Here is a 489,580-nt window from a genome sequence, read left to right as displayed (position 1 = left end):
CTGGTAAGGTATTTACTACCCCCTGTAGAGGGCAGTCTTTTATGTATAGAATGGGCTAACATTTTACTAGATTTTTTTTCAAATCCATGCATTTGATGTAACGTAAGTTTATGATGGCGCATATAAAGCATGTCTATAAGTGACTAAAGTCTTGTACATGCGCTTAGAATTTCGGACGACCGAATGTCCGTTTTTTGTGGCATGCTAGTCTCATGTCAAAAGTGAAGAGGTTACTCAATATACAAAAATTTCCGTACGACAAAATACAACGTCAGAAGTGATGTAATGTGTTGAATAGTTTTGTATGTATTCTTTTGTTTCTGAGTATGCGTAGTCTTACTCTTACGATTTTTTTCGTACGAAAACCGTACTTATGAAACGAAAATCGGACGTTGAGTTCACATATGACAAAAATTTTATAGTCTGCACATCCAGCTTTTGTCTAGCGGAAAAGCAAAATTGGCTGTTGAAAGCACCGTACGAACGATCCGAAAATCAGGAGACAGACAGCTTGTCATACAAATTTTTCCATCCGATTTTCATATCGAGTGTACGGGCCTTTAAGCTCAAATTAGCTTTCTTCACTAATTCCTGATAATATAGTAATTTGAGAGTTAGCCTTATGATGCTGCTCCAGGTCAACGATGTTAGAAAGTTAAGCAGATAGTTAAGAGTATCTTTTTTCTAGTTCCCAGTTGAAAGAGTTTACCGACACCACACACTTTAGGACATCCCACTTTATTGTGGGCAAGAGCGGGTTTGGTAATTTGATCCATGTCAAAGTCTCTAATAGTCAAAGTGATTCATTTAATCTCTAAGACTAATTTGATTTCAAAGTATTCAGTATTTGTAACGTTAAAAACGGAGGATTATGATCTGGTCCAAACAGATGTGCAGAATAAAAAGTAAAATCCCTTTCAGTGGGATGCAGGACCTGCCAAATATTGACTAATTGTAATGCATGAAAGCATTTCCACACTAGATTAATTGAAGGTAACAAAACATATGTCTTGCCTGAGGAGGAGTCTAATTTTGGATCCATGACAGTTATTTAGGATAGCCTTGAGTTAACTTTTCCATTTTTGTCAGTTCTTTGAAACTCCAGTTACTGGCCGCGGTTAGGTAAATAAAAATGAGTAAAGGTAAAAACTGTATTATGATATATGTATTATGAATGTTACAGAACATATACTGACCATCAGGGTTGCTAAGTTCCTGAATAATTAAAATGAGAGGATGTATGGAAACCAATCGCTACTCCTTTGGACTTGTTCTGAAGGTCATCATTTGAATAACATTCATTATAATATCTAGTTTTGGAGCTTTCGTGGCTTGAAAATGTGTCTCCTGTAAAATTATCTGATCGTTCTGCTTATGCATATTGTGGAGCAATTGGTTTCTTTTTTTTTTTTCCTTTTCTTTTAGAGCTATTAAAACCTTTAAACATTCAAGGAACCAAAAGCTACAGATGCCATGGTAACAAAATCCAAAGAAAAATAATGTACTACAGTGGAGTAGATGTCCCCTAAGAAGGAGGAAAATAGGAGGGGGGAGACAATCTTGTGCAGCAAAATAGGAATAACGACAACTATAATCCTTAAAGAGACAATTGGGGACTAAGCTCATTTGGCAGTCCCCTTGTTCCCCAGCTGGCATTATGGGAAGCGAGGGCAGTAATGACTCAGTATGGACCAAGATAGTTTAGCTATATACAGTTGTGCTCATAAGTTTACATACCCTGGCAGAATTTATGATTTCTTGGCCATTTTTCAGAAAGTATAAATAACACAAAAACTTGATATCTCACGTGTCTAATATATAATATTCTATTTTGAATTTAAAGTTATATCCTCAATTTTAACTTTTTCTAATAGAATATGAATACATTTTCAAATACACTTTGTCAAGGAGTTTCTGCCTTCCAAAGTCCCATAGAGGAAATTGTTTTATTGTATACTGCATATATCTTGCCATCAATTTTTACCAAATTTCCTGTGCCTTTTGTAGATCACACATCCCCAAAACATCAGCGATCCACCTCCGTGTTTCTCAGCAAAAGCTAAATTTTTTTGTCTTGTCACTCCAAATGACTTTGTGCCAGAAGGTTTAAGGCTTGTATCTGTGCTGTTTGGCGTATTGTAAGCAGGATACTTAGTGGCATTTGCGTAGTAATGGCTTTCTTCTGGTGACTCGACCATGCAGCCCATCTTTCTTCTAGTGTCTCCTTATTGTGTATCTTGAAACAACCACACCATATGTTTTCAGAGAGTCCTGTATTTCACCTGAAGTTATTTGTGTGTTTTTCTTTGCAACAATTTTACTGGCAGTTGTGGCTGAAATCTCATTTGGTCTACCTGACCGTGGTTTGGTTTCAACAGAACCCCTCATTTTCCACTTCTTGATTAGAGTTTGAACACTCCTGATTGGCATTCTCAATTCCTTGGATATCTTTTTATATCCCTTCCCTGTTTTATACTGTTTAACCACTTGCCGACGACTGAACGTCCATGGACTTTGTGGTGGTATATCTGAATGATGCCTGAAGCTGCAGGCATCATTCAGATATCTGCGTTTTCAGCCGGCGATTTCCTACATCATAAGAACATTCATAGCGGCTGGTCAGCCACTGGATCGTTCTTACGGGCAGCCAGAGGGGACGTCCCTCCCGCCGCCCTCCGGTGCTTCTACCGACTCACCTCTGCAATCGGTGTGTCGGAGAACGGATCTGCCGGCCCTGAATGTCCACCATAGAGATTTCCAGCAGACCAGTTGGTCTGCCGGAAATCTGTCAAATTAGAAAATTTTACTTAAATTAAACATTTTTTAAAGTGCCCCTGTCCCCGTGTGCTTGCACGCAGAAGCAAACGCATACGTAAGTCCCACCCACATATGAAAACGGTGTTGAAACCACACATGTGAGGTGTCACCGCGAACGTTAGAGCAAGAGCAATAATTCTAGCCCTGGACCTCCTCTGTAACTCAAAACATGTAACCAGTAAAATATTTTAAATCGTCGCCTAATGGGGTTTAAGTACTGAAGTTTGGCGCCATTCCACGAGTGTGTGCAATTTTGAAACGTGACATGTTCGGTATCTATTTACTCGGCGCAACTTCATCTTTCGCATTATGTAAAACAATTGGGTTAACTTTACTGTTTTTTTTTTTTATGCATGAAACAGGTTTTCTTCCAAAAAAAAGCGTTTGAAAAATTGCTGCGCAAATACCGTGCAAGATAAAAAGTTGCAATGACCGCCATTGTATACTCTAGGGTCTCTGCTAAAAAAAAAAATCTATAATGTTTGGGGGTTCTATAATTTTCTAGCAAAAAAATGATTTTTACATGTAGGAGAGAAATGTCAACCACTTGCCCACCAGGCCAATTCTAACTACCTTTTCCCGCAGATCCTTTGACAATTATTATTATTATTATTATACAGGATTTATATAGCGCCAACAGTTTACGCAGCACTTTATAACATGAGGGCAGACAGTACAATACAAATCAATATAGGAGGGATCAGAGGGCCCTGCTCGTTAGAGCTTACAATCTAGAAGACAATTCTTTTGCTTTCCCCATGAGTTAGAATCCAGAAATCTCTCTCTCTATATATATATATATATATATATATATATATATATATATATATATATATATATATATATATATATATATATTATAATATACATACACACACACACACACACTAATTACAAGCAAACAGATCACAGGTGAGGATGGTTACCTTTAATAGCCATTCAAACCCCTTTGTGTCAACTTGTGTGCATGTTATCAGGGCAAACTCACCAGGCTGTGTAAAGTTTTGATCGGGGTCATTTGGGTATTTTCTGTTTTGCATTATTAATTTAAAGAGTAAGCACAGTTGATAGATAATAAATGACTTCAGCCTTCACTAACCATGAGTGAAAAATATTTTTTGTGTCATCATTCATACTCTCTGAAAAATGGCCATGAAATCATAAATTCTGCCAGGGTATAAGGACACCAACATTAAAGGGGTTGTAAAGCTTAAGGTGTTTGTTATAAAACAAAACAAAAAAAAAGTCATACTTGCCACCTCTGTGCAGTTAGTTTTGCACAGAGTGGCCCCGATCCTCCTCTTCTGGGGTCCCTCAGCGGCGCTAGTAGCTCCTCCTCTTCTCGAGTGCCCCGTTGGAGAAGCGCTCTCCTTCGGGACACCTGTACAGGCGTGCTCCCGAGTCCTGCTTTTGCATCTATTGACAACGGAATGCAGGACTCGGCTCCGGCGCCCGCATCATTAGATTTCATTGACAGCAGCAGGAGCCAATGGCTGCGATGCTATCAATCCATCCAATCATCGGCTTTTGCTAGTTTGCTGGTGTGCTCGTCCCCAGGGCAAGATTAAAAGGGTACTGGTAATTAAAACGGGGGCTCGAGGGGCTGCAGCATTACCGGAGGTTTTTCACCTCAAGAGTTTACAATCACTTTAACCACTTGCTTACTGGGCACTTAAACCCCCCTCCTAGCCAGACCAATTTTCAGCTTTCAGCGCTGACGTACTTTGAATGACAATTGCGCGCTCATACAACACTGTACCCAAATGAAATTTTTATCATTTTTTTCCCCACAAATAGAGCTTTCTTTTTGTGGTATTTGATCACCTCTGCGGTTTTTATTTTTTGTTAAAATTTAAAAAACTGAATTAAAAAAAAAAAAATATTTTTTTTTTTTATATTTTGTTATAAAAAATTTAAAACAGGTAATTTTTCTCCTTCATTGATGTACGCTGATGAGGCGGCACCGATAGGCAGCAGTGATGGGCACTGATGGGTGGCAGTGATGGGCACTGATGGGTGGCAATATTGGGCACTGATCAGTTACACTGCTAGGTGGCACTGATTGGCACTACTGGTGGACATTGATAGCTGGCACTTGTGCGCATTGATAGGTGGCACTGTTATGTGGGCACAGATGAGGCAGATGTGCCTCTTCCACTTCGGGACCGATGTCCCTCGCATCTGAGCCGGTGATCGGCTTTTTTTTCTACTCACGCTATCAGCGTGAGTAGACAAAAAAGCCGATTACCAATCTTTTGTTTACATCGTCTGTTCGCCGAATTGCGAACGATATGGGCCGTTCGCGCCAAATTCGTGTGGCGCGTCACGGCCCATGATTTACTGCGGCATCGCAGTGCATTGCTGGCTGATGATTGGCCAAGCATGCACTATGACCCGCATGCTTGGCCAATCACAGCGCCGTCTGAACAGAGAGCTGTAATTGGCCAAAGCCAAGGAGGCTTTGGCCAATTATGGCTCAGGGGATTTAGCACACGCCCCACACTATATAAGGCCGCCTGCACGGCGGCCCTGTGTAGTGTGTGTTCCGGCGTTCATAGATAGAGAGAGAGACAGACAGTGTCATTTGATTTGAGTTAGATAGATTAGGCAGAACAGTCAGTCAGTTAGCTGCACTTAGTGTATTGTGTATATATATGCATCCCAGGTGTTGCGCATATATATATATATATACACACTGTATTCAGTTTAGCTAGATCCGTTCCTGTTATCATCTTACTGACAGGCAGGCTTGTCTTGTTACAGTATTTACAGCTACCTGAAGAAAATTGCTGGTGTTCTTTTGATCCTATTAGTACCACAGTCAGGCAGCTAGACTATTTACAGTTAGTGCAGTGCGTCCTGCTCACAGTGTTCAGCTAAAACTACAAGTTAGTGGGGTGCGTCCTGCTCACAGTGTTCAGCTAAAACTACAAGTTAGTGCGGTGCGTCCACCTCAGTGTTCAGCTAAACCTAGAAGTTAGTGCGGTGCGTCCTGCTCACAGTGTTCAGCTAAAACTACAAGTTAGTGCGGTGCGTCCACCTCAGTGTTCAGCTAAACCTAGAAGTTAGTGCGGTGCGTCCTGCTCACAGTGTTCAGCTAAACCTACAAGTTAGCGTAGTGAGACCTCTGCACAGTGTTCATCTAAAGCTACAAGTTAGTGCAGTGCGTCCTGCTCAGTGTTCAGCTAGATCCGTTCCTGATATCTTCTTACTGACAGGCAGGCTTGTCTTGTTATTTACAGTTAGTGCAGTGCGTCCTGCTCACATTGTTCAGCTAAAACTACAAGTTAGTGGGGTACGTCCACCTCACAGTGTTCAGCTAAACCTACAAGTTAGTGGGGTGCGTCCTGCTCACAGTGTTCAGCTAAACCTACAAGTTAGTGCGGTGCGTCCTGCTCAGTGTTCAGCTAGATCCGTTCCTGTTATCTTCTTGCTGACAGGCAGGCTTGTCTTGTTACAGTATTTACAGCTACCTGAAGAAAATTGCTGGTGTTCTTTTGATCCTATTAGTACCACAGTCAGGCAGCTAGACTATTTACAGTTAGTGCAGTGCTTCCTGTTCAGTGTTCAGCTAAAACTACAAGTTAGTGCTGTGCGTCCTGCTCAGTGTTCAGCTAAACCTACAAGTTAGTGTAGTGAGACCTCTGCACAGTGTTCATCTAAAGCTACAAGTTAGTGCTGTGCGTCCTGCTCACAGTGTTCAGCTAAAACTACAAGTTAGGGTGGTGCGTCGTCCTCACAGTGTCCAGCTAAACCTACAAGTTATTTTTTTGCGAGCTCTGCACAGTGTTCAGCTAAAGCTACCTGTAGAAGGTTGGTGGTGTTCTCATACTACAGGCAGGCAGTTGATTTTGCTAGCTGCAGTATCAGTACATTATATATATATAGATATAGATATAGATATAGATATATATCTATAGAGATAGTGATATAGATATATATCTATATAGATAGAGATATATATATATATATATATATATATATATATATATATATATATATATATATATATCCCAGCTTAGTGCAGCTACAGGCCATTAGTATGTCTGGAAGGCCAAGAAGGAGAGGCAGACAGTCACAAGCCAATAAGAGAGGGCAAGCAGGCTCTGTGTCTAGTGCTGGTCGTGGTGCATCCTCATCAGCACGTGGCCGTGGGACACGCTTGGCCTTTTTTTCGGCAGCTGGCCGTGTTGAGCCGCAACATGCAGAAGACTTGGTCGAGTGGATGACCAAGCCGTCCTCATCCTCCTCATACTCTCTCACCCATGCCCAGGGTACTTTGTCTGGCAAAGCAGCTCAATGTCATCAGTGACTCCTTCCCTAGCCCCACCATGTCCTCCTAAGGAGTCCCTCGAACTGTTTGACCACAGTGTTGGGTACATGCTCCAGGAGGATGCCCAGCGTTTGGAAGGCTCTGATGATCATACTGAGCTCGATGAAGGCAGTAACGTGAGCACGGACAGAGGGGGTGCCCAAGAAGGACAGCAATCTGGCAGTCATGCTCCCCCTGCTGCAGCATACTGCCAGGTTTGCTCCAGTGATGAGGAGGGAGGGGATGATGAGGTCACTGACTCAACGTGGGTGCCTGATAGGAGAGAGGAGGAGGAGGAGGCGGCACATCACCAACGAGGCAGGATGCCCTCCAGGGGCCAGCCTAAGGGCAGCACCTTGACTGCATCACACCTCAAAGCTCCACATGTGCAGGGCGCTGCAGTCTCTGCGCGTTATTCGAAAAGTTCTTTGTGGGCCTTTTTTGAGACGAGTGCATCAGATCGCACCGCTGCTATTTGCAACATATGTCTCAAGCGTATCTCGCGTGGCCAAAACATCTCCCGCTTGGGTACCACATGCTTGACCAGACATATGTTGACCTGCCATGCAATTCGTTGGCAAGCGTATCTAAAAGACCCACACCAAAGAACAAAGAGGACCTCTCCTTGCTCCTCATCAGCTGAGATCTCCAACCCCACTATACCTTCAGTCCTCTCTGAGACCTGCACTGAGAGGAATGAAGGTGTAGAATTAGGTGTGTCACAGCCAAGTACTTGTGGGCAATCTGCTTTTGGTACACCGACGTCAGATTGTACCAGGCAAATTTACCTGCCCCAGCTGCTGCACCGCCGAAAGAAGTTTGCTCCCAGCCATCCACATGCCCAGCGGTTGAATGCTAGCTTGGCAAAATTGCTAGCACTTCAACTGCTGCCTTTTCAGTTGGTAGACTCTGCCCCCTTCCGTGAGTTTGTGGAATGTGCAGTTCCTCAGTGGCAGGTACCCAAACGCCACTTTTTCTCACGGAAGGCGATTCTGGCTCTCTACCGGCATGTGGAAGGCAATGTCCATGCCTCGCTGGACAGGGCGGTCAGCGGTAAGGTGCATATTACTGCTGACTCATGGTCCAGCAGGCATGGACAGGGACGTTACCTAAGTTTCACGGCACATTGGGTGACTCTGGCAGCTGGGAAGGATGCAGGACAAGGTGCAGTAGTGTTTGGAGGTTGTTCCGCCACCACGCCTCCAAAATGCTAATGATTGTGACACACCTCTCTCCTTCACCCCCTCCTCTTCTTCTTCCTCCATGGCCTCTTCCTGTGCTTTGTCCTCGGAACCAGCGGTGCTCCGTAGCCGTTCAAGGGGCTACACAAGTACGCAGGCCAAAAGATGCCATGCGGTGCTTGAGCTGGTGTGCTTGGGGGACAGGAGCCACACTGGGGCAGAGGTTCTGTCAGCTCTGCAGGGGAAGGTTCAGAGGTGGTTGACGCCACGCCAACTTAAGGCAGGAATGGTGGTTTGTAACAATGGCACCAACCTCCTCTCTGCCCTCCGACAGGGACAAATGACCCATGTGCCCTGTTTGGCTCACGTCCTTAACTTGGTGGTGCAGCGGTTCTTGGGCAGGTACCCGGGCTTACAGGATGTCCTGAGGCAGGCCAGGAAAGTCTGTGTGCATTTCCGCTGGTCATATAATGCCAGTGCTCGGCTGACGGACCTCCAAAAGGAGTTTAACCTGCCCAAGAACCGCCTAATCTGTGACATGCCCACCAGGTGGAACTCAACGTTGGCCATGCTGCAGCGGCTGCACACGCAGCAGAGAGCCATCAATGAGTACCTGTGCGACTATGGCACCAGGACAGGGTCAGGGGAGCTTGTTTTTTTTTTTCCCACGCCAGTGGGCCATGATCAGGGATGCATGCACTGTCCTGTCACCATTTGAGGAGGCCACGAGGATGGTGAGCAGTGACAGTGCATGCATCAGTGACACTGTCCCCCATATCCACCTGTTGGAGCACACGCTGCGTGGAATAATGGACAGGGCACTTGAGGCAGAACAGAGGCAGGAAGAGGAGGACTTCCTTAGCTCTCAAGGCCCCCACTTTATTCAGACAGTGTTCCTGCGTGCCCGCCGATCACACAGGAGGAGGAGGAGGAAGATTGTGTCAGTATGGAGGTGGAGCCTGGCACTCAGCATCAGCAGCAGTCTTTAAGGGATCAGTCCCAAGAAACACATGGACTTGTACATGGCTGGGTGGAGGTGGCTGCGGACCATGTCGTCCTTAGTGACCCAGAGGACTCCGGACCGAATGCCTCAGCAAACCTACACTGCATGGCCTCCCTGATCCTGCAAAGCCTGCGTAAGGATCCTCGTATTCGTGGTATCAAGGAGAAGGACCAATACTGGCTGGCAACCCTCCTTGATCCACGTTACAAGGGTAAGGTTGCGGACCTTATCTTGCCATCGCAGAGGGAGCAGAGGATGAAACATCTTCGGGAGGCCTTGCAGAAAGGTCTGTGCAACGCGTTCCCAGAGACTGGGAGGTTACAAACTCCTGTTTCTGGACAACGTGTTGCTGAGGCTTCGGTCAGTCAAAGAAGGAGCGGTGGAGAAGGTGGCCGTCTGACCGATGCGTTCAGACAATTTTTTGGTCCGCAGCCCCAAGGTATGATCGGTTCCTTCAACCATCGCCAGCGTCTGTTTTACATGGTGCAGGAATACCTAGGGGCAAGATCTGACTTGGACACCTTTCCCACCAAAAATCCTCTGGGTTACTGGGTCTTGAGGATGGATCACTGGCCAGAGCTTGCACAGTATGCAATTGAGCTACTGGCCTGTCCTGCATCCAGCGTTCTTTCGGAACGCACATTCAGTGCTGCTGGAGGCTTTGTAACCGATCACAGGGTGCGTCTGTCCACCGACTCGGTCGATCGACTGACCTTCATAAAAATGAATCAGTCCTGGATCACCACCAGCTACCAAGCACCTGATGCTGATGTAACCTAATAATTTTTTTTGAAATCTCAGATCCCTTCAAAGACTGCCTATGCTGATGCTGAGTGACTATCCCTGAGTAATTATCCTCTTCCTCCTCAATCATCACGCTGATAGCTTGTAAGAACATTTTTGGTTCTGGGCACCACCACCAGTGCCTAAGGCCCAATTTTTCAGCCCCTGTTTAACAGGGGCATGTAATTACAATTTTTGATGCAATACTTTGCAGCAGGGCTCATTTCTGCGTTTCAACTAGAGTATCTGTGAGAGGTTGCAGTGTTGTGGCACCAGCACCAGTGCCTAAGGCCCAATTTTTCAGCCCCTGTTTAACAGGGGCATGTAATTACAATTTTTGATGCAATACTTTGCAGCAGGGCTCATTTCTGCGTTCCAACTAGAGTATCTGTGAGGGGTTGCAGTGTTGTGGCACCAGTGCCTAAGGCCTAATTTTTCAGCCCCTGTTCAACAGGGGCATGTAATTACAATTCTTGATCTAATATTTCACAGCAGGGCCCATTTCTGCACCCACCAAGAGCGAGTGAGGACTTAGTGTTGTGGCACCACCACCCCTAAAGGCCCAATTTTTCTGCCCTTGTTCAACAGGGGCATTTAATTACAATTCTTGATCTAATATTTCACAGCAGGGCCCTGTGAGGGCTTACAGTCTTGTGGCCACAACAACACCTAAGGCCCAAATTTCTGCTGAGTATATAGGGCAGGCCCCTACTTTCAAACATCTAACTTACAAACGACTCCTACTTGCAAACGGAAGGAGACAACAGGAAGTGAGATGAAATCTACCCCTAGGAAGGGAAATTCTCTCCTGTAAGAGTTAATATGGGAAAAACATTTCTCCTTTCCACTGATGCTTTCCAATCCTTGTTCCACAAAAAACCCCAAATTTTCAAAAAACATTTGTCATTGGAACAAAAAGTGAGGTGAAATCTTCTGAAGAGGAGGAAAGACAGCAAAACAAATGTCACAGGGGTGATAACCCTTCCCTATGTTTTCCAAAAAGCTTAAAAAAGATTTTTTGGCTGGAGCTAAACACGTTAAAAATGTACCCGTTAAAAATTACAAACAGATTCTACTTAACAACAAACCTACAGTCCCTGTCTTGTTTGCACCGCCTGTATACTGCTGTTCAGAGTATATAGGGCCTGGTGGCCCCACACCTTTCCTTATTTTAATTTGGGTGCGGGGTTCCTCTTAATATCCATACAAGACCCAAAGGGCCTGGTAATGGTCTGGGGGATACCCATGCCGTTTGTCTCACTGATTTTCATCCATATTGCCAGGACCCAACATTACATTAAACCCGCAAGCAGTTTTAAATGAGATTTTTTCCTTTAAAAATTACATTTTGTGCAGGGACTGTTCTAAACACGGGAAACACGCGCCACTTTACAGGCATACTATAGACACACCCCAGGTACGATATTTAAAGGAATATTTCACTTTTTTTTTTTTTACTTTAAGCATCATTAAAATCACTGCTCTCGAAAAAACGGCCGTTTTTAAAAGTTTTTTTTGCATCGATACAAGTCCCCTGGGGTAGGACCCGGGTCCCCAAACCCTTTTTAGGACAATACCATGCAAATTGGCCTTTAAAATGAGCACTTTTGATTTCGAACGTTCGAGTCCCATAGACGTCAATGGGGTTCTAACGTTCGTGCAAATTTTCGGTCCGTTCGCAGGTTCTGGTGCGAACCGAACCGGGGGGTGTTCGGCTCATCCCTACTTAGGACCATGTGATATTTCAGTTTTTCTTTTTTTAATAAATCTGCAAAAATGTCAACAATTCTGTGTTTTTCTGTCAATATGGGGTGCTGTATGTACATTGAGGAAAAAAAATGAACTTAAATGATTTTAGCAAATGGCTGCAATATCAGACAGTGAAAAATTTATCGGGGTCTGAATACTTTCCGTCCCCACTGTATTACCAAAAATAAGGTAAAAAAAAAAACACTATAGCCTTAATTGTTCTTTTTGTATTTCATAATGCTCTCTTGTGCTTCACTGTTGGGTGGTGGTGTTGCGGTGGTGTTGCTGCAAGACAAGTGCAATAATTAAATTGATAAGAAATTCTTCTAGAAACTTAACTGATTCAAGTAAACCTTGATACTGAAAACAAAATTAATACTAAAATAAAATGAAAAATCGCATGTCTTCTGTGCTTCTGTTTTCTAATGCTCCTCTCCACCTGTCTATCAAATTATATTTCCTACAAAAATATTAAATTATTTACCTTTTCATTTAATTTAAGAGCAGACACTGAAAGATGCCTTCTATTACCTTTATGGGCAACTATCTTCTGTGTGTCTTGGTTATACTTGGCTTACTTTACTAATGGCTCAGATTAGGACTATGCCCAAATCCTAAAGTTAAGAACTGCCCACCTGCAATTCCCCTACTCAGGGACAACCTTTTCATTAAGGGTGCTCTCAAAGTGTAGAAAAATGGAGGGTAGGTAGGGTTTACCCCCAAAGTCACAGAGGATGAACCTCTAGTAGCAAAGTGATATTTTAATGACCTAGGTCAGTGGACTGGAGAGGGCAATTTGGAAAGCAATTTTGGATGAGATCAATAATATAGTTAGGGCATTAATTACAAAGTGTTGATAGAAAAGTATAGCAACCCCCACTGTATATCAGTGAAGAGGGTGGCAGAGAAGGAAAGTACATGAGAGTAAGTTGTACATAAGGTTTGCAGCACCATTCATTTAGAGGTGAGATGAAAGAGAGAAGGTGCAATAGTCAAAGCAAGAATTAATAAAAGCATGGACTATAACAAATCTAGACAAAACACTGGATTTGGGAAAATATGAATTTTGGAGACCTTGTGCAACTGGAAACAGCAGTGTTTAGAAATGTACTGTTAATGTGAAAGGAGAGCGCAGAAATTGTAAAAATCTAATAACTGGGTGGGGATGAGTTGATGGAGAAAGTAACGTTCAGTTGTTAGGTAGAGGTGGGATGGACTTACCTGAAAATATGGGTTTAACAAAAGGCTGACAGAGTGGGAGACAGCTGGACAGATTGCGGTAGGGAGTTCCAGAGAATAGGAGAGGCTCTGAAGAAGCCCTGGAGGCAAATATGTTAGGAAGTGACAAGTGGACTAGAGAGCAGGAACACTTGGGAGGACTGAGAAGTCCGTTTGGGTGAAATCTTCTCCCATGGTTGGTGATGTAATTTGGGGCTGAATTGTGGCTTGCTTTGTATTTTAAATTATATTGTGGGCAGAAAGGGATGATAGACACTGTGTGCTTGGTAAAAGTGGGTGAGTCTAGCAGTAGCATTTATGATGGACTGAAAAGAAGACAGCCTGTGTAGAGGTAAGCCAGTGGATAGGGACCTGCAGTAGTTGAGGTGACAAGAGAAGGGGTGAATTGGAGCTTGGTGGTTTATTAACCATCTTAGTGGCAGCATGTTTTACCTCCTTCATTAAGTGGCCCTTTTTCAGGGCTGTGATAGTTTGGTCATGCAAAATGGTACCCAAATATTTTATTGCATTTTTTTCTTTGTGACACAGCTTTATTTTGGTGGTATTTATTAACCACCTTTATATTTATTTATATATATATTTTGTAAAAAGAGCAATAATTCTGAAAAAAGTTTCCCTTATGTGCTAGGATAAAACATCTATCCTTTTACTTATGACATATAAGTAAAATTGGCAGGACCGTACGAACATCTCCAAAATAACCTTTTTTTGGAAAGTAGACCTCCCGGTAAACTTATTTTTTGAGCTCTGTTTTAGACAGATTTAGTTTTAAGAAGTGGTGTGAAATCCATAATGATATGTCAGTTTGTAAATTAGTTATGAGGAGACTAAAAATGTAGGGTGAGGTGAGAAGTAGAGAGAGACCGCTAGATTTGGGTGTCATCAGCATAAAGATGGTATTTAAGCCTCATGCAAGGGAAGAGATGTGGCTATAAAATAGGCATCTGAAGACATTGAAGAACCCCTAAGGAAAAAGGAAAGGGGGAGAAGGAAATAGAGTTGTAGGTAACACGAAGAGACATGTCAAATAACAGTGAATCGGTATAACTAATTAGCCCAGAAGCATTTAGATTTAGTTGTTAGACCAGATCATACCTGGAAATGAATATTCAGGCGTCATCTGCATGCAAATAGTACTAAAGGCCATTGAACGGTTAATGTAAAGGGGAAAAGCCAGAGTCTGTAGGGTCGGTCAAGAAGTGAGTTAGGCCTCATTCACACAGTGGTAAAAATAAGGCATATACAAGTATTTTTTCAATGAAAGTTCTGAATGCAGCTGCAGTGTTTTCAATGGAACCATTCACATTGGTGCACAAGCATGAGCTGCTTTCAGATCCATAATACAGAATCAAAAAATCTGTCTCTAAGAACATGCACTTTACATGCATAAATGCGTGTATATGCGTTTGTAAGCTTGTAAATTAAGTCTAAACAAAGGGGAAAAAAGTATCATATTAAAACAAATTTATATTTAAAAGCATCTATTTGCAAATATTTTTCTTATTCTTATGGAACTTTTCTCCTAGGAAACACAGGTGTAATAACATCAGTAACATTTTTACAGCTCTGTGATTGAAGCCTTACACATAAGGAGTAGTGATTTCACCTGAACCAAGACAGCTGGTGGGATATAATAAACAAGTATAGTTCTTATTAGGACAATATGATGTCATCAGCAATGGGAATTAATCTGCACTTTCTGTTGGCAGTGGGATACCACCTTTTTTCACAATAAGGATCTTTTAAGGGTTCAGTAATTGGCAGATGAGTCAAAATTCACCTATTCGTGAGGAATAGCCTTTGTTATAGGCAATATTTTGAATAGCTTGAATGCATGTGAAAATACCTAAATGGGGCAGCAAAGAGAAGATTTTAGTGGAGTTTAAAGTGGAACTACACTGCATATATGTGCCACAAACACTATTTAATTCAGTTTTAATATTTAAAGCAAACTCCCCCATCCATCCATGTTTTATTTTGCTGAGAAATCACTTTGAAAAAATGCCACCACCAAGCACACCCCCACCCCCCCTTGGAATTTCTGGTTGTGGCCATCTTGAGTAAGGGCAGATGATTCATGTAGCATTTAATTCCTGTAATCCATATATCCTTAGCTCAGGCGCACAGGCAGGGGGGTGTGCTTGGCAAACAAACAAACTGAAGGCTCCTGGGATGTATGTCGTCATTTGCCTAGGCAAGACCCGAAGTAACTGAAGAAATGTAGAAAAAAAATGTTATACCTTTCTATCTATTTACTAATGTTAGCAGCATAAGCATTACAAATAGTCAATATTGCAGTATAAATGCAAGTAATGTCCATGTAATGAAAACCGCTTGCTGACAGGATCAGAAAGCAAAGTAATGACCTTATCAGTGTACTTGCTGTTCATTGCTTATTTAGTAACACACTCTGACAATTTCTTAAACAAGAGGTACTACTTTTACCACAGTGGAGAAAAGTGAGGTCTAGGCTATTCCAGGCAAAGGTACGTGAATTGCAACAGTGGCTGAGAAACAGTTCATGCATATATATATATTTATTTTCAACTTGTGCTGTGTTGAAATAAATAATTGGGACGTGTGTTTTTTCGTGTGTGGACATATTTTGAAGGCTAATAGGCAATGGATGGGCACATGTAGAAGTGAATGTGCAACACATGGCAGCAAAATTAGGTGCAATATACCCCTAAAATAACCCGCAGATAGATAAATGCAGGGATTTGTTTCCATTAATCTGTGTTAGTTGACATTAGGGCCCTGTCCGTGCCAGTGCATTGCGTTAACGCACACTTGGGGCTTGTTTACACCAGACTGCACCTGCTATAATTCATATAATGCACATATGCTGGTGTGCATTGGGTGGAGCAATGCATTGTTAAAACACATCCCACCGTTTCTCTTTTTTTTTTTTTTTTTTTAACAAAATGACACTTCATTCAGCTCGATGCATAATAGCATGTTGCAACACATTGTATTGCGTTGTAATGCATTGTTATATTCCGTTTTCTCTGTGTTCCTTGTGCTGAGTCTGCATTGATCAATGCTGACCAACGTAACGCAATGCACCTGGTGTGAATGAGCTCTAAGTTGTGCACCAGATTGGATTTTTTTTTTTTTTTTTTTTTTTAACAGGGCAGTACATCACAATGCATGGAAGTGATGTTACTGTACATTGTGGTATGCTGATATAATTTATGCCTATCGATCCCACCAGTCAGTATCCCTGATCACTGTCACGCCAGTCATATGATGACGCTGTACTGCACAGGTGGACAGTGTGCAAAGAAAAAAAAAACCTGAAAAAAAATATTTATTTTGTTAATTTTACAAAAAACTGTGACACAAATGACAACTTAAAAAATAAAAAAACTCACCATTCCTCTTAATAGACAACTGGGACTGTCTACTTTCTAAAAAAAAAAAAAAAAAAAAAATGTCGTTTGGGGGAATTGTCTTGGTGTTTTTAGGCCTCAAAAAATGAGATGTTGTGTCAGTACATCAGGATTGATCAATTTTCAAATCTACTTTATAAATTATACTTCATAGTGTGTGGACTCTATAGCCTTCCTACTGACTTTGAAACCGTTTTATGAAACACAGATGATCGGGGGAGCACATGTTCTCCGCTGATCATCTCTGGACACAGAGAATCTGTCATTGACTCACACAGAAATGGCCAGTTTATGAAGGTGCGATCTCAGCACCTCACTGGCGATCTCTGTCAGAATTCTCCCTCCCAGATGCTCCAGCTCAGAGGTAGAGAATCGGGTGACAGAATCCCGGCAGACCTGGAGGAGGAAGATTATTGACTTCTTTCTTGATCAGAACCCCAAACACCGTAAACATGTCCCCCTGCTATGTGTGTGTGTGTGTGTGTGTGTGTGTGTGTGTGTGTGTGTATATATATATATATATATATATATATATATATATATATATATATATATATATATATATATACACATACACACAAAGCCTTGAAAAGTATTCATAAACCTTTAAATTTTCTACCTTTTGTCATTTTGCAGCCAAAAACTTAAATGTATTTTATTGTGATTGCATGTAGTAGACCAACACAAAGTGGCACATAATTGTAAAGTGGAAGGAAAATGATATCTGAAAAGTGTGGTGTGCATTTGTATTCAGCCCCCTTTACTCTGATACCCCTAACTAAAATCCAGCGCAACCAGTTGCCTTCAGAAGTCACCTAATTAGTAAATATAGTCCACCTGTGTGTAATTTAATCTCAGTATAAATACAGCTGTTTTGTGAAGCCCTCAGAGGTTTGTTAGAGAACCTTAGTGCACAAACAGCATCAGGAAGGCAAAGGAACACCCCAGACAGGTCAGGGATAAAGTTGTGGAGAAGTTTAAAGCAGGGTTATGTTATAAATAATATTTCAAGCTTTGAACATCTCGCGGAGCATTGTTCAATCCATCAACCTAAAATGCAATGAGTATGGCACAACTGCAAACCTACCAAGCCATGGCCATCCGCCTAAACCAGGGGTAGGGAACCTTAAAGAGGTGGAGATTGACCTGAACAACATAAGAGAAGTCAAACATCACCGAGCACAGTGTCTCATCCTCACATCTGAATTAAACCTGTAATTGCCATACTACCACGTTGCAATCGCATGCATTGCACGGCAATCATTGGTTTAAATCAGGTGGTGAGGAGGCAATATATCACCTCCCCACCACCTGTCAAATACACTCTGATCACATTTCAGGGGAGCAGCGGTACATGCTGCACTTTTGAATGAGCCCCTAGTTGCATTCGGCAGCGGCACCCTTAGGGCTTGTTCACACTAAGTTGAGGGTGGTAAAACCCTGTGGTTGATTGAAGGTTGGAAACGGCAAATCTCTACCCCCTTTTAGCTGCTGAAGCAAAGGTGCACACATGCCGTAGCAGGAATTAATTCACCCATTGCTTCTGGTGGGTGCTGCTGCCTGCCAATCATGACCCATGCAAGTAAATGGGGTCACTTTACAAGTGCCCCGCAACTGCATGCTTATGCAGGGTCCAAGGGGTTAAAAAGCAAAACAATGCTGCCTGCTTTTAACCTTTTGTTTGCTGTACTGCACAAGGTTGCAGGGCATTTGCAGAGAGACCTCATTCACTTGAATGGGTCATGCTTGGCAGGTGTGGGTAAACTACAGCACATCAGTGTGAAAGCAGCCTTATACTATTATGCACAATGTATTGCTTCACACTGACCTGAAGATCTCCTCTTTCCTGCTGCTGGCACCACTCTGCAGACCGCTAGCCAGATAAGAGGTGGAATGCAGTTGGAATCACTCCACACGGGACAAGAGCCAGCGCTACAGAGCAGGCATCAACTTATGCAGCTCTTGCTCCCTACTACAGCTCCAACTTTAGTAGTCCCTCTGCATTGGACTCTGTGATGCTCTGAGATGGCAGGTCTACAAGCCCCAACTGCAATCTACCAATTGCTTGGCCGCGATCTACTGGTAGGCTGGACCAGGACAGTATTAATCGGAGAAGCAGCCAAGAGGTCCATGGTAACTCTGGAGGAGCTGCAGAGATCCACAGCTCAGGTGGGAGAATCTGTCTACAGGGCAACTATTAGAGTTGTTCACTCCACAAATCTGGCCTTTATGGAAGCGTGGTAAGAAGAAAGCCATTGTTGAAAGAGCCATGGGGGACACAGTAAACATGTGGAAGAAGGTCTCTGGTCAGCCGAGACCAAAATTGAACTTTTTGGCATAAAAGCTAAACGCTATGTGTGGCAGAAAATTAACACTGCACATCAACCTGAACACCCCATCCTCTCCATGAAACATGGTGGTGGCAGCATCATGTTGTGGGGATGTTTTTCTTAAGCAGGGACAGGGAAGATGGTCAGAGTTGATGGGAAGATGGATGGAGCTAAATATAGGGCAGTCTTAGAAGAAAACCTGTTCCATGGTTACATAGTAGGTGAGGTTGAAAAAAAGACAAACGTCCATTAAGTCCAACCCATGTGTGTGATTATGTCAGTATTACATTGTATATCCCTGTATGTTGCAGTCGTTCAGGTGCTTATCTAATAGTTTCTTGAAACTATCGATGCTCCCTGCTGAGACCACCGCCTGTGGAAGGGAATTCCACATCCTTGCCGCTCTTACAGTAAAGAACCCTCTACGTAATTTAAGGTTAAACCTCTTTTCTTTTAATTTTAATGAGTGGCCACGAGTCTTGTTAAACTTCCTGCTGCGAAAAAGTTTGGGGTCACCAGTATGGTATTTGTATATTGAAATCATATCCCCTCTCAAGTGGAAGTGTCCTTCGTGCTATTGATGAGTAATTACAGGGAATGTGTGCAAAATAAATAAATAAAAATAAAAAAATATATTGAAAATAAATGTGTGACGATATCTAAAAAGATGGCAGCAAAATCTAAAAGTGTTCACACTACACTTAATGGAAATATTGAGTAAAAGTGATCTCGCGCAATCAAATCTATTCACACATGATTAAATATTACAAAGAATATATGTAAAGTGCATATTAATAATCAAGTGAATTGAATACAATAAGGTGAATATCCAAATAGGTAAAAAATGTAATATCAAAATATAAAAGTGCTCTCTATCCATGCAATGAGAGTAAAAGTTCATAGAATAAAAAAGTGAGGGGTCCAATTCTGGCCGTGAAACTGCATAAAGTGACTCGGTGATGAAATAAATAAGCTGGCCAAAGTTCATAAAAGTCCTCCTGGAAGATCTCTAGGTAATATTGGGCTCTCAGAACTCTCACCTTAATAAGTTATAAAGCAGGCATCGCTATTAGGTATCTGTTTCTAGATCTGTATACAGCGTCAGAGTTTTGCCCAGAACGTTCTCATCCATTCACCACGGCTTTGGTCATTTCTTCTCTGCTCCCAATGCAGCATACATGCCTGTAGTTGTGTAGATATAGTATTTCCAGTTTAACCACATAAAAAGAATACCTCCCTGGCCAATTCGGTTCCCCAGATGAAGTCACGAGCGGTGACGTAACGTGTAGGGAATGGCGGAGAGCAGACGTAAACCGGAAGTCACGTAAGGAGGCGCTCAAGACGCCGTTCCATCTGTATTTGCTCGATTTTAATTGTTTTAATGTAAGAGACCACCTTGAAGCCCTTGAATAAATACATTTAATTTCATTTACCCAACATACTACACTATTGGAGGTTTTCTTTTCTTCCTCTTTACCACCGGGCCTTCTGTGCCTCGGTGGAACATACTGTGACAGGCATGTATGCTGCATTGGGAGCAGAGAGGAAATGACCAAAGCCGTGGTGAATGGATGAGAACGTTCTGGGCAAAACTCTGATGCTGTATACAGATCTAGAAACACATACCTAATAGCGATGCCTGCTTTATAACTTAAGGTGAGAGTTCTGAGAGCCTGATGTTACCTAGAGATCTTCCAGGAGGACTTTTATGAACTTTGGCCAGCTTATTCATTTCATCACTGAGTCGCTTTATGCAGTTTCACGGCCAGAATTGGGCACCTCACTTTTTTATTCTATGAACTTTTACTCTCATTGCATGGATAGAGAGCACTTTTATATTTTTATATTTTGATACTACATTTTTTACCTATTTGGATATTCACTTTATTGTATTCAATTCACTTGATTATTAATATGCACTTTACATACTTTGTAATTAATCATGTGTGAATAGATTTGATTGCGCAAGATCACTTTTACTCAATATATACCCTCTCAAGCATCTCTTCTCCAGAGAGAATAAGTTCAGTGCTCCTTTCCTCATAACATTTCCAGTACATCCTTCCTGAGGACTGGTGCCCAGAACTGGACAGCATACTCTAGGTTCGGCCGGACCAGAGTCTTGTAGAGCGGGAGAATTATTGTTTTATCTCTGGAGTTGATCCTCTTTTTAATGCATGCCAATATTCTGTTTGCTTTGTTAGCAGTGGCTTGGCATTGCATGCCATTGCTGAGTCTATCATCTACTAGGACCCCCAGGTCCTTTTCCATTCTAGATTCCCCCAGAGGTTCTCCCCCCAGTGTATAGATTGCATTCATATTTTTGCCACCCAAATGCATTATTTTAAATTTTTCTACATTGAACCTCATTTGCCATGCCCACCCCATTAATTTGTTCAGATCTTTTTGCAAGGTTTCCACATTCTGCGGAGAAGTTATTGCCCTGCTTAGCTTAGTATCGTCCGCAAATACAGAGACTGAACTGTTTACCCCATCCTCCAGGTCGTTTATGAACAAATTAAATAGGATTGGTCCCAGCACAGAACCCTGGGGGACCCCACTACCCACCCCTGACCATTCCGAGTACTCCCCATTTATCACCACCCTCTGAACTCGCCCTTGTAGCCAGTTTTCAATCCATGTACTCGCTCTATGGTCCATGCCAACGGATCTTATTTTGTACAGTAAACGTTTATGGGGAACTGTGTCAAATGCTTTTGCAAAATCCAGATACACCACATATACGGGCCTTCCTTTATCTAGATGGCAACTCACCTCCTCATAGAAGGTTAATAGGTTGATTTGCAAGAACAATTCTTCATGAATCCATGCTGATTACTGCTAATGATACCGTTTTCATTACTAAAATCTTGTATATAGTCCCTTATCATCCCCTCCAAGAGTTTACATACTATTGATGTTAGGCTAACTGGTCTGTAATTCCCAGGGATGTATTTTGGGCCCTTTTTAAATATTGGTGCTACATTGGCTTTTCTCCAATCAGCTGGTATCATTCCAGTCAGTAGACTGCCAGTAAAAATTAGGAACAATGGTCTGGCAGTTACTTGACTGAGTTCCCTAAGTACCCTCGGATGCAAGCCATCTGGTCCCGGTGATTTATTAATGTTAAGTTTCCCAAGTCTAATTTTAATTCTGTCCTCTGTTAACCATGGAGGTGCTTCCTGTGATGTGTCATGAGGATAAACACTGCAATTTTGGTTACTGAAGCCCCCCGATTCCCTCATGAAGACTGAGGAGAAGAATAAATTCAATACCTTCGCCATCTCCCCATCCTTTGTAATCAGATGTCCTTCCTTATTCTTTATGGGGCCAATATGGTCTGTCCTCCCTTTTTTACGGTTTACATACTTAAAGAATTTCTTGGGATTTTGTTTGCTCTCCTCCGCTATGTGTATTTCATGTTCAATCTTAGCCATCCTTATTGCACCCTTACATTTGTTGTTGCATTCTTTATAAAGTCTGAATGCTGATGATGATCCCTCAACCTTGTATTTTTTTGAAGGCCCTTCTCATTTGCTTTTATATGCATTTTTACATTGGAGTTAAGCCATCCAGGACTTTTGATCGCTCTTTTAAATTTATTACCTAATGGGATGCATTGGCTAACGCGCTTATTTAATATGCTCTTAAAGCAAACCCAAGTCTCCTCCGTGTTCTTTGTTCCTATAATTTTATCCCAATTTATGCCTTCTAGCAAGGCTCGTAGTTTAGGGAAGTTGGCTCTTTTGAAATTCAGTGTCTTTGTATTCCCCTTATGTTTCCTATTTGTGTGATTTATACTGAAGCCAATTGACCTGTGATCACTGTTACCTAAATTGCTCCGTATTTCCACATCTGTGATCAGGTCTGTATTGTTGGTAATCCATAGATCCAGCAATGCTTTATTTCTAGTTGGTGCGTCTACCATCTGACCCATAAAATTGTCCTGCAAGACATTTAGGAACTGGCGAGCCTTAGATGAATGCGCAGTTCCCTCCGCCCAGTCTATGTCTGGATAGTTAAAATCCCCCATTATGATAACACTTCCCATCCTTGCTGCTAATCCAAATTGTGATAGGAGATCTGTCTCCCCTTCTTCCCTCAGGTTAGGGGGCCTATAGCATACTCTTAGTATTATTTTCCCCTTAGCTTCATTCCTTTGGAGCTCTAGCCATAAGGATTCCACCTCCTCCCTAGCTCCTTTAGTGATGTCATCTCTCACATTCACTTGTACATTATTCTTGATATATAGGCATACCCCTCCCCCTTTTTTATGCTCTCTATCCTTGCGATAAAGGGTATACCCTTGAATGTTTGCCAACCAATCATGAGAGCTGTTGAACCAGGTCTCTGAAATTCCCACAAAATTCAAATCCTCCTTATACAACAGTATCTCTAGTTCACCTATCTTGTCCGCCAGGCTCCTGGCATTGGTGAACATGCCATGTAGTTTAGACCAGTCGCGTATTATCCTCTTATTGGGTGTTCCGAGATTGCAACCAGGACTTGCTACTATACTTACCTTGGGTTTATGTGCTTTGGTCAACCTACCACTAATGCCCCCAATACTACCCTCTGGAATATGTTCCGCGCTGACTATCTCTACCTCTGGACCCTCCCCCCCATCGCCTAGTTTAAATTCCCAGCTGATCTGCACCCTCCTCATTTAGGTGCAGTCCGTCCCTTCTATAGTACTGGTTATCAACTGAGAAGTCAGCCCAGTCCTCCAGGAACCCAAACCCCTCCTTACTACACCAGCTCTTCAGCCACTTGTTTACTTCCCTAATCTCCCTCTGCCTTTTTGGTGTGGCTCAATGTACCGGTAGTTTTCCTGAGAATACTACCTTGGAGGTCCTTTTCCTCAATTTAGCTCCTAAGTCCCTAAAATCGTTCTTTAGGACATGCCATCTGCCTCTGACTTTGTCATTGGTGCCAACGTGCACCATGACAGCTGGGTCTTCCCCTGCCCCTCCCAGTAATCTGTCCACCAGATCTGTGATGTGCCCGAACGCGAGCGCCCGGTAGACAACATACTGTTCGGCGCTTCAGGTCTTTGTTACAGATTGGCCTCTGTCCTTCTAGGAATTGAGTCTCCTAGCACCAGAATCTGTCTTTCCTTTCCCTTCACTTCCCCCCCACTCTCACTGGAGAAGTTCTTCCCCCTGCAGCTAGGAGATTCCCTCAGCTCCAGCAGTACTGGTCCCTGACTGGTTTCACCAATGTCACTCAGTCGAGCATACTTATTGGGATGCTCCAGCCCTGGATCGGCCTCCCTGGCACTTCCCTCTCTACCCTTCTTGTCACCCTTCTGCTCTTTGCTAGTGCCTGCACCTCTTTGTCTCCACCCGCCTATGTGCTGGCACCAGCCGGCACCTGCCATGTATCTTCCTGGCTCTCATTTAGTATGGAGGGACTTCTCAGTGCTGACAGTTGCTTCCCCAGATTCAGAACCTGGGCTTCCAGGGAAACAATGCGCTTACATTTTGCACAGCAGTATTTACCCAGGATCGGATGATCAAGGAACGCATACATGCTGCAAGATGTACAACGAGTCGCCTCTCCACACCCGCCGGGCATCGTACCTATTAAATTTAATGAGGATTGGGGATTATACCCTGTCCAAATTACCTAACAACTAGCGTCCTGACACTAATACTCAACAAGACAATACACAGGTACTCAACAAGAAAATACACAGGTACTCGCAGACCTACGTGCGCTCGCAGACCTACGTGCACTCGCAGTACACAATACACAAATACTAACGATCCACACACACACTACTCAGACAACACTCAGGTACTCACACTACACAAGTACTATGACCCCTGTTATAACCTCCTATTTTCAACTCTGGTTTTTAACTCACCACTTAGACCAGTTCCACTAACTCTGTTTTTTAACTCACCACTTATAAATAAGAAAGAGACTCCCATCATCTCCTATAGAGTATGGTGGTCCCATCCCTTTGAATAGACATAGAAATAAAGGCCCCCTATTTGGGACGTTAAATGGACCACCAACTCAAAAATTATAAAAATAAATCTTTAATATAATTAAAATACAAATACAAAAGACCACATATATGAAAGGATGCACAACATGTGCTACATAAGACAAACCAATGTGTTGTAAACGCATGCAATATAAATGCCCAAATGCCCAACGTGTTTCCGGTATCAGATGTTCCTATACCTTCTTCAGGGGCCAAGGGTTCAGAAAATTTAGTGTTCAAAATACATTCTGGTGTAAAGATTCGATATTAGAAATACGTATGAGGAGCCAGTGAGTTCATATTGGCACTGCACACCTTGTCATTGGTGGGAATTGTGAGTGATTAGTCTGGTTGAGTGGCACCCGCATAGTCTCCTAAGGAGTGTTAAAATTATAGGCTTCAGTAAGATAATAACTAGACCGTTCATAAAGTCACTGTAGTAGGGCTAAATAGCCCCAGGAACAATGTCCCAGTAATCCACCTTGGGTGAAACCTGTCCCTCCTGTGTGCAGTGTCAGATCTCTGGATGCATGCCTCCAGAAGAAGGTATAGGAACATCTGATACCGGAAACGCGTCGGGCATTTGGGCATTTATATTGCATGCGTTGTTTACAACACATTAGTTTGTGTTATGTAGCACATGTTGTGCATCCTTTCATATATGTGGTCTTTTGTATTTGTATTTTAATTCATTATAATAAAGATTTATTTTTATAATTTTTGAGTTGGTGGTCCATTTAAAGTCCCAAATAGGGGGCCCTTATTTCTATGTTTAACTCACCACTTAGACCAGTACCACTAACTCTGGTTTTTAACTCATCACTTAGACCAGTTCCACTTGGACAGAGTTCCAGCAGACTCAAAGATGAGCAGGCTCACAATGAGTTCTGCACAAGGTTATATAGGCCTCAAGCACCTGTGACCAATTAACCACTCCCCTTAATTAGTAGGCTGAAGGAAGCAAAGCAAAAAAAAAGAAAAAAGCTGTTTAAAAAGTGTCAGAAAAAGGTGTTAAAAAGCTACAAGGAAAAGCCCCAAAAAGAACCTAAAAATGCAACCCAGCAGTCAAAAAGCAAGACTTGTTCACGCTTCACTCAAGGTCCCCACTGTTTAGCTTCCATCCAGCAGTCTGGCCTGTTAGTGTGTGCAAAAGACTTGAGACTGGGGCGAAGGTTCACTTTCCAGCAGGACAATGATCCTAAGACCCTTTCCGCACTGGGGTGCTTTTCAGGCGTTTTGAGCACTAAAAATAGCACCTGAAAAGCGCCTTGCAAGCCATCCCAGTGTGAAAGCCCGAGTGCTTTCACACTGAGGCGGTGTGCTTGCAGGATGGGAAAAAAAGTCCTGCAGGCCGCATCTTTGGGGCGGTGCGGGAGCGGTGTATATGCCCCTCCCAAAACACCCTGCCCATTGAAATGAATGGGCAGCGCTTCCGAAGTGCCTGCAAAGCGCTTTGGCAGCACCACAACACGGGCACTTTTAACCCTTTCTTTGGCCACTTGCAGGGGTTAAAAGCGCCCTGCTAGCGGCCAAAAAGCTCCGCTAAAACTAGCGGCTCTTTACCACTAACACACCCTCGTCCCAGTGTGAAAGGGATCTAAACATACAACCAGAGCTACAATGGAATGGTTTAGATCAAAGCATATTCATGTGTTAGAATTGCCCAGTCAAAGTCCTCACCTAAATCTAATTGAGAATCTGTGGCAAGACTTGAAGATGCTCTCCATCCAATCTGACAGAGCTTGAGCTATTTTGCAAAGCAGAATGGGCAAAAATTTCACTCTCTAGATGTGCAAAGCTGGTAGAGACATACCCAAAAAGACTTGCAGCTGTAATTGCAGCAAAAGGTGGTTCTACAAAGTATTGACTCAGGGGGGGGGCTGAATAATAATGCACGCCACACTTTTCATATTAATTTGTAAAAAATTTGGAAAACCATTTATCATGTTCCTTCCCCTTCACAATGATGTGCCACTTTGTGTTGGTCTATCACATAAAATCCCAATAAAATATATTTACGTTTTTGTTTGTAACATGACAAAATGTGGAAAATTTCAAGGGGTATGAATACTTTTTAAAGGCACTGTGTGTGTGTGTGTGTGTGTGTGTGTGTGTGTGTATATATATATATACATACACACACACACACACAGAGTCCCTGAGTTACGAACACGATAGGAACTATAGGTTTGTTCGTAAGTCGCAACACTGCATTCGTAAGTGTAACATCCGGGCGGAACACTGCATTCATAAGTGTAACTGCCACCTGTGCATGGATGTGGGATGTTCCGGGCGCTTGTTATGTTATCTGGGGCATATATTATAAAAGTGGATTGCGCTAACTTTTGTGTGTGATACCACTGCTGAAATATACAAAAATAGGATTTCTATCCTATGTAGCGTGCTTTTCTGTATCAATAAATATTGTGTCAAAAATATACTGTTCACATAGTGTTTACTAGTGACAAAATAATATTCCAAAAAACTGTTTAAAGTGCTAGTGCTAAAAAAAAATATAAAATGACAGATATTAAAAAATGTGCAATGTGCCAATATTACTTAGTGACCATCAAATATCACATATCACAATGCATATATAATACATGCTCAAAAAAAATGTCCTCAACATGTGCATAAACACTACAGCCCACTAGATGTCCTCAGTGGGTGATTACTTCTGTGCAATGACGTTAGGTGCTACCAAAAGCTATTTAAAGTGCTAGTGCTACAAAAATATCAAAAAAATGTTAATACTAAACAATGTGCCAATATTACCAACAAAATATCACATATCAACATGCATATGTACTACATAGTGCAAAAAAATAATAAATGAATGTCCTTGACATATGCAGAAACACCACAGTACACTGGATGTCTTCAGTGAGTGATCACTCCTGTGCAATGACATTCCTTTTCAGTATATCATGCTCCTAATTTACCACTTATTGTGACTTCACCACCACCTCATGCAATGGCCACTCACCAGATGTAATAAGAATAAACGCCTTTGATTCATTAAGGATAACCAATCCGTTTGTGATGGGTCCAATGGCAGCCTTTCCAAGCAATGTATTAGTATCTCTTGCTCTGTTCAGTGCTCATAAAGACATATGGATAGCCATCATGGTATAGTATGTAATTTCATTTTATTAAAAAAGTTTAACCATGGTTTTAACTCGCATGTTAACCGCTTAAGCCCCCCTTCCTGACCAGAGCATTTTTTGCGATTCGGCACTGCATCGCTTTAACTGACAATTGCGCGGTCATGCAACGTGGCTCCCAAACAAAATTGACGTCCTTTTTTCCCACAAATAGAGCTTTCTTTTGGTGGTATTTGATCGCCTCTGCGATTTTATTTTTTGCGCTATAAACAAAATAAGAGCGACAATTTTGAAAAAAACGCATTTTTTTTTTACATTTTGCTATAATAAATATCCCCCAAAAATATATATAAAAAATTTTTTTTTCCCTCAGTTTAGGCCGATCGTATTCTTCTACATATTTTTGGTAAAAGAAAATTGTAATAAGCGTTTATTAATTGGTTTGCGCAAACATTATAGCGTTTACTAAATAGGGGATAGTTTTATGGCATTTTTATTAATAATTTTTTTTTATTAGTAATGGCGGCAATCAGCGATTTTTATTGTGACTGCGACGACATGGCGGACATGTCGGACATTTTTGACACATTTTTGGGACCATTGTCATTTATACAGCGATCAGTGCGATTAAAAATGCACTGATTACTGTGTAAATGACACTGGCAGTGAAGAGGTTAACCACTAGGGGGCAGGGAGGGGTTAAGTGTGTCCTAGGGAGTGATTACTAACTGTAGCGGGATGGGCTCTGTGTGTGACGTCAATGATCTCTGCTCCAATGACAGGTAGCAGAGATCGAGTGACACTTGTCACTAGGCAGAACGGGGAGATGCTGTTTACAACGGCATCTCCCCGTTCGTCCTCTCCATGAGGCGATCGCGGGTATCCCTGCGGCGATCGAGTCCGCGGGACCAGCAATCCGGCTCACGGAGCTGCCGGCGCGCGTGCGTGCCGCCGGCGGCACACACACAATGGCACGGCGGGGAATTCAAATGCACGTACAGGTACGCCCATTTGCCCAGCCGTGCCATTCTGCCGACGTACATCGGCGCGCGCCGGTCGGGAACCGGTTAATGGTGCCCTTAAGCCGGCACCAAGCAAATCCAGCAGTGTATATGGAGAGCGGTGTTGCAGTTTGTTTCCCCTCTGTCACTGTGTCTCCTCACAGCGGCATGCATTCTAGGCCTCACTCTCGTTCAACCGGAAGTGATGAGAAAGTTCCCAGCAGCCTCTACACGTTTCGCAATGTAATTTGCGTCATCAGGAAGCTGTCATTGCACAGGAGTGATCACTCACTGAAGACATCCAGTGTACTGTGGTGTTTCTGCATATGTCAAGGACATTCATTTATTATTTTTTTGCACTATGTAGTACATATGCATGTTGATACGTGATATTTTGTTAGTAATATTGGCACATTGTTTAGTATTAATATTTTTTTGATATTTTTGTAGCACTTTAAATAGCTTTTGGTAGCACCTAATGTCATTGCATAAAAGTAATCACCCACTGAGGACATCTAGTGGGCTGTAGTGTTTATGCACATGTTGAGGACATTTTTTTCAGCATGTATTATATATGCATGGTGATATGTGATATTTGATGGTCACTAAGTAATATTGGCACATTGCACATTTTTTAATATCTGTCATATTTTATATTTTTTTAGCACTAGCACGTTAAACAGTTTTTTTTGGCATATTATTTTGTCACTAGTAAACACTATGTGAACAGTATATTTTTGACACAATATTTATTGATACAGAAAAGCACGCTACATAGGATAGATATCCTATTTTTGTATCTTTCAGCAGTGGTATCACACACAGAAGTTAGCGCAATCCACTTTTATAATATATTGATACACCAGTGGCGTAGCATGGGGGGAGTGGAAGGGACCGTGGCCCCGGGCGCAACATTTAGGGGGGCGAAATCCCGCGCCAGGCAGTGTGTGTCACTGCCGAATCCGTTCCCCTAATGTTTACTTCCTGTGTCCCTGAGCTCATTTGCGGCTGGCGCCCTGTGATTAGGTGAATTAGGTCATGTGATGGCGGCGGGGCCGGCCAATCCGTGATGGCGGCCAGGCTGGCCTATCCGCGATCACGGTTGCTCCTGACTGGGGTCCACCCCATTGTGAACACCGCTGCTGCCTTCACCTCCTCCAGGCTCCCTCCTCTCCTCCGGACTGATGGAAGCCACAAGCTGCAGGTGAGGGGGTGGATAGGGTCTGGGGAGAGAGGGAGCAGCCAGTCAGAGAGATTAGAGAGATAAGACAAGCAGTTAGATTCAGTATAAATTTAAAAAATGTCTGGTGTCAGTATTAGTGTAGTGTAGAGTGTAGTGTAGTGGAAAGTGTAGTATAATGGTCAGTGTAGTGGAAAGTGTAGTATAATGGTTAATATAGTGGACAGTGCAGTGAAGTGTACAGTGTAATGGTCAGTGTAGTGTAGTGGTCTGTGCAGTATAGTGATCAGTGCAGTGGTCAGTGTAGTGTAGTGGTCTGTGCAGTATAGTGATCAGTGCAGTGGTCAGTATAGTGCAGTGGACAGTGTAGTGGTCAGTGCAGTGGTCTGTGCAGTGTAGTGGACAGTGTAATGTAGTGGACAGCGTAGTGGTCAGGTAGGTCAGTTTAGTGTAGTGGGCAGTGTAGGAATCGGGTAGTGTAGTGGTCAGGATAGTGGACAGGTAGGTCAGTGTAGTGGCCAGTATAGGAAGCAGGTAGGTAAGTGTAGTGGTCAGGTAGGTCAGTGCAGGAATCAGGTAGGTCAGTGCAGTGGTCAGGTAGGTCAGTGTAGAAATCAGGTAGGTAGGTCAGTGCAGTGGACAGTGTAGTGGCCTGTGCAGTGTAGTGGTCAGTGCAGTTTAGTGGCCTGTGCAGTGTAGTGGTCAGTGTAGTGTAGTGGACAGTGTAGAAATCGGGTAGTGTAGTGGACAGGTAGGTCAGTGTAGTGGCCAGTATAGGAAGCAGGTAGGTTAGTGTAGTGGTCAGGTAGGTCAGTGTAGGAATCAGGTAGGTAGGTTAGTGTAGTGGTCAGTGTAGGAATCAGGCTGGTCAGTACTATTGTAGGAAGGGAAGGGACTCGGGGAGTGCTAAAAGTCAGCAGGTTAGGGGGCGCAAATTACTTGCCTTGCCCCGGGGCGCTGACAATCCACGCTACGCCATTGTGATACTCTACCATTTTTGTGTAGGCTTACATGATTGCAGCAAACTAGTATATATATATTTTTAGTTTTGCGCCGGTAGCACATCTGGTCGGATTACATATACAGTGGGGGCGAAAAGTATTCAGACCCCCTTACATTTTTCACTCTTTGTTATATTGCAGCCATTTGCTAAAATCATTTAAGTTATTTTTTTTCCTCATTAATGTACACACAGCACCCCATATTGACAGAAAAACACAGAATTGTTGACATTTTTGCAGATTTATTAAAAAAGAAAAACTGAAATATCAGATGGTCCTAAGTATTCAGACCCTTTGCTGTGATACTCATATATTTAACTCAGGTGCTGTCCATTTCTTGTGATCATCTTTGAGATGGTTCTACACCTTCATTTGAGTCCAGCTGTGTTTGATTATACTGATTGGACTTGATTAGGAAAGCCACATACTGAATACTTTCCGTCCCCACTGTATATCTGGGGCATAGTACAGCAGCGTGGGATGTGTTCAGGAGTGCTCGAAAGGTATCCAGGACCCGCGTGGAGCGCAAGTGGCCGGCATTTGAGGCCGTTCGTAACTCGGGGATTGCCTATATATATAATATTTTGTGTAGGGTAATTATAAGGTAGGCTGTCTCCTCTGAGACTGCTAGTATACACAATAGCTGTAATTTACCACTGCTTATTAAATTCAAAGCGTTTGTAGATCGCTTCACTCCTCAAAAGGAGAAGCAATCCACACCACTTCATAAACGGGCACACAGAGGAGAGATCTCCTCTGAGAATGCCTGAGAACTCAGCAGCGGATATGTTCACCAAAAAAATGCAGCATTGATCTGCGTATTCTGACAGTGAGGAAGTCTTCCCACAGTCAGAAAACAATTGCGCAGCAAAGGAGGATTCCCCCATCCACCTTGATTGTGTGGATGGGGCAGTTGGTTTAGTTTTTTTTCGTTCAGCCCGATATATATCCAGCTTAACACTTTCACACTGGCAGCAGTGTTTACTGCCCCATAAAAAAGTTGTATGGGGTTGATAGCTTTTCTGAGGACACTGAAAAAAGGTTTGCAGGCATTCAGAAGATGATACTGCCACTTTCTGATGCATGTTTTTTTTTCTTGGCTTTTTAAACTGCTAAATGATGTTTTCGCATTGTGGAACCATGCCGCAACTATGAGCAAGGAGTTTGGTCCTATTCACTTATATAGGAGAGTTTGACGGGCAATGCAGCCTGTCAAACTTGGCATGTAGTGTTAAAATTGGCCACAGCAATGTGTACCCACCTAAGTGGAACCATGTCTGTAGGTGGGCTGTAAAAACATTGATCCACCACCTGTTTCTACCACCCTCCTGGTCTCCCATGTGAAGGGAGCCAAACTGATGCCATTGGTACATATCTGTAATCCAATAATCCAAATTATGCAATACAGCAATTTATCCACAACCTTTTAAGTGCCCATTCGCACCTGAGCATTTTGTAGCTCAAAGCTCCAAAAATGCTCTACATACAAAATCCCATGGCATTCAGTTGTGCCTGTTCGCTCCTGAGAATAGCATTGCTTGAAGCAAAAAGTTACATGAGCTTCTTTTGAGCTACAAGCAGTTTTTGACCCCTATAGACTTTAACAGGAGTGCCAAGAAAATGGATGAACGTGTGGAAAAATACACAAGAATGCATGTTTTTTTTTCCCCAAGTTAATGGCTTTCCATTGGCTAAAAATAATAAGAATGCCGCATTCACATCTGGGCGTTCTTAAAAAAATTAAAGGGACAGTGTAAAAAAAAAAGTAAAATGAAAAAAAAAAAAAGTAAGCGCCCCATCCATCTGTGCTTGCGTACAGAGGCGAATGCATATGCAAGTCACGCGTGCATATGTAAACTGTGTTCGTACCATATGAGGTATTGCCGCGAACGCAGCACCGATTAAGATGGTGCAATTGCCACTGATTTAGCATGCGATTTGACATGTCAATTCGCACTAATGTGAACCAGGGCTAAACTTGATTTTAAAAAAATCAATACACAAAAACAGAGAATATCAATACAGTATATGAATACTTGTAGACTTCTGGATGGATTCAAGGTTTGAAAAGTCCTAACATGACATGTAATCCCTCTACATGTTTTGCGATCAAAGGACCGCTTTATCAGGAGGATACAGCTACAAGATAATTAACAGTAGTCATTATGCTGAACATATAGCTGTCAGGGCTGGGCTCAGCCCTTCCTTCTCTGAGCTGGCCGCTGAACTGTCGGCTAATTGCCAGCTCCCATCTCTCTCCACAGTTACCCAGCTGAAGTTGATCCTGCTTGTCAGTCCTGCCTACATCCAGTCCAGAGGAGCTCTGCCTTTGCCTTGGTCACATCGAAAGAAACTATCTCCTGCATTCCTGTTTAAAGACTGGCTTTGCTGACATCCCTTCTGGCTACAGATCCTGCTTGCTGTTCCACTACTTGGATCCCTGACTCCTGGATGGGCTGACGATTCGTTCCGGTTACTGAACTTTGGCTAAGTTTTGACTACGTTTTCTTCTATTTACTTTTATTAAACAAGTGTGATTTAACTGTACTTCTGTCTCGGTCTGATTTCATTGTTTCTGACAGTAGGCAAAGGCCATGAATTCAGAAGATGCAGTCAATCCACTTGTTGGTAATATTTTTTCCAGATTGGATGAGCAAGATCACCACATGGATCAATTTGCCATAGCGTTACAAACGCTCCTGAGTCAACGGCTCACCTGGAATCTCCCACTGTGGCTGCTCTGGTACAACCTGAGTTGCAGGCTGTCCCTGCTGCTGCATCAGTCGCTGTGCAGGCACCTGCCTCGAGTATTACCTCTAAGAGGTATGCCTGGTTCTGCTCCGCTTCCCCAGTGATTTGGGGGCGATCCAGTTAAATGCAGAGGGTTTTTCAACCAGGTTGAGATATACTTTGAGATGCTGCCCCAGGCTTTTGCCACGGACAGAAGCAAAGTATGTTTTGTGATATCTTTGCCTTCTGAGAGAGCCTTGGCCTGGGCAAACCCTCTATGGGAGATGCAAAAAACGGTTGTCTTGAGTTACCCTGAGTTTGTGGCCTCCTTTAAAAGGGTATTTGATGTTCCGGCATGCTCCGCTTCTGCTGCCAAGTGCCTCATGTCCATCAGAGTACGAGAACTGTTGCCGACTACGCCATTTAATTCCGTACTCTGGCAGCAGAGGTCACTTGGAACAATGAGTTCCTCGTGGCTGCTTTTTCTCATGGTCTCTCGAATTCCATCAAGGATGAGATAGCAGCCCGAGGTATACCCACTGAGCTGGAGAAGTTGATCACGTTTGCCATCCTCATTGACTCCAGACTCAGAGAAAGACCCTCTTTTAAGGAGCGCTTGCGGAAGCCTCCTGTATGTTTGTTTGCCTCCAAGCTTTGCAGTCCCAGCCGTGCCTCCCTCACCTCCCATGCCTCCTGGTACTGGAGTCGGTCGGTGAAGATGAACCCATGCATTTGGCCTTTACACGTCTCTCTGCGGATGAGAGTACCTTTAGAAGGAGGGAGAGATTGTGCCTTTATTGTGGCCAGGCAGGTCACTTTTTGAAGTCTTGTCCTACCTGTCCAGGAAACGCCTGAACCTTGCGGTCCTGTCACGGACAGACCTTAGGTGGTGTTGTTTCGTCCCCAGTTATCCAGAAGGATAAGCCCCTGGTTTCGGTCACTCTTTCTTGGGCTGAGTCGTCTATCGAGATACAGGCTCTAATCAACTCTGGGGCTGCAGGCCTGTTCATTGATGCTGCCTTTGTATTGAAGCACTCGATTTCGCTGCAGCTGCGTGACACTCCAGTAAGGCTTTTGACAGGAGACCTCTACAGCCTGCCCATGTGACTCATGAGACGGTTCCATTGTCCATGGCCGTAGGGGCTCTCCACCATGAGATAATCCAATTCCAAGTTATTTCATCACATAAGTTTCACGATTAAGAATGCCTATCCGATTCCGTTGATTACAGAGTTATTTAACCGCCTCAAGGGAGCAACGGTTTTCACTAAGCTTTATTTGAGAGGGGCATACAATCTCATTAGGATTAAGGAGGGCGATGAGTGGAAAACTGCGTTTAATACCAGAATAGGTCATTATGAGTACCTCATAATGCCTTTTGGCCTTTGTAACGCCCCGACAGTTTTCCAGGAATTTATTAATGATGTCCTCCGAGATTTGTTGCAGTTGTGTGGTGGTTTATCTTGATGATATCCTCATATTTTCCAAGTCCCTGGAGAGCCACCACACAGATGTCTGTCGTGTATTTCAGAAACTAAGAGAGAACAATCTCTATTGTAAACTGGAGAAGTGCGAGTTCCATCGTGAACAGGTTAAATTTCTGGGATATGTCATTTCCACTGCTGGTTTTTCAATGGACCCAAACAAACTTTCGTCAGTCTTATAGTGGCCCCGACCCGTGGGTTTACGTCCTCTGCAGCGTTTCCTGGGCTTTGCCAACTATTATTGGATGTTTATTCGTAACTTCTCGTCTCTGGTCAAGCCCCTGACTGATATGACCAGGTTGGGGGTGATAGGGGGATAGAATGAAAGGGAAGGGAAGACAAAGCCAAGATAGATGGAGGGTCCAAAGTTAATCAATGTATAGGTACATAAGCCTACCTGATACAACACACCGGAAAGTGTGCAAGAGAAAAACTCTTGGGGGGGAGTTTAGCTACAAAGAATTGTAGAACAGATTCACGGGCTGTCAGAACCCTTCTTCAGTGATTCAAAAGTGAGAAGGGGTTGATGGAGAATATTTGCAGACACAACCGAATGGGTCTGTACAGAGACTTAGCAGTCGGGTCAAATCTCGAGGACCAAAAATGTGACTGCTGTTAAATCGAATCTATGATATAGTCCAAAATGTTGGCTGACTGTTGTCAATTTGCCTTTGGAAGAATAATACAGATGATCTCCGATCTTTGTCGGAATTTCCGAATGGTCTTACCCATATAAAAAGCATTGCATCTACAAATCGTTAGATTACCCCCATTGTGCCACAATTGGCGGGGTTGCATGGAGAAAAGATTTCCCTATATGTGGTAATTGATACATGGTACACTCGAGTACCCAAGGGCAGCGTGGGCATTGTTTACATTGGGAAGTTCCACAGGATCCCGATGGGGATCGTTCTGAAAGATTATAGTGGCTATTGGTCAAATGGTCTCATAGAGAGGAGGCCCTTTGAAATACAAGTTTGGTATGCCTAACATGTTTGCCCAAGATATGATCAGTCAGCAAATGCCAATGATCAGAAAGAATTTTCCTAAGTTGATGGTGGTGCGGAAAATATTTGGTAATGACCCTAACTGTGTTAGAGTGTTGTGGCTTTGGGGGATCATAAAGTAGCGAAGTCCTGGTACGTGATAGGGCCTGATTAAAGGCCTTTCTCAAATTGGTGCGAGAGTAGCCCCTGAGTAGGAGACGATCTCACAGTAAGATCGCTTGGGTCTAAAAGTCTTCCTCCATGGTGCAGTTTCTACGTAGACGCAAATATTGAGCGTATGGGATAATGCAGGGGCTGAGGATGGGCACTGGAGGCATGTAACATTGTGTTGCCAGCTGTAGGTTTGTGATATAGATCGGTGCCAATCAGATTGTTTGATGATAGTCAGATCCAGAAAGGGGATCTGTGTATCATCAAAAGTAAAGGTAAATTTGAGGTTCAAATCATTAATTTTGAGAGTGTTGATAAATTCCAAAAGTATATATTGTGTACCAGTCCACACTATGAATAGATCATCAATGTATCTGTACCACAGGCATACATGGTCAAAAAAATTGTATATAACGATCTTCAGAAATGATCTGCCTTTCCCACCCACCTAAATACAAATTGGCGTATGAGGGGACACAGGAGGTTCCCATTGCAACCACTTGGGTCTGCAAATAAAGTTGTTCATTAAAGGTGAAATAATTTCTTGTCAGTATAAAGTGAAGTACTTTCACATTAAAATCAGTGAAAGGCCAAGTGGTCTGGTCCTGTTCCATCAAGAAGGATTCAGTCATCCGGACACTCTGCTCGTGGGGGATACTCGAATACAAAGCTTCGATATCTATAGCCTCAAGCAGGGCGTCTGGAGGGATCTGAAACCCCTCGATGTGTTTAAGGAGATCCATGGTGTCATATATATATATATATATATATATATATATATATATATATATATATATAAAAAAGGTAGACCGCAGACATGTGGCATGAGAAAGGCATTTACAAATTTACTGGCGTCCGTAAGAGACCCAATCCCGGAGACAATTGTTTTTCCAGGGGGTAAATGAATATTTTTATGAGTTTTGGGTAGCGTGTAAAAAGTGGGGACCCGTGGAAATTTTGGGATAAGGTAATCCAAGGTGTCTCGCTCTATCAGGCCTTGCCAGAATGCCTTGGTACATAGATTTCACCAACACAGGTCTGAACGTTAGTAGGAGGAATAGGTTTATACCAGTTTTGATTACTCAGAACGGCAGAACACATTGTTTGATATTGAGCATGAGACATTAGGATGATGTAGCCGCCCTTATCGGACGGTTTAATAACTATGTCTGTTCGTTTCTGTAATAATTTAAGGGCTTGTATTTCTTTGGGATTAAGGTTCGATGGAATATCCTGCCAGCTCTGGTTTTTGAGTTCCCTAATGGTTTGGTGTAGAAACGCCCAAAGGGCGGGGCAGGTCAGCAGATAAGGAAACGTACAAGATTTTAGTTTGAATTTTTTTGAGGGACCAGAATGGGCCTGGGAAGAACTGTTGGTGGGCATATGAGACGACGTAGCTCCCCAAGAGTCGCCTATCAGGGAGGCCATGTCTTCATCAATGGCACCTTCCTCGTAGAGCATCATGAGGTTGCAGAGGGCACAAAACTCCTCCATGGTAAAATGCTTGGTGCGCTCAACAAGCTCACGCTCAAGGTTGTTTTTCTGTCGGTCCTTGTCAAATATAAATGTAAGGTTTTGTGCAAAAAGATAAAAATCTTTGATGGTTTCTGTTACATTAAGGGAGTCTAACAAGCAGAATCCCAGGCCCAGTTGAAGAGGTCTCATCAGAGGTAAGTTCAATGGAAATAAGGTTAATGATGTTTAGCGGGATGTCATAGTTGGGGTGTTTGCAGTGTTAATTTCGTCCACTAAAACGACTAACTGAATACTATTTTAGTCGACTAAAATACGACTAAAACTAGAACAATTGAGATGACTAAAATACGACTAAAACTAAAATGGCATTTTAATTAAGACTAAAAATAAAATGTCATTGTAGTCAAAAGACTAATGCAGCGTCCACACGGCAGACTTTCCGACGGACTTTTGACAGACTTCCGACTGACTTTTTTTTTTACGAACGGGCTTGCTACACAGGACCGGACTACGGACGGACTTGCCTACACACGACCGAACTTTCCGGAAAACCTAGTTCCCGACGGACTTTCCAAATGAACGGACTTGCCTACACACGAACAAGTCCGTTCATTTTGAACGTGACTCGGGTATGACGGGACTAGAAAAGGAAGTCAATCTCACCGCTTTTATTGCCGAGATTGACGCCTTGTGAGCCCCATCGCGGGGCATACCAGGCCCTTAGGCTTGGTATGGATTTTAAGGGGAACCCCCTAAGCCAAAAACACGGTGTGGGGTCCCCCCAAAATCCATACCAGACCCTTATCCGAGCACGCAGCCCGGTAGGTCAGGAAAGGGGATGGGGACGAGCGAGCACCCCCCCGAACCGTACCAGGCCCCAAAGCACCTTGTCCCCATGTTGATAAGGACAAGGGCCTCTTCCCGACAACCCTCGCCGTTGGTTGTCGGGGACTGCAGGCGGAGGACTTATCGAAATCCGGGAGCCCCCTTTAATAAGGGGCCCCCCAGATCCCGGCCCCCCACCCTATGTGAATGAGTATGGGGTACATGGCTCTGGGGGTCTTCTTCCGACTTCGGGGGTCTTCTTCCGACTTTGCCGATGTCTCCGACCTCTTCTCCTGGTGTCTGCCTCTTCTCCCGGTGTCCGGTTCTTCTGCTGGCTCCTCCGCTATCTATTGCCACTCTTTTGCTAGCGGTGGCCCGGACTTCTGCGTCGTCTTCTTCCCTCTTCTCTTCTTCTGATGTTGACACGACGCTCTCTCCCGCTGTAATGGTGTGTGAGCTCTCAGCAATAACTTATATATACGTTGACCCTCCCTTATGATGTCACAGTCCCTAGGCATGCTGGCACTGTGATGTCATAAGGGGGCGCGGTCACCTAGTGATGTCGACCACACCCCCTTATGACATCACAGTCCCAGCATGCCCAGGGACTGTGACGTCATAAGGGGGCGGGGTCACCGCCTGTATAAGTCATTGCAGAGCGCTTACACACCATTGATAAAAAAACAATGCAGCGCTAAGGATAACCAATGTGTGAAAAGACGTGTGGACAAAATAACAAAAGGATTAATGAAGCCAAAAAAATTGTAAATGCAACACAATATATCATGAAAACATACCGTATAAAGAATATTTTGTGATCACTAGAAGAGTGTGTGGTATTCAAAGTAATCAAGTAATAGTATCATATAAACGAAAAAAAAAAAGTTCATACAAAAAGTCCCATCGCACTTAGTGCATTTCAAAAGATGAAAAGTTCATAAACATAGCAAAAAAACTGATCCAGAATCCGTGATAAGAAGAGAATCCAATCTCCCAAGAGGTGAGTGCACCCAAGTGAATATGAGGCTCCTTACCGACTCAGAAGACCACAACGGTCTGACCAAGCATATGGGAGGTTTAGATGTTTCCCAACAACCTATACCGACATCTGGGTCTGCGGCTAAAGCTGTATGGCTGCAGTCTACTCAATAGCTCTCCAGGCCACCTTACAGTCTTGGGTGCCTATAGCCATGGTTCCGTCCTTCTTCAGTACCTCAATGACCTACTGTTGTGTAGTCCCTCCCAGGAAGCCTCCTCTGCTGCTTCTTCCTGCAATGTCTCCCCTCTACTTCGAAACCCACACCATTACAGCGGGAGAGAGCGTCATGTCAACATTGGAAGAAGAGAAGTGGGAAGGAGACGACGCAGAAGTCCGGGCCACCGCTAGCAAAAGAGCGGCTGAAGATAGCGGAGGAGACGGCAGAAGAACCGGACACCGGGAGAAGAGATCGGAGACAACGGCAAAGTCGGAAGAAGACCCCGGAGCTGTCTAATAAATTACTTTAAAAACCTGTGTAGTGTGTTTTTTTTATTGCCACTTTTTCCCTAGATGAATGGGTAGGGGTACGATGTACCCCATACTCATTCACATAGGGTGGGGGGCTGGGATCTGGGGGAACCGGATTCCGATAAGCCCCCCACAGACCCCGACAACCAACGGCCAGGGTTGTCAGGAAGAGGCCCTTGTCCTGAGGGCATGTGGCCTGGTACGGTTCAGGAGGGGGCGCTCGCTCGTCCCCACACCCTGTCCTGACCGGCCGGGCTGCGTGCTTGGATAGGGGTCTGGTATGGATTTGGAGGGGACACCACAACGTTTTTTCGGCGTAGGGGGTTCTCCTTAAAATCCACACCAGACTTAAGGGACATTGTCGCCTTCCCCTCGCCACAATAGGAAAATTTGTTTTTCCTATTGCAGCGAGCGCGAGATATAGTACCCTGCCCTTGCCTCGTATCTGGTCCGTCGGACCAGCATACAGACGGACGGGCTTTCCGTTAGGAACTGAGTCCGGCAGAGTTACGACGTAAAGATTTGAAGCAGGTTTCAAATCTAAAGTCCATCAGATTTTCAACCGAAACGGTCCGTCGGAAGTCCGATGCAGCCCACACACGATCGGATTGTCCGCCGGATTCGGTCCATCGGACCAGTCCGGTCGGGAAGTCCACCCGTGTGTACGCTGCATAAGACTAAAACTAAATTGAAATTTGACTTCAAAATTAACACTTGTCTGTAGTGTATGTTTATACCTCAATACCATAAATAATAACATTTGATTTTTCACTCCAGAAATATATAATGAGTTTGGAAATTTTAGAGAAATGTTAACTAATGCATTACAATTTAACTACACTCATTTGATTTTAGACAACTAAAATTAGTTTTAGTTGACTAAAATGTACTGGAGATTTTAGTCGACTAAAACATAGGACATTTTAGTCGACTAAAATGAACTGGAGATTTAGTCGACTAAATACGACTAAAACTAAAGCAATTGCAGAAGACTAAAATGGGACTAAAACGCCATTTTAGTCTGAAGACTAAGACTAAAACTAAATCGAAATTTGCTGCCAAAATTAACACTGGATGTTTGAGGGAGGATGGGGGGGGGGGGCTTGAGAATGAAAGTGTCGAGGTCTATGTGCCAGTGCAAATGTGATTTACATTTTAATAAGTTAAACATCCTATTGAAAAATATTTTAAGGTCTTCATCTATCTTTTGACCTGCCAGACAGGTGCCCTGAATGTTAGTCATGAAACCCGACCAATCTGCACCAAGAACGTCCATTGCCAAGAGGTCAAATAGTCTCAAAAATAGTTAAAATAAAAAAAAACAAATCAACTTATACAAATTCTTTAGGGGAGGCACTCAAAATAAAGACAGCTATCCAATAAAGATACAGAAGCCACCACAAAATGCCAATGTGGGGCCACCAACTGTATCTTTGGATATATGTCTAGGGTTGGGGTTTGTTGTCCACCCAATCAGCAGCAAACATCAAGGAGTTTGCCTCAAGGTTGAGATCCCATGGTGGGGAAAAAAGCAATAAGGGGAGGGGAGAAGAGGGTAGAAGAAATAAGGGGGGAGGGAAGAAGGGGGGGGGGGGAGAGGGTGGGAGAAGGGTGAAAACAAAAAGTGCAGACCTCAGACACCCATGAAAATATGCCTGTACTAACGGTAAGAAATAAACCTGCAAAATGACAAAAGACGCTCAGTGAAGCATAACCACTTGCCAACCGCAGTACGAATATATACACTGCGGTTTGCAAGTGGTTTACCGGGATTATGGCTGAAGATTTGATTTTCTTGCGTCTGTGCTCACCAGTGTTTCTTATTGATTCTGCCGGTACGCCCAAGAAACGATCCAACAATGCCGCTGGCTGGCCACACAGGTGATCAAAGAGTAGATCCGCTTTGATCGCCTCTATGGCCTTGGAGGACGGGAGCGATGTCATGACGTCACTTCCAGTCCAGGCTGGAAGTAAACCAAGGTGTTTTTTTTTTTGTTTTTTTTTTAAAGCAAAAGATCAAAAAAAAAATTCTGACCTTTTGAAGGTAAAGGAGAGATTTGGGGTCTTTTTGTCCCTAGATCTCTCCATAAAGAGGTCCTGTCATCCTTATTTCTATTAAAAGGGATGTTTACATTCCCTGTATTAGGAATAAAAATGATCAAAATAAAAATTAAAGAAACGGTGTAAAAAAAAAAAAAAGTAAGCACCCCCATCCCTCTGTGCTTGCGTACAGCGGCGAATGCTTTTGTAAGTCACGCATGCATATGCAAACGGTGTTCGCACCACACATGTGAGGTATGGCTGCAAATGTTAGAGGTTGAGCAATAATTCTAGTACTAGACCTCTGTAATTTCAAACCGGTAACCTGTAAAGGTGTTTAAAGCATCACCTATGGAGATTTTAAGTGCTGTATTTTGTCGCCATTACAGAAGAATGCGCAGTTTTAAAGTGTGACATGTTAGGTATCTGCTTACTCAGTGTAATATCATCTTTCACATTTTACAAAAAATTGGGGAAATATTTGTTTTTTTTATTTTTTGTATTCATCAAATTTTGCAAAAAACTGTGCAAAACTGCTGCATAAATACTGTGTAACATAAAACATTGCAACAGTCGCCATTTTATTCCCTAGGGCAGGGGTGCCCAACCCTCTGATGTGGTCCGCCCCTTTCTGCACTGGGCTCGCGGGTTGGCAAGCTCAGACCCTGGTTCCTGACCTGCCATCCCCGAGCATCAGATGTAAATGGACTTGTTCTCTTACACCTGCCTATCTGAAATCCGATCCACTTCAAACAAACAGAAGGGGATCTGTCCCCTTCTGTCTGGGTGGATTGGATCGCCCATAGAGCTGTGTCTGCTCTGCATACGCAGAGTGAAAACAGACCTGTCATGGGCCCACTCTGCTAATTGTGGCCCGCTACCAATCGCTAAAGTGGTCCCTCGCTCCTCAAAAGGTTGGGCACCCCTGCCCTAGAGTCTCTGCAAAAAAAAACAATTGGGTGTTCTAAGTTATTTTTCAACAAAAAATATTGATTCAACCCGTTGTGGGTCCTCCACCGTAGATTTACTGCGGCAGGTTGGCCGCTCTGCGCCAGATCACGTACCTAGTACGTGATCTGGCACTTCCAGGTCTGGGGCGCCTATGCGCACCGCCAGCGACCTGCTCCCACTGTGATTGGACACAGCAGGAACCAATCAACGGGTTTGGCGGATGTCCGGGAGATTGTCCAGGAGGAAGGCAGAACACGGATCTTCACATCCCCCACAGTTAGCAAGCACTCCTAGGGAACACAGTTAACCCTTTGATCGCCCCTTCCCTGCCAGTGTCATTAGTACAGTGACAGTGTATATTTTGTGTCACTGGTCCCCAAAAAATGTCAGGTGTCCGATTTGTCCGCCGCAATATCGCAGTCCCGCTATAAGTCACTGATCGCCGCCATTACTAGTAAAAAATAAATAAAAATATACCATAGTTTGTAGCCACTATAACTTTTGCACAAACCAATCAATATACACGTATTGGGATATATATATTTTTTTTTAACAAAAATATGTAGCAGAATACATATTGGCCTAAATTTATGAACACATTTGATTCTTTACATCTTTTTTATTAGGAATGTTTTATAGCAGAAGGTAATATATATATATATATATATATATATATATATTTTTTTTTTTTTCAAAATTGTCGGTCTTTTTTTTGTATATAGCGCAAAAAACAAACAAATAAACAAACAAATAAAAACACAGAGGCGATCAAATACCACCAAAAGAAAGCTCTATATGTGGGAAAAACAGGACAATTTTATTTGGGTACAGCGTTGCACGACCACGTAATTGTCATTTAAAGTAATGCAGTGTCGTATCGCAAAAAATGGCCTGGTCGTGAAGGGGGGGGGTAAACCTTCTGGAGTTGAAGTGGCTAACAAAAAAATGCCAGAAAAAGCCTGGTCTTCAAGTGGTTAAATGGTAAAGCTAAGAACCTTTTTGGTCTTTGTACATCTTCAAGATAATGTTATAAATGTATACTTTCGCACATTTCAGATAAAATGATGCTCTAACATTATAGGGAAAATGGTCGTCGGATAAAGCGAGCGCTATGCAATTGAGGGCTTGAACGCATAGTTTGGCGGAAGTCTGCCACAACAAAGATGGTGTCGGAGCGCCGACGGCGACGTGATGTCCTTTGGTCACGTGACAGCGTCAGGTTCCCGACAGGTCGGGCATTGGCGCTGTGCGGCGGGGAAGATGGCTGCGTCCAAGGTGAAGCAGGACATGCCCCCACCAGGGGGATACGGCTCCGTGGATTACAAAAGGAACCTGCCTCATCGGGGCTTTAGCGGTGGGTGTCTGGGAGCAAGGGTGGCGGGAGGAGAGTGTCCTGGCTTTCTCATCTATTAGACTCAGGCTGGTTACTAAGGATAGGGGAAATGTTTCTGTTATTAGCTGTGGTTTTCTGTGCTGTATTTTGGTAATGGTGACTGGAATCTGCCATGGTCAGCACAGACACTTGTATGTCTTTCATTAGGCTGCTTCCACACCCGAATGTAACCGAAATACTTGTTTCTGTTTGCAAATGTCTGGGAAAAACATTCCAGTTCCATTATTTCTTAATGGCACCCCAGACACGGCTAGCAGAATGTGCTACATTGAAGTCATTCGCCTGGCTGGCGAAAAATGCATCACGCAAAATGGGGTGCTTTGCTGTAATTGGATGCGCACGTAGCCTTAAAGGGGTTGTAAACCCTCGTGTGTGTCCACCCCACCCCCCCCCAGTTACCTACCTGAGCCCTGGAACTTCACCTGGTGGAGACGCGCTTTCTCTCTGCCCAGGGTTCTCGGTTCTTGATTGGATAGATTGATAGCAGTGCAGCCATTGGCTCCCACTGCTGTCAATCAAATCCAATGACGCAGGGGCAGGGCTGAGACCTTCATTCGTGTCTATGGACGCAAATGCTGGACTTGGGGGCGCGCTTCTCCTAGGGGGTTATCTGATGTGGGGAGGTAGCTTGGGGTGTCTACTTTCCAAAATAGGGTCATTTGGGGGGGGTTTGTGCCACCTGGGCATTCCATGGCCTCCGAAACTGTGATAGGCAGTGAAGAGTGAAATCAAAAATTTACGCCCTTAGAAATCCTGAAGGCGGTGCTTGGTTTTCGCGGTCCCGTACGCGGCTAGGCTCCCAAAAAGTCTCACACATGTGGTATCCCCGTACTCAGGAGAAGCAACAGAATGTATTTTGGGGTGTAATTTCACATATTCCCATGGCATGTTTGAGCAATATATCATTTAGTGACAACTTTGTGCAAAAAAAAAAATGTGTCTTTTTCCCGCAACTTGTGTCACAATATAAAATATTCCATGGACACAACATGCCCCTCAGCAAATAGCTTGGGGTGTCTACTTTCCAAAATGGGGTCATTTGGGGGGGTTTGAACTGTCCTGGCATTTTATGCACAACATTTTGAAGCTTATGTCACACATCACCCACTCTTCTAACCACTTGAAGACAAAGCCCTTTCTGACACTTTTTGTTTACATGAAAAAATTTTTTTTTTTTTGCAAAAAAATTACTGTGATCCCCCAAACATAATATATATTTTTTTAAAGCAAATGCCCTACAGATTAAAATGGTGGGGGGTTTCATTATTTTTTTTTCACACTGTATTTGCGCAGCGATTTTTCAAACGCATTTTTTGGGGAAAAAACACACTTTTTAAAATTTTAATGCACTAAAACACACTATATTGCCCAAATGTTTGATGAAATAAAAAAGATGATCTTAGGCCGAGTACATGGATACCAAACATGACATGCTTTAAAATTGCGCACAAACGTGCAGTGGCGACAAACTGAATACATTTTTAAAAGCCTTTACAGGTTACCACTTTAGATTTACAGAGGAGGTCTACTGCTAAAATTACTGCCCTTGATCTGACCTTCGCGGTGATACCTCACATGCATGGTGCAATTGCTGTTTACATTTGACGCCAGACCGACGCTTGCGTTCGCCTTAGCGCGAGAGCAGGGGGCGACAGGGGTGCTTTTTCTCAAGTCATCTTCCAGGACGGCACACCTGAGAGATGAGAGGCTCCTCCCCACAGGAAACACAATCAATCAACAGCTGTTTTAAGTCCACACCCTTCCCCCTGATCCTCAGTTTTTGATTGTGTTTCTCCCTACACGGCGAAACTGTTTGTTTTTTTCCCAAATGACCGAAGCCTGGGGCTGGTGGTCTCCCCCTGGGAGCCAGACCATATGCCTGGGAAGCCTCTGGGTCTGGCGGGATATATTTATCCTTCCCGGGGGGGTTCCCCTATACTTTCCTCAGGGGGGGCAGCAGAAACTGGAAAAGCCCCCCTGAGAGCTGAAGGCCCCTGGGTACAGTGGTGTCCCCAGAACTTCAGGGGCCTTTATCCTGTCTCCCCCCCCCTTACCTGTCCGGACGTCCGTTCAGACGGGGGTGCTGGCCGTCGGTTGTTTCCAGGGGGATCATATCCCCTGACTCCTGGGCCCCTTGTAGCTCGCGTGGGCTGCTGGGGAGGGCACCGCCTGAACGACCCGCGTTCTTACCCAGAAGGGAAGGCTGAGAGTCAGCAGGAGCAGACGCCCACATCCTCCTTTCGAGGAGGCACCAGTTTACTATGGTGAATGTCTGCCTAAACCACCTCCGATGGGAATGAGGAACGTACGGCATTGCCCCCCCCATGTGTATATACTGACTGGACAGTGCAGGACACAGCCTAACCTTGCAGCTCCCTAAAGGGACAGCAGTTGTGGGGGGGGGGGGGCGCTTTGGCGGCTATCCTCCTTGCGTGTGGACCATAAGGATGGAAAAGCAAGCCCGGTGGCTGTGGCAAAAGGGGAAGACGACAACGGTGAGTCAAAAATCCCCAATCCCATCCAGTTGGTTTCTGGGCATTTGAGATAATCTCCCCTGGGGTCTGGATTCAAATAGCCCAGAAGCTTTTGCTAAAAACACCAGCCACAGCTCCCTCTTACATCAGAAATGCTGTATGGTGGACAAGTGGTGCAGAGGAGCGAGTGTGCCTAAACCACCTCAGATGGGAAAGAGGTAGGTAAGGCATTTTTTCCCCTTCCACCTGTATTTACTGAGTGGTGCAGTGCAGGACCTGGGGTTTCCATAACAAAATAGCCCAGAAGCTACTGCCAAAAACCACCAGCCACAGCTTCCTCTTATAGCAGAGACACTGTGGTTATCACAACAGTAGGTTGCCAGCCTCTCCCTACATACCCGGTTGTGGTACATTAGTAGGGGTGAATACAGCAAAGAGGGTGACCTGGTAGAACAAAGAGTTCCTTACTGGCCAGGTATACCACTGAACAAGATTATTAAGGGTGCAATGGTTGAAGGATTCAGGAGTAAGCTCCCTTGCTCAGCAGGTGCACTAGGTTATCTGGCCCTATTAGCCCAGCTGCTAGGAATCTGCTTAAAGTTGCTCCAAGATGCTTAAAAGCTGACCTAACTTTCAACAATGTGGCAGGGACCAAGCTTCTGTGTGGCACAGTAGGGGTTCCCTTGTGACAGATCCTCCTTTTGGGGGTTGCTTGCTATGGGTAACTTTTCATAAGCTCCAACCTCCCACTCCACTCTTACATTGTGGTTATATTTTAATGCAGGGGGTAAGAAAAACCTTTTTGTTGGTTTGGGCTACAGTCCACTCAGTGACAGATCTAAAAGCGATTTACCATAAATTGTTTTCCTATATCCTTTGATTAAGGATTTTCTGTGCAAACATATGCAAGAGCTAGATGGCTATATGATTGCTTCTTTAAGGGCTGCAGGTGGCTATTTACCTCCAGGCTAAATTAGTAACCACCCTTTTTAGAGGTCTTATATTGGTCTCTAGGGCTGGGCTCATTGAGACTTTAGTTACTGATCAGCCCCACCCGTGTATGAGCTGGCTAGCATTTGCTCAATCTACGGAGGTAAGGTAGGACAACAGCTAGTATAGTAAGGTGTCCAACCATTTTAGGATTGGTTCCTTCACGGGTGGTGAAGGATTAGTATCTACAGCCCAGGCTATGCCTATGAAATAATTTGCCCGTTTGGTTATTTCATAAAGGGATACACCATGACTCCTTCTTGGCTGCTCACCAGTAGACCTCAGTAGTGAAGGTTTGTCCTTGCTGGGGTGTTTGGTGGCACAACTAAAGTACACATTGAGATTTGTGACATCTCTGCTGAAGCTTGTTGGGTGTCCTTTATATCCTAAAGGTACTGCTTTGTTTGGCTACAGATCAGAAAATACAACAGGGAAGGTGGTCTGTACTTTCTGGTTTTGTGCCGCACACCAGAAACGCATCATTGAGTCTGGTGATGACATTTCTGCTCATAATTGTTATATTGCTGCACATCAGACCTACACAAGATTGAGGTCTGTCTGTTAGGTTTTTGTGTCCTGTATTACTGCCTTATTGGTTGCTTATCAGAAAGGCAGCAGGAAAGATTGATGGCAGGGGTAGTACATATACTGCCTTTGGTAATCGGTACAGCACCACAAGGTGGCGTCATGCTGATTCAGACAGTGCTATTAACGGCAATAGCTGCCGATTTTAGGCATGCGATTTGACATGTGAGTCGCATGCCAAATCGCTTCAATATGGATGTGCTATCTCTATTCAGAATTGTTAGATTGTTGCACATTAGAGATATACACGATTGAGGTTTGTCTGTGGGTCCTGTATTACTGCCTTATTGGTTGCTTATCAGAAAGGTAGCAGTGACGATGGATGGTCCTGATTTTGTTGGAAAATACAAATTGAACCTGTGCCATGGGTAGTACACATACTGCCATTGGTAATCGGTGCAGCACCACAAGGTGACGTCGTGCTGATTCAGACAGCGCTATTAACGGCAATGGCTGCCGATTTTAGGCATGCGATTTTGACATGTTGAGTCGCATGCCAAATCACTTCAATATGGATGTGCTATCTTTATTATTATTTAAAATATTGCACATCAGAGATATACAAGATTGAGGTCTGTCTGTGGGTCCTGTATTACTGCCTTATTGGTTGCTTATCGGAAAGGCAGCAGTGATGATGGATGGTCCTGATTTTGTTGGAAAATACAAAATTGAACCTGTTTTACGTTTTTACACCTTCAAGTAATTATGGACGGTGTTTTTTTCTTTAGCCGCTAGATGGCGGTGCACGGCATATAGCTTTGCTCTTTATTCATTCCCAGGTGAAACACTGAAAGATATACGTATGGGCGGCTCTTATTGGGCTGGTGTGATTAGTAATATATTATTGCTATCCGCCCTCGTTCCCCCTCAGCCAATGAATCAGCCAGGGCGCTTTGGCGCTTTTGTATTTAAAGCGCATGCGCGAACGTGGCCACGTACCCCTGATGACGTCAGTTGTGACGAAACGGCCGTAGGGTCACAACGTGAGCACGTACTGCGCATGCGCGATTGAATTTTAAACGGCGGTGGAGTTTGTTTTTTTCTTTCTCCCCGTCAGAAGCTTCTGTTTTTAAAAAATCAGCTGTTTGCATGAATTTTCAATAAAGTGGCCAAACTGTTCTGCACCATTGGAGTATCTTTTCTCTTTTTGGGGGCACTTGTGGCCAATTCTTTGCTGCATCCTGTGGTCAAGACCTAGCTGTACCCCATTTGGGAGCCCCTTTTGGTTTGTCATAAAGATACCTGGAGAATATTTGGAGACCATCGCCCGGGCTGCACCCCACTTGGAAGCCCCTCTTGGCTTGCCATAAAGACACCTGGAGAGCACCTGGAGACTACTGGCGAGGATATCCTCTGGATCCACACATCTCTACTGAGCCTGTTTTGACCCCCCTGATTAAGGGTGGTCGCAGGCTGTCTGGTAAGCCTCCAACTTTTATCCCTTGGTGGTGGGCAACAACCGCGGTGGAACCAAATTCTGTCACTACATTTTGGGACTTGTTTTCATAATCAGTTTTTTTTGGGACTGTTTATTGATTTATTTCAGTTCCTTTTTCATTGGAATCACTAAACACTAGGATTAATCAGTATCATTAGTGATTATAAGTTTGCTGTTGATGTTGTTAACCTTCACTTAATTTTTGCTGTCACATTGGTTCACTCTTACTTATTTGTAGTTCACTAATTTTTATATTTATTTTTATATCCACATTTCGTTTTTAGTATATGTTGGTGCACTTGACTGATCTCTAGTGTTATTATACATGCACATAGACACTGGACCACTCTAGATCAAATGTTATATGGTCTTTATTTATTATTTGTTTATTTCACACATAAAGGTCCTGTTCACCCGCATATAGTGATATATGCGTTTTCTCAGTTCACTCGCATATAGTAATACATGCGTTTTATCAGTCCAGCGCTACACTTTTTTATTTCTTGTTCATTTCGTTTGCCCTTGTATTGGGGTTGTTGTGTTTAGCTGCAGGACTTACTTCACGTTTTTTTAGTTTTTAAATTTAACACCGAGCGCAATTTCTTTTCTTTCCCTTTTCAAAATTGAACCTGTGCCAGGGGTAGTACACATACTGCCATTGGTAATCAGTGCAGCACCACAAAGTGGCCAGTGCTGATTCAGACAGTGCTATTAACGGCAATGGCTGCCAATTTTAGGCATGCGATTTGACATGCTGAGTCACATGCCAAATCACTTGAATATGGATGTGCTATCTCTATTCAAGATTGTTGTTGCACATCAGACACATACAAGATTGAAGGTTGTCTGTCCTTTGTCTTTCATTTACTGCCTTATTGGCTGCATATCAGAAAGGACACAACAGTGAAGGTTGTTTGTCTTTTTCTGATTTGTTTTTGCTGCTCAGCAGGGAGACACATTGAGGGTGATGACATCTCTGCTCAGTATTGGTATATGCTACACATCAGACATACACAAAGATTGAACATTGTGTCCTGTATGTCCTATATTTACTGCCTTATCGTCCGTATATCAGAAAGGCACAGCAGTAAGTGGTGTTTCTCATTGATCTTCCTTGCTGTTTCTTAGGTATACACAGTAGGGGGTTGTTGGCTGCACTCCTCCAGGGAGCCACAGCATGGGGACCCCTTGTTCGACCCGAAAACTGCTTTTCCTGCGACCTGTGTAATCTTGAGGTCTGTGGTTCCGTAAGCAGAGACTGCTGGAGTCGCACAGTCACGAATGGTACCCTTTGGAAGCCATAGTATATGACTTCTCATGCGTCTTGCAGTCCCAAGTGGCAGGTTGGGTCGCACGGGTGCGGGAACCCTAAGCTTATCTGTCCCTTCTGGTTCAGGTTTTGCAACGCAGCAGGAATACTCATTGTGGAGTTATTGCCTTATTTTGCAGTAGACCAGAAAGATCGCAGCTGTAAAGGCTGTCTGTTGTTTCTTTGTTTTTATGTTGCTGCACAGCAGAAATACTCAACATTGAAGCTTGTTGGTGCTTTCTGTTTCATATTGCCTTACCTTACGGCACTTCAGAAAAACACAATGCTGTAGGTTGCTTGTGTTCTTTCTCTGTTGGTTCTATGTAACTGCACTACAGAACTGCATACCAGGAAAGATTGTCTTATAACTGTACTTGGTGGTTCGTCATAAATACGCAACATAGAAGTTTGGGTCTTTCTGTCTTCTCTTTATCGCCTTGTTTTGCTGTACATCAGTAAAACACCACTGTAAAAGGGGGTTCCTGTCCTTTCTGTATTTACCAGTTATGACCTAGCTAGCTGCACTTCAGAAATGCGCAGCATTTAAGGTGTGTTTGTGTCTTAATGCTTACATATTGGCCGCACATCAGAAAACCAGACTGTGAGGTTCAGATTTGGGTCTCTTCCCATATTTGATATTTTGGTTTAGCTAGTCACACTCAGATACACAACATTGTTGTCTATGCTTGTGTCCTTTCTGTCTACATCTATTGTGCTATGTCCACAATCTATGATTTTTTTTTTTTTTTTTTTATTTGTGATATTAATACATGTATCACCTATTTGTATTTCAGCCTTCTCTTCCGTGGAAGGGCCAGGAGTTCTGGCAAGCAGATGTCACATGTCAGAAATCCTCGACCCCTTACATTCAGGGATGCCAGAGCCATTTCCTAGGGTTGAAGCCCAGTAGAGTTATGGGTCACTGGAGGAAGGCGATAATGAATCGCCCTGTTTAATAAGAACTTAGGAAGTTTGGTTCAGAGGAGTTTTATGGCCTGAAGATGAAGTATAAACATGTATACCCGACTAAATAGGTTACAGCTCGGTGCATGGCCTTCATTTTGCCCTTCTAGCAAAACTAGATGTAGCAATATGAGTGTTCTTCTCCTGCTATAGATGTTAGTCTCCTGAGTAGGCTCTCAGGCGTAAGTAAAACTATAGATTGGGCATGCCTTAAACCCAGGGATTAAGTTTTTGTTAATCTATTTCCCTTAAGTAGGTTTCCCTTCAGTCTTTGCTGACGTAAAGATAAAAATGAACAAAAAGGGGTTGTCTGTCAGGGGCCCCCCTTTTTTGGCAGTTTTATTTCCCTGGACAGGGTTGTGTTAAGACAGGCCTCCTTATGGATCAATGTAGTGTCCTTGTCTTACAACACAGGTCTCCGATTAATCTTTTTAGTGGTTCTAAACAGCACCTATAGGCAGAATAGGCCATTGTTGGTAGATGTGTGACAGGCAACATTGATAACCTACAAGTTTAACATGTTTTCTGATTCCATCTTTAAGAGCCCACTCCACCTAGATCCTGCATCCGAAACAGAGAAGGCAGGGACACCGGTGGAGTAGACTGGCAGATCAGCCGCATGATCCAGCTAAGATACCTTCATCAAGCATATGGAGTAAAGGTAAAGCTTACTGCAGAACCGAGGTTCGCCAAGAGGGTCTTGCAGTGGTCCCACCCTAAGGTAGGCCTGAGGTACTTGATTATCCTCTCAGGTGTGCCGTCCTGGAAGATGACTTGAGAAAAGTACTAGTTACTTACCGGTAACTGTCTTTCTGGGAAATCTTCCAGGACGGCAGGCCTACTTCCCACCCGTTGGAGGAGGGAAAATTTTAGAACACTAGAAGGTGAGTGCCTATGAGGAATGATTTCCCTTGTGAACCAGGTTCAGGAGTTACTTCTCTACAAACTGAGGATCAGGGGGAAGGGTGTGGACTTAAAACAGCTGTTGATTGATTGTGTTTCCTGTGGGGAGGAGCCTCTCATCTCTCAGGTGTGCCGTCCTGGAAGATTTCCCAGAAAGACAGTTACCGGTAAGTAACTAGTACTGTTTTTTTTTTTTTTTGTTTGTTTTTTTTTCTTTATTATTTTTAAACTGTTCCTTTCATTTTTTTTTTTTTAAATCATTTTTATTGTTATCTCAGGGAATGTAAATATCCCCTATGATAGCAATAGGTAGTGACAGGTACTCTTTTTTTGAAAAAATTGGGGTCTATTAGACCCTAGATCTCTCCTCTGCCCTCAAAGCATCTGACCACACCAAGATCGGTGTGATAAAATGCTTTCCCAATTTCCCAATGGCGCTGTTTACATCCGGCGAAATCTAAGTCATGAAATGCCCGTAGCTTCCGGTTTCTTAGGCCATAGAGATGTTTGGAGCCACTCTAGTCTCTGATCAGCTCTATGGTCAGCTGGCTGAATCACCGGCTGCATTCTCAGGTTCCCTGTTGGGACAGGAGAGCCAGAGAAAAACATGGAAGAGGACGGGTGTGGGGGGGGGGGGCATTCCCTCCCACTGCTTGTAAAAGTAGTCTAGAGGCTAATTAGCCGCTAGGATTGCTTTTACACGAAAGCTGACCGCTGGCTGAAAAGAATGATACCAAGATGATACCTAAACCTGCAGGCATTATTCTGGTATAACCACTCAAAGCCCAGCAACATACCAGTACGTTGCTGGTCCTTGTTGGGCATATATTGTAATCTTCTTTTTTTTTTTTTTTTTTCATGCAGCCTGTGGGCTGAACGAAAAAAAGAGATTCATCGGTGGGTATGCCCACCATTAGAATACCGGCCTTCATCCACCCACTTCTAATGATGGGATACATGCACCGTTTATATATGCCGAAGCATGGGGGCATCCTCCCGCAAAAGGCAGGAGCAAATCGCTCCTCCGCCCTCTGCTGCCCCCACGCTTCGGCATATATCACCTCCGCTGGAGTCACGGCTTTATATATCGTGGGAGCAAACGCTGTTGCTGTCAAGATAAATAAATCCGCGCTGCAGCTGAATGGCGTACCTGAAGACAAAAAAATGGTTAACAATAAAACACAGTAAAGTATAAAAAAAATTGCATACCTATGAAGCAAACATCATAAAACATAATAACAATAAAACATTGCAGAATAGAATACAGTAAAAAAGAGCAGAACAATAGAGAGAGAGAACAATAAAATGACAACTATTTTTGTTTTTATTTTATATTTCTTTTGTGTTTTGTTTTTTTTTTTTTTTTTTGTAACTAACTTTTGTAACTGTAACCGGTTCCAGGTTCGGGTCTCTCAAAATGCGATGGCATCTTGGGAGACCCAGTGAAAGTGTGCCTAGTCTGTGCAATGCTGTACCCTATGCTAATACTCAACTAGTGTATGGTAGTGTTCAAAACATTCACCAATGCAAAGACCAGGATTGTCAGGACAGGAGGGACAATAATAGCGGGTGTCACGCCTATATCCGCGCTTGCTGCAGACACAACATCTTTTTGGGGGGGGGGTTCGTTGGGTAGGGGTACTCGGGAGGACATAAAGAAAATGCCTCTCATGCAGCCGACTGCATTTGGTTGGGGATGTGAATGGGGGAAGTACGGGTGCTGCAGAAGCGGTGGGTTCCCAATTAGGATTGGCGAATGCAGCAGGAAGGGCATTATGGGCACGATGGGCCTGTTTGTCTTCTTGGTGGCAGCGGGACACTACTTGTGCTTGCCACCTCACCAGCTTGAACTGTACTTATGGGACTCGCCACGTCACCAAGTATTACTGCAGTGCTGGTTTGACTACGACCGGGGTGTACTAGGCCGCTGGAGCTTGCCAGTTCACCAAAACGCTACCAAAAAAACGATCGCAGGGATCAGGCCTGACTCTGCGAATGCTGCAGTTATGCGTTTAGTGTTTTGTAAGTGACAGTGATCGATCGATACTGCACTTGGGTGGGCTGGGCTGGGCCGGGCGGAGGGGCAAAACGCAGGTGCTAGCAGGTATCTGGGCTGATCCCGCTAACGCTGCGTTTTTGGGAACCCTAAACTGCTGGGGGCCCTAGTATAGATCTGATCAGATATTGATCCATTCAGATACTATACCACTAAGGGAGGCGTATGCTGCGTGCGTGGGTGTTAGCGGTACTGGCGCTAACCTGACGCTGCCTGGGGAGACGCAGACCTTATCTGACCCTAAAACCTAAGTTATATCACCGTCGGGCGATCAGGGGGCTAAACCTTTATTTGGTAATAAACGGCGGGTGCCCTGACACTATAAAAAATAAACAAACTAACCAGCGTCACCCGTAACAGTTGTACGGTGATCACTGGTGAAAGGGTTAACTAGAGGGCAATCAAGGGGTTAAAACCTTTTATTAGGTAGTATATGGGGGTCCCTGACACTATAAAACACTGATGGCGAACCTAAATATTTATCTCCCTAACTAGCGTCACCAGTGACACTAATACAGCGATCAGAAAAATGATCGCTTAGTGACACTGGCGACAAGGGGTGATCAAGGGGTTAAAGGGGGGTGTAATGTGTGCCTGGCATGTTCTACTGTGTGTGTAGTGTTTGTGCACACATAGCGATGTCTTCTCTCCTCGGCGCCGGAACGGAAAATACCGAGCCGAGGAGAGATGACATCACTTCCTCCGCTTCTGTTTACTATGCAGAAGCCGAGGAAGCCTGTCATTCGCCAGGAGCGATCGTGAGGGGGGAGCCATGAATGAGTGGCCTCCCCCTCACCTCTCATCGCTCCTGACGAGAATCCGACCGCCGCAGGCACCGGGGGAGGTCCGATCGGACCACACGCCTGCGGGAAGGCAAGGACGTACCTGTAAGTCCTTTTGCCTGCCCGTGCCATTCTGCCGACGTACATCGTCGTGCGGCGGTCGGCAAGTGGTTAAGGTTAAAGAGGAACTGCAGTCTGCTCACATAATTTGTAATAAACATCTTTGCCATTCTGAAGCTTCCCTCCAACCACTTTGCATATTTTATATATACTTACTAAGTCTGGCTGTAGACATTTTAACTGTGGGCAGCTGAAGCTGCTGCCTGTTCACTTCCTGGATTTACACAGAGGCACACCTCCAGCTCTACATCTCTCATTGGCCCTCTTATGACTCATCGCCCCTCCCTTCCTGGCAAGCTCTCATAGGAGAGAGAGGGAGCTGTGCATGATGTCATAAGCCTAGGCTTTTTACCAGACAAACAAGGAAGTGGGCTGTATAAAGTATTTACTGGCAGAAAATAAATGTTTTACTATCCAAAGTTAAAACAACAAGGGCAGAAGCTTTAATAGATGGAAAGATGAAAAAATGACTAGGGCTACGTTTCCACTATAGCGACCACAAAGTTGTGCGATTTGGGGTGCGATTTTGATGCAACTTTACAGTCTCAAAGTTGCATCAAAAGTCGCATCAAAGTAGTGCATGAACCTTCTCAAAGTCGCAGCAACTTTAAGTCGCATAGATGGAAACGGTGCTATTGAAATCAATAGGCTGTGACTTCTCATGTGACTGTGTCCAAAGTTGCATGACAAGTCGCACTAGTGGAAATGGAAACTTAAGGTCCGCTTTAAGGGCTAGAGTTAGTGTTCCAAATCCTCTTTAGTTTATAAAATTAAAATAACAAACATGTTCTACTTACCTGCTCTGTGCAATGGTTATGCACAGAGCAGCCCCGATCCTTTTCTTCTGGGGTCCCCCACCAGCACTCAAGGCCCCTCCTCTAAAGCAGGTGTGCTACACTTTCAAAAGTCCAGCATGCTGTATCTGTGCTAGTTTTTCAAAAGCGCACCAAAAAAGGCACCTTCTATTGTAAGTCAATGGGAATGCATCAAAATCGCATCAGTGTTGAAAGTCCCTGAAGGCAAAACTTTTTTGGATAGAGTGGAAAGGGATTAAAACATGTCAGGTTTTTATTGCTGTCTTTGCCCCCCGTTTCACCTTCTCTACTTGTCCTGCTTACTGTTATCACCGAAAGCAAAAGAAAATCCCATATTTTGTGCTGTCCTCCAGAACAGGAATAGTGGCGATATCTTCCAATGGGGACACTAGTTCTGGTGACCTTGGGGACAATCAGGTATTCCTACACTTTAGAGGGATTTTCTCTCACTTTCTGTCTTGGCTATGGGACAGGAAGTGAAGGGGAATCTCCCCAATGGGACACAGATGGCTACAAAACAGCTGACGGGTTTTAACCCTCTTACTCCATACAAAATGGGGTTCGGGGGGAGTTATGCCTTTTGTCCAACTTTCAGGCTGGTGCTTTTTTTCATTGAAATCATGGAAAATGCATCAAAACAGCCGTTGGCAGCCAAGACACATATTGTGGCACATAAATATTCATTATGACACGCACTGTGAGATTCAAAACATGTGACAACGCTTTAAAATGTTTAATGCATTATGACACCTTAAAAGCCTCAGTTCAGATTCCTAAAGCAGAACTTGACCTAATTTTACATGGTCCTCTCTCCTGCATCCTATGCCCAATATTACAAATAATATTTTGTAATATTTCTTGACTTTGGCCTAGGCCAAAATGACACCTCAGCCCCTCTCTGCAGGCGACATCTCACAAACTGTCTCCTGGAATGTGTGACAAAGCCATACCAGGAGCCATTTTGTGAGATGTGGCGCGCGCGCGCACACACACACTCTGCAGGGTGTCTGGTAGAGAGCTGCGGTGTGTCTGCGCATGTATAGGGGCTCTTGTAAACAGACCAAGGGCATCTCTACCAAGTCCCATAGACCTGGCAGAGCCTCGCAGTGTGTCTGTGCATGCATCAGTTATCAATTAAAGATTGCGGCACTGGAGAAGAGGGGTGATGGGAGAGCTTTTGTTTCAATCAACGCAACACTGGACACTCTAGTGCCCTCGTGACCATATGGTTGGGATCTTTCCTGAGCCTGGACCAGCTGAGTGATGTCAAACAACTGCAGGCTTTAGCCTGCTGTTGACTTTAAACGGGTCACAGGAATGTAGAACTAGTGTAGCTTTGGCTATATTTCTCCATTAACCTCCTGTCGACACTGAGCAGGTGGCGGGTGCAGGCTTGGCAACGTTCATGTATTTGGACACAGCATGCGTTTGGCAGCAGATTTCAGCCAATGAAGGGGGTAAAACCTTCCGGAGGTCAAGTGGTTGAAGCGGGAAGAAAACTTGCCACCACAAATAAAAATTTTGGATCCCCTGGAGCAGTTTGTCTAAATATGCTAGTATGTACAGCATGTTAGTATATTAAGGCAGACTTACATTGCAAGTAAACCCTTCCAGTGGTATGATATCAGCTCTCCTCTCCAATCTTCTTCCAGCCTTCTACAGGGTTTCGGAGTCTTTTGCCTCATGTGCATGGGAGTGCATGTCTCGGCACACCACCTTGCTGAGATTATACATCAAACTGCAGAAGTGGTGGCATTAAAACGTTGACATTTCTATTTAAATTGTGAAGGGTTGGTGGGTGGGATTATACATCACACTGAAGAAGTGGCGGCATTAAAACGTTGACATTCCTATTTAAATTGTGAAGGGTTGGTGGGAGGAGCAGCAAAGGGCAGCTGGCCAGACAAGACTGATACATTGTTGGATATTTCTTATGTTTACTCTGCTTCTAAGGCCCCTTTCACACTTGTGCGACTTGGGACTTCAAAGTCACGTGAAAAGTTGTACCCTATCATTTCCAGTGAGTACCGTTCATATCTGTGCAATTTCAAAGTAGTCCCTGCACTACTTTGGTCTGACTTTGATGCAACTTGAGGTCCATAGACCTCAAGATTACATAGGCATTGGTTCGAGTTGTGGCAAAGTCGTGCGGCTTTTAGGTCGCACAAGTGTGAAAGGGGCCTAACGCTGCAATACACAAAAACAATTGTGTTGCTTATTTAAAAAATATCAGCCAGCAGCCCTCTGTAGTAGAAGATGCTGAATATTTAATGCTAGGCAGGAATTCTACTTGAAAGAAACACTGTTAAATGTCGGCACCAAAAAGTTATGTGTTCTTCAGATGAGTCCCTGCAGAGCCCCTTCTGGGTTCAGGCTGTTTAGAGAGCTTTAACCACTTAAGCCCGGGACCATTTGGCTGCCTAAAGACTAGAGGACTTTTTACAATTTGGCACTGCGCTGTTTTAACTGGTAATTGCGCAGTCATGCAATGCTGTACCCAAACAAAATGTGCGTCCTTTTGTTCACACAAATAGAGCTTTCTTTTGATGGTATTTGATTGCCTCTGCGATATATTTTTATTTTTTTTTTTTTGCCATATAAACGGAAAAAAAACAAATTTTGAAAAAAAATGATATTTTCTACTTTTTGTTATAAGAAAAATCCAATAAACTCAATTTTAGTCATAGATTAGGCCAAAATGTATTCAGCCACATGTCTTTGGTAAAAAAATGTCAAGTGTATATGTATTGGTTTGCGCAAAAGTTATAGCATCTACAAACTAAGGTAAATTTTTTGGAATTTACACAGCTTTTAGTTTGACTGCCTATCTGATTTCTTGACCCCATTTTGGAAAGTAGACACCCCAAGGAAATTGCTGAGAGGCATGTTGAGCCCATTGAATATTTAATTTTTTTTATCCCAAGTGATTGAATAATGAAAAAAAAAAAAAAAAGTTGTCACTTAATGATATATTGCTCACACATGCCATGGTTATACTGTCCTTATACACCCCCAATATGGGTTGCTGTGTGTACATTAACCACTTGCCGACCGGGCCATAGCCGAAAGACGGCTACAGCGTGGTCGGCTTATTCGGGGTGGGACGTCATTCCAGAATGTTGCTCCCGCACCCCCTGGGGCGCGCACCCGGGAACATCCGTGACCGGACCTGGCGCATCACGGTAAATAGCCGCTGATTGCGGCCGTTTACCACGTGATCATTCCGTCAAATGACAGAGCGATCGCTTGTAAACAAACCGGCGTCACGTCATGACGCCGGTTCCTCCTTCCCCTCTGTGTACCGATCGGTACAGTGTGAGGGGAGAGGGGGAGAGATGGCAGCAGCGCTGTGGGCTGGATGTTTAGTGCCCACAGCGCTGCTAAATGTCAATAATCTGCAATAGGCTGCCAATACTCTGCAACACTGCAAAACTCTGCCAATACTCGCCAATACTCTGCAATAAATTTTAACAGAAACAAAGAATTTTTTTATTTTTTTTTTTTAACGAATTTTCAGTCTTTTTTGATTTATAGCGCAAAAAATAAAAAACCCAGCGGTGATTAACCCTTTCATGACTAAGCCTATTTTTGAAATTTGGTGTTTACAAGTTAAAATCCATATTTTTTGCTAGAAAATTACTTAGAACCCCCAAACATTATATATATTTTTTTAGCAGAGAATCTAGAGAATAAAATGGCGATTGTTGCAATATTTTATATCACACAGTGTTTGTGCAGCGGTGTTTTAAACGCAAATTTTTAGGAAAAGGGACACTTTCATGAAATTTAAAAAAATCCAAACAGTAAAGTTACCCCAATTTTTTTTGTATAATGTGAAAGATGATGTTACGCCAAGCATTTATAATTGCACGCACTCGTGGAATGGCGACAAACTACAGTACCTAAGATTCCATAGGCGACACTTTAATTTTTTTTTACGGTTACCAGGTTGGAGTTACAGAGGAGGTCTAGTGCTAGAATTATTGCTCTCGCTCTGACGATCGCGGCGATACCTCACGTGTGATTTGAACACCGTTTTCATATGCGGGCGCGACTTCCGTATACGTTTTCTTTGCTGCGCGAGCTTGCGGGGACGGGGGCGCTTTAAAAAACTTTTTTTCTTATTTATTTTAATGTTTATAAATTGTGTTTAAAAAAAAATTTTTTTTTTGATCACTTTTGCTGTCACAAAGAATGTAAACATCCCTTTTGACAGTAATAGGTGGTGACAGGTACTCTTTATGGAGGGATCGGGGGTCTAAAAGACCCCTGATCCCTGCTTTGCACTTCACAGTATTCAGATCGCCGAAAACGGCGATTCTGAACGCTGTGTATCTTTTTAAAACCGGTGCCATTGGCAGCCGAGTAAACGGGAAGTGACGTCATTAAGTCGCTTCTGCGTTTACAATTAGAAGGCTGGAACGAAGCTGTGGGCCGCCGGAGGCAGCTGATTGGTCACCGGGCCTCCCGATGGCACGGGAGGCCCGGTGGGAGCGGCGGGAGGGGGGGACGTCCCCTCCCGCTCCTCTGGTATAACAGCTGAGCGGCTTTTTGCCACATCGGTTGTTATATCTGGATAGCCGGTCGCCCACTGTAAACAACGGTACCAGGATGATGCCTGCAGCTGCGGGCATCATCCCGGTATAACCCCGGAAAGCCGAGTACGCACATCTGCATAAGCTCGGCGGGAAGGGGTTAAATACCACCAAAAGAAAGCTCTATTTGTGTGGAAAAAAAAGGACAACAATTTCATATGGGTACAGTGTTGCATGACTGAGTAATTGTCATTCAAAGTGTGAGAGCACCGAAAGCTGAAAATTGGTCTGGTTAGGAAGGGGGTTTAAGTGCCCAGTGGTCAAGTGGTAATGAGGAAAAAAAATTAACTTAAATGATTTTAAAAGAACACAAAGAGTGAAAAATTTAAGGGGGTCTGAATACTTTCCGTCCCCACTGTATGTGGAATTGCACCCCAAAATACATTTTGCTGCTTCTCCTGAGTACGGGGATACCACATGTGTGGGACTTTTTGGGAGCCTAGCTGCTTACGGGGCCCCGAAAACCAAGCACCGCCTTCAGGATTTCTAAGGGCGTAAATTTTTTCTTTCACTCCTCACTACCTGACACCGTTTTGAAGACAATAGAATGCCAAGATGGCACAACCCCCCCCAATGACCCCATTTTGGAAAGTAGACACCCCAAGCTATTTGCTGAGATGTATGGTGAGTATTTTGCAGCATCTCATTTGTTTTTGAAAATGAAGAAAGAAAAGAAAAATGTTTTTTTTTTTTTTCCTTTTTTTGAATTTTCAAAACTTTGTGACAAAAAGCGAGGTCTGCAAAATACTCACCATACCTCTCAGCAAATAGCTTGGGGTGTCTACTTTCCAAAATGGGATCATTTGGGGGAGGGGTTTGTGCCATCTGGGCATTCCAAGGCCTCTGAAACTGTGATAGGTAGTGAGGAGTGAAATCAAAAATGTATACCCTTAGAAAGCTTGAAGGCGGTGCTTGGTTTTCTGGGGCCCCATACGTGGCTAGGCTCCCAAAAAGTCTCACATGTGAGAAGATCTCTCCTCTGCCCTCAAAGCATCTGACCACACCAAGATCGGTGTGATAAAATGCTTTCCCAATTTCCCAATGGCGCTGTTTACATCCGGCAAAATCTAAGTCATGAAATGCTTGTAGCTTCCAGTTTCTTAGGCCATAGAGATGATTGTAGCCGTTCTGGTCTCTGATCGGCTCTATGGTCAGCTGGCGGAACCACCGGCTGCATTCTCAGGTTCCCTGTTGGGACAGGAGAGCCAGAGAAAACCATGGAATACCGTGGGGAGGGGGGGGGGGGGGGCCTCTAGGATTGCTTTTACATGAAAGCCAACCGCTGGCTGAAAAGAATGATACCTAAACCCGCAGGCATCATTCTGGTATAAAGTCCAGCAACATACCAGTTGCTGGTCCTTGTTGGACATATATTGTTTTTTTTTTTTTTTTATGCAGCCTGTGGGCTGAACGAAGAAAAGAGATTGATTGGTGGGTATGCCCACCATTAGAATACCTCCCTTCATCCACCCACTTCTAATGATGGGCATACATGCACCATTTTGTTTTTAACTGTGGTGGTAAAATCACCTCCTACAGCGCTGGAGTCACGGCTTTATGTATCGTGGGAGCAAACGCTGTTGCTGTCAAGATAAAAAAAATCCGCGCTGTAGCTGAATGGCGTACCTGAAAACAAAGATGGTTAACAATAAAACACAGTAAACAGTAAAGTATAAAAAAAATGACATACCTGAAAAGCAAACATAATAACAATAAAACATTGCAGAATAGAATATAGTAAAAAAGAGCAGAACAATAGAGAGAGAGAGAGAACAATAAAACAACTATTTTTGTTTTTTTCATTTTATATAATTTTTTTTTTTTTTTTACACCTTTATTTGTAACTGTAACGGTTCGGTTCCAGGTTCGGGTCTCTCAAAATGCGCTGGCATCTTGGGAGACCCTGTGAAAGTGTGCCTAGTCTGTGCAGTCCTGTCCCCTACGCTAATAATCCACTAGTGTATGGTAGCGTTCAAAACATTCACCAATGCAAAGATCAGGACAGGAGGGACAATAAGGGCCCTTTCACACTGGGGCAGTTTGCAGGCGCTAATGCGCTAATAATAGCGCCTGCAAACCGACCCGCAACAGCCACTGCTGTCTCTCCAGTGTGAGCCCCGAGGGCTTTCACACTGGAGCGATGCACTAGCAGGACGGGAAAAAAAGTCCTGCTAGCAGCATCTTCGGAGCGGTGAAGGAGCGGAGTATACACCGCTCCTTCACTGCTCCTGCCCATTGAACTCAATGGGACAGCGCAGCTGCAGAGGCGCTTTGCGGTGGTTTTTAACCCTTTCTCGGCCGCTAGCGGGGGGTAAAATCGCCCCTGCTAGCGGCCCAATACCGACGGCAAAGCGCTGCTTACAATAACGGTGCTTTACCGCTCACCCCGCCCCAGTGTGAAAGGTGCCTAATAGCAGATGTCACGCCTATATCCGCTCTTGCTACAGACACGACATCTTTGGGGGGCTCGTTGGGTAGGGGTACTCGGGAGGACATACGGAAAATGCCGCTCATGAAGCCGGCTTACTGCATTTGGATTGGGAAGGTGAGGTGGAGCACCGTCTGGAAACAGAAGGGCTCTGACGATCTCTTCCTGGAATTTAAGGAAGGATCCAGTCCATCCTGAAGCTCTGTATAGCACATGAGCAGTCAGCAAAGCCAATTGAAATAAGTATACAGACACTTTTTTGTACCAGCGTCTGGCCTTACGGGCAACTAGGCACCGCCGCCAACAACTGGTCGTTGAGGTCCACCCCTCCCATATTTTGGTTATATTCGTGGACACAGAGGATTTTCTCCACAACAACAGTCGCCGTAGGAATTTGGACCATCGTGTCTGCATGAAGGGAGGACAGAATGAAAACATTCTTCTTATCCCTCCACTTCACAGCAAGCAAGTTATTACATTTCAAGCAGGCTCTCTCCCCCAGCCTAAGACGGGAATCTACAAGCCACTGGGTAAAGCCCCGGCGATTAGATCGCACGGTGCCACATGCGCCAATCTGATGATCAAACGGGTGACTAAAAAGTGGCACGCTTGTGTAATAATTGTCCACATACAAATGGTACCCCTGTCCGAGTAAGGGTGACACCAAGTCCCACACAATCTTGCCAGCGCTCCCTATGTAATCTGGGCAGTTCTGCGGCTCTACGTGACTATCTCTTCCCTCATAAACCATAAAACTATATGTATAGCCTGTGGCCCTGTCACAGAGCTTATACATCTTGACCCTGTATCTGGCACGCTTGCTGGGAAGATACTGTTTGAAAAACAAGCGGCCAGAAAACTTAATCATGGACTCATCAATGCAGACAACTTGATGGGGAGTAAACAAGGCTGCAAAACGTTGGGTGAAGTGGTTTACGAGGGTCCGAATTTTGTAGAGCCGATTGTTTCCAGGGTCTTCACGAGGACGACCGAGTTCATTGTTGTAGAAATGCATGAACCGCAAGATCTGCTCATATCGTGCCATGGTCATGGAGGCAGAGAACATGGGCATATGGTGAATTGGGTCAGTGGACCAATTTGACCACAACGTACTTATTTTAACTATGCCCATGTCGAGGGATAGGCCCAGAAAGGTCTTAAATTCGGAAACCGTAATTGGTTTCCAATCTCTGGCAAGGGACGACTGGGGATTAGCGGTGATGAATTGACCAGCATACAAATTACTCTGGTCCACAATAGATCTATAGAGATCTCCGGTGAAAAACAGTGAATAAAAATCAAGTGACGTAAAATCAACTGTTTCCACCTGAATTCCGGGTTGGCCAGTGAATGGGGGGGGGGAAGTACGGATGCTGCAGAAGTGGTGGGCTCCCAACTAGGATTGGCAAATTCTGCAGGAAGGACACTATGGGCACGACATGCCTGTCTTCTTGGTGGCAGGAGGACACTACTTGTGCTTGCCAGCTTGAACTGCCCTTATGGGACTCGCCACGTCACCACGTGATACTGCAGTGCTGGATGTACAACCAGGGTGTACTAGGCCGCTGGTGCTTGCCAGTTCACCAGAAGGATGAGCGGCACTAGTACTTCTCTGCTCCTTACGAGAGCCCTGCGGTTCTTGCACCTCAACAGCAGAAGAAGATTGGGGTCTGGTACACCTGACCTTGGCAGGGACCACAACTCCGTCATCAGAGCTATCTGTCATGGAGCCGCTGTCGTCTACAGGATCGTATTCTGAGCCTGAATCTGACAGATGAGTGACTTCCTCTTCACTATCTGTCATGCTTAGAAACGTGTAGGCCTCTTCGCTACTGTACCTTCGATTTGCCATTTTGGGCTCTAAATTTACAGGTACAGTAGTGAGACTCACAGGTAAAAAAGCTCCTAGGCTGTCAGCAACTGTATCAAATGCTAACAAAAAAACTGTTAGCGATCGCAGGAATCAGGCCTGACTCTGCGAACGCTGCAGTTATGTGTTTAGTGTTTTGTAAGTGACAGTGATCGAATGATACTGCACTTGAGTGGGCTGGGCGGAGGGGCAAAACGCAGGTGCTAGCAGGTATCTGAGCTGATCCCTCTAACATTGCTTTTTTGGGAACCTTAAACTGCTGGGACGCTAGTATAGATCTGATCAGATATTGATCTGTTCAGACACTATATCACTAAGGGAGGTGTATGCTTCATGCGTGGGTGTTAGCGGTACTGACACTAATTTGATGCTGCCTGGGGTGACGCTGACCCTAAAACCTAACTGATATCACCCGCCAGGCGATCAGGGGGTTAATTCTTTATTGGGTAATAAACGGCGGGTATAAAAAACAAACTAACCAGCGTCACCCTAACACTTTTACGGTGATCGCTGGTGAAAAGGTTAACTAGGGGGCAATCAGGGGGTTAAAACCTTTATTAGGTAGTATATGGGGGTACCTGACGCTATAAAAAGCTGATGGTGAGCCTAAATAACTAACAGGCTAACTAGCGTCACCCGTGACACTTATACGGCGATCAGAAAAATGATTGATTATTGACACTGGCGACGGGGTGAAAGGGTTAACTGGGGGGGCGATCAAGGGGTTAAACCTTTATTAGGGGGTACCCTAGACCTAAAGGGGCCTACCACTAATTGCCCTAACACTTAAAACAGTCACAAAATGACACCAATACAGTGATCAGTAAAAAAATAAAAACTGCTATTTTCTGTGACGGGGGGTGATTGGGGGGTAATTTATGTGCCTGTGTGTACTAGTGTTAGTGTGCTGTTGTTGCAAACTCACAGTGATGTCTTCTCTCCTCGTGCTCCGGACGAAAAGACCGACACGAGGAGAGATGACATTACTTCTTCTGTTTCTGTTTTCATTTCAGAAGCAGAAGAAGCTTCCCATTCTTCAGGAGCGATCGTGAGGGGGTGGCCATGAATCAGTGGCCTCCCCCTCAGGATGGACCGCTCCTGCAACGATGCCGACCGCCTCGGGCACCAGGGGAGTGGGAGGGGAGTAACGTACGGGTACGTTACTCTGCCTGCCCTGCCGTTCTGCCGACGTATATCATCGTGAGGCGGTCGGCAAGTGGTTAAAGTTGTTGTAAATCCTCACATATATCCAGTAAAATGAATAGCCTCAGATGATACACAGAGATGAAACAAATCCTCCTACATAGGTTTTACTTGTTTATCTGTAGTCTTCTCTACACCCCTTCAAAAGGGACAGATCATGTTAAAAATCTTTCTTTATCTGTCAGGAACACAGAGGAGGTGGAGAGGCTGCAGTTACACAGTGTGTGAGAGCTAATTGGGGAAAGGAACCCACACACACAAACTGTGTTGTGAATAGACAAGCTGTGTGCTAAGCTCCCTCCCCTAAACAAATTTATCTTGTATGTTGGGAAAATTCTCAGAAGTGACTCGTGCTGATAACCGAGTAATACAGCACCAGAGAGAAACGACACTTGAAGCTTTGGAGAGAGATAAGTAAACACTACAGATTTACAGTATGTGCTTCGGTCAGATTCCATGACTAAGGCCCCATTCACACTGGGGCGGTTTGCAGGCGTTATTGCGCTAAAAATACCGCCTGCAAACCGCCCCAAAACAGCCTCCGCTGTTTGTTCAGTGTGAAAGCCCGAGGCAGGAGAAGAAAAAACCTCCTGTCAACCGCATCTTTGGAGCGGTGAAGGAGCGGTGTATTCACCGCTCCTGAACCGCTCCTGCCCATTGAAATCAATGGGACAGCGCGGCTATACCGCGGCTATAGCCGCGTTATACGAGTGGATTTAACCCTTTTTCGGCCGCCAGCTGGGGGTTAAAACCGCATGGCTAGCGGCCGAATACCGCGGTAAAACAGCGCTAAAAATAACGCTGTTTTACCACCGACGCCCCCTACTTCCCCAGTGTGAAAGGGGCCTAAGGTTTACAACCACTTTAACTTATTCACAAGTCAAAACTATGTGCCATCCTCTGTCAGGTCTAATTTCTTGGTACCATTTACTGATTCTAGCAACTTGAAAAGGCGTTTAGATCCTGTGTTCAAACTGGGCATAGGATTGAAGAAACTCCATGGGGGTTAATTTTAAGATCAACATACTGTACATACTTTTTATTTAGCTATCTTGCTTGCACTTAAAGTGGAAGTTCAGCCATAACCTAACTAACTCTAATGCCGCGTACACACGAACGGACTTTACGGCAGACTTTGCCCGGCGGACGGGATTTCGTCGGACAATTCGATCGTGTGTGGGCTCCAGCGGACTTTGTTTTCTCAAAAGTTGGACGGACTTAGATTTGACTCTATCCGACGGACTCGAGTCTGGTCGAAAAGTTAGCTCGTCTGTATGCTAGTTAGACGGACAAAAAGCCACGCTAGAGCAGCTATTGGCTACTGGCTATGAACTTCCTTGTTTTAGTCCGGTCGTACGTCATCACGTACGAATTCGGCGGACTTTGGTTGATTGTGTGTAGGCAAGTCCGTTCATTCAGAAAGTCCGTCGAAAAATCCGCCGGGCAAAGTCTGCCTTTAAAGTTCGCTCGTGTGTACGCGGCATAAACCTACTTGCAGCCACATCATAATCTAATCCATCTAACCCCGTGAAGAAGAAATCTCTCTACATACCTTTTCTGAAGCTGATCCAGTCCAGTCTCCAACAGCGGATACTGTGTGTAGGAGGGAACCGACAATGTCTGGAAAATGACGTCACAGGGTTACTATGAGGCTTCTGTTGTCACCTGCCTCTCCTGCACATGCCTACACACTGAAGCTGCCACTTTAGCGTGGGACCAAACCATAGCGGCTGCAGAACAGGTACTGTAGGTATAGAGATTTCTTCTTTACAGGGTCAGATAGATTAGGTTTAGAATGTGACTGAGAGTAGCTTTAGAGTAAGACCCCTTTCACACTGGAGGCGTTTTTCAGGTGCTTTAGCGCTAAAAATAGCACCTGTAAAGCTCCTGAAAAAAGCCTCATCTGCATTCCCAGTGTGAAAGCCCGAGTGCTTTCACACTGGGGTGCTGCGCTGGCAGGACGTCAAAAAAAAGTCCTGCAAGCAACTTCTTTGAGGCGCTTTAGGAGTGGTGTACACACCACTCCGAAAGCACCCCTGCCCATGGAAATCAATGGGCAGCGCCTCGTCAGCGGCGCTTTGCATTGCCCTTTAACCCTTTATTCAGCCGCTAGCGGTGGTCAAAAGCGTCCCGCTAGCGCCCGAAAAGAGCTGCAAAAAGGGCCGTAAAGCGCCGCTAAAACTAGCGGCGCTTTACCACTGATGCCCGGGCGCTGGCAGTGTGAAAGGGCTCTTAGTTTTTGGCTGACTTCTACTGTAACCACTTGCCGTCCGTGCTATAGCCGAAAGACGGCTGCAGCGCGGACTTAATTTGCGGGGAGGGCGTCCATGGATGTCCTCCCGTGTTTGAGCCTGCTCGCCCTGTGATCAGCAAGTCTGAGATTTGGCTGATCACAGATCGGAGTAAGGGGTTGATCCTGACCCCCTACCATGTGATCAGCTGTCAGCCAATGACAGCTGATCATGTGATGTAAACAGAGTCGGTAATCGGCTATTTTTTCTCCTCTCGCTGGTAGCGTGAGGAGGAAAAAAAAGCCGATCACCGGCAGCTGCGAGAGGGACATCGGTCCCGATCGTGGAGAGCCTCTGCATAGGCTTCTGTGCCCACCAGCACCACCTACTAGTGCCCACAGTGTCACCCATCAGTGCCGCCTATAAATCACCAATCAGTGCGTCATCACCAGTGCTGCCTATCAATACCAGTGCCCGTCAGTTGTGCCCATCAGTGCAGCCTCCTCAGCGAATATCAATTAAGGAGAAAAACTGCCCGTTTGCAAAATTTTATAACTAACTATGAAACACGTTTTTTTTTATTTCTGTCTTATTTTGTTTGTTTGGCAAAAAATAAAAATATGTGATTAAATACCACCTAAAGAAATCTCTATTTGCGTGAAAAAAATGATAAAAATTTCATTTGAGTACAGTGTAGCATGACCGCGCAATTGTCATTTAAAGTGTGACAGCTCTAAAAGCTGAAAATTGGTCTTGGCAGGAGGGGGATTTAAGTGCCCAGTAAGCAAGAGGTTAAGCCTAAATGGCCATCTTGAAAAAAAAAAAATGCAAAAGAGTTCTGTCACTTGTACCAGGCGTATCTTTTACAGAAGCAATATGGTTAGAGGTTTTTCCACTTAATGCCCAATATGGACACCTTATTGAGATGCTTGCTTATAGAATGCAAGCATATACTTTCATCGGAAAACGTTCTTGCCCATTTGGGTGTAATATTTTGTCTAAAGGGTTATATAATATTGTAAATAATGTCTCCTTTTTTGCAGGTTATACTATGTTTGCTATGGGTATAGGAGTCATGATGTTTGGCCTTTGGAGCATTGGCAAGTGGAATAGAGAAAGGAGGTATCTGAAATTCTGTGGACTGCTGAATCTTTAAACTAAAATGTATGCTTTATTATATGCATGCTCGGAGTCCCATTTACAGTCAGAGGAATTAAAACAATGCAACCAACAGAAATAGCACATACAGGGGTAAACACAATACGTATATTTAATACATGGAATACTCAGGAGATATTTAGGAAGAAAACACAGAAACCAAGAGGGTGTCCGTAGAGCTAAAACGTGGATATGGGATAGCTGAATGAATTTGGGAGAGTCTAAGCACCATATAGTAATGTCGTGCTTTTATACGGCTGACTCAGTCACTGGATGTCATCTTATTTTCCGTTTCCCTAAGGCTTCATGTGCACGGGACGTATTTACAACCTCTCCTGAACGATATAACTTGACAGATAGTAACTCACGTTTAAAACGTCCGTTTTGCCACATTTACATGCCGCGTTTGCCATGTTTTGCCGCGTTAGCGATTAGAAGCATTTTGAAATTTTTTTTTTTTTTTTTAAATCTCCAAAAATGAAAAACGCCTGTAAACGAAACGTGGCTAAACACGAGTTACTGCATTTAGTCGCTTTTAGAAGCCTCTAAACTCAGCTTCTGAACCCATTTTTTTTGCTTTCTTAAAAAGCCTCTAAACTCTACTGCCTAGAAATGACCCTGAGTACATTTACTGATAAGAGAACATAGAGGAGGGTTCAGGAGCAGTTGAAAAAAATGCCCAATTGCTCCTAAATGTCAGTTTTACCAGCAGCAGTGTACATGAGGCCTAATTCTCTTTCAGGACAGCAAACGTAGAGATGATTGGTTCCTCCCTCTACAGGAAACAAGCAGAAAAAAAAAGACTAATGGACAAGAATACTGCTGTGGCATATTACCTCTCTCAGGGAGTCAAACGTGAAATGAGTTTTTTAGTCCTGTTTGCAGTTGTGATGCAAATGGGTGCATATGCCCCATTCTGTCTGCATCTGTGTACAGTAGGTCTGCATGTAATCTGCAAGGTCATTCATTGTTGTTTTTTTTTCCATCTGGGAGACTTTTGGCCCTCTGTAGACATAAGGATGTCTACTTGCATGTCCCCTTCTTTTCATCGGATCTACACTAGTAACACTACTAGGTGCTTCCCTTTTGATATGTTCACTGCACCTCAGATATTCACCTAGATATTAGCTCCTGTGCCCACAGGGCATCCACTTAATAGCATACCTGGATGATCTTCTAGGGCAGTGGTTCTCACCTCTATCCTCAGGACCCACTAACAGGCCAGATTTTAAGTATTACCTTGGAGAGATGCAGACTAGAATACTGCAATCGCTGAGCAGCAAATGATATTGCCTGTGATGTATTTAAGTTATCTTGCAAACCTGGCCTGTTGGTCTTGAGGACAGGAGTTGAAAAACACTGTTCTAGGGGAACAATCAGAAAAGATTTTGTCACTTTAAATCCAACTGACTGTTCAGACTCAACAGAGCATTGTTGAATTCTGACCCTTCAGAGGTTGCGTTGGAACCTACTCGCTGCTTTGAGTTTCTGGGTCTCCATTTACATACTAGTCAGTCTGCATAACAAGATAAGCTCCTGACACTTCTTCCATATTCGGACTGTGCAGTCCAAGAGCTGTCCAATCTTGCCACTGCATGAGGGTTCGGGGAATAATGGTTGACTTATTTGAGGCAGTTCTGCATCCCTAATTCCACTTCAGACTATCACAATTCAACATTCTTGCTGCATGGGACAAGAAACCACAATCTCAGGACCTACAGATACACCTGACACCCAGGCCCAGGTTGTCTTTGGCCCGATGTCCGAGGAATCCAGCTCTGGAGTTGGAGGGGAATCTTCCTAATTTAGGTCTAAAAGATTCTCACAAAAGATGTCAGTCTGACTGGCTGGGGAAAAGTCATTGGATACCCCTTTGGTGCCTGGGTCTTGATCTCAAGAAGAAACTTGTCTCCAGATCAACATACTGGAGCTAGGGGTCATCTGGTTATCTCTTCAACACTTAGGCCCCTTTCACACTGGAGCGGTTTTCAGGCGGTATTGCGCTAAAAATACCGCCTGAAAACCGCCCCTAAACAGCCTCCGCTGTTTGTTCAGTGTGAAAGCCCGAGGGCTTTCACACTGAAGCGGTGCGCTCGCAGGACGGTAAAAAAAGTCCTGCAAGCTGCTTCTTTGGAGCGGGGAAGGAGCGGTGTATTCACCGCTCCTAAACCGCTCCTGCCCATTGAAATCAATGAGACAGCGCGGCTATACCGCGGTAATACCACGGCTATAGCCGCGCTGTACGAGTGGATTTAACCCTTTTTCGCCCGCCAGCGGGGGTTAAAACCGAACCGCTAGCGGCTGAATACCGCTGCAAGAACGACGGTACAGCAGCGCTAAAAATAGAGCTGTTGTACCGCCGACGCCCCCACCGCCCCAGTGTGAAAGGGGCCTTAACCTCTCGACTGCAAAGTCATCCAATCCCGATTTAGTGCCACAGCTCCTCCCTCATCTGCTCTGTTTTTAACCTGGTGATCTGGCCAGCAACTCATTATTAGCGTGTCCCCACTCTGGATGAATAAGCACAAATGAACAAAAGACAGCATTTCCAGTCTTGGGGGATGGTAGTGTTTAAATATACTAGCAGATTAAAATACACTAACCAATTGAAGCCAAACTCCAGTTTACACTTTATAATCAGTTACAGAAAAACGTTTTTTGTTTTCCTTTTTAGGATAATCCTTTTATATAAATAAAGCTAATCATGTTAGGGCTCTTTCTTACAGGCAGTCCGCCCGATGGACTCCGATTTGCTCAGCGGGGGATTGATCCGCTGACCCTCGCTGAGTAGGTGGATTACAGGCCCGTCTCTGCCCACTGTTCAGAAACTGACCTGTCAGAGCCCCACTCTCCTCTATAGGAAGATCGGATGTCCGATATTATCCAGTCCACCAGACAGATGGGAAAATGGGGTCTTCATCCGTCTGGATTTCACGGACAGGATCGGATATCGGTGGATGTCAGCGGAGATGTCACCGCTGACATCTGCCACTCCATAGAGGTGAAAGGAGTGTCCAATCAGGTCCTCCTGAAAAACTGACAGGCGGACCTGATCAGAAAGCCTGTGTGAAAGGGGCATAAAGCACTCCTGCTAGTGTTAGATTTTGTCTCATCCAAACTGATACATTTTAAAGAGAGCTTGTTCTTTTGAAAAACAGACTTACTGGCTGAATCACCAGATGAAAATGAAGGGGAAAAAAATCCTAAAAAATAAAATGAATGCAGCCATAACATCTAAGAATTGGTAAGCTGCTATAAAATGTTTGGGTTTATTACTGCTTAAACAGCATGGCTGTTGAAACCTGAGTTCTGTGAGTTAGCAGCCTGTCCAGTTCTGTCATTTTTTATGCTCCTCTAATTTAAGAAATCCACCACTTGCATGGTCTATCCCGGTGTAGCACTCTTGGTGTGGGGCAATGAAATTCTACCCAAGAAACCTAGGATCTCAGCCTGGTTCTTTTTGGCTCTTCTAAAACTGACCTTTTGAGAGAGATTCCTCTGTCAACACTCATCCACAGGGTTTCTTCAGCATTGCCATAACTTCTGCAGGGCGAGTTCTGAGTTTGCGTCCCCTTTCTTGTTCTACATGGAAACAAGTTTGTATTGAGCCCTAGGTCGCCTTTTTGGTTACGGTGGTTTCCTCCTTTCACATTAATTAGGATTTTGTACCTTCTTCCCTCTGTCCTGCTCCTTTTTCTCCATTGTACTGGATGTTGTATGAGCTGTTCAAGTCTTCCTCACTTTCTTTTCATCATATCTGAAGGTCCCCGTGAGTGACTGCCTGACTCTTGTTACATCATTTCTAGATAGCTTAGGCAGTTCTTCATTCAAACCTATAAGGTTTTGTCATTTGCTATCAAGGCACACTTCATTAGATCAGTTTGTTCCTCTTTGGTTTTTTAGCATTGGGCATCTATTTCCTAGAGTGATACTGAAGCCAGACCCTATGTATATACAAAAGGTGACTACTTTAGTTCTTAGGACCTAGGTAGTCATTCTGCCTGCCTTATGCAATAGTCCTGTAGACCCAAAGAAAGAGTTTCCATTCTTCAGATCACATGTATCCGGCCCTTGGGCAATTTCATGTGGTCCTCGCATCCAGGGCTTTTTTTTTATTTATTTTTTTTCTGGAAAGTGGCTTTCGTTTCCTGCTCACCACTGCCACTTGTGAACACAGAAGCCTTCTGTATTTGCAAGGACAGCTTTCCTCTTGGCTCTCACAGATCCCTGCCTGAATGGCACTCCTGGCGAGGACAAGGGAGGTGCAGGGTGGGATGGGGCATTGTGTATCACATAGTAAACTGCACTGATCCCTATCTGTGCCCAAACGCAAAGATGCTGACCAATAATCTCCCTGCAAGTGAGAGAGAGATGGTGCCGCCTACACTGCCGGGAGGTGCTAGAGTCGGGCTGGGTAGGTTAAGATGCGAGGAAGCTTCTTTTTGGGGGCGGGGGGAGATGTGTACAGAGGTAGAGGATGAAGGAGAGTGGTGCAGAGGCCACAGCCTAGGAGAAGTGTAAGTGAGAAGTTGATAACCTGTGAGGGAGCTAAACCCTTTACACTGTGCATAGCACACCCCCAAACCCTGCACTCTGAATGTAGAGCACTCCACAACCTTGCAATCTATACACAGCCCACACCTGAAATCTGTGCATAGCGCACCCCAGAAACTGCACTTTGTACACAGTGCATTCCTGAACGCAAAACCTAATGCACGCCTAGTATTTAGAGCCCCCTACTGTGCAATTTTGCCACACCCATTGTTCAGTGCTGTTTGGGGGGGGGATGTGGTTACATTACTGCGGCTATTCTCTAGGAAAAAAGCCCTGGATAAATTTATATTGTCTTACTGATACAACCGGGCCTTTGAGGGCAACCATAATGCTGATGCGGCCAGCAATAAAATTTAGTTTGACACCCCTGCTTTAGATATTTAGATAGTCCTCTATCTAGAAGCTACTAGATGCTTCAGAAGATTGAATTATCTTCTTTTTGGTTTCAGTGGTACAAGTAGGAGCTTACAAACCTCGCAAGGCCATTGCTGCCAGACGGATTAAACAAGCTATAGCCTTTGTTTTCCAAGAAGTATTTCAAGTGCCTCCTTAAAGCAGAGGTCCTCCCACCTCTGCAAAAATTAAAAGCCAGCAGCGCACATACTGCAGCTGCTGACTTTTAATAATCAGACACTTACCTATCCTGGAGTCCAGCGATGTCGGCACCGCAACTGATGCTTTCATCAGCTGTTGGGTACATGCCGCCTCCATTACAAGTAAGGTAACACGGCAGTGTAGCCTTACGACTTCGCCGGGAACCCTACTGTGCATGCGCGAGGCTCCGCTCCTCTCTCCTACTGGCCCGGCAGTCGAGGGAGCCCGAACGGTGACAAATATCTGCGGCTGAGGATCCCAGAAGTGGGGACAGGATACCTGTGAAAGACAGGTATCCTGTCCCCCCTTCCACCCCACCCCAATTAATGGGGTGGGCAACTACCTGTTAAATGAGGTTTAGTGTAGAAAAATTTAAAATAATGCATTTGGGTGGCAAAAATATGAATGCAATCTATACACTGGGGGGAGAACCTCTGGGGGAATCTAGGATGAAAAAGGACCTGGGAGTCCTATTAGATGATAGGCTCAGCAATGGCATGCAATGCCAAGCTGCTGCTAACAAAGCAAAACAAATATTGGCATGCATTAAAAAGGGGATTAACAAGAGAGAGCAATAATTCTCCTGCTTCACAAGACTGGTCCGGCCGCACCTAGAGTATGCTGTCCAGTTTCGGGCACCAGTCCTCAGGAAGGATGTACTGGAAATGGGGCGAGTACAAAGAAGGGCAACTAAGCTAATAAAGGGTCTGGAGGATATTAGTTATGAGGAAAGGTTGCGAGCACTGAACTTATTCTCTCTGAAGAAGAGACGCTTGAGAGGGGATATAATTTAAATTTATAAATACCGTACTGGTGACCCCACAATAGCGATAAAACTTTTTTGCGGAAGGGAGTTGAACAAGACACATGGCCACTCATTAAAATTAGAAGAAAAGCGGTTTAAACTTAAACTGCGTAGAGGGTTCTTTACTGTAAGAGCGGCAAGGATGTGGAATTCCCTTCCACAGGCGGTGGTCTCAGCCGGGGGCATTGATGGTTTCAAAAAACTATTAGATAAGCACCTGAATGACCGCAATATACAGGGATATACAATGTAATACTGACATATAATCACACACATAGGTTGGACTTGTGTGTTTTTTTTTCAACCTCACCTACTATGAAAGGTGCCAAATGTACTGGAGAGGGGGAAGGAGTACAATGAGTGGAAGTTCCACTTTTTGGTGGAACTTCACTTTAAAGTGAATTCTACCACATCTTTCCCATCTTTCAAACTTCATGGGTAGGAAAGGTGGGAGCAAGTCTGCAGGGGGGCTGTTTGGTCTAGCTAAGATACCTTCATCAAACTCTTTAGAGGTTCTCTTGCAACAGGACGGGTAAAATTCTACAGGCAGATTTGGCAGAAGGTAGGATTTATTACTTCTCCTCTCAGGTTGCTGTCCTGGAGGATGATTGGGGAAATTCCCAGTTAGCCTTACCAGTAATGGAATTTCTAGTGTTTTTTTCAGGACAACAAGCCTGTTTCCTACTTTTTTCCCTTTTTGTGGCTGTTTTATACTTTTTTCCCCTTTTACACTGATGGAGGCAGTCTACTTTTATCTCATCTGAGGAATGAGGGGGTGGGAGGATTTCATGGTTTCTGCTTGCCTTTCCTGTAGAGGGAGGATCCAATCATCTCTCAGGTTGTTTTGGAAGATTTCTAGAAATACTAGGCATTTGTCCATCTTGGCCCACTCAAACTCAAAATGCAACAAATTACATGCTGTGGAGTTACATGAACTACACTATAGTCCCCCTACTGAGTGATGGCATCTGTTAGCTGAAAGTCCTGGTTTCTCAAACTATATTCATCTATTTCCCACAGAAAACTATTTCATTGATATTTGATTAAATGTGCATCAGATACTATATACTGCTAGAACCCCTTGCTAAACTATACCCCAAAACTCTTTTTTGTAAACCAGTAGTGTTCCCTTTAATTTTTAATATTCATAGTAAGGCCGTTAGTTGTTATTTCCCTTTTCTATAATGACCTTCATCTTACCTCCTGTTATTTTTTGTTTTTGTTTTTTTAATCCAGACGACTATACATTGAAGAGCTAGAGTCTCGAATTGCACTAATGCCTTTAATCCAGGCAGAAGATGATCGGAGGTAATTCCTTTATCTGTACTCTTTCCCAGTAAAGACATTCTATCCTTATTGGTGTACTACGTTAAATAAAATGTTATATCATTTGCATCTATGTCAGCAACCATTTCAGCCTCTAAACTTATCAGTGGATCTAAGGGTAGGTGTGCATAGGTTTTTGTACTGCATCTGAGCCCTTCCTGCCTCCTGCTGCGCTTGTTGGGGCTCAAATGAAAGTTGGAATCACCTTTCCACTCTTCTTGAGGATTCTTAGAACTTTTATAAGCTTGTGATATACTAGCCAGTATAGGCAAATTATAAAACAATATCAGAAGTAAAAACAAATGCTATAGGGAGGGACCTTGTGTCCTATGTGTGGATGCACTGTACTGTCCTTGTTTGCAGGTTACTTTTTTTTTTTTTATTTTTATCTAGATTGCTAGGTTTAGTTTATGGATAGTATTTTTGAAAATGATTATGGTGAATACGATTGTTTTGCCTGCACACAGTTTCGACCTTCGTAACTGCTTTTCTTTTATAAGGGTCATACGGACTTTACGAAAAAATTTGGAAGAGGAGGCCATTATTATGAAAGATGTCCCAGGCTGGAAGGTAGGAAAACCAGTTTCTGAGTTTCTTGATTTTATTGCAGGGGTTGTAAAAGCAGAAGGTTTTTTTATCGTTTTATCTATCTGTGCAGCAGGCCCCACAATACTTGCCTGAATCCCATCTCTCTCCAGCGTTGTCCACGAATGCCTCGGCCATCCGGGACTCTCTCTCCTGATTGGATGAGACATAGCAGTGGCACCATTGGCTCCCGCTGTCAATCAAGCTCAGTTAACCAATCGGGGGAGAGAGAGGGGGTGGGGCCGAACCACAGCTTGGTGTCTGAATTGACACACGGAGCTGCAGCTCAGCTTGGGTGCCCCCACAGCAAGCTGCTTGCTGTGGGGGCACTCGACAGGAGGGTGGGGGCCAGGAGCTCCAGCCAGGGACACAAGAAGAGGAGGATCCAGTCTGCCCTGTGCAAAACCACTGCACGGAGGAGGTAAGTTTAACATATTTGTTATTTTATTTAAAAAAGAAAAAAGACTTTGCAATAACTTTAAGGACTTTAATCACGGGCCAGGCCAAAGGGGAAGCAGAAGTGGAGGCTGCCTTGGGCCCTTCAGTAGAAGGGCACGAAATGGCAGATCATGCAACTTATGCTGCTAATGTAGCTCACAGCTCATGATGTGGGGGGAAGGGGGGGCTTTTGGGGGGAACGCACGTTGGCTTTTTTGCTAAAGGATCCAGTCCCAGCATTGAGATTATTGGTTTGACTGTAAAGTGAAATGTGAATAGTGTTCTCTTTAGTGGCGATTTGTTGCTCACACGTAAGTTCCTACAAGGCACAGTGATGATGACATGGGGGACAAAAGGCTTCTATTTGGAGTACAGGGTCACTATAGGCAGTGTAATACTTTGTATTTTATAGTGTTGCTATTAATGATTTAAAAACTTTGTACAATACATTTCAGTTGACTTAAACCATTCTATTCAGTACAGTGCCAAATAAACAAAATTGAGTCTTTATGTGCTTAAGTATTGTTTGTGTAAAATGACCTGGGAAGTCGTTTTCTCTCCTTTCCTTCTTCTTTTTTTTTTTTTTTTTCTTGTTAGAACAAGGTCCGTTTTTTACATGTGATGTTTCTCTGACAGGTTGGAGAATCTGTTTTTCATACAGCCCGCTGGGTGCCTCCTATTTTAGATGAGTTGTACAACCTGCGCTCCGAGGAAGATTTTGATAATGAAAAACATGGTTTCAGGTGGTATGTTTGAACCTCCTCCCATCTTGACTGCAGTTGTAACATAAAAAATAAATCTGCATTTCAGATACTTGACTCTCAGATCTCTCATTGCATAGTGACACATACATTTTGGTGATTTCTGGGGGTTTATAATGTTTTTGTTTCTTCAGAGTACAGCGATATTATATGCCAATTTACTTACTGGATTTGCCACTCTAACAGAAGAAATTAGTGAAACGTCATTAAGCACCCCCCTTCCGTGTGTGTGTTACTCTTTTTCTACATGAAATTAAACCATTGAAAATTCACTTTATGTATCGTAGTATTCCCACATTATGCTCCATCAACCATTTAATTTCAATTGCCTTCTTTCCTCAAAACATGGAAGCTAATCGGTAAATTTTCTGATGACCAAACTTGTTGCTAAAAGCCAGCAACTAAGCTTTCATTTTATTCTCTAACCATCCCCCTCCATACTCTGACATCTGCAAGGAACTGTGACATGACTTTCATAGGTAAGGCTGTGTGGAGGTTTTTTTTTTTTTTTTTATTGTGGTCTGTGATTAAAGACCTAATGATACAAGGGTTTTCATTTTTGATTTTTCACTGCAAAATATTAGGTTGACTTTTAAACTACCTCAGCTCTTTTCATTCATCCATGGATTCCAAGAACCTAATAGGTGTAAACCAGGGGTCTCCAAACTTTCTAAGCAAAGGGCCAGTTTACTGTCCTTTAGGCTTTGGGATGGGCTGGACTGTGGTTAGTGGAAGGCAAGCAATGCCTCATCATAGGTTTTAACTGGAGTAATAGTGCCCCTTTTTGGTATCAGTGGGAGGAGTAGTGCTCCATTAATCCTGTCAGTAAGGGGAGTGGCATCATTGGGGTCAGAGGATGTAGTGCACCAAGGGCAAGATAAAGGCAAACAAAGGCCTACACTCAGCCCCCAGGGCTGCAGTTTGGAGACCAATGGTGTAAACATTGGTTGTCTACAGCTACAGTGCAGAGCCATAATAAGTTTGTAAAAAAACACAAATATTAAAAAATGAAAAACTAAGTAAAAGGTAAAAAACAAGGAAGGCATATCTTCAACATAACTTTTAATTCAATGTCTTTAGTTGCAGAAATCATGCAAAATCTCACAAATAATCATTAACCACTTGCTTACTGGGCACCTAACCCCCCTCCTGCCCAGACCAATTTTCAGCTTCTAGAGCTGTCACTCTTTGAATGACAATTGTGCGGTCATACAACACTGTATCCAAATTAAATTTTTATCATTTTTTTCCCAGAAAAAAAGCTTTCTTTTGGTGGTATTTGATTACCTCCTGGGTTTTTTATTTTTTATTAAAGACCGAATTTTTCTAAAAAAAAAACAAAAATACAAAACCGTTTTATATTTTGTTAATTTTGCAAACGGGTAATTTTTCTCCTTCATTGATGTACACTGATGAGGCTGCACTGATGGGCACCGATAGGCTGCATTTATGGGAACTGGTAGGGCGGCACTGGTGGGTGGCATTGATGGGCACTGATGGGTGGCAGTGATGGGCACTGGTAGGTGACACTGATAGTCAGCACTGTTTGATGGCACTGATTGGCACCACTGGTGGGCATTGATAGGTGGCACTCGTGGGCATTGATAGGTGGCACTTATGTACTGGTGGGCACTGTTTTGTGGCACTGGCAGGCGGTACTGGTGGGCACATGAGGCGGCTTCGCCTCTTCCTCTTCGGGGCCGATGTCCCTTCAACAGAAGCCGGTAATCGGCTTTGTTTTCAGCGTGAGAAGAAAAAAAAAACGATTACCGATCTTCTCTTTACATCACGTGATCAGCTGACAGCTGATCATGTGGTACGGGGTCGGGATTGACGCCTTCGATCCGTGATCACCTAAGTCTCATTAACTCGTGTGATCACAGCCCGTGCCGCACGCGCCCTTCAAGGGGAGGATGTCTACTGACGCCCTCCCGGCAAAGCAGCAGATCTGCACTGTAGCCGTCATTCGGCTATAGCGCGGATCTGAAGGGGTTAAAGTGGTTGTTAAGCTACTATATGTACTTTACATCATCCTCTCTAGTAAATTATGTAAGGTGCTCCTGTGTCTGTGCTTTGTAAAAAAAAAAAAAAAAACGCTATATACCTGTTTTGCGAGCGCTGATCGGCAATCACATGACCCTGCCAACTCTCTCCTCACTCGCTGAGCTGGCGTCAGGAGGAGAGGGATGGAGCCCGCCTGCTGCAGCTGTCATGCAAGAGAGGAGAGAGAGCGGGTCCCGTGATCACCGAGCAGCGCTTGCAAATCAGGTATATAACAGCTTATTTTAACAAAGCACAGACACGGGTGCACCTTACATAATTACACGAAGAGGATGGTGAAAAAAAGGAACCGTTATTTGAGCGGAGGGGAAACACAGAGCTTTTTAACAAACGCTTTAATACTTATGTAAACTGCTTATGAAAATCAAGATCAGTCTCATTCTCCCATAGATAAGTAGAATCTTTAAATAAATTATATCTGTGTCCAACAAAGCTCACACAAGCTAAAACACATGGATTCTAAGTTGCAGCAAAATGTTGTCTGCTTATTTTTGTCACGCTGAGGAGGAAGACCCACATGGTTACAAATTAGATATTCTTATGAAAATTACTCCGACCAATTGACTATATGAACAAAAATGTTGTTTAACATGTTTTGCAATTACAGATCCTTTTTATATTCTCAAAAGTTACCACTAGATGGTGCACCTCCTTTTTAATTGCAGTGACATGGTGATGTTATTGAACTTGGCAATAAACAGTCTTAATTTTTGGACAACTTAAGCTCCATACGTACATACGTGTCAAATATTGGGTGGTATCGGCCGGTTCAATAGAAACCGGCCTACATTTGGCCTGTGTGTATGGCAGCCAGTCTTACAGTTGATCCTTCTATCAAAGGGGCATGACCGAAAAAGGTATGCCGATTTGGTATCCGATTAGCTCTTTCAGCCAAAGGCTGAGAGCACGGACCTGTGTTTTTTGGCGGGGGAGATGTCCCCCTGTCAGATCACATTAGTACAGCAATCTCCCTTCTGAGCTATTATCAGCTATCTTCAGTTTTGGTTTTTTTTCGTTCAGCCTGCTGATAATGTGTACTGGGCTTTAAATTACCATCTCTTCCCTTTTTCGGGCTTTATGTTTTTGAATTGTAGAAAAGTCCTTCAAACAGTTCATGTTTTTCAAGTAAATATATAAAAAAAAAAAAACACTAACCATGCTTTCTAACAGGAGGTAAAGTAACGTGCCCGACAGTACTTTTCCATTGAATAAAATAGCACAATGATCAACACCAAGGCTTTCAGTTTCCAGTCCCGCTATGATTGGCTCTGGTTTTTAAAATACTAATGATGGGGCAGAATAATGTTTTTTGCCTTTTATTGGCATTACATCATCTGGTCTTTGGAATGCCAGAGCAACTTGTGCACTGGTGCGCAGTCATATTGGAATAGGAGGGAGCCATCCCTAAACTGTTCCCACAAAGTTGGGAGCATGAAATTGTCCAAAATGTCTTGATAGGCTGACTCCTTAAGAGTTCCCTTCACTGGAACTAAGAGGCCAAGCCCAACCCCTGAAAAACAACCCCACACCATATTCCCCCTCTCCACCTAATGATGTAGGCCAGTGCACAAAGCAAGGTCCATAAAGACATCGGGTGGAGGAACTTGACTGGTCTGCACAGAGTCCTGACCTCAACCCGATAGAGCATACTTGGGATGAATTAGAGGGGAGACTGTGAGCAGGGCTGGTGCAAGGATTTTCGACCCCCTAGGCGAAACCTAATTTCCTGACTAGCCCCCATCAAATACAGCCTCACCAGCCCCCATCAATGAATGTTTGCTTGCTTCCATTCATTTGGGAGTCGGGACACAGACACAGTCCTCTGTCGCCGCTGCGCCTCTGACACTATGTATGAATGGAGCGGCAGCTGCCTGCTGATGCTGAGACTTAGTTGCTTGCTGCAGAGAGTAGGAACACCAGTGGCCGGGTGCCCTAGGCAGCAGTATGCCCTAGGCGGCTGCCTAGTAGTAGCACCAGCCCTGACTGTGAGTCAGACCTTCTTGTCCAACCTAACCTCTCAAATGCGCTTCTGGAAGAATGGTCAAACATTCCCATGGACAGACTTTCCAGAAGAGTTGAAGCTGTTATAGCTGCAAAGGGTGGGCCAACTCAATATTGATCCCTGCGGACGAAGACTGGGATGCCATTAAAGTTTACGTGTGTAAAGGCAGGTGTCCCAATACTTTTGACAATATAGTGTATAGGGGAGACAGATGCCTTTAGACCATTGGTGAGCAGTAAGTTTCAGGCACAAGAAAAAGTTATCCAGCTGAACCTGTGTGGGCGGATGAGGTGTGACGGAAGCTGTGGAACCCTGGATGTGCTTGAGGTTGGAAGCCTCTAAATAACAAGCGCTATTTGACCATTCGATACATAGAGGGTCAGTATATTTTGTCAAGAGGCTTTGTTTGCCCACTAGTTGTGGATGGTGGGAGGATAACACTCAGGTCTGTTTCCCTGGGCACATCAGAAATGGTTATGATATCTGGACTGTTCAAGGGACTTTTTAAATATTTAACCTGTTCCCTACCATGCTATAGCCAAAATACAGCTACATCGCGGCTCTCCAGTTCTGGGAGGACATCCCTGCATTTTATTATTCTATATATAATTAAAAGAGCAGAGGCCCTTTTGAGGTTGATCTGCTAAAACTGAAGAGTGCAAAACCTGGTGCAGCTGTGGATGGTAGCCAATCAGCTTCTAACTTCAGCTTGATCAGTTAAGCTTTAACAAAGAAACCTGGAAGCTGATTGGTTTCTATGCAGAGCTGCACCAGGTTTTGCACTCCGGTTTTAGCAGATCAACCCCAAAGGGCCCCTGCTCATTTTATTTATTAAAAAAATTATATATAGATATATCTATCTCTCACAAACGTGAGTACACCCCTCACATATTTGTAAATATTTTATTATATATTTTCATGTGACAACACTGAAGAAATGCCACTTTGATACAATGTAAAGTAGTGAGTGTACAGCTTGTATAACAGTGTAAATTTGCTGTCCCTTCAAAATAACTCAACATACAGCCATTAATGTCTAAAGCGCTGGCAACACAATTGAGTACACCCCTAAGTGAAAATGTCCAAATTGGGCCCAAGTAGGCATTTTCCCTCCCTGGTATCATGCGACTTGTTAGTGTTGCAAGGTCTCAGGTGTGAGTAGGTGTGTTAAATTAGGTATTATCGCTCTAACTCTCTCATACTGGTCACTGGAAGTTTAACATGGCACCTCATGGCAAAGAACTCTCTGAGGATCTGAAAAAAGAATTGTTGCTCTACAACATGGCCTCGACCAGGGGTAGGCAACCTCGGCCCTCCAGCTGTGATGAAACTAAAAATCCCGTCATGCCTGTGACTGTTGGGGTCTTGCAATGTCTCATGGGACTTGTAGTTTCAAAACAGCTGGAGGGCTGGGGTTGCCTTCCCCTGGCCTAGGCTAGAAGAATGCCAAGACCCTGAAACTGAGCTGCAGCCCGGTGGCCATACAGAGGTTTAACAGGACAGGTTCCATTAAGAACAGGCCTTGCCATGGTCGACCAAAGAAGTTGAATGCACGTGCTCGACATCATATCCGAAGGTTGACTTTTGGAAATAGAGGTATGAGTGCTGCTAGCATTGCCGCAGAGGTTAAAGGAGTGGGGTGGGGGTCAGCCTGTCAGTGCTCAGACTGTACACTGCATCAAATTGGTCTTCATGGCTGTTGTCCCAGAAGGAAACCTCTTCTAAAGATGATACACAAGAAAGCCTACAAACAGTTTGGTAAGCACATGGATTACTGGAACCATATCCTGTGGTCTGATGAGACCAAGATAAACTTACTTGGTTCAGATGGTGTCAAGCGTGTGTGGCGGCAACCAGGTGAGGAGTACGCAGACAAATGGGTCTTGCCTACAGTCAAGCGTGGTGCTGGGAGTGTCATGGTCTGGGGCTGCATGAGTGCTGCCGTCACTTTGGAGCTACAGTTCATTGAGGGAACCATCCATGCCAATATGTACTGTGACATACTGAAGCAGCAGAGCATGATCCCCTCCCTTCGGAGATTGGACTGCTGAGCAGTATTCCAACATAACAAACACAAATGCACCTCCAAGACGACTGGACGCACTGCCAAGGTAAAGGAGATGGACCGGTCAAACATGTCTTCAGACCTAATGTCAGGGCTGGGCTCAGCCCTTCCTTCTCTGAGCTGGCCACTCAGCTGTCGGCTGATTGCCAGCTTCTATCTCTCCACAGTTACTCAGCTGTTGATGATATCCTGCTCGTCAGTCCTGCCTACTTAAGCCGTCCAGTCCTATATCCTGCGATCCTGTTCAAGACTTGCTTTGCTGACATCCCTTCTATCTCCAGATCCTGCTTGCTGTGTCACTACATTGATCCCTGGCTGCTGGCTTGGCTGACTATCCGTTCCGGTCACTGAACATTATGACATCAGAAATTCCATGTAGTGTGTTTATTTTTTTTCCTTTTTACTGAAATCCATACAATTTTTGTTTGAGAACAATTCAGCCTTACAATTCTTGGCCGTATAAAAAACCTCAAAAAAAGAAAGAATAAGAAGAAAACAAAACCCAATAAGAAAACATGTACAAATTGTGCAACTATAGTTGTCTCCAGACAATACAACAACCAAATTGCAGTGTTGGCATGCAAAGAAATCACGTTAGGCACTTATAAGTAAGAGTATGCATCGTGAAGTAGTTTTTGAAAAGTTATAGTGGGGCAAAAGGAATGACCCACAACTTAGGATACACAGAAGATAAGATAATAAAGATCAGTTAAAAAAAAAACGGAGCATTAAACGTGTGTGTTGTCATTTATTTTATAATGTGTATGTATATATGGGTAAAGGAAAAAAAAAAATCTCACTCCTTAGATACTGCCCAGTAGCCTTTCTTTTATTAGTTTGGCGGGGGGGGGTAGTCCCGGAGTGCTCAGCCAGTTATTGCATTATTTTGTGAATTTACCAAGACATCCCCTATGTTGATAATGTTAAATGTTCTCAAATTAGGACATCATTCATAGTTCCCACCCATAAAGCTTGGGTTGAGGAAGCTGACAAGATCCAATTTTGAACTATTAAGTTTTCATGCCAAAAATGAACAAAACTGTTGTATATGTGGGTGGAGTGAAAAGCTCCTCATCTTGCCAGCCCAATCATAGGTGTGCGCAGCCTATTGCATTAGGGTGTGCACCCCAAAGCTCAAACAAGCATGCCTTTCTTTGCAGCCTCAGCTGCAAGGGACAGTGAATGAATGGAAAGTGCTCTGTGCTGAGTGGTTTCCTGTTCATTCACAAATTGAAGCATGGTAAACATGGTTTACCATGCTTCGGTTATGAATGAACACAGTGAGTGTGTTCATTTAGAAAAGGAAGGTGCCAATAAATGACATATTTACTAGCCCCTTCCAACACTCTCCATCTGGAAACCTTCCCTGCAGCACTGCGGGGTGGGGGGGGGGGACCAACACGGGTGAAGCCTGGGCAGTAATGGGAATTGGCACTGCACGTATGGATTAGGGTGTGCTCATGTACACACCTATGAGCCCAATATACATGTCTTGGGGTTCATCAATATGGTAAGCATAAGTACCATGTTAATAGTCTCTATCACGAGAGACCAGTATCTAGCAAGCTTGGGATACTTCCACATAATACAGTGGGGACGGAAAGTATTCAGACCCCCTTAAATTTTTCACTCTTTGTTATAATGCAGCCATTTGCTACAATCATTTAAGTTAATTTTTTCCCTCAATGTACACACAGCACCCGATATTGACAGAAAAACACAGAATTGTTGACATTTTTGCAGATTTATTAAAAAAGAAAAACTGAAATATCACATGGTCCTAAGTATTTAGACCCTTTGACACTCATATATTTAACTCAAGTGCTGTCCATTTATTCTGATCATCCTTGAGATGGTTCTACACCTTCATTTGGGTCCAGCTGTGTTTGATTATACTGATTGGACTTGATTAGGAAAGCCACACACCTGTCTATATAAGACCTTACAGCTCACAGTGCATGTCAGAGCAAATGAGAATCTTGAGGACAAAGGAACTGCCTGAAGAGCTCAGAGACAGAATTGTGGCAAGGCACAGATCTGGCCAAGGTTACAAAAAAATTTTCTGCTGCACTTAAGGTTCCTAAGAGCACAGTGGCCTCCATAATCCTTAAATAGAAGACATTTGGGATAACCAGAACCCTTCCTAGAGCAGGCCGTCCAGCCAAACTGAGCTATCAGGGGAGAAGAGCCTTGGTGAGAGAGGTAAAGAAGAACCCAAAGAACTGTGACTGAGCTCCAGGGATGCAGTCGGGAGATGGGAGAAGGTTGTAGAAAGTCAACCATCACTGCAGCCCTCCACCAGTCGGGGCTTTATGACAGAGTGGCCCGAAGGAAGCCTCTCCTCAGTGCAAGACACATGAAAACCCGCATGGAGTTTGCTAAAAAAAACACCTGAAGGACTCCAAGATGGTGAGAAATAAGATTCCCTGGTCTGATGAGACCAAGATAGAACTTTTTGGCCTTAATTCTAAGCGGTATGTGTGAAGAAAACCAGGCCCTGTTCATCACCCGTCCAATACAGTCCCAACAGTGAAGCACGCTGGTGGCAGCATAATGCTGTGGGGGTGTTTTTCAGCTGCAGGGACAGGACGTTGCAATCGAGGGAAAGATGAATGCGGCCAAGTACAGGGATATCCTGGACGAAAACCTTCTCCAGAGTGCTCAGGACCTCAGACGGGGCCGAAGGTTTACCTTCCAACAAGACAATGACCCCGTGGTGGTCACTGTCAGAGCATCGTGAGAGGAAAGCTGAGATCGGGGTGTATACATCTGTTTCTCTTGCCTGCTTTGATTGAAAAGTCCCCTTTACAATCCAATGCCTATTTGACCTTTGTTATGAGGGTCCACTAAAGAGGGTAAGCGGCAGTGTGATTGGGAGCCGGTCATGGTTTCCTCTTTCTCTATTATCTGGTAACCACCTCTGATGTGAATTGCGTTGAACACCCTCTCTGGATTAGCTTTCTATGGGCTCATTCATTACTATTAAGTGCTGCACCAATTTTATATATTTTTTGTGTTGTTCATCAATATTGTGCTAGCTGCTTTTTACTCAATTCTGTTGTGGATACAAGCGCAGTAGTTACCTATTTTTACATTCATATAATGGCACACCTGCGGGCTCAATCCTGAGCCGTGCTGTCTGCATTTTTAGACACAGACGGTGTGGCTTGACCCTGCCCCCCTACTCCCTCATCACAGGATTTGGCTGACAGCAGCAGAAGCCAATGGCTTCCCCTGTTCTCAGCCAAGCCTGTGAGAGCAGGGAGAAGGGAGAGAGCCATTACAGATGTGCACAGTCCTGGATTGATTAAGGTCTCAAGTAAGTATATAAGGTGGGGAGGTGGCATACTGCTACCTAAACATTTTTTTTACCTTAATGCAATGTTTAGGCTTTAGAACCAGAACTTTAAACAAGAGAAATAAGTGCAAGAATGAAGCCTCATCTTTTCTTTACTTTGCTGAGAAAATATAGCTCCCATGGCAGAGTCCAAAGCATCTATTTCCTCCTAAAAAGGTAGTTCGGGATCAAGATGTACCAATATTGGTGCAGAAGCAAAAAGAGTCTTTAGCTCTCTAAAAGCAGTCTGTACCACAGGCGACCAAACAGCGCTGTAATTTCTTTCCAGAAGAGGGGCGCCGAGCTATAATCGCCGGCCGGCGTCTAGCTGTGGAGCAGAGTGACGTCAATCAGGGACGCTGCGGCCGCCCCAGCATTCCTTGCACGCCGCCTCCGCGGCTAGTAAACAAGCTGAAGCTCCGCCCACCTCTGCCATCTTCAGACAGAGTGGCTAAGAGGGAGCGGAGCCGGAGCGGACTAGTGCCTGGCTGGTCTGAAGACAGAGAAGACAGAAGGAACTTGAAGAAATCCTCCCGGCTCCCAGAGAGAGCAGATCTGTTCAGCTGCATCAGTCACTGTTCAGTCACTGTGCCATCAAACGCAGCCACTGTGCCCATCAAACACAGCCACTGTGTCCATCAGACACAGCCACTGTTGTGCCCATCAAAAGCTGCCACTCTGCCCATTAAAAGCTTCCACTGTGCCCATCAAAAGCTGACACTGTGCCCATCAAACCCAGCCAATGTGCCATTAAACGCAGCCACTGTGCCATAAAACGCAGCCAATGTGCCATAAAACGTAGCCACTGTGCCCATCAAATGCCCACTGCGCCCATCAAAAGCTGGCACTGCCCATCAAACGCAGCCACTGTGCTCATCAAACGCAGCCACTGTGCCCATCGAACACAGCCATTGTGCCATCAAATGCAGCCACTGTGCCCATCAAAAGCTGACACTGTGCCCATCAAACACAGCCACTGTGCCCATCAGACACAGCCACTGTTGTGCCCATCAAAAGCTTCCACTGTGCCCATCAAAAGCTTCCACTGTGCCCAAACACAGCCACTGTGCCCATCAAAAGCTGACACTGTGCCCATCAAACGCAGCCAATGTGCCATTAAACGCAGCCACTGTGCCATAAAACGTAGCCAATGTGCCATAGAACATAGCCACTGTGCCCATCAAAAGCTGACACTGCCCATCAAACGCAGCCACTGTGCCCATCGAACACAGCCATTGTGCCATCAAATGCAGCCACTGTGCCCATCAAAAGCTGACACTGTGCCCATCAAAAGCTGACACTGTGCCCATCAAACACAGCCACTGTGCCCATCAAAAGCTGACACTGTGTCCATCAAACGCAGCCAATGTGCCATTAAACGCAGCCACTGTGCCATAAAACGTAGCCACTGTGCCCATCAAATGCCCACTGTGCCCATCAAAAGCTGACACTGCCCATCACACACAGCCACTGTACCCATCAAACGCAGTCACTGTGCTCATCAGACACAGCCACTGTTGTGCCCATCAAAAGCTGCCACTCTGCCCATCAAAAGCTTCCACTGTGCCCAAACACAGCCACTGTGCCCATCAAAAGCTGACACTGTGCCCATCAAACGCAGCCATTGTGCCATTAAACGCAGCCACTGTGCCATAAAACGCAGCCAATGTGCCATAGAACATAGCCACTGTGCCCATCAAACGCAGCCACTGTGCCCATCAAACGCAGCCACTGTGCCCATCAAATGCAGCCACTGTGCCCATCGAACACAGCCATTGTGCCATCAAACGCAGCCACTGTGCCCATCAAAAGCTGACACTGTGCCCATCAAAAGCTGACACTGTGCCCATCAAACACAGCCACTGTGCCCATCAAAAGCTGACACTGTGTCCATCAAACGCAGCCAATGTGCCATTAAACGCAGCCACTGTGCCATAAAATGCAGCCAATGTGCCATAAAATGTAGCCACTGTGCCCATCAAATGCCCACTGTGCCTATCAAAAGCTGACACTGCCCATCAAACACAGCCACTGTGCCCATCAAACGCAGTCACTGTGCCCATCAAACGCAGCCACTGTGCCCATCAAACGCAGCCACTGTGCCCATCAAAAGCTGACACTGTGCCCATCAAACACAGCCACTGTGCCCATCAGACACAGTCACTGTTGTGCCCATCAAAAGCTGCCACTCTGCCCATCATAAGCTGACACTGTGCCATAAAACGCAGCCAATGTATCATTAAACGCAGTCACTGTGCCATAAAACGCAGCCAATGTGCCCATCAAATGCCCACTGTGCCCATCAAAAGCTGACACTGCCCATCAAACACAGCCACTGTACCCATCAGACACAGCCATTGTGCCATCAAACGCAGCCACTGTGCCCATCAAACACCCACTGTGCCCATCAAAAGCTGCCACTGTACCCATCAAAAGCTGCCACTGTGCCCATCAAACACAGCCACTGTGCCCATCAAAAGCTGCCACTGTGCCCATCAAAACACAGCCACTGTGCCCAAACACAGCCACTGTGCCTATCAAAAGCTGCCACTGTGCCCATCATCTAATTGTGCCACTATGACAGCCCACTCGCCGTCTGCCCGGCACTTACCCTGTCACGGTGGTGGGGGGTGACAGCGGTGAGCGGTGGGACCTTGCAGCATGTCAGACAGTGGCTCCTGTGTCCTCCATGCGTCTCCTCCCCTGATAGGCGTCCACTCGTAGCGCTTGTCGTTTCAGCCAAGTGACAGGTAACAGACCCACGCATCTGGTTTCCTGAGAGGTGGTTTAGTGTTAGGAAAGCGAATATTCATTTGCTTTTCTAACACACCGGGGTGAACTGCTTAGCGCTCGCAGTTCACCTTTTTTGAAGCCTATTAGAGCCTATGGCTCTAATCGGGTGCTTCAAAAACACCCCCTCCGCTGTAATTCAGGCGCTTGGCATCCGAAAAGGGGCCAGGTGCCTCAATAGGAGGTGGCTACAGCGGCCATGGATAGATTCATGCAATGCACGAATCTATCCATTATACATAAAGGGGTGGCTAGAGAGAGGGAGCGGCACCCGTGCGCTCTTAATGGATGCACCGCCACTGAGGAGCGGTGTATACACTGGTCCTAAAGCGCCCCTGCCATTGAAATCATCAGCGGTGCTTTGTGGGCACTTTTAACCCTTTTTTCGGCTGCTAGTGGGGGTTAAAAGCGCCCCACTAGCGGCTGAAAAGTGACTAGTGCCTCAGTGTGAAAGTGTCATAAGTGTTCACAACACAAAAAGGGAGAAACAGCAACCCGGCCCAAAAGGTGAATCAACAAAAAGGCTTCAAATGAAGACTCCACCCAGGCCAGATCTCCATAATTAAGCCCGATGGTGAAATGCATCAGGGGCCATGGCTTGGGTGGAGCCAGGCTGAAGTCGTCATGTTTACTCACCTCTCGGGCTGAGTTCCTGTGTGGCAGTGCTTTTCCCTTTCTAGTGTATGCTAAAAAGCCAATGGGTGTGCTCTGTAGCCACCTGCACCCTTGAGTAGGAGTCATCGGAGTTGAAAGTGTTACTAAACCCAGGACCCTATAGAAATAGCAATTTTATGGTCCTGGGGATTGCTGTTATTCACAAAATGCAATTACTTTTTTTTTAAAACTTCATCTTTATTTAGAATGCATTAACCAATCCCTCCTTGCTTTTGCTTGGTAGTCTGCCCAGTTGAAAAATACCTTTGCATACAAAGTAGACCCCCGTGCTGGAGGACGACGTACAGGAGGGGCACGCAGCATGCTTCTAAACCGCAGCAGCTTCAATCATGTATATATACTTACATGACTGAGCCTGCATGTGCTGCCCCTCTGCAGTATATCTTTTTGGGGACCAGTGACACTAATACAGTGATCGATGCTAATAATATGCACTGTCACTGTACTAATGACACTGGCTGGGAAAGGGTTAAAAAAAGGGGCGATTAAAGGGTTAACTGTGTGCCTAGCTGTTTCTTGTGCACTGTGTGGGAAGTGCTTCTACTAGGGGAAGGAATGGATCCTGTGTTCTTGCAAACAGACGTAATGGCGGTCTGCCTTGTTTACATATGCAGAACGCCATTCTGGCTCTCTGCCTAATGATCGACGGTTTCCGGTGGACATCAAGTCTGCGGTACCCGCAGATCAGCTCCCACTGCGTGTAATCACAGGGGGAGAGGGTCGCTGGCGGCGCGTATGCACTCCCCAGACCCGGGAGTGTCAGATCATATAATACATAGATCTCTCTCTCTCCCCCCCCTCTCGTTCCCTTACTCCGTGTTGTATGTTGCATAGTCCTAACCAAAGTGTTCATTCTCTCAACAGTTACTGATTTTAACGAAGTTCTTCTGTAAGGTAGGCTCAGACAAAGTGATATCATTCTTTGTGCAAATGTTATTGAAAATTAAAATGTTTTAAAAAATGATTGTCTAGCCCTAGGTGTATGTGTGGCTGTGAGGCTGTCAGTTGTGGCACAGTAATTAGGAGAATTTTGTGGGTAAATAGACTGTGGCATAGGAGTGCAGTGCATAAAGTGACTAGGCCCAACTTCTGACCATAATAACGCTTTTTCACAGTGTGCTATATGAATCTTTGCATGTGTTTTCCTTCCCCACCCAGAATTTTTCCGAGGTTTTTCATCATTTTAGTCACACTTCACTTTTTATCAAGCTGACTTTTCAATTGTAACAGCAGGCAGATTATTTATTACTGTATAGGTATTGTTAATGTTTACTGTAAACAGTTTACATATAGTTTAAATGTCAATAGTTTTGAATAGTTTCTGTCAAATTTCACGTTGTAAGTAACAATTGCATCTTCTCAGTGCATTTTCTAGGTTTTAAAAAAATCGTAGGGGTTGGCAACACTGAGTACCGTGTATATATAATTTTATATGGACAGTGTGGCCGTCAGTAATACTGAAATGGGGCACGGCTGTGAGACCATTCATTTACCTGTTCTCACAGCTGCAGTATGCAGGACACAAATATACTATGATCTAGCCGGGGGCTTAATACAAAAAAGGATTTGGAAACCGCTGCTTGGCATTGCATCAGGGTGGATATAAATCAATGATTTAAAAAAAAAAGTTTTTTTTTTTATTTAAATCGATTTTTTGGGGGGGATTTTTATCAAGTTTATTTTTATTAAAGATAGTTTTCTATTTAAGATACATTGATAATTTAGTTTATTCAGCATGAAATGGAGTTTAGTTATGTAGCACGATGAGGCTGTATATTCTGCAATATTTACATTTTTGGTAAACTCATTTAGCCCAGGTTCACACTAAAGCAATGCAGGAACCAGTGCAATTGCAGTGCCAGTTCCCTCATTGCATCCCTCCCCCAGAGGGCAGTTCACACTGCCCTCTGCAAACCGCTGCAGTGTCAATACAATGTTAATGACACCCCCAGATCTGTTCACAGATCGCAGTGCGAACTTTTAATTCGATCCATTTGATCCAATTTCAGTGTGGGAAAAATAAAGTCCCTGCACCTTTTTGTGCAAATCCAATGCAAGTTCAGCCATATAACTGTATGGCTGAATTCGCATTGCACAGAAATCACATGTAATCCGCACCGTCAACGCAGCCATTGTGCCATCAAACGAGATAAAACAAAGTTCAGAAATATTCCTTTATAATATTGTTTTGCAAATCTATGTACACTACAAACTGTATAATTAAATCGGTTCTGATATTGATGTTTTACTAACCTGACAGATTATTATTCTAAAGAGGAAACCTTCATTTTGTTTGCAAATATTAAAGATTTACTACCAGGAAGAATGAGTCCTTACATTAAAAGAACACCTGTCATTTCAGATCCATCATGACAGCGCTTGTTAGTCCACTCACCTGTTGCCACCACGTCCCTCACCTTGTTGTGTCACCGCCGCATCACCAGCCATCCCATTAAAGTGAATAGGACTGTCGGTGAGTCAACAGCGAGTCAGAGGAGAAGCTGGTGGGGGACAGAGATGACAGTTGCTCTTTAAAAATTATGATTTATATCGAGTGGATTTAAATCAAGCCTTTTTACTAGTGATTTAAATCAAATCCACCCTGCATTGCATGCTATTATTAAGCTTATGATATACCAGATCCTTTACCACCATTGATCCCCCAGCTGATCTCCTAGTATTTATGATGCATGCATATTCTTAGACCCAAGTGCATAACTGTACATTTATCAACATGAAACCTCATTTTGCCACATAGTTGCCCAATAAAACAATGCATTGAGGTCGGCTTGTAAGTTGGAGACATCCTGCAAGGACGTAATTCTACTGCAAGAACTGCTCAAGTTCAGTTACATTTGATGCTGACCGTTTGTGGACTGCAGTCTTCATGTCATTCCACAGATTTTCAATGGCGTTTAAGTCTGAGCTCTGACTGGGCCATGCAAGGGCACTCACCTTTTTCTCCTTCAATCACTATGTGCTCATTGTTCTGTGTGCTTTGGGTCATTGTCATGTTGGAAGTTAAACCTTCTTCCCATTGACAACCTTCTGGCAGCGGGTAGCAGATTTTCCTCTGGAAAGAAATACCCCCATACCAGGATATTACCACCCCCATACCAGGATCTTCCCACCTCAATAACAGGATATTATCACCTCCGTGGTTTACTACAGGAATGGTGTTATTTGGATGGTGAGCTGTATTTGGATTTCTGCCGGACATATTGTTTGGTATTGAGGCCAAATAATTCATTTTTAGTCTCATTGGACCATAACACCTTTTTCCAGATGGCCTCAGAATCTTCATGGTGTGTTTTGACAAAGCTCAAGTAAATGCAGGTGGTTTTTCCTGAGGAGTGTTATTTTTTATTGCAACCCTCCCATACAAGCCACATTTGTGTGGAATGTGTGACATTGTTGTCACATGCACACAATGACCACGCTTTGTTTTTTTACATCAGGGATATGCAATTAGCGGACCTCCAGCTGTTGCAGAACTACAAGTCCCATGAGGCATAACAAGACTTTGACAGCCACAAGCATGACACCCAGAGGCAGAGGCATGATGGGACTTGTTTTACGTGGATGTTGAAAGTGGCAGGTAGGGGACGGGGGGAAGCAGAGAAGAGGGGGAGGGGGCCAAGTTGCTCCACCATGGGCCTCTGGGTATTACTTGCCCCCTGGGCCAAAAGTTGCCAGTCACACACTGCCGAAAGCTAGTAGTGGAGCTGGGAGGGAAAGGAGGTCCCAGACAGACAGGAGGACCAGCAGCCAGCCCCAGCACCTATTATTTAAGGAAAGTGAAGTCTTCTAAGGCTGGGCCTGGGCATCAAAGTACTATAAATTTATATAATATTGTTTATTTTTACTATTGTTCAGTGACACACTTATGTAGTCTTTCATGGGGCCTGGAGGAGACTTTTTCTATCAGAGACTCTCCAATGGTCACAGAGAGGGCCTATGTTAGAGAGCCCCCTCCAGGATCCATTGGACCCCATTGTAGTTTGTAATGGGGCCTGGTGGGGGCTCTAAAGGACTCTCTAATGGACACCAAGAGGGCCTATGGTAGAGAGACCCCCCCACTCCAGATCCAATTAGACCCCATTGTAGTTGCCTAATATATCCGACCCCTTGACAGGTGCCATTGTAATGATATAATCAATGCTATTCACTTCACCTGTCAGTGGTTTTAATGTTGTGGCTGATCAGTGTAGCGTACATTTGCTTTTCCCCTTAGATGGCTAGCAAAAAACCAAAGTTGTCAGGATATCAAAATGTGCAACGCCTGAAAAGAAAGGAAGAAGCTTTGAGAAAAATTACTTCTTTCATCACAAGCTTCTTACAGCCACAGTCTTCATTAAGCAGTGGTCAAGATTCCCTTTGCACAGATGCATCAACATCAAGCAAAGAGTTAAGGTCCAGTGTCACAGACATTTCACATGGTGGAGAAGGTGAAAAAAATACAGATTTAGAAGAGTCATCAGAATGTGATGATGATCTGGTCCCCGTGGATTCTGAGTGTGTCACTGAGCCAATAACAACTGGGGATGTAACTTACATTGTTTCAGCAGCAGAGCATTTTGACATTGAAGAGGAAGATATATCTGAGGTTTCCTCTAACTCAGACACTGAGTCTATTGTACTTATGGATGAGGAAACGGAAATGGAACTTGAACAGCCATCAATATCATCAAGTGGAATCTCAAGTGATCCTGCTTTCTGGCCTGAAAATATAGATGACCAACACAGACTGACTTTGATAAAAATTGGTCCTGTTCAAGAAAAGGCTTCTACGTTCCCAAAAGATGATACCAGCAGGAGCTTTTCTGTCTCTTACTACCAAAGAGTACTGGATAATGGAGAGAAGATACCAAGAAATTGGTTGATTTATTTCACATCTAATAATTCAGTCCAGTGCTTTGCTTGCCGGCTATTCAACAGTGACAATATGGCTTTGGCCTCAAAACAAGGCTTTAATGATTGGCAGCATCTGTCAAGACATTTAAGCCAACATGAAAAAAACACAATCCATGTCACAAATTATAAGAAATGGATGGATCTTTCAAGAGCTCTGGAAAAGGGAACAACCATTGATCATGTCAATCAAAAGATCATTAAACAAGAAGAAAAACGCTGGTATTCTGTCATACAGCGAATAATCTACATTATCCAATATTTAGCAGGACAAAATCTGGTGCTTCGTGGCTGTGATACCCGTTTGTTTCAAAACAATAATGGTAACTTCCTGAAATTGGTTGAAATGATAGGGAAATTTGATCCCATCATATCTGAACACATTCAGAGAATTCAGTGCTCCATTTCACAGCATTCACAAATGCCACATTATCTTGGTTAAGAGATTCAGAATGAGATAATTGCCATAGTTGGAACCAAAATACGAGAAAAAATTATACGAAGCCTGAATGAGTCCAAATATTTCTCCATTATCCTGGATTGTACTCCTGATGTGAGCCACATAGAGCAGATTAGCATTGTTGTCCGATTTGTTGTTCTAGATCAAAGTGAAATAAAAATTGAAATTCGAGAACACTTCCTGGATTTTTTCCCGGTATACAATACAACATCTGAAGGACTGACATCCTTTTTACTGGCCTACTTAAAGAACAATCAGATTGCAATTGAGAATATGCGTGGCCAAGGCTATGACAATGGCGCAAATATGAAAGGAAAACATAATGGTTTGCAGCAAAAAATACTCAATATCAACCCAAGAGCCTTTTTTGTTCCATGCAGTGCACATACTCTCAACTTGGTTGTGAATGACGCTGCAAAGATTTCATACCAGACAGTAGATTTTTTTTGGCATCATTCAAGAACTTTATGTGTTCTTTGTCTCATCCACCCAACGATGGCAAGTACTCAAGGAGCATGTTACAAATCTAACTTTAAAACCACTCTCCAATACCAGATGGGAAAGCAGAGTTGCAGCAATTAAACCCTTGCGTTATTTGCTACCTGAGGTATTTGATGCACTGTATGACATCTCAGATGATGAAAACAGGGATATTAACACCAAACATAAGGCTCAATCCTTGGCAATGAAAATTAAATCATTCAAATTCATTTGTTCCATTGTCATTTGGTATGAATTATTATCAAAGGTGAACGTAATCATCAAAATACTGCAGCAAACAACATTAAACCTATCGGGCTGTGTACAGGAACTGGAAATAGCTGAAAAGCTTGATTGTGAAGCGCGATTTCCTGATGCCGTTAAAATTAGACCTCGACGGAGAAAGAAGATGTTTGACTATGAACATGTAGATGAGTCTCTTGCAGACCCAGCACAATATTTTAAAGTGAATTTTTTTCTTTGCCGTTTCAGACACATCCATCCAGTCCATAAATGAGAGATTCACGCTACTTCAGAGCCACTGTGACACATTTGCGTTTTTATATGAAATCCCAAAACTTGTAATGGACAGAAATTATATATTGAAGTGTTCCATGGATCTGCAAAAGAAGTTAACTGACAGCCAGTTATCCCACTCTGACATTAGTGGAATAGATCTTTGTGATGAACTGGACACCATTAGACCTTTTCTAACTCAGGAGATGACAGTCACCAACATCTTGCAGTATCTAATGGAGAATGACTTGACCAACACATTCCCTAACCTTTCTATTTCACTGAGAATATTGATGACACTTCCTGTAAGTGTAGCTGCTGGGGAACATTCATTTTCAAAACTAAAGCTGATAAAAAATGATCTCCGTTCCACAATGTCCCAGGCATTACTTTCCAACTTATCCATAATATCCATTGAAAAATCCTTCTGTGAAGACTTGGATATACATGATGTGATTAGGGTGTCCGTTTATGAAGCAGTGAAATCTATTCACTGCTTCATTCTCCAGCATTCACAGTGAAGATTTTTCTCCTCTGTGTGCCTGTTTATGAAGCTTTGTAGATCGCTTCACCTTTGGAGGAGTGAAGAGATCTACAAATGCTTTCAACAGTGGAGAACGGCTCCTGATACTGGAATCTCGTGAGACTTTACGAGATTACAGCACCAGAAATACAGAGATGTCAGTTTATTAAGCGGTGATAAATTATCACCGCTCAATACACGGACAGACGGCGTGAATTACTGTTAATATATTATATATATACATATGTATACACACACACACATTATATATACATGTATATACAGATACATTATATGTATATACATATACACATTATATGTATATATATGTATACACATAAATATGACAGGGGGACATGCTTACAGTGTTGGGGGGTCTGAACGAGGCATAAGGAAGTTAAAAATCTTCCTCCTTCCCCCTCAGATCCCCCCAGATTTCCTCTTCACTCCCCGATTCACCATCTCTGAGCTGGTGAACCTGGGAGTGTGAATTCTGACTCAGATCGCCAGTGAAGCAGTGAGATCACCGCTTCATAAACTGGCCCTTTCTGTGTCATTCAATGAGGATTCTCCGTGTGTAGAGATAATCGGCGGGAGAACAAGTTCAAACACGTTCTCCCCCGATTATCACTGTTTCATAAACTGTTTATGGACTGTGATCAGCGGCGATCCTCGGGATCACCACTGATCACTGCTTCATAAACGGACACCTAGAAATTTTGCTGTTGCCAAGGCTCGAAGAGTTAGTTTTGTTTGATTAAATAATCAAACAATGTGTACACACTGCATCCTTCCCTAGTGTCTCACAACTGGAAGGTAATGTACCAAAAAATTTTGGGAGACTGCAGATTTTTTTTTTGCAATATTTTGCTGGGTTTGGATGTTTTTATTAAGAAAAAGCTTGCCACTCTACCCCAATACCCAGACATATGAAAAATACGGGAGATTATTGTCACATGTAGCACACAGCCAGAGTTTCCTGCAGCTCCTTTAATGTTCCTGTAGGCCTCTTGACAGCCTCCCTGACCAGTTTTCTTCTCGTCTTTTCATCAATTTTGGAGTGATGTCCAGTTCTTGGTAATGTCACTGTTGTGCCGTATTTTCTACACTTAATGATGACTGTGTTCACTGTGTTCCATGGTATATCTATTGCCTTGGAAATTCTTTTGTACCCTTCTTCTGACTGATACCTTTTAACAACGAGATCCCTCTGATGCTTTGGAAGCTCTCTGCGGACCATGGCTTTTGCTGTAGGAAGCGACTAAGAAAATGTCAGGAAAGAACAGCTGAATTTTATTTGGGGTTAATCAGAGCACTCTGAGGCTAGGTTCACATCTATGCTGCTGCGCTTGATGCATTTTTCAGGCACATTTTGCACTTTTAAACACTTGTTTTTGCATGCAGTTTTCATGCATTTTGCGTTTTTTTTTTTCTCTTTAAACACACTGTATATGGCTGGTTGCTAAGGAGGATGGGAAGCCAGCCGCTTTAATTTTAAGTAATTGATATTTGCACTGTTTTGTGATTGTATGCATTTTGCAAATCTGTTATTTGCACTTTAGTGATTGTATTTATTGAAAATGTAAAAAGTACAGAATCAATCTATCTTGCATATTTTACATCTTTAGTTATATATTTTCTGCTACCTCATTTTCTGTTCAAAAGTTTAATATTGTTCAGTTCATATTTATATTCCAAGTTTTTTTTTCTGATACACTTTTTGATTTACATGCACTTGACACAGAATTGTCAGTAAATAAAACATTTATTTTGACTTGTCAAAGCCGTTAACCAAGTTATTGTCAAAGCAAAGTGGTGGGGCTTACAGATGGAGAGGTGGAGTTGTTGCCATAGAAACATTAGTAAAGGGGAGGAGTTAGTAAGAAGACCACGCCCATGTGGGGGCGCCAGAAATATTTCTGCACACAGGCGCCTGTGACCCTAGGATCGGCCCTGGTCCTAGGCAACAAACTGAACCCTCCAATGCAAGAACAGTATGCATTTCTTCCTTTAGGAGGTGCTGTGCTGCTATTGTAACAAGAACCGGTCCGGTCAAACCTTATGTTTTTAGAAGTTCCTAATTGTGATGACGGACAAAAAAGAGTAGCTGCAGAAGCAGAGACAGATACTGACAATGTCAGCTCAGAAAATGATTCTGATTTAATGTCCATTGAAACTTAGTCCCACTCTCTTCTTAACACTTCCCCCATCTTCAATTCTTTTTATGAGAATGGGGGTTTTTATTTTTATTTAATACTGTGGAGAGGAAATATGAAAAATTGTTACTTTTGGTTTTGAAAATTGTTTTGTGGAGGCTTTTTGGCTGTTCCACATAAACTAGTAAGCAGTTCAGGAGATTGTTGCTCCCTTTGTTACAAATAAATATTGTAAAAAAGTCAATTCTGTTTGTGATAATTGTTTGGCTACACTATATTTTTAATATGCTAGTTGTGATAATTTTATGGCAAGTCAAATTGTCCATAGTCATATTTTATGTTCCTAAAGTAACAGAATGACTTTAAATCTTAAAAAGACAAAAAGTGCTAATGTGGCAATTTTTTAAATTTTTCCGAAAATATAATTTTTTTCCCCAAAATTTTACATCTCTATTCCTGACCACCACACGCAGATACACTGCGGCAGAAGGGCACGTACAGGCAGATTAACGTACCTGTACGTTGCCCTTTAAGAGGCGGCTTGCAGGCGCGGGTGCTCCATGACCGTGATCGCGAGTCCCGCGGACTCGAAGTCCGCGGGGATACCCGCGATCGTCTCACAGTGAGGGAGAACGGGGAGATGCTAGTGCAAATAAGCATCTCCCTGTTCTGCCTAATGACACTCTCACTGATCACAGCTCCCTGTAATCGGAAGCGGTGATCAGTGTAGTGTCACACACAGCCCCTCCCCCCACAGTTAGAATCACTCCCTAGGACACACTTAACCCCTACAGCGCCACCTAGTGGTTAACCCCTCACTGCCAGTCACATTTACTCAGTAATCAATGCATTTTTAATTGCACTGATCGCTGTATAAATGTGAACGGTCCCAAAATTGCGCCAAAATAGTTCGACGTGTCCGCCATAATGTCGCCGTCACAATAAAAATTGATGATCGCTGCCATTACTAGTAAAAAAAAATTATCAATAAAAATGCCATAAAACTATCCCCTATTTTGTAGACGCTATAACTTTTGGGCAAACCAATCAATAAACGCTAATTGCGATTTATTTATTTGTAAAAAATTTGAAAACCATTTATCATTTATCAATTTCAAGGGGTATGAATACTTTTTCAAGGCACTGTACTTACTTGCTTATAGCATACTTCAGTGGATATAGTGCCAATATATGAACCAGCCCGGCATGAGTCTAGGGGTCTGGCTTGGGATGAGTCCAGGGGCTCAAAAACTCTGGATCAACCCTCTGCACAATTCCATAAACCCATTTTTAACAAACTGCATAAAAACAGGGATTTCTGGTTCACGTATATTATTATACAGGATTTATATGGCGTCAACAGTTTGCACAGCACTTTACAATGTAGAGGGGTGACAGTGCAATTACAATACAGAAGGGACAGGAGGGCCCTGCTCGTGGAGCTTACAATCTAAAGGGAGGGGGGAGGTGGTACAAAATGTAATAGCTGCGTGGCATGGTCTGATGGATGTGGCTCAGGTACAGTTCTTAGGTAGGTGTGGGATAGGCTTCCCCCAATAAATGAGTTTTCAGGGATCGCCTAAAGGCTGACAGGATAGGGGATGACCGGACATACCGGAGCAGGGAGTTCCAGAGTATGGGAGGAGGTAACAAGGGAGCTAGAGAGCAGGGGGTCTTACGGGGGAGCAGAGAGGACGATTTCCAGATGAGGTTGGTGATGTAGCTGGGGGGCGATGTTGTGTATGGTCTTGTATGTTGTGGTTAGTATTTAGAATTTTATATGGTGGGGTAATAGACTAAAGGGGGATAGCCTGTGTAAGAGTAGGCAGGTGAGGAGAGAGTTGCAGTAGTAGAGGCTGGAAATAACTAAGGAGTGAATAAGTTGTTTTGTGGATGTCGTTAGTCAGGAAGGAGCGAATTCTGGAAATGTTGCGGAGCTTAAGGCGCCAACATGTAGCCAGCAATTGAATGTGGGGACTGAAGGAAAGGTCAGAGTCCAGAATTACACCCAGCACTCTGGCATGTGTGGAGGTTGTGTGGTTGTGCTGTTGATCTTAATGGTAAAGTCATGGGAAGGGGATCGGGGAGGAGAAAATATTACAAGCTCAGTTTTACATGTTTAAACATGTTTTTACTGTACATGTTTAAACCTGCCAACTCTGTCAAAGTAATCCCTCTCTGGCCAGTCCCTACTCTACTCTATTTATTTATTTTTTTACTTTTCCAGAATAAAGTCGAATTGTAAGTGTAGCACCCTTCTAGTATAGATGCTAAGATGTACATAGGTTAGTGTAATTTGCTCTTCCGCCTAACAGTGGGGCTAGAGGCAAATCTATCTTTAGCAGGTCTGCCTAACAGAATTCTGCAATTTATTAGTTAGGGCTGCTCATGTATTCTAGGGTATAAATGTATACTGTCGTTTTGTATTAATAAAATTTGTATATTTTTTTATTAATGTTTTGTAGTACTTATACATATCCTTCTTATATGTACTGCGATAGTCCACTTGCCTTCTCCTTATGGTGAGTTTGGAGTGGGGCCCACACTCCCAAATTTGCTTCCTCATTAAACTTGGATGATGGTACATTTTATATCAAACATTCTCGTATATATCTTATACCTTTTTGTGAGGCCACTCATTTTCTAATACTGGAGTAGCAATGGAAGAGTTTAACCCAGGTTGTGAGACCTGTTGGGAGGCTGAGAACCCTGATGTCGGAGTTTGTGCCACTGTAACATGTCGGACTGTTGCTGCACGTAGGTTGAGCGGCACAGAGAGGGTTAAGCTGGAGCGTGGGAAAAAGAGCGCTTGGAGGGCCGCCCCAACAGGAGAAGAGCCTGTGTATGAGTCAGCTTACTGGGAGGAGTGGGCGGAGCATGTGCCAGAGATCAGCCAATCCGGAGAGAGAGGCAGAGTTATGGCACCATATCAGGGTGCAGCTGAGGAGGAACCACGAGGAGAGAGCAGCAAGATGGCGGGTGCTATGGCAAGTACCGGAGCTGCGGGCGGTGGTGACTTCCAATTAAAGCTGACTGAACTGCCGGGCAGGACACTGACAGACACCGGAGTGCGGCAGCAACCCTGAGGGAGTCTGGCGCTATGCAGTGATGACAAGACAGAACACCTGGGACTCGTATGTGGCAGATGCCAGCAGGTTACTATTAAGCTGCGGGCCTGGGGTCATTGTTGTCACTGTGGGGAGATGCTATTAAAGAGAGTCCCCAGTGACACTTGTTCAGTTACCTTGCTAGCAAACTGGGAGACAGGATATACTGCTGAAGTCAGGAATACTCTTATTGTGGCTCAGAGGGGAGATAGCAGTGTGATAAAGTCAGTGTTGGGGCCAGGACCAGTGCTATATACCCAAACCATGCTGCATCAGACCCTAGAGATGTGCGCCTTTGAAATCGGGAGCATTCAGCCCATGAAGAGTAGTCAGCAGCCTGTAACCAGTAAGGCAGACCATACAAACAGCCATTTGGCTGCAACATCTGCTGCAGAGATTCAGAAAGTCTAGAGTCTGAAGTCTGTGAGCTTTTCAGGAGAGGGGTAGCTAGGAATTGTGGATGTGGGGTCCCCAAGGTTTGAGAATACTGTCAGGTCTCTGGAGGAGGGGATGGGAGACTGGAGGTCGGTGACGGAGTCTGGATGGGACTGGGAAGCCGAGAGTGATTTCCAGTGTTCAGGGCTGAATGGTGAAGAAAGAGTGATGCCCAGTTGATTCAGTGTGCCAAGAATCTGGGGTGTGGAAAGGAGGCCTGATTTGTCCCCTCCTTGCACCTTTTGCAGGGTACAAGCACAAAATGAAGTGTACAAGAACTACATACAAAAGGAGGTGAGTCTTTATGTACCGCAAGGTAGAGGAGAGACCATGATGCGTTGCCCAGATTCTCTCGTTTCCAGAGGATAGTCCAAAGGCGAGTAGCCCTGGAGTACATGTATGATTTTCCATACGTTCCCAGGGAAATCATTGAAGAATTCGAGACAAAGAGGGTCTCATGGTGTGAAGAAGTGGTGTGGGAATTCATGCATATTCTGAAACCCTTCAGCAATCAATCCAATCCTGGGTTACGGCAGCAGTTCCTGTCCATCAAACAGAACTGGAGTCTGGGGCATTTAATATACATGGATAAAGTGTTGGTAGTGAAAACAAGCCGCAAGGACAGGGAATGGTCTGTCACCGTCCAAGACACAAAAGGAGAGATCAGAATTCCTCATCCAGACTTCTACTGCTGGAAGAAAAAAATGCGAGAGACTGTTATCATTCTGCTGCTGTTATTGAGCATGAACCAGGCCCCTTTTCTTTTGCTTTGGCTGAGTTTGAGTTACCATTTAAGTGCTGACATTTAGGAAGCCATCTCTCCCTACATTTCTGCAATGAAAGAGGATGAGAGCTACACTTTCTCTTACAGGATTGGCTGAAACTTGCAGTTCACCTAAACAACCACTGTTGCCTGAGAATGGCTGTTTAACCTCAAGTTCACCAAGTGCAACAAAGTCTCAGCTATGTTCCATGGAAGTCTGGCCTCGAGGGGCAAAAGTCATGCCACCTGTACTTTTCCTTTTGCACAAGGGAGCAATACTTGCTGTTGTGGGACCATAATTTATGTACACTTTACAAAGATTCCTGTTTCACCAGCAGGGGGGAGGGTTCCTGCTATGTTCATGGACACTTTGCGAAGATTCTTACCTCTTCAGCAGGGGAAGGAGTCCCTGGCAAGAGTGTTCTGCTCAGGCCTAGGACTTTGGTTAGCAGAGCCGGGGCACTGAAAAGTATTGAGAGACCTTGGTCTTAGTCATGGCTGTTCAGGCATCTAGCTAGTTAGGATGTTTGTTTTTTTCTTTTCCAGGGCTCTGGCGGACCTTCGTGAACAAAATGCAGCCAAAACATATCAGTTTGAATGGACAGTACTATCAGTGCCCAGAAGGGGCTTGGTCAGCAAATTGCATTACTTCTTTGTTGTTGAAGGGGTATATACCCTGAGGGGACGGTCCTTCAGCGAATGTTCCTGTACACATATTTTGGTTGGTAGGATGTACCTAACCTATGTTCTATCTCCAGGTTGATCTTCGGCCAAAGACTTAACTCTTCATTGTACATGTTGTAGAAATGTGTAGATAGTTAGGATTATTGTGTTTAACCCTGCTAACCACCTTTATTTTGGTGGGGGTGCAATACACTCCAGTTATTTTTCATATGGTGTAAATACATGTACAGCAGAGTATATATTTTTCCACTGTTGTATTTATTGGCCACATATGGGCTATGCCCCATGGCCCTATTGAATTGTTATTTTTCCCTTCTCCCCCTCCAAGTTTGTGGGATACTCCAATAGGCCATTTTGTGTATAGTTTTTCGTAGGGGCAGCTGCCGAAGGCCAGTGAGGACATGGCCTGTTTTGGTGGGGGGTGAGTGTAGCACCCTCCTAGTATAGGTGCTAGGATGTACATAGTTAGTGTAATTTGCTCTTCCACCTAACGGTGGAGCTAGAGGCAAATCTATCTTCAGCAGGTCTGCTTAACAGAATGCTGCAACTTATTAGTTAGGGCTGCTCATGTGTTCTGGTGCTCCTGGGTTTGCTTGGACTCCTCCAGCCTTCTAATAACTAGTAGAGCTTTCTGGAGCATGGGTGAGAGTTAGGCAAATGGCCAGCATGAGTATGTAGCAGTCTCAGCCAATTACAGGAGAGGTGCCCCTGAGCATACTGGGATTGGCCTATATATTCAGGGAACATGTGATCTCTGAGTCCCTCCCAGATGGTGGAGTGCACCAGGCAGGCTTGCCACCCCTGGCACTTGCTACCATGCAGCCTCAGGTGGGCGACCTGATGGCCTGAAGCATAAGTAGAGGAGTGACCCTGGAGCTGACTGAAGGGGAGCCGTGCCTGAGAGGGTCTGTTTGCGACTCTTGTGAGTACAGACCAAAGATCTAGGGGCCTGTTCTATTTGGCTACCTCCTTGTGCTAATACAGTCAGCTAAGGGTCCAACTGAAGGGATCACTGGCTAGTGATCCAAAGAGCTTTGTCTACCTGTCCTTCATTACAAGAAACTTTGCTCCTGCTCTTTATTTCTGCACTGCTACACAGGAGACGTCTGCCATCTGCTCCCAGCAAGGGACTTCACCTTCTGCTTAATTCTAGATCAGCTAGAGTCTTCAATCTGTGTATAGTTTTGTTCTGGAGTATCCTACTACAAACCCCCTACCCTATCCAAGTTTCTCCAAAATAAAACTACAAAACAACACCCCTAGACTGGTCTTTGACTACTTCAAGCCTAATGCCGCGTACACATGAGCGGACTTTTCGTCCGGACTGGTCCGACGGACAATTCGACCGTGTGTGGGCTTCATCGGACCTGCAGCGGACTTTTTCGGTCGAAAATCTGACTGACTTTAGATTTGGAACATGTTTCAAATCTTTCTGACGGACTCGAGTCCGCTCGTCTGTATGCTAGTCCGACGGACGAAAACCAACGCTAGGGCAGCTGTTGGCTACTGGCTATCAACTTCCTTATTTCAGTCCGGTCGAACGTCATCACGTACAAATCTGTCAGACTTTGGTGTGATCGTGTGTAGGCAAGTCCGTTTGTTCGGAAAGTCAGTCGGAAGTCTGACGAAAGTCCATGGGATAGACCGTCAGACCAGTCCGGTCGAAAAGTCCGCTCGTGTGTACGCGGCATTACTGTGTGTGTACCTGGCTGCAGAAAATACCTTGTACCTGGTTGCCAGTGAAGATGTAAGGACTATCTGGACAATACTCAAGTGGCTCCTACGGGTGTAACGCTACATAATTTTATTTTAATTTCCTATACATACAGAGGAAAGCTCAATTCCAAAAAAAAAAAAAAAAATGAACACACCCTGTAAAACAAGAAATTCCAACCAAGTTTTAACCAGTCAATTTAAAGCCATAAATTTTGAATTATTTTTGTTTGTGAGATTTTGAAAGCAAAATCAACTTGACCAAAATCACTCCTAATGCTCATTTCTAATGCTTATACTGATATTTTACAGGTAGGAAAGGACATTCTGTGTCTGGAGTTGCTCTTTAGATTTGACTCATTATTGAGGTAGTACAGTAAGGACAAGTGTTGATGGACTTTTGTGCCTTTCCAAAACTGCTTCCCCCATACAAGTCAATGAGATGCAAATGCAGCTTGAAACGGGCAACTGCATGTCAGAAGGAGGACAACTGCTGGTCAGATGCGCCTGTCAATGAATTCTGATTGATCTTACAAGTGTCTTGGGCTCGGTTCACACTGGAACCCACTGCGGATCGCACAGGAGCGCTGTGCGTCCCTGTTCCCCGTTTCAGGGGCGAATCAGGGCCGATTCTATGCTGCCTGTATTCGGCCCTGAAACGGAGCCAAAGACGTACAGCGTTTCTGTGCAGTGCGCTCCGCAGCCGATACGGAGATATGTGAACCGGCTCCATAGGGAGCCAGTCACATTCTCCTGCTATGCGAATTAGATGCAAGGAAACTCACATCTAATTTGCATAGGTGTGAACCCAGCCTTAAACTTATAAAAGCATGTATGTCATCACTGGTCTATACTGACCAATAGACTCCATTCACAGAGTTAACACATCAGGATAAGGGTCATTATATTAAAAAAATAAATGCCAGTTATTTTCAGATGACCCCAATGCAATAAAAAAATTACACAGCTGAAGATAAAGATCCCTATCCATCAGTGGTGGCTGGTGCTCAAACTGGCACCACCCCACACCCCAGCAGGAGACGGTCAGGAAGGCAGAGATCCACCCCCTTGCGGCAGAAGGATGGGAAGGTGGCAATTCCCCACCCGTGGGAGACGGACGTGAAGGCGGTGATTCCCCCCCACCCATGGGAGACGGGCAGGAAGGCGGCGAAGGTGGCAGTGACAGCACAGGCAATCTGCAGAAATGAGTACTCACTGACTACATATGACACCGCCGCAGCCCATCTAGCCAGTCCCGCATATGCCGGCATCTCACCCGGATGTTGAGTTCTGTGCTTTCACCATTGCATGCATCCCGTTACTTCTCCTCCCGGCTGAACAGGAAGTGGGACCTAAGACTCCCTGGTCAATCGGGTCTCGGGACCCATTCCTGATTGGCTGGGAGGAGAATCAGGAAGACAATAGCAAATATTAATTCGCTGTTGTCACACAACTGGGTGGGCTCAGGGCGCTGTGCTCTGAGCCCACCCTTTTTTTAAGCCAATTAGAGCCTCAGGCTCTAATCATGTGCTTAAAAAAAAACAAAAAAAACCCCATTGTAATTCATGCGTCCGGCGCCCTGCATGTAGATTAGGGGCCGGGCACATGTGTTAGGGGGGCGGCGTCCCTAATGAACGGGTCGTCACTGCTATCCATGTGTAAACTGTCAGCTGTGTACCTAAATTTGAGTTTGTATTGGCCTATTTCAGTCCCTGTACAGCAGAGCTAAAAGAGGTGGAGAAGCATTACAAGGAGCCCATTAGGTGTGTTGCAATGCAAGGAGCACACTGGTAGGAGGAGAGGGCTGAGAGCCAAAGAAAGGAGCTCATCAGCATGCTTCTTCTCCTTTCACTCTCCAGTAAGGATGAGCCGAACACCCCCCCGGTTTGGTTCGCATCAGAACATTTGAACGGACCGAAAGTTTGCGCAAACTTTCGAACCGCAATAAAGTCTATGGGACTCGAACGTGAGAAATCAAAAGTGCTAATTTTAAAGGCTAATATGCAAGTTATTGTCCTTAATAGGGTTTGGGGACCTGGGTCCTGCCCCAGGGGACATGTATCAATGCAAAAAAAAGTTAAAAACGGCCGTTTTTTCGGGAGAAGTGATTTTAATGATGCTTAAAGTGAAAAAATAAAAGTGAAATATTCCTTTAAATATCGTGCCTGGGGGGTGTCTATAGTATGCCTGTAAAGTGGTGCGTGTCTCCTGTGTTTAGAAGAGTCCCTGCTCAAAATGACATTTCTAAAGGAAAAAAAGTCATTTAAAACTGCTTGTGGCTTTAATGCCATGTCTGGTCCTGGCAATATGGATGAAAATCATTGAGAAACCCCCCCAGCCCATTACCAGCCCCTTTGGGTCTTGTATGAATATTAAGGGGAACCCCGCATCCAAATAAAAAAAAGGAAAGGCGTGGGGCCCCCAGGCCCTATATACTCTGAACAGCAGTTTACAGGCGGTGCAAACAAGACAGGGACTGTAGGTTTGTTCTTAAGTAGAATCTCTTTGCAATTTTGAACTGGTACATTTTTTACGTGTAGCTCTAGCCAAAAAAATCTTTTTTTAAGCTTTTTGGAAAACATAGGGAAGGATTATCACCCCTGTAACATTTGTTTTGCTGTCTGTGCACCTCTTCAGAAGATTTCACCTCACTTTCTGTCCCAATGACAATTGGATTTTGAAAATTTGGGGTTTTTAGTGAAACAAGGAACTCTTACAGGAGAGAATTTCCCTTCCTAGGGGTAGATTTCCTCTCACTTCCTGTTGTCTCCTTCTGTTTGCAAGTAGGAGTCGTTTGTAAGCTGGATGTTTGAAAGTAGGGGCCTGCCCTATATACTCTGCAGAAATTTGGGCCTTAGGTGTTGGTGTTGCCACAACACTGTAAGCCCTCACAGTTACTCTTGGTGGGCGCAGGAACGGGCCCTGCTGTGAAATATTAGATCAAGAATAGTAATTACATGCCCCTGTTGAACAGGGTCAGAAAAATTGGGCCTTTGGTGGTGGACGGTGTGGTGGTGTTGCCAGAACACTGTAAGGCCTCACAGTTACTCTTGGAGAGCGCAGGAACGGGCCCTGCTGTGAAATATTAGATCAAGAATACTCTACAGATACTCTAATTGGAGCGCAGGATTGAGCCCTGCTGCAAAGTATTGCATCAGAAATTGTAATTACATGCCCCTGTTAAACAGAGGCAGAAAAATTGGGCCTTAGCCACTGGTGGCGGTGCCCAGAACCAAAAATGTTCTTACAAGCTATCAGCATGAACATTGAGGAGGAAGAGGATAGTCACTCAGCATAACAGGATAGTCACTCAGCATCAGCATAGGCAGTTTTGAAGGGATCTCACATTGAAAATAAAAAATTATTCGGTTACATAAGCATCAGGTGCTTGGTAGCTGGTGATCCAAGACTGATACATTTTCATGAAGGTCAGCCGATCGACCGATTCGGTGGACAGGCGCACCCTGTGATTGGTTACAAAGCTTCCAGCAGCACTGAATGTGCGTTCTGAAAGAACGCTGTATGCAGGACAGGCCAGAAGCTCAATTGCATACTGTGCAAGCTCTGGCCAGTGATCCATCCTCAAGACCCAGTAACCCAGAGGATTTTCGGTGGGAAAGGTGTCCAAGTCTGATCTTGCCCCTAGGTATTCCTGCACCATGTGAATCAGGCGCTGGCGATGGTTGCTGGAACCAATCATACCTTGGGGCTGCGGACTAAAAAATTGTCTGAATGCATCGTTCAGACGGCCACCTTCTCCACCGCTCCTTCTGTGACTGACCGAAGCCTCAGAAACACGTTGTCCAGGAGGACCAGGAAATTGTAACCTCCCAGGCTCTGGAAACGCGTTGCACAAACCTTTCTGTGAGGCCTCTCGAAGATTAATCCTCTGCTCCCTCTGCGACGGCAAGATAAGGTCCACAACCTTACCCTTGTAACGTGGATCAAGGAGGGTTGCCAGCCAGTAATGATCCCTCTTCTTGATACCACGAATACGAGGATCCTTCCGCAGGCTTTGCAAGATCGGTCCAGAGTCCTCTGAGTCACTAAGGACGACATGATCCGCAGCCACCTCCTCCCAGCCACGTACAAGTCCATGGGTTTCTTCGGTCTGTAAATGATCCCTTGAAGACTGCTGCTGATGCTGAGTGCTAGGCTCCACCTCCATGCTGACACAATCCTCCTCCTCCTCTTCCTGTGTGATCGGTGGGCACGCAGGAACACTGTCTGGATAAAGGGGGCCTTGAGAGCTAAGGAAGTCCTCCTCTTCCTGCCTCTGTTCTGCCTCAAGTGTCCTGTCCATTATTCCAGCCAGCGTGTGCTCCAACAGGTGGACAAGAGGGACAGTGTCACTGATGCATGCACTGTCACTGCTCACCATCCTCATGGCCTCCTCAAATGGTGACAGGACAGTGCATGGCATCCCTGACCATGGCCCACTGGGGTAAGGAAAAAAATCCAAGCTCCCCTGACCCTGTCCTGGTGCCATAGTCGCACAGGTACTCATTGATGGCCCTCTGCTGCGTGTGCTGCCGCTGCAGCATAGCCAACATTGAGTTCCACTTGGTGATCATGTCACAGATTAGGCAGTTCTTGGGCAGGTTAAATTCCTTTTGGAGGTCATGCATACAGACTCTCCTGGCCTGCCTCAGGACATCCTGTAAGCCCGGGTACCTGCCCAAGAACCGCTGCACCACCAAGTTAAGGACGTGAGCCAAACAGGGCACATGGGTCAGTTGTCCCTGTCGGAGGGTGGAGAGGAGGTTGGTGCCATTGTCGCAAACCACCATTCCTGGCTTAAGCTGGTGTGGCGTCAACCACCTTTGAGCCTGCCCCTGCAGAGCTGACAGAATCTCTGCCCCAGTGTGGCTCCTGTCCCCCAAACACACCAACTCAAGCACCGCATGGCATCTTTTTGCCTGCGTGCTTGCGTAGCCCTTTGAACGCCTATGGAGCACCGCTGGTTCTGAGAACAAATCAGCACAGGAAGAGGCCATGGAGGAAGAAGAGGAGGGAGTGGAGGAGAGAGGTGTGGCAGAATCACCAGTAGTAGGACCGCCCTGTCCAGCGAGGCATGGGCATTGCCTTCCACAGCCGGTAGAGAGCCGGAATCGCCTTCCGTGAAAAAAAGTGGTGTTTGGGAACCTGCCACTGAGGTACCGCACATTCCACAAACTCAAGGAAGGGGGCAGAGTCTACCAACTGAAAAGGCAGCAGTTGAAGTGCTAGCAATATAGCCAAGCTAGCATTCAACCGCTGGGCATGTGGATGGCTGGGAGTGAACTTCTTTCGCCGGTGGAGCAACTGGGGTAGGGAAATCTGCCTGCTAGAATCGGACATTGGTGTACCGATAGCAGGTTGCCCGCAAGTACTTGGCAGTGGCACACCTAATTCTACACCTTCATTCCTCTCAGTGCAGGTTTCTGAGAGGACTGAAGGTATAGTGGGGTTGGAGATCCCAGCTGATGAGGAGGAGCAAGGAGAGGCCTACCTTGTTCTTTGGTGTGGGTCTTTTAGGTAGTGTTGCCAACGGGCTGCATGGGAGCTCGACATATGTCTGCTTAAGCATGTGGTGCCCAAGCGCTTGCTGTCTAGTCCACGCTTGATATGCTTCAGACATATGTTGCAAATAGCAAGGGTGCGATCTGCTGCACACGTCTCAAAAAAGGACCACACCAAAGAACTTGCGGAGCTCTGCGGTGTGATGCAGTTGGTTGGCTGCCCTTAAGCTGGCCCCTGGAGGGCATCCTGCCTCGTTGGAGATGTGCCTCCTCCTCCTCCGCCTCCTCCTCCTCTCTCCTATCAGGCACCCACGTAGAGTCAGTGAGCTCATCATCCCCTCCCTCCTCATCACTGGAGCAAACCTGGCAGTATGCTGCAGCTGGGGGAACAGGACTGCCAGTTTGTTGTCCTTCTTGGGCACCCCCTATCTCTGGGCTCACGTTATTGCCTTCCTCAAGCTGAGTACCATCATCGGAGTCTTCAAAACGCTGTGCATCCTCCTGCAGCATGTACCCGACACTGTGGTCGAACAGTTCGGGGGACTCCTCTGGTGGGGCTAGGTAAGGAGTAACTGATGATGACCTCGAGTCCAAGGAATAGGCCGCTTTCGCACCTGCATTGGCAGCCAAGGTAGCCTGGGTGACAGAGGATGAGGATGGTTTGGTCATCCACTCTACCAACTCTTCGGCATGTTGTGGCTCAACACAGCCAGCTGCCGAGAAAAAGGACAAGCGTGCCTCACGGCCACGTGCTGATGAAGATGCAACGTGTCCATGACCAGCACTGTTGCCTCTAGACACAGAGCCTGCTTGCCTTCTTTTATTGGCCTGTGACTGTCTGCCTCTCCTTGTTGGCCTTCCAGACATACTGTCTTTGATGTATTGAAATAGGTACACAAGGAATGGCCTGCAGTGAGATGTAGCTGCACAAAGCTGGGATGTATATATATACTGATTATACTGCAGCTAGCTGAATCGCCTGCCTGTAGTATTATTAGGAAGAAAACAACAGGAATTGTCTGCAGTGAGCTTTAGCTGCACACTGTGCCCAGTATACAGTACACTAATATACTGCAGCTAACTGAATCGCCTGCCTGTGGTATTATTAGGAAGAGAACACCAGCAATTGTCTGCAGTTAGCTTTAGTTGCACACTGTGCACAGAATACAGTACACTGACTGAAAATACTGCAGCTGCCTGCCTGTGGTATTATTAGAAAGAGAACACCAGCAATTGTCTGCAGTTAGCTTTAGTTGCACACTGTGCACAGGATACAGTACACTGACTGAAAATACTGCAGCTGCCTACCTGTGGTATTATTAAGAAGAGCACACCAGCAATTGTCTGCAGTTAGCTTTAGTTGCATACTGTGCACAGGATACAGTACACTGAAAATACTGCAGCTGCCTGCCTGCCTGTGGTATTATTAGGAAGAGAACACAAGCAATTGTCTGCAATTAGCTTTAGTTGCACAGGATACAGTACACTGACTGAAAATACTGCAGCTGCCTGCCTATAAGTGTACAACCCCTGGCAAAAATTATGGAATCACCAGTCCCTGAGGATATTCCTTCAGTTGTTTATTGTTGTAGAAAAAAAGCAGATCACAGACATGGCCAAAAACTAAAGGCATTTCAAATGGCAACTTTCTGGCTTTAAGAAACACTAAAAGAAATCAAGAAAAATAATTGTGGTGGCCAGTAACAGTTAGATTTATAGAACAAGCACAGGGAATAAATTATGGAATCACTCAATGCTGAGGAAAAAATTATGGAATCACCCTGTAAATTTTAATTACAAACACTAACACCTGCATCAGTTTAAATCTGCTTGTTAGTATGTAGGTAAAAAGGAGTGATCACACCTGGGAGAGCTGTTGCAACAAGTGGACTGACATGAAGCATGGCTCCAACACCAGAGATGTCAATTGAAAAAAAGGAGCGGATTATCAAACTCCTTAAAGAGGGTAAATCATCACGCAGTGTTGCACAAGATGTTTGTTGTTCACAGTCGGCTGTGTCTAAAACATGGACCAAATACAAACAACATGGGAAGGTGGTTAAAGGCAAGCATACTGGTAGACCAAGGAAGATATCACTTCACCAGAAGTATCGGAACTCGTTCTCGCCGATAAAAATCTTGTTTTGGTGCAACCCTAGTGTAAACATCCAAAAGCTTTGAGACCGCTGCTGGGCACCACCATCTTGGATGTGATGTCAGCAGCCCTATCAGAATCAGAGCTGCCACTCAACTGGCGCTTCCCCCCCTTGGCACATAAAAGCTCAAGTTGTGTGGGGCAGCAGAAGAGCTAGATCACGCTAGACAGGAATTAGACACTCATAGATGAGGAGGGGCCTCCGCTAGGGGATTGACTCTTCGGGCTCTTTCACACAATCAGCCAGAAAGACACATCTTTACTGCCCCCTGACCCCCCAGCTAAATTCTACTGTTGCAGCCTGATGGGGCTGTACACATGCCACAACTGCTCTACTGCCCTCTGAAAAGCCATCCACAGCAGATTGCTTTTTAGAAGGTGATTAATGGAAAATGATTAATGGAAACGAAAAACACTGCAAGTATGTATTTGAAATACTTTATTTTTCTGTCTTTTTACTTGCAATGTGTTAAGGTTAGTGACAGGGTCTTTTAACCAGCCAGCCAGAGTTGGTTCTGGCCAGCTCAGTAGATTGCTTTAAGAAAGGCCTGGATACTTTCCTAAACGTACATAATATAACTGGGTACTAACATTTATAGGTAAAGTTGATCCAGGGAAAATCTGATTGTCTCTTGGGGGATCAGGAAGGAATTTTTTCCCCTGCTGTAGCAAATTGGAGCATGCTCTGCTGGGGTTTTTTGCCTCCCTCTGGATCAACTGTGGGTATAAAATTGGGTATATTGGATTGTACGATATTTTTTATTTTATTTATTGTTTTTAAGGTTGAACTGGATGGACTTGTGTCTTTTTTCAACCTGACTAAATAAGTAACTATGTAACCAGCAAAAGAGGTGTCACTCTCCTGGCTGTGCTGTCTGGCAGAGGTGTATAAATTAGCAGCTGGACAGTTCACGTGTGGATTTCTCCTGTGAGTTTAGTGTTCTGCTAAGCATCCCAGATAGCAAGCAATTGTGCTGCAAGTTTGAAAATGACTTTCTAAGCTATTGCTAGACTTGCCGGGCTTCACAAGTTTGTTGCAATGCAGATTCACTGCAATTGTGCATGTCTCCAGATCAACTTTCTTTGCAAACATTCTGCAAGTCTGCTGCAAGTTCGGGTTCAGTTATGTTGTGCAATAGTCATCCCACCAGCAGAGCTCTTGCTGTAGTCTCACCACTGCAACTTTGCTCTTGCTAGAGATTTGCTACAAAAGTGTCAACTAGAACTTGTGCTTCAAATGCTCTGCAAGCAGTGGTGGCCGCTCCATTAGGGGCACAGGGCCGCAGCCCCCTAATCCATACGCCCAGCTCTACATGCAGCACGCCAGACACATGGATATCAATTAAGTTTTTTTTTTTTTTTTTTGAAGCACCTGATTAGAGCCTGAGGCTTTACTGCGCCCTGAGCCCACCCACTTGTGTGACAATTAATATTCGCTATTGCCACCCTGCTTCTCCTCCCTTTTTAACTACTTCCCACCTGGCCACTGTACATAAACGGCTGGGTGGGCGCTCTCTCCTTCTGAGTGGACGTTCAGGAATGTTCCTCAGAAGGAGTGGGATCGCACGTGCGCAGTGGCGCGATCACGATGCGCTCGTGTCACCCGGACACGGTGCATCTCCGATCGGCAGGTGGGCTCTCTAATTGGCCCTCCTGATCACATGACGGCCATGTCCACAGCCATCGTGATGTAAATACAGAGCTGGTTGCTAGGCAATCGGCTCTCCTCTCCTCACACAGAAGTTGTCAGTAAGGAGAGGATAGCGGATCGCTGCAGCCTGCTGTTGATCAGTGAGTATCAGCTGTTTTTTACAGCTTTTTACTCCCTGATCACCAGTCTAGTGTCTTCACAGTGTATACACACAAAGTTAACACACATGTCCCCAAAACACATGTCCCCACATAGTAAAAACACCTGTCCCCCACATATGTTACAGTAAAATCACATGTCCCAATGATTATCTGCACACATATGTCCGTGATCACCTCTGTACATCTGTACATGATCATTTGCGTACATCTGTCCGTGATCACACGAACCAATTATTATATACTTAACAGGATTTTTTTTACCACATACATGTAGCAGAATACATTTTGGCTAAAATTTATGACAAAATTCGATTTTATTGGATTTCTTTTAAAATAGAAAGAAGAAAATATTGTTTTTTTTTCCAAATTTCCGCTCTTTTTTCGCTTATATCGCAAAAAATAAAAAACTGAGTTGTGAATAAATACCACCAAAAGAAAGCTCTATTTGTGTGAACAAAATGATAAAAAATTCATTTGGGTACAGCACTGCATGACCGCGCAATTGTCATTGAAAGTGGGAGAGCGCTGAAAGCTGAAAATTGGTCTGGGAAGGAAGGGGGTGAAAGTGCCCAGTACTGATGTGGTTAAGAAACGATTTGCCGGGAGGAGACGCAAGGGGAAACTGCTGAAGCTGCCGGCGACCTGGATGGGGTAAGTGCAGAGCTGGTTGGCAAACAGGCGAGAGACGGGGGGTTTGTCCGCAGATCGACGAGGGGGGGGGGTTTGATCAATCAACCGACCGAAGGGGGGGTTGAGTGGTTTGTTTGCTGCCCCCCCAAATAATGAAGCATCAGTCTGCAAGTGTACCACTTGCCAGTAAAAATGTGCAGTACGTTAACAGAATTACAGTTCAACACTGCCACAAATGTGGAAAGCTATCCTTGCTATCTGGGATAAATTTAGAAAGCAGGAAACTGATTACCCCTTCCATCTATGTATAATTGACAAAGAAAGCAAACATTCTTCAAGCTGTATGTAGTCTTCAGCAGGATTCCCATTTACATTATCTGAAGTCTGCATGTCCACTACATTTATGAATATTAAAGAGAACCCAGTATGTTGCCATTACTCTGTATAGTGCCAAACAATGTACTCCAGCTCCAAAAGTTAATGATCCATCTGTCAGCTTTTGTGGCATTCGTTATTCCATTTTGTCTATGACCGGTTGTAGCATATCACATATTCGTATTAAACTGCTAAAGGCTTACTGCAGAAGGCATAGAAGAGTCGTAGATTTTTTTCTGAAGGGTTAAAAAATGATGAAGACTGGGTACCTGCAAAGACGATCCAATCCAATGGAATTCATACACTGCCGCTAGCTGCTGACTGGCTGGTTTGTCTCCCCACTCACAGGCACACAGAGACACTCAGCTGTGTACAGCTAGAGCCAGAGAGACACCGAGGGTAGCCACAAAGCAGGAAAATGAGCAACTCAGGGTTTGAAACCAAGGATGGACAAGAACCTTTACGATATATCAGGTAAGGCAATTGTCAGTTGCCATCTTAATATTTTATTATGCTGAAAGCTAGGAAAGGTTGGCTGCTGCTGGAAGCTAAGAAATAGGGTGTGGGTATGGAATACATTCTAGAACAGTATTGTTGACTTTTCATTATGTAATATATTTACCAATCAACGTACAATTCTTTTGCATCTGATACACACATAGATCTCATAGCTTTTATTCTGGCCAATAGGTTTCCTCTGCATTGTATAGAATAATGTTTTGCTACTGTTTAATACCAAAACCATTAAATATCATCGTCATGCTGAGCTGCGGTGGTGAAGGAACAATACCACAATTACTATACAAGTGTCATGGAAATAAATAATTGTGCCGTGCACTCGAGGAGCTCATACTGAGATGACCTGGGAAATGATTGCAGAGCTTTTGTGTCAACTCAGCTGTGACTCTTTCGGGCTTTAGCATAATGATCAACTTTTCTTTAGCTGAAATGAATCCATTTTACGCCTACCACTTGTCAGCTCTACAAACACACAGAATAAGAGATAACGTTAACCAACTTGTGCCAGGTACGCTTGTGGGGGAATGTGGGAATCTTGTAGATGAAGTTCTTAAAATATATAAGAAACTAAATGAAGATACATCCCATGAGGATCTGTTGATAACTCAAAAATATTTTCTTGGAAGGACTTATCCTTTTCTACTCGAAAGGAAGTTATTTGCAAAGTATCTTATATGGTTGGTTTTGATGTGCTGAGATGATAATTGGACAACAAAACATAGCATAAACCCTAATTGGCACCAATGAATGAAAGAAAAACCTAGTTAATTTTACAAGGTAGCCTCCCAGATTTTCTGTCACCTGTCACAACCGAGGCTCCCATCTAGAAGAAGAGAATGCCATTGATAGAAATCTGGGAGAGGTGCTAGTTTTGATGAAATGTGCCTGTTGTGCGTAATGCTGTAGGGATCTGCTTCGCCACAAGACTAGAATCTCTTCTGGCTGTGACAGGTTAAAGCTATTCTGACGGGTTTCCAATAATTGGGATTGGAAATTTATGTCAGCTCCTTGGTGAAAAGATCTTTTGTAGGACTTCTGGTGAATGATCACTTTTCAGAATGTAATTTGTAGGATAATGTCATTATAAGAGCTTTTTTTACCCTTCTGTTTTAAACATGGTTTCTATCAGCTATAAGTTAAAGTAAACATACAAATGGCTCAAAAAGTATGATGAAAGCAGATCTCCAGGCAAACAGCTAAAAACAGCTGGGATACAGTTGTGTGAAAAAGTATTTTTCCAGATTTTTTTATTTTTTTGCATATTTCTCACACTTAAATGATTCAGATCATCAAACTAATTTTAATATCACACAAAGCTAACCCAAGTAAATCCAAGATGCAGTTTATAAATTATTATTTCATTTAATAAGGGAAAAAAAGCTGTTCAAACCTGTCTGGCCCTATGTGAAAAAGTAATTGCCCCTCCCATGCTGAATTATGAATGAACTGTGATTAACCACAATGTTTTGGAAAGCTGAGTTAAATTTCGCTTGCCACACCCTGGTCTGATTACTGCTAGATCTGTTGAATCAAGAAATCACATAAATAGAAGCTGTCTGACAAAGTGAATCACGCTAACAGATCACAAAAAGCCACACATCATGCCACAATCTAAAAAAAATCAAGAACAGATTACAAACAAAGTAATGTACATGTATCGGTCTAGGAAGGGTTTCAAAGCCATTTCTAAGGCTTTGGAACTCCAGTAAACAACAGGGAGAGCCATTATCCACAAAGGTAGACTTGGAACAGTGGTGAACCTTCCCAGGAGTGGCCTACAAAAATTTCAAGAGCATGATAACAACTCATCCAGGAGGTCTTAAAAGAACCCAGAACAATATCTAAAGAATTGCAGGCCTCACTTGCCTCAGGTAAGATCAGTGTTCATGATTCAACAATAAGAAAGAGACTGGGCAAAAATGGCATCCATGGGAGTGTTCCAAGGCCAAAGCCACTGCTGACCAGAAAGAAGATAAAGGCTCATCTCACATTTACCAAAAACCATCTTAATTATCCCCAAGACTTTTAGGCAAATATTCTGTGGACTGATGAGACAAAAATTTTACTTTTTGGAACGTGTGCGTCCCGTTACATCTGGCATGAAACGAATACAGCATTTCATAACAAGAACATCATACCAACAGTCAGACATGGTGGTGGTAGCGTGATGGACTGGGGCTGCTTTGCAGCTTCAGGACCTGGATGACTTACCATAATGGATGCAACCATGAATTCTGAGCTCTACCAGAAAATCCTCAAGGAGAATGTCCGACCATCAGTTTGTGACCTCAAGCTCAAGTACACTTGGGTTATGCAGCAGGACAATGATATGAAACACAACAGCAAGTCCACTTCCAAATGGTTCAAACAAAGCTAAATTTAGGTTTTGGAGTGGCCTAGTCAAAACCCGGACTTAAATCCAATTGAGATGCTGTATCATGACCTTACACAGACCGTTCATGCTGGAAAACCCTCCAATGTGGCTGAAAACAATTCTGCAAAGAAGAGTGGGCCAAAATTGCTCCACAGCAATGTGAAAGACTCATTGCCAGTTATCGCAAACGCTTGATTGCAGTTGTTGCTGCCAAGGGTGGCACAACCAGTTATTAGGTTTAGGGGGCAATTACTTTTTCACATAAAACCAGGCAGGTTTGGACAGCTTCTTTGCCTTAATAAATGACACCATCATTTAAAAACTGCATTTTTGTATTTACCCAAGTTATCTTTGTGTAATATAACATTTGTTTGATGATCTGAGTCATTTAAGTGTGACAAATATGCAAAAAAATTAAAAAATCAGAAATACTTTTTCACACAACTGTACATATTTAGCAGTAATCTCTTATATACATACATTGTACTATATTTCCGATCAATAATCTTGTCTGGCTAGTCCCAAGATTTACACAACCCTGCCAGATAAGGTAGTCAGGTTGGTGACCTCACATTTCTTTACTTCAGCTAAGTAGTACAGCTTGATCATCTTTCTACACCAGCATGTCATTTGCCAATATGGGAGAAGCACATATTGATAAAGTTATCTCTCTTGTGTCTGCTTCCCTCAGCATGTGCCCATGCAGCAGAGTCTGATTAGCTCATAGGATTACCACCTTCCTTTTCCAATCTTGGCGTTGCTGTTCAAAAAGTTAGGCTACATTTACACTTGCAATTAGGGCCAGTATGAATTGTAGCAGCAGGAATCGGAGATCCCTGCTGCAGCTTTCAGGACTAGGTGCTGCCATCAGCACCGTTCACTATACTGATGGGTCGCCAGAGGCTGCGTGTATTTGCGGCTGTCCGCACATCCAGCAATCACCGCAGGTAATCACCGGTTGAGCAGAGAGCCACGAATAGCTGTGGCTGCCGCCGACCCATCATTATGGTGAACAGGGTCAGCAGCCACACCTAACCGCTAAGGCCGAGTTAACATATGTGCGGCCGTGGTTTACAGCATGGGATCCGGTTAGGGTTGCCACCTCATCCCTTTAAAACCGAACACATATTAATTACACAGGTTCTGGGGCTAATTTAATGCAGATAAGGCACTGAATGAGTTTAATTACCACCTTAATCAGTCACAGAACCTGTGTAATTAATATGTGTTCGGTTTTAAAAGGATGAGGCGGCAACCCTAGGTCCGGTGCTTCCCTGTTCAACGGTTCAGGTGTGATTCAGGTCTGAGTTTTTGCTTGTATTCACACCTGGACCAAACCCAAAGACGCGCAAGACCCTTCTGCAATCTGGACCGTGGCTGCCCTGGACCTGTGTGAACCAGCTCCATTGAGAGCCACTCGCACTCGTCTGCCATGCGAATTGGATGTGGGAAACTCGCATCCAATTCGCATATATGTGAACCCAGCCTTAGAGTCGCAGCAGGAATCAGAAGATTTCTGCTGCTACAATTCGCACCAGCCCCAATCATTCCTCATAAATGTGCAGTGTCTTCTAACCCCAGCATCATCAGCAAAAAACAATGTTGAATCAGGCAAAATTTTCCAGTCCATCTATTTGATGGAACACTATTTAGGGGTAACTATTTTGTGATTATTTTTACTTATTGGTTGTCACAGGAATTGTTTCCATCATGTAACAGTATTACACAATGTTTGGTGATTACCTGTAATGCTCATGTAATACAATGTCATGGATGTTATTCCTTTGTCATATAGCTGGACCCTGAAAATCTGTTAGTTCATACTTAATTCTGTTTTAAATTCAAAGAAGTAGAACCAAACAGCAAATTATTCATTGTATATTGCTTAATGGAATAGGACACCCTACTACCATACATACACAGCAGACAACCAAATTCGCCTCTGGCTTCTCATTACAGTTACTCTTGCTTGCTCTAAATAAATATGCACAAATGTTATGTTAAAGGAAAACATTTGCATTCAACTGCAGTTCATGTTAAACAGTTTATGATTGCAATCATTGTTAGTTATGAATACAGTGAACCCCCTTTACCCATGTGCATTAAACATTAAAAAAAGACAAATCATATAAAAGTACTTAGGTGTGTTGTTTAAAAACTTAAATGTAGAGAATGGCTAGCACACTGTGAAGTCTAAAAAAGGCCAACTCGTCTACTTATAGATTCATGTCATACAGGCAAACATAATCACTTGACACTTCAGGGGCACACAGGTCCGCTTTATCAAGGTGACATCAAAGTGCATATATGGAACCTTTACAAAGGGGACTGCATTTCTCTGAAACATGACAATGGTTCTTTTTGCTTGCATGACAAACATCTCCAAGTTAAAGAGATGGCTTTATTGGACTTTATGGTGTACTGGCTATTGGCCTAATTTCGTTTTTACTTCATCACCATGGCCCATGCTCCAGAATACATCTTGGTTTATAGGTTAAAGTGATTCTAAAGGCTAACTATTTCTAATGCATTCCCTGCAATAAGGTGAAAAAACACCCCACTATTTCCCCCCTCCAAACTCTTATCTCTTATCAATCCAATGCTGTCCTGGCTGCAGCTCCTCTCTTTTCACAGGCTACACTGGGAGCAGTGGGAGCCATTGCCTTCTGCTGTTGCCAGTTAAATCCTGGGAGGAGGGAGCAGGGGCGTGGCTGAGACACACTGTGTGTGTCCATGAACGCACACACCCTGGCCCAGGAGCACGCCTGCACAGGTCACCCATATTACATTGCTATGGGGGCACTTGTAAGAAGAAGGGGACAGCGCGGGTGGGGGACCGGCTCTGTGCAATATTGTTGCACAAAACAGGTAAGTATAAATTCTTTATAATTTAAATTAAATCAAATTGCCTTTAGAACCACTTTAAGGCCCCTTTCGCACGAGCGCCTCAGTCTTGCGGATTCTGTTTGCTCAGCGATGGATCGCTTCGCTGATCCCTGCTGAGCAGGCGGATGACAGGTCCTGTCCACTCCACTGTGCAGAGCAGACATGGACACAATCCCTCTCTCCTCTTTGGCAAAATCGGGTGGAATCCATTTTCATCCGATCATCCGCCAGACGGATGGAAAATAGGACCACCTTTTGTCTGGATTTTGCGGGCAGGATTGGTTCGGATGACGGCAGGTGTCAGCGGACATAGACCTAAGCAATGTATTTTCCAATTAAGCCAGTACAAATAATTTATTTTGGGTTGGTGATCACAGGAGGAGGTACTGCCCCATTCAAATCTTAACAGTAATAGCTGACAGGCATTATACAGTATATCTACAAAGGTAGTCAGTGCTGAATGAATGCGAAACTGTGATATGTGTTGTTTTCATCTGTTAAAGAGCTCTAAATGATAAGAATTATTTGTGCTGACTACATGTTATTATTTCCAATGTTTTATTTAGGTGAGTTCCTATCATTTTCTCAGTCATCTTGTTCAATGCATAGAGTACTTATTCATTACATCCATTGCATGGTGCTACAATAGCGCATATTCTTTAGGACAATACCTACCTTTCACCAAGGCCACCAATCACTTCTGTACTCTGACACTCTATGTGTGGTGCACTTTCTTTAGCCTACAGGAAACTGTTATTACCATAAATGGACAGTTGGTTGTTTGTCTCCAAAGTGAAAACTTTTCAGTTATCTGCCTAAATGTAACCCTTTACTTGAACCTAAGCCCTAAAAAACAGACAGTTCTAATCCTCCCCCATTCTGTATAAATTGCAATAAATATTGTGGACATTGAAAAGTTAAATAAGCTGCATATTGATATCTGTACTACAAGGTGCACTATATTACCAAAGGTATTGGGACGCCTGCCTTTACACGCACATGAACTTTAATGGCATCCCAGTCTTAGTAGGGTTCAATATTGAGTTGGCCCCCCCTTTGCAGCTATAACAGCTTCGACTCTTTTGGGTAGGCTGTCCACAAGGTTTAGGAGCGTGTCTATGGGAATGTTTCATCATTCTTCCAGAAGTGCATTTGCGAGGTCAGGCATTGTTGTTGGTCGAGAAGGCCTGGCTGGCAGTCTCCACTCTAATTCATCCTAAAGGTGTTCTATTGGGTTGAGGTCAGGACTCTGTGCAGGCCAGTCAAGTTCCTCCAACCCAAGCTCATCCATGTCTTTATGGACCTTGCTTTGTGTACTGGTGTGCAGTCTTGGAACAGGAAGGGGCCATCTCTAAACTGTTCCCACAAAGTTGGGAGCATGAAATTGTCCAGAATGTCTTGGTATGCTGACACCTTAAGAGTTCCCTTCACTGGATCTAATGGGCCAAGCCCAACCCCTGAAAAACAACCCCACACTATAATCCCGCCTCCACCAAATGATTGGGACCAGTGCACAAAGCAAGGTCCATAAAGACATGGATGAGCACGTTTGGGGTGGAGGAACTTGACTGTCTTGACCTCAACCCGATAGAACACCTTTGGGATGAATTAGAGCGGAGACTGCGCTATAAACAAAGAAGACCGATAATTTTGAAAAAAAAAAGTATAATTTTCTTTTTGCTGTAAAACATATCCAATAATAAATGTATAAAAATCGAATTTCTTGATAAATATAGTCCAATATGTATTCTACTACATGTTAGTGGTAAAATAAAATCCCAATAAGTGTATATTGATTGGGTTGCGCAAAAGTTATAGTGTCTACAAACTATAGGATATATATATACTGGAATTTTTATTTATTTTAAGTGATTGTAAAGTCTCATTTTTTTAATTTTTTTAAAATAACAAACATGTTATACTTACCTGCTCTGTGCATTGATTTTGCACAGAGCAGCCGGATCCTCCTCTTCTTGGGTCCCTCTTCGGCTCTCCTAGCCCCTCCCTGTCACAGCTCCCTGTGTCGATTCAGACACAGACATCCGCAACTTCTCTCCTGATTGGCTGACTGATTTTTATTGACACCAGCAGGAGCCAATCACGCCGTGCTGCTGTTTCAGCCAATAAGGAGGGGAGTCCGGGGCAGTTGAGAAACACCTGCAACATCGCTGGATAAAGATGAGCTCAGGTAAGTGTTAGGGAGGCTGAGAGGGGCTGCTGCACACAGAAGTTTTTTTTATCTCAATGAATAAAAAAAAAAACATCTGCCTTTACAATCACTTTAATTACATTTTTACTAGTAATGGCGTTGAACAGCGACTTATAGCTGGACTGCGATATGGTGCCCTAGAGGTAGGCCCCCTATAGTCCTGTTGCCAGGGGTAACAGCAGACCTAAACACATGGTCAGACTCGTTGCAGACTGCTAGACACTGTACCCTCCTCTCTGGGCTGACCACTTTACACACACAGGCATAAGATGAAACCACTGGTTTCTTGTGCTTTCTGCCATCCCCTGCAGGCTGAACAAAATTTCCTCCACGATTGCCAAGGGCGACGACAGATACTTTTGCACAAACATCTTCACTCAAAATCTGAGCCACATCTCGGCTGTAGCTCTCCCTTTCTGCCAACAGACTTTCACTGGTTGCTGTGGGAGACCACATTCTCCCTGCAAAACGTTTCCAGCGCTCTCTAGATTGGATTGTTTCTAGGTACCTGTGGTAGTCCCACTTGGTTATGACCCATCAAGCAGTACACCCCTTGGTACTCCTCTGTCAGAAAAGGCTGCACCAATTCAGCCCAGCGACCTCTGGGCCACCCTCTTTAGGAAGCATTCATCGCAAACGCATCCAAAAAAGTCCTTAACATGTTCAGAAAGCAACATATGCCATATGAAGTCAGCAGCACAGATTTCTCCCTCGCTGCCACGGGCAACCACTCCCATCAGCTCACTCCTTGCACTGAGTGATTGTTTGCTTTTCTTTTTCCCTTGCTCCTGTGCGGCTACAGGCATCTTGCACCAATCTGGGGCTTGTTCTGTTGGTAACAACTACTCCAGCCACAGAATTCTGTCTCTCATCTCAGCAAATCTTGCTTCCTTTTTGCGCTTTGACCGCCCCATCTCTACAGTCAGGCATGCAACACTTTTTAACACAGTTCCTTTTAACTCAGGAAAATTTGGCATAATGTCTCTTTAGGACTTTGCAAGACAAGGCACTTTCACATGCAGATTTCACTGCGTTCAGATTAGCTGCTGCACACTGTTTATTGCTACTCACTGTTTCTGGTCGGCAAGGATCTGGAACTCTGCCATTTATGCCTGCATCCTCCACCATATGTAAGATTGGGGTGATTACACTCAAGTGGTAGGTGCATTTACAATGAGTTGCGCCAGTCCAAAACTGTATTTTAAGGGCACAGCATCACTTCGAAAATTTAACACTTAGCCTCCTGGCTTTCTCGTGGCAGCTTTACTGCTCCAAGCACCTTTGCAGGGTCTTCTTGTCCATCAAACACCTTTGGTCTTCCTGACCATCAAACACATCCCAGTGTTATGCACAAACATTGAACTTTGGCTCTGTGGCTTTCCTTGCAGCTCCCTAGCTGCGCTTGTCTCTCCTGGACTTCCACTCAGGCTTGGGCCTTCCTCAGTCCCAACCTGACCTTGATGCATGGCAGCATCCCACATGGCTCCCCTCAGACACACTGACCTACCTCAGGAGGGTGGGGCCCTGAGCTCTAACTCTGGCTCCATTATGAAACCAGCACACACCTGAGCAAACAATGTGCTTGCTTCTCCCAAAATCTGGCACCCTTTTACAGAGTAGCACAGGGTCCCCCTTCTCCAGTATACAGTGTCTCACAAAAGTAAATATTTTATTATATCTTTTCATGTGAAAACACTGAAGAAATTACACTTTGCTACAATGTAAAGTAGTGAGTGTACAGCTTGTATAACAGTGTGAATTTGCTGTACCCTCAAAATAACTCACACACAGTCATTAATGTCTAAACTGCTGGCAACAAAAGTGAGTACACCCCTAATTGAAAATGTCCAAATTGGGCCCAAAGTGTCAATATTTTGTGTGGCCACCTTTATTTTCAAGCACTGCCTTAACCCTCTTGGGCATGGAGTTCACCAAAGCTTCACAGGTTGCCACTGGAGTCCTCTTCCACTCCTCCATGACGACATCACGGAGCTGGTGGATGTTAGAGACCTTGCGCTCCTGCACTTTCCGTTTGAGGATGCCCCACAGATGCTCAATAGGGTTTAGGTCTGGAGACATGCTTGGCCAGTCCATCACCTTTACCCTCAGCTTCTTTAGCAAGGCAGTGGTTGTATTGGAGATGTGTTTGAGGCCGTTATCATGTTGGAATACTGCCCTGCGGCCCAGTCTCCAAAGAGAGGGGATCATGCTCTGCTTCAGTATGTCATAGTACATGTTGGCATTCATGGTTCCCTCAATGAACTGTAGCTCCCCAGTGCCGGCAGCACTCATGCAGCCCCAGGCCATGACACTCCCACCACCATGCATGACTGTAGGCAAGACACACTGTCTTTATACTCCTCACCTGGTTGCCACCACACATGCTTGACACCATCTGAACCAAATACGTTTATCTTTGTCTCATCAGACCACAGGACATGGTTCCAGTAATCCATGTCCTTAGTCTGCTTGTCTTCAGCAAACTGTTTGCAGGCTTTCTTGTGCATCATCTTTAGAAGAGGCTTCCTTCTGGGATGACAGCCATGCAGACCAATTTGATGCATTGTGCGGCATATGGTCTGAGCACTTACAGGCGGACCCCCCCCCCCCACCCCTTCAACCTCTGCAGCAATGCTGGCAGCACTTGTACGTCTATTTCCCAGAGACAACCTCTGGATATGACACTGAGCATGTGCACTCAACTTCTTTGGTTGACCATTGTGAGGCCTGTTCTGAGTGGAACATGTCCTGTTAAACCGCTGTATGGTCTTGGCCACTGTGCTGCAGCTCAGTTTCAGGGTCTTGACAATCTTCTTATAGCCTAGGCCTTCTTTATGTAGAGCAACAATTATTTTTTTCAGATCCTCAGAGAGTTCTTTTCCATGAGGTGCCATGAACTTCCAGTGACCAGTATGAGAGAATGAGAGCAATAACACCAAATTTAACACACCTGCTCCCCATTCACACCTGAGACCTTGTAACACTAATGAGTCACATGCCACTGGGGAAGGAAAATGGCTAATTGGGCCCAATTTGGACATTTTCACTTAGGGGTGTAATCACTTCTGTTGGCAGCGGTTTAGACATTAATGGCTGTGTGTTGAGTTATTTTGAGGGGACAGCAAATTTATAACAGTTATACAAGCTGTACACTCACTACTTTACATTGTAGCAAAGTGTAATGTCTTCAGTGTTGTCACATGAAAAGATATAATAAAATATTTACAATAATGTAAAGGGGTGTACTCACTTTTGTGAGATACTGTATATCTGTAGTGTTTTCTTATCTCTCTCCAAAGCACAAAGTCCTGTGTGTTTTTGCTGTTTCGTTACTCTGTTATCAGCATGATAATATCTGACAAGTTCTCCGAGAGGGGAGATAAATGCAGCCTGTCGTTTGTGTCATGGGAGGTTGCTATAAATAGATTAGCAGAGAGCTTGACTTGTCACAAGACAACTCTGAAAGCATTTTCGTTCTTCTACCAATGTGGAGGGGGGGGTGTACATTTCCTCCAATCAGCTGTCTCCCAGTGTAATCCAAGCCTTTTCTCACAGTGCAGAATGAGGAAGTGAAAATTCTAACACGATGTAAGAATTCAAAATAATATAACAAGATGAAGACAGCAGATATACAAGTAAAACTTATGTAGGGAGATTTGTTTCATCCATGTGTATCATCTGTGGCGGTTCACTTCACTGGGTATATGTAAGGGTTTACATCCACTTTAAGGTAGAATATATTTGCAAAACTAGCTTCTGGCATCTAGTTTGCACAATTCATTATTTAAAAAGGCAAAAGGAGTTGTGTGCATTACCACCCCCCCATAAAATCTTGTCCCCATTCTATGTCACTTTTATTTATATGGAGATCTCTCCATAGATACTTCTGTGTGTGAGCCTTAATCTGCAATTACTGTCAGCCCTAGTCCTTCAGCTGGTCCAGAGAAAAATCTTTTAATTCTAAAAAATCTATAAAAAGCTTGAATATAAAGTGAAAGTTAATCTAATTTGTAGCATATATATCTGAACAAATATTCCAAGCATGCAAGGCTATATAAAGTATCCACAAATGTGTACAGTACAGTAACAAATAGCAACTAACCTTACATTGGTCTAACTGACAGAAATTGCTGCAGGTTTATTTTGTTTGGCTGCTTTGTGTTTACTGCTTATATCTGCTTTTCTAACCATGTTGTTAAATACGTACCCATGAGGAAAGAGAAAAAAAAACAAGAATTCCCATTTCCTATGGCCCTTGTGCTCTCTAAACCAGGTTGTCATCTTCAATAACTTAATTTAGCAATCAAGTTGGCCTATGGGTGATCATAGACAATCTTTCAGCCGTCAAATGGCAGACAGGTTTATTAAGACTGATGTTCAGTAATGAAGTATTCATCCCTCTTTAACATTGATCAGTGTTGCTCTGCTGGCATATTGCTACTCTTTTTAGTATACCCCTTTGCCCCATGCTCACTAAGGACTTGCATGGCACCTGCAAGCTATTCATAGGTGCTCCCAAGTTGTTTCTAGTGGTACATTATATTACAATGTTATAAGCCATGGACAGTAGGTTTTGGTGATGGTGCTTTCCGTGCTGAAAATAAATCCTATGTCCCTCACACTCCATCACTTATAACAGATTTCAGTTTTTTTCTTAAATCAGGAAAAAGTTTATTGAAAACAACATAATGTCATCCAGAGCATGCATTTACATTGGAAACATGACTAGAGACAGCTTGTATACATCTCAGTGAGCAAAAACAGTACAAAGATGTCAGGGTATGCCATAAAATCAATCGGGCATATCCATAACAATACAGTGTTGTACCACACCAATTAATTCCAACTCAACAAATCTCTTAGAAATTCAAATCCAGAAAGTTAGACGACTAAAGGAGTTTGCCCATTACAAGATCAATTGGGGATAAGCCCGGCGTGGCTAGACAGTTGTCCCATACTTTATTAAACTTTGAGGCACACCCTCGACATTGAAAGATAAGCTTTTCTAAATGTGTGACCCATGAGGTCAATCCACTCCTGATGACTTGGAGAAGGCTCCAACTTCTAGTGCTGCAATATAGGATTTCTGGCTTGGAATAATGCCCAGCCTGTGGTTTCCTTAGTTAATTGTTAATTGGGGACTATTAGGTATGCCTAGTAAGCATATTTTGTGGTCTAAGGGTAGGTCTACTTGGAAGACCATATTTACAACCAGAAGAGTGGTCCAATACCTAAAGTTTTAGACAGCGCTAGAGCATATATAAGGCTACCCCGGTCCCAAATAAGAGAATCTAGCAGTCCGTAAAATAATATATAGAGTAATTGTGAAAGCTTCTGGGGCACATTTAGGGAGACAGGTGCCAGTCCCAGGTGGGGCCCTGCACAGCCACTTTTTTTTTAATCAGATAATTTTTATTGAAAATAAAGATAACATTTTCATTTTACCACAAACATATCACAAAACTGAGAGGACACAAATGTATCCATTCTATCCACATATCCCTAAACGGGGTGTGGTTTACAGTATTTATACATTAACCGTTGGGTAAAACAAAACAATACAGTCAACCACTGCAGAACAAGATACCACCACATAAATTATATCACTTCAGTTTAAGTTGTACATGGAGCCCTATAGCACTATTCCCACCGGCCACACACACAGCCCGCCAGGCTAATCAATTCTACGGTTAGGCAGATGATAGGGTCCTGCCACTGTGAATTTTATTTTGAACCAGACATAAGGGGGCTAAGCCAGGAACTTCTAGCCAAGCATCCCAGATATTTTCAAACTTTCTTGGGCTACATTGATGTTTGTACATCAATTGTTCCCTTATAAGAGAGTAATTTATGGCCGTAACCCAATCCGTATGTGTAGGAGATGATACCGAGAGCCATTTTCTAGCTATACGTTTTCTAGCTATAAATAGAGCCCTAAGAATGGCTATATAGGTGTGGGGTGTATACAGTTCCTTATCTAACCAGCCGAGTAGGCAGAGTTTAGGGTCTACTTCAAGCTTAAGGTTCCAAATTTTTTTAATAGAACTTATCACTGTGGACTAATGTCTTTGCAATTTTGGACATTTCCAGAGCATGTGTATACATGTGTACCATTGTCCACCAAATAACGAGGACAAAGCGATCGGGCCCTTCTATTCCATTTGTGCAGTTTATCGGGGGTACGATAAGTGCGATGGATAATAAACAATTGAGTATGTTTTTGAGATGAGGAGAGTGACGGTCTAAGTACATTAGCTAGTATTGTGGCCCATTCCTCATCCGAAAGGTGCCCTGTATATTCCTCCCAGCCAGCTCTGCAGTTCAGTGACATAGCTTTAGACACTTGACATATGAGAGAGCCATATAGGGAGGATATTTGTTCCTTCCGGGACGTTGATGTAACTAGTTGTGAAAGTATTGTGGGCCTAGTTAGTTCCCAGGTAGATATTGTAGATTGTGCTGATATAGCGTGTCTAAGTTGCAAGGTTTGGAAAAATAAGGTATTTGGCAGATTGAATTCCATGCGCAGTAATTGAAAGTCTTGCAAGAGGCCTCCATGGTACAACTGTGGAATATACACAACACCACTCATAAGCTAGGTTAACGTACTCCTATAGGCCTATATCTCTGCTTAATGCAGACGTCACATTACTGGCACGAGTATTGGCCAATAGACTTTAAGGAGTGACTGGCCGCATAAATCTCATAAAAATGATCTGGGAACTGCAGCTGTTCCGATTTGGATACCACAGTACTGGTTCCAGCGCATGGACTCGCAATTCAGAGCTCTTATATGGAGAGGTGGAGTGGTGAGAATTAAACTGGCCACTCTACAGCTCCCTAAGGACCAAGGGGGCATGACGGTCCCACACCCTCTAATGTACTACCTGGCTGCACAGCTGCAACATTTCACAGTTTGGGATCTTGGGACGGTGTCATATCCCTCCAGGGGTCTCCTCCTGGGCCCTGAAACAGACTATACTGCCCTATCTAATATAGAGATGGGCTTCCCTAAAGTCCCCTCCACCTGTCCCATGGTTCGGTCACTGATGAAAATCTGGAAGAGGGCTAAGACCACATTGGGATTAACGGGCTACCTCCGTCAGACCCCTATATGGCGAAACTGTTTTTACACAGAGCTAAACAGGGTACCCAACCGGTCGATTTGGGAAAGAGTCGGGATTAGATTCCTCACCCAAATACTTGATGGACCTGTCTTAAAACCATTTACCCAACTACTGAGCAGATTCCCCACACTCAAAGGTCACCGCTTTCAATATATACAACTACAATTTATATCCACCTATTATCACACGCACTAGCCCCAGATTTGCTGCCATGTAGAGAGAGGTGGGAGCAAGATGTTGTCCCCATTGATGGTGCGCAGTGGAATCAAATCCTGGGAGTAGGCCCCTTTGGTATCAATATCAGTGGCACAGAGACTGTCCCACTTGTTCATACTGCACAGGGTATACCATACTCCTGTGCAGTTGCATAGATGGGGCAGGCGTGATTCCCCCATATGTCCAAAATGCCAGGCCCACCTGGGCGACCTCATACACATGCTCTGGCGTTTCCCCAAACTAGTGAGGTACTAGAGTTGCATTGTCACCAGGATAAATAGTGTTTTTTCCAGGTTCAACTTGAGCTGGAACCACTGGTGTGCCTACTAGGTAACAACCTGGAAGAAGATTTGTACCTCCCCTCGGTATACATTGCCCTCATGAGACTCCTATACTTAGCCAGGAAGCTGATTGCCGTTTGTACCCCAAGGGAGGCGCAGTGGATCCAAATGATCAATGCTCCCCTATACGGGGAAAAAACACATATCAACATAGAAAATCGCCAAAAAATTTTTCCAATATATGGCAGAGTTGGTTGAACTCCCCAGACATGGCACCTCCACAACTGGCCTTGGATAGGCTGCTGATGGGATAACTGTACATACAGCCTTGCTCTTGAAAGTTGTATACAGTATGATAAGATATGAGACATGCTGGGAGTGCTTTGCATGCCTGGTGGATCTGGACCCCTGGTGATATGTCAGTGGTTGGTTTACTTCTCTTATTTTTTATTTAATTTATCTTAAATTTGTTTCTTTGTTGTAGGAGCACTAGGCTGATACAATGCTGCTACTTTTTGGTTGTATGATAACAGTATTGGCTCTATAGTTAACGCCACTTTTATGTTGTTGTGAGAATTAAGACTCCTCTCTTTATATATTCATATATGTCATACATATGCAAAATGTACCATGTAATGCCTTGTGTTCTCATCAATAAAAACCTTTTTGTTGATTAAAAAAAAAAAAACTGGTGGAGAAACAGTGTAATTTACCTAGTTCTGGGTAGTTCCTATTGTTTCAGATACGTGACCAGTTAGTGTATCCCGCATATTGGAAGTGCTGCTTGGCTTTACTCCATATTCTGTCTATGAGTACCAAGATGGGGTAAGATGGTAGCACCCCTAACTCTCCCGCTTCTATGCATTCCACTAGGCCATCACCGGACAGTTGTGTGCATATAATATTCCTTATAGGATCAGAGGACTCGGGGCACAGCCAGCCCATTAAGTGCTGCAATTGAGCTGCTATTAAATAATAAAATGGATTTGGAACTGCCAGGCCACCCAAGTCCTTCATTTCCTGTAGAGTTTTCAGCTTGATACGTGGAACCTGTTTCCTCCATATCAATGTGTGGAAAATGGTATTGCATTTCTTAAAAACATGGATAGAGATCCAGATGGGTGCATTGTGAAGAGCATACAAGAGTTGTGGACTCCAAATCATTTTTATCAAGTTACAGGGACCTACTACCAAGAGAGGTAATTTAATCCAGCTAGCTGTTTTTTCCTGACATTTTTTAATCAATGGGTTTATATTGAGTTTGATATAAAGATCTAAGTTAGGGTGGATAACTATGCCCAGGTACCTAAAGATATCTACCACCTTAATCTGTTCTGCTATCAGGGGTAGGGACGCCACAAGAGGATCCAATGGTAGTAGTGTGGATTTGTCCCAGTTTATTTTGAACCCAGAGAAGGTCCCAAACCTATGTATTAATTTCATAAGGCTTGTCAGTGAGGCAGACGTGTCACCCAGGAAGAGAAGCGCATTGTCTGCATATCGTGCCAGTTTGTCTTCCAGATCACCCCGTTTAAACCCACATATAGCCGTGTTCTCTCTAATGGCTGCGGCCAGGGGCTCTATGGCGAGAGCAAATAGTAAAGGGGACAGGGGGCATCCCTGGCTTGTACCCCTGTGCAGATCAAAGGGAGGGGAAGTGTTATTAAAAAAGTGTTATTAAAGTGTTATTGATTCTGATACACGCTTTCTGTGCCTTATACAGTAGTTTGATCAATGAAATGAAGATCTCCCCCAGGTTGAATTTTTCTAACACCTGCCATAAGTAATGCCACTCAACACTATCGAATGCCTTAGCGGCGTTGAGTGAGAGAATAGCTCTCTGACCCTGGTTGTCTGTGGGGATCTGCATATTTAAATGTAGACGATTGTTTGCCGTAGATCTATTAGGTATGAATCCGGATTGGTCTGGGTGAATACGTTTAGTCACCGCCTTTGATAGTCTCATGGCGATGACTTTAGTGAACAATTTTAAATCCGTATTCAGAATGGGTCTATAGGATTCAGGTTGATCAGGATCCTTCTTTGGCTTCAAAAGGACCACTACCACCGCTTCCTACATAGAGCTCAGCAAAGAATCCAGGGAATGTGCATCAGTAATCGTACGGAGCAACTCTGGTAAGAGCACTCCTCAAAATTTTTTGTACGATTCAATTGGTAAGCCATCGTTTCCTGGGGCCTTAGAGTTGGGGAACATGGCCAGTGCAAGTTGTAACTCCCCAAGGGTAAGAGGTGCATTTGGTTGTTTTTTATCTTCCCCCTGAAGCTTCAGGAGTTGAATGCCATCCAGGAAGTTAGACAACTGAACTGCAGGTTAAGAAAACTTTGAGGAATAAATATCGTGAAAGAAGGCATGGAACCCCTTCAAAATTGGGGGAGTATCTGTAACCACTTGACTGAATCTGTGTATGACCTGTGAAGGTTGTTGGGACCTAGCTATCATGGACAGCATATGACCAGTTTTCTCACCCTCTTCAAAATATGTTCGAGAGGTGAAGAAATGCTTGTTATCCGCTTGCTGTTGATGTATAGTGCGGTAACGTTTTTTGCATCTGTCCACTGCCTCTCATGATCAGGTGTAGGATCGCGCAGGAATTTTTCTTCAGCCCTATCTACAGATGTACTGGCATCTTTGGCCCATTGTCTACTTTTGGTCTTAATTGTAGCAATCACTTTAATGCACATACTGTACCGCTAATGAAAGCCTTCAGGGTAACCCACACTACACCAGAAGTGGCTGAATGCCTATTATCTACTAGAAAGTTTCGGATTTAACCTGCATATGTTTAGTGTCAGTAAACAGATGAAGCCAAAATGGATTCAGCTTCCAATGGATAGGTAATCTAACCTTAGGGAAATTTAAACTGAGTTCCACTGGAGAGTGTTTAGACAGGCCCCTGGCCAGATATATTACCACATATGTTACCAAAGGGTCATAACAGTGGGTCATGATATTTCCCAGCGCAAAATCTATACGGGAGAGAGTAGAGTGGGTCAGTGAATGGCAGGAGAACTGGGCCTTGAGAGGAAACTTACATCTCCATTGATCTAGTAATCCAAGTTCTGCTATATATTTGGCTAAAGCGGTACGTGTTCTGGGGCCCTGCGGGCAGTATTTCTTATGTACTTCAATTGAGGTATCCAGTGCACTGTTAAAGTCACCCAAAACATACACTGGGAGCTGGGGATGCCTAGCCAGAAACCTAGACAAACATTGTAGTACTACCAAAGTAAAAAGTGGGGCCACATAAACACTAGTAATTACACAAGCATGAGATTCCCACATACCCATCAGAAAAATGAATCTGCCCTCAGAGTCTATTTGGGTGTCAAGGTTAGTGAATGAGGAAGTCCTGGAAAAAAATACATTAACCCCCCTAGAATATCGAGTATGCACAGAATGATTTGTTTAGGATATTTTGATTGTTGTAATAGATTGGTAGTGTCACCAGTGAGATGAGTCTCCTGTAAGCAAATAACAGTGGGAGCCTGGTGTGAGAGAAAAGTATATACTGCAGTCTCTTTTTAGGATCATGCAAGCCTCTCACATTCCAGGAGAGGACCGATTCTGTATGGTTACTCTTTAAAAACATATTTGAAGAAATCCAGGGCCAATGGGGGGGCAAGTCTGTAGCCGGGGGACACAGAAGTCCGGTCAAGTAGTGTACCACGGACTCCAGCGTGCAGGAGGCATTCCACGTAGTTGGCATTAGTCATCTTACTCTGGAGAACAGTATCTTGTGGTAGAATAGAACAGTAATGCAGAGGTAGTGCCCACCCAACCAGGGTTTGAAAACAACAAAAAGAAAAATAAACAACTTCTTCCAACCAAGAAAGCGGAAGTTCCCATTGGAAAGCCTTCCAAATGTGCCCCACAGAGCAATGTGAGGGGGGACAAGCGAGGGCTAGGACTCTTTGTTCTTAAAGGCAAGCACAAGGGTTGCTGGTAAGAAAAATAGTAAAACAGCAAATTCAAATGTGTTCCTCCTTTGGCTCCATTGTTAGCAAGGTGAGCAAACAGAAATGTAGGTAAGCAGGTTAAAGCACTTTTCTAGCTCGGGTCAGCACCACGAGCAGCCGCATGCAGGTGATCAAGCCAGTTGGTAGCCATAGCCGGGTTTTCAAAGAAGTGTACAGAATCATCTGCTACTACATGTAGTTTGGCTGGGTAAAGCATTGAATAAATCACTGATATTGCTCGCAGACGTTTTTTCACCTCCGTGAATCTTGCCCTCTGCTTTTGGACTGCAGCTGAAAAATCTGGAAATATGGATACTTTGGTGCCTTGTACTTCCATATTAGCTTTTTGTCTAGCCAGGCGAAGGATAATATCGCTGTCTTTATAATGTAAGAGCTTCAGCAAGAATGGTCTATCATTGACCCCTGGTGGCAGTGGCTGAGAAGGCACCCTGTGGGCTCTTTTCACAGAAAAAAAATGGGGTAAGGTTATTTTTGCCAAATGTGTCAGCTAGGAAAGTTTCAATGAAGTCAACAGGGTTCTTTCCTTCAGATCAGGCATGCCAACAATGCGGATATTACTACGGCACAGACTGTTTTCCATATCTTCCACTATAGCCGCTGTTTCTGTCGTTTTAGCTGTTGTCATTTGAACATCTTGCAAAAGTGGAGGCAGTTCATCCTCTATTGAGCTCACCCTACCCTCCAAAGCAGTAGCCCTTTCTCTGATTTTTTGCATGTTATGTCTAATATGCAGTATATCTTTCTTCATACTTTTAACTTCTGCTGACAATTCAGTGGGTGAGAAGCCATAGGTATGTACTGCAGTAAGGACGTCTTGCAGAGAGGTTTCTCTATGCTTGGAGTCAGAGGGGTCTGTTATTCCAAAGGGAGGGGGGAGGAGAGGGTACTCACTGTGATCCCATGAGCTGCTGGCACCATTTTTTCTGCTCCATGCTGCTCCATGCGCTGCGGTTTCATAGAGGGGCTGTTCTTTGCTGCTTTTGCTGTGTATGATGTGTGTGGCTGCTGCACAGATTCCTAGCCACCTGGATCGTGGGCATACTTTTCCAGCATGGATGCCCCGAGTTGGGTCGGTCCTTCACTGCGCGCTGCTATAGCGGGGATCCACCATGTTGGATCTGCCGCTTGTCAAGAAAGCTCTCCTCCTGTCTTTTAGTCATCCCTGCCTTAGGGGGATTTCGACCGGAGGTCGTTGTAGGGGTAGCTCCACACCGGTAGCGAAGTGTCTGGTCAATTTCTGTAGGTATTTTTTCACATGTATGTCCAAGCCACGCCCCCCGCCACTGTATGTTTAAGTTGTAAGTAAGAAATTTATAGAGTTTGGTAACTGAAACCTAGCCTGCAGCTCTTGGAAGGGTGGTAGAGTGCCCGCCTTTTAAAATGTGGTGTAAATGAGTAGGGTCGCTTACTTGCCATCTAGTGGCATGTTGGAGCTTAGCCACTTCAAGGATGGCTTCATTGTGCCAGATAGGGGCATATCTAGTAAAACCCTGCTTATAACCTATTTCTAACTGGCCCTAACACTTATCCCTATCTTCCACACTAATTTTAACCCTTAAAAGGCATGCACACTCTAATAATGAACTTCTCTTATTTGGTCCCATTGGTCTGTTAAATATACCATTAAAAGCCATTTGTTAAAGCTGTTCAAGTTAAAAAAAATTGTTGATTTTGCCAGAAATCTTGTTAGCTGTGCTCTCTGCATTGCATTGTTACCAGCTGTCTCTGAGGACTACAGAGGTTTTCCATAACCTGTCCTGGGGTGACAATGTTGTTTCTCCATAGAGATAATGAGTATGGCCAGCCTAAGAAAGGAAATATGTTGCTGGCAGGATCAGCAGGTGAAAATAAAGGAACAAAATACTGGAAAAAATGAATGCAGCCACCACAGCTGCAATATTTTACATTTTTGTTTTTGGGGTGGAAAGTTAGACTCTCTGGGAAATCTCTATGGTGGCAATACAAGCAACAAAATGAATTTTTTGCAAATTGCGAAAAGATTAAAACATATATCTTGTGGTCAAGGGGATGGGGCGTGAGATGAAATCTCCCCAGCTGGGTCACAGAGAACAATAAAAACCTGACTATGGGGCATGGCTTGGCAGCGGATGTGCTCGTAAGCTTGGTCTGCCTGCTCCACTGATTCTACATGCTGCTGTGTGCTGTGTCCTGAGGGCACAATTTCTGGGCGCTAGCTTGCAAATCCCTTCACGCAGGGCAACTGCTTGAATTCTGGGCTACACTTCAGTATACTTTTTATAAAGGCTTGTCTAAACACAGCTCAACCACCCGCCCAGCCACAGACCATGTGGGCCAAGATGGTGGCTTCCCTCCCTGGCAAGCCAAGTACAGAGAGGCGGCCCAGAAGTTCTTTGCTAAGCCTAAGCTTCCCTCACTGCCTGAGGAGGATCATAGTGGCAACAAATCTGAAGCCAATGACACCGCCCTGCTGGAGGATCCTGCCACCTCTCTGCTGGAATGGGACACAGTTAGTACCCCCCGTGGACATCTATGCTGTGCAGTCTGCTCAGATACCAGACCCTGACAGGCCAGATCCTACTTTGAGGGATTTTCTGTCAGCAGTTACTCATCCTGTAAAAGCTCATCGGAAAAAATTGAAATCTCCTTCTTCTGTCAGGATATGCAGAAGCTGCGGGACTGCACAGCAGAATTAGTGGGGCGCCTCAGCACACTGGAAAATGAATGGGCACCATTACAACATGATGTGTACTATAATCACTCCCTTTCTGCTAAACATGCTACTTGCCTTGATGACATGGAGGCTAGACTGCGCAGAAATAATGCTTGGGCCATAGGCCACCCGGAAAAAAAGAGGGGAAAAACCCAGTGGCCTTCATCGAGCAATGGCTACTCACTGTCTTTGGAAAGGACCTCTTTTCCTGCTGTCTTCGGTGGCAAGAGCACACAGGGTCCCTCCAAGACCACTGCCACAGGGTAACTTCCCTTGCACAATCTAATTATCTTTAAAATGCTCAATTACAGGGATAGAAATACCATCCTTTCCAAAGCTAGTAATTTTGGTGACGCACTGCTTCTGCCGAGGTCCAAAAGCAAAGAGCCCAGATCACAGAGGTGAAGAAGCGCCTCCGAGCTGTGGATTTACAATATACAATGCTCTACCCTGCTCACCTCCCTGTAGTGGCTAAAGGGGAGGCCCACATTTTTGAAAATCCTGCTTTGGAGTCGCAATGGCTGGACAGAGAGGAACGCTCTCTCTGGGAAGAAGCAGCAAAATGCCGACAAGCCATCTGACTATTTGCAGACATGCTGATGTTACCTTGATCACTTACCTACGCTATGCTTCTGTCCATGGTTCTCCTAGCAAGGTGGACTCACCCAAGTGCCTGGTAAAATAACTCAACTTTTGTTACTTACTTCTACACAGTGCAACAGTAAGGTTGACTCTACTGTGCAGGCCAGTTGTTTCGGTCCATCCGTTGATGGCCCCAAGTGGACAACTCATTGTTCAACTGTTGTGTTGGCAGAACCTATTGGTCCATATGTTTTTTCAATATTCTGTACAGGAGCAAGCTGGAGTCTGGCCACAGATCTTTTGCTGTCCTAGGGGAAGACACGGATTATGCCGCGTACACACGAGCGGACTTTACGGCAGACTTTGCCCGGCGGAAGGGATTCCGACGGACAATTCGATCGTGTGTGGGCTCCAGCGGACTTTGTTTTCTCAAAAGTTGGACGGACTTAGATTTGAAACATGTTTCAAATCTCTCCGACGGACTCGAGTCCGGTCGAAAAGCCCGCTCGTCTGTATGCTAGTTCGACGGACAAAAAGCCACGCTAGGGCAGCTATTGGCTACTGACTATGAACTTCCTTGTTTTAGTCCGGTCGTACGTCATCACGTACGAATTTGACGGACTTTGGTTGATTGTGTGTAGGCAAGTCCGTTCATTCAGAAAGTCCGTCGGGCAAAGTCTGCCGTAAAGTCCTACCATGTGTACGCGGCATTAGAGAGAGCTTGGAAGAGTAACTGATAGGAGTGCAGCACAGGCTGAGTGAAAAGGAGTTTATTGGCTCACAAATAAAAACAGAAAAGTGGTCATGGGACTTTAAATGAGGTGGGTCACAGTGAAAATATATAATTTTATTATGACTTGCAAAAATAGGCAGAAATGCATTGCAAAAAATAATTGTACATCCATCCACAATAAAAACATAAAAAATACATATACAGTATAGAAAATGCATGTACAGTATAGCAAGGTATTACACTCATGATATTAATGGGGTGTCATAATAAAATATATGATGTATAAAACAACAAATTCTGTAGCATCTGTGGAACTCAACGCGTTTTGTGGATCGTGTTAATGTCCACTCATCAGGAGTTTGATGCAAAAATGTTAGCAGTAACAGCGGCATGCTGCTGTTTTAGCATTGCTTTACTGGGTTGTGGGCTTCTATCTGATGCCGCATGATGGATTGGTATTATCCGCTTCTGATGCTGCGTCTACACGGCGTTGGCAGGGCTCCACTCACCAGTCGTGGAGGCGTATAGCTGGGACCAGCCAGGACCTCATTGTGCACGCTGCCTTGCCAATGATAGCTACTAGGATTCACCCCCTACACCTGATTTTTCACAGAGGTAACACCCTGCTGGGTGGTTTCCCACCTTCATCACATATTTCCCCATTCCTTACATATTTTGTTTTGCCTCTCCGTTTTTTTTGTTTTTGATTTTTTTTTGGTCTGGTTTTTTCCCCTTTTTTTGTGCCTGGTTTTATTGTCAACGATCACATTATCGCCCATGCTACACCTTCTCCCTACCTCACTACTTTGGTGTCCCTTCTGGACCTGTCGAACACGCTGTTTAACATTTGCTACATCACATATTTGAACATATCTCACAATTTTTTATACATTCATTACAGTACCCATTGGCTCACAGATGTGTACACATTTCACGAACCACATTGTAGTCCGGGTTGTGCTTCCCCTCCGGCTTGCTGTGGGCGTTTTCCCGCCTCAACCCCGGGACAGACGTTTGTCTCGTCGCCTCCAATTCTTCTTCCACATGCTGAGCCGTCTCTCTGAGTTGACATGTGAGTAGCTAAGTCATTTATTGTTGACATTCTCCCTTTGACTGGTTGAAGAATTATTTTTAATATATTTTTAATATATTTTTTCCTTCTATACAGATTTATACGAGATTACTATCTCCATTTAGTCGCTAACATTTTTACATCAAACTCCTGATCCACGAAACACGTTGAGTTCCACAGATGCTACAGAATTTGTTGTTTCATACATCATCATATATTTTATTATGACATCCCATGAATATCATCTGTGTAATATCTTGAAATTACACACATATAAAGTACATGCATTTTCTATACTGTATATGTATTTTTTATGTTTTTATTGTGGATGTACAATTATTTTTTGCAATGCATTCTGCCTATTTTTGCAAGTCATAAAAAAAAATATGTATTTACCCTTTGACCCACCTCATTTAAAGTTCCATGGCCACTTTTCTGTTTTTATTTGCATAATTAGGGATGGAGGTGGGTTACGGTGCATGCCTGAGATAATTTTCTCTTTCTGTTTCAATCATTTTTTATTATTATTTTTGAAAAGAACATAAAGTAAGTGATTACTTTCCAAAGCAGCAAACAATCCTTGCGTGCTCTGTACAAAAAACAAGAATGATACATAAGTGGAGGTAAGAGGGACAAAAATGCCAAAGATCATTTTCTCTTTCTTGTTTATCAGCTCACAAGTTTTCTGGTGGGATCAACACATGTACTTAATGAACCGATATAATAAAACACTTTCAAGCGGTATTTCAAAATGCAATAAAGCAGTGTGTAGTGTCGGCTTCCTGGCAGGATCGGGCAGGTGAGTTGGGACTAGAATCTCAAACACGCCCAAGCTTATCTGTAGTGTTGCAGCAAAAATTATCTCCCCTGTTGGCAGTACTGCCTGCCAAACACAACTTATTTGGGTGAATGGAGCCATGCCATATGCAAACAGTTGCTGTGTGGTGGTGTCAGTGTTGCCAACCGCCACTATTTTTATTGACAGCCAGTAAAAAAATGGCCACTTTTCTCCTGCCAATAAATGCCAGTGACAGGAAAAGGTTGCCAGTCAAAAACATGGCTTGGACGCTCGGCTCGGAACTGCGCATGCGCAGCTACGGTCTGGGACCATCTGAGTGCCTGCTACAGTGTGTTCAAACAGTGGGGGGCGGGTCAGGCGGAGGCGGTGCCCGAGTGTGTCATGTGATGGTGCAAGCGAGCCGAGCGCAGCAACCAGAGTCTTGTGTGTGGGTCTGTGGAACAGGAGCAAGGCAAGCCGGGAGAGGTACTGTTAGTGCTGTTTGGACTGGAGTGGACTGAAGGGACCACCTGTCACTGACTCAGGAGGGGACATGTCGTGTCGGCGCGGTGTCATCAACATCTGTGCTGCTACACACTGCTGCTAGTGTCACTGTGAGAGTCAATTTCATGTGTGTGTGCCGCCCATTCTAATTTCTTGCCCTCCTGAGTTCTGTCCCTGAGCTTCTTACTTACTATATTGAAAATAAAATAAGAAATACTGTATAGTTTTTGCCTTAATATCTACCTTAAATGACATTGTTAATTGCATATTGTACTTGTTTGTAGCCTAAATACTGAAATTTGCACTTAAAACTGTAATTTTGTAACTTTTGAAAATAGCAGTAAAAACGTGGCTGTGCCAGTAAATTTTGGGTGCTGCGTCAGTAAATTTCAGTCTGGTAGGTTGGCAACACTGGGTGGTTGCCAACAATGCTTTCACACTGCTTGTCAAATGCCCTTTGAAATGCGATCCACAGCGGATTGCCATTCAGATGGCTAATGCAAGTGTAAATGAGCTCTAAAAGAGAGCAAATAAATGAAGTTCATTGTTAGGGTTTGTTTTACCCTTTAAAATAAAGGATATTGCCTTTATTTTTCTATTCTGCAAAGAGATTTATGAGAACTAATATCTGCCATCTGTGAACCATACCTCAATTACCTTTCAAATTAGAATGAATAAGATACGGTAAGTGGTAAGGAAGAATAGGAGAGCAGTTTCTATACTCCAGGTTGAAGTATCTGGGTGGGAATGTATTTTATACCTTCATGAGATCAGTCCACAAATATAACTGATGTAAGCAGTAATGTAATTCACTACCATTATGGGGATATCAGTTTCTGAAAAGATCCTGAAGCTCTTAGCAAACAACATTTATTTCATGGTAAAATTGTATAGATGGACTTCATTCACCAAGCTCCTCCGCAGATATGAAGCATCTCTATTCCTTATTGCAAATAGACGATCACACTTTCTTTGTTGCTACTAACGCTGCAATACTCTCATGACGATAAACAAGTATTTGAAAGGGTTGTACAGGCAAAATACAAAATCGCTATCAGGTGATTGCAAAGGGTTAACATTGTGGCAGGAGATGTGCGTTTCGCTCATTAATGGTTGTTCTTATAATGTTGCTCTTTATACTTGTCATTAACTTGGTTTGCATCCGGCCATTCTTGCTGCAGGCAGTGATTCACTTGAACAGTCATGAAGAGACTCCATTCTGTGGAGAATACTGAGTCACCCAGGCTGCATCAGTTAACCAATCAGAAACCAGATTTTTTAGAAATCTCTTCACTGTATGTAGTACGGTCCACTAAAGGTAGAAGTGCTTGTTTGAAAGCATCTTGACTTAAAATCCTGGCATTATGCTCAAACTTGTTGCAAGATAAAATCATTTGTCAGAATTAGGTATTTATTTAAATAAATAATAAATAGATACAATCATTTGTCAGAATTAGGTAGGTAGCCTGCAAAAGCCTCCTTAATTTAGAAAAAAAAGTAGAAAAAAAAAAATGTTATGATTAAAATAGTTCTTTTAAAGGCTGCTTAAGCCTGGAAATAGTTCCTTTGCTTGAATATTGCTTCCACTCTCTCAAGCTATACTACAGGAAATAAAACATGGTAATTTTGTTTTCTTCTAGCATTTCCTGCATTAGTTACAGTAGCAAGAAAAAATATGTGAACCCCTTGGAATTTACTGGTTTTCTGCAGTAATTTGCCATAAAATGAAATCTGATCCTCATCTAGGTCACAACATTAGACAAACACAATGTGCTTAAGCTGATAACACACAAACAATCCTAATTTCTGGTGTCTTTATTAACCGCTTGCTGACCAGCACACACCGATGTACGTCAGCAGAATGGGCGAAAGGGCGTACAGGTACGTCCCCTTTAAGAAGCGGTGTTGCGAGCGCATGCGCGCCGCCGCAGTCTTCGTCCCGCTGACTTGATGTTCGCCGGGTGCCCGCAATCGTGTCACGGAGAGGAAGAACGGGGAGATGCTTATGTAAACAAAGCATTCCCCGTTCTGCCTAGTGACAGGACAGTGATCTATTGCTTTCTGTGATCGAGAGCAGCGATCACTGTCCTGTGTGTTGAAGCCACTCCCCCCACAGTTAGAATCACTCCCTAGGACACACTTAACCCCTTCACTGCCCCCTAGTGGTTAACTCCTTCACTGCCAGTGTCATTTACTCAGTAATCAATGCATTTTTTATCGCACTGATCGCTGTATAAATGACAATGGTCCCAAAAATGTGTCAAAAATGTCCGATGTGTCTGCCATAATGTCGCAGTCCCAATAAAAACCATTACTAAAAAAAAGTTGAAACGGCCTATATTACAATAAGAATTTTAATAGGTACAAGTATCATCATCCCAGAATATCATAATCAAGGAAAATAAGAGGGTAGAGCGGTAGCTGCAGTTGCTGCTACTGTCAGCTAGCGTCTCGACCCCCACAAAGGGGAAGAAATGGGACTATTACGGTACTCAATATCAGTATACAATAATAGGTATGGGACAAAGAAATAGGATTTATTTATAGAAAATCACTTTTAATAGAAAAAAATATTGATAAAAAAGCAATTACACTTACAATTGCAATTATAAACAACAACACTACATATAAACATAAAAGAGGAGATACCACATAGTCTAAGTCAGTGGATTCCGCACAATTCTAGATGAAAGCTTTAATTCTCGACCGGTTTCGCGGTTAGCATCGCTTCTTCAGGAGAACCATATCTACAATATGACATAAAGTAGCTTTAACAAATTATTATTATTATTATTATTATTATTCAGGATTTATATAGCGCCAACAGTTTACGCAGCGCTTTACAATATAAAAGGGAGACAATACAGTTATAATACAATACAATACAATAGGATTAAGAGGGCCCTGCTCAGAAGAGCTTACAATCTAATAGGGTGGGGCAGGTGGTACAAAAGGTTGTAACTGTGGGGAATGAGCTGGTGGAAGTGGTAGGAGATTAGTTGGAGACGTGATAGGCTTTCCTGAAGAGATGAGTTTTCAGGGATTGCCTGAAGGTAGCAAGAGTAGGGGATAGCCAGATAGATGGAGGTAGCGAGTTCCAGAGGATGGGAGAGGCTCTGGAGAAATCCTGGAGACGAGCATGGGAGGAGGAGATGAGAGAGCTTGAAAGCAGGAGGTCTTGAGAAGAGCGGAGAGGTCGATTTGGGTGATATTTGGAGACAAGATTAGTGATGTAGCTTGGGGCAGAGTTGTGAATGGCTTTGTATGTTGTGGTTAGAATTTTGAATTTAATTCGCTGGGTGATTGGGAGCCAGTGTAGGGATTGAAGTAGAGGGTTGGCAGACACTGAGCGGTTGGTAAGGTGGATAAGTCTGGCAGCAGCATTCATGATAGACTGAAGAGGGGATAGCCTATGGAGAGGTAAGCCAATGAGAAGGGAGTTGCAATAGTCAAGGCGAGAGATAACAAGGGAGTGAATGAGGAGCTTGGTGGTTTCATTTGTTTAAAAAGGGCGAATTTTAGAGATGCTACGGAGGTGAATTCTACAAACTTTTGACAGCGATTGGATTTGAGGCTGAAATGACAAGTCAGAGTCTAGGATTACACCGAGTACCCTGTCGTGAGGGGAGGGACTGATGGTTGCATTGTTGATTTTGATGGAAAAGTCATGGAGGGGGGCACGGGCGGGGGGGAATATTAATAGCTCAGTTTTAGAGAGATTTAGTTTAAGGAAGTGGTGCGACATCCATGCTGATATGTCAGTTAGTAAGTTAGTAATGCGAGAGGAGACTGAAGGAGTGAGATGAGGAGTAGACAGATAGATTTGGGTGTCATCAGCGTATAAGTGGTATTGGAAGCCGTGGGCAGTTATTAAGTGACCAAGGGAGGAGGTGTAGATAGAGAAGAGAAGGGGTCCAAGAACCGAGCCTTGGGGGACCCCCACAGAAAGGGGCAATGGAGAGGAGGAGACAGAGTTGTAGGTGACACTGAAGGAGCGCTGTGATAAATAGGCAGAGAACCAGGATAGAGCAGAATCTCAGAGGCCAAGGGAATGTAGTTTATTGAGAAGGAGCTGGTGGTCAACAGTATCAAAGGCCGCAGAGAGGTCAAGTAGTAGGAGTATGGAGTACTGGCTGTTGGTTTTAGCAGTTAGTAAATTGTTAGTGAGTTTTAGTAAGGTAGTTTCCATGGAGTGCTGCGAGCGAAAGCCAGACTGTAAGGGGTCAAGAAGGTAATTTTCATTGAGGTAAAAGCTAAGACGGTTGTAGACTAAGCGTTCTAGAAGTTTAGAGGTGAATGGGAGCAATGAGGTTCAAATACAAGATATAGAGTTATTGCAGCAAAATTATTTACAAAATATCAAAACACTCCATACAAGTAAGGTAAAAATAAGGACAAGCTCACCCATTCAGGCGATTACTGTGGGCATGCAGGACCCCATATAAATCCCCCACAGGGGATGACAGACAGTCTCTGATGGATAAATATTTAATAACTGATTAAGAACATCACCATACTGTGATATCATAAGAAGGTGTGCCATTGCCATGCAATTACAGTAACCCGAGGTGGTGGTATAGGAAAGAACATTATGAGGGAGAGCCAGTGGGGGAGGGGAAAAGGGGAGAGAGAATTGGGGAGGGAAATAGGGATGGGGGGGGGCTCAGGAAAACAGAGGACGGGGGGGAAAGGAGGGGGGAATGGAGGGAATGGGGGGGGGGAGAGGAGGGGGAAGGGAGGGGGGAAGAGGAAAAGAGGGGGGGGGAAGGAAAGAAGAAATGGGAAAAGGGATGAGAGGACAGAAATATAGAATAAGGAAGCGGGAAGAGGAAGGGGAGGAAGAAAGTGGGGGACACAGGGGGGAGGGGGGGAAAGGGGGGGTCGAGGAAATAAGGGGGGGAGGGGAACAAAAACAGGCAAGGAAACAAACCAACAGGGAAGGAGAATGGAAGGGGGAAGGGAAAAACAGGGAGGGGGGAGGGGGAAGGAGGGAAAGGGGGAGGAAGGAAGGGGGAGAGGGGAGAAGGAAGAGGCCAGGGAGTGGAAGGGGGGGGAACAATACGGGGGAGGGGGAAGGGGAAAGGAAAGGGGAGGAAAGAGGGAGGGGATAAGGGCTAAGGGGGGGAGGAAGATAAAACCCAAGGAATCACCATCCATGCAGATAATAAGGGCTATAAAGATTATTAAAATTGAAAAAACTGCACACTGACAGTAGCAAGGCTGGCACTCACCGACTAAAAATTGGAGTACTATATGACGCATGAGCTGAAGTTGGATGTAGGGATTCACATTATAGAGAACGTAGGTAAACGGGATCATATGAAGCCGTGTGAGGCATTGTAACTTCAGGCACCCAAGTAAATAGGGCAGTGGGTACGTCACAAAAGGGTTACTATAGCTAAGGAGAAGATTAACATATAAAGATTACCAATCACATTACAATAGGGGGAAGTGTTGTATGAAGAACAGTAGTGGGACAAATAGATACTGCAGGAATCAGTCTCATATCAAATAAAGATACTGAGATTGGGGAGCAGAAGAATGATAGGGAAATGAGCAATGAAAAAAAAAATGAGAGTGGTAGTTCCCTCTCAAGACTGCATTCATAAGGTATTACAAGAGTACATAGCCATACCTATAGAGGTAGGCTGAGCACAAGGAGCAGTAAAGCGGGCGCCAGACAGCGCCACAAATATCCAAAAACGGAGGGGCGCAAGGTAAAAAGGCAGCAAGTTAACAAGAGGGGAAGGGAAACTGACCTTAAGTGAAACCATCCAGGACTTGGCTCAGCGTCGGGAGGCTATCAGGCTCACACAGCAGCCAATGCTGGCCGCTATAAGAGCTCCCCAACCCGGAAGTCAGGGCACGCCGACGTGGGCGGTCCCTGACGTCACTTGGTCTGTTTGCCCGCACTGCGCACGTGCACAGAAATGTGCTACTGCGCAAGCGTGCGCTCCTGTCGGAGGGAAGCGAGTTCCTAGACATAGAGACACAAGCAGCCAACGGGCTGCCAGGGCAAACATGTGTCCGCCGCGAGAAGGAGAACCAAGAACTGACAGGCACCAACATAGCCTGATTGAGAAGGGAGAGATTGTCCTTTTACAGCAAACTTTGAACAGTAATGATGGCAAACATTTAACACAAAACCAAAATATATAAATGCAGTAAATAATGATTACAAATGTCACTTAGGACAAATATTTGTCCCAACAGCATCAAGAGTAGTCACAGGTAGGTAAACATGTTACGTATTAGAACATCCTACAGTCAAATTAGTAACAACCCCATAAGGAGGGGGACAGGGAGGAAACAAAAGGGGAACAGAGGGCGGGAGAAAAGGGAAGGAAAGAGGGGAAGGGGAGTGCAGAGGGGGAGGGGAATGGAGGGCGGGGGGGAGGGAAGGGAGGGGGAGAAAGAGAAGGGGGGGGGAGAACCACAAGGGAAGGGGAAGGAGAAAGAGGAAGGGAAATTGGGAAGAAAACCAAAGGAGAAAACCCAGAACATCACAGGAATGCCTTGTATGATACTGACTCATTAAGGCCAGGGGGAATGGTGGCGTTGAGTCGCTCGATCCAGAGAGATTCCCTTTGAAGTATCGAGCGATCCCAATCACCACCCCTGGGATTGGGTTGAACTACCTCCAACACCAGAAACTTGACAACCGAGTTGTCAAATCTGTGGTGCAAGCCAATGTGTCGGTCAATGGTGGTTAGTTTCCCATTTTCCGAATCATACAGATGGTCACCAATTCTTTGTCTAAATTCCCAGATCGTTTTGCCTACATAAAATGCTTTACATATGCAGTTCATTAGGTAAATCACCCCTTTTGTGCCGCAATTGGCAAAGGTACGTGGGACCAGGGTCTGTCCGTTGGGTAGAACGAAGTATCTACCTTCATGGACCCAAGGGCACCGTGGACAGTCTCAGCATTTGAATGTGCCATTGGGTCCAGTCCTAGGGGGTTTGGTAGAAGTGTAATGACTAGAAGTCAATTGATCCCGTAACGACCGAGCCCTACGAAAGACAACTTCCGGAGTTGATCGTATATATTTGGCCAGCGTATGATGCTCAGCCAAAAGATGCCAGTTTTTGGTTAAGATATTGCGGAGCAAGTTGTGATGTGCAGAGTACATCGTGATAAATCTCACGGTATCCTTGAGAGGGGAAGATTCCCAACGTTTAAAGAGTAGGAAAGTCCGGGAGCGTGACATGGCCTTATTGTATGCTTTACGTAGATTCGTGGGGGAATAACCACGCAGCAGCAGGCGTTCACGTAGTGCCTTGGCTTGAAGTTTAAAATCTCTATCCCGTGTGCAATTTCTGCGTAAACGTAGATACTGGGCATATGGTATGCTCCGCACCAAAGAGCTCGGATGCGCACTAGTGGCAAACAAAAGCGTATTGCCGGCAGTCGGCTTTCTGTAGAGGTCAGTACCCAAAGTTCCATCCGGTTGTTTAATAATATTCAAATCTAAAAAGGAGATCTGCTCTGAATTGATCTTAAACGTAAATTTTAAATTTAAATCATTAATGTCTAGTTCACGGAGGAATTGTAACAATTTATCCCTGGGACCCGTCCAAACCAGTAATAGGTCGTCAATAAAATGATACCATAAAAGGATATCGTTTAAGAATTCCGAATATTTATCATGAGCATGAATGTGCCTCTCCCAGCCGCCTAGATATAGGTTTACATAAGCTGGACGTCCCCATTGCAACTTCCTGTATTTGCAAAAACATTTGATTATTAAAAGTAAAATAATTTTTCGTTAGTATGAAGTGCAATAATGCAAGTCAGGGGCCGATCCGGGGGGGGGGGGGCAACAGGGCAATTGCCCCCTCCGAGATTGTGGGTGGGCAGGGCAGGCATCGCTGTGGGTGAGAGTCGAGAGCCGGCGGGCGGCTCCACAGCTGAGAGCACGGGCGGCTCCGACTACGTTGGTGAACAGCTGTGTGCAGCTCAGTGACAGTTTGTGCAACGTGTGGCATGGGACGTGGCAAGTGACAATCCGCAACATGTGGCATGGGACGTGGCAAGTAACAATCCGCAATGTGTGGCATGGGACGTGGCAAGTGACAATCCGCAACGTGTGGCATGGGACGTGGCAAGTGACAATCCGCATCTAGTGACAGGTGACATGGCAAGTGACAATCCGCAACGTGTGGCAGGTGACAGTGGCAAGTGACATGCTCGGGGCTCCCACTGATTCTATGGTGAGTTGAACCATTTCATTTTTTATAACCATGTAATAATGCGCTTCAATCATCCTGACACCATAACAACCATGGTGCTGTGATGATTGAAGCGCTAACACCAGCCATTTCGCCGTTAAATTTACCCCCAAAAAAAGTATTTTCTGGCAGTGCCCCTCCCGAGACTAGGCTCTGGATCCGCCCCTGATGCAAGTATGAAATGATTTAAGGGCCATGTGGTTGTGTCCTGTTCGAACAGGAAGGAACCAGCCGTCCGTACGCCCTGCTCGTGTGGGATACTCGAGTACAGAGCCTCAATATCAACAGCCACGAGCAGGGCGTGCGGAGGGATCTGGATTCCCTCAAGGCATTGCAATAGATCCGTGGTGTCTCTAATATAGGACGGAAGGCTACGGAGATGAGGCATCAAAAATGCGTCAACAAATTTACTGGCATTATCAGTTAACGAGCCTATCCCTGAGACTATGGGTCTTCCTGGAGGGGTTTGCACATTCTTGTGGGTCTTAGGTAAAGAATAAAAGGTGGGGATATGGGGAAATTTGGGGACCAGGAACTCTAAGGTGTCTTTGTCAATGAGGCCTATAATGTAGGCCTCAGTGCAAAGAGCCTGGAGTTCGTGTGCAAAGGACGATACATGAGCTTGAGTAATAGGTTTATACCAATTCCTATTGTTAAGGATGGCAAGGCACATTGATTGATATTGGTAGTGTGTCATAAGGACAATATTCCCACCCTTGTCGGATTGTTTTATAACGACATCTGGGCGTCTCTGTAGAGATTGGAGAGCTCGAGTTTGACTCGGGTTAAGGTTAGAAGGAAAGTCCGGCCATTTTTGTTTTTTGAGGTCACTGATGGTTGCTTGAAGAAAGGCCCAAATCTCCGGGCAGGTATTCAGGTCAGGAAACCTACGTGAACGTAGTCGGAAAGACTTGGGAAGTGCTGTTTGTTTAGGAGCAACAGTTTGGCAAGAAGCACTGGGTAAAGGGGGGGCAGCGGGGAACATCCCCGTTGGGGGCCCCAATGAAGGGATATCACCAGGTGGTCCACTGTCTTGTGACAGAACAGGGTCCCCGGTATCACCCTCATCGAACAAGAGCATGAGGTCACGGAGCGCCCTAAACTCCTCCATAGAGAAGCCTCTGGTCCGTTCCGCGAGCTCACGCTCCAGGCCGAGGTTAACACAATCCTTATCATAAATATATCTGAAAGTTAAATTGCGTGCAAACAAGTATAAGTCCTTAATTGTCTCAGTAACCTTAAGCGCATCGAGAGGGCAAAAACCAAGTCCTAATTGCAATAACGAGATTTCCTCGTTATTGAGTGTATACGGGGTGAGATTTATGACATTGAGGTTGGTGTGACGTGAGGAGGGGGATTATGTTGTGATAGTGAAGGTTTCAGGACATAAGTGTCTAGATTGCTCTGTTGCTTCTTCAGATCTAAAAAAAATAGCATCCTCATTAATTTTAGTATATTTGTTTGTCATTAAGGCTGAGTTTAGGATTTTGGGATCGTGCCGTGTAGTGTAGAGTGACCAACTGCCCCTTCTAGGGGGCATTAGTGTCATGTGGGGTTTATGTTGGGGGTGCACGTGTAGATCTAGGGCCTTTAGGGCCTTTCTTATCTTTTTTGGAGTTCGTTGGTGGAGTGTTACCTCCAAAACGAAGTCTCTTGCGTGAAGATTTCAGGGCAGATGAAGCATTGGGTTGAATAGTGCTTTAGGAGGACAAGGTAGAAGAAAGGGAAGAATCCGATTCGATGTCCGTAGTAGAGTTTCTGTTATTATTAGTCCGAAGAGGGCCTCGTCTACCTTGGCTCCTACCGGGCCATCGGTAGGCCAGGCCCTCTGCAAAGGCTGATTTATCTTTCCCAAATTTGATTTGTTTCTTAACCATAATGTCTTATTCATACTTTCCAAACGTTCTCTGAGCTCTTTCCACTTGTTTTTAAACGTCGTATTGTCAATCAAATGAGAATACTCTGTATTGAGTCGCTCAATGTCGCTATCAAGGAGGGTCATATCGTGAGCATACTGAGTGATGAGGAGTCCTATTAGTTCAAGACTGTTCCTCGTCAGTATGTCTTCCCATGCTTTCTTGAAATCCGCTGAAGGATCTTTTAGAGTGGGAAATATCTGGCCCCTTAGGCCAAGGGGGCAGATTTTCTAACTGACGTACAATTTAAAATATTCAATATGCCAATGTAAGTGTGACTTACGTTTAAGAAGTTTCGACATTCGAACAAAAAACGTTTGGATATCATCTTCAATTTTGTGTTCATTCAAGCATGCAGTTTTGAGGTTGGACATAAAGCCCACCCAGTCTGTGCCTAAAACGTCCATGTTGTATCCAACTGCGACAGACAACCCTTAAATTATGTTATAGTGACAAGGGATACAAGGACAACAAACCAGTAACCATAGCATAGAAAAATCATATAAAGGCACAAAAAACAGGGAAGTATCGGTAGGTGTTGCTGTCCACCTAGAGATACCCAACAAAAATGGGTGTATTGTCCACCCTATGTATACTACAAAGTTTAAACGGCCTATATTACAATAAGAATTTTAATAGGTACAAGTACCATCATCCCAGAATATCATAATCAAGGAAAATAAGAGGGTAGAGCGGTAGCTGCAGTTGCTGCTACTGTCAGCTAGCGTCTCGACCCCCACAAAGGGGAAGAAATTGAACTATTACAGTACTCAATATCAGTATACAATAATAGGTATGGGACAAAGAAATAGGATTTATTTATAAAAAATCACTTTTAATAGAAAAAAATATTGATGAAAAAGCAATTACACTTACAATTGCAATTATAAACAACAACACTACATATAAACATAAAAGAGGAGATACCACATAGTCTAAGCCAGTGGATTTCGCACAATTCTAGATGAAAGGTGTATGTAAAGCTTTAATTCTCGTCCGGTTTCGCGGTTAGCACCGCATCTTCAGGAGAACCATATCTACAATATGACATAAAGTAGCTTTAACAAATACAAGGCATATATATATATAGAGAGAGAGAGAGAGAGAGAGAGAGAGAGTTATTGCAGCAAAATTATTTACAAAATATCAAAACACTCCATACAAGTAAGATAAAAATAAGGACAAGCTCACCCATTCAGGCGATTTCTGTGGGCATGCAGGACCCATATAAATTCCCCCGCTGCGGACACAGGGGATGACAGACAGCCTCTGATGGATAAATATTTAATTAACTGATTAAGAACATCACCATACTGTGATATCATAAGAAGGTGTGCCATAGCCATGCAATTACAGTAACCCGAGGTGGTGGTATAGGAAAGAACATTATGAGGGAGAGCCAGTGGGGGAGGGGAAAAGGGGAGAGAGAATTGGGGAGGGAAATAGGGATGGGGGGGCTCAGGAAAACAAAGAGGACAGGGGGAAAGGAGGGGGGAATGGAGGGAATGGGGGGGGCCCCCAACGGGGATGTTCCCTGCTGCCCCCCCCTTTACCTAGTGCTTCTTGCCAAACTGTTGCTCCTAAACAAACAGCACTTCCCAAGTCTTTTCGACTACATTCACGTAGGTTTCCTGACCTGAATACCTGCCCGGAGATTTGGGCCTTTCTTCGAGCAACCATCAGTGACCTCAAAAAACAAAAATGGCCGGACTTTCCTTCTAACCTTAACCCGAGTCAAACTCGAGCTCTCCAATCTCTACAGAGACGCTCAGATGTCGTTATAAAACAATCCGACAAGGGTGGGAATATTGTCCTTATGACACACTACCAATATCAATCAATGTGCCTTGCCATCCTTAACAATAGGAATTGGTATAAACCTATTACTCAAGCTCATGTATCGTCCTTTGCACACGAACTCCAGGCTCTTTGCACTGAGGCCTACATTATAGGCCTCATTGACAAAGACACCTTAGAGTTCCTGGTCCCCAAATTTCCCCGTATCCCCACCTTTTATTCTTTACCCAAGACCCACAAGAATGTGCAAACCCCTCCAGGAAGACCCATAGTCTCGGGGATAGGCTCGTTAACTGATAATGCCAGTAAATTTGTTGACACATTTTTGATGCCTCATGTCCGCAGCCTTCCGTCCTATATTAGAGACACCACGGATCTATTGCAATGCCTTGAGGGAATCCAGATCCCTCCGCACGCCCTGCTCGTGGCTGTTGATATTGAGGCTCTGTACTCGAGTATCCCCCACGAGCAGGGCGTACGGACGGCTGGTTCCTTCCTGTTCGAACAGGACACAACCAAATGGCCCTTAAATCATTTCATACTTGCATTATTGCACTTCATACTAACGAAAAATTATTTTACTTTTAATAATCAATTGTTTTTGCAAATACAGGGAGTTGCAATGGGGACGTCGTGTGCCCCAGCTTATGCAAACCTATATCTAGGCGGCTGAGAGAGGCACATTCATGCTCATGATAAATATTCGGAATTCTTAAACGATATCCTTTTATGGTATCGTTTTATTGACGACCTATTACTGGTTTGGACGGGTCCCAGGGATAAATTGTTACAATTCCTCCGTGAACTAGACATTAATGATTTAAATTTAAAATTTACATTTAAGATCGATTCAGAGCAGATCTCCTTTTAGATTTGAATATTATTAAACAACCAGATGGAACTTTGGGTACTGACCTCTACAGAAAGCCGACTGCCGGCAATACGCTTTTGTTTGCCACTAGTGCGCATCCGAGCTCTTTGGTGCGGAGCATACCATATGCTCAGTATCTACGTTTACGCAGAAATTGCACACGGGATAGCGATTTTAAACTTCAAGCCAAGGCACTACGTGAACGCCTGCTGCTGCGTGGTTATTCCCCCACGAATCTACGTAAAGCATACAATAAGGCCATATTAAATAGTGACAAAACTGCGCTTTAGGACTGGCTATAAGGTCAGAAAACAAAGGTTGCTGCCTCCCTTTCCACAAAGTCCCTATAAGGTCCTTTGCATAATATATATAGGTAAAAAATTAGGGTATATTGGCGCTACCTGTAAGTATAATCTGCTGGGATAGCCTGGTAGTATATCCCCCCTTACTTGTAGTGATGAATCTATAACATGTGTAGGTTATCTAAATTTCCCTTATGGTATAAATAATACTCCAGCAACCAATTATATGCCTCCTAATCAAAAATTAAAAATTATGGTAGATATGTAACACACGTCAAGTGTCGCACACCATAGAAGGTCTTACAGCATCTAGAAAAGAAACCAGAGGCTATATTCCATTGTGTGCATTTACTAAAAACCATATATCAATGCGGTGATGTGCATAAAGGTTGCATATACTATATTCATATCATATGCGTTTTGAACATATCTTAAAATCGCATGAAAACAAAACAGCTAGTACACCCACAGAGCATCCAGCAATCAGATCTACAATCTATATTATGACAGTCCATATACTGATGTTACTACACAATATTCAGAATCCCAGTGGTGACTTTGGTGGTGAATCAATTTGTCAGGTGACTCTCGTGCTCCCCCTGTTGGTTGCCTACTCACCAGCTGCCGGAACCCCACCAGGGGTATAACGCCTGTGGTGTAGTATGCCGGGTCACTCCACTTGCTGCTATATCTGGTAGATATTCCTGTAATCAGCTTCCCAGACCCCACACCGGGGGAATGCTCCTATGTTGGAAAATGGGCCGTCTAGCTGTTGTATGTTGTGCTGGGTGACTCCTATATTTTTCAATCCTTAGAGGCGTTGCTCCCCTCATACATCTTTTGGCTAAGCATCATACGCTGGACAAATATATACGATCCACTCCGGAAGTTGTCTTTCGTAGGGCTCGGTCGTTACGGGATCAATTGACTTCTAGTCATTACACTTCTACCAAACCCCCTAGGACTGGACCCAATGGCACATTCAAATGCGGTGACTGTCCCCGGTGCCCTTGGGTCCATGAAGGTAGATACTTCGTTCTACCCAACAGAGAGACCCTGGTCCCACGTACCTTTGCCAATTGCGGCACAAAAGGGGTGATTTACCTAATGAACTGCATATGTAAAGCATTTTATGTAGGCAAAGCGATCCAGGAATTTAGACAAAGAATTGGTGACCATCTGTATGATTCGGAAAATGGGAAACTAACCACCATTGGCCGACATATTGGCTTGCACCACAGATTTGACAACTCGGTTGTCAGGTTTCTGGTGTTGGAGGTAGTTCAACCCAATCCCAGGGGTGGCGATTGGGATCGCTCAATACTTCAAAGGGAATCTCTCTGGATCGAGCGACTCAACGCCACCATCCCCCCTGGCCTTAATGAGCCAGTATCATACAAGGCATTCCTGTGATGTTCTGGGTTTTCTCCTTTGGTTTTCTTCCCAATTTCCCTTCCTCTTTCTCCTTCCCCTCTTTCTCCTTCCCCTCTTTTCCCCTTCCCTTGTGGTTCTCCCTTCCCCCTTCTCTTTCTCCCCCTCCCTCCCCCCCCGCCCTCCATTCCCCTCCCCCTCTGCACTCCCCTTCCCCTCTTTCCTTCCCTTTTCTCCCTCCCTCTGTTCCCCTTTTGTTTCCTCCCTGTCCCCCTCCTTATGGGGTTGTTACGAATTTGACTGTAGGATGTTCTAATACGTAACATGTTTACCTACCTGTGACTACCCTTGATGCTGTTGGGACAAATATTTGTCCTAAGTGACATTTGTAATCATTATATACTGCATTTATATATTTTGGTTTTGTGTTAAATGTTTGCCATCATTACTGTTCAAAGTTTGCTGTAAAAGGGAAATCTCTCCCTTCTCAATCAGGCTATGTTGGTGCCTGTCAGTTCCTGGTTCTCCTTCTCGCGGCGGACACATGTTTGCCCTGGCAGCCCGTTGGCTGCTTGTGTCTCTATGTCTGGGAACTCGCTTCCCTCCGACAGGAGCGCACGCTTGCGCAGTAGCACATTTCTGTGCACCTGCGCGGTGCGGGCAAACAGACCCAGTGACGTCAGGGACCGCCCACGTCGGCGTTCCCTGACTTCTGGGTTGGGGAGCTCTTATAGCGGCCAGCATTGACTGCTGTGTGAGCCTGATAGCCTCCCGACGCTGAGCCAAGTCCTGGATGGTTTCACTTAAGGTCAGTTTCCCTTCCCCTCTTGTTAACTTGCTGCCCTATCATTCTTCTGCTCCCCAACCTCAGTATCTTTATTTGATATGAGACTGATTCCTGCAGTATCTATTTGTCCCACTACTGTTCTTCATACAACACTTCCCCCTATTGTAATGTGATTGGTAATCTTTATATGTTAATCTTCTCCTTAGCTATAGTAACCCTTTTGTGACGTACCCACTGCCCTATTTACTTGGGTGCCTGAAGTTACAATGCCTCACACGGCTTCATATGATCCCGTTTACCTACGTTCTCTATAATGTGAATCCCTACATCCAACTTCAGCTCATGCGTCATATAGTACTCCAATTTTTAGTCGGTGAGTGCCAGCCTTGCTACTGTCAGTGTGCAGTTTTTTCAATTTTAATAATCTTTATAGCCCTTATTATCTGCATGGATGGTGATTCCTTGGGTTTTCTCTTCCTCCCCCCCTCAGCCCTTATCTCCTCCCTCTTTCCTCCCCTTTCCTTTCCCCTTCCCCCTCCCCCGTATTGTTCCCCCCCTTCCACTCCCTGGCCCCTTCCTTCTCCCCTCTCCCCCTTCCTCCCTCCCTCCCCCTTCCCTCCTCCCCCTTTCCCTCCTTCCCCCCCTCCCTGTTTTTCCCTTCCCCCTTCCATTCTCCTTCCCTGTTGGTTTGTTTCCTTCCCTGTTTTTGTTCCCCTCCCCCCCTTATTTCCTCTACCCCCCTTCCCCCCCTCCCTCCCCTCTGTGTCCCCCCCTTTCTTCCTCCCCTTCCTCTTCCCGCTTCCTTATTCTATATTTCTGTCCTCTCATCCCTTTTCCCATTTCTTCTCCCCCCCCCCCCTCTTTTCCTCTTCCCTCCTCTCTCCCTCCCCCCCCCCCTATTCCCTCCATTCCCCCCTCCTTTCCCCCCCTGTCCTCTTTGTTTTCCTGAGCCCCCCCCATCCCTATTTCCCTCCCCAATTCTCTCTCCCCTTTTTCCCTCCCCCACTGGCTCTCCCTCATAATGTTCTTTCCTATACCACCACCTCGGGTTACTGTAATTGCATGGCAAATGGAACGCCTTCTTATGATATCACAGTATGGTGATGTTCTTAATCAGTTAATTAAATATTTATCCATCAGAGGCTGTCTGTCATCCCCTGTGTCCGCCACGGGGGGATTTATATGGGGTCCTGCATGCCCACAGAAATCGCCTGAATGGGTGAGCTTGTCCTTATTTTTACCTTACTTGTATGGAGTGTTTTGATATTTTGTAAATAATTTTGCTGCAATAACTCATATGTATATATATATACTTGTATTTGTTAAAGCTACTTTATGTCATATTGTAGATATGGTTCTCCTGAAGAAGCGGTGCTAACCGCGAAACCGGTCGAGAATTAAAGCTTTACATACACCTTTCATCTAGAATTGTGCGGAATCCACTGGCTTAGATTATGTGGTATCTCCTCTTTTATGTTTATATGTAGTAGTGTTGTTTATAATTGCAATTGTAAGTGTAATTGCTTTTTTATCAATATTTTTTTCTATTAAAAGTGATTTTTTATAAATAAATCCTATTTCTTTGTCCCATACCTATTATTGTATACTGATATTGAGTACCGTAGTAGTCCCATTTCTTCCCCTTTGTGGGGGTCGAGACGCTAGCTGACAGTAGCAGCAACTGCAGCTACCGCTCTACCCTCTTATTTTCCTTGATCATTACTAAAAAAAGAAAAATGCCATAAAACTATCCCCTATTTTGTAGACGCTATAAATTTTGCACAGACCAATCAATATACGCTTATTGCGATTTTTTTTTTTTTCAAAAATATGTAAAAGAATACATATCGGCCAAACTGAGGAAAAAAATTGTTTTTTTATATATTTTGGGGGGATATTTGTTATAGCAAAAAGTAAAAAATACTGCATTTCTTTCAAAATTGTCACTCTTTTTTTGTTTATAGCACAAAAAATAAAAAACGCAGAGGTGATCAAATACCACCAAAAGAAAGCTCTATTTGTGGGAAAAAAAGGATGTCAATTTTGTTTGGGTACAGCGTTGCACGACCGCGCTATTGTCAGTTAAATCGATGCAGTGCCGAATCGCAAAAAAAACGCTCTGGTCTTTATGCAGCCAAATGGTCCGGGGCTGAAGTGGTTAAAAAGTCACAGTGCTGGAGGAAAAGTAAGTGAACCCAGAGACTAATTACTTCAGCAAAAGTAAATTGGAGTTAGTAGTTGACACACCTGGAGTCCAAATAGTGAAATGAGTTTGGAGGTGTGGTTTAGAGCTACTTTGATTGATAAAAAGACACTCAAACCTTTTAAGATTGCTGTTCATAAGAAGCAACAGCTGATGTGAACCATACAGTACCTTGAAAATGTATTCATACTCCTTGAAACTTTCCACATTTTGTCATGTTACAACAAAAAACGTAAATGTATTTTCTTAGGATTTTATTTGATAGGTCAACACAGAGTGGCACATAATTGTGAAGTGGAAGGAAAATGATAAATGGTTTTCCAAATTTTTTACAAATAAATATGTGAAAAGTGTGGCGTGCATTTGTATTCAGCCCCCCTGAGTCAATACTTTGTAGAACCACATTTCGCTGCACTTACAGCTGCAAGTCTTTTTGGGTATGTCTCTACCAGCTTTGCACATCGAAAGAGTGAAATTTTTGCCCATTCTTCTTTGCATAATATCTCAAGCTCTGTCAGATTGGATAGAAAGCGTCTGTGAACAGCAATTTTCAAGTCTTGCCACAGATTCTTAATTGGATTTAGGTCTGGACCTTGAGTAGGCCATTCTAACACATGAATATGCTTTGATCTAAACCATTCTATTGTAGCTCTGGCTGTATGTTTAGGGTCGCTGTCCTGCTGGAAGGTGAACCTCCACCCCAGTCTCAAGTCTTTTGCAGGCTCTAACAGGTTTTCTTCTAAGATTGCCCTGTATTTGGCTCCATCCATCTTCCTATCAACTCTGACCAGCTTCTCTGTCCCTGCTGAAGAAAAGCATCCCCACAACATGATGCTGTCAACCCCATGTTTCACGGTGGGGATGGTGTGTTCAGGGTGATGTGTAGTGCTAATTATTCACCACACATAGCGTTTTGCTTTTAGGCCAGAAAGTTCAATTTTGGTCTCATCTGACCAGAGCACCTTCTTCCACATGTTTGGTGTTTCCCCTACATGGCTTTTCGCAAACAGCAAACGGGACTTCTTATGGCTTTCTTTGAACAATGGCTTTCTTTTTGCCACTCTTCCATAAGGGCCAGATTTGTGGAGTGCACGACTAAAAGTTGTCTTGTGGACAGATTCTTCCACCTGAGCTCTAGATCTCTGAAGCTTCTCCAGAGTTACCATGGGCCTCTTGGCTGCTTCTCTGATTAATGCTCTCCTTGCCCGGCCTGTCAGTTTAGGTGGATGGCCATGTCTTGGTAGGTTTGCAGTTGTGCCATACTCTTTCCATTTTCGGAAGATGGATTGAAAAGTGCTCCATTAGATGTTCAAAGCTTGGGATATTTTTTTATAACCTAACCCTGTTTTAAACTTCTCCACAACTTTATCCCTGATCTGTCTGGTGTGTTCCTTGACCTTCATGATGCTGTTTGTTCACTAAGGTTCTCTAATAAACCTCTGAGGACTTCCCAGAACAGCTGTATTTATACTGAGATTAACCACTTCAATACCAGCATTTTCACCCCTTTCCTGCCCAGGCCAATTTTCAGCTTTCAGTGCTGTAACATTTTGAATGACAATTGCGCGGTCATGCAACACTGTACCCAAATCATCGTTTCCCCTACAAACAGAGATTTCTTTTGGTGGTATTTGATCACCTCTGCGGTTTTTATTTTTTGCGCTATAAACAAAAAAAGAGCGACAAGTTTGAAAAAAACAAACTTTTTTTACTTTTTTGCTATAATAAATATACCAATTTTTCCTCAGTTTAGGCCAATATGTATTCTTTTACATATTTTTGCTTAAAAAAATCGTAATAAGCGAATATTGATTGATTTGCGCAAAAGTTATAGCGCCTACAAAATAGGTTATTGATTTATGGCATTTCTATTATCATTTTCTTTTTTACTAATAATGGCGGTGATCTGCGATTTCTATCGTGACTGTGATGCTGCGGCGGACAGATCGGACACTTTTGACAACATTTTGGGACCATTGACATTTATACAGCGATCAGTGCTATAAATATGCACTGATGCACTGATTACTATATAAATGTCACTGTCAGGGATGAAGTTAACACTAGGGGGCGATCAAGGGGTTAAATGTGTTATGGGAGGTCCCATCTGCGGACGTCATATGACAATGGGCGGGTATTGAAGTGGTTAAATTACACACAAGTGGACCCTATTTACTAATTAGGGGACTTCTGAAGGCAACTGGTTCCACTAGATTTTAGTTGGGTGTATCAGAGTAAAGGGGGCTGAATACAAATGCACGCCACACTTTTCAGATATTTATTTTTTATTTGTAAAAAATTGTGAAAACCATTTATCTTTTCCTTCCACTTCACAATGATGCGCCACTTTGTATTGGTCTATCACATAAAATTCCAATAAAATACATTTACATTTTTGGTTATCACATTACTAAATGTGGAAAATTTCAAGGGTTATGAATACTTTTTCAAGGCACTTTAAATATACAGGCAGTCCCCAGTTTACAAACAAGATACACTATATTGTCAAAAGTATTGGGACACCTGCCTTTACACGCACGTGAACTTTAATGCAGTGTTTCTCAGCCTTTTTTCAGTCACGTTAAAATTCTGCTCGAGGCACCCCATTCTAAAGTGTAAAAAAGAAAACGAATGCCCCGTGCACACGAACGGAAATTCCGCCAGCAAAAACCGTGTATGCTCCATCGGACTTTTGCTGGCGGAATTCCAGTCGGAAAAAGTTCCGATCTGAAATTCTGATCGTCTGTACCAATTCCGACGTGCAAAATTCCTACGCATGCTCGGAAACAATTCGACGCATGCTCGGAAGCATTGAACTTTTTTTTTAATTTTCTCGGCTCGTCGTAGTGTTGTACGTCACCGCGTTCTTGACAGTCAAAAGTTCAGCAGACTTTTGTGTGACCGTGTGTATGCAAGCCAAGCTTGAGCGAAATTCTGTCGGAAAAACCATCCAAGATTTTTCCGACGGAAATTCCGCTCGTGTGTACGCGGCATTATAGTTTTAATGCCGTAACATCCACACACATAGGATGCCCAACATTAGAGATGATTTATTCTTTCTACGTAAATACACCTTTTGCATACTAGTACTCCAATGTTTCTCTTCTCCCTCAGTTTTTCTCCCTCACTCAGCTAATGTGACCACAGTGCTGACGGAGAGAGGCAAATAAGAATGCTGTGCAGGCGTCCAATATCTAATGGTGTGCGATGAAAACTGTGGCTTTGTGTAACTAAAAACCTGGATTGATCCACTGACTGGTTTGTATGCAATTTTTTTTAAGGTATTTTGCCAAGGCACCCCTGAAGATACCTGAAGGCCCCCCAGGGTGCCATGGCACCCTGTTTGAAAAAGGCTGCTTTAATGGCATCCCAGTCTTAGTCCGTAGGGTTCAGTATTGAGTTGGCCCACCCTTTGCAGCTATAACAGCTTCAGCTCTTTGGGAAGGCTGTCCACAAGGTTTAGGAGTGTGTCCAGTGCTGGGACAAGGTCACCCAGTGCCCCATGTGTACAGTTCACAGAGTGGTACCCACTGGGAATGAAGGCAGCTGCTACGTCTTTCCCTCTCCGGTCATGCGATATGTCACATGACAAGGGGAGACAGGAGGATGGGCAGTCCGCCATCACTCCCCAGCGGCACCGCCCTGAGATTGAGGTGTGTTCTCAATGGGCGCCTTCTCTCTCCTCTCTACAGTAGACTGCTATTGGAAGGAGGAGAGAGCAAACTCCTACTTCCAGCAGCCTTTAAGGTGCCTGTTCCTTCTGATGGAAGTTATTCTGCAGTCACTCCTCTCAGAAAGGGCATTGCTAGGTGTGTGAAAGACCTAGGGCACCCATGGGCACATTGAGTGATGTAATGTGGTGTGGTAGGTGTGGCCAAATTGCTGTAACAGTGGGAAGGACTTAAAGGTGTATGATTAAATAAAACCTGCACCTACTCTAGGTCATGAGTGCCTAACACATGGTGCAAAGGCCAGGAGTAATGTGAAGAGTTCAATCTAGCACAGTGAAAAAAGAATAAACAGTATCCATCTACAATGCAGGGATCCTTAAAACTGAACCATACACACCTGCTCTCCAGTGCTGCAGTGTCTCAGAGTGCCCAACTTGCTCCTGACATTTTCTGGCTGGTTGGCTTCCAGGTACTGATCTTTGAGATCATCGAGATGATGCCCATCCTGTGCATGTGCAGGAGTTTATTCATCATGACATTGCCAAAAGGCCTTATTTTTACAGGGTATACTACAGTATACACTCATACGAGAGCTATGTTTGCATGGGGATGTACAGGTGTTCCATGCATGACCAGTGTAGTCAAAATGACCCCCATGAATTAACTGTTATGCACCTAAACTCCAACCCACTTTAATATCCATTTATAATAATTGAGTCCACACCTTGTTTTGGAGTATAAATGGCCATAACAGCTTTTATTAGACAAACCAACCAGATAACTCCACTATCAAATCAACATAAAACCCATACCATAACATTTTACCCCAGTCCGTTGGTCTCTGACGGCGACTCACCTTGTTTACCAAATATGTATACCAAAAATATATATACCACCACGCACTGCGGGTACCATTTTGAAAACCGTTAGGCCTCCCGCTGTAGCCGCTCGGAGACACCCCCTTTCCCGCAGTGCCACCATCTCCTTATTCCATCCACCATGATGGAATACACCGGAGGGGCTGATCTTGCCGATGAGCCCCCCACCCCTTTTGGATTACCAACTTCTTACTGCCACCGTCAGAGACCAACAAGCAACTCCGCCACAGCCTGAAAGAGTGACCAACTTACTCTTGAAGGCACCTCCACACCCACAGGGCCCTTTGAATCCCTTCCTGCAAGCCCAGACTAGAGGTCAATCCCCCATCTGAAAGATGAACTCCATCCTTTATCCAATAGAGCCCAACATTGGTCTCTAATTCTAGATGCCCAATGACTAAACCTCCATTATTAACCACAACCTCCCCACCATTTTGTTTATGCATATGCGTGTTTTCTGAATGCTAGTCACTAATCTAGCCCGTCTCCAAACTGTCCGGGCAAATATGTCCGACCATAGCCGCAGAGTACCCGGAAAATCAGCCTTTAACTGCAGAAAATCAGCCTTGATGTCTGTGATCAGCTCCCTGACCGGACGTACCCCCCAAACCACTAACCCCTGCATGGATTACCAAAACATCGGGAGGTCTGTCCAACTTTCATATCATACCACTTCCCGAACTACTCTCTCCCACCTCATACCAGGCGTACCCAACCACCGCAAATGAGCTTCTTTCCGCGAAATGCCCAATCCCAGCACACATAGAAATGACCGAGGATCCAAATGAGGCGTGTGGAACCTCCATCTGAAAATGAGGCGTGTGGAACCTCCATCTGAAATGAGACGACAAAACATCCAAGGTAGCAATACTCCAGCATATCCCCACATACTGACAACCTCATTTAAAACACCCCGTAAATCCGGTTTACCTCCCCCTGTTCTCTTTCTTTAAAATTGTATTTCATTTATTTATTTATTTATTTATTTATTTTTTTTTTTTTTTTTTCTTTAAATGCGGAATCTCCTTGATTCCCACCTCCCGTTCCTCCACACCGCCGCCTCATCCTACCCACACCTGGCAGCTTCAGTAGCCGCCCCTATGCGGAAGGAGTGTGAAGCGTATTGTTCCCCCTCCAAGCCTGCCCTGAAAAGGCATTTGCTGAACACCGACATAAATTGGAATTTTTGATAAATAGGACCCATCTTTATGCCTTAGTCATAAAATGCCAGCGAAGATACCGCAGTAAAACAGTAAGACCTCATAGCTTGAGATACATACTGAACACAACATCCCACATATGGCCCTCAGACTGGCAAACGTGACAGGCCGTCTCATAACCAATTTCATGTGACCCCTCCGGAAAACCCCCCCCTTTTTTTTTTTTTTTTTTTTTTTTAAGCCTGTTTCACCCAAACTCTTTTGTTGCGTCCTCCTCCCCCATCAGTTGTAAAATCATGACAGGCCTGCCATCTTCTGCTCAATGGCAGAGACCAATCCCCCACGTTCCATGTTCCTAGACACAAAATACAAAACCCACAACCTTACCTCCGCCCTGTCCTTACCAATCCTGGCCTCCTGTACCATTAACAACCACTCCTTCCATACCTTAGTATAATGCGCCCGCGTGGCTACACTCACTGACTGCCGAATCCATCCCGCGGCGACTCCAATGCCAGCTCCCACATCCAATCTGTGTAAGGGACTCCCTCCTGCTCTGCGCCCGGGGTCAACTCTCTGAATCTGTCCCACTGAAAGCGAGACCGTGCATCAGCCAGTGTATTATACACTCCAGGTATGTGACCAGCATACAAGAAAATGTGCAGTCCCAAGCACCTCAACACCAACCTACGCAATAGCCTTAGTACAGGTGGTGATGACGCCGACATGCGGTTGATCACCTGGACCACTCCCCTGTTGGCACAATTCAGTCCCGATTTCATATTCCTACAAGCCTCACCCCCAAAGTTCCAACGCCGGTACTACTGGAAAGAGTTCCAGTAACACCAGGTTACGCGAACCCTGCCTCCACCCATACTTGCGGCCAAGGACCCGCACTCCACTGCCCTTGAAAAAAAAAAAAAAACGCCCCATAACCCTTAGCCCCTACCGCGTCTGTAGTTAAATCCATGTCACCGGGCCCGACATCCACAACGATCTGCCGTTGTACGACTCCAGAAACTCATACCATACCTTCAAGTCCTCCCGGTGTTCCCTATTAAGCCCGACCAAATATGTAGGTGCCTTGACCCCTACCGTTGCTGCCGACAGCCGTCGACAGAACACCCTCCCCATTGGGATTATCCTACAAGCGAAAGTCAACTTACCTAGTAACCACTGCAAAGCCCTCAACTGGACTTACCACAGTCTGTGGATCCCTCAAATTACTTTGTATAAGTTCTCCAACTTACCTCTGGGCAGGCGACATTCCACTGTTTCCACATCTACCACTATCCCCCCAACAAACTGAGTTCCGTCGTCGGGGCTTCTGTTTATCCTCTGCTAAAGGCACTCCAAAAAAACCTGCCCGCGAAGTGCTGCAACGTGGATAGCAGAATCGCACACACGTCGGAGGCAGTAATGTATGACCGAATCTAGGCCCGACACATCCCTAACCACCCACTCCCGAAATGAGCTAAATGCTTCAAACATGGCACCATAAATGAAGCAACCCATAGGTAAGCATTTGTCTACATAAAACTGTTCTTGCCAATAACAACCCAACGGCCGGAAACTATCCGGATGCCCCGGAAGCAAGCGGAAGGCGGATTCTATGTCCGACTTGCCATCAATGGCTCTTTTGCTATACTTCCTCACCCATCATACTGCCACGTTGAATGACGTGTAAGACCCAGTGCATGCTTCCGGATCGATAAATCATTCACCAAACTCCCTTAGGAAATGACCAATGATGAATAAGTCGGAACTTGTTCGGTTCCTTCTTAGGCCCCACCCCCCAAGGTGAAACAACTAAATCCTGTATAGGTATTATCCACAAACGGCCCCCCATCCGACCCAAAGCCACTTCCTTTGCCAATTTTTTCCCCCCCACTAACCTTCTAATTTCTTGTCAGTGGTGGAACCACTGCCCATGAACATGGTATACGAAAACCTTCCCAAACCCCGTGACCAATAGCCTCATCGCTACCTAGTCCGGATACCTACTTAGAAAAGGCTGCTTCCTTTTCACCTTTCCGGCGTCGTCCCTTTCATGTGCAGGCTCGCTGTGACGCCTCCCTTTTTTTTTTTTTTTTTTTTTGAAGCACTCGTGCTTAAACTTACAGGACCCCCCAAATTTACAATTTGTAAATGTCCGCGGAATCAGCCTGTACCTCCTTTTTCTTCATCCCCCCTTCTTGGAATTATCCGGTTTTACCCTATCACAGGCTAAATTTTTCCAGCGGCAATAGGGAAAAATATCTCCACATATTCACCCTTGACAATATTATCCCGAACCTCCTGCTTTAAGTGTGTTCCCAGTGGACCCTCAAAGCACCCATATACCTCGCCCTTCGCCGCATCCGCAATACTCACCACCTCCACTCTGGCCGTTGTTGCCGCCCCCTCTGTAGCCCCCCTTTTTTCCTTGACCCGCTCCTTCTGCTGCCGCCCCCGAGGGGTCCGGCACCCTCTGCACCCTTACCCTAGTCGCCATAGCACCTCTTTCCCCCCCGGTTACCGTTCCCTTCCAAGGGCCACCTGCGGCAGCTGTTCCTGTACCAGTTCAAATCTACCCACCAAATTCTGCAATCCTTTCGATAAATCCTTCAATTGCGCCCCTGATCCAGAACTGGCCGGCCTTGGAGCCGCCAATTGCTGATCAGGCGCCCCCCCCCCCCTTTATCCCCACTGTACCCGCTGTTACGACCCCTAATAAGTCATGTAATGCCTTAATCACAGATAAATCATTGCTGGACTCACCGGGCTGTCGGGGAGCACGCCCCCACCGCCTCCGATTGGTCTCTCCTGCTGGCACTTGTTGTTCTTCGCTGTCGGACACCTCACCTTCCGAGCGATCGTCCTGCTCCCTGACAGTTGGCGTTGTCAGCCCCCCGGGTGAAGAGGCCCCGGAAGCCGTGAAGATCTGATCATATAAGGGCCGACTCTCTCCTGCCGCTATACTTCTTCCTGAACCGCCACTAGGAGTCGCCCTGGCTGCACCGATCGGCCTGCTTGTGACCACCACCGCCATCCTTCTGTCCATGTGCCAGTCTGTTGGCTAAGCCCCGCCCACCCACAGCCTTGCTGACCGCTCTAATCCCCCTCCGGTGGCCACTGTGTCCTCACTACTCCCCCCCTTAGCCCCCCTGCCTGTTCTGCCACCCCCATGTGTTAAACCCTCACTCTGAGGCCTGTGAAACTCTGGCGGTGAAGCGGCGCCATAACGGCCCGTGGCCCCGCCCCCCGGAGTAGGCCTGCGGCGTGCAGACCGCCCGGGCCCTGAGTTATCCTGTCGCTGTGTCCGCTTCGCTGGGGGCGCTGATCGGTCCCCCCGAGGGCTCCCTGTCTGCCGAGCAGGCCGCGATGGCGGCCCTGGTGAAAAACACGCCGGAGGCCGCGACCTCCGCACGTGATGGGTCTCTTCCACTGTCCACGATCCCTCCTCATCCAATATCAGTGCCCCGACTTGCCTCTTCAGCCAGTCCACTCCTCTCGTCGCCGTCGCAGCCCTCAGCCTCGCCAGGATGGTGTCCTGTCCTCCATGCTGATGCTGGAGGAGCAGTGAATAAAACTGCCTCCTCCTGTGTCTTCTTTCTCTCCACTGCCCCTTCCTGGCTCCACCTCTCCCCTTAAGTAATGCCACTCCCCCTTTTACAAGTTCCTATCTTCCACCACCCTTCCTAGACACTCCCATTCCCTATTTCTAATTAACCCCTCTTGTGTCTCCTTCTCCACACTGTCATGCCCGGCCCTCCTTTATCATTCCTTCCTCATTTTCACTCCGGGCCTCCCTTTCCCATGCAAACAGTCCCATTGGTGTCTGTTGGGACACAGTGGCTGCACGGATGCACATGACATGGGTGCAGTTGACATGGGTATAGGTGCACTGCCAGAATGCAGACAGTAGTAGACCTGTATGAATGAGGCCTAACAGTGATAACAGTGTGCTTTAATATACAGTTGTGTGAAAAAGTATTTGCCCCTTTCTGATTTTTTTTTTTTTTTTTGGGGATATTTGTCACACTTAAATGACTCAGATCAGCAAACAAATTTTATATTACACAAAGATAACTTGGGTAAATACAAAATGCAGTTTTTAAATGATGGTTTCATTTATTAAGGCAAAGAAGCTGTCCAAACCTGCCTGGCTTTATGTGAAAAAGTAATTGCCCCCTAAACCTAATAACTGGTTGTGCCACCCTTAGCGGCAACAATGCAATCAAGCATTTGCGATAACTGGCAATAAGTCTTTAACACTGCTGTGGAGCAATTTTGACCCACTCTTCTTTGCAGAATTGTTTTAATGCAGCCACATTGGAGGGTTTTCCAGCATGAACAGTCTGTGTAAGGTCATGATACAACATCTCAATTGGATTTAAGTCCGGGCTTTGACTAGGCCACTCCAAAACCTAAATTTAGCTTTGTTTGAACCATTTGGAAGTGGACTCGCTGTTGTGTTTCGGTCATTGTCCTGCTGCATAACCCAAGTTTACTTGAGGTTGAGGTCACGAACTGATGGCCGGACATTCTCCTTGAGGATTTTCTGGTAGAGTTCAGAATTCATGGTTCCATCCATTATGGTAAGTCATCCAGGTCCTGAAGCTGCAAAGCAGCCCCAGTCCATCACGCTACCAAAACCATGTCTGACTGTTGGTATGATGTTCTTGTTATGAAATGCTGTAACGGGACGCACACCTTCCAAAAAGATACATTTTTGTCTCATCAGTCCACAGAATATTTGCCTAAAAGTCTTGGGGATAATTAAGTTGTTTTTTGGTAAATGTGAGATGAGCCTTTGTGTTCTTTTTGGTCAGCAGTGGCTTTGGCCTTGGAACTCTCCCATGGATGCCATTTTTTCCCAGTCTCTTTCTTATTGTTGAATCATGAACACTGATCTTACCTGAGGCAAGTGAGGTCTGCAGTTCTTTAGATATTGTTCTGGGTTCTTTTAAGACCTCCTGGATGAGTTGTCATCATGCTCTTGGAATTTTTGTAGGCCACTCCTGGGAAGGTTCACCACTGTTCCAAGTTATCTCCCTTTGTGGATAATGGCTCTCTCCGTGGTTTACTGGAGTTCCAAAGCCTTAGAAATAGCTTTGAAACCCTTCCTAGACCAATACATGTACATTACTTTTTTTCTGATCTGTTCTTTAATTTTTTTAGATTGTGGCATGATGTGTGGCTTTTGGTGATCTGTTAGCTTGCTTCACTTTGTCAGACAGCTTCTATTTATGTGATTTCTTGATTCAACAGATCTAGTAGTAATCAGACCAGGGTTTGGCAAGCAAAATTTAACTCAGCTTTCCAAAACATTGTGGTTAATCACAGTTCATTCATGATTCAGCATGGGAGGGGCAATTACTTTTTCACATAGGGCCAGGCAGGTTATAAATTGCATCTTGGATTTACTCGGGTTCTCTTTGTGTGATATTAAAATTAGTTTGATGATCTGAATCATTTAAGTGTGACAAATATGCAAAAAAATAAAAAATCAGGAAAGGGGCAAATACTTTTTCACACAACTGTACATATAAAAATCACTTTGCAATATAATGAAGACTTGCTTGCCTAGCACTAGCAACAATTCACCTCTTGGATGCAAAACCTCACACTGCAGCCTCCATTACACATATATGTATGTAACACCCTGGAGTTTAGGCAGGGATGCTCTTCACAAATTTACCTGCCAGGAGTAATTATCCTGGTTGATTCAGAGATCTATTGATTCCTCCCTAAGTTTGGCCTGGTTGCAATTGTCTCTACTACCACTAGGTGCCGGGTACTTGTCGGTGCTAGATATGAGAAGGGCAACTCAAGGTCAAGTTATGGGTATGTGGGTATCTCAGCCAATGGGCAAGGGTTTCTTTGAATCCCATGGCCTGCTGGGAGCACCTATATATTTGGGTGGAGTCAGTTGATCTATGTTCTGTTCCACCTGTATGGCTGTCCTGGGTGGACGTGTGTCGTGTTGCCCCGGGCTGCTGGGCCGGAGATTGGGCCTATCCTGGGGGCATCTGGCTTCTAGGCTGCCTGAGGGCCTAGAAGCAAGAGAGCAGCGCAGGGTTGGGATTGCGTCTTGCAGTCCAACCAAGTTACGGTTCTGTCGGCCGGAGAACCTGTCAGTGGTCGGAGGTAGAGGGGAAGGGACCATCCACCTTATTACCAGGGACCACAGTGAGTAACTGAAGCAAGTACCGAAGCAGTATTCTCGCTGAACGGGCACGGTGGAGAATCGGGAAACCAGGCGGTGATTAAGTCAGGCACCCAGCCAGTGGAGGTGACGCTGGCAGAGCAACCTTGTGTGCCAAGCCAGGGACCGAGCAGGCCAGTGGGATGAAGCTGGAGAAATTGAAATTGCAACTACCTAAGGGTGTCCTGGCCCTAACCCTCTTTCCCCCCAAATTTTTAAGAAAAATAAACATCTCTTTTGCATTCAAGAAGTGTCTGGCGCCCAATAACTTTATCCATCTTGCACCCACTATGCCTCACAAACCACCATATACAGAAGGATGTTAGCCATCTCTGGTCCTGGAGGTTCTCATTAGACTGAAAGAGACCGGAGACCTTGTTACATATAGGACACTAATTTATTTAATTTTATTGCATAGTGATTTTACTGTGTATACTGTATGTTAAAGGGCTGTCGTTCCTCTGAAAAGTGAACTGCATTTGGATTGCTTTTCAGAAGTGTGTTTGATAGGTGGCGAGGAAGACATATATTGCCTCTTCACAACCTGGTTTAAGCACTCCATACTGAACTACTGAACTGCAACTTTGTGCATTGCACGCAAGTTGCAGTGTAGCACTATTCACTTGAATGGGTTGCATTTGGCAGATGGTAGTGCATGCTGAAAGTGGCAGGGGGTGTAACTTCTGCCGCAGCTGCAAATCAAATTATTGTGGCTGTGGCACCTGTACACCCCCAGCTGCTGCCTCTGCTGCTTAAAAGAGAAGTATGGGTTAAAAAAACAAAACATTTATACTCACTTAAGTGAATGCAGCATTGTTCCGATGCTGCATCTATCCCCCACTGCTTTAAAGACCGAGAACTGAGTGATCAAAGACTGTTGACAGCTCAGTTCTCAGCATTCAGGAGAAAGCACACACTGGAGCTCCGGCCTGTTGTGTGGCAGGTGCAGCTGGCTCAGGCTCTCAGCGGCTCGCTGAAAGGCTGAGCCAGCTGCCAGACCAGGCATGAGGGTAGATGGGGTGGGATCTTTCCTGAGCTTGGACCAGCTGAGAGACAACAGCTGAAAGGGGGCTTTAACCCGATGTTGGCTGAAAATAGGTCACAGGAATGCAGAACTAACTCAGCTGCATGTTTTTACTGCCCCCAACCACAAGTATAAGTGAGCCCTGCAATAGTCTGCATTGCATAAGAAAATGCAATTATAATATGGGAAAATCTCCCCCTTTGGTGTTTTTTTCGCAGGAAAAATAGAGTTGGTTAGAACAATAGTTAAAAATAATTTTTTTATTGAAAATTGGTAGCGTAGCATGGACACATAGGCGTTTAAAATATGAGCTCTGGTCGGGGGATATGACACCATTCAAAATTCTACAAGAATATGCAAACATAAATTAGTACAAAGCATTATATCAAAAATGTCTGGTGTGCAAATTACCAACGCGTTTCGACCTGCGTGGTCAAATCTTCCTCAGGGGATTGATTTGCTGTCAAAAAATATATATATTGTTTACACTTATTGACATAGTTTCATAAAGTATACAAAAACAGTTTTTTGTATTATCAAAAAAGAGTAGAATTTTCACGGAATATAGTTACCAATGAAGGGTGTAGATAAACAATCTCCTGACCAGAGTTCCTCTAAAATCGATCAGATGATCCCGTGTGTTCGTACCATACGTATTCCAAGGAAGAACACCTCCGCCCCTGATGTGACTTACAAGGAGTCACACTAAAGAATAGCCAACAAGGAATTAATGGGTAGAGGGGTCCCACACCTGCAGCAAAACCCCAATAGGTGTCATCCAATATATATCATGAATTTCAGTTCAAATTTGTTCTAAAAAAAGGAATTACCTATTGGGGGAGATTTTCCCATATTGTAATTCATTTGGGGCGGCAGCACCATTATCACTCCCGTCATGTGTTCTTCCCATGCTATATAATTTTGGGTGGCTAAACACCCCTTCTCTCTTTTTTCCCCCATCAACACATGAGAGTTAAGATATGAGCTTTGCATTGTTGGTTTGCTATATATTCTGTACATTGTTAAAAAATTCATATACAATTAGTATTTTTCAAGGTAATGAATGGGCCAATCTTATGTCCGAATATGAGACAGACTTTGAACAGGGGGACCAGATTGAAACTCAAATCTCATCCCTCTTCCACAAACTCAGCAGAACTTTAGAAAAAAGTCTGCATTATTTTGGCACACTAAGTCTTTTGACAGATACACTAGCGCAAAGATGAACCCTTTCGGGTTACGCATGCAGATCTTTCCAAACTCAGATCAGATAAGTGAGAAGTGCAAGAAGGAATGGGAAGAAAATTTAAAATTATGCTCACATGAAATGATGGCCATTTTGAGTAAGGAATACAATATACAGATTACATTATTGTATTCAGAGATCAGTAACCTAGAACTAGCACTGGCTTCTTTTGCCAAACATGCCCAACACTTGGAGGCACAAACGAAACTAAAAGACAATTTGTCAGCCTTCAATAAAAATACACTACAGAAAAAAAAGGTTATATTTTGGAGAGATAAGATGGCGTTCTCTGAGGGACGAGAATATAAATGGAACACCAGTAATACACAAACTAAAAAACAGTATCAACCTAGAGAACAACATAACGGTACAGTAAAAGATTTCCCCTCTTACAGGCCCAAGTAAAAATTATTCCCAGTATGGACGTGGTAAACAAACAAGGAGCCGCAACACCAGAGGCTCATTCGAACAGGACAATAAAAAACGCACCATAGATGCAGATCCTGGAGTATGGACATGCTACACCTTCCGATAAACGCATTCCACTCACTGTGAGGAAAGACGACACACCAAACACGGGGATGAGTGAATTTGATTCCTCTTTGTCCGATGCTTCAAGTAGTGTCAGTCATATCTCTCACCTGACAGGGAAACTCAAATAACCACACAAAAACCTTTAAACTCCACATGGGGGCCCTGTTCCCCCCAAACAAACAGAAATGGGAAAGGGTTGGACCCGTACATGATACGGACCCAACCGAGCAACTAAGTGTGATTAACCTCTCATCGCATTCCTTGACTCCTTGGCAGAAACGCAAATACTACCCGGAAGTTTGACATTCTGTCCTCAAGAGAACTTCGATCTTTTCGAGGTTGTCATGGATCTGCAACTATTTGTGCGCAAACTGTTGTTAAAATGCATGTACACAAAAAATAAAGCCGTAATTGATAACACTGACTGGTCGTCATACAGTATGAGGGAGTTTAAAGCTCTCCGAGACATAACAATTCTTTTTGAGGAGAACAACACAGTAGATTTGACTGATCAAATAGACTTAGATGCACTATTGGAGGAACAAATCCACGCAAAAGTCTATTACCATGTTTAGAAAGCCATCAACAAAATTCCCACCTCTCAACACTAATCCCAGTGTAGCAATTTTTCGAAAACAAACAATACGAGACATTTGTAAATTACCCCATAAAAAGAACTACCCTCAAAATTTAACAACTGAAGAAAATGAAGCCCTTGAGTCATTGTGCAACAATACAACTATTGTGGTGAAACCCTCCGACAAGGGGGTAATGTTGTCCTATTGGACAACAAGGGCTATGTACTAATGTGTGAAAAAAATTTGAATAATAAAGGCTGGTATAATAAAATTCCAGCCAAATCTGTAGACCTATACAACAAAAAGTTTTACATCATGATAGATCAAGCATACAAAAATGGAGCCATCTCAGAGGACCTACATGAATTTGTTAGAACTAAACACCCAAAAGTAGTGTAGTGGTGTAGTTGCCACTAGTAACAAACATCCACCATATCACCCCGCTGCCAGACTCCCATATATCACTTGCAGAGACAATGAACAGTCCTTTGCTGGTTTTGTTTTTGTTTATTGCGGGGTACAACTTGGTTGGGGAAAGGGGTACATGGGATGCCCATAGAATAGTTAACTTTGCCATCATATTTAGAGATCTTTTACAGATTAGCAGATAGTTTGAGTCTGAAAGAATGATGTACATGTTTTAACAACTACAGTCTTTTCCCTGCATCACCATGCAGACTATTGCTCCTCCTCTGCGTAACTCCTACAGACTATTGCTTCCAGAACTTCCTCACCCATGACTGGGTAAGGATGAGGACATCACTCTTAACCGGGTAAGGGTGATGTTCCCAGAAATCCTCTCCTCCTGCACAAACTTATACTGTAGTTATTAGTGTAGTCACATCTTCTTCTTTAAGCAAAAAAGACCCACTCTAAATAGTTCCTCATGCAGACTCTAGTTGCTCTGTGCTACTAGGCCAGAGGCCTGCAGTATCTCTCTCCGCAGGCCTAGTAGTTTAAAAGCACATACTGAGCGGTAAACTACTGTTCCCAGGTAGCCCTGATTGCAAATCCTGTGCCCTCAGGCTACATCGATTTGGCACAACTCCCCAGTCTCTGATCCAGGACTCCTCATCATTGACCGTGTAATGATGAGGACTTCACTAATGGCCGTGTAGAAGTGAAGTTCCCTCACAGACTTCCTGGCACATCCAGCCCTCCACTGGCACACTCTCTGACCTTTCTCTGCCTCGAGTCCTTGATGGAGAACTTAACCGGACCATACGTTCCAACAGCTTCACCTGTCCCTCTGCTCCAGGAGTTCCTCATCAATGACCGTGTAATGATGAGGACATTGCCAATGACCGTGTAAAGGCAAAGTTCCTTCACAGTTCTCCCTGTGCCTCCTCCTGCGATCTGCGCACCCCCCCAGATGGGGGTGCCCTCCTGCTGCTGTCTAGTATTCCATTTTCCACTTCACCCGGCTGACAACTCCCCCCAGTGGCATGTTACCTCAGCTTATATAGGAGGCCCGCCCCCTGCCAATACCAGCTGGGGATTGGTCAGGGCTCCCACATGAGCTGCCTGCCACTTCAGTTCCAGGCCTTGCCTCTCTTACAGAACATTCTCCCTGGAAGCAGGGGAGGCGCCTCAGAACTAGAGCACAGGTGGCCACACCCACTGCTACTCTAACCACTCCCTGCCCCCAGATCAAAACAGACAGGCCTAGCTCAAAGCATAGGCCTGCCTAAATTTACCTGTGCTGACAGACTAACTAGTAAAAATCCTATACTAGCACCAACCTATTGGTAGAGGGTACTACAGTAGCTACCTTTTTATAGCTTACCAAAAATTCATAAGAACCTCAAAAAACACTCTGGGTGACCTATATTCTCCGGAAATGGGAGCTTTTCCGAAAACCTAAGTAGGGTGATTGACTCTTATTTGCAACCATATGTCCTTTCCATGCCGTCCTTTGTAAAGGACACAATCCACTTTTTGTAAATTACTGAAGAACTGACCATCTCAGACGAGGCCATCCTTGTTGCCATTGACGTTGAGGCCCTGTATAGTTCCATCTCCTACGACAGGGGGATGGTTACTATACAGAAGATCCTCCAACAGGGCTCTCACCATGACAAGGCTCTGAATGAGTTCATACTGAATGGTCTGTCCTACATCCTGAACCACAACTTCTTCATTTTTTTTTTTTTTCAAATAACATTTTTATTATAGTATTTGCGGTACAAAAGTACATAATATATGAGAAGTAATAAGAGGCAAGAACATATGGCAAGAAAAAAGAAAAAAAAAAAAAGAAAAAACACACATATGCTAGGCATTATTCTTTCCTCTTTCTTTTCTTTCTCCAACTCCTATTTTGTTTTCATCTTCTAATTTGCTTATAACTAAGCAAGTCACTGAAACACTCCGAGTAGAGTAGAAGGATAGTGAAAGAGGGGGGAAAAGGAAAAAGGGAGAAATAAGGGGAGGGAGAATGTTGTTGTAATTCGTTTACTTGTTCATGGTGGGTCCTCTCGAAGATGCCACAACTCCCATACTCTATTATGTGCCTCCAGCCTGTCCTGTATCCGGGCTGTCATCTTCTCCATCAACTCCACATCTTTGATTCTAGCGTATAAGGCTTCAGGCGTGAGGGGGAGTGTTTTTTTCCAGTGTAAAGCAATAAGACAACGTGCTGCTGTGAGAATGTGGCACGTGAGTTTTTTTTGGGCTTTGGGGATCTTTAATTGTGAGATTCCTAAGAGGAAGAATTTGGGGACCATGGGGATCTGTGTTTCTAATAAGCGAGCCAGTAGTTGTTGGACCTTGTCCCAAAATGGGGTAATCAGTGAGCAGTCCCAATATATGTGGAGGAGGGTCCCTCTGTCTTTTTGACATCGCCAGCAGCGATCTGAGCTAGATGGGTATATGGCATGAAGAATATCCGGAGTCATATACCAGTAAAGGAGAATTTTGTAGGTATTTTCCTTGTATAGTGTACAGAGGGAGCTTTTTGCTGCCTGTGTCCATATCGTCCGCCATTGCTCCATGGGAAGTTTTCCCATTTAATCATATAGACATGTTTACCTTTGGTTTCTAGTGGGTAAGCATTTAGTATTTTGTAGATATCAGAGATTAACCCTTTTTGGGCCGTGCCCGCCAGGATTAAATTTTCAAAGGGTGATGGGGGGGAGAACTGTAGGTCAGGCGATATGGACATGGCATAGTGACGTATTTGCATGTAACTGTAGAAAGTTTGATGTGGTAGATCGAATTTGGTCTGGAGGTCAGAATAAGACAATAGTTTGCGGGATCTGGAGTCCACCAGAGCTCCGTAGTGGAAGAGGTTCCGTGACACCCATGGGTAGGACATCTGGTGAGTGAGACTATCTGGGATTTTGGGATTACAGACAAATGATGTTAGGACTGATTTTTCTGAGGCCAATGAGTGGGAGCGGGATAGTTTGTTCCATAAGCGTCGGAGCTGAATCATAGGTCCTAGTAGTCGCTCAGGGGGTACCTCTGCACTCGCATTCCATAGTAAGCTGTTTGGGTGGGTCGGGGCTAACCATATTTTTTCGACCTCTGTCCATCTATTATAGGACCTTTGGGTGAACCATGATGCTATTGCACGGAGATGGGCCGCTTGATAATATTTGGTAAGATTGGGAAAGGCAAGACCTCCATCTGAGCGCGCCGCCATCATTACTGATTGAGGGATTCTGTGTCTCTTATAGTTCCAGGTAAATTTAAGGAGGTCAGATTGGAGTTTAATTAAATGTTTGTGAGGGACAGGGATAGGCAAAGTTTGAAAGAGGTACAGTAATTTCGGGAGGATCGTCATCTTAACAGATTCAATCCGGCCCAACAGGGAAATATGGTGTTTTTTCCAATTAGTGAGCAGGGTTCTGATGGAGCGGAAGAGGGGAGGGAAGTTTTCCTGGTATAGGGTGTTAAACTTTGTGGTGATATGTACTCCTAGGTATTTCAGGGAGGTATCTTTCCAGTGGTAGTTGAAGTTGGTCTTTAGGTGTGCCGTTTCCTCGTCCGAGATATTGATTGGAAGGGTCTCTGACTTAGATGTATTAATTTTATAGCCCGAGAGCGCTCCGTATCGATTAAGTTCTGCGTGTAGGTTTGGGAGAGAGATTCTGGGCTGGGTCAAAGTGAGGATCACGTCGTCAGCAAACAGCGAGATCTTAAACTCTCGACCCCTGACTGAGGTTCCTCGTATATTTTGGTTGCCTCGGATGGAAGCCGCCAATGGTTCGACGCACAGTGCGAATAGTAACGGTGATAGTGGGCATCCCTGTCGAGTGCCGTTGGTTATTGAGAAAGTAGACGAGATGGCAAAGGGCGTTCTGACCTGGGCGGAGGGGTTGGAATATAGGTGCTGTATGGCTCTCATGAAGGGTCCTCGGAACCCCGCATATTGTAGTGTTGCGAACAGGAAGGGCCACCCAAGGCGGTCAAAGGCCTTTTCGGCGTCTAGGCTAAGCAACAAGGATTCTGATTTCTCCCTATTCGTCACATCTATCAGGTCAATCACCTTTCTGGTGTTATCTCCCGCTTGTCTGAGGGGGACAAAGCCCACTTGGTCCTTATGGATAAGGGATGGGAGGATCATGTTCAAGCAGTTTGATAACAGTTTTGTAAAAATTTTAAGGTCTGAGTTCAGTAAGGCGATGGGTCTGTAGTTGGCGCATAGGGTGGGGTCCTTGTCTGGTTTAGGGATCACAGTGATAAATGATCGCTGCATATCAGGTGGGATGGGAGAGTCTCGATAGAAGGCATTAAAAAGTTTGCACATATGTGGTAGTAGGATGGGGAGAAAGGCCTTATAATATTCATAAGGTAATCCATCCGGGCCTGGGGCTTTGTGTGATGGGAAGGTTTTAACGGTCTGTTCTATTTCTTCTTCGGTGATTGGCATGTTTAAGGTTGCTAGATCAGGGGTTTGGATTTGTGGGACTCCGCTCTGTGCGAGGTACTGCTGCATATGTTGGTGTAGTTTGGGAGGTAGGGGTTTACTAGGTATGTTAGGATTGTTATAAAGATCCTGGTAATAATCTGCAAAAGTATTGACAATGTCTTTGGGGTGGGATACCAGGGAGCCTAGCTTGTTTTTAATCTGGTGTGGTCATGTGTGAGTTATCTCGTAATTTTCTCGCTAGTAGGGAATGAGCTTTATTGCCCTTGTCATAGTATCTTTGTCTAAGTCTAATGATGGCCTTTTCTACCTGCCCCATTGCCAAGTCGCTCAGAATGGTTCGCAAGTGTATGATTTTCTTAAGAAGGGGTAGGGTGGGGGCTTTTTGCAGTTGGCGTTCTAATGTTCTAAGTTCTTTTTCAGTTTGAATTTTTGTGAGTAGGGCATCTTTTTTCATGGCAGACGATAGTGCTATACACCTGCCTCGGAGTACTGCCTTGTGAGCTTCCCAGAGTGTGGGGGTGGATATATCAGGAGTGTTGTTTTCTGCGAAATAGTGTTTTAAGGTGGATACTAGTTCCATTTGCGATGGGGGATGCTGAAGAAGAAATGTATTTAATTTCCAGTTGTAGGGTCTACAGTTGGGGGATCCTATTTCCAGCTTGAGTAAAATAGGCGCATGGTCAGACCATGAAATTGGGAGTACCTGTGCCTCTCATGTATTTCTAAGCGTGTGATTATTTACAAAGAAATAATCGATACGTGAGTGTGTCTGGTGGGGGGGCTGAATAAAACGTGTATTGCCTATCGCCAGGGTGGAGAGCTCTCCAGGCATCAAAGAGAGCATATCGTCTGGTAAGTTTACGAAAAAGCTTCGAGTCTCGGAGGGCTCGAGCTGGTGTCGTCCTGGGTCTCACCACCTGGCGATCCATTATTGTGGAGTGGGTTAGGTTAAAGTCGCCTCCCACCACTAGCATCCTATGGTCGGATTTAAAGAGGCGAGTGAGTACTTTAGACAAAAAGTTGTGTTGTTTAATGTTGGGGGCGTAGAGGGCACAAAGGGTAATTGCTTGTTGTTGCCAATGTCCCTGAAGGATAACAAAGTGACCGTATGGGTCGCTGTAATGGGTTGTGCAGGTGAAGGGGGTTCCGTTTTTAATGAGGATTGCTACCCCTGCTCTTTTGTGTGGACCTGAGGAGTGGTATATTTGGGAATATTGTTTAGAGGCGAATGCAAATGAACCCCCCTTATCAAAATGTGTCTCTTGGACCAAAATAATGTCTGCTCCTGAGTGTTTGAACTCCCTCAATGCCAAGTGTCTCTTTTTATTGGAGTTTAGGCCGTGTACGTTTAAGGATAGGATCTTAGCCATGGTGTCGAGTGAGTGGGTGGGATTGCCTTACCTGATGTGGAGGAGAAATTTTGGAAGTTGTAGGTCGACGATGTACATTCCTCGAGAGGAGGACCATTCAGATTCCGCCGATTGTAGGATGAGTCATACGGTGGTGGAGAGGTGGATGGGAGAAGGAAAGGTAAGAGAGTGAGTGAAAAGAAGAAGAAAAGGTAGTTAATACATGGTAAACATTTATAATTTCGTACAACTGATATCTCTTGACCTTGAGAGGCTAGAGGGCCTAGGTCGATGCGGGATTCCAGGGATCCTCCCGACAAAGGTCCCGAGGGGCCCGTCGGTCGGATGCAATGGAGCCCAAAATTGGTCATACAAAACATGAACTGCAGAAAAACTATCACTGCTAACATTTAACCAAAAGGGGGGTGACTAGGAATGGGATTTCCTATTCTCTCGAGTCTCTACGGAGACATGCCCATTTTGTAGACTAAAATGTAAGATTAGGGCGCAAAGAAGGGGGGACTAAATATGCTATATTGTCCAGGGCCGGATCACCAGCAGTAACTGACGGAAGAACTGTCCATCAATGAGTGATTTAAAGCATGAATACTACCACTAGAGTCAGCCGTTCTTATGCTTGGTGCTCTTGCGAGGTGTTTCTCTGTTCCGGGATCTGTTCGAGGAGGGCACCTTCTGCCATGTTGTGGGCGGTGTTGGTGGGGTGGTAACAAGATCCCAATCTGGGAGTCGAGGGATGGAGATTCCGATGGTGTCACAGAAGGTTTCTATGTCCTCCGGGTATCTTAAAACGGCAGATTTGCCTTGGGTTTTGGCTGTGAGGCTGAAGGGGAATCCCCAACGGTAGGTGATGTTTTCGTCTTGGAGGACTCGCAGCAATGGTTGAAGAAGGCTCCGTTTTTGCAATGTGATCCATGAGAGATCCGGGTATAGTTGTACCCGGGCATCCTCATAGGTCACTTTGCGAGCTAGTCAGGCTTGCCTCATGATGTCTTCCTTCAGGGGATAGGAGTTAATCCTGCAAATGATGTCCCTCGGTTGCGAGGTGGAGCTCTTGGGGCGCAGGGCTCTATGGGCTCTATCCATTTCTATAAAGTTGGTAATGGGTTCACCCAGAAGATTGTTAAACACGTCTTGTAGGGTATGTTGAATGTCCTCTGGACCTTCGACTTCCGGTATCCCCCTCACTCGTATGTTGTTTCTTCGTCCCCTATTATCTAGGTCCTCCACATGTCGCTGCATATCTCTCAACATAGTATGGTGATCTGCTCCTTGGAGTTGGGTTCTGTGGACTGCCATCTTAGTTTCCTGTATTTCTTCCTCAGCCATTTCCACTCTGTCTGCTAAGTGTTTGAGGCCTGATTGAAGTACTTGTATTTCTGAGCGACATGTGGACTTTACATCTTCTATCAGTTGTCTAAAGTCCTCTTTGGTGGGGATCGCCTGTAGATATGTTTGCCATTGTGGGGGTGCCGGTTGGGTGTGGACTGGTACCGGGTTTCCCTGCTCTGAGGTTGTGCGAGGTGGTAGGGGATCTGTGGCCTGATGCGCAGATCTAGGTGGGGAGTCCCATGGTTCACTCCAAGATGGAGTTTGAGCGTGCGGAAGGGCCCTTGTTTTATCCATCCTCTGGGGGTGAGGGTCAGTTGTACCCACTTTTTTAGCATATGTGGTCTGTGGTACTCTCCGTTCCATGGGTGAGCTGCTGGCCCGTGAAAAGGCTAGCCTTTGTGTTTTTGAGGGCGGTGAATCAGATTCCCTGTGGATGGAGGGCGTTGGGCTCAGCGTGGGCTCCGGTGGGATCCGGGTAGCTGGGTACATGGGGTCTGGTAGGGACGGAAAGTCCGCAGAAGAGTCTGAGGGGGTCGGTGAGCATGGCCCTGTGCCCTGAATGCATGGATCCGACGCCGTTCTCAGCAGGCGAGGAAACGCCTCTGAGCATTGAGTGTATTGCTGTGAGGGGAGGCCCATCATGGCGCCCTGTAAGGCCTGTGGTGCTGCCTCATGGGAGGTGGATTCGGGGTAAGGACTCACCGATCCCGTCAGAGGAGGCTCAGCTGCGATGTTCGACGGGGCTGGATCGCAGTCCGGGTGCGGCCTGTGAGGCGAGTGAGGCGATGGAGGGATCCGAGCGGAGCTGCGGGAGTAGGCCGCAGGAGTGTCCGGCGCCATCTTGGCTGTTCCGGTGAGAGGCATGTCCGTCGGCGGAAAATAGGACCGGAGGTCCGTGGAGGTTCCTGGCGGGGGTAAGGATGATCCCCTGACTGCTGTGGATCTAGTGGTCCTGGATCTGCCCATGTGAGATCGGCGGAGCGTCCCCTATGCGCTGTATTATCACGGGCTGGGAGAGAGCAGGTGAATTAGGCTGCCATCCAGAGCGGCTTCCGGTCACGCCCCCCAACTTCTTCATTTTTAATGGCTTCCACTACCTCTAGGTGCAGGGCATGGCGATGGGGACATGTTGTGCCCCATTGTACGCCAACCTGTACCTGGGGGAGTGGGAGCGGTCCCTCCATAGGTGGCGAGAGGACCTTGTCGAATACACGAGCCATGTATCCACGTGGCTCTGGTATATCGATGATGTCTTTGTCATCTGGGAGGGGACCACTAATGCCCTTATGGAGTTCTTTGACGAAATTAACACAAATGAATACAACCTGAAATTTACGATTTAGAAGGGAAATTATGCAGCACACTGTTTCGCAAAAGTAACGCAGGAAATACAGTATTGCATGCTGATAGCTTTCACCCAGTACCATTAAAAAACTCAATTCCATATGGGCAATACCTGCGTCTTCGCAGGAAATTGCTCAGCTGATGTCTGTTCAAAGAAGAGGCTGCTAAACTCCAAAATAGAATAAAAGCAAGGGGTTACAGCCGGTCGTGCTTATGCAAAGCCTACAACCAGATAAGCGCAAAAATGCGATCTGAACTACTGTTTAAACAAAAACTTAAAAATGATTCTGACCTTGACCCAACTAGGGTAATCTTGCGTTACTCAAAACAACACAAAGATATTAAGGAGATATTCGAAAAACATTGGACTATTCTCACTGACGACTCGAGAGTAGACCCCTTTGTGTCAACCTCTCTCTCAATAACATACAAACGAGCCACATCTTTAAAAGATAAACTTGTCCAGAGTGAGTTCAGAAACAAACAACAAAGGAAATATATTGCCCAATGTTTGGCTCCTTCCCATGCGGACATTGCTCTTCCTGCCCCCTCATAAAGAAGGAGAAAACTTCTCGTCTTCCTAATGGTAAAATTTTGAAACCGTCACATTTTACTAACTGTCAAATCCGTGGTGTGGTGTATCTGGTGGTTTGTGAATGCGGCGCCTTCTATATTGGTAAGACAAAACAGGAGTTTTGGCGCCGCATGTCCAAGCGCATATACAGCATGGAAATTGGCAATCGCTATCTTCCAGTAGGAAGACATGCTGTATTGAAACACGATTACAAAGTACCCAAAGTCTCATTTATGGCATTAGATCGAATCCACATCCCTGATCGAGGGGGAGACTAGAATAAGGTTTTGCTCCAGCATGAGCAAAGGTGGATCTTCAGACTTCAGGCTACCACTCCTCCAGGTCTGAATGATTCCATTTCCTTTGCCCCCTTTCTAAAGGGTTTTTCAGCTGGTAAGACCCAGTAATAACCCTATACTACAAAATACCTATATGATACTGTAGCTTTTTACATCATTAAGGTTTTGTTTATAGTATAATCACTCTCTAGCCAAACAAAATACAATGCATCACCTTAAAAACTACTACCATCCTCGTACAGTTATGAATATAATAAATAGATTCTTAATTGTGAAAGTATATTGCTCTGTTGTGGCACACTGCTATTACATTTGTTGTAATTGAACTATGATTGGCGGTACAATCAAAATTTTTCCTTTTTTCTCTCTTTATCCTTCAGACTCCTGTGTTTCCCTAAGCCATCGTGTCCTTCCTTGTGGAGATCCCTGCCCATGTGCCTTCCCGGCAAGGGGGAGAGCCGTCCATTGCTCCCCCTATGCTCCAGCTGGCGGGCGAATTCTTTTCTGCCCGCCAGGGGGAGATGTATACCTGCCGGCGGCGTCCAGGATCACGCGATCTGTGCATAAGCATGACGTCATCACGTCTCATTGTTGCAGCGGAAGTGATGTCAGTGTTCAGGGTCTTTGACCTTCCGGAACGCCGAGGGAGCCACATGTGTCGCCATTGCGACAGAAGTGTCCAGCAGGAGTGTAGGAGGGGGCGATCACCCAACACCTGCAGCTTTTACACCCAATTCATCACTCATCCACACTAATATAAAAATCCCAAACGTTTGAGTATCTTTCATTGATCCCCAGCATTTGGATGAGGAGGGTCGCATACAAACTTTATGCATCAAATATCTTGACACAGGTTAGTCTAAGCGCCTTATATGATTTGGCTGGTAGAGCTTGTGTACTTAAATATACTTCTTTTTCCTGCCTGTTTGAAATCGGGCAGTGACATTTATTCAGTTAATTTTGACTGATATATGCATTCAATGTTTCTAACAGATATTCTCAATACCAGTCTGGTAATCACAGGGCCATGAACGGTCTGTGTTAACCTTAATTCGGCACTAACTAATACGCCTTCAACATTGGTCGATACCATCTTCACCATTAAGGTATAATTAAGTTTATTAATTCTTGGAATGATAGCTTTAAGTCTTGCAGCACAATAAGTACACAGTACAGGGTCCATCACAACAAAAACACTCTTTCACATTTTTTTTTTTTTTTACCTTTTATCATTCACGCATTCATTCACACCATTATCCAGTATAATTCATGTTATTGATATATTGCCTCATCATGTTGTTCCCCTTTTTTCCACGGTTGTGTTTGTGCTTTGGTTTGTGTTTCCCTTTTTTTAAACTTATTTATTATATTTTATTTTTTAACACAATATTGCCTTCACCCAACTACATTTTCACACACACACAAGCTATTTTATTCTTTTGATTATTTCTTGGGCGACTAATTTAGTTCCAATTTTTCTTTCATTATTTTTTTTTTCAATTCCCTAACCAAGCATTTTCCTTGTATATTTTTTTTCCCACTTAGCTCTCAGCACTTGCATTCTCACTATATTACACTACTTCAAGCATCAAATTCCCCCCACTTGTTACTTGTTAGCAACACATTCTTCATCACTTTCCTACACAGCCATGGGTATCAGCTATTCACCATTTTGGTAATTTTTACCATCACTTATTTTTTCCCCTATTCACACCATTCACTGTCACATTTCACCATACACATAACTCGCTGTGACATATGAAGCTCTTGATCCAATATGCGGTAATCATTAGCATCATATACAAAAAATAGGTAATTCCTTTTTTAGAACAAATTTAAACTGAAATTTATGATATATATTGGATGACACCTATAAATAAATGTGAATGTGAAACGGGGCCTATTTTCACACAAAACAAGTGCTTTAGGGGTAATGAAACACACCGAGACAAATTGAATCTGATGACCAAAATTAATGGCAACAGCTGCTGCCTGAAGAAAATCCTTTTCTAAAAAAAAGAATCACAGTAATAAAAACAATAAAAAGTCCAATGGACCTGGGCAGCGCTTATAAATGTGATTAATCATAAAACATGAGCAATCAATACATGTCCATTCAATGAAGCCTGTACATCAATATGAATCCATAAAAAATGATAAAAACACAAAATTGTATCATTAATTGTTGTGGAGAAACATCAAGTCCCTTAGGATCAATTGTATAAAGAACGCTGTCACCAGAGGAAAGTCCACATCACACGTGCACACATAAAGAGGGGGGTGTGCAGGAAAACCCCCTCTTGAAAAAACTTACCAGATAAGAGCTTATTCTTAGCATGTATATCGCTCAAATCAGTGGAACATCTCTGCCGGTATCCTCCTTCCTTTATCCAAAGCGAGACAGCACTCAGATCGTTCAGTTAGTCTAACTTCACGGCAGTTGGCACTGACTCACTGGCACACCGGGACGAGTTTACCGACACTTGACTATCTAGTTTACCGACACTTGACTGTCTGTCTTCCCACGCCTTCTCCACACCGCGCTGCGTGCTTAAGCAAAGACCACAACGGGTCTAGTGGCACTTTTAGGAGAGAAGAGGAGAGTGGAGTGGAATGTGATTTTCCATAAAGAATCCATATATCAAAGCCTTGTCAGACCAGCTGTGGATTTCGATGCAGGCGAGGAGAGGAGAGTGGAACGTGAACTGCCATTAAGGATTTGTATACCAAAGTCCACAACAATTAATGATACAATTTTGTGTTTTTATCATTTTTTATGGATTCATATTGATGTACGGACTTCATTGAATAGACATTATTATTGATTGCTCATGTTTTATGATCATATTTATAAGCGCTGTCCAGGTCCATTGGACTTTTTTTATTGTTTTTATTGGATGACACCTATTGGGGTTTTGCTGCAGGTGCGGGACCCCTCTACCCATTACATTCCATGTTGGCTGTTCTTTAGTGTGACTCCTTGTAAGTCACATCAGGGGCAGAGGTGTTCTTCCTTGGAATGCATATGGTACGAACACATGGGATCATCTGATCGATTTTAGAGGAACTCTGGTCAGGAGATTGTTTATCTTCACCCTTCATTGGTAACTATATTCCATGAAAATTCTACTCTTTTTTTGATAATACAAAGAAAACTGTTTTTGTATACTTTATGAAACTGTCAAAAAGTGTAAACAATATATATATAAAAAATATATTCAATAAAAAATTATTTTTAACTATTCTTCTAACTAAATGTATTTTTGCTGCGAAAAAAACCCCATTGGGGGGAGATTTTTCCATATTGTATTTCATTTGTGGCGGCAGCACCATTATAACGCTCATCATGTGTTCTTCCCATGCTAAGAAAATGCAGTTGCCTCCAACCTCATTCATCTAGTAGCACAGCATCACTTTAAGAGCAATTAAGAAACGTCCTCTGAGTACATGGGAGCATTCAAACCCACAGTGATCATATCTTTACAGGAAAAGCAGCAATGTTTACACAAGACAATCAGTCAGTCAGCTCCTGTCCCAGCCGGCCGGCCTGCCCACCACCTGTAAGGACTCGATATCTTTCATTTGCCCAAGTCTAGCCCCGGCATTTTGTGCATTTTCTGTCGGCTTCTGTCTTTCCCACCTCCTGTAAGGCTTTAGTATTACTGAATCTGCCCGAGTCTAGCGCCGGCATTTTCTGCATCTTCCATCTGCTTCCTCCCCCTCCCCCCCTTGTACCAGCCCTGAGTGTGTCTATGGAAATGTTTGACCATTCTTCTACAAGCGCATTTGTAAGGTCAGGCACTGATGTTGGACGAGAAGGCCTGGCACGCAGTCTCCACTGTAATTCATCCTAAAGGTGTTCTATCGGGTTGAGGTCAAGACTCTGTGCAGGCCAGTCAAGTTCCTCCACCCCAATCTCGCTCATCCATGTCTTTATGAACCTTGCTTTGTGCACTGGTCCAAATAATTTGGTAGAGGGGGGATTATAATGTGGGGTTGTTTTTCAGGGGTTGGGCTTGGCCCCTTAGCTCCAGTGAAGGGAGCTCTTAAGGTTTCAGTATACCAAGACATTTTGGACAATTTCATGCTTCCAACTTTGTGGGAACAGTTTGGGGATTGCCCCTTCCTGTTCCAACATGATTGCGCACCAGTGCACAAAGCAAGGTCCATAAAGACATGGATGAGCACGTTTGGGTTAGAGGAATTTGAGTGGCCTGCACAGAGTCCTGACCTCAACCCGATAGAACACCTTTGGGATGGATTAGACCGGAGACTGCGAGCCAGGCTTCTTGTCCAACATCAGTGCCTGACCTCACAAATGTGCTTCTGGAAGAGTGGTCAAACATTCCCATAGACACACTCCCAGGGCCGGTGCTACCACTAGGCAAACTAGGCAGCCACCTAGGGCGCCCGGCCACTAGTGTTCCTACTCTTTTCTCTCTACAGCAAGCAACTAAGTCTCAGCATCAGCAGGCAGCCACCTCTCTGTTCGCACATAGTGTCAGAGGCACAGTGGCGGCAGAGGACTGTGTCTGTGTCCCAACTCCTGAATGAATGGAACCAAGCAAACATTCATTGATGGGCGCTGGTGAGGCTGCATTTGATGGGCGCTGGTGAGGCTGCATCTGATGGGCGCTGGTGAGGCTGCATTTGATGGGCACTTCATTACAAAGGTGGGGTGTACATGTGCAGGGCAAATGGGGTGGAGCCGGGGGGGGGGGATGGGGGGCGGCAAAATAAGGTTTCGCCTAAGGTGCCAAAAATCCTTGCACCAGCCCTGCACACTCCTAAACCTTGTGGACAGCCTTCCCAGAAGAGTTGAAGCTGTTATAGCTGCAAAGGGTGGGCCAACTCAATATTGAACCCTGTGTACTAAGACTGGGATGACATTAAAGTTCATGTGTGTGTAAAGGCAGGCATCCAAGACTTTTGACAATATATTGTAGGTTCTCTAGGTTTATTCTTAAGTTGAATTTGTAAGTTGGAAGAGGTACCTTTGTTAAGTGTAACTCCAGCCAAAAAAATTGTATTTACATTTTTTGGATAGCATAGGGAAGAGTTAACACCCTGGTAACGTTTGTTTTGCTGTCTGTGCACCTGTTCAGAAGATTTCACCTCACTTTCTGTCCCTGCGACAATTGGATTTTGAAAATTTTGGGTTGTTGTTTAAACAAGGATTAGTGATAAAGCTTCATTGGAGACACCTTTTTCCCATAACTCTTACAGTAGTAAATTTCCCTTCCTATGGGTAGATTCCCTCTCACTTCCTGTTTTCTCTCACCATTTGTAAGTATGGGTCATATGTAAGTCGGATGGATGTAGCTCGTGGACTGCCTCTAGTTCCCCTTTAAAATGGATACTGCATGGGTAAATGTACATGTATTTCAGAGATTTACTGAATGTTTTTTTGGCCTATGTTTTTTTGGCCTATACATACATACAAGAAACATGGGGCCCCCATTGCAGTAATAATTTATAATGCTGTATCTTGCTTTAGGACTTTCTGAATTACAAACTCAAACAGACATAAAATACTAGAAAGTATTGAAGTCAATGCATCAGCATGACAACCAAGAAACCAGCTTTCAACATCAATCAACAATGGCAGTTTCTCTGTTTCTCATGACAGGTTTCCTCTACAGCTTCATACCCACAATTCCGTATATATATATATATATATATATATATATATATACGGAATTGTGGGTATGAAGCTGTAGAGGAAACCTGTCATGAGAAATATATAAAACCCAAATTGCACATCATAATGGGTGTGTCTATCAAAGCTATTACATTTTTTTAATAACATACATAATAATTCAGATTTGCTTTTATACTTGATATTGTTAAAATAACTGTTCCATTGTCAATTGTCATTAATTGTGACAAGCGTGACAGTGATGCACAGGTATGTTCAAGTAATTTATTTTCATAAAGAATTGAGCAGGCATATACTTTGCCTCTTAGATGTGATTGATGATACACTACATACCGTAGTTGTCATGCATGTTTATTGCAAGGATACCGAATGGAGTATGTCACACAAAAGGGTGCCAACAGAAGATGGCAAAATTCAAAGTCCCTACAAAGAAATAGCATAGCCCTTTAATAGCACCCAAAGGTGCTACTAGGGCACTTAGATTTTGTATTGAAAATCTATAGTCATTCATGAAGCAGATTTGTAGTGAATACACCATGCAGGCATATTTGCTAAGAAGCAACTGAAAGATACATTTGTCCCAGCCATGCTGGTAAGATAAGTGGATTTTGCAAAATAGTAGCAGTCTTAAAAAAGACCCATTTACAAAAAATCTAAAAATTGCAGGTAAAAGCAGGGAAAAATCAAGTATTTTACATGCATACTTGCATTGATTTTCCTTTCCAAGAACCATTTTTATATACTTGCAATGTGCCTTTGAACTTGCCAAAAAATTCCCTAGCACCGCCCCCACAGAGCGGCCTGAAAATAGGCAAGTACACATATCTTTTTTACACAGATTAGTCAGAATAGGTGATAGGAGAGGAAAGAGAGTATTTTGTAAGACTGGTAAGATTTATGCTAGAATTCCACTTTGGTTTAACCTCAGAACATCACCCCTCTGCCTCAATATTTACATATGCAAGGAATCTATGAGATGGTTATTATCTCTGGAGTACCACATCCAGTTTTTCAAAATATTAGTACAAAATTTGATTACCATAGTGTTCCCCATGATTAACCTCCATGGGGTGGAGTGAAATGTGTTGGGGGTGTGGCCTGGCTGGAGTCTGGGCTGAGGCTTCCATTTATCTCACTTCATGTACCTGGGTCTGCTTTATGATGTGCAGCTTATGGATCTTTTCCTTGGACTTATTATACCATATGCTACATCGTGTTATCAAATGCACAAATGTGTCCTTGTTCCCGTAGAGAGGAGGCTAGATCCTCCTCTCTACGGGAACAAGGACACATTTGTAAATTTTATCTTTGGTAATGCGCAAGGTCGGTGCGCTCTCCCTGTGTATTTTTTCTATATGTTTCAGCTCCAAGGACACCCATTGTTCTGAGGAGGGCAGCAGCAAGACCATTGACTTTCCATATTCTATCCAAAGGATTCGCTATACCACTTAAATATGGACTTAGCTCCTGAGCGCAGGAGATTGTTTTGTGTTGTATATTTTGTACCAACAGACATGCACGCTTGTGTAGTGGTAGCTGTATCTTCATAAACTACCTGGATTCTGTTTTAGGCTTACGGTTCTCCATACTACTTTTACAATGTTTTATGAAGTGTCCAAATTAATATACTGGGTCTGTTATGTATATTTACTCTTTTAATAGGAAGATTCATTACAGTGGGGCAAAAAAGTATTTAATCAGCCACCAATTGTGCAAGTTCTCCCACTTAAAAAGATGAGAGAGGCCTGTAATTGTCATCATAGGTATACCTCAACTATGAGAGACAAAATGTGGAAACAAATTCAGACAATCACATTGTCTGATTTTTGAAAGAATTTATTTGCAAATTATGGTGGAAAATAAGTATTTGGTCAATATCAAAAGTTCATTTCAATACTTTGTTATATATCCTTTGTTGGCAATGACAGAGGTCAAACGTTTTCTGTAAGTCTTCACAAGGTTGTCACACACTGTTGCTGGTATGTTGGCCCATTCCTCCATGCAGATCTCCTCTAGAGCAGTGATGTTTTGGGGTTGTCGCTGGGCAACACGGACTTTCAACTCCCTCCAAAGGTTTTCTATGGGGTTGAGATCTGGAGACTGGCTAGGCCACTCCAGGACCTTGAAATGCTTCTTACGAAGCCACTCCTTCGTTGCCCGGGCAGTGTGTTTGGGATCATTGTCATGCTGAAAGACCAAGCCACATTTCATCTTCAATGCCCTTGCTGATGTTGCCACCCCCATGCTTCACAGTAGGTATGGTGCTCTTTGGTTGCAACTCAGGATTCTCTCTCCTCCAAACACGACGAGTTGTGTTTCTACCAAACAGTTCTACTTTGGTTTCATCTGACCATATGACATTCTCCCAGTCCTCTTTTGGATCATTTAAATGCTCTCTAGCAAACCTCAGATGGGCCCGGACATGTACTGGCTTAAGCAGGGGGACACGTCTGGCACTGCAGGATCTGAGTCCCTGGCCGGTGTAGTGTGTTACTGATGGTAGCCTTTGTTACATTGGTCCCAGCTCTCTGCAAGTCATTCACTAGGTCCCCCCCTGTGTGGTTCTGGTATTTTTGCTTACCATTCTTGTGATCATTTTGACCCCACGGGGTGAGATCTTGCGTGGAGCCCCAGATCGAGGGAGATTATCAGTGGTCTTGTATGTCTTCCATTTTCTAATAATTGCTCCCACAGTTGATTTCTTCACACCATGCTGCTTGCCTATTGCAGATTCAGTCTTCCCAGCCTGGTGCAGGTCTACAATTTTGTTTCTGGTGTCCTTCTACAGCTCTTTGGTCTTCACCATAGTGGAGTTTGGAGTGTGACTGTTTGAGGTTGTGGACAGGTGTCTTTTATACTGATAACAAGTTCAAACAGGTGCCATTAATACAGGTAATGAGTGGAGGACAGAGGAGCCTCTTAAAGAAGAAGATACAGGTCTGTGAGAGCCAGAAATCTTGCTTGTTTGTAGGTGACCAAATACTTTTTTTTTCCACCATAATTTTCAAATAAATTCTTTCAAAAATCAGACAATGTGATTGTCTGGATTTGTTTCCACATTTTGTCTCTCATAGTTGAGGTATACCTATGATGACAATTACAGGCCTTTCTCATCTTTTTAAGTGGGAGAACTTGCACAATTGGTGGCTGACTAAATATTTTTTTGCCCCACTGTATATAGAAAACCAGATGGGTGCATGCAGTCCTTAGTACAGCGTCAACATGGGCAGTAGTGATGAAATGGTATGGCACATGTTCCTCATTTTAAAAAGGCACCAGAATCACTATTATTAGTTAAAGAATACAGGTGCTCTTTTAGCTAGGGTGGTTGATGAAGGAGAAGAATTTCGGGAAATATCATAAGCCTTTGTAACACCTGCTAGATAAAGACTGATGGAACTGTGAAAGCTGCACTTAGCAGTTCCTCTCCCAAGTCTCCCGTGATTGAATTCTAATTTTTTAATTAGCGTTAAATGAATATGTCGTAATTATCATTTCCAGATGCTAATGGAGAGATTTTATGCCTGTCAAATGGAAACATCCGTGACGCATCTGGAAACCGAGAGAGATACAGTATGGCAGGAATTAGAAGCTAACATGGAGGGCAGGGTAAATTCTCTTATTACAAAATCAGTGTCGCAGCCGCCTTTCTATTTATCTCTTTCTGTTATATATATATATATATATATATATATATATATATATATATATATATATATATACTGTAAATATACAGTATAGCATTTATTGTAATTCTAACACAATATATTGGGCTTCATTTTAAAAGGCGATAAAAAAGAATGCTTGCATGGCTGTAAAAGGGGGCATGCATGGATGCACCTAACGAGATCCACAATCTTTGACCCTATACAGCAAATCGTACATTGCATACAGTGTGGTCCCAGATTGAGGCCTGTGCTCAACATCCAAACAATGCTGCTTTGTGCCTTCTGTTCTGGTAAGGTCCACTGGCTGGAAAAAAAAAAATTGCTCTCTAAGGAACGAATTACACATGTGCTAAGAAAACCAGGGGGTCAAAAAGACACAAAAAAGGCAGATAATGATGAGGTACAGTAATTATAATTGGAAACTCCATTGCAAGGGCCAGTGTTTTAAACTGTGCACTCATGCTTGCCATTGCCGCAGCATGCATATCTTTGTGATTCCCCCAGCACAGGGATTTCTATACATTTCTGCAACCCCAGCATCTCCTTTAAAAAAGCTGTTGGTGATGCAAGCCATATACTTTCCACATGCACAGCCCCATTTATTGGCCGAAGAACCAGTCCACTTATGTTGCAGGGTGGCAAGGAATGCCAGGTTTCCTATATTTCAATACAGGGCTTTTTTTCCTCAGGTAATATGTGCAGGTATTCCTCCCTTCCCCGAATCACCCTTGTCTCTGCCCCTACCCACCTCCAAACACTGTCCTTGTCTCTGCCACCTACTAGTACCGCAACTGTAAGAGAATACAATAGACCCACCAACAACAATAGAACCTTCCAGAAACCATAGGCCCCCCAGCAACAATAGACCCCCCCCAGCAATAATTGACCATAACATTACCAAGAGATCACCAACCAGTAACAATAGATCCACCCCAGCATTATTAGACGCCAGCCAGCAGCAGTTGACCCATTAACTGCCAGCATCAATAGACCCTCTAGCACAGGCGTGTCAAACTAAATTTCATCGTGAGCCGCATCAGCATTATGATTGCCCTCAAAAGGGTTGGTTGTATCTGTAAGATTAGATGTCCAGCGCATCCCCTCCCCTTACGTTAGATGTCAAGAGCCACCCCACCATCAGAAGTTGAGTCCCCTACTCTGCCTAACATCACAGTGCATCCCCTTTCCTTATGCTGCTGCTGGGAAGAAGCTGGATGCATTGCTTGAAAGCAGAAAGTAAGGGTCTGGAGGGGGGGCTGGAGCTCTCCTGCAGCTGCCGAAAGGTGCGAGGGCCACATGAAATGGCCTGGAGGGCTGGATTCGGCCTGTGGGCCTTGTGTTTGACACCTGTGCTCTAGCAGCTCTAGCAGCTAACAACAATAGACGCCTGCCAGCAACAATACAACCCTCAGCAGCCAACATCAATAGAACCTCCAGCAGCCAGCAACAATAGAACTATCCATACACAATTATAGATCTTCCACAGCAACAATAGACCACCCCCCCCAGCAACAAGATATCCCCCACCAGCAACAATAGATCCACTCCAGCATTAATAGCCGCCAGCCAACAACAATAGATCCTTCAGCAGCCACCATCAATAGAGCATCTAGCAGCCAGCAACAAGAAAAACCCCTACACAACGGCAGATCCTCCCCAGAAAAAATAGACCCCCCTCAGCAGCAATAGACACTCCAGCACACCCAAGCACCCCTTGTCAATACAAACATTGGCAAACATATATTTCTATACAGGGCTTTTTTTTCCTCTGAGAATATTTGCAGGATTTTCCTCCCTTTCCCGAATTACCCTTGTCTCTGCCCCCTACCCCCCCCTCGAGCACTGTCCTAGTCTCTGCCCACCTACCCACCTCCTAGTACCGCAGCTGTTAGAGAATACAATAGAACCTTCCAGAAGCCATTGTCCCCCCAGCAACAATAGACCCCCCCCCCCCAGCAATGATTGACCACAACAGCATTAATAGACGCCAGCCAGCAACAATTGATCCATCAAATGCCAGCATCAATAGACTCTCTATCAGCCAACAACAATAGACCCCTGCCAGCAACAATAGATCCCTCAGCAGCCAGCATCAATAGAACCTCCAGCAGCCAGCGACAATAGAACTATCCATACACATTGAAAGATCTTCTATGCAACAACAGACCCCTCTCAGCAACAATAGACCACCCCCCAATAACAAGAGTCCCCCCACCAGTAACAATAGATCCACTCCAGCATTTATAGCTGCCAGCCAACAACAATAGATCCCTAAGCAGCCACCATCAATAGAGCCTCTAGCAGCCATCAGCAAGAGAAACCCATACACAACGGTAGATGCTCCCCAGAAACAATGGACCACCCTCAGCAACAATAGATGCTACAGCACACCCAAGCACCCCTTTTCAATACAAACATTCTGTACTGGAGGTGCTGGAAGTGCATAGCACCATGTTCCAGCTGAAAAAAGCCCTGTTTCTATAAATTGTATGGTATAATTTTAGTACAATCCCCTTTAGCTTTACCAAAACTATACAATACGAGGACAAACATAAACAACCAATTTAAATTGTATTTACTTAGGCAGGCTCTGGTACTTTGAAGATTGTTGATCAGATAGTATGGTGTATAGTCACCTTTACAGTTACCAGAATTGAGGAGTGACACAGGAGCTTTCATTTTTGCTTATTATGCCCTATCACGGTAACTTGTATACCCACAGTATGTGGAATTTAGAAACACGTAATGTTGGCCATACAGTTTGCAATTTTGGAAATTTTCTATTTGCGTTTGACTGAAAAAACAGAAGTAAACTCCTTGCCTTATGGACCTTTTTTGAGGAACCAAATTGCGACATAAATTGATTAAAAATACCTTTTGATTGCCATTGCAGTAGTTCTGATTGATTTCTATCACAATTACAATCACTTGGTTGCTCAAAACTGACAAAATCGCTGTGGACAGTTCAATGCCACATTGTCTTTATATCCATGTGATAACTGATGGAAAGCTTTAAATTAGCCAAGCAAATGGCTAGTATATCTTATGTCGCGTACACACGGCCGGACTTGCCAACGAGCTAAACTCCGTCGGCATTTCCGAAGGAAAGATTTATAACACATGGGAAGTCCAGCCGTGTGTACACGGCATAAGTGTTTTCACACAGAGCGGGTTGTTGTTTCTCATACATTGCAATGGGATTTTGTTAAGGGGCAGTTTAAAATTGAATTCCAGGAATTCAGCTTCTTTGTAAAAAGTGTAGGTACACTGAGTTAAAGCGGAGTTCCACCCAGAAATGGAACTTTCGCTGATCCGGTTCCCCCCCTCTGGTGTTACATTTGGCACCTTTCAGGGGGGAGGAGGGAACAGATACCTGTCTACTACAGGTATCTGCTCCCACTCCCGGCAAAAGAGCACCACAGAATCTGCGGCAAACTACGCAATGTCCGGCCCCTCCTCCGCCCCCCCCCCCCACTGTCTTCTGGGAGATGCACAGGTCCCAGAAGACAGCAGGGACCATTCAGAACGTGCAGTAGGGAACCAGGCTGTGAAGCCGTAAAGCTTCACTTCCTGATTCCCTTACTGAAGATGCCGGTGTCTTGCCGAGAAAGTTCCCTCGGCGGATAAGTTCCCCCCTGTACTGCGCAGGCGCAGCGCCTGCGCAGTACGAACTACTGTCAGCCGCTGGAGATAGCCGAAGCTCAAACTCTTCAATCAGCTGTACACGGCGCCTGCGCCCTAGGTCCAGGTTCCTTCCCCACCATCCAAGTGGTCCTAGTGGGGGATTCTAAAAGAGCCGAGCGAAGCGAGGCCGTGCCCGAAGCGTAGCGAGGGGCCCTCTTACAGGCGCCGTGTACAGCTGATTTTCAGCTATTCCGCTTCAGCTATTTCCGCCAGATCCTACTGCGCAGGCGCAGCGCCTGCGCAGTAGAGGGGGGAACTTATCCGCCGAGCAGAACTTTCTCGGCAGAACACCGGCGCCTCCACCTAGAGCCAAGGGACGGGTCGGCTTTGGGTGAGGACAGCGCAGGCGCCCTGGACAGGTAAGTGTCCTTATTTCAAAAGTCAGCAGCTGCAGTTATTGTAGCTGCTGACTTTTATTTTTATTTTTTTCGGTGGAACTCCGCTTTAGGTTAAAGGACTTATCTCTGTTATTTATATCTGACAGATTTATAGTACTCCTGGAGGAAGGCAAATGCTGTGAGAGCCTTACGCTGATCCTTTTGATCTCTGCCTCTTCAACAGTAGAGTCGCTGCAGCTGCTATGCCCTCCCCTCCTCCACATTCACAAAATACCAAGGCTTCTGTGAATGGGCAGCAGAGGATAGGGGCAGGCATAGCTGTTCTGTGTGCTTCTCTCCTCTCATCCTGGAATACCTCTCCAGCAGAGCATTAGACTTGTCAAATGTAAATAACAGAGATAAGTCCAGGAGATGTCAGTGGCAGAATTCCTGATATTCAGCTTTAAATATATATAGTGCTTCCTGAAGTTTTACTTTAAAATTCAAATATTTATTGAAGGGAGATTGAATTACATCTGAACAGAGAAGCATGAGGAAAAAGATGTTTTGTTTTCACGGGTACAAATTGCAGCTTCTGACGTTATTAGAATATTGGCAGGAAATTTCACACATCTATTTTAAGTTAGCATTTAACGTGTCTTTTTTAAACCATTCAATTTAGAATAAAAGCATAATAATCCTGATTGCTTATTTAAATTTTACAGAAAATGCAACTCCAGCTTATTATATTACCTCCCCCTTTCTCTCTTAAAGTGTTACTAAACCCAGGACCCTGCATTCATTACATTTGATCTCCCACAGTACACTGAACATGGAAATGCAATTATTTTCCTAAATATAAACTGCTAAACACCTAATTTTTCTTATCAGCAGTATATAGCAGTCTTGTGACTTCTATCAGTGTCTGGTTAAAGCTTGTAGAAGGAGTTTTTATTCTCCCCTGACTGTCCTATGAGGCTGCAGAATGCCTGATCCTCTGGACAGTGCTGCCTGGCCCTGTGCTGATCACGTGCACCCTCCCAAGAGAAAAAAACTCTCTAGCAATACACACCAAACTGAGCATGTGCAGAGTGCCCCCCAGGCTCTGTTTTATCAGGAGATGGACTGGGAACTGTGGAAAAAGGGGAGGATCAGAAAAGACAGGATCAAACAGCCTTTTTACACAATGCAGAGGATTAACCCCTTAGGTTCCACAGTGAGTATAATAAGCATGCTTTACTGCATATACAGTTGTGGGTTTAGTAACACTTTAAACGAGCTTGGCATTTTTGTTAACCCAGGAGTTATATATAGGCCTTTTTCCTTGCAGTCTTCTGGCCAGTTTCCTGACATCATGGGTCATTTCCCTTTTCTTCTACAGTGGGCAGTCCTGACTTTTGCACAGCATGTAAAAGGTGTACATGGAGAGTGGAGGTGTAAGGTGCACTTGGAAGGGTTTTCCACAACAGCCGCTGACTTAGGGTACCAGGATGGGGGAGGGGGCGGTAAAATCGGAATCCCCAACCACTGGCAGGGGATTTGGATTTTTAAAATAGCTGTCTTCTGTTTCCTAGATTGGGGGAGTGGCACCCCTAATTACCAGAGACCCAGAAGGTCGATTCACAAGCGGATGTGACAGGACATAGTAGTCATTGGTTGCTAGGACCACTAGCATCTGATGTTGTGCTTTGCAGCTGCACACAGCAGGAGGAAACCTCCTCTGTGCAGAACTGTTCCATCCGCCTTCCAGCTCTGTCCCTGACTCTGGTTCCTGCTTCTTTCCTCCAGACAGCTCTTACTGGGTAAGGTAAGAGGGTCTTCCTGACCCCGAGACTGCTTCCGCTTGGTAGCATACAAATAACCACAGCATATTCCTGGCTCTTGCAGAATACTCCGTGCCTGAGCAGCTTTAGTGTGTGTCCAGATGTCTTTCTGTCACACTCCCCCCCACCTGTCACACTGCCCCCACCTGTCACAGTGGCCCTCACCTGTCACAGTGCCCCCCACCTGTCACTGTGTCCCCTCTTGTCACACTGCCCCCCACCTGTCACACTGCCTCGAACCTGTCACACTGCCCTCCACCTGTCACACTGCCCCTCTCCTGTCACATTTCCGCCCTCCTGTCACACTGCTCCCTACCTGTCACACTGCCCTCCACCTGTCACACTGCCCCTCTCCTGTCACACTTCCTCCCTCCTGTCACACTGCCCCCCACCTGTCACACTGCCCCCTCCCATCACACTGCCCCAAACCTGTCACACTCCCCTCCACCTGTCACACTGCCCCTCTCCTGTCACACTGCCCCCCACCTGTCAAAGTGCCCCCCTCTTGTAACACTGCACCCCACCTGTCACACTGACCCCCCCTATCAAACTACCCCTTACCTATCACACTGCCCCCTCCTGTCACAGTGCCTCCCTCCTGTCACAGTGTCCCCCATCTGTCACACTGCCCCCCTCCTGTCACATTGCCCACTCCTGTCACAGTACCCCCCACCTGTCACACTGCTCCCCACCTGTCACACTGCCCTCCACCTGTCGCACTGCCCCTCTCCTGTCACATTTCCGCCTTCCTGTCACACTGCTCCCTACCTGTCACACTGCACCCCACCCGTCACACTGCCCCTCTCTTGTCACATTTCCGCCCTCCTGTCACACTGCACCCCACCCGTCACACTGCCCCTCTCTTGTCACATTTCCGCCCTCCTGTCACACTGCTCCCTACCTGTCACACTGCCCTCCACCTGTCACACTGCCCCTCTCCTGTCACACTTCCGCCCTCCTGTCACACTGCCCCCCACCTGTCACACTGCCCCCTCCCATCACACTGCCCCAAACCTGTCACACTCCCCTCCACCTGTCACACTGCTCCTCTCCTGTCACACTGCCCCCCACCTGTCACAGTGCCCCCCTCTTGTAACACTGCACCCCACCTGTCACACTGACCCCCCCTATCAAACTACCCCCTACCTATCACACTGCCCCCTCCTGTCACAGTGCCTCCCTCCTGTCACAGTGTCCCCCATCTGTCACACTGCCCCCCTCCTGTCACACTGCCCCCCTCCTGTCACATTGCCCACTCCTGTCACACTGCTCCCCACCTGTCACACTGCCCCCTCCTGTCACAGTGCCCCCCACCTGTCACGCTGACCCCCATCTTTTCCACGGCCACCCATTTCTCACATTGCCCTCCTCCTGTCACACTGGCCCTTTCTTGTCACAGTACCCCCCCACCTGTCACACTGCTCCCCTCCTGTCACACTACACCCCACCTGTCACACTGCCCCCTCCTGTCACACTGTCCCACACCTGTCACACTGCCCCCCTCCTGTCACAGTACCCCCCACCTGTCACAGTGTCCCCTGCTGTCACAGTACATCCATCTGTCACACTGCCCCCTCCTGTCATAGTGCCCCCTGCCTGTCACACTGCACCCCTCCTGTCACAGTGCCTGCACATCTTTTACACTGCCCCCCATCTTTCACATTGCCCCCCCTCCTGTCACACTGACTCTTTCCAGTCATACTGCCCCCTCCTCTCACACTACCCCCCACCTGTCACACTGCCCCCCTCCTGTCATACTGTCCCTTACCTGTCACACTACCCCCTGCTGTCACAGTACCCCCACCTGTCACACTGCCCTACACCTGTCACACCTACCCCCTCCTATCACAGTGCCCCCCTCCTCTCACACTGCCCCCCACTTGTCACACAGCTCCCCTCCTGTCACAGTGCCCCCTCCTTTCACACTGCTCCTCTCCTGTCACACTGCCCCCCACCTGTCACAATGCCCTCCTGACACAATGGCGGGTGTGGCAGAGGATGAGGAGGGTTGATGGAAAGACTGGGTGGCAAAATGCACCTTCGAATGTGTAGACAAAAATCCTGCACCTGCCCTGTGCATATGAAAGGGCTTTGTACAGCACAGACAAATCAAATTAAAATAAAAGAGATCCGCTCATAGCACAATATGTATGCATGCAATATGTAGCCTATCCTGAGGAAGTCATGTGACCAGTGATGCAATGCGTCAGACAGAGCCAGTGACGTCACTTCCAGGTGTCTCTGACACCTGGAAGCTACAGTGGAAAGGGTCACTGACGATTTTTAAAACACTATGGGGCTGATTTACGAACCGTTTGTGCCATGAGTTGAGGTGCACGGCGAGGCGCAACGTACGTTTTGGTATTTACGAAACGTTTGCGCCGGTAACACAGCGCTATTCCCCATTTACTATAGTAATCTCGGCGCACGGGAGGAGGCGATTAGTGCGCCACTATGGACATGGCACAGGGCGTCTTCAACTCAAAAATAAAAGAAGCTGGAAGTGCCAATATTATGGGGGTGATGTGAGGAAGTATAGTAATAACTGCCCAAGTAACAAATATGCCCAAAATAGAATGAGAAATTAACTTTTTCTGAACAAACCTGCAAGTACGTTTAGAACTGCGTGAGATCAATTTAAGCACTGCGTATGCGCAAGCGGCATTTGCGCTCGTTTAAATGCGTTGGCTCACTGCGCCGGCAAAATCTTAGTAAATTTCAAGCAACGTAAATTCATTTGCATGGGTTGAACGGGCGCACCTCTAAACTTGACATTTTTTTTTTTTTACGCTGGTTCACTTTTATGTGTTTTTTTTAAGGACATTTGCACACAGGTTATGTTAGTATGTTACGTTGCCAACATGTGACATGTACCTTGTTAAAATTATGTAAAAAGACTCTCGCTCCTCTAGCTCCTCCTAAAAGGGCATTTGACCTCCCTCTCTAATGCATATGATTTCCTTGAGCTAGCTTTTGCTTTTAAAGGGGAACTCTACACTCCATTCTCCAATGCTCTTGTCTTCCCCTTCCAATGCATATGTTTTCTTTGGGCTAGTTTTTGCTTTTAAAGGGGAACTCTACACTCCAATGCTCTTGTCTCCCCTTCTAATGCATACATTTTCTTTGGGCTAGTTTTTGCTTATAAAGGGGAACTCTACACTCCAATGCTCTTGTCTCCCCCTTCTAATGCATATAATTCTTTGGGGCTAGCTTTTGCTTTTAAAGGGGAACACTCCATTCTCCAATCTCCAAAGGCTGTGAGCTGCCTTCACCAATCCAAACCACATCCTTTTTCAGAGCAAACAACAGGGCCAGCTAGGAAAGGGGCGAGAAGAGCGATCGCCCAACTCCCTCACAAACCATTCAAGGCCACATGCACTCAACATAGCTGGCTGCCTTTGGGGCATGTTGTGCTCAGCCCAATACCAACCACAAAGTACCTTGTACCCACTAGTTTAAAGGGGCTTTCTACATTCTGTAAAGCCCCCCTGTCTGCAGCCCCCCACAACCCCAACCTCTGGTTGTGTGGAAGAGGCCCTTGTCCCCCTGAATATGGGAAAGGTGGTTGACTTTTGGGGTGCCTGAGCCCCTTCTGCTCCCAAGCATACACCCCCCTTTCATGAGCTGGCTTGCTGTGTGTTTGGCTAGGGGTTTGTTAGTGCGTGGAAGGGGCACAATATTTTTAGATTTTGGGCTGGTATTTTTCACGTGGAGGTTCTCATTTTAAGCCTTTACAGCCCCAAATGGCCTTGTATGTATTGGGGGGGCAGGCTATTTTTGGTTTTGTGTTAAAATCTTGCAGCTGCAATGATGATTTGTATGTTTTCTCTAAAGCCGTACATCTTTGAAGCATCATTTTAGAAATATGCTACAGATGCACCAATTTACAGGCAGAGTACCCCCCCCCCCCCCAAGTTACTAGCTCTAGGGCTAGTTCACTCCATAGAAACGCAGTCCAGATGCACGTGCGTTTTTGATGTGATCCAGTGCGTTTACGATAAGTTTTTGGTGCGTTTTTGATGCAGTTCAGTAATTTTTTCCACCTTCTTTTTTCTTAACCATAATTAAGGACATGCTGGATGATGTGTTTAATTTTGGACAGGGGGGGGTAGCTTATTTTGTGCTAGCTGCATTTGGGTTTGTCTGGGCATGCTCAGGGACTTTGCTTTTTTTCCTGTGCCTTTTGGTGTGTGAAATGCATTTGGGTTGGTCTGGGCATGCTCAGAGACTTTAGTTTTTTTTTTGTATGTGAACAGCACTTGGATGTTTCTGGGCATGCTCAGAGAGTGTGTTTTTTGGGTTAGTAATTTAAGGACATCCTTAACAGGTGTACCCACTTTGAAGTTCTGTCTCTACATTGGGTGAACTTGCATTTTGTGTGTTTCATGGACTGTGCATGTGTTTTCAATTGCCTCATTAGCACACAAACCTATGTTATATAAAGCTTGCAGATAGCATTCTTTACCTTGCCCTGAAAAGAGGCAAGATTGTGTGATGGTCTGAATTTTTCTTTGCTGAGCTCAATGGAGCGAAAGGGGATTCAGAACGCCCTGCGGTTTCAGGTTATGCCTGGTCATTTGCATTAAGTGAGTTTGGAGCTCCTTGTTCAGGATTTGCTGGAGAAATCAGTTGGAGTGGAACCACGTCACATCTATTGTATCCAGGACCATGCAGCACCAAGGTACTATGATGTTTCTTTTGTGCATAGCAATTTTTGCATGGGAGTTATTGAGAAGTGTAAGGAATTGGAGAAAGCTAACCATGAGTTTATAAGGCCTTTCATAGTGGAACCCTTGTATGCTATGGAGGAGAAACCATTGGTTGTTCACCTGTTTAACCCCTTCACTGACATAGCTTTAGTAGTGGCCTTTTTGAAGAGATACTGCTCTGCAGTGAAGGGAGGCTTCAGGCTGACTAATCGTCTGGGGATCTTTAATGGCAAATTAAAGTTTTTTGTCAAGCTGAAGGTGGATTCTGAAGGGATTGGTGGAGTGCGGCATCCACCAGCTAATTTTTCAATAGCAGGAAATAGAGGGTTTCTCTACTACCCTGGTCAACCGACATACTGCAGAAGATGTCATAAGTTTGGGCATACCAGAGATGAATGTAATGTGGAGATGCACTGCCGGAACTGTGGGGAGGAGGGACATGAGGCTGGGGCTTGCTTGATTAAGCGGGCCTGTGATATATGTGGACAGCGTGATCATACAGTGAAGAATTGTTCAAAAGTAAGAAGGGCCTTTGTCTCTTATGCTGAAGCCGTCAGGCGCAACGCTGAGAGTGGACGACCAGTGTCCACACAGGTGCTGTCTGACTCTCCTGAAAGACAGGAGGAGGTGGTGGTGGAAGAGGAAGAAAGTGGGCACCAGGGTGTGGAGGAGAGAGTGAAGGAAAGAGTAGAAGTGCCACCCACCAGTGTGGAGCCATTAACAGCGGAGAGTGGAGCAGAGGTGGAGAGGGCGGTGGAGGAGGCTATGGTGGAGTTGGCAGCAGCCTTACAGTGGGAGCCGGAGGTGCAGGAAGCCAAAGAAGAGGAGGTGGAAAAGATGGAGACACTGGGTGCCAAGACCAAGGTGGACGCTTTGGAGAGCCCTAAGAAGAGAAGGGCTAAGAAATTGAAAGTAGAGACAGGTCTAATTGAAACAAGTAACCCCTTTGAGGTCCTGGGGGATGTTGGAGTGGAGGTAGAATCACCAGCACTAAGTCCGGGGACTCCAGAAATTTTTCAGCCGGCCACATTGTCGCCTAGTCAGGAGTTTTTGGATGATGAAAGCGTTATGGCCCTGAGGAATGTATGTCAGTTTTCTGGCTTAAGTGATAGTTCTGGGGGTGAATGATGCACATCTTCATGTGAATGAGTATCAAGCTGGTGTCCCTCAATGTGAGGGGTTTTGGGTCTCCTGCTAGACAGTGTGCCGTTTTTGAGAACTTGAAGGTCAATGGAGGAGACATCACCTGTCTACAGGAGTGTTTTTAATCGACCGCCCAAGCCTCCGGAGTGGTGGTTGATTACATATGGTCGGCAGTTGGGGAAAATAGGAATGCTGGGGTAGGCATTATCATTACAAATAGAAATATTTGCATTATGTCTCATGTTGTGTTAGTGCCATGAAGATTACAGTAATTATGGCAGATTTAGTTTTGTTTAACCAGAAGTTTAGGCTTTTTAATTTATATGCTCCTGTGAATAGCCAGAAACGTCTTGAGTTTTTTGAAGTTTTGAAGTTACATGCAGTGGGAAGGAGACCTAGTGTGATCACGGGTGATTTTAATATGATCCGATTTGTGAAAGATCGGATAGGAGTAGCGGAGACTAAGTTAGATGTAGGTGGCACTATGCTGAATGGGGCAATTCAGGACTTGCATCTCAATGATGCTGGGTTTGGTGGATTCATATTTCACTTTTTTTTCGGAGTGTGGGCGCACCAAATCCAGAATTGATTTATGTTTGTTTTCTGATGCGTTCAAATGTGCTAATGTTAAACACAGGCCGGTAATTTTTTCAGACCATGTGGCAGTGTATCTTGATTTGAGTATAGGAGATAGTATTAAGTTTGGTTTAGGGGTATGGAGGTTAAATAGTTTATTGTTGCAGGACGAGCATGTCAAAGCCCATTTTAGTAATGTATATAGTAGATGGGTTAATAGGAAAAAAGATTTTAGTAATATTTTGGGGTGGTGGGATTAGGTCAAAAGGAAAATTAAATTCTTTTTTCAAAAAAAGAGTAGGGATAAAAGTAGCAGTGAGAAAAGGAGATATTCTCAGTTACAAGTCAGGTTGGCTACATTATATTCATTTAGAAATATGAGCTATGACATGGCCGCTGAAATAGGCCATGTTAGGAAGAGGATTAAAGAGGTATTAACTGAAAGAGGAAAACAAATTATTTTTCAAGCGAGAGTTAAACACCTGGAGCAGGATGAAAAATGTTCTAGATTTTTTTTCAAGAAGGTTTGTAAGGAAAAAGGAGTGTTTGAGGGTGTGTATGATGAAGAAGGTAGGGAATGTAAGGGAGAGAATGTGCTGGAATGTGTGACTACATTTTATGAACGATTGTATGAGGGAGTGTGTGTTGATGAGTCAGATACTAGAATGATTGATATGGTAGAGGATAATTTAGATGAGAAGGATAAGGTTTTTTTTGCAGAAAGCGGTGAATGAGGAGGAGGTGTGGGAAGCTGTGACAAGCATGGGGGCTAATAAAACCCCGGGAGGGGATGGCTTACCAAGTGAGTTTTTTAAAGTGTTTTGGGACATTATTTAGCGGGCTGTGGTTGAGGTATTTAGTTACATGATGAGGGAAGGCATTATATCCAAATCTATGAGAGAGGGGGTAGTGGTATTCATTTATAAAAAGGGGGATAAGATGGATATTCAAAATTGGAGGCCTATCTCCTTACTAAATTCAGACTACAAGGTCTTTGCAAAAATGGTGGTGAGGAGATTATCTAAGGTCATTAGTAGGATGGTTAGCAAGACGCAGGCCTGTGCAGTGCCAGGTCGAATAATCTCGGAGAATTTAATTTTAGTTAGGGATATAATTAATTTTTGTAAAGATAGGAATAGTTCGATTATCCTGACATCATTTGACCTTGAGAAAGCATACGATAAAGCGAATCATGGGTTTTTGTGGGAGGTTTTGAAGCGGATGGGTATACCACAGCTGCTCATTCATGTAATAAAAGGGTTGTATTGGGGGATCAGTAGTTGGGTTCTGGTTAATGGGAGTTAGCTTTTTTGGTTAAATCTGGGGTGAGACAGGGGTTTCCCCTGTCCCCTATTCTCTTTATTTGTTTTATTGATCCACTGTTAAGTATGATACAGAGGGATAAGGTGGTGAGGGGCTTTTTGGTGCCTGGGAGTGGGGGAAAAAATTGTGAAATGTTTAGGTTATATGAATGATGTGGTGGCAGTATGTCAGTCGGTGGTAGGAGTAAGAAGGGTGAAGTTACTTTTGTCTATTTTTTGTGTATGTGCGGGAATGAGTGTGAATTGGAATAAGTGTAGTTTGGGTGTGTACGGAAGACAAGTGGAATGTGTGGATGATCAGATTGGGAAGGATGAGGATGGAGTGAGGATTTTGGGTATTGTGTTTGACTATGGAATGAAAGGGGAAGTGTGCTGGAATGAAGTGGGAGAAAAGATAGCCAAGAAGTTGAGGTTTTGGTGTCTAAGAAAATTGTCGATTTATGGGAAAGTTTTAGTAGTCAAGGCAGTAATTTTACCTTTAATTTTGTATGCAAGTAATATCTTCCCTCCTGGGGAGATAAGATTGAGGAAAATTAATAAGTTATTGTTTACCTTTTTATGGGGGTCGAAAATAGAAAGAGTCAAGAGAGAATATGTGTGTAGACGTGAATGTAATGGTGGGTTGAGTTTTCCGAATGTGAGAGTGTTTTTGTTAATGCATTATTGGTTCTGTGTGGTGAAAGTTTTGAGGAATGGTGGAGTGTGTGCTAGGATGATAGCTTTTTCAGGTGGGTGGTTGTTTAGGAGATGGGGGTGATTAGGAAGGGATTAAAGGATACCGGTGGCTTACGTGGTGGCACTCGACTACTGGGTATTGGAAAAGTTTAGGGTAGAGTTTAAGTTGGCAGATTTTGGAGAAGGGGAGAGGGATAAAGTAAAGGTGAGAAAGTGGTTGATAGAGAAGGAGTATGTGTGTAACCTTAGGGGAGTTAATGCGTCAGTGGCTGGGGAAGTATGGAAGAAAATGAGTATATATGAGGTGACAAATGTGCAGAGACAGATAGTATGGATGAGTTTGCATGAATGTCTAGCTACGAGGCTATTTATGAAAAGGAGGGATTCGCATGTGTCTGATATTTGTCCGAGAATGAATTGTGGGGGTGTAGAAGACAGTGAGCATGTGTTCTGGGGGCGAAAGATGTGATCAATAAGAGTCAAGATCTGGTGAAAGAAATAACAGGAGTGAAGGTGAGTGAGTGGAAAATGATGATGTATGGCTTGGGGAAACTGGAAAAAGATAAACAGAGAGCATTGTGGTTAGTGTTATGTGCATTAAAGGAAGTCTTGTGGGATGCACGCAACTTGTATGTATCTAAAAATGTTTCGTTAGACAGTAAACAATGTATAGGATTATGGCTAAGCAAGCTATACTTTTTTTTCGTGTTGGATAAAAAGAAGGGTGTGGATGCCGAAGGCAACTGGAAGTTTAAAAAATGGAGAATGTTGATTAAAAATTAAGTCTCTACCACGATGATGCAAGACCTTGTTGGAGACAGTGAATGAGCATCAAGCTGAATAGTCTCTCGAGAGTTTTCTGAAGTGGAGAAAAAAATAGAGAGAGTACATTTGGGTGTTCTTATCGAGTCTGTTGTCAATGTGTGTCGTTCGTAGGTTGTTCACTTTGATTGAATTGTCTGTGCTGCATTATTTTGCAAAAATGTTCTCAAGATGTTGTGACTAATGTTTAAATCCTTAATAGATATCCATTTGTGGGCGCACTCCTTTTGAAGGTGGTGTTCTACCCCAAAAAAAAAAAACTACATGAAAAATCCTAAAAAAAAAATTTGTATATATATTTTTTTTTTTTTTTTTTTTTTTTTACTCACCTCTAAATGCCTGTTGCTAGGGGGTCCCTCGTAGTCTGCCTCTTTCAGTGCCTGGGCTGGTGACATCACTTCTGTCTCGGCACAGGAAGGGCTCAGCTCTGCTCCCTCCCTCCTGTCAATCATCTGGGACCCATTACAGGTCCCAGGTGACTGAGCGGCCAATCACGGTGCTCGGTGCTGCTCGCGCATGTGCAGTGGGTGCCAGGCTGTGAAGCCACAGCCCGGCACCCACAGTTGCAATGCCGGCGCCGCCGAACGGAGGGGGAGACGAGCGGGGCTTCGATCCCCTGCATCGCTGGACCCAGGGACAGGTAAGTGTCCAATTAAAAGTCAGCAGCTGCAGTATTTGTAGCTGCTGATTTTTAATTTTTTTTTTTTTTTTTAGTGGCCCTCCTCTTTAACTCATGTTAACCATATTCTGTTAGTGTCTCAAATTAACATACATTTGTTTTTTTGCTTTCCTTGCTCTTTTCCAAGTCCTGTTTTGTTGACCAATAAAATTTGTAGCCAATTTTTATGTTTTGTGTTTTTTGTTACTTTTCATGCAACAAATTTCCCAGCTGCAGCTTAACTAGGCTGATTGGCATGTCAAATCCCAAAAATGTGTGATTTGTCTAAGTTACTTTCCTGGTGCCTTCATGGTAGCATATGCATGGATTGTGCGTATGCTGCCATGGATAGGCACCAGGAATGAAATTACAGAGAGGGAAGTATTCAATTTTCCATTTTAGCGCAGTGGTTCTCAGCCACAGTTCTCAAGTACCCTCGACAGGACATGTTTTGGGAATTTTATCTTGGCTAAAATAGCTGTCCAAAATACCAAGCCATTGACTGATTTAAAGCACCTGTGCAAGATGAAGGAAAACCTGCAAACATGGCCTGTACGTGAGGACAGGGTTGAGAGGCACTGATTTAGAGCACTGAGCTAAAATCTAGCTCAAGACAATCCTATTATAATTTTGGGCATTTGAGGGAAACCAAGTGAGTGTTAGAACCCCTGCTTGTCTTTTTTAGGTTGGGCTTTGTGTCCCTTTCCTTAAAATTGGCCTGACTTCCTGTCACATAGCCAAACAGGAAGTGAGGGTAAAACCCTACCAATGCCTTTCCTTGGGAACACACAGGTCAATCTAACTAGTGTCCCCATTAGGCAAATTGCACTATAGCACTTTGTTGTGTACACCCCAAATTCTTAGGTATTTTTGTGTTTATTAAAGGCCACTCTGCAATACAAGTGTAGTCGCTGAAAATCTGAGGGGAAGCAATGGTGATTTTAACATCCAATCATGTAGAAGCAATGATGGTGTTTTTTTTTTTTTTTCCTTGCCTGTCCCCCTCGGATCTCCACCAACTGCACTTGTAGTGCAAAGTGGATTTGCCTTTAGTACATAAACCCCAAAGTCCAAGATACCTAATAATTTGGGGTGTACAGAGCAAAATGCTAGAGTGCAATTTACCTAATAGGGAAACTATTTATATTGATTGTGTGTCCCCAAGGAAAGACATTGGTAGGGTTTTACCCTCACTTCCTGTTTGGCTATATGACAGGAAGTGAATAAATTTGGAGGAGAAAGTGGCAACATTTGGAAGGTGTCTTCATCCTATCAGGGGTGCAAACATCCCCAAAAACTGACAAGACTTCTAATGCCTCTGCACTCTGTCCCAAGGCAAAAATAAGAGGATTTCATTTAGTTTAAGTTTGCAAAAACTCATTCCTAAGTACAACTGTGATGCATGTCAATGGCCCATTTAGACCTTGTTTAATAGAAAACACCAGTTGCCTTTCACTAGAAACATTTGTTAGTCCATTCCTGGAAATCTGCATTTTCTTTACTATTAATTTCCATAAAAATTGGGTTTCTGCAGCTAGATGCGCGACTGCTGTGTATGTGAGATGCGCAACTGCTGTGTGCGCATATGTGGTTCTCGGAAAGCGGTGGCCAGAATGACATCACGCCCCTACAGGAAGTTGCTTGTACTGCTGCTAAGCTCTCTGAGGAAGAGATGATCCTTATTTGCACATTAAGAAAAAAATGTATATTTTTTAACATGGGGTGGTGTTTGTGTGCGTGCCTAACACACATTCATACATATTAGCGCCAATTAGACAAGATCCGATTCACAGCATGGTTTTAGATTGTGGGAGGAAACCGGAGTACCTGGAGGAAACCCATGCAGGCACAGGGAGAATATCCATACTCCAGACAGATGGTATCACAGGCAGGATTCAAACCAGCGGCCCTTTTTGCTGCTAGGTGAAAGTGCTAACCACTGCACCACTATGCTGCACAAATATGTAACTATAGATGTAGGTTCTTGTGTCCACTTTTGAAAATACAAGTGGGTCATGGCACATCTACATTCCAAATTTGCCACTTAAGATGGTCATGCACTATGCAATCTGATTGTCCAATCTCTGTACAACTTGATATTTCTGCAAAATAGGTAATAGGAATACGCACTTGAACAATTGATTCAGATTTTTGGAAATCAAACAGGCTCTTGCCTAATCTAATTTTTCTATTTTTTTTTTAAAGATTGCACTGTATGGTCACCTTTAAAGATCAAGATCTGAAAATATTCATTTTTTGGGTTTAGAAACACTTTTCTGTTCTTTGTAATGCATTGAAATATTTGTGTAAAAATAGAAAAAAAAATTTCAAAGATATATTAGAAGTAATAGGAATGAGATTAGCATCAAAAGGGTTAATTAAGTGAGAACACCTACTAATTGCCTAACAAGACACACCAATGAGATGGGCGTGCGCTATTATCAATGAGGAAACAGCAGTTACCCTGCCACCAGTTTCCGTTTACATATTTATTATCGCGCTATGCGTCTGAGTGCTCCGGTTCACACGCCCAATCAATGATTCATCCGGCGCACCAAATAATGTATGAACCGGCGCAACGCACTGTTCTTAGTAAATCAGCCCCCATATGCTTTATCCAAGTTGTATTGCATGTGAGTGCATTTAAGTATCTTAATAAATTGTTCTATGCATACACATACATATTGCGCTATGAGCGCATCTTTTATATATTTGAGCCTTTTCCGTGGAGTGAAGCAAGCGTCTTAAAGGGGAAAAACACGCATGAAGGTGATGCAAAGAGCCGCATGGAGGATCAATAAAGCTGTTAATACAATCTGCGTTAACTGACCTTTCAGGTCAGTGTTTAAAGGTGAGCGAGCATTGCACCCATAGGTGATTGGTGGTTGAAGCATTGTCTGGATATTCACCCTATTCTTATCTATTTGAGGTGTGGACTTTTTGGAGCACTGATATTATATTATGGACACTTGTTATATTTGAGAGCACTTTGTTTACTGGATGATTTTTGAATCATAAGTTTTTTATCAAATGTTTGTTTATTATTAATTTATGTTGCTATAAGACTTATAAGGGTTAAATTATTTATTACGTCGATTTTTATCCCAGTGCACATTATTTTGTACAGTACTATATATGTTTAAAGGAGCAGCGCACCATTTTTTAGATTTTAATTCGTTTTAGAGTGTCTGAGTACACTTGGTTGGTGGTTGCGGCAGTTCCAGACACGTACACAAATATTTATTTCTTTATTTAGATATTTAGCAGTGCATGAGTTTACTAATATATGTAGTACCCTCCTAGGTATGTGCTAGAAGAGAGTATAGTTTCTGGGTCTTTCTGCTTACCAGGAAGGCTGCCAGGTAAATTTAGATGCTCTCTGCCTACCAGGGAGCAGGGATCCATTGATAGGGTCTGCTCATGGTGCTCAAATGCTGCTCATGTTGTCTGAATGTTTCACACTGGTTCAATAGGGCAGGGCATATTGGACAGTGGGAGGAAATCTGACAAGTGAGAGCATAGGCATAGTTACAGCCCTGGCCATTGGCAGAGGAAAGTGCCTCAATGCATGCTGGGTGACTATATATATGCCAAGGGCACATGTGCTTGGGTATTCAGCTGGAGAGCGGGGTCCCGGAGGGAGGAGGCGGCTGCCCCTCCTCTGCACAGCCTGCCATGCAGCCTCAGGTGGTCGACCTAAGGGCCTGAATCTGAGTAAAGCTGCAACCCAGATGTCCTGCAAAGCTGACTGGAAGGGAGACCCATCAGGAATGATCTCTTTCAAGAAGCGCTGAAGCCTGCTAACAACTTATTTAAAGTGGCACTCTCTTTAGGATCTGTGTTCAACATTTACAAACTGGAGCTGAATGGTACTTTAAAAGCTTTGTGAAAGTTCTGCAAATGCTTTGTCAAAACTTGCTGTTTACACTGCTCTTATACAAGATGAAGCCCATGTGAAACAGGCCTTTCCAGCTAGCCTGCAAAAAGCAAAAAAAAAAAAAATGACATTGTCCAAAAATTTGCATTAAAAACAGAGATTTTAGTTTGTTATTGTAGTGCTTACCTCCAAATGAGCCGCTAGTTATGGTGGGTTCTTTGCCACAACCCTATAAACTGCTCCATCCCTTCTAACTCACCTGGATATATGATACTGTAGAGTGTTGCAAACACCTTTTTGACCTTAAAGTGGTTCTAAAGTCAGAAGGTTTTTTTTATCTTAATGCATTTTATGCATTAAGATAAAAAACCTTCAGTATGCAACAGTCCCCCTAATAATACTTACCTGAGCCCATCTCGATCCAGCGATGTTGCATGAGAGTCTAGGCTGCCTGGGACTCTCTCTGCTCATTGGCTGAGACAGCAGCGGGGCGCCATTGTTTTCCGCTGCTGTCAATCAAAGTCAGTTAGCCAAGCAGCGGCTCGGCTCAGGTGCCCCCATAGCAAGTGGCTTGCTGTGGGGGCACTTGGCGGGAGGGAGGGGGGCTAGAGGCGCCAGCAAGGGACCCGAGAAGAGGAAGTTCGGGGCTGCTAAATTAAGAAAAAATGTGTCTTTAGTATCGCTTTAGTATCACTTTAAGTATTAGTATGCTACCACAACTATATTAGCATATAGAATTAGACACCAGGCTACTTTATTGCAAATTGCAAAGTATATTATTACAAGGCAAAAATAAAAGTGCAATTCACAAAAACAATAAAGGTATACAGAAAACAATAAAAAATGCCAGTGGCGCACAACCACAGCCCAGTGATATCATTTGTTAGAAGGTAAGGGTTAAATAAGACAATGGAGTGAGCTTAGAGAAAAAGTGACCCTTCCACAACATGGATGGATAGATCAGCTTGATGGGCTGAGCTTCCCTGCAGGGAGAGCCACTGAAGCCGCCAGGCGGCTGGGGGCTGCTGTAACAGATACCACTGGAACCACTGCGATTGCTGGTGGTGAAGGAAACCCTGCACAACAACACCACCATGGAGTTTGTGTGGTCACAAGGAATGCTGGGAACGCGTTTTGGGAGACAGCATACTCCCTTCATCAGCCTTAACTAACAGCTCAACTCTGGGAAAATTACAATGAAGAGCCGCTAATAGAAATGAATAATGGACAAAGCATCTAATCTTTAAGAGTCTCCATGTATAGCAGTGGATAAATTAGGGGCAGGTATGCCCATGTGGGTGTCAGTGTTTTGCTTATGCATTTTTACTCTGCACATTCTATCTGCTAATGTTATTTATTTATAGGCTTGTATAGCTCCTTTAAACAAATAATTGAAAGATTGGCGTCCTGTTGTGATCTTATTAGCACAGCAGTGAATACATTGTTCAGATTTAAAAGACAGTGTTGGTTCTGCAGCTGTCTGTGGTATATATTGATGTGTTTAACTATGGATACAGTATATGTGATCGTGTTATCAGCTTGATAAACCAATTACATGTATAGTTGGATATTGTCACTTTGAAAAGATATTTTACAGAGGTGGATTGTCCCATTAAGATTGCGGTGGGAAGTAGCACCCCAGGATTTTTGAATGACTCAGATTCAGATGGAAATTAGCTAATTTTTTAACCACTGTGGCAGAGAACTCCTTGCACTGTTAATTACTAGAAAAAGAAGAAAATTTGATAAAGTTGCAGAAGGGATTAAAGAATTTTGAAGCAAATTGAATCCTTTTAAATTTTAATTAAAAATCTCTACAGACTAAACTAGAGAAAATGGATCAGGAGATTAAATTTAAGAAACAAAAATAAATCTATATGTGATAGTATGGATTTTCAGTGAAAGCCGCTCTCTAAATGGTAAAGTACGAAAGGAGTAGTGACATCAGTCACATGACGGATGAATGTGCAGATTGCTGAGGCTCCGGATACCCAATAACAGTAACAATTGACCTCTTCCTTCCCCTCCCAAATTGACCAGATGACACAGTAATTTTTGGAGTTGAATGGCCATAGCAGCCTTTGTTTTATTCTTTCAAACAATTGAAATACAAAAATTCCATAAACAGGTAATGTATAACTACATACAATACATAACCCATTAACAAAAAATCTCAGCCTAATCCTACCCGGTCTAAAGATCTTTGAAGGCCTATTTTCTTTTTACCAACCAGTTGTATCTGTCACCCATGATAGGCCCCCAGCTGCAACTTACACCGGCTCGGGGACAAGTACCACTTACTACCAGATACAACCAACTTAAAGCGGACGTCCACCGATTAATTCAATTTTTTTTTTTTTTAAACTTTTAGACCCTTACATATGGTCAATGTTTGGTAACATATATCCCCCAATGTCTGGTTTCGTACGAAAAACGTACTTTTAAAATCTGTTGATGGCAGGTTTCATCTTGCTTGTGGGCATGTGAAGCCCGCAAGTATAAACTTCCTGGATGCAGTGAATGCTGAGCTACCAGCACCCACTGCTCCTTCCCGCGCATGCTCAGTTTGTACGGCGCGATGCGCCATAAACTTCCACGTTGCCTTCACAACGAGCATCGTCGTCGGAAGTTCCCGCCCCATTGTGATAGCAACAAAGATAACAAGGTTTCGGGATCTCACGAGAATTAGCGGCAGCCATCCGCACTGACTCCTGGGAATAATGACACTTGGCTCCCAGGAGATCGTGCACCGCCGGAGATGACGACGATACCTGCCCATACCCGCGGGGGTCAGAAACAGGAAACGACATCTAAAATACAGCTAGACAGGTACCCACTGCGAAAATTTTTTTTTTTGTCATTTGACAATGTATGATATGCGAGGATGGGATTAAGGTTAATTTAAAAAATTGTGTGGACCTCCGCTTTAAAAACCCCAGATGTTACCATTGTATTATTAAGGGAAGGGACACCCATACCTCCAGATGGGCACAACCCCCCTAATTCTCCAGTATTTTTTCCAGCACCGTCTTCAAAGACCCAATAGACCACCCGCTGCTGCTATGACTAGTAACAAAAAAACCCACAAATTGAACAGTCAGGCAAAAGTTAAACCCCCTAAAAATCCTACCATAGAACCAACCACACCCATTTTAAATCCTCGACACACATCCCCAAACCTAACCAACTAGGGAGGGTGGGTGGGAAACACCTTCCTTACCCTGTGAGAAGCTCCGACTACTCTCCGACTGAACACCTTCTCCCTCCACACCCTGCTGGACACCCCCCATCACTTCAGGACCCAATCAAGTAAGCGAATACCCCCCTTATTCTAATATCCCCGTTTCACTCCGCCTCACTGCCCACCCCCATCATGCTGGCCCTCCTCCCAGTTTCACTTCTGCTCCCGGCCATATACTTCCTGTTCAGAGAGAGAACTAAAAGTAGCAGAGGCAATACAGCATCCCGCTATTTGGGCTGCTAAAGGAGTGGAGACAAGTAAAGAAATTAGTGAGGTTTTGCCACCCTCCGAACACCCATCAACAAGCATTTAGTGATTTGGATAGGAATTGTTTTTAAATTCCTAATAGTAATATTGTAGGTATCGCCCCAAAACATGAGTCCTCTAAATGGGGGCAAACATGAAACTATAGATAGTTCACATTTTTAGGGAAAGAATACAACAAGGCCTCCACTAATTTTCCAACATCAGCATTGAAGGGAATTGGGGAGATTCCCACTAGGCATGAAAGAATCCAAAAGAGAAAAAAATAATATTGGAAATGGAGTGGGTATAGGGTGGGTAGGCTACAGAAAAAAGACGATTTTTTTAGCAGAAGGCATTTTGAATTTAAAGTATAACTAAAGGAAAAACTTTTATTGTAGTTTTGGATAGAGTGGAGAGGGATTAGAACGCTTCTCAGTTTTTATTGCTGTCGCACCCGTTAAGGAGAAAGTGAAAGTAAAAGAAAATCCCAAATTTTGGGTTGTCCCTGGAAAAGTAATATGCATTTTCCAATGGATACACTAGTTCTGGTGTCCTGGGGTCCCCAAGGAATTCCCTTAATTTGCAGGGATTTCCTCTCACTTCCTATGGGACAGGAAGTGAAGGGAAATCTCCACAATGGGACACAGATGGCAAAAAAAAAAAAAATCTGACAGGGGTTATAATCTTGCTTTGTGCACTGGTGCGCAGTCATGTTGGGGCAGGATGGGGCCTTCCCCAAACTGTTCCCACAAAGTTGAGAATTTAAGAATTCCCTTCATTGGAACTAAGGGGCCAAGTCCAACCCCTGAAAAACAACCCCAAACCATAATCCCCCCCTGCATCAAATGATGTGGACCAGTGCACAAAGCAAGGTCCATAAAGACATGGATGAACTAGTTTTGGGTGGTGGAACATAACTGGCCTGTACAGAGTCCTGACCTCAACCTTTTAAATGAGTTAGAGCGGAGACTGAGAACCAGGCCTTTTCGTCCAACATCAGTGCCTGACCTCACAAATGCACTTCTGGAATAATGGTCAAACATTCCCATAGACACACTTCTAAACCTTGTGGACAGACTTCCCAAAAAAGTTGAAGTATCGGACAGATTGGGGTAGGGAGTTCCAAAGGATGGGAGAAGCTCTGGAGACATCCTGGGGGAGAGCATGGGAGGAGGTGACAAGGGAGCTAGAGAGCAGGAGGACCGAAGAGAGCGACTTGGTTGGTATTTTGGGACTAGGTTAGTGATGTAGCTGGGGGCAGAATTATGGATGGCTTTGTAAATTATTGTTAGTACTTTGAATTTTATTCGTTGGGTGAGTGGAAGCCAGTGGAGGGATTGGCAGAGAGGGGCGGAGGACACTGACTGGTTGGTAAGGTGGATGAGTCTTGCAGCAGCATTCATTATGGACTGAAGGGGAGAAAGTCTACATAAAGGTAATCCAATAAGGAGGGAGTTGCAGTAGTCGAGGCGAGAGATAACCAGCGAGTGAATTAGAAGCTTGGTGGTGTCATTAAAAAAAAAATGGGTGTATTCTTGAAATGTTGCAGAGGCTAAGGAGGCATGAGTTGGACAGGGATTGGATGTGAGCCTGAAGGGACAGTTCAGAGTCTAAGGTTACCCCTAGCACCTTGGCATGTGGGGACGGACTGATAGATGTGCCACTGATCTTGATAGAGAAGTCAGGGGAAGGGGCACGTGGGGGAGGAAATATTAAGAGCTCAGTTTTAAATGATAGTGAAAGCCATGGGAGGCCATCAGCTGACCCAGGGAGGACTTCTAGTTTGAAAATAGTAGAGGCCCAAGGACAGAACCTTGGGGACCCCAACGGTAAGAGGAGTTGGAGAGGAGGAAGTGGAGTTGTAAGTGACACTGAAGGTACGATGAGATAGGTAAGATTCGAACCAATGTAGAGTGCAGCCATGGAGACCAAGCAAATTTAGTTTTTTGAGGAGGAGGGGGTGGTCAACTGTATCCAAAGCAGCGGAAAGGTCCAAGAGTAAGAGTACGGAATAATGACCGTTGGTTTTGGCTGTTAGTAAGTCGTTTGTGAGTTTTAGGAGGGCAGTTTCTGGGGAGTGCTGGTCGGTTGTAGACTAAACGTTCAAGGAGTTTGGAGGCAAAAGGGAGTGAAGAGATTGGTCTTAGGTTGTTAAGATTGATGGGGTCTAGTGAGGCCTTTTTTGGTATGGGAGTGACTAGCGCCTGTTTTAGAGGGTTGGGGAAGATGCCAGTAGAAAGTGAGAAGTTGAAGATATGAGGTAAAGAGTGTAGGATAGAGTCAGATGGTGACCGTAGTATTTCAGAAGGAACAGGGTCCAGGGGGCATGAGGTTAGGTGGGCGTTAGAAAAAAGTTTAGTGACTTCCTCTATAATAGCTGGGTTAAAAGAGGAAAGTATTGATTGTGCAGGAGGACAAGGAGTTTAAGTGAGGGAGATATCTTTAGAGCGGAGATCTTAAGACAAATTGTCTCAATCTTTTATTTTTGAAGTGATTAGCAATCTCCTGGGCAGTGAGTAAGTTAGTGGGTGGAGGTAATGGAGGACGAAGTAGAATGGTAAAGGTAGAAAAGAGTTGACAGGGACTGCGTGAGAGGGTATTAATGAGAGTGATAAAGTAGGTCTGTTTGGCACTGTGGAGGCAGGAATGGTATTTTTGGAGGGCAGATTTATATTGGCTGAAATCTTGCTGTGACTTATGCCGCGTACACACGGTCGGACTTTTCGTCTACAAAAGTCCAACGGACGCTGACGGACTAAAGCTGGCTGGTAATCCGATCGTGTGTGGGCTTCTCCGGACTTTCAACGGACTTTTTCAGCCTCAAATCCGACGGACTTTAGATTTGAAACATGCTTCAAATCTTTCCGACGGACTCGAGTCCGGTCGAAAAATCCGCTCGTCTGTATGCTAGTCTGACGGACAAAAACCCACGCTAGGGCAGCTATTGGCTACTGGCTATCAACTTCCTTATTTTAGTCCGGTGTACGTCATCACGTAAGAATTCGACGGACTTTTGTGTGATCGTGTGTAGGCAAGTCTGTTCGTTAGAAAGTCCGCCGCAAGTCCGTCGAAAGTCCGTCGAAAGTCTGTCGGACAGGCTGTCGGACTTTTGTAGCTGAAAAGTCCGACCGTGTGTACGCCCCATTAGTCCTACGCCACAGATGCTCAAGAGCACGGCTACATTTTTTGAGGCTTCTGGTATTGTTTGTCAGGGTTGTAGCGGTCATGGCCTGATTCTGTGTGTAGTGAGGGGGCGAAGGTATCCAGGGTGGATGACAGTGAACTGTTGTAGACAGAAGTGGCCAAGCTGGGGCAGGACAAGGATGAGATTTTGTCGTAGAAACAATCTGTAGCAGAAAAAAGAAAAGGGTAAAGATGGCGAAGGTTTCTACAGGTAATAGTTTGATAGTTGAAAGGCAAGGAGGAGGCAGACAAGGAGAGTGTGAAACTAATAAGGTGGTGATCAGAGAGAGGAAAAGGAATATTGGAAAGGTTGTGTGGAGTGCATAGGTAGGATAATATGAGGTCAAGGCAGTTGCCACCAGAGTGAGTCGAAGTGTGTGTCCATTGTTTTAGGTCAAAAGAGGAGGTTAGGCTCAGCAACTTAGAAGTAGCGGGAGTGTTAAGATTAACAGGGATGTTGAAGTCACCAAGAATGATTGTTGGAATTTCAGAAGAGAGAAAGTAGGGTAGCCAGGCAGAGAAGCTTGATACCAGTCCAGGGGGCCGATAGATCACAGCAATTCTCAATGAAACTGGAGAAAATAGACGAATACAGTAAGCTTCAAATAGGGAGAGGGACAGAGAGGGCGGTGGATGAAGACCCTGAAAAGTGATTTGAGGGGATAGAAGGATTCCAACACCACCTCCTTTCCGTCCACTAGGCCTGGGAGAGTGAGTCCACTGGAGACCAACATAGGAGAGAGCAGCAGGAGAAGGAAGGTCAGATTTTTGAATCCAGGTCTCAGTAATTGCAAGTAGGTTCAGGGACTTTGTGATAAAAAGGTCATGGACAGTGCTGAGTTTGTTACAAACAGAGCGGGCATTCCAAAGGGCACAGGAGAAGAGGAGGCTGGTTCTAGGCTGAAGAGGAATAGAAATTAGATTGTGTGGATTGCGGCTGCTATCAGAGGATGGGGGGTGCTGGGTATGTTGGCCGAAGGTAAATGTTGGTGGTCCAAGATTTGGAAAAATATCTCCAGAAGTTAGGAGAAGCAGAAGGGTAAGAGAGGTGATATGGGAGTGTGACTTATGTGGGAGAACATGTCCCAATGTCCTGCAGGTTTTATTGGTATATGGGTTCAGAATTAACAGGAGCTGATACATGCATTAATGAGGTGAAGAAAGGAGTGAGGGTGATATATATAAGCTGTGGGGTAGAGAAGATGAGTAAAGGAGAGAGGATGCAACTGTGAGAAGGAAAAGTAGGGAGTGCATGATACAGAGTGGTGTGATTGAGAGGAAGCCTGGATGAGAGATGAAAAAGTTTGATGGAGAATCAGGTCACTTGTAGTCTGTTTAGTGTTCTGCCGAAGTCTGTTGTGTATTTTCGCTTTGTGCATTCGCTGAAGTGCTGAGCCGAAGTGTAATACTTAATCCAATATGAATACTTTATCCAAGATGATAGTTGCCAATGCAATCCCTGGCTGTGCTTCCCCTAGAGAAGGCCTAAATTTATACTGAGTTTGGGTGGGGGTATTGCCAAATAATTAATCAGGATTGCATAGGAGGAACACATGGCTATCAGAATGAACTTCTCACACCAAAGGCTGACTACAAGATACAGCAAGAGAGCAAAAGGGACATGGTCATAAAGATAAGAACAGCTCATAATTTAGGTATAGACAATAAGAAAGCAGAATAAACATCACAGTGATATGGACAGAGGTAAAGAATTTGAAGGCAGCATAGATCACCAAAAGCACATGCACATACCTCCCAACATTTTGAGATAGGAATGAGGGACACCTACTAACAAACATATGTAGGCATAGGACACGCCCCCTGCAACACCCCCCTTAAAGGAGAATTAACCAAAAAAAATGTTAATTAAACCCACAAGGGCTTTTTTTTACCACTGCTATTCCTTTATATTGGCTTTTAAAATGTACAAATGCAGCAATTTAGAAATTAGATGAAAGGTTTAGCACTGGGAAACACTTTTTGAAAAATAAAAAGTGAATTTTATATAAAACTATATAGATCCGACCAAAATAAGGGACAAATGAGGAGGAATGAGGGACATTGCTCCAAATCAGGGACAGTCCCTCGAAATCAGGGACAGTTGGGAGCTATGCATACACAGAAATAGCAAGCAGATCCCAGTTTCAATTAAAGGTGGAAGATGTGGTTGAGCTGACACATACACAGAAATAGCAAGCAGATCCCAGTTTCAATTAAAGGTGGAAGATGAGGTTGAGCTGATGCATACCTGTGGAGGGGTAGAGAAGAGTTGTGTTAGATAGTTCTGAGCCGAAGTGTAATACTTAATCTAATATGAATACTTTATCCAAGATGATAGTTGCCGATGCAATCCCTGCCTGTGCAAACCCCTGGCTGTGCATCCCCTAGAGAAGGCCTAAATATATACTGAGTTTGGGTGGGGGTATTGCCAATTAATCAGAATTGCATAGGAGGAACACATGGCTATCAGATGAACTTCTCACACCAAAGGCTGACTACAAAATACAGCAAGAGAGCAGAAGGATCATGGTCATAAAGATAAGAACAGCTCATAAGTTAGGTATAGACAATAAGAAAGCAAAATAAACATCACAGTGATATGGACAGAGGTAAAGAATTTGAAGTCAGCATAGATCACCAAAAGCACAGAAATAGCAAGCAGATCCCAGTTTCAATTAAAGGTAGAAGAGGTGGTTGAGCTGACACATACACAGAAATAGCAAGCAGATCCCAGTTTCAATTAAAGGTAGAAGATCTGGTTGAGCTGACACATACACAGAAATAGCAAGCAGATCCCAGTTTCAATGTAAGGTGGAAGATGAGTTTGAGCTGACACATACGTGTGGAGGGGTAGAGAAGAGTTATGTTAGATAGTGCTGAGCCGAAGAGTAATACTTAATCCAAGACGATAGTTGCCAATGCAATCCCTGCCTGTGCAAACCCCTGGCTGTGCATCCCCTAGAGAAGGCCCAAATTTATACTGAGTTTGGGTGGGGGTATTGCCAATTAATTAGTCAGGATTGCATAGGAGGAACACATGGCATCATAGAAGGCAGCATAGATCACCAAAAGCACATACACAGAAATAGCAAGCAGATCCCAGTTTCAATTAAAGGTAGAAGATGTGGTTGAGGTGACACATACACAGAAATAGCAAGCAGATCCCAGTTTAAATTAAAGGTGGAAGATGAGTTTGAGCTGACACATACCTGTGGAGGGATAGAGAAGAGTTGTATTAGATAGTGCTGAGCCGAAGTGTAATACTTAATCCAATATGAATACTTTATCCAAGTTGATAGTTGCCAATGCAACCCCTGCCTGTGCAAACCCCTGTGTAATAAAAATAAATGAGTTAACCTGTGTGACTGTGAGACCGATGTAATCGGCCCAGATTGCAAACACATCCCCCACATTTCATCATTTATCTCCCCTAGGTCCTGTGTCCATCCCCTCCTACACGGCAAAGTCGCTGGTTCTTGTATGGATGATAGTAGGATTAAGTAGATATGAGATATCAGGCCCTTTTTCTCTTGTCCGTAAAAGATATCCCTCTACAAGGGATGACTCGATAGTGAAAGTGTAGATATAAGACCCTGGGCCTGGAGAGCATGTCTCAATTGTAGGTACTTATAAAATTGTTTTCTAGGTAGGTTCAATTCTGCCTGAAGGTCCATAAAGGATTTAGTATGTAATTGGGAGTTTACAGCCACTTTAATGAGCATTGAGAACTTCTTTCAATGCCCCACTGCAGCAGCTTCTCCCAAACTCTGCAGGACATTTTTCAGCACAGAAGACTACTCTAAAGATGCTCCACACAAGCAGCCATCTCCCTGCCCTGCTTCTCCTAGATGCACTCTCCAGCAAACAGATACAATTCCCTAGTCCCCTGTCTGGAGTAAGACCCAAAAAAGGAAAGACCCTTCCCACAGTGACATCCTCATCAGGAAAAAGCCAGGAGTGAATAAGAGACTGTTCTGAAAGTTTACATCAAATATTTATCATCTCCCTCACTGGACCAAAACCCATACGCTGGCTTGTTTTTGTTTCTGTCTGAATGAAAAGAATGGAGGAATCCCCCCTGCCAGTACATTGTATTCTGACAGCGGGATTTTCTAACGATTGACTTTTGTTGAACAGAGACAGCCACACACAGACTGAAATGTGTCTAGTCCCTGTTGAACTGGCCAGATTTAGATTCATCCATGGCCAGCTTTAGTAATTGGCTGAAGTAGATAAATATTCATAATTCATACAACTCAACAGTGGTGGGCAGTTTCCGGAGCTCAGGAGAAATTTACCTAGCACAGAAAAGCTCAGTCTTTCTACAGTCTAGTTGCAAAAACTCTTCATTTAGTTAGGGACACTCTAGCTTAAGGCAAAGTTCTTACGCATAAAACCCTAATCAAAGAAGTCCATGCTACATGCCTTCTCTAGACTGGTACTTTTTCCTTGCAATCTTCATCAATGAAGTGTAATAATAAAATCTATACATTAGACCTCTATATTGTTTGACTAAAACTTTAAAGTGATAATGTATTCACATATTACAGAAAGCTTAGTGGTTGATGTGGTGACTTTTTAGCCAAATGAAATTATGATTTGTGTGGCTCCTCTGAAGTTTTTTTCGTGCATAAAACTTGCAAAAAGAACAATTATGAATCAGCTCTTCAGTCCAAGAAAAATCTGTTGAATTAACTGCTGATATCTTTCAGCAGACTTAACAGCATTTGTCATTGAAGAAATTGAGGTTAATCAGCTGTCACTGAAATAATATTTCTCAAACAATCCTTTAACATTTAAATAGCACTTCAAAACATATAATCTGGAAAACTATATAATGAAAAATCATATAGGTCGGCTGCAATACACTGGCTTTCTTAAAGGAAAAGTACAGCCAAAGCTTGTTTGGCTGTACTTCTCCTGTGGTTCACATGTGTGTAGTTCATTCTGCACTCCTGTGACCCATTTTCAGCAGACAGCAGGCTGAAGCTCATTGTCGGCTGATGTCACAGGCTCAGAAAAGATCGCGACCATATGATTGGAGTCCCCCCACATGCCTGGACTGGCACCTGGCTCAGCCTCTTAGTGAGCAACTGAGAGCCTGAGCTGGCCGCTCCCACCCCCTCCACAGCCTTGCGCTCCAGTAAGGGGGGGCAAAGCAGAGAGTGGTGACTGACATTCACCAGCTCTCTGCTCAGGGAGCTCTGAGAAATGAGCGATCAGTGGTGTTAGATCGCTCGGTTCTCAGTCTTAGAGTCGGCGAGGCACAGATGCAGCATCGGACCTATGCTGCATCCATCTAGGCAAGTATGATGCAAAAAAAAAAAAAAAAAACCCAAACCCCATACTCCTCTTACAAGGCCTCAAGCACACTGGACCATATAAAAACGCCAGTAGTGTTAGCTATAGAAAGCTGTAGCTGTAGAGTGAGTTTTGCAATGTTTTTGCAGTTGCAATATTCAGTGTTTTTTAGCTGTAGGGTTTGTTAGTGTTTTTTTTTTTTTTTTTAGCAAAAGCTTATGGCTCAAAAACACTGATAAACGCAGAATAGCCATGTTTTTCAGCGTTTTTTAGCTTTTATCTGAGTTAGATCATTTTTACAGCTGAAAAACTCCTCTTAAAATCCACTAGTTCTGGGGGTTTTTTCCAGCCCGAAAACATCCCTGCCAAAAACTGCTGATAACAGCCTGTGTGTGCATGGACACATAAGATAACATGCTGGGGAGTTTACTGGCTGTAGAAAAAAATGTTTGAAGCCAAAAACAGCAGCTGTAAAAATGTCCAGTGTGCATGAGGCCTAAGTAATGCAGTCCACTAATTCAATGATGATATACAAACTACATTGACACAACAGGGACACACTAGTATTGCAATGGCCACCAGGTGGAACCGCGGTCTGGGGTGGGGAATGTGGGCACCTGACACATCCAAAAATGTCAGATGCTGAAGTTTCTACTGGTTATACTTCTGCAAGAGGATAAAGATTTAAGGCACTGGTAAATCCAGTGCCTCCTGCTCCATTGTTTGCAAGTTGTTTTATTTATTTATATTTAGTGACAGAGTCACTCTAAAGCAGGGGTCTCAAAGTGGCAGCCCTCCAGCTGTTGCGAAACTACAAGTCCCATCATGCCTCTGCCTGTGGGAGTCATACTTGTAACTGTCAGCCTTGCAATGCCTCATGGGACTTGTAGTTTCGGAACAGCTGGAGGGCCGCCAGTTTGAGACCCCTGCTCTAAAGGGCACTAGTCACTAGAGAAAAATGGATTCTATTGCTGACCTCCTTCTAAAAATGCCAGTTGCCTGGCTACCATGCTGGCTTTCTGGCTTCAGTTTTTTAAACCTCTGATCTGAAACAATATTAATAACTTCTGACTTTTCTGAGAGTTTCCTGATCTTTTTTTTCATTTTTGGTTGCTGATACAAAAAGTACAGATGGGGGGTCTGCATAACAGTTAAGCAACAAGCATTTTCAGAAGGAGATTGGCTGTGTATCAGCCAATGAGGAAAGAGAGACTCGGGATGGCTGAGGCTTCCGTGCACATTGGTGGATCGAGAGGGGTGAGTATTAGGGGGGGCAGGGGGGGGGGCAGCACACAGAAGGTTTGAATGCATGAAGGTAAATAACCTTCTGGCTTCAGTATTTTGAACCTCTGATCTGAAACAATAATAATAACTGACTGTTCTGAGAGTTTTAAACTTTTTTTTTTTTTTTTGGGATGCTAATAAGATAAATAATGGATGCTCACATAGTTCTGTCATAGGGGGTTTACTATCATGACAAATTCCCTTAAAAAAGAAAAAGATAGCAGCTGTCTGAATTACAGTCCACTAAGCACTGTATGCTCATGAAGATGGCAGCTGCTACATTAGGCTTGTGACAAGTTCAGTTCATGGCTTTAACAGTCAAATATGTGGAAGAATAAAAAAACTCTAGGAGATTATGCCTTCTGCAAATATCATAGCTGTGAGCGGTGGGGGGTGTGCATAGACACAGCATGGTTTTCAGTGACTCCTAATGACAAGTTTGCTTTAATCACTTCAGCTTCTGGACCAGAGCAATTTCTACATTAATACTATGGTCCTGTTTGTTTGGCCTTAAGTTGGTCATTACTTATGATAACAAAGTAATAAATACATTGACCTATTTGAGAAAAATGTTTTCCAAATATGATTTTATTTTCAATGGACAGATTTATAAACAAAGACATAAACACACATAAAGAATAAAAACATGTTTTGTTTTTTTTTTCATTTTTCCCAGAGTTCATTGTAGTGTGGTTTGGTGACATAGTTTACAGGCACCACATCCCTGGATAGATATTTATGTAAAAGGATATTTTGGGGAATTTTCGCGGTGCCAAAAAATTTGAATAAGAAAATATATTTATTTTTTACATTTTATTGGTACATCATTAAAAGTTTAGATACATTAAAATCCAGCAACTTGTCTTTTACGTTGTCATAAATGGTCTATTCACAGATTTGGTGATGTGGTATCTGTTCCCGACATGTTTCGCCACTTGGGGCTTCTTCAAGGGGTTTGAAAACCACTGTTAATGTAGTTGCTATATCCAAAAACAAAACAATCCGGAATAGATTACAAATACTACATACATAGAAAAAAAATCATATTTAATATTATTCACTCTGTACAGCCATTTTAATGCTTAAACAGTTAACCTCCTAATATTGCCAACAGTGCCGTCTGCAAGATGCAGAAAGAAAAAACATGCGCCACGTGGCAACAGGAGACACACCAAGACAATGCTTTGGCACACAATTAATTGTAAATTTAATATTAATCCATGACCAGTGAACATAAAACACCTGTTAGTGACACATAAATAGCTTAAAGTGGAACTTCAGTCATTTTTTTATCTTTCCATCTATTAAATCCTCTGCCCTTGTTGTTTTAAGTTTGGATAGTAAAACATTTTTTTTCTGCCAGTGAATACCTTATACAGCCCACTTCCTGTATCTTGTCTGGTCGTTAGCCTAGGCTTATGACATCATGTACAGCTCTCTCTCTCACTCTCGTGAGAGTTTTCCAGGAAGGGAGGGGGATGAGCCATAAGAAGGCCAATGAGAGCTGCAGATCTGGAGGTGTGCCTCTGTGTGTCTGTGTAAATCCAGGAAGTTAACAGGCAGCAGCTTCAGCTGCCCACAATTAAAATGGTTGCAGCTAGACTCAGTGGAGGGAGATTTCTGCAACATATTTGGCAAGTACAGAATCACGGCAGAGTGCCCATTTACTCAAAGAGTCTACAAATAATGAGGCATAGTTAGCTGGAAAAGTGATCTGCAGCCAGGTGAGAGGTCCTTCACTATCAGAACCAGCGTGTGGGCAGCCAGGCAGGAGCCAAATAGCACACAGCTTTGCAAGAATACCCAGCTACTGTGGGCAGCCCCTCCCCAATTGTTATCAGTGTACTACATTTCCAGTGGGATAATCCTTTGTTCTTGGATCCCTCTAGCAGTCCACGTATGTTATCAGAGCTACCATGGACTTCACTGAGAGAGATACTGTATATGAGGACAATCACATTTATGTTGAATCAAGTTTATTAAAGTTTTAATAGGAGACAACTGAGTACATATCAAAAATCAACAATTGCAAGGGCAATCACACTTAGCTGTGTTCAACTCTTTTACCGAAGTAGTGATTCTATACTTGTCTCTCTGTTGTTATAGTCTTAAGCTGGATACACACTATAGAATTTTCTTTAGACTTTTTCCATTAGATTTACCAAAACCATATAATATGAGGTCAAACCTCAACAGTTTCAATTTGTATGCAATCAGGCAGGCCAGTGTACTACTTGGTTTTGGTAAATCTAAAGGAAATTAGACATTGCTGTGAAGAGTCCATGTTTGTGCAGCTTTCATAATCAGATTCTTCAGTGTATGCACATTTTTTCCATCTTGAACCTGTTTTGCGTTGTTGTTTCTACAGTTTCTCTCTGTCTGATCATTTGGCTGATTACCTATTATGCTAAGTACCGGGTAATTTGTTCTCGGCAGGTCAAAGAAGCATTAGGGGAGCGAAGGTAAGATGATTATATGCTGCTTGGGAGCTAGAATCTAAGTAACCTTTTACCATGTATGGGAAAATCACAGATTTGCTTTAAAAATAAGGATAGACATAGAGAACAAATTATTCTGAGTATTTAAATGAGAAGATCTGCTAGTTTTCTTGCCAGTAGCCCCCTCAACTTTAAAATCTGTAACAAATGTATATTTACAAATCCAATGAGCTCAATAGACGCCAATAGCATGATTAATAACTAAAGATAATTATCTTGTTTAGACTGGAGATGGCTGGTTGCTATGGGGCTGGGCATTATCCGTTGCACATCATCACTCTTTTGGACTGTCTGTTAGAGCCCATGTTTAGAGGCTTTTGTCTATAGGTATGCAAAACACTCTTGAAGCAGATCAACTGCAAGTCAAATGCACCTCTCAAAAAATTCCGAATGACCCCAGAAGCGTCTCAAACCGATGCCATCGACACTAGCCTATCTTAAGTTTTTTTTTTTTTTTAATCTTTAAGACATCCTTCACACTTCAGCCCCTTTCACATGTCTGTCCTCTGTTCTTTGTCAGCAGGGGATCTGTAAACAGATCTCTTGCTGAGTTGAACCAGAATGGAACGAATGCAACTCTTGTGACACCAGTGTCCATTCTGATTTTTCCTCTCTCTCATGATGGAAAAAACTCAGACCCATGCAATCTCAAGCCGCCGGTCACGGCACGGGCCCTTAAGAAATGGCACGGGCGGCCGTTTCTTCAGATGCGCCGATGACGTAATAGCCAGAGTTTACAGTAAATATCTCCTAAATGGTGCAAGTTTAGGAAATATTTACAGTACCTATAAGTAAGCCTTATTATAGGCTTACCTATAGGTAAAAACAAAATAGGGGAGTTTACTTCCTCTTTAATATGTAAAACATTTACTGATAGAACTATAAATCACTAGTTCAATATTTTTAGGTGCGCTAAGAAGCTGCTTTTGCGTATTTCTGTGATGGAGAGAATTGGATCTCTCATGGCTGTTCACACTCACTTTGGACATTACTGTCATATTCAGATCACCAACATAAAAAGAAACAAGAGAAATATCTTTTCTTGTCTGATTCATCTTGGGTTGTTATACAGATGTATTAGCCTTCCTTTCGGAAGTCTAAATAAAGCCCAAAAACATTTTTCTAGCTTCTAAAAGCTTTTGATCAGGCAGCAGGTGCCAAGAAGTCAGTATCCTTCTAATAAGATATATGCATTGAGAGAGAGAGAGAGAGAGGGGAAGATGTGTGTTAATTATATATTCAATTTCCAGGCATCACATAGTGATAAATGGAGAAAGGAAGCAGTTTCCATTCAGCTATCTCTGGCTGAGAGACAGGGCTCTGCATGTGAGCAGTGAAGGAGGGGGGTCCAGCTACCCATGTATATTTAGAGGGAGAAAAACCTATTTAATATGCATACGATGTGACATCTGGTGCATCACAGTAGGGTTATTAGAAAACTTTGTGAAATACAGTATTGTCTTCTTAAGCAGCAGGTATTTACATATCATCACTTCCTCACTAATCTGAAAAAGGGATAAGGGCTTAATTTCTCAGTGAAAGCAAAAGCACACATTATACTAAATAGCCATCCTAAATAGGAATGATTGAATCATGATTTGTGGTTAATCCAGTCTTAAATTATTTTTCAAAATCAATCTGAATTGCTCTGTTGTTGCATGCTTGTCAAGGTGACTGCCATGCCTATTCACATTGTCAAGATCTCTGTCTAACCAACAAAGTGTCTTTCCTGTCCACAGCTGCAGGCAGTCAGCATAGGTGATGTGACATTTATGAGCACCCCACTGTATAAAGGTTTGGGCACAAAAATTGGTTAGCAATGTAGGAGGATGTATAAAGATACCAAGGGCAGAAGCCTTGTAGTGGCAAACCAACAGCTGAGGCAGAGGTGGACAGCTCTGACACTGTATCTATGGTCCCATTCACACCTTTGAAGCTCAAAAACATTCAACATCCTAAATCCCATAGTTTTCATTTGTGTCTGTTCGCACATGAGCATAGCTTGAGGCTTTTGAGTTACAAGCTTAAAGTGTTACTAAACCCACAACAGTAAAATCAGCCTGTATATGCAGTAAAGCATGCTTGTTATACTCACTTAGGGGTCACCTAAGGGGTTAATCCTTCGCAGTGTGTAAAAAGGTTGTTTGATCCTGTCTTCTCTGATCATCCCCTTCTTCCACATTCCCCAATCCATCTCCTGATAGAACAGATCCTTGAGGGCATTCTGCACATGTTCAGTTTGGTGTGTATTGCTAGAGAGTTTTATTTTAATTTTTTGGGAGGATGTATTTGGCCCTGTGCCGATCAATCAGCACTGTCCAGACAGAGGATCAAGGGTCATGCAGCCTCATAGGACAGTCAGAGGAGAATGAAAACTCCTCCTACAAGCTTTAACCAGTGCTCAGCCGGACACTAATAGAAGCCACAAGACTGCTATATACTGTATTGCCAATGGGAAAAGGTATTTAGCAGTTTATATTTACTAAAATAATTGCATTTCCATGTTCTGTGTGTACTGTGGGAGATGAGATATCATAAATGCAGGGTCCTGAGTTTAGTAACACTTTAAAGGATAAGTTCACCTTTAGTAGCATCTTATATGTTACACCCTTTATTAGGATGTAGCATGATATTTCCTGCCAAACATTTTTTATATTTTTATTAAAAGGAGTTGTAAACCCTTACGGTTTTTCATTCTATGCATTAAGGTGAAAAATCTTCTGTACTGCAGCTGCCCCACAGAGGCACCATATTTCTTACCTGAACCTGATCGTTCCAGCGATGAGGACAAGCACAGCAACTCTAGCTGCTGTCTAGGGTCCTCATTCGATAGATTGATAGCAGCAGGAGCCATTGGCTCCTGCTGCTGTCAATCAAATTCAGTGACATGAGAGCCGGGTACCAGGGCCGAGTCCTGCTGTCTGTGTCAATGGACGCAGTAGCAGGACTCAGGAGCGTGCCCGCACGAGTGCCCCCCTGTGGGGGTGCTCGATGAGGAGGAGGAGCCAGGAGCGCCACCAGGGGATCTCAGAAAAGGAAGATCAAGGTCGCTCTGTGCAAAACCCTTGCACAGAGCAGGTAAATATAACATGTTTGTTATTTAAAAAACAAAAACAAAAATAAAAACCTTTACAATCACTTTAAGGGCAGAGAAAGTTGAATTATTTACTCACCACCAACACCTTGCAAACATCTATTTAAAAATAATGGGGGGAATTTATTAAGACTGGAGCAGACGGAATCTGGAGGAGCTGTGCATGGCAACCAATCAGCTTCTAGATTTAATTTTCAAAGCTTAACTGTACAAGCTAAAGTTGGCAGTTGATTGGTTACTATGCACAGCTGCTCCAGATTCTGTCAGCTCCCATTTTTGTAAATCCTCCCCCATGAATTAAAAATGTCTGTCCAATCAAAAAAGTTTTTTCTTAGCACTGGATAGAGTGGTGATGGGCTAGAATTACCCTATGAAAGAATAAACCCACTCCACAGAATATGTGGGAAAAACATGGAGGAAAACTGGATAACCTGCAGTTTTGTGATTTGGAAAATGTGAGATTGAGACCTTGAAAAGGTGATTTAAAAAACAGACTGCTAAAAAAAGAAGCGAAGTGCATTTTCCATCTAGCGACGATGAGTCGTAATGGATTGAATTAAGGCCTCTTTCACACGGGGCAGATCAGTCATGATCCGCCCCGTGAACATCCGCTTGCTCAGCGGGGATAGCTCCGCCGATCCCCGCTGAGCAGGAAGATGACAGGTGCATCGCTGCACACTGTGCAGCGACGGACCTGTCAGAGCGCCGCTCTCCCCTATGGGGGGATCGGATGATGACGGTCCGTAGTGTCCGTCGTCATCCGATCCGATCCGAAAACGGAGGAAAAAGTAGGTTTTTCCTCCGTTACACTTTTCGGATCGGAGCGGGTCGGATGTCAGCGGACATGTCACCGCTGACATCCGACGCTCCATAGGGATGACTGTATGTCCGTTTTTCATCCGAAAACGGATGGATGAAAAACGGACATACGGATCATCCGTGTGAAAGAGGCCTAAGGCTTTATATTTTCTCCTTTTGTTTAAGAAGGAAGAAGATAGAGAGGTAGTGATTTGGTTTGTAAGCTCCCCCATAGAGTCATAAATAAGTGTAAAAATGTGTATAAAAATCTGTATAGTGGAGGAGAGGTAAAGTGGTTGTAGTTGTGGTAATATTCTCTAGAGGGCGCTAGAGCAGTACTGTATATGGGTTTCCTAGGGGACTATCATGCAAAAAAATGTGAAGCCGTCGCACTGTAGAGTGTGATGATGTCACCTAGGTGACGTAATGACTTCAGATGCAAATATACGTCCTGACGCAAACATATGTTCTGGCCAATGAATGTGAATGGGGAACCTATTAATGATTGTTTGGTACATGGTGAAGGCACCATTTTAATTTTTCCTCACTTTAGAGCATATACATTGAGTTCTTTTATTTTGATGTACCCTTGATGACGTTGCAAAATAGGTGGTGAAACATATAGGGTTTGGGGAAATATCTTTGGCACCAAACACTTTTTTTATTTTTTATTGGGGAATTGCCAGGACCTATGAATGGAAACTGATACAGGATATTGTGGATGGTGGAGGAGGAAAAGTTTGGAGCCAGATTAGAGATATGAACAGGGCCAGTGCTACCACTAGGCAAACTAGGCACCTGCCTAGGGTGCACTGCTGCCTAGGGCGCCCAGCCACTGGTGTTCCTACTCTCTTCTCTCTGCAGCAAGCAACTAAGTCTCAGCATCTGCAGGTAGCCGCCGATCCGTGCGCGCATAGTGTCAGAGGCGCATCGGCGCCGGGGGACTGTGTCTGTGTCCCGACTCCCGAATGTATGAAAGCAAGCAAACATTCATTGATGGACCCTGGTGAAGCTGCATTGATGGGCGCTGGTAGGTTGCATTTCATGGGCGCTGGTAGAATGCATTTCATGGGCGCTTGTGAAGCTGCATTTCATGGGCGCTAGTGGGCTGCACTCATGGGCGCCGGTAGACTGCATTGATGACCGCTGGCAGGGCAGCCATTAGAAATTTTGGTGGCCCCTTACACAGCTTTAGGTCTGGGCCCCCCTGGGCCTTACCACAAACATTCCTCAAGGGCCGCTCACTGGCTGTCCCACCGAATCCACCCACTGGCCATCCCACCAAGTCCTTCAGTGCACCCACTTTTATTTTAATACTCTTACAACCCAATATATCCTCCATCCCATGTCCTCTTCCATTCCATGTGCTCCTCTTCCAGTCCCTTCTCCCCCATCCCATGTCCTCTTCCTTCTCCAGTCTCATCCCCTCCATCACATGTCCTCTTCCTTCTCCAGTTCCATCTCCTGCATCCCATGTCCTCTTCCTTCTCCAGTTCCATCTCCTGCATCCCATGTCCTCTTCCTTCTCCAGTTCCATCTCCTGCATCCCATGTCCCCTTCCTTCTCCAGTTCCATCTCCTGCATCCCATGTCCTCTTTCTTCTCCAGTTCCATCTCCTGCATCTCATGTCCTCTTCCTCCTCTACTCCCATATCCTCCATGCCATGTCTTCCTCCATCTCCACCCCATGTGCTCCTCTTCCAGTTCCTTGTCCCCATCTCATGTCCTCTTCTTCCTCCAGTCCCATTGCCTCATCCCACATCTTCCTCCTTTTGCAGTCCCATCTTTGCCATCCCATGTCCTCCTCTTTCTCCATTCTAGGTCCTCCTTCTCCATCCCATGTCATCCTTTTTCCAGTCTCATCTCCTCTCATGTCGGTCCTCTCTTGTAGCATTCTTCCTCTGTAGTCTTTCTATCCCTTCTGTGCCCCCAGTACAGCCTAGATCCACTCAAGTATGTAGAGGAGAGGAGTGTGGAGGGTATGACAGTGGCAGAATTCGGAAGGATTTATTGTAATGGCAGTCTGTGGGGTGACCAGGGAGTGATGTTGGGTAGATAAGGGTCTGAGTGATGTCTGTCACCTGAATATTGTGACAGTGGTCTGGGGGTGATGCAAGCTGGGGGCAGTAGGGGGCTGAGATGTGGTCAGATAGTGATGTTTATAATATATAAAAAAAAAACTATTGTGCTCATCTACTAATATATACAATACATAATACAACATTGGTACTCAAAGAAAACATCCTCCTGTTAAAAGATGTAAAAATATATCTATATAATCCAGCCCCTAGCACTCTGTGTATGTCCAGATAATGTGAAATTAAATTATGACAATTCATATAACCCTGTGTTATCCAAACTCTGAGTCTGCACCATCAGAAGTGCATACTCATCACATAAATACAGGGTCACATGAATGGTCATAAACTACATTCACATTATCTGGACAGAGTAATTGGGGGATGTTTATACAAAACAAATTCTACAGAAACGTTGGCAGCTTTTCTTCCAAGGAGACTTTAGTCCAAAAAAAAACGAATCTCATCTCCTCCCTGTAGTGTCAGCAGCCGTTCTGGCCAGCAGTAGCTACAGTGTGCTCCGCCTCTTCAGCACACCACAGTGGCAAGTATACCCCCCCCCCCCACTTACCCTGGGCCCTCAGTCCGTCCCTGGTCAGAATGGAGGAGGAGCCTAGACTTCATCGGCTAGGTGTGCTGTTGTGATAAACAGCCGACACCTGTCGCAGAGAGCTTCATTGCGGCGCCGATCCTCAGAGGATATGCGGGGAAAGTGCCCAAAGAAGCGGCCCCCGCTTGGGCCCCTAGGTACACCTGGGCCCCTTACAGGTGTATGGGCTGTACCCCCCTGATGGCGACCCTGGGCGCTGGTGAGACTGCATTTGATGGGCGCTGGTAGGCTGCATTTGATGGGCGCTGGTAGGCAGCATATGATTGGCGCTGGTGGGCTGCATGTGATGTCCGCTTCATTAAAAAGGTGGGGTATACATGGGCAAGACAAAGGGGGTGGAGCCAAGGGGTCGGAAAAATTAGGTTTCGCCTAGGGTGTCAAAAATCCTTGCACCAGCCCTGGATATGAATAGGCTGAAATTCGGACCAGTGGAGTGTCAGGCTTCAGGGAGGTCAGCTAAGCCCCTCAGTATCTACTGACTTTGCTTAGAAATAGTCCATGCCTGTAGACAGTTAAAGTATGTTGCAAACAGCAGTCATCCCTTCTACTCCTACTGTAAGAGGTGAGGTTGCTCACCTTCTATAGGAGTATTTCCTTTTCCTACATCCAACTAATGACCTGTTTATGATAACTATATGGATTAATCCTATGATGAGATATTTCTATTTGTACATAATGACAATAACTAATTCCGTGGGATCCTGGCATTTCCTTATAGGAAAAAATAATGTATGTGAGACACTACACCACCACTCTGCAGAATGCTGATTGAAAATATGTGCATGCTCTGAAAGGTGCAGACATGCATAAAAGGATGCAAGCTAGACCTGAAACGCATTGGTATTGAGCCCTGGGTACAGAGTATATTAATTATTATGAGGTAAAAATCTTCACAAATTGCAATGTGTATTACGCACTGAGGTCACTAATGTGGACCTTTTTAGTGCTATTTCAAATAACCCTAGTTTTGAAGATTCTAGGAATTTGAGTTTAAAATCGTTTTCTAACAATCAGTAACTCAATTGATCAATTCAGTCCCTTAAAAGCATATGAAAAGTAATTTTTCTCCTGACCTTACTCCTCCTCCCTTTGACCCCTCCATGTCTCCCCCCCTTCCATCCTCTTCCCTTCCTTTCTAATCTCCAGCAAGGTATCTCTTTACAGTGTTCAACTTCTGTATGGCCTTATTTAGCAGCCTTACAGCCTATGAATCTGCTTCCATCTATGATTTGAAGAGTATTCTTACGCTCGTACTCTGTTAGTCCTAAAATAATTTCAATAAAAACCTATTGAACATAAAAAGTAATTTCTGTGACATATGCGATGGCCAGCAATTGGAATTTTGCAGTGGATTAGTGAGAATTATGGACCAGTTTATTCATTACTAGTTGTACACAAGGCAGACATCTGTGTGACATATTAAAATAATAGAATAGAGTTTGTTTTGCTTCTCTTCTCTTAGTGGTCAATTGTGTAATATAGAGAACCTTAAAGTGGTACTCACCCCCCCCCCCTTACCTGTTGTGCTGCATTCTCTTTAAAACAAATACTTTCAGTAAGTTCAGTGTTTTCCCACTGCAATCTGCTATTTGGGTCCTGCTATCCTGGTCCTCTTCATCTGGCCACCTCCTCCATGTAAAGACCGTCAGTTACCGATGGTACGCCAGGCCCGCCCTCCAGCCCACTCCCCCAACTGCTCTAAGCCCCCAATTGTGCAGCCTCCTTGGAGTTACTCTCAGGGCCATTTTTAATATTGATTGGACCCTGGGCAAACATTTTCTTGGGCCCCCCCTCCATGCAATTTCACTTTCCACCTGCCTGCACACCATGGACTGGGGAGGTGAGGGGACCCATCAATAGACAGAAACCGATTACCGACTACCAATATAAAGAGGAGTTTCAACACTGGCCAACAATGTAATAGGAGTTCACACTGACCACTGATGTAATAGGGGTTTACACTGACCACTAATGTAATAAAAGCATTCACAGTAACCACCAATGTAAGGAGGGGGACCTTCACACTGGCCTCTAGTGTGAATATAGGAATTGTACACCAAGCCCCAATGTAATGAGAAGATTTACACTGACCACCAATGTAACTGAGACATTTAGCTTGCGTTCACATTTGTGTTGAACGCATGCTAAAACGCTTTCCTGACACCACAGAAACGTGCTGCCCTTTAGCAGATACTCAGCAGTGCCATTAATTGTTAATGACACCCTCACACATCTGCTGACCTGTGCTGTGCAACCATGTGATTTTGAAAAAGCGTTAGGGACTTTCTTCTGCATTTCTAGAGCATAGAGGAGCCCATTGAAATGAATGTGCTGCCCTATACGCGACCTACAGCTTTAGCCATCCTGTCAGTACACCTTTGCATCCTAAAACCTGCTAACCTCTGCACCCCAATCCTCCCCCATCCTCTCCAATCCAACCCTCCACCCCTTTAACTTTACCTGCCTCCTCTGCTCATCTTTGCACCCACCTTCCTTACCTATATCCCCTCCTTGCTCAAATGTGCACCCCAAACTGTAATTCCTTCTCTGCCTACTTCTGCACACCCCACACTATCCTTCCCCCTCCCATTTTCTTACCTTTATAGAACAGGCTGATGTTAGGCTGAATGACCACAGTTGCAGGCAGGACTTTCAAGCATGTCCCTTTATCTCCACATTGGGCAGCATTCAGTATAGGTGATACTCCAGATACAAAGGGAAAAACTGCACTGCCCCAAGCCTCTGCTGTATTCCTCTGGTCAGCCTCAACCCTGGGTGTTGACTTTTACAGCTCATCTTTCTCAGCATAAATGTCAAAACAAAGAACAAAGCCACACTTTCATAAAGTCTCAGTATGAAGCTTAATCAAAGCAGTTTTCTTCTAAAATAGTCCCTGTTCTCAGCCACAGTCCTCTGGCATTATTCATCCCAAATGTGCTTTTCTCTGGAGGAACCTGTATGAATGAGCCCAATTGGGGTGAAACACTTCAGAGGGTGTGGCTTAGGTCAGAGACTATTTTGAAAGCCAACTGCATTGATTAAACTTCATGGTGAGACTTTATGGAAGTGCCACTATTTTCTTTGTTTTTGCCACTCCTGGGAGATGTGATGTAATTCTAGGCTAGAATGGCGGAATAGAGTGGGGGCAAAAAAAAATGTAAAAGATAGTTAAATTAGTCATAGACTGGAGACACATCACATAAGACTGCTAGAGATCACTGGTATTACAACTCCTATACAAATCAGTGCTAACTCTTTTGTGCTTCCTATCGACCTAGTTTTTTTAATATTTTTTTACGCAAGATACATTTTCAAGGATCAGAGGGCAAAACATAAACAGAGGACAGGAAACTGACAGCATGGAAAAAAAGAAAAACGAATATTACGTGAAAGGAATAAGCTATTTAATTACTAGAACTCAGTCTAGAGCCCCTTTCACTGGGACTTTTTCATCAAGTCTGCGTGTGAGTTTTTCAGGTGGACCTGACAGAAGCTCCATGCAGCCCTATGGACAGTCGGATGTAAACAACTTGTGTCATCAGTCTGGTGTCAGATTCCGGTTTCACTTGTAATATACTGTCACGTTTGAAGATTCAGTTTGGTTTCAAACTACTTTAGATTCTCAAAATTAGCATTAACCCTATGGCTGCTGTTATGACAGATCTGCTCTGCTGTACTGTAAGCACATTACTTTGTATGTTTTTTTGTAGCTGTTCACTGAAAATGTAGATCATCTTGTTTATCTATTCTGGTAACACTCAATTGTGTTCATTTGGACCTAGCCTCAGATACCCCTACAGCTCACATAGTATGTCAGTAAATCTAAGACACAACAGATACACATTGTTCCTCTTCATCTAACCTTTACAGAGATGCTCCAAATAACTCTGGGTATCGGTGAGGCAGTTTCCCTGGTAACTCTGTAATTACCACATACAATCACGCAGATGACAATTGCAGTGGCAAGGGAGAGCTCCCTGAGGTGTATTGCTACATCTGTATCTTTATCTGTCTACCTACATGTTATATTGTACAGACATGCATATGGTGCACATGGCCATATAGATAGGTAGCAGATGTGACAAGCAGCCTAATTTGAGAGGATGCTGTGTGTCCCTGAAGTTTCAGTTGACTTTACAATGTTACAGTGAAAAGACCTCAGCAGGAGAGAAATATAGAGAAAATTAGGTCAGGCCACATACTGACTTCACAGTTTTTTGTTTTTTTTTTTTTAGAAGAAGAAGAAATCTATGATGGATGGTAATAAGTGTAGCCGTAATCACTTGAGTTTAAAGTTAGAAATAATTAGGAACCAAAAAAAGTGGTTGGTCATTATGGTCATTATGTATGTTTACTGGGGTTTTACTCCTGAGCAACATACTAAATAATGGTCACCTTGGATACATTTGTCCTCTTTTTGCAGGACAGTTCCTTTATTTTGCAAATTGTCTGTCATATACCTGTACGAGGAGCCTGAGATGATGAGGGTGGCCTCTTAGACTATTCCCGTTGGAAGCTTGGGCAGGGGCTGTAAGAGCAATGGGAGGGTACTAATGCCAGAAAGCTGGAACTGAAGATCTGAACTTGGAAGTGCTAATATCAAAAAAGCCAAAAGACAGAGGAGAGGGCACCCAGAATATGCAAAGTTCAGTAGTGAGCAGAGCCGGATCACAATCCGAGTTCCATAACAGTCGAGCAAGAAGGCACCAAATTATGAACAGGGACGAACAGAGGTTGGCAACGTGCTGGCAGTGAGGTACAGAATTGGTAGGCAAAGTCCAGGTCAGGATCAGATAGGCAGCAAACATAGAAAGCTGGTTCAAAAACAGGATTAAGCAGGTTCAGGATAAAAAAAAAAAAAAACACAGTAACTCAAGCTGAAAGATTCTGCAATGATCTCATGCAGGGCCCGGGTTTAACAAGCCCACTCACTATGCACCAGTATCTGTGGTGGACAGGCTCATAAATTAATGTGCACGGTGTGGGTGCTTGTACATTTATGCACGCATCATTGCATGTTTAGTTAGGCCCCTATGCTTAAAAACATGTTAATGTACACAAGTAGACATGTGCACTGCCAAAAAAAATGTGTTTGTTTTTGTTTTAGTTTCATTTGTTCTAGGGTTTTCTTTGTAAATTCGAAAATTCGGAATTCAGAAATTCGAAAATTACAAAATTTGGGAATCCAGAAATTTGAAAATTCGGAAATTTGAAAATTCGAAAATTTGAAAATCCGAAAATAAGAAAGAAAATCTGAAAATTCTAAATAATAACTAACTAACTAATAATAACTAACTATTAAATTATAGGTATTGGAATTTCCTTTCAAATTTGGTTGTTAGTGAATGTAATGAATACGAATTTATCTGAAGTTACGAATTATCAGAAATAACGAATGCTGCATCGAAACAAATGGAACAGAACAAATTAATCATAAATAGTAATAATAAAAGGTAAAGGTGGGGAGGTGCTGCGCTAACCAGAAGAAAGCTGTAAATCTCTGTCTGTGGTCAATTAATTAAATGACATAAAATCGCATAATAAATCGCATAAATAAGTGTTGACACTAAAAAACATTCAAGTCTTAATAATCAGCATCATGTGTATGTGAAAAAAAGTGCACAAAAAATCCTTTTCAATTGGTATATTCTAAATAACAAAAAAATCGCATGTTAAATTGCATAAATAAGTGTTGACACTAAAAACATATAAATCTAGATAATCATGTGTTGGTGCACAAAGGGACATAAACACTACTTCATGTGAATAATTCTAAATAAAAATACATAGAATAAATCAGAAATAACCATCAAAAACATATCCTTATAAATGGTGCAAAACGTACAAAGTGCCAGTGCTTAAAGGTGATGTAGATATCGCAAATAAAACACATCAATCCAACGCAATATGGATAATAAATAATATAAATAAATGTCCCAATAATAGTGATATAAAATATATTGTGCTGGCCTGCGAAACAAATGACCAATGACATGCCAGTAAGTGCAGCAAACTTAAAGTGCCAGTGTAAAAGTCATTGAAGGTGCAAAAGCAAGTTCTGGTGTATTCAATAAAACAGTGGGGTGTCTGGGATGCAATTCACTCAGTGTCCTCTTCGTGCATAAAACACTAATGTAAGCAGTGGCCCCTTACCTAGCGGTGCTAGGTCAACCGCATGAATTGTAGCTAAAACGCCAGGTCCTGAGCCTCAATCGTGTCCCTATATCCACGCTTGCCGGTGTTGGGTTATCCTAATGGCAGCTGATTACAAGTGGCTATGGTCCTATCAACGGTCCTGGAGCAGCGCGGATCCTAGCTCAGCCTCCACATCTCAGGTATGTATGTACAGGAATATGCAGGACAAAGGTACTTGATAGTGAAGTATGTATTAACCAGGTAATGCTGTATTAAAAATCTTTAAGTAGATGTACTCACATAAAAACAATGCAGAGCAAACCTCTCTCCTACGAGCAGCGAACTCGTTCTGTGTCTAGCTGTTGTTTTCTTTTCTTTTTCCAATTGGGTAGCGCAGGAATATTCTTATTACAATAATAAAAGGTAATTTGTTACGTTCCATTAGTTTAGATACAGCATTCGTTATTTTGGATAATTCGTAACTTTGGATAAATTAGTATTCGTTGCGTTCACTAACAGCCAAATTTGAAAGGAAATTCCCCTACCTATAATTTAATAGTTTAGTTAAAGTTATTATTAGTTATTATTTCAGATTTTCAAATTCTAGTTTTCTGATTTTCGTTCCTATTTTCGGATTTTTGTTCTTATTTTTGAATTTTCTGATTTTTATTCTTATTTTCGTATTTTAAAATTTCCGAATATTCGAATTTCTGAAATCTAGAATTTCCGACTCTGAAATTTTGAATTTCTGAATTTTCAAATATCCTAATTTCCGAATAGTCTGAAAAATTAGTTAAACAGGTTTTTGTTAATTTGGATATTTCTGAATGAACGTTCGGAACAAAACAAACTGCACACGTCTATACATAAGCCTTATCGCTTATCCTGACATAGTCCCATGTCCCATGGGATGTCATACTGGGGAGGGGGCAGCATACAAATTACCATGGCTGATGGCACAAAAGAATGCATCACCATTTCTTTCTATTAATAGAATATACGTCCTTTCAATTTTGTCAGAATATTGGCAGCTATGACCAAGTGCATCACTATTATAAGGAACAATAATATAATGACCCCCTATGACAAAGTTGGAAGAGATGAAACATATGTCCTGGTGTGACTGTATGGCAACCAGAATCATCACATTAACATTGTGAGAGGGCTTGACGTTTCCCTGGAAGGTGGTGAGACTGAAGGGGATCGCTTGATTATGTTATAAGCTATGCAATGTTTTCATACAAGATGTTTTACATGTGAGTGGACTGGGTACTGGTTTTTAGATTAAAGATTGTGCTTTGACAATATTGCACTAGTGGAGCCTTTCTTTTTTATGTACCCTTGGATGTGTACCATCACTACAAGAACTGAGAAGTGTATTGGCTTACTAAGGAATGTTTCTACAATTGATTCATATGGCATATTAGCCTAACCATGAGAGTGGTAGGCAATTATATTTAGTGAGTCTCCATCTGATGTGACACACTGTCAGAAACCATGAATCAGACTGAGACAGAAATACAGTTAAATCACACTTGTTTAATAATAATAAAAAAAGGTAAACAGAGTAAACGTAGTGAAAACATAGCCAGAGTTCAGGAACCGGAACGGATAGTCAGACAAGCCAAAACATCAGGGAGCCAGGGAGGAGCGTATTAGAACAGCAAGCAGGATCTGGAGCCAGAAGGAATGTCAGCCAAGCAAGTCTTTGGATAAAGAGGACTGTTCCTCTCGTCCCCTCCCCCTGTGTGTCCCCACGGCCCCACCCACATTCCAATCCCTGGCAGCTCTGTGCCTCGCAAAATCCAACAGCCTGCAGCTAGATAGTGGAGGAAAGGCCAGCTTGTACCATGGATGCTGCAACCCCCCACAGGGGATCCACAGCTCTCCAGGACAGCCTTCCTTCTCTCAGTGATTGAAAACAAAGCAGCACACAGTCATTGAAGGGATTGAATAGAGAGTGTGGTCACCTCCAGAGTCCCTGGGGTTTCCCTGGTGTGGTGCACTACAAGCCCCAGCAGGCTCTGCCAGCCTATGTGTATGTATAGCACAGGCTAGTAGGCCTTGCTTGCTGACCACAGTGGTGGAACTCCAGGGCCCAAGCCTCCATCTATGGTGAGTGAAGCTTCCCTCCCTTCATCTGTTATCTCACCAGCCTCTGAGCACACTAATGTAGGGGAGAGCTCTGTGGGCTGTAATGTAACGGGGGACTCTGATGTAAGTGGGGGCTTTGATGAGCAGAGACCCCCTTACATCAGGATTCCCAGAGCACCCCTTACATCAAAGCTCCCCCTTTGAAATGGGTGGATTCTGCAAAGCAGATGAGCCTGCTCAGCAGGGGATCTCCCGCTGAGTAGGCAGATGACAAGTCCATATCCGCTCCACTTGTGCAGAGCAGACACAGACACAGCCTGCTTTTCTCTATGGGCCAGTCTGACTGTCATCCAATCCACTAGACATCCAATGCAGGCAGATGTAAATGGACACATGTCTGTTTACATCCGTCTCCCCATACAGAACAATGGGTGGTCCAATTGGTTCGCACGTGTAATAGAGCCCTTACAGTGCAAGTGGAAATTCTGCAGACTCTAAAGTATCAGGGGCTCTGAGAAGCCTGCTTAAAGAGGAATGCTGGGAACGATGATGTAAGTGGGGGCTCCAGTTATCAGGGACCCCCTTATATCAGAGTCTGCAGTGTCCCCCCCCCCCCTTACATCAGAGTTCTCACTGTTTTTCCTTAAATCAAAGTCCCCAGAGTTCTCCTTTATATCAGTGTCTGCACAGTCCCCCCTTACAGTGTAAGGGAACTACAAGTTCATATGTAAAGGGGAACTCTAAAGATTCAGAAGTAAAAGGGAAACTGCATATTCAGATGTAAAGCGGAACTATGTGAACTCTGATGTGAGGGGGGACTCTTATAATTAAATACAGTATATACAATTAGAATTGTTATTCAATCACAAAATATATGTATAGTGTATACTACAAAAAAAAAAAAAAGAATTTGCTGTGTGCTGCTAAAGTTTTGGGTTTGGCTTGAAGAAAAGGTGGCAACCCTACCCAAGATGTCAGGAAGGGGTCCTGCTGCAAGACCATAATCAAGGGCCCACAATGGGAGAAAAGGACCCCAGGATCATTGGAATTGGCCCCAGGACCAGAGGTCAAGGTGGCCCTTCATGGTTCCTTGCACCGGGGCCCTGAAGGTTCTAGTTACGCCTCTAGAATATGGTTTACATTTTCTATATCATTGTATTTTAATATTCAGCAAGTGTTACTGTTGTGCTACTGTGAATATTTCTGTGTATGCACCTTGGTATATAGAATTTATTCTCACTTGTTTTAAAAATATAACTGTATTTTCTAGAGCACTAAACTGTAACAGTAGTGTTCAGAACAAAAATATAGAATATAGTGCTTAATTAAATAGTACAAAAAAATTCTTAAAAACAATAATGTTTATTTATTCAGACATAATTACGATAAAAACATTAGTACAACCATTTGCTGTCATTACTCGAGTGTGTATAGCATTTATCCAACACCACACTTCTACTTCCAACATGTTTCGTCGGTATAGGCTTCTTCAAAAGAAAGCGTGAAAAATTCTCTATTTTTGTTCTGAATTTTCCAATTTGGGGATGTTGGTGCTATCAGTACTGCTAACCTGGTCATGTACAGTAGTGTGTTTTTCATTTGGCTTTAGGTTGTTTTATATTCATTAGTTTCTATTTATTGCACAAATCAGTGCTTGTGTTTGTTTGTCATAAATGAGATAAATCTAATAAAAATGCCCAGCAATAAAACAAAAGCTGTAAAAGGATTATACAGATAAGTACTTATTTACAGAAGCAGTACAAATATGTGTAAGGTGATTTCTCACGCAATACCAAGCACTGAAAAAAAAAAAAAAAACACGCTCTGATGTTATACATGGAATCAGAGGCGGCTCTAGGCTTTGTGAGGCCTTAGGCAAAACCTAGACATGAAGCCCCACTCATGTCCATAATGGGAAAAATAATTCAAGTGATATATGCAATTTACACAGTAATTTTTTTTATTAAGAGCTTTAGGGCTCGTTTACACTTGCTTCGGCTTCAATGCACATTAACGGCAAGGCTTCAGACAGGCTTTGTTAAAGCTCTCTGAACGCCAGTCAAAGCCCCGTCACTAAATAAAATGCTTAGCTTACAGTCCTGTTTACACCTGCTTTTGCTTTGCTTCGGCTTTGCTTCATAAATTATACCCTAGTTTTAGTTGTGTTTCAAAGCGTCTTCAAAGCCTCCATAGAAGTCTATGACAAAGCTCGCTTGAAGCCACACCAAAGCCCCATCAAAAGCTCATCGAAGCCCCACCAAAGCCTCATCGAAGCCTTATCGAAGCACCAAGCAAAAGCAGGTGTAAACAGGACTGTAAGCTAACTATTTTATTTAGTGACAGGAGCTTTGCTGGTGTCAGTGCTCTCTCTCGGTGCTGGCGTCAGTGCCCTCTATCTCGGTGATGGTGTCAGTACTCTCTATCTCGGTGCTGGTATCAGTGCTCTCTATCTCGGTGCTGGTGTCAGTGCTTTCTATCTCAGTGCTGGGGTCCGTGTCCTCTATCTCTGTGCTGGTGTCAGTGCTCTCTATCTCTGTGCTGGTGTCCGCGTCCTCTATCTCAGTGCTGGTATCAGTGCTCTCTATCTCGGTACTGGTATCAGTGCTCTCTATCTCGGTGCTGATGTCAGTGCTCTCTATCTCGGTGCTGGTGTCAGTGCTTTCTATCTCGGTGCTGGTGTCAGTGCTCTCTATCTCGGTGCTGGTGTCAGTGCTCTCTATCTCGGTGCTGGTGTCAGTGCTCTCTATCTCGGTGCTGGTGGCAGTGCTCTCTATCTCGGTGCTGGTGTCAGTGCTCTCTATCTCGGTGCTGGTGTCAGTGTTCTCTATCTCGGTGCTGGTGTCCGCGTCCTCTATCTCAGTGCTGGTATCAGTGCTCTCTCTCTCGGTGCTGGTATCAGTGCTCTCTATCTCAGTGCTGGTATCAGTGCTCTCTATCTCGGTGCTGGTGTCAGTGAGGGAGGTAGCAGCGGAGAAGCCATTCAGCAGGCAGTGCCAGTGCAGAATGCGGAGAGCCTGGCCCACCATGGCTGAGGATCAGCACTGGGCTGGGACCTTTCTGTTAGTGACACTGATAACCAGGAGGAAGGGAGTGGAGTGGAGGGGATGGGGCAGGGGTGGATATAAAGGCCAGTCTGTGGCTGTGGCTGAGGGATGCTGGAGGAACTGTGATGGGGGGCCTGGCTCTCTCTAATGCTGGTGGTAGCTGGCTGCAGAAGGGGGTTGTGGCATGGTAGCTGTGCCTCTCCCTGCAGCTGGAGCCCCAGATCCCCCCGCACTGATTGACAGCCCCAGAGAGGGGAGGCCCTGACGCCTCTTTTCTTACCTCCCCTTTCATTGGCTCCATACAGCGCTGGTGATGCTTCCTCTGCGGGACCTTCCTCTTCCCCTCCTCGCCACTGCATACCAGATGCCAGATGCCTCCTCCGGGTGTGCGAGGATTGCTCAGTGCAGCACTCCAGTGTGGGGTGACGGCGGGGGGGTAATCCAGGGGGGTAATCAGTAATCCGGCTGCTAGAATGAGTCTCCTCCCCTTCTCCTCCCCCTGACAACACAGCACTGGCCCCGCCTCCTCGCCAAGACACAGCCATGGCTCCGTTCTCTCTCTCTCCACTGCCTGGCCATGGAGCTCATAGGCAGCATTAACCTGCTGCTGGCTAGAGTGCAGCACCGCGCCTCAGCAGCATTGTTGTCAGCAGAGGCGGCTCTTCAAGTAGGCGGTCACGAGGCCCCTGTGAGTGCGAGGCCTTAGGCGACCGCCTAATTTGCCTAATTAGAGAGCCACCTTTGCATGGAATATTAACTCATGACAACTAACGCTGCGAGTCCCAGATTCGTAGGTCAGGTCCTCATTGTAATTCCACAACCTAAAATGAATTTGCATAGTATTAATGCATACAGTATTTATATTACCTGCAAATAATACTGCTACTCTGGAATACTGATGTATCGAATAAATCGGTCATGTTCATCTGAGAGGCATAAAAGCTATTTTTTTTCTAAATCTGATTTGTTGAATTATGTTATTTGGTTTCAGATGAATAACCTGGGGAAACAATCAGATTATGAGATGCATGTTCAGTGCAAACCCTGGTGTGTTATTTGACATGTTGAGACCCACTGACCTGTTTGTTCACCTAAGGGCTTCGATTTCCATATTGCTATTCTGGGTCACAGGGAACTGAGATAACTTTGAAACCAAAAGGCAAAGCCTTATAAAAGGTATATAGAACAAAATATTTTGCCTAGTAACTGATGTCAAATATATTTTCTGCTTTGCTGCTTCTGTTTCCCAGAGCCATTCTGTATCCAAGTGCTTATGTTCAAGTTATGGTAGCTTCTGATTTAAATTTTATTTTACACTGCATGCAGTCTGTGAAGCCACACTTTGCTGCTACTGGCTTTCTTTTTCCAAGGGGTGGACATACTGATTGTGCACACTGTGCTATTGCTAAAAAAAAGGCTAATTAAAGAAGTAGTGGTGTATCTCTGTGAAGGGTCTAGCAGCCAAATGCTAGGCCCCATTGTAGATAGAGCAGTCCCTGTTTAATGTAGGCAAAAGGTGGCTAAAAGAGGCTGGAGGACAGCAGCAGCATTAGGATGAAGAAAGGTGAAATTAGTGTTTTATGAAAAAATAATTAAATTAATTGAGCAATAACTATGCACATGATTCTAAAAACCCAAATAAATTACTGTACCCAATGATAGTCATTTCTGCTCTGGATGAAAGTCCCCTGAATATTCTATTTTGCTAAGCTTTGAACTGTCATTGTAATGATAAAAAACATGTTGTAATTTAAAAAATGTAATTAAAAGCTTCATACCCTCGAATAACGGAATCCAGAATTTGATTATTCAGCCATGGTCCCTGCTGTGCGTGTGCGTGTTTAGAATGAAACATGAATGTTTGCCCATAGCTGTGCTGAACTTGTAACCCGATTTTTATTTATTTATACTTACTGTATTTAATATGAATTAAGTGGTACAATGGAATATCAATATACTTTTTAATTACTGACTTGTACAATGTAGGATTCGGTGTGAAGCTTCTATTTACTACCTACCAATGCTTTTGTCACATAATTATAAAAATGAGTGTAGCACCCTCTAGTGTATGCTACCAGAGTTGAGAGTAGGTAAAAGCGTTTCTGGCCAGGAATAAACCTAGTCACTGAATTGGTTCAGGGTTACTAGAGGCCAGGATTGGATGACTCATCCTGGAAGCCCTCTGGTGCCTCCCCCTGGTATCTGGAAGGATGGAGAACCTTCTATATCTAGAGGGCAGGGGTTAGGAGGGGCTGCCTTGAATATTTATGGGCTCTCAGCCAATCCCCAGCAGTGGGCTTGCAGGGAACTGGGATAAATAGACATGGGCCGTGCCAGCAGGGGAGTCAGGTGGAAGATGGAGTGCTGAGGTGAAGTTGTCGGTGGCCCTTGAGGTGAACCCCCTAGTCTGTAGGCGGGTGCTCTGCCTCTGGCTGGGGTTTAGGAAAGCTGTCCTGGAAGGATCCCACCATAGGAGGCAACTGGAAGGATTCATGCCGGAAGAGGTAGCAGAAAAGTGCAAGCAAGACAGTGAGTAAGCTCAGCCTGGTGCAGGGACAATACAAGGGGAGAGACTCTTAGCTGCAGCTGTGCTCTCTGAAGACAGCATTGTGCTTAAGTCTTCATCCTTGCCCTGGGGCATCTCCATGGAAGTGTGACAGTCAGGAAGGACTGTGGGAAGCGCATCAGCCTGGAAGGACTGGGGAAGCGCATCAGCCTAGAAGGACTGGGGAAGTATGCCAGTCAGAAGGACTAGGGAAGTGTGTGCCAGTCAGGAGAACTGGAGAAGCAAGCAGCCAGGTGGGCTGGTATCTTCTGCAGCAGTAGAACTGGGCTCAGGATCTACAGAAAGGCAGAATGAGATGCTGTTCACTCCACATTGTGCTATTTAATCCACAAAGGGACATATGCTCCCAGACTGTAATGGGCAGTCACTGAATTAACACTAAAAGACTGTTAGTTCCCCTCCAGTGATCAGCAGGAGCTGCATATGTGAACCAAGTTTCTGCTGGAGGAAGGAAGAAGAGGATTTTCAGTGTACATAGTGAGGAAGTTGTTCCCTCTGTTAATAGTTCTGGACATTTTTCAAGTTAGGCATCCCATAATTCCCTACCCCATCCAAGTCATCAACCCCTAATAAAACTTCTAACTTCAGCTTGTTTAATTAAAACTTGGACAATAAAACTTGGAAGCCGATTGGTTTTTATGCAGAGTTGCACCAGATTTAGCGCTCTCCAGCTTTAGTAAATAAATGTGGTTTAAGCATAAATGAACACACAGAATGTAAGTTCAGACACAGTCCGCTGTACAGTATAATAATTATGCCAAGCATGGGCGTCCGCAGGTAGGGGCAAGGGGGGCCGGAATCGTCAAGAAGGTGTTGCTGTTGCCAGCTGCAGTGTCCACCATGGCCGCCGCCGCTGACTTTTTCTGAGTCAGCCGGCTCCTTTCTGTTCTGAAACATGTGAAGTCCCTCCCTCACCCCCGGCCCGATCATCGGATGAGATGGCTGGGCAGCTCGGCTGTTCCACTGCTCCTCTTCAGTGATTGGCTGCCTGCCTGTGTGCCAGTTGTGTAGATCTGGCCGGCGCCACCCACTCAGTGCAGTCAGTGGCTGAGCCGCTGAGTGATACGCTGCCAGTGCCTACTCATCATCACATCACAGGAAATCCTAACCTGAAGTGAGTAGCATATACAGTTGCAAGCAACAGAAGAAGAACCACAGGTAACAGCAGTTAGGAGGAGCATTTTGATTTATATATTGCTGGAAAGTTGGACAGCTATTACTGGAAACATATGTCTGTGTATGTTAAGAGATAATTCATCTTCTTCATTTTGTATAGGCTGTTTTCATCAAGATCAAAATATGGCCACAACAGTTACACATTTAAAACATTTTCATGAGGAAAGTATGACATATGGCAGAGGTCATCAACCCCCGGGCCGCGGCCCAACACAGGGCCGTAGCGCCTCTATTTCCGGGCTGCGACACAAAGGAGACTGTCAGCGGTGCAGCAGCCCGAACAGAGAGATAACATCATCTCTCATTGCCAACACCATTGTTCCGCCCTTGCATACAGGGCCGCAAAGGCTGCTGTACACAGAGGAGAGAGAGAGAGAGAGAAAACGAGAGAGAGAGAATGATGTCATCTCTCACTGCTCACCCTCGCTATATGTGGGACAGTACTTTCCAACCCATGTGCTCAGCTAGCTTTACCCACGATCCGCACAGAGAGACTGTAAGTACAATGTACTCTGCACTACTGGGGAGGGGGGGGGGACTTGATATTACAATAAAATGAATAACAGTGAGAAGCTGCTATTTTTTGGTGGCAAGTGACAGTAACAAACCACATCTGGTGGCAGGCCGCAGTAGTGGGAGGCCACAGCGGTGACAATCTACATCTGGGGGGCAGGCAGCATGGCAAGTGACATACCTCATCTGGTGGCAGGAAGCATTGCAAGAGACATTCCTCATCTGGTGTCAGGCAGCGTGGCAAGTGACATTTCTCATCTGGTGGCAGGGGATGTGGCAAGTGACATTCCTCATCTGGTGGCAGGGGACGTGGCAAGTGACATTCCTCATCTGGTGGCAGGCAGCATGGCAACTGACATTCCTCATCTGGTAGCAGGCGACGTGGCAAGTGACACACTCAGGGCTCCCACTGATTCTGCATTATGGTGATTTGAACTATTTAATTCTATATTACAATGTAATATAAGAAATAATGCGCTTCAGTCATCCTGACACCATACCAACCATGGTGCCGTGATGATTGAAGGGCCAACACCAACTATTGCCCCGATAAATTGCCCGCAAAAATTGCCCAGACTGATGTTTACAGGCACAACTGAATGAAGCAAAGGTATGACTCATTCTTTATGGGACAGCTCCATCCGAGGTTTCAGTTAGACAAAGTAAGTTTAAAGGCAGACAGTATCTGCCCTGCTGTCTTTTTAGCTAACTTAGACCCCTTTCACACGGGCGAACCGATTGGGTCCTTCTGTCAGTTTTTAGGCGGACCTGAGAGGATCATCCATGGCCCTCTATGGAGCAATGGATGCAAAGAGTCATGTGTCCGTTTGCATCCGCTGACATGCGATCTGATCCTATCCGCCAAACACAGAAAGATGGGGAATCCGTTCCCCATCCCTCTGGCAGATCAGATTGGATGACAGTCAGATGAAAACAGACAGGCGGCCATAGAGGATAGTAGGCTGGATAGAGAACGGAACTGTGGCTGTGTCTTGGCGAGGAGGCGGGGCCAGCGCCGTGTTGTCCGGGGAGGAGAAGGGGAGGAGACTCATTCCAGCAGCCGGATTACCGCTGCTCTGGAGACGCAGATGCCCCTCCCCCCACCGTCACCCGCCCCTGGAGTGCTGTGCTGAGCAATCAGCACACACCCAGAGGAGGCATCTGGCGTCTGGTATGCAGTGGCGAGGAGGGGAAGAGGAAGGTCCCGCAGAGGAGGCATCACCAGCGCTGTATGGAGCCGATGGAAGAGGAGGTAAGAAAAAAGAGGTGTCAGGGCCCCCAGTCCAGTCTAGTGCTGATCCTCAGCTATGGTGGGCCAGGCTTTCCACATTCTGCGCTGGCACGGCCTACTGATTGGCTTCTCCACTGCTATCTCCCTCACTGACACCAGCACCGAGATAGAGAGCACTGCTACAGGCACTGAGATAGAGAGCACTGACACCAGCACCAAGATAGAGAGCACTGATACCAGCACTGAGATAGAGGACACGGACATCAGCACTGAGAGAGAGAACACTGACACCATCACCAAGATAGAGAGCACTGATACCAGCACTGAGATAGAGGACACGGACACCAGCACTGAGATAGAGAGCACTGACACCAGCACCGAGATAGAACGCTGACACCAGCACCGAGATAGAGAGCACTGGCACCATCACCAAGATAGAGAGCACTGATACCAGCACTGAGATATAGGACACGGAAATCAGCACTGAGATAGAGAGCACTGACACCAGCACCGAGATAGAGAGCACCATCAGCAAGATAGAGAGCACTGATACCAGCACTGAGATAGAGGACACAGACATCAGCACTGAGATAGAGAACACTGACCCCAGCACAGAGATAGAGCGCTGACGCCAGCACCGAGATAGAGAGCGCTGACGCCAGCACCGAGATAGAGAGCACTGGCACCATCACCAAGATAGAGAGCACTGATAACAGCACTGAGATAGAGGACACGGACACCAGAACTGAAATAGAGAACACTGACACCAGCACCCAGGTAGAGAGCACTGACACCAGCATCAAGATAGAGAGCACTGACACCAGCACTGAGATAGGGAGCACTGACACCAACACTGAGATAGAGAGCACTGACACCAACACTGAGATAGAGAGCACTGACACCAACACTGAGATAGAGAGCACTGACACCAACACTGAGATAGAGAACACGGACACCAGCACTGAGATAGAGAACACGGACACCAGCACTGAGATAGAGAACACGGACACCAGCACTGAGATAGAGGGTGTCCTCTATCTCAGTGCTGGTGTCCATGTCCTCTCTCAGTGCTGGTGTCCATACACCAGCACTTTAAGGGCTTGTTCGCACTTGCTTCAAAACAAGACTTCGGACACGCTTTGTTAAAGCTCTCTGAAACGCCAGTCAAAGCTCCTGTCACTAAATAAAATGGTTAGCTTACAGTCCTGTTTACACCTGCTTTTGCTTGGTGCTTTGATAAGGCTTCAATGAGGCTTCAGTGGGGCTTCGATGAGGCTTTGGTGGAGCTTTGATGGGGCTTCAATGAGGCTTTGGTGGGGCTTCGGTGGGGCTTCAGTGGGGCTTCAAGCAAGCTTTGCCATAGACTTCTATGGAGGCTTTGAAGAGGCTTTGAAGCACAACTAAAGCTACATGGGTTTTGAAGCAAAGATGAAGCAAAGCAAAAGCAGGTGTAAACAGGACTGTAAGCTAAGCATTTTATTTAGTGACAGGAGCTTTGACTGGCATTCAGAGAGCTTTAACAAAGCCTGTCTGAAGCCTTGTTTTGAAGCAAGTGTAAACTAGCCGTTAATGTGTGTTGAAGCCGAAGCAAGTGTAAATAAGCCCTAAAGCTCTTAATATATGCAATTTATACAGTCATTTTTTTTATCACTTGAATTATTTTTCCCATTATGGACATGAGTGGGGCCTCATGTCTAGGTTTTGCCTAAGGCCTCACAAAGCCTAGAGCCGCCTCTGCATGTGAAAGAGGCCTTATAGTGCTGGGAAGCCTTTGTCTTGTTAAATGTATTCTTAAAAGGAAAATTGTACACCTATAGTAAAAACAAATATAAAAGATCTGTGTAAAAATCTATAAAATAAAACAAATTGTTTCCAGACCACAATACTTTTTTTTAATAGGATACTTTTCAGTCTTTCATAGACTTATCACAATAACTCCCGATACAAAATCTTTCCTAGTTCAAGACCCTTACACTGTAAAAGTGCTTGGGGACATGAACACAGACATAAAGACAAATAAAATTGTTTTTCACTCAGGAGGGAGTTATGTGTGTAATCTGCTAAAATCTTGTTAAGGCGTGTGGGCAGTAATGTCATTAAAAGCTCATTTTGCAGACACTGACACTTTCCTAGATACATGGCTAACCACTGTCTTGTTTTAACCCTTAGGAACCCTCATTAATTCTGTTTGTCTCTTGTTCTTATGTAAATGATCTTTCTATTGAATCTTCAAAGGAGAAAGAGTAAACATAAAAGTTTTAAAGATAACATAGGCAATATAATCTTATATATAGTGCATTCGGAAAATCGCTTCACTTTTTCCACATTTTGTTATGTTACAGCCTTATTCCAAAATGGATTAAATTCATTATTTTCCTCAAAATTCTACAAACAATACCCCATAATGACAACATGAAAGAAGTTTATTTGAAATCTTTGCAAATTTATTAAAAATAAAAAAACCTTTGGTCTAAAGTCTTTTTGAGTATGATGTTACAAGCTTGGCACACCTATTTTTGGGCAGTTTCTCCCATTCTTCTTTGTAGGACTCTCAAGCTCCTTCAGGTTGGATGGGGAGTGTTGGTACACAGCCATTTTCAGATCTTTCCAGAGATGTTCAATCGGGTTCAAGTCTTGGCTCTGGCTGGGCCACTCAAGGACATTCACAGAGTTGTCTGGTAGCCACTCCTTTGTTATCTTGGCTGTATGCTTACAGTTGTTGTCCTGTTAGAAGATGAACCTTCGCCCCAGTCCGAGGTCCAAAGCGCTCTGGAGCAGGTTTTCATCAAGGATGTTTCTTTACATTGATGCATTCATCTTTCCCTGAATCCTGACTAGTCTCCCAGTTCCTGGCGCTGAAACAAATCTCCACAGCCTGATGCTACCACCACCATGCTTCACTGTAGGGATGGAATGGGCCAGGTGATGAGCGGTGCCTGGTTTCCTCCAGACATGACGCTTGCCATTCAGGCCATCAATTTAATCAAAATTTGTTTAATCAGACCAGAGAGAGTCCTTCAGGTGCCTTTTGGCAAAATCCAGGTGGGCTATCATGTGCCTTTTACTGAGGAGTGGCTTCTGTCTGGCCACTCTACCAAACAGGTCTGATTGGTGGAGTGCTGCAGAGATGGTTGTTCTTCTGGAAGGTTCTCCTCTCTCCACAGAGAAATGCTGGAGCTCTGTCAGAGTGACCATTGGGTTCTTGGTCACCTCCCCGACTAAGGCCCCCCCGATCGCTCAGTTTGGCCAGGCAGCCCACTCTAGGAAAAGTCCTGGGGGTTCCAAACTTCTTCCATTTACGAATGAATGAGGGCACTGTGCTCATTGGGACCTTCAATGCTGCAGACATTTTTCTGTACCCTTCCCCAGATCTGTGCCGCAATACAATCCTGTCTCGGAGGTCTACAGACAATCCCTTGGACTTCACGGCTTGGTTTGTGCTCTGACATGCACTGTTAATTGTGGGACCTAATATAGAAAGGTGTATGCCTTTCCAAACATGTCCAATCAGCTGAATTTACCACAGGTGGACTCCAATCAAGTTATAGAAACATCTCCAAGGATGGTCAGTGGAAACAGGATGCACCTGAACTCAATTTTGAGTGTAATGGCTGTTAATACTTATGTACATGAGATTTTTTCCTTTTTTTATTTTTTAATAAATTTGCAAAGATTTCAAACAAACTTGTTTCACAGTGTCATTATGGGGTATTGTTTGTGGAATTTTGAGGAAAATAATTAATTTAATCCATTTTGGAATAAGGCTGTAACATAACAGAATGTGGAAAAAGTGAAGCACTGTGAATACTTTCCAGATGCACTGCATTTTTTCATAAAAAGGCAACAAAAAACAACCAAATGCCCATGCTGTTGCGACAACTTAGTAACAGAAATATGTTAAGACATAATTATGTATTTCAGCATGCATTTCAGATGTAAAATTAAAAAGATGGGGGGGGGGGGATTTATCAAAACTGGAACAGACAGAATCTGGAGCAGCTGTGCACGGCAATCATTTATATTGTTCAGGTAAAGTGGTTGTAAACCCTTACATATATCCAGTGAATTAACTAGCCTCAGATGAAACAACTAGATAAAGCAAATCCTCCAACATAAGTTGTAGCTGTGTATCTGCAGACATTTCTTTTGAAGATCATTCTAGGAGCAGGGGGCAGGGATCTGAAGTCTTCAGAGAGTCTCCAGCTCCGAGCCCTATTTTGAAGGAAGGGACACACTCCCCTTCACACATTAGAGAAGACAAGCACAGCTGTGGATAACAGTTACAGGCTGAGTGCTGCAGCTCCCTCCCCTGTCACCATTTTAAAGCCGGGTACACACTATTCGTTTTTTTTTTTTTCATTCAAACCCGCGTGTTGAATGAAAAAAACTGTCAGCTCCGGTCAGAGCAACTGTACTAATCATGCAAGGTTAGTTCAGTGATCTCCCCCACTGAGCTGTTGTGTTCTGACTGGAACAGAACCCCCGCCAGAACACTCTGATCAGCACTCTCTGCCATTACCTAATGCCGTGTACACATGACCGTTTTTTCCGTCAGAATAAACTCTGACGTTTTTTTCGACAGAATTCCGACGGAGTTCCGATGAAACGGACTTGCCTACACACGATCACACCAAAGTCTGATAGTTTAGAACGTGATGACGTACGACGGGACTAGAAAAAGGAAGTTCAATAGCCAGTAGCCAATAGCTGCCCTTGTGTCGTTTTTGGTCTGTCGGAACAGCATTCAGATGAGCGGTTTTCCGCTCATCTGATTTGAAACATGTTCTATTTCTAGGTCCATCAGAATTTTCGAAAGAAAAAGTCAGATGAAGCCCACACACGATCGTAATGTCTGACAGAATGATTCCGTCTGACCTTTAATGCCGGAAAGTCTGGTCGTGTGTACGCGGCATTAGAGCTCGGATCGGGAGTCGGTTGGATGCTGGTTTTCCAGCATGCTCGTACGACAGAAGCCGGCCAAACGGGATTGATAATCCGTAATGCAAATGTATATTTTATACCTTTAACCTCCTCCCTCCTAGCCTATAGTGAAAAAACGGCTGAGTGGGAGCACTGTTTTTCCGGGAGGACGTCATAAGTCCTTCCTTCCATTTGTGTGCCCTGTGAGCGCCTTAGGGGGTGCACAGCCACATGATCTGTGTCTCATATATCCACCGAACACAACGGAAAACAGATCATTGTACCAGGCCTCTGTGCATGGGGCTGGTACCATGTGATAGCTGTGATCATCACTGTGGTACACAATTATGCCCTGTACACACGATAGGATTTTCTGACAGAAAATGTTCAATGGGAGCTTGTTGTCGGAAACTCTGACCGTGTGTAGGCTCCATCGGACATTTTCCATCGGAATTTCCGTCACACAAAATTTGAGATCTGGATCTCAAATTTTCCAACAACAAAATCCGTTGTTGTAAATTGCGATCGTGTGTACACAATTCCGACGCACAAAGTTCCACGCATGCTCGGAATCAAGCAGAAGAGCCGCACAGGCTATTGAACTTCATTTTTCTCAGCTCGCCCTACGTGTTGTATGTCACCTCGTACTTGACGTTCAGAATTTTCTACAAGATTTGTGTGACCGTGTTTATGCAAGACAAGTTTGAGCCAACATCCGTCTGAAAAAATCCATGGATTTTGTTGTCAGAAAATCCTATTGTGTGTACAGGGCATTAGAGTGTAAAAAAAAAAATCCTGATCACGTCCCCAGAGCAGTAAACTGTCACTATGGTGACATTGTAGTACTCTGGTGACAGTATAAAAGAAAAAAAATTGTACAAAAAAAAATATGTAAAAAGGTAAAAAAATATATTATAATTTTTTTTTATCAATACCTTGGGGTGTCTGCTTTCCAAGAAGGGGTCAGGAACGAGCCTGCTTGGGTGCCCCATTGCAAGCTGCTTGTTGTGGGGGGCACTTGGCAGGAGGGAGGGGCCTAGAGTGCCAGTGGGGGACCCAAGAAGAGGAGGATCGGGGCTGCTCTGTGCAAAATCATTGCACAGAGCAGGTAAGTATGTGTCAGGGCTGATCAGCCCTTCCTTCTCTGAGCTGGCCGCTCAGGTGTCGGCTAATTGCCAGCTCTCATCTCTCTCCACAGTTAACCAGCTGTTGTGGATCTGCTTGTCAGTCTCGCCTACTTAAAGAACTCCAGCTCACTTCATTCCTGCCTTCGCCTTGGTCACATCACAAGAAACCATCTCCTGCGTTCCTGTTTAAAGACTGGCTTTGCTGACATCCCTTCTGGCTCCTTATTTTGCTTGCTGTTCCTCTACTTGGATCCCTGACTTCTGGCCTGGCTGATTACCCGATCTGGTTACTGGACTCTGGCTATGCTTTGACTACACTTACTCTATTTACCTTTTTATTTTCATTAATAAACAAGTGAGATTTTACTGTACTTCTGTCTCGGTCTGGTTCATGGTTTCTGACAGTAGGCAAAGGCCATGAATTCAGAAGATACAGTCAATCCACTTGTTGGTAATATTTTTTCCAGATTGGATGAGCAAGATCACCACATTGATCATTTTGCCATGGCGTTACAAACGCTCCTGAGTCGCATGGCTCACCTGGAATCCCCCACTGTGGCTGCTCCGGTACAACCTGAGTTGCACGCCGTGCCTGCTGCTGCGCCAGTCTCTGTGCAGGCACCCGTCTTGAGTATTACCTCTATAAGAGGTATGTCTGGTTCCGCCCCGCTTCCCCAGCGATTTGGGGGTGATCTAGTTCAATGCAGAGGGTTTCTCAACCAAGTTGAGATATACTTTGAGATGCTGCCCCAGGCGTTTCCCACGGACAGAAGCAAAGTAGGATTTGTGATATCTTTGCTTTCTGAGAGAGCCTTGGTCTGGGCTAACCCTCTATGGGAGACGCAAAAACCTGTTGTCTTGAGTTACCCTGAGTTTGTGGCCTCCTTTAAAAGGTTATTTGCCGTTCCCGCACACTCCGCTTCTGCTGCCAAGTGCCTCATGTCCATCAAACAGAGTACGAGAACTGTTGCTGACTATGCCATTGAATTCCGTACTCTGGCAGCAGAGGTTGCTTGGAACAATGAGGCCCTTGTGGCTGCTTTTTTTCATGGTCTCTCGGATTCCATCAAGGATGAGATAGCAGCCCGAGATATACCCACTGAGCTGGAGAGCTTGATCTCGTTTGCCATCCTCATTGACTCCAGACTCAGAGAAAGACTTTCTTTTAAAGAGCGCTTGCGGAAGCCTCCTGTACGTTTGCCCCTGAGCTTTGCAGTCCCACATGTGCCTCCCTCACCTCCCATGCCTCCTGGTACCGAGTCGGTCAGTGAAGATGAACCCATGCACTTGGGCTTCACGCGTCTCTCTGCGGATGAGAGAGCCTTTAGGAGGAGGGAGAGATTGTGCCTTTACTGTGGCAAGGCAGGTCACGTTTTGAAGTCTTGTCCTCCCCGTCCTGGGAATACCCGAACCTTGAAGTCCTGTCATGGACAGACCTTAGGTGGTGTTGTATCGTCCCCAGTTATCCAGAAGGATAAGCCCCTGGTTTCGGTCACCCTTTCTTGGGCTTAATCGTCTATCGAGATACAGGCTCTAATCAACTCTGGGGCTGCAGGCCTGTTCATTGATGCTGCCTTTGTATCAAAGCACTCGATTCCACTGCAGCTGCGTGACACTCCACTTGCCATTGAGGCTCTTGACGGAGACCCCTACAGCCTGCCCATGTGCCTCATGAGACAGTTCCGTTGTCCATGGCCATAGGGGCTCTTCACCATGAGATAGTCCGATTCCAAGTGATTTCCTCTCCTAGGTTTCCTCTGGTTATTGGTTATCCTTGGTTACAGAGGTACAACCCCTCTTTTGATTGGCTCCGTGCTGAGGTTCTCTCCTGGTCACCACAATGCACTGAAACATGCTTCCGGAAGGTAGCCAAGGTCCTGTGTACATCTTCACTCTCCTCCCTGCCAGAGGAGTACTGTGATTTTAGTGATGTCTTTGACAAAGGTCAAGCCGGTAGTTTGCCTCCACACCAGCCGTATGATTGCGCAATTGACCTTCAACCTGTTGCCACTCCCCCTTGTGGCCGGGTTTACCCTTTGTCGGTCTTGGAGGATAAAGCCATGGAGGAGTGTTGCAGACACACTTTATCGGGGTTTCATCCGCAAATCCTCATCTCCTGCTGGTGCTGGTTTCTTCTTTGTGAAGAGGAGCGGTAAACTGAGACCTTGTATTGATTATAGGTGTCTCAATCATTTCACGATTAAGAATGCCTACCCGATCCTGTTTGATTACAGAGTTATTTGACCGCCTCAAGGGAGCAACGGTTTTCACTAAGCTTGATCTGAAAGGGCTTACAATCTCGTGAGGATTAAGGAGAGCGACGAGTGGAAAACTGTGTTTAATACCAGAACAGGCCATTATGAGTATCTCGTAATGCCTTTTGGCCTAACGCCCCGGCAGTTTTCCAGGAATTTATTAACAATGTCCTCCAAGATTTGTTGCAGTTATGTGTGTTGGTTTATCTCGATGATATCCTCATATTTTCCAAGTCCCTGGAGAGCCACCACACAGATGTCTGTCGTGTGCTTCAGAAATTAGGAGAGAACAATCTCTATTGTAAACTGGAGAAGTGTGAGTTCCATCGGGAACAGGTTAAATTCCTGGGCTATGTCATTTCCACTGCTGGTTTTTCGATGGACCCAGAGAAACTTTCGGCAGTCCTACAGTGGCCTCGACCCATGGGGTTACGTCCTCTGCAGCATTTCCTAGGTTTTGCCAACTATTATCGGAAGTTTATTTGTAACTTCTCGTCTCTGGTCAAGCCCCTGACCGATATGACCAGAAAGAACAGTAACCCACAGAGTTGGTCTCCAGAGTCCATTAAAGCCTTTGAAAGTCTCAAGGCTGCCTTTGTTTCTGTTCCTGTGTTGGCAAAATCCTGATTCTATGGTACCTTTTATCCTTGAGGTTGATGCTTCTGAGACTGGTGTTGGTGCCCTTCTGTCTCAACGTCCTAGCTCTGAGAGTGCTATTCGTCCTTGTGGCTACTTTTCCAAGAAATTGTCACCTGCCAAGTGCAATTACGAGATTGGTGACAGAGAGCTGTTGGCAATCATTTTAGCCCTGAAAGAATGGAGACATCTCCTCAAAGGTACTACTGTGCCGGTTCTCATTCTTACTGACCATAAGAATCTGACATTCTTGTCTGAGGCTAAACGCCTCTCTTCCAGAAGGGCGCGATGGGCTCTTTTCTTGTCAAGTTTCAATTACATTGTCTCATTCTTACCCGGTACTAAGAATGTAATGGCTGATGCCTTGTCACAACAATTTTCCTCCACTTCCAAGTTGGAGTCGGTTCCGGTTCCTATGATTCCTCCTGATCGTATTCTGGCTACGGTTTGCACCAGTCTTACTTCTCCTTTGAGTGACAAAATTCTTGCTGCTCAGGTCGATGCTCCTCCTGAGAAACCTTGTCACCGCTGCTTTGTCCCAGTGTGTCCCTGTACTGCCGTGCTCCAGACTTACCTTTCTCCCAGGGCAGCTGGCCACCCTGTTAAGAATCAACTCGTTCAGGCCATTTCCCAACAATTCTGGTGGCCTAGTCTATGTGCTGATGTAACTGCCTTCATAGCTGCCTGTTCCGTGTGTGCTCAGAGTAATGCCGAGTACACACGGGCGGACTTTTCGACGGACTAGGTCCAGCGGACTTTCCGACGGACTTTCGAATGAATGGACTTGCCTACACACGATCAACCAAAGTCCAACGGATTCGTACGAGATGACGTACGACCGGACGAAAATAAGGAAGTGCATAGCCAGTAGCCAATATCTGCCCTAGCGTCGGTTTTTGTCCGTCGTACTAGCATACAGACGAGCGGACTTTTCGACCGGACTCGAGTCCATCGGAAAGATTTGAAACATGTTTTATTTCTAAGACCGTCGGACTTTTGGGGAAAAAAAAGTCCGCTGGAGCCCACACATGGTCGAATTGTCTGACGGAGTCCGGTCCGCCGGAACTAGTCCATCAAAAAGTCTGCTCATGTGTACGCGGCATAAGACTCCACAACAACTTCCAGTGGACCTCCTACAACCCATACCCAATGGAGAGAGGCCCTGGACCCACCTGTCTATGGATTTCATTGTAGAGTTGCCCAACTCTCAAGGCAACACAGTTATCCTTATGGTGATTGACCGGTTCTCAAAGATGTGTCATTGTATTCCACTTAAGAAGTTTCCCACTTCTAAGGAACTGGCTTCCATTTTTGCTTGGGAAATCTTTCACTTACATGGGCTACGTAAGGTGATTGTCTCAGACAGGGGTAGTCAGTTTGTGTCCCAGTTCTGGCGAGCCTTTTGTGCACAGATGGGAATTCAGCTTGCTTTCTCCTCTGCGTATCACCCGCAGTCTAATGGGGCCACAGAACGAACCAATCAGTCCTTGGAGCAATTCCTACATTGCTATATTTCTGATTATCACAACAACTGGTCAGACCTATTACCATGGGCAGAGTTTGCTCACAACAGTGCCTTGAATTCTGCTTCCCGATTGTCTCTGTTTATGGCGAATTATGGTTCCATGTTGCCTGACTCGTTTGTTACGCAGAGTATTCCTGCACTAGAGGAGCATCTCTGTGGTCTTCGTTCCACTTTGGCACAAGTCCAGGAGGCTTTGCGTCATGCTAATGATAGGTACAGACTCCATGCTGACCGCAGACGCCTGCCTGCGCCTTCCTACCGGCTTCGTGTTCCCTCACTGAAGTTCGCACCTCGGTTTATTGGGCCTTTCCGTATCTTCGCAGGATTAACCCAGTGGCTTACGCGCTGGACCTTCCTCCTAGTATGCGCATCTCCAATGTGTTTCATCTCTCCTTATTGAAACCGTTGGTCTGCAACCGCTTTACCACCTCGGTGCCACATCCTCATCCTATACAGTTTGAGAACCATGAGGAGTATGAGGTACAATCCATTGTTGCCTCCCGTATGTTCCGTGGGCGCATACAGTACCTGGTGCATTGAAAGGGGTACAGTCCGGAGGAACGCTCCTGGGTCTCATCCTCGGGCGTACTTGCTCCTGCCCTCCTCCGTGATTTCCATAGACGTTTTCCCCTCAAGCCCGGTGGTCCTTCGAGGGGGAGGGGTCGTTGAGGAGGGGGGTACTGTCAGGGCTGGCTCAGCGCTTCCTTCTCTGAGCTGGCCACACAGGTGACGGCTAATTGCCAGCTCTCATCTCTCTCCACAGTTAACCAGCTGTTGTGGATCTGCTTGTCAGTCTCGCCTACTTAAAGATCTCCAGCTCATTTCATTCCTGCCTTCGCCTTGGTCACATCACAAGAAACCATCTCCTGCGTTCCTATTTAAAGGCTGGCTTTGTTGACATCCCTTCTGGCTCCTTATTCTGCTTGCTGTTCCTCTACTTGGATCCCTGACTTCTGGACTGCCTGATTACCCGATCTGGTTACTGAACTCTGGCTATGCTTTGACTATGCTTACTCTATTTACCTTTTTATTTTATTAATAAACAAGTGTGATTTTACTGTACTTCTGTCTCGGTCAGGTTCATGGTTTCCGACAGTATGACATGTTTGTTATTAAAAAAAAAAACAAAACTTTAATAACACTTTAACTGGCAGAAAAGTACAGGGTAAGTCCGCCAATGCATCTAGGAGCAGGCTACATCCTTAAGGAGCAAGTTGAGGGCGCTACTTTGGGTTTATTGCTCCTCCTTACTACTGTTAATTCCACTTTGATCTCAGTAGTGCCTCCAAATGTAGCTCTCTTTGAGGGGTTTTGAGAAATGGCCCTCCCCAAACTGGATATTGCACTAAACCTGTAGTTAAATAGGAGAACCAGAACCTTCACTAAGTTGAAGAGTGGGACTGACAAAAGTTGTCAGTGCTTCCACCCAGGACAGGACCTCTGTGAACGGAGGGGATTCCCACCATGGGAAAATAACCAGTAATCTAATCAAAGTAATTGGAAGCAGAATAACTACTGCGACCAGCATATACAATTAACCATAATTATATAGATGCACACCAGTATAAAAATAATGCAAGCTTTATAGAAAAGATTAAGTACAGATTAAGAACAGTACATACACTCAGTGTACAAATACTGTAGATATTATCAGTAAAGGGCCCAATCATAGTCCAGATAGAATTATGCACATATACCCAGGTATATATAGTGATTTATAGAGATACCTCCAGATAAATGTTGCAGCAAAGTCCCATTGCAGGGGCCCCTGAGAATGATGCAGCATCTGTTTATGTGTAGGAGACTTGAAGACAAGGTCTGTGGTGATGAGGAAAGCCGTTACCCAACCAGTCTGAAACACATTCCTAGTTATCTGGCACTGTGCATGTGAGATAATAATAGGATAGAGATACTCTGTTTGTTACGAGGATTCAGCAATACACTTAAGAAGCCATGGGCAGCTGCAGTTAAACTATTAGAACATAAAAATACATAATTGTGTCTTCTGATCTGGCATAAATACGAGGGGAGGCCAATAATTTCTTGCCTTCACCATGATCTAGATGTGCTTGGGATCTGAAATTTTGCAGGTTTATAGGTGGATATATTAGTAATATACAGTACGTGCCAATTTTTGTTTTTGTAGGTCGTGGTGAATTATAGTTAGAGCCAAGAGAAATCGAGTAGGTGTCATGCCAGACAAAGTTGAATACCGAGCCGTGATTAATGGATGAATGTTGCACCCTAGCCTTTCTTGGGGGTGGGGGATGAAGCATGTTTCCATATTTTACTATTTTCTTTAGTCTCAGTTTCATATAGATATACCCAGCTTTCATCCATGGTCACTAATCTGTTTAAAAAGTCCTCCTCGCCTTTGTGGTACAGGTCCAAACTGCTTTGTGCACATTCCACTCGTTGTTTTTGGAATGACGGCTCGGTATTTAACTTTGTCTAGCATGACACCTACTCCATTTCTCTTGGCTCTAACTATAATTCACCAGGACCTACAAAAACAAAAATTGTCATGCATATTACTAAGATATCCACCGCTAAACCTGCAAAATTTCAGATCCCAAGCACATCTAGATCATGGTAAGGGTAAGAACTTCTTGGCCTCCCCTCGTAGCATAGACATGATATATGGCTGAGAACTTCTCTCTCTCCACTTGCCCATCCAGGATCTTTTCCCAACAACCCCCAAGACAGGATGTGACATACATAATTATACATTACAGTGTAATACTAGCAGCTGACTGTAGAGGCCAGTGGAATTCTATACTGCCTTCAAACCTTTCAGTATATTTTTTACATTTTATTAAATGATGGCAGGAGTGTGTTCTATTTTTGTCTCACCTCAGAAAGTTGAAATGATTAATGTTCAGCTATTCTACCACTGACACGATTACTGTAGCCATGATTCTTTTGATAACAGGAGTCTTGTGTTTATTTTGTGTGGTTATTTTAACTGAAAATAATTCTATTTGTTTGCTTAAAGGCCAACCACATACAGAAGTACTTTTTCAGTTGTGGTTGTTGGGAATTTGGATGACATGCTGGCTTCTTATAATTCTCATGATCTCCAGGGGTGATGCATCCACTCCAAAATTCCCTGGTCTGTCCAGTTACTACAGTCATTACGAAGCTATATCATGGTGTCACACGCCCTTGATTGATTCCATTTTGCAGATTAAACAAGCTGGGGACTCCAGCTGCATGACACCCCTGTCACTGCCTTTTCAGAAGGGCCAGAGATGTGAACTAATGCGGGCACATGTCATCCCTGAAGCCTGAGATAGTTAAGGCAGCAGGCAAGGTAGATTTTTTTTATAACATATGCTTCTTGTATTTAATTTCCATGATAATATGTTATACATTCAGCACTGGTGAATAAATGTAAGAATGTAGAGTATTAACTACTTTAACCCAAGGTCAATTCTGACATTATTAACATACATGTAAAAATCAGCATTTTTTGCTAGAAATTTACTTTAGAACCCCCAAACATCATACATATATATATATATATATATATATATATATATATATATATATATATATATATATATATATATTTTTAAGAAGAGGCCCTGGAGAGTAAAATGGCTGTTGTTGCAATTTCTCTGTAGCGCAATATTTTTTGTCAAAGATACACTTTAATGAATTTTAATGCACACAAACACAATATAATACCCAATTATTGGTACAATATAAAAGATGATATTATGCTGAGTAAATAGATATCTAACATGTCATGCTTTGAAATTGTAGAATGGCAACAAACTACAGAACCTAAAAATCTCAATTGGCAACACTTTAAAAGCATTTACAGGTTAGCAGCTTAAAGTTACACAAGGTGTCGGGAGGTCGGGCACTAGAATTGTCAGGTATGTGGTGCAATCACCATTTAGATCAGCGGCGGCTGGTGTGTTTTTTTTTTCTGGTTGGCGGCAAACAACCCCCCCGGCGGGCGGGCAGCGGTGCGGCACTAACACCCCCCCGGCCGATGTCCGGCAGTGTGGCACTAGTGAACCCCCCCACTGTCTGCCGGTCGGTCCTTACCCCATCTAGGTGGCGGGGTGCAGGCAGCTGCTCCAGTGTCCCCTCCAGCACGGCGGGCAAGCACCATCTAGGTGGCGAGGTACGGGCAGCGGCTCTGGTGTCCCTTCCAGCACTGCGGGTGGCAAGGTGCAAGCAGTGGCTCTGGTGTCCCCTCCAGCACGGCAGGTGGCGAGGTGTGAGCAGTGGTTCCGGTGTCTGCTCATCCAGCGGCTTCCGCCACTAGACGTCCAATAGGATCACCTGACATTTTGGCCAATCAGGAAATAGGTCTCATGACCTGCTTCCTGATTGGCGGGGAGCTGATTTAGTGTCAAGCAAAATCTCACACAACTGGGTGGACTTTGGGCACAGTACACTGCACCCAGAGCCCACCTTTTTTGAAGCCTATTAGAGCCTCTAGCTCTAATCACGGGCTTAAAAAAAAAACACCCCCCCATTGGAATCCATGGTCCCGTGCCCTGTATGTAGATCAGGGGGCCGGACGCATGGATAGGGGGGCCATTTATATACCTAGGATGGTATTGAGGTGGTTAAACCAAATAGACAGTAAATTATTTAGAGTGGGTCAAATGCTCCTCCATACCTGTAAATATTTGTGACTGAAGAAGGTGGCCAAAAAGTGAAAGCTGAAATCTAGGCAAAAACAAAAGACACAAATGTATTCAGCTCTATAATAATTCATACATCATTAAATGTATTTTGTAAATCTAAGCAGAGTGAGTACCTGAGTTTAACTTGGTATCAGCCTCTTACAGTACCTGTACAGCAGGGCTGGAGTATGAATAGAAAAAGCAGTACAATGAGCCTATTATTATTGTATTATTATACAGGATTTATATAGTGCCAACAGCTTGCTTTACAAAATGAAGGCAGGCAGCACAGTTCAATACAAGAGGAACCAGAGGGCCCTGCTTGTCAAGTAGGGTTGCCACCTGGATTCACCCGGACAGTCAGGGTTTTGAATCATGTGTCTGGGGTTCAGTCCGCCTGAAACCCGGACACAATAGTCAGACTGGAATGTGCCTCGGAACAGGGTCTGACAGGAGGGTGAGGGGGCACTATGCATGCCGCATAACTATTCTCTTTGGAGTGCCCAAATGGTGACCCAGGTCTAATACAATCCTATGGTGTATGCTAAAAAAAAAATTGCTGCCGCTAAAGTGTTCAGGTTTGACTTGAAGAAAAAGTGATAACCCTAGGGTCAAGGGGAGGTTCAGGTGATGCAAAAGGTAATAACTGTGGGGGAGATGAGTAAACACAAAGAGAAAAAAAAAACCACAGTAGTGTATAAGAATTTTGTGTCTCCACTTTGCAAAAACTTGTAATGCCGCCTACACGAGTGGACTTTCCGTCAGAAAAGGTCAGACGGAACGAATCCGTTGGACATTCCGATCGTGTGTGGGCTTCATCGGACCTTTTCTGTCCTAAAATCTGACGGACCTTAGAAATAGAACATGTTTCAAATCTTTCTGACGGACTTGATTCCTATAAAAAAAAACGGTCGTCTGTATGCTAGTCCGACGGACCGAAAATGACGCTAGGACAGCTATTGGCTACTAGCTATTGAACTTCCTTTTCTAGTCCGGTCGTACGTCATCACGTTCGAAACGATCAGACTTTGGTGGGATCGTGTGTAGGCAAGTCTGTTTCGTCGGAACTCCGCTGAAAAGTCCTTTGAAGTTCAGTCCGATGAGAAGTCCGCTCATGTGTACGCGACATTAGTGGTCTGTTGACTTTTGAATAGTCATTTAAAGCGGAACTTTCCAATGGTCCCTTGCCAGAAACAACATCTTTTTCTGTGTGTCCCGGTCTTTGAGCCTTTTCATTTGGTGACCCGGGTTGACTGTCATTCCGGCACACAGAGCTAAGCTTTGCACGCACAGTGCAGAAGAAGACAGCGAGCAGGCAGGTAGGGGCATTTTATTGCACAAGAGACATTGCATGCTATTCTGCAAAAACAGACTACCTGCCTGCCTGCTTGTTACAGGCTTTAAGCCAAGTCTCAATTTTGCTATGTTTTCCTTCTTAGTGGCCCCTGTATTTGGACTTGATAGTATAGGGTGATTACTTAGAACTGTAATCTATTCTAATGATATGTGTATTAGGCAATCATTTATGGTGTAAATTATGGGGGAAATTAGAAAAAAATACATTGCTTACTCCTCATTTGTTAACATATTTGATACAGTTAAGCAAGTAAAACAATTCATGATAAGCTGAAAGAAATTAGAATCTTTTATACTAGAACATGTAATTTATTCTTATCAGTTTTTGGTTAATTTGACAGTCTGCAATGAATTTAACATTGCAGCTAAATTCATTTATCTTTTTGATGTTATGTTTTCATGTAATATTTCCTCTCTCCCTAAATCAGAGATTTTTACCACTGTAATGTGGCATACGTAGTATGGAAAACCTTAAACAATTGCACATATTCAGTGAAGTGTTTGTTTTTTTTTTCTTTTTAAACGCTAATATTTATACAATTTTTTCATTTGAGCAGTAGTATTTTGGTGCTGCTCCTGTCCTGACCACTGGAGGGGGATATTGCATTTAAAACATGACTAGTGATAGCCTTTAAACTAAAAAAAAAAATGGAGCACTAGCAATAGTATACAGAGCAAACTCCATTACTGTCATTGTTCAATCACAACTGTACCAAATTTTATTAATTTAAAGTTGTTTTAAAATAATTTTTTTGCGTTTACTTATTTGATACTGTCAAATATATTTATTCTTGTATGTATAATGCTGAGAATTCACTGTGTAGTTTAGGATCAGTTTCATGTATACTATTTAAAATGAAATGTTTGAAAAAATGATGGTTGCACCGATACCACTTTAAGACAAGAACTTTTTTTTCAAGAACTCGCTGATACCCATTACCGATATATGCTTTCTTTTGTTTGGTGGACGGTAAGGGCAGTGGAAGGTGTCAGTGTGTTTTTTATTTTATTTTGTATTATTTTTACAATTTAACCTTTTTAAATATTTATTTATTACAATTTTTTATTTTATTTTTTATCAGTCCTGTTGGGGGGCTTTGGTGCGATATCAGGGGTCTTAACAGACCCCTGACAGTCCCTTTCCCTGTTTCAAAAGGAAGATGAGGATAGAGATTCCCCAGTCCCTTTCTCTGCAGCCTCATCTGCACTGGAGATAAATGGAGAGGAGACAGAGGCTACTCTCCATTCATAAACTGATGCATCGTAAACACAGTTTACAATGCTCAGTTATAAATGGACAGAGTCACTGATCATTGGCTCTGTTCATTCGGAAAAGGAAGGAGCTGGTAAATGACAGATTTACCTTCCTCCACTCTCCCTCCTGACAGATCGAGGACAAAGGGGGTGGAGGAGCACGGAGGGGGGACCGGAGCAGAGCACACGGAGGGGGACCGGAGCAGAGCACACGGAGGGGGACTGGAGCAGAGCACACGGAGGGGGACCGGAGCAGAGCACACGGATGGGGGCAGTAACGGAGCACGGAGAGGGACAGGAGCACAGGGGGGCCTGGAGGAGGACACAGAGGGGGACAGGAGGAGGATACGGGGACAGTCAGGGGTGATCGATTTGGCGGTGAGGGGAGTTACAAACACTGATCCTTCTATAGATTATATAGATATAGTATAAATTTCAATAAAGCAGCTGAAAGCCGCAGGAGGTAGAGGAGGAGAAGCGGCTGTCAGCTGCTTTATTGAAATCTATACAGGGAGATTAGTGCTTGTAACTTCCCCCCAATCACTCCTGACTACCCAGGTATCAGATCAAGCATTGGAGCATTTGCCCAAGTACAAGTACTGGATACTCGATACTAGATACTAGTATCAGTATTGGTGCAACCCAAAAAAAAAAGGGATTGACAAAAAATGTAATAAAAATTGTCCCAAGAGACATTGTCAAGTTAATATTAATATAAATTGAAAAATGAAGCCCTATCACTTTAACCACTTGCTTCCCCGTCCATAGTCAAATGACATCCGTAGGAAGGCTCTCCCATCCTGGGTGGGCGTCATATGACATCCTCGGTTTCCCGGCCGTATAGGGGGCGCGTCACTCGGGAGCCAATGCGTGTGCCTGCTGGCACGTGCCCTGCACCTGCAACGTGTATTCATTTGGGTACAGTGTTGCAGGACCACGGAATTGTCATTCAAAGTGCGACAGCGCTGAAAGCTGAAAATTGACCTGGGCAGGAAGGGGGTGAAAATGCCCTGTATTGAAGTGGTTAAATAGAAAATGTCTCTCAGATCATAAGGTGTTTAAAAAACAAAAAAGGTACCATTGATCCTTTGAAAACATCTCATAGGTGTGTGAAATACACAAGATTACATTTTAAAACATATAATTGGCATGTAAAACACATACATAATCAATCATTGTAGGCTTTTGTCATTAATAAGAACCAGCGCGGATGTTGATAGTCCATAAGTTTAAAGATAGAGTGATCATTGTATGAAGATAAACGTGTGGACAAAAAGTATCCTCCACCTGCACGAACACACCAATCTTGTGGATTCTTACCAGATATATTTGGCTAACAGCCAAACAGCACAGCATATCAATTCCAGGTATATGCAAACATCCAACCAGGCCTTTCCACACTCCTATGTTGCGCAGCCTTAGTATACCCGTCCAGAGACTCTTATATGCTTTAAAAAAAAACAGACAGTCTCCTCATAGTGTAGTATTTTGTAAAATCAGAGTCTGACTGAGACAGAAGTACAGTTAAATCACACTTGTTTAATAATAATAATAATAAAAAGGTAAACAGAGTAAACGTAGTCAAAACATAGCCAGAGTTCAGGAACCGGAACAAATAGTCAGACAAGCCAAAACGTCAGGGAGCCAGAGATGAGCGTAGTAGAACAGCAAGCAGGATCTGGAGCCAGAAGGAATGTCAGCCAAGCAAGTCTTTAACAGGAACACAGGAGAGCGTCTCTAGAGATGTGACCAAGGCGAAGGCAGAGATCATCTGGGCTGGACGGCTTAAGTAGGCAGGACTGACGAGCAGGATATCATCAACAGGTGAGTCACTGTGGAGCTGGCAATTAGCCGACAGCTAAGCAGCCAGCTTTGAGTAGGAAGGGCTGAGCCCAGCCCTGACAGAATTTAATAAAGTATTGCCTTACATTTGACACGCTGAAAAAACATGTAATATCACTAGAGGAAGCAACCAACTAGATGGCTGGTGTCCGTGCCAGGGCGTGATGACATCAAATGCTGTAGCTCCACGCCCCTGACTATGTCCTTCTAGTGAACGTGTAGCGCAGATCTATGATGTGTCACATCATCGTGCATCGGTATGGGATTGGTTAATTCACCATCTTCTAGATACTATTCATAGTTCTTAGAATGACATATAAATATTGAAGTAGATGTGCTTTCTGCATACATCCAAGGTTAAAATATCAATAATATGGCAACCTCCAGTGCTGTTTGTCAGGCACTGTGATCCTTGACAATTTGCAAAATTATAACTGCAGCTTTCTTATGAAGGTTAGTGCTATTCAGTTTAGTTAGTTTTTATCTCCTGAAATATTAGCTTGTTTGTTTTTGTTACTTTCTTTTCAATGCTGGACAGAAATTTCTGCTACTGCCAGCTTTGTGACTTGTATATAAAATTAATTGGTCACAGTGTTCTACTGACTATTAACCCCAACATCACCCTAATCTAACAATAAATCTAACCAATAACTGTAACCATTAACCTGAACCTAGGCCTTAAAAATAACCTCTGAATACTGATAATCAAACCAGGCACACTTGCTGCTCTCTCTTTCCTGACCACCCAGGCTTCATGCCCAAATAAGGGGTCTTTTATGAATTTTTAGGAGGACCCCAGGACCTTTTTTTTTTCTTTTTTTTGTGACAGTAAACATGCTAATTTTTTTCTATTAAAGGGCCCACTCAAAATTTAGTGAGGGTCTCTCTAGAGATTTATAAAAGACTCCTTTCCTGGCAGCTAGCCAGGAAAAGGGGGCAGTGGTTGTGTGGACCTCCTCCTCCTGACGCTTTTGCTTTTAAAGGGGAACTCCACACTCCATTCTCCAATGCTCTTGTCTCCCCCCTCTAACCCCTTGGATTTCCTTGGGCTAACTTTTGCTTTTAAAGGGGAACTCCGCACTCCATTCTCCAATGCTCTTGTCTCCCCCTTTAACCCATTGGATTTCCATAGGCTAACTTTTGCTTTTAAAGGGGAAATCTACACGCCATTCTCCAATGCTCTTGTCTCCCCCCTCTAACCCCTTGGATTTCCATGGGATAGCTTTTGCTTTTAAAGGGGAACTCCACTCCATTCTCAAAAGGCTTTGAGCTGCCTTCACCAATCCAAACCACATTCTTTTTCAGAGCATACAACAGGGCCAACTAGGAAATGGGTTAGAAGAGCGATCGCCCAACCTCCTCCTGAACCATACAAAGCCACATACACTCAACATAGCTGGCTGCCTTTGGGGCATGTTGGGCTCAGCCCAATACCAACCACAAAGCACCTTGTACCCACTAGTTTAACCTCTTCAGATCCGCGCTATCGCCAAATGACGGCAACAGCGCGGACCTACATTGTCGGGACTACATCTATTGACGTCGTCCCGTGCACGAGCGGTCAGCGAGTCTATGAGACTCGCCTGATCACAGATCAGAGTAAGGGGTCGGTCCCGACCCCTTACCACATGATCAGCTGTCAGCCAATGACAGCTGATCATGTGATGTAAACAGAGCCGGTAATCGGCTATTTTTCCTCCTCACGCTGCGCGAGGAGGAAAAAAAAACCCGATCACTGGCGGCCGTGAGAGGGACATCAATCCCGATCACGGCGATCATCTGCCCCCTGCCAGTGACACAGCAATAGGCAGCAGTGCCGCCTACCAGTGCCCACCAGCGTCACCCATCAGTGCCCACAGTGCCATCGATCAGTGCCACCCATCAGTGCCCACAGTGCCACCCATCAGTGCCACCCATCAGCGACCACAGTGCCACCCATCAGCGCCCACATCAGTGCAACAACAGTGCTGCACATCAGTGCCACCTATCAGTGCCCATTAGTGCCACCCCTCACTGCCCCCATCAGTGCCGCCCATCAGTACCCCCATCAGTGCCACCTATCAGTGCCACCCATCAGCGCCCATCAGTGGCCATCACTGCCGCCTTATCTGTGCCCATCAGTGCCGCCTTATCTGTCCCCATCAGTGCCGCCTTAACTGTGTCTATCCGTGCCCATCAGTGCAGCCTATCAGTGCCCACCAGTGCCGCCTCATCAGCGCATATCAATGAAGGAGAAAAATTACCTGTTTGCAAAATTTATAACAAACTATGAAACATGATTTTGTTTTTTTCAAAATTTTCCATCTTTTTTTGTTTGTTTAGCAAAAAATAAAAATCCCAGCTGTGATTAAATACCACCGAAAGAAAGCTCTATTTGTGGGAAAAAAATGATAAACATTTCATTTGGGTACAGTGTTGTATGACCGCGCAATTGTCATTCAAAGTGCGACAGCGCTGAAAGCTGAAAATTGGTCTGGGCAGGAGGGGGGTTTAAGTGCCCAGTAAGCAAGTGGTTAAAGGGGCTTTCCACATTCCGTAAAGCCCCCTGTCTGCAGCCCCCCACAACCCTAGCCTAGGGTTGTGTGGAAGAGGCCCTTGTCCCACTGAATATGGGAACAAGGCGGTTGACTTTTGGGGTGCCCGAGCCCCTCCTGCCCCCAAGCATCCATCCCCCTTTCATGGTCTGGCTTGCTGTGTGTTTGGCTAGGGGTTTGTTAGTGTGTGGGAGGGGCACAATATATTTTGAGTTGTATTAACTGAAAGATAATCCTTCTATTCCGTCCATATGAGCTCCCAGTGAATATTCTACCTGTTTTCTCCACTCTGGGGCACCATTGTGTGTGACCCTGGATAAAAGTTACATCTCCCCCTACGGGAGATCTGGCCACTCTGGGACCCAGGTGTGGATATGCGTTTTCTGTGAGCAACATCTCCTGAGTACCACCTTCACGTCCTTCAAGAGCTGGAATATTGTATGTTTTTATGGTTATTGAATAAAACGTTATATCCCTTTCCTGATGAAGCCACATCGGTGAAACATGTTGAAAAATGTGGACATGATACCTATTTATACATATGTGATTACAGTCTATTTCGCTGTCATTTAATAGGCAAATGTGTATGTACCTATGACTGTGTTATACACTGTATGTTTCACTTTTTATACGTTTTTGAAATAAATAATATATTTTTAGATTTTAGTATGCTTTTCCTCTGTGTACTCTAAAAGTCCCCTATCTCCACTTTTTGCTTTTTCTGAATTTTAGGGATGTTGCTACTATATTATGTTAAGAGCTGTGGAACTAAATTCTGCCCATTTACTTGTCTATTGGATGGATCTTTTTGTAAGTGCAATCTGTTTTATATAATAAACCCCTCATTTGAACGATTACACTATGGGAGCATTTCTTGCTTTTGTTTTCCGAGTACCACAGACCTAGCTATTACTGCAGATGCCGTTATAGGTTTTTGGGAGACCTCAATATTCCCTGTGCCTGGTGAGAGACCCTGGGTGGTCATCTGCAGTCGGTAAGGAGCCTCTATACTCGCTTGGGTGTGCTAGCATTTGGGACATTGGACCAGTCTATACCACACTCTCTGGATTAACATCTTCACAATGTTCATGGACTGTTTTTTTCTTTCTTTTTTTTTTTTAATTTTTGAACTGTTTGCATTGTGATGGGACTTTATATATGTTTGTAATATATATTTTACCATTTATGGTGATAAAAGGTGCATGAATTATACCTTATTGATTTATTTCAGTTGATATTCACTCACCGTTTTATGGTTTATCACACATTTTGTTTTGTTCTCTGTTGTGGCAATTATTTCTTTGCGGCACTTATCTTATGATATGAGAAATTTTTCATTATCACTTTTTTAGCATGAATAATCTATGTAAAAGATATAATCATTTTATGTTTTTTTCGGTTCGGTAACCGCCTTAGTTTTCTCTTGTGAGAGTCTTTTTCACCACTGCCAATTTCATCTTTTATAATCATAGCGCTCCTTTATTTATCACATGCACTGGAGTTTTTGTATTTGACTCTTTGATGCTGGCTGCTTTGTTGATTTTGAACTTTTAAATATTTCAAATATTTTTATATATCAAAATGATTTATTTATTTATTTATTTTCCTAGCGCAGCGTTAACCCTTTGGGGGTTTTTTTTAATATATTATCTCTTGTGTTTTTTTAGGTTGGGCTTTGCGTCCCTTTTCTGAAAATTGGCTCCACTTCCTGTCACAGCCAAACAGGAAGTGAGGGTAAAACCCAACCAATGTCTTTCCTTGGGGACACACAGGTCAATCGAACTAGTGTCCCCATAAGGCAAATTGCACTCTAGCACTTTGTTGTGTACACCCTAAATTATTAGGTATTTTTTGGTTTATTATAGGAAAATCCACTCTGCAATATAAGTGTACTTGCTGTAAATCTGAGGGAAAGCACTGGTGATTTTATCATCCAATCATGTAGAAGCAAAGATGCTGTTTTATTTTCCTTTCATGTCCCCCTCAGATCTCCAGCAATGCACTTCCAAGTGCACTTGTAGTGCAAAGTGGAATTGCCTTTAGTAAATAAACCCCAAAGTCCAAGATCTCTAATAATTTGGGGTGTACAGAGCAAAATGCTAGAGTGCAATTTACCTAATGGGGAAGCTATTTGGATTGACCTGTGTGTCCCCAAGGAAAGACATCGGTAGGGTTTTACCCTCACTTCCTGTTTGGCTATGTGACAGGAAGTGAATAAATTTGAAGGAGAAAATGGCAAAATTTGGGAGGTGTTTTCACCCTATCAGGGGTAGAGACATCCCCAAACACTGACAAGACTTCTAATCCTTCTGCACTCTATCCCCAAGCAAAAATAAGAAAGGATTTAATTTAGTTTAACGCTGCAAAGACACATTCCTAAGTTCAAATGTGATGCATGTCAATGGCCCATTTAGACCTTGTTTAATAGAAAACACCAGTTGCCTTTAACTAGAAACATTTGTTAGTCCAGTTCTGTAAATCTGCATCTGTATTTATTGTATTTAATTTTCCTAAAAATTGGGTTCCTGCAGCTAGATGCGCAACCGCTGTGTGTGCGGAGGTATGTACCCGTGGTGCATATCTGGTTCCCGGAAGCGGTGGCCAGCACACAGTAATGACATCTCGCCCCTCCAGGAAGTTGCTGTACTGCTGCTAATTTCTTCCCACCACCATGCCCCACTCACTGTTCTGTGAGGAAGAGATGATCCTTATTTGCAAATTAAGAACATTTTTTATTTTAATATGGGGTGGTGTTTGTGTGGGCCCCTAACACACATTCATACATATTAGGGCCAATTTAGACAGGATCCAATTTACCGTCCAGCATGTTTTTAGAGTGTGGGAGGAAACCAGAGTACCTGGAAGAAACCCATGCAGGCACAGGGGGAACATGCAAACTCCAGGCAGATGGTGTCGCAGGCGGGATTCAAACCAGCAACCCTTTTTGCTGCTAGGTGACAGTGCTAACCACTTGTATAATGCCAAAGAAATATCGGTAGGGAAATTCAAGTGGGTCATGGCACATCTACATTCCAAATTTGGCACTTAAGATGGTCGTGCACTATGCAATCTGATTGGCCAATCTCTGTACAACTCGATATTTCGGCAAAATAGGTAATAGGAAGACGCACTTGAACAATTAATTCAAATAATAGGAAATCAAACAGGCTCTCGCACTAAATCCAATGTATGTAAGATCTAACTGATTGCACTGTATGGTCACCTTTAAAGATCAAGATCTGAAAATATTAATTTATTGGGTTTAAAAACATATCTGTGTTCTTTGTAATGTAATGAAAGATTTGGGTAAAAATAGAAAAAAAATCACATTTCAAAGATATATTAGAAGTAATAGGAATGAGATTAGCATTAAAATGGTTAATTAACACCTACTAATTGCCTAACAAGACACATCCAATGAGATGAAATTAACCAATTGTATTGGGTGTGCGCTATTATCAATGAGAAAACCGCAGTTACCCTAACACCAGTTGCAGTTTACATATTTATTATCGTTTTGCGCTTCAAAGTGCGCCGGTTTGCACGTTCGGTTAATGACTTTTCCAGCGCACCAATTAAGGTATGAAATGGCACAACGCATTCTTCTTAGTAAATCAGCCCCTTTGTGTATTTTTGAAGTTGACCTTTAAGTCACAATAAAATAAAATGTATTATTTTTTTACACTGCAGCCTTTAAAGCATTGCACCCGCAATAAGCAAGTAAAATTCCAAGATTCTGCAGACTCTCAGTTATCTGTCTGCCCGTACCTCCTGTATGGGCAAACAAATACTGGAGAGTAGGAAGAATCACTGAATTATTGAGGTGCTCACCAATGCCCTAACAATTCATTGAGAACTACAAGCCATCTGCCGCAATGGCAGACGGTAGTTGTAGTTCATTCATTCATAGGAAACTGAATGAATGACGCAGCTGTGTGCACGGATCCCCGCACAACCATTTCAAAAAGTAACAGCAAGTCTGGGAATACCTCCTGAGGATCCTAAGAGTCTAGATGTTTGCACTTGTTCTCCTTTTTTTTTTTTTCATGTTTCCTTCCTTTTCTCTATCCACCCCCATTGTATACAGTGAAATTATATTAATATTGCATTGTGTATTTTTTTAAATTTGTGTTATAGTTCCCCTTTTGGGACAATTGTATGATTTTGAACGGTGTTGTGATGTTTTGTTTATTACAGGGGTTGGACAAAAATATGGAAACACTACATCATTTGCAGGTGTGACATGACATGTTTCATGTTGAAAGTGGAAGTGATGTAACATTTTTTTGCTTCCGCTGTGTGTTGAGACACCTAGCTAACAGGTGGGAAGCCTCACTTTTGTCATTCACTGTGTGCGCTGCTAGTAATTTGGAGTCATGTCAGAGCTTACTGAGTTTCAAAGAGGGCAAGTCGGTGCCCGCTTAGCCAGTGCCTATGTGACTGAATTAGCCAATTTATTTGCGGTGTCACAAGGTACAGTGTCAACGGTTGTGGCGGCAAATACAGTTTCCGGGAAAACGCCGTGTGATAAGCATAAGTTCGACATGGTCAACTGACTGGATTTTTGAATTGAAAGTGGTATCAGATTCCATTATCCACCATCCAAGACTTATATTTGTCAATTCCCATGAGAATTCGGGCCGTCTTGGATGCCAAAGGAGGTCCAACACCATATTTGGTAATGATAGGGAAATCCCAGATCTTAGGGGTTTCCAATATCATGTTGACTGCTGAACCACATTCAAAAAGATGTATTTAATATTCAAGCATGTAGCTAACCACAAGCATGGAGAACAAATTTGTACATGGTATACATTCAATATAATTGTTCTAAAGAGGCTGGGGGCTTCAGTACATTTTATACTTTCTACGGGGGAAGGCACCTTGAATAAGCCTCTTTTGAAGTTCTAATCAATTTGTTGGTTACTTACATTGATAAACAGATGGTCATTTAGCACCTATATATCACTTCCAGAGTTCTCCTGGAAAATGCCTTTTCAGAGCTGGAGGTGTGAATGGCATTTGACCACAAACACAAACAGCTTCTACATACATCCTGTGCCTGACATTTGTAACAAGTATCTCTGCTTAATCAAAATACATGTTTTGATAATCAGAACTAAATGTTTGATAAATAAGTGGCTATTCCATTTACTCGATGATTCCCATCTCTTGGTCAAATTAAAAATTGACCACATAACTAACAAAACATAACATAACCGCACTATAACAAACAATTCATACACTTGTTGTGGACAGTTGGGTTCTTGACTATTCAGTGTAGAGATTCTTTTGGTGACAGTTAAAGCTGTGTGGGGCCTAACTAGATGTGAATATTAATTGTCATGACAATGGGGAAGATGGGAAAAACTAAGTCTCATAATACATACAAAACCTAACATAAATGGCATTTTAAAGAAAAGCAAATACAGTTACAATTCCTATCAAGCGCTTCTAAATTCCAACATCTCCCTCTAACTGCCTAATCTTAATTCAAATATATTTTTTTCTAGTTCATATTTCTCCTAATTTATGTACCCAATTTACTTCTGCAGAAAAATCTCATTTTGCTTTGTCAAGGCTAAACAAAAATATAAAAATACAAGAATGTCTAAAAATAAAAAATTACATGTTGGTCTAACAATGTATGAACGCCAAGTCTATAGTTGATTCCTCCACTGTAACTTTGACAGCTAGTCCATAAGACTCCACTGCAACACCTTAAGAATGCATACACTGTTCATACATAATCTTCTTTTTGATTTTTTTCAGACAGCTGACATGATAAGTATAAAAGTTCTTCAGACATCTAAAAAAAACTCTTTTCTAGGGATGAGCTTCGTGTTCGAGTCGAACCCATGTTCGACTCGAACATCGGCTGTTCGATCGTTCGCCGAATTGCGAACGTTATGGGCCGTTCGCGCTAAATTCGTGTGGCGCGTCACGGCCCATAATTCACTGCGGCATCGCAGTGCATTGCTGGCTGATGATTGGCCAAGCATGCACTATGACCCGCATGCTTGGCCAATCACAGCGCCGTCAGTAGAGAGAGCTGTAATTGGCCAAAGCCAGGGTGGCTTTGGCCAATTATGGCTCAGGGGATTTAGTACACACCCCACACTATATAAGGCCGCCTGCACGGCGGCCCTGTGTAGTGTGTGTTCCGGTGTGCTGAGAGATAGAGAGAGAGAGAGACAGTGTCATTTGATTTGAGTTAGATAGATTAGGCAGAACAGTCAGTCAGTTAGCTGCACTTACAGTGTATTGTGTATATATATGCATCCCAGGTGTTGCATATATATATATACACTGTATTCAGTTTAGCTAGATCCGTTCCTGTTATCTTCTATCTAGACTATTTACATTTAATGCAGTGCGTCCTGCTCACAGTGTTCAGCTAGATCCGTTCCTGCTATTTACATTTAGTGCAGTGCGTCCTGCTCACAGTGTTCAGCTAGATCCGTTCCTGTTATCTTCTAGACTATTTACATTTAGTGCAGTGCGTCCTGCTCACAGTGTTCAGCTAGATCCGTTCCTGCAATTTACATTTAGTGCAGTGCGTCCTGCTCACAGTGTTCAGCTAGATCCGTTCCTGCTATTTACATTTAGTGCAGTGCGTCCTGCTCACAGTGTTCAGCTAGATCCGTTCCTGCTATTTACATTTAGTGCAGTGCGTCCTGCTCACAGTGTTCAGCTAGATCCGTTCCTGCTATTTACATTTAGTGCAGTGCGTCCTGCTCACAGTGTTCAGCTAGATCCGTTCCTGTTATCTTCTAGACTATTTACATTTAGTGCAGTGCGTCCTGCTCACAGTGTTCAGCTAGATCCGTTCCTGTTATCTTCTAGACTATTTACATTTAGTGCAGTGCGTCCTGCTCACAGTGTTCAGCTAGATCCGTTCCTGTTATCTTCTAGACTATTTACATTTAGTGCAGTGCGTCCTGCTCACAGTGTTCAGCTAGATCCGTTCCTGTTATCTTCTAGACTATTTACATTTAGTGCAGTGCGTCCTGCTCACAGTGTTCAGCTAGATCCGTTCCTGTTAAATTCCTACTGACAGGCAGGCTTGTCTGGTTACAGTATATAAAGCTACCTGAAGAAAATTACAGGTGTTCTATTTGATCCTATTAGTACCACGGTCAGGCAGCTAGACTATTTACATTTAGTACAGTGCGTCCTGCTCACAGTGTTCAGCTAGATCCGTTCCTGTTATCTTCCTACTGACAGGCAGGCTTGTCTGGTTACAGTATATAAAGCTACCTGAAGAAAATTACAGGTGTTCTATTTGATCCTATTAGTACCACGGTCAGGCAGCTAGACTATTTACATTTAGTACAGTGCGTCCTGCTCACAGTGTACAGCTAGATCCGTTCCTGTTATCTTCCTACTGACAGGCAGGCTTGTCTGGTTACAGTATATAAAGCTACCTGAAGAAAATTACAGGTGTTCTATTTGATCCTATTAGTACCACGGTCAGGCAGCTAGACTATTTACATTTAGTACAGTGCGTCCTGCTCACAGTGTTCAGCTAGATCCGTTCCTGTTATCTTCCTACTGACAGGCAGGCTTGTCTGGTTACAGTATATAAAGCTACCTGAAGAAAATTACAGGTGTTCTATTTGATCCTATTAGTACCACGGTCAGGCAGCTAGACTATTTACATTTAGTACAGTGCGTCCTGCTCACAGTGTTCAGCTAGATCCGTTCCTGTTATCTTCCTACTGACAGGCAGGCTTGTCTGGTTACAGTATATAAAGCTACCTGAAGAAAATTACAGGTGTTCTATTTGATCCTATTAGTACCACGGTCAGGCAGCTAGACTATTTACATTTAGTACAGTGCGTCCTGCTCACAGTGTACAGCTAGATCCGTTCCTGTTATCTTCCTACTGACAGGCAGGCTTGTCTGGTTACAGTATATAAAGCTACCTGAAGAAAATTACAGGTGTTCTATTTGATCCTATTAGTACCACGGTCAGGCAGCTAGACTATTTACATTTAGTACAGTGCGTCCTGCTCACAGTGTTCAGCTAGATCCGTTCCTGTTATCTTCCTACTGATAGGCAGGCTTGTCTGGTTACAGTATATAAAGCTACTTGAAGAAAATTACAGGTGTTCTATCCCAGCTTAGTGCAGCTACAGGCCATTAGTATGTCTGGAAGGCCAAGAAGGAGAGGCAGACAGTCACAAGCCAATAAGAGAGGGCAAGCAGGCTCTGTGTCTAGTGCTGGTCGTGGAGACGGTGCATCCTCATCAGCACGTGGCCATGGGACACGCTTGGCCTTTTTTTCGGCAGCTGGCCGTGTTGAGCCGCAACATGCGGAAGACTTGGTCGAGTGGATGACCAAGCCGTCCTCATCCTCCTCATCCTCTCTCACCCATGCCCAGGGTGCTTTGTCTGGCAAAGCAGCGGCCTCTTCCCTCAGCTCAATGTCATCAGTGACTCCTTCCCTAGCTCCACCATGTCCTCATGAGGATTCCCTCGAACTGTTTGACCACAGTGTTGGGTACATGCTCCAGGAGGATGCCCAGCGTTTGGAAGGCTCTGATGACGATACTGAGCTCGATGAAGGCAGTAACATGAGCGCGGACAGAGGGGGTGCCCAAGAAGGACAGCAATCTGGCAGTCATGCTCCCCCTGCTGCAGCATACTGCCAGGTTTGCTCCAGTGATGAGGAGGGAGGGGATGATGAGGTCACTGACTCAACGTGGGTGCCTGATAGGAGAGAGGAGGAGGAGGAGGAGGAGGAGGAGGAGGCGGCAGCACATCACCAACGAGGCAGGATGCCCTCCAGGGGCCAGCCTAAGGGCAGCACATTGACTGCATCACACCCCAAAGCTCCACATGTGCAGGGCGCTGCAGTCTCTGCGCGTTATTCAAAAAGTTCTTTGGTGTGGGCCTTTTTTGAGACGAGTGCATCAGATCGCACCGCTGCTATTTGCAACATATGTCTCAAGCGTATCTCGCGTGGCCAAAACATCTCCCGCTTGGGTACCACATGCTTGACCAGACATATGTTGACCTGCCATGCAGTTCGTTGGCAAGCGTATCTAAAAGACCCACACCAAAGAACAAAGAGGATCTCTCCTTGCTCCTCATCAGCTGAGATTTCCAACCCCACTAGACCTTCAGTCCTCTCTGAGACCTGCAGTGAGAGGAATGAAGGTGTAGAATTAGGTGTGTCACAGCCAAGTACTTGTGGGCAATCTGCTTTTGGTACACCGACGTCAGATTGTACCAGGCAAATTTCCCTGCCCCAGCTGCTGCACCGCCGAAAGAAGTTTGCTCCCAGCCATCCACATGCCCAGCGGTTGAATGCTAGCTTGGCAAAATTGCTAGCACTTCAACTGCTGCCTTTTCAGTTGGTAGACTCTGCCCCCTTCCGTGAGTTTGTGGAATGTGCGGTTCCTCAGTGGCAGGTACCCAAACGCCACTTTTTCTCACGGAAGGCGATTCCGGCTCTCTACCGGCATGTGGAAGGCAATGTCCATGCCTCGCTGGACAGGGCGGTCAGCGGTAAGGTGCATATTACCGCTGACTCATGGTCCAGCAGGCATGGACAGGGACGTTACCTAAGTTTCACGGCGCATTGGGTGACTCTGCTGGCAGCTGGGAAGGATGCAGGACAAGGTGCAGTAGTGTTGGAGGTTGTTCCGCCACCACGCCTCCAAAATGCTGATTGTGACACACCTCTCTCCTCCACCCCCTCCTCTTCTTCTTCCTCCATGGCCTCTTCCTCGGAACCAGCGGTGCTCCGTAGGCGTTCAAGGGGCTACGCAAGTACGCAGGCCAAAAGATGCCATGCGGTGCTTGAGCTGGTGTGCTTGGGGGACAGGAGCCACACTGGGGCAGAGGTTCTGTCAGCTCTGCAGGGGCAGGTTCAGAGGTGGTTGACGCCACGCCAACTTAAGGCAGGAATGGTGGTTTGCGACAATGGCACCAACCTCCTCTCTGCCCTCCGACAGGGACAAATGACCCATGTGCCCTGTTTGGCTCACGTCCTTAACTTGGTGGTGCAGCGGTTCTTGGGCAGGTACCCGGGCTTACAGGATGTCCTGAGGCAGGCCAGGAAAGTCTGTGTGCATTTCCGCCGGTCATATAATGCCAGTGCTCGGCTGACGGACCTCCAAAAGGAGTTTAACCTGCCCAAGAACCGCCTAATCTGTGACATGCCCACCAGGTGGAACTCAACGTTGGCCATGCTGCAGCGGCTGCACACGCAGCAGAGGGCCATCAATGAGTACCTGTGCGACTATGGCACCAGGACAGGGTCAGGGGAGCTTGGTTTTTTTTCCCCACGCCAGTGGGCCATGATCAGGGATGCATGCACTGTCCTGTCACCATTCGAGGAGGCCACGAGGATGGTGAGCAGTGACAGTGCATGCATCAGTGACACTGTCCCCCTTGTCCACCTGTTGGAGCACACGCTGCGTGGAATAATGGACAGGGCACTTGAGGCAGAACAGAGGCAGGAAGAGGAGGACTTCCTTAGCTCTCAAGGCCCCCTTTATCCAGACAGTGTTCCTGCGTGCCCGCCGATCACACAGGAAGAGGACGAGGAGGAAGAGGAGGAGGAGGAAGATTGTGTCAGTATGGAGGTGGAGCCTGGCACTCAGCATCAGCAGCAGTCTTTAAGGGATCAGTCCCAAGAAACACATGGACTTGTACGTGGCTGGGAGGAGGTGGCTGCGGACCATGTCGTTCTTAGTGACCCAGAGGACTCCGGACCAAATGCCTCAGCAAACCTACGCTGCATGGCCTCCCTGATCCTGCAAAGCCTGCGTAAGGATCCTCGTATTCGTGGTATCAAGGAGAAGGACCAATACTGGCTGGCAACCCTCCTTGATCCACGTTACAAGGGTAAGGTTGCGGACCTTATCTTGCCATCGCAGAGGGAGCAGAGGATGAAACATCTTCGGGAGGCCTTGCAGAAAGGTCTGTGCAACGCGTTCCCAGAGACTGGGAGGTTACAAACTCCTGTTTCTGGACAACGTGTTGCTGAGGCTTCGGTCAGTCAAAGAAGGAGCGGTGGAGAAGGTGGCCGTCTGACCGATGCGTTCAGACAATTTTTTGGTCCGCAGCCCCAAGGTATGATCGGTTCCAGCAACCATCGCCAGCGTCTGTTTTACATGGTGCAGGAATACCTAGGGGCAAGATCAGACTTGGACACCTTTCCCACCGAAAATCCTCTGGGTTACTGGGTCTTGAGGATGGATCACTGGCCAGAGCTTGCACAGTATGCAATTGAGCTACTGGCCTGTCCTGCATCCAGCGTTCTTTCGGAACGCACATTCAGTGCTGCTGGAGGCGTGGTAACCGATCACAGGGTGCGTCTGTCCACCGACTCGGTCGATCGGCTGACCTTCATAAAAATGAATGAGTCTTGGATCACCACCAGCTACCAAGCACCTGATGCTGATGTAACCGAATAATTTTTTTTGAAATCTCAGATCCCTTCAAAGACTGCCTATGCTGATGCTGAGTGACTATCCCTGAGTAATTATCCTCTTCCTCCTCAATCATCACGCTGATAGCTTGTAAGAACATTTTTGGTTCTGGGCGCCACCACCAGTGCCTAAGGCACAATTTTTCAGCCCCTGTTTAACAGGGGCGTGTAATTACAATTTTTGATGTAATACTTTGCAGCAGGGCTCGTTCCTGCATTCCAACTAGAGTGTCTGTGAGGGGTTGCAGTGTTGTGGCACCAGCACCAGTGCCTAGGGCCCAATTTTTCTGCCCCTGTCTAACAGGGGCGTGTAATTACAATTTTTGATGCAATACTTTGCAGCAGGGCTCGTTCCTGCGTTCCAACTAGAGTGTCTGTGAGGGGTTGCAGTGTTGTGGCACCAGCACCAGTGCCTAAGGCCCAATTTTTCTGCCCCTGTCTAACAGGGGCGTGTAATTACAATTTTTGAAGCAATAATTTGCAGCAGGGCTCGTTCCTGCGTTCCAACTAGAGTGTCTGTGAGGGGTTGCAGTGTTGTGGCACCAGCACCAGTGCCTAAGGCCTAATTTTTCAGCTCCTGTTCAACAGGGGCATGTAATTACAATTCTTGATCTAATATTTCACAGCAGGGCCCTGTGAGGGCTTACAGTGTTGTGGCCACAGCAACACCTAAGGCCCAAATTTCTGCTGAGTATATAGGGCAGGACCCTACTTTCAAACATCTAACTTACAAACGACTCCTACTTGCAAACGGAAGGAGACAACAGGAAGTGAGATGAAATCTACCCCTAGGAAGGGAAATTCTCTCCTGTAAGAGTTAATATGGGAAAACAATTTCTCCTTTCCACTGATGCTTTCCAATCCTTGTTCCACAAAAAAACCCAAATTTTCAAAAAACATTTTTCATTGGGACAAAAAAGTGAGGTGAAATCTTCTGAAGAGGAGGAAAGACAGCAAAACAAATGTCACAGGGGTGATAACCCTTCCCTATGTTTTCCAAAAAGCTTAGAAAAGATTTTTTGGCTGGAGCTAAACACGTTAAAAATGTTCAAAATTACAAACAGATTCTACTTAACAACAAACCTACAGTCCCTGTCTTGTTTGCACCGCCTGTATACTGCTGTTCAGAGTATATAGGGCCTGGTGGCCCCACACCTTTCCTTATTTTAATTTGGGTGCGGGGTTCCCCTTAATATCCATACAAGACCCAAAGGGCCTGGTAATGGACTGGGGGGTACCCATGCCGTTTGTCTCACTGATTTTCATCCATATTGCCATGACCCGACATGACATTAAACCCGCAAGCAGTTTTAAATGAGATTTTTTCCTTTAAAAATGACATTTGGTGCAGGGACTGTTCTAAACATGGGAAACACGCGTCACTTTACAGGCATACTATAGACACCCCCCAGGTACGATATTTAAAGGAATATTTCACTTTTTTTTTTTTACTTTAAGCATCATTAAAATCACTGCTCCCGAAAAAACGGCCGTTTTTAAAAGTTTTTTTTGCATTGATACATGTCCCCTGGGGTAGGACCCGGGTCCCCAAACCCTTTTTAGGACAATACCATGCAAATTAGCCTTTAAAATGAGCACTTTTGATTTCGAACGTTCGAGTCCCATAGACGTCAATGGGGTTCTAACGTTCGTGCGAACTTTCGGTCCGTTCGCGGGTTCTGGTGCGAACCGAACCGGGGGGTGTTCGGCTCATCCCTACTCTTTTCCATCAATGCTGTTTGTGGCTCATGTCATAAAGCCAAGGAATGATGGAGGATGTTTTTGAAGATGGCTTCACTCAGATTGTTAGTCCAACATTAGATCATTAACAAAAATGCCCATAAAGCCGTTGAGTTTTTTACTGCTGAAGTAAATCTATGTTCTAGAGGTAATAAGACCTAGAAGAAAAGAAAAACATCTTAATACAAAGAGAAACCATTCTCATTTTGTATAAAATGTTATTCAACTGTTATTTAAACTAAACTGTCTAGACCAGGGGTGTCAAACTCAGTTTCATTGTGGGCCGCATCAGCATTATGATTGTCCTCAAAAGGGGCAGTTGTATCTGTAAGATGTCCAGCACATCCCCTCCACCTTACATTAGATGTCCAGAGCCACCCCACCATCAGAAGTTGAGTCCCCTACTCTCCCTAACATCACAGTGCACCCCCTTTCCTTATGCTGCTGCTGGGAAGAAGCTGGATGCATTGCTTGAAAGCAGAAAGTAGTGGTCTGGAGGAGGACCAGAGGAGGGCTGGAGCTCTCCTGCAGCTGCAGGAGAGGTGCGAGGGCCACATGAAATGTCCTGGAGGGCCGAATTTGGTCCACGGGCCTTGTGTTTGACACCTGTGGTCTAGACTATCCTGAATTCAATGAAACATTTATCATGAACAATTGGTTTCTCAGAGGGGGGAGGGCCTATCACGTATGGCTTGGATCAGTGATCCTACAGGAACAAGAGAGCACAGAATACAGGATTTACAAGAATGACAGGAGTATAGTGCAGTACCGGGGTTCAGGGTTCACAGGAAGTCAGATACACAAGATATAGTTAATGTGTACAAGGATTCTAAGGCAGGAAGGATACCTAATTGTACTATCTGGGGAGAATGCAGCATGTCCACACATGCAACAATGGTGAGGGCCCTTGAAAGGGCCGAGGCGCAGAGTCTAAGGAACTGCCTTGTCTTCTCCAGAGCTCTTGATGGTAGAGATGGTTTGAGCTGCAGACAGACCCCTTCTCTACATTGACACCATCAGCCTCGTGTGTCCCGCAGTGAATACAGGCTGCCTCCTCTTTCCAACAGGCATGAGAACGCTTTACAGCTGCTAGACGGCTCTACACTGCTCTCTACCACCATGCTGAGGATGGACACATGCCACAGATGAGGACTCCTGATTTCATCATGTCTTTTAACACTCAACAATCTTGTAAGTGCTTTTAACCCTTCGTGCACTTTAATAAATTTTGCATCCTGCACTTAGAGGCGCCTTTCTTTTCCTTTTTTAGTTCCCCGGTTGCGGCCCATCTTACTCACACTCACTCACCAAGCAAGCAGATACTTAGAACTAAGGGCCAATGGACAAATGAGAATCCCTTGCAGCGCTGAGGTGCTGGGATCACTAAACAGTAAGGAGTAAAATTCAAGCTGACAGGTGTGTGCCTGGACACACACAGACATTGGGGATAGATACACAAAGACACATAAGACAGCTAGAAATGAGTAGCCATGCAAACAGTCACACAGGAATCTATAATGCCCTGTACACACGGTCGGATTTTCCGATGGAAAATGTGTGATAGGACCTTGTTGTCAGAAATTCTGACCGTGTGTAGGCTCCATCACACATTTTCTATTGGAATTTCCGACACAAAGTTTGAGAGCAGGATATAACATTTTCCGACAACAAAATCCGTTGTCGGAAATCCCGATCGTGTGTACACAAATCCGATGCACAAAGCGCCACGCATGCTCAGAATAAATTAAGAGACGAAAGCTATTGGCTACTACCCCGTTTATAGTCCCGACGTATGTGTTTTACGTCACCGCGTTCAGAATGATCAGATTTTCCGACAACTTTGTGTGACTGTGTGTATGCAAGACAAGTTTGAGCCAACATCCGTCGGAAAAAATCCATGGATTTTGTTGTCGGAATGTCCAATCAATGTCCGACCGTGTGTACGGGGCATTAGAGTAGTGAAGTTGCATGGTGTCACCGAACAGGAAACAAGCTTAAAATACACTTGGAGACACAAAGGCAGACTTGCTTGGAACATTATTATTCAAAGCCTAAGACAATCTGCTTCAGCTTGAAAAGGCAGTACTGGCTGGGCATGTAGCTAATTCAATTAACAAGAGGTTTAATCTAGTCTTAAAAACAAGTTTTGTGGGACAAGATACAACCGCAGACCTTATTAGTTAAAGCATTGGAACTAAATGCCAATACCAATACAATAATCACACACATGGACTTGATGGGCTTGTGTCTTTTTTCTTTATTTGTTATCATAGGTGTTTAAACTAGAGCAGCAATTATTCATTTCAATCCTAATAACTTTTTCATCTTCACTTCTCTAACATCACAGTGCACCCCCTTTCCTTATGCTGCTGCTGTAAAGAAGCTGGATGCATTGCTTGAGAGCAGAAAGTCTGGTCTGGAGGAGGACCAGAGGAGGGCTGGAGCACTCCTGCAGCTGCAGTAGAGGTGCGAGGGCCACATGAAATGGCCTGGAGGGCCGGACTCGGTCCACGGGCCTTGTGTTTGACACCTGTGATCTAGGGCATTGAAACGCGTTAAATTTCAAAGCTCATACATGTCAGATCATAACACAACAAAAAAAGTTTAGCACCTTATACTGTAAATAGGAACAGGAAACTGCTAAGGGCAGTACAGACTCAGATGACTACATCAAGATTTAGCTAGTGGGGGGTGAAACCCATAAATGTTTACATATGAAAATAGAAACACTTTAGAACAATACTTCCATTGGTGAATTGTCTTTGAAGACTGTGGTCTCCTTCTGTTCTGAAGACCTTAAATCAATCAACTCAGGGCATAGAACTAATCTGAGGAATAAGCATCAACATTTTAGTAACAAAACACATTATATTTTCCTCCTAAAAATAAACCAAAGGTTAGAGATATTTAGCATACAGTAAGCACTGTGAACATTTTCTTTCTTAGATGTTTTACCAGTGTACTTTTTCTAATACCAAAAATTGTTTTACGTCAAACTAAATGTTACCACATGGATTTTAAGTATGGTATACCATTACTATATAAAAAAAAAACGTATTCACTATGGTTAAAAATGAGCAGCTCAGAAAAAAATGATTTTTTTTTTATAAATTCCCCTTTGTCTTGCAAGACAGTTATACTTCACCATACTGAGCACATTGGAAAACTTCTTCAAAAACTGTTTCTTCTATGGAAACAAAGATTACCGTTAATATACACATATACATATACACATTATTAGGAAGTATTTACTTTCTTTCTTTCTTTTTTTTTTTTTTTTTTTTTTACAGTTCACTCAATTTGCATGGCAATACATCTGTTCACACACACAAGCCATGCAATTTAACCTGTGTCAAAGAAAAAACACCATTCCTTATTTTTAACGTTAATCATTAGTGAAAAATTTTTTTTTCCGTCAGTAATCTTTTAACATTTCACTTTAATTATTTTTATCAATTTTATTAAATGTATTGGGTGTGGCTCCAATGACCACATGATTAGCCACCCCAGTAAGTATTTAAATTAACGATTTTCAGCTCACAGTTTTTAGATTAACTTTTCTTTTAGAATAAGCAAATATAATATTTTTACGTTTTCTTTTTCATATTAAATTGACCACAGTGCAAAATGACTACACATTGCACACAATTTTACAATCTGAAGTATTTTTTTTTTTTTATACCCAAATTGTATAGATCAAATTGTTCACGATTTTAAGGCAGAAATAAATTTTTTAGTCTTTTTTAAGGTCACACTTCTAAAAGTTGCAATGACCAACATACCACTGTCTTGTTACCTGTAATTGTCCTTGTGGCAATGTCCTATCACTTTAAAACATACATAACAAACACAAAACAAATCATCATCCCACCCATATTCATACTGGGTTACTATCATTTCACATTCATCAGTCCCTACCCTCAAGAAGCTTATAATCCTAAGGTCCCTAACTCACATTCATACATACACTAGGGACAATTTAGACAGAATACAATTAAACTACCAGCATTTCCCCGGAGTGTAGGAAGAAACCGGAGTACCCGGAGGAAACCCATGCAGGCACAGGGAGAACACGCAAACTCCATGTAGGTAAAGTCGTGGTTTGGATCAACTGTTTTGCTGATACAGCACTTTGGGCATATTAATACAACTAACAAGACATAACAATCCATGGATCTCACACACATATATACAACAAACATAACGCTCACACTTAGCCAACTACACCCTGTAGACAAAAATATTAGCACATTTCTCTAATAAGACTGCACTTTCCCTTTTTTTTTCCTGGCGTACACATCTACAATGGGCTCCAATCCATTTGTCTACTTAGGTCATTATAAGTACGCTGGGTGGCAGTGTATAATGTGCTTGCAGTTATTTAGCAATGTTATTATTAGGTTAATATTCATATACAGGACAATACGTTTCTATAATTTCCTTTTATCAATCATTTTGTCATTTGTCTTAGCCTTCTAGTGGTACAAAACCCCTGTGTGCCTTTGTTCCATTCCTTGAGAAACTCGGCCACTCCTTTTACCAAAGTGAAAATCTTTGGCAATCCAGGAGGAGCTTCTGGTGGGATCGATCACACAGATCCCAATCTGGGGTGTACTCGGTGGTACAATTACCCATCTCACACGGTGGTGAGACTTCCTCAAGAATTCATCTATTCCTAGGTCCCCACATCACACAGACACAATGAACCTAAGTAATAGCAGGAACTGTATATCTGGCCCCCAATTCTGGCCAAAGATCTATACTAGATTACACACTGCACAAATCAGCCACACAGACTGAAAGGCACACAACTGAAAAGGGGGGGGGGGGGTAGTCACAGAAGATGCTAAAAAGGAAACTCTGGATTTAATATGTAAAAACACACTTTCTAAATAGAATGTAAAAAATCACTCCCTTAGACAAGCCACTCATGTAGGATACACACACAGCATCACATTAGGAGGAAGTTCTAGAGTATAGAATCTGACAGTTCTGCTTCCCTAAAGTCTTTCACATCAGTTTATAGACACTGTTTGCAGAACAGGAGGGACAGTACTTCTGCTTATTGTGTGATTTTATAGAGAATCATGCAGAAGAGAAACAGAAGACAGTTTTTTGTTTTTTTTTCATTCAAAACTGGTACTAAGGATTAAAGCAGCGCTGTTTTTTAAGCAGCCTGTCACCCTCGGCAATAAACCAGGGCCTTACCACACAAATTTTGTTCTTTTACCATACTTGTTTCCATAATTTTCTCCAACCCCTGTATATCATTTGTCACCTACCATATCCCATAATATTGTAAGTGGATCCTGACGAAGCAATTCACAAGCAAAACGTGTTGCTCCACCATGTATCTGTAGAATCGGTGTGTGCAGGCTATTGCATTAGAATGTGCAAAGCTCAAACACACATGTGTTTGTGTGTGTGTGTGTGTGTGTGTGTGTGTGTGTGTGTGTGTGTGTGTGTGTGTGTGTATACCGGTGTGTGTGTGTATATATATATATATATATATATATATATATATATATATATATATATATATATATATATATATATATATATACACACACACACAGTATCTCACAAAAGTGAGTACACCCCTCACATTTTTATAAATATGTTATTATATCTTTTCATGTGACAACACTGAAGAAATGACACTTTGCTACAATGTAAAGTAGTGAGTGTACAGCTTGTATAACAGTGTAAATTTGCTTTCCCCTCAAAATAACTCAACACACAGCCATTTATGTCTAAACCGCTGGCAACAAAAGTGAGTACACCCCTAAGTGAAAATGCCAAAAATTGGGCCCAATTAGCTATTTTCCCTCCCCGGTGTCATGTGATTCGTTGGTGTTACAAGGTCTCAGGTGTGAATGGGGAGCAGGTGTGTTAAATTTGGTGTTATCACTCTCACTCTTTCATATTGGTCACTGGAAGTTCAACATGGCACCTCATGGCAAAGAACTCTCTGAGGATCTGAAAAAAAGTATTGTTGCTCTCCATAAAGATGGTCTAGGCTATAAGATTGCCAAGACCCTGAAACTGAGCTGCAGTACAGTGGTCAAGACCATGCAGCAGTTTAACAGGACAGGTTCCACTCAGAACAGGCCTTTCCATGGTCAACCAAAGAAGTTAAGTTCTTGTGCTCAGCGTCATATCCAGAGGTTGTCTTTGGGAAATAGACGTATGAGTGCTGTCAACATTGCTGCAGAAGTTGAAGGGTCAGCCTGTCAGTGCTCAGAGCATACGCCGCACACTACATCAAATTGGTCTTCATGGCTGTTGTCCATGAAGGAAGCCTCTTCTAAAGATGATGCACAAGAAAGCCTGCAAACAGTTTGCTGAAGACAAGCAGACTAAGGACATGGATTACTGGAACCATGTGCTGTGGTCTGATGAGACGAAGATAAACTTATTTGGTTCAGATGGTGTCAAGCATGTGTGGCGACAACCAGGTGAGGAGTACAGACAAGTGTGTCTTGCCTGCAGTCAAGCATGGTGGTGGGAGTGTTATGGTCTGGCGCTGCATGAGTGCTGCTGACACTGGGGAGCTACAGTTTTGGGAAGGAACCATGAATGCCATCATGTACTGTGACATACTGAAGCAGAGAATGATCCTCTCCCTTCAGAGACTGGGCCGCAGGGCAGTATTCCAACATGATAATGACCCCAAACACACCTCCAAGATGACCACTGCATTGCTAAAGAAGCTGAGGGTAAAAGTGATGGACCGGCCAAGCATGTCTCCTGACCTAAACCCTATTGAGCATCTGTGGGGCATCCTCAAACAAAAGGTGGAGGAGCGCAAGATCTTTAACATCCACCAGCTCCGTGATGTCGTCATGCAGGAGTGGAAGAGGACTCCAGTGGCAACCTGTGAAGCTCTGGTGAACTCCATGCCCAAGAGGGTTAAGGCAGTGCTGGAAAATAATGGTGGCCACACAAAATATTGACACTTTGGGCCCAATATGGACATTTTCACTTAGGGGTGTACTCACTTTTGTTGCCAGCGGTTTAGACATTAATGGATGCGTGTTGAGTTATTTTGAGGGGAAAGCAAATTTACACTGTTATACAAGCTGTACACTCACTACTTTACATTGTAGCAAAGTGTCATTTCTTCAGTGTTGTCACATGAAAAGATATAATAAAATATTTACAAAAATGTGAGGGGTGTATTTACTTTTGTGAGATACTGTATATAAAAAATACGTAGCACACTAGCCCGACATGTTTCGCAATTACTAATTGCTAATTGCGAAACACGTCGGGCTAGTGTGCTGCGTATTTCTTATCGATCCTGAATTCTTTGTACAACATGACCACCCAGTTTTTGCTACTTGAATTGATTATATATTCTGTACAATTTTAACTATGTATAAATAAACAATTTTCTATTTTTTAATCAGTTGAAATTATTCTGTTTTTCCTTGGTACCGCCAAAATCCCCCTCAATCCCCCAATCTTTTTTCATATTTATTGGGATGAGGTGCCTAATATAAGGGTGTTGTACCATTAACCAGACTAACCGTTTTGATATATATATATATATATATACAGATATACACAAACACATATAAATGTAAACAAATATTTTAAAATGTATTTAAATGTTGCTGGTGTCAGTTATGAATGAACACAGAGAGTGATCTGTACCAATCACTCACTGTGCTCATTCAGAAAAAGAAGCAGCTGGCAAATGACATAGACCCGGGCAGCAGGGGGAATTTACTCCGCATGGGTGTGATTAGCGCACACCTGGCACACTCCCTGCGCACGCCTAAGATCTGTAGTGTGTTTATCATACAACTGACTGATGGGTTTTGTGTGATATGGTTTTTAATTATTTTATTGTGTAAATAAAAATTGTATTTTATCCATATGTATATTGAATTTATTGGCACATATAAAATTCTCATTTTCCCATCCTTCCCATTGGATCGACTGGAAATGATTTATTTTATTATTGTTCAATTGGGGATGGTACTGGGATTGTCCCATCAAGTTTCTCCACCTCTTATATCAGACCTGGGAAGACGATCCCTCATCCGCTGTCACAGAGCGGGGAGCGCTGGCAACGGGAGGTGGCAGTATAGGAGCATGTTACACCCTAAATATGGGAATATCATGTAACATACTCCTAAAGGTTAACTTATCCTTCAAAAAGCTTGAAAATTTACCTTTGAATACCAGAAATTGGCAAAATTAGGCTCCCATAAATTTCAGTGAGATTCAGCTCTAAATATTTGAGTTTAGCAAATGTTTTCCTGGGTTCCCTTGATGAATCAAGCTTTGCCTTTTTCACGCTTTCTTTTTTAAACGTCCAGTATTCTCCTGCCCTTACACCAGGGGTGTCCAAACTTTTTTCAAAGATGGCCAGATTTGATGAAGTGTACATGCGTGAGGGCCAACCATTTTGCCAGACGTTCTTTGAACCATTAAAATTCGGTCTAATGCCGCGTACACACGGTCGGATTTTCTGACGGGAAATGTTCGATGGCAGCTTGTTGTTGGAAATTCCGACCGCGTGTAGGCTCTATCGGACATTTTCCGTCAGAATTTCCGACAAACAAAATTTGAGACCTGGATCTCAAATTTTCCGACAACAAAGTCCGTTGTCGTAAATTCTGATCGTGTGTACACAATTCCAACGCACAAAGTTCCATGCATGCTCGGAATCAAGCAGAAGAGCCGCACTGGCTATTGAACTTAATTTTTCTCGGCTTGTCGAACGTGTTGTACGTAACCGCATTCTTAACGTTCTGAATTTCCAACAAGATTTGTGTGACCGTGTGTATGCAAGACAAGTTTGAGCCAACATCCGTTGGAGAAAAAACATGGATTTTGTTGTCGCAATGTGCGATTGTGTGTACACGGCATAAAGTGTGTTCCTTTCGAGCACTAATACACTGCCCAACAAGAATTCTCTTGCCTTTGTGGCTGTGTGTGGTGAGTAGATGAGCTTGGGCGAGTTATTTGGATATATACAGTTTCTCACAAAAGTGAGTACACCCCTCACATTTTTGTAAATATTTTATTCTTTTCATGTGACAACATTGAAGAACACTTTGCTACAATGTAAAGTAGTGAGTGTACAGCTTGTATAACAGTGTAAATTTGCTGTCCCCTCAAAATAACTCAACACACAGCCATTGATGTCTAAACCACTGGCAACAAAAGTGAGTACACCCCTAAGTGAAAATGTCCAAATTCGGCCCAAAGTGTCAATATTTTGTGTGGCCACCATTATTTTACAGCACTTCCTTAAACCTCTTGGGCATGGAGTTCACCAGAGCTTCACAGATTGCCACTGGAGTCCTCTTCCACTACTTTATGATGACATGATTGTGATTATGATTTAAAAAGAGTAAACACAGTTGATTGATAATAAATGGCTTCAGCCAAACACGAACCATGGGTGAAAGGAAAGTGTTTGTGTTATCTTTCATATTCTCTGAAAAATGGCCAAGAAATCATAAATTCTGCCAGGGTATGTAAACTTATGTGCACAACTGTATATCCAAATTACCAGTAGGGGCCACATTAAACCATAACGCAGGCTGCAATTGGCCTGAGGGCCAGACTTTGGACATGCCTGCCTTACACACTTACCTAGTTGGGAAACTTGTTATTATAAATCTAGTCAGTGTAGGCTGAATTTTTTTTTTTTAATTTGGTTGCATACCCTGGATTGTCTACTACTTATACACACACTGTTCTTATGTTTATACAGTATGTATCTAACAATCCAATGTGTAGCTTTACTGCATTATTGATGTGTTTACCTATGATGTGATCTCATTGAAACTGTAAAGAAAAATCCTTTGATACCATATTACTGTAATACACAATATGCTATATGTTAGAGATGTTAGCTCTCCGTACATGAAAATTGTCCTTGATTTTGTACTTCAACATTATGTCATATGCTGCATTGTAATGACCTAAAACTTAAAAAAAAACGATATGCTCAATACATATGGATGTTAAGTGAAGTGTTTTGTGTACTACTTAATAAAAACGATATGCTCAATACACATGGGTGTTAAGTGAAGTATTTGCTTTGTTTCGTGTAGTATTGCAATGGAAAGAATGTGAATATCAGTATGCATCACTATTCACAGGCAGCACTGGTTCTTACTAATGTCTCCCTTAAGAACACCCCCTTTCAATTCAGCTGGCATAGAAAATATAAACAGGAGCATCATGCACCTGGTGCTCGTGTGTACAAGCTCTACATTGAGCATCCCTGTATATATAAATGCATTCCCATATCTCCCTCTTCCACTACAGGCATAAGAGGTTAACAGCTGGTGTTGTATTTGCTTTTCAGCCCAAGGCATTTCTTCAGTCCAGTAAGAAACACAACAGTTGTATTAGATGAATAAAGCGTGGGTGTGTTTATCACATATGCAAATGATCTGCTTACATAAAATTATATTTAATTAAACAGTTACCATAACTCTGATGTCTTGGTGAATGTGATATTATACCTCCAGTAGTGATTGTAGTGTATTACTCATAATCATTTACTTAGCAATTAAACATTATTTATGTGCAAATGTGTTGGAGACATTGAACATGAAAATTTTATTTTTGTCAAGTTTTTTGCCTTTTGATTGTCTGGTTTTACAATTTGTGTTCTGTTTAGGTTCTAAAGAAAAGCTTCACTTTTTTTTTTTAGCAATAAAGACCAAAGGGTCTATATGGCAAATATAACTATTTCCAAAAAAAATGATATGTTTTCTTTTCCAAGTACCCACTGGTGGATCAAGACAGTTCCCCCCCAAGGAATGTCGGACTTTATTAGTACCATAACATGTGGCAGGTTCTTGGTGCTGTGTTTTGATGCAATTTGGACCCCTAACTGTGCACATAGACCTAGCTGTGGCTTAAATCTTTTACCTGATTCACCAGGAATTTATGGACAATTAAAGTAAGAATACTTAGGTACATACCCTAATTATATAGTAATATATGTGCAATACCTTATTGGAGAAAGGAGCAGCTTTTATAGAGATCCATTGTATGATGGAGTCTTTCTGGGAGACCAACCCTTCCTATTTGTTGCCCCGACCCTTGCTGTTGTTGGGGTTTCTTTTCTCCATCTATGGCACTTCTGGATAATGATTTTTGCTATATCATATCCTTGTGGCCTCCTGATGAAGCAGACCTTACATTACCTGACAAAGGCGTACCTGTTATGAAAAGACCATTATTAATTTGTGTAAAAAAGTTAAACAGATGTATTGCATAGGATAACACAAAGATAGATGTGGTACCCTGGCCCATAAATTTGACTAGTGAACAATAAGTCGATACTTGCTACTAGAATATACGGTATAGTAACGGTACCCATACAACCCCTATTCTTCAGGACGGTGGTAACACCTACAACAGCTTTAATACCAAACACATTTAGCATTGTGCTGTTCTTTATCAGTTTTAAAGATGGCATAAGCTGGTTAAAACACACACAAGTAGTCCTACATTTCCTTTTTACGTTCATTGAATGGGGTATTTTGGATGAGTTGATTTCCTTTCTCAATCTAAAAAATGCTAGCAGTTAAAAGTGAAAAAAGGGAACTTGACGAGTGACAGTAAGCACTGGCACAAAGATCTAAACATCCCAGCCTGGTGATCACTGATGATACTGGATTCTGAAGGCTTCAGGAAAACTGCTTGAAGGTTGCTGGAAGCTTTGAAAAGGCTCTGTTAATGCTTTCTGTTTATGCTGCACTTATACTTGCACAAATTTGTCATAAGGTAAAATAAGTCTCAGATGGAAGGTGACAGTTTTTGACTTATAGTATGTATACTACTTCTAGGCCAGTATGTGTCTTCACTGCAAATGGCATCAATGCCCTTGAGCAAGTATGCAGTCTAGAGGTCAGGGAATTACAGCTTCTACCAAAGTTGTCTCATGAAGGAATTTTGCTTTGGGACAGATAAAACTAATAATATTGTAACTGCCTAATTTAGATCATGTGAAAAGGAAGTACAAACAATAAATTGTTATTTTTTTTTTTTTAGTAAACAGGAAGCAGAAGCCTTAGAAACCGAATTACTGGAAGACTACCGTTTTGGGAAACAGCAGTTTATCGAAATACTGGGGCACAGCTGTGCAATGGCTGTAACTAAGGTATGTTGTGTCGACGTAACAAAGCAAATGTGTTTCCGTACTTTTTTTAAATAAAGTTTTATAAAGTTTTCATCTGTATAAAAATAAGGCATAGTTAATATATTAGAACATTGTAGAAAATTAGTCTTTCAAACCGTGAACAAAAATCACATGAACAAGGGGACACAAGTAGAGAAAGGAAAAGGGTTGCTCTGTAAAAAGAGAGGTAACTAATTGAAGTATGGCCTGTTTTCAACCAGTCTTCCTTTGTCTACATTAAGGCCTCATGCACGCTGGAGAAAAGCAGCTTCAAAAAACGCACCACACATTGTGGTAAGTTTTTGGCCTGCAAGGGCTTGCTCAGCAACCAATCATTGTTTTTGAGATCTCTTTAATGTCCATTCCAAAGTTTTATTAATAAGGCCTCTTATGCCCTGTACACACGGTCGGATTTTCCGATGGAAAATGTCCGATCGGAGCGTGCTGTTGGACATTCCAACCGTGTGTGGGCTCCATCGGACTTTTTCCATCGGATTTTCCGACACACAAAGTTTGAGAGCAGGCTATAAAATTTTCCGACAACAAAATCCGATCGCGTCAATTCTGACCGTGTGTGGCCAGTTCCGACGCACAAAGTGCCACGCATGCTCAGAAGAAATTCCAAGACGGAACAGCTCAGTCTGGTAAAATTAGCATTCAGAATGGATACAGCACTTTCGTCAGGCTGCAATGTTTGAAATAGTTTAATACAGCGCACTCTCTTCTTCTTTATAATGTGAGAAGAATGAAGTAGTTTTGCTGCTCATACTCACACAGACTTCTCACAAACTTCTTTCTTTATTATTTATTGTGATTCCCTCAATATATTTAGATTTGTCACATCTGACCAAATTTTTTTTGTTGGTTTTTAACTATTTCTTTTTTTTTTTTTGGTCAAGGCATTTTTTTTTTTTGTGTTTTTTTATTTTTTCCAAGGCTGATGTTTTTTTTTTTTTTTGTGTTTTACTCCATAATATTTTTGTGTGTGTTTCGCATTGTATTTTTGAAATGTACCTGCCTCCTCACAAACAAACTGTCGTTTTTGAAAGAAAACACACATAGGCGTATATAATTGAAACAAAAATTTCTTTATTAAGGGCTCAGAACCAAACAAAGAGGGAGGCAACACTGGAGAAACAGCTGAACAGGGCACACATCAACTATTTTCAAGCAAAATTGGTGGCCCGAGGAGTCCTTAATCTAAGGTAGTGCAGTCTGGTCCAGAAGTCCCAGAGATCCTGAAAGCAGCAGATGACATACATGTCCCCAGGCTGTGGTCATACAAGAGACTGCATCTTTTGTCAGACCAGACTGAACCCAGGGCCATCACTCTCTGGTCTTCCTTCCACGCTTCCTTCCACGCTGTGGCTGTGGTGGTGGAGTTGTGGCAGGAGGAGGATGGTCCAACTCAATCACGTCGGTATTGGGTGTGATTTCGCCACTCACCCCCTTAGTTAGGACTTTATAAAGAAGTTTCTCACACATGAGGAGTTGACCCTCCTGCATGCCCTTCAGTTTGGTGGCAGCCATGCAGGCAAAGGCCTCTTCAGGAGTGGGTAAGGCTCTGAGGGACGCAGAAGCCTCCTGAATGAGCCTGAGTGCTGAATCCTGCATGTGAGTCCCCTTCCTCGGTCTTTTGTATGGAAGGCGGAGGGGAGGAACCTGCGATTCTGTCAGGCTGCGACTGGTCCCAGGCTTCTCCTGGCTGCCACTTAGCCCCTCCTCCTCCTGGCTGCCACTAAGCCCCGCCTCCTCCTGGCTGCCACATTCCACAGCCTCCTCCTGTGTGCCACATTCCACAGCCTCCTCCTGTGTGCCACATTCCACAGCCTCGTCCTGGCTGAGGTCTTCCTGTGTATGAAAAAGGGACATAGTTTTAGTTTTTTCTTCATCAATCAAACACAATTTTCACCTCATGATTGTTGCAAATTGAATGTTAACAAATATAACAGACTATCCTTCTGAGCCCAGCATTTTTCATTCTTGTCCCAATTATTTTTGGCCACTACTGTCTATTGATATGTAAAACACTTTCTTAAATCAGCAATTAGTGATCAATAATAACATCTAGTAAACATCATTTATTTATTGTCCAGAAATCTGTAGAACAATGCTATACCTGACTCCATCTGGGCTCCTACACTTCTTCCTGGCTGGAAGTCCCAGGTTGGACATCGGAAGCCTCAGCTGGGGTGGGTGGAAGGAAGAGTGGAAGGAAGGGTTGAGAGGTATTCCCTGACTCACGTCTGGTCTGACATCGCAGTCTCTCATAGTACCACAGTCTGGGGACATAAATGTCATCTGCTGCTGCTCCGGATCTCTGGGAATCCGTGACCTTCTTGCGCTCCCTTAGATAAGTGCTCCTCAGGCCACCAATTTTGGTTTTTAAATAGGGGATGGCTGCCATGGGGACCACCGGCTTCACCAACTCCAGCAGTTTCTCCAGCGCTGCCTGCCTCTTTTGTTTAGGATTATAATGTGGATGTTTCACCTGTCACAGACAGGGCAGCTCCCTGTATTTATCTATGAACAGGGGGAGGAAGTTTTGGTCATTGAAGCAATCCATTTTATCTGCAAGACACAACACGAGACAAACCCTAATGTCAGGCAAAACTCTCCTAATCTTGTTACAATATAGGCCTCAATCTAGAAGCAGTATAGGCCCAAGTTTAGATCTTACCTTTGTTCTCACAATCGGCGCCTCCGATACTCCTTCCTCCGCTCACAGATCATACGTACTACGCACGCGTGTTACGCTTTATACACACTGCGCATGCGTGTAACTCCGCCCGCCCCTGACATTCTTTCTAGTCTATTCCCCGCCCCTTTTTGTTCGGCACAGTGGGGGAAGAGCACATGGTGGAGACACAGCAGGTGCGTGCTAATTATAGCAACGAGGAGGAGGGGGAGGAAAGCCCGGAGCCTGAAACGTCTGGATCCAGAAGGAGAAGATTTAAGGTATCAAATATGTCCTTTTTGGGAGATGTTGGAGATGGTCGACATCCTGAAGAAGGCCGACTATGACGGGAAGTATGGGCCTTACCCCAACCCCAATGTCAGAAAGGCCAAGATCATGGCGAAAGTGGTCAAGAGCCTGCACCGGAATTTCGGGGTACGACGATCGAAAGATCAGCTCAGGAAGCGGTGGTCGGACCTCAAATTAAGAGAGCATGAGCAGTACAGACAGATCCGGAGAGTGCTGCAAAAAAGTAAATAGTTGTGCTGTGTTCCTATTCTTTATGTTTATTACGTTCGTGCTGCTCCATGTGCTTTTATTAACTGTTATCCAGTTTCAAAAGGCAACTTTCATGTTCATGGGCACATTATTCGTTCGTATCAAACATAGTTCGTTTGGCCATATGCATTTGCCAGCATTTTTTAGGGCCTACTTGTGTGAAAAGAATTGGGTTGTGTAGATGGGTTTGTTACTAGAATGAAATGCCAACTACATTCTGTGTAAGGAGAGGACACTCAGCAGCAGTTTACACATCTGGACGCTGGAGCACTAGTGTGGGACACAAGAACACCCTTTTTATTAGGGGGGCCACACAGGTGCTCCAGTGTATACTATAGGGGCGTCTCTATCTGTGAAGCTTGTACAAGACAGGTAAGTATGCAAGCTTGACAAAGGACAAGAAAAATGCCACATCTTGGAACTCTGCCAAAACAAGCAATTGTACCCCACTTCCAAACAATGTTTCATATTCCTATTTCTGCCATCAAATATCTGTGTGCTAAGTATACCTTTTTTTTTACATAGGGGAGAAAAGACTCGGAGGACACCCCTCATCCGAGGAGATCACAGACCCCCCACCTCTGGAAGAAGGGGAAATCCACCGAAGACCAGCAGAGCAGGAGGAGGAAGACGTGGTGGAACTAGTCACCACAACAGGTGAGTGTCTGCGACCACAGGCTCAGGTAAGAGATGGATGCCGCCATATTTCTAATACATGGTGTTTTTTTGTTTCTATCTTTTTAGGGGATCGTGATGTTGTGGATCCAGATCCTTTCACCAGTGAAAGTGCCCAGATCCTGATCGGGGAGATCATGGGGTGTAATAGGGACTTGGAAAACATTGTGAAAAGCATCAATGATGTTCAGCAAAAAATGAAGAACATCATTGATTTTTTAGGGAGAGTTTAAAACCCCTCAAAATGCCTTGGGTTTTTGTTGTGCCAAATTTTTTTGTATTTTTTATGTCAATTTGTAGCAAAGCCAAATTTGGAAGAGGCACACAGTGTGCCAACATGTGCTATCTGCCATCACGGGAGATCAATGGACGCGTTTTGGGGGTGCAACCCCTTCCTTAATAATAGAGTAGCTGTGAGGAAGGGGTTGCACCCCCAAAACACGTCCCTTGATCCCCCGTGATGGCAGCTAGCACATGTTGAAATTTGGAAATTTGTGTGCATCTTCCAAATTTGGCTTTTCCTAGGGTGACTTCACCCCATCTGAACACAATATCAAACACAGTTTGTAAATACTCATGTCTGATATTGCCTTCAAGTTCTACCAAATGTGAACTTTGTAAGTTCTAAAATTGTGTATTTCTTGTTGGTTTTACACATGCCTGTTTTATCTTAAATGGACATTTCTACTTTTTCTAATGTGACCCCAAAAATTGTTAAACAACAAACATGTTGGTTTGTTTTAAAAACCTTGTGGAAATGCACATGTGATTGTGCTGTTATTAAAAAGAGTCTTAATCAAGATTGTGTGGATTATTGTCTCAACGCTCCAACACTTTTGTGGTGCTCTAATTGTTGTTTTCTGTGACAACGGGGATTATTTCCTAAGGGAAAATACACTTTGCACTACAAGTGCAGTTTCAGTGCAGTTTCAAGTGCACTTGTAGTGCAAAGTGCCTTTGCCTTTAGTAAATAACACCCAACAGTGCTTTGTAATGTTACACAATCACGCCATTTTCAGGACTCACCACATTTCTGTCAGGGTCAGCTAAAAAAAACACAAGCAGTAAATGTCACCAAAGATTTGAGTTCTTTTTTTTTATTTTAAAAAGGTTTTACATATTGTCTGGCGTATTGATAGCCCCCTACCCACAAAGAATTAAAGGTATCTTAGCCGGACATCAGGGCACTCAGGGGGGGCAAGCCAGGACGGCCACTTTCAAGCGCCGTCAGGGTTGATTCATGTTGAATTCCGGCTTCAGGCCCAACTGAGCCAGCATAGTTGGCAGAATGTTGCCGTAAAAAATTGTGTAGAACACAGCACGCCAGGATGATGTGATTCAGTTTGTACTCCGCCATATGTATGGGTGCAAGAAATAGGCGGAACCGGCTGGCCTTGATTCCAAACGTGTTCTCCACCACTCTTCTGGCTCTGGCCAGCGGTAATTAAAAACCCTCTGGTCCGGGGTGAGGGTCCTCATAGGGAATGGCCGCATAAGATGGTCCCCCAGCGCAAAAGCTTCATCCGCAACGAAGACGAATGGGAGTCCTTACACGTTGTCTTCTGGAGGTGGCAAGTCCAAGCTGCCATTCTGGAGACGCCTGTAGAACTCCGTCTGGGCGATGACTCCACCATCGGACATCCGGCCATTCTTCCCCACGTCCACATACATAAATTCATAAGTAGCCGACACCACCGCCAACATCACAATACTATTGAACCCCTTATAATTATAATAGTATGACCCCGAGTTGGGTGGTGGGATGATGTGGACGTGTTTCCCATCAATTGCCCCTCCGCAGTTAGGAAAGTCCCACCACTGGGCAAAGTGGGAGGCCACAGTCTGCCATTCCTGTGGCGTGGAAGGAAACTGTGGAGTCAAAACCAAAAAAAAATTAGTCTTTGTGCACATAAACAGGGAAAGCAGATTAGACACAAACATTGTTGGCCAACATCAAGATAACATTTATTAGACGAAATTTTTAAAAACCAATGTATAAGGTCCAACTATCAGATTCCCCCTCCTGGGCCATTTCTAACATTATAGGGGGGGACTCTGGGACAGGTAACCCTCTCCACTTCATTGAGAGATGAATGCCTAAATAATGGGTATTACTTTGGCCAGCCCCTCCTTAGTTACACTATTGACAGCCCACTGGACAGGTAAGAAGTGTCATAATACAAAGATATAAATACACACTGTACACATTTTAGCACATTTGGACATTCTTCTATTAGCTAGCAAGATAATAATAGTATACACAAACTTGAAACAGTACCATTTGAAAGTATTCAGGCAGGCCCTTGCACTACATGCTTTGGGGAATTCATCCATAAATCTGACCACTAAAGAGGTGGGTATAGTGTGTATGGGTTTGGCAAAGTCAGCAGATAGATGATTGAGGATAGATAGAGAATTGGTATCAGCTGACTTAGCAGTTGGGGGGGAGGGTTCCAAATGATTTCGGGACCCCAAAAAAAGCCTCTGGAACTCCCCATGAATTTTAAGCGCCAATCACATTTCCTTAAATTTTAGGGTGTGTTTGGGGTAAAGCACTACTATGGAGCTGACAAAATACATTGTTAAGTGACTACATGAGGTGAATATAGGGGCAGTAGACCATGCTGGGGAGGTAAGTGAAGGCAAATATGTATGAAGGAGCAAAATAATAATTACATAAAAATCCAGCATGCATGAGGACAAAGGGGACATTCACAGCATATTACAATCATGGTAATTAGGGAATGAGGAAAGAAATAAAATATATTATCAAACATTATATACAATAAAATGTGATATTAAAGGATAAAAATCTTACCTTAATATACTCCTTCTGCAGGACCTGAATGATGGCAGAACAGGTCTCTGGGATAATGATCCCCAGAGCCTGGGGGGAGATGCCTGTCCAGAACTTCAAGTCCTGCAGGCTTCTCCCTGTCGCCAAGTACCGCAGGGTGGCGACGAGCCTCTGCTCCAAAGTGGTGGCTTGCCTCATGCAGGTATCCTGCCTGCTAATATAAGGGGTCAGCAAAGCCAACAAACGGGGAAACACGGGGTCCGTCATCCGGAGAAAGTTCCTGAAATCATCAGGATTATTCTCACGGATCTCACGGAGCAAAGGCATATGAGAGAACTGGTCACGCTGAAGCAACCAATTCTTGGTTCATGAACTCCTCCCCACCCTGTTCATGGACTGGACTTGTGTCGAGGTCAGGACCCCAACACCAAGCCCCCTCACAGCACGAACTCTACGAGGAGTACGTATACGCAACATGGCTAGAAAACGGTCGGCTGCTCAGAACGAAGTAACAGAACGCACTAAAGAACAGCAAGGCCTGTGAAGAGCGACCTGAAAAACAGTAACGAACAAACAAGAACACAATGACAAGTCAATGTTACTCGCTGCACGCACTGAAGAGCAGATACAAATCCACAAGCACAAAATGAACAGAAGAAAACGATCTGAAAACCACGAGTCTGAAAAAGCGCGAATCGTCTCTCACCAAGCTTTTACTAACACGAGATTAGCAAAAGGAGCCCAAAGGGCGCCGCGCTTGGTTCTGAACTGGCCTTTTCTAGTCACGTCGTACGTGGTGTACGTCATCGCGTTATTGGCGATCGGAAATTCCGACAACTTTATGTGACCGTGTGTACGCAAAACAAGTTTGAGCCAACATCCGTCGGAAAAAATCCATGGATTTTGTTGTCGGAATGTCCGATCAACGTTCGATCGTGTGTACGGGGCATTAGTATTTTCAAATGACTCAGAAGCTCATGCATCTATTGCTTTTAGTTCTGGTTAGGACTTGGAGTTGGATTTGGGGCTTTTTTATGTGACAAGATAAAATCAATGAACTTGGAATTTTAGGGATCTGATCAAGCTTGTGCAATGTGAAATTGGTATCAACTGAATAAACAAAATACAATGTAATAAATTCATTTTGATGAGTCCAGTGCAACCAGAACAAAAGAATTTAGGGTTATTTCATCTGCGCAGGTCGCTTACAATCTGGTTGTAAGGGTTGTTGGAAGTTATGTCTAAAAAGATCTTTGTATTGGGCTGTCAATGCCTAAGTATTTAAATGTTTGTTCTCGCCAGGCAAATGAGAACTGTGATTGTGGGGGAGAGCCTGATGTTAAATTGTCAGAATTAACTTGATTTTGAAATTTGAGAGGCCGAGTTTATTGAATCAGTGCTTTAGTATGGGAGAGTTAATTTTGGGTTAAAACACGGGTGAACAGTTTTTGGACAGTTTGTTCTATCCACATGCTTACTATTTTTTTTTTTGAGTATTGTGGCTGGGATGGGCTCAAGGGACATAATAAATAGCAGAGGGGCAAATCTTAACTGCTGCTGAGGTTATGTAAGCCCATTCATTCTATGTAGCTGTAGGGTGTTCGTAAAAGGCCATAATCCTTGGGTGTATGTTTATGTCAAGGCCAATGTATTGCAAAATCAAGAGCTTTAAAGCGGATGTAAACCCGATTCATGAAATTTGAGCTGGGCACATATACCTGCAGAGTTTTCTTATCTCTCTTCAAAGCACTATGTCCCCTAGCTGTCTCCTGCTCCGTTCTTCTGTTTTCAGCCTGATAACTCCTGACAAGGGCTCTGAGACTGGAGCCTGAAGTTTGTGTCAGGGAGGGGGCTATAAATAGATTAGCACAAAGCTGAACTAGTCACAGGCAAGCTCTGCATGTGTGGGGAGGGGGGGTGTGCCTTTCCTCCAATCAGCTGTCTCACATTGTATGGCAAGGATTCACACCCACAGGTGAATCAGGAAGAGAAAATTCTAACAGGACGTGCATTTTTAAACAGTATATAAAGATGAAGAGAGCAGATATACATTCAAGCAAATTCGAGCACCGCGGAGTGCCCCATAATGCACTGTGAGATTGCAGTGCATTGACGGCTGCTGATTGGCCAAAGCATGCACCTAACCTGCATTCTTTGGCCAATCACAGCGTGATCTGCTGTCAAAGATATGATTGGCCAAAGGCAGGGTGCCTTTGGCCAATCATCGCTCAGAGGCTAACACCCCACACTATATAAGGCTGTTGCTTACACGGCATCCGTATATACTGAATGGAGATTAGGCAGGTAGTGTAGTGTAGTGTGCAGTCAGTGTAGTATATATATATAAAACAGTTCAGAGTATATAGTGCAGTTAGTGTAATATATATATAATACAGTTCAGAGTATATAGTGCAGTCTGTATAGTATATATAATACAGTTCAGAGTATATTGTACAGTCCGTATAGTATATATATTGCAGTTCAGAGTATATAGCGCAGTCTGTATAATTAATTTATATATATATATATATATATATATATATATATATATATATATATATATAGATATAGATAGATAGAGATATATATATATATATCTATAGATATATAGATATATATACACAGTTGTGCTCATAAGTTTACATACCTTGGCAGAATTTATGATTTCTTGTCCATTTTTCAGAGAATATGAATGATAACACAAAAACTTTTCTTTCACTCATGGTTAGTGTTTGGTTGAAGCCATTTATTATAAATCAACTGTGTTTACTCGTTTTAAATCATAATGGCAACAGAAACCACCCAAATGACCCTGATCAAAAGTTTACATATCCTGGTGATTTTGGCCTGATAACATGCACACAAGTTGACACAAAGGTGTTTGAATGGCTATTAAAGGTAACCATCCTCACCTGTGGTAACCACCATCCCCTTTGTGGTACCCCATGCTCCCAACGGTCTCTTCCAGTTCCTGTTCCAGGACACCTCTCTATCACTGTGTAAAGAGAGTCTCCCTCCCAGCTCCCGAGCTTCCTGCCTGAGGTACCCTTTGCTGTGACACTCATATATTTAACTCAGGTGCTGTCCATTTCTTCTGATCATCCTTGACATGGTTCTACACCTTCATTTGAGTGCAGCTGTGTTTGATTATACTGATTGGACTTGATTAGGAAAACTACACACCTGTCTATATAAGACCTTACAGCTCACAGTGCATGTCAGAGCAAATGAGAATCATGAGGTCAAAAGGAACTGCCTGAAGAGCTCAGAGACAGAATTGTAGCAAGGCACAGATCTGGTCAAGGTTACAAAAAAATTTCTGCTGCACTTAAGGTTCCTAAGAGCACAGTGGCCTCCATAATCCTTAAATGGAAGACATTTGGGACGACCAGAACCCTGCCTACAGCTGGCCATCTGGCCAAACTGAGCTATCAGGGGAGAAAAGCCTTGGGGAGAGAGGTAAAGAAGAACCCAAAGATCACTGTGGCTGAGCTCCAGAGATGCAGTCGGGAGATGGGAGAATGTTGTAGAAAGTCAACCATCACTGAAAGCCCTCCACCAGTCGGGGCTTTATGGCAGAGTGGCCCGACATAAGCTTCTCCTCAGTGCAAGACACATGAAAGCCTGCATGGAGTTTGCTAAAAAACACCTGAATGACTCCAAGATGGTGAGAAATAAGATTCTTTGGTCTGATGAGACCTAGATAAAACTTTTTGGCCCTTAATTCTAAGCGGTATGTGTGGAGAAAACCAGGCACTGCTCATCCCCTGTCCAATACAGTCCCAACAGTGAAGCATGGTGGTGGCAGCATAATGCTGTGGGCGTGTTTTTCAGCTGCAGGGACAGGATGACTGGTTGCAATCGAGGGAAAGATGAATGCGGCCAAGTACAGGGATATCCTGGACGAAAACCTTCTCCAGAGTGCTCAGGACCTCGGACTGGGCCGAAGGTTTACCTTCCAACAAGACAATGACCCTAAGCACACAGCTAAAATAACAAAGGAGTGGCTTCACAACAACTCCGTGACTGTTCTTGAATGGCCCAGCCAGAGCCCTGACTTAAACCCAATTGAGCATCTCTGGAGAGACCTAAAAATGGCTGTCCACCAATGTTTGCCATCCAACCTGACAGAACTGAAGAGGATCTGCAAGGAGGAATGGCAGAGGATCCCCAAATCCAGGTATGAAAAACTTGTTGCATCTTTCCCAAAAAGACTCATGGCTGTATTAGATCAAAAGGGTGCTTCAACTAAATACTGAGCAAAGGGTCTGAATACTTAGGACCATGTGATATTTCAGTTTTTCTTTTTTCATAAATCTGCAAAAATGTCAACAATTCTGTGTTTTTCTGTCAATATGGGGTGCTGTGTGTACATTAATGAGGAAAAAAAATGAACTTAAATGATTTTAGCAAATGACTGCAATATAACAAAGAGTGAAAAACTTAAGGGGGTCTGAATACTTTCCGTCCCCACTGTATATTTGCTATAGTTATTTTCATTCCTCTTATTTTTCCTTTAAAGCAGACTGCCATTCCCCTCATAAGAACCTGCCATCATCACTGTGCTTACTATACCAAAATAAACAAATTAATTATAATTAAATTAATTATAAATCTAATTATAGATTCTTTCCTTCGTAGATTCTTTGATGCCATATGCTAATGCTCCTCTTGTCCTTCTCCTCTGCCATCTTGAATAGTAGACATCATTGGTGACCGGTTTCTTCATTTTTGTCAGACCTTGCACATGCACCTTATGAAATGTGATGCAATTTTTAATTGTTATATGTTGCCATGCCTACGGAGACATAAGTGGCATTACTCATGATGCTGAAGCCATAGTTTTATGAACTTTAATGACAAAAAAGCCCTTTACCCTAAGATCTTGCAAAAAGGCACTGGTGATGTGGCCTTCCTAGGGGACATCTGTGAGACACCAGTGCCTCACTAAACCAGGAAGTAGAAATCAGCTGCATTTAATTAACCTAATAACTGTTTGATTTAGAATATAATTTGCACCAGGAAGTTTGTGGTTAGGGGGAAACTGTCCACTTTGCTGTCAAAGGAAATCAAATCATCCCTCAGCATCTGACAATTCTCTGTCTAATACAAACGGAAGAGAGTAATGAGGTCTTACTGCTATACCACAAGTTTTTTCCATCAAGCAGTGTTAGCAAAAATAAAACAGGTAGGGCATCTGGGAGAAAAGAGTCCAGGTGGAACAGACATCTTAAAGTGTGTCCCTTGAATGCAAAGTATTTCCCACCTCTTGCCATGTCTGGATAGGTGGTGAGAGAATTAATTCCTTCATTTCATAAACATGTAGACAATAGAAAGCATCTTATGGCTTTTTTCTGGTAGGCAAGGTGGATGCAGTGTGCTATGGACTCTTTCAAGGCAGAATTCAGCAGTGGCAGGTCTTTCTAAAACTGTGTTTAAAATCCCTTTAAAATGCCTGCTAAGTCAGGATCTCTAATGGGATCTGAGGATGGAGCTGTGTTTACTTTAATTTTAATTTATTATTTATTGCAACCATTAAGAACATGGTGTAGACGTAGGAAGAGATAGCCCAGCCGCTGTGCACCTCACTCGGCCCATGAGGTGTGCAGCAAGTGAAAGCAGCCTCAGCTCAATTTATCCAAGCCATTGCATGGGGGCATGGCTTGGATGAATCAAGCTGAGGCTGTTTTTACCTCATCAGACCTTGTTAGCCTGAGCAGGGGCCACTAAGCATTTATCATGAGAACATGGATTAAGTCATTAATTAATTAAGTCATCCAGACCAACGCAATTGAGTCTACGTTAACAATTGAAATACACAACAAGAAGTGGTAGTATCATAAAAGGTTACTCTAAACAAGTTATAAGTGCCAACGGCAGAACTAGAGAATTTGCTCAGAATAGGACCACAATCAGCTAAGCTGCCAGCATATTATAGGAGACCTGGAGAACAATGAGGTCATGTGGTTGGTCTATGTCAACTTCCCTCTGGTCCACACTTCCTCTGCTTATGCAGAACTAGATTCGAGGAGTTCTGTGTATTTCTTGGAGAGGGAAAACTAAGTCCAGTAAAACCACGTCTTGTGAATTCGAGCCTTTTGTTTGTTCAAAGATGCAGTGAGGTTTTCCAAGTTCATAATATTTTTCACTGACCCATTGACTCACTAGGGGAGGAGATGAAGTTTTCTACTTTACCTGGATATAGGCCCTGGCTGTGTTGAGAATCTGTCATACCAGAGAGTGGCGGTATTTCTGAGCTTTGTTTATTTGATAGCAGTCAGTCCTTTAAAGTATTGAGCCGAATGCAGTAGTATCGCCATCATAGCCTGGCCACCTTCTACACCCCCCGGTCTGTTTTTTAACACATTTTATGTGTCCATGTATTGCAAAACTCAATAAAATGAAGGATAATCTACCCATGGGGTAAATATATAGAGTAGTAAGCACAACACATAACAAAAATGCTTTAGCAATAAATTTGCATTAGGCATACACATACAATAGGTACAAATATCCAAGTATGTCATATTACATCAAGCAGTATACAGCATAGGTATTCGCTCCACTGTTACATACAACCAAAAATGCTCTTGTTTCTTTAAAGTATGATCTATAGCACAGTGCTTTTGCAGCGTCATTTGACCCAATATATGTTCTACAATACCTGGTTGATCCTGCCTGTTCCTGTGTTCCACTAAGTGTACTGACCACGCTAATCATGGCTGCTGATCCATGATAGCTTGGTTAATTTTTCGTGCCTCTATCATCCTGCATCGTCTCTGCATCTCCCCCTCCCTCCCTGTCATTTCTGTAGTCTGTGCTCTGAGCCGATCTCCTCTCCTTTCTGCCCCTCACCTCCTGCATTTATTCCCTTGTGGTCATATAAATATACAGTGGGGAAAATAATGATTTGATCCCCTGCAGATTTTGTAAGTTTGCCCACTTAACCACTTAAAGACCAGGCCCTTTTTTCAGACTCGGTGTTTACAAGTTAAAAACAAGTTTTTTTGCAAGAAAATTACTTAGAACCCCCAAACATTATACATTTTTTTTCTAACACCCTAGAGAATAAAATGGCGGTCATTGCAATACTTTTTGTCACACCGTATTTCCGCAGCGGTCTTACAAGCGCACTGTTTTTGGAAAAAATTCATTTTTTTGAATAAAAAAATAAGACAACAGTAAAGGCAGCCCATTTTTTTTTTTATATTGTGAAGGATAATGTTACGCCGAGTAAATTGATACCCAACATGTCGCACTTCAAAATTGCTCCTGCTCATGGAATGGCGTCAAACTTTTACCCTTAAAAATCTCCATAGGCGACGTTTAAAAAATTCTACAGGTTGCATGTTTTGAGTTACAGAGGAGGTCTAGGGCTAGAATTATTGCTCTCGCTCTAACAATCTGTGTGTCTAAACACATAAATCCCGGTTCTCTCAGGGGAGAGGAGAGAGATTGTGTGTTCATACTAAGTATGAACACCGACCTCTCTCCTCCCCTAGTCAGTCCCATCCCCCCACAGTTAGAACACTTCCCAAGGAACACAGTTAACCCCTTGATCGCCCCCTAGTGTTAACCCCTTCCCTGCCAGTGACATTTATACAGTATTCAGTATACAGTATACAGCATTATTATAGCACTGATTGCTATATAATTGTCAGTAGTCCCACAAATGTGTCAAAAGTGTCCAAATTTTCCACCGCAATATCGCAGTCCCGATAAAAAATCGCAGATCACCGCCATTACACAAGTAAAAAAAAAAATAATAAAAATGCCATAAATCTAGCCCCTATTTTGTAGACGCTATAACTTTTGCGCGAACCAATCAATATTATTGCGATTTTTTTTACCAAAAATATGTAGAAGAATACACATCGGCCTAAACTGAGGAAAAAATTAGTTTAAAAAAAAAAAAAAAATTGGGATATTTATTATAGCAAAAGTAAAGTTATTGTGCTTTTTTCAAAATTGTCGCCCTTGGTATCCATGCAATTGCAGACATTTAGCTATTAAACGGTTGTCTAAGGCACTTGTTGGTTTGCCCGTTTGAGGGCGTCCTTGTGTACCCTGATTTGCCGCTCCCACTGGGAAAACATCATCCTCAACCACCCACTATTTGTGCTCTGGGAATCTTCCAAAATCCTTTAAAAGTATACAATGCCTTTATGCTTTCATCTGCTGAATATTGCCATGCGATTTTAGCCTTCCGTCTGAGGCGTGAGGGACCATCTATCCGAATAATGCTGTGCAACACTGTCTAGGAATATATGTCTTAATGTTACCAGCATGCTTCCATCTAACCCCTGAAGAAGGAAATGAATACAGAGTCTGTTTAGCCTTTTGGCTTTTCTCTGTTTCAGAAAGATGTTGGGACTTGTTGTGACCACCATATTCAATCGACTTCCAGTCTAGTAATGTTGTGTGCTCTCAACATCCAATTAGCTGCTGATTTCTATTGTAAATGTATTTCAATTTCATGATTTTAGATGTTTATTGTATATTCTATTCTATTTTGTATATATTTATCCAATAAAATGTATATTTTTATATTTATCTTCTATGATTCTGTTGCCAATATCCTGTCTACCCTTTTACCCACACCATCCCCTTGGGGCATCCCCTTCCTTTTTTCTAATCATATACAGTTGGGGAAAGTTTGCTTTGCAACTGGAGCAAAAGTGGCATCATAGACCTCTTTATACTTCCTCCTTTTCCCAGAATACACATAAATCACTGACACTAATTTCAGATTCAGTGATTTTCTGTTCCTTTTATTAGAGCCTTGTTAGAAGAAAGGGTTAACAAAAAGTAAAGCTTATCTATGTCTGTATTCTAGCATTGATGATTTGATTATTGCTCACAAAGTGGATTAGGAAGTTGCAATGCTAGAATACAGACATAGATCTACCTAAGTATTCAAATACAGCGTGAGCTAAATGGAAGCTTCCTGCTAAATCAAAGTTCTAAAATGTGTGCGATACTTAAAGTGGTTCTAAAACCAAGGCATTTCTTACTTTAATGCATTCCCTGCATTAAAGTAAAAAATTCTCCAGCGGAAGTATTGCCTCCCTTACCTCCCTATATACTTTTCTGAGTTATATCTTGATCCAGTGCTGTGCCTGTTTCCAGTGGCACTGGTCTCTGTTCTTTAACTTACAGGACACAGAGGCAGCAGCAGGAGCCATTGGTTTCTGCTGCTGTCAATTAAATCTTGTGACGAGGGAGAAGGGAGGCAGACGTGAGCTGTGCTGTGTGTATCTATAGAGGCACACTGCCCGGCACGGGCACGATCTCGCAGATGTACTTCCAAAGTAAGCGACTTGCTATGCTATGGGGGCACACAGAGAAGAGGAAGAACTGAGAGCACTAGTAGGGGACCACAGAAGACAGTGAAACTAGGAGCTTTCACCTCTGAAACCCGCGCAATCTCTTGTGGAGTCCCTCAAGGTTCACCCTTGTCACCAGTGCTCTTCAACATCTACATCCGCCCACTCCTCAAAATCATCAGAAAATCGGACCTCTGCTTCCACTCATACGCTGATGATACCCAACTCTACCTTCGCATCACCAGAGAAAAAGACCATCATCAGCAACTAGAAAAATGCCTCACTTTGATAGACGACTGGATGACCACTAGCTCTCTTAAACTCAACGGATCAAAAACAGAGCTTCTTCTCCTACACGCAAACCAAAATTCCAAAACTAGGACCCCATGGACACCGCCCACCATCTTTGGACAGACCATCTCTCCAAGCACCAAAGCCAAGAGTCTCGGAGTAATTTTTGACTTAGAAATGTCAATGGATGCACAAATAGGATCAGTAGTCAGCGGATCTCACCATCTCCTCCGCCTGCTACATAGACTCATCCCCTTCGTCCCAGAAGAGGACAAAGCAGCAGTAGTAGGAACAATCATCAATTCCAGACTCGACTACGCAAACTCCCTCTACATAGGACAACCCCAATATCAGCTTACGTGCTTGCAACTCATCCAAAATACGGCGGCAAGACTGTTAACAGGAAAACAACCCTGGGAATCCATCTCCCCTTCCCTGTGGAGCCTACATTGGCTGACCGTAAAGAATCGAATCACCTTCAAGGCCCTCTGCCTCACCCACAAATGTATACAAGGAAACGCTCCTCAATACCTATGCGAGAAAATAGAGCACTACACACCCAATCGCAGTCTTTGATCTTCTAACCAAAACCTCCTCCTTATTCCAAAAACCCGCTACAAAACAAAGGGAGAACGAAGATTCGCAGTCCAAGGACCACGGCTATGAAACGCTCTACCTACTCACATTCGCATGGAAGAAAACCATCAGGCCTTCAGGAAGAAACTCAAGACCTACCTCTTCTAAGAAGCTGGACAACACAGGACAGATCTAGCGCCTTGAGGCGATTCAGTTCGCATTTGCAGCGCTATACAAATCATTCATTCATTCATTCATTCATTCATTCATTCATTCATTCACAGAAGAGGAAAATTGGGGCTGCTCTGTGCAATACCATTGCACACAGCAGGTAAGTATAACATGTTTATTATTTTAATCCTTTACAACAAGCAAAAGTGTAAGCATGCTAGAAATAGCTTAGCTAACGTTTGAAGGTGAAGAACATCATCTACCTAAAAACAACAGTACAGACAAGCAGTGGGGGCACTTTTATATATTTTATACATTGCAGAAAATACACATCCAGGTATAGAAGCTACCAGGTCACTGTTACCAGGGCCATCTTTAAGGTGGGTCAAAAGGCACAGCTGTGCTGGGCTCAGTCATTTTTGTGGGGCTCAAAGCAGCTGCCCCTTGAGCCCACCATAGACTTAATATCTTGGGCTGCTCCTAACTACAGTGGCATGCGCGTGGCCTCCCTGTCATCAGTGTAGCTGTGCGATCTCCCCTCCCAGCGCTGCACAGGCCACTACAGGTCTCAGGTTGGTTGTGCTATGACAGAGGAGAGGTGCAGCTGCGGGTTGTCTGTGTACTCACAACCCGCTCACCCCCCTCCCCCGTCAGCAGCCATTTCTGTCTAATCACTGCTTTTTCTTCCCTCTCCCTCTGGCTAAGCAGAACAAGCAGCCAATCAAAGGAGACTCAAGGGGCATTATGGGACATGTAGTTCCAAGGCATGGACTGTTCACTGAAGTCCATGGTGCCTGAACTATACCCTACTTCTAAAGGAGTAGGGAGCAACATTTGCCCGGGGCAAAAATTCACCAGGACAGTGCAGTGTTCTAGGGGAGTTAGTGAGAGGAACATGTGGTACAGTTCCCTCCAGAGAGAGACTGAGCTGCTGAAAAACCACCAAGCAAGTACCATGTGAGGAAGACTGCAAGAGCGAGAGGGCCATGTTGCTGAGCCACTGACAGGATATAGACCTTGCTGCACTGCTTACTGTAGTAGTCACGGGCAACCCGGGACACCTGATTGAAGGGGCCACTGCTGCTGTGTCTCTAGATCTGGCAGGAGGATTTTGCAGCCACTACTTGCTACCACCACTAGGGAATGAGCCATTAGGAACTACCTAACCAGCTACCTTATAGCTGCGGTACCAGTGGTGGAACTCCCAGATTCACAAAGGTCATATTTGTGATCTGGCCCTGGTATTCTGCCACTGTGGGTGCCCCAGATGGCAGGAAAGGGGCCCGCTGCAGAACATGCCAGGGACAGATCCCTCCCACCTCCTCCCCCAGCAGTGATCAAGTGGCTCCCACTGGAGTACTGATCCCTGAGGCAGAGCCTGCTGCAAGGCTCACAGTGATTGGGCAAGATTCGACAAGGGGGTGCGGCCGGCCTTTGAGGTGATTGCAGTTTGTGGGGCAAGCAGGTGTACTGTTGTGGGAGCCTTAGGTCAGTCATAGACAGAGTGATTTTCTTTCCTACAACCATGGGCAGAAATTCGCTTGATTTCCCCATCAACATAGTCAGTGTTGTGACCTACAGTTTGTTTCGTGTCCCATTTAGGCTTGATCACTATGGGGAATAGTGTGGGTGATGCTACAACCACTGCAGGAGTGCCAGCTAAAGATGGAGCTCGTCCCAGCTCCTGTAGTCACTGGAAGGAAGAGAGGAAAGATCCCGGGTGCCGCACATCCACGGAGTCCTATGGTGTATGAGAAAGACAACCTCAGCCTGGTATCCCGACAGGCCACACCCCCAATGTGTTTCAATGTGTTTTAGTCATGGGGTGACTAAGCTCCGGGGGCAGAGTGAAACACGTTTGGGGCGTGGCCTGGCAGAAGCCCAGGCTAAGGTTTTCTCTCTCATACTACCATAGGTCTCAATGAATGTGTGGCACCCGGGATCTTTCCTCTCTTCCTTCAAGTGAACACAGTCAATGTTGATGGTGGAATCTCTCCTGTGGAGCCATTGTCTTCTTCCAGCAGGGGGGTGGGGAAGCTGTCAGTCAATCAGTGAGTGGTAATGATGTGCAGTAACCTTTAGCAACCAATCAGTGAGCAATAAGGTTGTGCAGTAAAGTCTAGCAACCAATCAGTGAGCAGTAAAAATGCGGTAATGATATACTGCATCCTCTGACAACCAATCTCAATTGCTGACTGATATGCTATAGTAAACCGATTTTGATTCTAGCTGCTTTCAGAGCAGATGGAGAGCAAAATTGCATTGCATGGCAGGGGCCAGTGGTGTGTGTGTGTGGGTGGGGGGGGGGGGGGAGAAAATGTTTGCCCAGAATCCAATGAATATTAAAGTAAGCATTTTGGTCAGTGAGGCTGTTGAATGGCTCTTTTTAATGATCCAATTTCTAACATTTTGCCAACAGTGACAGGATCACCAATGTGACATGGTCTTTAGTGAGCCTTTTCACATGCTGATCACTGAATGGTATCAAAAAAGGTCACAAGTTCCCTGAAAAACACATCTTTGTTGTATTTAACACAGATAACAATTTTTTCCTTTCTTTTTTGCCAGGTGTACCCACTGAAAACTCTTCCTAAGAAGCAACCAACGGTTTTGATTATCTGTGGTTCAGAGGAGAATGGTGCTATTGGCCTTGTCTGTGCTCGAAACCTTCGTACTTATGTAAGTGATTTGAGTGGATTGGTAAAATCTGTATAATATAGTGAAAATATGAAGGTTCTCTATTTTATTTTTCATTTTGACATTCTAAGTTTAACTTATTGGAACTCATGCATACACATGGATATAGAGTTTTAAAAAATGGTTTGCTGCCTCAACAGCTTTTCATCTTTCTGCTTTGGTTTACTCAGGCAATCTCTCCATGTTCTTTTGTTGTTGCTAAAGGGGTTGCTGTTAAACCATGTTTGCTTAGGCATAATGGACCTTGTTAGGTGCATTTAACACAGGCAATGGAGTGTAGCATACACGGAAAGGCAGGAGCGCCTTCAAAATCTGTTGGATACACTAAATCAAACTTTAAACAAAGGCGTTTAATTTGATACACATTCTGTCAGGAAGAGAATGATCTCTCTAATCCATGTATATTTTCTTTACCCTCTGCTCTTCTTTTCACATCCATCTTACCTAAACTACAATGCATTCATTTTTTTTGTCTTGTCATTTAAATAATTCAAATTTTTTAAAATTGTTAATGTCTGACACATGCTGCTTATCTGGACACATGGGGCAACCATGCTTGGCACAACATAACCAACAAACACTCCTGGGGTTTTAGGGAGCAGGTGCAGTCGCAATCTTGTCCCAGCTGAGAGATGATGTATTGTGCATGGAAGGCACTACACCAATTAATCAGATTATCTTTACTAAATTATTTACCACTTTGTTACTGCAGTATAGTCAGAACTGTCACTGTTCAATCTGGTGTTGTGGCTGTTTGGGAGCTAATAACTCCTGCATTTCTAAATGGCTGATGCTTTGCTATGCCTAATGATACTTTCAAAAACATTTTTTTATTTTTCACATATGTTTATTAGCAGCAGCTGACAGAATTGGGTACCTGTGATAGAAATTGCTGCTGCGTACAAGTAGAAACCTTTATTTTGCTGAAGTGTGCAATACTGTACAGTGATGGAATGTATTATTCAAGCAGTCAACATCTTGATGGGTCACAGATAATAAAACACTGTCATCAAAACTGGAAAACAAAGTGTCCCTGTATATATCCCTGTGTTATGCACAGTTCTAAAAAACTATTCACAGTAAATATTTTTTTAAAACAAAAGAGCAACCAAAACATTATAGTAACAAATTGTTTAAAAGGGTTGTCGTCATATCCCCATTGGAGCAATTGTTCCCCTGGTGTTAAATTTTGGTAGCACTTTTAGGAAGCAGTGATGTCACCCCCTATGACATATGACAGCCAGGACTAGTGACTGGTCATATGCACCCCCATACCCAGATGCATCAGGTATTTTGTGCTGGCTGATCTGGGGGGTTGGAACTTTTCACAGTCACTGTTACTTGGCCTATTTAGGATAAACTGACAGTGCCTCTTTATGTTAGCTGTGTATATTTCTACAGAACATTTGTCATTCTTATATATTGAGAGGGCATTGCATTTTGAAGGTTTTTATTTTATTATTCTATTTAATTTATTGTAAATAATGCATGCCAACTGTGGTTGAAGCAGATTTATATACAGGGACACTTTGTTTTCAGTTTTGAGTGTATCATAATTTCTATGCAACACGACTAAGGACCTATGTCAGTGGGCTGCTTGCTTTAATCAGCCATCACATTGCCATTCTAGTCTATAGGTGTGCAAAAGCAGCTTGAAGCAACCAAAATGCAAGTCCAAAGGAAGTAAACTATTGGTCAAAAGTACCTTTCACTGCTTTCTGAATGATGTCACAAGCCTCACGAATGAATGCCATCAGCAAAAGTCCAGGCCCTAAGGCCAGGTTCACATATGTGCAAATTGGATGCACATTTCTCCGCATCCAATTCCCATGACATGCGACTGTGCTCGGCTCACAATGGAGCCAGTTCACACAGGTTCGGTTTGGCCGCGGTCCACATTCCAAAAGGGTCCTGTGTGTCTTTGGGTCCGGTTCAGGTGCGAATTCAGGCAAAAATGCGGACCTGAATCCCACCTGAATGGCACCTGAACCGGTGAACAGGGAAGCACTGGACCCCATGCTAAGTATGTGGGCACCGCAGCCACACATATGTGAACCTATTGTAATGTGTACCAGAACAAACCACACATGGGTTTGTTAAGTCACCTCAGGTAATTAAGTCACCTTAGTCCAATCACCATGAATTGTGTCAAGACAGATGTTGATTGCCCAAGAACATGTTAGGTGTAAAAGTTTGTAAAACCACCCTGTTCTATTTGCATAATCGAATCACCATAATGCCATAAAGTCTGGGATATGAATTGTAATGGAAATGTGTAAATTCTGTATATTATTATTGTACAGGATTTATATAGCGCCAACAGTTTACGCAGCACTTTACAACATGGGGCAGACAGTAACACTTACAATACAAATCAATGCAGGAGGGTCTAGAGGGCCCTGCTTGTTAGAGCTTGCATATAACTGTATTCTATTTTTGTATGGTTTGCCTATGTATTGCACACTGCACTCATTGTGCACACGGCACTAATAATGTTTTGATTACATGTTGCATTCTTTCGAGTCCTGATTAGAATATAGCCTGCGTATGTTACGCCCCTTGTTACCATAAAAGTACATTTGAAATATTAATGTGATACCTACGTAATCATGTGTATAAAACACTATAATTACGCCAAATAAATAGAACAGTTATTTGGAAAGATGCTGAGTGTATGTTTTTATGTCTGTTCCCTACTGCAGTAGTTGTTATTAATTTGAAACCACTAATCAATATGAGGATAGGAGTTGCCTATCTAAAACATTTCCAGAACATGTATTAATGGTTCAAATTACATGACTGTTACATGAGGTTGTGGATTGCTGTTCATTTGTTAGACATTCCATTGTAACATGGTAACGAAGGTTCTGTTCTCTGATTGGTGGAAAGTTCTCCCGAGCAGAAAGGGCAGCTGTTGCTGATATGTGAGGCCTACCATGTGATTGCTCAGTGGATTCCAAAGTCCAGAGAGAATTCCAGTGCTCTGGGAAGCTTTATTAAAAATATCATATGGAGGAAAACTGCTACATTAGTCAGAGTTGAGAAACACTTTTCCCCTAAAGTAAATGACTGGTTTGATGAGCAAGATATTAAGTTCTGCGTTTGAGAAGATTTTAGTAAAAGTTCCTAAACATAAAGTACAAAATTAAGTGAGCATTGGCTGTCAGGATAGGAAGTTGGATTGAGAAGAAAAGTGTAAAATGAGTCGTACAAGTGGGGCCACACCAAGAAGACAGTGGGGTACATTTACTAAAACGGATGCACTCAGAATATGGTACAGCTGTGCATAGTAACCAATCAGCTTCGAACTTCAGCTTGTTCAATCAAGCTTTGGCAATAAAACCTGGAATCTGATTTCTATGTAGAAATGAGCCTGATATTGCACTCCCCAGCTTTAGTAAATAAACTCCAGTATGTTTCTCAGGTCTGGTGCCTCATGAAGGAGTCAGAGAGAATTAAACTCCTGGAGGCGTGTTTCAGCCTTTCTGGACTGGGGTGTAAGAGCTAGAGTTGAAAGGCCATGTCTGCAGAATAGGTTTTGAGTCTCAGCTGTCCCTACTCAGATAACCCACTGAGGGCTCCAGGATACAGCTTGGAAGCGTTAGCTGAATTTGGACACTAAAGTTTTGTGAAAAAGGCTAAGCGTTAAATGGGTTTTCTTTTTCAGAAAGGGGCTTATTGCTGTCTTTGCTTTAGGAGTACTGCACAAACATGGACTCTTCACAGCAATGTCTCCATGACTCAATCAGGGCAACATGTACCTGTATAGCAAAGTCTCTATAAGTCCTAGTTCACACTAGTGCGATGACATACATTCAGTGGAGGCTGGTGAAGTTTTAGGATAGGGGGTGCCAGACAACGCCCTTCCTTAGTATACAACTCAGCATCACAGGACAAGAGTATACAGCCCCAGAGTCACAAGACAGAGTATACAGCTCAGCATCACAGGACAGAGTATATAGCTCAGCATCACAGGACAGAGTATACAGCCCCAGAATCCCAGGACAGCGTATACAGCTCAGAATGACAAGACAGAGTATATAGCTCAGCCTCACAGATTAGGGTATATAGGTCATCATTACAGATAGAGTATATAGCCCAGCATTACAGATAGGGTATATAGCTCAGAATTACAGATAGTGTATATAGCTCAGCATTACAGATAGGGTATATAGCCCAGCATTACAGATAGGGTATATAGCTCAGTATGACAGATAGGGTAGATAGCTCAGCATTACAGACAGGGCTCTGTACATCATATACCAGGCTCTACATTATACACAGGGCTCTGTACATCATATATCAAGCACTACATTATACACAGGGCTCTGTACATCATATACCAGGCTCTACATTGTACACAGGGCTTTGTACATCATATACCAGGCTCTACATTATACACAGGGTTCTATACATCAGATTTTCTCTTTCTCTTTTGTCTGACAGAGCCTACCAATTCGGGATTCTGAAAAAGGGCACCACTTGGGCCATGCATTCCATCCACAGAGCCACGGCATCACTTCCGGTTTCTCACTGGCACAGAGAAACTGGAAGTGACTCCGCAGCTCTGAGGGAAAGCACCGCCCATGTCCTACGACGGTGCCAATCAAAAACATGACAACAAGAATAAAACAGATGGGAGTGTTCAGGTGCATTGCGCCACAGTGCAGGACAAAATCAAGCAAATGAATTGCAGAGACGTCACGCTTCCCATAGTGCACTGTGTCTGGCGTACAAACACAGTACAATTAAAGGACCCTTTTTTTAAAGGGCCTTTTTTTTGCGGCACTAGGTTTGGAGGGGCGGCGCCTGTGCGCCCCCTATGGACGGGCCACCACTGCATACATTGTATGTGATTCGCACCGCATTGCTTTGCAGATCACATGCAATGTCTGTGCGAATGCGATTTTAGCCAAACATACTGGCTGAAATTGCATCGCATTCGCACCAAAATGGTGCAGGTCCGCACTGGAATCAGATTGCATGGGTGTTCACACCTATGTGATCCGATTTCTGCTATTTTACAGTTCGCACAATGATCTGCAAACTGATCTGGGTGTGTCATTAACTTTACATTGACACCCCCAGCGGTTCGCACATCTTAGTGTGAACCACTGTGCGATTCAGGTGCCATGCGGGAACCCGCACTATATTCGCAGGGTTTTCCCATCGCACCAGTGTGAACCCAGCTTTAGATTCTATAACAACAGAGCCTCTAGCTGAAAATCACTTCTTCAGCAAAGCAGTTAAAAACACAAACAGCTACTTGTGATTATCCTCATAAACAGCATCCTTCTCAATGAAGTTTAGTGTTGATCCATGTAACACAGGCAAACAGCTGGAGGGATCCAAGGTTCAAGTACAAAAGGTCATCTCACTGGAACTGGAGTAACCTAATAGCAATTGAGAAGAGGGCTCCCCACTGCAGCTGGGTCATTTGCCCAGCTACCTCTGCCTCATCGGGGGTGGCTTTCTGAGTGGCTAAGGAAGGGAAGCTGAGGAACATATCTACCCTTGGTATGTCTAGGAAAACAGGTAATTCTGGGAAAAGGAGTTAAAGGGATCTGTGCCTGCATCTAAGCATGTTGAATAAATGGGTATTCTGCTGCATACCTACACTTTAAACAGAAAGTATCTTATTAAAAAACACAACCATTTAGGATGCTTGGCATAACCTGAACAGAGCTGTTTATAAATGGAATATCGGAACGGTAGATGTATTGAAGCAGTTTTAAATGAAGGGAAGGTCTAAACTTCCTCTGAACCATGATGCAAGTCAGCTCAGCAGCTACAGGAAATGTTTGATGGACATTATTGCTGCTGCTGCAAAATGTTCTTTCAGTTTCCAAAAATAAGAGTTTACATTCTAAAATTGATACTAAGGATCAGACTACATTTTAAGAAACATTCATATTGTACATTTATTTAATAAGGTAACACTGTCTACAGCAGCTTTGCCAAATAAAGCATTATCCATTATATCGTTAATGCTCTACTTCACCCTTTTTGCTGTGGGAGCTATTTTTTTTTTCATTTTTTACATGCTTATTAAAATTCAGACCTGAAGATTATTTAAACCCCCCAAAACATTTTGGGGAGGGGGGAATTCACTAAAGCATTTTCAACACTGTTCTGGTGGTACGGTCCCTTTTAAATGTCCTGCACCAAATTCATGAAAGTTTTGTGAGAGTTTCATTACCAGTTTCAACAAGTACAACAGATTCAGGTAGTTCCTATATGTGTCACTTTTACAATGTGCAAAAAGCTGCAACAAATTCAAAAAGAATCACCTCCAGTAGATACCGATACTGATCGGCCCTCAAAATTTCCATTCGGAACTTTAGGAGGGGCAGCATCAGGGGCGCACTGCCTGAGGATCTGAGGCTCCCTCCCTCTAGCGTGCAATGTCATCCTTGTATTGTATCGCCGTTGTCACTCATTGTCCTGGTGGACTCCTGGCTGGCCGAGACCCGCTTCAAGTTGTTCACCAGTGGCCCCTGGCTCCCTGCCCAAACTGGTTGCTAGCCGTGGCTCGCCTGGCGTCTAGCAACCAGTGACATCATGAGGAGAAGGAGAGAGAGGCCCCAGCAGTCAGAGAGGAGGAGGATTTAACTTCGTCCTCCGTTAGCTCCACCCACTTCCTCCCCCCAACTAGTAAACTACAGGTCCCAGCATGAACCCCTCAGAGCTGAAGATGTGACAGCCCCTGGCCCCTGCATGGGAGGAGTCACATCGGCAGCCAGTAGCAGGAGGGGCTTTCACCTTCTCAAGGCTCCGGTGTGTCGGACGTGTGGCAGGCTGCGGTTGGCAAGTGACACTGCATCTGGTGACAGGCTATGGGTGGCAAATGACACGACTGCAGATGGCAAGTGGCACAGCTGCAGGTGGCAAGTGACACGGCTGTGGGTGGCAATTGGACTACATCTGGTGGCAGGCTATGAGTGGCAAGTGGCACACTGCATCTAGTGGCAGGCTATGGGTGGCAAGTGGCACTGCATATAGTAGCAGGTTATGAGTGGCAAGTGACACAGCTGCGGATGGCAAGTGGCACACTGCATCTGGTGGCAGGCTATTGGTGGCAAGTGGCACAGCTACAGGTGGCAAGTGGCACACTACATCTGGTTGCAGGCTATGGGTGGCAAGTGGCACTGCATATGGTGGCAAGCTATGGGTGGCAAGTGACACTGCATCTGGTGGCAGGCTATGGGTGGCAAGTGGCACACTGCATCTGGTGTCAGGCTATGGGGGCCAAGTGGCACTGCATCTGTGTGTTGCGTTTAATATAAAATATGATTTTTCTATAAGACTGTCATAGAATAGCAATCAGACTAGTTTTTACAAAGATCAGGTTTGTCTGAGGATGTTTCTCAAATGAATGCCTTAATAACAATGGGAACTGTTGACAGTTAGCAGTATGGTTGTTAAGGTAAACGTGTTTGTAACCATTGTCCATAAACTGGTAAACAAAAGCCCAAATAAAAGGAGCAGTAGAGACTGATATAGAGGAACTTCATCATGCATTAGAACCAAGGACAGTCTGTAAGACAAGAAGCCACTCATCATGCTTTAAGACCAGAAGAGGACCAGCCAACAAGAAGGTGCCTGATCTCCAGAAGCCTTGTTGTCAAAGGAGATCACGAACACCCAGTAACCGGAGTTTAGTAATTTTCAAGAATACTTTTACTGTGTATAGACCATAGTTTCTGCTTATGCTGCTAGTCATCTTGCTATAGATATCTGTCAGTCTTGATTTGTATTCCTAATATTGTAATAGTTTTGTATGTACAGCATTTTTGTTTAGTAAAAGCACATTTACACAATGCAGAGGTCTGAGTTTCCTTGATTATGCTGCAAAGTAACCTTGCTAGATAGGACACAAGCAAAAACAATTGGGGGCTCGTCCGGGATCTGTGCTATAATTCAACTGAAGCAGACCTGTTTTTCTGTGGTGTGATGTGTAGCTTGTGCTAGGTAAAATGCTGCATAAGCTGTTTAGGAAAAGCAAGGCCACAGAGGGTTCTGGTGGCCAGATGGAAGTGTGCAGCTTACCTATCTGGGCCAGAGACAATGAGTGGGAGTCTCTCGCTAAATGATTTGTAAAGTATGCTTCTCCCTTGAATAACACTTGGGGTGATAAAGTCTCAGATCATTTTGTTGATTTTAGCCTTAAGGGGTTGGATTTAAGTAAAGCAGAGAAGAGGACAGTGTCCACAGTGGGTTGGTACTTCCTGCATGCTCTCTATACTGAATCACAAAGAAGGGAGAAGGCAGAGTCAGAAGTTAAGGTATTAAAAGACCAGCAAGCAGTTGCTTCAGAGTGTGTTCATTCCACTGTTAGTCGGGCTGATTATTTGCAAGAGCGGTGTGCAGCCCTCATGACCAGATCAATTAATGCCTTAAGGAAAAGGAGGGGGCGTAAACCTGTTAGTAAAGCTAGAGTACGTGCCATTGTCACACCCCGAAACTGGTATTGTGAGGATGTGCTCTCCTCAAATGATAGCGAGGATGTGGACATAGAGTTTGATGTTTTTGATGATGATTATCTAGTGGGAAAGAAAAAGTGTGCCAGACCTCTCATTACTAAGCATAGAAAAAGGCAACACGATAGAGAGGATATGGCAGATGGGGAGGTGCATTATCACAGCCCCAGAGATGTGGAACTTGAAGAAGTACGGGAGTTTACACAAACTGAACTCCATGAGCTAGCAAAACAATACAATCAAAGGTCCGGGAGCCCCTATTGAGCTGGCTCCTACACTTGTGGGATGAAGGGGCGAACAGTGTTGTTTTGTCAGGTAAGGAAGTAGTGGCTATGGGAGTGTTAACCCATGATCCACAATTGCGTCAGGCAATGCGAAAAGCCTGAGAGTTTAGTGCGAATTTTTAACTGTTAGACCTCGTGAGAAATGGAATAGTCTGAGTATAGGCTAGTCCTACTGACCTGGAAAATACCTATTCCTGGAGATCAATAGGAGAGGGTATTTCCAGGTTTACGTGAGATGGGTTGTATAACCGTATTAAATACACTTCCAGAATGGATGGGTCCAGATATGGAACCCTTTACGTCTGCTCTGCGCTCTAAGCTAATGAAGTCTGAGCCATTTAATCTCAGGGCTCCTTTATTGTCCTTGCTTGGAGGCCTGGGATTAAACAGCAAGATTCATGAAGCCACTACCCTTTTAAGCCAGTCTGGGAAGCTAGAGGAGACTAAAACATAACCTGTCAGGGCAGTAGATAAGGTCAAGGCCAGACAGGAAGAATACAAACAGAAAAAGAAAAGGGAAGAAAGAAAAGAATAAGAGAAGAAAAGGAATGGGGTAGAGAAGACAGGAGGTGAAGAGAAAACCAGGCTAGTTATTTCTAGGAAAGAAATGTGGGTGCACCTATTAAAGGCAGGAGTACCTAAAGACGAGATAGATGGAATTTGTACTGCAGAATTACTGGTGGACCTACTAAAAGGCAGGAGTACCTAAAGATGAGATAGATGGAATTTGTACTGCAGAATTACTGAAGAGGTGGAAACGTTTGGTGACGAAAACTGTCAGGGTTAGAAACACTACTCCTAGTGAAGATAACATCAACCTAGACTTAGAGAAAACAGAACAGATCCCTCCTGTTAGCCCCAAACCAATTCCCAAAAATGAACAGGAACCCAAATCCCTTTATCCTGGGGAGGAATTATAGAGAATCAAAAAAGGGGATTGGGAGGTTCCTTACCCTTTATGAATACCTCAGCTCCCGGGACAGATACTCTTTTTGGTCCTGGCTCTGTACCGGCTACACCTCATTTTACTGACTCTATGTAAGTACTCAGGGTGGGCTTACCCACCCTTCCCTGCTATGTTCAGTTACCAGTAGATTAATCATATTTTATCATATTTTCTAGACATCCCTGAGTATCTGCCCCTGATGAGTGTTTTTTACATAAGACGCGTCGGACAATTAGGATGCAGACATATGTTTATAGTACACCATCAACTCAGAACATCTTTCACCTTTCTATCATGGTTTTACTGTTTTTTTTATATTTTTATTCCCTCCACAAGTGCTGCTGTATTGTTACATGTACATATATGCAACTTTTGAATGTATAATCCATCAATTGAGACCACTACGTGGCTCCAAGTTGATATATTTTTGATGTACTCTTGATGCCCATATTGCATATGCACATACATATACTTATGAAATTATATTTATTACAATGTTTTTTCTATATGTGTTTTCTGTTATTGATATGTTTTATGCATTTCTTTGATCAATAAATGTGTACCTTTATCCTAGTCACCTCCACTATGTTCATGGCCTCTTTTAAAGTCCCCACCTTCCCAGTTTATTTTTTGAATCAGGGATGGAGGCACATTAAACACGTGCCTCATTTAAAGTCCCCAAATCCCCCCTTTTCTTCTATCCTTTATGAAGGGAAGGTGAGTCTCCTGTAATAGCAGTGAGGGCAATGATAGCAGGAGACCGACGCCCATATGCACCTGTCACTGTATGGTGGGGGAAGTCATCTTCTCCTACACATGTAATGGCTTTAGTTGATACCGGAGCTGAAGTTACACTTTTGCAAGGAAATCTTTCCCATCACAAAGGAGAATTGATTTATGTAGAAGGTTTGGGAGGGCAAACCACACCAGCAGTTAGGATACAGGTGAAATTGGCTATTAGCAAGGGATCAGGATTTATGACAAATGTTTTGGTATCAGAGTTACTGAAAATATTTTTGGGATGGATGTACTTCAAGGTCAGTCAATTCAGACTGAAAGGGGTGCATTCATATTCGGGTATCCTGATAAAGCGTATCTGGTTAGGGCGGTGAAGGCTGTGGTCAGAGGTCATGCAAAATGGACCCCTGTCTACATTTTTCCACCGGAGAAGCCAGTCTGTCTCAAGCAGTACAGACTCATTGGAGGCCACAAAGAAATTGGGGAGACTAAGAACTGTTGAGAGTAGAAATCTTTAGACCTGCTGTAAGTCCTTTCTCCTCTCTGGTGTTCCCAGTAAAGAAACCTGATGGGACATACTGTATAGACATGACTGTGGATCACTGAGGTCTAAACAAAGTGGCACCTCCATTGAAGTCAGCTGTACTGGATATGATCTCAATTGTTGAGAAAATTGCTAAAAAGGCAGGAGAATATCATGCTGTGATAGTCCGGGCTAATGCTTTGTTTTCAATTTTGATAGACCCAGAGTGTCAGAGTGACCAGTTTGCTATGGTGTGGGACGGCCGCCGGTACAGTTTCACTGTCTTTCCGCAAGTCTATCTTCATTCTTCAACGATTTGTCATGGACTGATTGCCCAAGATTTAAGTACACTGAATTTGAAAGTTGCTGTCTTTCACTACATTGATGACATCATGATCTTTGGGACAAAAGAAGATGTAGCTGAAGCACTGTACCTGCTAATGCAGCACATTGAGAGCAGAGGGTGGGCTATCAACAGAGACAAAGTCCAAGGACTTGCCAATGAGGTGAAATTGCTAGGAATGATGTGGACTGAGAAACAGAGGAAAATTCCAGAGACAGTTGTGCAAACTATCCAGGTGCTTTTGCCCCCTACTACCAAAAAGGAGGCATAGAAGTTCATTGGAGTTGTGGGATTCTGAAGATTGTTCATCCCACATCTTGGACTGATTCTGAGGCCTATATACAATGTTACCAGGAAAAAGACTGAGTTCTCATGGGGTTCAGAGCAGCAGACCGCATTCCTTGCTGCTAAAGAAGTCATTTTGCAGCATCAAGGATTGGGACCCGTGAGACAAGGAGTACCATTTCAGCTGGATGTAGTGGAGCAGGATGGTACCATATCTTGGAGTCCATAGCAGCTAAATGAAAAGAAAGGACTCAGAGCAATTCCCATTCGATTTTGGTCCAAATCACTGACAGGGGCACAGAAGAGATACACGCCCCTAGAGAAGTACCTGTTTGGGGCCTACACAGCACTTCAACATGTAGAGACCATCACAGGAAAGGACACAATCACCATACATACTGCATTGCCAATAGCAGGATGGGTGAGAGATAATGGACTGACCACTAGGGCAGCTGTAGCCAAGAACCAGACACTGATAAAATGGAAGTGGTACCTTTAAGAAAGAGAGGGGGTATTGCAGCTGGGGATGTCAGAGACAATTCAAAACAGTTGGCAGGGCTTGTTACTTTCACCAGCACCCAGCCAGAAGAAGAAATTCCTGTGCTGCAGTCATCCTCCATTCAAGAGGCTTCACCCTTTGAGTCTCTGTTGGAAGACATGAAGGAGTCAGCATGGTTCACTGATGGTAGTCACCTCATCTGGGCGTAAATGGACAGCAGCAGCCTACAACCCTAGTACAGACTAGGGATGAGCCAAACACCCCCCGGTTCGGTTCGCACCAGAACCTGCGAACAGGCCGAAAGTTTGTACGAACTTTAGAATCCCATTAAAGTCTATGGGACTCAAACTTTCGAAATCAAAAGTGCTAATTTTAAAGGCTAATATGCAAGTTATTGTCCTAAAAAGGGTTTGGGGACCCGGGTCCTGCTCCAGGGGACATGTATCAATGCAAAAAAAAGTTTTAATAACGTCCGTTTTTTCGGGAGCAGTGATTTTAATGATGCTTAAAGTGAGAAAAAAAAGTGAAATATTCCTTTAAATATCGTACCTGGGGGGTGTCTATAGTATGCCTGTAAAGTGGCGCGTGTTTCCCATGCTTAGAACAGTCCCTGCACAAAATGACACTTTTAAAGGATTAAAAATCATTTAAAACTGCTTGTGGCTTTAATGTAATGTCGGGTCCCGGCAATATGGATGAAAATCAGTGAGACAAACGGCATGGGTACCCCCCCCAGTCCATTACCAGGCCCTTTGGGTCGTGTATGGATATTAACCACTTCAGCCCCGGAAGGATTTACCCCCTTCCTGACCAGAGCACTTTTTACAATTTGGCACTGCGTCGCTTTAACTGCTAATTGCGCGGTCATGCAATGCTGTAACCAAACGAAATTTGCGTCCTTTTCTTCCCACAAATAGAGCTTTCTTTTGATGGTATTTGATCACCTCTGCCGTTTTTATTTTTTGCGCTATACACGGAAAAAGACCGAAAATTTTGAAAAAAAAATGATATTTTCTACTTTTTGTTCTAAAAAAAATCCAATAAACTCAATTTTAGTCATACATTTAGGCCAAAATGTATTTGGCCACATGTCTTTGGTAAAAAAAATGTCAATAAGTGTATATTTATTGGTTTGCGCAAAAGTTATAGCGCCTACAATCTAGGGTACATTTTCTGGAATTTACACAGCCTTTAATTTATGACTGCCTATGTCATTTCTTGAGGTGCTAAAATGGCAGGGCAGTACAAAACCCCCACAAATGACCCCATTTTGGAAAGTAGACACCCCAAGGAAATTGCTGAGAGGCATGTTGAGCCCATTGAATATTCATTTTTTTTGTCCCAAGTGATTGAATAATGACAAAAAAAAAAAAAAAATTACAAAAAGTTGTCACTAAATGATATATTGCTCACACAGGCCATGGGCATATGTGGAATTGCACCCCAAAATACATTTAGCTGCTTCTCCTGAGTATGGGGATACCACATGTGTGGGACTTTTTGGGAGCCTAGCCGCATACGGGGCCCCGAAAACCAATCACTGCCTTCAGGATTTCTAAGGGCGTACATTTTTGATTTTACTCCTCACTACCTATCACAGTTTTGAAGGCCATAAAATGCCCAGATGGCACAAACCCCCCCCCAAATGACCCCATTTTGGAAAGTAGACACCCCAAGCTATTTGCTGAGAGGCATGTTGAGTCCATGGAATATTTTATATTTTGACACAAGTTGCGGGAAAGTGACAATTTATTTATTTATTTATTTATTTTTTGCACAAAGTTGTCACTAAATGATATATTGCTCACACAGGTCATGGGCATATGTGGAATTGCACCCCAAAATACATTCTGCTGCTTCTCTTGAGTACGGGGATACCACATGTGTGGGACTTTTTAGGAGCCTAGCCGCGTACGGGACCCCGAAAACCAATCACCGCCTTCAGGATTTCTAAGGGTGTACATTTTTGATTTCACTCTTCACTGCCTATCACAGTTTCGGAGGTCATGGAATGCCCAGGTGGCACAAACCCCCCCCAAATGACCCCATTTTGGAAAGTAGACACCCCAAGCTATTTGCTGAGAGGCATGGCGAGTATTTTGCAGCTCTCATTTGTTTTTGAAAATGAAGAAAGACAAAAAAAAAAATTTTTTTTTTCTTTTTTTAATTTTCAAAACTTTGTGACAAAAAGTGAGGTCTGCAAAATACTCACTATACCGCTCAGCAAATAGCTTTGGGTGTCTACTTTCCAAAATGGGGTCATTTGGGGGGGGTTTGTGCCACCTGGGCATTCCATGGCCTCCGAGACTGTGATAGGCAGTGAAGAGTGAAATCAAAAATTTACGCCCTTAGAAAGCCTGAAGGCGGTGCTTGGTTTTCGGGGTCCCATACGCGGCTAGGCTCCCAAAAAGTCTCACACATGTGGTATCCCCGTACTCAGGAGAAGCAACAGAATGTATTTTGGGGTGTAATTTCACATATTCCCATGGCATGTTTGAGCAATATATAATTTAGTGACAACTTTGTGCAAAAAAAAAAAAAAAAAAAAATTTGTCTCTTTCCCGCAACTTGTGTCACAATATAAAATATTCCATGGACTCGACATGCCTCTCAGCAAATAGCTTGGGGTGTCTACTTTCCAAAATGGGGTCATTTGGGGGGGGTTTGAACTGTCCTGGCATTTTATGCACAACATTTAGAAGCTTATGTCACACATCACCCACTCTTCTAACCACTTGAAGACAAAGCCCTTTCTGACACTTTTTGATTACATGAAAAAATTATTTTTTTTGCAAGAAAATTACTTTGAACCCCCACACATTATATATTTTTTTAAAGCAAATGCCCTACAGATTAAAATGGTGGGTGTTTAATTTTTTTTTTTCACACAGTATTTGCGCAGCGATTTTTCAAACGCATTTTTTGGGGAAAAAACACACTTTTTTACATTTTAATGCACTAAAACACACTATATTGCCAAATGTTTGATGAAATAAAAAAGATGATCTTAGGCCGAGTACATGGATACCAAACATGACATGCTTTACAATTGCGCACAAACGTGCAGTGGCAACAAAATAAATACATTTTTAAAAGCCTTTAAAAGCCTTTAAAAGCCCGCTAGATTTCTCCTCTGCCCTCAAAGCATCTGACCACACCAAGATCGGTGTGATAAAATGCTTCCCCAATTTCCCAATGGCGCTATTTACATCCGGCGAAATCTAAGTCATAAAATGCTCGTAGCTTCCGGTTTCTTAGGCCATAGAGATGTTTGGAGCCACTCTGGTCTCTGATCAGCTCTATGGTCAGCTGGCTGAATCACCGGCTGCATTCTCAGGTTCCCTGTTGAGACAGGAGAGCCAGAGAAAAACACGGAAGACGATGGGGGGGGGGGCATTCTCTCCCACTGCTTGTAAAAGCAGTCTAGAGGCTAATTAGCCGCTAGGATTGCTTTTACATGAAAGCCGACCGCTGGCTGAAAAGAATGATACCAAGATGATACCTAAACCTGCAAGCATCATTCTGGTATAACCACTCAAAGTCGTGAATGCTGTACCTGAAGACAAAAAAATGGTTAACAATAAAGCACAGTAAACGGTAAAGTATAAAAAATTGCATACCTGAAAAGCAAACATGATAAAACATAATAACAATAAAACATTGCAGAATAGAATACAGTAAAAAAGAGCAGAACAATAGAGAGAATAGAGAGAGAGAGAATAGAGAGAGAACAATAAAACGACAACTATTATTTTTTATTTTATATTTTTGTTTGTGTTTTTTTTTTTTTTTTTACACTTTTTTTGTAACTGTAACTTTTATAACTGTAACCGGTTCCAGGTTCGGGTCTCTCAAAATGCGATGGCATCTTGGGAGACCCTGTGAAAGTGTGCCTAGTCTGTGCAATGCTGTACCCTACGCTAATACTCAGCTAGTGAATGGTAGCGTTCAAAACATTCACCAATGCAAAGACCAGGATTGTCAGGACAGGAGGGACAATAATAGCGGGTGTCACGCCTATATCCGCGCTTGCTGCAGACACAACATCTTTTTTGGGGGGGTTCGCTGGGTAGGGGTACTCGGGAGGACATAAAGAAAATGCCTCTCATGCAGCCGACTGCATTTGGTTGGGGATGTGAATGGGGGAAGTATGGGCGCTGCAGAAGTGGTGGGTTCCCAATTAGGATTGGTGAATGCAGCAGGAAGGGCATTATGGGCACGACGGGCCTGTGTTTGTCTTCTTGGTGGCAGCGGGACACTATTTGTGCTTGCCACCTCACCAGCTTGAACTGCACTTATGGGACTCGCCAGGTCACCAAGTGTTACTGCAGTGCTGGTTTGACTACGACCGGGGTGTACTAAGCCGCTGGCGCTTGCCAGTTCACCAAAACGCTACCAAAAAAACTGTTAACGATCGCAGGGATCAGGCCTGACTCTGCGAACGCTGCAGTTATGCGTTTAGTGTTTTGTAAGTGACAGTGATCGATCGATACTGCACTTGGGTGGGCTGGGCCGGGCGGAGGGGCAAAACGCAGGTGCTAGCAGGTATCTGGGCTGATCCCACTAACACTGCGTTTTTGGGAACCCTAAACTGCTGGGGATGCCAGTATAGATCTGATCGGATCAGATCAGATATTGATCAGTTCAGATACTATACCACTAAGGGAGGTGTACGGTGCGTGCGTGGGTGTTAGCGCTACTGGCACTAACCTGACGCTGCCTGGGGCTGGTGCTTGCCAGTTCACCAAAACGCTACCAAAAAAACTGTTAGCGATCGCAGGGATCAGGCCTGACTCTGCGAACGCTGCAGTTATGCGTTTAGTGTTTTGTAAGTGACAGTGATCAATCGATACTGCACTTGGGTGGGCTGGGCTGGGCCGGGCGGAGGGGCAAAACGCAGGTGCTAGCAGGTATCTGGGCTGATCCCGCTAACACTGCGTTTTTGGGAATCCTAAACTGCTGGGGACGCTAGTATAGATCTGATCGGATCAGATATTGATGCGTTCAGATACTACACCACTAAGGGAGGTGTACGGTGCGTGGGTGTTAGCGCTACTGGCACTAACCTGACGCTGCCTGGGGCTGGTGCTTGCCATTTCACCAAAACGCTACCAAAAAAACTGTTAGCGATCGCAGGGATCAGGCCTGACTCTGCGAACGCTGCAGTTATGCGTTTAGTGTTTTGTAAGTGACCGTGATCGATCGATACTGCACTTGGGTGGGCTGGGCCGAGCCGGGCGGAGGGGCAAAACGCAGGTGCTAGCAGGTATCTGGGCTGATCCCGCTAACACTGTGTTTTTGGGAACCCTAAACTGCTGGGGACGCTAGTATAGATCTGATCGGATCAGATATTGATCCGTACAGATACTATACCACTAAGGGAGGCGTATGCTGCGTGCGTGGGTGTTAGCAGTACTGGCGCTAATCTGACGCTGCCTGGGGCGACGCATATCACCGCCGGGCGATCAGGGGGCTAAATCTTTATTCGGTAATAAACGGCGGGTGCCCTGACACTATACAAAATAAACAAACTAACCAGCGTCACCCGTAACGGTTATACAGTGATCAGTGGTGAAAGGGTTAACTAGGGGGCAATCAAGGGGTTAAAACATTTATTAGGTAGTATATGGGGGTCCCTGTCGCTATAAAACGCTGACGGCGAACCTAAATATTTACCTCACTAACTAGCGTCACCAGCGACACTAATACAGCGATCAGAAAAATGATCGCTTAGCGACACTGGTGACGGGGGGTGATCAAGGGGTTAAAACTTTATTAGGGGGGGTTAGGGGGGTATCCTAGACCTAAAGGGGGCCTAACACTCACTGCCCTAACACTGTAACTGTCACAAACTGACACCAATACAGTAATCAGAAAAAAAAAAAAAAAAAAAAAAAACCTGCTTGGTGTCAGTTTGTGACGGGGGGGGGGTGATTGGGGGGGGGATCGGGAGCGATCGGGGGGGGGATCGGGGTGTTTTGTGTGCCTGGCATGTTCTACTGTGTGTGTGTGTGTGTGTGTTGGTGCACTCACATTGCAGTCTTCTCTCCTCGGCCCGGAACGGAAAATACCGAGCCGAGGAGAGATGACATCATTTCCTCTGCCTCTGTGTACAATACAGAGGCAGGGAAATGATCCCATTGGCTGGGAGCGATCGCGAGGGGGGGGCCACGAATGGATGGCCTCCCCCTCACCACCGATCGCCGGGGGAGATTTGCCGACCGCCGCAGGCACCGGGGGGGGTCCGATTGGACCCCCCACCCGCGGGCAGGCAAGGACGTACCTGTAAGTCCTTTTGCCTGCCTGTGCCGCTCTGTCGACGTATATAGTCGTGCGGCGGTCGGCAAGTGGTTAAGGGGAACCCCGCACCCAAATTAAAAAAAGGAAAGGCGTGGGGCGCAGGAACGGGCCCTGCTGTGAAATATTATATCAAGAATTGTATAGGGGCAGAAAAATTGGGCCTTTGGTGGTGGTGGTGCCACAACACTGTACGCCCTCACAGTTACTCTTGTTGGGTGCACGAATGGGCCCTGATGTGAAATATTAGATCAAAAATTGTAATTACATGCCCCTGTTAAACAGGGGAAGATAAATTGGGCCTTTGGTGATGGTGCCACAACACTGTAAGCCCTCAAAGTTACTCTTGGTGGGCGCAGGAACGGGCCCTGCTGCGAAATATTATATCAAGAATTGTAATTACATGCCTCTGTTAAACAGGGGCAGAGAAATTGGGCCTTGGGTGGTGGTGGTGGTGCCCTAAACCAAAAATATTGTTGGAAGCTAGCATCATCAAGGTGGAGGAGGAATAGGATAGTCAGCATAGGCAGTCTTCAAGGGATCCCACATCCATAGCAAATTCAATCAGTTACATCAGCATAGGTGCTTGATAGCTGCTGATCCAAGACTGATTCATTTTTATGAATATGAGCCTCTCAAAGGAGTCTGTGGACAGGCGCACTCTTTGATCCGTTACAAATCCTCCAGCAGCACCAAATGTGCGTTCAGAAAGCACGCTGCAGGACAGGCCAGTAGCTCAATTGCATATTGCGTGAGTTCTGGCCAGTGGTGCATTCTCAAGGCCCAGTAACCCAGTGGATGCTCTGTTGGAAAGGTCTCCAAGTCTGCTCTTGCCCCTAGATATTCCTGCACCATGTAATGCAGACGCTGGCGATGGTTGTTTGAACTGATTAGACCTTGGTGCTGAGGACTGAAAAATTGTTTAAAGGCATCGGTCAGCCGACCACCTTCTCCACTGCTCTTTCTCTGACTGAACGAAGCCTCAGCAACATGTCCAGCACCAGGAAATTGTAACCTCTCAGGGTCTAGAAATGTAGAAGGAATGTAAGTGTAGCACCCTGAGGTTTAGTCGTGGAGCTCCTCACAAATTTACTTGCCAAGAGTAGTTATCTTGGTTGATTGATAGAGATCTATTGATTTGGCCTTGTTGCACTTTTCTTTTTTACCACTAGGTGGCTGGGCACTTGGTGGTATTAGATATGAGAAGGGCAACCCAAGGTCAGGTTATGAGTATATGGGGTATCTCAGCCAATGAGCAGAGGTTTTCTTGAATCCCTTGGCCTGCTGGGAGAACCTATATATTTGGGTGAGGTCAGGTGATCTATGTGCTGTGCCACCTGGACGTCTGTCTGGGTGGACATGTGTCGTATGCCCCGCGCTGCTAGGTCAGAGATTGGGCCTATCCTTCGGGCATCTGGCTGCTGAGCTGTGTGAGGGCCTATCCAGAAGTAATGGGGCAGCGCAGGGTTGGGGCTGCGGCTTGCAGTCCAACCAAAAGTGACAGTTCTGTCGGCCAGAGAACCTGTCAGTGGTCGGAGGTAGAAGGGAAGCTGTCGCCACAAAGGGACCAACCACCTTTACCAGGGACCACAGTGGGTAAGGACCATATTCTCACCGAACGGGCATGGTGGAGAATCGGGAAACTTCAGGCGGTGATCGAGTCAGGGACCCAACCCGCGGAGGAGATGCTTGCAGGGCAGCCTTGTGAGTCAAGCCAGGGACCTCGCCAGTTAGCAGGGGTAAAGCTTGAGAAGTATCTGGAGTGCCAAGCTAGGAGCCCAGCAGAGAAGCAGGGGTGACGCTTGAGGGAGATACCACCGCCAACTTTGGAGGAGCTCAAGGGATTCAGAGTCATTGAATCAGAGGGTCTAGTGAGAGCCCGGGAGCTCAGTGTTGAACTATAAGAGGCAGTTGTAGTGAAGCTGAAAGGACTGTTACGTTTGAGTTAGGAACTGTTAAAGACTGTTACCATAGGAGACAGAATTCCTGCATGTGTAGATGTGGTGCCTTTGTGGGGCCTTTTCCCTGCTCGGCTGTCTTCCTATTGAAGTCTTGGAGTCTGCCAATTGAATCTATAACTACTTAAGGGTGTCCTGGCCCTAACCTCTTTCCCCCAAAAATACAATACAAAAAGGACTTTCAAAAGAAATAAAACCTCTTTTACATCCAAGAAGTGTCTAGCACCCAATGACTTTCACCATCTTTGCACCCACTATGCCTCACAACCCACTACACATTGAAGAATGTCAGCTATCTTTGGTCTTGGAGGTCCTCATTAGACTGGAAAAGGCCAGATATCTTGCTACATGAGCATTTTTTAGAAAAAGGGAAAAAGGGTATTTATAATGTTTTTTTTTTTTATATATCTATGTATCACCCTCTAGTGTGCTAGAAAGTGTATATACACTATATTCTATATTTTCAAAAGTATTGGGATGCTTGCCTTTACACGCTCATGAACTTTAATGGTATCCCAGTCTTAGTCCGTAGGGTTCAATATTGAGTTTCCCACCCTTTGCAGCTATAACAGCATCAACTCTTCTGGCAAGGCTGTCCACAAGGTTTAGGAGTGTGTCTATGGGAATGTTTGACCATTCTTTTAGAAGCACATTTGTGAGGTCAGGCACTGATGTACTACAAAAACGCTAATAAAATGCCACTGCTCCTAAAAGCTTCTAAAAGCTACTAAAATGCTACTAGAAGCTGGCACAAAAATGCTATTATCAGCATTTTTCATCCAGTGTTTTTTTTTCAAGTTTTTTTGAGCTTATGAAAAAAGCTAGTGTGCATGGCGCCTTCACTGCAAGAGTTCCCTTCACTGGAATTAAGGGGCCAAGTCCAAGCCCTGAAAAACAACCCCACACCATAATCCCCTCTCCACCAAATGACTTGGACAAGTGCACAAAGCAAGGTCCATAAAGACATGGATGAGTGAGTTTGGGGTGGAGGAACTTGAGAGGTCTGCACAGTCCTGATTTCAACCCGATAGAACACCTTTGGGATGAATTAGAGCGGAGACTGCAAGCCAGGTCTTCTCGTCCAACATCAGTGCCTGACCTCACAAATGCGCTTCTGAATGGTCAAACATTTCTATAGACACACTCCTAAACCTTATGGACAGCCTTCCTAGAAGAGTTGAAGCTGTTATAGCTGCAAAGGATGGGCCAGCTCAATATTGAACCCTACGGACTAAGACTGGGATGCCATTACAGTTCAGGTGTGTGTGTGTGTGTGTGTAAAGGCAGGTGTCCCAATACTTTTGACAATAAAGTGTAGTTGTTAGAGTAGGTACATTGTTTGGCTTGACTGGCAGCCAAGCCTGGGCTAAATCTGGGTCAGGGTGAGTGACTCAGGGGGCTGGATGCCTTATCAGGCAGCACCTCTGGTACCTCCCCCTACTTGCTAGAACCTTTCCCTACTTGCTAGAAGCGTCCAGAAGAATGGGAGATAGGTTAGGAGGAGCTGCCTGGAGTATGGAGGAGGGCCCCAGCCAATCCCCAGCAAGTAGGCTGGCAGGGGGTGGCACCTCTTAAATACTCTGGGGCATGCCAGCAAGGGACAGTGGAAGATGGAAAAGGAATGCTGAGAAGGCTATTCGTGGCCCTTGACATTGCTCCCTAGTCTGGGGGGTGACCTCGGGCCTGGGAGCACAGGGGGCTAGAGGGATACTTTACAACACCCAGCGGAATCCTCTCCTGGATGCAGGGGAGCAGGTGTGAGAACAACGGGAGAGAGTCAGCACTTCAGGAGTTCTCGAGGAGAAGACAGCTGGGTGGGCTGGTGAGTGTGCAGTCTGGGAGGATTGTGGAGAAGTAGCCAGGTGGACTAGTGAAGGGGGCAGCTGCAATCAGGTGGGCTGGCAGTCAGGGCCGTTTTTTTGACTGGGCACGCTGGGCAGCTGCCCGGGGCCAAACTTGCCTGGAGGGCCCTACCCAGTGACCCAGGTCAGGGCCGATCCTCAGCGCTGCTGCTGCAAATGACTGACTGCACTGCACTGGTTGCTCACTTGCTAGAATCGCCGGCCGCCCGGCGTCTAGCGAGCAACCAGTGAGTCAGTCTCAGTCTGAGGCTGCGGCTGCCCCAGCATTCATAGCGCGCACCTCCGCGGCTAGTGAACAAGCTCCGCCCACCTCTGCAGGGTTCTTCAGGCAACGTAGCTCAGAGGGAGCGGAGAGGAGCGGAGCAAAACTTTCGGCCCTGACTGATGCTGCCTTCACCTTGCTGTGACTCACTGCACTGCACCAGGCCGGCGGCCCCCTCAATTAGGTCTAACTGTGCTGTCTAGTAAGTTGTAAGTTGTGCCCAATCAAAAGCAGCCACTGTGCCCAATCAAAAGCTGCCACTGTGCCCATCAAACACAGCCATTGTGCCCAAACAAAAGCTGCCATTGTGCCCAAACAAAAGCTGCCACTGTGCCCATCAAAAGCTGCCATTGTGCCCATCAAAGCTGCCACTGTGCCCATCAAAGCTGCCCTTTTGCCCATCAAAGCTGCCACTGTGCCCAATCAAAAGCTGCCACTGTGCCCATCAAACACAGCCACTGTGCCCATCAAACGCAACCACTGTGCCCATCAAACGCAGCCACTGTGCCCATCAAACACAGCCACTGTGCCATCAAACGCAACCACTGTGCCATTAAACGCAGCAACTATGCCCATCAAATGCTGCCACTATGCCCATCAAACACAGCCACTGTGCCCAAATGCTGCCACTGTGCCCATCAAAAGCTGCCACTGTGCCCAATCAAAAGCTGCCACTGTGCCCATCAAAGCTGCCACTGTGCCCATTAAAAGCTGCCACTGTGCCCATCAAAAGCTGCCACTGTGCCCATCAAAAGCTGCCACTGTGCCATTAAACGCAGCCACTGTGCCCTTCAAATGCTGCCACTGTGCCCAAACGCAGCCACTGTGCCCATCAAATGCTGCCACTGTGCCCATCAAAAGCTGCCACTGTGCCCATCAAAAGCTGCCACTGTGCCATTAAACACAGCCACTGTGCCCATCAATCATTTCACTCTGTAATTTCGTGTTTTTCAATTTCTTGCTTTTCAAGCTCGTGTTATATTGTCCAAACGTTGTGTTAATGTTTAAACACTGATTTTGTTGGAAGTACCAATAAATATAGCCTTACTGATAATTTGCATTTTTATTCTCTTGCGTGATTGTGTAGACAGGGCCCCAGTGCACTGTATTTCCCGGGGGCCTATAATGCTCTTTAGATGGCCCTGCTGGCAGTACCTGAAGAGGTAGTGCTGGGATCAGTAGCCACAGGGATGTATGGTAAGCTGGACACTGTATTTTGCTGCACAACCCGAGGGGCCAGGGTGACTGCCTGTAAAGAGCTTTTGCTTCAAAAATCTGACTGTTGCATTTTGCCAGATTAACCATCAGTTTGCTAGCTGGAATTCTGCAAGCAACTTTAGTGCTGGAGGAAGAGATGAGTGTATATAGCTGTACGTAGGAAAGTTGTCCCTGAAGAATTGTTCTGAAGTCAAATGGGCATCCCATAATCTCACTAATCCCTATCCAAGTTTTATCCCCTCAATAAAATATAAATGTGCTGGACTGATTTCTGAATCTGGGAGCCTTTGAGAATTCAGTGTGCCTGGCTGGACAGTATGGGGGATCCCTATTCACCAGCAGCTCCTACGTAGGGTGCACTACATCTATACAAAATGTTTTGCCTTTCATTTCTATTTTAAACTGAATGGGTCATTTTACATGGTGATTGTTTACAATCACTTTAAGTGCAAGTTCTCTTTCCGTTTTTATTCGTAATTTTAATTATTTATTTTCAAGTTCATATCTAAGGATTGCACATAAAAAAAAAAAAGATACTCTAGCTGGCGGCAGACTTTTCCAAATACATAGCTGTTATATGCTTGCGTCAGGAATTGCCTGAACAATTAATATATTGAGTAATTTTCTCCAATTTAATGTCTTTAAAAACATAGCTCGAACGATATGAAGACTAAATATTGAATTAAATTAATATTTATTCAGTAGACATGTATTCACAATAAATAGTAAATTTGTGGATGGACATAGACAGCAATCTTACATAAAATAACAACATTTTATGCAATACTTGCTAATTGGCCAGAATTTATGATTTCTTGGCCATTTTTCAGAGAATATGAATGATACCATAAAAACGTTTCTTTCACACATGGTTAGTGTTTGGCTTAAGCCATTTATTATCAATCAACTGTGTTTACTCTTTTTAAATCATAATGACAACAGAAACTACCCAAATGACCCTGGTCAAAAGTTTACATACCCCGGTACGTAGCCTCCCTGACGGTTTTCCCGAGTGTGGCTCGGGGTTAAATTTCAGCACCATTAGCGATAACCCCGAGCCACACTCGGGATTACATTGCAGGATCCTGGTGCGGTGTTACTTACCTTGTCCCCAGGATCCTGCGATGTCCCCCGCTGTGTCTGCGGGCTGTGTCCTACTCTGAAGTCTCTCTGTGCCAGGCTCTGTTCCCTGCGAGCGTCGCGACGCACGGGGGCGGAGCCTGGCGGCAAATTAAAAAAAAAAGTAAAAATCATAACACACAGATTACAGTACTGTATGAAATCATTTCACATCCTTTTTGTCCCCAGTGCTTTGTCCAATGCCCTGCATGCAGTTTTATATTATATATACTGTTCTTTCTGCCTGGAAACTTGAGATTGTCCATAGCAACCAAAAAGTGTCCCTTTACGTCAAAAGTGGCTTTAGACCAGCTAGAAAACAGCGATAGTAAATTAGAATACTTGCAGAATTGAGCGATAGTGAATTTTATTATTATTATATTATTTTTTTTTTAATTATTTATATTTATTTATTATATTATAATTTATGTTTTTGTGTTTCAAACTTCATCATACCCGGGATATCTACTAGACTCTTGGTGGACAGATTTAAGTGTGTTATTGTTAAGAATTACAGGCCTATAATATAAAACGCCAAATTTCCATGCAAAATAATTGTACCGCTTTCAGCACCTAAAATCCAAAATAATCATACCGCCAGGGAGGTTAATACCGTGCATTGCCCCCTTTAACACCAATGACAGCTTGAAGTCTTTTGTGGTATTTGTGGATGAGGCTGTTTATTTTCTCAGATGGTAAAGCTGCCCATTCCTCTTGGCAAAAAGCCTCCAGTTCCTGTAATTTCTCGGGCTGTCTTGCATGAACTGCACGTTTGAGATCTCCCCACTGTGGCTCAATGATATTGAGGTCAGGAGACTGAGATGGCCACTCCAGAAGCTTCACTTTATTCTGCTGTAGCCAATGACAGGTCAACTTGGCCTTGTGTTTTGGATCATTGTCATGTTGGAATGTTGTCTAAGTACGTCCCATGCGCAGCTTCCTGGCTGATGAATGCAAATGTTCCTCCAGTATTTTTTGAAAACATACTGCATTTATCTTGCCAACAATTTTGACCAAATCTCCTGTACCTTTGTAGCTCACACATCCCCAAAACATCAGCGATTCACCTCTGTACCTTTCATCATAGGCCTTGTTGACTCCTCTCCAAATGTAGCGTTTATGATTGTGACCAAAAAGCTAAATTTTGGTCTTATCACTCCAAATGACTTTGTGCCAGAAGGTTTGAGGCTTGTCTCTGTGCTGTGTGGCGTAAGCGGGATACTTTGTGGCATTTGCATAGTAATGGCTTTCTTCTGGCAACTCGACCATGCAGCCCATCTTTCTTCAAGTGCCTCCTTATTGTGCATCTGTATTTCCCCTGAAGTTATTTGTGAGTTTTTCTTTGCATCTCGAGCAATTTTCCTGGCAGTTGTGGCTGAAATTTTAGTTGGTCTACCTGACCGTGGTTTGGTTTCAACAGAATCCCTCATTTTCTACTTCTTGATTAGAGTTTGAACACTGCTGATTGGCATGCTCAATTCCTTGGATATCATTTTCTATCCCTTTCTTTGACAATTCTTTTGCATTCCCCAAGACTCAGAATCCAGAAACGTCAGTGCAGCACTGGATGAAAGATGCAAGGGTCTGTCAGGAGTCCAGAAACTCATTGGGCTTTCATACACACACACTAATTACAAGCAAACAGATCACAGGTGTGGATGGTTACCTTTAATAGCCATTCAAACCCTTTTGTGTCAACTTGTGTGCATGTTATCAGGCCAAAATCACCAGGGTATGTAAATTTTTGATCAGGGTCATTTGGGTAGTTTCTGTTGTCATTATAATTTAAAAAGAGTAAACACAGTTGATTGATAATAAATGACTTCAGCCAAACACTAACCATGAGTGAAAGAAATGTTTTTGTGTTATCTAAATCTAAAATGTTTATTTTATCGGGGGAAGAACAATCTAAGTATTGCAAGAAATCAATAATAGGTATATTCAAATAATCAATAAATCAGGAAAAGATTTAGGCACCAGTCCTGAGGAAGGATGTACTGGAAATGGAGCGAGTACAAAAAAGGGCAACAAAGCTAATAAAGGGTCTGGAGGATATTAGTTATGAGGAAAGGTTGCGAGCACTGAACTTTGAGAGGGGATATGATTTCAATATACAAATACCATACTGGTGACCCCACAATAGGGATAAAACTTTTTCACAGAAGGGAGTTTAACAAGACTCGTGGCCGCTCATTAACATTAGAAGAAAAGAGGTTTAACCTTAAACTACATAGAGGGTTCTTTACTGTAAGAGCGGCAAGGATGTGGAATTCCCTTCCACAGGCGGTGGTAAGATAAGCACCATGCTTGACTGTAGGCAAGACACCCTGGTCTTTGTACTCCTCACCTGGTTGTGGCCACACACGCTTGACACCATCTGAACCAAATACGTTTATCTTGGTCTCATAGGATCACAGGACATGGTTCCAGTAATCCATGTCCATAGTCTGCTTGTCTTTAGCAAACTGTTTGCAGGCTTTCTTGTGCATCATCTTTAGAAGAGGCTTCCTTCTGGGACGACAGCCATGCAGACCAATTTGATGCAGTGTGCAGCGTATGGTTTGAGCACTGACGAGCTGACCCCCCACCCCTTCAACCTCTGCAGCAATGCTGGCAGCACTCATACATCTATTTCCCAAAGACAACCTCGTTGTACATTGTACATTGTAGCAAAGTGTCATTTCTTCAGTGTTGTCACATGAAAAGATATAATAAAATATTTACAAAAATGTGAGGGGTGTAATCACTTTTGTGAGATATATGATGTATATGGTTATATCTAAACACAATAATTTGTACATTTAAACTATTTCTACTTATAGGATATTTCTAATCAGATTAAATACATACAACATAATGGGATTATTACTATTATACCAACTGACAATAAAAATATGACTTGAACCCATTTCAGGTGATATGATAAACAAGGTTATAGTCCTTTTAATTATACACTCTAATATATATGTGGAGATGGTGTGGTTCTTATTAGAATATTATCATATATTCGATACATGAATAAAAACTCCATAGTTCCGTCTTAGCATATTATGAGCCATGGAGGTTGTACATTAATATTTATGCTAATATTCCAAATTGGATCTCCGTTGTATAGTGTCCACATATTTTAAATTATGTCTGAGATGTATACATATGCCTTTTTCAGTGGTTGGCATATTTTAGAGGGAAATTCAGGTTTTAAACTAGCCTGAGTAGATGTACAGAGGTATATTAGAGGTTGTCCAATTTGGTAAACATCACCCAAGGCTTCTTCTTTATACATTGTTTGAATATGGTGTATTCTTGCCTTGAAAAGCCAGTTGATGTTTGCTGTTTTCAATGTTTTATTACTGGTCCAAGGATCCTCAAATAAATTCTATTTGGCGACCATAAAAATAAATTTCTCCTTGGCTGTAAGTGAGCAAGAAGGTACATACTCATTGTTCTATTCCCAGTTCTGCAAACAGCTTGTTTACAGACCTCTATCAGAATGAGAAAAACATAGGATGTCTCAGGTTGAAAACTGGTGACTCGTGTCCTGAAGTTGACCTTTGTCCCTGGGACCCATACAGTCTTAAAGTGGTTGTAAACCCTGTTACATCACTTGTACCTACAGGTAAGCCTATAATAAGGCTTACTTGTAGGTACTGTAAATATCTCCTAAACCTGCACGTTTTAGAAGATATTTACCACATACGCTTGCGCCGACATCATCGGCACATGCTTACTGAAGAAACGGCTCGATCGCGCCATTTCTAAAGGGCCTGTGCCATGACCGGTGGCTCCTGCGAACATGTGTGGGATTTACGGAGCCCGCGAACCCAGAAATAACTCTGGGAGACATGTTGCCAGTTATATCGGTATACGGGGACCGCTGCAACAGCTTCAATCTAAGGTAAGTATTTCATAATGAGCTAGTACGGGATGCATACTAGCTCATTATGCCTTTGTCTTGCAGGTTTTTTTTTTAATATATATATATATATATATATATATATATATGGGTTTACAACCACTTTAAACATCCATATTGAGATTGTGAAAATATATTAATTTCTTCACCATAGTTCCATAGTTCTGGCATAGTACAGTCCTTTCCACTACAGATTCCAAAATATTTATGGAGTGATCTTATGTAATGATAAAAAAGAAAAATGCAAAAAGTGAGAAAAACTCAATGAAGATTTATTTAATATTCCACCTAGTTAGGCAGTGGGGCACGTGAAAAATCTTCATGAGAAGATTGTAGCTTCTCACACACTGCTGCTGAAATGTAATATTGTACTATGTTACTATGTTAATATGTTACTAAACCCACAACAGTAAAACAATCTGTGCTGTAAATGCAGTAAAGCATGCTTGTTATACTCACTGTGGATCCTAAGGGGTTAATACTCTGCATTGTGTAAAAAGCTGTTTGATCCTGCCTTCTCTGATCTACCCCTTCTTTTACTGTCCCCAATCCTTCTGCTGATAGTACAGAGTCATAGGAGGCACTCTGCACATGCTCAGTTAGGTGTGTATTGCTAGAGAGTTTTTTTTTTTCTTGGAAGGGTGCATGTGATCAGCACAGGGCCAATCAGCATTGTCCAGGCAGAAGGTCAGGGGTCATGTGGCCTCAAAGGCTAGTCAGAGTAGAATGAAAACTCATCCTACAAGCTTTAACCAGATACTGATAGAAGTCACAAGAGTGCTATATACTGCTGATGAGAAAGGGTATTTAGCAGTTTATATTTACTAAAATAATTGTATTTCCATATTATGTGCACTGTTTAGTAACACTTTGGGGGTTATTTACTAAAGGCAAATCCACTTTGCACTACAAGTGCAAACTACAAGTGCAAAGTGCACTTGAAATTGCACTGAAAGTGCAGTCGCTGTAGATCCGAGGGGGACATGCAAAGAAAATAAAAAACAGCATTTTAGCTTGCACATGATTGGATAATAAAATCAGCAGAGCTTCCACTCATTTCAGATCTACCCCTCAGATTTACAGCGACTGCACTTCCAAGTGCACTTTCAGTGCAATTTCAAGTGTACTTTGCACTTGTAGTTTGCACTTGTAGTGCAAAATGGATTTGCCTTTCGTAAATAACCCCCTTTAGGCTGGGTTCATACTATTACGAATTGGATGCGGGTTTCTCCGCATCCAATTTGCGTGTCAGAAGAATGTGACCGGCTCTCAATGGAGCTAGTTCACACATCTCCGGAGCGACTATGGAGCCTGTGCGTCTTCTGGTCCCGAATTCAGCCAAAAATTCAGATCGAAATTGGTCCCGAAACGGTGAACAGGGACACATCGGATCCCTGCTGTGAGCCGCTCCGCACTGCAGTGTGAACCCAGCCTTAAAGTTACATGTCAGCACCACACTGTTCTTGCGCTGACTGAGCTAGCCATCTATTGAACTGTGTGAAACTCTCAACTGTTGATTCTAAAGTATTTGTGTTATAAGCAAAATATCATGCTGTGCACATATACAGATTATTTTTTTTTAATTATTAAACCCAAATTGTTTTTTCTAGGACTATGAACCTACAATCTTCTACCCCAAGAAATCACTTGATAATCTGTATAAAGACTTTACAATTCAGTGTGAGAAGATGGATATCCCCTTTTTATCCTACCTTCCGACAGAAGTAAGTGCTTAGAATTCTTTTTCAGATGTGTAATCAAATACTTTGTGTTCTTTCATATAATTACTTTAGGAAACAACTGTAACAGTGAAGAAATAGATTAGAACTGGTTGCTAGGCCTGACTAAAGGATGGTTGTACATTAAGACTTTTTTTTTGAATAAGGGCTTTGGGCTTGTGTCAATACCATCAGTTTAAGACAATTTTTTACCTCTTTTTGACTTCCATTTGACCAAACATAACTATGCTCATTATACTTCAGTACTAGAATCATTGTATAGGCCAAGCAGCTTCTAACCAGTACTATGATACAGCACACTCTACCAATGCTGTGAAGTAAGCCTAGGTTGACACTATTGCAGGTGTGGAAATGAATGTAAATCTCATGTGTTCCCATGCCTGCAGCCAAAATGCAGGGGTGCCATTAATTCACACCTCGTTTTCCTATGTGGCTGCAGTCTCAGAAATGGTTGGGGACCTTTTACCTGCCTTTCCTGCAGATACAGCAGTCTCTTCAAATAAATGGGCTGCTGTGCCTGCGCAAACGCCTCCCAAAGCAAACGCATAGAAGTGAACGTAGAGGTGTTTATATTATTCAGCTTTCTGTGTCTCAGCACTGTGCTTACCAGCTCCAGTGCTACCTGCTTCCATTGAAATCCAGAGCATTGGAATATGGTGAGCTACAGACAGGGGTATAGCCACAAAGTTTAATGACCAGTCTTTCCACCCCCCAACTTGCAGCGGTGTATGCAGCTGATTCTAATAGGTGTTTCATGGTCATGTCTGCTTTCTCAGCTCAGCATATGCACCAGAAGCAGTAAACAACATGCTGACCTCTGACAAGCTGGCCATGAAAACACTAATTTCTCTACAATAGGAGCTACTGAGTGCATTTACGTTTTTACTGTTAAACCTGGGGGCACATGGCTCATGTTTTTTAAACACACAAACTTTTAAACAGGCCTGTCATGCATTAGAGGGGGAATAGTGCTTGTCATTGCAGATCTTCCCTTCTGAAAATGTTAGTTGCCTGGGTGCAATGCATATCCAATATTTTTAATATATTCTAAGACAAAGACCTGAAGCAAGTAAACTGATGAGGAGTTCTGACTTCATTCTGACTTTCTAATCTGCATGTGTCAGGTCAGTGATTTAGAGAGTATTGAGTGAAGTACCATCTAGGCAACTAGTATCTTTAGAAGGATGTCAGTACAAGGTTTCTGAAGTGAACCTGTCCTTTTACCATGTAGGTAGAAGCAACAGGTTCACTTAAAATGTAACTAAACCCATTAATGTAACAGTTTACCAAAATAGAAACATTTAAGGCACGCCATCATTGATAATTGTCAGAGTTACTTGTGCTCTCAGCTGAACTGTCATGCCATTAAATGGCTGGTGTCATTACTGATCATATGTGCAGCACCCAGTGGCGTACCAAGTGGGGGGTGGGGTGGGGGTCTGCACTGAAGGGGGGTCTGCACTGAATGGGGGGGGTCTGCACTGAATGGGGGGGGTCTGTACTGTAGGCGGGTCCATGTAACATGCAGGAGGTCCAGAGCTGTGGGGGCTGTATAATGTAAAGGGGCCCAGAGGTGCAGGGTGCTGTGTAATGTAAAGGGGTCCAGAGGTGCAGGGTGCTGTGCAATGTAAAGGGGTCCGGTGATGCAGGATGCTGTGTAATGTAAAGGGGTGCAGGTTGCTGTGTAATGTAAAGGGGTCCAGAGGCGCAGGGTGCTGTGTAATGTAAAGGGGTCCAGAGGTGCATGGGGCTGTGTAATGTAAAAGGGTCCAGAGGTGCAGGGTGCTATGTAATGTAAAGGGGTCCAGAAATGCAGGTTGATTTGTAATGTAAAGGGGTCCAGTGATGCAGGGTGCTGTGTAATGTAAAGGGGTCCAGAGGTGCAGTTGTGGAGAGGGGGTAGTGACAAAGAGATATTGGGGATGCAGAGGTTTGCAGGGGGCACAGTGGGGTGTTTCTACATTTTAACATGGGGGGGTACCAAATAGGATTCGCTCTGGGTGCCAAGTATGCCCCTGGCAGCACCATAGCAATTGAAGATCAACAGAGGCTAAAGCCCCATACACACTATTAGATTGTCTGCAGATTTTTGTCTTTAGATTTACCAAAACCATGTAGTGCAAGGGCCTGCCTGATTGCATACAAATTGAAACTCTTAAGGTTTGACCTCATATTATATGGTTTTGGTAAATCTGAAGACAAAAATCTGCAGAAAATCTAATAGTGTGTATGAGGCTTAAGATGGCAGCTTCCTTGACCCTAAAGGGCAGGTTTAGTTCTGCTTTAAAGTGATTGAAAGGGTATTTTTTTTTTTTTAATAACAAACATATCATACTTACCTCCACTGTGCAGCTCGTTTTGCACAGAGTGGCCCCGAACCTGCTCTTCTGGGGTCCTCCGGCAGCTCTCGCGGCTCCTCCGCACATCTGATAACCCCCTTGGAGAAGCGTTTCCCCAAGGGGGTTACCATGCAGCCGCGCTTCCGAGTCCAGCATTTGCGTCTATAGACAAAGAATGCCGGACTCGGCCCCTGCGCCTGTGTCATTGGATTTATTTTACAGCAGCAAGAGCCAATGGCTGCACTGCTATCAATCTATCCAATCAAGAGCCGGGAACCCCGGGCAGAGAGACAGCGCGTCCCCACCGGGTCAAGTTCCAGGGCTCAGGTAAGTAAAACGGGGGGGCTGGGGGCCAGTCACTGCCAGGTGTTTTTTCACCTTAATGCATAGGATGCACTAAGGTGAAAAGACAAAAACCTTTACAACCCCTTTAACTATCGCCATCCCCAGCTAAATATAATCATGTTTCCTTCACTACCTTGCTCTTGCATTCTTCTGTCAAGAGCTGGTACTTTCAGAAATTGGGAGCATCTGACTTACTTTCCTTCCTCTCATCTGACATCATTGGTGCTTGCAGATAGGCTGCCCAGGTGCTGGGAGGTCTCAGCTCATGGAAGCTTGAAGGGATTACTCTTTTCTTTCTGTCTTTTCTCCCCCAGTGTCTTAATAGAGTGGTAGGGGACCAAAGGATAGAGATGTGCAGCTGAGAAGGGCAGCTCTTAGTTGAGCCTGTGGTTGTACCCTTCATGAGCCCAAAGTAAAATGTGAAAAGCAATGTGTAATTTCAGTTGCACATTAACTTCTTCTCTGTGTGATAAATGCGAGAAGCAGTATTTAACGAAAAATAGCTGCTGATAGAGAACAAAGCACAAGATATGCTGCATAAAACTATCCAGCAACAATTGAAGGACTTCAGTGCATGGTGCTGTGTAGCTGCAGAAGGCTTCTCAAATTTTCAGTGTGCAAATTCAGAAGGTGAGCTGTTAACTTGTTTGGTCATACATACTATACTGTATGTCACAAAAAAAAGAAAATCACTGCATCATGCAAAGAGATTAAAGGTGATCATAGAAGTATAGTGTTTTACTATTTGAAGGGGACATGCAAGCCATCAATAATGCATCCATAAAAAAGTTCTATTCCTAACTGAAAAATATTGTTCCTTCTGTTATTTATGTTAGCAATTTGAATATGAAACTGGTTTTCTGTCCTATAGGTGCAGTTAATTAATGATGCCTATAATCTAGTGGTGGACGCAGTGCTGGGCATTGAGGCAAATAGCGAAGAAGGTAATAGAGAGCCATGGGTGACTATTTTGGGAATAATGAAGCAGATAAAGATACCCATTATCAGTCTGGATATTCCATCAGGTGGGTAACTAACACCTATTTTTTCCAACATCAGAGTGTAAGTTTTTATAACATGGTTTCAGCTAGGTACTGTGGTTGCGTCATAGCATACATGAGTACTTTTTTTTATGCAAAGAAAAAGTTTATTAAAGTAAACATATACATACATAAAGACAGATGCTTCACAAGTAGTTAATTACAGAGCATAGTAAACAGAATCACCCTGCAAATTGAACATAGCCGGATCTCTAGTATGGCTCAATAAAAGACTATCTCTCTCATCCGAGTTTTTCCCTCCTGGAGCCCTATTATGCATCATAACCCATGCTTCCCATTCCAATGTTATTGAGATCAGTTTCAACCGGAATTCATACCTAGTAACCTACCCATAACCAGATCCACAAGCCCATGTACATCAAGCCACGGGCCCCAGAGTTTTTCAAACTTTTGCGCGCATCCCCTATGTTGGTATATAACTTTCTCTATCCGGAGCATATTTCCCACTGCAGTGATCCATTCCTTACTCGTAGGAGGGTCCTCTGACTTCCAATTTATCATTATTAACTTACGTGCCAAAAATAGGGTTCTGATAACTGTTTCTCTAGTACACTCTTCCCATTCAAACTCCTCCAGCAAATTGAGCAAACAGGGGTTTGGGTCTAGAGGCATAGAGATCTGAAATATCCTGTTTATGGTGTCCACCACTCCCTTCCAATAGGAATGTAATTTTGGGCACCTCCACAGTCGTTTACATCTAGTGCACAGCGGGGTGGGCCTGAGACTCATAATATACATTCTATGTGGGATATAGTACATCCTCAGTATGATGTACAGTTGCGTTAGCATCTGCGAGACATTCAGTGAACAGATTGGCACCGCCTGGAGAGCTTCCTCCCATTGGTCCCCATCCGACCTACATCTCCATCCCATTTATCCAGCATTCGCAGAGTGTGTTTTTTCAGAGAATTCTGCAATAACATACTATAACATTGTGATATAAATCCCTTGGTGGTAGAGGCTCTTTTGATCAAGTTAAATAATGGTGTCGGAGAAGTAGACCATTCAGAAGATCTACTTTGAACTGTTACGGCATGCCTTAATTGCATGTAATAAAAGCGCATAGAAGACAGCAAACTTTGAGCTGTTATGGCATGCCTTAATTGCATGTAATAAAAGAACATGGAAGACGGCAAACCAAACAGCTCCCGGAGAGCTTCAAATGACAACAGTACTCCGTTATGGAAAATATGTCTAATGTATAGCACCCCATACCACTTACATAAGGCCACATGGCTATTTCGAGGTAGCCTCCATTAGACCAGATCGGGCTAAATTCTGTGTATCCAGTCACTCCCTGCAGATATCTGATTTTATTCCATACTTTTTGAATAAGGTTATAAGTCGGGTATATCTTATGTGGTTTACCGAAGGCCAGAGCTTCAAGGGCCACTAGAACTGCCTCGCCCTTTACTGTATGCAGCATCACGGTCTCAGAGGAACTGCCATTGGCGCCCTTCTGCTCCGTCCCCCAACTCATCACTCCTATCAGGTACTGTAACTGTGCAGCTAGATAGTACAGCCAGGGGTTTGGCAAGGCTAGACCCCCCTCATCCTTAGAGCGCTGCAGATGTTCAAGTTTTAGGGAGCGGTTCTTTCATATTAATGTGCGGAATAGGGAGTTCACTTTTCAAAATGTCTTGAGTGGGACCACTACCGGTGAGTTGTGCAGCACATAGAGTAGCTGGGGCACTAGAATCATCTTTGATCAGGTTCACCCTACCAGCTACCGACATGCAGAATGAATTCCAAGTTTTGACCTGATCCCGGAATTTTTGTAGCAGTGGGGAGATATTCAGCCTCCCGTAAACTCGGAAACTGGGCGTCACCCAGACCCCCAAGTACCTAAAGGAGGTAGACAGTGGCTTGGAGCTAGCATTGGAAGGTTTACCTCCCGCGTCAATGAGCATTAGGGAGGACTTTGTCCAGTTGATCTTGAGCCCTGAATATGTACCAAATTCAGTTATGGTGGATATCTCCAAGCAGAATCATTGTATAATCCGTGTAGAGCATCACTTTTTTCTGTCTGTCTCCATAGCGGAAGCCGGCAATACCCGGGTTGTCTTTGATTTTAATTGCCAGGGGTTCAATGGCTGGTGCAAAGAGCAAGGGTGACAACGGGCACCCTTGTCTTGTGCCCCTACCCAAAGCAAAAGTATGAGACATACTACCCAATGCCCGGATAGCTGCCTGTGGGCAACAATAAAATAAGAGGACCCATGAAATGTATGTTTCCCCGAATCCGAATCTCCGGAGAACCCCCCACAAATACTTCCACTTAACGCTATTGAAGGCCTTCATGGCGTCCAGTGAAAACAGGGCCCTCTGTCCTATGCTATCTGCTGGAGATTGCATATTCAGAAAGAATCTCCTTAGGTTCACCGCCGTGGACTTGTTGGGCATGAATCCAGCCTTGTCCGGGTGCACAACAGACGTAATGACCCCATTCAATGTAAGTGCCAGGATTTTGGCTAGGAGTTTAACGTCGCTCTGTAACAAGGATATGAGTCTATATGAACCCGTATCTACAGGGTCCTTCCCAGGTTTTAATATCAAGACAATGTTGGCTGTGGACATAGAAGGGGTAAGACCGTCTCTCCCTAGCTGCATTAAACCCTGCCAGTAATTTAGGTAAAAGGATTCTTGCATACTGCTTGTAAATTTCCATGGGCAGACCATCCGCACCAGGGGCCTTACAGTTAGGGAATTCATTGATTGCCGTCTGCAGCTCCTCCAAAGTGAGTGGAGCGTCTAGGGTCCTCCTTTGGTCACCTGTGAACTGCGGGAAACTAATGCCATGCAAATACCCTGTTAAATCTTCTAGGGTGTACTCACCGTTAGGAAGATACAGGTTTTCATAGAAACCTGCTAATTCCTGCAAGATTTGATCCGGGGAGTGCATCAGTTTGCCCTCTGTTGTTCTAATAGCTCCAATAGCAGGGGAATGCTGATGGGAATTAGCAATCCTGGCCAGAAGGCGTCCCCTTCTTTCCCCCTCCTTAAAGAATGCCAGTTTGGAGAAGAACCGCATTTTCTCCGCCGTGGAGGACAGCAGCCGTTAATAGGCAGATTGAGCTGACTGCCAAGCCTCCCTGGCAGAGTTAGTAGAGTCCTGTACATACCGCTCCTCCAATACATGTCCCTGCTTTTCCAGCTCCTCCCTCAGCCCAGATGAATTATGCTTAACTTTGACAATTTCTGTGATAAGGAGTACCCTCAGATAAGCCTTGAAGGCTTTCCATTGCACTAAAGGGGAGTCAGCAGAATCCTGGCTAGCAAAAAATTCACACGTGATCTGTTCCATCCCCTCGTGAGATGAAAATAGCTTCAGCCAGAAGGCGTTAAATTTCCAGGGTGCCCTAGGCAGCCTGGACAGTGGGGACACAATAAAACTAATCACCATATGTGAGTGGTCCGACACACTGCGGGGTTTGTATGCAACCTCCAAGACAGACGGGAGCATGGCCAAGTTACTGATTGCTAGGGCAATTCTGGACAACATTCCATGCGTTTTGGAGAAACAGGAAAACTGTTTGTCCAAGGAGTTCCTATGTCTCCAAATATATACCAAGCCCACCTCATTAAGCAATCTTAGCCATGGAGATCCCCTCAATGCAACAGGAGCCCCCAAACCTGGGTGCCTGTCCATGGAGGGACTCAGCCAGCAGTTAATGTCTCCCACTATCATCAATGACAACTCCGGTCTCCCCTCCAAATATGATAGCAGAGTCTGGAGCACTGCCACCATAAACGGAGGAGGGATATATATATATATCTATATATCTCTCACTCTATCTATCTATCTATCTATCTATCTATCTATATACACACACATACACACACACACATGCAAGAATACATTGCAACAAACCAATACGACAGTGCAAAAAGATATAGCTCCCTTCTGAAGCTATACATGCATCAAACTCCTGTAAGTCTATAGAGCTGTACACCACCACACTCACCCCCTAGAGAAGGAAGTATGTGTGGAGTGGTATGCCTTCCCCACCCAAGAATATTTAAGACAGATCAGGGTTTCTGCAGTTAAGTGGGACTCCTGGAAACATAAGATGGCCAGATGGAACTTTTTCAAACAAGTAGAAATCATCATGCGTTTAAATGGGAAGCTTAGGCCCCTAACGGACATAGATACACAGGTCTGATTAGGTCTAGAGAGCCTCTAGAGGGAAGACTGGATGAGAACACTGTCCACCGGCTTTTCCCCTGGCAAAGGGCTGCTAGCACAAACTATAAGCACCATGGCACTAGTGTGCAAGTCTTGTGTAGTGACAGGTCCAGGGTCGAGTATCCGCCATAAAAAGCCTGCATTGAGGGAAGGGGAAAAGAAAAAAAACAAAAAACCAGGCAGTCAACAGGACAGGCCACTGTAATCCAAATTTGAACAAAAACACATATAGCGATTTTTCTCTATTTCTCACGTAGATAAGGCACATTTTTTCTTGTCGACTTCACAAGATAGCTCAAAGTTCACATAATAATATTATGTCTCCCAGCAGAACAAAACGTGAGCTTTTTCTTTTAAGAAATGATTATGTAAAAGAAAAAAAACAATAAAGTGAAAAAAACAACTTTCCTTACAAAGCTTGTAGAGAGCTCTGTGCAGACAGGAACCAGGTGCCTGATCTTACAGGAGCAGTGTACATCAATCTCCTTCTTCATCCTTCTTCATCCTCTCTGCAGTGGCATAGGGCCTGCACATTGCGATCAAGCCATGAGGCCAACTCTGGGGCCGATTCAAAGAAGTGCGCCTGTCAGTTAGCAGTGACTCTCAGCTTAGCAGGGTACAGCATGGCATAGGGTAATTGCAGAGACCTCAGACACCTCTTTACATAGAACTTGGCTCGACGGGCTAGGATGGGCCTGAGGGGGGGGGTGCCTGTTTGCGGCGGGCAACCTGGTGTACAATGAGCCCTCTCGACAGTAAAGAACGGGAAAAGGCATCCTTTCTAAACATTTCAATAAGCCACCCTTCAACAAAGGAGGTTGGATCTCTCCCCTCGGTTTTCCCTGGCAGCCCCACTATGCGTATGTTATTGCATCTCAGACGGTTTTCCACGTCGTCAGCTCTATTGTTGGTGTCTTTGGCCAGCTGATGGGCGAAATGGGCTTCCCAAGCCACTGGCGGCAATTTATCTTCAATGTCGCTTTCTCTGCTCTCCACTGCAGTCATGCGTTCCCGGATGTTTTGAAGACCCTGCCTCAGCAAGGATACGTCCCCCAAACTGTTCCTTAAGTGTATTCACTGAAGTTGTACACACATGAACTGCTCTGAGTATTTCAGCCAGAGTCTGTTGCTCGGATTCTTCAGTATCAGGATCTGTGGGCAGAGAGGGGAGCAGCTCTGCAGGGAACTCAGGCTCTCCATGCCACGCTGTGTCTCCTGCAGACTGCCCCAGTGTATTATGTGCTGACAGGTGTGATGACTGTGCGGCCCCCCCACGATCTGGTCCTGATGTCCCTCCAGCTTTTGGGTATAATACAGCATATCCATTGGGTACTCCTTACCCTGGTTCTTTTGTGTCTTTTTGCTACCCCCCCTTTAGCTTTCTCGGCACCCCTCAGCGTGCACTATGACAGGGCCGCGGCGGCGCCATCTTGGATTTCTGGACTTGAGAAATCCTCATTTTTTTTCACCGTTGAAAGGCCGGTGGGTGGGCCGGGAGGTTGACCAGGTCGGTAGCCAGCTGGAAAGCCGTCTGTCACTGCTGGATCGCTGCTTGGAGAGGATCAATTGCCTGTGCTGGAGAGGAGCTGTGAGACATGCTTCCTCTCACATGCTGGTCCTGTCCACGCCCCCATGCATGAGTACTTAAACGTCATGTATTAAAGGGATGGACAGTATGATTATTGGCCAAACATAGGGCAGTTGTACTTACATCTGATCCTCATACGTCAGTATAGCCATCATAAAGGATTTTTTTAGCACCTGCCTTTTGAGGTGTGTGGTAAGCTGAATAGCTTGATACACCTGAGTTCTTTTCTATGCAGGCACTGTTAGACCTCATTCACATGGGACGGATCCATATTAATTACACAGGTTTTGAGGCTAACTGAATGCAGATAAGGCACCAAGTGAGTTTAATTATCACCTTAACCACTCCCTGGCACAGCTGTGCGAGCTGTCGTAGCTGTACGTCGGCTCTTTAAGACGCTGTAGCAGGTTTGCGCGCGCAGCAGCATGTCCTGGAACTGGTGCGTGTGCCCGATGGGCGCGATGACCACCGGGCACACGCGATTGCTCGTGACAGAGCGAGAACCGGGATCTGTGTGTGTAAACACACAAATCCTGGTTCTGTCAGGGGAGAGGAGACAGATTGTGTGTTCCTACTAAGTAGGAACAATGATTTCTCTCCTCCTCTAGTCAGCCACATTCCCCCCACAGTTAGAACACACGTAGGGAACACAGTTAACCCCTTGATCGCCCCCTAGTGTTAACTCCTTCCCTACCAGTGACATTTATACAGTAATCAGTGGCTATTGTCACTGGTCCCAATTTCAGTGGTCCCAAAAAAGTGTCAAAGGTGTCTGAAGTGTCTGTCGCAATGTTGCAGTCCCCATAAAAATCGCAGATCACTGCCATTACTAGTAAAAAAAAAAAATAATAACAAAAATTACATAAATCTATCCCCTATTTTGTAGACGCTATAACTTTTGCGCAAACCAATCAATATAAGCTTATTGTGATTTTTTTTTTCTACCAAAAATATTTAGAAGAATGTATATAGGCCTAAACTGATGAAGAAATTTGTTTGTTTTTTTGGGATATTTATTATAGCAAAAAGTAAAACACGTGGTTTTTTTTTTCAAAATTGTCGCTCTTTTTTTTGTTTATAGCACAAAAAAAACGCAGAGGTGATCAAATACCACCAAAAGAAAGCTCTATTTCGGGAAAAAAGGACATACATTTTGTTTGGGTACAACGTCGCACGGCTGCGCAATTGTCAGTTAAAACGACGCAGTGCCGTAACGCAAAAAATGGCCTGGTCAGGAAGGGGGCAAATCCTTCCGGGGCTGAAGTGGTTAATCAGACACAGGACCTGTGTAATTAATATGTGTTTGGGTTTAAAGGAATGAGGCGGCAACCCTAACTGCAAGAGAGACCTAAAACCTGAAATTAGAACCTTAGACATCACATGTAAAACAGTGAAAGCATACAAGCAAAATAACATGCAACAATAAACAAAGATTTAATTAAGCAGAAGACTTTCACTGAAATAGAACCCCTCACTTCCACAATTACACTGCTCTCTACGAACCGTTGTGGGTGTCAACATAAAGTTAATGATACCCCCAAATTGGTTCGCAGAACGCAATGCGGACTGTGGAATTGGATGGAATCGAATGGGTCTAAATTCCTAAAAAAAGGTCCTGCACCATTTTGGTCCGAGTGCGATTTCAGCCATACAAACTGTATGGCTGAACACGCACTGCACAGACATCGCATGTGATGTGCGCAGGCATGTGGTGCGAATCACATGCATGCAATGTTCACCAGTGTGAACCCAGTCTCAAGGCTTCAGTGTTATGTTGTATGTTAATGCGCTAAAAAAATGCCCCTTACTGTGTCCCTCTAATTGCACATTGGCACAGTTTTAAAAAAAAGAAGCTGCCTATAGAGTCATATGTATAAATTGCTCCAAATGCACAAATGGAATGGTAGGTAATACATTTTATATCATTTTTTTGAGATAGATATAGTTTTCTTTTAAAAATATTTATTAACCACTGGGTTCCTATTTTTCCTACATAAAAACAATTTGAAAAAAAAATGTTCCCTTATTTTTTGGTATAACACAAAATAAAATACCACAACATTACACACATTACACAAATTACCCCTTTTTGGAAAGTAGACAGAAAATAGTAGAAAGATTAAGCTTTCTTTCTTCTATTTTTTTATCTGGTGATCCAGCCTGCAAGTCTGTTGTTTTTCACAAGCTTTCCAGCAGAATGTGTCAGTTTTGGACGAGACAAACCATTTAACAGTGGCAGGGGTGATTAAAATGTTCAGCTTTCATTTATTCATGCAAAATCTTTATCCCAAAAGGAAAAAAAAACAGTTTACTGTAACTGAATATATAGTGTGAGCTGGAGTTTGGCTTCAATTTGTTAGTCTAAATCTGCTCATACATTTAACACTTGGATTTGAGTTTATTACCACTTTAAAAGACAGTTGCATTTTGCAACGAAAAAGACTATTTTATATACATGGGCTTCAAAAGACACATTTCAAATTTAGTTCAACCAAAAGACCTGTAAATAAATTAAAAACAACCCATAAAAAAACCCCCATAAAAAGTATAGTCCAATTTGCCCCAATAGGGAAAATAAATCATTCCTGATCCCTTAAGGTAACTGGATGCTCTGGGGAGTAACAGTCTTCCATGTCATTTCTTATATAAATAGGCAGCCATTTGATGAATGTCTGTATTGCATAGCCCACCTTGTTAACTTAGACTATATCAAATTGTCTCATCTATTTCATCCATAAACAGCCGCTGTGACATCTGAAACCATTTGATAAATCAGATGCAAAATATATATATATGATGCCTCTACACATGGTGCATGCTAATTCACAAGAATTAACTTTTGAATGTCCACAAAAAAAAAAACTTTATTGAAATTTTTTTAGTGAATTAAGGTTTAATAAAAATAAAAGTTTATGTATAACATGCCAAAACAAGAAGTTCAAATGTATTTCACCCTTCAGTAAATCCTTTAGTGAATCAGGCTGAAGATGAGTTAAAGTGTTACTAAACCCACAACAGAAAAATCTGTCTGTATATGCTGCATAGCACGCTCGTTATTCTCACTGTGGAACTTAAGGGGCTAATCCTTTGCATTGTGTAAAAATGCTGTTTTATCCTGTATGCACAGATCCTCCCCCTCCTGCACTGTCTATCTGGGGAAGGACAGCTAACACAGGCAGAGTAGCCGACCTGCACATGCTCAGTTGTGTCTTTTATGCTGGAGAGAACATTTACTTGTTCTCAGAGCTAGCCAGGTCACATGATATTGACATCACACATGTGGGAGTGTATACAGGCTGTAGTGGAAATCTCCTCCCACCTGAACTCTCAGCACTGGAGAAACTGCAGTTTATCATGTAACTGTGGTATACAGATCATCCAAAAAGATATATAGTGGCAATATTTTAATGTAAAAAAGAAGATTCATAAGCTGTGGGCACTATCGGGGGGGGGGTTCAGATTCAGATGAACTATTTCATATTACTGGGTTTAGTAACAACATTTCCTTTGTACTGAACTCGCTGGTGGTGATTTGCTAAAAGGGAACATTTTTCATTTGGCCAAGTCAACTTGAAAAGCATCAATCTTGTGCAAAGGATCTTTTATTTCCTTTTCATATGATAGGATGATTTAAAGTACATACTGCTAAACTGTGCTAAGCAAAATATTATTCTTTAAAAAATGATCCCCAAGGAGTACTAAAAGTATTAAGTAGACATGATATTTATGTGTGCTCATCATATTCTATATAATTGTATATTTATTTCTGTAGCCTTAGTGAACAAAATTAAAATTAGATTTTTCAGCTCCCCTTCAAATTATTCATCAAACCATTTTGGTTACAGTTTGTAGATATGAATGGATGGAAGATCAAGATTAAGATCACTTGGTCCACAGGATCCACACAGACACCTTGACAACTAATGTTTAAAGTGTTTTTTTTTTTCATATATAACCTTTTTGTTTGACATTAACCACATACAGCAGTGGTCTCCAACCTTTTTGGCACCGAGGACCGGCATTGTGGAATAAAAGCGTGCCAAGGCCCGGGGGGGGGTCTATGCGGCTTTTCGCGGGCAATTTGTCGGGGAAATGGCTGGTGTTAGCCATTCCTGATATGGCTGATATGGTGTCAGGATGATTGAAGCTCATTATTTCTGTCATTACATTGTAATATAAAATGAAATAGTTCAACTCACCATAATCCAGAATCTGCCATCAGATGCAGAGTGTTACTTGCCACCTTGCCTGCCACCAGATTTGGTTTTACACTTTCCACGTCGCCTGCCTCCAAATGCTGTTTGTCACTTGCCACGTCAACTTCCACCAGATGTGGTTTGTCACTTGCCACGTCACCTGCCACTAGATGTGGATTGCCACCTGCCACCAGATGTGGTTTGTCACTTGGCACGTCACCTGCCACCAGCTGTGGATTGCCACCTGCCACCAGATGTGGTTTGTCACTTGCCACCTGCCACCAGATGTGGATTGATGCTTGCCACATCGCCTGCCATCAGATGTGAATTGCCACCTGCCACCAGATGTGGTTTGCCACCTGCCATCAGATGTCGTTTGTCACTTGCCACGTCACCTTCCACCAGATGTGGATTGTTACTTGCCACATCGCCTGCCACCAGATTTGGTTTGCCTCCTGCCACCAGATTTGGTTAGCCACCTGGCACCAGATTTGGTTTTCCATCTGCCACCAAATGTGGTTTGCTGTGGTGGCAGCACATGCCAGTGAGAGAGAACAGCGGTGATGCGGGGCCGGCGGTGAGAGATGAGCTCATCTGTCTGCTGCCCTGCCTCACCTCCAGCAGTGTAGCGGCTCTGCTGTGTGGGCGGAAGAGCGGTGATCGGGCGACCGGTGAGAGATGATGCTCCCCCGCCCCACCACAGTGAAGCGCCCCCCCCCCCTTGCAAGTGCGGAAGAGCGGTGATCCGAGTGGGCAGTGAGAGATGATCTCATCTCTATGGTCCCCCACCTTACTGCAGTGTAGCGGCCCCACTGTGTGGGCGGAAGAGCGATGTTCCATGCAGGCGGTGAGAGATGTCATCTCTCTGCTTGCCCGCCGTTGCACGTCAGACAGTGCAGCCTTCGCAGGCCGGCTGCAAACAAGCCACGGCCCGGCAGTGGGCCGCGGCCCAAGGGTTGGGGAACACTGACATACACTACAGACAGAGGCGTAACTAGAACCTTCGGGGCCAGGTGCAAGAAAGCATGATGGGCCCCCTGCCCCCCCTTCCATCCAAGCCCCGGGTTTACAATTTTCCATGGACATACTCCCAGAACCCTGCCTCCTGTGTGCCCTCTGGTACATGCATCCAGCGCAATCACAGCGGCCCTTTACCATGTGATCAGCTAATCACTTGAAAACAGACTTAGGGGTTAACTGCAGCCCTTTCCTCCCACGCTGTGTCTGTGTGAGGAAAGGACTGCCGTTAACCCTCAAGAATGTCAGTAAATTGTTTACACTGATAATCAGTGCCCCAATCATCTGTGCCACCTATCAGTGCTCATCAATGACACCTATTAGTGCCCATCAATGCTGCCTATCAGTGCTCATCAATGCCTCCTATCAGTGCCCATCAATTCCGTCTACAATTGTTACCTATCAGTGCTCATTAATGCTGCCTAGTAGTGCCCATCAATTCTGCCTATCAGCACCACCTATCAGTGCTCATCAATGCCGCCTAACAGCATCCATCAGTGCCACCTATCAGTGCTCTTCAATGCTGCCCATCAGTACCATCTAACAGTGCTCATCAATGCTGCCTATCAGCATCTATCAGTGCTAATCAATGCTGCCTTTCAGTGTTCATCAATGCTGCCTATCAGCGCCCGTCAGTGCCACCTATCAGTGCTCATCAATGCCACCTATCAGTATCTATCAGTGCCACGTGCTATGAGTGCTTAATGCCTATCAGGACTGCCTATCGGTGCTCATCAATGCAGCCTATCAGTGCTCATCAATGCTGCCTATCAGTGCAACCAATCAGTGCTTACCAATGCTGCCTATGAGTTCTGCCTATCAGTGTTCACCAGTGCAGCCTATGAGTTCTGCTTATCAGTGCTTATCAATGCCCCCTATCAGTGCCCATCAATGCCACCTATCAGTGCTCATAAGTGCAGCCTATTAGTGCACATTAGTGCCTCCTATCAGTGCTCATCAATGCAGCCTATCAGTGCCCATTGTCTTCTATCAGTGCCCATCGTCTTCTATCAGTGCCCATCATTGTCTCCTATCAGTGCCCATCATTGCCTCCTATCAGTGCCTATTAGTGCCTCCTATCAGAGCCCATTAGTGCCTCCTATCAGTGTCTCCCATTAGTGCTTCCTATCAGTGCCCATCAATGCCTCCTATCAGTGCTGCCTATCGGTGCCCATTAGTGCCTCCTATCAGTGCCCATTAGTGCCTCCTATCAGTGCCCATCAATGCCTCCTATCAGTTGCAGCCTCATCAGTGCAGCCTGTCAGTACTTATCAGTGCCATCTGCCTTCTCAGCACAGCTCTGAGCTGAGAGCGTCTCTCTCATGGAACAGCACAGAGCCAGAATTGATAGTTCTATCTCCCCCTTAAACAAGATATTTGGGGGGCACACCTTCACATTAAAGCTGGTGCAGCCATAAGACCATACAATAGAAGAATAATATTACAGCGCACACATGCAAAAAAACATTCACCTCCAGCAAGGCTAGTTTAAAAACACCTAAACATTCTCAAAAAGACATTTTCAAAAATATGGGGATTTGGTCACACCATATTGCTATATGGTGCTAAGCCCACTTGCTGCGACAAATTACCCCATGATTAGTGGGTCCTACACTATCCATAGATTTGTGAGATCCTGCTTCTCTGAACCATGAGAGCTACACTCTTCTAAATGGAAGAATTTTAAGGTCTCCACCTATGACACAAGTGGACACTAATGAGAGGTACTTAATGAGGGAATAGGGTGCTCCTATCCCAAAAGGATTTGGTCAGAATCCATACAATACACAAACAAGATATTTGGGGGGCACACCTTCACATTAAAGCTGGCGCAGCCATAAGACCATACAATAGAAGAAGGATCTCACAAATCTATGGATAGTGTAGGACCCACTAATCATGGGGTACTTTGTCGCAGTAAGTGGGCGTAGCACCATATAGCAATATGGTGTGACCAAATCCCCATATTTTTGAAAATGTCTTTTTGAGAATGTTTAGGTGTTTTTAAACTAGCTGTGCTGGAGGTGAATGTTTTTTTGCATGTGTGCACTGTAATATTTTTCTTCTATCTCCCCTTTAGTCCGTCCTCTCGCACCGGATGAGAGAGGACACAGCCGATCTGCTCCATCTTCTCCCCCCTCCCCTCTCCACCTAACAAGCTCACACTTCCCAAGGAGAACACACAAGAGAGGGGAGGGGGAAAAAGACGGAGCTGATCGGCTGTGTCCTCTCTCATCCCGTACAAGAGAGGACGGACTGAGGACGAGATAGAACTGTCAATGCTGGCTCTGTGCTGTGAAGAACCTGGAAACTTGAGTGGGTATCAAGCCAGGCACCCAGCCAGCAAAGGTGACGCTTGCAGAGCAGCCTTGTGTGTCAAGCCAGGGACCGAGCAGGCCAGCTGGGGGGGTGGGGGGAGCTTGAGAGGTATCTAGAGTGCCAAGCTAGGGACCCAGCAGAGAAGCAGGGGTGACGCTTGAGAAAGATACCACCGTGAAGATTGGAGGAGCTCAAGGGATTCAGTGGCAGTGGGTCAGTGTACTGAAGAACTACAAGGAGTGATTGTAGTGAAAGTGAAAATGAACTGTTGAGTCTTGTGTTTGGAACTGTTAAAGACTGTTTGCCATAGGAGACAGCATTCCTACACATGCAGATGTGGCGTCTTGATGGATGCCTTTCCCTGCATGGCTGTCCTCCTATTAAAGTCTCGGAGTCTACTAATTAATCTTGCAACTACCTAAGGGTGTACTGGCCCTAATCCTCTCTCCCCCCCAAAAAAGGTTTGTTAAGAGAAATAAACTTTCTTTTGCATCCAAGAAGTGTCTGACGCCCAATAACTTTAACATCTATACACCCACCATGCCTCACAACCCACTACATACAGAAGGATGTCAGCTATCCCAGGCCCTGGAGGTCCTCATTAGATCAAAGGAGGCCTGGGACCTTGCTACAGACAAATTAGCTGATTCAGGCAAACACATTTTAAAGCAGTTACAGCAACAATGTTGGGGGGTGAAAGTTTTACATAAAAGGTGATCATTGCAAACACCTGTCAGTGTTTCAACAAACAATAAAGTGCTTATGTTAATATAACCAATACGATAAAATTAAATAACAATATAATATATATATATGCAGATCCTGGTGACACTCCGTGCTCCCTTCCTGGGTCCCCACTCACCAACAGTAATCTTTAAAATTGTCTGGTATATGGGTTGAAGTGTCGCCTTCCACCAATGACTAGGACTGCTGGTTGTACTCTGTGTATAGGTGAGGATGTCACCTTTCTTCCATGGTAAGTTATGGGACGTCAGGTATATCCTATATCCGGGTATAGGTATCACCTCTCCAACTCTCCCGGTGATTGGATATCCATATAATAGACGTATGGCAATGAAGAGGAAAAGGTGTATAGTGTAATACTGCTAACATTTATTTGTTAAAGGTTAAAATTATTACACTTACATCAAAGATTTAAAAACATGCAAAAAACGCCGCTTTGGCGTGCAAACAACCGTCACTAGGTCTCCTCCGCTTGACGCATTTCGCCCCTCCCACTGGGCGTCTTCAGAAGCTTCAGGCGACACTTGAACTCATATACCAGGTGATTTTAAAGATTACTGTTGCCTCTACTCTACCTAAGCCAACAGCCTTTGAGCTTCTTTGTTCCCAAGGCCCCCACCAAGCACGGCTAATATCATATATCAAATACTGCAGGAGTCTTCTCCACTCTCTGAAGACTTACACACCTTTATGCAGAAATGGGCCCATGTCACTCAAAAACCAATCTCCCTCCCTCAGTGGGATAAGATCTGGACTTCTACGTCCAAGGTATCCAGGTGCGTGACGCAGAGAGAGACAGCATTTAAAATACCACTCTTCTGGTATAGGACTCCAGAAATACTGCATCGTTATGACCCCTCCCTTTCTCCTCTTTGTTGGAGATGTGGTAAATCCAGAGGCACCCAATACCACATCTTCTGGCAATGTGAATTAATTGTGCCCTTTTGGTCCATGGTGATGTCTCTGCTCCAGCATATATTTGAGCATCCTCTTCCGTTGGATCCGTTACATCTCCTTGTGGGTCTCCCCTTCCCTGGACCGGGGAAAGCTTCGAACAAATTAGCCTCTTATATTATTATTATACAGGATTTATATAGCGCCAACAGTTTGCGCAGTGCTTTACAACATCGGGGAAGACGGTACAATTACAATACAAACAGGAGGAATCAGAGAGCCCTGCTCGTTAGAGCTTACAATCTAGATAGGAGGGTCAGGTGGAACAAAGGGTAGTAGCTGTGGGGGATGATCAGATGGACAAAATGAAAATACAGTTGTTAGGTATGGGTAGGATAGGCTTCTCTGAAGAGAAGGGTTTTCAGGGATCGTCTAAAAGCTAATAGAGTAGGAGATAAGCGGACAGATTGGGGTAAGGCGTTCCATAGGATTGGAGAGGCTCTTGAAAAGTCCTGGGAGGAGGTGATGAGAGAGCTAGAGAGCAGGAGGTCTTGCGAAGAACGAAGAGAACGATTAGGTTGCTATTTTGAGACTAGGTCAGTGATGTAGCTGGGGGCAGAGTTGTGGATGGCTTTGTAGGTAGTCGATAATATTTTGAATTTAATTCGTTGGGTGAGCGGAAGCCAGTGGAGGGATTGACAGAGAGGAGTAGCAGACACAGAGCGATTAGTAAGGTGGATGAGTCTGGCAGCAGCATTCATGATGGATTGAAGGGGGGATAGAGTATGTAGGGTAAGCCAATGAGGAGGGAGTTGCATTAATCAAGGCGATAGATGACTAGGGAGTGAATTAAGAGCTTTTTGGTGTCATTGGTTAGAAAGGGGCGCATTTTGGAGATGTTACAGAGGTTGAGGCGGCAAGATTTGGACAGTGATTGGATGTGGGGCTTAAAGGAGAGTTCAGAGTCCGGGACTAAACCTAGAACCTTGGCATGCAAGGATGGGCTGATAGTTGTGCCATCGATTTTGACAGAGATATCAGGGGAGGGGGCACGTGGTGGAGGAAAAATTATAAGTTCGGTTTTGGATAAATTAAGTTTGAGGAAGTGGTGTGACATCCAGACTGATATATCTGATACATGAGGAGAATGATGGAGTGAGTTGAGGGGTAGAGAAATAGATTTGAGTGTCGTCAGTGTAGAGATGGTATTGTAAGCCGTGGGAGGCTATCAGCTGACCCAGGGTGGAAGTGTAGATTGAAAAAAGGAAGGGTCCAAGAACAGAACCTTGGGGGACTCCAACAGAGAAAGGAAGAGGAGAGGAAGAAGTAGAATTGTAAGTAACGCTAAAGGTGTGGTTGGATAAGTAGGTAGAGAACCAGCGAAGAGTGCAGTCATGGAGGCCAAAGGCATGGAGTTTTTTGAGGAGGACGGGGTGGTCAACCGTATCAAAGGCAGCAGGGAGGTCTAGGAGTAGTAGTACAGAATAGTGTCCCTTAGTTTTGGCCTTTAGTAGATCGTTTGTTAGTTTTAGGAGAGCAGGGATCAAGAAGGCTATTATCGGCAAGGTGGACGCTCAGTCGTTGTAGACTAGACGCTCAAGGAGTTTGGATAAAAAGGGGAGCAAGGAGATGGGGCGTAGGTTGTTAAGACCTATATCTTACTGGCCACCAAGTGAGTCATCCCTATCTGTTGGTTATCCTCTACTCCCCCATCTCAGGATCAATTTGTACAAATTATTGCCGAAATACGTAGAATGAAACACATGACAGCTCAGGTAGAAGATGCAGTGGACAGATTTGACAGCTTGGGATTTGTGGGACAATTCTGAGCACGGCACCGCACCTCTAAATCCCACCTAGTCCCCATTTAACTACCCAGCATCTCAGTCCCTTACCTTCAGTATTCAACTACCTCTTGGTTATAGCCCTTTGATTGTACTCCCTTGTATAAACCTTTATTTTGTTATACATCATGTACTAGATCTGCTTGTTGTTACTAGATCTACATTTGAATCTTTTTCATTTTAATGTACCAGATGTGCTTTTTTTTGTACTCCTACTATATTCAATAAAAAACACAATTAAAAAAAAAAAAAGATTACTTTTGGTGAGTGGAGACCCAGGAGGAGAGCACGGAGTGTCACCAGGATCTGTGCATTACAAGCTGCACAAGTTCAGCACACCATATATATGGATGGACTTTATATGATTGCAGTTAATAAGTTTGCACTAAATTTGCACTAAGCACTTTATATAGTTAATTCATTTTATCATATTGATTATATTAACATAAGCACTTTATTGTTTGTTGGAGCAGCGCTGAGTATAATATTCACACTTTATTCACTTGGGGTTTTTACCTTGCACTACAGCAGCAGCCTGTAAACTTATTCACAATTTAATTTGTTTCTATTTTTAATTTATTTTAGTAATTTTCTTCATAGCGCGGGTATTTCTATTATTATTATTCACCTGTCAGTGTTAAATGGTTTGTCTTAACCCTCTACTCACTACTTTGCCTGGACAGCTTGGTATGTAAAAGGAAGTTGAAAAAAACAGGCTTACTGCGAAGACCACCAGATGAGCGTAAAGGAAAAATAAACTTAAAAAAGAAAAATAATGCAGCCACTACATCTAACAATTAGTAAGCTGCAATATATTAGACTTTTGTTTTTTTGGGTTTAATACCACTTTAAAGTTTGAAAGTAGGTAGCAGTAATCAAAATGAGCAAATTGTTTTGCTCATAAGTTTTTGGGCAATAGAGTTATGGAAGTGTTTAGTAAATGAGCATAACTCATAGGCAGACATTAGACATTTTACACATTTAGACATTTCAAGGTTAACTGTACAGGTCACTGTTGGTAGATTGTTTTTCTGTACCTCATTTTTATGGCTTTGATGGGACTCTCTAGAGTAAGGAGCTATGAGATGAGAGGCAGTAGACGTGATGTCATGTGAAAACACTTCACTGCCCATCTGCATCTGGAAATCCATTCAACAACAGGAAGAAAGAATGAACTGAGGGGATGAATGAAAAAATGTCAGCAAGAAACAGTTGATTGTCAATTCCATCTTTTTCTGTCTACCTTGTGCTAACCACAATCATCGTAATACTCTGCTACTGTGCCATAAACAGAAGCTTATGTGTCTAGCGTTTATAATGATGGCTAATCCCTAATCACGTAGTTATTACTCCTACTGGACAGTTACCATTTATATGCGCTGTGCATGTAAATCCAAAAAATTGGTCAACAAATTTCTTTGTTCATGCTGCTGAAATTGAGTAACTACCAAACTTTTTCGCTCTGATATTACATTGTTAGTTATCAGTCAATAGAAACCCCCAACTTCTTTGTGATGTTTATTTGAGAATTATTTTTCATCCTGGTACACACAAGTTATTTAAAGATTGGTCGTAGAAAGTGCTACCAGCAATCATCTTGTAAAACCACTTGGCTATTTCTTACCTCTATCCACAGGTGTACAGCCTGAGCTTCTTAGGAGCAACTGTCTGATCTGACATTCTAATGAGGATTGACACATAAGAATAAGGACATACAGTATCTCACGAAAGTGAGTACACCCCTCACATTTTTGTAAATATTTTATTATATCTTTTCATGTGCCAAAACTGAAGAAATTACACTTTGTTACAATGTAAAGTAGTGAGTGTACAGCTTGTAGAACAGTGTAAATTTGCGGTCCCCTCAAAATAACTTAACAACAGCCATTAATGTCTAAACCGCTGGCAACAAAAGTGAGTACACCCCTAATGCCGTGTACACACGGGCGGACTTTTCGACCGGACTGGTCCGACGGGACGAATCCGTCGGACAATCCGACCGTGTGTGGGCTTCACCGGACCCGCAGCGGACATTTTCGGTCGAAAATCAGATGGACTTTAGTTATGGAACATGTTTCAAATCTCTCAGATGCACTCGAGTCCGGTCGAAAAATCCGCTCATCTGTATTCTAGTCCGACGGATGAAAACCGATGTTAGGGCAACTATTGGCTACTGGCTATCAACTTCCTTATTTTAATCCGGTCGTACGTCATCACGTATGAATCCGTCGGACTTTGGTGTGATCGTGTGTGCGCAAGTCCGTTTGTTCAAAAGTCCGTCGGAAGTCCGTCAAAGGTCAGTTGAAAGTCCATCGGAAAGACCGTCAGACCTTGATGTCAAAAAGTCTGACCATGTGTAGACGGCATAAGTGAAAATGTCCAAATTGGGCCCAATTAGCCATTTTCCCTCCCGGGTGTCATGTGACGCGTTAGTGTTACAAGGTCTCAGGTGTGAATGGGGCGCAGGTGTGTTAAATTTGGTGTTATCGCTCTCACTCCCTCATACTGGTCACTGGAAGTGAGTGTACAAGCTGTACACTCACTACATTACATTGTAGCAAAGTGTAATTTCTTCAGTGTTGTCACATAAAAATATATAATAAAATATTGACTAAAAATGTGATGGTTGTACTCACTTTTATGAGATACTGTATTTCTCATTGAGAAAAGCAAGGATGGTAGCAGTTGTGTGTGCTTCTTCCCATTAGAAAAGTAACATAGTAATCAGCGCTGGTGTAATGGAGGTCAGGCAGGGTAGACATCTCTCTTTCTCAGCCTAGCTCAATTCACTTCCCACTGTCTGTAAGAGAGATCCTATACATTTTAGCCTGGCCCTCAAGAACCGGATCTATGCCTTATCGTAAATATGTATGATGAGGATTCAACCTCAGGTGTAAAGCTTTGAGAACAGTTTCACTCTCCAGATTTAGGAGCTTTCCCTGCCCACTTTTATTTAAAGAAATTCCTTTTACAGAAAAAGTTTGTACATGCAGGGATTTTTAGCACCATAATGATACAACAGAAATTGTTAACCACCCTGGCTATCTGGTAGGGATGAGCTTCGAGTTCGAGTCGAACTCATATTCGACTCGAACATGGGCTATTCGCAAGTTCACCGAACATTCAAATTTGCCGCGAACACCCTTTAAAAGTCTATGGGAGAAATCAAAAGTGCTAATTTTAAAGGCTTATATGCATGGTATTGTCATAAAAAGTGTTTGGGGACCTGGGTCCTGCCCCAGGGGACATGTATCAATGCAAAAAAAAGTTTTAAAATCGTCCGTTTTTTCGGGAGCAGTGATTTTAATAATGCTTAAAGTGAAACAATAAAAGTGTAATATTCCTTTAAATTTTGTACCTGGGGGGGTGTCTATAGTATGCCTGTAAAAGGGCGCATGTTTCCCGTGTTTAGAACAGTCTGACAGCAAAATGACATTTCAAAGGAAAAAAAGTCATTTAAAACTACTCACGGCTATTAATGCATTGCCGGTCCGACAATACACATAGAAGTTCATTGATAAAAACGGCATGGGAATTCCGCACAGGGGAACCCCGAACCAAAATTTAAAAAAAAAATGACGTGGGGGTCCCCCTAAATTCCATACCAGGCTCTTCAGGTCTGGTATGGATATTAAGGAGAACCCCACGCCAAAAGAGAGCGGCCCCCCCTCTCCTGAACCGTACAGGCCACATGCCCTCAACATTGGGAGGGTGCTTTGGGGTAGCATGTTGATGAGGACAAGGGCCTCATCCCCACAACCCTGGCTGGTGGTTGTGGGGATCTGCGGGCGGGGGGCTTATCCCCTGTGGGGAATTCCCATACCGTTTTTATCAATGAACTTCTATGTGTATTGTCGGACTAGCAATGCATTAATGGCAGCGAGTAGTTTTAAATTACTTTTTTTCCTTTGAAATGTCATTTTGCTGTCAGACTGTTCTAAACACGGGAAACATGCGCCCCTTTACAGGCATACTATAGACACCCCCCAGGTACGAAATTTAAAGGGATATTACACTTTTAATGTTTCACTTTAAGCATTATTAAAATCACTGCTCCCGAAAAAACGGCCGTTTTTAAAACTTTTTTTGCATTGAACCATGTCCCCTGGGGCAGGACCCAGGTCCCCAAACACTTTTTATGACAATAACTTGCATATAAGCCTTTAAAATTAGCACTTTTGATTATTTATGTTCGTGTCCCATAGACTTTAACGGTGTTTGTGTGTTCGTACAAATTTTTTGCCTGTTCGCATGTTCTGGTGCGAACCGAACAGGGGGGTGTTCGGCTCATCCCTACTATCTGGATGGCATAGCCCTTGAGCCCATCTCTACACAGACTTACTACCTAATCTCACTTAATCTCATGGCTAGCAAACTGCCCAGCTTGGGCTGTACAGGCTCCTACTCTACAAAGCCTCTGGACTCCATAACTCATTGCAGGATTTACCAATCCTGGAGAAAACCGCAAAGCCAGTTTTCTCCACTTTTTTGGGGGTAGCACAGTTGCTTCGTGCTTAGCAATTCAGAATTGCAGCATTAGGGTTATCAGTTTGAATCCCAACCACGATACTATCTGCATGGTAGTGATTGCATGTTCCCCCTGTGCATGCATAAATTTCCCCAGGGTACTTTGGTTTCCTCCCACACTACAAAGACAAGCTTAGATTAATTGGCTCCTGTCTAAATTGGCCCTAGTTTGTGTATGTATGAATGTGGGTTACGGATCTTAGACTGTAAGCTACTTGAGGGCAAGGACTGATGTGAATACAATATGTAAAGCGCTATATACAGCAAATGCCTATACCTACTGTATATAAAATGTTTGCACTACATAAATAGCAGTAATAAATAAATAAATAAATCATTCTCCTCTCAAAACACACATCCCGGAGTCCCTCAACCTGAATTGGTGACAACCCTTGGTAACATCTAACCCTTCTGACACTGTGACATAACCCTGTCTTGTCAGATGAACACACATGGCACTTCTTTTTACTGTGTCCTGCCTAAGTCTGGGTCATTTTATTATTTTTAGATTCATCAGTGTGCCCTGGGACATCACAGAGAATAATGGGTGTTAAAGGCTTCTCTCATTCTATACTCAGCTTACAAAAGGCACTTGAGTAGATTAATATCTCTGGGAATTGGACATGCAGTGACAATGCCATAACCCTGTGAAGGGAACACAAATATAAATAGTTGCAGGGGCTAGCATTTGTCACTGCTTCCTGTTTAGGTTCAGATAGAGTGCAATTTCAGGGGACAAGTGACGTTAATTTTTAAGCTGCTAATGCTGTGTAGGAAGCAGTGACAAATGTACATGAAAGTGTAACCAGAGTAAAAGTATTTTTTTCATTTTGTATACAATGGGGGACGAATTAGAAGCCCTGTCAGGTTTTTACTGCTGTACAGGACTTTGTTAGAGGGATTTACTCTTTGTTACGCTCAAAGATAGCCTTTTACCAAACAGCAAGTGAATGAAACTCTCCAATGGCAATTTAGACAGAAGTAAAAATGTTTTTTTTGTTAAAGTGATACTAAAGTCTCATTTTATTTTAGATAAAAATAATAAACATGTTATACTTACTGTATCTGCTCTGTGAAGTGGGTCCCTCTTCCGTGCTCCTAGCCCTCCCTCCTGTTGAGCAAGCAGCTTGCTATGGGGACACCCGAGCCGAGCCACAGATCCCTGTGTCCATTCAGATATGGAGCCGCAGCCCGGCCCCGTCCCTTTTCTCTCCCTATTGGCTGGCTGACTTTAATTGACAGCAACGAGAGCCAATGCCGTTGTGCTGCTGTCTCAGCCAATGAGGAGGGGAGTCTTGGGCAGCTGAGACACTCCTGCAACATTGCTGGATAGAGATGGGCTCAAGTAAGTATGAGGGGGGCTGCTGTACACAGAAGGTTTTTTTATCTTAATGTATAGAATGCATTAGGATAAAAAAACCTTCTACCTTTAAAACCACTTTAAGTAATAGAATGCTAGATCCCAGTGGTGGCTGGTGCTCAAAATTTTTTGGCTGGGCGCAAACAAACTGAAAAATACTGAAAATAAAAACCATCAATTGCAGCCTCACTGTGCCCATCAAATGCAGCCATTGTGCTCATCAAATGCAGCCACTGTGCCATCAGTTGCAGCCATTGTGCCCATCAAATGCAGCCACTTGTGCCCATCATATGCAGCCACTTGTTCCCCATCAAATGCAGCCACTTGTGCCCGTCTAATGCAGCCACTTGTGCCCATATGCCGCCACTTGTGCCCATCGTATGCCACCACTTGTGCCCATCATATGTTGCCACTTGTGCCCATCATATGCAGCCACTCGTGCCCATCAAATGCCGCCACTTGTGCCTGTCAAATGCAGCCACTTGTGCCCGTCAAATGCAGCCACTTGTGCCCATCATATGCAGCCACTTGTGCCCATCTTATACAGCCACTTATGCCCATCAAATGCAGCCACTTGTGCCCATCATATGCAGCCACTTGTGCCCATCAAATATGCCACAACTTGTGCCAATCATATGCCACCACTTGTGCCCATCAAATGCCACCACTTGTGCCCATCATATGCAGCCACTCGTGCCTATCAAATGCCGCCACCTGTTCCCATCTTATGCAGCAACTTTGCCCATCATATGCAGCCACTTGTGCCCATCAAATGCTGCCAATGTGACCCTGCCCTCTGCCTGGCACTTACACCATCTTAGTGGCGGGTCAGGCAGTGGGTGACGGCGGTGAGCTGTGGGACAGTTCCTGTGTCCTCCATGCTTCCCCCTCCTCTCTTCTTAGGTCTGCTAGGCGTCCAATCGGGGCACCTGTGCCTTCAGCCAATCAGGTGATGGGTATTAGACCCGCTCTACCTGATTGGCGGAGAGGTGGTTCAGTTTTAGAAAAGCAAATATTTATGCTATGCATGAATCTATCCATTAGTCATGGGGGGGGGGCTGGAGAGAGGGGGTGGTGCCCGTGCGCCCTTAATGGATGGACCACCCCTGCTAGATCCACTGTCAGCATTTTTATTGTCTGTTTCCCTGATGCAGATTTTCTCTCATTTACTCTCTTGAAAAAGTTTGTACTCAAAACAGAAAGGTGTCCTTTTATGAAGCAGTGAAATATATTCACTGCTTCGTTCTCTGGCATTCACAGTGGAGATCTTTCTCATCTTTGTGCCAGTTTATGAAGCGGAGTAGATCGATTCACCTTTGGAGGAGTGAAGCGATCTACAAACACTTCAAACACTGGAGAACGGCCCCTGATACTGGAATCTCGTGAGACTTTACGAGATTACAGCACCAGAAATTCACAGAAATACAGAGATGTCAGTTTATTAAGCCGTGATAAATTATCACTGCTCAATACACTGACAGACGGTGTGGTTAATGTTAAAAAGATAAGGAGCCCCCCTACATTATATACATATATATATATATATATATATATATATATATATATATATATATATATATATATATATATATATATATATATATATATATATATATATATATATATATATATATATATATATGTATGTATACACACACACATTATATATACATACACAATATATATATATATATATATATATATATATATATATATATATATATATGTATGTATGTATATATATTTATATATTTATATATTAGGGATGCACTGAATGGGTTTTTTGTGGCCGAAACCGATACCGAAAATAAATCTTCCTTGATCCCGAAAACCGAAACCGATACCGAAACAGCACCGAAACCGAAATAGGCTTTTTTTTTATCTATTACCCCAAAAAATTATTGGATATACAAAATTGTGTTACATTCGTATTCATTATATTATTTATATTCAACTTAATCATTAATTTTATGAAGAAAAGAATACTACAATCCAGTAATGTCCAAAAGTACTTTAATAAAAAGTAACCCACATAAAATTGGACAGTGGACACAGAAGATAAAAATAAAATAAAATAAGACTGCAGTCAGTGCACATTGCACCACCATACCAAATAAAACAGGCATAAAAAAAAAATAATAATAATATATAATATTAATAATAATAATTATTTAATATTAATATAATAATAATATAAAAATGCCAAAGACTGACTTTTTTATATTTTATTAATTTCCAACTTACATCAGAACTAGTAATTCAGTTCTCTCTCCCTAAGGTTTCAGCGGCTGGATGTGCGATAAGTGTATTTATGTAGCTGCGGGTTACATACATAGTCATACAGTAGACCGCACTGTGTTCCGGCCCCGGGTATGGGCGGAGACATCCTGGAACACAGACTAGTCTACAGCAGCGGTGCTCAGCCAATAACAGCAAGCAATGTAGACTAGTCTGTGTTTATTGAAGTCACCGCCCATACCCGGAACACAGTGCGGTACTGTAGTATGTAGACAGCCACAGATACAGAATATACAGTTTTGCACATGCAGCGGGCTGACAGCTTAGGGAGAGACAATAACAGAACAAACTATACATGTAAGTAGTACTTTAAAGAGCAACTCTCTCAACTAACCATAACAGAAATATGGCAGAAGGCCGTTATTCTGATTCACAGTTTCTGTAAATATAACATAGTACAGTGCTATCTGCTATGCTATAATAAAATTTTTATTTTATTATTTTCATTTAACTTAAATGAGAACTAGTAGTTTTTTCCCCAAGTTCTCTCCCTAGGGTGTCAGCGGCTGGATGTGCGATATAAAAGTGTATGTATGTAGCTGCGGGTTAGATACATACTAGTCATACAGTAGACCGCACTGTGTTCCGGCCCCGGGTATGGGCGGAGACATCCTGGAAGTGGAACACAGACTAGTCTACAGCAGCGGTGCTCAGCCAATCACAGCAAGCAATGTAGACTAGTCTGTGTTTATGGAAGTCACCGCCCATACCCGGAACACAGTGCGGTATAGTACTGTAGTATGTAGACAGCCACAGATACAGAACATACAGTTTTGCATTTGCACATGCAGCGGGCTGACAGCTTAGGGAGAGACATAGTTTAACTTCAGCCCAACAGCAACAAACTATGGTACAGTAGTTCAAAAGATGGAGTTCTCTCTTAAATTGAAGTGCAAAAAACTGTAGAAGAACTACAATGAACAACCAACAAATGGCACAACTAGACTAATGGAACATACTAGGTAGTCAGTTGTACTATGTTGTATGTTCCAATTGTCCAATAGCACAGTCCAATACCAATTTAGTTACTATGTTCAACATGGTAAATGAATTGGTCTATGCTACGGATTTTTAAATCTATTTCAGTAAAAGTGGCAGATTTCGCTTTAAGAACAAAAGCTGTTCAGCTTTCTCACAGGAGAGACGGTTTCTCTTCTCATCAAGAATATGGGATGCCAGACTGAATAGTCTCTCACTCTCTGTACTGGTGCTTGGGGCAGATAAATATCTGCGTGCAATCTGTGCAAGCAAGGGAAAACGTTCTGTGTTGATGCGCCAGTACTCAAGTGGATTGTCGCTTCTGGCAATAGGCTGTTCAGCTAAATAAATGTCCAGCTATTGGGTAGCTGCACTTGTTGTGGCACCGCTATGGATTGGGGTGCATTTGTGTAAAATTTCTTCAAACATATCAGATATGGAGGGAGTGTGTTCCTCTTCACTTGTATGCAACCATTTCTCACTTTCCTCTGTGCGACACCTCGAAACTCATTCATTAGATGCTTCCACCACCTCCATTTGTGCCAGTATCATTTCCCGTGCACACTTTTTCTGCATATTAAAGTAATGCTCTTTAAATCGAGGATCTAGAACTGTTGCAATGCAGTACAGAGGGTTGGACTCGGTGTCTTGAAACCGGTTGGTTATGGCCTCCAGTAGAGTGGTTTTAGCCGTTTTTACGCCATGGTCTGTTTCTATCTCTTTTCCTAGCAGACGCTTCAGTGCAGCAATCAAGGGGATAACTTCAGCAATGGAAGCATTAGCTGAGCTTATTTCTTTTGTTAACTGTTCAAATGGAGATAGAAGAGACAAACTATTTTCAACTAATGTCCACTGATGTCACTCAGTGTTGCTGGCAGCTCGTAATCTGCAATGTATGCAGCTAAAACACACTTTTGTTCAAAAAGACTTTGTAGCATATAGTAGGTGCTGTTCCAACGAGTGGCTACATCTTGCTGCAGTCATTTTGGTGCCGTTTCAAACTGCATCTGCAATCCTTCATTCACAGCCAATTGTAGCGTATGTGCCATGCACGGTATGCTTTGAAGTTCACTGTCCTCCATTGCCTTTGCCATGTTCCGCACATTATCTCGGACAATCAAATGCACTTTACACTTCTCAATGTGCCAAGTGTCAATCATGGTTTTTAAAGCATCAGATATTGCTGCTGCAGTATGTGATCCAACAAACTCACATGCGTTAAGTAGGATGTTTTGCAATTGAAACTTGTCATCTATCCACTGCGCTGTCAGGCTGAGCATGCTCGTTGGACTGACATCTGAACTCCAAATGTCGGTAGTAAAACTGATTGCTATGATGTCGGTAGTCATGAGCTCCTGAACGTGTTTTCTAACACTGCTAAACAATTCATGTAGACTGGTATCTGCAAAGTAGCATCTGCTTGGTAGTGAGTAACGCGGCTCAATATGTTGCATGAGCCTACGGAATCCAATGTCCTCCACAACAGAGAATGGCTGGTCTTCTAATGCAATAAATTTCATAATTTTAGCTGTAATGGCATGAGCTTTGGGATTGTCACTTGCATATTTAGATGTGGTGTTAAGCCTGAGGCACTTTTTGAAAGTGGCGCTGGTTTCTTGTAATCAGAATGCTGAACTGGATGACGTGTTTTCAGGTGGTGTATCAAACCTGTTGTTGAAAAATTCTTTGGCACTGTACCCCCTCTTGAAATTTCTGTTGAGCAAAGAGTACAGATTGCAAATTTGGGGTCTCTATCAGAAACTTTAAAATATTTCCACACTGCAGACATGGTCCACCTTTGCTGGTAACGTAGAATAATATCATAGAATGATTTATAGAGGGAGTGAAATCTGAGGGGGGGGGGGGGGGGGAGGACGAAATCAATTTAAAAGCTAAACCCCAGGAGGCAGCTTTAAAAAATAAAATGAAAACTAACCAATCCTTTTTTTTTTTTTATGATGCTGCTCTTGGCATGCAAGGTAGTTATGTCTGCACTGCAGTACATCGACTTGTACCAAAAAAATATAATTTAACTGAATAAATTTGATTTGAAATGGAATGGATTGCAAATTGCAATTGCGTGCTATTTTATTTTTTTGAGCTATTCTATAGTATACTTCATGTGCCTTGTTGTCATTGAATAAAATTTGTCACTTTGTCTTACCGTAGTATTATAAGTTATACGACACTGACATGACAGCAAGCGCATGAATTTTTTAAACATGACAGTACGCAATAAATATAATTATTAATAATATATTATGTATGCAATATAATATATATTTATTGCATACTGTCATGTTTAAAAAATGAATGCGCTTGCTGTCATGTCAGTACTGTATAACTTTTACTACGCTGTCAAAGTGACACATTCAATAACAGCAAGCGCATGAATTTTATACTGTATACTACAGAATAGCTAAAAAAAAAATAGCTTGCAATTTGCAATCCATTACATTCCATTTCAAATCATATTTAATCAGTCAGTTCAATTATATAATTTTTTTTGCTACAAGTCAGATCAGATGTACTGCAGTGCAGACACACAGTCATTTTAAATAGTCAGACTCAGTACTAGTACTATACTAAAATAATCAAGAAATAAAATGACTAGTTTGTTTCTGTCAGTTTAAGAAGGCAAAAGCAGCAATGCTCACTGGCGAATAGTAATGGTAGCCATCCAGGAGTGACAGTGCCCACTCTTGTACTTGAGTATGCTATGTGCAGCCCTCTATGAAGCCATCTCTCGCTTCCCAGCAGCGTCTCTCAGGTTCCAGCAGCGTCTCACAAGGACGAGGAGCATCCGAGGGGAAGGTGCCAGCGTCTCAGCAGGGAACGTGCTTACAAGTGCGGCGTAACCTGACAAGGTTACTAACCGCTCCCCACTTTATCCAAATAAAAATGGTGATAGACATACTTTAAAGGAGGCCAGTACTAGGAATAATTGCCATTGCTGACCTCCTCCCGAAAATGCTAATTGCCTGGCTATCCCTGACAGTAATAATTTGAGAGATTGACCTGGAACAGGCATGCAGACTGAGGTCAAATCCCATAATATGCATACGTATTACAGGTTAGTGACTCAGAAAGTGCTGAAGACACTGCATGAGCATGACAGTCAAGCAACTAGCATATTTATCAGCAGAGGTTAGCAAGAGATCTTCACACATTTTGTCATTAAAGATAAGCAGTCAGTGCCTTGTGTTTCAAGCGATACCTACTTAAAGCGGAGTTCCACCCAAAAGTGGAACTTCCATTCATCTGTCTCCTCCGCCCCTCCGGTGCCACATTTGACACCTTTCGAGGGGGAGGGGGGAACGGGTACTCCGCTTTAAAAAAAAAACAGAAACCCAGAGTTGGTAGTCTGAGCCCTCTGTATGCAAGTCAAGGATTCACATGAGTCTTGAATACAAATGTACAGTATGTTATATGGACATATTTATTGATGAGTGTCTCTGTTTTTCAGGCTGGGATGTGGATGCTGGAAATACTGAAGGCATCATTCCTGAGGTACTCATTTCCCTTGCTGCGCCCAAGAGATGTGCCATCCAATTTTCTGGGAAACATCACTTTGTTGCAGGGAGGTTCCTGCCGTATGATATACAGAAGAAATTTGAATTGAACCTACCAAAGTATTCTGGGACAGAGTGTGTGGTGGAGATTTAGAATGAAAAATCAGTTTTTAAATCTGTCAATAAATGTGTACATTTTCTGTATTGTACTGAGTACAGTGTTTTTAGTGATGTGGGAAACTGACATGTCTTTGAAAAGCTTGCATCTCTCTGTCAAAGGAAAACTTTAATGGTTATAGGCCATCAGGGGTAGGCAACCTTAAAGAGGTGGAGATCTACCTGAACAACATGGGAGACATCAAAGATCAGCGGCGGCAGCCGCACCCTTAGGGCTTGTTCACACAAAGTTGGGTGGTGGTAAAACCCTGCAGTTGATTCGCAGATTTATTGCCCCCAATACCTACACCCTTTAGCTGCTGAGGCAGCAGCCAAAGGTGTACACATGCCGCAGCAGGGATTAAACCCCCCAATTGCTTTTGGTGGGTGCTACTGCCTGTCAAATGCAACCCATTAAAGTAAATGGGGCCACTCTGTAAGTGCAACTGCATGCTTCTGCAGGCTTCAAGAGGTTAAAGCAGGTGGTGAGAAAGCAACACAACACTACCCGCTGTAACCTCTTGTTTATTGTACTGCACAAGGTTGCAGGGCATTTGCAGAACGGCCTCATTCACTTGAATGGGTCATGCTTCGCAGGCAGGGCCGGGACAAGGGGTGGGCAGGAGGCGCGGCTGCCCTGGGCCCAATGGTTTATTACAGGAATGGGGGCACCCTAACCCTAAGGAAAGGGGGGCGCAGTTTGGCATCTTTGCCCTGGGCGCTGGATGACCTTGTCCCGGTACTGTTGGCAGGTGCTACGCCCATCAACCATGACAGGGCATATAACTCTTGCTGCGGCTGCAACATGTGTACAACCCTGGTCACTGCAGCTGAAGAGGGTGCAGTTGGGGCAGGGGTGGTAAAAACACATCTTAGCTATGGGGCTTTACCACCCCCAACTACAAATGTAAATGAACCCTTACTGTTCTGAGCCCCCTATAAGGCTGCTTTCACACTATGCTGCTTTCAAACTGTGCTGCAGTTTACCTGTACCACGGGTGTAGCACAGTACATCGGTGACCATCCTGGGTTAGCTGCGCTTTGCCATAGACTTCTATTATATCCTGCACATGTGGTGCACTTTCTGAAAGCGCACCAAAACTCCTGCGTTCAGAAAGCGCAGCAAATCCGCAGGATATAATTGAAGTAAAGTGCTAAGCACAGCTAACCTGCAGGAAAGCTGCAGGTACACTGCACTCCACCCACGGTGTGGGTAAAGCCCAGCATATCAGTGTGAAAGCAGCCCTATACTATTATGCCCATTGTATTTCTTCACACTGACCTGAAGATCTCTTCTTTCCTGCTACTGACACCACTCTGGAGACCACTACCAGGGATAGGAGGCGGAGTGCAGTTGGTATCACTCCGCATGGGACAGGAGCCAGCACTACAGTGGAGGGATCGGCTTATGCGGCTCTTGCTCCCTACTACAGGTCCAACTTTACAAGTAGTCCCTCTGCATTGCACTCTGTTTGATGCTCTGTGATGGCGGGTCAGCAAACCCAGACCGTGATCTACCAGTCACCTGGCCACAATCTACTGGCTGCAGACCCCCGGTTTACATAAAATTGTTAGTTTAAAAAAAATGTAACACCTAAAACACTGATCATTATGGATTTTGTACAAAGATAACATTGAAGAAGCTGTTTGCCGTCAGATTGTCTATCTGAATATACATATGGCCCATTGGGGGGATAAGTCACTCCTATTCAGTTTTGTGTGTATATTTGACCTTGAGCTATAGAGCTTGATAAACAATGGGTTACAACAGCAACAGGGCCATGGTTAAAAATTTGAAATTGGGCCCAGAGTTCCACCTGTTAGCTGGAAAAGTAAAGATGCGCTATTTATATGCAATAGTGTATATATACTTAAAATCTAAGAAAAGCCTAACTATTTTTGAAAAATGGTCCCTCCCCCCTCCTCCTACTTATCCTGTCCAACCTATATAAAAATATGTGTGTACTTCCCTTTTTTAGTTTGCTCTGATGTTGTCATGTAATCCTGCAGCTCTGGCTCCCCTGTGTCAGTGAGAGGCTAAACTTTAAGTTCAGGTAGGTCTTTTCCCTGAGTTAGGCCTTTTGCACACGACTATAAAGTACAGTGTATGAGCGTACACTGTAAAACATGTCTGTTGTTGTGGTGCCTGGGAGCCACCACAGCTGCATCATATATTTGCCCCTATGAATGCATAACAGAAAACGCTGTGCACCCAAAACCTCAAGCAAAATCATAAGTATATGGGTGTATTTTTCAAAACATAAAAGTTTGTTTTCTGTAATGCATTCCTTGCAAAATATTCTGCAACTGTGGCTTTCAGGCACCACAACAAGATATATTTTACACTGTACACCCATACACTCAAAATACAACCTTATCCTAACATTCACATATTTTTCCAATTTAATACAATTATAAAAATGTGTGAATCTTGGGTGAAAACATTCATAAATAGTCTCCTTGATATCTAAAATGCCCAGCTATGAAAACTTGCTGTAATGTTAGAAAATCTGTAAGTCTGTGAATAAAAAAAGCTTCTTATATATATATATATATATATGATAGGAATTCTTTTGCAAATACTGTTTTTATTGGCGTATAACACTCACTTTTTCACCATGAAAATCGGGTGCAAATAGCGTGTGCGTGTTATATGCCAATACTTCAATTTCAGCTGCCTCGGAGGCAACGGGGGGGGGGGGGGGGGGGCGCGACGAGTGCTGTCAGATTACATACAGTGAGAATCTCCTGTTTACTTAGCGGCCTCTGTAATAGGAAGTCAATAGATGGCAATGGCGAGGCTGCTGCATTTATGGCAATGGCGAGGCTGCTGCATTTATGGCAATGGCGAGGCTGCTGCATTTATGGCAATGGCGAGGCTGTTGCATTGATGGCAATGGCGAGGCTGCTGCATTGATGGCAATGGCGAGGCTGCTGCATTGATGGCAATGGTGAGGCTGCATTGATGTGGACTAATAAGGCTGCATTGATGGCACTTGTGAGGCTGCAGGTGGGCATTAATCAGGCTGTGTTGATGGCAATGGTGAGGCTGCTGATGGGCACTGACCCTTATTTTGCTTCAAAGTTCCTTATTTAAAATTTAAGTTTTTTCCTGAAACTTCCCTCTTAAAATGAATGTGCGTGTTATACGCCTGTGCGTGTTATATGCTGATAAATACGGTATATATACTCTTTGGAGTGACTCCACATATTAAACCATATAAATATTTAATATGTCTGTGTCATATACGTAGGTCTGACATGAACAAAATATTGGATAAAAGGAATGGATGGCTGCACACCGAGGTAGTGATGAATCTCTTTATTGTAAAATCCGTAACATGAATAACACCACAGGACAGGCAAACAGGTACAGGTAGATGCGTTTCACACAGAAACAGAGCTACCATGAAACATGATGTGCACATAGAAGCATGCATAAGGGTAGGAATATGGACCAATATATACACAAAATGCGTGAAAACGCATAAGGAGCGCATAAAGCTGCATAGGAAATGCATGAAAAAAATGCATAAAAATTGCATAATAAAAAAAAAAATTGCATGAAAAAAATTGCATGAGAACACATTTTGTTTGTGGTTTTCAACAATATAATTTAATTCTATGCATTTAGCATTTTATTCAATAATTGTTTGCCTTTGTCATATGTGTCCTTCTTATTTCTGTAATTCATATAGAGTGTTTATAGGGCCAGACAGGGACGTTACATGGGATGTTTATTTAGACATAGATTGTTTTCTTTTGGTCCCTCCCACGTTCCTTTTTTCTTCTTTTGACTGGCTATGATGTCTGTGGATGTCTATGTCATTCTTGCTCTCAGCATGTAGTAGCCAAAGTTCTGATTGACTTCATGTGATTCCATTGTTCTAACAAGGTGCACAGCTGAGAGTGATATTAGATGTTCTGCTGACGTCATCCTCACCTGTGTTTTACACGAGGGGGGAGCCCTATTTAAGGGATGTCAGGAGAACATTTCAGGGTAATGAATAAGCGTAGCGTCGCTGTGTGAAAAGCGTCTACCTGTACCTGTTTGCCTGTCCTGTGGTGTTATTCATGGTACAGATTTTACAATAAAGAGATTCATCACTACCTCGGTGTGCAGCCATCCATTCCTTTTTATCCAAATTGCACGGCCGGCAAGCCGAGGCTAGCACCCCTGGGAGGAGTCCATTCCACAGCCTACCCGGTTCCATCACTCACCTGGAGTGGCATTTTCTTTTCCTATTGCATGAACAAAATATTAATATGGCTACTAACAAGCAAAATAATACAGATGCTAAAAAAAGGCAGGGTCGAGTGCTTTGTTTCAAGTTGAGATTGCATCTGCAACTGTCAGTTGAAACAAGAAATTACAAAAAATAATTTTCAGACGAATGAAGCCTAAATGTATGCCAGGACGAAAAAAAAAATCTTTGTAATACATGCAAGTTTTGTCATTTAATAAGCTCAAAACTCAAGCCCTGTTGTGGGCTGACAACATAGCAATTTTGTGAATGGAGTAGTGTCATCTCTGCCAAGTTGTCTGGTGCTAAACTACTCAAACCCACCCCTATCCCATTATCCACCACATAGAGACTTATCATTCTGTAGTCCCAAGAAAAAAAATAGGGGCGGGGGAGGGGCTTGAGATACCTCGGGAAGTGTGCACAAGACACAGGACAGCTCTGAATTTCTTGCACTTATTGAACAGATAGAACAAAACAATGTTCAGTGGTATATTTAACAGACAAAAGGGAGCAAATTGTAGAAGTTCATTGTTAGGGTTTATAGACACTTTAAAAAGAATCCACTGATTATAAGAAAAAAAATCCTCTCCATTTCAATTATTAATTACTTGCACTTTGAAAGTCTAACAGAAGCAACAAAGCAAACCAGCACTCTAGATTTGTATTAAACAAATTGTAAAAGTTAAGTACACTTACATTCAAAAGCAGGGCTATAATAGAAATGTCTCCATGCACATTTTTTGGAGCTGTGAGAATTGTACACCTTTCTTCCGCTGCACAGGTGGTTGGATTATGTACTCAGAGGACTGAGTGTTTCATATTTGTGGTGACCCATCAGTGGTAGGGTGAGTGCCTTCTATAGTTGTCACTTTCATCGTAACCACTTTCCCCAAAGCCCCAGTGTTCCTTTAATTGGCTATTTATGCCCAAGGGGCACGATCACTGTTATTATCTGTCACAGTGGTTGTCCTGCCAACTCCCAATCATTACTAGAGACCAGGAACTGTGTGAAGCATGCAACTTCCTTTTCTGTGACAGAGCTTAGGAATAGTAGCCAATCACTAACCCCTGAGTACTATCAGATGATAGAGGGGATGATGTCAATCAACTCTTGAGGGTCTGACACCAACCAACACAAGCTGGTGTATTTTGGTGTCAGCTGCAACAGAAGTAGCAGGCATTATCACTATGCCCTCAATCAACACCTAAGTAGATAACCACATAAGTGGGTAATGACTCTTTGGGGAAAGTTCTTTACTGAAATGAAGCCACATTTACATTTTTGTAAGTTTTTGAGAAATATGGGTAGCTGCAGACTTAGATGGAAAGGTATTTTTTTTCTAAAAAGTAAATTTAAATGGCTTGTATGTAGCAATTATAGTGTATACAAGGAGCACTCCAAACAGGTTTGTCCTGCAATTTTATTCAGCAAGTTAACAAACACAGTTCAGTGCAGAAGGGCTTTGTAAAGCAAGTCCATAGCATTAACAGAACAAAACATTTTCTCATCCAAGCTCCAAACTAAACTTAGGTCAGTTCCTAACTAAAAGGGTGCCCCCTAACGGGTTCACTAAAACACGCAAGCAGAACTTGTAGCTTTTTAGTGTTCTGTCAACAGTAATCCTTTAACTCATTAGCAGGTTCTAACAGCAAAGAGAGCAAGAGAGCTCATACGTATAAAAGCCTGTGGACAGCTGAGACAACTAATAATGAGTTCTGGTTACCAGGTTAGATATGGACCAAGGAATGGAGGCTTTATCCCACCTAAAACTCTACAAAATCTCTGGGCTCTAGGACCCATTTAGGACTTTTTAAGATTATACAAAAATAAATATATCTTCACAAATAGGTGAGATGCATGTCCTATGTACCAGGTGCTGGGGACAGGCAGCCTTCAATCTGCCAGTTAGACAAGGTTCCAAAGAATTACCAGACTCTAAAAGTTTCTTGCTCATATCACAGATTTCTTTATTGTCATTCCATCAATCATGATTGCACCTGATGAACAGCCAGGAGGTTTGAAATTACTATGCATTTCACAAGGATGTATGTCATGACAATAAAGATATCTGTGTTATAAGCAGGAAACTTTTGGAGTGGGGCGACTGTTTGGAAATGTATATAATATTGAGCCCGGGTTCACACCACAACGGGCTGCGGATCGCACAGGAGCGCTGTGCGTCCCTGTTCACCGTTTCAGGGACGAATCAGGGACGATTCTATGCCTGAATTCGGCCCTGAAACGCAGCCAAAGACGCACAGCGTTTTTGTGCAGTGCGCACCGCAGCCGCCCCGGAGATATGTGAACTGGCTCCATAGGGAGCCAGTCACATTCTCCTGCTATGCGAATTAGAGGTGCGGAAACGCACCTCTAATTCGCATAGGTGTGAACCCGGGCTAAATGTTAAATAGTCCAAAAGCAAGATTAGGACCCTCTAATAATGGCTTAAGCACGAGAGATCTCACTAAGAGACTCCCTGAGACATCCAACATTGGCAGAAGGCTAACTCTCCAGCAACTAGAAAATACTGAATTATCAGTTTTGGGGAGAATGACCTTTAAAAGTGAAAAGGCCAATGGTGATTATAAAAGCAAATAAATATATAAAGTCCAAAGTGATAATCCCAACACCATAGCTAAATGAAATCTTCTGCTTTGATGTTTCTTCAAATAAAAGCTTCACCACAAGTGTTCATGAGGTAGATGGCAACTCACCAAAAGTGTCTGACCACTTTTTACAGTAGGTCAAAATGACCAGAGGAATCCTAGGTAGGCATCTCTCTATGTGACCCCCTTCAGATGGTGGCTGAGGTTAAGGGAACAGACTCCACCAAGGACATACAAAAAAACTCTTATGGTGTAGTAAGTTTTTAATAAAAAATCTATAAAAGGTAACAAAAGATTTTGCACTCACATGTGACTGTGCTATGCCCAGCACTGAGGTGTCTATAGCATGTGCGGGTGGATATATCAAAATCGATATATCGAAATCGAAAAAAGACAGTTTTTTTTTTTTAAGAGTATAGTTGGAAGGATGTAGAGAAGATTTTAGGTATGAATGAATGAATGAACGAATGAATAAATTATCTGCATACTTCAAGAAATATTTGTTTAAAAACGAAGTTAAATCAGCATGAAAACCTCTCATGTAAGATTATCATTACTGTCATTTCTTGTTAACCTTTAAGTCTCTCAGACTTAGGCTTCATAATTTCAAAAGTGAAATTTAATTTACGAATTGAAAGCTTCAATGACTGCCATTAATTACTGGTAAGGAAACATGACTTGAATCACATAAAATTACTCTTGCAGAGATGTAAATAAAAAATAAAACCCCAAAGTCTTGTAAATGTGAATCTATTACCTGGCCTGTTGAAGTCAATAGACCTAATAAATTGTGTGAACTTCTGGTGGTGTGACTTATACGTGAAACTGCATAAACACTATATTGGTCTCATGTCTAGCGATGTAAAATCTTGGTAGCAAAATACATTCTTTTAAAAGACAATGACAGTTTAATCGTGATTTTGCATTTATGGTATGATAAATCATCCAACTTAGCCCACAGGTGAGGAGGTTGCTTTCATGCTGGCTTTAATCCTTCTTTTTAAAAGCTGCCTGATGGACTATATTCAGTTCTTAAAGCGGAACATCAGGTGGATAAAAAAAGGCATAAATTAGTGCAGCTCTGTATTAATTAATACACCCAATTTTATGCAAGCAGTACAAGTACATGAATTTGTCCTAAATTAGCCACTTGCAGTCTTGTTTATGCCAGAGCTCAGCTTGCAGTGCAAGGAGCATGCTGAAAAAGAGGAGAAAGCAGAGTGACAGAGAGAGAGGTAAGCTTTCCTTTGCTCTCATAGGGTGGGAAGCAGACCTGTAGGCAAAAGTGAAACTTCAGCAGAGAAAGATCAAGTTTTCTCTCATGCTAGGTCCAATTGAGCTGTATGATGGCAGAGCTGTGTAAATCTCAGAAAAGGAATGGCAGAAATCCAAAATGTTTGGCAAATGAAACAACTCTCATATATGTATCTTATTTGTATACAGTGCCTTGAAAAAGTATTCACACCCCTTGACATTTTCCAAATTTTGTCATGTTAGGGGTATAAATACATTTTCAAGGCGCTGTATTTAGCTGTTTGCCCGGAATGTAGCTCTAACATCATAATACTGCTTCTGGTTATAGACTTGGCGATCACAAAAAAACTGTTTATGTCCAGTTTGTGTACCCTAAAATCAATTGAAGATAACCAATAGTCTGTGTTCTCTGAAATTTAAAGGATATCCAAACCCACTAACAAAAATTGAATATATTGCAGTTTACTTATTTACAGAGAGCAAAACAATTTATCTTTCTTGTAGCTGGCTAATCCCTTCAACCTTAATTTAATGGAGATGAACAAAGACAGATATGTTTGTGTCCACCTTGTGTAGCAACCAGGGGCATTGCTAGGGGGTGGCTTTTGGGGCTATAGCCCCGAATCTGAGGCCAATAGCCCCGAGTCTCTGCAGGGGTCCCCAAGGGGAGGGGAGGCTCTCTGGGGACCCTTATGTAAGTGGGGGGGGCTCTCTGGGGACCCTGATGTAAGGGAGAGGCTCTCTGGGGACCCTGATTTTAAGGCCTAGGCTCTCTAGGGACCCAGATTTAAGGGGGAGGCTCTCTGGGGACCCTAATGTAAGGTGGCCTCTCTGGGAACCCTGATGTAAGTGGGGGGGGGCCCTCTGGGTACCCTGATGGAAGGGGGAGGCTCTCTGAGGACTCTGATGTAAGGAGGAGGCTCTCTGGGGACCCTGATGTAAGGTGATGTAAGGGGGGGCTCTCTGGGGACCCTGATGTAAGCGGGGGGCTCTCTGGGGATATATATATACACCCACACGTATATTACTGTATATACATGTGTATGCTCGCCCAAGCGTATTACTTTCTTTACTACGCTGCTATGGGCTCTAGCCCCAGATCTTTTGTAGACCTAGCAACGCCCCTGGTGGCAACCATGTGTCTTTCAACTGTGGAGTAACTATAGTGCCAGGAAGTGTTATTATTAAGTTATTTGCAGGATTGCCAGGTGAAGATAAAGTGAAAAAAACGAAATGCCTGATGCAGCTACCTGATAAACTGAAATGCATTCAATTTTTGATTTTGGGCTTAGATATACTTTAACCCCTTAAGTTTGGCTGTACACATATATGTGGCAGCATGAACTAGGACTCATGCTGTGCTGCCATGTGTATGCTTATCAGTGTTTTTGCTGGGAATGGGCTCTATCATGCATCCCCAACACTGTAACTGTCATCTTCTGGTCTTGGACTAACAATTGAGATGTAGTGAATGGGGGAGGGTTGGTTAGATGTCAATCGCGTAATCACTGTGATAGTCAATCACATTGATTACTTGTATTAAAAGCCCCCCTGTATCTCTTTCTCCTCAGAATGTCTGTGAGGAGAAAAAAATGAAGCCTATGGTTTGCTATGCTCGGCTAACGATACAGAGCCTCCGAGCCTCCGTGTGACTTCAGACAGCTCACCTGACTCTAAGAGCCCTAGTACTAGGCGACAGTAAGGGGAAGCACAGGGCAGCATTACAGCAGCTAATGCAAGCCAAATCACTGCTCAACCTGTTGATATCTGTTCTGCTTCTGCAATCTAAGCAATGAAAATGTGATCTCTATAACTGATCAAGTTGGGGTGAGGTAGCTTAAGGCCTCTTTCACACGGACTGTCCATTCAGGTCCGCCTGTCAGTTTTTTAGGCAGACCTGAACGGACACTCCATGGAGGTCTATGGAGCGTTAGATATCAGCGGTGACATGTCCGCTGAAATCTGACCCGCTCCGATCCGAAAAAGTGTAACGGAGGAAAAACCTACTTTTCCATCCGTCAGCAGATCGGATCGGGTGACGACGGACTCTACGGTCCGTCATTACCCGATCCCCCATAGGGGAGAGCGGCGCTCTGACAGGTCACTGTGCAGCGACGGACCTGTCATTTTCCTGCTCAGCGGAGATCGGCGGAGCGATCCCCGCTGAGCAAGCGGATGTTCACGGGGCGGATCATCACTGATCCACCCCATGTGAAAGAGGCCTAAAGGAGAAGTCCAGCCTGAGCTCATTCGGCTGGGCTTCTCTTATGGGTCACAGGAGTGCAGTTCGTTTTGTCTCCTGTGACCCATTTTCAGCTGAGAGCGGGCTGAAGTCCACTCTCTGCCGACGTCACCAAGATCAGTCCAGGCACCGCGTCATCCCGAGTCTGGGAGTCTGGATCCGTCAGGTGACTGGATTGATAGGTGTCTCAGCCTCTCAGCGAGCCGCTGAGATGGGCGTTTCCGCCCCTCCACAGCTCGGTGCTATAGTAAGCGTGGAGGAGCAGAGCAGGAGAGCTGCTGATTGACAGGCAGCAGCTCTCTGCTTGGGGTGGTGAGAGAACCGAGCCATTGGTGGTGTTCGGTGGCTCGGTTCTCAGTGAAGAGGCGACGGGGAACAGATGCAGCATCAAACTGATGCTGCATCCACCTAGGTAAGTATGAATATGGGATAAAAAAAAATCCCATACTTCTCCTTTAAGTTACAGTTTCAGTAGCTTGGCAGAAAGTGACTTGATCCAAATGACATCTTACAGATTGTAGAAAGCTTTAATTCAAAGCTTTTGCAAAATAGGTTCAAATAGGTCAAAAAATCATAGTGAGTCTAGCTCCAGCAGAATACAATGCATGTGGAGAATGGAGGTTAAAGCGTGAAGAAGAAGGGTGGGACTAACTAGAGTATCCCCTAGCTACAGAGTGAGGTAGGGACAAAATTAATGTAGCAAAGTATCAGGCCTTGTCCAGTCTAACGAGAACTTTCCAAGCCAAAGATAGTTGACATCCTTCTGTATGTGGTGGTTTGTGAGACATAGTGGGTGCAAGAAGTACAAAGTTATTGGGCGTCAGACACTTCTTGGATGTAAAAGAGGTTTTTATTTCCCTTAACAGTTGTTTTTGTAATTTTGGGGGAAAGAGGGTTAGGGCCAGGACACCCTTAGATAGTTGCTAATTCAATTGGCAGACTCCGAGACTTCAATAAGAGAATAGCCATGCAGGGAAAGGCCCCAGCAAAGAGCCACATCTGCACTAGCAGGAGTGCTGTCTCCTATGGTAACAGTCTTGAACAGTTCCTAACTCAAACACAACAGTTCCTTCAGCTTCACTAAAACTAAAAATTGTAGTTCTTCAACACTGAGCTCCCAGTCTCTCACTAGACCCTCTGATTCACTGGCTCTGAATCCCTTGAGCTCCTCCAAGGTTTGCGGTGGTATCCCCTCAAGCACCATCCACGCTTCCCTGCTGGGTCCCTAGCTTGGCACTCCAGATACTTCTCAAGCTTCACCCCTGCTAACCAGCCAGGTCCCTGGACTGACTCACAAGGCTGCTCTGCAAGCATCTCATCCGCGGGTTTGGTCCCTGACTGGATCACTGCCTGAAGTTGCCCGATTCTCCACCGTGCTCTTTCGGTGAGAATATGGTTCCGATACTTGGTTCAGTTACTCACTGTGGTCCCTGGTAAAAGTGGTTGGCCCATTTTGTGGCGACTACCTCCGACCACTGACAGGTTCTCCGGCCGAGAGAACTGTCACTTCTGATTGGACTGCAAGCCGCAGTCCCAACCCTGCATTGCCCTCTTACTTGTGGATAGGCCCTTACACAGCCCGGCAGCCAAATGCCCCCAGGATAGGCCCAATCTCCGGCCTAGCAGCCCCAGATGTACAACACATGTCCACCCAGACAGCCGTCCAGGTGGCAAAGAACATAGATCACTTGACCTCACCCGAATATATAGGTTCTCCCAGCAGGCCAAGGGATCCTGCTCATTGGCTGAGATACCCCATATACTCATAACCTGATTTTGAGTTGCCCTTCTCATATCTAGTACCACCAAGTACCCGGCCACCTAGTGGTAGAAGAGAAAAGTGCAACAAGGCCAAACTTAGGGAGAAATCAATAGATCTCTATCAATCGACCAAGATAACTACTCTTGGCAAGTACATTTGTGGGGAGCTCCCTGACTAAACCCCAGGGTGCTACATCAATAAAGGCAAACAAACAGACATTGCATGACAACAGACATTATATTTCAGTGGATACTGGCAGGGTCATTAACCCCACTAATGCAACCATTTAAGTCCACATAAATTTAGATTTGGCTAATTTTAGTCCAGTTGATTTCTGCAAGGTGTTTGTGAGTTTTTCATCACAAATTCATGTGCCACTGTTTCTGGCACAGCACTCCACATTTTCCCATCAGAATATATAGGTGTCAACACATCTTACAACAATTAAATTAATTTTCAGTGTCATCCCAAACATAGCTTTGGTCTGAAAGCCCACAATTCACCACTACTGAGTCTCTAGGCCCAGGCATACCACTCATGCTTTTTCAGCAGTGATATTTAGACACTGGTTTCAAGGAGTGCTCCACTTCTTACATTTCATATTGTCCCCTAAGTAGTGACCCGAGATATGATCGCCTCTTCCAGTGGCGTATGTAACGTATTTATTGTTCAGGGTTAAGGAATGTGTAGCAAGGCCAAAAGTAGTGATACAGAGAGGGCAGCACACAGGAATGCATAATGCAAAGAGTTTAGCACTTAGGATTACGTAAAGCAGAGAGTGCAGATCTTAGACCTGCATAATGCAGACAGCTCTGGGGTCAGAAATATGTAATACATAGAATGCAGGAGTTAGGAGTACATGCACAGTATGAAAATGTTGGGTGGCCGCAACACCCTCAGAGTGTTGGAAGCCCCCTAAGTACACCACTGATCTATTCAATTTGAAACCACTAATTTCTTGCAGTATTTACACCAGACAAAAAAGAACAGGATAGGTCATTGATGCATGCAAAAATATTCCTCCATTTTAGGCAATTCTCACACTTCAAGAGCGCCGATATGGGGTTATTATTCACAAACAGATCGAAAGCATGACAGGGTGCATGTTTGCCTTCAAAGTATATGAAGGAAGGGACTTTTAAGTTCATCCTCAGGCTGCCCAAAAAATATAGGAATAAACAGAAAATGTGTGTGACAATTGATATTTTTCTTCTCCAAAAAAGCTACCTAGATACATAGTTGGCTACTGTACCAGGCTACAGTTTTCTAGATTTTTGCATGCTGCAAACACAGGAGCATGTGAGACCATAAGTTGCTCTAGGAAAAAAAGATTCCCACAGCAGCTGGTGAGACAGCATCTACAGCAAGACACATCAAAAAGTTTTCAGCAAGAGGAACTGCTGGTTGGAATGATGTACATAAGCTGACGACCATCCACCCAGAGGGGACAGTGGCGGAGATGAAATGTGGGTCAGCTACACAGAAGCAAAAGCCACTCTCTGTCACTGAATACAAGTACATGAGAGTGGTCGATCTATTTGACCGGGTCTTACACCCCTACCTGGTCACAAGGAAAACAAGGACTACATTTAAAATGGTTACAATATACTTGATCCAGATGGTTCTCCACAGCTCATTTGTAACAAACAAAAAAAAAAAAATACACAGGTACAGTTTTCTGCAGTACCAGGAAACAAATTGTGATAATATTAAAATTTCTCATTGAAAAGTCAGGAGATTACCCACCAAATGAAGACCCAAAGTGTCCTGAAAAAAAGCAAGGTATAATTCATCTGGATACACTAAGTAGTTGCAAAGATATGAACAGTTTACTAACAAAGTTGCCATATGGGGATCAGACTTTAATGTTTGTTTAGCCTTCATCATTGGAGGGTTAAAGAGACGTTTGGGTTTATATACTGCATATTTTAAAGAAGGGGAGGGAGAAAACTGCTGCACGTACAAATTGCAGGTACCTAGCAGCCTCCCACACCTTCCTGACACAGCTCAAACTCAGACTGTTCTGACAGGCCAAGCTTAGGTACTTCCTGATTGTGCCTAAGTTTTGCCACCTCTTTCTCCATCCTGCACATTTCTATTAGCCAGTTATATCCTAATTATTTCCTAATGTAGCGATGGGTCAATAGCAATTTGTAGGGGTGGTGGTTGGCTGTAAGCTACAATACCGAGAATATACAAAATACAAAACAATACAGGCAGTCCCCGAGTTACAAACACCCGAATTACGAAGGACTCCTACTTACAAACGGCCTCAAACGCCGGCCACTTGTGCTCCACGCTGGTCCTGGATACTTCTGGACACATCCCATACTGCAGTACTACATGTACTGCATGGCCAGAAGAGCCCCAGATAACATAACAAGTGCCCGGAACATCCCACATCCATGCACAGGCGGACGTTACACTTACGAATGCAGTGTCTTGACCGGAAGTTACACTTACAAATGCAGTGTTGCGACTTACGAACAACTTCGACTTACGAACAAACCTACATTCCCTATTGTGTTCGTAACTTGGGGACTTCCTGTACCCAGAATAGACAGGCATTTAACTGCGCCTGGAAAGTTTGGGAGGCTGATGCTGGTATGTGTGGGCATTTCTAGGTGATTGATCTTCATGTTGCTCCCTTCCATCCTTGTGACAGTCTTCTTAACATCTTAGTACCAAGCTATATGATCATGGCAAAGAACATGTTCAGGGGATAAGCATTACTTCTTTTTGTGACAGTTGTTAAAAGAGAAGCATGGGAATTTGAAAAAAAAATATATACTCCCCTACGTGGAACAAGCATCGATCCAATGCTGCATCTGTCCCCCACTGGCTCTGAGCTGATTGGTTAGTTCTCCCCCCTCCGCTCTGAGCAGAGAGACATGACTGTCAGTGCTGGAGTGCTGGGCTGTGGAGGAGGCAGGAGCGGCTGACTCAGGCTGTCAGCGGTTCGCTGAGAGGCCAAGCCAGGTGCCAATCCAGGTCTCTAGGTGGATCCTGACCATATGGTTGGGATCTTTTCAGAGCCTTGACCGGCTCTGTGATGTCTAAAAACGGATCACAGGAGCACAGAACTAAGTGCACTCCTGTGATTCATAGTAGAAGTATAGCCAAAATAGCTTTGGCTATATTTCTCCTTTAAGCAGTTAGAACATGCTCCGTGAATGTCATTGCTGGATAAACAATTGAGCTGGCCATTACTGGGGTAAATCTATATGCATGTGCTCTTGAAATAATGACATCAAGCAGGTGGCAGAGCAAGGAGAGTGAGGCACTGACCCAAACATCACTCAACACAATGATCACATGATTGCTGCTGGGGGAACCCTGCAGAGGACTCACTCTGGGTTCCCTTTTTGGGGGCATCTGTGTGTGATTGGACACAGATGTAGCCAGATGCAGTCTACTTTCTCCACAGCAGGTGGCATTCTTCCACAGTGGCACTGTTGTTGGAGAGAAAGTCAAAAGGAATAGGGCTCCTCTATGGTTTGCTGGGTCACTGGGGAAGCTATCCTATTGAATGCTGTTGCCCCATGTAACCCCAGCAGCCATCTTGGGTCAGTAGAGACAGATTTTCTGTCTGTTAGGGAAAGCACTAGCAGCAGGAAAAGGTTCTTGATGAGCAGAGAAAGCGTAGGGTCACAACTTCTTTGGCCATCATCCTGCTTGGGCCGGGCCGCACTCTTCTCTCTTTACAGATACTGGCAGTCCGGCTGATACCCGCTCTCTTTACATTACTGGAAACCATGAGTGGGAAGTGCACTGTGGGAAGTGTGCAGATAAGGTCAGATACAAATTGACTAGGGAGAGATAGGCCTAGTGCAGGAAAAATTCCTGAGGAACAGGGACAGAATAGGGATAGTCTGGTGTTCCCCTGGAATGCTACTTGGAGTTGAGAAAGGATACTATTGCCCAGCCTACATTTGGATTGGCACATCCTTGCACCCTACAAATGCCAGCACAGCACCCTATCTGGAAGACCCATATCGGAAACCTAAGGAGACCTGTATCGGGGCCAATCCTTCCAAATACTGCCACATGTTGCAATACTGTACTATTTAATATTCAGTGCATAAATAAGAAAATTCTTTGAAGATGTTGTGTCACCTGGTGTCTTTAAATTACCACCACACAAGGAACTCCCATAATGAGAACTCTTCCATTACCTGCAAATTAAGCACTTTCTCCAGCATAATATTCATTACTCTGATGGGCCCAGGATGCTCACCCCTTTTTAATACAAATGTGATGATGATCCACATGCACCATGTTTGATTTTATACTTTATTCTACAGACAACCTCTTCCCAACAACCCCCCTCTTGCACCCAAAAATGGTCATCAGATCAGACTTGGATATATATGACTGTAGTCAAATATGGGAAACAACTCAATTCTGTTCCACTAATGTTTTAGAGGTCAAAATCAACTTTAAGATTATGACAAGATGGTACCAAGTTCTTTCTAGAATCGCTAACTACAGTACGTTCTGGGCTACTCCACTCATTTTTTTTAGAAGTGTGACCAATTGGGAACGTTTTTCCATATGTGGGGGGACCTGCCCTGTAGCACACAAGTTCTGGAAATATGTCTTCTAGTTGATTTATGAATTATTAGATTTTCCAGTCCCTATCCAATCCCAACATGCCTTTTTACATTTGTAAACACGACTTTAGGTTGATATTGCTCGTTCTTACCGCGGTCAAACAGACAATTGCTAAGGCCTGGAGAACACACACCCTCTCCATGGGAGAGACCAAATCCAGAATCAGCTCAGTTTTTTTACATGATAAAATAAAGGCTAGACTTCACGACAAAATAGACACATTTCTCTCCATTTGGCATCCATGGACATCACTTTTCCTTCCTATGGGATTTCATTAAGACCTCTTGCCTTTTTAGAGGAGTGTAGGCCTGATGTTACTCTGCTACTCCGTTATTGACCCTGTTTCTTGCCCTAGCCCTTATGCCACAGTTATCCCTTTTTCTTGTCACTTTACTTTTGCTTTCTTTCATGTCTCCTCCCACCCTTATTCTTCATTCACAATTTTCGCATCCACTGATTTACCATATTTGTGCAATGATGCTGTACCTCTACGGTAAAGGTTGTTGATTGCATTGCCTCAGTCACATTACTCTCAAAGCCACCACTGTTTCTGAATGTTGAAAACTGAAAACTAATAAAAAGGTGGAACAGTTAATTACCGCTACATGGTTGTGTTACCCTCATGCTTCCATGTTCAGTAAGGGCTCTATCATTTGACAGGGGCATTGCAGTTAATGGGGTTCAGCCACAAAGTCAGGGAACATCTGGTAACAAAAGGAAACTAAATCAGAAATAAGGACAAACACGGCTTTTGTGGCTAATAAATGCAATAAAATGCTCTTCATAGGTAGGGTGTTTACTTCTGTGGATGAGCAAGTTTGGGGTGGAGGGACTTGACTGGCCTGCACAGAGTCCTGATCTCAACCCGATAGAACACTTTGGGATGAATTAGAGCGGAGACTGCGAGCCAGGCCTTCTCGTCCACATCAGTGCCTGACCTCACAAATGCACTTCTGGAAGAATGGTAAAACATTCCCATAGACACATTCCTAAACCTTGTAGACAGCCTTCCCAGAAGAGTTGAAGCTGTTATAGCTGCAAAGGGTGGGCCAACTCAATATTGAACCCTACGGACTAAGACTGGGATGCCATTAAAGAGGAAGTAAACCCTACTTCCTCTTTTTCTCGCTGCTGCAGCCTGCAAATGAAAAGCATAATAGGCTAGTATGCATCGCATACTAGCCCATTATGTGAGACTTACCTGCGCATGCACACGGGAGCCGCGACTAACGGCATAGGCTAGGAAGAAATGGCACTTAGTTTAATTTCTTCCCCACGCATGCACCGTTGGAATTTCCGGCGGGCTACAAGTGAAATATCTCATAAACGGTGCACGTTTAGGAGATATTTCCACTACCTATAGGTAAGCCTTATTCTAGGCTTACCTATAGGTAAAAGTCCAAAAAGTGGGTTTGCAACCACTTTAAAGTTCATGTGCGTGTAAAGGCAGACATCCCAATACCTTTGACAATATAGTGGACATTACTCCATTGCATAAATGTAGCTTTACAGTACTAAGGTGCAATAAATAGTGTACTGCACTTTTAAAATTTAACCCTCACTGGCTCCAGATACCTAGAATTGACAGCTTCCATATTTTTCTTGGATTCAGGCTGTACTGAGACATAGCAAGTGAACTGATTTTTTCGGTCCCTACACCCCAAGGCATAGTGTGCGTAGCTATGATCTATGATCCTCATAGCAAGGCCAGGCACTTGACTAGGGTAGGCGCAGCGCAGGGTAGCACAAAACAGTTGGACCCAGAAGGACAAGAAGTATAAATTCATCTCTGTAACTGAACAGAGTAAATTATTTCAATTTTTTTTATACTGTGAGGCTGTCTCCAAAATGGAAAAATATTGTCATTTTGCTATTCAAGCAGTTCTTGTCTGTGCTGAGAAAAGTTTGACACAGGTCAGACTTTGCTGCAACCTCTCACCTTGTGACTGGCTACAGCGTTACAATGTTGTAATTCCTTGGGGGAGAAGACTGAGGAAATGCCTCACCCTGCCTGTAGCACACTGATAACATCATCTCAGCCTGTAGATATCAGGGATTTTGGGATTTTACGTTCCACTTTAAAAATTTATATTGCTTAGTTCTTAGAGTCAATTGCATTAAAAGTGTTTTCAAAGGTGTTTTTTTCAATTGGACTGAAACTAGTAGCTGTATTCATGGGTGAAATTGTACAAAAGTATATGGCCTAAGTCCTAAGTGACAGTGGAGAAAAGTATGCAAGAGAGGAGGCAGTATTTTCCTTGGGTGTTTGACAAAAGTAGTGAACTTGTACAAAAACGAATTATTCACATAAAAGAGTATATTAAAAAGAATTAAAAAATACATTTGTTCCCGAAAGAAAACACAAAGAGGATAATTAAAAGAAGAAATGTGAATGTAAAGAGTGTGACACAGACACATAAAAGTGTTTTGTTTTTTTTTTTGCATTTTGAGTTGCCTCCAGTTCTGCTAATACCTTTGCTGTTCTCCTATTTCACCCCTGCTTGGAGACCCCTCAGCTTGGGGCTGGATAAAGCTTTATATTCAGCTACCCTGTGAAGCTTACTGCCAATCATTACTAGACAGAGCAAGAGCCAAATCCATCCACCCGATACTGGGCAGACATGCTAGCTTGCCATTCTGCACTGCTGCTGTCTGTCCTTTTTACTTCTGCATTGGGTAAGTGAATTAACATATATATATATAAGTGTGTGTATATATATATATATATATATATATATATATATATATATATTTTTTTTTTTTTTTTTAATATAATGCAAATTATGTTTAAATAATATTTTTTAAAAACATGTCTGCTTTTTTTTTTTTTTTTTTTTTTTTTTCCATTATTAGTTGGTGATCATCAATGTTGGTACTGTTTATACTGTTTATATTACACTAACATTTTAGAGGTTTTCTTATTGTCAGTGTAGTTTTTCTTTTTACATAATTTCCACATTTCCGGTATTTAGAAATATTTTGCATTGTCAGGTTAGTAATTAACTTGGCCATTATTTTAAAGTAAAAAGCTGTTATGTGAGATATGGCTAACAATTTTGATTGTATATTATGTGTAAAAATAGCAAATACATATTTTAATAACAGCAATAATTATGATAATAATGGTAATAAAATAAGGTTATATGTAGCAATGGCTGTAAACTGCTACCAATAAATCTCTATATGGTATATAAGTATAGGAAAACAATACATGACTTTACTTTTTTTTTTTTTTGATGTGTCTGGTAGATGGCCTAAAGATAGGGGTGGATTAAAGAGTTTAGGTTCTTAAAGATCTGACTAACTTCCCATTTTCCTGTTGAAATTTTGGGCAGAACAAAAGAAAAAAAATGCTGACAGGCAGGGTTTTTATGACCCTAAGCCCCCGTTCACATTGGTGTGAGGTGACATGCCATTTGTCAGGTCAAATCGCATGTCAAATCGGAGCCTATTGCCGGCAATAGGAGCGTCCCAATTGGTGCGACGCTGACTTTGAGGCTGCACCGATTTCCAAAAGTAGTTCCTGCACTACTTTTGTGACTTTGGGGACGATTTCAATAGACATCTGTGCATGAACCCGTACAGTTGTCCTTCAAGTCGCCCCTGAAGTCGGACTGAAATGCGTCTTTAAAATCGTGCGACTTCCTATGAACTTGCACGATTTCAAAGCCATGTTCAGTGTGAACGAGGGCTAATGGTCTCTTCTGTCATAAATGCTTCCCCCTGCCTATTAGCGGTGATGTACACTTAGCCCTACCATGCCCAGCGCAGAGTACATTTACAGCACCTACTCTTAGCCATGATGCAGTGACTCTGGTGCGCATGTTCAGGACTGGCGTCATCGCAGCCCGGTCATTCAATTGGCCAAACAGAGCAAACCCAAAGGAAGACCGAGGGAAGATGAAAGCATCTGAGCACTAACAGTGCAGCACTGGAGGGCATCCTTTGACAGGTATGCTTGTCATAATATGCTAGTATGTGGTGCACACTAGAACATTATAGCATAAACCTGCAGAGGCTCCTTTTAAACATTTTTGTTGTGGAGTTTAATTCCGCTTTAATGTGAAATTTGCTGCTGGGCTCGGAGTAATACCAAATAGGCTGTTAAAGGGGATTAAAGTCCTCTCTAAATCCTGGAAAAAATGTAAAATATTACAGCTTACAAGTCTCTAGATATGGTGGCTGAATTGGTTTTCTTTTCAATTTTTTTTTTACCTGGTGACCCTGACAGTAATAAACTTCCTGCACTAGGGTGATAGTGCACTCACTGTGCCATATCAACAAAGGGGCAGTTTTGTCTAGGAGAGGAGTGCAGAACTCCTCTATCTCTTCACTATAACATGGGGGAGGTGTTTTGTAGTCCACATAGATAGCTTGGAGCAATGTAACTGATACAAATGCACAGGCTGAGCACACAAGACAGGGGTGTTTTATGAAATCGGTGGGCATGTGTGTAAGATCATAAGTTGGGTCCCATTGCCCAAAAAAATAAATAAATAAATAAATCATGCTTAGTGAACCGTGTCAAAGAGTGGGCATGGTTTTCATTGCGATTAGGGTGTTGCTAGGGTTGTAAATGACCTGTGGCATGTTTGTGTACTGTAACTGGAGTAGTAATACGAATGCAGCAGCTTGTGAGCATAGCTAAATTGTGTTAACAGTTTGAGGGGCACAGAGCTGTGCGTTAACTAAAACAAAAGCCTTCTTGTACCTATAAAATATGCTTATATTGCTGTGCCACAAGCAAGAGTATCACAGAAATGTATACACCTCAGCACAATCATTCTTTTTTAAATAATAGTCTTCCATTACATATGATTTTGTGTACACCGAAAATAGTCAGTAAAGAAGAACTTCACTAGAATGGTCATGGACTGCTTAAAGCGGAAGTAAACCCATCCATAAAACAGTTTAATTTCCGGCACGTGCCAGAAATGTAACACTCCCATTGGTTGTGCTCTCAACCAAACTGTCAAATCATCCAATGGCTGGTGTCCTAACTGATCACATGTGCAGCATCATGGCAGTTGTAGATAAAACAGAGGCAAAGATGGCTGCTTCCTTTGCTGAAAACGATAGGGGGGTTACTTACACTTTTACTACCAGCAACTGTTGAGTCAATGAACACTTTGGTGAGAACTTGAAGTATGTAATGTATGATATAGTATATATATATATATATATATATATAACAGTAGTAAAAATGTCTTTACAGTCCCCCCTATCCCCATGCCTCATAGTTACCCCCCCATCCTCAGACTTCTTATCCTCCCTCATCCTTACAGTCGCCCCCCATCCTTAGGCTTCACATCCCCCCATCCTCAGTCCTCACACCCCCCCCATCCAACAGACTTCACAGTCCTTCCATCCTCAGGCTTCACAGTCCCCCCATACTTAGGCTTCACAGCCCCCATCCTCAGGCTTCACAGCCCCCCTATCCTCAAGGTTCACAGCCCCCCCCATCCTCAGGCTTCTATTTCCCCCATTCTGAGTCCTCTCAGTCTCTCCCATCATCCTCAGGCTTCACAGTCCCCCATACTTAGGCTTCACAGCCTCCCATCCACAGGCTTCACAGTCCCACATCCTCAGGCTTCTTGTTCCCCCCATCCTCAGTCCTCTCAGTTCCCCCCTTCCCCTGGCTTGATAGCCTCCCCATTATCCGGCTTCACAGTCTCCCCCCATCCTCAGTCTTCTTAGTCACCCCCCTCCTCAGGCTTCTCAGTCCCCCATCATCAGTCTCCCCCCATCCTCAGGCTTCACAGCCTCCCCATGCTCAGGCTTCTTAGTTCCCCCAGGGGGTAGGGAGAGCAGAGGAGGGAAGATTTTAACTAAAACCTCAGCTAGCGAAAAAAGGGATATTACTCTTCACACAGGGACTCAAACATCAGCAGGAGCCATTGGCTCCCGCTGCTGTCAATCATATACAGTGAGGAGGAAGTGGGGGCATAGACACACAGCTCGGAAGCAAGCAGGCACCATGTGCCCCCTTAGCAAACGGCTTGCTATGGGGACATAAGAAGAGGAGGAGGAGCCAAGATCACCAACAGGGGACCCAGAAGAGGAGGATTGGGGCCATTCTGTGCAATACCATTGCACAGAGCAGGTGAGTATAACATGTTTGTTTTTTTAATAAAAAAAATAACATTTAGTAACACTTTAACACAGTGTCCCCCAGTGAACAATTTCCCTTTACATCCTGTCCTACAGCTAGTGTGCCTGGGTGGCGTAAATACGCCGACAACTATACTGAATGGGCTCAACTGACCCATGTGCAAGAGTCCTAATGGTGTTGATTTTTTTAAAATTATCTTTCTATTGAACATTTTTCAATTTTCTTCCACAACAAAGGGTGCATAAAGACTAGACCTGATTAAAACTCAAGAACAGGATTTTGTATAACTTATAACATTAATAAAGCTTACATTAAATTCTATTGTATTCCATGTACTCCCGGTGTAATAAAAAAAAATAAAATAAAAACATTAAAACATGTGCACCAAACATTTTGCTATGGTCTCCCTATAGTGTTATGTTTCTCAAGGGTGTTATTTACATTAGCTATTCACTCTAGCCAATGCTTCCATTATGGTCATTCTATTCATTAAGAGTGAGGATTCTTAATGGGTAAATATACAGAGAAAATATAATGTCTGTAATAAAATCATAAGGGTTGTTATAAGGCAGCTTACATACACGACTATGGTGTAATCCAAATGCTTTTACAAGCTGAAAAAGCAAAAAATGGAAATGGAGTTCTTACAAATATGATTATAAATAAATATAAATATTAAAAATTAAATGTAAATATCTGTCCAGACATCACTTGGAAAATGGAAGAAGGTGGTCCTAGTAATGCAGGTAGATCTGTATCCACATTCAAAGACAGTATAATACACAAGTGGTAAATGAACCAAGAAAAATACATTTCTACTCGATTTGGTCATTTCTTTATTCTTGATTTATTAGCAATTAACGTGCATACGAGGGACAGGTCATAGTACAAGATGCACAATGGCTTTCCACGTGGCCATCTGTGTCATATATTATCCATTTAGATGTATGTATTGTTGGATGTAGAGCTAGAACAATTTATATATATATATATATATATATATATATATATATATATATATATATATATATACATATACACACAGTGGGGACGGAAAGTATTCAGACCCCCTTAAATTTTTCACTCTTTGTGATATTGCAGCCATTTGCTAAAATCATCTAAGTTCATTTTTTTCCTCATTAATGTACACACAGCACCCCATATTGACAGAAAAACACAGAATTGTTGACATTTTTGCAGATTTATTAAAAAAGAAAAACTGAAATATCACATGGTCCTAAGTATTCAGACCCTTTGCTGTGATATTTAACTCAGGTGCTGTCCATTTCTTGTGATAATCCTTGAGATGGTTCTACACCTTCATTTGAGTCCAGCTGTGTTTGATTATACTGATTGGACTTGATTAGGAAAGCCACACACCTGTCTATATAAGACCTTACAGCTCACAGTGCATGTCAGAGCAAATGAGAATCATGAGGTCAAAGGAACTGCCTGAAGAGCTCAGAGACAGAATTGTGGCAAGGCACAGATCTGGCCAAGGTTACAAAAAAATTTCTGCTGCACTTAAGGTTCCTAAGAGCACAGTGGCCTCCATAATCCTTAAATGGAAGACGTTTGGGACGACCAGAACCCTTTCTAGAGCTGGCCGTCCGGCCAAACTGAGCTATAGGGGAGAAAAGCCTTGGTGAGAGAGGTAAAGAAGAACCCAAAGATCACTGTGGCTGAGCTCCAGAGATGCAGTCAGGAGATGGGAGAAAGTTGTAGAAAGTCAACCATCACTGCAGTCCTCCACCAGTCAGGGATTTATGGCAGAGTGGCCCGACAGAAGCCTCTCCTCAGTGCCAGAAACATGAAAGCCCGCGTGGAGTTTGCTAAAAAACACCTAAGGGGGGGGGCGTGGCCTGCTGCAGCATCATCCTCCAGCAGCCTGAGGTACCTCCTGAGCCCCCTGCAAATATATTGACCTGTTCCTGCAGGTCTTTGATCGGACGGGCGTCCGAACCGGCACGGAGCTCCTCCGCGGCGGCAGCCGCAACTACAGGCCGCTGCTTCGGGCCTACTGGATTCCAGAGGCCATCCTGCCCTCCTCGGCCTTCCGGGTGTCTGGCTCTCCTCCCGCCAACGGACCCTGCCCTGAGGGCTTCCAGAGAAGGCTCACACGGAGCGGTATCAGTCCGCACGGCGGTGGCCCCAAATCTAGGCCGCGGCTTCGGCCTGGTCCGGAGCTCCGGCGGCCATCTTGCTCCTCCAGGCCTCTCCAAGGGTGCTACGATCTGGCCCCTGGGACACCTGGCTTTCCCACTACCAGCTGACCCCTCTGCATGGGACCCTGAGAGGAGTCTGAACCAAACAGTGCCCCCCCACACAGCGACAGCCTTAAATCCGAACCGGGGATCCGGCCTAGTCTCGGCGGCCATCTTGGTGCTCTCAGCCTTCCCACCAGCATTGCATCCTTACTTCCTGGGCTCTGTACCCTGCACTCTCCGACCTGAAAGTGGACACAAACGGTACCGGAGCTTCTCGGGACCGGTATGACCGGAGGGAGACACTCCCAGGCATCTCGCAAGCCCCGGAGTACTCCGAAGAAGCAGGCCTCCATAGTGCGCCTGTCTCCCGCCACAGCGGCCAGCATGGCGTCTCAGGCAGAGGAGGGTGAGGCAGCTCTACGGGAACAAACTAACTTTGAAGCCCTCATGCAGGCTATTACTACCTGCCAAACTACCCTGACGGGGAAAATAGAGTGCATGCAGCTGGACATCAGCCTCATTCGTAGAGACATGGACTGTTTCCGCTCCAGGCTCACTGAAGCTGAAAGAAGAGTGGGGGAGGCAGAAGATATACTACAAGACCAGGGAGTCTCACTCCGCACGCTGCAGACCAAAATAAAAGTCCTGGAAGCTCGTGCGGAGGACGCAGAGAACAGAAATCGAAGGAACAACCTCCGGATAGTGGGATTGCCAGAGGGCGCAGAAGGTAAAGATCCTACGACGTTTACTGAGCGCTTGCTGTGCACCCTTCTTCCAGATGCCAAGTTCTCTGATGTCTTTGTGGTGGAGAGGGTGCATAGAATGCCTGCTACCCGGGGGCCCCCGGGAGCTCCTCCACGCACATTTATTCTGAAACTCCTCAATTTTCGGGATCGAGATCTGGTTTTGCGGGAGGCGAGAAAGATCGAGGTGCTTCGCCATGAGGGAGCGAGACTCATGATCTTCCCAGATTTCTCCATCGACACACAAAAGTCAAGAAGATCGTTCGATCAGATCAAATTGGATCTCCGCAATCGCAAGATCAAATATAGTATGCTATTTCCCGCCCGTCTGAGAGTACAGGATGGAGAGTCAGTGCGGTTTTTTACATCTCCAGAAGAAGCATCCAGGTGGCTTGAAACAGTACCACGAGGCTGATCCGATCGCTCTTACTAAATCCCCTTATAACATAAGTTTTACTGCAACAAAGATCACCTTCATCTGCTGACTTCACTACAAGCCCGAACCCTTTACCTTGGCTTGTCCAGCCAGTTCAGAATAAGTCACTTTTATATTCTTCTTAAGATCCGGTTCTGTGAGTATATATGCCTACTAGTTAAAGAACATTTACGCAAAAAGAGATGAAGAATTGTTTGTGATTGTGCCTAAATATATGGTGAGGGGACCGGAATCTCCAGTTTGCAACGTGTTTAAGTTTAAGAATAGTACCCCCGGATTTTTGGGCGACATTTTGATATGCTGGGATCGTTTATCCGGGAAATTTGGGTCTTGTTGGCTGCTCTTTATGTACACAGACTAAGTCGCTCTGATGGCTCACTGTTCACGAGCCCCATGGGCAGTTGTCACAAGTTGTCACAAAAAAAAGTTGTCACCGAAGTTTGGGGGGTGGTGCGGGGAGGGGGGAGGTTGGGAAAGGTTGGTGCTGGGGTTCTCACCCCAGATTAGTTTTACGTTATGTTATTTTTCTTTTACTTTTTATACATATGGCATTTATTTGCTCCAGATTGTACAATCAGTGCTCTACTCAAAGCAAGACATGCAGTGTTAATCTGCTAATACTAGAGAGGGAGGGTTATTCGGCTCACTGTATTATCACAAATGTGTATCTCACTAAGAGTATTCTGTTATCATGTAGGCTCTGTATGGAGCGTATGCTGTACCAATCCTGTGGCACGTGTATCAGGGCACCAGAATGAATCTCCTTAATGTTATGTCCTGGAATGTACGGGGCCTAAATTCTAAGATAAAACGCTCCTTAGTTTTTACTTACATAAAAAAATACAACCCCCATATCTGCATTTTGCAGGAGACTCACTTAACGGGGAGCAGGACGCTGGCTCTAAAAAAGCCTTGGGTAGGTTCATATTATCATTTTACCTTCTCTACCTATTCTAGAGGAGTCAGCGTCCTGGTCCATAAAGCACTGCCCTTTACACTGCTTGATCTCCACCTAGATCCCGAGGGGAAGTATGTTGTCGTGCATGCCATGTGCGACAGGATTGAGATGGTAATAGTGGGCTTATATATTCCACCCCCAGCCTCCATGGCGATTTTACATAAACTGACCCCTATACTGGCTCAATAACCGGCTGCAGCCATTCTTCTGGCTGGAGACTTTAATATGCCACCGGACCCCAGTATGGATAGGCTGGGTGACGATGGGGCTTCTGACTCCCCACTGAAGAGATGGGCGGAGGGATACGGCCTTAGTGATGTGTGGAGATGGCGTCACCCCAGGGATAGGCAATATACTTGTCACTCTGCCACGTATGCCTCTTTCTCAAGAATTGATCTGTTCTATGCTGGGGAACCCATTCTCTCCCGTGTCCAGGAGGTTAAGATTCTGCCACGTGGCATTTCTGACCACGCTCCCCTCCTACTACAACTAAACACGGACTCGCCAACGGGCTCCGGCCTATGGCGGGTCTCGGGTTTTTGGATAACGGATGAGAGTGTTGCCCCTGAGATAGAGGGAGAGATGAATACATTTTGGTTACAAAATAAAGCAACGGCCTCCCCTGCAATGGTGTGGGATGCCTTTAAGGCATATACACGAGGTCAGTACCGCATGGTTATAAATAAAGTTAGGAAACTCAATAGGCTTGCATTGGAAGAGGCTGAGGGACGGGCTCAGAGTTTGGAATCCAGCTATGTGACCACCAAAGATGCGGGAACTTATACCACACTTCAAACTCTCCACCGTGAGATTGCGTTGTTGCGAGCAACTGCGACCCGCAAGCTACTGCTCTCACAGTCCCAGAGAATATTCGAACAGGGTGAGAGATCAGGGAGGCTGCTGGCGTGGCTGGCCAAGGAGCGCTCCACCATAGCACACATTGCCAACATTAAAGATGACATGGGGAACCTTTTGGCGGATCCCGCTAAGATCAATGCCAGATTCGCACAATTTTATGAACGCTTATATACATCCAAAACTGACTACACCCTAGATACCTTGCAACACTTCCTAGGTCAAACAGAGTTCCCAGTCCTCTCGGAGGAAAATAAAACTAAATTAGATGCAACCATTACCCTCAAAGAAGTGCAGACGGCAATCTCTTCACTGCAATCTGCAAAGTCCCCAGGCCCAGACGGTTTACCGGCCGAGTTTTATAAAACTAATAGTGAGTCATTGGCCCCTCAGTTTCATGAACTTCTTCTGTCTATGCTGGAGGGTCAAAGCCTTCCTCCATCAATGTCAGAGGCGGTGATTGTTGTAATACCTAAGCCCCGTAAGGACCCCGAGCTATGTGAGTAATACCGGCCTATTTCGCTATTAAACGTCGACGCTAAGATCATCACAAAAATTCTAGCGAATCGGCTTAATACTGTTATCCTTTCTCTGGTTCATGGAGACCAGACGGGCTTCATGCCAGGTAAGGGAACAGACATCAATTTGCGACGATTGTATACAAATATATCCCACGCCCTTGCCAGAGGTACCCCCGGAGTAGTGGCCTCCCTAGACGCCGAAAAGGCGTTCGACTCGGTCGAATGGGAGTATCTTTGGCATGTCTTGGGAAAATTTAATATTGGGCCTAAGTTTATCTCTTGGATAAAACGGATGTATGCTAACCCCACTGCCAGAGTCAGAACCAATGGGTCCCTCTCGCCCCCCTTCAAATTACACAGGGGTACTAGACAGGGATGTCCTTTATCCCCGGGTTTGTTCGCCCTAGCTGTTGAACCTCTTGCTATCCTTATTAGGTCCTCCGTGGCTGCAGGGGGGATGGAGGTGGGCCCTCTACGGGAACAGATCTCCCTCTACGCGGATGACGCTCTTCTTTATCTCCCAGATGTATCCCACTCCCTCGAGGAGACCTTAAGGATCATAGACTTATTTGGCTCCTTCTCAGGTATACGCATAAACTGGAACAAATCCATGCTTTTCCCGATCTCCCAGCCGCCCCTACTCCCTCCCCACCATATACCCCTGCAAACGGTCACTAAGTTTCGGTATCTGGGCATTGAAATACAAAGGGATCTCTCTTGTTATCTGACAGATAATGTATACCCCATTCTACAGCAACTAATAAGACGCTGCTTAACATGGAAGTCCCTTCCCCTGACACCGGTGGGTAGGATAAACCTCCTCAAAATGATATTCCTCCCCAAATTCCTGTATGTATTTAGAAACACTCCAGTACCTATCCCTGAATCATTTTTTAAGCAACTAGATCGGGTGATTAATAATTTCATTTGGGCGGGACAGACCCCCAGGGTTGCCAAAACAAGCCTGCAACTTCCCCTATCTGCGGGCGGGCTGGCATTGCCGTGCTTCAGGAAATATTATTGGGCAGCGGTGCTGGTGACGGTACGCTGGTGGTTTGTTCAGTCACAACATAACCCAGCGGTTAATTTAGAAGCAGCCATATTGGGGTCGTATTCAGCATTGAGCAACCTGGTATTCAGGGGTCCAAAAGCACAAGATAATATGACCATCCCCATGCGCACGACCGCCAAAATATGGGAACAGCTGACAGCTAAGCTCAACCCACCACAAACTTATTCACCCTATACACCACTCTGGGGTAACCCTAAATTACCACATCTGTTAACGATCCCAGACCCAGCAGTCTGGGCTAAATATGAAATTAAAATCTTACAGCATATTATGCCAGAGGGTAAACTCCTTACATTTGACGAATTGCGTAATACCTTCCAACTCCCTACCAAAATGTTTTTCCGCTATTTGCAACTGAGACACGCAATTCAGGCTCAATTCCCTTCAGAAATTCAACTACAATCACATATGGTGGAGCGCTTCCTTATTTCCAAACATGTAGACCGTGTCCTTTCCTCTTTGTATCTCTGGGTGTCCCTGGGAACTGATAACCAGGGGACTAGGCTATTTAACAAATGGAAGCTGGCTGTGCCCTCCCTGACGGATGACAATTGGGAAGAGGGAGTCCAACAATATATTCCTTTGATGATATCCGCCAGGGACAGGTACATCCAGTTAAAATTCCTTCACCAGGCATACTACACACCCCAACGGCTTGCTAAAATATATCCCTCTCACTCTGATAGGTGCCCAAAATGCAATACGGATATAGGTACTTTCTTACATGTGGTGTGGTCGTGCCCCCTTCTTCAACAGTTCTGGAAGGAGGTGGTGCAGTACATCAATTTAATTGGGAACCTGACACTTACACTGGATCCCCGAGTCCTTCTCCTGGGGATCTGTGATACCCTTATCGCAAACACCCATAAGAGGCTATTCGTTTTCTACGCTCTATTCTATGCAAGGAAAACCATTTTATTTAAATGGAAACAGACAGACCCCCCAACAGTGGGACAGTGGAAAACACTCATTGATAAGACCCTCCCTCTATATAAGCTCATATTTATGAGCCGGAAATGTCCCAAAAAGTTTGAAAAAATTTGGGGTGCATGGGTTTCTAAGTGAATGGCCACTGATGCGGATCCCCCCGGGAGAACTCGCTGAACTTATACACCACTAGTTCGGTTAAGAAATATTCAGAATACACTTAAAATTACCACTAAAATATACTTTTTTTTCTTTGAGGAGGAGGTATTGCTCCTAAAATACAACTTTGCGGTGATATGAATACTTGCAACTAAGATGTGAACTGATGTGCCTTGCTTTTTGATGTAATACTTGAGACTATTTATCCTAGATTGTCACTTTCCTTCTGGAAATGGTTCTTCTTTGCCTTTTTTATGTAATCCTCTCTTATTGTCCCCTTTTATATTTTTATGTATATGTATAGGTATATGTATATTTATATATATATTTGTGAATGTACTTCTTTTTTATCTTTGTACTGAAACTTTTCTCCGTTGGAGATGAATAAAAACGTAACTGTTAAAAAAAAAAAAAAAAAAAACACCTAAGGGACTCCAAGATAGTGAGAAATAAGATTCTCTGGTCTGAGGAGACCAAGATAGAACTTTTTGGCCTTGATTCTAAGCGGTATGTGTGGAGAAAACCAGACACTGCTCATCACCTGTCCAATACAGTCCCAACAGTAAAGCATGGTGGTGGCAGCATCATGCTGTGGGGGTGTTTTTCAGCTGCAGGGACAGGACGACTGGTTGCAATCGGGAAAGATGAATGTGGCCAAGTACAGGGATATCCTGGACGAAAACCTTCTCCAGAGTGCTCAGGACCTCAGACTGGGCCGAAGGTTTACCTTCCAACAAGACAATGACCCTAAGCACACAGCTAAAATAACGAAGGAGTGGCTTCACAACAACTCTGTGACTGTTCTTGAATGGCCCAGCCAGAACCCTGACTTAAACCCAATTGAGCATCTCTGGAGAGACCTAAAAATGACTGTCCACCAACGTTTACCATCCAACCTGACAGAACTGGAGAGGATCTGCAAGGAGGAATGGCAGAGGATCCCAAAGTCCAGGTGTGAAAAACTTGTTGCATCTTTCCCAAAAAGACTCATGGCTGCATTAGATCAAAAGGGTGCTTCTACTAAATACTGAGCAAAGGGTCTGAATACTTAGGACCATGTGATATTTCAGTTTTTCTTTTTTAATAAATCTGCAAAAATGTCAACAATTCTGTGTTTTTCTGTCAATATGGGGTGCTGTGTGTACATTAATGAGGAAAAAAATGAACTTAGATGATTTTAGCAAATGGCTGCAATATAACAAAGAGTGAAAAATTTAAGGGGGTCTGAATACTTTCCGTCCCCACTGTATATATATCACATGTAAATAGTGACCTGTATATGGGGAAATCAGAGTGGGAGTATCAACTCTCCATCTGTGTCACTCAGATTCAGAGTTTTTTTTTTTACGTATAAACCAAATAAACAGGTAACCAAGGTTAAAAACACGGAGGAACAAAACGAGTTTTAGGGCAGGGGCTTCAACTCCCTATCTTTAAAGTGTCACTAAACTCACATCATAAAAAACTATGAATATGGTGTAGTAAAGCAGAGTTCCAGCCACAGAATTTTTTTTTCCCAGGCATCCCCTCACACTGCAATAAAAGCACACATAAACTATATGTGTATATGCCAGTGTATAGTAATCATTTTTTTTTTTAACTTATGATTTAGCTGATCCTCTTCTGGCCGTTGCCATGACGAGTGTGGGCATATGAAGCCCAATCGCAACCTCTTCCTAGATAAACTATCTCAATCTCGTGCATGCGCGATGCTCCGGCAGCCGTTGCCCCGATTGTTTATCAAGTTGCCATAACAACGGGCGGCGGTGGAGGAAGGTCCCACCCCGTTATGGCAACATAGATAGATCCGCCTTAAATTGCGTAATTTCCTGCCGGGAAATAACGCCATTTTTGCACACAGTCCTGCCCACTGACTCCTGGGAAATTATGACTCACATTTCCCAGTAGCACAGGCGAGGGAGGAAGAGCCAGAAGTGGCAGATTAGGAGCTACCAGCTAGCAACAGGACACTTCTGGTAAGTAAAAACATTTTTTCACTCCAACTTTTTCATTATTAATCAAGGACTTGAAAAATTTCAGGGTGGACCTCCGCTTTAATATATATTACATATGGTGTATTACATGCTGTTCATACTAAGTTACTATGAGATTCGTTTTCTGTATTCTGCAAAAAACCTGGTTGATCCTGCTGCTCTCTATCCCCACCTTCTGTCCATGCCCCCAATTCAGCTAGGGATTTTTTAGTTGTGGTGGCAACTCTGCACATGCTCAGTTTTTAGTGGGTTTCTATAATGAGCATTTCCTCCCTATCACATCTGAGCAACCCAGTGACTTCAGAGTCACACATGTGGCGTATATACTCTGGTAAAGGACAGCCCAATCTCTCCCTTCTTCTCCATGTCACTAACCAGTTAAACACAATGGGGGCGGGATATTACATGTAGATTAATGGTGGCTTCATCTCCCTCTTATTCTAAGACACAGGCTGGAAGGACGTGACTGGCAGAAATCCGCCCACACCATGTTATTTCCAACAAATAATAAAAAATTGATTTTAAATATATATTTCTATGCCAATTTAAAACAGTTTATTGATATTAATTATTTATTTATTTTTACTTTGTATTCCAAAGGCTAGAAGCTTCTCCTGATTATGTTTCCCTGCAGACAGGGAGGGAAAGATCTGGTCATGTAGCAGCTGTATATCGATTAAAAAAAAATACTTAGATGTTTTTGGGTTTTTTTAATTAAAATAATCATAGTGCCTTTTCTTGTTAAAATAAATAAATAAAATAATTATAGTGCCATCATCCACATACAGAAATAGAAGGAATGATGTAAATTAAACGGTGTGTGTTTAGTATCATTTTAAGGATACGATCGTAATGTGAGGGGGGTTGGGAAATTGGTTGAAATTTGTTGGGATGAGGAGGACTGGGACTAATATTAGAGGAACTGGAGGAAGGGCTGAAAGACTGGGGTTAAGAGAGTAAGACACAGACACACTTATGCCCCGTACACACGTAAAAATGTCCGATCGGAGCGTGTTGTCGGAAATTCCGACCGTGTGTGTGGGCTCCATCGGACATTTTCCATCGGATTTTCCGACACACAAAGTTTGAGAGCAGGCTATAAAATTTTCCGACAACAAAATCCGATCGCGTCAATTCCGACCGTGTATGGCCAGTTCCGACGCACAAAGTGCCACGCATGCTCAGAAAAAATTCCGAGACGGAACAGCTCGGTCGGGTAAAATTAGCGTTCGGAATGGATACAGCACTTTCGTCACGCTGCAATGTCAAAAATTGTTTAATACAGCGCACTCTCTTCTTTATAATGTGAGAAGAATGAAGTAGTTTTGCTGCACATATTCACAAAGAGTTCTCACAAACTTATTTCTTTATTATTTATTGGGATTCCCTCAATATATTTAGATTTGTGACATCTGACCAAATTAGTTTCTGGTTGTTTGTAATTTTTTTTTTGTTTTCTTCCTGGCTGGTTTTTGTATTTTTTGGGGTTTTTTTTTTTTTTTTTCAAGGCTGTGTTTTTATTGTTGTTTTTGTTGTGTTTTACTCTATAATATTTTTGTGTGTGTTTTGTGTGTCAAGTTACCACAACACCATTGATATCTTGTATTATTTATAATCTGTAGGAGATTGTTTGGTGTTGGTGTCCCTTGTTAATTTCACATTGTATTTTGAAATGTACCTGCCTCCTCACAAACACACTATCCTTTTTGAATGCAAACACAAATAGGAGAGTATAATTGAACAAAAATTTCATTTATTAAGGGCTCACAACTAAACAAAGAGGGAGGCAACGCTGGAGAAATAGCAGAAATGGGTGAAGCCTTTGGCTCCCAGGGCACACATCCACTATTTTCAAGCAAAATTGGTGGCCTGAGGAGTCCATAAATAAGGGAGTGCAGTCTGGTCCAGAAGTCCCAGAGATCCGGAAAGCAGCAGATGACATCTGTGTCCCCAGGCTGTGGTCATACAAGAGACTGCATCTTTTGTCAGACCAGACTGAACCCAGGCCAATCACTCTTTGGTCTTCCTTCCACGCTTCCTTCCATGCTGTGGCTCTGGTGGTGGAGTTGTGGCAGCAGGAGGAGGAGGAGGGGCCAACTCACTCAGGTGGGTATTGGGTGTTAGTTCACCACTCACCCCCTTACTTAGGACTTTATAAAGAAGGTCCTCACATAGTTTGCGTTGACCCTCCTGCATGCCCTGCAGTTTTGTGGCAGCCATGCAGGCAAAGGCCTCTTCAGGAGTGGGTAAGGCTCTGAGGGAAGTAGAAGCCTCCTGAATGAGCCTGAGCGCTGAATCCTGCATGTGAGTCGCCTTCCTCGCTCTTTTGTATGGAAGGCGGAGGGGAGGAACCTGCGATTCTGTCAGGCTGCGACTGATCCCAGGCTTCTCCTGGCTGACACTTAGCCCCGCTTCCTCCTGGCTGCAACTTAGCCCCGCCTCCTCCTGGCTGCCACATTCCACAGCCTCCTCCTGGCTGAGGTCTTCCTGTGTATGAAAAAGGGACATAGTTTTAGTTTTTTATTCATCAATCACACTCAATTTTCACCTCCTGACTGTTGCAAATTGAATGTTAACAAATATAACAGACTATCCTTCTGAGCCCAGCATTTTTCATTCTTGTCCCAATTTTTGGTGCCCACTACTGTCTATTGATATGTCAAACACTTTTTGCAATCAGCAATTAGTGATCAATAATGACATCTAGTAAAGATCATTTCTTTATTGACCAGAAATCTGTAGAAGAATGCTATACCTGGCTCAAGCTGGGCTCCTCCACTTCTCCCTGGCTGGAAGGCCCAGGTTGGACATCGGAAGCCTCAGCTGGGGTGGAAGGAAGAGTGGAAGGAAGGGTTGAGAGGGATTCCCTGATTTCAGTCTGGTCTGACAGAAATCGCAGTCTCTCATAGTACCACAGCCTGGGGACATAAACATCATCTGCTCCTGGGGAATCCGTGACCTTCTTGCGCTCCCTAAGATAAGTGCTCCTCAGGCCACCAATTTTGGTTTTTAAATAGGGGATGGTTGCCATGGGGACCACCGGCTTCACCAACTACAGCAGTTTCTCCAGTGCTGTCTGCCTCTTTTGTTTATTATTGTAATGGGGGTGTCTCACCTGCCACAGACAGGGCAGCTCCCTGTATTTGTCTATGAACAGGGGGATGAAATTGTGGTCGTTGAAGCCATCCATTTTCTCTGCAAGACACAACACCAGACAAACCCTAATGTCAGGCCAAACTCTCCTAATCTTGTTACAATATAGGCTTCAATTTAGAAGCAGTATAGTCCCAAGTTTAGATCTTACCTTCGTTCTCACGATCAACGCCTCCGATGCTCCTTCCTCCGCTCACAGATCGTACGTACTGCGCACGTGTGTTACGCTTTATACACACTGCACATGCGTGTAACTCCACCCGCCCCTGATGTTCTTTCTAGTCTATTCCCCGCCCCTTTTCGTTCGGCGCAGTGGGGGAAGAGCACATGGCGGAGACACAGCAGGTGCGTGCTAATTATACCAACGAGGAGGAGGAAAGCCCGGATCCGGAAACGTCTGGATCAAGAAGGAGAAGATTTAAGGCCTCAAATATGTCCTTTGGGGAGATGTTGGAGATGGTCGACATCCTGAAGAGCGCCGACTATGATGGGAAGTATGGACCTTACCCCAACCCCAATGTCCGAAAGGCCAAGATCATGGCGAAAGTGGTCAAAAGTCTGCACCAGAATTTCGGGGTACGTCGATTGAAAGATCAGCTCAGGAAGCGGTGGTCGGACCTGCAATTATGAGAACATGAGCAGTACATAAAGATCTGGAGAGTGCTGCAAAAAAGTAAGTAGTTGTGCTGTGTTCCTATTCTTTTTGTCTTTATTACGTTCGTGCTGCTCCATGTGCTTTTCTTAAGTGTTGTACAGTTTAAAATGGCAACTTTCATGTTCAAGGGTACATTATTCGTTCGTATCAAACATTTTTCTTTCTGTCTGTAAAACACCATTGTTTTGGCCATATGCTTTTGCCCACATTTTTTAGGGCCTACTTGTATGAAAATAATTTGGTTGTGTAGATGGGTTTGTTACTAGAATGAAATGCAAACTAGATTCTGTGTAAGGAGAGGACACTCAGCAGCTGTTTACACATCTGGACACTGGAGCACTAGTGTGGGACACAAGAACACCCTTTTTATTAGGGGGCCCACACAGGTGCTCCAGTGTATACTATAGGGGTGTCTCCATCTGTGAAGCTTGTACCAAACAGGTAAAGTATTGAAGCTTGACAAAGGACACTCAAAATTCTACATCTTGGAACTCTGGCAAAACAGACAATTGTACCCCACTTCCAAGCAATGTTTCATATTTATAGTTCTGCCATCAAATATCTGTGTGCTAAGTATACCTTTTTTTTTCACATAGGGGAGAAAAGACTCGGAGGACACCCCTCATCCGAGGAGACCAGAGACCCCCCACCTCGGGAAGAAGGGGAAATACCCCCAACACAAGAAGAGCAGGAGGAGGAAGACGTGGTGGAACTAGTCACCACAACAGGTGAGTGTCTGTGACCACAGGCTCAGGTAAGAGATGGATGCCGGCATATTTATAATACATGTTTTTTTTTTTTGTTTCTATCTTTTTAGGTGATTGTGATGTTGTGGATCCAGGGCATTTCACCTCGGAAAGTGCACAGATCCTGATCGGGGAGATCATGGGGTGTAATTTAGCATTGGAAAACCTCAAGAAAAACATCAATGATGTTATTCAAAAAATAATAACATCATTGATGTTTTGGGGAGAGTTTAAAACCCCTCCAAATCCCTTTGTTTTTTTGTGTGCTAAAATGTTAAAAATGTTTTAGCGATTTTGAGAAAAGCCAAATTTTGAGGATGCACACAGTGTGTCAATATGTGCTATCTGCCATCACGGGAGATCAATGGACGTGTTTTGGGGGTGCAACCCCTTCCTCAATAAAGTAGCTGAGAGGAAGGGGTTGCTCCCCCAAAACACATCCCTTGATCCCCCGTGATGGCAGCTAGCACATGTTGACATTCGTAAATTGGTGTGCATCTTCAAAATTTGGCTTTTGCTGGGGTGACTTCACCCCATCTGAACGCAATATCAAACACAGTTCCTAAATACTCATGTCTGATATTGCCTTCAAGTTCTACCTAATGTGAACTTTGTAAGTTCAAGATTTGTGTCTTTCTTGTTGTTTTGAAACATGCCTGTTTTATCTTAAATGGACATTTCTATTTTTGATAATGCCACCACAAAAATTGTTATACAACAAACATGTTGGTTTGTTTTAAAAACCTTTTCTAAATGCACATGTGATTGTGCAGGTATTAAAAAGATTGTTAATCAAGAATGTGTGGATTATTGTCTCAACGCTACAACACTTTTGTGGTGATGTAATTGCTGCTTTCTGTGACAATGGGTGTTATTTCCTAAGGGCAAATCCACTTTGCACTACAAATGCAGTTTCAGTGTATTTTCAAGTGCACTTGTAGTGCAAAGTGTCTTTGCCTTTAGTAAATAACACCCAACAGTGCTTTGTAAGGTTACTCAATCACGCCATTTTCAGGACTCACCACATTTCGGTCAGGGTCAGCTAAAACAAACACAAGCAGTAAATGTCACCAAAGATTTGCTTAATTTTTTTTTATTTGATCAAGGTTTCACAAATTGTCTGGCATATTGATGGCCCCCCTACCCGCAAAGAACTCAAGGTATCTTAGCCAGACATCACGGGCACTCAGGGAGGGCAAGCCAGGACGGCCACTTTAAAGCGCTGTCAGGGTTGTTTCATTTATAATTTCAGCTTCAGGCCCAACTGAGCCAGCATAGTTGGCAGAATGTTGCCGTAAAAAGTTATGTAGAACACAGCACGCCAGGATTATATGATTCATTTTATACTCCGCCATATGGATGGGTGTAAGAAATAGGCGGAACCGGCTGGCCATGATTCCAAATGTGTTCTCCACCACTCTTCTGGCTCTGGCCAGCTGGTAATTAAAAACCCTCTGGTCCGGGGTGAGGGTCCTCAACATGGAAAGCAGATTAGACACAAACATTCTTGGCCAACATCAAGATAACATTTATTAATGGGAATTTTTAAACACCAAAGTATAAGGTACACCTATCAGATTCCCCCTCCCCCACCCCCTCTCATGGGCCATTTCTAACATTATAGGGGGGGGGACTCTTGGACAGGTAACACTCTCCACTTCATTGAGAAATGAATGCCTAAATAATGGGTATTACTTTGAACAACCCCTCCTTAGTTACACTATTGGCAGCCCACTGGACAGGTAAGAAGTGTCATAATACAAAGATATAAATACACACTGTACACATTTCAGCACATTTGGAAATTCTGCTATTACCTATCAAGATAATAATAGGATACAAAAACTTTAAACAGTACCATTTGAAAGTATACAGGCAGGCCCTTGCACTACATGCTTTGGGGAATTCATCCATAAATCTGACCAACAAAGAGGTGGGTATAGTGTGTATGGGTTTGGCAAAGTCAGCAGATAGATGATTGAGGATAGATAGAGAATTGTTATCAGCTGACTTAGCAGTTGGGGGGAGGGAGGGTTAAAAATGATTTGGGGACCCCCCAAAAAAGAGCCTCTGGCACTCTGCCTGAATTTAAAGCACCAATCACATTTGAAAACATTTTAGGGGGTGTTTGGGGTAAAGCACTACTATGGAGCTGACAAAATACATTGTTAAGTTACTACATAAGGTGGATATAGGGCCAGGAGACCATGCTGGGGAGGTAAGTGAAGGCAAATATGTATGAAGGAGCAAAATAATAATTACATAAAAATCCAGCATGCATGAGGACAAAGGGAACATTCACAGCATATTCCAATCATGGTAATTAGGGAATGAGGAAAGAAATACAATATATTATCAAACAATAAATACAATAAAATGTGATATTAAAGGATACAAATCTTATCTTAATATGCTCCTTCTGCAGGACCTGTATGATGGCAGAACAGGTCTCTGGGATAATGATCCCCAGAGCCTGGGGGGGAATGCCTGTCGACTTCTCCCCGTCGCCAAGTACCGCAGGGTAGTGACGAGCCTCTGCTCCAGAGTGATGGTTTGCCTCATGCAGGTATCCTGCCTGCTAATATAAGGGGTCAGCAAAGCTAACAGACGGTGAAATACGGGGTCCGTCATCCGGAGAAAGTTCCTGAAATCATCAGGATTATTTTCACGGATCTCACGGAGCAAAGGCATATGACAGAACTGGTCACGCTGGAGCAACCAATTCTTGGTCCATGAACTCCTCACCACCCTGTTCATGGACTGGACTTGTGTCAAGGTCAGGACCCCAACACCAAGCCCCCGCACAGCACGAACTCTACGAGGAGTACGCATACGCAACATGGCTAGAAAACGGTCGGCTGCTCAGAATGAAGTAACAGAACGCACTGAAGAACAGCAAGGCCTGTGAAGAGCGACCTGAAAAACAGTAACGAACGAACAAGAACACAATGACAAATCACGCGTAGCTTGCTTGCACGCACTGAAGAGCAGATACAAACCCACAAGCACAAACTGAACAGCAGAAAACGATCTGAAAACTAAGAGTCTGAAAAAGCGCGAATCGTCTCTCACCAAACTTTTACTAACACGAGATTAGCAAAAGGAGCCCAAAGGGTGCCGCGCTTGGTTCTGAACTGGCGTTTTCTAGTCTCTTCGTACGTGGTTTACGTCACCGCGTTCTTGGCGATCGGAAATTCCGACAACTTTGTGCGACCGTGTGTACGCAAAACAAGTTTGAGCCAACATCCGTCAGAAAAAATCCTAGGATTTTGTTGTCGGAATGTCCGATCAATGTCCGACCGTGTGTACGGGGCATTAGGCCTGGTTCACACCTATGCAGCTTTAGTGCTTTTTGCAGATTTGCACTACAGAATGTGTTCCAAAGGAAACCATGTTAAATGGACTGTAGTGCAAATCTGCAAAATTCAAGCAAAAAGCACTAATGCATAGGTGTGAATCCAGGCTAAGTGGCCAGGGGGGAAACAGAGAGTATTATGAGGAGAATGATAGCATCAGAAAAATACTATTGCTTCTCATTCCGCTCCATTCATCAGATGTTTGTCTTTATCTGAATATATAAACATGAGCAAATGTTGCAATATTTTGTGGAAAACCTCCAGGGTATCCAGTGGGTTAGGTCTTCATATCTCTTTATGTTGTCTACCCTGTTAATCCACATCTGGATGGATGGGGGTACATTTGTTTTTTTCTAGCAGACCAGAGAACATTTGGGCAATGGTGACCACAATACTGTAATATTGAAATGAGTATTCAATTAAAAATTGAGCAAGGGGGACGTTGAAAATGATGGACTTTGAAAAAAAAAAAAAAAAAAGAAAAAAAACATGCTGAGGCAGAGCACTTCGGCAGAAGAAACTTTGCATGTTTCCTCTGGTAAGAAAACCTTTCCTGTAGTGCCTATAAATTTTGTTTTTAGTGTATCCTTCCTGTAGTGCAGTGTACACTCCAGTCCCATTCTTGGTCTTTAAGGCTGGGTTCACACCTATGTGAATTGGATGAGGATTTCTATCGCATCCAATTCGCATAGCAGGAGAATGTCCACGGAGTCAGTTCACATATCTCCGCAGCAGGTCCGGTGTGTTTTGCATGAAAAACGTGTGCCTTTTTTTGTCCGTTTCAGGTCCGAATTCAGCCCAAAATTCAGGCTGAAATCGAAACTGAAACAGTGAACAAGGACACACCGGACCCCTGCTGTGCGATGGATGCGGCGATGGTGTGAACCCAGCCTTAGATGCTGAGAATGGAGCTGGGTGTAGGGAGGATGTAACGTCGCTGTGCATGTGCTGAAGTTACTGCTTGATAAAGTAGCGGTGAAATGGTAGTGGTGGCGGTGGTGAATGAACATTAGGGGACAGATCTGAACAGTTAGTGTCAAACAAGATCATGCTGTGCATACTTAAAGCGGTTCTAAAGGCAGAAGGTTTTTTACCTTAATGCATTTTATGCATTAAGATAAAAAACCGTCAGTATGCAGCAGTCCCCCCTCATTGGCTGAGACAGCAGTGGGAGCCATTGGCAGCAGCGGGAGTGATTCCCCTATCCAAATTGAGTGGGAGTATGTTGGAATCAAGTGTAAGTACAGAGAGGATACAGAAGTGTTTTTTTGTTTGTTCAACCCTTTAGTTGAACGAAAAAAAATTAATCATCTATGGGCTGCTTTGCCAGCGGGGGGATCGCTAAGAGACTGCCTTTGTGTTCCTATGCAAATGCTCCTCTCTGTAGCTGAGGCAGCGAGATGTCGCTCCCATCACTAGCGATCAAGGTTCAGCAGCAGGCCCGGACTGGGACAAAAAATAGGCCCGGGCATTTTGGATTGAGTAGCCCATAACATGTTAACCGACCCCTTCCCCACTCTCCACCCTGACGGATCCCCGGGAGAGGGGAGGGGGGAACCTGGCAGAGGTGTGGCGGGGGACACGAGGGGGGAGCAGGAAAGAGCATGAGGGGGTGTGGAGAGCACGGGGGGGCAGCGGAGAGCATGGGGGATGTGGAGAGCACAGGGGGGCAGCAGAGAGCATGGGTGAATGTGGAGAGCACAGGGAGGGGGTGTGGCGGAGAGCACAGGGGGGGGTAGCAGAGAGCATGGGGGTATGTGTAGAGGGGCGGTGGTGGAGAGCATGGGGGGAGGTGGAGAGCACAGGGGGGTGGCGGAGAGCATGGGGGAATGTGCAGAGCTCGGGGGGGAGGTGGAGAGCACAGGAGTGTGGCGGAGAGCATGGGGGAATGTGCAGAGCTCGGGGGGGGGGGGGGTGGAGAGCACAGGGGAGGGCAGCAGAGGGAAGCAGGATAGGAGGAGCGGTGGGAGTGGCTGCATATAGAAGAATCATTCTCTCCATCTTCCTCCTGCAGTCTCGGAATGCCTGCTTCTCCTCTACCTCTCGCAGGTATTCAGAGACTGCATGAGGAAGATGGAGAGAATGATTGTTCTATATGCAGTTGCCCCAACAGCTCCTCCTATCCAGGTTACAGGGGGGGCTGCACTCACGTTTTCTCTTACTGCTCGGCTCCATGGTGTCTGCTCTAGCTCCTCCCCCTTCACAGTCACACCCCCTGGCACCGACGGCTGACCTATACGGGCGAGGCTGTAGGTGTCTCATCTAGATCCTCCCCCTTCATGTTTTCGTCCCCCCGGCGCTCAACGCTTAACTGGCAGCCGCGGAGAAGCTGGGTGAGCAGTGCGGGCTCAAAAAGCAGCCCAGCTGCCTTGGGCCCCGCAAGGACTGGCAGCCCCGACCCACCGGGCAAGTGCCCAGTTTGCCCTATGGCCAATCCGGGCTTGTTCAGCAGTGTTTGTGCCAGAGGGACAGACAGGTAGTATCTTAAGCAAATCTACCACTGGCACTTATTTATTTATTTCAGGATTGTGGTCAGGATTCAAACCAGCAACCCTTTTTGCTATTAGGTGAAAGTGCTAACCACTACACCACTGTGGCACTAGTGGAAGAATTTGACATCAGCCTTAAAGTGTAAATTCACTCTCGAACAACATTTACTATTTTTAACCCTTATACCGCTATCAGTAGTAAGTAGATAGGGAAGCATATTTACTTGTTTTCAACTTTTTTTTTTTACATTTCTTCCGTTACTTCCTGGTTTTTGGGCCTAGGCAAATGATGTCATACAAATGATGTCATACATCCCATTCTTTTTTCAGGGGGGAAGCTAAGCCCCCACCCTTCTGCCTGTATGCCTGAGCTAAGGGCAGATGGATTCCAGGAAGTAAATGCTACATCATTCACCTGCCTCTTACTCAAGTGATTTCTCAGCAAAATAAATCATGGAGACATAGATGGATGGGTGTGCGTGCTTTGAATATTAAAAATGAATTGAATGTTTGGTTTGTGCTGCTCAGATGCAGTGCAGGTCCACTTTAAATTAATTGCAGTGTATATTTTTTTCAGCTTAGTTAATAATGTAATTGGAATGTCAAGACAGCTTGTATTCTGTTGTATATTTGCCATAAACGTTGCTTGTTCTACTCATAATGATTACCATAAAATGACAAAATACACAATTAATGTAAGGTTTGAATTCACCAAATATTTAAATATAAGGTAAATCAACATTGTATTTCTAGAATATAATGACAATGTGAGTGATTGTAAAACAGTTGTCTTTACATACGCTTTGGGAAAAGCATAAACATACTCTAATTCCCTCTGTAGTAATATAACTAACAGTACTGTAACCTTGACCCTCATAAAGACAAAAAAAAAAAAAAATGAATTGAATAACAGTTGAAAAAGCAATGGTCTGTGGCAAGCCATAGAAATCAATCGTGGGTCAGTCACTTGCCTCACTGCTGTAATCTAATAGTAGCTTATGGTGTCCTATTGGAAAATCGCATTAAACCTTACTTTTACCCATTGACACACAATAAAGCACAATACACTTCTGTATCCTCTCTGTACTTACACAGTAGTGAATGGTAGTGTTGTTTACCTGTGTGACAAGCTTAAGGCTGGGTTCACACCTATGCGAATTAGATGTGGGTTTCGCCTTGAGGCGATTCAGTTCGCATTTGCAGCGCTTTACAAATCATTCATTCATTCATTCATAATTCACATAGCAGGAGAATGTGACTGGCTCCCGTTGCGGCTGCGGAGCGCACTTTACAGAAACGCTGTGCGTCTTTGGCTTCGTTTCATGGCCGAATTCCCCAATTGTGTGCGATCCGCAGTCGGTTTAGGTGTGAACCGAGCCTCAAAGTTACAACGGTGTGCTGCAATGTCATGTGAAAGGTCATGCTACTTTAACAAAAACTCCCTACTCACTAGAACCCTAGGTGTTCTGTGGCACTTTTATGTTTATTTTCTGCATTGAACTGTAGCAGATTGCCTTTGTTTGATGTATGCTGACATCTATCTAGTGGCTGTTTTGGACCACTGCAACTTGTTTACTATGTGATTTGGTTTCTCTACTGTTTAGAGCTAGTTAGTTCAGTCCTACCTACAACCTCCCTTTTTCTTCCATGCTCCCTCAGTCAGTGTTAGTACTTTGCAGAGAGGCTTAGGAAAGTCTTTGTCTTTTTACGCTCCAAAATACTGTAAAAATATACTCTGTACTGAAGTAAAATTTGGATTATGTGTCTAAGGTCCCTTCCACACTGTTGGACCGTTCAGGTCCACCTGTCAGTTTTGACGGCGGACCTGAATAGGTGCTCCATGCTAGTCTATGGAGCGATGGATGTCAGCGGTGACATGTCCGCTGACATCTGACCAAGTCCGATCCGCTAAAATCAGACGGATGGCCCTACGTTCATATCTGTCCCTGGCGTATTGGATCAGATGAGATCTGATGAAAATGGACATGCTGTCCCTTTTCGTCCGATCACTCCATAGGAAGCAGCGGTGCTGGACAAGCCCCTCCCCGCTCAGTGAGCAGAGAGGGACCTGTCATCCGCCGGCTCAGCGGAGATCAACAGAGAGAGTCAGCTAGAGTCACTAGCTTCCGATTCACCAAAAAATGCTTCAACTTCCTTTCCAGGTTGAGTAGCTACTGGCCATACACATATCTTTTTTGAGCTCCCACCAGTGCACAGTGGGCCTCATGCCCCTTGGGATAATGCACAAGGTCAAGATTGCTTTTCATGTGGCTTTACCTTGCAGCATTAAAAATGCACAAATCATTCAAATATGTGCTTGGGGTGGTGTTAAAACTGTACATGGTGTTATGGAACAGTACAATTTTCATGAACAGTCTTGCTGGCTGTGTACACTGGTGGCATACATTCACCGGCCACTTTATTAGTTACATCTGTTCAATTGCTTGGTAACACAAATTGCTAATCAGCCAATCACATGGCAGCAACTCATTGCATTTGCTCTAGACGTAGTGAAAATGACTTGCTGAAGTTCAAACTGAGCATCAGAATGGGGAAGAAAGGGGATCTAAATGACTTTGGACGTGGCATGGTTGTTGGCGCCAGGCAGGCTGGTCTGAGTATTTTGAAAACTGCTGCTCTACTGGCATTTTCACGCACAACCATCTCTAGGGTTTATAGAGAATGGCCGAAAAAAGGGAAAATATCAAGTGAGTGGCAGTTGTGTGGACGAAAATGCCTTGTTGATGTCAGAGGAGAATGGGCAGACTGGCTTGAGATGATAGAAAGGCAACAGTAACTCAAATAACCACTTATAACAACCAAGGTATGCAGAATACCATCTCTAAACACACAACACATCAAGCCTTGAAGCAGATGGGCTACTGCAGCAGAAGACCACACCGGGTGCCACTCTTGCCAGCTAAGAACAGTAAACTAAGGCTACAATTTGCACAGGCTCACCAAAATTGGACAAAAGAAGATGGTCATTGCCTGGTCGGATGAGTTGGATTTCAGCTATGACATTCAGATGGTTGGGTCAGAATTTGGAGTGTACTACATGAAAGCATAGATCCATCCTGCCTTGTATCAATGGTTCAGGCTGGTGGTGGTGGTCTAATGGTGTGGGTGATATATTCTTGGCACACTTTGGGCCCCTTAGTACCATTTGAACATCATTGAAACGCCTACCTGAGTATTGTTGTTGGCCATGTCCATCCCTTTATGACTACAGTGTACCCATCTTCTGATGGCTCCTTCCAGCAGGATAATGCACCATGTCCCAAAGCTATTTTTTTCATGAATGAATGCATTTCTAACAGTGTATGTGGTTTTCATTTGGTAAAGTCCATTCATTCAAAAATAAAATGTTAAAAGCAAACAAAATCTTTTGAATGACATTTGAATGTTCTGAGAACTTTCGTACAAATTTTCCTAAGACTTTTTTGTTCAAAATTCTACCCATCTATGGCCAGCTTTAGAGTAAACTTTGCTGACATGAAGCTTCCAGACACCACAAATGAAGCAAGTCAGAAGTGTCCCAAAACTGGTATGGGTAATGCAGAATGCATGCTGTACATACAGCTGGGGAAGTATGACTCAAGTTCACTTCAGTTTCAGAGCACCTGGGGGTAATGCTCAGAGGCACATTAACCACTTCAGCCCCGGAAGAATTGCACTGCATCGCTTTAACTGACTATTGCGCGGTCATGCGATGTTGTACCCAAACAAAATTTATGTCCTTTTTTCCCCTGAAATAGAGCTTTCTTTCGGTGGTATTTGAGCACCTCTGCGTTTTTTATTTTTTGCGCTATAAACAAAAGAAGAGCAACAATTTTGAAAAAAAATATATATTTGTAGTTTTTGCTATAATAAATATCCCCAAATTTAAAAAAAAACAAACAAATTTCTTCATCAGTTTAGGCCGGTATGTATTGTTCTACATATTTTTGGTAAAAAACAAATGCAATAAGCATATATTGATTGGTTTGCGCAAAAGTTATAACGTCTACAAAATAGGGGATAGATTTATGCCATGTTTATTATTTATTTTTTTTTTTTACTAGTAATGGCGGTGAGCTGCGATTTTTATCGGGACTGCAACATTACGACAAATACATCGGACACTTTTGACACTTTTTTGGGACCAGTGACATTTATACAGCGATCAGAGCTACAAAAAGCCACTGATTACTGTATAAATGTCACTTGCAAGGAAGGGGTTAACACTAGGGGGGGGAACAAGGGCTTAAATGTGTTCCCTAGATGTGTTCTAACTGTGGGGGGAATGCAGCTGTCTAGAGGAGGAGAGAGATCGTTGTTCCTACTTAGGAACACACGATCTGTCCCCTCTCTCCTGACAGAACCGGGATTTGTGTGTTTACACACACAGATCCCGTTCCTCGCTCGTCACAAGCGATCACGGGTGCCCGGTGGTCATCGAGGCCACCGGGGACACGCGTCGGCTCCAGGGACACACTGTGGGTACAGCTACGACGGCTCGGGCAGGGGAGCCATCCTGCCTCACTATAACTGCGGCGGCTGGTCAGGAAGGGGTTAAACATATAATTAATGTATCATTGCATAAGCCCTTGTTATACATTGCCTTGAAAAAGTTTTCATACCTCTTGAAATTTTCCACATTTTTTCATGTTACAACCAAAAACGTAAATGTATTTTTTGGGGATTTTATGTGATAGACCAATACAAAGTGGCACATAATTGTGAAGTGGAAGGAAAATGATAAATGTTTTTTGGTTTTCAAAATTTTTTTACAAATATGTGAAAAGTGTGGGGTACATTTGTATTCAGCCCCCCGGAGTCAATACTTTGTAGAACCACCTTTCACTGCAATTACAGATGCAAGTCTTTTTTACCAGCTTTGCACAACTAGGAGAGTGACATTTTTGCCCATTCTTCTTTGCAAAATAGCTCAAGTCAGAATGGATGGAGAGCGTCTGTGAACAGTCTTGCCACAGATTCACAATTGGATTTAGGTCTGAACTTTGACTGGGCCTTTCTAACACATGAATGTGCTTTGATCTAAACCATTCCATTGTAGCTCTGGCTGTATGTTTAGGATTGTTGTCCTGCTGTTTCATGGAAAGGATGGTGTGCTCAGGGTGATGTACAGTGTTAGTTTTCCACCACACATAGCATTTTGCTTTTAGGCCAAAAAGTTCAATCATCTGACCAGAGCACCTTCTTCCACATGTTTGCTGTGTCCCCCACATGGCTTCTCGCAAACTGCAAGCCGGACTTCTTATGGCTTTCTTTCAACAATGGCTTTCTTCTTACCACTCTTCCATAAAGGCCAGATTTGTGGAGTGGAGAACTACTAGTTATCCCGTGGACAGATTCTCCCACCTGAGCTGTGGATCTCTGCTGCTCCTCCAGAGTTACCATGGACCTCTTGGTTGCTTCTCTGATTAATGCTCTCCTTGCCCAGCCTGTCAGTTTTGGTGGACGCCATGTCTTGGTAGGTTTGCAGTTGTGCCATACCCTTTCCATTTTGATGGATTGAACACTGCTACCTGAGATGTTCAAAGCTTGGGATATTTATTTATAACCCAACCCGGCTTTAAACTTTTCCACAACTTTATTCCTGACCTATCTGGTTTGTTCCTTTGCCTTCGTGATGCTGTTTGTTCACTAAGGATCTCTAAAAAACCTCTGAGGGCTTCACAAAACAGCTGTATTTATACTGAGATTAAATTACACACAGGTGGACTCTATTTACTAATTAGGTTACTTCTGAAGGCAATTGGTTTAATCTAGATTTTAGTTAGGGGTATCAGAGTAAAGTGGGCTGAATAGAAATGCACACCACACTTTTCACATATTTATTTGTAAAAAATGTTGAAAACCATTTATCATTTTCCTTCCACTTCACAATTATATGCCACTTTATGTTATGTTTTTATGTTATGTTGTTCCCAATAAAATACATGTACGTTTTTGGTTGTAACATGACAAAACATGACAAAATGTGGACAAAATATAAAAGAAAGAATTGCGCTAGGTGCGTGAATAGTGTAAAAAATTCAAAAATGTAAAAAGAACCGTGAAGGGTGTCCTGCAGCTGAACACTGTAACCCTGATACGAGGGCACAGGAAATATAGATAGAGAAAAAGAGTGCAGCGCTGGATAAATACCACAGGTGGTGTGTGTGATATAGCAATGAATCAATAACGTACAGAAATAACTAATAATATCTAATAAGTTCAAATAAATAATTAATAATAGCATCAAATAAAAATAGATAGTAACATCTAATGAAAAATAATCAATTGGTGGTGCAGGTAAAAAATATCACAAAAAAGAAAAAATTAAGTGGAAAACAGTTCGTAAAGTGAAATAAAGTCCAAAAGTGAGATGTCCATCTATGACAAAATGTGGAACATTACTTTTTCAAGGCACTGTATATAGGCAATCAGAGAAGAGAAGTTTTACAGCAAAAAAAAAAAGGTTGCTATGGACAGAACAGAAACAAAAGTGACCTCTGACCTCAAATCAACTAGAAAATGAATTTAAGGGGAAAAAAGCCCCAAAACAAATAAAATAAAAAATACACCTTTCAGACAGCTACCTGGTATCTTTCCGCTATAAACGTTTTTCAAATAGACAGACTGACACAAGATATGGCTATCCTGAGAGCTGCTAGCAAGCCTGAATCATATTCTTGCACTGACAAGAGTCATAAATGTATGAGAGGTATTTCTAAAGAAGTGATGTTTGAACATGACATGCAATCATGTTACTTCATGCAAGTGTGTAATTTTCTTGCTTTAGCGCAGTGACAGTAAAAGTTTTATTACAAGGTTTTACATAACAGCGATCCTTGTTCTCTCCTCTGTCATATTAAAAAGGAATATTTTTCTCATTGATTGTTGCAGAGTGCCTGGTGCTTTACACACTGCATTGAAACCTAAGGAGATCGTGTCTGAATTCTATTCCTTCTGAGATAAAGGTTTTATTTTTTTGTTCGGTATTCTTTTGAAAAACAAGCTGTTTTCTGAATATAGCTGCAGTCTGTACTCCTAAACAGCTTGCTACCCTTTCAGGTTATTGACACTCAGCATTGACTTCCCCTAACTCTTCTTAGATTCAAGGTACATTGCTGTAGTCAATTGACCTTTTAGATAAACGTGCACAAAGTGGGACTGGGCTGGAATTAATAATGTCAAATATTTGCAAACCTACCAGAGCAACTTGTCAAGATTAAGAAATACAACATTGTATACAATATCACTATGGGGTTGATTTATTAAAACTGGAGAGTGCAAAATCTGGTGCAGCTCTGCATAGAAACCAATCAGCTTCCAGGTTTCTTTTGTCAAGGCTTAAAGTCGTTGTATACCTTTATTTGTAACTTTTACCTACAGGTAAGCCTATAATAAGGCTTACCTGTAGGTAAAAAAAATATCTCCTAAACCTGTAAGGTTTAGGAGATATTCCCCTCCCAATGAGCCGCTGACTGCAGCGGCGCATGCGCACAGGGGACTCTCGGCTGACAGCCCGGCAAACTCCGGAGCTTGCCGGGCAGCATGCACGCGGGAGTGACGACATCGCGGCTCCGGCCACTCACAGCGCCGGAGCCGCGATACCCGGAAGACACGCCGAGGGGAGATGTCAGCTCCCTCGGCGTGGACAGGGTGAGATGCCGGCGTCTCGTTCGAAGGTAAGTATCTCATAATGAGCTAGTATGCGGTGCATACTAGCTCATTATGCCTTTTCCCTTGCAGGTGTAAATAAAAAAAAAAAAAAAAAGACAGCGGGTATACAACCGCTTTAATTGAAGAAGCTGACTTTAGAAGCTGTACATTGATATCACTAGAAGATAAAAGCCTTTTAAAATACGTTTGGCAGAACTCCATCAGTATCACCAGCAAAGCAGCTTCATTATTATCCCATTAAAGAAGAAGAGAATTGTCCGCGGAAAATCCGACAACAATTGTCTGATGGAGTGTAAAAACGGTTGGATTTTCCGCCAACAGTCTGTCATCACACAATTCCCGTCGGAAAATCCGATCGTGTGTACGAGGCCTTAGACAGAGAATAATGGCCTTGGATGCTGCCGTGCACATGTTGTCAATTGGGTCAATCTGGATTTTAACTGAAATAAAAGGTTGTGTACCAAATTTTGCACTCTCCAGTTTTAGTAAATCAACCTCTATATCTGGGAAAGTGTGGTTGCATGAGAATGCAGCTTTTCTCTGAAACTTATGTACAGGCTCTGTTAACTGGTAGACAGGTGGTAGGTCTGCTCCCCCTTGTTCTTGAAAATTAGAAATTACCATATCACTAATTATCGCCAAATTATTCCAGGCAAACGCATGAATATATTCCCCTCTACTATTTACTATTACTGCTCACTAATACTATCTGGTATTTACTATGGTTCCCTATATATGGGGAGTTTCTAGTAACAATATACTGCCTGTTTATAGAATTTGAAAATTAAGGGCATATTGGAGAGGCCCATAGGGAACTGGCTCTGGGATGTGGGGGTGCTGTCACCTGTTGGCCCCTTGAATGATTCCAGCCTATAGTTTCCATTTTTCCCTCATCTGCGATATGTTTAAGGATGTAAATCTTATGTCCCATACACACGATCAGATTTTCCGACAACAAATGTTGGATGTGAGCTTGTTGGCAGAAAGTCAGACCGTGTGTATGCTCCATCGAACATTTGTTGTCGGACTTTCTGCCGACAAATGTTGGCTAAGCGGGTTCTCAAATTTTCCGCCAACAAATGTTTGTTGTCGGACTTTCTGATCATGTGTACACAAGTCCGTCAGACAAAATTCCACGCATGCTCGGAATCAAGTACGAGCCGGAGATATAACTAGCATTCATAATGGAGATATCACGTACGTCTTGTACGTCACTACGTTCCTAATTGTTGGCCAAAATTTGTGTAAACGTGTGTATGCAAGACAAGTTGGAGCCAACAACCTTCGAACAAAAATCCACGGTTTTGTTGTCGGAAAGTCGATTGTGTGTATGGGGCATTAGAATACTACCAGGATGACAAATAACAATTTTGGTTGTTTCTGTTTAGATTATTGTGTGAATAAGCACTTTACTGGCTCCTGAAGAAGTGGCTCAAGTCCATGAAATGCATCTGGCCTAAAAGAATCAACTGTGTTCTGATATAATGTTCTGCTCTATCATACTGGTGTTTTAATATTTGTATTTTTACAAGGACATTATGTGATATATTGTATAAATTATTATAAAAAAATAATTTTCTATGAATATTTCATAGTAAATAAATACATGTTTTTAGATACATGTTGTGCCTCAAAAGTGCCATCTTTCTCTTTTACCTTTTTTTATAACAATATACAGGGATGTGTTATTACCCTTTTAATCATTTTTTTATTATATTTTGGATTAGTTGGGTTGACTATATGAAGTGTTGGTCCACACTCTTCTAGTATTGCAAATCTCTTATTCAGGGATGTTGTAATCTCATGTTTCTTTATTACTTTATTTTACACATTCCTAAAGACTCCTAAACACAAAAATTGACATATATATCCCCTTTGCCCTCACCCTGCTAGTGTCATTTATATATTTCCACATTTCATATTTGACCTCTGCGATAGAACCCCCAAATATTATATATTATATATTTTCTGAAAGCAGAGGCCCAGGAAAATAAAATGGTTGTTGTAGCAAATATTGATATTTGCATAGCCAGTTTTAAAACACACATTTTATGAAAAAATACACCTAAATGAATCTTAGTGCACACAAACGCAATATAATACCCCATTTTTTGGTAAAATATAAAAGATGATGTTGTGTCCAGTATATAGATAACAAACATGTCAAGATTAAAATTGTGCACGCCCGTGAAATGGCAACAAGCTACGCTACCTAAATATCTCCTTAAGTGACGTTTTAAAAGCCTCTGTAGGTTACCAGTAAGAGTTAAACATGAGCTCTGGTGTTAGAATTATTGCTCTCAATCTGATGTTCATGGTGCTACCTGTGTGGTGCAATCACCGTTTACATATGCGTGCAAGTTTTCTTAAACTGTTTTTTTTTTTTTATTTTATAATTGGTAAATTCATTGCTATGACAAGGGATGAAAACATCCTTTGTGATAGCTGGGGCAGTGATGACACGTCCTCTTTATGGAGAGATCTGGGACCTATTAAACTCCTGATTCCTCCTCTGCCCCCCAAAGCAGACAATCAAACCAAGATCATTTTCATTGGCTGCTTCTCTTTCCAGTAAACGGTAAACAAAGAACTGAAATAACTGAAACCGTAAGTGACTAAATCCGTGTCGCTTTCAGCTTCATTCGTCACAGAGGAGGGGACGGAACAGATGTTCCTTTTCACTCTCTGTTGGCAGCCGGCTCGACAGCAGCAGGCAGGACAGGAGGGAGTGGCCCCCTTCCAAACCCTGTAAAAGTGATCAGGTGGCTGTAGATCCACTTGCTTTACTTTTACATGAAAGCCCAATGCCATCTGCAAGTTTTGATACCTGGATCATGGTTGCAGCTGTTCCTTTACCTCTGGTGGATGGAGGGCAGGTATAACATTGGTTGCTCCATAGTCTGTAAATGCAGTTTCTCCTGCTGCCATGTCTGTAAATATCTTTATGCTGCTGGAGTATGGGCTATACTGCTGAATGGAAAAGTCAGCATCAGTTCAAATTCATGACGATTGGTGGCATAAAGGTCTAAAGCAGAGATATGCGATTAGTGGATATCCAGCTGTTGCAGAACTAAAAGTCCCATGAGGCATAGCAAGACTCTGACAGCCACAAGCATGACACCCAGAGGCAGAGGCATGATGGGACTTGTAGTTTTGCAACAGCTGGAGGTCCGCTAATTGCATATCCCTGGTCTAAAGTAAACCTTCTCTGCTGCTTTTCGGCATATTTACATATCTTACCTCCCAACTTTTCAAGATTAAAAATGGGCACATGACCTCAGTGCTTCCAAATCAACCCCAATGTCATAACATTTACATACCTCCCAAGGCATACATTTGGAATAGAAAAAATAAGTGTTTCTGTAACTTTGTGACTTTTTGGAGAAAAAAGCAAAAGAAGCCCTTCTTCCATCCCTTCCTTCTATTTTATATTTTTATTATTTTATTTATGGATGTTGTTTACAGATAATTCAATAGCCTTAATAGCACTCTTATGTAGAAATGATACCATTGAATATAAGAGCCGTAATATAATCATACTTTTTCCCCCCTTGGTATTCCAGATGTTTACACGGATGATGATAGTTAAAAGCTTATCATTTTCTACAATATTATTTATAATACTACTTTTCTATGTACCTCATTATCGCAGGGTGCAATATACGTAACCACAGAAACTAACAAGCTGACTGTATCAAGGAAAGGAAAACTCATTGTGCTGAAACAACAGAAATAAATCCTGGATCTGGATGAGGGATACAATTGTATACAGTCAATTAGGGAATAAACTGTTTCTTTTATGTTAATCCGTTTTAAAAATTTGGCTTAACGTGTAATGTCATTTGGTTTCCCGCATTTGACGCATACCATTATGAAATGTCATACTATAGCTTGTAAATTGAAGTGTTTAGGGTAGAAGCTTATGTAAGCCATTCCATCTTCACATGGATGACTTGCTTTCGGAGTGGTTTCAATGACCATCTATGGTAATCTCAAGAAAATGAGTATGGTCCAGAAGCTGTCTGTGTTTTTATATGTCAAAGTAGGGATGTGGATGCCAAATATTTAAAGAAATCAAGCATAACGTTTATTTTAAATACAGAATGATAGGCCTTTTATACAGCAAGGGTTATTGCTCATTATGTCTAGGTGTGCCATGATATGGAGACATTTCTTACCTTAACCACACTCTATCAGGCTCCTTCCAATAGTGCAAATGGCCCCCTACAGCCTCCTCTCTAAACTGCACACAGTTGAAGTCACACACTCGCCCCTACCACGAACAACGCAGGTGTGCCCAGGGCTGTCTTTTCAGATGCCCGGGGGCCCCACTTGCCTGGGGGGCCCCACCAGCCCAGCGACCTCAGCCAAGCATCATTCACAGCCCTCAAAAAAGAGTATGGGCTGCCTGGGGGCGGGGGGGCGAGCACCACCGGCAGCCTGGGTTTGTTGGAGCGATTGTAGGGGAAGGGAGAGGAGAGCCGCCACTGCCTGGTTGATCAGAGCGCGGGGAAAATAACAGCTTTCATTTCAATAGCTGTGTGTTCCCCGCCATGCGCCGTCATATACAGCCCCTCCCCCTTGTCTGGGCACTTTGATTGACAGATCACCCGTCCGATCCTGGGATGGGTGATCTGTCTATCAAAGTGCCCTACACAGGTAGGATGCATTGGGGACACATGGCTGCATTGGGGACACAGAGCTGCAATGGGGACACAGAGCTGCAATGGGGACACAGGGCTGCAATGGGGACACAGGGCTGCAATGGGGACACATGGCTGCATTGGGGACACAGAGCTGCATTAGGGACACAGGGCTGCAATGGGGACACAGGGCTGCAATGGGGACACAGAGCTGCATTGGGGACACAGAGCTGCACTGACGGACACAGGCTGCACTGACGGACACAGGCTGCACTGGCGGACACAGAGCTGCACTGGCGGACACAGAGCTGCACTGGTGACACTGGCGGACACAGGCTGCACTGGTGACACAGGCTGCACTGGTGACACAGGCTGCACTGGTGATACAGGCTGCATTGACGGACACAGGCTGCACTGACGGACACAGAGCTGCACTGACGGACACAGAGCTGCACTGGTGACACTGGCGGACACAGGCTGCACTGGTGGACACAGGCTGCACTGGCGGGCACAGGTTGCATTGGTGACGCAGGCTGCACTGGCGGACACAGGCTACACTGGCAGACACAGGCTGCACTGGCAGGCACAGGTTGCATTGGCGGGCACATGCTGCACTGGCGGACACAGGCTGCACTAGGGACACATAGCTGCATTAGGGACACAGACTGCAATGGAGACATAGGCTGCATTGGGGACACAGGCTGCATTGGGGACACATAGCTGCATTGGGGACACAGATAAAGTTCTTAATATCTATTTTTATAACGTAATTCTGCATAAAACATTTAAAGCGGGGGTCCACCTATCTATCGTTTTTTTTTTTTTGAGTTAATTCGCAAACTTTTCTTCTCAGCATTACATACTCACATATTGTGTGTAATATGTCCGCCTGTGTCAGATTTCGTCGGAAAGAATTTTCTGAAGAAAGAACTTATATTATTCACTGCAGGCGGTTTCCATCTTCATTGTGGGCATTTGAAGCCCACAAGCATTTATTTCCTGGATGTGGTGAATGCTGTGCTCCCAGCATTCACTGCTCATTCCCGCACATGCTCAGTGGCATCCTGGGAAGCCTAAGACTAGCTCCCAGGAGTCTGGGAGAGGCTAGAAACACGCCTACTCCCACGGGAGGAGAACCAGGAAGTGCAAAGAAGAATAGAAAATAAAAGGTAATTACGTCGATTTAAATTTTTTTAAACGGCATGTCAGCATCTAGGCAAGGAAGAGAATACATACAGATATTGTTCAAAATTTGGGTGGAACCCCACTTTAAGTGTCATTTCATGAGATAATTTATGAGGGCGTATTTAGGGGTGGGATTAGGGGTAGGATTAGGGGTGGGGTATTGTAGGGGTTGGGCAGGGCAACTGGTGGTGAGTAACTCTTGAGGCCTGGCTTTTTTTTTTTGAATGAATGAGTGACTTGTATAGCGCTACCTATGCGAACTGAATCGCCTCAGGGCTAGTAGCTCAAGACTTGAAATTTTGAGCCTTGATCATTCAGATGTCACAAAGTTCGCTGCCGCATTGTGCCAGTGCGTCACCAGGGTGGGGCCTGAGGGGGCCCCCAATTTTACTGTGTGCCTCCCCACGTTAAGTACTGTCTGTTTGTATAATCAAAACAATGGCCGCCAGCGCGCCGGCTGTGTGAGTTTCCACCCGCTGAATCACAACTCACTATTGACTGACTGTCAGTCTGTCAGGTGACGTCGCGTGAGACGGTCGCCACTGTTGCTTAAGGGAGTTGTAGTCCGCGGCAGCTGCTGCATGCTCAAGCTCCCTGCTCCCAGGGGGTGGAGTCAGTCACTCTGAGGAGAGCAGCGCAGCCAGCCTACCGTGTGCTACAACTCCCATCGCCGCCGCGCCGTGGTCAGATATTTTGCCTGCCTCTGCCACAGGAAACAGTAGGTGAATCAAGAAATAAAGGAGTTGTTTTACTGGGCAAATAGTGTGGCAGTGGCAAGAGTGGGTAAACTACAAAAAAAAAACCCTGATACTTGACATTTCTGCTCTTCTGTCCAGTAATCCAACCTCCAGGATCCCTGAATATTAGTGTGCTTTTCTCCTGCAAACAACTTCCTGGTCACAGCAGCCGACTTCTCCATCCCAATCCCCACTATTGGTTTATTACTTTGATAGGATGCTCCATACATTTTTGCAATCCGACTGTACTGTTTTTATACAGTTTTAGATCAAAAATGTAATTATGAGGGCCTACGTAAACTAACCAATAGAAGTATGTGTATTCTAGAAAGTTTAACAATCAGCAGATAAAGATACTCCAAACACCTGGTGTTAGCACTTTAAACCTCCCCAGCACCATGGTTGTTATGGTGTCAGGATGATTGAAGTGCAATATTTCTATTAGTACATTGTAATATAAAATGAAATAATTCAACTCACCATAATGCAGAATCAGTGGGAGTCCTGAGGGTGTCACTTGCCACGTTTCCTGCCACCAGATGCCATCAGGTGTCCCCAGCGGAGTCCGTCCTTACATCAGGTGCCCCCATAGGTGTCTGTCCTTACATCAGGGGCCCCAAGCGGAGTCCATCCTTACATTAGGTGCCCCGAGCGGAGTCCCTCCTTACATCAGGTGCCCCCAGCGGAGTCCCTCCTTACATCAGGTGCCCCCAGCGGAGTCTGTCCTTACATCTGTGTCCCCAGCGGAGCCCCACCTTACATCTGTGTCCCCAGCGGAGCCACACCTTACATCTGTGTCCCCAGCAGAGCCCCTCCATACATCTGTGTCCCCAGCGGAGCCACTCCTTACATCTGTGTCCTCAGCGGAGTCCATCCTTAAATCTGCGTCCCCAGCAGAGCCCCTCCCTACATCTGTGTCCCCAGCGGAGCCCCTCCTTACATCTGTGTCCTCAACGGAGACCCTACAAACATCTATGTCCCCAGTGGAGTCTGTCCTTACATCTGTGTCCCCAGAGGAGCCCCTTCTTACATCTGTGTCCCCAGCGGAGCCCCTCCATACATCTGTGTCCCCAGCGGAGTCCGTCCTTACATCTGTGTCCCCAGCGGAGCCCCTCCTTACATCTGTGTCCCCATTCCCCCTGTCTATCACCTTTATGTGTGTTGTCTGTGTCTCTGGCAGCACAGCAGTCCTTCAAGGCGCGTCTGTGCTAGTTCCTGGTTTTCTCCGTGTGTTCAGTGGAGAGGGGCCTCCCCTCTTCACTGAACACAAGGGGATTAGTCCTCATGGTGGCCATCATTTTGTAGCCCGCCGGAAGTGACTTTGTTCTCACACTGAGAACAAAGCACCCGGCCGGGCGCTGGGTGGATGCTGCTCGGCGCAATCGATTGCGGCACAAAGCAGCTCCAAACCCCGCCAATGAAGCGCCGCATCTGCAATCTGTGCCCCCAGCGGAGCCCCTACATACATCTGTGTCCCCAGTGGAGTCTGTCCTTACATCTGTGTCCCCAGTGGAGCCCCTCCTTACATCTGTGTCCCCATTGCAGTCTGTCCTTACATCTGTGACCCTAGCGGAGCCCCTCCTTACATCTGTGTCCCCAGTGGAGCCCCTCCTTACATCTGTGTCCCCAGCAGAGCAGCAGGGTCCTCTATAATCCTTCCCCAATAATTCCCCATGTCTATCACCTTTCTGTTTGTTGTCTGTGTCCCCGGCAGCACAGCAGTCCTTCAAGCCGCATCTGTGCTAGTTCCTGGTTTTCTCCGTGTGTTCAGTGGAGAGGGACCTCCCCTCTCCACTGAACACAAGGTGATTAGTCCTCACGGCAGCCATCTTTTTGTAGCTCGCCAGAAGTGACTTTGTTCTCACACTGAGAACAAAGCACCCGGCTGGGCGCCGGGTGGATGCTGCTCGGCGCGATCGATTGCACTGCAAAGCAGCTCCAAACCCCGCCAATGAAGCGCCGCGTCTGCAATCTCGTGATTGCATTGACGTGGCGCTTCCCATAGTGCACTGTGTCCGGCGCCCGAACACAGTGCACTTAGTTAAAGGACATTTTAAAAAAGGGGGCAGTTTTTAAAAAGGTTTTTTTTTAACTGTTTATTTTTTTTCGTGACTACAGCAGGGGGGGTGGGGGCGGCGCCCGGGCGGGCCTCCACTGACTGCAATCCATCCTTTCTAGCAAACTTTTCAATAAAAAAAACAGGGCTTTTAACTTCACATACATTGCAATACATGTTTAAGCTGGCCAACTGTGTAAAAGTAACCTCTCTCTGGCTTGTCCCTATTCTGCTCTGCAAAATTCAAATGCTACAGTGGATATAGTGCCAATATGGGGCAGATAAACGCAAGTTATAGGAGAGCTACAAGGTTCAGGTTTGATCACTGACCTGTAATTTAATAGAAGTAAGATATAACTGTGCTCAAATACCAATAGCTACTACTGTACATGTACAGTGCTCAGCATAAATGAGTACACCCCTTTTGAAAAGTAAGATTTTAATCAATATCTCAATGAACACAAGAACAGCTCCACAGAAGGACACTGCCACCACTATGTTTCACTGTAGGCACCATTCCTTTTTTTTTTGCACTCCTCACCTTTGTAATTCCATACAGTTTTCAAGCCATCAGTTCCAAAAACATTTATCTTGGTCTCATCACTCCAGAGTACAGAGTCCCAGTAGTCTTTTTCAGCATGGGCCCTGGCAAATTCTAGGTGGACTTTTTTGAGCATGGGCTTTGGGAGAGGCTTCTATCGTGGACGACACCCATGCATGCCTTTCCTCTGCAGTGTACGCCGTATTGTGTCACGGGAAACAATTAACCCAGTTTGGCTTTTTACTTCTTTAGCTAACTGCAGTGAACTTTGATGACGATTTTCTTCAACCCTTCTCATCAGAAGACTCTCCTGTCGAGGTGTTAACTTCCGTGGACGTCTCTGTGAGATGGTTGCAGTTCCATCTTTGTTACATTTTTGTATCACTTTTGCTACAGTATTCTGACTGAAAGTAAAGCTTTGCTGATCTTCTTGTAGCCTTCACATTTCTTGTGTAAAGGAATTATTTTCTTTCTCAGGCCTAGTGACATTTCTCTTCCATGTGGTGCCATTGCTGACAGCATGAAATAGGAAGGGGTTTTCTTTGTTAAGTAATGCCCTTTTATAATTGACTGTCTGCTGGACATCTGTTTAATAATTAGACTCACCTGTAGTTGAATTCTTTGTAATTAGGATTTTGTTGTCTAAAATCTAGCTTTAGCTTCGGTTCACACAGGGGCGACTTGTCAGGCGACTTAGCCGCCTGACAAGTCCCGTTCTGTACTATGTAACCCTTCTAATAGGAGCGATTCAAGTCGCTCCGACTTAGAAAAAGGTTCCTGTACTACTTTTGGGGCGACTTCAGGTGACTTGCATTGACTTCTATACAGAAGTGGTTTTGCAAGTCGCCGCTGAAGTCATGTGCAGGTCGCCTCACAGAGTCGGCCTGCAAGTCATGTTGCCCCTGTGTGAACCGAGCCTAAGACTTTCATTGGGGTGTATTCATTTTTGCAACATGGTCTTGAATGAATTTGTTAAGAAAAATACTTTTTTTTGTGTGCAAATGAACAAATCTTTGTTGCAATCATATAGGGTCCCATAGAAAATGTTAATTCTGAAAGGAAAGTAAAGGTTTTCTGACAAATCTGTTGGGGTGTACTCATTTATGCTGAGCACTGTATAAAATCCATCAGGTGCTAATGGGGTGTGAGCACGTTAACACTTAAAATTCTGAACGAACCCCCTTTACACTGCAATATATATTTTTTTAGAAAACTTTGTAAACCTTTTAGTGTATACATGTGGTCACACCCCTTTAGCACCTGTGAATATTTCAACTAGCATAACAGACAGCAAAAAAAACCTGATGTGTTCTAATCCATGATCTCTCTATCCAAAAAAAAAAAAAGTTTTGCCTTTAGTTATACTTTAATATAGTGCACACCATTTTTTAGGGTCAGTCTTGCTGATTTTAAAAGATGCTGAAAAGTAAAATTAGCTAATGATTTTTTTTACCCATTTAGGGGACTGCAGGGATAAGATCTCTGCATTTAAGTACCCAGGTTTGCACATCTGTAGTACAAATTATAAGTGGCTCTAAGACTAGGTTAACACATGTAGGTTCACACATGTCTGGCTGCGGTTTGCAGTCCTGAATCCGGTGCGGTTTTGTTGATTACCGATTCAGGTCTGAAATTTTTGTTGAACTCGCACGTAAACCAGACCCAATATCGCACAGGACCCTTGTCAAAATCGGACTGCAGCTGCCCTGGACATGTGTGAACCAGCTCCATTGAAAGCCAGTTCAGTTCACATGTAATGTGAATCAGATACAGTTAAAAATGAATCCGATGGGATCTGCAATGGAAATGAGCAGTGGGAACTGAGCCTAACTGTATTTGCATTCATTGGTAAATGCAATAAGATGAGCAATAACACTCTTTCTGGTACAGGAGAAGTGAGACTTTAGAATGGTTAGAAAGTGAGCAGAGGACCACTGCTGAAATTACGAAGATCCTACCCCAGGCTCCCTTTGTAGCCAGGCATGTACTGGCCATTGGGACTACAGGGAGTTTCCCGGTGGGCCGATGGCTCAGTGGGCCGATTTCAGTGACAGTGGACCGCTGCCTCCCTCCAGTCCTCTGTCCCCCCCCCGCAGTGCTCACCTCCTCTCCCTGGCTAGTTATGCAGCGCGCCTGAATACAGACATGATGCTCAGGAGTCAACACTTAGAAGCTCATCATACGATCTGGAAGGAGGGCGGCCTCACTTTCCTGCCTAATCTTGTTCCATTGGGGGGGGGGGCGCCAAACTGATTCTTTGCCCCAGGTGAAATAATGTCTAGCTTCCCCACTGGTACTGCCTATAAGAGAAATAATGTAGAACGGCTAATAGCTAGTGGGGGGGGGGGGCTTGGGTGGCAAGCCGGCATGGGAGAGACCTGTCAAAGTGGGCCAGTCTGGGTGAAGTCCAGGGCCAAATTTTTGTCCCAGTCCAGCCCTGTTTGTAGCTAAACTGCTGGGTGGGCCTACACATCTGCGCACACAATATGAAACATGCACAAACATACACACTCTTGCATGCCTCATCTCTATGCACAGACTTGCAAGCAAGGGCATAAGCATGTAAAGTTGCCTAACCTGTCTAACAGCCATTCCCTGAAAAGGTTGGTCACATGACCATTCCAGTTTAGCCTATTGAAGATGCAAAGCTGTGCTATAGACACCTCTGGTCACAGTTAATTAAGGAGAAAACACTAAAAAAAAAAAAAATGCAAAAACGCACAAGGCTTTATAAATTGTCCTTCTTACCCATCATGCCTCCACTGGCAGTTTCATGATGTAATCAACATATAAGCAGCTCCCCATCCAAGTCATCTAAAGTTGTCATAAAATGTCTTTGACCATCTTAATGTCAGTGATCTAGAGATCTGAGATAATCCAACCACAACTTTGAAAATACTGTTGCGTGTTTGTGAGTATAGTGTTTGGGGAAGGGTAGCTTGTTTATCATTTTCAGCAGTAGCAATAGATGTGAATGAAAGGGAGAGTGCATGGAAATCACATTATTGGACCTTGAACATAAAAAAACCCAAAAAACAGGCAGTATGTATTTTAGTATTTCAGGTTCCAAGTACCAAGGACTGTTTGGCTGCTGGATAATTTGTTACTAGCTCACTCTGCCAGCTAAATTTATATACTAAGTTTCCAGTACTGTGTCCAGCACTTTTCAGCCTTTCCGGTTGGCACGATAAGGAATACTAACTTCCAAGAATTTTAATTCGAGTCCACGTGTCTCATATACTATATGTAGATCACCAGTCTCCAACTCTTTTGAAATCTTTGTCTTAAATCTCAGGTGCTACAGACTGGACCTCTTGGTTTAATGTAGACCACCCAGGTGATGATGGAGATTTTGAAACCATAGAGGCTATTCGCTTCTATTACCCACATCGTTTGTGCCTCAGACCTGTTGCCATTGAGGCCAGAACAACAGAATGGGCTACTCCAAAGGACACACAAGAAGTTGTACACACTGATCCAGAGAAAGGTTTCTGGTGCATCAACAAAGAGCAGCAGAAAGGTTACAACTGCTCTAACTACCATGTTCGGTTTCAGTGCCCACTTGGTAAGTAGATAATCTACAATACTCATCATTCCATCACTGAATAGTCATTCTCTTGAGTAGGGACAGCAATACCCTTGGGGGTTGCTTGGAATTGCATATTCGTCTGCGCCTTATTGACCCTGTGAACTTTCCAGCCCTTGTGACACTCTAAGTTCAGACATGTTGTGTATACCTTTAAATAGCCCACTGACACAAGGTAGATTGATTAGCTCACTCAGATTTTACTTAATCAAGAGGAGAATCTTGTAACAGGGTATTAGTCAGCCAAATTCTGGATAAACAGCCAAGGCTCAGTTGAAAAAGTCCCCAAAGCAATTAAATGACAGTTTGAAATGACAGATACATAATAACAAGACATACAGAAAGCAGGCAATAAATTAATGGATCTCAAAAAGGGCTACTGTTTACTGTATATAATACCACTGCTAAAGGGGAACCCCAAGCTGGCCTATTATACCTTTAATCCTAATGAGAGATGAAGTAATATAGGCACTAGTGGGGTGTCCCTTTAAATAGCAATAGAATAGCAGTGTTTAAAATGCAAGGCCTTGCGGTTGTCTTCACCGACAGTTGGAGCTCAAAGAAACAAGACTTTTAAATGTGGCACAGTGATATGCAGTCAAGGCAAAGCAGCTGAGACTGACCAGTAGTAATCCTTAGACTAATCCAGGTATAAGGTGTCTGTATACAGTGTCCTGTGGAGTATGCTAGTGACAGGTACTGGATTTGTGGGCAGGTGCCTTCTCACCAATCTGGAGACTGTGTAGGAACTTCCTGAAGAGTGATTTAAGTAGATTCTTCCTTCTGCAGAATGGACTGAGATGACAGTTTGGCTGCTGGAACAGTGAACCATCTGGTCCTGCTGTGTACAGCGACCCTGTGGTGGTGCCCCTCGTGTAGCAAGTGGCGTCAGACCCACCTGGGTCGGAGCTGGGGGCACCGTGTTGCCGTGTGGTAGGCCACAGTCCTCTCACACAGCAGCGAAGGGGGTGTTTACTTGATGAGATCCGGGAAGAAAGAGGGCTTAGGTCTGCTGATCCCTTTATAGCCTCCCCCAGAGTTCTCTACCTGGAGCAGATGGCTTCCTGGGAGGTGTAGTTCATGGATAGTTTTGCATATCAAGGATGTCTGTTCAGGAGACTACAGTTCCCACAATGCTTTCTGTTTGGCTCAGAAATATGATGCATGTAATCCGAGCCCAGCACTAGAGGAACACAGAGACAGTCTAAGAAATGAGAGGGTAAGTCTACAGTGCCAGATAACTGTAGTCTACTGTCAGCTACATATTATTGTTTTACTCAGAAATAATAGTTGCAGGGCTCTTTCACACGGGGCGGATCAGTGATGATCCGCCCCGTGAACACCCGTCTGCTCAGCGGGGATCGCTCCGCCGATCCCCGCTGAGCAGGAAGATGACAGGTCCATCTCTGCACACTGTGCAGCGACGGACCTGTCAGAGCGCCGCTCTCCCCTATGGGGGATCGGATGATGATGGACCGTAGTGTCCGTCGTCACCCGATCCGATCCGAAAACGGATGGAAAAGTAGGGTTTTCCTCCGTTACACTTTTCGGATCCGACGCTCCATAGGGATATATGTATGTCCGTTTTTCATCCGAAAACGGAAGGATGAAAAACGGACATACGGATCCCTCGTGTGAAAGAGGCCGTAGTGTATTTAAAGCCATTTTTTAGTTTGGAATAGAGTGTGAAAGGGTTACAACTCCTATCGGGTTTTTGATGAGGTCTGCCTGCTGGTGGGATTCACTCTTAGGCTGGATTCACACCTATGCATTTTTTGTGCTTTTTGCATTTTGCAGATTTGCACTACAGAACATGTTCCATAGGAAACCATGTTAAATGGGCTGTAGTGCAAATCTGCAAAATGCAAAAAGCTCTAAACATGCATAGGTGTGAATCGAGCCTTACTGGGTGGCCATTGTCAAAGGAATAGAAAGCTAGAAAGAATAGAAAGCTGGAAATGTTTAAATAATAGTTATTGGAGCAGAAGGTAAAGAGAAATCTTCCAACAGGGACACCTGCCTGGAAGGGTTTTTCTTTTCTCTGTGCAGAGTTTTTCTCATTGCTTTTCCAGGATAGGATATGAAAAGAGATCTCCCAATAGTCCACAGAAAAAAATGGCAGGGATTTTAAATCAAAAATGTTTGGGCTTAAGATATATTGAAGTGGTTAAAGAAAACACGAGCTAAAACAGTATATTTTTTGACTGCATCACATTATAAAACGTCCTGTGATTAATCATATGGGTGACAGGAGGTTGCAGCCATTGGCATGGCAGTAGCACTGCTGTCTGTCAGTGACAGATGGAGTCCAGTGCCAAACCCAAAAATGTATCAGTTTAGCTCCTAGGTTTTATAATATGCAGCACAGTGCTCAATATAAGAGGCACATAGCATTCTTTATTTGTTTTTGTGCTGTGCTTCAATTTAAATCCTAAAAACTCCAGCATGCTATCAGCAGCATTTTCTTGAGAAGTCTATGTGCTATGCTAGAAGAGGGTTGGGCTCATAAACAGTAGCTATATCATCCCTTTTCCTTCAATATTTGGAACAGAAATCTCTTGTTAGCTAATTAATCTATTGACAGATTACTTTTAAAATGATCTTGTGCCACAAAGTTGCATAGAATTCCCCATCCTTATGACTTAATCTATCTACCATGAAAAGGGAAAAACAAATAAAAGAAACATCTAAAAAAGAAAGTAAAAAAGAAAAGTAAAGAAAAACCCAATTTGTTCAAATTCCCTACAAAGTACAGATTATAATAATTGTGAAAAGACAAGGGAGAAACACACAAGCGCAACTGGGTTTTGCGCTTGTGTGTTTCTCTCTTGTCTTTTCACAGTTGCTGGATTACAGGTACCCACTCTGGTTACACTCCATACGTAGAATTGCTTCTTATTTGGGCTACCCACACCAACAGTCTTTAAGGCTCGATTCACACCTATGCATGTTGCTTTTGGGCGTTTTTGGAGGTTTTTTTTTTCATGCTTGCCACGTTTTTGAGCAGCGTTTTTGCGGCGTTTTTGCTGCGATTTGCGTTTTGCGTTTTTTTTTTTTTTTTTTACAGTCTAAAAAAAAAAATTTTTTAAAAATTAAAAAAAAAAAAAAAAAAAAAAAAACGGCAAAAACGCATCAAAAACGCATCAAAAACGCTGCAAAAACGGTGCACTTGCGTTTTTGATGCTTGTCCATTGAATTCTATTACATGCAAAAGGCTGCATTTTGCATGAAAAAAAGTCCCTGACCCTTTCCAAAAATGCAGAGAAACAAAAAGGCATTGATGTGAACATGTTCCATAGGAACCCATGTTAAAAAATTCCCGTGCATTTCTGCAAAATGCAAAATGCATCAAAAAACGCGCTAGTGTGAATGGAGCCTTAGTGTGTGTGTTGTAACACACAGTATTCAAATATTGTGTGTCATTCATTGTTTCCATTGATTTTTTTGATTGATTATTGTATTTATTACCTACTTAGAGCAGGGTTTTTTAACTGTTGTGCGCTGTGGTTTGTTTGGGTTGTATTAGCGCTTTCAATTTTTGCACCAGATTATAATAATTGCCTACTATGGGTGACAATAGAGTTGATTGTGCACTTAGCTAATTGGGTCACTGCTCATGCATTGCGAGCCAGTCTGGAAAACAGGTGGGTTGGAAAATGAACAAGTTTAACATTTTTCGATTCTCTTGAATGATAGTATATACTTAGGCCCCATTCACACTAGCGCGTTTTTTGATGCATTTTGCATTTTGCAGAAATGCACGGGAATTTTTTAACATGGGTTCCTATGGAACATGTTCACATCAATGCTTTTTTGTATCTCAGCGTTTTTGGAAAGGGTCGGGGACTTTTTTTCATGCAAAAAGCAGCGTTTTGCATGTAATGGTTTTCAATGGACAAGCATCAAAAACGCAAGTGCTGCGTTTTTGCAGCGTTTTTGATGCGTTTTTGATGCGTTTTTGGTGCGTTTTTGCCTTTTTTTTTTTTGTAATTTTTTTTTAAGACTGTAAAAAAAAATGAAAAAAAAAAAAAAAAAAAACGCAAAACGCAAATCGCGGCAAAAACGCCGCAAAAACGCCGCAAAAACGCGGCTCAAAAACGTGGCAAGCATGAAAAAAAAACCTCCAAAAACGCTCAAAAGCAACATGCATAGGTGTGAATCGAGCCTGAGGCTTGATTCGCACCTATGCATTTTTAGTGCTTTTTGAATTTGCAGACTGCCACTACAGAACATGTTCCATAGGAAACTATGTTAAATGTGCTGTCGTGCCAATCTGCAAAATGCAAAAAGCACTAAAAATGCATAGGTGTGAATCAAGCCTTAGGCCCCATTCACACTAGCGCGTTTTTTGATGCATTTTGCATTTTGCAGAAATGCACGGGAATTTTTTAACATGGGTTCCTATGGAACATGTTCACATCAATGCTTTTTTGTATCTCTGCGTTTTTGGAAAGGGTCGGGGACTTTTTTTCATGCAAAAAGCAGCGTTTTGCATGTAATGGTTTTCAATGGACAAGCATCAAAAACGCAAGTGCACCGTTTTTGCAGCGTTTTTGATGCGTTTTTGGTGCGTTTTTGCCGTTTTTTTTTTTTTATTTTTTTTTTTTGTAATTTTTTTTTAAGACTGTAAAAAAAAATGAAAAAAAAAAAAAAAAAAAAACGCAAAACGCAAATCGCGGCAAAAACGCGGCAAAAACGCGGCTCAAAAACGTGCCAAGCATGAAAAAAAAACCTCCAAAAACGCTCAAAAGCAACATGCATAGGTGTGAATGGAGCCTAAGGCTCCATTCACACTAGCGCGTTTTTTGATGCATTTTGCATTTTGCAGAAATGCATGGGAATTTTTTAACATGGGTTCCTATGGAACATGTTCACATCAATGCTTTTTTGTATCTCTGCGTTTTTGGAAAGGGTCGGGGACTTTTTTTCATGCAAAAAGCAGTGTTTTGCATGTAATGGATTTCAATGGACAAGCATCAAAAACGCAAGTGCAGCGTTTTTGCAGCGTTTTTGTTGCGTTTTTGGTGCGTTTTTGCCGTTTTTTTTGTTTTTTTTTTTTATTTATTTATTTTTTTTTGTAATTTTTTTTAAGACTGTAAAAAAAAATGAAAAAAAAAAGAAAAAAAAAAACGCAAAACGCAAATCGCGGCAAAAACGCGGCAAAAACGCCGCAAAAACGCTACAAAAACGCTGCTCAAAAACGTGCCAAGCATGAAAAAAAAACCTCCAAAAACGCTCAAAAGCAACATGCATAGGTGTGAATCGAGCCTAAATGTCCATATTTGTCTAAATTAAAAAAAAATCTTGACACTTTTGGGAGAGATTTCCTAAAAAACTGGAGCACTCACAATCTGGTGCAGATGTGCATGGTAGCCAATCAGCTTCTAATTTCAGCTTGTTCAATTAAAGTGGTGTTCCGGTCCAAATGATACTTTTTAAATACAAATACCCATATAATACACAAGCTTAATGTATTCTAGTAAAGTTAGTCTGTAAACTAAGGTCTGTTTTGTTCGTTTATAGCAGCAGTTTGTTATTTTATAAACTTACAGCAAGCCGTGGCCATCTTAAGTGTGGGCATCTGAAGCCAGACTATATTTCTTCCTGGATCTCATCCTTGCAGATCTCGCACATGCTCAGTGCAGCACAAGCAGTGTAATAGGTTTCAGGTCGGGTTTCCATAGCAACGGCAGTGTCAGAGGAAGTTGCCCCCCCCTCCCAGAAGGCATTGCAAACAGGAAATGATGCGATGAGCCACGACTAGGGAGGAGGAAGTGAAAAATGAATACAGCAGATATACAGTAGTTGCTGAGAAAAAAAAAGAAAAATATCCAATTCGTTTGCAGTGCACAGTTTAGTGAGGGATGCTGAAGAGTTGTAAAAGTGGGTGGAACTCCACTTTAAGCTTTGGCAATAAAACCTGGAGGCTGATTGGTTTCTATGCAGAGCTGCAACAGTTTTTGCACTCTCCAGATTTAGTAAATCTCCCCCTATTGAATCATGATTGTGTGGATTTCCTAAAACATTTCACGTAATCTAAAGGGAGAAAAACGGCCTGCATATATAGGGGTACTTTTCATGAATCATTGAAAAAAAAATGAAATAAAGATGTGAAGAGAAAATGGAATGCAAATATAGCCAATCAGACTGTATGGGTGAGAAATAAATGGCATGTTTTATTGGCTCTAGAATGACTGTATACATATAACATGATGCACACATACTGTACCATTTAACACTTCACGGTTTACATCTTGTACTAATGTCACTTTGTACAATGACAGATCTGCTGTACTGGTCACACTGGACTCCTTGGAGTACCTGCTCTCCGACAAGCTGTGGAGGAATAGGAATCCAGATAAGAAGACGCTCCTGTATCACTGTGCAGCCTGCAGTTACACTGAGCCTGGAAAAATGTTTGGGAGAAGCTACAGAACGAAGGGTCTGTGTTTCCTCCTCGTGTGTTGGTGAGAATCATGAGGGTCAAGAAAGTGATATGATCCAGATACATTAAAGCAGTAATAAACCCAAAAGCAAACATTTATTAAATTGCAGCTTGTAGCAGTTAGAGGGTTGAGACAAAATATTTACCACTGGTAGGGTTGCCTGCAATGGTCAGCTTTTATTTATTTATGTAAAACCTGTAATCCAAAAGGACATTTTTTTTACTATAACTGCTTAAATGTTGTCAGTTGGAGTTCAGTTTCAGTTTGTTTGTGTATTTAAATCTGCTAGTGCATATAACACTCCCCTCCCCCCAGGCTAACAGTTTGACTGTCCAAAGGTGTCTCTGTTGCTCCTTCTTCCAGAGTGGACGTACTCTAATACAGTTGCTGTTGCTCCTTGTAGAACCACCTTTCTCTGCAAAAACAGCTGCAAATCTTTTTTTGGGTATATCTCTACCAGCTTTGCACATCTAGAGAGTGACATTTTTTTGCCGATTCTTTGCAAAATAGCTCAAGCTCTGTCAGATTGGATGGAGAGCATCTCTGAACAGCAATTTTCAGGTCTTGCCACAGATTCTCAATTGGATTTAGGTCTGAACTTTGACTGGGCCATTCTAACATATGAATGTGCTTTGATCTAAACCATTAAATTGTAGCTCTGGCTGTATGTTTAGGGTTGTTGTCCTGCTGGAAGGTAAACCTCTGCCCCAGTCTTCCCATCAACTCTGACCAGCTTCACTGTCCCTGCTGAAGAAAAGCATCCCCACAACATGATGCTGCCACCACCATGTTTCACGGTGGGGTTGGTGTGTTCAGGTTGATGTGCAGTGTTAGTTTTCGGCCACACATAGCGTTTTGCTTTTAGGCCAAAAAGTTCAATTTTGGTCTCATCTGACCAGAGCACCTTCTTCCACATGTTTGCTGTGTCCCCCACATGGCTTCTCGCAAACTGAAATTGGAACTTCTTATGGCTTTCTTTCAACAATGATTTCTTCTTGCCACTCTTCCATAAAGGCCAGATTTGTGGAGTGCACAAATAGTAGTTGTCCTGTGGACAGATTCCCCCACTTAAGCTGTGGATCTCTGCAGCTCCTCCAGAGTTGCCATGGGCATCTTGACTGCTTCTCTGATTAATGCTCCCCTTGCCCGACCTGTCAGTTTAGGTGGACGGCCATGTCTTGGTAGGTTTGCAATTGTGCCATACTCTTTTCATTTTTGGATGATGTATGCTCTGTGAGATGGTCAAAGCTTGGGATATTTTTTTATAACCTAACCCTGCTTTAACCTTCTCCACAACTTTATCCCTGACCTGTCTGGTGTGTTCCTTGGCCTTCATGATGCTGTTTGTTCACTAAGGTTCTATAACAAACCTCAGAGAGCTTCATAGAACAGCTGTATTTATACTGAGTTTAAATTACCCACAGGTGGACTCTATTTACTAATTAGGTGACTTCTGAAGGGAATTGATTCCACTAGATTTTAGTTAGAGGTATCAGAGTAAAAGGGGGTTGAATACAAATGTTCGCCACACTTTTCAGATATTTATTTGTCAAAAAAAACAAATGAAAATGATTTATTATTTTCCTTCCACTTCTCAATGCGGAACATTTCAAGGGTTATGAATACCTTTTCAAGGCACTGTACCTGGAATTCTACTTTAAATGGTCAATCATCCCAAGCTGGTAGTTAGGTAACGTATGGCTACAGGTTGGTTCAGTCATGCACTGGCTTCTTACAATTTTCTTTAGCTCCACCCCCTAAGGAGCCGCTGGAAATTCGCCCAGGTTCTCTTCCCAGTGGATTGCCCTGCAGCCAGGCACACATTCATAGTATAACAAATCTAGGGGTTGTTCTTTTTGTTGTTTTTATTGTTGGAGTAACATGGATAGGATTTAGGGAAATGAGTTTAGATACTACAAAAATGAGAACTATGTACAGGTTGAGGACAGTAAACTCCTTTCTGAAAAGTTGAAGCAGAAGTCCTTGCAATAGGAAACTATGGACTGGTAGTAGAAGCAGCCAAAAGCAGGCTTCTTTCTTTAGAGCACCAAGAGCAGCTTCCCTTCACAAAGAACTATATGGACTAAGCTCTTCAGAACACCAGCTGATGTCCCCTTTGGTCAAACACACACAGCTGACTCTCTAGCACAAGAGGGGTGGCAGCAGCCCATACGTCTCTAAGATCTCTTACAGCAGTCTGTACTCACAAAATATCCAGGGACACCTTTCTATGGTGATACCAGACTAGCCTTCAGCAGACCATCAGTCAGGAGAAAAAATGTACACTTAAAGAGGCTCCACAATTAGCAGCGTCAAGCATTTTTTCTTCCCAAAACTCTCAAAAATGCACTTGTGATGGGTTCGTTTCTTCAGCCTGTAAACACTACTCTACAAATATGCCTGTAAACACCTAAATGTGCATGGACACATAGGCTAAGATAAAGTTGCCTCTACAGGATGAAAAAACCCCAAAATGCCTGTATAATCCATGCACATTAGAAATTTTTTAAGCTCCTACATGCTATTGTGAGCATTTTGTTCTGCTCCTAGAAGCTAATAGTGTTATCCTATGTGTCCATGCACACTATTTTATGCTAGAAGTGGTTTTCAAGCTTCGGCGTAAGGAGCAGAAAAAAATAGTTTTTGTAGCGTTTTTGGGAGTGTTTTCCCAGCAGAAAAAAAAGGCTAAATGCTTCTAAACACTACTAAAATGCTCCTAATAGTTTTTTTGAGCATTTTTTACCTGTATTGTAAAAACGCAAATAAACTGCTAACGCTCCTAAAAACTTCTAAAAGCTACTAAGGTGTTACCACAAGCCAGAAAATAAACGCTATTATCAGCATTTTTCATCCAACGTTTTTTTCTAGCGTTTTGTGAGCTTATAAAAAATGCTAGTGTGCATGGAGCGTAAGCAGCATTTTTTATGTCCAGTGTGCATTAGCCCTAAAGGTTTACATACACTTTAAAAATCCCTTTATTCTACTGTAATGCTTTATCCAGATCCTAACGTGTTTTTACTAAAATGTTTGCAACAAAGAATTTGCTGTTATAGTATTAAAATTGATGAAAATAAATTTGTTGGAAATGATTAATTGTAATATATTATTCCACCTTTTTAACAGGAAGATGGTCCTCTTGGAGTGCTTGGACACCCTGTACAAAGACATGTGGAGGAGGAAAAAGTGTGAGACGCCGGATCTGTTCCAGTAAGACACCTCCTTGTTCAGGGCGATCCTTCCAAATTCAGAAGTGTGGAAGAACTCTTTGTAAAGGTGAGGAAAATATCACTGAGAACAACTTTAATTTCAAGTAGCAACAAAAAAAGGGGAATGTCAACAGAATATGCTGCTTATGTAATGTTTCAGTTAGAGATTTTCAGTATTCCCACTATCACCCTGTATTGGCCATTGAAATAAAAGCGCTGGTATCCGGTAAGAACATATGTCCGCCATTTACATTAATGATGCCCATAGCTGTTCCCTAGTGACCATCTTTAGCATCAAATAAAGGCTGAATTAAAGGTTACATTCCCTTAACTGCTTTACAGTCAAGGTGGATCAAAATGTATTGTTGTCTTTGGTCGTATGCCTCTGTCCACCTGATTGCCTCTGTTCACCTGACACATATTTATACATCTCCGCAAGTAAAAATACAAATTTTTAAGGCAGACGCCTCATCCTTGATATCCAAACTCTTTCTCCCCCAGTGTTTATTTACTGAACACTCAAAAGTGCTTTAAAAAGCCACTACCTCCTATTTTGGGGAATATGTTTCAATAAAACTTATAAAGCATGCATATCCATGTGCTAGAAATAGATGTCTGCATTGCCCAAATTTCATTCATCATTATTGTAGAAAAAAAATAGGGAATACGAGATAGTATCTTACTGGATGCTGTGGGTTAACATGCACTATTTTCTTCCCTTCAATTCAATTAAAGTGTCGCCTATAGAGATTTTTAAGTAACGAAGTTTGGCGTCATTCTATGAGTGTGCTTTTATTTTAGTATGAAAGTTCTATTATGTAATGTAATTTCATTTCATTTATTAAACTTAAAATTATTAAAATATAATTTTTATTATGAATGTATTATACATGTATTTATAATATAAAATATTACATTTATTAAAATTAATTTGAATAAATTAACATTTTAAAGCTACCCACACTTATTAAAATTTGATTGTTACATTTTCTTTAGATTTATAATCTCAAGTTGTGCAGTGCTATAGACTGATTGGAAATAAATTAAATAATTGCTTAAGTAGGCTCTCACACTTTCTTTTATTTGATCTGTTAGATTTGTGAAAATTGGAAAGAAATATTTAGTTTAAGGCTCTATCTAAATATTTCATCTAAATTATACCTAATCAGGTAGGCCCTTGCACTGCATAGTTATTAGTGAATTTTGCTGATCTAACAGACCAGATGTAATGAAAATTTAACATTTGTGTTTCTAGCCTTTGATTGAAAGATATCTATCTATTGAAAATGTTTTCCTTCTTTTTCAACAGAAAGCTCAGAATTGTGTCCTGGGTGTCATTGCAGTAATCACACTTTGTTGGGTAAAATCCAGAGCATACATGGCTTTGTCCTTCACAATGCCAAGGTGTTCATGAATAAGAAGATCCTTGGTGCAACAGACCAACATGGCTTGTTTATGTTAAAAGGGGTCTGTATGGATACTCTCTCAAATATCACTATAAAGATGGATGGATTCTCTTCTGTAACCTTGCAAAGCACGAGGAAAGAACCTAAGGTCTCCTATTTTGAAGCTGCTTTAAAGAAATTGGGTAAATCAGTTGCAAATGTATACATTTATTAACAGTTAAATAAGTATTAATAGTTAAATAGGTTTGAAGTCCACTTTATATATAAAATGAGGTAGATATAAATGTAGGATTGTCCATCATAGAAAAAATGTTGCAGATAGTAATTCAAAACAATCGCCTCCTCCACACTGCAACACAAATGCAACACACTGCACACAATTTTTTTTTTTATCTCCAGCTTTCCAGCCTAGAGGCGAGATCTGGGGACCTATTAAACCCCAGATCTTGCTGTAAAGAGGACCTGTCATGCCCTATTCCTCTTACAAGGGATGTTTACATTCCTTGTAATAGGAATAAAAGTGAACAAAAGAATGTAAAGGGAAAGTGTAAAAATATAAAAACAACAAATAAACAATAAAAAAAAATGTAAGGAGCCCCCATCCCCGAAGCAAACGCATACATACGCCGCACCCGCATATGAAAACAGCATTCAAACCACACATGTGAGAAATTGCCGTGCACGTTAATGCAAGAGCAATAATTCTAGTCCAAAACCTCCTCTATAACTCTAAACAGGTAACCTGTAAAAAATGTTAAAGCGTCGCCTATAGAGATTTTTAAGTAACGAAGTTTGGCGTCATTCTATGAGTGTGCGCCATTTTTTGAAGCGTGACGTGTTGGGTATCTAGTTACTCAGGGTAACTTCATCTTTCACATTATGCAAAAATCGGGCTAACTTTGGTGTTCTTTTTTTTTATTTTTTTTATTCATGAAACACAGTTCAGTTGAAAAATTGCTGCGCAAATACTGTGCGACATAAAAAGTTGCAACGACCACCATTTTATTCCATAGGGTCTCTGCTAAAAAAACATATATAATGTTTGGGGGTTCTGAGTAATTTTCTAGCAAAAAAAAATCAGATTTTTACATGTAGGAGAGAAGTGTCAGAATTGACTTGGAAGGCAAGTGGTTAAGCTATATGCATTATAGATTAATTCTGGTTAGTTATAGATATAGTGATATACAGATCACTTTAATTCCTATGCTGAATAACTTTGTTGGAAGTGATTTATCAAGCTAAATGCAATCTTTAAATTGTTTGCATAGCCAATTCTCAATCATGTTTATACAATATATAGACAGCCCATAGACATCTGATAATTATAGACCATCCCAGATAGTGATTGGATCAGAAAACATCTGAATGTCTATAGGCGTTCTGCATTCTGCATCTCCTACAGAAACTTTGTTTCCAGCAAAAAATCCATCTTTTTTCTTTTGCTCATATCTAGGTCTGGGTCGATCTGCTAAATTCCTGTGCTCCAGATTCTGCTATGAATACACTATATATTAACATTTACACCATTTACGCCATTTACGCCACTAAGCTAAAGCCTGATACACACTCTGTTCAACCTAGCAAAAAAAAACCTGTCAGCTCCAGTCAGAGCTGCTGTACTAACCATGCAAAATTAGTACAGTGATCTCCCCTGCTGAACTGTTGTGATCTGACAGGGAGAAGGCCCCACTGCCAGAACACTCCGATCAGTGATCTCCGCCATTGGCTGAGAGTGCTGACCGGGAGTCGGACGGCTGCTGGTTTTCCAGTATACTCATCCGACAGAAGCTGGCTTCTGTTGGACAGGGTGGCATACACATGGGCCGAATGTTTGCTGTTTTTTTTTTTTGACTCGGCCGATGTCTCCTGACTTTCAACGTGTGTACGGGGCTTAAGTGAAAATTCCTTTTGCAAAGTAAATTTCGCTCAAATCCTTGAAGGATTGGATATCTTTTTATGCAATTGTGAAAAGGTGTGGCTCCTGAACCTTTAAATTTACAGTTAGAGTTTTTAAAGATCCAGACAGCCCAAAAGACAGGAGGAATGAAAGCCTTGTAGGCCCATATTTTAGCTTTTTATTATAAAGTGGTAAATTGGGAGAGTTATTAATATTTCAGATAAAATAATGTTTTTTATACTAGTGTTGTTTTTTTTTTTTTACTTTGCAATGAGTGAATGGGTAAAGTACCCAAAGGCTTTATAACAGACATTAGCCGAAAATACAGAATAATGATAGATAATGATTCCCATAAAATCCCATAAACAGATAACTTTGATGGTATTTAAAAGGAAACTATTCATTGTTGATTCTTAGCTGATGTAACTGTGTTATAGTACTTAATAATTTTTTCAGAAAAACCATACATGGTACAAAATCCCTACTCAAAAATCAGAAGAATAGGACACAAAGTGACCCTGTGCTGTGAAGCAACTGGAAATCCAGTTCCCACTAAATAGTACTGGTAAGATAATGTGTGTCTATAACAATAAATTCAAAATGATTATTCAATAATTACATTTTCAATAGCAGCTCTTGCATTGAGGCTCTGTTTGTCTGATTGAAACCCTGGACTAAACCATCTGAGAAGGGAAGAGGTGCTGCTCTGATGACTCTGATTAAATTCTGTGAACAACAGTCTTCTTTCAGCACAGTTGAAAATGAAATTGAATAAAGTTAAAAATATAAATAGGAAGCTAGAGCTCCATCTGCTGTTTGAATAGAAGATTCACAATATTTCTGTATAATATTTCTTATATACCTGGCCAAAAACTATATTTCTTAGTACTGACCATAAATAATAAAATAAAAAATATGTACAAACTCATCAAACACTCCTTTTAAAGGTGCTATTTTTTAAGCATGTAGGCAGAATAAGACAACAGGTTTTGTAAACTGCTGAGGATTAACATAATAACAAGAAGCACTTTATGATATCTGCACAGCTTTAAACAATAACAACAACTTATGGACAGACAAGACACCAAACTTGCAACTGAGGGGCAAAAGGAAAGGTTTGTGAGCTCACATAGGATTTTACAAGAAGACAGACAAACAGAGTCCGGCGGACTTCCGACGGACTATCTGACTCGCCTACACATGACCGGACTTTCTGGCAAACTAGGTCCGCCGGTCATCCCAGCGGACTTTCGACGGAGTTACGGCGGACTTCCAAATGAACGGACTTGCCCACACACGGACTAAAGTCTGTTCATTTTGAACGTGATGAGGTACGACGGGACTAGAAAAGGAAGTCAATCTCGCCACTTTTATCGGCGAGATTGACACCTTGCGAGCACCATCGCAGAGTATACCAGGCCCTCAGGTCTGGTATGGATTTTAAGGGGAACCCCCTACGACGAAAAAAACGGCGTGGGGTCCCCCCAAAATCCATACCAGACCCTTATCTGAGCACGCAGCCCGGCCATTCAGGAAAGGGGGTGGGGATGAGCGAGCGCCCTCAACATGGGGGGGATTGAGTGAGCCCTCAACATGGGGGGGTAGGTGCTTTGGGAGAGGGGGCGCCCTGCAGCCCCCCCACCCCAAAGCACCTTGTCCCTATGTTGATGAGGACAAGGGCCTCTTCCCGACAACCCTGGCCGTTGGTTGCCGGGGTCTGCAAGCCGGGGGCTTATCGGAATCCAGGAGCCCCCTTTATCGGAATCCGGGAATCCTTTAAGCCCCCTTGAAATCCATACCAGACAACATTGTCGCCTCTTTCTCGCGCTCGCTGCAATAGGAAAATGTGTTTTTCCTATTGCAGCAAGCGCAAGATTATACCCTGTCGCCGAGAACCAGCGGGATAGGATCACGCTGGAAACATTCTCGCGGGCAGGTGCTGTAGCTGTCCTTGCTTCGTATTTGGTCCATCGGAGCAGCATACAGACGAACGGGCTTCCCGATAGGAACTGGGTCCGTCGGAGTTCCGGCGGAAAGATTTGAAGTACGTTTCAAATCTAAAGTCTGGCGGATTTTCTACAGAAAAGGTCAGTCGGAAGTCCGATGAAGCCCACACACGGTCGGACAGTCCGCCGAATTCGGTCCGTCGGACCAGTCCGGTGGAAAAGTCCGCTCATGTGTGCGCTGCATAAGAAATCATTTCATTAAGTAGTTGATGTGTATGGATTCTTTTTGGAGAATAAGGATTATATTTAATGTCACTTTAACAGGATGTAAAATTCAGCAATAAACAGCTGTGTAGATATAAATCCTTGCCTCAATTAGACCAAAAAGAATTGAAGGTGCCATCCCTAATAATTTAACCACTTCAGCCCCGGAAGAATTTACCCCCTTCCTGACCAGAGCACTTTTTGCGATTTGGCACTGCATCGCTTTAACTGACAATTGCGCGGGCGTGTGACGTGGCTCCAAAACAAAATTGACGTCTTTTTTTTCCCCACAAATAGAGCTTTCTTTTGGTGGTATTTGATCACCCCTGCGCTTTTTATTTTTTGCGCTATAAACAAAAAAAAGCAACAATTTTGAAAAAAATGCATTATTTTTTACTTTTTGCTATAATAAATATCCCCCAAAAATATATAAAAAAAATTTTTTTTCCTCAATTTAGGCCGATACGTATTCTTCTACATATTTTTGGTAAAAAAAATTGCAATATGCGATTATTGTTCGGTTTGCGCAAAAGTTATAGCGTTTACAAAGTAGGGGATAGTTTTATGGCATTTTTATTAAATTTTTTTTTTTTTTTAAATGGCGGCGATCAGAGATTTTTTATTGTGACTGTGACATTATGGCGGACATTTTTGACACATTTTTGTGACCATTGTCATTTATACAGCAATCAGTGCTATACAAATGCACTGATTCCTGTGTAAATGACACTGGCAGTGAAAGGGTTAACCACTAGGTGGCAGTGTAGGGGTTAAGTGTGTCCTAGGGGCGTGTTTCTAACTGTAGGGGGGATGGGCTGTGTGTGACACGTCACTGATCTCTGCTCCGATGACAGGGAGCAGAGATCAGTGACACTGTCACTAGGCAGAACAGGGAGATGCTTGTTTACATTAGCATCTCCCCGTTCTTCCTCCCCGTGAGGCGATCGTGGGTATCCCCACGGCGATCAAATCCGCGGGACCCGTGACCCGACTCACGGAGCTTGCCGCGGGCGCGCGCCTGCTGGCCGCCTCTAAAAGGGGAACGTACAGGTACGTGATTCTGCCTGTACGAGCCCTTCTGCCGCAGTATATCTACGTGAGGCGGTCGGCAAGTGGTTAAACAATAAGTAAAACATATGGAATGGGACTTTTAAGGCACCAAACTTACAACACAATAAATATAAAAAGCACATTTTATTATTGTCCCATCATTAAAGAACGGGACCAAAATGTCCAATATTCATATTAAAAACAGATATGTACAGAACGGTTATGCCCCGTACACACGGTCGGACTTTGTTCGGACATTCCGACAACAAAATCCTAGGATTTTTTCAGACGGATGTTGGCTCAAACTTGTTTTGCCTACACACGGTCGCACAAAGTTGTCGGAATTTCCGATCGACAACCACGCGGTCACGTACACCACGTACGACGAGACTAGAAAAGGCCGGTTCAGAACCAAGCGCGGCACCCTTTGGGCTCCTTTTGCTAATCTCGTGTTAGTAAAAGTTTGGTGAGAGACGATTCGCGCTTTTTCAGACTCGTGGCTTTCAGATCGTTTTCTGCCGTTCAGTTTGTGCTTGTGGGTTTGTATCTGCTCTTCAGTGCGTGCAAGCAAGTTCCGCGTGACTTTAAGTAGTCATTGTATTCTTGTTCGTTCGTTACTGGTTTTCAGGTCGCTCTTCACAGGCCTTGCTGTTCTTCAGTGCGTTCTGTTACTTCGTTCTGAGCAGCCGACCGTTTTCTAGCCATGTTTCGTATGCGTACTCCTCGTAGAGTTCGTGCTGTGCGGGGGCTTGGTGTTGGGGTCCTGACCTTGACACAAGTCCAGTCCATGAACAGGGTGGGGAGGAATTCATGGACCAAGAATTGGTTGCTTCAGCGTGACCAGTTCTGTCATATGCCTTTTCTCCGAGAGATCCGTGAGAATAATCCTGATGATTTCAGGAACTTTCTCAGGATGACGGACCCCGTGTTTCACCGTTTGTTGGCTTCGCTGACCCCCTATATTAGCAGGCAGGATACCTGCATGAGGCAAGCCATCACTCCGGAGCAGAGGTTGGTCGCTACCTTGTGGTATTTGGCCACAGGGAGAAGTCTGCAGGACTTAAAGTTCTCGACAGGCATCTCCCCCCAGGCTCTGGGTATCATCATCCCAGAGACCTGTTCTGCCATCATCCAGGTCCTGCAGAAGGAGTATATGAAGGTAAGATTTTTATCCTTTTATATCACATTTTATTGTATTGAATGTTTGATAATATATTGTATTTCTTTCCTCATTCCCTAATTACCATGATTGTAATATGCTGTGAATGTCCCCTTTGTCCTCATGCATGCTGGATTTTTATGTAATTATTATTTTATGTCCTTCATACATATTTGCCCTTCAATTACCTCTCCAGCATGGTGTCTCCTGCCCCTATATTAACCTCATGTAGTCACTTAACAATGTATTTTATCTGCTCCATAGTAGTGCTTTACCCCAAACACCCCCTAAAATGTTTGGAAATGTTATTTTTGATTTAAATTCAGGCAGAGTGCCAGAGGCTTTTTTTTGTGGTGTCCCCAAATTTTTTGTAACCCTCCCTCCCCCAACTGCTAAGTCAGCTGATCCCAATTCTCTATCCTCAATCATCTATCTGCTGACTTTGCCAAACCCATACACACTATACCCACCTCTTTAGTGCTCAGATTTATGGATGAATTCCCCAAAGCATGTAGTGCAAGGGCCTGCCTGTATACTTTCCAATGGTACTGTTTAAAGTTTTTGTATCCTATTATTATCTTGATAGGTAATAGCAGAATGTTCAAATGTGCCCAAATGTGTACAGTGTGTATTTATATCTTTGTATTATGACACTTCTTACCTGTCCAGTGGTCTGCCAATAGTGTAACTAAGGATGGGCTGTTCCAAGTAATACCCTGTATTTAGGCATTCATCTCTAAATGAAGTGAAGAGGGTTACCTGTCCAAGAGTTCCCCCTCCTATAATGTTAGAAATGGCCCATGAGAGGGGGGAGGGGGAATATGATAGGTGTACCTTATACTTTGTTGTTGTTAAATTCCCCTTAGTAAATGCTATCTGGAGGTTGCCCCAGAATGTTTGTGTATAATCTGCTTGCAATGTATCTGTGAAAAAATAGTAATGTTTATTGTTTTTTCCTCAATAGTTTCCTTCCACGCCACAGGAATGGCAGACTGTGGCCTCCCACTTTGCCCAGAGGTGGGACTTTCCTAACTGCGGAGGGGCAATTGATGGGAAACACGTCCACATCGTCCCACCACCCAACTCGGGGTCGTACTATTATAATTACAAGGGGTTTAATAGTATAGTGATGTTGGCGGTGGTGTCGGCTAATTACGAGTTCTTGTATGTGGACGTGGGGAAGAATGGCCGGATGTCCGATGGTGGAGTGATCGCCCAGATGGAGTTCTACAGGCATCTCCAGAATGGCAGCTTGGACTTGCCACCTCCAGAGGACAATGTTGAAGGTCTCCCATTTGTGTTCGTTGCTGATGAAGTGTTTGCGCAGGGGGACCACCTGATGCGGCCATTCCCGATGAGGACCCTCACGCCGGAACAGAGGGTTTTTAATTACCGGCTGGCCAGAGCCCGTAGAGTGGTGGAGAACACATTTGGAATCCTGGCCAGCCGGTTCCGATTATTTCTGACACCCATCCATATGGCGGAGTATAAACTGAACCATATAATACTTGCCTGCTGTGTTCTCCATAATTTTTTAAGAAAAAATTCAGCCAACTATGCTGGCTCAGTTGGGCCTGAGGCCGGGATCCCAAATCCATCAACACTGACAGCGCTTGAAAGTGGCCGTCCTGGCTTGCCCTCCCTGAATGCCCGTGATGTCCGGTTACGATACCTGGAGTTCTTTGCGGGTAGGGGGGCTATCAATATGTCAGACAATCTGTGACACCTTTTTCAAATAAAAAACAACCAAAAGAAATTCTTGGTGGACATTTACTGCTTGTGTTTGTTTTAGCTGACCCTGACAGAAATGTGTTGAGTGCAGAAAATGTCGTGATTGGGTAACCTTATAAAAAACAGTGTTGGCTGGTACTTCCTAAATGCAAAAACACATTTCACTACAAGTGCACTTGCAACTGCACTGAACCTGCACTTGTAGTGCAAAGTGTATTTGCCCTTAGGAAATAACCCCCATTTTTGCATAAAACAGCAATTACATCACCCCAAAAGTGTTGTAGTGTTGAGACAATAAACCACACATTCTTGAGTAAGGCACTTTTTTATACCTGCACAATCACATGTGCATTTACCAAAGGTTTTTAAAACAAACCAACATGTTTGTTGTATAACAATGTTTGCAGTAGCATTATCAAAAATCGAAATATCCATTTCAGATAAAACAGGCCTGTGTAAAACCAACAAGAAAGCCAAAAAACTTGAACTTACAAAGTTCACATTAGGTAAAACCTGAAGGCTATATCAGACATCAGTATTTAGGAACTGGGTTTGATATAGCGTTCAGATGGGGGTAAATCACCCCTGGAAAAGCCAAATTTGGAAGATGCACACCAATTTACGAATGTCAACATGTGCTATCTGCCATCAGGGGGGATCAAGGGACGTGTTTTGGGGGAGCAAGCCCTTCCTCAACGCAACTTTATAATTGAGGAAGGGGTTGCACCCCCAAAACGCATCCATTGATCTCCTGTGATGGCAGATAGCACATGTTGGCACACTGTGTGCATCCTCCAAATTTGGCTTTTCTAAACATTGAAAAAAGTTTTGTAAGATTGGACCACGATAAAACAGGTGATTTTGTGGGGTTTAAATTCGCCCCAAAACATCAATGATGTTATTATTTTTTTTAATAACATCACTGATTTGTTGCTGGATGTTTTGCAATTGGAGATTACACCCCATGATCTCCCCGATCAGTATCTGGGCACTTTCAGATGTAAAGCGTTCTCTCTCCCTCACATCACGATCACCTAAAAAGAGACAAAGGACAAAAAAAGGTCTCAAAAATCTGCCACCATCCATCTCTTTTACCTGAGCCTGTGGTCGCAGACACTCACCTGTTGTGGTGCCAATTTCCACCACATCTTCTTCTTCCTCCTGCTCTTCTTTTTGGGTTGGTATTTCCCCTTCTTCCAGAGGTGGGGGGTCTCTGGTCTCCTGGGATGAGGGGTGTCCTCCGAGTCTTTTCTCCCCTATGTAAAACAAAAATGGTATAATTAGCACACAGATATTTGATGGCCGAACTAGAAATAGGAAACATTGCTTGGAAGTGGGGTACAATTGTCTATTTTAGCCGAGTTCCAAGATGTATATTTTTTATTGCCCTTTGTCAAGCTGCAATACTTTACCTGTTTTGTACAAGCTTCACAGATGTAGCCCCCCCTGTAGTATACACTGGAGCACCTGTGTGGCCCCCCCTAATAAAAATGGTGTTCTTGTGTCCCACACTAGTGCTCCAGTGTCCAGATGTGAAAACAGCTGCTCAGTGTCCTCTCCTTACACACAATCTAGTTTGCATTTCATTCTAGTAACAAACCCATCTACACAAACAAATATTTGGCATCCAAGTAGGCCCCAAAAAATGTGTGAAAATGCATATGGCCTAAACAATGGTGTTCTAGAGGCCGAAAGAAAAATGTTTGATACGAACGAATAATGGGCCCATGAACATTAAAGTTGCCCTTTTTAAACGTTACAATTAATAAAAGCATATGGAGCAGAACGAACGTAATAAAGACAGAAAGAATAGGAACACAGCACAACTACTTACTTTTTTGCAGCACTCTCCGGATCTTTCGGTACTGCTCTGGCTCTCTCAACTTCAGGTCCGACCACCGCTTCCTGAGCTGATCTTTAGATCTTCGTACCCCGAAATTCCTTTCAAGACTCCTGACCACTTTCGCCATGATTTTGGCCTTTCGGATGTTGGGGTTGGGGTAAGGCCCATATTTTCCGTCATAGTCGGACTTCCTCATGATGTCGACCATCTCCAACATCTCCCCAAACTACATATTTGTGGCCTTAAAACGTCTCCTTCTGGATCGGGACGTGCCTGGATCCGGACTTTCCTCCTCCTCATTGCTAGAATTAGCACGCACCTGCTGTAACTCCGCCATCATGCTCTTCACCCACTGCGCCGAACGAAAAGGGGCGGGGAATAGACTAGAAAGAACGTCAGGGGCGGGCGGAGTTACACGCATGCGCAGTGTGTATAAAGCGTTACACGCGTGCGTATTACGTACGATCTGTGAGCGGAGGAAGGAGCATTGGACGCACCGATCGTAAGAACGAAGGTAAGAGACAAACTTGTGCCTATACTGCTTCTAGATTGAGGCCTATATTGTAACAAGATTAGGAGAGTTTTGTGTGACATTAGGCTTTGTCTTGTGTTGTGTCTTGCAGTGAACATGGATATCTTAATGAAAGACAATGACTTCATGTCAGTATTCGTAGAGATGCTAAGTGAGCTGCCATGTCTGTGGGAGATTACCCACCCCCATTTCAAGAAAGAAGCAAAGAGGAAGGCAGCACTGGAGCAATTGTGTGAAATTGTGAAGCAGGTGATCTCCACGGCAGACATCACTTATTTAAAGATTTTCATTGGTGGCCTGAGGAGCACATATCGTAAGGGAGCGCAAGAAGGTCCTGGATTCACAGAGATCCAGAGCAGCAGATGACATCTATGTCCCCAGGATGTTGTACTACGACAGGCTGCACTTTCTGGCAGGCCAGACTGAACCCAGGCCATCCCTCTCCAGTCTTCCTTCCACGCTTCCTTCCCCCCTGGCTGAGGCTTCTGACGCCCAACCTGGGCCTTCCAGGCGATATGTGGAGGAGCCCAGCTTGAGCCAGGTATAGCATTACTCTAAATATTTCTGCTTGTCCATTCAATGATGTTAACTAGATGTTAGTTGGGAGTACTAATTTAGGATTGTGATTGATGAAGAAAAACATTACAACCATGTCCCTTTTTTCATACACAGGGAAGTCTCAGCCAGGAGGTGGCCGGGCCGAGCCGGCTGGCTGATATCAAGGTCACTCCACCCCCCCTGAAAACAGAAAGTGGCAGTAGGAGGAGTACCCTAGAGGAGGCTGCTATAGCATTCTTTTGGAGGGCTACAGAGGTCCTGGGAGCACCCCACACCATGCAGGAGAACATTGCTGCCTTCATAGCCTATAAAATGCAGAGGATGGAAGAGGGACAAAAAGCCATGTGTGAGGCCCTCATATCGGAGGCTCTGGAGAAAGGTATGAGGGGCCAAATTACACCTCACATACATCTTTGGGATGGTCCTCCTCCTCCTCCTGCAGGTCCTCCTCCTCCCTCTCCTCCAGGTCCCCCCAGTCCTCCTCCAGGTCCCCCCAGTCCTCCTCCTCCTCCAGGTCCTACTCCTCCTCCTGCCACATCTCCAACTGCACAGCCACAGCCCGGAAGGAAGCGTGGAAGGAAGACCAGACAGTGATTGCCCTGGGTTCAGTCTGGTCGGCCAAAAGATGCAGCCTCTTGTGGTACCATAGCCTGGGGACACAGATGTCATCTGCTGCTATCCGAGTCTCTGTGAATCCTGGACCAGACTGCCCTCCCTTACATATGGACTCCTCAGGCCACCAATTTTGATGTTGAAGAATTGATGTCTGCCGTGGGGGTCCCAGGCTTCGCTAATTTCTCTTGTTGATCCAGTGTTGCCTTCCTCCTTGTTTGGTTCTGATCCCTTAATAAAGGATTTTTGTTTTGAATTATACTCTCCTATGTGTTTTACTTCAAAAATGACAGTTGGTTTGTGAGGATTCAGGTACATTTCAAATATACAATGTGAAATGAACAAGGGACACCAACAACAAACAATCTCCTTAAGATTAAATAATAAAAGATATCAATGGTGTTGGGGTAACTTGACACACAAAACACACACAAAAATATTCGGGAGTAAAAATAAAAATAACATTGAACAAAGATCAGCCTTGGAAAAAATCCAAACATTAAAGAAAAAAAAAGGCTTAAAATCCAAAAAAAAAAAAAAATTAAAAAATATAAAACTGTCAGATGTGACAACTAATAACAATATATTCAGGGAATCCCACTAAAAAAACACAAATAAAAGTTTGTGAGAAGTGTGTGTGAATATGAGCAGCAAAACTACTTAATTCTTGTCACATTATAAAGAAGAAGAGAGTGCGCTGTATTAAACCATTTTTAACATTGCAGCGTGACGAAAGTGCTGTATCCATTGCGAACGCTAAGTTTACCAGAACGAGCTGTCCCGTGTCGGAATTTCTTCTGAGCATGCGTGGCACATTGTGCGTCGGAACAGGCCACACACGGTTGGAATTGACGCGATCGGATTTTGTTGTCGGAAAATTTTATCTCCTGCTCTCCAACTTTGTGTGTCGGAAAATCCGATGGAAAATGTCCGATGGCGCCCACACACGGTCGGAATTTCCGACAACACGCTCCGATCGGACATTGTCCATCGGAAAATCCGACCGTGTGTACGGGGCATTAATCAATATGTATTGAGAACCACCACACAGAACCACGTTGAGAACCACATTGTCTTGTGACAATAAGTCCAATGAGTTTCTACTCATAGAGAGTATGAGTTTTCTTCAGGGTGTTAGTAAAGTGGTAGAATCTGCAACATTAATGCATATTTAAAAGCAGATCTTAAGTATTTTTTTCAACTTTCCATCTATTAAATCTTCTGCCCTTGTTGTTTTAACTTTGGATAGTAAAATATTTTTTTTCAGCAGTAAAATACCTTATACAGCCCACTTCCTCTTTCTTGTCTGGTAAAAAGCCTAGGCTTCTGACATCATGCACAGCTCTTTCTCTCACTGTCGTGAGAGTTTACCTGGAAGGGAGGGGGGATGAGTCATAACAGGGCCAATGAGAGCTGCAGAGCTGGAGGTGTGCCTCTGCGTGTGTCTGTGCAAATCCAGGAAGTGAACAGGCGGCAGCTTCAGCTGCCCACAGTTAAAGTGGATGCAGCCAGACAGTGGAGGGAGATTTCTGCAGCATATTTGGCAAATACAGAATCACAGTATATATAAAATATTATGCAAAGTGGTTGGAGGGAAGCTTCAGAATGGCAAAGATGTTTTTATTACAAATTATGTGAGCAGACTGCAGTTCCTCTTTAAGACTGCACATTGAAGATGTTCTGTGTGGTTGTTCTCAATATATATTGATTATCTGTTCTGTGCATATCTGTTTTTATTAAGAATATGTTTTTTAATGATGGAACAATAATAAAATCAGCTTTTTATATTTATAATGATTGTGTTGTAAGTTTGGTGCCTTAAATGTCCCATTCCATATATTTTTCTTATTGTTTAAATTATTAGGGATGTGGCACCTTCAATAATCTTTGGTCTAATTATTTAATGAAATGATTTCTTACTCTGTTTTTCTGCCTTCTTGTAACATCCTATGTGAGCTCACAAACCTTTCCTTTTCCCCCTCAGTTTCCTATGTTTAGAACACGCAGTGCACATTAGTTAATTTCTGTGAACCCTACACATCCCTGAGCCCATAGAATATAGTCCGTAATTCATCTTGGGAGCGAGTAAGAGAGGGTGGCTATATACCTTCGTACAGTAGGGCAATGGAAAACAAATATAGCCCCCCTCTAAGAGGAAGTCATATCACAGCAGAAAAAAAAAAAAAAAATTTGGAGATTTTGAGGAAGCTGAAAGCATTTTTTGATTACACGCATACATACATTTTTAGAATACACTCTTGAATACATTTCTTTAACAACTTGCTATCCAGTGCAATTTTTTTATTTTTCACACGCCTTCAAATCAGCATTTTTTGCTAGGTAATTACTTAGGAACCCTCAAACGTTTATACATTTTTCTGAAAGGAGAGGCCCTGGATAATAAAACAGTAGCTGATAACAATTTTTATGTTACTCACAGCCATTTATCAATCAAAGGCAATTTTTTACAATATACTGCCCAATTTTTTTGGTAAAGTATAAAAGATTATGTTTTCTCCAGTAAATAGATACCAAGACTCAAAATTGTACGTGCCCATGAAACGGCGACTAACGACGGTACCTAAGATTTTTCATAGGTGATGGTTTAAATGCCTTTACAGGTTATCACTATAGAGCTTATCATAAATGATGTCCCTAGAATTTTTGCTCTTACTGTGACGTTTACCATGTCATCTCACATGTGTGGTGCAATCGCTGTTTAACAGCTTGCCGACCAGCCGTTGTCATTATACTGCGGCAGGTCGGCCTGTTCCCGCAAATCGCCGTAGCTGTATGTTGGTCCCTTTAACAGCTATAGCAGATGCGCTTGCACGCCGGCTTCATGGTGGGGGAGCTGATGTGCGTGGCTGGCGGCCGCAATGTCTGCCGGCCACCCGCAATCGCTCCACAGAGAGCCAGAACGGAGATCTGTCAATGTAAGCAAACAGATCCCCGTTCTGACAGGGATGTGCAGTGATCGTCTGTTCCTAGTGATTATGAACAGCGATCTCTCTGTACTCCCAGTCAGTCCCCTCCCCCCCACAGTTAGAAACACCTCCCTAGGACACACTTAAACCCTTGATCGCCCCCTACTTATAAGCCCTTCCCTGCCAGTGTCATTTATACAGTGATCAGTGCATTTTTATAGCACTGATAGCTGTTTAAATGTCACTGGTCCCAAAAAAGTGTCAAAAGTGTCTGATCTGTCCGCCTCAATGTTGCAGTCCCACTAAAAATTGCAGATCACCGCCATTACTAGTAAAAAAAATGCCATAAATCTATCCCCTATTTTGTAGACGCTATACCTTTTACGTAAACCAATCAATATACGCTTATTGTGATTTTTTTTTTTTAACCAAAAATATGTAGAAGAATACATATTGGCCTAAACTGATAAAGACTTTTTTTTTATTATTATTTTTTGGGATATTTATTATAGCAAAATTAAATTGTTGGCCTTTTTTTGTTTATAGCGCAAAAAATAAAAACCGCAGAGGTGATCAAATACCACCAAAAGAAAGCTCTATTTGTGAGAAAAAAGGACATCAATTTTGTTTGAGTACAACTTAGCACAACCAAGCAATTGTCAGTTAAAGCGACGCAGTGCCATATCGTAAAAAATGGCCTGGTCATTAAGGGGAAAATCTTCCGGGGCTGAAGTGGTTAAATACACGCGCAGGACTAACGTGCATATTTGCATTTGTGTGTATGCACAGGGACAGACGGGTGTTTTTACTTTTTTTTTTTAATATGTTTACACTTTTTACATTTTTATTTATTAACTTTATTGCTATCACAAGGGGGCTAACAAGCTGCCTATGTGATAGTTTTGAGCAGGTGACAGGTACTCTTCATGGAGACCTCAGGTGACTATTAGACCCCAATGTCCCCCTTGCCCTCCAAAGCAGCTAATCAAGTACATATTGTGCTTGATTAGCTTCTCCACAGGCTGTAGCAGCCAGGGAATGACAACTTTGAAACCAGAAGTGATTAAATAATCATCACTTCCAGCTTTATTAGTCACAGAGGAGATCAGGAAAGAAGGTGATTATGGCCCTTCTCACTACAGTAAAAGTGATTAGGAAGCTGCAAAGCTCCCAAAATCACTTTTACTGAGCAACCGATTGCCAGTTGTAAAATATGATACCAAGCTTACAGCTGCTGCTATTTGCTGACAAAACGTTTTGGCGGTCAGTAAGTGGTTAAAGTGAAACTGAACTGTATCTGAGCACCACAAACTGAAACCGCTATGTAATTCACTTTTAATAAAAACTCCATGAAGACTCATGGGATGTATAACTTAATTTTGGCCTAGGCCAAAAATCAGAAAGGAACTGAAGAAATGTAAAAAATACAACACATATAATATAAAATGTATAATAATAATATATTTATCTATTTATTAATGCTAGCAGCATACGGATTAAAGATAGTCAATGTTGATTTAGAAAGTTTAGAAAACCTTTAAAAAATAAAGAATCACTTTAAAGTTCGTGAGTATTTGCTGCACCCATGTGCACCCATGTGCTCACACTGCCACCCATCATAATAAACACTCCCCAGGCAGGAATGCTACAATAAAATCAGCCAACATAGCACAATCAAGTGGTTGTAAAACTGACCCTCTTATCTGCTCTTATCCAGTGCCTCTTCCCCAAGGGGTTCCTGTACCTAATAGTGGATGTTGTTCAAAGCTGTATTGGATAAAACTTCAGTCCAGTGCTACCCCATAAAATATTTCTCTCCACAACTAGTTGGAGCAGACTGTAGTCTGTTATACCAGACTATTGCTGTGCAAGCCACCTAATAATACCATAGCTTTGGACAGATTTGGCTGTTTGCTCACTTTAATTTAGGATACAACATAAGCAAGGCTGTAGAAGGAAATTATTATCTACAGAAAGATGATACAGAGATTAAGGCAGGCCATAGATGATACGATTTCCTTTACTGCTAATCGTTCGATTCCCCCATCAGCACAGTCAGGGTTGATGGGGGAATCCCTCCTGCGGAGCAATTGTGGGGGCGCTGGGAGCCATCCCGGCTGGGAGAACACAGTGATTATTGCTAGCAGCTATAGCCGCTGGCAATAATTGTATACTAAAAATCTGACAGGCTGGTTGTACCCAAGTTAATCAATGGATCAACTTAGGTACAATCAGTCCTAAAATACATGGTTCAAATCACAGCCGGTCCCTGATGAAACGGCCGAGATTTGAATGGCCAGCTTAACAGTGTGTGGCTCTTGGGTCAGAGTACATGAAAACTGCTCCTTCTCAGTCTGTTTATCTAAAGCTAGGTTCACACATATGTGGTCACAGCAGCCTAGTCAAATGAAAGGGCTGCTGTACCTGTGAGAAATGCAGGGAAAAGGTCCCTGCACCTTTTCCAAAACCGCAACTGCACAGAAACCGCATTGTACTAAGCCTTTCCATGCATAGAAAAAAGGCACCAAGGTTTCAATTTGCTATGTAAACAAGCCATTTGCTGCTTTCTTTTGTGTACCCTCAAGTTACCTTCGGGATCATGTCAAAACTGTTTGCACTTTAAAATCACAAATTGTAACTTTGTGTGTCACAACCGCCATAAGATGGGCTTGCAAACTGACAAAATAAAGGATCAATCTGCTTCAAATGGCTATATGTTCACAAAAATACAGTACCTCCAGTATAAAGTGACATTTAATGAGGATGGTAACGACTGGATTTTTTCCAGGGATGTACAGTTGTGCTCATAAGTTTACATACCCTGGCAGAATTTATGATTTCTTGGCCATTTTTCAGAAAATATGAATGATAACACAAAAACTTTTTTCACTCATGGTTAGTGTTTGGCTGAACCCAGTTATTATCAATCAACTGTTTTTAGTTGTTTTAAATCATAATCACAACAGAAACTACCCAAATGACCCTGATCAAACGTTTACATACCCTGGTGATTTTGGCCTGATAACGTGCACACAAGTTGACACAAAGGGGTTTGGATGGCTATTAAAGGTAACCATGCTCACCTCTTATCTGTTTGCTTGTAAGTAGTGTGTGTGCATAAAAGGTCGGTGAGTTTCTGGACTCCTGACAGACCCTTGCATCTTTCATCCAGTGCTGCAGTGACATTTCTGGATTTGGAGTCATTGGGAAAGCAAAAGAATTGTCAAAGGATCTGCGGGAAAAGGTAGTTGAGCTGTATAAAACAGGAAAGGGATATGAAAAATATCCAAGGAATTGAGAATACCAATCAGCTTGTTCAAACTCTAATCAAGAAGTGGAAAATGAGGGGTTCTGTTGAAACCAAACCAAGGTCAGGTAGACCAACTAAAATTTCAGCCACAACTGCCAGGAAAATTGTTCGGGATGCAAAGAAAAACCCACAAATAACTTCAGGTGAAATACAGGACTCCCTGAAAACATGTGGTGTGGCTGTTTCAAGATGCACAATAAGGAGGCACAGTAGGGCTGCATAGTCGAGTCGCCAGAAGAAAGCCATTACTACGCAAATGCCACAAAGTCGCCTGCTTAAAATACGCCAAACAACACAGAAAGCCTCAAAACAAGCCTCAAAACTTCTGGCACAAAGGCCTATGTTGAAAGGTACACCATTTCTACTGTGAAACACTGAGGTGGACCGCTGATGTTTTGGGGATGTGTGAGCTACAAAGGCACAGGAAATTTGGTCAAAATTGATGGCAAGATGAATGCAGTATGTTATCAAAAAATACTGAAGGAACATTTGCATTCATCAGCCAGGAAGCTGCCACGGGACGTACTTGAACATTCCAACATGACAATGATCCAAAACACAAGGCCAATTCGACCTGTCATTGGCTACAGCAGAATAAAGTGAAGGTTCTGGAGTGACCATCTCAGTCTCCTGACCTCAATATCATTGAGCCACTCTGGGGAGATCTCAAACATGCAGTTCATGCAAGACAGCCCAAGAATTTACAGGAACTGGAGGCTTTTTGCCAAGAGGAATGGGCAGCTTTACCATCTGAGAAGATAAAGAGCCTCATCCACAAATACCACAAAAGACTTGAAGCTGTCATTGATGTTAAAGGGGGCAATACACGGTATTAGGAACTGGGGTATGTAAACTTTTGATCAGGGTAATTTGGGTAGTTTCTGTTGTAATTATTATTTTAAAAGAGTAAACACAGTTGAATGATAATAAATGGCTTCAGCCAAACACTAATCATGAGTGAAAGAAAAGTTTTTATGTTATTCATATTCTCTGAAAAATTGCCAAGAAATCATAATTTCTGCCAGGGTATGTAAACTTATGAGCACAGCTGTATGTGCTAAATGAGTTATTGGTGTATTCATCTTAGTGTTCATGAACCTTTGATTAATCCATTGAAATGATGAACAAGTCTTCTAGTTTAATTCAACACTCCGTACTTAGAAGTAACTCTTCCTATTCGTGTTACTGAATATTTTGCTTTCTACTACAGGTATCACAATCGAACATTGCTGGACAAACAAACACTCAAGTATGACAAAAGTTTAACTTTAAGAAACATTCAAACCAAACATGGAGGGATATATCAGTGCAAAGCAAGCAATGGAGTGGGGGTTATCAGGTCCTCTGTAGCCTATCTAAAGGTCATAAGTAAGTAACCAATGCATTTATTGTCATATATTTTTCAGCAATTATAGCTTTTTTTAATTATATTTTTTTTTTAGGTAAAAGTGAATTCCTCTGTAACAAGTCCCCAAATGAACATTTGATCAAGCTACCAATGGATTGTTTTCAAAATAAAACTGGCTCTTATTACTACAATGTAGGCAGGTGTCCTAACACACAATGCATGGACCACTTAAGCTCGGATCTCCAGTGTAAAGATAGCATAAACTATTGCTGTGGGGTCAAACAAATGAAACTACAAGAGGTGCAGTGTCCAGGATACATTCTACCTGTGATGGTTGTTGTAGAATGTGGCTGTGGTGAGTGCTCCCGACATAAGATTATGGTTCGTGGACGGGTGACTGCATATGACACCGGGGAACCACTTCGGTTTGGGCAAATCTTTTTGAGTGGAGAAAACAAGGGATTTACTGGCTATAAAGGGGATTTTACTCTAGAAGTTCCAGAGGGAACTAAAAGATTGGTAGTTACATTTGTGGACCGTCAGGAAAAATTTGTTGAGACTACAAAGGTTATTCCATTTGATCCAAAAGGAAATACTGTCTATCAGGATGTAAAAGTAATGAGAAAAAAAGACCCAACTGATCTGAACCCTAGAGTGACCAATATAATTTCTCTTGGAGATTTACTTGGGGAGGACCCCATTGGTGAGATTATAATACCACCAAATTCTTTCCGTAGGACTTCTGGAGAACCCTACAACAGCACTGTTAAGGCCAGTTTAACTTTCCTGGACCCCAGAAACATCAGTTCTGCCTCTGCTGCTTCAAGTGATTTAAATTTTGTCAGCAGAGATGGAGATATTTCTCCTCTAAGGACTTATGGAATGTTTCATTTGGACTTCAGGGAGGACAGTACAAATTCCCTGCTCCAGACTGGAAAAGTGGAGGTGAGATTGGATGTAGAACAAATTAAGATGCCTCAACATGTCAAAGAAATGAAACTATGGTCATTAAATCCACAGACTGGTCTCTGGGAAGAAGAAAGCCATTTTAGGTTGCCAAGTGGGGACAAAAGAAGAAAAAGGGAAGAAAGGTCTTTTTTAATTGGACAATTGGAAATACGAGAGAGAAGGCTTTTTAATTTGGATGTACCAGAGTTTAGGAGATGTTTTGTCAAGGTACGGGCTTTCATGAATGAGAAATTTATGCCTAATGAACAGCTAGAAGGAATTGTTGTGACACTAATAAATCTAGAACCTATGCCAGGATTTTCATCAAACCCTAGAGCATGGGGTAGGTTTGACAGTGTGGTAACAGGTTCAAGTGGAGCCTGCCTCCCTGCATTCTGTGATGCTGTGCAACCAGATGCTTATTCTGCCTATGTCACTGCTACAATGGGTGGTGAAGAGCTTGAAGCTGCCCCATCTTCTCCCAAACTAAATCCCAATGTAATTGGAGTGACCCAGCCTTATTTATCTAAGCTAAATTATCAACGAACTGATCATGAAGATTCTGCTGGTAAAAAGACAGCTTTTAAAATTAACCTGGCCAAGCCAAACCCAAACAATTTTGCAGAAAACCATGGCCCCATCTATGCCTACAGAAACTTACAACGTTGTGAAGAGGCTTCTATCTTGGACAATCACTTTCGTTTTTATAGAGCAGAAGAGGATAAATATGAGTATAATGTTGTACCCTTTGATGAGACAGACTTGACTTCATGGATTGGCAGCTACCTGTCCTGGTGGCCAAACCCACAAGAGTTTCGTGCCTGTTACATTAAGATTGGAATACACGGACCACAGGAATATATGGTTAGAACACGAAATATTGGAGGGACTCACACCCACACAGTAGGTCAGCTATATGGGCTTAGAGACACACGGAGTGTAAGGGACCTGGAAGTGGAAGGTAGTTCAGCAGCCTGTCTAGAATTCAAATGTAGTGGAATGCTGTTTGACCAAAATTTAGTAGACCGAACTTTGGTCACTGTAACACCTCAAGGAAGTTGTCATGTTACAAAGATCAACAGACTTCTAGAAGAATATCTTAGGCGTCATCCACCACTTGCACTAGGAAACAATACTGAAACATTTAATATGTTGGCTCCAGTTGACCCACTAGGGCACAACTATGGAATTTACACAGTTACTGATCAAAACCCACGGCTGGCAAAAGAAATTGCTATTGGCAGATGTTTTGATGGTACCTCTGATGGATTCTCTAGGGAGATGAAATCACAAGTAGGTATTGCTGTCACTTTCCGTTGCCAGGAGAAACCAATCACGCGAAAAAGCTTCTTCCAGCGCTTACTTAACAATCCCAGTGAAACACTCCGTGAGATCCGGCAGAGCATGCAAGAAAATGAACAAAGAGGAACACCTGCACGTGTTGTGCCTTATCCTGCTCTTCAGTCTTCATCTTTTAGTCAATCTAGGAAGCCTTCTGCCAGTCAGAGAAGACAGAAAATGACACAGTCAGGATGAACTTATTTTCACAATGCTTAGATTAAGTTAACGTTTCTAAACTTAAAGTACCCAGTTACTTCTGATAATACATTAGGGCATCCCAAAAGTTAAATGACCAGTTATAGGTGGCTACATACGGTATATCTTGGGGACATATGCATAAAGATTTACCAATTATGTCTCCTTTAAAGCCCAAGAAGAAGGATTTTTAAGAAAATATTAGGTGGTTTAGCTGGCTAGCAACTACTAAAAACTTTAAAATATCAGTTTTTGGGTGCACTGACAACTTAATTTAATAAATTCTTTTAAAAGGAATCAGTGATGCTAAGACAATTTCTTTATCTTTTATATTCAGAAATTCAGAACAAGTCCGTACTCACATAAAAGTAATCTATTACATGTGTATCAGTCACTTGCATGTTGTCTAAGCTGTCTTGCAAAGTATCCTGGGACTCCAGAAACCTAGGCCACTCTATAATGCAAACTTTAATCTCATCTAAAAAGTTGTAACGTAGCCCTATCCCTTCCAGTCTACCACTCCTCTCTGTTGGACCAGCAATGTAAAGGTGGAAGGGGGTGAAATAGGTCCTAGCTTGACAGGGGAAATTGAATCTTCATACTAGAATGCCAGGGCTAGATCTGTCCATTGACGCCTGGAGTGGAGTGCTATAAAAATCAGAGACAGATTACTCAATTACACCCCATTACATTTTATATCAGATAGCAAAGGCTGCAAATACAATTGCATTTAGTACAAGATTAAATAAATATTCATGCATTCTTGAGCTCAATATAAATCTATTTACCTATCACAGAAAAAAAAACAAAAAAAAAAACACATGCACAGCAGTCAAAATCAATTTTGTATTACTGCGCCAAAATTTAGCTAACTGCAGAAACTAGTAGATATGAAGGTTCCACGTACATAAATTAGCAGCACAAGCTTTTTTTGGTCTTCCACATGTGGGCTGGGTCATCTTCGCCCTGCATGGGGGGATACCTTTTGTGCAGAGTACGCTCATCAAGGCAGAGACTGCGGTCATGTGAAAAATCTAACATTAAAGCGGTTCCCCGATTTAAAGATCATCTAAAGGTGTTGTCCCATGTCACTACACATTGTAACTTGGTAGATGTTGCATTGGGAGGGATGTACTGAACCTGTGCCCACTCCACCAGTCCAGCTAACCTCTGTTACCTAACTCCCACTAACAGAATGGGGTCCTGCAGAACGCGGACATTATGCGTGCACTCTTTAACTCCTTTCTTCCCATACCTTGTGACCAGGCCATAGCTCCCAATAATGCAGGTTTGGATCCGGTTGCTATTGGGTACCGACTGCTAGAGAGGGAGCCAGCATATCAACCCCCTCACTACTGGAGGACCTGTCACCTTACCAGGTACCATGCCTAATGACTGCTTGATGTCTTGAACTTGTGCTTGATTACTCTTAGCAACTACACTCCTTGTCTTGCTGAGTTAACCCTTTGTAGTGGTGTTACTTCATACCCCTTAGTGTTTTACAACCCTGGTTCTTTAGATGCGCAAGAACCAATATGTACCCATTTGAATAACTTCAGACCAGGCTCAGAACAGTTAATGTAACTTTACTGAACAAATTGCAGCATAATAGTTCAATATGAACAAAAACTAAAACCAACTACTGTAGTCTGGCTGCGCAGGCATACCTCCATTGGGTGATAGTTAATTTTGGTATTCTCTATGGCTTGGATGTCCTCCTAAAATCCTGGTGCCTTCAGCGGACTGCAGTCCCAGTACCACGAGCCATGAGCAGGAACCATACCAACCAAAGACCAGTGATGCTGGACCTCAGCATTACCCCTTTCTATAGCACAGGTGGGCTGGCTGGGACCAGAAAGCCTGGTAACTGAACTTCACAGACTTAATTCCTTCCCTCAGCCTGGGCCAGCCGCTAACTCGCCAAAACCAACATATTTACAACCTGCCTACACACAGATGAAAACAACCAGAGTATCGCACATGACTTTAGCTTAATGGTAAATGAGAAATAAATGAACGATGAAATAGAAGCAGCAAATTTTTAATTCTTGTGTTGGTTTTACTGTATGCTTCCCAGTTTTTGGATTTCTTCTTTAAACATCGATATTGAAGGTTATGATAGTTGTTGTAATTAAAATACACTGGATAACTGGAAAAAGTATCCCTTTATATGCCTTTTTATTTACTGAGTTTAGTGTTTTTGTATTATATGCAATTTTGCAAATAAATAATCTTTTTTTTTCATAAATCTTATTGCTACCTCAGGGGATGAACAACATCCCTTATGAAAGCATGAGCCATGACAGGTCTTCTTTATAGAGAGATCTGGGGTCTATTAGAACTGGAGTAGAACTCCAACTGTCAGCCATAAAAATGCATTATTAGTGATACTTACAAGAATGCAGACGGAGCATTTCTTATTAGAGGAAATATTCATATTATTGACTCTGTTGCGAACTTCTGATGATGACTGTAAAAGCTCCAACCTTACAATCTGCCAACAACTATGTAATGCAAAGTTCTGCCTGGTTGGATACAAATTGATTGTTTAGATTAAGTCCTCATATTACATAGTTTTGATAAATAGAGAGTTGATTGTAATGTGTATGGTGAGCCTAAGGCCATCCAGTAAAATAGGGGAATTAACCTAGACTTGTGCATTTGCCCCTAGCAAATGAAGTTTGTGATTTGTTACTGGAGGCAACTACACATTTTGTTTTTTAAAAAGGATTTCATTTTATATTTACATGAAAGCATAGTGTTGACTTGTACAATCTCTGTAGAATTTCCTTTAGATTTATCATATCAATGTGATAAGCAGACAAGCCTAAACAATGCATTCAATATATACCAAATCAGGCAGGCACTTGCACTATGTAGTCAAGGGAGGGCTGGCAGCCTTAGGCCTGGGGGGCAATTCCAGTCAAGTGGCCCATTGAACGAATTGGCTTACCATCACCAGTGCCCATTAATGCAGCCTCACCAGAACCCATCAGTGCAGCCTCACCAGTGCTCATTAGCGCAGCCTCACCAGTACCCATCAGCTCAGCCTCATCAGTGCCCATCAATGCAGCCTGTCCAGTACATGGGGATTAGAGACAGGAGAGCTGCTGGATTACACAGAGCAGAGATCTCCCGCTTACCCAGCGTGGCCGCTGTCATACCAAGTCCCGCCTCCTGGTCCGACTCCTATGATAGACGTCATCAGTGTGCTGTCTATCATAGGAGGGAGAGCCCCGCTCTGTGCTCTGGGCGCCCTCCCACTGCCCCAGATCGCGGTGCACCTGCCCCGGATCGTCCCTGCAAAGCGGGTACAAAACCGGGGACAGACTTAATTCAGGGACAGTGTCCTCAGTCTGGGGACTGTCCCCGGAAACCAGGGATGTCTGGTCACCCTAGGCTAGTGACCAGCAGACACAACGGGCCATGGTCAGCTCCCAGCAGCACCCACAGGCCAGCGACCAGAAGAACCTACAGGCCAGTGGTCAGCAGGACCCACAGGTCAGTGGCCATCAGAAATCACAGGCCAGCAGGACCCACAGGTCAGTGACCAGCAGGACCCACAAGTTAGTGACCAGCAGGACCCACAAGTTAGTGGCCAGCAGGACCCACTGTGGATCCTGCTGGGAGCTGTCTGCGGACCTGTGGGTCCTGCTGGCCACTGACCTGTGGGTCCTGCTGGCCGCGGACCATGGTCTGTGGGTCCTGCTGGCCGCAAGCCATGGCCTGCGGGTGTTGCTGGCCGCTGGCCATGGCCTGTGGGTCCTGCTGGGAGCTGACCATGGCCTGTGGAACCTGCTGGCCATGGCCAGCTCCCAGCAGGATCAACAGGCCATGGCCAGCTCCCAGCAGGACCCACAGTGTTAAGGCTATTTTGAGGCTACTGGGTGGGCACTGGCCTGGGGCAGGGAAAATAGGGTATATAGGGGGGTAGATGTGATGTGGGGTTCAGCTGCGTGTGTCAGGGTCTCTAGTCTCACCTCAGCGATGGCAGCTGGTAGCTGCCCGTGCCAGTGCCAGCTCAGCAGGTCCTTGCACGGCCTCCTCCAATCCTGGGGGTGTGATGCTTCTGTCCTGGGGTCAAGTAAACTTGCAGCCAGAGCCAGTCACGTGGGTACCGACTCCCTGGCATGCCCTGCTGTCTCTGCCTGCCTCCAAATCTGGGAGTTTCCTGGCTGCATTGCACTACTCTCAGTTGTCCACCCACTGGGAGCTTGAGTGCAGAATGCCAGAATGCCACAGCGTGCGTCTGGCCCCTTTCACACTGGGGCGGTAGGGGGCGTCGGCGGTAAAACAGCGCTATTTTTAGCGCTGTTTTACTGCGGTATTCGGCCGCTAGCGGTGCGGTTTTAACCCCCCGCTGGCGGCCGAAAAAAGGTTAAAACCACTCGTATAGTGCGACTATAGAAGCGGTATTGCCGCGGTATAGCCGCGCTGTCCCATTGATTTCAATGGGCAGGAGCCGTTTAGGAGCAGTGAATACACCGCTCCTTCACCGCTCCAAAGATGCGGCTGACAGGAGATTTTTTCTTCTCCTGCCAGCGCACCGCTTCAGTGTGAAAGCCCTCGGGGCTTTCACACTGAACAAACAGCGGAGGCTGTTTTGGGGCGGTTTGCAGGCGGTATTTTTAGCGCAATAACGCCTGCAAACCGCCCCAGTGTGAAAGGGGCCTAAGAGAAGAAAAATCATCAGCGGGCACCGTTTTGCATATAAGTTGGTATGGCCTGGGGGGAAATTTCCACTCTGCCCCCCGGCCCAGCCTCCCCTGCATGTAGTTGATGGTAGATCTTAGGTAGATTGTACAATCAGATCGTCAAGTGTATGATCAGCTGCAAAGCACACAGTACTGTCTGAGCTAGATGAAATATATTGAAAATGAAAACAATGTGTGTACAGTCTGCCATTGCTCGCCCTGATGTAGATAACAAGAACAATGACAGCTGAGTGTCTCTGTCCACTCCCCTTATGTGCTTGCATAAATGAGGAAATAGGACAGTGGGCAGAAATAAAAAAGAGGTGGGATGGTAATGAGGGAGGTGTTATTAAGGCTTCATGTACACTGCTGCTGGTAAACAGACGTTTAAGAGCAGTTGGGCATTTTTTTCAGCTGCTCCTGAACACTCCTCTATGTTATCTTATCAGTACATGTACTGTACACAGGGTCGTTTATAGTCGTTTCTAGGCAGTTGAGTTTAGAAGAATTTTTTGTAAGGCAAAAAAAATGTGTTCAGGACAGATGTTCAGAGGCATTTGAAACGTCAAATGCCTGTAATAGCTTGTAATTGCGTTTAGCCTAGTTTCGTTTACATGCTTTTTTAACCACTTCCGGACCGCCGCACGCCGATGTACGTCCAAACTTTGCTGGTGGATATCGTTGTTATGGCAGCAGCTAGCTGCCATAACCCCGGTATCCCCGTTTTCGTGCGGCGGCCGGCTTTCTGATAAAAGTGGTCCCTGTGGCGGATTCGCCGCGACATCACTTTTATCGGTGGCGGGGGAGGCCCCCCCTCCCGCCGCGATCCGGTGCCCTCCGCCGCTTACTGGAGCCGTCGGTAGCGGCGGAGGCGATCGCGTCCGTCTCCCTTCTGTGCCTGGAGACGAGTGAGGCTAAGATGGCGCCCACTCGTCTCCATGACACTGTTGGGTGGAAGCAACGTCAAAACATCACTTTCGCCCATGCCTCTTAAAGGCATATTTTTTTTAATGCCATTTTTTTAAATGACTTTTTTTTTTTATTATTGCATTTTAGTGTAAATATGAGATTTGAGATCTTTTTGACCCCAGATCTCATATTTAAGAGGTCCTGTCATGCTTTCATTCCTTGTAATAGGAATAAAAGTGACACGTTTTTTTTTTTTTAAACAGTGTAAAAATAAATAAAATAATGTAAAATAAATAATAATAATAAAAAAAAAATTTAAACCTCCCCCCCGTCCCGACGAGCTCGTGCGCAGAAGCGAACGCATACGCAAGTAGCGCTTGCATATGAAAACTGTGGTCAAACCACACATGTGAGGTAGCGCCGCAACCAGTAGAGCGAGAGCAATAATTCTAGCCCTAGACCTCCTCTGTAGAACAAAACATGCAACCTGTAGAATTTTTTAAACGTCGCCTATGGAGATTTTTGAGGGTAAAAGTTTGACGCCATTCCACGAGCGGGCGCAATTTTGAAGGATGACATGTTGGGAATCAATTTACTTGGCGTAACATTATATTTCACAATATAAAAAAAAATTGGGCTAACTTTACTGTTGTTTTGTTTTTTTATTCAAAAAAGTGAATTTTTTCCAAAAAAAGTGCGAAAAAAAAAACAAACTGCGCAAATACGGTGCAAAAAAAAAGTATTGCAACGACCGCCATTTTATTCTTTAGGGTGTTAGAAAAAAAAAACATATAATGTTTGGGGGTTCTAAGTAATTTTCTAGCAAAAAAACCTGTTTTAAACACCTAAAATCCAAAACGAGGCTGGTCCTTAAGTGGTTAATGGAGATACATTTTTGACTATTTGAAAAAATAAAAAATAGGTTCAATCCTAAGCACAAACACTGCTAAACGCGGTCAAACGTGGCATAACGGACGTTTACTATCTGTCAAGTTAAATCGTTCAGGGGAGGTTGTAAAACGTCCTGTGTACATTAAGCTTAAGGGTACTTTCACACTGGGGCGGGGGCGTTGTCGGCGGTAAAGTGCCGCTATTGTAAGCGGCGCTTTACCGTCGGTATTTGGCCGCTAGCAGGGGGGTTTTACCCCCCTGCTAGTGGCCGAGAAAGGGTTAAAACCACCGCAAAGCGCCTTTGCAGAGGCGCTTTGCCGGTGGTATAGCCGCACCGTCCCATTGATTTCAATGGGCAGGAGCGGTGAAGGAGCGGTATACACTCTGCTCCTTCACCGCTCCGAAGATGCTGCTAGCAGGACTTTTTTTCCCGTCCTGCTAGCGCACCGCTCCAGTGTG

General features: G+C 43.7%; 3 protein-coding genes across 5 annotated transcripts; all 3 read left to right on the top strand.

Annotated features, from left to right (window-relative positions):
* Positions 1-44,444: 44,444 nt before the first annotated feature.
* On the top strand, positions 44,445-79,685 carry NDUFA13 (NADH:ubiquinone oxidoreductase subunit A13). Its single transcript, XM_073592316.1, has 5 exons — positions 44,445-44,611; positions 70,456-70,534; positions 77,760-77,831; positions 78,350-78,419; positions 79,509-79,685. The coding sequence occupies exons 1-5, from the start codon at positions 44,449-44,451 to the stop codon at positions 79,626-79,628; spliced, it is 504 nt and encodes a 167-aa protein (XP_073448417.1). The 5' UTR covers positions 44,445-44,448; the 3' UTR covers positions 79,629-79,685.
* Positions 79,686-118,292: 38,607 nt separating this feature from the next.
* YJEFN3 (YjeF N-terminal domain containing 3) lies at positions 118,293-386,425 on the top strand. Of its 3 annotated transcripts, XM_073592292.1 has the most exons (7): positions 118,293-118,430; positions 119,133-119,258; positions 302,653-302,761; positions 322,419-322,529; positions 352,885-352,998; positions 356,569-356,722; positions 386,176-386,425. In XM_073592292.1, exons 2-7 carry the CDS (start codon positions 119,203-119,205, stop codon positions 386,373-386,375), a joined length of 744 nt encoding a protein of 247 aa, XP_073448393.1. In that variant the 5' UTR covers positions 118,293-118,430; positions 119,133-119,202; the 3' UTR covers positions 386,376-386,425. The 3 variants fall into 3 exon arrangements, with proteins under 3 accessions (XP_073448393.1, XP_073448384.1, XP_073448404.1); XM_073592283.1 differs by lacking the exon at positions 118,293-118,430 and having other exon boundaries at positions 118,937-119,258; XM_073592303.1 differs by lacking the exons at positions 118,293-118,430; positions 119,133-119,258 and adding an exon at positions 302,247-302,385.
* Positions 386,426-405,689: 19,264 nt separating this feature from the next.
* On the top strand, positions 405,690-484,023 carry CILP2 (cartilage intermediate layer protein 2). The gene is given in 8 exon segments (XM_073592268.1): positions 405,690-405,779; positions 449,618-449,887; positions 456,193-456,375; positions 459,478-459,627; positions 460,870-461,148; positions 463,320-463,428; positions 480,006-480,163; positions 480,238-484,023. Coding segments are annotated over 8 exon segments (3,594 nt in total). The 5' UTR covers positions 405,690-405,724; the 3' UTR covers positions 482,628-484,023.
* Positions 484,024-489,580: the final 5,557 nt, after the last annotated feature.

The sequence above is a fragment of the Aquarana catesbeiana genome, linkage group LG01 (genome assembly GCF_042186555.1).
Source record: "Aquarana catesbeiana isolate 2022-GZ linkage group LG01, ASM4218655v1, whole genome shotgun sequence".
Lineage (NCBI taxonomy): Eukaryota > Metazoa > Chordata > Amphibia > Anura > Ranidae > Aquarana > Aquarana catesbeiana.
This window is presented reverse-complemented; position numbering and strand designations above follow the sequence as displayed.

Bases quoted from the DNA above. Each gene is read 5' to 3' on its own strand.
- YJEFN3 (XM_073592292.1), top strand. From the start codon at position 119,203: ATGAGCAACTCAGGGTTTGAAACCAAGGATGGACAAGAACCTTTACGA. The intron at 352,999-356,568 runs GTAAGTGCTTAG...TCTGTCCTATAG, and splicing joins TATCCTACCTTCCGACAGAA to GTGCAGTTAATTAATGATGC. The intron at 356,723-386,175 runs GTGGGTAACTAA...TCTGTTTTTCAG, and splicing joins CAGTCTGGATATTCCATCAG to GCTGGGATGTGGATGCTGGA.
- NDUFA13 (XM_073592316.1), top strand. From the start codon at position 44,449: ATGTCCTTTGGTCACGTGACAGCGTCAGGTTCCCGACAGGTCGGGCAT. The intron at 70,535-77,759 runs GTATCTGAAATT...TTTTTAATCCAG, and splicing joins AAGTGGAATAGAGAAAGGAG to ACGACTATACATTGAAGAGC. The intron at 77,832-78,349 runs GTAATTCCTTTA...TTCTTTTATAAG, and splicing joins CAGGCAGAAGATGATCGGAG to GGTCATACGGACTTTACGAA.